General features: G+C 42.8%; 3 protein-coding genes across 3 annotated transcripts; all 3 read left to right on the forward strand.

The window, feature by feature from the left end:
* Window positions 1–5,225: 5,225 nt before the first annotated feature.
* Window positions 5,226–19,313, forward strand: LOC141102394 (kelch-like protein 10). The gene is made up of 5 exons (XM_073591353.1): window positions 5,226–5,729; window positions 13,803–14,286; window positions 15,790–16,407; window positions 17,367–17,516; window positions 18,957–19,313. Exons 1-5 carry the CDS (start codon window positions 5,443–5,445, stop codon window positions 19,311–19,313), a joined length of 1,896 nt encoding a protein of 631 aa, XP_073447454.1. The 5' UTR covers window positions 5,226–5,442.
* Window positions 19,314–25,556: 6,243 nt separating this feature from the next.
* On the forward strand, window positions 25,557–51,702 carry UQCRC1 (ubiquinol-cytochrome c reductase core protein 1). The gene is made up of 13 exons (XM_073591853.1): window positions 25,557–25,710; window positions 29,146–29,286; window positions 33,745–33,831; window positions 34,941–35,070; window positions 36,238–36,436; window positions 37,971–38,050; window positions 41,825–41,940; window positions 44,495–44,638; window positions 46,797–46,957; window positions 49,279–49,364; window positions 49,444–49,532; window positions 49,757–49,832; window positions 51,424–51,702. The coding sequence occupies exons 1-13, from the start codon at window positions 25,648–25,650 to the stop codon at window positions 51,486–51,488; spliced, it is 1,437 nt and encodes a 478-aa protein (XP_073447954.1). The 5' UTR covers window positions 25,557–25,647; the 3' UTR covers window positions 51,489–51,702.
* Window positions 51,703–120,183: 68,481 nt separating this feature from the next.
* Window positions 120,184–414,208, forward strand: COL7A1 (collagen type VII alpha 1 chain). Its single transcript, XM_073591887.1, has 115 exons — window positions 120,184–121,071; window positions 172,915–172,999; window positions 189,668–189,848; window positions 192,673–192,832; window positions 194,781–194,874; window positions 198,053–198,214; window positions 201,716–201,873; window positions 203,174–203,303; window positions 203,743–203,865; window positions 207,585–207,734; window positions 209,436–209,555; window positions 212,736–212,882; window positions 220,701–220,817; window positions 220,905–221,057; window positions 226,509–226,628; window positions 229,870–230,016; window positions 234,138–234,263; window positions 240,158–240,304; window positions 241,365–241,490; window positions 246,457–246,600; window positions 247,348–247,473; window positions 249,520–249,663; window positions 251,809–251,931; window positions 253,664–253,810; window positions 253,931–254,059; window positions 255,789–255,935; window positions 259,162–259,298; window positions 261,589–261,715; window positions 264,433–264,576; window positions 267,228–267,394; window positions 269,287–269,310; window positions 269,571–269,597; window positions 272,080–272,124; window positions 274,515–274,607; window positions 276,399–276,470; window positions 276,576–276,602; window positions 276,683–276,736; window positions 279,560–279,628; window positions 281,873–281,986; window positions 284,661–284,687; window positions 286,948–287,001; window positions 289,380–289,451; window positions 289,663–289,722; window positions 293,370–293,405; window positions 293,940–293,984; window positions 296,955–296,990; window positions 300,297–300,341; window positions 302,223–302,258; window positions 303,663–303,698; window positions 303,779–303,811; window positions 306,126–306,197; window positions 307,403–307,462; window positions 307,740–307,775; window positions 308,719–308,835; window positions 312,578–312,622; window positions 313,443–313,514; window positions 314,870–314,914; window positions 317,984–318,019; window positions 318,239–318,280; window positions 318,419–318,499; window positions 321,816–321,851; window positions 323,486–323,521; window positions 323,837–323,917; window positions 326,185–326,220; window positions 329,074–329,145; window positions 331,141–331,185; window positions 333,728–333,763; window positions 334,088–334,123; window positions 335,320–335,424; window positions 336,743–336,778; window positions 340,068–340,103; window positions 342,311–342,358; window positions 345,109–345,144; window positions 348,301–348,417; window positions 349,175–349,384; window positions 349,565–349,600; window positions 350,458–350,502; window positions 350,629–350,700; window positions 351,386–351,430; window positions 352,437–352,499; window positions 353,611–353,655; window positions 356,568–356,603; window positions 363,754–363,789; window positions 363,888–363,914; window positions 365,317–365,349; window positions 368,536–368,598; window positions 368,693–368,728; window positions 368,843–368,923; window positions 370,106–370,174; window positions 372,592–372,627; window positions 374,507–374,548; window positions 376,028–376,072; window positions 377,209–377,253; window positions 377,328–377,363; window positions 377,451–377,510; window positions 386,594–386,719; window positions 386,828–386,899; window positions 386,994–387,029; window positions 387,863–387,922; window positions 391,519–391,563; window positions 391,671–391,706; window positions 395,338–395,373; window positions 395,456–395,512; window positions 397,403–397,474; window positions 400,266–400,337; window positions 401,898–401,933; window positions 404,231–404,311; window positions 405,302–405,355; window positions 407,342–407,395; window positions 407,628–407,690; window positions 408,685–408,747; window positions 411,541–411,657; window positions 411,891–411,968; window positions 413,815–413,868; window positions 414,113–414,208. The coding sequence occupies exons 2-115, from the start codon at window positions 172,924–172,926 to the stop codon at window positions 414,206–414,208; spliced, it is 8,808 nt and encodes a 2,935-aa protein (XP_073447988.1). The 5' UTR covers window positions 120,184–121,071; window positions 172,915–172,923.
* The last annotated feature ends 18,655 nt before the right edge of the window (window positions 414,209–432,863 follow it).

Here is a 432,863-nt window from a genome sequence, read left to right on the forward strand (position 1 = left end):
TCCGAGGATGGAGGGTGGTGTCCACGGAGTCTCAATTTTGGAATTTTTGTTGGCTTGCAGGAGAAGAAGTTCTGTTTTTGATTCGTTAAGTTTGAGGGAGCTAGCGGTCATCCAGTCATTGATTAAAGTGAGGCATTTCTGTAGTTGCTGATGATGATCTTTCTGTCCATTAATGCGAAAGTAGAGTTGGGTGTCGTCTGCATATGAGTGGAAGCAGAGGTCCGTTTTCCTGATGATATTGAGAAGCGGGCGGATGTAGATGTTAAATAGCACTGGTGACAAGGGTGAGCCCTGAGGGACTCCACAGGAGACTGCCCGAGATTCCGAGGTGAATGTTCCCAGTTTCACTGTCTGAGAGCGATTCTCTAAGAAGGATGTAAACCATTTTAGGGCAGAATCTGTGGCTCCTGCAACTTCTGCGAGGCGGACAAGTAAAGTATTGTGGTCCACTGTATCGAATGCTGCGCTGAGGTCTAACAGTACCAGGAGACTCGGTTCCCCGTCATCTGCTGCTTCAAGGGCGTCGTCCCATATTTTGAGAAGTGCTGTTTCTGTGCCATGGCCTGGGCGGAAGCCTGATTGCAGAGGGTCCAGGATGTGGTGTGTCTCCAGGTGGTGTTGTAGCTGCTGTACTACTGCTTTCTCTATAATCTTGGAGATGGTGTTGAGGCTTGTTATTGGTCTGCGGCAGTTAGGGTCTTTAGGGTCGAGATTAGGTTTCTTTAGCAGGGGTTTGACGATGCCTTGCTTGAGGGAGGTTGGCACAGTCCCTTCTTTGAATGATTGATTTATGAGATGTGTTAGGGTGGGGGCCAGGATGTCGGAACATGCTTTGAACAATTTGGTGGGGATGATGTCGTTCGGTGATGTGCTGTCGCGAAGGCTTCTGATGATGTTTTTAGTCGTGTCCGTGGTGATTGGGGACAAAGAAAACTTTGGTGGTTGAGTGATGTTCGTGTCGATATCCTCTTTTTGCATCGGTTGGGTGAGGTTGGTTGTTATTTTCTGATTAATTGCTTTCCGAATGTTGTCGATTTTGTTGATGAAGAAATCTGATAACTCATTGCAGAATTCTTGAGTATCATTTGCAGGGGGCTCTAGGCAGGCCGGGTTCATTGATTGAGCAACTATTTTGAAAAGTTCCCGTGGGCGGTTTAAGGCGGATGAGATGGTGTCTGCAATATGTTCTTTTTTGGCTTTGAAGATTGCCTTGTGGTATTTCACCGTGAGTGCTTTGTAGTTAGCATGGTTTTCCTTGGTGGGATTTCTTCTCCAAGTTCTCTCAGCTCTTCTGCGTTCTTGCTTGAGTAGGGTGAGAGTGCCATTAAACCAACTCGAGTTTTTTGTGCGGACGGGTGTTCTGCGTTTTGGCGCCACGGAGTCTGCTGTTTGTAGTAAAGCATTGTTTAGGGAGTTGAGTGTTTGTTCCGTTGAGAGGTTTGGGTTTAGCGGAAGAATTTTGCTCGACAATGTAGTTTTGAAGAGTTCAGAGTGTAGTTTCTTCTGAGATCTATTCCAGTGTGTTGCTATTGCCCGTTTCTGTTTTTGGAGAGTGGTGTTGGTGGTGATTTTAAATTTGATAGCATGGTGGTCCGTCCATGGTAGTGGGGTGATGTTCAATACGTCGATGTCCATATTCTGTTTGAAGATGAGATCTAAAGTGTGTCCTGAACCATGCGTAGGAGCATTTATCAGTTGTTGCAGGCCAAGTTCTTCCATTTGGTTAACGCAGGCGGTTGCCATAGGGTCTTGGGCGGAGTTTGCCCATAGATTGAAATCCCCAAGTACCAGAAGGTTTTTGGTTTTCAAGGTGTGCATTGAGAAGAATTCAGTGAGCGGTGTGAGGAGATTGGTCTTTGGTCCAGGTGGTCTGTAGCATAGTAGTATGTGAATGGTGTCTTGAGGTGTTGTTTGAAGGTGCAGTGAGAGTGTTTCCATGAAAGGCACTGAGTTCTGTAAGTTTGGTTTGGTGAGCCCCAGGTGCGATTTGAAAATCACTGCTAGACCTCCTCCTTTTTTTCCTATTCTATGCTCAGATAGGATACTGTAGTTCTTGGGCACCAATTCAGTTAGGATGGTGTTGCAGTCGGAAGTTAGCCAGCTTTCTGTAATGAAGAGGCAGTCTATGTTGTTTTCGGTGATGAACTCGCGGATTTCCAGCCTATGCTTGACTGCAGATCTGGTGTTGATCAGGGCACATGCTAGTTGTTGTGGTTGGATCGGTGTCTCCCTGCCTTTGATGGTTGATTGTGGGTTGGTCCTTAGTAATTGTTCTTTTTTTAGTCTTTTTTGCGTGGTGGTCGGTAAAGTTGCGGCCGTGTATCTTAGCCTGTGGAGGGTATCTGCTGTGTACTTGAAGTTGCACATGATGCGGAAGGCGGCGTTGCTTGAAAAGAAATTTGTATGACGAAGGCACTGGTGTGGCGATGCTAGCCTTGCAGGGGGATGGAGGGATCGGATGGCTGACCACTGCTCTGGAGTGGTGAGAGTGACGGCTGAGTGTTGGAGCGGAAGTACTGGAGGGAGGAGGCTGCCTACCTCCCTCTCGTTGATCCAGAGGAAGGCAAAAAAAACCCCTGGCTGCGTAGGCCAATGGTGCAGTCGAGGAAAAAATTCCTTCCTGACCCCCCGAGGGGCGATCGGACAAGGGCCCCTGGATCAACTTCTCGAGTGCCCCCGGTGGCTTACCTGTGCTGAAGGTCCCGAAGGTGAAGGAGGGAGAGCTGGTGCGGTGGGTGGTGCGGTGGCTGCGTCTCAGGCGATTTGAGGTAGACTGGCCCCCGGTGAATCTCTAGTGCCCCCGCAGTGAGGTCCAGTAGCAGGAGGGGCGATTCTCGGTGCAGAGGGCACGGGGCTCTGTTGGACAACAGTGAGGGGTTGTGGTGGCAAGCTGGCTGGGCTAGGCTGCAGCCGTGGTCCGTCCCACCGACTCTAGTGGCTAGAACGTGGTGATTGAGACCGCGGCTGCGGTGGAGGCCACAGAGGGGGGGAAGGGGGTATGGCTGGATAGATGACTAGGGGGTAGTGGGTCCAATCGGGCGGTGATGGCTGGGGGCTGATGGCCTCAGGAGGAAGTCCTAGGATGCTACACCGTTTTCCTGGGTGTGCCAATATGGCCGCCGGCTGGGGCTAAGCCGTGGCTGGCCGGCAGAGGGAGTACCAAGATGGCCGCCGGCTAGGCCCGAGCCGCGGGCTGTCCTAACGTTGTTGCCCACACCGTCCGGTGGAGATGATCAGTTGGAGGAGGGGTGCGGACCCGCCGGAGCGGCTGGTCAGTAGAGGGGACGGTAAGTGCTGTAATCTGCCGACCAGGAGCCGCGAAGAGTCCCGGGCGGCCGGCCAGCTGACTAGGCGGCGTCCGGATGGATAGAGGGGGGACCGGCTGAATGCTGCAGGGGGGAGAAGTGGAGAGCTGCGGGCTAGCCAGCCGAGGGCGGCCGGAGCCGCGGAGTGTCCTGAGCGGCCGACCGGCTGCTGAAGGTGGCCGCCGGAGAGTCGGAGGGGAGAGGGACTGGCGTGGTAATGCGGGGGGGGGGGCTGGGCCGGAGCCGCGGAGTGTCCTGAGCGGCTGGCCGACTAAGAACGGCGTCTGGAGTAGGTCGGAAGGGGGATAGGATGAAGGGGGATAGGATGTAGGGGATGTGGATTAGAGGAGGGGGGGAGAGCCGAGGAAGGGGTGGCCACAGGCCGAGCTCTTCACGGAGCTGCTAGATAGAGGTCTGCTCTGCAGAGTGTCCGCACTCAGACTGAACTGATGCCGGTCCCAGCCCCTTACCATGTGATCAGCTGTCAGCCAATGACAGCTGATCACATGATGTGAACAAAAGCTCAGTAATCGTTTTTTTTTCTCCTCACGCTGTCAGCTTGAGGAGAAAAAAAAGCCGATCACCAGCTCATCTGCAAGGGTCCCAAAGAGGAAGAGGCAATTATGCCTCATCTGTGCCACCTGTCATTGCCACTTAACAGTGCCCACAGTGCCACCTATCAATGCCCATGAGTGCCACCTATCAATGCCCACAAGTGCCACCTATCAATGCCCACAAGTGCCACCTATCAATGCCCACCAGTGGTGCCAATCAGTTCTACCTAGCAGTGCCGCCTATCAGTGTAACCGATCAGTGCCCATTTTTGCCAGCCAATCAGTGCCCATCACTGCCACCCATCAGTGCCCACCACTGCCACCCATCAGTGCCCATCACTGCCACCTATCTGTGCTCATCAGCGTACATCAATGAAGGAGAAAAATTACTTGTTTTAAAAAAAAATTTAACAAAATCTAAAAAAAATTTTTTTTTTTAAATTTGGTCTTTTTACATTTTTTTAACAAAAAATAAAAACCACAGAGGTGATCAAATACCATCAAAAGAAAACTCTATTTGTGGGAAAAAAAATGATAACAATTTCATTTGGGTACAGTATTGCATGAATGAGTAATTGTCATTCAAAGTGTGACAGCGCTGAAAGCTGAAAATTGGTCTGGATAGGAGGGGGGTTTAAGTGCACAGTAAGCAAGTGGTTAAAGGGTAACTCTACATTCATGAGAAAAAAATAGCAAATAAAAAAATGAATAATAATACATAAATAAATGTGTGTATATATATATATATATATATATATATATATATATATATATATATATATATATATAGTATATATAAAAATAATAATAAAAATAATATAGCGCATATGGACACTGGCAAACAAACAGCTATTCCTTCAGAATAAAAAAATATAGGAATCTGCAGCAAAGTTTGTTAAAACCCTTGCAATGTACATAAATCACCCAGACTAAGAAAGTTCAGTTACTCCTTAAGGTGACCTGTTTTCACCTGGTGATCTGGCCAGTAACACACCTCCTGTATTATAGCGCCCCCACTCTGGATGAAGGAGCACAGGGGGCACCTTTTGGCAGCAGCTTTATCAGTCTGGTTGGAGGGGAGTGTTAGATGGACTAGCAGATTTAAATACACTAACAAATTGAAGCCGAATGCCAGCTAATACTTTATAATCAGTTACAACAAACAGGTTTGTTCCTTTTGGGATAAAGGTTTTTACATGAATGATTAAAAGCAGATTATTGTAACCATCCCTGTAAGTGTTAAATGGTATGTGTCATCCCTCTAACTGCTACATCTGCGGGACAGATTGACCGTTTGGTAAAACAACAGACTTGCTGGTTGGATCACCAGATGAAAACAAAGGAACGAAAACCTATAAAAAAAAATAATGCAGTCATTACATCTAAGAATTGGAAAGCTGCAATATAATAAATGTTTGCTTTTGGGTTTAATACTGCTTTATAGCGACAGATGTATTGTATATTGGTAATGACTTGATATCAATACAAAGGGCAACCAATAGCGTTGTCTGTAATGGCCAGATATCAAAACTTTATAATATAACTTAGAGTAGTAAAGTGGCTTCTGATTGGTCAGTTTTGAAATGTCAGTCAACCTCAGCAGTACAGCCAACTGTCAGTTCAGTAGAGACAGAGACATGTCACGGACAGGCACAGCGGGACCTCCAGGCCTGGCCATGGATTGGGATTTCGGGGCTCTATCAGCCTGTCCCAATACTGACATCCTGGAACAGACAATTAGAAGAATGGCCTGGACCACATTCCATGAGCTGCGGCTGGAGGACGAATTATGTGATGTTATTATAAAGGTGGATGATGTCGAGTTCAAAGCCCATAAGATCATTCTCTCTGTATGCAGCCTTTATTTTAGGTAAGTGTAGATAAATCATTACTGGTACAAAACTTACACCCATTTAGTTCTAATCAATCAGCTTTAACCTTGTCCAAGAACTGCAGCCAACATTAGCACTCAATGGGAATTGACCTCCATGTTGTAATGGCCTCCCATTGCCTTCCCCTGTCTGGTGACAGTTGGCCTCCACTGGTCACTGAGACAGTTTACTTGGCTGTTGGGCATGGCCTAGTCATTAGGTCAGGGAGGATTAGGCCTCAGCAGCTAAGTGATGCTAAATCAGAGGGAAAATTAGAGCTGAAGGCTTGGTGAAATATTATGCATTGCTTTGTATGTTCCTCCTCTATGATGCTCCTCGGGATTGTGTTCCTAAGCCTTATCCCAGCTTTTTAATCAGCCTTTCATCCAAAAATAGCCAAAAAGATTAATACAACTTTCCACTGACAGTGTTTATCAATGCCATGCAATGGTATAACATTTTGGGGCTGCACTTGGATCTGTTTTTAGGATTGCTGTTTGTATTAGTGGTTACGTTATGCTAAAAAAGTCTCTTTCCTCACTGTCTTTCCTCAGTCTTCTAGGCTGCGTGACACTGGGGATTATTCAGCCCAGAAGACTGACATCTTGTGGCTTACAAGAGGTACTGCAGAGGCTGGCCGAATGATTGCACCATGTTCAAATGGTTCATGCATCAGTCTTGCCCCCATTTAAACCTGAGTGTGATCACAGCCATGTGATTTTTTATTATTAATATTATACACTTCCTTTTTTTCTTGACTTCTTCCTTTCTCTGCCCTATTAATATGAAAATATTAATAAAAAACAGATTTCAAATAAAAAAAAAAAAGCAAAAAAAAAGTATTATTATACACACAAGTGCCATCTTCCAACTCTTTCAGAAGGACCACACTTCTGTACGGTCCTGGGGCTAAACAAGGTTGTATGCCGAAACGCATCAGCTGTTTTTAATCTTGACATTCATGTAGCAATAAAGATATTCTGTGGGAATCTGGAGTTGCTGGCTTCACTTTTTTCTGGATATGGGGATAAGCAATGCAAGAGTCTATTCATTGCACCCATAATGTACTGATTGTGAATGCAACACCCTGCAAGCTTAAATGCAAAAAATGAATAAATGCACTTTTTTTGCTACATTTTATTACCCATTCCCGATGGTCGTATGCAAATATGCAGCCTCACAGAAGTGTGCCTTGATCCGTCTGGTCACATATATGTGCTAATGAGTTTATGTTCACCGCGCACTCCCAGTACAGAGACCGGGCTGATGACACTGGGGGATTATTGAACCCAGAAGACTGACATCTTGTGGCTTACAAGAGGTACTACAGAGGCAGGCCAAATGATTGCAAAAGCACCACGTTCAAATGGTTCATGCAACATGGGCTCAGTCTTGCCCCTATTCAAACCTGAGTGTGAGCATAGCCATGTGATTTATTATTAATAATATATAGGGTTTATGTTCCCCTGTGTGGGTAGCTTTAACTTGGAGACTGTAAAAATTTTACTTCTTAAACAATAATAAAAAAAAAAGTATTATACAGGATTTATAGAGCACAAAAAGTTAGAGTCTTCTCTTGCATGTTTGTTCACTTTTTTACAATTTGCCGTATAGGAGCAAAATCACAAATTTTTGGCCCCATAGATTTTTAACTGATAGCGCCTGATAAACAAACAAAAACACGTCTTGTTTAAGCGCTCCCATTATAGCTTATAGAGCCGAAAACATACGATTCTGCTCCAAAGAGCCATGAAAATCGCTGCTTTATGCCTCATTGGCCAGCTGCATGTCCAGAACAGCTGGTGTATGGTGCATCTGGCCAATGGGGTGCAAAGCAATGATTTGCATGGCTCCGCCTCCGTGTCCTGAAATGAGGAATAATTATTTTATTTTTGGGATATGTGATAGAATGAGACATGGGAATAGCTACTGTGCCGTGCAATGATTCGGTTGGAGCGATTTTTGATTGCTTTAGTTCCTTCTCAACTCAAATTGTATGGCTACTGTATACAGTCTTGCTGGTTTCCAAGCAGGGCCGGTGCTACCATAAGGCGGCATATGCAACCACCCTAGGGCACCAGGATGGGGGGGGGGGGGCAGTAAAATCCGAGTCCCCAGCCACTTGACGGGGATTTGGATTTTTAGAGCTGCAGTCATGGTTTTTTACACACTCCAAGCTGCTATAGCACCCCGGAGTGTGTGTACTTTAGTATACCTCCCAACTTTTTGAGATGGGAACAAGAGACACCTATTGGCAACAGTATGTAGGCATAGGACACACACCCCTGCCACGCCCACTTAACCACATGCCGACCGGGCCATAGCCGAAAGACGGCTACAGCGCGGTCAGCTTATTCTGGGGAGCTGGGGCGCGCACCCGAGAACATCTGTGATCCGTGAACATCACTGATCGCGGCCATTTACCATGTGATTGCTCCGTCAAATGATGGACGATCACATGTAATCAAACATGCGTCATTTAATGACGCCGGTTACTCCCTCCCCTCTCTGTAACGATCGATGCAGTGTGAGAGGAGCGGGGGAGGGATCGGATGGCAGCAGCGCTGTGGGCTGGATCTGTAGTGCTCACAGCGCTGCTCTGTGATAAATGCAGTCACATCCAGCCATCCATCCATTCATGCTCAGCCATCCCTCCATGCTCTGTAATACCCTGCAATGCCCTGCACTACTCTGCAATACCCCACAATACTCTGCAATACCTTGCACTACTTTGCAATACTCTGCAATACCCTGCAATATTCCGCAATACTCCGCAATACCCCTCAATACTCTGCAATACCTTGCACTACTTTGCAATACTCTGCAATACCCCACAATACTCTGCAATACCTTGCACTACTTTGCAATACTCTGCAATACCCTGCAATATTCCGAAATACTCCGCAATTCCCCTCAATACTCTGCAATACCCCGCAATACTCTGCAATACCCTGCAATACCCCGCAATACTCCGCAATACCCCGCAATACTCTGCAATACCCTGCAATACCCCGCAATACTCCGCAATACCCTGCAATATCCCACAATACCCCGCAATACCCCACAATACTCTGCAATACCCCGCAATACTCTGCAATACCCCGCAAAACCCCGCAATACTCCGCAATACTCTGCAATATGCCGCAATACCCCACAATACTCTGCAATACCCCGCAATACCCCACAATACTCTGCAATACCCCGCAATACCCCACAATACTCTGCAATACCCTGCCATGCTTAGCCATACTCTGTAATGCTCAGCTATACTCGGCTGTACTTGGCCTCTGTATGTGGCCAGGCTGTGGAAGTCTCACACATGTGGTATCGCCATACTCAGGAGGAGTAGGAGAATCTAATTTGGGGTATCATTTTTGGTATGTACATGCTATGTGTTAGAAATATTGTATGAATGGACAACTTTGTGTTAAAAAAAAATGTGTTTTAACCACTTCCCTTCCCTTTTTCAGCCGGCGATTCCCTACACCATAAGAATGATAATAGCGGCTGTTCCACTGCTTGATCGTTCTTACGGGAGGCGAGAGGGGATGTCCAGGAACATTTTTTTTTTATTATTATTTCAGGCTTCCCAGCCTAGAGGTGAGATGTGGGGTTATTGACCCCATATCTCACTGTAAAGAGGACCTGTCATGCCATATTTCTATTACAAGGGATGTTTACATTCCTTGTAATAGGAATAAAAATGATCAAAAAAAAATTTACGGGGAAAAAAGTGTCAAACTAAAATAAATAAAGTAAAATAAACAATAAAGAAAAAAAAATTTTTTTTAAAGCACCCCTGTCCATGTGCTCACATGCAGAAGCGAACGCATACGTAAGTCCCGCCCACTTATGAAAACAGTGTTCAAACCACACATGTGAGGTATCACTGTGAACGTTAGAGCAAGAGCAATAATTGTGGCCCTAGACCTCCTCTGTAACTCAAAACATGTAACCAGTAAAAAATTTTAAAGCGTCGCCTATGGGGATTTTTAAGTAACGAAGTTTGGCGTCATTCCACGAGCGTGTGCAATTTTGAAGGGTGACATGTTAGGTATCTACTCGGCGTAACTTCATCTTTCACATTATGCAAAAACATTGGGCTAACTTTACTGTTTTGTTTTTTTTTTAAAGCACAAAACAGTTTTTTTTCAAAAAAAAAAGCATTCGAAAAATTGCTGCGCAAATACCGTGCTAGATAAAAAGTTGCAACAACTGCCATTGTATTCTCTAGGGTCTATATAATGTTTTGGGGTTCTATGTAATTTTCTAGCAAATAAATGATGATTTTTACATGTAGGAGAGAAATGTCAGAATTGGCCGGGGTGCTCCAGAACGCCTGAAGGTGCTCCGTGCATGTTGGGCCTCTGTATGTGGCCACGCTGTGTAAAAGTCTCACACATGTGGTATCGCCATACTCGGGAGTAATAGCAGAATGTGTTTTGGGGTGTAATTTGTGCTATGCATATGCTGTGTGTGAGAAATAACCTGCTAATATGACAATTTTGTGAAAAAAATAAAAATTAAATAAAATTCTTGATTTTGCAAAGAATTGTGGGAAAAATGACAACTTCAAAAAAACTCACCATGCCTCTTTCTAAATACCTTGGAATGTCTTCTTTCCAAAAAGGGGTCATTTGGGGGGTATTTGTACTTTTCTGGCATGTTAGGGTCTCAAGAAATTAGACTCAGTACTTCAGGTGTGATCAATTTTCAGATATTGGCACCATAGCTTTTGGACTCTATAACTTTCACAAAGACCAAATAATATACACCATACTTATTTTTACCAAAGATATGTAGCAGTATAAATTTTGACCAAAATTTACGAAGAAAAATTACTAATTTGCTACATTTTATAAGAGAAACAAAAAAAAATCATTTTTTTACCAAATTTTCAGTTTTTTTTCTTTTATAGCGCAAAAAATAAAAAACCCAACGGTGATTAAATACCACCAAAAGAAAGCACTATTTGTGTGAAAATAAGGACAAAAATTTCATATGGGTACAGTGTTGTATGACTGAGTAATTATCATTCAAAATGTGAGAGCACCGAAAGCTGAAAATTGGTCTGGTTAGGAAGGGGGTTTAAGTGCCCACAATTTTAAGACTTGACATGGGTATCTATTTACTCAAGACAGCCTCATCTTTTATATTTTACCATTAAAAATGAGGTAATTAATTGCATTAATTTGTGCCCAGAAATAAACTTTAATGTATTTTTTTACTGAACTGTTGCCTTTCACAAACAGTTGCTCTAATGTCGTGTAACATAAAAAATTAGAACTACCTATATTTTATTCTCTAGGGTGTCAGCTTTCAAAAAAATAAAAATAATATTCTGGAGGTTTTAAGTAATCTTCAGACCTAAAATGATTATTAAAACATGAACAGAAAAAGTGTAAGAATTAAAAAAAATGGCTCCAGAACTGCCATTGTGGAGGGAATGGTGGGAGGACAGTGGTGATGGTGGTGGGGGAGGGGTTGCGGGTTGTGGCAGCAAAATGCACCTTCACCTAAGTAGAGAAAAATCCTTGCACAAGCCCTTTCCCAAGCCCTACTCCATAGAAGCCATGGTTTCCATTTACTACTTTCATGACCAAATAGCCTTCAATGGCTTCTTGGCTAGGATCTTGGGTTTGGGACCCTCACGGTGTGAAAAGGCACATGGCCACATCATTTTTTTCTGCACAGCCCCTCTATGGGCTAGGCCTTTTGGCTAAACCGGGACAATTTTTACTACCAGGCAGCAAGGCCTAGCCAGTGCACCTGTACCCACATTTATTTTATTTATTTTTCTCCACTGTTGTTACTTTGCACTTATGTTTCTTTTACTTGGATGGAGGGTGTGGGCCCCCTTGGGCCTACCCTGAAGTCTAGGGGGATGATGGGTGGCCATTGGGTTACTTTCTGTTCCTTCCCTGAAGTGGAGGGACCTCTCTTTGGGAGAGCCCCTCACATAGTACTCGGTGGTCCGCTTCAGCTGGCCATGAGGAGAGGGGTGTGCCAGGCCTTTTGGACCATGTTCAAGCCTCGCCCCTGTCAGGAGCTTGCTCCTCGGTGGGGGGGCAGGGAAGGTCCTACTCCTTTCAGGGGGTGGGTGGACAAGAGACACACCCTTCAGTGCACTTTTGTGTACACGTGGGTGTTTAAAAAAAAATGTGTTCTTATCTTATGTCCAGTAGGGGTATCCTGTCATCAAGCAGATTGGCTGGCTATATAGTATCCCTGCTGGTATGATGAGGCCCTGATGGGATCTTTTCCATGGTAAACAAGCCAAATCAACTGCCCACTGGGTAATGTGGGGGTTGGGAATGTTTCCCTAGTGGCTTTTAGGTTTCCTTCCTCCCTAGCCTTGGGGGTTCTTCAGGAGAGCCCCCACCCACAACTCATTGGTTGGCTTTGGCTGATCACAAGGAGAGGGGTCTGCCGGATCTTTTGGTTAGGTGGACCTGAGTGTGCCTCACCCTTATCAGAAGGGTGCACTCCACGAACGGGGGGGGGGTTAAGAGTGGGATCTTTCCTCTTCGGGTGGGGACCATTTGATCCACCCTAGTGCACTTTTTGTGTGTTGTGCTCACATGCAGTTTTTTTATTCACTTTGTTATTTTGTCTTTGTGAACCGCGGACTCAGAAAATAAGCTGTATGCCGTTTGGAATAAATGGCTCTATAATATTGGCCCATATTTGCACACTGGTTCTGGATGTGCATCTGGCCAGTTTGCTGAAAGGCAATTATTTGCATGGTTCTGCTCGCTGTCCTGAAATGAGGAATTGTCCTCCTATTTTTGGGAGATGTGATTGAATGAGACGTGTGAATATCTTCTGTTCTAAGTAGGCTTTACTGTGCAGCAAAAAGTTGTTGCTTGACATTATTATTATGCAGGATTTATATAGCGCCAGCAGTTTGCGCATACAACATTCACTTTACCTGGGCTATAAGTGAAAGTGTCCTTCGCGCTAGTAACGAGAAGTGAAGGAATGGTGACTAAAATGACAAGGACTGATTCAAATAAAATGTGTGGGTAAACGTGGTGTGATAATGTCTAAAAAAGACTGCAGCAAAATCAGAAAGTGTTCACATTACCCTCCAATGGCAATGAAAGTAAAAACAATTTTGCGCATCAAATCTATCACCATATAGTCTAAAATAATGACTAGTAAATAAATTGTGAAAAAGAAGAGCAATGAGTCACTGTGCAACATCAATCAATAAATAAATAAAATATCCTAGTGACTATGTAATCGATATAAGTGCAGAGTTCATATGTTGCAAGGTATATACGCTGGGATCAAAGGTGTAAGAAAGATAAATCAACGTTCATGGAAATCTTCATACAGAAAGTCCCGATGTTATCAGGCTCTCAGAACTCTCACCTTAAAGCGAATATATTCAGGCATCAATAAGTATCTTTTGTTGGTCCTGTGTATTGTGACATGGTGGTGATTGGGATCTTGCATCTATGAATGGCTGAATGAATTGTCTTCCCACTCTTCATATGAGGAAATACCTGTATGGTACCATTTCCACCAAGACTCAACCAGCCCGGTGGAATGAAGAAGGGGAAAGAGAAAGAAGCCTCCAATTGTGTAGTAGGTAAAAACTCCACTTTATTACTAACAAAAAGGTGGTCTCTTACATTTAAAAGCATTAAAAATAGCATAAAACAGAAGGAGCGGCGTCTGGGGCGCCTCGTTACGTGACTTCTGGTTTACGTCTGCTCTCCGCCACGCCCTACGCGTTACTTCACCACTCGTGACTTCATCCCCAGATGAAGTCACGAGCAGTGACGTAACGCACAGGAGCACTTTGCTGTATTATCTGTATATGCCTTCAGTATTTTAGACACAGTTATGCACCAAGCTCTTTTTAATTGAGTTCACCATTATATGTTATATGCATTTATTTTAATTATTTACTCATATAAGTATTTAATCTATTTATTACTCATTTGATTCAATATTTATTTTGGAAGTAATATCCACATTTTTTAGTGTATACTACAACTTATATCACTTTTTAGTGCAGCGTATATAATTTATTCTAACGTGAATTCTTTTCCTTTTCTCAGGGCTCTGTTTTCTAGAAGATGGTCAAACAAGATAGTATACGATATACCCGGAATTACACCAGACATGATGAGGTTGATCCTTCAATACGCCTACACAACAAAAGTATCCATCAACTCCAATAATGTGCAAGATCTATTTCTGGTCGCAGACCAGTTCAACATCTTGGGTCTAAAATGGCGATGCTCGGACTTCCTCATTGGCCGGCTGAGTCCTGAGAACTGCATTAACATTAGCAGGTTCTCCAGCCACGTTCATTGTCCAAAGCTGCATGAAAAGAGCCATGCATATATACGTCATCACTTTCATGAAGTAGCATCGACCTCCAAGGAACTTTTGGATCTAAATATAACAGAGTTTGAAGATCTTATTAACAAAGACGATCTTCATGTTAAAAGCGAGGAAGTCGTCTTTCAAGCCGTCATCAAGTGGACTGAGCACAAACCAAATGATCGTAGGCAATTCATCACCACCCTACTGCCTAAGGTAAGGTGGAGAACTCCATTTACTCATTTGGGTTAATTTACTAAAACTGGAGAGTGCAAAAACTGGTGCATCTGTGCATGGTGTCCAATCAGCTTCTAACTTCAGCTTGTTCAGTTTACAAAAAAACCTGGAAGTGGATTGGTTTCTTTAAACAGCTGAACCAGATTATTCACTCTCCAGTTTTAGCAAATCAACCCCACTGTAAGAAAAAAAAATTCCATATTTTTTGCATGGCTTTGTAGGTGCATCTCACACAGTGCAATCCTGTTAAACTTTTTTCAGAAAAATTGTGAAGGTTTTCAACCCTTTCCTGTCCGTAGTTTATAAAAAATGTACACAAAATGTTATAGGTAATCTTAAAGCGTAAATCCACCCAAAAGGGGAAGTTCCGCTTTAAGTCCTCCTCCAGTGCCACATTTGGCACCTAATTTTTTTTGGGGGGGGGGGAGTGGGTACCTAGTTTTTTTCCCACTTCCACTCAGATCTTCTAGGCGATCTGAATTGAAGTTCTCCTCTCCCTCCACGCAGTCTTCTGGGACACGTCACAGGTTCCAGAGGACTGCAGGACCATTCACAAAGTGCAGCGAGGTTCACGCATGCACAGGGGGCAGCCAGCTGCGAAACCGAAATCAGCAAAGCCAGCTGCCCACAGTTAGGATGCCGGCGCTGGATCCCTGGACAGGTAAGTGTACTTTTATTAAAAGTCAGCAGCTACAGGATTTGTAGCTGCTGACTTTTATATTTTTATTTTTTTCCAGAGTGAACCTCCTCTTTAAACTGAACAGTCTTAAGGTACCTTTCAATATCTGAGAGTGTTTCCTATCCCAACCCATTTATGGATAGATCATGTTTGTTTCTCTATAGGCATCCCTGACCATAGCCAACATTCCCTGGATTTATGCTAACTCCAACCAGTGTGTAGGCAGGGGCAGGCTGCAGCACATCCTCCAACCTTATAGTGGAACTGCAGTAGTTCTTGTTGGCGGGGGTCCAGTGGGGAGGAAATGCTCCTATATTGGTCTCCGGGTGGCCATCTTGGCATCTTGGGGAGGACGGCGATCATTTGCCCCACTCGCAATGAGGCAGTAAGGTAGTAAGAGAGCTCCACTGGTTAGGAAAAGCACAAGTGCAGATGTAGGTAGAGGTCCTGGAGGAGCAGGGACACGTAGGCCTCCTTTTCAGGGTGTCTCCATTGCACCAGTCTCGAACAGACTACCTCTGATCATCATATATCGCAGGGACCTAGTGGAACCTCGTGTCACTGAATCTTACCACCACCCCTCCAATGAAGCACTCCTCTGGTACTGTGAAATTATAAATGGGATTTTTAACACCACTGAGTAAAGTCTGCTTCCTTATCAATATTCTTTAGATAAGGAAACTGTATACTTCACAGCTTATGTAGTGGTAAAATTGTATTGGACTGTTGTACCTTGATGAGTTTTGTCTATTGAGTTTTGTTGACCTCTACAATATAAAACCCCTTTTTCTCTTCTTTCCCAGGTTCGATTGGCCTTGATAAACACCAAGTATTTGATGAACAACGTGATAACCAACATCCATGTAAAGGACAACAACGAATGTATGAATATTGTCACCAGTGTGCTGAAAACAAAGTATGACTTAAACGCAAATGGATCCTCCAGGTCAGATTTCATGAACCCATTGACAAGGCCACGTCTGCCAAGGGCAATTCTACTCGCCGTTGGTGGCTGGAGCTCTTATGACCCTACCAACGCCATGGAGTCCTACGACTGCAGAGTCGACCGCTGGGTTGACATAACCTGTGATATGGAAAGCCCCAGGGCCTATCATGGAACGGCATACCTAAATGGCTATGTGTACCTGGTTGGAGGATTTAACGGCATGGATTTCTTTAATAGCGTAAGACGGTTTGACCCAGTCAGTAGGATCTGGCAACAAGTGGCTCCAATGAATCAGAAGAGATGCTATGTCAGCACGGCAGTCCTGGAAAACCGGCTCTACGCCATGGGCGGGTTTGATGGCCACATTCGCCTGAAATCTGCAGAATGTTATGACCCAGCAAACAATCAATGGACTCTTATAGCTCCAATGAATGAAATAAGAAGTGATGCAAAAGCCACCACCCTCAATGGCAAGGTAAGATATAGACACCCACTTAAAAACCAAATGGTCATACACACACCTACATTCTAGAGCTGCAGCCTCCATCGCTTTCTTCAGCATTCAACACTTCTGTGAGTGTCGGATTCCTTTGTGCGCTGTAGTATGAAGTGGTTCCATCCCCTGACCACTGGGCCTCTACAAGACTCAGCAATGACATGGGGGTCAGAGGGCGTTCCTTCTTCCAGGTCAGGGACCTGCTAAGCAGTGAAGAAAGAATGGGTTTCTTTTTTGTAATGCCTTTGTTTATACAATTATTATACACAAAACAGACAAGCAAATTACCAGTATAAGCAGAGTACTGGGTATTGTCCAGGCTTCTTTTAAAGTGATTGTAAAGGTACAGTTTTTATTTAAAAAAAAATAACAAACCTGTTATACTTACCTGCTCAGAGCAATGGTTTTGCACAGAGCAGCCCTGATCCCCCTGTTCTCGGGTCCCCCACTGGCACTCCTGGCCCCCCCCCCCGTTAAGTGCCTCCATAGCAAGCCACTTGCTATGGGGGCAGTCATGCGTGCTCGCTCCTGAGCCTATGAACACACAGAGCAGTTCTCGGCCCCGCCTCCCACTCCCTCTGCTGTATCTGAGCCAATGAGGAAGGAGAGAGCTCAGAGAGCCTCGGCTCTCGTACACATCGCTGGATCGAGTTTAGGCTCAGGTATGTATTTGGGGGGGGGGGGGGGTGGAGGGGGGGAGCTGCATGCAGAAGGTTTTATACCTTACTGCATAGAAAGTAGTAAGGTAAAAAAAAACTCTGCCTTCAAAACCACTTTAGGTAAGCAGCACTGGAAGTAAGTAACACACTGGGGTTTTTTACCTGCCTTTGAGCTATATCAGGCTTCTGGTGTATTGCTGTACTGTTATGGTCTATTCACACCTATGTGTTTCCCCCACTCCAATGCCATTTAATATAACTTTTATTATGTTTGTACAGATCTATATATGTGGCGGATACACTGGTGAGGAATTCTTGTTTACAGCAGAAGTCTACAACAAAGATACAGACCAATGGAGCATGATCGCCCCGATGTTGAGCCGACGCAGTGGTGTCGGTGTGATAGCCTATGGAGATCTGGTCTATGCGGTATGTGTAATGATTCCTTTCTAATTGTGTAATGATTCCTTTCAAATGAGATCGAATTAGAGATATAATTTGCAGCATGCGTCTAGTAAAACCGTTGTCAGAGGAATTGGAAATTAGAGATAGCTCTCTAACAGAGCCCCTGATAAGAGTACTAATCCTTCCCCACTTCATCTAAAACTAGAATAAAAGGCTTTGACTTGACATTCACTTTAAAGGATAAGTTCCCCTTTTGGGAAAATATAATAAATACACATATATTTGCAGGAAAGAAATGTGCATTTATTTTTTTTAAATAAGGAGCCTGGAAAGCATTGCACCTGTCATCAGTGGATCGGGGTACAATGGCAGACTCCTGCAGAGAAGCCCTGCAGCTTTTCAGGGCCTGTGAATGAACTATGAAGACGCTCATCAACGACCTCGCAGTCCATTCAGAACTACAAGCCATCAGCCACAAAGCCCGACAGTACTTGTAGTTCAAGTCATTTACAGGAAACAGAGCCCCACATGGCTGCAGTATTTTCAAATACTGACACCGGGCTCCGGGGGAAAATCCCCTCAAATCATGGGTTACAGAAAAGAAAATTGCTCGATTTTCTGCAAGTGTTTGATGGGGGAATTTCTTCCGCGGAGCTATTGTCTTCTCCTGGCGAGGAGCCGTCCCTCCTGGGAGAACACAAGGTGCATTTACTAAAACTGCAGAATGGAAAATCTGGTGAAGGTCTGCATGGTAGCCAATCAGCTTCTATCTTCAGCTTGTTCAAATGAGCTTTGACAAAAAAAAAACTGGAAGCTATGCAGAGCTGCACCAGATTTTGCAGTTTTAGTAAATCAACCCCAATTATTATTGCTTGCAGCTATCGCTGCTGGCAATAATCGCCTGCTAGAAATCCAATATTAAAGAACGTGTAACCCTTGCAGTGTGGGGGACCACTGCATTTTTGTTTTACCCGGAGTTGGGCTTTAAGAACAGACTCTTCTAGATACTTGCTTTTACTCTTTTTTTTTTGTTTCATTAGCATGTGATCTGCTTTTCCTTGACTTCATAGCTAAGCTCCAACAATTCCTATGCCCAAGCCCATTGAGAATGCCCTTACTGGCCACAGAGGCTACGTTACTGGAAAATGGAATGGACAATCTCCAAGGTTTAGCCAGGACGCTGTGGCTAAGCCTTGGAGATTGTCCATTCCATTGTTCAGCTATGAAGTCAAGAAAATCAAGTTAACAAGCCTAAAAAAAGTGATAGCAAGAATCTAGAAGAGTATACTCTTAAAGCCCAACTCTGGGAACAATATAAAAATACAGTGGGCTCTTCCACACTGCAAGGTTTACATGCTATATTCAGACAAGGTCTTTCATGTTAAGTGGACCTTGAGGACCATACCCATCATCCACATGAAGTCACATGAAGTAGAACACAGTAACACGTGTTGTCTCTTACAGGTCGGAGGATCTGATGGAGTCACCAGACTGCACAGTGCAGAGGCCTATAACCCAGCCAACAACAGCTGGACCGAGATCGCCTCCATGTTCAGCCCACGCACCAACTTCGGGATTGAAGTACTGGAGGATCTCCTTTATGTGACTGGAGGTTTCAACGGTTTCAGAACGACCTTCGAAGCAGAGTACTATGACAGGAAGACCAATGAGTGGTATGGCGTCCACAACATGAACATCCATCGCAGTGCCCTGGACTGCTGCATTTTGCCCGGCCTCCCCAACGTCCGGGATTATGCCGCTAGTCGAGACACATTCTACAGAGAGGGAGTGAGGCGGGCATTATCCGACAGCTCTTTATAAGTGTAACTGAATGAAGTGACTTTTTAAAGAACATCAATATAAATTATAACTGGCAATAAATTCGAAGACTGAACTCAAATGTTACTGTCATATGTTGCAGGTAGAATAATACCACTCAATCATTCCAATTTAGAAATCGTCATCTAGAAATATGGGTAAATGTTGGATTCTGTTCAGGTGACCTAAGCAGACTTCCTGACACCAAGAATGGGATAATATAACTAGAACAAGGTGTCTTCACATCTTTACACCTCCCGTACAAGTTTTGGACAACCACCATATACTTTGACACATTCCATGGTGATTGAATTTATGTGTTGGTGTGACCTGTGTGGATAGAAATTTTGGGGTATCTTCCTAACACTAATTAGAACTAATTAGAACGGAAGATGTGACTTGGAGAAGCATCTTCAATATCACCAAACAAGTCCCGCTGAATGTGACTAACTACTACCTGCTGTCTAGCTTAAAGGATAAGTTCACCTTTAAAATAAAAATAATAATAAATGCATACTTGATTTGATTGTAGCCGTATTAGTGCAATTGTGACAGAGAAAATTGAGTACTGTCCGTGATACTTTTTTTATTTGCACTAACATACAATTTTTCAGGACAAGCTTTCAGGGTATGTCCCCTTCTTCAAGGTCCAAGCAGTACTCAAGTACTGCTTGGACCTTGAAGAAGGGGACATACCCTGAAAGCTTGTCCTGAAAAATTGTATGTTAGTGCAAATAAAAAAAGTATCACGGACAGTACTCAATTTTCTCTGTCAATAATAAATGCACATTTTTTTTTAGGTAAAAAATGCATTTGTTATTTTTTTCTAAGGAGCCTATAAAGCATTGCACCTGTGATCAGTAGATAGAGGGTGCAATGTCAGGCTCCTGCAGGCACCCAAGATAGCTGTCTGGCCGTACCTCTTATAGAGATAGGCAGCTACCTTAGAGCAGGAAGTTCAATGGACTATGAGAGCGCTCGCCAGCACCCTCGCAGCTCATTGAGAACTGCAAGCCATTGACCGCCATGGCTGACAGTACTTGTAGTCTATTCATTAACATGAAACCGTGAATGAATGAATGCGGCCACGTAGGCAGAGCCCTGCACGGCCAAGCTATTTTCAAATTGTGACAGCGGGAGAGGATCCCCTGCCCAATGTCACAACGGGGGGATTGGGGGGTTGCGAGGACTGGGGCACAGAAACATGTTATACCCTTTATACTGGTGTAGCATGTAGCATGTTACAAAAGGTGAACCTATCCTTTAACGGAGTTGTAAAGGCAGAAGGTTTTTTATCTTATTGCGTTCTATGCATTAAGATAAAAAAACTTCTGTGTGTAGCAGCCTCCCCAGCCTCCCCTACTTACATGAGCCCCATCTCTCTACAGCTATGTCCACGAATGTCTAAACTTCCGGGGACACTCCTCCTGATTGGCTGAGACACAGCAGCAGCACCATTGGCTCCAGCGACTTTCAGTTGAAGTCAGTCAGCCAATCAGGGGAGAGAGGGCCTGGGCTGGGTCGGGGCTCCGTCTCTGAATGGACTCAGGGAGCCGTGACTCTGCTCCAGTGCCCCCATAGGAAGCTGCTGGCTGGGGGGACACTCGACAGGAGGGAGGGGCCGGGAGCAGCAAAGAGAGACCTGAGAAGAGGAGGATCCGGACTGCTCTGTGCAAAACCATCTGCACAGAGGAGGTAAGTATAACCTGTATTTTTTTTTTTTTTTAAACGAGACTTTACAATCACTTTAAGGTGACTGGATTTTCACACCCTACTGGCCACGCTCACTTTTAATAGGGTTGGGACAGTGGTGGGGTTAATAGCTAATTGTGAGAAAGGCGTAAAGGTATAGTTAGCCAAAACCTAAGCCTACTTTGTTTTGGGTAAAGAGTGCATAATGCAAAGTGCAGGTGTTTGGAGTGGGTAACCCACCGAGTGCAGAGGTCAGGATTAAGTAATGCACAGAGTGAAAACATCAAAAGTAACTAAATCACAGAGTACAGAGGTCAGTAGTAGGTAGAACTGCCCCCACCCTCCCCTTTTCCACTGCATTTACCTCTTTGGGTGATATAGTTTCATGGTCAGGTGTATGATTAACCATTTATACCAAACAGGAGCTAATGATCATCAATTTTATATGTAGGTTGAAACAGCTGTGTAGGAGACGTAAAACTGGGTGAGGAACAGCCAAACTCTGCTACTAAGGTGAGGTTGTAGAAAACAGTTTCATGGTCCAAGTCATACACCATGGCAAGACTGAGCACAGTAACAAGACACACGGTTGTTATACTGCATCAGCAATGTCTCTCCTAGGCAAAGATTTCAAAGCAGACTGGGGTTTCAAGATGTGCTGTTGTGAAGAAGCATAAATAAATGGGCAATGTTGAGTACTGTAGACTTAGTGGTCGGCCAAGGAAACGTAATGCAGCAGATGAAAGACACATCATGCTTACTTCCCTTCCACATTGGAAGATGTCCAGCAGTGCCATCAGCCCAGAACTGGTGGAGACCAGTGGGACCCGGGTACGCCCATTCACTGTCTGGAGATGTCTGGCCAGAAGTGGTCTTTATAACAGAATTGCAGCCAAAAAAGCCAAACCTCCGACGTGGGAACAAGGCTAAGCAACTCAACTATGCAGGAAAACATAATAACTGGGGTGCAGAAAAATGGCAGCAGGTGCTCTGGACTGATAAGTCAAAATATGAAATATTTGACTGTAGGTGATATTGGGGTTGAGTTACTCAAGGCAAATAGAGTTGCTCCAAAGCTTAGTAAATGAGGTAAAGATTCACTTTGTAAAGAATAGCCAATCATGTGCAAGGAAAATTAAAAAAAAACTAATTCTTGCTTGCACATGATTGGATGATGGATGTCAGCAGAGCTCCCTCTCATTTACTAAGCTCTGGAGCAACTGCACTTTGCAAAGTGCACAGTGTATTTGCCTTTAGTAAATCAACACATAGTTTCACCATCTATGCAGCCCAGTGCAATGGTACTGAGGTTTGAAAACCATGCTTTCAGGGCCATCCTAATGCAAGGGCACTCCTGGGCACTGCCCAGGGGCCCCAGGTACATGGGGGGCTCCACAATAATTTTGCATTATATCATACTTGCCAACTGTCCCTGATATGTTGGGACAGTCATGCTTTTTACTAAATTGTCCTGATATGGTCGTGTCTCAGGAAGAGTCCCAGAACCTATATTGTGCCTTCCTGATCCCAGTATTGTGCCCTCCTGACCCCCCCCCCCTGTACTGTGACCTTCTACATTCCCCCTGTACTGTGCCCTTGTCAGAGCTGGGCTCCTTCTCTGAACTGACCGCTCAGCTGTCAGCTAATTGCCAGCTCCTTTCTCTCCACAGTGACTCACCTGTTGATGATATCCTGCTCGTCAGTCCTGCCTACTTAAGCCGTCCAGCCCAGATGATCTCTGCCTTCGCCTTGGTCACATCTCTAGAGACGCTCTCCTGTGTTCCTGTTACAGACTTGCTTGGCTGACATTCCTTCTGTCTCCAGATCCTGCTTGCTGTTCTACTACGCTCATCTCTGGCTCCCTGACGTTTTGGCTTGTCTGACTAGCCGTTCCGGTTCCTGAACTCTGGCTATGTTTTGACTGCGTTCATTCTGTTTACCTTTTTATTATTATTATTATTAAACAAGTGTGATTTAACTATACTTCTGTTCTGATAGCCCTTTGTGTTGACTAGTCTTTGATTTATGGAATGTTTTCCTTTTGTAAAATCGATTTTTATTGAAAGTACTAATGAATATATGTTTAATTCTATCAACTATTTATACTTTATTTCTTGAAAACAGGTGTGTAAATTGGGGCAAACTGATAGGGGCTCCATTGTATTACTTTGCCCAGGGGCTCATGATGCTATTAAGATGGCCCTGCATGCCGTTCTTCCTCTTTCTTTCCCTAGGGACACCAGGAATGGATCAGTCTTCACACACTTGCAGAAAGTCAGGGATTTTTTAGGATTAAAGTCGGGTGTATTATTAACCAATAGTGCCAAACAGGTGTTAATGATCATCAATTTCATATGTAATTGTCAAAATTTAAAACAAGTGGGTGACGTGCGGGTAGGTTGCGGCCTTTCTCGCAGGTTTGCATGCTCCCCCTGCCAACCTGTGCTGTGATTGGACACAGCACGAATTTGGTAGCTGATTTCAGCCAATGATTTTGCCTGAAGTCAGCCTAATCGCCTGTGGCCAATCGCAATTTACAAAAACACAAAACTCTGCGTACTGTGAGTTGTGATCTAGATTTTTCTTCTCTCTGCAAAGCAAAGGGAGAAGAAACAGGCAGATAGTTAAAGCGTAACTCCACTTTTGTTGAGAAAAAAACATTCCCCTCTGGGGTGATCTATGTACATTGCAGGGATTTTAAAAAACTTTGTTGCAGATTCCTACCTTTTGTTATTCTGAAGAAATCCCTGTGTGTTCCTTTGTGCCCCTGTGCCGAGTGAGTCTAATGGGAGTGGTTTCATAATTATCAATCAGCTGCTGCACCTGCAGGGTTCTAATGAGGAAAGTTATAGGGTCTGCATCCCTTTAAGATGGGATTTGCTACTGGGGGGTATCTCATCAAAAATGACATTTTTGCTGCAGGGGATGCCAAAAATCTGACTTGTATCTTAGTGTAGACTTCTGGAAAAATCAGTGAGCCAATCACACAAGCAGGAAATTATGTTTTCGGGGGGCGTCATTTACACATTCTATGTACAGAACACCTCCAGGGAGCCATATTGCACTTTACAGAAAATTACAGAGCTGCAGATTGAAAAGGAAAGGTAATTTTTAATAACATTCAATTACAATATGACTTGTGTCACAATTGTATAGGCTATATTATTTTTTTTTTATCTGCTATTTTTTTCCCATGAAAGTGGAATTACCCTTTGAGTAAAAGCAGTACACATTACACATTGTTAGGCACACAGCTAACCCTTTGATTGCCCCTAGATATTAACCCCTTCAGGCACTGATGTTGGATGTGAAGGCCTGGCTAGCAGCCTCCGCTCTAATTCATCCCAAAGGTGTTCTATGGGGTTGAGGTCAGGACTCTGGAGGCCAGTCAAGTTCCTCCACCCTATACTCGCTCATCCATATCTTTATAAACCTTGCTTGCCCATGCGATCAGCGAGCTGGAGAATGAATCTGCCGGTGGTGGCGGTTTACCATAGAGCTGACTGCGGACCACATGGTCCCTGGCCATCTCTATGCACCTCGGAGGCCGGAAGCGACTTCATGACGGTGCGGCGGATGTAAACATTGCTGTTTTTTTTTGCTGGAAAGCCTGAGATTGTTTTTTTTTTTTTTATCTCAGGCTTTCAAGCATTGAGGAGACTTATAGACCCCAGATCTCACTGTAAAGAGGACCTGTCTCTCCCTATTCCTATTACAAGGGATGTTTACATTCCTTGTAATAGGAATAAAAGTAATTAAAAAAATGTACAGGGAAAGTGTGAAAATAAAAATAAAATAAAACAATAACAATAATAAAACTTTTTTTAAAAGTGCCCGTGCACGTAGAAGCGAATGCATAGGTAGGTCACGCCCGCATATGTAAACAGCGTTCAAACCACACATGTGAGGTATCACCGCGAACGTTAGAGCGAGAGCAGACGTTCTAGCGCTGTAACTCTAAACTGGTAACCTGTAAAACATTTTAAAGCTAGCCTATGGAGATTATTAAGTATCAAAGTTTGACACCATTCCACGACTGTGCGCAATTTTAAAGCATGACATGTTAGGCATCTATTTACTCGGCGTAACATCATCTTTCACATTATACAAAAAAATGAGGCTAACTTAATTGTTTTTTTTTTTTATTTAATTCATGAAAGTGTTTTTTTATTTTCCAAAAAAAATGTGTTTGAAACATTGCTGCGCAAATATGAGAGATAGAAATTGCAACGACCGCCATTTTATTCCCTAGGGTCTCTTCTAAAAACAATATATATAAATATAAATATATATATATATATATATATATATATATATATATATATATATATATATATATATATATATATATATATATAATGTTTGGGGATTCTGAGTAATTTTCTAGCAAAACAATTAAGTAGGAGAGGAGTTCCAGAATAGGCCTGGGCTGGCAGTGGTCAAAATGCCTCCTGCTCCAATTCTCTATGAATGGGCCCTGACACTCAGGAGGAGCTGCTTCCCCTCTACACACTACAAGGTCAGCTGCAGTTCCCCCTCCAGCCTCTAAGCGTCGCTGTTCGCTCTTCTTATTGGAAGGCGCGCTGTCCCGTCATCTTTCCGCGCATGCGCCTCCCCGTCTCTCCGTCTCACTGTCACCTGAAAGATGGCGGCGTCCGTGTGCCGAGCCGGTGGAGCGGCGACCAGAGCCCTGCTGAGCGGGCGATCGGTGAGTAGGGAGGCCGGAGACGGGGAGCACGTGGTGTGCGGGGGAGGGGAGGATATGGCGGAAAGTGTCGGTGTGGGCGGTGAGCCAGGAGAAGGAGGCGGGAGGCCGGGGAGGTGTGAAGGTCACCCAGTCCGGACACCGGATCACCCTGACCGCGGACACCGGAGGGCGGCTGGGGCACTGAGGGCCCCCCTAAAGAGGAGAGGTGAGGGGGGCCCCTACAGAGGAGAGGTGAGGGCCCCCCCCATACAGAGGAGAGGTGAGGGGCCCCCCCATACAGAGGAGAGGTGAGGAGGGGGCCCATACAGAGGAGAGGTGAGGGGGGCCCCCCCATACAGAGGAGAGGTGAGGGGGGCCCCCCCCATACAGAGGAGAGGTGAGGGGGGCCCCCCCATACAGAGGAGAGGTGAGGGGGGCCCCCCCATACAGAGGAGAGGTGAGGGGGGCCCCCCCATACAGAGGAGAGGTGAGGGGGGCCCCCCCATACAGAGGAGAGGTGAGGGGGGCCCCCCCATACAGAGGAGAGGTGAGGAGGGGGCCCATACAGAGGAGAGGTGAGGGGGGCCCCCCCATACAGAGGAGAGGTGAGGGGGGCCCCCCCCATACAGAGGAGAGGTGAGGGGGGCCCCCCCATACAGAGGAGAGGTGAGGGGGGCCCCCCCATACAGAGGAGAGGTGAGGAGGGGGCCCATACAGAGGAGAGGTGAGGGGGGCCCCCCCATACAGAGGAGAGGTGAGGGGGGCCCCCCCCATACAGAGGAGAGGTGAGGGGGGCCCCCCCCATACAGAGGAGAGGTGAGGGGGGCCCCCCCCATACAGAGGAGAGGTGAGGGGGGCCCCCCCCCATACAGAGGAGAGGTGAGGGGCCCCCCCCCATACAGAGGAGAGGTGAGGAGGGGGCCCATACAGAGGAGAGGTGAGGGCCCCCCCCCCATACAGAGGAGAGGTGAGGGCCCCCCCCCCCATACAGAGGAGAGGTGAGGGGGGCCCCCCCCATACAGAGGAGAGGTGAGGGGGGCCCCCCCATACAGAGGAGAGGTGAGGGGGGCCCCCCCATACAGAGGAGAGGTGAGGGGGGCCCCCCCATACAGAGGAGAGGTGAGGGGGGCCCCCCCCCATACAGAGGAGAGGTGAGGGGGGCCCCCCCCATACAGAGGAGAGGTGAGGGCCCCCCCCCATACAGAGGAGAGGTGAGGGGCCCCCCCCCATACAGAGGAGAGGTGAGGGCCCCCCCCCATACAGAGGAGAGGTGAGGGCCCCCCCCCATACAGAGGAGAGGTGAGGGCCCCCCCCCCATACAGAGGAGAGGTGAGGGGCCCCCCCCATACAGAGGAGAGGTGAGGGGCCCCCCCCATACAGAGGAGAGGTGAGGGGCCCCCCCCCCCATACAGAGGAGAGGTGAGGGGGACCCCCCCCCATACAGAGGAGAGGTGAGGGCCCCCCCCCATACAGAGGAGAGGTGAGGGGCCCCCCCCCCATACAGAGGAGAGGTGAGGGGGGCCCCCCTACAGAGGAGAGGTGGTTGTCAGATCAGGCCGGGACACGGGTCCCCTCAGATGTCGGGGTGCACAAGGCCTGCCGTCACCCATTGGCTGGAGGAGCACCGGGCCGACTGTCGCTTGAGGGGGGGGGGGGTGGAGAATGGTGCCCAGGGGCCGCAGGCGACTGGTGGGGGGGGGTCGGTGCCCAAGGCCTGCCATCACCGATTGTCTGTGGCGGTGACTGGTGCTCAGGGTGCCCCCAGTGGTAGCTCCTTGGCAGTCAAACTGGGGTCAGCAGTTCCTGTTGAGCTTTTGGGGTGCACAGGGACCAGCGGTAGCCCCTCAGTACTTGAAATTGGGCCATCAGCTACCACTGGTACCTAGACACACAGAATACTCAACAGCCACAGCCTGTGCACCCAAAAAGACCAAATAACTAATTCTGGCCCCAGTCTAACGCGCCCCCCCCGCACCATAAAAAATGTAATGGTTACTAGTGGAGGAGCTACAGCCAACCCCTGAGCACCCCAAAAGCTGAACAGTTACTGCTGCTCCCAATCCAATAGCCGAGGAGCTACCACTGGACTTTGTGTAGTCCAAAGCTTGACTAGTTACTGCTGGCCCCATTCCGAGAACTGAGGATCTACCGCTGGTCCCTGTGCACACCAAAGGCTTTGGGACTGGGGCAAACAGTAACTATTGAGCTTTTGGGGTGCACAGGGGCTGGCGGTAGCTCCTCAGTTGTTGCAGTGGGACTAGCGGGAACTAGTGAGACTTTGAGGTACACAGGGGGCCAATGGTATCTCCTCAGCTGTTGTATTGGGGCCAGCAGTACCTGTTAAGCTTTTGGAGCACACAGGGGCCCAGTGGTAGATCCTCATCTTTCCATTTTGGACCAGCAGTACCTATTCTGCTTTTGGGGTGCTGAGGGGCCCAGCTGTAGTTCCTATGCCAGTACCTATTCAGCTTTTTAGGATGCATCGGGGCTGTCAGTAACTCCATGGCTGTCGGACTGGGGCTGCCAGTAACTATTCAGCCTTCTGGGATGCACAAGGGCCTGTGGTAGCTCCTTGGCTTGCTGACTCGGGCCAGAAATGCCTGTTCAGCTTTTGGGGTGCACAGAGACCAACAAAAGATCCATAGATTTTGCAATGCGGCCAGTAGTAGTCAGTCAGCCTTTAGCATACATATGGGGGCCAGTGGTAGCTCCTTGGCTTTTGGATTGAGGCCAGCAGTAGCTATTCAGCTTCTGGAGTGGTCAGGGGCCAGTGCTAGTCTCAGCTACCACTCTTTAGGCTGGGGCCAGCTGTAGATATTCAGCTATTGGGGTGGTCAGGGGCCAGTGCTAGTCTCTCTCGCTACCACTCTTTAGGCTTGGGGCCAGCTGTAGATAGTCAGCTATTGGGGTGCACAGGGGCCAGTGTTAGCTACTTGACTGTTGGCCTGGGGTAACCAGTAACTATTTAGCTTTTGGGATGCACAGAGACCAGCGGTATCTCCTCAGCTGTCAGATTGGAGACAACATTAACTGTTCAGATTTTGGGGTGCACAGGGACCAGCAGTCACCCCTCAGGTATTGGGATCTGCGGGAGGGTGGCAGTGGTTCCTGTGCTATCAGGGCACACAGGACTGGCAGGGTAAAAGTCCTTGTCAGGTTTTTATTGTCATCTTGCTGGTGTGTAAACTTCTCCTTAACATGTGATTACCAAGACCGTAAAGGGAAATCTCCCCAACAAGGACACAGCAGGAATAAACTTGAGGTTGTAACCCTTCCCCACTTCATCCATGGCAAAGATAACGTTTTATTTCAGCTTCATTAATGCCTGACCCTACATACGTCTTCACAGTTCTGCGTTGCATTTTTGGGGGATAGAGAGTATAGCGTCTATATAGCGTTATTGTTTACTTTTGTTTGTATTTATGTTTTTGCATGTTCCTTGTGTATTTTCTACAGCCCTCCGTGTTGGGTCTGAAGGGCAGCCGTAGTGCTGTGTCCTACGCACAAGCTTTAAGTAACATTCCCGATACTCAGATCACCACCCTGGACAATGGACTGCGTGTCGCCTCTGAAGAGTCCGGCCAGCCAACCTGCACAGTAAGTAGAGGATATGCCGCTCACCAAGCCTTTGAACCAGTGAGTGCCTCCACCCTCTGTGATAGATATCAGGTGCAGACTTTGCACAAGTCTATAGAAGCAAGAAAATCCTGGACTGACGCACACCGAGGACAGACATCTTTATTGCATAATCGTTTATGCAATAAAGATGTCTGTCTTCAGTGTGCGGCAGTCCAGGATTTTCTTGCTTCTGCACAGTAAGTAGCAAAGAGCACCTGTCAGTTATACTGAAGACTAAGCTTCAGTCAGGATAACTATGGCAGTTTGTGTGTGCGTGGATACATTGCTGCGTTCAGAGGCAACTAAACGCTGCCTCTGGATGCAGCAAAAGTCTCTGTTATGGCCGCATATAAACTGTCCGATTTGCTTGTAGTCAAAATTAGGATGAAAGGTTACATGTGAACAGCAACGGCGCCCGCCATTGGTTTTTACAGAGTACAAATTTGCCTTCCGCTGACACGTGCGGCTGTTTGTGCACATTGTGTGCAAGCAGTGTTTACAATTGTCAGCGAGAATCTACTGATTCTTGCCAATGGTCAACTTTTGTGGTAATGTTCCCAGAAGATGCACAGCATGCCAACATGCCAACACACCCAGGTTCAGTAATGGGCTGGAAAATGCAAAGGAGCATGGGGCTTGTAGTCCTAAAGAGCTACTGCACATGGGCACACACAAAGTTTCCTGACTGGCTTTGGGGTGTGCATGGCATTGAAAAGACTCATATACAACATTAAAAAAACAAACCAAAGAAAAACAAACACTAATACTGCACAGCTAGTAGACCTATACTAACTGTAGCAGTTTGATCTGAGATACTTTACTAATATCTTAGGTAAAGAAGATGGTAATATCTGCTTAATTTTATTTAAAGTGATTGTAAGGTGTGTGTGTGTGTGTGTGTGTGGTTGTGTTAAAAATAACAAACATGTTATACTTACCTGCTCTGTGTATTGGATTTGCACAGGGCAGCCCAGATCCTCCTCTTCTTGGGTCCCTCTTCAGCTCTCCTGGCCCCTTCCTCTTGTTGAGTGCCCCCCACAGCAAGCAACTTGCTATGGCGGCAGCCGAGCCAGAGCTCCCTGTGTCCATTCAGACACGGAGCTTCGGCCCGGCCCTGTCCCCTCTCTCTTATAGTTGGTAAGGTTGAAAAAAGGCACAAGTCCATCAAGTCCAACCTGTGTGTGCGCTTTTTATGTCAGTATTACATTGTATATCCCTGTATGTTGTGGTCATTTAGGCACTTATCTAATAGTTTTTTTGAAATTATCGATGTTCCCACTGAAACCACCGCTTGTGGAAGAGAATTCCACATTTTTATGGTAAAGAACCCTCTATGCAGTTTCAGATTAAATTGCCTTTTCTCTAGTGAATTGGCGTGAGTCTTTTTAAATGCCCTTTCGCGGAAAAGTTTTATCCCTATTGTGGGGTCACCAGTACGGTATTTGTTTATTGAAATCATATCCCCTCTTAAGCGTCTCTTCTCCAGAGGGAATAAGTTCAGTGCTCGCAACCTTTCCTCATACCTAATATCCTCCAGACCCTTTATTAGCTTTGTTGCCCTTCTCTGGACTCCTCTCCAGTTCCAGTACATCCTTCCTGAGGACTGGTGCCCAGAACTGGACAGCATACTCCAGGTGCAGCCGGACCAGAGTCTTGTAGAGCGGGAGAATTGCCATTTTATCTCTGGAGTTGATCCCTTTTTAACGCATGCCAATATTCTGTTTTCTTTGTTAGCAGCAGCTTGGCATTGCATGCCATTGCTGAGCCTATCATCTACTAGGACCCCCAGGTCCTTTTCCATCCTAGATTCTCCCAGAGGTTCTCCCCTAGTGAGTAGATTGCATTCATGTTTTTGCCACCCAAATGCATTATTTTACATTTTTCTACATTAAACACTAATTTGCCATGTAGTTGCCCACCCCATTCATTTTTTCAGATCTTCTTGCAAAGTTTCCACATCCTGCGGAGAAGTTATTGTCCTGCTTAGCTTTGTATCGTCCGCAAATACAGAGATTGAACGGTTTACCCCATCCTCCAGGTCGTTCATGAATAAATTAAATAGCATTGGTCCCAGCACAGAACCCTGGGGGACCTCACTACCCACCCCTGACCATTCTGAGTACTCCCCATTTATCACCACCCTCTGAACTCGCCCTTGTAGCCAGTTTTCAATCCATGTACTCACCCTATGGTCCATGTAAACGTTTGTGGGTAACTGTTTCAAATGCCTTTGCAAAAATCCAGATACACCATGTCTAAGGGGTCTTCCTTTATCTAGATGGGTGTTGTGTTGCCTCTTCACTGCCTGCTTGAACCTATCGATCCCCACACTAGTACACCATGGTCCTATTCACTTGAAAGGGTCACCTTTTACATAGGTACTATGTAACGTCTCATTGGCTCACTGACTTTGACAGCAGTGGGAGCCAATGGTGCTTTGCTGCTGTCTCAGCCAATGAGGGAGAGTCTTGGACAGCTGAGTCTGTCCTGCGACATCGCTGGATAGAGATGGGCTCAGGTAAATTTGAGGGGGGCTGCTGCATACAGAAGGCTTTTTAATGGAGTCAGAGCTCACAGCTCTGGGGCCACAGCGGTCTGCATTTAAAAAGGGTCCTGTGTGTCTTTGGTTCTGATTCAGGCAAAAACTTGGACCTATTTCAGACCTCATTCACACCTGAATCGTTAAACAGGGACGCACTGGACCCCATGCTGTGAACCGCGGCTGCAGCATATGTGAACCCAGCCTCATATAGCTATGCATATTTCCTTAACCACTTAAGGACCAGAAGGATTCACCCCCTTAATGACCAGGCCATTTTTTGCGCTACGGCACTGCGTTACCTTAGCTGACAATTGTGCGGTCGTGTGATGCTGTACCCAAATGTCCTTCCTTTTTTTTTTTTTTTTTCTTTTTTTTTTTTTTCTCCCCACAAATAGCTTTCTTTTGGTGGTATTTGATCACCTCCTTTTTTTTTTTTTTTTTAAACAAAAAACTGACCATTTTGAAAAAACTATTTTATCTTCTGCTATAAAACATTTCCAATAAAAAAATGTAAAAAAAATAATTTTAGCAATTTAGGCCAATATGTATTCTGCTACATATCTCAATAATTGTATTTTGGTTTGGTTATGATTGGTTTGCACAAAAGTTATCGCGTCTATAAAATAGAGAATAGATTTATGACATTTTTATTTATTTATTTTTTTTACTAATAATGGCAGTGATCAGCAATTTTTACTGGGACTGCCATATTGCGGTGGACAGATCGGACACCTGACATTTGACACTTTTATTTATTTATTTTTTTTTGAGAACCAGTGACATTATTACAGTGATCAGTGCTAAAAATATGCACTGACATTGTACTAATGACACTGGCAGGGAAGGGGTTAACATCAGGGGCGATCAAGGGGTTAACTATTTCCTGGGTGTGTTTACTAACTGTATGGGCTGCCTGGGATAACACACAGATCCGTCTTCCTGCATAGCAGAAAGACGAGATCTCTGTGTGATCCCCTGTCAGAACGGAGATCTGCCTTGTTTACTTCGACAGATCCCCCGTTCTGTTTCTGCGGGGAACGATCGCCAGTGGACATAGTCTGCTGGACGCTCTGATTGGCTCCCCCACTGGCCAATCGGCACGCACGTGCCCTGACAGGAAGCCGTGAACGAGGCCCGGCGTACAGCTACGGCGATTCGCACAGCTGAGCCAACCTGCCGCAGTATAACTGCGGCGGCTGGTCGCCAAGCGGTAAAGTAGTGGTAAAGCCACTGTCTTATTCCAACCATCGACTGCGTTGCATTAAAATTTGTGCCCCAGTGTATGTGCTTTTTATAAAAAATATGCTGCTTCATACCTTATTTCATAGCGTTGCTCACATTGACTACCCATTGCTCTCCTCTCCTGATGTGAGAACTACAGTGGGAGGGGCTGAGAATCCCCTGCTGATGTCAGCCAGGAGGAAAGCGGTGGTTGGTCGGTCACGTGAGCGGCGCTATGAAATAAGGTATGAAGCGACATATTTTTTAAAAAGCACATAGACTTGGGGACATAATTTAATGTAACACAGTGAATTGTTGGAATATAATAATATAGCAGTGGAGGGAGGGGCAGGGAGCAGATCGGCACTGTCACTAGCTGACAGGCAGGGGAAGAGAGGGAGCAAGGAGAGACAGCGGATGATGGAGGCACATAAACTGGCCACGGTATCGTGGATCAGCAGCCATGATTAGCGTGATTTGTTTACAGAGGGGATGGCAGCACCAGGCAGGATCAACCAGGTATTTTATTTAGATGATACAAAGGACCAAATTTACACAGTACAATCACTGTGCTGCTGTTTATGCTTTAAAGGAACAGGATCATAATAAAATTTTTTTTTTTTTTTTTTTTTTGGGTTACAACCACTTTAGTACTTATCCATAATGTCTTTTAGGTTGGTGTATGGATCGGAGCTGGCAGCCGCTATGAAACTCCAAAAAATAACGGTGCTGCGTACTTTATTGAACATCTGGCATTTAAGGTGAGATGATCTACATGGTTTTAACATAACATGGCATTAAAACTCTTAGAATTTTAAAGTCTTTCTATCCTATTTACAGTGTGCTTTTATTTTTGTAGAGTCAATGTTATTAAAGGCTCACCTTTTTGAAGTAAGGACTATGCAACAAAATGGTTACAGTAGATTATATTATATAAAACTGCAGCTTGTAAAAATGTTTACAAATACCATACTTGTAGGTCATTTTGTGCTTCCACAGAAGCCTGTCCGAAAAACTCCCATAGATGGCTTTACCCTGTTTTGTTGCTAGGGCTCTTCCAGCCTTTGTATGAAAGCATACCTCCTCACCCAAAACCCCATTCATGCACAGTGCGTTCTCTCCCCTCTCAAGTCTTGCACCCCTACCAAAATAGCCTCTGAGCCTCCTTCAAGGACAACTAAAGTGATTATCTAGTTGTCTTTGAAGAGAGAATCTTGGTGGCCATTTTGTTGTAGCCTAGAATATGAACTGGAAGGAGGCTGCAGTAGTGTGACGATCCTGGTGGGGATGTGAGACTAGAGATCCTTTTCTGTGATGGGACGGAGCTCGCTGTGCATGCGTTGGGATTTGATGAATGAGAGGGGCGCACTCATGTCTGAACAGCTGACGCGTCTTAGCGACAGGATGGGTCACAGCTATCTATAGGAGTTTGGCAACTAGGCTTCTGTGGGGGTTGCAAATGGCCTTCAGAGTATAGTAATTTTGTATTTTGTAAAAGTTTTTAAAACTGCACAATTTTTCTGTTATCTACTGGGACCCCGTGAGTGTATAGGCCTTTAAAGCAAATCTTTACTCCAGGTGTCTGCGTGTGTTGCCATACCCAAAATGTTATACCACCGCCCCCCTGATTTCTCTCTGACCCAACATGGTGCATACTTGTATTGAAGCCAAAGGCAGCCAATTAGATGTTATTTTGAAGGTCAGCATTGGTGGCCTATATAGTTCTCTCGGTTTTCTGCAAATAACAGTGCAGCGCATGAGCTGTATACACTGTGTGCTGCTTATGCTGCAAATTAAAAAATTGCATCGTGTGTGTGTGTGTGTGTGTGTGTGGGTTTTTTTATTTTTATTTTATTTTTTAAATCCCCAGGGTACCAAGAAGCGTCCCCAGTCTGCATTGGAGCAAGAAGTGGAGAGCATTGGTGCCCATCTAAGCACGTACACCACACGTGAGCAGACTGCCATCTACATTAAAGCCCTGTCCAAGGATCTTCCTAAAGGTGAGAACTGTGTGTTAATCTGGCACTTTATTGATTGTCTGTAAAATAACTAACTTATGCTTGTAAACCTACTATAACTTCTGCTGTATTGGAACAAGAGCTAGTTCTGTAACATTCTGTTCCTGATTGTCATAGAGACGCAGTCCAAAAAAGGACAATCCAGGAACAAATGTTCAGTGGTTGTTCAATCTGCGATAGGCAGGGAATAGGAAGACCCCTCACCAGCACCCAACAATACAGCAGCTTACCCCATGTAGTGGACCCTCATCACAAAGGTCACATCAGCATATATAAAGTAAACTCAGGTAAGAAGGGAGCCCCTCAATCTTTATACACTCAGTGGCAGCAGACCGGATAGTGGATGCAGTAAACCTGGATATAACTCTCCTTGTTCAAAATTACACTCCAGCGGTAGTCATCACATATGTCGTCCCATGCAGACAAAAGGAGATAAACCTCATTGCGCAGTACATCATGACAGTGTTTATTTAGATAAAAACGTTTGGAATTGCACTCACATTGCTGACAAACAAAAAAAAAGCTCTGTGTATATACAGCCTCTCCCCACCAGAAAGATGGCCGTCGTGTCCCAGCTTGCAGTAGCGTCACGTTGCCATCTCGTCCCTACGTCGTCTCGTCAGAGAATGTCAGGGGCGTGACTACGACATTCAATGACGAAACGACAAGGGAGGAGTCGGCAATGTCTAATAAAGCTTATATGCTTAATCGGTAAGTAAATGTATCACGTGTCTGGCTGTAAAGTGTGCTTAAAGGCTAAGTTCACCCCTTTTTTTTTATTTTTGAGCATGTTACATGTTCCACCCAGCTCCTGCCCTTCCTCCCCGACCAGTCCACCCTCCCTGTGACAGTTCTTCCTGCACCAACTGTCACTTTAAAAAAAAAAAAAAAAAGCATCGCTCCGCCCCTAAAGTCACTTCATTCAGATTGCTGTGAATTAATAAACTACAAGTATCCTACAGACTTGTAGTTTCAGTGGGTTGCAGGGGGCGCTAATTAGCGTTGTTGTAAAATAAATCGATAGGCGTTTAAACACTTCCCTGATTATATAAGAAAGATATACATACACTTTTAATAGTTATACAAAGATCAACAGCGCTTTAAGAAGTAGTGCTAAGGTTATGTAATGCTGTGTGTTTTTTCTTTTAGCGGTGGAGATCCTGGCCGATGTGGTTCAGAATAACAGTCTGGAGGATGCTCAGGTGGAGAAGGCCAGACAAGTCCTGGTGCAGGAGATGCAGGAAATTGAGAACAACTTGCAAGATGTGACATTTGATTACCTGCATGCAACAGGCTATCAGGGCACTCCCCTCAGCAAAAGTGTTCTGGGAACTTCAGAAAATGCCAAGTGAGTGGCTGCGCAGTCTTCTGCCTTTCCACATTAAAGCTTACTGATCTGCACCCTGGTGGTTGTGTAGTAAACTGCAGCTCCAACCCAGCAGGTTCGTTCTGAAATATAATACAGTGGAACCTCGGATTGCGAGTAACGCGGTTAACGAGCGTTTCGCAATACGAGCACTGTGTTTTTAAAAATCGTAACTCGGTTTGCGAATGTTGTCTCGCAAAACCGAGAATGATTCGGGCCAAAGCGTTGTGCAGTACCGCTTTTGGCCTGAGGTGGGGGGCGGAGCCGAGCTAAACATCACGTTCCGAAATGCACGGAAAGACCCAAGTACAGCACGGCTGACCTCGGCAAATCTCTGGTAGGAAGTCTTTCCAAGGTTTGCTGGGGTCAGCCGAAGTGTATTCGGGCCGTTTCCGAGGCTCTCTGGCGCCCCCCCACCTCTGGCCGCATGCGGTATTGGATCCCATTGGAGTCAATGCGGAACAAATTTTCGTTTCTATTGACTTCAATGGGAAAACTCACTTTGATATGCAAGTACTTTGGATTACGAGCATACTCCTGGAACGGATTATGCTTGTAATCCGAGGTTCCACTGTATAAACTTTGTAATGTTTGAGCGTTCTCTCTTCTCAGAGAAGAGAGAATAATAAATACAAATCAATAATAAATTTGTATATGAATAAGTACATTTTTCCTTTGTCCACGCTGAGTCTCCTTCTTGTGGCTCCCCTTTTTTAGACTGCCTCTGGGCAGTCGGTGTCCCTGCTCCTGCGTCGCCATTTTTAAAACTTAAGTAGTTTTGCGCATGCACTAAACGCTTGACATCATGCGCCTCGTCTTGAACGTTTGCTGTGCAACATTGCACTTATGTAGTTTAAAAAAAAAAAAAAAAAGCCTTATCCTGGGATCTCATGAAGAGTTTAACCTCTTCCTGCCGTACGGATATATGCCACCCCCTGGTGGGTGGGCTCTAACGGCAAGAGGCCTTATATATGCGGTCCTATGTAAACATCATTCTGTGCTGAGAGCGCGTTCCCAGCACAGAGACCGGCGAGTACCGGAAAGCTCCCCATGCATACTTGTAAACTGGGAGCTTTCCGATCATGTGACAGCCCATCACAGCGGTCATGTGATTGGAATGCCCACCTCTCTTAAAGGGCTGGGAGGCAGCCGGAAAGGGATTTATGCTGTAAGGCGCATGAGATGGCGTCATGTGCTTCATTGCACGCATGTGTAGTATAAAGATCTCTCTGAAGGCACTAGTGCTGTTGCTATCCCAGGGGACATCTGTGTGGCCGGGGCTACGTCCCTAGTGCCTTCAGGGGAACCAGGAAGTGGACATGAAACGTCCTCCCCCTTTTGTGTGTGGGGGTTTTTTTTTTTTTTGTTTTTTTTTTTTTCCGGTTTGGCTATTTAAATGTTACTGTTGTGTGCTTACAGCACATCCTGGTTACAATAAATATTTTTGTGATATAAAAAACATTTTGATATGATGTATTTTGATTACTTAAAATTTTTTAAATTTTTTTTTTTATAGGAGACTTACACGGGCTGATCTTCTTGAATACATCAATCTCCATTACAAGGCACCACGCATGGTGCTGGCAGCAGCTGGAGGTAATGTTTTACACGAACATGCCTGCATATTGTAGCTAATCTCCAGGCATATGTAAAAGGCACACATTTAATGCAGCTCTAATAAATCATTAAATAAATGTTTAAATGCAAGAAGTAGTATTAGAGCTGCACAATTAATTGATTAAAAATTGCAATCTCGATTCAACCCCCCCCTGACAAACTCTATAGCAGAGTTTGCCGATTCTTTCATATAACAAGTGGAGAGACTTATCTGCTCACTCAGCTGTCAAAAGAAAACATCCGGGCAGTCTGCCAAGTTTTTAATATGAAACATTGTAACAAACATTGTGATCCTTCTTGGATCAAAGGGATAAACTTCTGTTTGTAAAGAAAAAATCCAGGCAGTCTGCCAAGTTTTCAACAATGTAAATGCAGGAAGTTTAACCACTTAAAGTCTTCTGACACTTCTTTCTTAAGTTAAAATCAATATTTTTTGCTAGAAAATTACTTGGAAACCCCCAAACATTATATATATTTTAGCAGAGACCCTATGGAATAAAATGGCAATTGCTGCAATATTTTATTTCACACTGTATTTGCCCAGCAGTCTTTCAAATTTTTGGGAACAAATGCACTTCAATGAATTAAAAAAAAAAAAAAAAAAAAAAAAACACCGCGAGAATCAAAGTAAAAATGCCTAAAAACACTGTTTTTTGCAGATTTTCAGACAAAATTTTCCTAAGGCCCCTTTCACACAGGCCTTCTGATCAGGTCAGGCAGACCTGATTGGATGCTCCATTCACACCTATGGAGTGGCAGATGCCAGCAGTGACTTGTCTGCTGCTATCCATGATTCTTTTTTCCATCCGTTTGGCGGATTGGATGAAAACCGATAGGGGGTCTGTTTTCATCCGATCTCCCCATAGAGGAAAGCGGCGCTCTGACAGGTCCGTGTCTGCACAGTGAGCGGAGACGGACCTGTCATCCGGCTGCTCAGCGGAGATCAACGGATCGATCACCTGCTGAGCAAAGCGGAGTCTGCTGGGCAGACCACCTGTGTGAAAGGACCCTAAGAAAATTTGTTTTAGGAAACATTCGCTCGATTTTCTAATCATTAGTAGGGTCAAATCGATCATTTTCTACCGCAGTGATGGGAAAATTCATAGGAGCAGAATAGGAAACTTCTCAATCGAACACCTTTTCAGACTGAATGTCATGAATTGCATTGGAAACTGCATTCATCAAATGTACATAGAATTTTCAGTTGAATATTCTCATTCAAAAATTGATGCGTGTATGGCCAACATAAACATGCGTTTTTTTTTTGTTTGTTTGTTTTTTTTTTTATCACCTGTCCTGATGGGGTTAAAAAATTTAAAATTAACCTTTTTATAGTACAAAAACAGCAGATATTCATTACTATAAGGGCTTAAATACTATCTCTCTAGAAATAGGATATACAGGGGATATTTAACTAGGAGACAGACCTGAAACTACATGAAGGGTGGAGAGGAATATAGATCTTTTATATTATAGTACTAAAGGCTGAGACTTTTTTTTTTTTCCATGGATATCATTTTAAATATAATGCACAATACTGGTAAACTTTGACTTTAAATTTATTTGTAATGCCTTTAAAGTAAAACCTTGGATTGCGAACATAATTTGTTCCGGAAACATGTTTGTAATCCAAAGCACTTGTATGTCAAAGCGAATTTCCCCATAAGAAATAATGGAAACTGAGATGATTCGTTCCACAACCATTTATTCATAGGTCTTTCGGTTTATAGTCCATATAAAAAAATTATAGCAATGTGATCGGTTATGTAACCATAAAATGTCCATCCACAAATGGAAGCCTCCACAAGGGGATAAAAAGCAAAATCCAGCAGGAGCTCCAGAGTATAAAAGAGAAGAGAGGCGCCTCTAAGTGTAGCAATCTGGTTACATTTAATGAAGGTACAACATTTAGCAAATTAAAAGAGGCACATCTGGGGTAAAGCTGTCCACATAGATAGTCCTCTGCACTGCCGGCTCACTGCTTTCAGTCTCCAATCATGACCCGGCAGACTACCCTGCAGTACAGCGATTTGAAAGCGAGGCTTGGAGTGCAGCGTGGAAGGGATGACGTTGATGGCGGTGCGGAGGACGGTCTATGTGTACAGCTTTACCCCGGATGCCTGCATACTTACAGTAGATATGCCTGTTTTAATAATCAACCATGTGAGTTGCTAAATGTTGTACCTTCATTAAATGTAACTGTATTGCTACACTTAGAGGCGCCTCTCTAATCTAAAAAAAAATTTTGATTGTCTTGCAAAACGCTCTCAAACCACTGACTGTGGTGAGGTCCCCTGGAATTTTTCTTTTTTTTTTTTGCCCCGGCCGCCAAGCCATTCACAAAGCGCAGTGCGCAAGCGGCTGTGAAGCTGCAAGGCTTCACTGCCAGTTTCCCTTACAGGCAATGGCGGCGGCAGCACCTAACAGCCAATGGAAACATCGGCTGGGGTGCCGACCTTGCTGGATTCCAGGACAAGTAAATGTCCTAATGTTAAAAGTCAGCAGCTACAGTATTTGTAGCTGCTCGACCTCCTCTTTGCAGTCATTGTAAACGTTGGATTTTTAATTTTTTTTTTTTTTTTAACAGCAAAATTGTACTTGCTTGCTCTGTGTAATAGTTTTACACAGAGCAGAACCTGAGGATGATGTACTGAGCTGTATGTGTGCTGCACTGTGTATACGGATATGTATGGATGATGTACTGAGCTGTATATGTGTTGCACTGTGTATACAGATATGTATGGATGATGTACAGAGCTGTATGTGTGCTGCACTGTGTATACGGATATGTATGGATGATGTACAGAGCTGTATATGTGCTGCACTGTGTATATGGATGATGTATGGATGATGTACTGAGCTGTATGTGTGCAGCACTGTGTATATGGATGATGTACTGAGCTGTATGTGTGTTGCACTGTGTATACGGATATGGATGATGTACTGAGCTGTATGTGTTGCACTGTGTATACGGATATGTATGGATGATGTGCCGAGCTGTATGTGTGTTGCACTGTGTATACAGATATGTATGGATGATGTACTGAGCTGTATATGTGTTGCACTGTATTTTCTGATTTGTAAACAAATCATGCCTTCTGTATGCAGGTTAACCAATCGGCTGACCAACTAATCGATTATGAAAATAGTTAACAATTTTTATCGATTAAGTTGATTAGTTGTTTCAGCCCCAGAATAAAAGCGGTTGATCACTACCGACACATCAAACATGCCTCCACCTTTTCCTCTTATAGTCATGTCGTGTCACCGCTAGAGATGGAGATGAGGACTTAGCTGCTGACTTTGGAGAAGAAGCTGTAATGTGGGTATCAGAGCAGTTCATGAAGATACTGCTGTTTACATGCTTTGGGAATGGACAAGTGCTTTTAAAATATCCCTGTCCCTAAACAATAAAAAATAAACTGCAGCATATAAAAGATTGAATGCTTTACTTTTCTGGCGGCACTGGGTTGAATCTTCATTCCCCTGAAGAGCGATGAGCACCGCTGATATGTGACACTTTAGTTATGTCAGATAACTGGTTCCCTGCTGACCGCTGTGGTTTGTCCTGCCGACCCCCTATGTTCTTGCAGTGTATTATAGTGACCTCACAGTTGGTGGATGTAAGCACAGTGTGCAATAGAAGGCACTAATGCTGCTGAATGTGACTCGTTTTTCCAACAATAGACATACAACGTGATCATCTAGTGAAGGCGGCCAAACGACTTATAAAAATCTTTTCTCTCTCATCAGGAATTCACCACAAGGAGTTGTGTGAGCTCGCTCAGCGACATTTCAGCGGTTTGTCCACAGAGTATGAGAAAGACGCTATTCCTGTGCTGGCCCCGTGCAGGTTTACTGGAAGCGCAGTAAGAAAAACTTTTAGTTGTACAGAATTCTCCAGACTCCCAACTCTTAGGACCCCATTTCTAAAGCAGCGTTATTCCTTTACTGTAATAATAAAAAAAAAAACTACCATCACATTGGGGTTTTGTGGTGTTGCCATCAGTTTGAGAGGTTTCTGAGATTATTCCAAATTTAACAGGTGCTCTTGACTTCCTGAGCTGCAAGTGAGTGTTGCAGGACTTGTATAGGGACGCCAAATTCGCTTGAAGCAAACTGCAGTTTGACACAGGAAAAAGGGGGTATGATGGGGACTCAAAGGAGTGCCCATCAAAGGGGCTCCATGGAGGAACCAACAGCAGCAGTATGTTTGTTCCTCCATGGAGCCCCTTTGAGTCTCCATCATACCCTCTTTTTCTTGTGCTACTTATTGACTCTGGGAACACCACCCTCTTTTGGCGAGTCGGTAGATAAATTGAAGATCACCTTGAGTGAACCACTTGTGAACCACTTTTTTTTTTGTTTGTTTTGTTTTTTTTGTTTTTTTTTGTTTTTTTTGACCAGGCCCTAGTAAAAGTGGTTTACTTTACAAATATGTGTGACGCTCGGCTTGCTTTGGGACACCTCTGTAAATGGGCTTCTTGGGGACCATTCACACTTAAGCTTTGCATGAAAGGAGGAGTGCATGTACATATTCTTTTTGCCCCTTTCCCTGATCTAACCCACCTTTCCCCTCTAGAAATGTATACTTGCCTCAGTCTGACAGCTGTGTTTACATCCAGTGGTGCAAGTCTTTACTGTTCTGCTTGTGCCTGTGCATTAGAGCCTCAGACTACTATGAGACCAATGCTGATTGTCTTTGGCCTCAGGACACTGCTCTGTAGAGGTCGGTGGAGCTATAATGTGCAGGAATAGCCAGGCCAGGTACTGCTGGATGTAACTGCACAGTGGAACCGTGGTTATCAGATCGCGCTAAGTGTACATCTGTGCAGGGTGGGTTAGTTTTGGGGGCCCAAAAAGTGCAGTTTGCTTTAACCACTTGAAGACCAGGCCTTTTTTTGACACTTGCTGCTTACAAGTTAAAATCATTTTTGTTTTGTTTTTCTAGAGAATTACTTAGAACCCCCAAACATTATATACAATTTTTTTTTAGTAGCGACTCGGTGGGACAAAGACCCTGGGGGGGGGTTGGGGGGGGGTTTGTTATCACAAAGCCGACTGTCGGCTATAAAAAAAAAAAAAAAAAACGGGGGTTGAAACCTTTTTTTTTTTTTTTTTTTTTTTTTTTTTTTTTTTTTTTGTGCGTTAAAGCAGAGTTTTATCCATAACAACAAAAAAGTCGTTATGGATAAAGAACAAAAAAAATGTTCTTTAGCATGGAACATTTCACATTAACAATTATTCTACCAAAATTTGTGTAGTGTAAATTGCCTCCAGCATTGCTCATTTTTCTTCTTGCTGAAGGCTGCCGTTTTGCTGAAACCCAGAGCCCCTAAGCAGCAGTAAATCTTTAGGCTGTCAGCAGATCGGCCTCTACATTTTCAACACCGTGCCAAAAACGGAGCAACTGAGCATGTGCAGAGCAGAGTGACACTATATTACTAGATTTTAAACAGTATAGGCACTTATTTTTAATGTTGTACATGGCTACATCTGCAAAATGGCCCAGGTTTAAGTGATCTAGCAGGACTTTTTTGACTAAAGTTCCACCCTAATGTTTGCTGCCAGCCAATTCCAAAATGAATCGGCTACCTTAACTTTTATATATAGGATCCTCTATTAAGAGCTGATCCAGGTCCCTGCTATGTCCTCCTCGTTCAAAGGTTAAACAGGTGCTGGTTGTGGATATTCATTGTCACTCAGTTAAGCCCGTTCAAGGTGAAATGTTCGAGGGGTGTGTCCGAATGGGGGGGGGGGGGCTGGGGCTGTTGGTGCCAGCTCACGCTGGGGAGACCTGTCATGCAACTTAGCCGCCTGTCAAGTCGCTCTGCATGCATTGCAATGGAACCGTTCTAATAAGAACGATTCAAGTCGCTCTGACTTAGAAAAAGGCTCCTGTACTGCTTTGGGTTGACTTTGGAGTGGCTTGATTGACTTCTATACGGGGCAGCTTCAGAGTCGGACGAGAGTCGTGCGACTTTGAAGCCGCCCTTGTGTGAACCGGCACTTAGGCTACGGACATCACTAGTGTGCGGCTGCTGTTTTGATACTTCTGGGCGGCCATTGTGTAACATGTTAAAACATATTGGGGTTGATTTACTAAAACTGGAGAGTGCAAAATGTGGTGCAGCTGTGCATAGTAGCCAATCGGCTTCTCCCTTCAGCTTGTTCAATTAAGCTTTAACAAAAAAAAAAAAAACTGAAAGCTGATTGGTTTCTCTGCAGAGCTGCATCAGATTTTGCACTCCGTTTTAGTAAATCAACCCCATAGGCTGAATGGCCCCCCGAGTGTTTGGCTTTCCAGCTGCTGATGGAGCCAATATACAGATCTGCATGTGTATAATAAAGACTAAAACTTGTGTGGTCTTGTCCTCCATTTTTTTTTTTTATTTTATTTTTTACGTTTTCTTCTCCTTCCAGCTTGCCGCCCGCAATGACGACCTTCCTCTGGCTCACGTTGCTATTGCTGTAGAAGGGCCTGGGTGGAACAGCAACGATAATGTGTCTTTGGCTTTGGCCAATACTATTATTAACAGCTACGATGTTACTTATGGTGGAGGCAAGGTAAAACTAAACATAAAGTGCCTTTTTATAAAGTTTTTGTGTCGTGAGATGTAATCTGTCCTTTGGATAGTTTATGAAATATCAAATACAAGAAATGTATTACTTATCCAGACTGTTCTTGGCAGTATACGCAAAGGGTTTGTTTAAAAACTCCCAAGAACTAATGGGGAAAGGACAAATGCTGCAGTCTGTTACTAGCATTAAACACAGCCGTGTTTGTTTTCCAGAATCCCCCCAGTAATAGTTTTATTACCTGTTGATCCTGTCAGTAGATCCATTATTTTTTTAATTTCCTTTAGCAGGATGACCATGCTGTTTGATCAGTAGTGAAATCGCTTTGTAACCCTTTGGAATTTGGAATTTAATTAGCACAAGGGGGCAGTACTTGCTTTGAATGACAAGTGTCCCTTGTGTTGGTTACTTGTCCTTGTTGAAATGATCTGCCATAGTATTCCTGTCTAGAGCCATCAGCCCTGATGCAAGCAGTGAGCTGGCTCTTTGGAGGATTTACGACAGGGGTTTGCAACCTGTGGCCCTCACACGGCCTGCCGCTAAATGTCCGGCCCGTCGGTGCACGTGATGAATTCACATGCACCCGGCCCGCAGGAATTTTAACTCCTTCACGCCGCCCATACGCAAAAATGCAGCCTCAGCTTGAAGGAGTTTTACAGGGTTGATGCGTGCAGCTGCATCTTGGGATAACTGATGAGGCTAAGAAGCCAATCGGCTGTTATGCCAAGCAGCGAGAGGGGACGCCCACCGGGAGGCCCAAGTGACCAGCCGACGTGCCAACTGGCCGGAGACCCGAACAAAGCTGGAATCAGCTTTGATCGGATCTTGGATATAGTAACCCGGAAGCGATGGCATGACATCACTTGCGGTTTACAGGAGGCTTAAAGGCTCCAAATTTTTAAAAATTACAGTATTCAAAACTGCCAAACTTAGTGTCTTTAAAGTAAACCCATCCATAAAACTGTTACATTTCCAGCATGTGCTGGAAATGTAACGCTCTCAACCCATCCAATGGCTGGTGTCATAACTGATTACATGTGCAGCATCATGGCAGTTTTAGATTAAACAGAGATAAAGATGGCAGCTTCCTTGGCTGAAAATGATAAGGGGGTTTATTTACACTTTAAATGCAAAGGAGGGATTTGGGGTCTTATAGACCCCAGATCCCACCATAAAGAGTACCTGTTACTGCCTATTACTGTCACAAGGAATTCCTTCTGACAGCAATAAAAGTGATCATAATTTTTTTTATTTTTCTAAAATAAAAATAAGAGAAAAAAAATAAAGCACCCCATCCCTCTGTCGTCGCGCACAGAAGTGGGCGCATACGTAAGTCACAACCGCAAATGTAAACAGTGTTCAAACCACACGTGCGGTATCGCCGCAATCGTTGGAGCAGTAATTCTAGGAAAAAGCCTCCAACTCTAAACTGGTAATTTTGTAGAGATTTTTAAAGCGTTGCCTATAGAGATTTTTAAGTAACGTAGTTTGTCGCCATTCCACGAATGTGCACAATTTATCTTATTCTTTTCATTTATTAGCAGGTGAATGCGGCCCTCCGTGCATTAACATACATTGAACCTGGCCCTTAAGTGGAAAAAGGTTGCTGACCCCTGATTTATGACCATGCATTGATTATTGGATATCTGTCTGTAGGAGTGGGCATTCTAGGCAGACTGTATTTACATGCAGACCGCCCACGGTAATGCCCACATCTGATGCTGAGCCTCCAAAATTGAAAGAACTAAAATCCAGTGATTTAAAAGGCGTAGGCAAGGGATAGTCCTGTTGGGGAGGAAATAGGCTTAGATGATGCTAGATGTCCTGCAACCAGGAAACTATGCAGGTTTTATGACATGTTGCAGCTTCTAATGCATAGTGTGAGAAATTTAGTGTGCAGTGAAATCAGAGTAAGCCATTTCAGTACAGAAGATGAGCCTGTATAACTGCAAGACTAAAGGGAAGGCTGCAGTTCAGCTTTTAGAAAACCTGTTACTGCCCAATTTGGGCTAACGCAGCATTTCAGGTCTTTGTAAATTCCTGAGCCAGTAGAGCCAGTATGTAAATGTATGATCTGAAGTTTTGCTTTTTCTTTCTGTACTAAATTCTCTCCATTTTTTTTTTTTTTTTTTTTTTTTTCTTTTAGAACCTGTCCAGCAATGTGGGTCGGGCTGCAGCAGAGTTCAACCTTTGCCAGAGCTTCCAGCCATTCAACATCCGCTACTCAGACACCGGGCTGCTGGGGATGTACTTCGTAAGCGACAAACACAATATTGAGGACATGCTGCACATCGCTCAGGCAGAATGGTAAGTGAGCAGGTTCCCTCCCTCTTGCAAATGCTGCACTACAGAATTCATATGGTAAAGACTTCCGCGGTCATACAGGGCACTTCCTACAGAAACTCCTAGCAGAGATAGTAAGGCTTTATGTGTGCAGCTCAAAGCTACCGGCTTTCTTTAGCTAGAGCTGGCTGGCATGGTCTTTCACTCAGATGTTGGTGTATGTAAACCAAAATAAAATTCCTTTCTACTTTTTGGTTGGAGTAGGGAAGGATTAGAACCCCTGTCTGGTGCGTCGCCAGAGTTTTTCCTTCGCTTCCTGTCCTGCTGATAATGCTTTCACCAGACAGGAGGTGAAGGAAAATCTGCACCAGTGGGACAGAAGAATAAAAATCTGATATTAGCTCTAGCCTCCCCCCCTCTACACTGCTAAGGAAAAGCATGTGAGTACATGGGTGCACTACGGTATCTCTGTGACCACTTTCATCTGGATGGGGAAAACTTTATGGAAGTAGTGATTCTAGGGTGCGGATGGTAATGTTCCACATTCAAGCTGAGATGGGCTGTTCTCTCATAGAGCAAGAAGGTACCAAATCTTTTCCTTTACAGGAACACCCAATTGCACATCAGATGCTTTTTAATCTGTAAGTTAAGACAATAAGGCCTCGTTCACACAAGCGTACACCCATGTGAGGGTGGTGTTTAGCCGGCGCAGGTGTTCAGCTAACACAAAGCAATCTCCTGCGCTCAGGTGCTTAGTCCATTTGTAAGTGGTGTACTCAATCCTTAGGTTAGCAGTTAGAAAGTCATAGGTCTTGCTGCCCTCCTCAGGACAAAGGGTGTCCTTAGAGCTGAAACATATAAAAAAAAACAGGGAGGTCGCACCGTCCGACCTTGTGCATTACCAAAGAAAATTTATTTAAGTAATAAAATCAAGAGTCATACTCGCAAACAAATGTTTAAAAAGGTGTTCAGCTGCATGCAGGCAGTCCCATTCATGTCCATTGAGACACTGGCAAAGCTGCTGCTCCCAATTTGACATCTGTTTGGGTCCAATGTCGTGTCCCCGAACAGACAGTTTGAAGACCCGCACCCACACAAATATCAAATTGTGAATAAGACCTTAAAAGAGAAGTAAAGTATTTTTTTATTTTATTTTTTTGAGAATCATACCTAAATAGGTTGATGCAGCATGGGTCCGTTGCTGTATCTTTCCCCTGGCGCCTCTACACTGAGAACCGAGCGATCGAACACCGTCGATCGCTCTGTCTTCAGAGCTCTGTGAGCAGAGAGCTGCAGACTGTCGGTCACAGCTCTCTGCTCCCTCCTCGCTCACTGCAGCGCTGAGCTGTAGAGGGGCGGAGCGGCTGTCTCAGGCTCTTAGCGGATCGCTGAGAGGCTAAACCGGGTGTCATTCCAGGCACATGGTAGATCCCGACTTCCATTGTCCTGATGACGCTCCCAGGAGTGCAAAACAAACTGTACGCCTGTGATCCATAAGAGTGCAATCAAACAAGCTTTGTCTGGACTTCTCCTTTTTAAGACCCCATTCACACTTGTGCAACTTGTTGTACCCCATGTTTTACAATGATAACCATTCATATATGTGCGAATTAGTCATAGCGACTTCAAAGTAGTTCATGCACTTCTCTGTTCCAACTTTCATGCAACTTGAGGCCCATAGACTTCAATGTTAACCCTCAAAAGTTGCATGAAAGTTGTAAAACATTCAGGTGCAACTTTTGAGGGTTAACATTGAAGTCTATGGCCCTCAAGTTGGAACAGTGGGCTTGACTTTGCAAAGGGGACAAGTCACATCCAGGTCGCACCCATCCACAGTTGCACTCCAAAGTCGGGCAGCTTAAGGCTCTATTCACACTTGTGCGACTTGCCAGACCTAAGGCTGCATTCATACCTGAGTATTTTCAGCTCGTAAAACGCTCATCTCAAATGTTCCAAAATGGCCAACAAGCAAAATACCATTCATTTAAATGGCCCCTGTTCACATCTGAGCGTTCTTTCGCCTGAAGGTCAAAAAAGTACTTGATCTTCTTTTTAGGCAGATTACAGGTGTTTTTCTGCTTTTCACATTGGTGACCTTTTGCTCTCTACAAAATCTTGGTAAACTGCCTGAAAACGTAACGCTCAGGTGTGAATGGAACCTAAAAGTCTGATTTTGTTTGTATTTATTTATTTTTTTATTTTTTTTTGTCTTAAATATTTCCTCCTGTAAACGTTTGTAAATTCATTCCTAATGATCATTACAGTTTATCCTGATTATCAGAGTGCACTAACAAGGCTTGTGTCCTCCGTCATACTGAATATTATTCAAAACTTTAAACTTGCAGGATGCGTATTTGCACCAGCGCAACAGACGGCGAGCTGATCCAGGCAAAAAAGGCCCTGAAACATGCTCTGTTGGCCCAACTAGATGGTATGTAAGATGTTCTTGGTTAGAGAGAAATATGCGCATTAAAACAGCCATGTACAAGTGTTCTGATTTTCTTTCTAAGGCACAACCCCTGTGTGTGAGGATATCGGGCGCCAAGTCTTGGCTTACGGCCAGCGTGTTTCTCTGGAGGAATGGAACGCCAGGATTGATGTAAGCCGCCATGTTTATTTGCAGTTCTGTTTTCTGGTAGAGGTTCTCGAAGCAGCCTGTTACACTTCAAACTCTTCCTGCTTGGGTTGAGCATCAAAAGTTCAGACATGACAATAGTCTTCTCAAAGTCTCTCTGCCACTACCTCTGTGTACCAAAAAAAAGTTGTTTCTTGTAATGTGTACTAATGACATGCTAATGTTTTATTTTTTTTTCTCTTTTGCAGGCAGTCAGTGCTAAAACATTGAGGGATGTCTGCTCAAAGTACATTTATGACAAGTGTCCTGCTGTAGCTGCAGTTGGTAGGTAGTCTTTCATTTATTATGGAAACAAAACAGTTCCCATAGTTGGGACTGACTGTGTGTCCCAAAGGGCAGTCCATCCAAACTTTGTTTTAGTTTGGGTGGTTAAAGTGCTATTAACCACCATTTACATTGGCAGTTTCAAATGCTATACCAGGATAATACAGGCATCATCCCGGTATTTATTTTTCCTCCAGGCTATTTTTGTAAGGGCAATCCTAGCAGCTAATTCCCGTGCCTCTCCGGCCTCTTCCGTTTTTCCAGAGAGCCCGACGCTTAAGCCGGCAGTTCTTCTGGCTTACCATAGAGGTGGTCCGGGACCACTGCAAGCAAACGTGGCAGGTGGAAATGCAGGGTGAAGAGAGAACAAGTTGTGTCTGGGTAGGAAGGTGGTAGCTGTGATTGTAGAAACGATCAATGTGAAGCCTGTTTTTTTTTTTTTGTAGCTTGAGGCTCCAAAATGTTGGAGAAGGAGGGGGGGGGAAACAAATTTTCTATGGCGTTGTTCACGTCTCTACTACAAGTCGCTAGAACCTTTAAGTTCTGGAGCTTTTTTGTAGCTCGAATTGGGTAGTTTGGTGCTTTTTTTTTTTTTTTTTTTTTTTTTTTTTTTTTTTTTTTTTTCATAGAAATGCATGGAAACGCTTCTTTTTTTTTTTTTTTTTTGAGTAGCTTTTGTCTGTTCAAATGCAATAATGAAAGTAATATTTAAAATGATTAATAAAAATGAATAAATAAAAATCCTTAACCCTAATAACCCCCATTTCTTAATCCCAATCCTAAACCCTAATAACCCCTATCCTCTAAACCAGGGATATGCAATTAGCGGACCTCCGGCAATGGCAGAACTACAAGTCCCATGAGGCATAGCAAGACTGACAGCCACAAGCATGACACCCAGAGGCATGATGGGACTTGTAGTTTTGCAACAGCTGGAAGTCTGTTAATTGCATATCCCTGCTTCAAACTAACAAAATAATAAATGGCCCCTTAACTCGTTACAGAAAATTGTAAAAAAATAAATAAAAGCAAGCAGATGAAAAAGCTGAAAAACATAGCAACAAATGATGAAACTGCTAATATTTTTGACTTTGCCAATTAAAAAAACGCCAAAGCTCAAACACTAAAAACGCTGAACACAAATCCTCAAACACTCAGAAAAAGACTCTTACGCAACAATCAGTTGTGAATGCAGCCTCAGAGCTGTGATAATATGGAATAGACTCCCTCCAGAGGTGCTTCTGTGCAGCTCAGTTGATTGTTTTAAAAAAGGCCTGGATTCTTTCCTAAATGTACAAAATACAACTGGATACTTCATTTTATAGGTAAAGTTGATTCAGGGAATATCGGACTGCCTCTTGGGGGGGGGGGCCTCAGGAAGGCTTTTTTTTTTAAGTGGAGACAACAGGACAAGTCATTCTTCCCAGCAGGGACATGGAGAGCAATACAATTATGAAAGTCTCTTGTACATCCACACTTCAAAGTTTAAAAATAAATAAAAAATAAAGCTACCAACACCATATCCCATAATGTACACAGGCTTTTTCCAAGCGTTCTCTTCTGATTCAATTTCCAAATCTCTTCATTCTAGGTCCCATCGAGCAGCTTCCTGACTACAACCGTATCCGCAGTGCTATGTACTGGCTCCGGTTTTAATTTCCATCCAGTTCTTGGATGCTTTTTTGGAGAAACCAAGGAGATCTGGTCTTTGAGGATCAAATGGAAAAATGCTGGTGATTATCTTGCAGAAAACATTGAATGTCTGGGCTCCTTTTTCAGCAAATGTAAAGTACAGCCAGGAAAGTCCATTTGTTTTTTTTGACTTGTGAACAGCTTGTGATATCATTGAATAAAATGTAATTTAAAAGGATGAGATTTCTTCTGGTGTGTGTGTTTGGTTTTTTTATTTTTGTTTTTTTGGGGTGGGTTAGTATTCGTGTTTTTGTAAAGCCTACACACGTTTTCTCCCCTTAATGTATTCCCTGAAATAAGTCAAAAAATGTTTCAATGTTGTCACCCGCGCCCCCTATAACCTGAGCCCAATCTCGTACCAACTCTGCAGTGGTGCTCGCCTTCTCCTTGCTTTCACAGGCTTTGCTGAAAGCAGCGGAAGATATTGGCTCCCACTGCTGTCAGTCAAATCCTGTGATGAGGGGGCGGCACTGAGCCTTGCTAACCAATTCCATACAGGCAGCACAGCGCAGGATCGAGTCCGCAAGTGCTCCACAATAGTGGCACTTTCTATGGTGGCACCCCAAGAAGAGAATTGGTTTCCACTGCACAGAGCAGGCAAATTATAACATGCTTGTTTTAAAAGAAAAAAAAAAGACTTTACAAACTCTTTAGGCATATCTAAACCCAAGAACAATTCTTTAATTTCCTAATCGTACATCACAGGACTTAAATATTCCACAGTGTTGTGGAACAAGTCGGTCCAGCCCCTGGACAGACTGATTCTCCTGGCAATGAAGACCAGGTTGTCCCTGGTCTTATTGCTCAGAAATCCTGCTCTGCTGTTAGAGGGAATTTTTGTCTTTCTGTTCTCATGGAAGATTCTCACACTGGATGCCAGCCTGTCAGGCTAGAGAGGAGTCCTTGACACCTTGTCGGTGCAGGGGACTTCAACATTGGCGAAATCTAGCCACCTGATCAATATTCTAGAGCAGGCATATGCAATTAGCGGACCTCCAGCTAATCCCATGAGGCATAGTAAGACTCTGACAGCCACAAGCATGACACCCAGAGGCAGAGGCATGATGGGACTTGTAGTTTTGCAACATCTGGAGGTCCGCTAATTGAATATCTCTGTTCTAGAACGTCATACAATTTGGCTGTCCTTGAAAATGCTGGACAACCTGACTGGAGGGTCATATGCTCAGAATTCAGTTGGACAGTGTCACAGCAGTGGTGTATATCGGCCTTCAGAGGGGAACCGGAAGTCTCTGTGGAAAGAGAGGCAATATGGATCCTGTTCCAGCCTTGTCCATCAATTTATATCCAAGTGTGGACAGTTTGCAGGCAGACTTCCTCTACTGGCAGCTTCTGAGTCTGGGGGAATAGTCTCTACGCCCAGAGGTGTTGAGGACATATGTCACAGGTTGGTGTTGTGTCCAGCAACATACTGGGCAGGGTGTCTTCAGCTACAGGAAACCATCTGGAGGAAGCAGTGATGGCTCCATTCATGATCGCTGGTTTTAACTTCATGGCTGTTAAGGTCCAAGTCCTGAGGGACAGAGGCTTCCTCAAATCTCTGCAATGCAAAAAGCTGGGCAGTCTACTTTCTGCCGTGTCTACTATCACACATGGAAGGCATACTTCATATGGTGCGAGACTAGAACCCTTAACCTCAGGATGCATCCAGGGCCAATCATCTACACATACTCCTAACTGGAGTAGTGAGGATTCAGCATTACACAAATTAGCTCATTGAATGGAAATTTCACAGTAAGCTTGAAGCGGGAGATCACATGGTACACATAGACTGCAGATCCGCTTGGTTGTGTCCACTTGTGGACAGATGTCAAAATCCGATATGAAGCTTTTTACTAAAGTAAACCTGTCATGGAAGGGATACAGGACTGTCCTTTCTGACCTAAAAATATGCTTACCCACTTTCTGAATCGTGAGTTTAGAACAGGTATATGGATTGGGGGTCCTCACCAGCATCCTTTGTCTAATCAAAGAACCAGTTGTGGGATTTGGAGGGGCAGACACTTTTTGTTTTTAGGACAGGTCAACAGTGACGGCATCTGTTTCATTTATTGTAAGTTAGCTGCGATATTGACTACACTTCCATGCTCAATGCTTGTTGTTTATAGCATCCCGGTTTGTCAATTTTGAAACGTATATCTATAATTTTGCTTGTGGTTTATGCAGAACCTCTCTGTAAGCCAGATTGTATCTGTCTGCTTTCCCAAAATGAGAGATAATTGAGATGAGATGTGTCTGAATATTGAGCTTTGTTTATCGCATTTACCATCTGTCATCCTCCCAGCACTGACTCTGCCATGCAACCCTATGCAATCCTTATAAATACCAATTCAAAGAAGGTAACCCACAAAGCAACTGGTACCAAATGAATAATGGCAGATCAGGCAGTACCGGACCTTTCTGCTGACACCCACCCCCCCCCATATTTACTACCCAGGTATTGGGGGGCTCCTTGCACTGGGGGCTAATGTAACGGGAGCCACCTTCCACTGTCCACAACTGAATGGGGCTATTCTGGCTCTGACCACCAAAGTAAGACAGCGCCTCTCCTGCAATCACACTGGGAGTTGTAGATGACATATTTTTTTTTTTTTTTTTTTTTTAGCAGAGGTTCTCTGAGTCCTGAAAATTATTTCAAGGGTTCCTCCAAGGAAAAGGGCTACTTTAAATTGATTACTGAAAAAAAAAGAAATGTTTTTTGTATACTTTTTATTCTATTTAGATAGTTTGTCCATTCAAATGTGTAAACCTACTATGTTGTTCCATACTATTTCCACTAGATGGACCATTGAGCTAATGTTATTTCTTGTACAGTATTTAAAATGTAATGCTGAGTTTGTCATTATTAGTGAGTAATAGTGAGTTTGTCATTTTTTTTTTTTTTTTAAATCTCTTAAAGTCTGATGGCTCTGGCACACGAATAGAGGACAGTGCACACTTATGCCGTGTACACACGATCGGACTTTCCGACAACAAAACCGTGAACTTTTGTCCGAAGGATGTTGGCTCCAACTTGTCTTACATACACACAATCACACAAATGTTGGCCAACAATTACGAATGTGGTGACGTACAAGACGTACGACGCACCTATAAAAAGGAAGTTCAATAGCCCTGCGCCACCCTTTGGGCTCCTTCTGCTCATCTCCGATACGAGCGCTAGTTTTACAAGACCGAGCGCTTCCGGCTCGTCCTTGATTCCGAGCATGCGTGGACTTTTGTGCGACGGACTTGTGTACACACGATCGGAAAGTCCAACAACAAACATTTGTTGGTGGAAAATCTGAGAACCTGCTAGCCAACATTTGTTGGCGGAAAGTCCGACAACAATTGTCCGATGGAGCATACACACGGTCGGACTTTCCGCCAACAAGCTCACATCCAACATTTCCCATCGGGAAAATCAGATCGTGTCTATGCGGCAATAGACAAATTTGGGTACAAATTTACTAGAAGAGAAACTGTAGTAGAAGAGTATTGGTGCAGGAGACTCAATGCAGCAAAAAAGGAGAGAGCTACGAAGCTTGAACTCTATACAGATGGAGCAGCAACAACAAATGATTTTCCAGTGGGATGGATAAAACAAAGTTTGGATTGCCCAGCGTGCTAGCCTTGCCCCCCCCCCCCCATTCACTAGCTACACTGATCAGCAATAATGTGATGACTACCATTGTGTTATCTGGCACCAAGCCATCAGTAGAAGATCCTTTTAAGTCCTACAAGTGACGAGGTGGGGCCTCCCATGGATTGGATTTGTTTTTCCAGCACATCCCACAGATGCCTGGACTGGAGAATTTGAAGGCCAAGACAAAACCCTCCCAACTCTGTTGCGTTCCTCGAAACCATTCTTGAATTCATCGTACCAGGCCACCTTCTTCCATAGCTCCATGGTCCAGTTCTGATACGTGCCCATTGTAGATGCTTTTGGTTGTGGGCACGGGTCAGCATTCACTTTTTCAGCAAGTTAAAGTTACCTGTAGGTGCTTGAAATATCTCCTAAACCTCCACGGTTTAGGAGATATTTTTGAAAGACCCGAGCGCCAATGACTACGGCGCATGCGCACTTTAGAAAGGGCACACTGTGCCGTTTCTAATAGGGTTCTTGCCGTGATTGGTGGCTTCCTCGCGCATGCGCGGGAGTGACGTCACGCGACTCCGGCCAGTCACAGAGCCTGAGTTTGCGGCCCCGGAGGGAAGAGGGGGGTGAAGATGGACGCTCGTTGCTAGTGGGGACAACGGTGACATCGCAGGCTTCGGTATCAGGTTAGTGACACATAATGGGCTACTATGCGATGCACAGTAGCCCATTATGCTTTACCTTTGCAGGGAAATAAAGAGGAACTAAAACCCACCAGGGTTTACTTCCTCTTTAAACTACAGTAGCTCCTCTATTGGACCAGATACCACAGTCCAGCCTTCGCTCCCCAATGTGCATCACTGTGCCTTGACCGCCCATTACCCTTGTAATGGATTTCCTTCCATGGAACACGTTTTGGTCGGTCCTGACCCCTGCAGATCGGGAACATCCCATAAAAGCTGCAGTTTTGGAGTTGCTCCGACCCAGTTCATCTAGACCAGTGTTTCTCAACCTTATAAGGCAGGCTTCTCCCCCTTGCTGGCTTGTACAGGTTTTGGGAAAGTTTTAGGCATTTTGCCAAGGCTCCCCTGAAGAGACCTTAAGGCACCCTGGTTGGAAATGGCTGATCTAGACATTACAATTTTGCCCTTTTCCAAGTCCCTCAAATCTTTACGCTTGTCCATTTTTTTTTTTTTTTTCAATGCATCAATTTCAGGGACAACAGGTTCACTTGCTGCCTAATATATCTCACCCACTTTCAGATGCCATTGTAGCAAGATAATCAATGGTATTCACTTTAAAAGAGAAGTATGGGTTTTTGTATTGATTCATACTTACCTGGGTGGATGCAGCATCGGTCCCCCGGCGTCTCTACACTGTGAATCGAGCGATCAAACACTGCCGATCGCTCGGTTCTCACAGATCACCGAGCAGAGAGCTGGTGACTACCAGTCACCGCTCTCTGCCCTGCCCCCTCCTCGCTCACTGGAGCGCTGAGCTGTGGAGGGGGCGGGAGCGGCCATCCCAGTGGCTCACTGAGAGGCTGAGCCGGGTGTCACGTAGTTGTGATGACGCCGAGCATGGACCAACTGTGACATCAGCAGAGAGCGGACTTCAGCCCGTTGTCTGCTGAAAATAGGTCACAGGAGTGCAAAATGAACTGCACTCCTGTGATCCATAGGAGAAGTACAGCCAAGCGGGCTTGGGCTGTACTTCTCCTTTAAACAGCCAGTGGTCATAATGTTCTCGCCGATCGGTGTATATTAGACATATTAGCTTTCCTGCTGGTTTAAACCTCCCATCAGAGGTTTGTGGGTCTGTTATTGATCCACCAGCTTCATCTGGCATTGCTGCTTTTAATGACTGGCACCTACAATCCCTCCTTGAGCCCACATTAGGGTTGCCACCTCATCCCTTTAAACGCGAACATGTATGAATTACACAGGTTCTGAGGATAATTTAATGCAGATAAGGTGTGTTTAATTACCACCTTAATCAGCCACAGAACCTGTGTAATTATTATGTGTTCGGGTTTAAAAGAATGAGGTGGCAACCCTAGCCCAGGTTCACTTTGGGCCGATTTAGCACGCGATATGACATGTCAAATTGCATGCCAAATCGGCGGCTATTGCCGGTGTCTTGTCGAGAACTGTCCCCCTGTACTGTGCAGGCGCAGCACGGAGGACAAAGGAGACACCGAAAGTCTCAGAACACGAACACCTGTTCAGGAGCTCTAGACGGCGCCTGCGCAACTAACATTACATTATGCCACACGCTCCCGATGCTCCTGGGGGGTGGATTTCTCCAATGGGCGGATCTTTGCAGGGCGTGTTTACACAACTGAAGGGTGGGTTTTGCAATGTTGATGGGCGGCGTTGCTGGACACATTTTACCAATCAACATTACAAAACACACCCTTCAGTTGTATGTATCCGCCCCTACACCCGCCCTTTGCAGAGTTGCACGAGCATCTGGAGTGTGCGGCACAATCTACTCTTAATTGCACAGGCGCGGTATGTGCAGCTCATCAACGGCTGTTCATGTTCGGAGACTTTCGGCATCTCCTTTTGTCCTCCGTACTGCACAAGCGCAGTACAGGGCGGACACTATCTGATGGGGGGGACCTTTCTTGTCAGAACACCGGCAATGGCACCATCTGAATCGGTGTGCGTCGCCGACCCGATTCCCAAAAGTAGTTCCTGTACTACTTTTGGCAACTTCGGGGGCGATTTGATTAGACATTTGTGCATGAATGCGCACAGATGTCCGTCAAATCGCCCCCGAAGTCGGACTGCATTTCCCTTTTGAAATCGTGCGAGTTCAGCTGAACGATTTCTAACCCACAGCAGTGTGAACCTGGGCTGACTGTTACATGGCATCTTATTGCGCCAGGTATTGCCTTGAACTGACATACTGTATGGCATTGCTGGGCAGGTGACTATCTGCTGCCAAACCACCATACACAATGTACAGACTCCATGCAGATGACATTCTGGTGCTGGTAGTGAAAGAGTGTGAACTGCTTTTTCTACAACACACAGTACACACACCTACTTGCAGGAACAACGCCCTTTATTGAAGCACCAAGCAAGCTCCTGGCATTGTACCAGGCCGTGTTCATTAGCCGTAATCGCTGTCACTGGTCCTCAGATGTTCCCAAGAAGCCAGACACAGACTGTGGCTACAGGGCCGACAGGGCTGGGTGGGTTGTGCCTTGTTAACCATAAGCTTTAAGTGGAGAATAAAATGATGGAAAATATCCAGAAATTCCAAGTGCCTGTGTGTTTAATGATGCCAAGGCAAGCCTTATCACGCCGCTGGAGAACTCCCCTCTCCACACACCAGAGACTAGACGATCTACAGCTACCTGAAAACTGAATGTGAATTCTAAATGTAGGTTTGCCTTAAATGGTACACTCCAGCACACGCTATTTGTTAGAATTCTTTTTCCAGCACTTGCAGTTACCAGCTTTCAATGTTCTTGGCTCCTGCTCTCTTAGGCCTTGTACACACGATCGGATTTTCCGCAAACGAAACCTCAGACTTTTGTCCGAAGGCGTGTGCCTGAATTTTGTCTTGCATGCAAAAGGAATTGGCGGCCAACAAACACGAACGTAGTGACGTACTACGTGGTTTTTCAGCCCTTTAGCGCCTCCAATTGGGCTCCTTCTGCTAATTTTGTGTTTGGTGAGTGTTGATTCGCGCTTTTAATTTCAAGCTTTTCAGTTCGTTTCTGAACGGCCGTTCGTCAACCAGCCATGTTGTGGAATCGGAGGAGATAACATGATATTTATTATTGGCCTTGGAGTTATTGCTTTGACCCAAGTCCAGTCCAGGAACAGGAGGAGGAGGATTTCTTGGACCAAACATTGGTTGCTTTATTAATCGTGACCAATTATGTCATATGCCTTTGCTGCGGGAGCTCCAGGAGAATAATCCAGATTATTTTCGGAATTATCTCCGGATGACGGACCCCTGCTTTCACCAACTCTTGGCATTGTTGACCCCCTATATTAAGAAGCAGGACACGCATGAGGCCTTTATTTTATTTTTAGTTGAATAATAATGATTTGATTTGGTATATTTTCTATATTTTTGGATGCATAGAATGCACTTTTTGGTAAAGTTCTATTGGCAGATAGCATGTCTAATTTTATTTGTTTTCTTTTTTTAATGCACAATAAAAAAAATTGTGCAGAATAATACTTGGCTATGTGTTTTACTTCAAATGACAGTTTGGGAGTCGGCAGTTACATTTAAAAAAAAAAATACAATGTAAAATTAACAAGGGACACCAACATAGTTGTATGTTTGATCTTAAAAACTACGGGATAATGGTGTTGTGGTAACTTGCCCAAAAAAAACAAACAAACAAAAAGCATAATAATATTATTCTTGATATCACTAGGAAAAAAAAGCCTTTGAAAATACGTTTGGCAGAACTCCATCAGTATCACCAGCAAAGCAGCTTCATTATTATCCCATTAAAGAAGAAGAGAATTGTGCGCTGCATTTCCAGATTTCATAATTTGCCACGTCATGAATGTTAATTCTCCATTACGAGCGCTAGTTTACAAGACCGACCGCTTCTGGCTCGCCCTTGCTTCCGAGCATGCCTGTTTGTACTTTGGACTTTTGTCCGCTCTGATGGGCACTAATAGGCGGCACTTGTGGGCACTGATGAGGTGGCACTGTTGGGCACTGATAGGTGCCGCTGATGGGCGACACTGAAGGGCATTGATAGGTGGCACTGATCGGCACTGCTAGGTGGCACTGATTGGCACCACTCGTGGGCATTGATAGGTGGCACTGATTTGTGGCACTGTGGGCACTGATTTGTGGCACTGTGGGCACTGGCAGGCGGTACTGGTGGGCACAGATGAGGCGGCTTCGCCTCTTCCTCTTCAGTACCTTCAACAGAAGCAGGTGATCGGCTTTTTTTTTCTCCTCACACTGTCAGCGTGAGAAGAAAAGAGAAAACGATTACCGATCTTCTGTTTACATCACGTGATCAGCTGTCATTGGCTGACAGCTGATCACGTGGTAAGGGGCCAGGATCGATCCCTTACTCCGATCTGTGATCACCCAGGTCTCATTGACTCGGTGATCACAGTGCGCGCCCTGCAGGGGGGAGGAGGTCTATTGACGGCCTCCTGGCAAAGTAGATCTGCGCTGTATCCGTCATTCGGCTATAGCGCGGATCTGAAGGGGTTAAAAAAAAAAATAATTAAAAAAAAGGACTTGTCAAAAACTGGCTCCTGTGTTTTGTTTTTTTTTTACACTTTTTTTGTCAATGATTGACCGCCGACCCCACTGATCAGCAAGGAGGAAAGGAAGGACAGAGCACTGTGAATGTAAACAATACAGACCTGTCCGGTCAGCTAGGAAGTGCTGGTTTTTGTTTTCCTGCTAAGCACTGAATAAAAACTGGCAATCCCTTAGTGAAAGCAGTACACAAAAGCACGGGACAGGCACACATTTAATCCTTTGATTGCCCCTGGTGTTAACCCCTTCCAAGCCAGTGTCATTAGTACAGTGACAGTACATATTTTTAGCTCTGATCACTGTATTAGTGTCACTGGTTCCCAAAAAAGTGTCAGACTGTCTGCCATACTATCGCAGTCCTGCTAATAAGTCGCTGATCACCGCCATCACTAGTATAAAAAAAAAATGAAACACATAAAAATTCCAGTATACTGTATATCCCACAGTTTGTAGGCGCTATAACGTTAGCGCAAACCAATCAATAAACACTTATTGGGATTTTTATTATCAAAAATATGTAGCAGAATACATATTGGCCTAAATTGATGAAGAAATTAGATTTTTATTTATTTATTTATTTTTGGATATGTTTTATAATAGAAAGTAAAAAAATATTGTTTTTGTTTTTTTTTCAAAATGTATTGTCTTTTTTTTTCATTTAAATAAAAAATAAAAATCACAGTGGTGATCAAATACCACTAATGCCGCGTACACACGATCGGAATTCTCATCCGAAAAAGATATGATGGCTTTTCCAACGGAATTCCGCTCAAGCCTGCCTTGCATACACACGGTCACACAAAAGTTTGCTGAACTTCCAACCGTCAAGAACGCGGTGAAGTACAACACCACGAAGAGCCGAGAAAAGTTCAATGCTTCCGAGCACGCATCGAATTGTTTCCGAGCATGTGTAGGAATTTTGCACGTCGGAATTGCTTTTGACGATTGCATTTTTGGATAGGAACTTTTTCCGACCGAAAAATTGACAACATGCTCTCAATCTTTTGCTGGATGGGATTAGGCCAGCAAAAGTCCGATGGAGCATACACACGGTCGCATTTTCCGACGAAAAGCTCTCATCTGTCTTTTGCTGGCCGAATTTCCGATCGTGTGTACACGGCATAAAAGAAGTCCTTATATGTGGGGGAAAATGTCTTTTATTTGTGAACAGCGTTGCATGACCGCGCAGTTGTCAGTTAAAGTTAACGCAGTGCCAAAAACAAAAAATGGCCTGGTCGTGAAGGGGGGGGGGGGTAAATCTTCTGGAGAGCAAGTGGTTAAACAGCCTACTCTGAAACCCATGGGACAGGGTGACAATGCAAGAGCACCATTGGGGAAAGGGACGAGGTGTAGTCACCCTATAACAGGAAGCGTCTGAAGGAGGATTTTCCTAGCGGGACCAACAAGTATTATTTTAATGAAAGCTGCAGATTTAAAAATCTTGAACAATAATTTTTGAAATGACATCAACATGTTGAAGCTTCTATGAGATTTTAGTTACTTGGCCTACATCTGCTTTAAGATTGACATGTAATCTTATACCGTGCTAGATTTCAAATCATTTATTATATGTCCTAAGGGGCCATTATTGCATCATCTGAGGTTATGGACGGGGCACACAGCAGCTAATCTACAACATCCACCCTCTACCTGGAGGAAGCACCCCTCATCAATATGGTCTGATAATAAACATAATTGATTAATAAGGAAAATGGGGCCTCTGGGCTGTATGAAGTATCTAACGGGAAAATAGTCTCGGTGCAAGTCGTGTACGTCGTATCGCAAGGAGGGGGGAGCAGCGCTATGCATCATTTACTATGTAGCACAATCAATCAAACCCATTGCAAGAGAAATTTTTCGGCTGCCAATTTTAACCTTGTGAAAATGAGAGTTTCCTGACAATCTTCTGATTCGGTAATGTCAAGTATTTACATACAACCCCAATTCTGAAAAAGTCGGGACACTGTAAAATCTACATAAAAGCAGAATACAAATCTTATAGACCCATTTTTTATTCACAGTAAATAAACAACATATCAAAGTAATTAAATGTACCATTTAAAAAAAAAAAATTTTTTGAAATTGATGGCAGCAATACATTTTAACACTTGCCTACTGGGCACTTTTACCCCCTTCCTGCCCAGGCCAAATTTTCAGATTTAAGCGCTCTCACACTTTGAATGACAATTGCGTGGTCATGCAACACTGTACCCATATGAAGTGTAGAGCTTTCTTTTGGTGGTATTTAAAGCAGTTAAATAATAAGGCTTTAATAATAATACTATAATAAGGCTTACCTGTAGATAAAATTAATATCTCCTAAACCTGCACGGTTTAGGAGATATTTACTTTGCATACAGACACTTCCGGACTTTGCCGGGCAGAAGACTCCCGCGCGCATGTGCGGAAGCAACGTCATTGCGGCTTCGGCCACTCACAGCGCCGGAGCCGCGATACCCGGAAGAAACGCCAAGGGAACATGTCAGCTCCCTCGGCGTGGACCGAGATCAGATGTCGAGGCCTCGTTCTAAGGTGAGTATTTCATAATGAGCTAGTATGCAACGCATACTAGCTCATGCCTTTGCCTTGCAGGTTTTTTTGCTTTAAAAAAAATAAAAAATCTGTGTGGGTATACAACCGCTTTAAAGGATATGTAAAGGTTAGTTTAAAAAAAAAAAATGTCATACTTACCTCCTCTGTGCAGTTGGTTTTGCACAGAGTGGCCCCGATCCTCCTCTTCTGGGGTCCCTCAGCGGCACTCCTGGCTCCTCCTCTTCTCGAGTGCCCTGTTGGAGAGCCGCGCACCCGTGCAGGCATGCTCCCGTGTCCTGTTGCTGAGTCTATTGACACAGACAGCAGGACTCGGCCCCACCCCCGCGTAATTGGATTTGATTGACAGCAGCGGGAGCCAATGGCTGCGCTGCTATCAGTCTATCCAATCAGGACCCGAGACACCGGCTGGAGCTGGTGTGCTCATCCCCGTTGCTGGAAAGACCGGATTCAGATAAGTAAAAGGGGGGCTCTGGGGAGGGGCAGCTGCATCACAGGAGGTTTTTCACCTTAATGCATAGAATGTATTAAGGTGAAAAACCCTGAGGGTTTACAACCCCTTTAATCACCACTGGGTTTTTTATTTTTTGCTAATCAAATGAAAAAAGACAAATGAAAATTTTGAAAAAAAAATAAAAAAGTTTTTTATAGTTTGTTATATAGTTTTGCAAACAGGAAAATTTTCTCCTTCACTGATGGGCGCTGATAGGATGCACTGATAGGTGGCACTGATGGGCACTGATAGGCGACACTGAAGGGCACTGAGAGGTGGGCGCTGATAGGCGGCACTGATATAAAATGAGGAGAGGGACCTTCTGGTTTCTATCAGTGTTCATTTTAAAATCTTACATCTCTGATGGTATTGGGAGGGGGGGTGGTGTTAATGCATATGGAATGGGCTGCTTGCACATCTGGAAAAGTACCATCAATGCTGAGAGATACAGTATATCCAGGTCTTAGAGCAGCATATCCTCCCATCCAGACAACATCTTTTTCAGGGAAGGCCCTGCATGTTTCAGCAAAACAATGCTAAAGAGTCCCGGTGCTTAACTGGCCTGCCTGCAATCCAGACCTTTCACCATATTAAAATATTTGGCGCATCTTGAAACAAAAAATACGACAAATGAGATCCAGGACTGTTGAGCAGTTAGAAGCCTGTATCAGGCAAGAATGGGACAACATTCCTCTCCCAAAACTCCAGGAACTGGTCTTAGTTCCCACACATTTACAGAGTTTTGTCAAAAGAAGTGGGGATGCTACCCTGTGATAAACAGGGCACCACCCCAAGTTTTCTACCTTCTATTTTGAATTAAGTACAGGTTTATGAAGTTTGCAAATCATTGCATTCTGTTTTCATGTAAATTTTACACAGTGTCCCGACTTTTTTGGAATTGGGTTGTAAGTAGTAAATATGCTATAAAACAAGCCACCTGATCTCTGTAGCTGAAGGCACTGTGGAGAAATTCATCCACAGCATTTACAGCACCTGTTCTTTCCTGTTTTCTCTCCTCTTTTTGATTGTTTTTTCAGTCCTTTTCCTCCTAAGTCCTTTTTTTCTTTACTCATACCTCCTCTTCTCTATTCTCTCCTCTCCTACTCTGCCCTCTCCTTGTCTCTGCTCTGCTCCCTTATCTGCTGCCTCTTCCCTCTGCTTTTTTTTTCTCATATCTTTTCTCCTGTTTTCTCTCCTGTCTTTCCTGTTGGTTCCTCTTCCCACCACCATTGTGTCTCTTTTTTTCTCTCCTCTTCTCTTTGATCTTTTCCCCTCCACGTCTCTCTTTTCTCACTTCAAATCTTCTCTTTTCTCTCTTCTTATTTTTTGCTCTTTACTTTCTTCCTCCCCTCTCCTCTCCTTTTTCATATCTTCTCTGTGTATTTTCTCCTCTCTTCTCTCCATTTTTCCCCCCTCTCCCTGTCACTTTGCTGCTTTCTCTCCTCTCATATTTCCTTTCAACTCGTCATCACTCCTCTCTTCTGTTTTCTCTCCCCTCTTTCTATTCCATTCCTATTCCCTCCTCCCTCTTCTTTTCTCTTCTCTGCTCCTTTCTCTCTTTTCCTCTCCCCTCTGCTCTATCGCCACTCTCCGCATATCTTCTGTACTCTTTTCTCTCTATCCCTCTCCATTCTTCCCTCTACGTCCTTCGCCTTGTCTTTTCCCTTCCAGTGGTGGCTGGTGCTCAAAATTTTTGGGGGGCGCAAAGAAACTGAAAAATACTGGAAAAAAAAAAAAACATCAAATGCAACCACTGTGCCATCAATTGCAGCCACTGTGCCTATCAAATGCAGCCACTGTGCCATCAAATTCAGCCACTGTGCCCATCAAATGCAGCCACTGTGCCCATCAAATGCAGCCACTGTGTCCATCAAATGCAACCACTGTGCCCATCAAATGCAGCCACTGTGCCCATCAAATGCAGCCACTGTGCCCATCAAATGCAGCCACTGTGCCCATCAAATGCAGCCACTGTGCCATCAATTGCAGCCACTGTGCCTGTCAAATGCAGCCACTGTGCCGTCAAATGCAGCCACTGTGCCATCAAATGCAGCCACTGTGCCATCAAATGCAACCCCTGTGCCCATCAAATGCAACCCCTGTGCCCATCAAATGCAACTCCTGTGCCCATCAAATGCAGCCACTGTGCCATCAAATGCAACCCCTGTGCCCATCAAATGCAGCCACTGTGCCATCAATTGCAGCAGCTGTGCCATCAAATGCAACCACTGTGCCCATCAAATGCAGCCACTGTGCCCATCAAATGCAGCCACTGTGCCCATCAAATGCAGCCACTGTGTCCATCAAATGCAACCACTGTGCCCATCCAATGCAGCCACTGTGCCCATCAAATGCAGCCACTGTGCCATCAATTGCAGCCACTGTGCCTGTCAAATGCAGCCACTGTGCCCATCAAATGCAGCCACTGTGCCATCAAATGCAGCCACTGTGCCATCAAATGCAACCCCTGTGCCCATCAAATGCAACCCCTGTGCCCTTTAAATGCAGCCACTGTGCCATCAAATGCAACCCCTGTGCCCATCAAATGCAGCCACTGTGCCATCAATTGCAGCAGCTGTGCCATCAAATGCAACCACTGTGCCCATCAAATGCAGCCACTGTGACCCCAGCCCCCCCCCCGCCCGCTTGCTGTTTGACCGGCACTTACCCCATCTTGGTGGCGGGTCAGGTAGCGGGTGACCGGTGGCAAGCCTTGAGACGGGCAGCTGGTCAGGCGGCCGCTTCTGCGTCCTCCATGCTTCCTTCATGCTTTTCCTCCTGCTAGGTGTCCAATTGGAGCGCCTGTCCTTTCAGCCAATCAGGTTACGGGTATCAGACCCATGTTTCCTGATTGGTGGAGAGGCGGTTAAGTGTTAGAAAAAAAAAAATGTGTAATAATCACAATAACGTGAATTATAGACCCTTATACAAACAATGATGGACAAAAGTATGATAATAACAATGTGCAAATGATACAAAAATATAAGTAGTGTCCAAAAATAATGTCCAAAAAGCAAATCACTGATACAAGAGGCAGACCGTGAAGGTGATCCAAACAATATAGTGATAAGAGCATTAAAAACGTGATGCAAAATAACCAAAAGGTAGACTGAGCGTCAGTGTGAATTTAAAGGCAGCAGAACGTGCTTAAACTTGCTGATATGTGGTCCACCACCAGAGAATCAAAAGACTTACCAGAGAGATTGAACTCAAACGGGTCTATGTTCAGTCCAACATAGAGAGATCAAGGCCATCATTAACCGATATTGGAACATTCTTAGGAATGATCGCGTCTTGGGCTCTGTATTGTCAGAACAGCCCAGATTTACTTTTAGGGGAGCTCCTTCCTTACAAAATAAAACTGCCCCCAACCCCCCTGTGCGTCCCTCTTTTTTTCACAATCTAGTGGGCTATGATCCCTGCAAGAAGTGTACAGTTTGTCAACATAACACATGCGGGAGATGCAAAACTATGGAGTTCAAATCGAATGTTACTAATCGGGTGTATCCAATCAATCCATTCTGCACTTGTGCCACTAAATATGTCGTGTATATGATTACATGCCCTTGTGGCAAACAATACGTGGGCAGAACGATACGTTCATTTGCCACCAGGGTTGGAGAACATATCGCCAAGATAATAAGCGGCAATATTAAGCATAATGTACCCAGGCACTATAGAAAATATCATAACCGTGATCCACAAGGTTCTGAGTTTCTTATCATCGACAAATACATTCCTCCGTGGAGAGGAGGGGCCTTAACCACGGGCTTTTCACGCTTAGAAATGTATTGGATATACGAATTACAGTCCCACTCTCCGTTTGGGTTAAACATAGAGTGGGACATTAACGCCTTTATAAATAAGGGCTAATGTCAATTCTGGATACCTTTTTTATGATCTGAATTCTGGGTGCAATTATTGTATGGTTTACATAAATATTTTTTCGAAAATGTTTTTTTATTATTTATGTATATTTGTATGTTATATACATTTAATTTATGTTTTTGTATTGTATGGGGACCCCGCACTGAGGGTTTGCTCCGTGGTGTTGTCCATTATTGAGAATGTTTTTGTTTAATCTGTATTTTTCTAATGAGGCCCGATCTTTTGCAAAACATTTGATGGTGAGGCTTGGTTTTTCTTGACCTCGAGTCTGGTCAGGGGACCTCCCTATACACGAGGTTACGTCATTTCCTGTTTGTTTACCACCTTGTAATAGCGAGATTAGAACTATACGCGGCCTCATTATATGTGATTGCATCACTTCCGTTTTTCTCGAACAAGGCCTTTCCCGCATACAGCCACACTACACGTGGTGAAGTCACTTCCGGTTTTAGCCTTTTCCGGATCGAGGCTTGTACCACACGCGGCCGTGCCATTTTGTGCTTTCCCGGAAGTAGACACTAATCCACACAATCATCACCATGGAGCTGCAGCTCATTACGGGGGTACCCTTTTATTATCTAAGCGCAGTGGCCACAGCAGATGAGCACCCCAGATGATGTCTCATGAGACGAAACGCGTCTGAATGCTCTGCTGAAGCCACTGCTTTTTTATCACAAGCGCTTTTTATCTACTAAAATGTGAGTGTATTTCCTTTTATAATAAATATTTTCCGGTTTCAAAACCGAATTACACTATGTGCCTTCCTTCTTTTTCTTCTTTTTGTAAATATACCATACTGGAGAAACCATCGGTCCAGTCTCCTGTATAAAACCAATCCCATTGAGGTCCACTGTTGGAATTTATCTTCTAACCGGAGGTCGTGTCTGTCGTGGCATTTTCCCCTGGGTGTGTTACACCACAAGCCTGATTGACTCATTAGGTGTATACCTGTTTGAGTTCAATCTCTGGTAAGTCTTTTGATTGTGGTGGACCACATATCAGCAAGTTTAAGCACGTTCTGCTGCCTTCAAATTCACACTGACGCTCAGTCTACCTTTTGGTTGTTTTGCATCATGTTTTGGATACTCTTATCACTATATTGTTTGGATCACCTTCACGGTCTGCCTCTCGTATCAGTGATTTGCTTTTCGGACATTATTTTTGGACACTACTTATATTTATGTATCATTTGCACATTGTTATTATCATACTTTGTACATCATTGTTTGTTTAAGGGTTTATAATTCATGTTATTGTGATTATTACACTTTTTTTTTATATACACTTCTTAATCTCTGTTTATTCGGAGATTACTTATTAGCGCTGCACTTACTTTCCACATGTTATATATTTTGCAATTGATCTCTTGCTGTGCTGGCTGCTAACTGACCATCTCTAATAGACAGCGCGGTATATTCGCTTTACTTACATATTTTAAGTGTTAGAAAAGCGAATATTCATTTGCTTTTCTACAACACCTGGGTGGGCTCCGAGCGCAATGCTTTGCGCGACGAGTCCACTCTATTTTGAAGCCTATTAGTGCCTATGGCTTTAATCAGGTGCTTAAAAAAAAACACCCCCGCCACTGTAATTCAGGCGCCCCGCGTCATAAAAGAGGCTGGATGCCTGAATAGGGGGTGGCTGTGGCGGCCATATCCATTAAGCATATAGGGGGTGGCGCCCCTAATGGATGGGCTGTCAATGTTCCTTTTTCTCCTCTCTTTCAACTCTTTTTTTTTTTTCTCTGCTCATATCTTCATATCTCTTTCCTCTCCATTCCTCTCCCCTCCTCTTTCTTCTTATTCTCTCCTTTCCTTTCTTTACATCTTCTCTTCTGTTTTATCTCTTTCCTTTTCTTTCCACTCCCCTATACCCCCCCCCGTCTCTCCATTGCTCCTATCTCCCCTATCCTCTCCTCTCCACTTTTTTCTCTCCCTATATTTTCTCCTATGTTTTATTTTCTCTCCTCCCTGCAGTACTCTCCCCTATTCCTTCTCATTGTCTCTTTTTTGCTCCTTTCTCTCCTCTCCTCATTTTGCCATTTCATTTCTACTCTTCTCTTTTCTCTCCATTCCTCTCTGCTACTTCTTATTCTTGTCTCCTTGCTTATTTCTCTCCACTCCTCTTCTTTTTTCAACTACTTTTCACTCCTCTCTTTTCCCTCTTCTTATTGTCTCTTCTGTTTTCCTTCTTCACTTCACTCTGTCCATCATTTTCCCCCTCATCCATCTCTCCTCTTTCTTCCTTTTCCCTTCCCCTCCCTTTCCTTTTGCTTTCCCTTTCTTTTTCTTTCCCTTTCCTCTTCCTCTCCCTGTCCTTTTTCCTCTCCCTTTCCTTTTCTTTTCTTCTCCCTCTCCTTTCGTCTCCCTCTCCCTCTTCTTTCCCTCTCCCTTTGCCTTTCCTCTTTCTCCCCCTCTCTCTTCCTCTTCCTCTCCTCCTTTCCTCTCCCTCTCCTTTCTATCTCCCTCTAACTTTACTTTAGTCTTCCTCTCTCCCTCTCCTTTCCTCTTTCTCTCCCTCTCCCTCCTTCTCTCCTTCTCCCTCTCCTATCCTTTTCCCTCTCCCTCTCCTTTTTTTCCCCTCTCCTTTCCTCTTCTTCTCCCTCTCCTTTTCCCTCTCCTATCCTTTGCCTCTCCTTTCCTATACCTCTCCTTCTCCCTCTCCTTTCCTCTTCCTCTTCTTCTTCCTCTCCTTTCCTCTTCCTCTCCTTCTCCCTCTCCTCTTCCTCTTCCTCTCCTTCTTCCTCTCCTTTACTCTTCCTCTCCTTCTACCTCTCCTATCCCTTTCCCTCTGCCTCTCCTTTCTTCTCCCTCTCCTTTCCTCCTCCTCTCCCTCTCCTATCCTTTGCCTCTCCCTCTCCTTTCCTATTCCTCACCTTCTCCCTCTCCTTTCCTCTTCCTCTCCCTCTCCTTCCCCCTCTCCTATCCTTTGCCTCTCCCTCTCCTTTCCTCTTCCTCTCCTTCTCCCTCTCCTTTCCTCTTCCTCTCCTTCTCCCTCTCCTTTCCTCTTCCTCTCCTTCTCCCTCTCCTCTTCCTGTCCTTCTCCCTCTCCTTTCCTCTTCCTCTCCTTCAACCTCTGCTTTCCTCTTCCTCTCCTTCTCCCTCTCCTCTTCCTCTCCTTCTCCCTCTCCTTTCCTCTTCCTCTCCTTCTCCTTTCCTTTTCCTCTCCTCCTTCTCCCTCTACTCTTCTCTTCCTCTCCCTCTCCCTCCCTCTCCTATCCTTTTCCCTCTCTATTTCTCTTCCACTTCACCCTCTCCTTTCCTCTATTTTCTCTTCTTTTCTAGTACAGTATTCTCTCTTTCTCTCCACTCCCCACTAATCCTCTTCCCTCCTTCCTCCTCTTTGCTATTTTTCTCTCCTCTGCCCTTTCATTTTTATTTCCCCCACCATTATAGCCCAGAAGAGATGCCTGAATGAGAAGGGTATGTTTCAGCAGGTAAACCCATTCCCATATATTTGCTTCCGCTGTGTAAGTATTAGTTTGGCTGGAATTAACCTTTATTAAAGAGGGAAAAAAAAAAACGGAGCCCACGGCAATCCAAACTCAGACCAAGCCCGTCTGATCACGAATCTCAGAGTCCCAAGCAAACGGAACCCTGCAGGCTATCAGCATTCCTGAGCCATTATTATACAGACCAAGATCTTCAATACAACCTCCAGAGAAGATACTTTTTTATCATTCCCTCCTTCCTGGAAATGAAAGTTCTCTACTCTATCATTACTCCAGGTCTGGACAGACACGCTTCCCCCCCCACCGCACATAATATGCTGTTTAGCATAAGAACGTTGCAGACAGTCACCTGGGGCCCTAAATTGTTAGGCTTTATGTTCTCAGGTATTACTCTTTAAACCCTTGTAAAAGCCATCAACCGCAAATTGCTCACCCTGACTTCGGATTGTCTCAGGACAAAGATCTGTGCATGTCGTGCCTAAAGCTGAAGTTTAATTAATTCTTTTTTGCCTTCTCTGGTCTCCCCCCCCCCCATCCCCTATATACATGCTACTAACATTTTTAAATAGAAACCTCTCCTTTTTAATGACATACCTTATTTTAGTACCTGTGATGTCATCTAGGGGTGCCACCTTTTCTTCAAATCAAACCCGAACACTTTAGTGGCGCACAGCAATTCTTTTTTTAATAATATAAACTATACATATATTTTGCTATTAAATAACGTTTCTAATCAGATGACATTAATAACAAGAGTTCCCCCTTTACATCAGAGTCCACAGAGTTCCCCTTTACATCAGAGTCCACAGAGTTCCCCTTTACATCAGAGTCCACAGAGTCCCCCTTTACATCAGAGTCCACAGAGTTCCCCTTTACATCAGAGTCCACAGAGTTCCCCTTTACATCAGAGTCCACAGAGTTCTCCTTTACATCAGAGTTCACAGAGTCCCCCTTTACATCAGAGTCCACAGAGTTCCCCTTTACATCAGAGTCCACAGAGTCCCCCTTTACATCAGAGTCCACAGAGTTCCCCTTTACATCAGAGTCCACAGAGTCCCCCTTTACATCAGAGTCTACAGAGTCCCCCTTTACATCAGAGTCCACAGCGTTCCCCTTTACATCAGAGTCCACAGCGTTCCCCTTTACATCAGAGTCCACAGATACCCCCTTTACATCAGAGTCCACAGAGTCCCCCTTTACATCAGAGTCCACAGAGTTCCCCCTTTACATCAGAGTCCACAGAGTCCCCCTTTACATCTGAACTCGCAGAGTTCTCTTTCACTGTAAGGGGGGACTCTGCAGACTCTGATGTAAGGGAGAACTCTGGGGACTCTAAGGGCTGCTCTGGGAACCCTAATTTAAGGGGGAACACTGTGGCCTCTGGTGTAAAGGGGAACTCTGATGTAAGGGGTGCTCTGAGAACCCTGATTTGCCTTGGTGTACTCACTCAGAGGCAGGAGAGAGAAGGGGGAGACTTCAGTCAGAGACAGGAATGGATGGTGAGCTCACTCACCCCTTGGCAGTCAGCACCTCTCATCCAGGTGTATCTGAGGCTGCTGGACTTCAAATTTCTGGCCCCCATTATCCTTTACTGAGGCACAGCGCCGGGGATTGGAGTGTGGGCAGACACAGATGGGTAGGGGTAGGAAGAGGTGCAGATCGAGCCCTCTCTCCTCTCCTATCGGGATGGGGGAATTGTTAGTTTTGTTAGTGCTGGCTTTGGGCAGTGTGAAAAAAAGTATAACAGACACTCTCAGCTTAGCCAACTGCAGCCAGCAAACCTGCCGGGAAGCCATAGTCCAGTCTGAATAATGTGTCCGGGTTTCAGGCAATATGAAACCCGGACCCATGATTCCAAACCTGAACTGTCCAGGTGAATCCCGGACAGGTGGAAACCCTAATGTCATCACTGGGAATCTGTGCTTTTCTATGCAATGCAGCCATATTATGGTCGGGGGGGCAGGGTGCTGTTCATAGCTTCCTGAACACATCACAGCACCCGGCCTCCATACTCCTCCCAGGAGCCCTCAGTCCTGATGGAAGCAGCGGGCTGGCTCTTTGGAGGAGTGATGCAATTATCTAAATGCCTTGATGGGTGAATGTTAGTCTAGAGCAGTGATGGCGAACCTTGGCACCCCAGATGTTTTGGAACTACATTTCCCATGATGCTCATGCACTTTGCAGTGTAGTGGAGCATCATGGGAAATGTAGTTCCAAAACATCTGGGGTGCCAAGGTTTACCATCACTGGTCTAGAGCATCCTTTTTCATACAGGGTGCCTTCAGGTTTCTTTAGGGGTGACTTGGCAAAATGTCTAAAAATCGTATACAAGCCAACTTTTTAGGGCACCCTCCAGCCTCATAAAGGTGCAGTACTTATTAACCAGTCAATTTCAGGTGTGACTTCAGTGTTCATTCCGTTTAACACTATTGTCTTTCTTTGCATATAAAAGCAATAATAGCAAGAAAGTTTTCTTTTGTAATACTAAGAGGTGAACTTATAAAACATTCATTGATGGAATGTCACACAAATTTGCGCAGGCTGGACAAATGTTCCCCCAATTTTCTGCAATAGATTCATTCCTATGATCGTCAGCTCCATCTAGTGGCCAAAATGCAGTATCGTTTTTTTTTTTTTTTTTAATACCTCAATGAGAAAACGTACCACATTTTGGCCATTGGATGGAGCTGACGATCGTAAGAATTCATCTATTACAGAAAATACGGGGAAGATTCATCCAGTCTGCACAAATGTGTGACATTTGTTCAATAAGACCCCTTTCACCCTGAAGCACCTGAAAAACTGCCCATAAAACATTGGGGGCGGTTTTGCGGCACTTTTGCAGCGCTTTTGAGGCACTAGCGGTGAGATTTTTTTTTTTAGGGTCATGTGACAACGTGAACTTAAAGAAAAAAAGAAACCATTTTGTTTCGCTTTTGCTGCACTTTTCTGGTGCTTTTGAAGCGCTTCCCATTCATTTCAATAGAGAGGGGCGTCTTTGAGGTGCTTTTTTTAACCGCTTCAGCCCTGGAAGCTTTTACCCTCTTCCTGACCAGAGCACTTTTTGCGATTCGGCACTGCGTCGCTTTAACTGACAATTTGCGTGGTCGTGCGACGTTGCACCCAAACAAAATTTACAACCTTTTTTTTTTCCCCACAAATAGAGCTTTCTTTTGGTGGTATTTGATCACCTCTGCGGTTTTTATTTTTTGCGCTATAAACAAAAAAAGAGCGACAATTTTGAAAAAAACGCAATATTTTTTACTTTTTGCTATAATAAATATCCCCCCAAAATAAATAAAAAAACAATTTTTTTCCTCAGTTTTGGCCGATATGTATTCTACATATTTTTGGTAAAAAAAAATCACAATAAGCGTATATTGATTGGTTTGCGCAAAAGTTATAGCATCTACAAATCAGGGGATAGTTTTATAGCATTTTTAGTAATAATTTTTTTTTTTTACTAGTAATGGCGGCGATCTGAGATTTTTATTGGGACTGCGACATTATGGAGGACACATCAGACACTTTTGACACATTTTTGAGACCACTGACAATTATACAGCGATCAGTGCTGTAAAAATGCACTGATTTATGTAAAAATGTCACTGGCAGGGAAGGGGTTAACACTAGGGGGCGATCAAGGGGTTAACTGTGTTCCCTGTGTGTGTTCTAACTGAAGGAGGAAGGGGACTGTGTAGGGGAGATGACAGATCGCTGTTCATATTTTATATGAACACACGATCTGTCTCTTCTCCCCTCAGAGAACCGTAAACTGTGTGTTTACACAAACAGATCCTGGTTCTCGGTGCGTCACCAGCCATCGCGGTAGCCCAGCGGTGATTGCGACTGCCGGGCACTCGCATCGGCGCAGGGGGCGAGCAGCAGGGGCTCGCGCTCCCCTAGTGGCCACAGGGCGTAGCAATGTTACATAACGTAGTTTCGCCCAGCCATTCTGCTGCAGTAAAACTGCGGTGGCTGATCAGCAAGTGGTTAAGCACTCCAAACATGCTCCAAAGATGGTGCTTGCAGGACTTTTTTCACCGCCCCGCCAGAGCACCGCCCCAGTGTGAAAGCATCCATTGAAATGAATGGGGAGCAGTTTTCAGGCGCTATTTTTAGCGCAAAAGTGCCTGAAAAGCGCCCCAGTGTGAATGTTTTAAAAATAGACCCCCTATGGCAGGGGTAGGCAACCTCGGCCCTCCAGCTGTTTTGAAACTACAAGTCCCATGAGACATTGCAAGACCCCGACAATCACAGGCATGACACCTAGAGGCAGAGGCATGATGGGATTTGTAGTTTCACCACAGCTAGAGGGCCGAGGTTGCCTACCCCTGCCCTATGGCGTGTATTTATAAAGAGTTTTGCCCAGTGAAAGTAAACGCACCTTTAATCTAAGAGAATAAGGCAAAAAAAAAATAAGTAAATGTAAATAGTCTAAATTCTGTGCCAATGAATGTAAGATTAAGTTCACACTGCAGACGGGTGCGGCTGACAGCAGGGGGTCTGGGGCGTCCCTGTTCTCCATTTTAGGGACGAATCAGTCCCGACTTTTTGCCTGAATTCGGACCTGAAACTGAGCCAAATATGCAATTCCTGTGCAATTCGCTCCGCAGCCCCTCCGGAGATGTGTGAACCGGCTCCATAGAGAGTCAGCCACAATCTCCTGTTGTGGGAATTTGATGCCTTGAAAGCTGCATCCGATTCGCACTAGTGTGAGCCCAGCCTTAATCATTGGTTTTAAACTAAAAAATATCACATTTGGCCACTAGGTAGAGCTAAGTGTTATAGGAATTTCCCATGATAACGCCATCTAGTGGCCAAATGCTGTATTTTCCATTTTTTTTAAATTATTGAACAACTTTTGTCTAACACAGGAAATAAATAACAAAAACCTGGGGGATGCCCAGGAAAAAACTCCAAGCCTACTTACCACCAGCTCGCAGACAACCAATTAACCTGTCTAACAGTATGCGTTAAAAACAGGTGGTTCAGTACGCACGCATTTGCAAACGCATGCGTAAGCCACAGAGCCTCGTCACGGCACCCTGTAATCTGTGGTTCTAACACTAAAATTTGGGTGTCCCCACAGTGGAGGCACATGCATTCTGATGGTTAAGTAACACAGGAATTAGCCCAATATTATTTTGTGCTCCATTCACATAGAAAGAATGAACATGCTGAATGAGAACATTTACCCACGCTACGGTATGCAATAAAAACAATGCGAATAAAAACAAAACAAAATAGACGGTAGCTGCTGTCTAAAAGTGATAAATCACCTTAAGGGCTAATTTGCATATATACCTAGTGATCTTAAGGGAGACAGCGCTGCCTATATACCAGTGCTAATAAATACAGCAAGCCTAAACATTAACATTAATCATCCAATGATAGTAAATAGTTCTTTAGCATTGCACACTTGTGTCGGTGCTCATAGTTCACTGCAATCCACATTCACTACTGTTGTGTGCAATGATAAGGAAGTGCTGATAATGTGATACTCCAAGATGGGACCGTTCCAGATAGAGAAAGACCAAGCGGATAACACGACACACTCACAGGATCATTTTGACCCCTTGTTTTACCAAGTGAGTCAATACCGCGTTTCCAACATCAAATCCTGGGTGCATGCAGCTTCTTTAACCACTTCAATCCCCGGAAGGATTTGCCCCCTTAATGACCAGGCCATTTTTTGTGATACGGCACTGCGTCGCTTTAACTGGAAATTGCGCGGTCGTGCGACATTGTACCCAAAAAAAATTGACGTCCTTTTTTTCCCATAAATAGAGCTTTTTTTTGGTGGTATTTGATCGCCTCTGCGGTTTTTATTTCTTTGCGCTATAAACAAACAAAGAGCGTAATTTTTTTTTTTTACTTTTTGCTATAATACATATCCAATAAAAATATATAAAAAAACAAATGTATTCATCAGTTTAGGCCGATATATATTCTTCCAAGAAACAGGAATCCCCCTTCATTGGGACTTTGTAGACAACAAACACACATCTATTTTCAACAAGTATATTTTATTAAAGCTACATAAAAACATTCGATCAAGTGGTGACTGATATTAAAAGGACATGAGGAAATACTACATAAGTATACAAAACGTCACAGACAAAACAAAACAAAAAAAAGAGTTATATGGTATGTATGACAAAAAAGAACGTTACTCTCTGGTATATAGTGATCCCCGGTAACCGACGCGTTTCTGTTTCAAGCACCTTTAGACCTCCGTGTGGATACAGGAAAAACCTCACTGGTTGGCGTCTCTCTGCTCTGTAGTACTCGAAGGAGTACTGCAGAGCGGGGAGACGCCAACCAGTGAGGTTTTTCCCTGTATCCACATGGGGGTCTAATATTTATATGACTGGCAGGGAAGGGGTTAACACTAGGGGGGCGATCAAGGTGTAAGTCAGGGATGTTTTAGCAACTACCATGGATCAGGGAAAGAGAGAGGGCTGCGTATAGTGAAAGTGTTGTTTAATCAAAGAGATTAACCGCTTCAGCCCCGGAAGATTTTACCCCCTTCCTGACCAGAGCACCTTTTGCGATTCGGCACTGCGTCGCTTTAACTGACAATTGCGCGGTCATGCAACGTTGCACCCAAACAAAATTGATGTTCTTTTTTTTCCTACAAATAGAGCTTTCTTTTGGTGGTATTTGATCGCCTCTGCGGTTTTTATTTTTTGCGCTATAAACAAAAAAAGAGCGACAATTTTGAAAAAAACGCAATATTTTTAACTTTTTGCTATAATAAATATTCCCCAAAAAATATATAAAAAAACACATTTTTTCCTCAGTTTAGGCCGATATGTATTCTTCTACATATTTTTGGTAAAAAATCGCAATAAGCATATATTGATTGTACAAAATAGGGGATAGTTTTATGGCATTTTGATTATAAATTTTTTTTATTAGTAATAGCGGCGATCTGCGATTTTTATCGTGACTGCGACATTGCGGCAGACACATCGGACACTTTTGACACTTTTTTGGGACCATTGTCATTTATACAGCAATCAGTGCTATCAAAATGCACTGATTACTGTGTAAATGACACTGGCAGGGAAGGGGTTAACCACTAGGGGGCAGTGAAGGGGTTAAGTGTGTCCTAGTGTGTGTTCAACTGAAGGGGGGAGGGGACTGTGCAGGGGAGATGACAGATTGCTGTTCATACTCTGTAGGAACAGATGATCTGTCTGTTCTCCCCTCAGAGAACTGGAAACTGTGTGTTTACACACACAGATCCTGGTTCTCCGTGTGCCCCGAGCGATTTTGGCGGGCGGCGAGTGCGGCGGGCGCGCCCGAAAGGCGGCAAATTTAAAGGGACGTACCTGTACGCTCATTTGCCTGCCTGTGCCATTCTGTCGACGTACATCTGTGTGCGGCGGTCGGCAAACTGTTAAAGATTTTGCACTTACAAACTTAAAGACCATCAATAGCCTTGTGTAAATGAAATCGGCTTATCCAAGATGGCCTCCGGGAGCCTCATAGGAAACCATATGTGTAGTCACAGGAAGTTTCCTCCAACGCGTTTCGTCATAATAATGCAACATATTCAGGAGCTGAACGTGCACTTTCACTGGGTGAATAGCAGCGTTGCATACATTGGGGATTGTAAAGTTGTGAGAGATAAATTCAGTAACTTGACCAAAAGGGTCTTATTATTATACAAATGATATCCCCTATGACATTTGTAACAGACAGAAGCCTCTTGTTTATCTGTTTTAAATAACTGAGCGGGACTGAAGTAAGCTCCATGAAGGTACCACAATTGGATACGTTTTTCCCTCTGTAGGGCCAAAATAGGAATTAGGAAATAAACAATATTTAATGGATTTTTGCGGTTTACCCTCATCTGCCTGGTGTCATGTAATTTATATGTTGACAACCTCTACATTGTTCTGTAATAAAAGCTATAATTATGTTAGATTATAAAAATCTACAGCACACAAAAGGAACTCATAGCCCTGCAATTACATAGGAACCACAGGTACCAGCATGACTGCGAACTTCCCAAGGCTGGGATGGTATAAATCATATATCGGCAAAACCGAAAACAAAACCTTGAGATTCCTATCAGCAGCACAGTCTACCAGTTGTTCAGTTTTTCTTCCACAGTTTGTATCCTTTCGTCTGGAAGCTGCTGATCCTGGAACCCGCCTGTTGGGGGTGCCGGAACAACCCCTGTTTGTGACCCTCACTCTGTTAGTAGGAGGAAACTTCTTACTGGGCTGGGAGTGTGCACCGATATGAAAATTCCGGGGCCGAAACCGAAAATTCAGGAAGCACTTGGCCGAAATGGACAGTTTTTTAAAAACATTTTTTTTATTTATTTAATTAACCACTTCAGCCCCGAGCCTCTTTTTGACACTTGATGTTCACAAGTTAAAATCAGTTTTCTTTGCTAGAAAATTACTTAGAACCCCCAAACATTATATATATATATTTTACTTTTTTCTGTCAGTAAATTTTGTAACTAAGTAATTTTTCCCCTTCACTGATGGGCACTGATAGGCTGAACTGGTGGGCATTGATGAGATGGCACTTATGGGCACTGATAAGGTGGCACTGATGAGGAGGCACTAATATCCCACACTTATGGGCACTGATAGGTGGCATTGATGAGCACTGATAGGTGGCACTGATGGGCACTAATAGGCGGCACTGGTGGCCACTGATAGGCGGCAGTGGTGGGCACGGATAGGCGGCATGGATAGGCGGTACATATGTGCACTGATGGGCATTGATGGGTGGCACTGATGGGCAATGATGGGCAGCACTGATAAGCGGCACTAATTGCCAGCACTGACTGGCATGGCTAATGGGCACTGATTTGTGGCACTTGAAGGCACTGATTGCTGCCACTGGTGGGCTCTGATCACTGGCATTGGCGGGCACTGTACGCTGGCATTGGTGGGCATGGGATTTAATTTATTTATGGCACTTTATTTATATATTGTAATCAGGGCACTGATGATCAGTGCCCTGATTACTTCCCTAGCTGTCCCCCTGTGAGGAGATGCCGCTGATCGGCTCTCCTCTCCTCACACTCTGTCAGTGTGAAGCGAGGAGAGCTGATTACCGGCATCTCCGTGTTTACATATGTGATTGGACACAGCCGATCACATGGTTAAAGAGCCACAGACGCGGCTCTTTACACAGATCGGTGTCGCACCGTGTCCTAGCAAAACGTGCGGCCATGATCGCCGCGGCCCCGCAGGCACGCGAGAGTGGCCTTTCTGTGCCGCTGTCACATGAAGGCGGCCCAGAACAAGAGCTGCACCACCCCGCCATCAGATGACGGTGGGAGGGCGGTAACTGGTTAAAGCCTTCCCTGCCAGTGTCATTTACACAGTAATCAGTGCATTTTTATAGCACTGATCGCTGTATAAATGACAATGGTCCCAAAAAATAGTGTCAAAAGTGTCCGATGTGTCCCCCATAATGTCGCAGTCACGATAAAAAAAGGCAGATCACCTCCATTACAAATAAAAAAACAATTAATAATAAAAATACTATAAATCTATCCCCTATTTTGTAGACGCTATAACCTTTGCGCAAACCAATCAATATACGCTTATTGTGATTTTTTTTTTACCAAAAATATGTAGAAGAATACATGTCGGCCTAAACTGAGTAAAAAAATTGTTTTTTTTTATATTTTTGGGGGATATTTATTATAGCAAAAAGTAAAAAATATTGCGTTTTTTTCAAAATTGTCGTTTTTGTTTTGTTTATAGCGCTAAAAATAAAATCCACAGAGGTGATCAAATACCACCAAAAGAAAGCTCTATTTGTGGGAAATGTAATAATGTAATAATGAATACAGAACGGCATTTATTTGGATAGTAAAACATTTTTTTTCTGCCAGTAAATACCTTATACCGTTTTCTTGTCTGGTCATTAACCTAGGCGTATGACATCATGCACAGCTCTCTCTCTCACTCTCGTGGGAGTTTGCCAGGAAGGGGGGGTGAGTCATAAGAGGGCCAATGAGAGCTGCAGAGCTGGAGGTGTGCAACGTGTGTCTGTGTAAATCCAGGAAGTGAACAGGCGGCAGCTTCAGCTGCCCACAGTTAAAATGGTTGCAGCCAGACTCAGTGGAGGGAGATTTCTGCAGCATATTTGGCAAAGTACAGAATCACAGCATATATAAAATAATCTGCAATGTGATCGGAGGGAAGCTTCAGAGTGCCAAAGATGTTTTTATTACAAATTATGTGAGCAGACTGCAGTTCCTCTTTAAAGTGTTACTAAACCCAGATCCCTCCATTCACTATAGCTGGTCTCCCACAGAACATGGAAATGCAATTATTTTAGTAAATATAAACTGCTAAATACCTTTTCTCATCAGCAGTATATAGCAGTCTTGTGACTTCTATCAGTGTCTGGTTAAATCTTGTAGGAGGAGTTTTCATTCTCCTCTGACTGTCCTATGAGGCTGCAGGACCCCTGACCCTCTATCTGGACAGTGTTGATTGGCCCTGTGCTGATCACATGCACTCTCCCAAAAATAGAAAAAAAACTCCTTAGCAATGCACACCAAACTGAGCATGTGCAGCTTGTCCCCTAGCTTTGTGCTATCAGGAAATAAATTGGGGACAGTGGAAGAAGGGGGTGATCAGAGAAGACAGGATCAAACAGCCTTTTTACACAATGCAGAGAATTAACCCCTTAAGTTCCACAGTGAGTATAACAAGCATGCTTTACTGTATATACAGACTGATTTTACTGTTGTGGGTTTAGTACCACTTTAAAGTTAGTGTTAGTACTTTTCAGGGACAGGGTTTAGGGAAGTCATTGTCCTCTTACACCTCAGACAACAAAAAAATAAATAAAAAAATCCTCTCTCCTGCAATTATTTGGAGTAAAATTGCATTATATTCAACTTCTTATTGAAGAGTTAAGCTGCCTGTGGATGGTGCCGAGTCAGCAGGTGACTATACTGTCTAGCGAGATATGCCAATGCATATAGTGCCATTTGAAACAGAAAGTCAATGAAATAAAATGAAATTATTTATCTACAGGGTACCCCCATTAAATGTATTAGCAGCCCGCAGTTATCAGAATACAATATTTCTCAGGAATCCAGAGATGGGATTGGAAGCGGAGAATTGCAGGTATAGAATCTCCAGGTGTAAATGAGTAACACTGACAGACACCTCGCCCATTAACTTCATCCCTGAGTCACAAATAATCACCTACTACAGTATCACTGTGCCAAGTCCTATTGTTCAGCCGCAGGCCTTCACCGTCATGACAGGCCCCTCAGACAATGACCTAAAGAAGACGATCGTCAGCTGAGAGCTTTGCTAACAGTCTAGCCAGGATAAAAAAAATAAAGGGGAAAGAAGACCTGAAACAATCATCTTTACTGGGGAAAATACTGCTCTGGGCTTCCTCAACCTCCTCTGTGCAGCAGCCCCCCCAATACTTACCTGAGCCCCATCTCGATCCAGTGATGTGCGCGAGAGCCTCGGCTCTCTGTGGACTCTCCCTCCTCATTGGCACAGACAACACTGGGATCCTCCGGCTGCTGTCAACCACAGCCAGTGGGCCAATGAGGAGAGAGAGGGGGCGGGACCAAGCCACGGCTTTGTGTGTGAATGGACATGCAAAGCTTGGGTATCCCCATTGCAAGCTGCTTGCTGTGGGGGGGGGGGGGGGCACTCGGTAGGAGAGAGGAGCCAAGAGCACCGGCAAAAGAAGAGGAGGATCTGGGCTGCTCTGTGCAAAACCATTACACAGAGCAGGTAAGTATAACATGTTTGTTATTTAAAAAAAAAAAGCCTTTACTCAGTGGCGGTGCGTCCATAAGGGCGCATGGGCGCCGCCCCCTCTCTCCTGCCACCCCCTCTAGCACCACTAGATAGATTCACGCATTGCATGAATCTATCCATGGCCGCCGCTGCCACCCCCTTTTCGGGCACAGGGTGCCTGAATTACAGCGGCGGGGGGTGCTTTTGAAGCACCTGATTATAGCCATAGGCTCTAATAGGTGTCAAAGACGGTGACCTGTGAGCGCCATGCTGTGTTAGAAAAGCGAATGAATATTCGCTTTCCTAACACTAAACCACCTCTCCGCCAATCAGGTGCTCAGGTCTGTTACCTGTCACCAGATTGGCTGAAATGAAAGGGGCCGCTATTGGACGCCTATCAGGAGGAGAGGACAGGAGATGAAGGACCCCGCTCGTCACCCGCTGCCCCACCAAGACATGCTAAGTGCCGGGCAGACGGCGAGTGGGCGGGGGGGGGACACACTGGGGGCTTTCATGGGCACACTGGCAGCATTTAATGGGCACACTGGCAGCATATGATGGGCACACTGGCAGCATTTGATGGGCACACTGGCAGCATATGATGGGCACACTGGCAGCATATGATGGACACACTGGCAGCATATGATGGGCACACTGGCAGCATATGATGGACACACTGGCAGCATATGATGGGCACACTGGCAGCATATGATGGACACACTGGCAGCATATGATGGGCACACTGGCAGCATTTGATAGACATACTGGCAGCATATGATGGGCACACTGGCAGCATATGATGGGCACACTGGCAGCATATGATGGGCACACTGGCAGCATTTGATGGACATACTGGCAGCATATGATTGGCACACTGGCAGCATATGATGGACACACTGGCAGCGTTTGATGGCACAGTGGCTGCAATTGATGATTTTTTTTCAAATTTTTTTTGCCCCCCCTCCAAATATTTTGAGCACCAGCCGCTACTGCCTTTAATATCCCTTTAAAGCCTTTGCCTATTGTGTAGCAGATTTACAAATTAAAGTATAACTAAAGGCAATTTTCTTCCTCATTTCGGATAAAGTGGAGCGGGATTAGAACACTTGTTAGGTTTTTATTGCTGTCTGTGTCCCTGTTAGGGAGATTCGCCCTCTCTATTGGTCCCGTTTACTGTTATCAACAAGAGTGAAATGAAAGAAGATCTTTTGGTTGTCACCAGAACAGGAATAGAGTGGAAATCTTCCAATGGGGACACTAGATCTGGTGACTACCAGGGATTTCCTCTCCCTTCCTGCTTTGGCTATGAGACAGGAAGTGAAGGGGGGATCCTTCCAATGGAACATATATAGAGAAAAACTGACAGTGGTTATAACCCTCCCTTACTCTATCCAGCAAACCGGAGACAACTGGTCCGCATAGTCCGATCCAATAGAAGAGCTCCTGTAGCTCAGATTGCTCAAAATGTGAATGCTGGTTCCTAACAAGAGCATCGCAGTTTGCTGTGTATGGGGCAGCATAGATGTAGACCGGTCAGGGTGCCTATGATGACCCATGTCCACAGCCAAAAGCGCCTACAATGGGCACATGCAGTGGGGCAAAAAATTTCAGAAATTTCAGATCTTGTAGGTTTGCCCACATACAAAGAAATGAAGGGTCTATAATTTTTATCATAGGTGTATTTTAAATGATAGAGACAGAATATCAACCACAAATCCAAAAAAAAAAACACAATACAAATGTTATAAATTGAGTTGCAGTTCAGTGAGTAAAATAAGTATTTGATCTCCAAGAAAAACATGACTTAGTACTTGGTGGAGAAACCCTTGTTGGCAATCACAGAGGTCAGACGTTTCTTGTAGTTGGTGACCAGGTTTGCACACATCTCAGGAGAGATTTTGGTCCACTCTTCTTTACAGATCTTCTCTAAATCCTTAAGGTTTCTTGGCTGTCTCTTGGCAACTCAAAGTTTCATCTCCCTCCATAAATTTTCTATAGGATTAAGGTCTGGAGACTGGCTAGACCACTTCATGACCTTAATGTACTTCTTCTTGAGCCACTCCTTTGTTGCCTTAGTGGTATGTTTTGGGTCATTGTCATGCTGGAAGACCCATCCATGACCCATTCTCTGTGTTCTGGCCGAGGGAAGATTTTACAATACATGGCCCCGTCCATTGGGCCTTCAACGTGCTGCAAAGACGGCCTGTACATTTAGCAGAGAAACAGCCCCAAAGCTTAATGTTTCCACCTCCGTGCTTGACTGTAGGGATGGTGTTCTTAGGGTCATAGTCAGCATTTTTCTTTCTCCAAACACATTTCTTAAAAAAATAAAAATTATAGACCCTTAATTTCTTTATATGTGGGCAAACTTACAAAATCTGCAAGGGACCAAATAATTATTTTCCACACTGTAAGCTTTAGAACTAGACCATGGAGCAATGGAAGAAGGTGGCCTGGTCTGATAAATTTAGGAATGGTTTAAAGAACACAACAATGAGTTTGGTGTTGAATTGGCCTCCGGATTCTCCACATCTCAATCCATCAAGCACTTGTGGTATGTGTTGGAAAAACAAGTCTGATCTATGAAGGCCCCAACCTCACAGCTTACAGGACTAAAGCCTCGTACACACGATCGGATTGTTGGCCAACAAAACCGCTGACTTTTGTCCGAAGGGCGTTGGCCCAAACTTGTCTTGCATACACACGGACACACAATTATTGGCCAACAATCACGAACGTAGTGACGTACTACATGGTTTTTCAGCTCTTTAGCGCCACTCTTTGGTCTCCTTCTACTAATTTCGTGTTAGTAGAAGTTTGGTGAGTGTTGATTCGCGCTTTTCATTTCGCACTTTTTATTTCGTGCTTTTCAGTTCCTTTCTGAATGGCCGTTCGTCAACCAGCCATGTTGCGGAATTGGAGGAGATAACGTGTTATTTATTATTGGCCTTGAAGTTATTGCTTTGACCCAAGTCCAGTCCAGGAACAGGAGGAGGAGGATTTCTTGGACCAAACATTGGTTGCTTTATTAATCGTGACCAATTATGTCATATGCCTTTGCTGCGGGAGCTCCTGGAGAATAATCCAGATAATTTTCGGAATGATCTCCGGATGACGGACCCCTGCTTTCACCAACTCTTGGCATTGGTGACCCCCTATATTAAGAAGCAGGACACATGCATGAGGCTTTTATTTTATTTTTTGGTTGAATAATCATTTGATTTGTTATATTTTTGGATGCATAGAATGCACTTTTTGGTTAAGTTCTATTGGCAGATAAAATGTCTAATTTTATTTGTTTTCTTTTTTTAATGCACAATAAAAAAAATTGTGTAGAATAATATTTGGCTATGTGTTTTACTTCAAATGACAGTTTGGGAGTCGGCAGTTAGGTATAAAATACAATGTAATATTGACAAGGGACACCAACATAGTTGTATCTTTGATCTTAAAAACTACAGGATAATGATGTTGTGGTAACTTGCCCCCCCCCCCCAAAGAAAAAGAAATAATATTATTCTTGATATCACTAGAAAAAAAAAAGCCTTTGAAAATGTGTTTGCAATAACTCCATCAGTATCACCAGCAAAGCATCTTCATTATTATCCCATTAAAGAAGAAGAGAATTGTGCGCTGCATTTCGAGATTTCATAATTTGCCGCGTCACGAATGTTAATTCTCCATTACGAACGCTAGTTTACAAGACCGACCGCTTCCGGCTCGTCCTCGCTTCCGAGCATGCGTGTTGGTACTTTGGACTTTTGTCCGACGGACTTGTGTACACACGCTGGGAAAATCTGACAACACACATTTGTCCACGGAAAATTTTAAAACCTGCCATCCAACATTTGTCCGCGGGAAATCCGACAACAATTGTCCGATGGAGCGTACACACGGTCAGATTTTACACCAAAAGCCTGACATCACATATTTCCCGTCGTAAAATCCGATCGTGTGTACGCCGCTTTAAAGGATCTGCTACTGAGGGCTTGGTACCAGATAGCGCACACCTTCGGAGGTCTAGGTGGTAACCATTCCTTGACGGGTTTTGGTGGGTGGCCATAATGTTATGGCTGATCGGTGTATGAGATAAACTGAGTCAACTTTTTGAACTTTAGCAGAGACATAACATTTTCCCGAATATAACTGGCTGAATTGCTGCCTGGAGTTGCAGTCTGTGTCGATGATGGGTCCACTTTAACAGTGTGCAGCACGGGGGCTAATCCTGAATGGAAGGAGACACGTAGGAGGTCCCTCGGTGGAGGTGAATCATTTGTGAGTCTAATGAGCTCATCGATAAAAGAAAACAATTGTCTGGCAGGAAGATAAATCTCACTTTTCCATTCTCCCCTTACAGCTGTTATTCCACCGAACGACAATCTCTACCTTACCGACCAATGGCCTGACTTCACCCCGTCATTGGTGAACATGTGTTCTCTGTGTTCTCTGTAGAGGTCACCCTATGTAAGCAGAGATACCCGGAACATCACAGGATAACATGTCCCATGGATACCTACCAAATTTTTTCTAAATTTTTTGGGGGGGATGGTACTACCTTAAAGCTGAACTTCAAAAGTCAGACACAAAAGTATGCAACTCAGTAATCATTATTATATCAATAAATGTTTTTTTAATAACCTGAGTTTGATCCGGGAACATTTTTTTTTTTTTTAGTTGCTGTATAACAGGGCTGAAGTTTACTGCATGTTGATAGGAGGAGAGAGCAGAGTGACAGAGAGATGAGCTCATCACTGGGCTGCTTCTCCTTTCACTGTCCAGTCATCATCGGAAGTAGCCGAAATACATACACTCTTAGGTGTGCGCAGCCTATTGCATTAGGACATGCACCCCAAAGCTCAAACACACACTACAAACTACTACTCACATCACTCACCATGTTCATTCAGAAAGGGAAGGGGCTGATAAATACATATTTACCGGCCCCTTCCCTCACTCATCCTAAAACACATCCGCAGCAACAGCTGGCAGGAGAGGAGTGAAGCCAGAAGTGCTGCAGAGGGAAGGAGTGGCGAGCCAGGGCAGTAGGGGGAATCTGTGCTGCACAGGGTGAGTAGGGTGTGACTGGGCACACCCGGCACACCCTGTGCGCACGCCTATGCATACACTATATTACCAAAAGTATTGGGGCACCTGCCTTTACACGTACATGAACTTTAATGGGATCCCATTCTTAGTCCGTAGGGTTCAATATTGAGTTGGCCCACCCTTTGCAGCTATAACAGCTTCAACTCTTCTGGGAAGACTGTCCACAAGGTTTAGGAGTGTGTCTATGGGAACGTTTGACCATTCTTCCAGAAACACATTTGTGAGGTCAGAGTAGAGTTGCCACCTCATCCCTTTAAACCCGAAACACATATGAATTACACAGGTTCTGAGGCTAATTGAATGCAGATAAGGCACTAAGTGAGTTTAATTACCACCTTAATCAGCCACAGAACCTGTGTAATTCATATGTGTTCGGGTTTAAAGGGATGAGGTGGCAACCCTAGGTCAGACACTGATGTTGGATGAGAAGGCCTGGCTCTCAGTCTCCGCTCTAATTCATCCCAAAGGTGTTCTATTGGGCTGAGGTTATGACTCTGTGCAGGCCAGTCAAGTTCCTCCACCCCAAACTCGCTCATCCATGTCTTTATGGACCTTGTTTTGTGCACTGGTCCAAATCATTTGGTGGAGGTGGGATTATGGTGAGGGGTTGTTTTTCGGGGGTTGGACTTGGCCTCTTAGTTCCATTGAAGGGAAATCTTAAGGTGTCAGCATACCAAGACATTTTGGACAATTTCATGCTCCCAACTTTGTGGGAACAGTTTGGGGATGGCCCCTTCCTGTTCCAACATGACTGCGCACCAGTGCACAAAGCAAGGTCCATAAAGACATGGATGAGTGAGTTTGGTGTGGAGAAACTTGACTGGCCTGCACAGAGTCCTGGCCTCAACCCAATAGAACACCTTTGGGATGAATTAGAGTTGAGATTGTGACCCAGGCCTTCTCGTCCAACATCAGTGCCTGACCTCACAAATGCGCTTCTTGAAGAATAGTCAAACATTCCCATAGACACACTCCTAAACCTTGTGGACGGCCTTCCCAGAAGAGTTGAAGCTGTTATAGCTGCAAAGGGTGGGCCAACTCAATATTGAACCCTACGGACTAATGCTGGCCATACACTATACAGAAAATCGGCCGAACCCATTTTCGAAAAACGAACGTTCGACCGTGACCGCAAACGATCGTGCCATCATGTAATGACCGATAAATTGTTCAGTGGACATGAATAAATAATTTTTTGTTCGTTTTTTTTACATATACCTAGTGCAGACAGTTCGGACGGGAAACACATTAACCTTGCAATTTATCGTACGTTCAGCAGAAATTTTCCAAACTTCCCGTTCGTTTTTTTCCCACAAAAACGTCACAAACAATTATCGATTTGTGCCCATTAACTTGCCGAAAAACGAACAAAGTGTCTATACGAACGATTTTTCGGCCGATTTTTCGAATAGTGTATGGCCAGCATAAGACTGGGATACCATTAAAGTTCATGTGTGTGTGTAAAGGCAGGTGTCCCAATACTTTTGGTAATATAGTGTATCAACCACCAATCAGATATCACCTCTCCTGGAAAAATGGAACAGAAGTTATAACTGGTCATTCTTGGCAATAACACAGATTGTAAGCTTTTTTTTTTTTTTTCTAGTTTTAATTAATCATTTGCATGGTGGAGACTGACCCCCTTGTTGGAACATTGTGGCCTGCAGCTTCTCCCAGTGCTGAGTATATAAGCAGATCCGTGACTCAGCACACAGGAACAGAGGAGGAAACCTCCACAAATAAATATTTAGAACTAATCCCACCAGATATCCCCCAAACGGAAGATCTCTGCTGCCTGTCGTTAGACATCCAACCCCCAGGAATGTCAGAAAAGGAGGCCAAATGTCCAGCTGCTTTCTCCATTAGATGCCAGAAAAAAATGCCTTCTATTCTCCTACAGATCCCCTAATCATCAGACTTAATCCATCTACTCTGGGGCTCTATGGAAGTGGTGGAGGCTTAACAGGATTCGGCCTTAAGTGTATCTGGCGTGAAAAACATGAAGAAGAACATTATGGAAAATGGATGTGAAATGGGAGTTTCTACAACTGATTACAGCCCTGAAGGCAGAATAAAGCTCTTTTGTAAATTGGGAGCCTTTTTTCTCTTTAAAGCACAAAAACTTGTATTTAAGGATGAGCTCAGGCGTGTTCGCAAGTCCACGTGCCCCCCCCCCCCCAGTGAAGATGACACTCCGCAGCGCTAATCACAGGCAGTGAGACATTTGCCGATCCGCGGCTGCACAGATCGGGAAACGTCTCACTACCTGTGATTAGCGCTGCGGACAATGGTGTCACTAGGGGGGCCAGAGGGGGCCCTGACCCCCCTAACATTATGCTGTGCCCCACCATGCCCCCCCCATTGAAAAAAAAGAAATTATTTTTTTTTTTACAAAAAGGCAATGTCTAAGAGGAAGAGCGTCCCCAGTCAGCTCCTGCGGGTGATTCCTCCCCCCTCCCTCTACTCGCTGACACTGCATAATGCGAGCGCTCACACAACCACGGCCGCCCGATCTGCTCTTTCCTCTGCATCCTCATTGGCAGGGAGAAGAGCGAGTTGCAGGAAGGACTTCACCGGGACTCTCAGTTACTGAAAAAACAGACTGATTTCTCCCGTCCTTAGGTATAATGTGCTTCCCCAAACATAGATATTCCCATGTAGAATGAAAACTGGAAGCTTACCAAAACTGCACCAGACCGAGACACCAGGGCGTCTAAAAGCTTCCTGTTTTCATTCTACATGGGAATATCTATGTTTGGGGAAGCACATTATACCCTATAGTATTGTATGTGATTGCTGGATTTTCAACCGGTCCATCTCTATGGCAGATTTGAGTTGGCTTCGTTCCCATGTTCTAATCCTTGCTATCTGTATTATCTATATGTTTGTTATGTGTCCTTGACGTTTGATTATATACTGTCTATTTTTTGTAGAGATACCTACATATATTATCTTCTGAAGCATACTCCTGAAGAAGCAGTCACACCGCAAAACATGTCGAGGTTGAACTGACATGGGACAAGATCCATGGTCCCTTGGTGGATGGATATACGTCCAACTGTCTAGTTCCTCTTCAGAGATCTAATACTATGTATTGTATATTTTCTCCTCATAGGAGTTATTTAAAATGATGTTTATGTCATAATAAATTTATACTTTTTTAATACTTGTGTATGTAGCAATAACTCACAGTGGAGCTGCTGGTTTAAAGTGGGCTGTTACCGTCACCTGTGTAACCTCAATTTCACCAGAACTGGGTCTAGGGTCCCGTTGAGCTTAATACCAAACAGTGTAAGCACCAGACACTTGAGTATCTTTTCCAATGCTTTAATAAAGAGTAACTGAAGGAAGTAGCAGGAAAGAGGTAGAAGAAGAGTTGTCCCATAAATACCCTCTCCCAGAATGCAACTCGGAGGACCACCTCCACCGAGTTATCTCCGGGACAGAGGAGCACTCATACGCTTTAACATGTTGCCTTTCCAACACCGACCCATGGCGACAACGACACCCACAGGCACAGTGTGAAACTACATGCAACACAGCCAAACTGGAACAGAGGCTAAATCTGACTATGTATGAAACAGCCCACTAAATTTACCTATAAATGGTAGATTGAAAATCTACCAGCGCTACATGTATGTGAGTCTTTGCCGTACCACGAAAGTCCACAGTTGCCTCCAAATGTCTGCCCAATTTTCTAGTTGATAGGACGATGGTACATACATAGTAGGTGAGGTTGGAAAAAGATACAAGTCCATCAAGTCCAACCTATGTGTGTGATTATGTGTCAGTATTGCATTGTATATCCCTGTATGTTGTGGTCATTCAGGTGCTTATCTAATAGTTTCTTGAAGCTATCAATGCTCCCCGCTGAGACCACCGCCTGTGGAAGGGAATTCCACATCCTTGCCGCTCTTACAGTAAAGAACCCTCTACGTAGTTTAAGATTAAACCTCTTTTCTTCTAATTTTAATGAGTGGCCACGAGTCTTGGTAAACTCTCTTCTGTGAAAAAGTGTTCTCCCTATTGTGGGGTCACCAGTACGGTATTTGTAAATTGAAATCATATCCCCTCTCAAGCGTCTCTTCTCCAGAGAGAATAAGTTCAGTGCTCACAACCTTTCCTCATAACTAATATCCTCCAGACCCTTTATTAGCTTTGTTGCCCTTCTTTGTACTCGCTCCATTTCCAGTACATCCTTCCTGAGGATGGTGCCCAGAACTGGACCGCATACTCTAGGTGCGGCCGGACCAGAGTCTTGTAGAGCGGGAGAATTATCGTTTTATCTCTGGAGTTGATCCCCCTTTTAATGCCAATATTCTGTTTGCTTTGTTAGCAGCAGCTTGGCATTGCATGCCATTGCTGAGCCTATCATCTACTAGGACCCCCAGGTCCTTTTCCATCCTAGATTCCCCCAGAGGTTCTCCCCCCAGTGTATAGATTGCATTCATATTTTTGCCACCCAAATGCATTATTTTACATTTTTCTACATTGAACCTCATTTGCCATGTAGTCGCCCACCCCATTAATTTGTTCAGATCTTTTTGCAAGGTTTCCACGTCCTGCAGAGAAGTTATTGCCCTGCTTAGCTTAGTATCGTCTGCAAATACAGAGATTGAACTGTTTATCCCATCCTCCAGGTCGTTTATGAACAAATTAAATATGATTGGTCCCAGCACAGAACCCTGGGGAACCCCACTACCCACCCCTGACCATTCCGAGTACTCCCCATTTATCACCACCCTCTGAACTCGCCCTTGTAGCCAGTTTTCAATCCATGTACTCACCCTATGGTCCATGCCAACGCACCTTATTTTGTACAGTAAACGTTTATGGGGAACTGTGTCAAATGCTTTTGCAAAATCCAGATACACCACGTCTACGGGCCTTCCTTTATCTAGATGGCACATTATGTTTATGTCTTCAATTTAGTAGCCATATTTAAAATTGTTTGAAATCTTTGCAAACGTATTACAAGTAAAAAACTAAAAAAAAATCCCATGTACATAAGTATTCACAGCCTTTGCTATGACACTCAAAATTGAGCTCAGGTGCATCCTGTTTCCACTGATCATCCTAGAGATGTATCTACAACTTGATTGGAGTCCACCTGTGGTAAATCCAGTGGCTTGGACATGATTTGAAAAGGCACACACCTGTCTATATAAGGTCCCACAGTTAACAGTGCATGTCAGAGCACAAACCGAGCCATGAAGTGAGCACAGTGACCTCCAACATCCGTAAATGGAAGAAGTTTGTAACCACCAGGACTCTTCCTAGAGTGGGTCGCCTGGCCAAACTGAGCGATCAGGAGTGAAGGGCCTTAGTCAGGGAGGTGACCAAGAACCCGATGGTCACTCTGACAGAGCTGCAGCGTTTCTCTGTGGAAAGAGGAGAACCTTCCAGAAGAACAATCATCTCTGCAGCACTCCACCAATCAGGCCTGTATGGTATAGTGGCCAGATGGAAGCCACTCCTCAGTAGAAGGCACATGACCGCCCACCTGGAGTTTGCCAAAAGGTACCTGAAGGACTCTCAGATCATTATAAACAAAATTCTCTGGTCTGATGAAACAAATATTGAACTCTTTGGCCTGAATGGCAAGCGTCATGTCTGGAGGAAACCACTCATCACCTGGCCAATACCATCCCTACAGTGGAACATGGTGGTGGCAGCATCATGCTGTGGGGATGTTTTTCAGCAGCAGGAACTGGGAGACCAGTCAGGATTGAGGGAAAGATGAATTCAGCAATGTACAGAGACATCCTTGATGAAAACCTGCTCCACGATGCTCTGGACCACAGACTGGGGTGAAGGTTCATATTCCGACAGGACAACGACGCTAAGCACACAGCCAAGATAACAAAGGAGTGGCTATGAGACAACTCTGTGAATGTCCTTGAGTGGCCCAGCCAGAGCCCAGACTTGAACCCGATTGAACATCTCTGAAGAGATCTGAAAATGGCTGTGCACCGACACTCCCCATCCAACCTGATGGAGCTTGAGAGGTCCTGCAAAGAAGAATGGGAGAAACTGCCCAAAAATAGGTGTGCCAAGCTTGTAGCATCATACTCAAACATTCTTGAGGCTGTAATTGGTGCCAAAGGTGCTTCACCAAAGTATTGAGCAAAGGCTGTGAATACTTATGTACATGGGATTTTTTTTTTCATTTTTAATTTTTTTTTTTCATTTCAAACATCTTTCACGTTGTCATTATGGGTTATTGTTTGTAGAATTTTGAGAAAAATAATGAATTTCACCATTTTGGAACAAGGCTGTAACATAACAAAATGTGGAAAAAGTGAAGCGCTGTGAATACTTTCCGGATGCTCTGTATACAGACAGCAGAGCTGTCTACAGACTGCAGGCTGCCTACAGGAGGGGGCGGAGACAAGACCTGTCACCCTGCACAAGGAAAGGGAGCAGCAGTGAGCGGTCTTTATTACAGGAAGTCTCACACTGGATTAGTGTACAGATTTGGAAGAAATATACAAAGATTCATGGAAACACACAACACTTTCATTAAAATAATCCCTGATAAAGGTTTTTGTTCAGTCACTTCCATTGGCGGCTGGTGCTCTAGCTGGGTTGGGGAGGGCGGCAAACAAACCACTCGACCACCCGACAGTGCTCTGCGCCTCAAGCCCACCCTTTTTTAAGCCAATTAGAGCCTTGGGCACTAATCATGTGCTTAAAAAAAAAAAAAAATGGAATCCATGCATCCGGCATCCTGCATGTAGATTAGGGGCCGGGCGCATGGATTAGAGGGGCGGCACCCCTGCGCCACGTATAGAGCGGCCGCCACGGTCACTTCTTGTCTGTTTATTATATCTGTGCGTTGTCCCCCTGTCACAAGGGCTTCCAATGGAGACTACAAGGGACAATTTCAACACATATTACATAAGCATGGTCCACTGTTGTCACCCTCAGGAAACACGACATTAGAAATGCCCTGCAGCCATTACTGAAGCTCATATAGAGAGAACGTGACTGCAAAGACGTGAGATGTCGTTTTGAGGTTCAACCTGTCAAAACATAATTAATTATTTTTAACAAAAGCTGTTTAAACGTGGACTTTTATGTCATGTTCCAGACTCAGAAAGTACCAAAGCCATTCAAATAGTATGACAGCCAGGGGACTAATGTTTTCAGGTTCAAAGTGGCAGACTCCATATATACAGGTTCCATTTAAAGCTCTTTGCTTGGCATAAACAGCCCTCTCTGGCACCTCTTTTGGGAGCAAAGACTGGTGATCCCCAGATGCGCCACCCATCAGTCTTTTCATCGTTCCTCATAATATTATCGTTCCTTCAATAGAGCCTTTGGAACCCTGTAAGAACCACTGATGGACTTTTCCTTCAGCCAAAGGGAAGCATCCTTGCCATGGTGTAGGGATGTAGATGTTTGAAGAGGGACCCTCTTTCTCCACAGTGCAGGAGAAAGGAGACTCGGAACTTGGTTTGTCATATGTCATCACACCACCAGTGGAATCTTTCTAACCCTGTGAGCCCCCCCCCCCCCCCCCCCCTCGAAGGACTTTTCCTTCAGCTAATGGAAAGCATGCTTACCACTGTGTAGAGATGTTGGCATCTGAGGAAGGACCATCCTTATCTGCTGTGCAGAAGAGGGGAGAGTCAGGACTCTTTGTGTCACATATCAAGCTGCCAATGGAACCTTGTGAGCACTCAACTCTTCCTTCAGCCAATGGGAAGTATTCTTCCCACTGTATAGAGATGTGGGTCTTTGAAAAAAGATCCTCCTTGCAGAGCAAGGCAGAAGAAAGGAGAGTCGAGGCAGAGTGTCTCACATGTCATCACACTGCCAATGGAGTCTTCAGAACCCTGTGAGCACCCAACTGATAGACTTCAGCCAAAGGGAAGTGACCATGCCACTGTGTAGGGGCAGTGGCATTTGTAGGACTACCCCTTCTACTCTGCAGTACTTAAGAAAGGAGCCTCAGGACTTGGTGTGCCACATAACATCATGGTGCCAATAGAGTTTTCAGAACCCTGTGAGCACCCCACTGATGGACTGTTCCTTCATCCAGTGGGAAGCATCCCTGTCACTGTGTAGGGATGGGGGTGTTTGAAGCTACACCTTCTGCACCTGCAGTGCAGAAGAAAGAAGACTCAGGACTCGGTGTGTTGCATATCATCTTGAAGCCAATAGAGTCTTCAGAACTCTGTGAGAACCTTACTGATGTACTTTTCTTTCAGTCAATGGAAAGCAACCTTGCTACTGTGTAGGGAAATGGGAATTTTCAGAAGAAAGGAGAGTTGGTGTGTCACATATCATCACGCTGCCAATGCGGTCTTCAGGACCCTGTGAAAACCCCACTGATGGACTTTTCTTTCAGCCAGTGGAAAGCTCCCTTGCCACTGTGTAGGGATGTGGGTATCTAAAGAAGTACCCTCCTTCTCTGCAGTAGAAAGGAAACCTGTTGAGACACAGTGGGGTTGATTTACTAAAATTAAAGAGTGCAAAATCTGGTGCAGCTGCGCATGGGAGCCAATCAGCTTCAAACTTCAGGTTGTTCAATTAAGCTTTGACAATAAATCCTGGAAGCTGATTGGCTTCTATGCAGAACTGCACAAGATTTTGCACTCTCCAGTTTTAGTAAATGATCCCCAGAGTGTAATTTTTAATTTATTTTAAGAATTTGTATTTCTATTGTATTTATATTCCTGGGGCTTAAAGCTCTTAGGGGGTGAGGCAGCCATCTTGGGAGCATTCATTGAACCAGATTTAGGTAAGCCTGAGGTATTCATTTTTTAAAAATCTAAATGTAGGATTAGCGAGAGGGGATGGATGGGGGTATCTCGGCCTTGAAATCACCTCTAATTTTAGGTGGTAGCAACTCCCTGGAGCTATTCAGGCAGACACATTAGTAAATGATTCTACAAACATTTAGCAATGTCTTTAAACGCACATAACAGATCAGTACCACTCTTCAAAGGCAGCGGAGAGGATACATCAATTGCCTGGGTGATGACAGCTGTCATCAAAGGTTACGTAAAATGTTGAAGGTCCCGTGTAGACATCTACAGTGCCCATTAAAGGGGTCATCTCCCATCTGTCCGACAAGATGCAACAAGCCACAAAGATCCAAGCATTTCTACTCGCTATCTTTTGATGAGTTTTCTGTTATTTCTGAAGAAAAGGCAGAAATGATAAAAATCATGACAGGTGCACTTGGCATTCCTGCCACTGTTATTTTCTGCTGGGTGGCCAGGCTGATTAGAGTACAGACTAGACATGGCACTGAATGGGTCAAGTGACACGCATGCGCAGTAGGAGCTGGATGCTGAGACTCAGGGCAGGGCAGAGCTGCACAGTGAAGACCTTGGGAATCGCTGGAAAGGTAAGTATTCTGGTAGGTGGCTGCCACTCACAGGGGTGGGGGAACATCCTTTAGATTGTAAACTAAGAGAAAAACCCTATTGTGTTAAATTGTATTGTAACGGTACTGACTTATTTTATTCCTTTAAGTGATGCTCAGATTGTTGTCGTGATATAAGTCCTATATAACAATAATAATAATAATTTAAAGTCTATGTAAAGGTTAAAGAAGTTGGGTGGGGGGAGTTTGTGCAAATAAAACAGGGCAGCACAATCCCCAAAGGTCGGTATTTGAAGAGCATAGGGTATTCCTGAGTTTCCCACGAGGGGAGATACAGGAGTATAGGGGATTTTTTAAATGGGTGTTGCCATTGCTGCCTTTTGGGCTGTCCCTGCGGCTTTTTGTGTCTCTTCTTTGGCCATACATATAGCTGACACAACTTATGACCCACATTTGTTGACAGGTGATATTCCATCTAAGGCTTTGCCCACGTTCCCTTTTTACCACTCTGCTGTGGACTATTGGCCCTTGATGCAGATTTCCTTTTCAGCCAGATATAATCATCATCAAAATAACTCCTTTCTATTAATATATTATGTGAACCTCAAGTGGATCCTGAAGAAGCCCAATTAGGGTGAAGCGCGTCGATCCTATCACCATCCTGGGTTCTGTCGATTGTATGGCAAATTTGGCAGCATTGTACACATGTTTTTATCATGTCTACTTACACTTTTTCTATGGATTATTAAATTTTGTTTTCAAACATATCTATATTAGACACGTGCAATTTGTTTTGTTACAAATTTGTTTCCGAAAACGTTTCTGAAAACGAATGAAAGACGGTCCCTGCGGCCCCCCCACCCCAAAGCACCTTGTCCCCATGTTAATAAGGACAAGGGCCTCTTCCTGACAACCCTGGCCGTTGGTTGTCGGGGTCTGCGGGCGGGGGCTTATTGGAATCCGTGAGACCACTTTAATAAGGGTGCCCCCAGATCCTGGCCCCCCACCCTATGTGAATGGGTATGGGGTACATCATACCCCTGCCCATTCACCTAGGAAAAAAGTGTCAAAAAAAAAAAAACACACTAGATAGGTTTTTAAAGTAATTTATTAGGCAGCTCCGGGGGTCTCTTCCTTCTTCCCCACGGTCTCTTCCTTCTTCTCCTCACTCTCCGGCCTCTTCTCCGTGTTCTTCGGTTCTTCTCCCGCTCTCCGGGATCTTCTGCCGGGCTCCTCTGCTATCTTCTGCTCTTTTGCCCGCTCTTTTGCTAGCGGTGGCCCGGTCTTCTCCGCCGTCTTCTTCCCTCTTCTCTTCTCTTCTTCTTCCCCACGGTCTCTTCCTTCTTCTCCTCACTCTCCGGCCTCTTCTCCGTGTTCTCCGGTTCTTCTCCCGCTCTCCGGTATCTTCTGCCGGGCTCCTCTGCTATCTTCTGCTCTTTTGCCCGCTCTTTTGCTAGCGGTGGCCCGGTCTTCACCACTGTCTTCTTCCCTCTTCTCTTCTTTCGATGTTGACACAACGCTCTCTCCCTCTGTAATGCCGTGTGCGCGGTGCGCAATGACTTATATAGGGATGGGGCGTGGTCCTGACCGGCCGGGCTGCGTGCTCGGATAAGGGTCTGGTATGGATTTGGGGGGGACGCCATTATGTGTATATCACAGCACCGAGGTATGTGGTGCTGTGATATTCCATTAACCGGGCTTTCAATATTTAGTCTTACATAAAATAATTGTTTGCACACTGATTTTATCCTTTGTTGTTGCTGATCTCTCACAGCTTCCTCGCACCCTCTTGCTGTCTACATCTTCTCCAGTGATCGCTGCATTGCATCTCTTGGGTCAGGTTTCTTTATGGTGACAACAGTGGACCCATGCTAGTGTAATGTTTGTCAAAACAGTCACTTGTAGTCTCCAATGGAAGCCCCCTGTAACAGGGTGACAACAACCTTGAAGCACAAATGGGAGGCAGGGTCTCCTGTCACCTTATAACAGGCAGTGCCTGAACAAGGACCTTTATGGCAGGATCGCCGGAGGATTTTTTTTTTTTTTTGTAATAACAATATTAAAAAAACTTTGAAACAATGTTAAAGATTGAGAGTTTAGCAATTACCTTTTTTTTATACTTCAAAGGTTTTATCACATGATGTAAGAGTTAATAAATGAACATATGGACTGTTAGAGGCGATAAGAGTAATGTGACACGGCAGACATTCATAGGGAGAAGCTTCTTCTAGACAAGACTGGACAAGCCGGGCCTGACACATCTGCAGAGCTCAGTACAAGTTCCATCGGGTCCGGCATCTACTGAAGAATGAGAGGTCCCCTCCATCGGTCCAGAGACCACCTATCCAGACCTCCTATTACTCCCATGGCTGCCCTTCCTATTTTGTCATGTGAACATCGTTTGTAGATAGAAAAGGACCACAACTGTGAGAAAGTTTATTATTCTGGAATACTTTGTGTTTCCACCATGTAACACATACAAGGTAGACTCATCTATAAGCAAGATGTTCCTCAGATCATAGTTACATAGTAGATGAGGTTGAAAAAAGATACAAGTCCATCAAGTCCAACCTATGTGTGTGATTATATGTCAGTATTACATTGTATATCCCTGTATGTTGTGGTCGTTCAGGTGCTTATCTAATAGTTATTTTAAACTATCGATGCTCCCCACTGAGACCACCGCCTGTGGAAGGATATTCCACATCCTTGCCACTCTTACAGTAAAGAACCCTCTACGTTAGGGGTCTTCAAACTGCGGCCCTCCAGGTGTTCAGGAACTACAATTCTCATCATGCCTAGTCATGTCTGTGAATGTCAGAGTTTTACAATGCCTCATGGGATGTGTAGTTCTGCAACAGCTGGAGGGCCGTAGTTTGAGGATCCCTGCTCTACGTAGTTTAAGGTTAAACGTCTTTTCTTCTAATTTTATTGAGTGGCCACGGGTCTTGTTAAACTCCCTTCTGCGAAAAAGTTTTATCCCTATTGTGGGGTCACCAGTACAGTATTTGTATATTGAAATCATGGAGAAGCGTCTCTTCTCCAGAGAGAATCAGTTCAGTACTCGCAACCTTTCCTCATAACTAAGATCCTCCAGACCCTTTATTAACTTTGTTGCCCTTCTTTGTACTCGCTCCATTTCCAGTACATCCTTCCTGAGGACTGGTGCCCAGAACTGGAGAGCAAACTCCAGGTGCGGCCAGGGCCGGATTTCCCACAAGGCCACCGAGGCCAGGCCTCGGGTGGCAGTGGTGCAGGGGGGCACCGCTCCTTCAGCGACTTCTCGGCTTTCACCCCCCCCCCGCACTAACATCATTTGGAGCTCTGTATAGAGATGGAGCAATCACTGATATGGTGTAGTTCCCCGCTATCACCTGCAGAGGGCGGCATCACACTCGTGTCTGGCGGCACCTGCAGAGCTCCAGCTCCGCCCAATGAAGTACTAAAACTCCGGATCTCCATGGAGACCAAAACTCTGTCTCCTTTCCCCGCCCCCCTCATCCCTCCCTGACCTGGATTGGTGGAAGCGGGAGCAGAGACTGTTCCGGATTGGCGAAGAGAGAAGGAGTGATGTAGTCATAAAGGAGTCCCCGCCCTCTGGGGTTGGTCCCCCTTATGTAGCGGGATGAGCAGAGAACCGGAGAGGAGACACACCGGAGAGGGTGAGCGGGGGAGGGGAACCTACCGGAGACATAGGGTGTACCTACCGGGGGAGAGGAACCTACCGGAGACATGGGGTGTACCTACCGGGGGAGGGTGAGTGTATATAGAGACGATAGAGGGGTGTATATAGAGGGGGGTGTATATAGAGGGGTGTATATGGAGGTGATAGAGGGATGTATATAGAGATGATAGAGGGGTGTATATAGAGATGATAGAGAGGTGTATATAGAGATGATAGAGGGGTGTAGATAGAGGGGGTGTATATAGAGATGATAAAGGGGTGTAGATAGAGGGGGTGTATATAGAGATGATAAAGGGGTGTATATAGAGATGATAGAGGGGTGTAGATAGAGGGGGTGTATATAGAGATGATAAAGGGGTGTATATAGAGATGATAGAGGGGTGTAGATAGAGGGGGTGTATATAGAGATGATAGAGGGGGGGAGTATATAGAGATGATAGAGGGGTGTATATAGAGATGATAGAGGGGGGAGTATATGGAGATGATAGAGGGGTGTATATAGAGATGATAGAGGGGGGAGTATATAGAAATGATAGAGGGGTGTATATAGAGATGATAGAGGGGTGTAGATAGAGGGGGTGTATATAGAGATGATAGAGGGGTGTAGATAGAGGGGGTGTATATAGAGATGATAGAGGGGGAGTATATAGAGATGATAGAAGGGTGTATATAGAGATGATAGAGGGGTGTATATAGAGATGATAGAGGGGTGTAGATAGAGGGGGTGTATATAGAGATGATAGAGAAGTCTATATAGAGATGATAGAGGGGTGTAGATAGAGGGGGTGTATATAAAGACGATAGAGGGGTGTATATAGAGATGATAGAGGGGTGTACATAGAGGGGATGTATATAGAGATGATAGAGGGGTGTATATAGAGATGATAGAGGGGTGTACATAGAGGGGATGTATATAGAGATGATAGAGGGGTGTAGATAGAGGGGGTGTATATAGAGATGATAGAGGGGGGAGTATATGGAGATGATAGAGGGGTGTAGATAGAGGGGGTGTATATAGAGATGATAGAGGGGTGTATATAGAGATGATAGAGGGGTGTATATAGAGATGATAGAGGGGTGTATATAGAGATGATAGAGGGGGGAGTATATAGAGATGATAGAGGGGTGTAGATAGAGGGGGTGTATATAGAGATGATAGAGGGGTGTATATAGAGGGGTGTATATAGAGAAGATAGAGGGGGGTGTATATAGAGATGACAGAGGGATGTATATAAAGGTGTTACGATGATATTATCGATGAGTTTGCCAAAAGAAAAGTTAGAACAAAAAAATTGTATGGAGTTTCTTACTGCTATATACTTTAAAAGGCATTTTCTGCATTAGAGTATTTTTAGTCTGTACAATTAAAGCCAGTTATTTTCAGTGTTCTCGTGTGTGGAGATATGTTTTTAATTGATCTATTGTAGCAGTCATCGATAAAGGACGAGAATGGTGGTGTGTGTGTGTGTGTGTGGGGGGGCGGCATTGAAGGACCCAGCCTTGGGGGCGGCAAAGGGAGTAAATCCGGGCCTGGGTGCGACCGGACCAGAGTCTTGTAGAGCGGGAGAATTATCGTTTTGATCAGCATCAGAAGGTTTCCAAATGGTATAGTAGATGTAAACCCAATCACTAAGGTCTCATAAAAACGATGTTAATATCATTTCAAAAGTTATTTTCAATTTTTCTAAATCTGCTTTCTCTACTGCTTTAGTAATTTGGCCTTGAGTTGTGAAATGGGAGACTGAATATACGTTCTTTTTTTCCTTATTACTGTAATTCTACTCCGGGATGTCCGCTTTATCCTATACAAGCCTGGTCTGGTTTGCCTATTTAGTGTCCAGAGGCTTTTCCGTCACACACGGCATCAACAAAGCCGTGACATTAGCGGCTCACCCTGATGCCTTTGCCACAAGCTATTACCATTCAGCAACTTCTTTCATCGGCAGTGGAGAAGATGTTCCAAAAAACTGTCTTCGGAGGTTGTCCTGACTCTTTCTAGGAAAAGGAAATTGAGTACCGTTCGTGATGCTTTTTTTATTATTTGCACTAACATATCATTTTTCATCGAAAAGCTTTTGGGGTGTGTCCCCTTCTGCAAGGTCCAAGCAGTACTGATTCACAAAAGTTTTAGCAGAAGGTAAAATGTTAAAACAAAACAAAAAAAAAATCTACAAGGGAAAGGAAAAAGAAAAACAAACATATACAAATCAATACTATGGCAATGGTAATAAAGCTATCAGCAAGTGAGATAAGACAGAGGGAAAGCTATAGACTGTAGGGGGGGGGGGGGGGATGATAGTCACAGAAGGGGGTCATAAAACTGTAGTATAATGGGTGAGGAAACCAATATCTAAATTTAGGCCATTGTTTTTTGTGTCAAAAAGAAGTATCATTCTTAGCTCAAATGTTTTCCTTTCCTGGATAGTTCTGAAATTCCCTTTAAGAACTAATACATTGCAGTCTTATATAGTGTGGACCGGTTGTGAGAAATGATGGCCTAAAAACAATGGCCTGAATTAACTAACGTACCTGTCCAGGGCGCCCGCAATGTCGGCACCCGAGGCCGAACCGTCCCTCGGTCCTCGGATGCTGCCACCGCCATCTTCGGTAAGGGATTCAGGAAATAAAGCCTTGCGGCTTCACTTCCCAGGTTCCCTACTGCGCATGCGCAAGTTGCGCTGCGCAATCCGAATGGTCCCTGCTGTCTCCGGGACCCGTGTGTCCCAGCAGACAGCGCGGGGGGGAGGGCGGGAAGAGACATAGACTCCCGTGGCAGTCTGTGCCCTGAAGTGGGTGCAAATACCTGTCTTAGACAGGTATCTGCACCCCCCTCCCCCCTGAAAGGTGCCAAATGTGACACCGGAGGGGGGGGAAGGTTCCGAAAAGCGGAGGTTCAATTTTTGTGTGAACCTCCGCTTTAAGAGTTCCCTTCACTGAATTTAAGGGACCAAGCCCAACCCCTGAAAAACAACCCCACAACATAATCCCCCCTCCACCAAATGATTTGGACCAGTGCATAAAGCAAGGTCCATAAAGACATGGATGAATGAGTTTGGCGTGGAGGAACTTGACTGGCCTGCACAAAGTCCTGACCCGATAGAAACACCTTTGGGATGAATTAGAGTGAAGACTGCAAACCAGGACTTCTCCTCCAACATCAGTGCCTGACTTCACATATGCGCTTCTGGAAGAATGGTCAAACATTCCCATAGACACACTCCTAAACCTTGTGGACAGCCTTCCCAGAAGAGATTAAGCTGCTATAGCTGCAAAGGGTGGGCCAACTCAATATTGAACCCTACAGACTAAGACTGGGATGCCATTAAAGTTCATGTGCGTGTAAAGGCAGGTGTCCCAATACTTTTGGTAATATAGTGTATCACTGACTTACTAACAGACATATCAGCCTGGATGTCACACCGCTTCCTCAAACTTAATCTGTCCAAAACCGAGCTCATAATATTTCTTCCTCCACATGCCTCTTTCCCTGACTTCCCTGTCAAGATCAACTATCTATTACTAGCACAACTATCAGCCTGTCCCTGCACCCCATGCTACTGTGCTAGGTGTAACCCTGGATTCTGAAATCTCCAATCTCAACATCCAATCCCTATCCAAATCATGCCACAACCTCCGCAACATCTCCAGACAGTACCAGGACAGGGTTGTCCAGTGCCCAGGGCAAGGATCCAGAATTGCGCCCCCTTCCCCCACTGTTAATACGTGCTGTAGACGGCAGCGTCTCCTCCTGCCCACCCCTTGTCCTGGCCCTGTCTCCAGAATACACCCCTTTTTAACCAATGACACCACAAAGCTACTAATTCATTTGCTGGTTATCGTTCGCCTCGACTACTGCAACCCCCTCCTAACTGGATTACCTTTACCTAGGTTATCCCCCCCTTCACTTCATCATGAATTCTGCAGCCAGACTCATCCACCTTACCAACTGTTCAGTGTCTAGTACCCCTCTTTGTCAATTCCTCCACTGACCCAACAAATAAGATTCAAAGTACTAATAACAACTTACAAAGCCACCCACAACTTGGCCCCCAGCTACACCATTAACCTAGTCTCAAAATACCAACCAAGCCACTTAACTGGCAAGTCTGTTTACATGTGATCAGCTGTGATTGGATACAGCTGATCACATGGTAAAGGGCCGCTGTGATTGGTCCTTTAACACGATCTGTGATCAGCCGTGTCCGCAGGACACATCGGTCACAGAACGCACCATATGGACTCCTTCCCAGAACTGGACTACCGTGCTGTAGCCATCTTTTTGGCTATAGCGCAGTTGGGAAGTAGTTAAGATTTTGTACTAATGTTTTTTCAGATGCATCTCTTACTCTGTGTATGTATATTTTAAAATTCTTAATAAAAACAAAGAAATAATATTCTTTGCAACTGTGGTAGTGCTGAACACGATCTTCTAGATAAGAATGTTCCTGTATTGGGGTTCCCTGAGGAGTGATTGATGGGACCTTATGAGAGTTCTGGGCTGCTCAACTGTTGGAAGTAATGAGCCAAATGCTGGTACTCTAAGGGGTTGTTTACTATATATATATATATATATATACAGTGGGGACAGAAAGCATTCAGACCCCCTTCAATTTTTCACTCTTTGTTATATTGCAGCCATTTGCTAAAATTATTTAGGTTCATTTTTTTCCTCATTAATGTACACACAGCACCCCATATTGATGGAAAAACACAGAATTGTTGACATTTTTGCAGATTTATTAAAAAAGAAAAACTGAAATATCACATGGTCCTAAGAGCCCTTGCACACTGGGGCGGTTTGCAGGCGCTATTGCGCTAATAATAGCGCCTGCAAACCGCCCCGAAAGTGCCGCTGCTTGTATTCCAGTGTGAAAGCCCCGAGGGCTTGCACACTGGAGCGATGCGCTGGCAGGACGGTAAAAAAAGTCCTGCCAACAGCATCTTCGGAGCGGTGAAGGAGCGGTGTGTATACCGCTCCTTTACCGCTCCTGCCCATTGAAATCAATGGGACGGCGCGGCTATACCGCCGGCAAAGCGCCTCTGCAGAGGCGCTTTGCGGTGGTATTTAACCCTTTTTCGGCCGCTAGCGGGGGGTAAAACTGCCCCGCTAGTGGCCGCATACCGACGGTAAAACGCCGCTAATAATAGCGGCGTTTTACCGCCGACGCCGCCCCCCGCCCCAGTGTGCAAGGGCTCTAAGTATTCAAACCCTTTGCTCAGTATTTAGTAGAAGCGCCCTTTTGATCTAATACAGCCATGAGTCTTTTTGGGAAAGATGCAACAAGTTTTTCACACCTGGATTTGGGGATCCTCTGCCATTCCTCCTTGCAGATCCTCTCCAGTTCTGTCAGGTTGGATGGTAAACGTTGGTGGACGGCCATTTTTAGGTCTCTCCAGAGATGCTCAATTGGGTTTAAATCAGGGCTCTGGCTGGGCCATTCAAGAACAGTCACGGAGTTGTTGTGAAGCCACTCCTTCATTATTTTAGCTGTGTGCTTAGGGTCATTGTCTTGTTGGAAGGTAAACCTTCGGCCCAGTCTGAGGTCCTGAGCACTCTGGAGAAGGTTTTCATCCAGGATATCCCTGTACTTGGCTGCATTAATCTTTCCCTCGATTTCAACCAGTCGTCCTTTTCCTGCAGCTGAAAAACACCCCCACAGCATGATGCTGTCACCACCATGCTTCACTGTTGGGACTGTATTGGACAGGTGATGAGCAGTGCCTGGTTTTCTCCACACATACCGCTTAGAATTAAGGCCAAAAAGTTCTATCTTGGTCTCATCAAACCAAAGAATCTTATTTCTCACCATCTTGGAGTCCTTCAGGTATTTTTTAGCAAACTCCATGTGGGCTTTTATGTGTCTTGCACTGAGGAAAGGCTTCCGTCGGGCCACTCTGCCATAAAGCCCCGACTGGTGGAGGGCTGCAGTGATGGTTGACTTTCTACAACTTTCTCCCATCTCCCGACTGCATCTCTGGAGCTCAGCCACAGTGATCTTTGGGTTCTTCTTAACCTCTCTCACCAAGGCTCTTCTCCCCCGATAGCTCAGTTTGGCCGGACGGCCAGCTCTAGGAAGGGTTCTGGTCATCCCAAAAGTCTTCCATTTAAGGATTATAGAGGCCACTGTGCTCTTAGGAACCTTAAGTGCAGCAGAAATTTTTTTGTAACCTTGGCCAGATTTGTGCCTTGCCACAATTCTGTCTCTGAGCTCTTCAGGCAGTTCCTTTGACCTCATGATTCTCATTTGCTCTGACATGCACTGTGAGCTGTAAGGTCTTATATAGACAGGTGTGTGGCTTTCCTAATCAAGTCCAATCAGTATAATCAAACACAGCTGGACTCAAATGAAGGTGTAGAACCATCTCAAGGATGATCAGAAGAAATGGACAGCACCTGAGTTAAATATATGAGTGTCACAGCAAAGGGTCTGAATACTTAGGACCATGTGATATTTCAGTTTTTCTTTTTTAATTAATCTGCAAAAATGTCAACAATTCTGTGTTTTTCCATCAATATGGGGTGCTGTTAATGAGGAAAAAATGAACTTAAATGATTTTAGCAAATGGCTGCAATATAACAAAGAGTGAAAAATTGAAGGGGGTCTGAATACTTTCCGTCCCCACTGTATATATATATATATATATATATATATATATATATATATATATATATATATATGAAGAGGAGAGCCTCAAGTGCAGAGTTGTGCTCAAAAAGACTTTATTGGTGCCATAGTGTTGACTATTTAATATAGAGTGTATGTAAAGCAAAAACCTTTTTTTTTAGTTATGGGTAGAGTAGTGAATGGTTAAGACCCCTGTCAGATTTTTGTTTTCACTATTTGTGCCCTGTTGGTGAGATCCCCCTTTACTTCTGGGAAGTAAGAGGACATCTCTCTAAAGCAAGGGGAAATCCCTTCTTACTCCAAAGACATGCTGGTAGGGTAATTGGCTCCTGTCTAAAATGACCCTAGTATATACAGTATATGTGAGATAGGAGCCATAGATTGTAAACTCTTTAAAGGCAGAGACAGTTGTCACCATAACAGGTTTACTCATTGAATGATTTCCCTTCTCCCTTCCTTTTTCTCTTTCTCTTTTGATTATCATTCCACTGATCTTCTGTTTCTCTAAGAACTCAAAAATGTCAAGACTCAGCAGTTTGCCTACACTTTAAGGAAAATGGACATTCTTTCAAGGACAGCGAAGTGCACATTTTGGACTGGCTCACAAGAGCTGTGAAAGACTTCTTGACACCAAGGATGGGATTATGGAACTAAAACTAGATAAACCAAACCTGTTGCGAGCTTTTTATTGGTTCAGTCCTGCTCAGTATCAAGTCAAATATGGGTCTGTCACAGTCCGGGGCCAGACTCAAAGACCAATAGCTATAGCAGTAGAGAGTTTCCCACAGACCCGCAGGATAAATATATGAGAAGATCACCCAAGTAGATAGCGCAGGCTAACCTCAGGTGTGGAAGTCTAAGCACTAGCCGGTATTAAAGGTAAATGAGAAATCCTGGACAGCTGCGCTCAAAAGTAATCTTCGATCTTTATTTAAGTATAATCATAAAAATACATGCCACAGCATCACAAAGCAGGAAAGCTTTCAGAGCGGTGATATTTTTCTCACTAGCTGGTATTAACCAGAGCTCCTGATGGTGAAGATGGGTTTTGTTGAAAGCTAGTGCCAGGTCGTGGTCCTCAGGGTTGCCCCACCAGAGGGTGAGCAAGCTGGGGTCCGGTTGTAGATGTAGCAGATAGGGATCAAGCAGAAGTGTAGTCAGTAACAAGTGGTTGCAGGTTGAGATCAGGAAGAAGCGTTGTCAATTTGAGGTTGGTAACAAATGGTTGCAGGTTGGGATCAAGCGGAAGCGTAGTGAAGGAACAGGTCAAAGCCAGTAACGAGTGGTAGCGAAGACAATAATGGCTGCAGGAGTGAAAGGAGCAAGTTATTGGCTGGAGAGGAGCATAAAAAGCTGGCAAACAGGAAGTGCAAAGGCATGGCTTAAATATGAAGTTCATGGGAGGAGCAAGGAGTTCAAGGTTCACAAGAAGCAAGGTACTATTCAAAATTATCATAAGGTTCAGACAGGATGATGTTCAGCATCTCAGGTGGCTCAGCAAGGCAAACTACTTCCAGCTGTAGCAGCGTTTGTGAGTTCAGATCCTGGCCCTGACAGGGTTTACTTTTCAGTGACCTCGAGTCACCAAGAAATCTTCTTAAAATAGCATCCAATGCTGCTATCCTCTGATAAAATGTTGCTCCCTTGAAAATATAGTGTTGCTCCATTCCTATACAATGTTGCTACCTTTCAATCCAATTTGCTACTTTTTGATACAATGTTACTACGTTTGATTCACATTGATGACATTGCGGACTTTCTATACAATGTTGCTATCTTTCAATCCAATGTTGCTACCATCCGATACAATGTTGCTACCTTCTGATATAATGATGCTATCTTTCTATATAATGTTGCCACCTTCTGATATAATGTAGCTACCTTTCAATCCAATGGAACCAGAAGATTATACCAGTGTCATTTTGTATCTATCATTTATGTTTTGTTTATGTTTTGATATTGTTCTTAACTAGTCAATTGTAATGTTATATATACATTGACTTCTTATCATAATAATTAATAAATTACGTTATTATAAACTTGGTTTTTGTACCTCTATCTAGTTGCCAACCCTCTTTGTGGGACCTTTCTTTACAATGTTGCCACCTTCTGACACAAGGTTACTACCTTCTGATACAACCTTGGTACCTTCTGATACAATATTGCCACCTTTTGATGCAATGTTACATACTGTACATGACACATGTTGACGTTGCTACCTTCTGACACAGTTGCTACTTTCCATTCTGGAACTTGTTAGTGACCATCATCATCCACCCTGCTCCATCCTCTCCTATAATACAGACTTTGTGTCTTCTGTTTAGCTATAGATCTGTCACATTCCATAAACAGGTGTGTGGAATCTCAGAAATCCGACATCACTGCCCAGCAGGCATAGGGACACATCTGATCATTTGTCAGTGTTATAAAGATGTTAATAAAAGCTGGAATTACATGATGTTTTCATCTAGAACCCCGGCTTTGTGTACAGGACAACTAACCCTGACTTGTTCTATAGTTTGCAATTTCAGTCTCTCATATACCTTGATACTAGAATCTGTTGGACGGTGAGATCAGCCATATAAATGTTCCCCTAGGCAGCCAGGACTTTGCAAGAATAAACATGACAAGTCAGGCAAAGTATATGTAAACCCAATCACTAAAACGTCATATATCCTGAACGTGTTAATGTTATTTCAAAAGACATTTTCTAAATATTTTAATCTACAGCTTTCATTAAAACAATACTTGGTCGTACCATGAAGGTTTTTTTAAGGTACTTTCTGTTATAAGGTGACAACACTCGGCCCCCATCCACCATTATGCTCCTGCATTGTCACCTTGTCACACAGGCTTACAATGGATACTACAAGCATCCATTTCAACATAAATAGGCATGGTCCTCTGTTGTCACCATCAGGAAACTAACCCTGAGAAGTTCCATGCAGCCATCACTGGGGTACATGTGGGAAGTGCAGGGGGTCAGCTGTCTTCCTCACTGTTTGGGATGATTCACAATCTGTTCCTGTCTTGGTGATTAAAAGAAAGTGGAAGGAAATCTACATTTTTTCAATCCTCACCAAAACAGGAGATGAGGTGAAATCTCGCTAATCTGTTCCCTACTCCAGAAATTCAGAAACTTTGGAAAATGTTCTGGATTGCTAAGGGTTAAGTCCAACGAGGTGCATGCCACCTTATGGACTTATCTCTTTAATCACTAATTTGCATTTTTATGGAGCACCAGGATCATAAGTCTTGCCATACTTCCATCACTATGACGCTGGACCTTTTGGTCTCAGCTCCAGCAGCTGCAGAGATGTATGCAGCTGCTGTGCTTGCCTCTCCCCTTCTCTTGTCCAATCACAGATCATTTGTGTTATGTGAACTCATTCACAAAATAAAAAGGCTCCTGTGAGGGTCCAGCAGAGATGATGTGTGTGAGAAGGCAGTGTCTCTCCTGTCAGAGCTCCAGGAGTGTAGTGATCGCTGTACTCCCAGAGCTCCATACATATGTAAGATAATTTATAGTGGTCCACCCAAGAAGACCCAGTTGCCAACATCCCAAAACTGGGCAATATTATAAGAAGAGTACCCCCCAAATTAGTACTAAGGGACTTTAAGGCAACTGATCAACAATTGATGAAAAATATATAAAAATGTATTATTACACAGAATATTAGGTGCATACAACACCAAAAATAAACTTTATATATATACAGCATAGACAAAATCATATAACAAGTATAAGTCTAAAAAAGCAGATCCTTCAATACTGATCCCAATATGTTTCTGGACCTCTGGAGAGTCCTTTCTTCAGGGGCGTATGTAAGATGTAAAATAAAGTCCACAAGGTTGCATGCATCTCGTTGGACTTAACTCATAGTATGCAGCACATTTCGCTAAATCTCTGGAGTTTAGCTCCAAGGTTTGGTCCAAACATGAGTTTGGACCAAACCTTGACTGTTCAAGCCTTCGGATGAATGCACAAACGTTTACCTGTTCAGTGGAAGTGGCAGTGATGTTACTTCCACTATTATACATGACAATGTCCCGGATGAAAAACATCTGCTTGACCCTTTTTTGAGAATGTAGCGCACCACAATGCACAGTATATACTGTGTATTGGGCTCTACTGTGCAATGCATTGGGGTGCACCTCAAAATGAGCAGCAACACAACACACCACACATACAGCAGGTGCATTGCTATGCTTTGTGAGAGTGTGGACTTTAGGGGCACATTGCAATGCACCTTGTAAATGGACTCTGAGATAGGGATGGCATTCTCTTCAGTATATCAGCCCTGAATGGAAGACTTGCATTGAAACAAAGAAGTGGTAAAAGCGTGCTGCATACTACGGAAGAACCAGAACCTGCATATGTAATGTGCAAACATGATTCATATATCATCACAAATTCTAATAAAATTTCCCTTTAACTTTGAGCTTCAGGAGAAAAAAAAAAGTGCATTTGCAATCCAAATGGCACCGCAAGCGCACCGTGCATTTTTCATGCATTTGGGAAAGCGAACAGAAACGCGCTAAGAGGCCCCAACACTCCTTCCCCTCTCTCACCATGCTTGGGGCTTCTTTTCTCATAATACAAACATACACATCATATTACAAATTACAATATGGTTACTTATTATATAAGAATGGGGACCACAATTTTCTTTTTACCACTCCAATTAAACCTCCTCCTACTCCATGGTGCAGAATATCTCCTTTTATTGTATTTACTTATGAATGAATGTGAATGATGAAGCAGCCAAGAGTAGAAGTGGGTGACCACAGAACAGACATTGAATCACCGCCATGTGTCACCGATGTGTTTAATCGCTCTGAGCCTCTAATTTTCCGCATGTAAATGCAGCATATAAACCTGTCTACAGGACTCCCAGGCAGATGTGTTCTGCCTACAGGGAAACCTCAACCTGAAATGAGTTTATCATAAAAGTGAGTTATTTCCAAAACCTCAGAGGAAGATCCGCTCTTAAAGGGAACTTACAGTGCCTTGAAAAAGTATTTCAATCCCTTGAAATTTTCCATATTTTGTCATGTTATAACCAAAAACATAAAATTTATTTTATCGGATTTTATGTGATAGACCAACACAAAGTGGCACATAATTGTAAAGTGGAAGTAAAAAGATAAATGGTTTTCAAACTTTTTTACAAAGAAATATGCGAAAAGTGTGGTGAGTCAATATTTTGTAGAACCTCCTTTCACTGCAATTACAGCTGCAAGTCTTTTTGGGGATGTCTCTACCAGCTTTGCACATCTAGAGAGGGACATTTTTGCCCATTCTTCTTTGCAAAATATCTCAAGCTGTCAGATTGGATGGAGAGCGTCTGTGAACAGCAATTTTCAAGTCTTGCCACAGATTCTCAATTGGGTTTAGGTCTGGACTTTGACTGGGCCATTCTAACACATAAATATGCTTTGATCTAAACCATTCCATTGTAGCTCTGGCTGTATGTTTAGGGTTGTTGTCCTGCTGAAAGGTGAACCTCCGCCCCAGTCTCAAGTCTTTTGCAGACTCTAACAGGTTTTCCTCGAAGATTGCCCTGTATTTAGCTCCTTCCATCTTCCCATCAACTCTGACCAGCTTCCCTGTTGAAGAAAAGCATCCCCACAAAATGATACTACCACCATCATGTTTCACGGTGGGGATGGTGTGTTCACGATGATGTGCAGTGTTAGTTTTCTGCCACATATAGCATTTTGCTTTTAGGCCAAAAAGTTCAGTTTTGGTTTCATCTGACCAGAGCACCTTCTTCCACATGTTTGCTGTGTCCTTCTCACAAACTGCAAATGGGATTTCTTATGGCTTTCTTTCACCAATGTCTTTCTTCTTGCCTCTTCCATAAAGGTCAGATTTGTGGAGCACGATTAATAGTTGTCCTGTGGACAGATTCTCCTACCTGAGTTGTGGATCTCTGCAGCTCCTCCAGAGTTACCATGTTTTTTTTGGTTTACATACAGTACATTCTAAATACATGCTCTTATATCACACCCTCTTTGGTTACCCCCCATTTCGAATTTCTCACTCCCAGGGAGTCTTTCCATACTCTAGCAATGGCCCCCTTAAAGAGCCCCCCTTCTATAAATTAGATTAGCGCTTCTCCTTTGATCTTCTGTCCATTGAGCCTTCTGTCCCACAGCTGATAAATAAGGTGAATAGAAGCCGGGTCGGAGGTCACTGCCCATCAATCATTTAGCAAAAGCGGAAAGAAATCCCGGAGAGATTTATTACCATCTCAAGTTCTGTAATCAGCAATAAGCAGAAGGGGACTGAACAGCGCTGGAGCTCATCTCACACACCTAGCTGCGGTCTGCTGGAGTGAAGGGGTCAATTGCTTACATGAAATAAATGTGTCGATTTAATGTCAGATATCTTCAACTTGTGAATGTCAAGCTGGATGAATTCCCCCCCCCCCCCCCCCCCCCCAAAAGGAGATTCCTCCCTGATCAACAGAAGTTATCCAGAGGTCACAGAAAGGCTCACCTATCATACAAGCCCTATGGGCAAGAACATTCCTTATGTAGAGATGCTGCAAATCTGGACTGATTTCATTAAGGCATGCTTTATTAATTAAAATGATATGATATGATATATATGATATATATATATATATATATATATATATATATATATATATATATATTTATATATATATATTATACACGGCAGGTAAAATAAGTATTGAACACGTCACCATTTTTCTAAGTAAATGTATTTCTAAAGGTGCTATTGGCATGAAATTGTCACCACATATCAGTAACAGCTCATGTAATCCATACATGCAAAGAATCCAAAACAAATAAGTTCAGAAATGAAGTTATGCGTAATAAAATGGAATGACACAGGGAAAAAGTATTGAACACGCTAACTGAAACTTATTTAATACTTCATACAAAATTCTTTGTTGGTAATGATAGTTTACAGACGCCTCCCGTATGGAGAAACTAGTTACATGCGTTGCTCAGGTGTAATTCAGGCCCATTCTTTCTCACCAAGTCTTCAAATCTTGAAGGTTCAGAGGGCCTGTTCTATGAACTCTGATCTTTAGATCTTTCCATAGATTTTCTATTGGATTCAAGTCAGGTGATTGGCTGGGCCATTCTAGCTTTATTTTCTTTCTTTGAAACCAGTTGAGAGTTTCCTTGGCTTTGTGTTTGGGATCATTGTCTTGTTGAAATGTCCACCCTCATTTTATCGCCATCATCCTGGTAAGATGGTAGCAGATTTTTGTCAAGAATGTCTTGGTACATTTTTCCATTTATCCTTCCTTCAATGATATGAAGTTTGCCAGTATGAAAAACAGCCCCACACCATGATGTTCCCACCTCCAAACTTCACTGTTGGTATGGGGGGTATTTTTGGGGTGATGTGCCATTTGACCTCCAAACATGGTGTGTATTATGGCATCCAACGAGTTTAATCGTTGTCTCATCTGACCAAACAGGCTTGTCTAAATGTTGTGCAGCAAACATTAAATGAGCTTCAACATGCTTTTTCTTCAGCAATGGAGTCTTGCGTGGTGAGTGTGCATACAGACAATGGCGGTTGAGTGCATTACTTATTGTTTTCTTTGTAACAATTGTACCTGCTAATTCCAGGTCTTTCTGAAGCTCTCCACAAGTGGTCCTTGGCTCTTGGACAACTTTTCTGATGATTATTTTCACTTTCAACATTCAGAAGTTTAGAAATCCTTCTGCAACCAATGCCATCAAGTATGTTTTGCAACAATAAGATTGTGAAGGTCTTGAGAGAGCTCTTTGCTTTTACCCGTCATGAGATGTTTCTTGTGTGACACCTTGGTAATGAGACACCTTTTTATGGGCCATCAAAGGAGACTGAACCAGCTGATATTAATTTGCACTGACAAGGGGCAGGATTGCTTTCTAATTACGGATAGATTTCAGCTGGTGTCTTGGCTTTCCATGCCTTTTTGCACCTCCCTTTCTTCATGTGATCAGTACTTTTTCTCTGTGTCATTCCATTTTATTACACATACCTTAATTTCTGAACTTATTTGTTTTGGTGTCTTTGTATGTATGGATTGCATGGACTGTTACCGACATGTGGTGAAAATGTCATGTCCATAGCACATTTAGAAATATATTTGTATATATATATATATATATATATATATATATATATATATATATATATATATATATATATATATATGCCATCAAAGGAGACACAGCTTACTATGTTTCTGTTATAAATGAACACAGTGAGTGAGTGGGTTCACTGGGTCCATTTAGAAAAGGAAGGGGCCAGTAAATTACATATTTACCAGCCCCTTCCCCCACTTTCCACCCGGAAGCCCTGCGGGGAGCAACATGGGAGAAGCCCAGGCAATAGGGGGAACTAGCACCGCATGCAGTGATTAGGGTGTGCCCAGGCCCCCTGATCACCGTACCTCCCCTGTGCATCGCACCCTATGCACTGGACTCTTCCATATTGTTCTCTTCCAGTGAATTTGATGATTGCTTAACTGTTCACCCAACAGCTAAATGATCTGCAGATTATCTATCTATCTATCTGAAATGACGGATGTATAATTGAGGGTCATATAGGGGTTAATAATCCTACCACCTGGAACACTTGCATGCTGGTGCCATGGGGGATTAAATGACATCACCCTGAGATGTCTGTACAGTGTGTGATGTTGAGTCACCTCCTCAAACGTCCCGACATGTTTAACACCAGCATGCCGGACGGAGGCTACAAATTCCAAGAGGCATCCAAAACTTCCCATCCCTGGGGTCCAAATACTGGATTCCTTCATTCCCCCGGATTTGGAGCACTCATAGCAGAACTCCAGGCGGATACAAAAGACACCAGTAATTCCAGCTCTGCGCTCATTAACCGCTTGCCGACCAGCCACCGTCATTAGACGGTGGCAGGTCGGTACAATCCCGCGAGCCGTTGTAGCTGTACGTCGACTCCTTCAAGCGGGATAGCAGGGGCGCACGCGTCCCTGCTGCACTGCGGGGGGGGGGGGTGATGCTCATGGTCGACGGTCGCAATAACAGCCAGCCACGCGCGATCGCGGGCACGAGAGGCAGAACAGGGACGTGTGTGTGTGTAAACACACAAATCCCTGTTCTGTGAGGAGAGACAGATCGTGAGTTCCTAATAGCTAGGAATCACGATCTGTCATTTCCTTTAGGTCAGTCCCCTCCCCCTACAGTTAGAAACACTCCCAGGGAACACAGTTAACCCCTTGATCGCCCCCTAGTGTTAACCCCTTCCCTGCCAGTGACATTTATACAGTAATCAATGCATTTTTATAGCACTGATCGCTGTATAAATGACAATGGTCCCAAAAATGTGTCAAAAGTGTCCGATGTGTCCACCATAATTTCACAGTCCCAATAAAAATCGCAGTTCGCCGCCATTACTAGTAAAAAAAATAATAATAATAGAAATGCTATAAATCTATCCCCTATTTTGTAGACGTTATAACTTTTGCGCAAACCAATCTATATACGCTTATTGCGATTTTTTTTTTACCAAAAATATGTAGAAAAATATATATCGGCCTAAACTGAGAAAAGAAATGCTTTTTTTAAAAAAAAAAATGGGGATATTTATTATAGCAAAAAGTACAAAATATTGTGTTTTTTTAAAAATTGTCGCTCTTTTTTTGTTTACAGCGCAAAAAATAAAAACCGCAGAGGTGATCTGATACCACCAAAAGGAAGCTCTATTTGTGGAAAAAAAAAGGACATCAATTTTGTTTGTTGGGTGCAGCGTCGCACGACCGCGCAATTGTCAGTTAAAGCGACGCAGTGCTGAATCGCAAAAAATGGCCTGGTCATTCAGCAGCCAAATCTTCCGGGGCTGAAGTGGTTAATAGATCCTTAAAGAGGAGGGCCCATTAAAAAAAAAAAAAATTAAAAGTCAGCAGCTACAAATACTGCAGCTGCTGACTTTTAATTGGACACTTACCTGTCCCAGGGTCCAGCGATCCCCGGGACGAAGCCCCGCTCGTCTCCCCCTCCGTTCAGCGGCACCAGCATTGCAACTGTGGGCGCCGGGCTGTGGCTTCACAGCCTGGCACCCACTGCGCATGCGCGAGCGGCGCCGCCCGCCGTGATTGGCCGCTCAGTCACCTGGGACCTGTAATGGGTCCCAGATGATTGACAGGAGGGAGGGAGCAGAGTCGAGTCCTTCCTGTGCAGAGGGGGAAGTGATGTCACCAGCCCAGGCACTGAAAGAGGCAGACTACGAGGGACCACCTAGCAACAGGCATTTAGAGGTAAGTTAACAAAAAAAAAATTCCAAATGTTTTTTTTTTTATTTTTTTTTTTTTTTAGGCACAGTCATGCATTTTTTTTTTTTAGGGTGGAACACCACTTTAAATTCAATCACAGACTTTTTTCCATAAGCGCCAGATGAGCGATTTCTTCTTTTCTGCTTTATGGTTTTGATATCCTTAAATGTAATTGGTAAATGCAAGCAGAAGAAAGTACCTGATTTTGACTTGGTATTAGCCTTTTGAAACGTAATGTACAGCAGAGCTCAGCCTGGGAGCAGGAGAAGCAGCACAAGGAACCAGTCAGCTGTACTGCAGTACTCATGTGTTAACATGGAGCATTCTGAGGAGGAGAGATCAGAGTGACAGAAAAATAAGCTCATCAGTCTCCTGCTTCTCCTTTTACTGTTTAGTCACAGGCAGGAGGAGGGAGAAGACCTGTAACTGCTACCAAACAGCAGCAGAGAAAAAAAATCAGGTCTTCTGTCCTGGATAGACAAAATACAGATAAAGCAGCCCAGGGCATTTCGTCTGTGTAGTTAACTACGGGCAAAAATTAAAAGTCCAAGAGTGAACTGCCAAAGCTTTCTAAACCATTGCAGCAACCCACATACTCCCCCCCCCCCCCCCTCCAAAAAAAAAAATTCTTGGTCCCTGCATAGGTGCCCTGACTTTTATTAATACCAGAGTGTCCGCATGAGTGTATTGGCCGTCGGCAATGAGGAGGAGCCAGGCGTGCCGGCAGGAGACCCCAGAAGAGGAAGATCAGGGCGGCTCTGTGCAAAATCATTACCCAGAGCAGGTAAATATAACAGCTTATTATTTTAAAAAAAGAAAAATGGTTTACAATCACTTTAAGCAAAGAAGCAGAGTTGTATTAGTAACCTGCACAGTCTTTGATGATTTAGCTAAATATAAATCTGTTAGCATGCTGGTTATAGAGACATAGGTGCAACAACTATTCTCATATAATAAACTGTAATGTTTAATTTTACCACTAGGTGGTGATGTTGTGTTTGATGCTTGGATAATATAATGTTCTTCTTATTGGAATTACATGATGATGTCATTTCCTGTTTCTGTGTTCCTGTCTTTTTCCATTAAACCAAGAAGGGCCCAGCCATATGCCCAGCACCATCTTGATTGGTAAGAGTCAAATCTACAGCAGCTTTTCAGCAAAAGCAACCAGCCACTACAGTAAATATTTTAAGCCATGGCATTCCTGTAAAAGAACATCAACCATTACTTCCAGAAGAAGTGCTCTGTGCCCTGAGCCCACCTATTTTAACCACTTGTCGCCCGCCCACCGTCAAATGACGGCTGGGCGGTGCGGCTCTCATTCTGGGTGGACGTCATATGACAGCTTCCCAAAATGACCACTCTCGCGCGCCCCCCGGGCGCGCAGTGTGGCAATCGCGGCCGCACATGTTGCTAGGACACGGCGTGACCCCGATCTGTGTAAAGAGCCGCGGCTCTTTAACCATGTGATCAGCTGTGTCCAATCACAGCAGGTCACATGTAAACACAGAGATGCCGGTAATCGGCGCTCCTCGCCTCACACTGACAGAGTGTGAGGAGAGGAGAGCCGATCAGCGGCATCTCCTCACAGGGGACACTAGGTATGTAATCAGGGCACTGACCATCAGTGCCCTGATTACAATTAAGTGCCCACTCGTGCCAGCAATGATTGCCTGCCACTGCTAGCAATCAGTGCCAACCAGTGCCCACAATTGCCACCAATCTGTGCCCACAAGTGCCAGCAATCAGTGCCCACAAGTGCCAGCAATCAGTGCCCACAAGTGCCAGCAATCAGTGGCCATTAGTGATGCCAGTCAGTGCTGGCTATCAGTGCTGCCCATCAATGCCATCACTGCTGCCCATCAATGCTGATTACTGCTGCTCATCAGTGCCACCCATCAGTGCCGCCTATCTGTGCCCACCAGTGCTGCCTATCTGTGCCCACCAGTGCCGCCTATCTGCCCAGCGCCACCCATCAGTGCCCGCCTATCAGTGCTTTTCAGTGCCACATATCAGTGCCACCTATCAGTGCCCATAAGTGCAGCATATTCATGCTTCCTCATCAGTGCCACCTAATCACTGGCCATAAGTGCCACCTCATCAGTGCCCATAAGTGCCACCTCATCGGTGCCCATCAGTGCCGTATCATCAGCGCCCATCAGTAAAGGAGAAAAATTACTTATTTACAAAAAAATAAAAAACCCAGGTATGATTAAAATACCATCAAAAGAAAGCTCTATTTGTGTGAAGAAAATGATAAAAAATTTCACATGGTTACAGTGTAGTATGACCGCGCAATTGTCATTCAGAGTGTGACAGCGCTGAAAGCTGAAAAATGCCTGGGCAGGAAGGGGGTGTAAGTGCCCAGTATTGAGGTGGTTAAAACCTCTGACTCTAATCACGTGCTTAAAAACAAAAACCCCACATTGTGATCCATGCGTCTGGCGCCCTGCATGGAGATTAGGGGCCGGGTGCATAGATTGGGGGGGGGGGCAGCGCCCCTAATGGACGGGCCGCCACTGTTGCGATTTCAGATGAAGTCACGCGATTTCAAAGCCGCAGGCAATGTGAACAGAGGCTAAGAATCTGTTTAGTAAGCTGCCCTACAAACAGCACATGGGTATGCCCCAGAAACATGCCCGCACTTGGCTACACTGGTGGGTGGGAACCAAGCCTAAAGGTGGGACTTTAAAAAAAAAAAAAATAATGCTGTATATTGTGATATGTCAGGAATTTAGTAATGCAGACTTGTAAAGTTCCTGAGAAATTCACTTTTTTACACCTGCGCTCCATCCTGACAATGTGGAAAACATGACCCGCAACAGCCTGCCAGATCATTCCGCGCAACCAAAAGCAGAGGCGTCCTTTATCTCCAGCTGCTGCATCTTTCACATCCTTTTTTTTCCTTTCTTGGTTGGAAATAAATCTTTCCTTGAGTAAAGACAGGAGGAGTGTCCTGTGCAAAACTGGCGGAAAACTTAGAAGGGGGGGGGGGAGAAAAAAAAATCCAAGTCAGACATTAACTCCAGAGAATCTCATCACCTGGCTGGCAAGATTCTGCAGCTGCTATTTAAATATCTTTTATTTTATTGGCTGCGGGAAAAGAGGGGAGGGGCTGCAGGATTAATTACAGTGCACTAACTTTTTTTTTTTGTGTGGCTTTAGGGTACATGCTAACAAAAAAAAAAATTCTGGGAGAGACAACAACAGAGAGAAGCCAAAAAAGAAAAAGACCCAGGGAAGCGAAGATTGGGCAAAGTTAATTTATTGAACTTTTATTACTACTTTATCACTTATTTATTTTTTAAGACTTTTTTTTTTTTAAAAGATTCTGCAAATCTTCTCTGCGTCCAAAAATTGCTCTCCTAGGGATAAGAAATCCAGAGAAAGGAACCTAAACTTGTCAGGACAGGAGTGTCTGCAGATCCTCGGCTCCGTGTAGAAGAAAAGAAGAGTTCTGGCTTTTGGATTATGCGTGTACAGCAAAGGTAAACTTCATTTAAAAAAAAAAAAATATATATATATATATATATATATATATATATATATATATATATATATATATATATATATACATATATATATATATATATATTATACATATATATATATATATATATATATACATATATATATATATATATATATATATACATACATATATATATATATATACATACATATATATATATATATATATAATACATATATATATATATATATATATATATATATATATATATATATATATATATATATACATATATATATATATATATATATATATATATATATATATATATATATATATATATATATACAGTATATATATATATATATATATATATATATATAAAATATTAAGTATTTTTATTCTTATTTTTCTTATTTTATTTATATACATTCCTTATTTTTATTCTTTATATAGTAAACACTTTGATCGGACCCCTTGTTGCATGCTTTTTTGCAGAAAAATTATTTAGGTTGAGGCTCCGTTTGGTTTACATAACAAAATGAGCTGTGGGTGCAGCAGCCAATGAAACGTCATGTTGTATCAGCTTAGGGCAGCCAGAGCAATGCCATGAATCTGGATTGGTTGCCTTTGCTCTTTGCTCAACCTCCTTTTGCAAATTGCATGTCTATTTTATTGGTCCAATTGGTTCAATACTATCATGTCGTACCCCATGTTTTCCAAGGATACCCATTCATATATGCCCGACTTAAAGTTGCAGCGACTTGAAAGTAGTTTGTGCACTACTTTGGTCTGAATTTCATGCAACTTGAAGGCCATGGACTTCAATGTTAACCCTCAAAAGTTGCATGAAGGTCATACCTGAATGCTACACAATGCATCAGTTGTCCATTATCACTGGTCGAAACCAAAGTCGTATCAAAGTCGCACCCATCCAAAGTAGCGTCAAAGTTGTATCAAAGTTGCTCTCCAAAGTCAGACCTTGGAGTCCTACAAGTGTCAGTGGAGCCTTATTAGCATTCTTGTTTCAGGTCAATGACTCAATGTAATGAAGCCAGAGAAGCAGAATGACAGCCAGACAACTAGCATTTTCAGAATGAGCCATTGTGCAAGTGTTTTGGGAATGAGCTCATTCATTGCTAATGGGTGCAAATTGCAAATGTACTCACCAAACAAACACATATGGCCCCTCGATGCAGCAAGGACACCTACACTGGGGGTTTTGCAGGGATGTGCGACTTCCAGGACTTTTCCCCTTTCCATTGGATGTCTAGAGCTGAGACGAGCTCTGTCCTTGTCTGCACTCCTAGCAATTGCTGCATAAGAGGACCCAGTTGGGTCTTCAGCGGCACCTGTCAATTTAGTTTGGGGTACCTACACTGGTTTGAAGTAAATGGCAAAAAAATGGGTCGTGCATTTTTTGGTGCAATGAGGATTCATAGGAAATAGATGGGTGCAGGTACCTAAAAGATGCAGCGTGCATGTACCAGTGTAAGTGGGTTCTGAAAGAAAGGTGTAATTGGGTTCTAAAAGAAAGGATGTTCAGTCTTTGAGCATCATTTTCCATTATTCCGCTATTTTCCATAATGAGCAGTTCAGGCAGTAGGGGAGCGCTCAATTTTGCCCAGTGGAGGGTGTGTATCACAGCGAGGCCTGCTACATAGTGGATTCTACCACATTCTTCCTACCTGTCCTTCTAATGGAGATATCTCCTTGTATGTTGCTAGACTTTTGATCCCTATTGTTGTTCCTGAGCTACCGCCTGAAGCATCTGCTCATTACTTCCTGTTGCTCTGCAAATGTATAAGAATGAGTTCTCAGTTTAGCCAAGTATTGAGGTTTACAGTGGGGCCAGGTGTTACTCATATTAACAGGTAGTCAAATTTGTCTATGCAAGTGTTTTAGGGGGTGCTCATTCGTTGCTAATGGGTGCAAATTGCAAATGTACTCACCAAACAGCACATATGGCCCCTCGATACAACATAAACACCCACACTGGGGTTTTGCAGGGATGTGCGACTTCCAGGACTTTTCCCTTTCCCATTAGATGTCTAGAGCTGAGACGAGCTCTGTCCTTGTCTTCACTCCAAGCGGTTGCTACATAAGAGAACCCAGTGGAGTCTTGAGTGGCAACTGTCAATTTAATTTGGGGCACCTACATGTTGATGTGTTTTACAAAAATGGGTCATGTGCATTTTTTGGTGCGTTGAGGATCCATATGAAATAGATGGGCGCAGGTACCAAAGTGATGCAACGTGCATGTATCGGTGTGATTGGGCTCTGAAAGAAAGGCTGTTCAGTCTAAGGCTGTCCATTTGAGCATCATTTGCCACTATTCCGCTATTTCCCATAATGAGCAGCTCAGGCAGTAGGGGGCGCTCATTTTTGCACAGCGAAGGGTGTGTATCACAGCCAGGCCTGCTACATAGTGGATTCTAGCACATTCTTCCTACCTGTCCTTCTAATGGAGATATCTCCTTGTCTGTTGCTAGACCTTTGATCCCTATTGTTGTCCCCAAGCTACTGCCTGCAGCATCTGCTCATTACTTCCTCTTGCTCTGCATGTGTATAAAGATGAGTTCTCAGTTTATCCAAGCATTGAGGTTTACAGTGGGGCCAGGTGGTACTCATATTGACAGGTAGTCAGATTGCACCTATTTGTTTATGGTCACCCTTAGGAGCAGAGTGATGTGCAGGGTATAGCATTCCATACTGTAGCAGACAATCCTCCGCTGGCTGCCTTCAGTGTCGTCAGGAGATGTTGGTCCTCATCAAGCCTTAACACAGGTCCCCTAAGTGCATTCTGATGTGATTTTATTAACATCTACTGCCGAAGCCCCCCCCCCCCCCCCGAAGCATGTTGGCTGTATTCAATGCTCTTAACCATTAAATGTTTCAAGAAGTCCTTCAAGTGAGATGAACTTTTGCACCAGGCACTCCAAGAACGTACGAATTCAAGAAGAGCAGGCCATCAGGAAAGATGTTTCACTTGAATCCAGGACTGAGCTAAGCCTGTGCCATTTAGGTCAGTTGGTGCGGGTCTTCTGTTTCTGGAATTATAAGGTTGCACCAATGGAGAGGCATCAAAGGGCTCTTGTGCCTGACCAAGTTTTGGGTCTCCCATGCAACTATTGGCCAAGTACATTTATTCATTAATTGATTGACAAATAGACCATTTCCAGGTCTGCATGACAGCCGGAGGGGGTCCTAGCACCCATCTGATCTAGTAGAAATGGGCCCCTTTGTCCCAGATGGCCCATGTGTATCTGCACAGTCTGTACAAACGGTATGTCCACCTCTGGACTGTCCTGCAGTAGGTACATTTTATCTCTTTGGAAACTGTTACAAACACTCACCAGGTATTGGATTTCCTCAACTCAGTGGAAGTCCATAAAACTATATGACTGGTCATACATGGGCCACATATTAAGAAGATACTGTGGTGGCTCAATTTCTTTACATTGTGGGAAATTTTAAGTTATTGAGCAAGAGTAATATTTTAAGACCATTTCATGAGACTGGGACAATTGAAGGGTAATCAGTTGTTGCTTCTGATCATTTAAAGGGTAGAAGGTCGCCCTATTCTAGGTTGCCCTATTCTTTAACTGTAAATGGGCAAAGTGACAGGATCCATTAACTGTTGGGCCCATCTATGTGGATTATCTTGACAACTAGCTGGAGGAGGGTAAAACTGTGGCAGCAGTCATCATTTTTAGCTATGTAAAGGAAGACCGCTATTTGATGTTATCTTGAGTGCTGACTTTTCCTCCAGTAATTTATCATTTTAAGCTGAATTTGGGGTGCTACAGGGAAGCTCATAATTGAGCTCCACTCATTCGTATCCACAGATCCTGTATTCTTGGAGTTCTTCTTTAGGCGTAACTTTGGTACACACCAAAGTAATGGTACACTATGGCCAAAGGTTTGTGGATACCTAACCATTGCCTCCATATGGGTTTGCTATTACTACTTACTATAGCCTATTTCAAATCCCTTGGCAATATTATGAAAAGTGTGGAGTTGTGCAGCGTGGTGCGGCGGCAGTAACTTACACACAGTCCAGTTGCAAATACAAAGAATTTGTATTGTAGTCAAAATATGACAATTTACAACAAGCCTAGAGGAAGGCAGCCCAACCGGGAACACTCACGGGTGAACAGCAGATTGTAGTGGAGCGAATCTCAACCGAACTGACAGCTTCTGTCTTGAGGGGCGGAATGCAGTCTGGTTGGTCCAAACTCAAGTGGGGAGGTTTCCAGGAGAAGCAGCAGAACCCTAGTCTTTTCTACTCATCTGGAACCTTTCCCTGCCGCCATTGCTGTCCCTGACAAGCGAGTGACCTATTCATACACTACCTATGTACTAAATGCACGCCAAACTCAGAGCCAGGGTCTTAAGTAGACTCTGCCTCACCCAACATGGCCGCCAGAGTCACATGGGCTGTCAGCATCCAACCAGGTCACTGCCCCAGTGACCCAGGAAACCATAGAGGAACCATATTCCTCTTGACTTCCTCTCCCTCTGCACTGCCACTGCAGTTGAGCACCAGCTGAAGTGGAGAAAATAGACTACAACTGCCGACAAAGAGACCTTCCTTCAGGGCTCTGATTGTGTCCACTGTTCTGGGAGGTCTTTCCTACAATATTTTTGAGTGTGTCCATGGAAATTTGTTCCCCTTTGAGCCAAAAGAGCCTTTCTGAGGTCAGGTAATAATGTTTGGAGACCTGGCTCACTAGCAACGTTCCAATTCACCTGAAAAGTGTCCAGTAGGGTTGAGGTCAGGGCTCTGTACAGGAAACTTAAGTTCCTCCACACCAAACTGGTCAAACACACAATCTTAATGGTGATGGCTTTGTACACAGGGGCGCAGTCATGCTGGTACAGAACAGGGCCTTCCCCAAACTGTTTCTACAAGGTTGGAAATGCCCAATTGCCTAAAATGTCTCTCTGTGCTGTAGTATTACCAGTAACCTTTATTAGAATACCTGTGTTAGGGGCAACTTTTAAATAAGTTGCTTATAGTTTATATTGCTTTGTCTAATTATTGCTTCATATAGGAATTAAGACACAGAGTCAGGTATGTCTGTATCAAAGTTCTGAGCATCCCCCCAAAAAGGACTGCTCCCTTTACTTCTTTTATAGGCAGTTCCAAAAGCAGTAATCTTATCGGCATTACCAAATGAGGTTACGGTACAAAGAGTTTCTCATCAGCGAACATGTAATGATTATTCAGCAGTTCCAAATTCCATCTAGATACAGATTGATAGAACAATTGATACGTACACAGGTAAGAAAGGAGCACAAACAATTTAAATAGAACAATTGATACGTACACAGGTAAGAAAGGAGCACAAACAATTTAAATAGAACAATTGATACGTACACAGGTAAGAAAAAACAGAAACAATTAAAGTGGAACTCTAAGTCATTATTTCAACCCTATCAATTTCCCCCTTTGACATCATCCTCTCCTTCCCCCTGGGTCCTCATGAATAAGTTCTAGTCAGTTTTTCCCCAGAGTCCTTTCCCTGACCGCGAGTTGTCAGAGGGGTAGAACCCATCCCCCTAGGTATTACCAACATCTTAAAATTCAAGAAGAGGAGTTTTATAGGAGTAGGGTGATGTCAATACACACTTATCAGTATACCCTGTCTATTCTCCTAATTTTCCTATTTATTTTCCTGTATACACATATATTCGTGATTGTAAGTGATATTAATATTAGAATAATAATTACCATTGGACTTAACAACCAGTGAAAGGTATTGGTTGCTGTAGAAGACATTCCACTAAATATATCCCACCAATGTGGTGCAGTATCCTGTTGTATCTGTGAGGAAAGATGTACTAGTCTACCTTTGTCAATAATAATAATTTGCTACTTTAGGATCATCTATAGCCCATTCGAAAGTTGTTGTTTCCTCTACTTCAAGTACATTAATACCAGGAGTCCATGCATATATTTGTAAAACAACAATCTTCAACAAAAAATATGTAAGTAGATATTTCATCATGTTGTTTTCTCGGGTTGTTTCTTGCAATGTGATGCGTGTATCCAGGTAGGTTTTCCTTCCAGCTTTACTGAGGTGGCTGTGGTCAAGAGTACTTGGTAAGGACCTTCAAACCTGGGTTCCAATGTCTTTCTGGTGTGTTTCTTCACATATACATAATCCCCTGGTAGCAGAGTATGTGTACCTGTTATTGAATTAGGGTCTGGAAGAGAAGAATACACACTTTTGTGGATCTTAGTTAGACGTTGTTGTAATTGTATCACATATGCAGTCAAACTATCACATTGCAATTGCATACTCTGTGGAAAGTATAAACCCAATCTAGGTGCATTCCCAAAAAGTATCTCATATGGGGATAATCCTGTCTTTCCTGTTGGAGTGTACCTTATAGAGAACAAAGCCAAAGGCAGGCATTCTGGCCAAGGCTTGTTTAACTCTTGCATGGCTTTTTGTATTTTTAACTTTATTGTCCCATTTACTCTCTCCACTGATCCTGAACTCTGTGGGTGGTAAGGGGTGTGAAAACTTTGTTGAACCCCTAACATGGTCATCACATTCTGCATGATTTCTCCTGTAAAGTGTGTCCCCCTATCTGATTCTATGGTTTCAGGAAGACCAAACCTAGGTATTAACTCAGTGATCAGTTTCTTAGCTGTGGCTTTAGCTGTAGCCGATTTTACTGGATAACTTTCGGGCCAACCTGAGAATAAATCGATACACACGAGGACAAATTCAAAAGGGCCGCTCTTAGGCATTTGTATGTAATCAATTTGCAGTCTCTGGAAGGGGTATTGGGCCCGGACCTGGTGTTTTCGTGGGGTTTTTACTCTCTGTCCTGGGTTATTCAGGAGACAGATTTGGCAGGCTGCACAGTAGTTTCTTGCAGTGCTACTGAATCCAGGGGCGAGCCATCCTTGGTTCACAATCCTATACATGGAATTGGAACTGACGTGTGTGGGTAGGTGAACTGCCGCTGCCATTTCTGGGTACAGAGAGGCAGGCAGGCATATTTTGCCTCCTTCCCTCCATACATTGTCAAGGTCTGGTGCTGCTCCCATCCTGACCCACTTATCTTTCTCGCTCTCCCCTGCTTGCTCCTGTAATTTACTCAGCTGCTGCCATGTTGGTTCTGGGATACTCACCTCTACCGCTGCTAAGGTCTCAGGGCTTCCTTCCCCTAGAGCTGCCTGTTTTGCAGTCAAATCTGCAAATGCATTTCCTTTTGCCTCAATTGTTTTTGCGCTCGCGTGTGCCGCTATCTTCATAATGGCTACTCGTTTAACCTTTTGAAGATTGTTCAGGACTCTCTTAATCCCTTCTCCATGTTTTACAGGTGTACCTGCTGCTGTCAGATAACCTCTAGCCCTCCATATGTGGCCATAATCGTGCGCTACACTATAAGCGTAGGCAGAGTCAGTGTAAATATTCCCTTCTCGTTCTTTTAAGTATTCTAGGGCTTGTTCTAAAGCTTTTAATTCTGCTTCCTGTGCTGACATGTGGGCTGGTAAGGCCTGTGCTTCAATTACCTGCGTATCAGTCACTACAGCATACCCTGTGTGATATTTACCCTTGTCATCAGCAAACCTACTACCATCTATATACAAGGTGTACTCAGCGTTTAAAATTGGTGTATCTGTAACGTGTGGGAATCCCATTGTCTCCTGTTCCATGAGCTGAAAACAATCGTGTTCATCTACTTCTTTAAACAAAAAAGAGTGTCAGTGTCCTCATTTCTTTTCTCACTAGTACTATTAGCACTATCATTCCCCCTTGCCAAATCTGGTGATTGAAGAGGCAAAAAGGTGGCCAAATTTAAGGTTGTACAGCGCTGAAAAGTAACATTTGGAGGTAAGAGTAAAGTACACTGTAACCTTAATTGCCTAGCCATTGAAATGTGTTTGGGCTGTACCTGAGACAAGATTGCATGTATGTCATGTGTGGTATGCACTACGACTGGATTGTCTAGAACAATCTCTGATGACTTATCTATGATAATTGACACTGCAGCTACCGCCCGTACACAGGACGGTGAACCTCTAGATACTGGATCTAATGCTGCTGAAAAGTAAGCGACTGGTCTTTGTTTTACATGTGCCTGTGTCAGAACACCTGTGGCATGTCCAGTGATCTCAGCAATGTACAGATTAAATATCTTGGTGTAATCTAAAGTGATAAACGATTCATAAGCTACTTCTGTAAGCATATACGGTACAATTTTCAAACAATCGTATAATGGCTGCATCAAAGCGCTAGCATGTGGTATCCACTGTCTACAATATGACAAGATACCTAAAAACATACGCAATTGTTTGAAATTCCGTGGGGGTAACATTCCCTTTATCACTTGAACCCTCTCCTCAGTGAGATGTCTCGTACCCTGTGATATACAATGTCCCAAAAAGATAACTTTTTCCTGACACACTTGTAACTTTTTCTTATTAACCTTGCAACCTTTTTCTGCCAAAAATCGCAACAAATTAAGGGTGGTGTGCAAGCTTTCAGTCTTTCACTTATCTGTGGAATTAATCCTTCCATAAATTGTCTATTGAAGGCTCGGATTGTGACTGGCAGAGCCAAATCCAATCCCTCATCTGCCATCATACTTTCCATAGATAAGTAAAATTCTGATACAGTCTGTCCTGGCATTTGTTTCATGGGTGATATTGACCCCCTCTCCTGTTGTTTTGCCTGACAGAAAGCTTCTAATCTAGCAATAAAAGGGGCCCTATATAGGAGTCTATATGTCTGACATGTCCTGCCTCCAGGTTGCCATCCCCATCAACTTGTCCTGCAGGTCTGTGTGGACCTATTTCTGTCATAAACTGGTTAAACAGGGTCAGAGTCATTTTGTGTCTGCATAGATCCTCCCCATCCTGCCAGGTCGCTTCATGTGTATTCATTAACTGTGTCACAAATCTACAAAAAGCAGCTGGCTTTGCTACCGGGTCTGGGGCGCTCTGTATTAATGCCATAAGGGTGTCTGCCGACCATGGTGCCCAAGTCCTTATTTGCATTCTACGAGTGACAGTAGGCGGGGCATTTGGATGGGCTGCTTGTCCAAATTCTGGATTGTTTACCTGAACAATGCGTGTATCAGTGCGTACGGGAGCTACAGTTTCTGGATGAGGTTTTTGTGCCCCACAATGCACACATTCTACTGCCCATTCTGGGTTTTGTGCTCCACAATCCTGACAAACCCATCCTCTCCCCTCAAGTACCGGATATATCTTGTGTGGTTTGCGTTCTACGTCAGTGTATGGGGGTGGGATGGCTGAGCTGGGAGCCTCGACATTTTTTGTTCTTCTATCTTTCATATCCCAACCATCACAATCTGGATTATACTTCCACCCCTCTTCTTTCGCTCTATTTGAGACCTTAATTAAGCATTGAACCTGACGCATCCATTGCTTCTCTAACACCTCTCCTTGTCTGTCCCTTTTTATTTCACTCCATACATCCGGGTCTAAGCCCGCTGCTCCTTTCACCTTAAATTTACGAAGGACATCCTTTAAGTCCTGTGCTTCGGTTTTCCCATAAATGTTCTTAATTATCTGTGGCACCGTATAGTGCGCCACAATTCCCTGACAGGGTTTTGTGTTCCTCTGGCCCATTCTAACAGTCCTGCCTAGGTAGCGTGTGGGACACTTAGTGTACAATATAATGCGTCTACAACATATACAAGAATGAATAATTACTTTATATGCTAGCCCAATAGCAAACCAGCTAAGTTACACTAGTTCCTCGTTGCCTTCCTCCTAGGGTGCTAGAATTCTAGAAACCTCTCCGGAATGAGATTTCTGAAACCGAATTACTTTATATGCTAGCCCAATAATAAATAATTACTTTATATGCTAGCCCAATAACAAACCAGAATGCGGCTACAACATATACAAAAATGCGGCTACAACATATACAAGCATTCCTTTAAGTGGCCAGGTATCCGACTAGATCTCGGGACTTTGTTGAGACCTTATTCCCTCCCCGTATCTGGGAATCCCTCTCATACACTCTTATCCCTGCTTTATGGAGCAGACAGGGCTTATACTCTCAACCCGTCTATGGTTTATGAGTTAGATGTGAGGTTAAGCATAAGCGTCAGACCCCCAAGCTCACAAGCCCTCAGGTTCCCAATCGTGTGAGGTAAGGCGCATTCCGTTGCTTAGTTCGGCAATCCCCTTCTAACTCATACCATCCTTGACAAGGCTCATTCACTTTCTCAACAAGACAGACAAGACAAACACAGATAACAAAACAAACAAATAATTCCAGCAATATAAACTAAAATATGCAGTAATTCTAGACTCACCACTACAGAGGCTGGTGTTTTAAAACCAGGAGAACCGTAACTGACAGAACGGATAGGCACAAATCAGGGGAGCACAGAATATAAGAAAAATAAAGCTTTTTCTTACCTGCGCAGGTTTTTTGATCTGTGATTCCCGGAATGCCTATTCCTTTTTGTTCCGTCAGCCGCGTTCGTCCACCTCTTGTAGTATCATCGGTGAGTCCCTGTTCTTCGGGCGCCAAAATGTTAGGGGCAACTTTTAAATAAGTTGCTTATAGTTTATATTGCTTTGTCTAATTATTGCTTCATATAGGAATTAAGACACAGAGTCAGGTATGTCTGTATCAAAGTTCTGAGCATCCCCAAAAAAGGACTGCTCCCTTTACTTCTTTTATAGGCAGTTCCAAAAGCAGTAATCTTATCGGCATTACCAAATGAGGTTACGGTACAAAGAGTTTCTCATCAGCGAACATGTAATGATTATTCAGCAGTTCCAAATTCCATCTAGATACAGATTGATAGAACAATTGATACGTACACAGGTAAGAAAGGAGCACAAACAATTTAAATAGAACAATTGATACGTACACAGGTAAGAAAGGAGCACAAACAATTTAAATAGAACAATTGATACGTACACAGGTAAGAAAAAACAGAAACAATTAAAGTGGAACTCTAAGTCATTATTTCAACCCTATCACCTGGAACACTTAAACACAACAGTATGGAGGTGTCCACAAACTCTTAGCCATGTAGGTTATATGATGCATTTGACACAATCTGCTATTACATATTGCATAGGATACAATGACTGTGATACTCTATGGAATACTGATTCCATATTCATTGTCAGGTATTTGGCATGGTTTACCATATTGACAGACAGATCCCTGCTTGTGCTGAATAGATGAAGGGCTCGGAAATTCCTTTTAATATTAACTGACAGTGTCAGCTGGCCAAACTTTGTTACAGCCTGTCTCAAAGGTAGTTATAATAATCCCTTAAGAGGTCACTCTTCCCAGGACAGAACTGATATTTCAGTTTTTGGTAGATGCCAGAGAGTTATAACATGTGACAGTTTCCACTATCTCTTTGGTATTCTAGAGGTGAGATCTTTGTGTTCTTGGTCTGTACACCTACGGTGCCCATTACAAGGGGTTCCCGTTCTCCCCTGTTTATTTATTTGATGGTATGTAAAATGGAACAGGAGAAGTGTGGACACACAAAGGTGGACAGAAACATCCAAAACTCCTCCCTGGTGGACAAGAACAGAGTCAGAGTCTCGCTGTTGGAGCATCAAAGACATATAAGAAGTCAAGGGCTGATTCAGTCCACCAGACTCCAAATAAAAATAAAATATCACTTATGAGGTTTGGACAACCTGTAGGGTTAGGTAACTACAAGTTCCAGCACTCTGCCCTTGACCTATATTACCGGGGCTCCTGGAGGTTGTAGGTTCCCAGTGTCTAATTTATGGACCTTTCATATTTGTTCTTCATTTAGGACGGCTTAGCTCCAGGTGTTCTACATTGAGCGGTTGAGATTCACATTGTACACTGCAAAGACTTGAAAGGAACAGCAGCTGCAATCACTGACGGATTAGATGTTGGATCTTGAATAAAGCAAGACATATGCCGCCCAGAAGGCCAGGGTGGTAAACAATTTATAGTAGAGAACTTACAAAAATAACAATTTGCAGATATCTTTCAGCAGCATTCAAATTTAACCCTTAATACAGCAGCCTTTATTATCAACCTTTATAATACAGAGGAACTTTGAAAATAACTTTCTGGTCTCTGGGAACCCTGCTATTAGTATTATATCTACAGCTCATGGCAGATTATCGAGATGGTCAGTGAGAAGAATGCTTTGTACAGTGGTGGTTGGTAGAAATAATGCTCCTTACTTGTCATTGGGAAGAATGCTTCTTATGCCGCGTACACACGAGCGGACTTTACAGCAGACTTGGTCAAGCAGACAATCCGATCGTGTGTGGGCTCCCACGGACTTTTTTTCCCAAAAGTCTGACAGACCTAGAAATGAAACATGTTTCAAATCTTTCCTTCGTAACTCCGCCGGACTCAGTTCCTGATGGAAAGCCCGACGGACCAGATACGGTGCAAGGGCAGGGTACTGCATCTCGCGCTCGCTGCAATAGGAAAAACAAATGTTCCTACTGCAGCGAGCGCGGGGCATACCAGGCCCTTAGGTCTGGATTTTAAGGGAACCCCCCTACGCCGAAAAAACGGCGTGAGGTCCCCCCAAAGTCCATACCAGACCCCAATCTGAGCATGCAGCCCGGCCGGTCAGGAAAGGGGGTGGGGACGAGCGAGCGCCCCCACCCCCCCCCCCCTAACCGTACCTTATGTCAGTAGGAAGAATGTTCCTTACATCTGTGGTCAGTGGATATAATGTTCCTTATATTGGTGATCAGAGGGAAGAATGCTTATTACATTGATGGTCAGTGGGAAGAATGTTCCTTACATTGGTCGTTAGTGGATAGAATGTTCCATACATTGGTGATCAGAGGGAAGAATGCCCCTTACATTGTTGATCAGTAGGAAGAATGTTCCTTATATTGGTGATCAGTGGGAAGAATGTCCATTACACTGGTGGTCAGTGGGAAGAATGTCTCATAGATTGGTGGTTAGTAGGAAAAATGTTGCTTACATTGGTGGAAAGTGGGAAGAATGTCCCTTAAGTTGGTGGTCAGTGGAAATAATATCTTTAACATTGGTGATCAGTGGGGAGAATGCTCCTTACATTGGAGGTCAGTGGGAAGAAAGTCTCCTACTTTGGTGGTCAGAGGGAAGAATGCCCTTAATCTTAATTTTAAGATACTAAATAGAAATGTAAATAGAAATTTAAATTTGACTACTTATCACTGGTGTGAATACACTAGCATTTTGTCTGTCAGAACACAGTGGCCCAGATCCACAGTCTGGCAAAGTGGACATTGGCCAGAAAGGATGATGAGTTAAAAAAAAAAAAAAAAAAAAATTGGGACTAGAGTGAACAGAAGGCATCAATGGTGAATTAGTGATACATTCTAGAGCTTGCACTTTGAAAATGTTTCTGGAAAATGTAACATTGGCCATTTTAGCAACACCTTAAATATAACTGGGACATGGATGACCAGATGTTGGATGTGCGATGCTAAAAAGTGACCACCATCATGCCCAACACACCCTTTGCTGAGTCAAAGCTTGAGCTCTCCAGTCACCAGGGAACATGAGCTGTGCTAATTGCAGAGATAAAGGCCTGAGTCAACAAGGTGTATGTTAGACCTTTGCAGAGAAAACCACTGCTTTCAACTGGGAGAGCAAGTGTCCTTCTCTGCAGCATACTGGAAGGTGACAGGCTTTTCTACTCATGCTGGTGCTGCTTTCTAAAGAAAACCAGCCGTAAGATTGTATGCGCCTTGTGTTTTGATGTACCTGGCTTGAATCCCAGTTCAGTACAGAATGAGTTAATAAATCTGGAATGTAGCATCCAAGACCCCCTGGAGGGCAGACCTCATGGGAGGGACCAGGATGCATGATGTCATCTGTATATTGACTAGAGTACAGAAGGTAATGTCTTGTTTCAGCCTTGATCTTGAGACATCAAAGGAAAAACATAATTATTAGTTTTGTGACACCCTCATCCACCTCTGTTGCTACAATCTGCATTGACTAGAACTTAGTGATATATATATATATATATATATATATATATATATATATATATATATAAAAAAAAAAAAATAAATTATAAAGAAAAAAAAAAAAAAAAAATAAAAAAAATAAAAAAAAAAAAAAAAATATATATATATATATATATATATATATATATATATATATAAAAATAAATATATATATATATATATATATATATATATATATATATTTATATTATATTTTATTTTTTGTGTTGGTATGGATAGTTTCCCATCATTGTTGTCAGCGAGAGGAATAGTGCTCCATCGTTGGGTTCACTGGGAAGTATAGCGCCCCATATATTTATATATATATATATATATATATATATATATATATATATATATATATATTTTTTTTTTAAATTGTGCTACATTAGAAGTCCTCCAGCTGTTTTTAGTTATTGCTTTGGGGGAAGCGATGCAAGCCGATTTCATAATACATATCAAGTTTATACACTACTTGGCGGATATGGTTACAGGCGTTTTAAACTGCTGTTGAATTCCCAAGAGTTACACAAAATAATAAAAAACTTTCGGTGAATATTAAAGTGTATTTCCATAGGAGACATTTACTGTTTGCTTTCTTTTAGGAGTCACAAGGTACAGTAGATCAGTCCAGTGATTAGCTGTATAAACCTAATATCAATCTTCTTTCAGGGGCTGCCCCACAAATACAGGAGGGCATTGCATTTATTTAATTCATGCAAAAAAGTGGATTGTACTGCTAGAGATGGAGCATGTAGTAATGGAGCTTCAGGGACATACAGGCTGTTGAAGTGTCCATTCCGGCCAGAGAGAAATGCTAAAGCCCACCTCCCGACATCTACTTTTTGACAAAGAATACTATAGACATTATAAAACGTTAGACCCTTAAAGCCATTTGTGGTTGAGTCAGGGACATTATATGACTGTCTGTCTTCTGCCGTGCCAGCACACCCTGGGAAAGATTGATTGGCCGGATGGATCTTCCCAACTGTTCTGTTTCAAATGCCGCTTAATGCATTGACATACCTCCTTGGACCCTGTCTGTACAGACAGTATGGTCACCTGCTGACTTTATCAGCATCCACAGGCAGCTTAACTTCTCAATAAAATAAAGAAGTTTAATCCAATGCTATTTTACTTCAGACAAGTAGAGAGGAAGTTTTTCTAGTCTTTTGATGTGTAGGAAGGCGATGACTTCCCTAAGCCACATCTCTGCAAGGAGCGAACACTGACTTAGGGAACACTAAATAAACAGGGAGGTTCTAGCTGAACTAACTAGCACTAAACAAGAGGGAAGGACAGGGGAAGATACCAAATCACAAATTAAACAAGTGAACCTAAACTACTGCTTTTGTTTGGCGCCATCTTAAAAAACAGAGGTTACCAAATCTGAGAAGTCCATATGCATGTTAACCAAAGAGGGCACCAAGAAAAAAGTTTCTGGAGTCAAAAGTGGTATTTTTTTGCCCTGCTGCTGATAACGGCACCTTTTTTTCTAAAGATTGTCCACCTGGTTTAGATTGAATCTTTCCAGCTTTGCTTCAGGTCCGACTGATGTCTAGCTGATTTTAGAGCCCTGATGAAGGGGGAGTACTGAGCCCCCTAAAACGCGTTTGATGCATGGTGCTTTTTTTTTTCTTGATGCCATTTGTGGAATCAATACATTTCCATTTTGGACTCTAGGAACGAAAAGACAGAGGTTACCCAATTTGAGAAGTCCATCTGCATTTCCATCCAGAAGGTTGTCACTGAATTTTTCCAGGAGCTTTGCTCTGGGTCCAACTGATGTCTAGTTGATTTTAGAGCCCCGATGAACGGGGGAGTGCTGAGCCCCTAAAATGAATTATATACCTGGTGTTCTTTTTTTTTTTCCTGATGCCATTAGTAAAATTCCATTTTGGACTCTAGGAATGTTTGCTTGGCGCCCCCCCCCCCCCCCCCCCCCCCCTCAAAAAGACCTAAAAATTAAGTTACCTAATTTGAGAAGTCGATATGTATTTTCTACCAAAGAGGGCACCAAGCAAAAATTCCTAGAATCCAAAGCAGTATTTATTTCAATACATGAATGCTGCTGCCAGACTTATCCACCTTACTAACCGCTCAGTGTCTGCCAACCCTCTCCTCCAATCCCTACACTGACCACCACCCCTCTCCAATCCCTACACTGGCTCCCAATCACCCACCAAATTAAATTCCAAATGCTAACCACAACATACAAAGCCATTCACAACTCTGCCCCGAGCTACATCACCAATCTTGTCTCCAAATATCACCCAAATCCTCCTCTCCGCTCTTCTCAAGACCTCCTACTCTCAAGCTCTCTCGTCTCCTCCTCCCATGCTCGTCTCCAGGATTTCTCCAGAGCCTCTACCATCCTCTGGAACTCGCTACCTCCACCGGTCTGGCTATCTCCTACTCTTGCTACCTTCAGGTAATCCCTGAAAACTCATCTCTTCAGGAAAGACTATCACGTCTCCAAGTAATCTTCTACCACTTCCAACAGCTCATTCCCCACAGTTACAACATTTTGTACCACCTGCCCCACCCTATTAGATTGTAAGCTCTTCTGAGCAGGGCCCTCTTAAAGTGGTTGTAAACCCTTACAGACCACTTTGACCTACAGGTAAGCCTAGATTAAGGCTTACCTGTAGGTCCAAGAAATATCTCCTAAACCTACACGGTTTAGGAGATATTTGCCATCAGGGTTTACTTCCTCTTTAATCTTCTTGTATGTTATTGTATTATAACTGTATTGTCTCCTTTTTATATTGTAAAGCGCTGCATAAACTATGGCGCTATATAAATCCTGTATAATGATAATAATAATAATTTGACCTGCCACTGACACAGGCACCAACAAACAAAAACATTTTTAGGGTCCTCTTTGGTTGAAATGCATAACTACTTCTCTCTGTCTATTTGTCCTGGTGAGCATCATCACCAGAACTGAAAAAGTTGGAAAATCCAACATTGTTGGTTGTCACCAGAACAGGAAAAGAAGTAAAATCTTCCAACGGGGACACTCGTTCTGGTGACCATGGTCTAATATGGAATTTTTCTTAAGTGGTTTCCTGTTGTGTCTACAGGACAGGAATCAAATGAAGAACTTCTCTAATGGGGCACAGATGGCATAATTCTAACGATAGTTTTTTGGCATTAACCCCTCTCACCAACATTAAAAAAAAAAAGTTTTGGTTTTAGATGTACCATAACAAATTTTGACGCGCGCCCTTGCTGGCTGTTAGGAGGTTCTAGCGCATGGATTTAGAAGGTTGCCGAGCTTTCTATGGGAATCTTCATGGAATGTTTTCCTTGGTGGCATCACCACAGGGCAGAGCCAGGCCAGGAGGCTCCCATAGTCCTGCATCATTAATCTGTCACAGCAGACACACAAACCTGGCTGAGAACAGGAGACAAAAGGGGCCGAGGCTGCTGGGTCTATAAATAGGGGGGAGATGTCCATCTTGGCAGCTACACAATGAGCGGTTTCTAAACTCCAACGCTGCCCTTTACAATGAACCAGAACGAGACTAAGTGAGTCAAAGGGCCTTGGAAAAATCTTCAGTCTGGGGTAGACGGGGCAACCAATAAACAGAGGACATGGTGGTGTCCAGAACGGAGGGGGCCTCCTCAGTGACCCTGCTCACAATACTGCTTTCATTTGGGAGATAAAAATAAAATGTTTCCCGGTAGGAAGGCGTATATATATATATATATATATATATATATATATATATATGTATATACATATATATATAGATTAGATAGATAGATATATAGATTAGATAGATAGATAGATAGATAGATAGATAGATAGATAGATAGATAGATAGATAGATAGATAGATAGATAGATAGATAGATAGATAGATAGATAAAAAGCACTATTATTATCTATAATACCAAAACAAAACAGTCCTATTTTTAACCATATTATTTTTTTGGAAAGGCTGCAGACTGTTCTGAGACAGGAACAACAAGTAACCAAACTCCGTTTTAAAGCATACAAACACAGCAATTATTTCACTGAAAATAAATAAACATCGTTCACTTTAATTAAAATAGTATTAAATCCAAAACCAAAAATGAATTATATTGCAGTAAAACCAGTCTGTGTATGCAGTAAAGCATGCTTGTTATACTCACTGTGGAACCTAAGGGGTTAATCCTCAGCATTGTGTAAAAAGGCTCTTTGATCCTGTCTTCTCCAATCCTCCCCTTCTTCCACTTTTCCCCAATCCACCTCCTGATAGAACAGAGCATCGGGGGCACTCTGCACATGCTCAGTTTGGTGTGTATTGCTAGAGTTCATTTTTTATTTTATTTTTTTTCTTGGGAGGGTGCATGTTATCGGCACAGGGCCCAATCAGCACTGTCCAGACAGAGGGTCAGGGGTCCTGCAGCCTCATAGGACACTCAGAGGAGAATGAAAACTTCTCCTACCAGCTTTAACCAGACACTGACAGAAGTCACAAGCCTGCTATGTACTGCTGATGAGAAAAGGTATTTAGCAGTTTATATTTACTAAAATAATTGCATTTCCATGTTCTGTGTATTGTGGGAGACCAGATATAGTGAATGCAGAGTCCTGGGTTTAGTAACACTTTAGCTGTGGTGGCTGCATTACCTTTGCTTAATGCGCAGAACACACCCCTTGCTGAACCAAAGCTGTCCTATCAGCAGGGAGCACGAATCTTGCTGAATTATTTTTTCTCCCATTGATGCCAATGATGGGGCACTATTCCTCCAACTAATACCAATGATGGGGCACTATTCCTCCAACTAATACCAATGATGGGGCACTATTCCTCCCACTGATGCCAATGATAGGACACTATTCCTCCCACTGATGCCAATGATAGGACACTATTCCTCCCACTAATGCCAATGATGGAGCACTATTCCTCCAACTAATACCACTGATGGCGCACTATTCCTCCCACTAATACCAATAATAGGACACTATTCCTCCCACTGATGCCAATGATGGGGTGCTATTCCTCCACTGATAGCAGTGACGGGCCACTATTCTTCCCACTGATAGCAGTGATGGGCCACTATTCCTCCCACTGATAGCAATGATCGGGCACTATTCCTCCTTCTACTGACTACAGGCGCGATGTGATTTTTTTTTTTTTTTTTTACTCTTACTGACACTGGGGCATTTCCTACTTCCACTGGCCACTTGGGCCCCCCCTAAAGTCCGGATGACAGTAAACCAGCCCATTGTTTAGAAAGTTTGGGAACCCCTGCCTTAGATGGTAGGGCCACCTTCATCACCTCCCCCTAATACTAAGGCTCCATGCACACTGGACGTTAAAATAACGTTATAAAAACGCCAGTAGCCTTGCAGTGAGTCTTTCAACATTTTTTAACGTTTTTGCAATAGTGTTTATTAGCGCTTTTTAGCATTTTTTTCCATGTTAGCGTTATTTTTATTATTTTTTTCAATAGATCAAAAACATTAAAAACAGCTGGTGAGCCACGTTTTTGAGCGTTTATCAGCGTTTATGAGCGTTTGGCTTTTTTGGTGGTCAGAAAAACGACTCCTGAACGCGATTTTATGGTGTTCAGAAAACAGCCCATAAACTCCACTGCTGATAAAAATCCAAAAATCCCAAAAATAGACAAATCCACTTTGCACTGCAAGTGCACTTGGAAGTGCAGTCGCTCTAAATCTAAGGGGTAGATCTGAAGTGAGGGGAAGCTCTGCTGATTTTATCATCCAATCATGTGCAAGCTAAAATGCTGTTTTTTATTTTCCTTACACGTCCCCCTCGGATCTACATTGACTGTACTTCCAAGTGCATTTGCAGTGCAAAGTGGATTTGCCTTTAGTAAATAACCCCCATAGGATAACATAGAGGGGAGTTTATGGGCTGTTAAAAAAAAACACCCAAACTCCCAAAAACGGCCGTTTATAAGCTTCAGTGTGCATGGAGCCTAAAGAAGAGAGCAGGCAGGATCACACATAGGACATTTGAAATATGGATAATGCAAAAGATAACACAGATTAGCAGGTTCACATGCATGCACAGTTTTTAATTTGCAACTTTAAAGTGTTTGCAATAAAAATAATATAAACTTTAGTTCTGCTTTCAGCTTTGTAGAGGACAAGGTAGCATTGCAAGCCAATGCAGTCAGACAATATTTTAAAGATGGTAGCAGGAGGAGAGATGACCCCATTGTCCTTCACTGTCCAATCACAGGCTGGGAGTTGGTTGGTGACCAAGCTATCTTGCCCAGCTGCAGTGGGAGAAAAGAGAGGCCATACATCTGGCTGGGTGTTCCTGGTAGGGGTGCCTGAACACATACATGCGAATCCATTCATACAGTATATATGTATTTTAATTGGGCATTTTAAAGTTTGTCTTCAATTCAGCTTTAAATATTCCCTCTAGGCAGCGGGTTTCACAATCAGGTGTTAAGAGGGAGTTATTGAGATTGACTGCTATTTCAGGCACATCTGTGTCCTGCAGCTATGTGTACTCAGCATAAATCAACCTCAGTTTATTCACTAAATATGCGATGAAAGACAATAACACTTCAACGGTAATATTGTGTGTGCAATACTTATGAGTAACTGCTACAAATGTCACTCTCTGTTTATAAATGCAATCCTTTGAGTGGATTCACTTCAAAAGGGATCACCATTGGCTAAGGTTACCGGCTTTTTCAAAATAAAATGCAGGGACACCCTATTGACCACGCCTACTTTAAAACCCCACCCCTTAAATCCCGCTCCCATTTTTAACATTCTCGAACAATTGGTCAAGGACTTTTGGAACAAGAGGCAGGCAGTCAAGGTGTAAAGACAAACAGAATTGAAATAAGAGGCACCAAGATACAGTATGCATTTATAGTTGGAAGGGACACCTTGAAGGTACTAAGAAGAAAAAACAAAAATGGCCCAACTTTGGATTGGCATTTTTTTGGATTGGCACATGCAACGTACGGCTAATGAGTTGGCATTTGCAGTGCAGTACCGTGTGTTCGCTACACCGTTGGACAATCGGGGACAGTGCTGGGGAGACGTGCTTTCCAGGGACAGACACCTCAAAACGGGGACATATGGTAATAACTATCAATTAGGAAAATGGTATTGGTAAGAAAAAAAGTATTGGGACGCCTGCCTTTACACGCACATGAACTTTAATGGCATCCCAGTCTTCGTCCGTAGGGTTCAATACTGAGTTGGTCCACCCTTTGCAGCTATAACAGCTTTAACTCTTCTGGGAAGGTTGTCCACAAGGTTTAGGAGTGTGTCTATGGGAACGTTTGACCATTCTTCCAGAAGCCCATTTGTGAGGTCTCCGCTCTAATTCATCCCAAAGGTGTTCTATCGTGTTCTGAGGACAGGACTCTGTGCAGGTCAGTCAAGTTCCTCCACCCCAAACTCGCTCATCCATGTCTTTATGGACCTTGCTTTTTGCACTGGTGCGCTGTCATGTTGGAAAAGGAAGGGACCATCCCCAAACTGTTCCCACAAAGTTGGGGAGCATGAAATTGTCCAAAATGTCTTGGTATGCTGATGCCTTAAGAGTTCCCTTCACTGGAACTAAGGGGCCAAGCCCAACCCCTGAAAAACAACCCCACACCATAATCCCCCCTCCACCAAATGATTTGGACCAATGCGCAAAGTAAGGCCCATAAAGACATGGATGAGCGAGTTTGGGGTGGAGGAACCTGACTTGCCTTCACAAAGTCCTGCTACTCGAAACTCGCTCATCAATGTTTTATGGACCTTGCTTTGTGCACTGGTCCAAATCATTTGGTGGAGGGGGGATTAGTGCACAAAGCAAGGTCCATAAAGACATGGATGAGTGAGTTTGGAGTAGAGGAACTTGACCGGCCTGACCTCAACCCGATAGAACACCTTTGGGATGAATTAGAGTGGAGACTGTGAGTCAGGCCTTCTCGTCCACATTAGTGCCTGATCTCACAAATTCGCTTCTAGAAGAATGGTCAAACATTCCCATAGACACACTCCTAAACCTTGTGGACAGCCTTCCCAGAAGAGTTGAAGCTGTTATAGCTGCAAAGGGTGGGCCAACTTAATATTGAACCCTACGGTGCTGATGCATTTAAAGTTCCTGTGCGTGTAAAGGCAGGCGTCCCAATACTTTTGACAATATGGTGTGTATATATGCTGTAGCACATTCACATCAGTCCCTCTCCTCAAGGAGCTTACAATTTAAGGTCCCCAACTCACATTAATACATACACCTACTAGGGTCAATTTAGACAGGAGCCAATTAACCTACCAGCATGTCTTTGGCATGTGGGAGGAACCCAACGCAGGCACAATGAAAACATGCAAACTCCAGGCAGGTAGTGCCGTGGTTGGGATTCCAACCGACAACCCTAGTGCTCCCAGGCGGAAGTGCTAACCACTCAACCACTGTGCTGCCCAATTGTAATTATTTTAAATAACATGCTTGGGGGTTCCCTAAACCTGCACGTGAAGTGGCAGACCCGTACAATAGACTCCAACAAAGATGACCTTTAGGCGACCTAGCCGCCTGACAAGTAGCGTCCCATTCTGTACAATGGAACCGTTCTAATCGGAGAGACGCAAGTCGCTCCGACTTAGAAAAAGGTTCCTGTACGACTTTGGGGGGCGACTTGCATTGACTTCTATACAGAAGTCGTTTTGCAAGTCACCGCTCCTGTCGTGTCCAGGTCGCCTGAGGCAGTCGCGCTGCAAGTCGTGCTGCCTCATTGTGAACCGACACTTAGAGAAACAAATTATTGCTGCTAAATGATAATTCCTGGCAGGCTTGGTTCTGTTTGTAAACAATGCAATTAGGGTATCCCCCTTTAAATCCACACCAGACCCTTATCCACTAGAAGAAGGTCTGGTATGGTGTTTTAGGGGGATCCCCATGCAAAAAAAAAAAGGTCCCTTAACAATCCATACTAGACCCACATTCCTGCAGATGGTTTACGGTTCTTTGCACACAGTTGATACACTTTGCACCAACTTATTAAATAAGCCTGTATATCTGTCTTCAGATCCAGCTTCAGCATTAGGAAGGAGTTAAAGCACAATAATGTGGCCTGGAAGCATGGAGGAGTCTGCCTGGGATGTCCGGGACAAGTCCTGCAATTGCAGAGATACACCTTTACGCCCCGGGCCATACATTACAGCGTGAGGCACACCCAGATCTCTGCAGCATCGGATTAGAACGCTGAGCAAACAGATGCCCCGTATCTGCCTGGATCTGTTATACGAGGGAATCTCTACTTATTTTGTTAGATTACCATTATGAATTTGGGAGGTCCTATTCAAGGTTTCCAAGGGGGATACAAAACACCGCCGGGAATTAGAGCAAAAAAGTTGGCAAACACAAGATCTGTGGGCGTCATTACATGTTTCCTGAAGGCACTCTGCATTTTATAAGTGAAACGTAAACCTATAATAATCAGCAGGACTCACTGAGGCAAGGAATTGCTTTAAAGTGACACTAAATGATATCCTTATTCTCCATAAATAATCCATACACCATGCATAGCTTACTAGCTCATTATGAACTACTTGCCTGAGATCGAAGCCCCCGCAGCGATCCTCGTTCACCGCTCCGTCGGCCGACACCGCTCCCGGGGGTTACTTCCAGGTATCGCGGCTCCGGCGCTGTGATTGGCCGGAGCCTCGATGACGTCACTCCCGCGCATGCGCGTGGGACCCGCCGGTAACGGCACAGTCTAACTGAAGCAACAGCACGTACGCGCCGTTGCTTCAGTTTGCTTAAGTGCGCATATGCCGATGACGTCGGCACATGCAAATACAGGGGTTTAGGAGATATCCAGTGTAGCTACAGGTAAGCCTAATTATAGGCTTGCCTGTAGTAAAAAGTGGTTGTAAAGGGTTTACAACCACTTTAATGGCCCTGTAATCTATTTTTTGTTTAATCTTTTCTTACTGTGTTTTTACCACTCACTGACAAGCAATACTGCATGCACCTCTGGTACATTTGTGCCCCAGCCATGTTTCCTGGTCTAGGAATTCCCACCTGTGGGCCCAAGAACCCCATGGCAAGTGCTGCCAGATAGAGGGAAAGGAGACCAGCGAAAGTCACTTTGCTGATCTCCCCTACCCAGAAGTGATATACCATAATACCTGTCAATTCATTAGCTTCAATGGAGGGCAGGTGAAACATCAGGGGTCAAAAAGACCCCTGATGTCCCATTAAAGAGAACCTGACCCATTTAAATAGGATCACATAGGGGACATACAAACCTAAACACGTGTGTTGGGGGCTCCTAAGTACAAAAACAGTATATAAATAACAGTATACAGGGCTTTTTTTCAGCGGGAACTCGGGGGTACGCAGTTCCGGTACCTCCAGCACTGACTGTATGTAATGGCAAGAAAAGCTGGGGTGTGCTGCCGGGTCTATTGATTGGGGGATCTATTCTGGTTGGAGGGGATCTATTTTCGCAGGGGGGTCTATAGGGTCTATAGTTGCTGAGGAGGTCTAATGTTGCTGGTGGCAGACCTATTGTTGCTGAGGGTGGGTCTTATATTGCTGGGGGGGGGTCAGATGTTGCTGGGAGAGATCTACTGTTGAGGGAGGGATCTGTTGTTATTGGCTAACGGAGAGTCTATTGATGCTGGTTGAGGGGAGATCTGTTGATGCTGCCAATAGTCTATTGTTAGTAGAGGGGATATTTTGTTGCTTATGATCCATTGTTGTTAGGGGATCTATTGTTACTGGCTGCAGGGGATCCATTTTACTGCTTTTCTTGCTATCATTACCAAATTCCATACAAATTACTGAGCACCACAAAATTATATGTGGTTATGTATTCTTTAAAAGGGGCGGTACTGGGAGGTGGGTAGGGGGTGGAACCAAGGGATAGGGCTCAGAGGTGGGTAGGGGCAAAGACAAGGGGGGACTAGGAAAGGGGGAGAATTTATGATTTCTGGCCCTTTCTCAGAGAATATGAATAATAACACAAAAACTTTTCTTTCACTCATGGTTAGTGTTTGGCTGAAGCCATTTATTATCAATCAACTGTGTTTACTCTTTTTAAATCATAATGACAACAGAAACTACCTGAATTACCCTGATCAAAAGTTTACATACCCTGGTTATTTTGGCCTGATAACATGCACACAAGTTGACACAAAGGGGTTTGAATGGCTATTAAAGGTAACCATCCTCATCTGTGATCTGTTTTCTTGTAATAAGTGTGTGTATAAAAGGTCAATGAGTTTCTGGACTCCTGACAGACCTTTGCATCTTTCATCCAGTGCTGCACTGACGTTTCTGAATTCTGAGTCATGGGGAAAGCAAAAGAATTGTCCAAGGATCTGCGGGAAAAGGTAGTTGAACTATATAAAACAGGAAAAGGATATAAAAAGATATCCAATGAACTGAGAATGCCAATCAGCAGTTTTCAAACTCTAATCAAGAAGTGGAAAATGAGGGGTTCTGTTGAAACCAAACCACGGTCAGGTAGACCAACTAAAATTTCAGCCACAACTGCCAGGAAAATTGTTCGGGATGCAAAGAAAAACCCACAAATAACTTCAGGTGAAATACAGGACTCTCTGAAAACATGTGGCGTGGCTGTTTCAAGATGCACAATAAGGAGGCACTTGAAGAAAGATGGGCTGCATGGGCGAGTCACCAGAAGAAAGCCATTACAACGCAAATGCCACAAAGTATCCCGCTTACAATACGCCAAACAGCACAGAGACAAGCCTCAAACCTTCCAGCACAAAGTCATTTGGAGTGATGAGACCAAAATTGAGATTTTTGGCCACAACCATAAAGGCTCCATTTGGAGAGGAGTCAACAAGGCCTATGATGAAAGGTACACCATTCCTACTGTGAAACATGGAGGTGGATCGGTGATGTTTTGGGGATGTGTGAGCTACAAAGGCACAGGAAATTTGGTCAAAATTGATGGCAAGATGATTGCAGTATGTTATAAAAAAACACTGGAGGAACATTTGAATTCATCAGCCAGGAAGCTGCGCATGGGACATACTTGGACCTTCCAACATGACAATAATCCAAAACAAAAGTCCAAGTTGACCTGTCATTGGCTACAGCAGAATAAAGTGAAGTTTCTGGAGTGTCCATCTCAGTCTCCTGACCTCAATATCATTGAGCCACTCTGGGGAGATCTCAGACGTGCCGTTCATGGAAGACAGCCCAAGAATTTACAGGAACTGGAGGCTTTTTGTCAAGAGGAACGGGCAGCTTTACCAGCTGAGAAGATGATAAAGAGCCTCATCCACAAATACCACAAAAGACTTCAAGCTGTCATTGATGTTAAAGGGGACAATACACGGTATAAAGAACTGGGGTGTGTAAACTTTTGATCAGGATAATTTGGGTAGTTTCTGTTGTGATTATGATTTAAAAAGAGTAAACACAGTTGATTGATAATAAATGGCTTCAGCCAAACACTAACCATGAGTGAAAGAAACGTTTTTGTGTTATTATTCATATTCTCTGAGAAAGGGCCAAGAAATCATAAATTCTGCCAGGGTATGTAAACTTATGAGCATAACTGTGAATATATATATATAATTATTACTATATTATTATACACTATTTATATCAACAGTTTACGCAGCGTTTTACAATGTATCTCTCTCTCTCTCTCTCTCTCTCTCTCTCTCTCTATATATATATTGCACATGTTACATATTGTCATACACACTGGAGTGAGAGCAATAATTCTAGGCTCATTATTCAAAGTTAAAGTGGCTGTAAAGGCTGAAGGTTTTTCACCTTCATGCATTCTATGTACATATATGTACATATGTGAAGCAGCCCCCCCTAATACTTACCTGAGCCCTATCTCGATCCAGCGATGTGCATGAGAGCAGCAGCTCTCCTGGTCACTTCCGCCTCATTGGCTAAAACAGCAGCCGGAGCAATTGGCTCCTGCTACTGTCCATCACAGCCAGTGAGCCAATGAGGAGAAAGTGGGGATGGGGCCTGCTCGTCAAACTACTTGCTCTGGGGGCACTCGGTAGGAGGGAGGGGTCAGGAGCGCCAGTGGGGGACCTGAGAAGAGGAGAATCAGGGCTGCTCTGTGCCAAGCCACTGCACAGAGCAGGTAAGTATAACATGTTTGTTATTAAAAAACAAACAAAAAACCTGCCTTTAACATCACTTTAAGTCTAAACGGATGACCTGTAGGGGCATTTAAAGCATCACCTATGAAAAATCCAGACCAAAAAAATACCAAACTTTGGGGTTGATTTACTAAAACTGGAGAGTACAAAATCTGGTGCAGCTCTGCATAGAAACCAATCAACTTCCAGTTTTTTTTTGTCAAAGGTTATTTGTACAAGATGAAGTTAGAAGACGATTGGCTACCATGCACAGCTGCACCAGAGTTTCCACTCTCCAGTATTAGAAAATCAACCCCAATGTCACCATTTCAGGGGTGCATGCAATTTTAAGGATTAACATGTTGGGTATCTATTTACTCGATGTAACTTCATGCTTTATTTTTTTTTTTTTTTTAATTAATTTAAAAAAATGGCGTAATATATTGCATTTGTACCCGAAAATTAACTTTAATGTATATTTTTACTAAAATTACACTTGCACTTGATAAACTATTGTGCTGATATCATGTGGCATAAAAAACTACAATCAGGGCTGGGACAAGGGGCGGGCAAGAGGGGCGGCCGCCCTGGGCACTGTGGTATCATGTGAGGTGGGGGGGGGGCACCACAAGGAGATTGGGGGGAAGTGGATTTGTGTTGAAAGGGGGAATTTGGAGTAGCAGGGAGTATTATTCTAGTTGGGGGAATTGGGGGGGGGGATGCTAAGAGTGATTTAGGGTGGTTTGTGTTGGGAGGGGTGATGGGGGGAGATTCGTGCTGGGGGGGGGATTTTTGGGGTAGAGGAGTTGTGCTAGGAGAGGGGATTTCAGCAGGGGGGCAGATTTGTACTGGGAGGAGGGGGTATTTAAAATCCAATACTCATGTTCCCAAAAATCCCCCAAAAATGTCCTGTTCCCATGGTAGTGATGGGAAATATTATCAACTGAATCACAGTCTGCAACAACCACAGGGGATGATTTACTAAAACTGGAGCGTACAAAATCTGGTGCAGCTCTGCACAGAAACCAATCAGCTTCCAGGATTTATTGCCAAAGCCTAATTGAACAAGCTGAAGTTAGAAGCTGATTGGCTACCATGCACAGCTGCACCAGATTTTCTCCAGTATTAGTAAATCAACCCCAATGTCACCATTTCACAGGTGCATGCAATTTTAAGGCTTGACATGTTGGGTATCTATTTACTCGATGCAACCTCATGCTTTATTTTTTTATAAAATTAAATTTTTTTTAAAAATGGCGTAATACACAGCAGTGGCACAGCTGCACCAGATTTTCTCCAGTTTTAGTAAATCAAACCTACACTGTTTCGGAATATTAGAGAAAGGCCAGAACTTTTGTGAGGTTTCAATTGTTGTCTGAGCCTGTCTGTCCCGAGGACTCCATTCCCTCTTTTTTTTTTCCCTGCTGTCCCAGGGTTGTCACTGAAACAGACAGTGAAGGTAGATCACCCCCAATGGAGTCACAGGAAGGAATAAAAACCTGGTAGAGGCTGTAACCCAGAGATATGCAATTAGTGGACCTCCAACTGTTGCAGAACTACAAGTCCCATGAGGCATAGCAAGATTCTGACAGCCACAAGCATGATACCCAGAGGTAGAGGCATGATGGGACTTGTAGTTTTGCAACAGCTGGAGGTCCGCTAATTGCATATCCCTGATCTAACCCTTCTCCACATTATTCAAAACTAAAATGTCTGTCTAAAGATGGGCTGTAGCCTCCCTGGCGGTTTTCCCGAGTGTGGCTCGGGGTTAAAATTCAGGACCATTAGCGGTAACCCCGAGCCACACTCGGGATTACATCGCAGGATCCTGGTGCCTCCTTACTTACCTTGTCCCCGGGATCCTGCGATGTCCCCCGCAGTGTCTCCGGGCTCCGTCCTCCTCCGAAGCCTCTCCGTGCCAGGCTCCGTTCCCTGCGAGCGGCGCGACGCACGGGGGGCGGAGCCTGGCGGCAAATTCAAAAAAAGTGTAAAATCATAACACATACAGTACTGTAATCTTACAGATTACAGTACTGTATGAAATGATTTCACATCCCCTTTGTCCCCAGTGCTTTGTCCTATGCCTTGCATGCAGTTTTATATTACATATACTGTTCTTTCTGCCTGGAAACTGGAGATTGTCCATAGCAACCAAAAAGTGTCCCTTTACGTCAAAAATGGCTTTAGACCAGCTAGAAAACAGCGATAGTAAATTAGAACACTTGCAGAATTGAGCGATACTGAATTGTGTGGAAATTAATTTTATTACTATTTATTTTTATGTTTTTTAATTTTTTTTTTTTTTTATTATATTATAATTTATGTTTTTGTGTTTCAAACTTTATCATACCCGGGATATCTACTAGACTCTTGTTTGGACAGTTTTAAGTGTGTTATTGTTAAGAATTACAGACCTACAATATAAAACGCCAAATTTCCATGCAAAATAATTGTACCGCTTTCAGCACCTAAAATCCGAAATAATCATACCGCCAGGGAGGTTAAATGTAATTTGTCACTGAAAATGCAGGAAACACTTGTAAGATGTATGCATGTGCATTTCTATGCATTTTAATTATTTATTTAATTTTATTTATTTTATTTATTTAAATATATAATTACTTATTTATTTAATTATATGTTAAATGCAACATTTTTCTCATAGTGTGTGATCTGGGCAATTGGAAAACAATTAGACATGTGCACTGCCAAAAAATGTGTTCGTTTTCGTTTCATTCGTTTTTTGTTTTTTGTTTTCGTTTTTCGGGTCATTCGTTATGATCGCAATTCGTAAATTCGTAAATTTGTACCTTCGTAAACTCGCACATTCGTAAATTTGTACATTCGTAAATTAGAAAATTCGGAAATTTGGAAATCCGAAAATCCGAAAACCCGAAAATTCGAAAATCTGAAATAGTAACTAACTATTAAATTATAGGTATTGTAATTTCCTTTCAAATTTGGCTGTTAGTGAACGCAACGTATACGAATTTATCCGAAGTTCCGAAATAACGAATGCCGTATCTAAACAAATGGATACGGCATTTGTTATTTCGGATAATTCCTAACTTCGGATAACTTTGTATTTGTTACGTTCACTAACAGACAAATTTGAAAGCAAATTACAATCCCTATAATTTAATAGTTAGTAATAGTTAATTTATTATTAGTTAATTATTTTTTCATATTTCTGAATTTCCGAATTTTCGAATGTATGAATGTACGAATTTACGAATGTACGAATTTCCGAATGTTCAAATTTACAAATGTAGGAATTTCCGAATGTACGAATTTACAAATTTTCGAATATGCGAATTTACGAATATTCGGAAAAACTTGTTAAACGAGTTTTCGTTAATTCGGATATTTCCGAATTAATGAATTTGTCGAAATTCATTAAAAAATCTAATTCGGAACGAAACGAATTGCACATGTCTAGAAACAATGTGTTTTTGATTTTCTATTAATTTTTCCAATAATAAATGCAGGAAAACGCGTGGAAATCAAGGCCCATAAGACCCATACTCCAGTTTTAGGTGGAGGTGACATCCACTGCTGCATGGCAGAATGCAAGGCAATATTAGGTTGCTCTGAGCAGCAAGAAGTGTTCTGCAGATGGTGTAGGATCTCCGCACACTCTACACATCACCTTTTGCGCTCCAATGCCGGCGTTCGGCGGTGATCGATAGAACAGGCCGCACGTCTGCTTTCCACATTTCCTAGATTTTCCCTGTAATTCTGCTCTGTCATCCCCCGGCTTGTTAAGTAAAACCAATGTTTCCGGATCTGCGGTCTAGGATAGCTTTGACATTGAATTTTTTAAACGTTTTATTCCTCTCTGAGACTTTTTTTCTGCCCACGTGGAGAAGAATACAAAAGGCAGCAAAGTAAAATGATACACAAAAATACAAGGACAGCACAGTAGCTTAAGCTTATGGCAGTAAGCCATTCTCCCCAATAGCACTTGAGATGTTGTTCTGAATCCCAATCATAACACTGCCTGCATGGAGTTTGCATGTTCTGCCTGTGCCTGCGTGGGTTTCCTCCGGGTACTCTGATTTCCTCACACACTCCAAATACATGCTGGTGGGATAATTGGCTCCTGTCTAAGTGGTCCCCAAATATACAGTATCTCACAAAAGTGAGTACACACCTCACATTTTTGTAAATATTTTATTATATCTTTTCATGTGACAACACTGGAAAGATCAATGATCACTGCTCATTTTGCAGCTGAATTTTATAGATATTATATTTCCTGTGAAAATCCCTGATGAAGGAGACAGCATTCATCTCTGAAACGTGTTAGGTTCAGGAAGCTATATCTTTTCTTTGCATCTTTTGTAATTATACATCCACGTTCATGTGCAATATTCTATATGTGTTTTTCAATAAATATTTGATATATTTTTTCAATCGCTGTTTGTATATGTGGTAGTGCCGGTAAAGTCCCACCTGTAGGGGGTTCCTCCTTGTTCCTTGATACATTCGGGATGTGAGTTCTCCATATCAGAAACCCTTTTCATCAACACTGAAGAAATGACACTTTGCTACAATGTAAAGTAGTGAGTGTACAGCTTGTATAACAGTGTAAATTTGCTGTCCCTCAAAATAACTCAACACACAACCATTAATGTCTAAACCGCTGGCAACAAAAGTGAGTACACCCCCCCAAGTGAAAATGTCCAAATTGGGCCCAATTAACCATTTTCCCTCCCTCAGGTGTGAATGGGGAGCAGGTGTGTTAAATTTGGTGTTATCGCTCTCACTCTCTTATACTGGTCACTGGAAGTTCAACATGGCACCTCATGGCAAAGAACCCTCTGAGGATCTGAAAAAAAAGAATTGTTGCTCTACATAAAGATGGCCGAGGCTATAAGAAGATTGCCAAGACCCTGAAACTGAGCTGCAGCACGGTGGCCAAGACCATACAGCAGTTTAACAGGACAGGTTCATCTCAGAACAGGCCTCACCATGGTTGACCAAAGAAGTTGAGGGCACGTGCTCAGCGTCATATTCAGAGGTTGTCTTTGGGAAATAGACGTATGAGTGCTGCCAGCATTGCTGCAGAAGTTGAAGGGGTGGGGGGGTCAGCCTGTCAGTGCTCAGACCATACGCCGCACACTGCATCAAATTGATCTGCATGGCTGTTGTCCCAGAAGGAAGCCTCTTCTAAAAGATGATGCACAAGAAAGCCTGCAAACAGTTTGCTGAAGACAGGCAGACTAGGGACATGGATTACTGGAACCATGTCCTGTGGTCTGATGAGACCAATATAAAATTATTTGGTTCAGATGGTGACAAGCGTGTGTGGCGGCAACCAGGTGAGGAGTACAAAGACAAGTGTGTCTTGCCTACAGTCAAGCATGGTGGTGGGAGTGTCATGGTCTGGGGCTGCATGAGTGCTGCCCGCATTGAGGAGCTACAGTTCATTGAGGGAACCATGAATGTCAACATGTACTGTGATATACTGAAGCAGAGCATGATCCCCTCCCTTCAGAGACTGGACCGCAGGGCAGTATTCCAACATGATAATGACCCCAAACACACCTCCAAGACGACCACTGCCTTGCTAAAGAAGCTGAGGGTAAAGGTGATGGACTGGCCAAGCATGTCTCCAGACCTAAACCCTATTGAGCATCTGTGGGGACATCCTCAAATGGAAAGTGGAGGAGTGCAAGGTCTCTAACATCCACCAGCTCTGTGATGTCATTATGGAGGAGTGGAAGAGGACTCCAGTGGCAACCTGTGAAGCTCTGGTGAACTCCATGCCCAAGAGGGTTAAGGCAGTGCTGGAAAATAATGGTGGCCACACAAAATATTGACACTTTGGGCCCAATTTGGACATTTTCACTTAGGGGTGTACTCACTTTTGTTGCCAGCGGTTTAGACATTAATGGCTGTGTGTTGAGTTATTTTGAGGGGACAGCACATTTACACTGTTATACAAGCTGTACACTCACTACTTTACATTGTAGCAAAGTGTCATTTCTTCAGTGTTGTCACATGAAAAGTTATTATAAAATATTTACAAAAATGTAAGGGGATATTTACTTTTTGAGATACTGTATGTATGTATGAATTTGAGTTAAGGACCTTAGATTGTAAGGCCGCGTACACACGAGCGGACGTTCCGGCAGACTTTCGTCAGACTTTTGACGGACTTCCAATGGACTTTTGAACGAACGGACTTGCCTACACACGATCACACCAAAGTCCGACGGATTCGTACGTGATGACCGGACTAAAATAAGGAAGTTGATAGCCAGTAGCCAATAGCTGCCCTAGCGTGGGTTTTCGTTCGTCGGACTAGGATACAGACAAGCAGATTATTTGACTGGGTTCGAGTCCGTCAAAGATTTGAAGCATGTTCCAAATCTAAAGTCCATCAGATTTTCGACTGGAAAAGTCCACTGCAGGTCCGATGAAGCCCACACATGATCGGATTGTCCGCTGGACTCGGTCCGTCGGACCAGTTCGGTTGAAAAGTCCACTCGTGTGTACGCTGCATATGTGTGTAGATTGTAAATGTGAGCTGGAGTTCAGCTTCAGTTTGTTATTGTATTTAAATTTGCTAGTACATCTAACACTCCCCCCTCCCCAGACTGACAATGCTACTGTCCTTAGGTGCCCCCTGTGCTCCTTCATTCAGTTTGGAGGCATTCTAATGTAGGAGATATGTTACTGGCCAGATCATCAGGTGAAAACAGAGGGGAAAAAAAGAAAATGAATGCAGCCACCACATCTAATGATTGGTAGGCTGAAATATATTACATCTTTGGTTTTGGGTTTAACAATGGTTTTGGGTTGTAAACCCGAGAGATGGTTGTGTGTGAAAATCCCAGTAGATCAGCAGTTTTTGAAATACTCAGACCAGCCCCTTCTGGCACCAACAACCATGCCATGTTCAAAGTCACTTAAATTCACTCTTCTTCCCCATTCTCATGCTCGGTTTGAATTTCAGCAAGTCGTCTTCACCACATCTAGATGCCTAAATGCATTGAGTTTCTGCCATGTGATTGGCTGATTAGCAATTTGTGTTACCAAGCAATTGAACAGGTGTACCTAATAAAGTGGCCAGTGAGTGTATATATATACAGTATATATATATATATATATATATATATATATATATATAAAAGGGTTGTCCCGATACCACTTTTTTAAGACCGAGTACAAGTACCGATACTTTTTTTTAATGTCACGTGACAGTGGTTTTTTTTGTTTTTTATTACAATTTTTTAACAATTTTTTTTTGTTTTTTTTTTACAATGCTTTCTTTTTTTTCTATGGAGGGATGGGGTGGATGGTGTCTGTGTGTTTTTTATTGTAATTTTTATTATTTTTTAAAATAATTTTTTTTATTATTTATTGCAATACTTTTTTTTTTTTTTTTTTAATCAGCCCTGTTGGGGGGCTTTGGTGAGATATCAGAGGTCTTAACAGACCCCTGATATCTCCCCCTTGAGACAGAGAAAGAGACCGAGGATAGAGATTCCCCAGTTCCTTTCTCTGCAGCCTCAGCTGCACTGAAAATAAATGGAGAGAAGACAGCGGCTCCTCTCCATTCATAAACTGAGACATCGTAATCCCAGGAGGTTACAATGTTTCAGTTATGTGAATGGACAGAGTCAGTGATCACTGACTCTGTTCATACATCAAAGGAAGGAGGAGGACATGGAGAAGGACAGCAGAACGGAGGGGGACACGGAGGAAAACTGGAGGGGGACAGCAGCAGAAAGGAGGGGGACAGCAGTAGAACGGCAGGGGACAGCAGCAGAAAAGAAGGGGACAGCAGCAGAAAGGAGGGGGACAGCAGCAGAAAGGAGGGGGACAGCAGCAGAAAAGAGGGGGACAGCAGCAGAAAAGAGGGGGACAGCAGCAGAAAGGAGGGGGACAGCAGGCGGGGGACAGGGAAGAAGAAAGGAGGGGGACAGCAGAACGGCGGGGGACACGGAGGAAGAAAGGAAGGGGACAGCAGAACGGCGGGGGACACGGAGGAAGAAAGGAGCGGGACAGCAGAACGGCGGGGGACAGCAGGAGAACGGCGGGGGACACGGAGGAAGAAAGGAGGGGGACAGCAGGAGAACGGCAGGGGACACGGAGGAAGAAAGGAGGGGGAAAGCAGAACGGCAGAGGACAGCAGCAGAAAGGAGGGGGACAGCAGGAGAATGGCTGGGGACACAAAGGAAGAAAGGAGGGGGACAGCAGAACGGCGGGGGACATGGAGGAAGAAAGGAGGGGGACAGCAGAACGGCGGGGGACACGAAGGAAGAAAGGAGGGGACAGCAGAACGGCGAAGACAGCAGCAGACGGAAGGGGACACGGAGGAAGAAAGGTGTGGGACAGCAGAACGGAGGGGGCATGGAGGGGGACTGCAGGAGGATGCGGTGACAGTCAGCGGTGATCGTGTGTGGGGGAGTTACAAGCTGAAGGGGGGGGAAGCTTGTAACTCCCCCACTCACCGATCACCGCTGACTGTACAGGTATCAGGTGAAGTATCGGGAGCATTTGCCTGAGTACAAGTACTCGGGCAAATGCTTGGTATCGGTGCTAATAATCGGTATCGGGACAACCCTAATATATCTATCTATCTATCTATCTATCTATCTATCTATCTATCTATCTATCTATCTATCTATCTATCTATCTATCTATCTATCTATCTTTATAGATCTATATCTATATCTATAGATCTACATAGATATAGATCTAGATCTATATCTATATCTATCTATATAGATATATCTATATCTATATCTATATAGATATAGATATATATATATACTGCATATATAGCTTTATTTGTAACTTATGGAGAGAGGAGCAGATGGAGACATTGTCAGGGGGAGTACTGAGAACTCTTTGAGAGGCATCAAACACCTGGAAGTGTCACACTGACACATTACTTACATTTTTAGGTGAAGTGCATGCTGTCTGATGCTCGGTGTTCCAGTATTCACAGGGTCCCAGAAGGGCCCTTCAGGATTTCCAGGATCTCTAGGATCTTCACTACCTTCAGGACTTCCAAAATGCCCAGAGAGAACGTGCATTGGCATGCACCAGTGCTTGTCAATCTGCATCAGCACATGTCACCACTAATAACACTAGGTGTGTTCTCTGGCCAGAAGAGTATTTAAAGCGGTATTAAAACCCACCAAAGAAAACATTTAATATATTTCAGCTTACCAATTCTTAGATGTGATGGCTGCTTTTGTTTCTTTTTTAGGCTTTCTTTCTTCTAGTTTCATCTGGTGATCCAGCTAGTAAGTCTGTTGTTTTTCTAAAGAACAAACTCTTCAGCAGATTGTATCAGTTACAGAGATAAGACAAACTACTTACCACTGACAGGGGTGCTTACAATGATCAGCTTTTATCTATTTTTGTAATCCCAAAAGGAAAAGAAATGTTTGTTGTAACTGAATTTAAAGTGTAAGTTTGACTTACATTTTTCAGTGTATTTAAATTTGCTAGTACATCTAACACTCCCCTTCCCCCAGACTGACAATTCTGCTGTCCAAAAGTGATTCTGTTGCTTCTTTATCCAGAATGGGGGCGCTCTAATTTAGGGGGTGTGTTACTGGCCAGCTCACCAGGTGAAAACAGAGAAGAAAAAACCCTAAAAAAAAGAAAACTAATGCTGCCGTCACATCTAATAATTGGTAAGCTGCAATACATTATATTTTTGGTTTTGAGTTTAACTACATGGCGATTGCCGCATGTACATATACGTCTACAGAATGGCATGGACAGGCAAATGGGCGTACAGGTACGTCCCTTTAAATTTGCCGCTGTGAGCTCCGTGAGTGTGATCGCAGGTCCTGCGGACTCGATGTTCGTGGGGATACCCGCAACTGTCTCATGGAGAGGAAGAACGGGGGAAATGCTGATGTAAACAAGCATTTCCCCGTTCTGCCTAATGACACTGACACTGATCACCGCTCCATGTAATCGGGAGCGGTGATCAGTGATGTGTCACACATAGCCCCTCCCCCCCACAGTTAGAATCACTCCCTAGGACACACTTAACCCCTGCAGTGCCCCCTCCTGGTTAACCCCTTCACTGCCAGTCACATTTACACAGTAATCAATGTATTTTTAATTGCACTGATCGCTGTATAAATGTGAATGGTCCCAAAATAGCGCCAAAAGTGTCCGATCTGACCGCCATAATGTCGCAGTCACGATAAAAAACGCTGATCGCCACCATTACTAGTAAAAAAAAAAAAATTATTAATAAAAATGCCATAAAACTATCCCCTATTTTGTAGACGCTATAACTTTTGCGCAAACCAATCAATAAACGCTTATTGCGATTTTCTTTACCAAAAATATGTAGAAGAATACATATCGGCCTAAACTGAGGAAAAAAAATGTTTTTTTTATATACTTTTTGGGGACATTTATTATAGCAAAAAAGTAAAAAATAATGCGTTTTTTTCCAAATTGTTGCTTTTTTTTGTTTATAGCGCAAAAAATAAAAACTGCAGAGGTGATCAAATACCACCAAAAGAAAGCTCTATTTGTGGGGAAAAAAGGACGTCAATTTTGTTTGGGAGCCACGTCGCATGACCGCGCAATTGTCAGTTAAAGCGATGCAGTGCCGAATCGCAAAAAGTGCTCTGGTCTTTGGCCAGCCAAATGGTCTGGGGCTGAAGTGGTTAATACCACTTTAAGCACCAGCCAAGTCCTCAGCCTGGACCTCACTAATCTCTTGCTGCCTCTGCCCAGATCTGACTACTCTCCAGCCCTGACACTTTGTGGAGAGTAGTAGCCCTCTTGTTCCAGCCTCTTCTTGGTGGGGTGATCCTGAGTCCTGTGACCCAATGGCGGTTTGCAGCAAAGAAAACGGGTTACCTCTAGGGTGTCCGGCCCCTTATCCCTCGCAGGGTACCCTGGTTAAGACCAACTGTCCTTTGAATCTGCATCACCAGTCAGAGGGCAACATGCCATAGGTCCATTTTGAGTTTTAAAATGGGCAGCGAGGAAGTTACTTTCAAATGCTACTAATAACATTTCATGAATTTTATAAAATATATCACCCTCTCTAATTGGCAATGGAAGCCCTGAGGAAGGTGTCCTTTTGTGACTTTGCTTATAAGATGCTGCTTATGACAAAAGAATGATTTTTGTCTTTGGATAGAGTTGGTAATTTTTTTTTTTCTTTTTGTTGGCAATCTTGAAGGTGCTTTGGGAACCCCTTTGTACTGTTTGGTTTGGGTTAGATTGCTGTCTACACTGGGGAGATTCCCAATACTTTCTGTCCTGGTGATAGAAGGGGTCAGAGGAACAGAAAATGATGGGAAATCCCTGCAATGTGGACATAAACGGTAATAAAGACACTTTTATGGGGTGATGAAAGGTCAGAACCTTTGTGGAGTTTTTATCGCATTCTGTGCCCTCCTGTCCTGGCGACCTCTATTCCACCCATTTCTTGTCCCAGTGCTACATGGATGAAAGTAGTGGGGAACCTCTTCGTGGTGGGAAACCTCTCCATATGTTCAACTCACCCCCCTTGTTGACCTAAAAGTAGACCTGTCTTGGACCTCTAAGTGTAGTGTCTCTGTAATTAGATACCTTTGTTCTTTGGCCTCTGGTGAGTATACACTAGTGGTTCTCAGTCCTCAGGGATCCCCATCAGGCAAATGGTTTGGAATTTATGACAGTTATTATATCCAAGGCTAATTCCCAAAACAAGGCATGTTGGGGGCACTTGAGAACTGAGGGTGGGAACCACTAGTATACACCACCATACAAATTTCTGAATGCAGAGATACTAAAAGGTTTGCACATTTTCAGCTCTGGGGCATTTATGCCTCGTTTCCACTGAGCGGATCGGTTCGGTTCAGTACGGTACGCTATTTTGGGTGTTTCCATTATGAAAGTGGCCCATACAACCGAACCGGACCGTTCCATTCAGGGTCCTGCTTCAGATGTGGGGCCATAGAAAATGGAACGGTTCGATTAGGGCGGAGCTACGATACATTCCACTGATTGGCTGACAGAAAACCCTCTGCTGTGCTTTGCTGAGGCTTTTTTTCTAAACCCTGTATGGCCCCTTGTGGTCCCACTTGCAGTGGAAACGCTCACCAGAATAGACCGGACCATTCTAGGCCATTCAAACTGTACCGACCCGAACCGATCCGCTCAGTGGAAACGAGGCATTAGTTGTTTGCATGCCATCCTGATGTGGCACCTTCCTAGTTAGGCTACTAGGTAAATTTATTTTTTGACTTCTTCTGTAATCAGAGGAGCAGTCATTGTCTGGTCTGGTCTGTTCATGGCTTCACAGGCTGGGAGTTTGATTGCTTCCCCAAGCCTCTGGAAGAAGTTTCTGGAGCTTTGGGAGGGAGAATTCAAATGACCAGCCTAAATATTGAACATGGCCCAGCCAATCCCTGGGGAGCTTTGCCCAGATGGTGGCTGGGATGCTGTTAAATAGTCTGAAGCCCTGAGGAGATAGTCTTTTTTCCTTCCCGAGGGAATGAATCTGTGAGCTGAGAGGAGGTGGGAAGCTACTTGCCCCTGGAGCCCTTTGGACTGGATACTAGACTACTCTACAATAGTCTGCACCTATGGACAGATTTATTCCAGGATCCTGTGATTAGAGCCTCTTTTTCTGTGCTAAAGCTACTTTATGGTCACCAGCCTTGAACCTGTAGACTGTTCCAGTTCCAGTCTGCCTTTTCCTGTGTTGAAACGACTTCATGGTCCCCAGTCATGAGCCTGTAGACCGTTCCAGTCTACCTTTTCCTGTGCTAAAGCTACTTCTTTCTCCTCAGCCAGGAACTTGTAGGTTGTTCCAGTCTGCCTTTACCTGTGCTAAAGCTACTCCATGGTCCTCAGCCGTGAACCTGTAGACTGCTCCATTCTACCTGCACTTATGCTACTGTTTTTGAGTGAGAAGTGTCCTCTGCTAGCAATACCTCCCATTTTGGATTATCCCACAGACATCACCCCAAACCCCCTCCTGTTACCAGTTCTACAAGCAAATAAACTTAAAAAAAGACATCCCTTAGACTATTCAATGATTCTGAGTGAATGGACTGTTGCTGTGTGCCTGGCTGCCTTCCAAATCAGGCACCAACTGCCTACAATTGTGTCCTCCCTTGTGAAATGACAGGCAGGTACTCAGCTTCGACCAGTTGTGCTATCACCCTGGTTTACTGCAGGAGCATGAAGGAAGTAGCTGGGACCCTGGACATTAACTGGGCCCTAAGCTCCTGGCCATGGTTTAGGTTTGCTTGTAGCCAGTCTCGAAGAGACATGACTTTAGATACAATCACAGATACCGTGAGTCGGAAGAATCACTCATCAAATTTTGGTCAATAATCATTTAGCTTATTAAGAGGCACTGTGAATTCAAAGAAGTTCTCCCCTCGCCGGTAATGAGATGCCCCAATCTCAGATTTCACCTGCTGTTATATCTGGCAGGTGTATATCCCTTTAAGTGTCTTTGTCACTGTTTTGACTACACATACAATTACCGTAGAACAAACGTTGAAGATAAAATCAAAGATACAACTGCTAACATGTGAGGCATCAATGACAAGTTGCCATTTGCAAAAATCTTTTACCTTATAGCCTGCAGGCTCATGTGAAATACTCTCTGTAGAACTTTGTTCCTTACTCTCCAGCAGGTGGTAACAATAACAAGAGAAAGGGGATTCTTTAATTTAAAGATGAGTTATGAAGAGAGACCAGAGGAGTAATTGATAGTGGGACATTCCTAAATTGTGAGCTCATTGGTGGTTGGGTTTTGGGTTGGGTCTGATTGATCACCTGCTTCCTACCTGAGGTCAAAGAATGTAGTCAGAATTTACAATCTCTCTTATGCTGGCCATACATGCATCCATTCTTCCTGCCACTGACCTGTGATCAGGTCATTTTTATCAATGAGAGATCTGAAATGACCTTTGACCTATAAATATACTTTTCCCTAGCCAATCACTTTCAATGCTGAAAACTTCTTTGGATAAAAAAAAAAAAAAATTTTTTTTAAAAAGTCAAATTTCAGAATTATTGATTGATCAATACAGCAAATGATTTGATTGAAAATAGCCTAATCACGAGGTGGATGGTAGTGCCATGCTCTTCATCTTGTCCAATCATTCATTTATCATAACATGCAAAGCATTTTCTGAATGGCGTCTGTGCTGAGCAGCCAACCTCCTGTTTTCACAATGCAGCAGGGCAGCCGCTCATCACGGGACCCATAACCTAGTGGAGATCACTGGAGTAGGGGTGCCTACTTTAGTGATTCCCAGCTTTCATGGGCATCGGCCAGGTATGGTATATGCAGAGTTACATCGGTCCAAGCTGGACCAATGTAACGTTGTATAATATATCCATACTTGGAATTTATCTTTTAATCCTGGCAAGCCAGGCGCTTCACAGTCTTCTATTCCTGGGTCCTTGAGGTCCAGCCAAGGATTCTAAACTCTTCCCATCAAAGTCTCTCAGTGGTCTTATTCAACTACTTATTAAGAATTTATTCTTGTGCCATCATTCCATGTTCTGCATTAGATAGATATGGCAAGCTGTAAAGAATAGAACAACTGACAAGAGGAGACATTCTAAAAGCCCTACTACTTTTACTAATAGGAACATTTTGAAATAGAAGCTATGATATTATGAGTTCATTACAGCTGCAGCATTTCTTGAATCGTATTATGAACTCATGGAGTGACTTAACATCTTGTTTGGAGTTGGTCCTTAACCTGCAACATCTGGGGGCCACTTTTGTCCACATCATCATTAAACTCAAAGCCTAAGACACGCACGGAGTCTTTTTACTCTGAGTCAATGACATATGGAGGCAAGAACGCTATAAATTTTAAGGAATTCCAAGAATTCCACTATATTCAAGTGAATGTCAATAAGATATAGATCACACCCACTGCTTGGCTGTCAGGCTGATGAGTTCCGAGAGATTGGCAGGAGCCTGAAGGCAATGAGTGAGGCATCAGATAGCCACCTTAATACTCTCTTTAGCGTTCTTACCTTATAATGTTCTTAGCCACATGTGAGGTCTGAGAAAGTCAAAAGTAATTATCCCGACTGCCAAACTTCTGCCTTCATAAAAGCATTTCCTTTTTATGGTTGTTCCTTAGATTGACCTACAGTGTGAACCCAATGACAAATATTTGTATAATACTTGGCTAAAGAATGCTGATGTAGCCAAGCAATATCTCCTTAAAACTGAAGTTTCATCTGCTTATATTTAGACTTTTCTGGTTACTCCTTTCTCCTCTCACCAACATGTTCATGAAATGAAAAAATAAAAATCTAATTTCATTACATACCTTATTTTGGTGCCATCACTGGATCTCTGTGTTTCTCTATGCCAGCATTTCTCAACCTTTTTTTCACTCCTGGCACCCTTTAAAAGTTTGCAAAATCTGGAGGCACCCCCGTCTGAAATGTATTCAAATTTAAATGTTACTTATCATTGGGAAAATGTTACTTATCCCTGAGCCTGGGACAATGCACACAACCTCCTCAATGAAATTAACTTTACATTAAAAGTCCTCCATCACATCAGAGGTCCCCCATCACATCAGAGGTCCCAATCACATCAGAGGTCCCCCCATCACATTAGATGTCCTCCATTACATCTGAGGTCCCCCATCACTTCAGAGGTCCTCCATCACATCAGAGGTTCTCCCATCATATCAGAGGTCCCCTTCACATCAGAGGTCCTCCATCACATCAGAGGTTCCCCTGATCATATTATAGGTCCTCCATTACATCAGAGTTCCTCCATCACATCAGAGGTTCTCCATCACATCAGAGGTTTCCCCATCACATCAGAGACCCTCCCCCCACCATCACATCAGAGGTCCTCCTTCACATCAGAGATCCTTCTTCACATCAGAGATCCCCCTATCACATTGGAGGTCCTCCATCACATCAGAGTTCCTCCCATCACATCAGAGGGCCTCCCTTCACATCAGAGTTCCCCTTCATATCAGAAGACCCCCCATCACATCAGAGGTCCCCCCCATCACATCAGAGGTCCCCCCATCACATCAGAGGCCCTCCATCACATCAGAGCCCCCCTCCTCATCAGATCAGAGGCCCTCAATCAGATCAGAGGTCCCCCTATCACATCAGTGGTCCTCCATTACATCAGAGGTCCCCCCATCACTTCATAGGTCCTCCCTACACATCAAAGGTCCCCTTCACATCAGGAGACCCCCCCCCATCACATCTGAGTCCCCCCTTCACATTAGTGGTTCTCCATCACATAAGAGATCCTCCCATCTCATCACAGGTCCTTTCATATTGTCAGAGTCCCACCCATAACGCTAGAGTCTGTCCATCACCAAGTCTTCTCATCACGTCAGAGTCGCCCCATTACAAAGATCCCCAATCACACCGTCCCCTCTTCACTTCAAGGCACTACCTTTTGGCTCTAGCAGCACAGCAGGGGGCAGGAGGTGGAACAGGTCTAAAGAAGCCAGACCTCCATCCCCTGCTAAATGCTGGTTGTGGCCTGTCCTGGACCGGCATCATGAGTTCCCATGGTGCAAGTGGGCCACCCGCCAACATCATAGCAACAAATGACGCTGTATGTATTGCCAGTGGTTGTTATGGTGCTGGTAGCCAACAAACCTACACCATGGCAATTCATGACATTGATCTAGGGCAAACTGGGTCATGTGCCTGTGGCACCCTGGGAGAACCCAAATGGCCCTCCGGTTGAGAAACACTACTTAACGCAATGCAGGCAGATCATGGCTGGTGGGAGGGGCTGGCAGGGGGCTGTACATGGCTTCCTGAAAACATCATAGCACCAGGCCTCAGTACTCCTCTCAAGAGCCCTCAGCCCTGATCAGTACCGGGACAGGTTTGTCTACTGCCAAGGATTCGGAACTGTGTCCACCTCTGTTATTGCATGCCATAGAATGGGTTTACTGCCTGTGTCCATTGTCTGCCCCCTTGCTCTGCTGTGCCCAGGGAAACTGTTCTTCCTGCTCACCCCTTGTCCCAGCCCTGGCCCTGATGCAAGCAGTGGGCTGGCTCTTGGGAGGTGTTATGCAAATATCAAAATGCCCTCATGGGTGAATGCCAGTCAAGGGGGGTGGGCGTTCCTAGGCAGTCTGTATTTGCATGCACGCCCACATGTGATGCCAAGGTTCCATGTTTGAAACAACTGAAATCCAATGAGTGACAGGGGCGGGCCAGGGACAGTCAGACTGGGGAGGAAAGGGCTAGATGATGCTGGATGTCCTCCAGCCAGGAAATTAGGCAGGCTATATCGGATCTGCTGCAGCTTTAAGTGCACATTGTGAGATGCCTGACTCTCTGACACTTCTGCTCGAACAAGGTGAAAGTACAACTGAATAATACAAAATCAAGCTATTGCTTACAGCCTGGTAAGGCATTTTTATAACAGATCAAGAGCAAAGATTCCGAATATTACAGATGATCATCTACATCTCTTTTTTTGGGGGGTTAACGTAGACCTGTCATTTACCACACACTCTATTATCAAAAGTATTGGGACACCTGCCTTTACACACACATGAACTTTAATGGCATCCCAGTCTTAGTCCGTAGGGTTCAATATTGGGTTGGCCCACCCTTTGCAGCTATAACAGCTTCAACTCTTCTGGTAAGGATGTCCACAAGGTTTAGGAGTGTGTCTATGGGAATGTTTGACCATTCTTCCTGAAGCGCATTTGTGAGGTCAGGCACTGATGTTGGATGAGAAGGCCTGGCTCGCAGTCTCTGCTCTAATTCATCCCAAAGGTGTTCTATCGGGTTGAGATCAGGACTTGGTGCAGGTCAGTCATGTTCCTCCACCCCAAACTCGCTGATCCATGTCTTTATGGACCTTGCTTTGTGCGCTGGTGCGCAATCATGTTGGAACAGGAAGGGGCCATCCCCAAACTGTTCCCACAAAGTCGGGAGCATGAAATTGTCCAAAATGTCTTGGTATGCTGATGCCTTAAGAGTTCCCTTCACTGAAACCAAGGGGCCAAGCCCAACCCCTAAAAAACAACCCCACACCATAATCCCCCCTCCACCAAATGATTTGGACCAGTCTACAAAGAAAGGTCCATAAAGACATGAACAAGTGAATTTGGGGTGGAGGAACTTGACTGGCCTGAGTCCTCACCTCAACCTGATAGAACACCTTTGGGATGAATTAGAGCGGAGACTGCGAGCCAGGCCTTCCCGTCCAACATCAGTGCCTGACCACACAAATGCGCTTCTGGAAGAATGGTCAAACATTCCCATAGACACACTCCTAAACCTTGTGGACAGCCTTCCCAGAAGAGTTGAAGCTGTTATAGCTGCAACGGGTGGGCCAACTCAATATAGAACCCTACGGACGAAGACTGGGATTTCATTACAGTTTATGTGCGTGTAAAGGCAGGCGTTCCAATACTTTTGGTAATATAGTGTATATGTGGTCAGTCTGCTCATTGGCCTTATTTGACTATTCTGTGGGCATCCCAGTAGAATAGCGGTTTATGGTCCGTGGTTTTTATATGCTCTCCTGGTGTTTGTGTGGGATTCCATGAATGTTACAGTTTCCACTCATAATTTCAGAACATACTGTCTGGATGGGAGCCACATTATTCCCTCGTGTGTGAGTTTTGCAAGACTATTAGATTGAAAGTGACTCCAGGCACAGGGAACATTGTGAATTACAGTAAAACCTTGGATTGTGAGCATAATTCGTTCCGGAAACATGCTTGTAATCCAAAGCACTTGTATATCAAAGCAAATTTCCCCATAAGAAATAATGGAAACTCAGATGATTCGTTCCACAACCATTGTTGTCCTTCAGTTTATAGTCCATATAAAAAGATTATAGCAATGTGATAGGTTGTGTAACCATAAAATATCCATCCACAAATGCGATCTGAAAGCGAGGCTTCAAGCGTTCGTAGAGCGCAGCGTGGAAGGGATGACATCGGTGGCAGTGCAGAGGATGGTCTATGTGGACAGCTTTACCCCAGATGCCTGCCCAATTTTTAAAGTCATACAGTATTTGCACAGCGGTTTTTCAAACTCATTTAAAAAAAAAGTAAAAACACTTTAATGAAAAACAAAAAATACAAAACACAATATATAACCTATTTTTTTTTGGTTAAATATGAACGATGATGTTACGCCAAGTAAAAAGATACCTAACATGTCATGCTTTAAAATTGTGCATACTCGTGGATTGGCGCCAAACTACAATACTTAAAAATCTCCATAGGTGACATTTTAAAATTTGTTACAGGTAACCAGTTTAGAGTTACAGAGGAGGTCTTGTGCTAGAATTTTTTCTCTCGCAGTAATCCCCCACATGTGTGGTGCGACCACCGTTTACATATATTGGCATGACCTATGTATGCGTTCGCCACTGCATGCAAGCACTGGGGGGATGGGAGCACTTAAAAAAAAAAACGTTATTATTTTTTATTTTATTACTTTTTTTTTCTTTTTACGCTGTCCCTTTAAAAACATTTTTTTGATCACTTCTAGTGCTATTACAAGAAATGTAAACATCCCTTGCAATAACAGTAAAGCATGACAGGTCCTCTTTATGCAGAGATATGGAGTCTATAATGGAAAGCATGAGATAACAAAAAAGCAACAATCTAATGCTTTCCAAAAAAAAAAATGGCATTGCTTACATCGGGCCAGAACCGGAAGTGAGGTCATGACGTCGCTCTGGTCCTCCTAGACCACAGAGATTAGCGGAGGGCATCTTTGCTGAGCTAACCTCTGTGGTTAGCCGCCGCAACTGCCAGATCGGTTGCATAGTGCCCAACTATTGATATTAGTGGGAGAAATAGTGGCCCAGTGTTGGTGTCAGGGGACTTATGCCCCACTGCTGGTGTCAGTATTAGGAACAGTGCCTCCAATCAGTGGGAGGAATAGTGCCCCAAAGGCTGAATAAAGGCTAGCAAAGGGCCACATCCCGCCCTCAGATGCAGTTTGGAGACCACTGGTCTAGGGGGATGTCTTTTGAAAGTTTATTGCAGGGGTCTTCAAACTATGGCCCTCCAGTTGTTCAGGAACTACTATTCCCATCATTCCTAGTCATGTCTGTGAATGTCAGAGTTTTACAATACCTCATGGGATGTGTAGTTCCGCAACAGCTGGAGGGCTGTAGTTTGAGGATCCCTGGTTTAGTGTTTTCAAAACTTCAACAGTGGGGGGGGGACTTGGCATGTGATATTACAAAAACACTCAATGGCAGTCAGAAGGTAGAGGACAGTCCCTTCTAGTAGTAGTAGTAGCTGGACTCTCCATCCTCATTGGCTGAGACAGCAGTGCGGTGCCTATGGCTCCCACTGCTGTGAATCAAAGTCAATAAGCCAATGAGGAGAGAGAGGGAGCGGCGGCCGAACCGTGGCTCTGTGTCTGAATGGACACACAGAGCAGCGGCTCGGATGCCCCCATAGCAAGCTGCTTGTTGTGGGGGCACTTGGCAAGAGGGAGGGACCAGGAGCGTCCGAGAGGGACCCAAGAAGAGGAGAATCTGGGCTGCTCTGTGCAAAACTATTACACAGAGCAGGTAAGTATAACATGTATGTTATTTTTAAAGGAAAAAACTGAGACTTTAGTATCACTTTGAGGTGACTACTCACAATTCCCCAGGACAACTGCCCCCTTCCAGCTTCCTCCAGACACAACCCAGTGAGTGACATGGCGCCTCTCTGGATCAGATCCCCATATGGCATGGTTCTGCAATCAGTCTTGAGAAAAGTCTATTAAAATCCTCAGTCCTGGCACCTCTGAGGCCCCTGGAGTAGTTGTGTGGTCCATGGGCTGCCTGAGAGCAGCAGCCTCTGCCCCACTGGAACCCTCCTGGGGAGAAAGAACTCTCCAGTGTCTCAGATTACATTCCAGCCCTCAACTGGACACTTTCCCTACAGGGATAGGCAGGAGTGCCAATAATAATTTAGCCTGGTCATTTTTTTTTTCATGTAAATCCTTTATTTTAAGAGAGTTGTAATTCACAGTTGCTATGATTAAGCCCCAACATACGGTGTGAAACGCGTTAGCTATCCAGCTCTGCCTCTGTACCATATGGACTGTATTTGGATTTTAAATCTTCAATAAAGGTGTTGTATCAGTGTGCGGCCGTCCAAGTCTTCTCTTTGCTTCTAGAAACATGAAAGGACGAAGCATGGTCAGCATTTAGCATAGACATTGAAAACCTCTCAGTGAAATACGTAGGTCAGTAGACCTATTAAAACACACATAATCAAATAAACTAATCAAATATGAGAATGCGCTACTAGTAACCAAGTATGTGCAACAAATAGAGTAACAATTCGGGAGACCACACACACCAATTCGTAGATTAAAGCTGTGCAACTATGTGGCCAGCTGGGCCCAGAATGGAAATGAGAGGCAACCGATTTAATGTATAACAGGATATTCAAATATCTGGAAGAGGACTGCATCCAGAACTGAGCCCAGTAAACAGGAAGGATGGGGATCATGGGGGGAGAAGGGAGAGAAAGTTGTCAGGAGACAGTTGTGGAAAGGTAAAAAAAAAAAAAGAGAAAAAGAACTGAGCCTCTCAGATGTAGGAGAAAAGCAACTCAGGTGAAGAAAGAGGGATAGAGACCCTCGCCCCGGGAACATGGCCGACCTCAGGGACTTCGACCTCGATTGCGAGGCCCCTTGTAGTTGAACATCAGTAAGACAAAATGTTGCCATGGTCTCCAGGTGTCGCGGGAGGTCTCCTCTCGGTTATGCAAAGTAGCAGTGAGATCCTCCATGTCCCTGAGTTTATTAACTTTGGAAAACCACAAGGATTGTGACGGCGGGTTCTCGGTTCTCCTCAGCCTTCTAGAAGTTGGGCATCAGTAAAGACAAAATGTTGCCATGGTCTCCAGGTGTCGCGGGAGGTCTCCTCTCGGTTATGCAAAGTAGCAGTGAGATCCTCCATGTCCCAGAGTTCATTAACTTGTGGAAAACCATAAGGATTGTGACGGCGGGTTCTCGGTTCTCCTCAGCCTTCTAGAAGTTGGGCATCAGTAAAGACAAAATGTTGCCATGGTCTCCAGGTGTCGCGGGAGGTCTCCTCTCGGTTATGCAAAGTAGCAGCGAGATCCTCCATGTCCCAGAGTTCAGTAACTTGTGGAAAACCACAAGGATTGTGACGGCGGGTTCTCGGTTCTCCTCAGCCTTCTAGAAGTTGGGCATCAGTAAAGACAAAATGTTGCCATGGTCTCCAGGTGTCGCGGGAGGTCTCCTCTCGGTTATCCAAAGTAGCAGTGAGATCCTCCATGTCCCAGAGTTCATTAACTGGTGGAAAACCACAAGGATTGTGACGGTGGGTTCTCGGTTCTCCTCAGCCTTCTAGAAGTTGGGCATCAGTAAAGACAAAATGTTACCATGGTCTCCAGGTGTCGCGGGAGGTCTCCTCTCGGTTATGCAAAGTAGAAGTGAGATCCTCCATGTCCCAGAGTTCATTAACTTGTGAAAAACCACAAGGATTGTGACGGTGGGTTCTCGGTTCTCCTCAGCCTTCTAGAAGTTGGGCATCAGTAAAGACAAAATGTTCCCATGGTCTCCAGGTGTCGCGGGAGGTCTCCTCTCCTTTATGCAAAGTAGCAGTGAGATCCTCCATGTCCCTGAGTTCATTAACTTTGGAAAACCACAAAGACGGCGGGTTCTCGGATCTCCTCAGTCTGGTAATTTTGAATCTTCCGCCCTAAGCTCTGGAAACTTCTTCCAGAGGCAGGGGGAAGTAATCAAACTCCTAGCCTGTGAGACCCTGAAGGGGTTAGAACAAACAATTACTGCTCCCTTGATTAAAGAAAGGGCCAAAGCTAAATTTGCCTAGCAGGGTGCTACATCACCATCATCACCAAAGCAATCTCAGTGCTGTAATGAAAACAAATCATATGTAACCATTTATCCATGGACGCAGTATCTCAGCAACTCCTACTGTAAAGGATGCCTCAAATTTTCACAAAAACAGGATGTAGGATATCTGGGGGCTTTCCATCCATGATTGTTTACAGAAAACTCCAATTTTCATATTACAAGGAAGTTTGAATCTATTTTTCCATACATTCTTTATTTAATTGGCACTGAAAAGAAAACAAAAGATACAGTTCAATTATAAAAACACAACAATATAGTAGAACATGACATTTAAATTTATGATAATAGTAGAAAATTGTAGCAGCTTAAAAATGAAATAGGAAGATTGTTTTAAAAACATTATATTACAAAATGGCTTATTTACAGTTGTACATGTCATATATTTTTTAAAAGGTAACTGCACTTTTGTGGGAAAAAACATTATCAAATAAAAAAATAAAATAATAATAATATAACATATACAATTGTGACTCAGGTCATATTGTATTTGAATGTTATTAAAAATGACCTTTCTCTTTCTAACTGCAGCGCTGTCATTTTCTATAAATGTAATATGGCAACCTGGAGGCGTTCTGTACACAGATGGAATAGAGAACGACCCCTGAAAATGTCATTTCCTGCTTGTGTGATTGGCTCACTGATCTTGCCAGAAGTCTGCACTAAGATACAATTTAGATTTTTGACATCCCCTGCAACAAAATGTAAATTTTTACTGAGATACTCTCAAATGGAAATCATATCTACAGGGATGCAGACTCTGCCACTTTCCTCATTAGAGCCCTGCAGGTGCAACAGCTGACCGATAATTATAAAACCACTACCATACAGAGTCACTATGCACATGGACACAGACAAACACACAGCTATTCCTTTAGAATTAAAAAAAAGGTAGGAAACTGCAACAAAGTTTGTTAAAATCCTTGCAATATACATACTGTAAATCACTAGAACAGAGGGGAGTGTTTTTTTTTTCTCAACAAAAGTAGAATTACTCTTTAAGTGAAAGTGGAGTTTTCCTTAAAATTCACCCTAGACTTCGCAGTGGCCAGTATTTTAAAGCAGAACTCTAGACAAAAGCTACAAGTTAAAAAATAAACAACCCATTAAAAAGAAAATAAAACCACCTTTTGCTGCAATGTTCATCTTCAATTCAAAGCGGCCCCCTTCAATTCTTTTTTCTGCCACTAGAGGTCCTCAGTCTGATGGACAACATTGTTCAACCCTCTTCCTTCGAGCCCAGCTCATCCTGGATCCCCAGCCTGTGATTGGACAGTGAAAGCAACTTATCTATATGTCACTTTGCTCTCTCACTTTTTCTGCAGCTTCTTCTTCTCCCTCTCCAGCCTGGCTGTGAAGGCTGATACCAGGTCAAATTGAGTATTTTCATTGCTTGTTTTCAAAAATACTTTTGCATTAACAGCCTTCTGTCCAGCGTACGAAAATATGTACTCAACACAACATCATAATTTTTTTTATTTTACCAAAAAAATTAGGTATTATATTGTTTCTACTGAAATTCATTTAGGTGTATTTTTTCCTGAAAACATGCATTTGGTAAAAGGCATAAATACTGTGTGAGATAAAAAAAAATTCAAAAGCCACCATTTTATTCTCTAGGGCCTCTGCTTTTAGAAAATATATAAATGTTTGGGGGTTCTAAGTAATTTTCTAGCAAAAAAAAAAGTATTTTAACATGTGTATGAAAAAATAAAGAAATGCCCCCAATGCAAGGGGTTAATAAATACCATTAATTTGTATCTTGTTATGTGTACCTGGAGTTCAGATTTAAACATTTTGGCGATTTCATTTGGCTGCCACAGTTGTACTATGGTGGAATGTTTTAGAGTGTCTTTTTCTATCATCAGTTATACCAGATAAAATGATATCGCCACTTTTTCGAATAACTATTTTTAAGTTCTTCTTTTGGTTTTCCTGCAGGAATAGAAGATGATAGGGTCATCCGCTTTTTTCGTGGCTCTGCAAGTATTAATATTTTTCCCTAAAAGAGGGTCTGCACAGCAAGGTAAGCAATACTACAAATGACTGGTTTCTAAAATAAGACATGACTACTGGGTCCAAAAGGGTGCAGCATGTCAAAGAAGAGCACAGCTTTATTTTTTTTAGGAAATATACAGTGACATTTATACATTCACCTTCGCACAAGGATAAAAAAAAATGTATGCAGCTCACAGACTAGAAGCTTATACTGTAGTTTGTAACCAGCTGGAACCGTGGTTCTTGGTGTGGAGAGTCCAAATAGTTTTGTTTTCCCTAGATCTCATCTAAGGAATATTATATATATCATCTATGGTTATTTATATATTTTTATCATATATCATAATGATAACAATTATTTATTATAAATATTATAATGACATAAGTTATTTAAAATTTTATTTAATTTTATCTTATAATATGACATTGTTAGACTGTTGAGAAGGAAAAAGCCAACGTCATGCACGTCATCTTGTACGTGTGCCCAGGGCTTTTTTTCTCAGAGAATAGGTGCTGGAACTCCCACCTACTGAGTCACTTCTTCTCTCTGCCCCCTACCCACCTCCGAGCAACATCTCTTGGTTCCGCCCCCTACCCACCTCCGAGCAACATCTCTTGGTTCCGCCCCCTACCCACCTCCGAGCAACATCTCTTGGTTCCACCCCCTACCCACCTTCTAGCACCGTCTCATTCAGAGAATACAGAGCCAAGTATGATTATGTCATGCTATGCTAAAGTAATTTGTATGAAAACTGATAATGATAACAAGAAAAGCAGTACAATAGATCCCCTGCAGCCAGCAACAATAGACCCCCCCAGCAACATAGGACCCTGCAACAAAATATCATCCTAGCAACAATAGGCCCCGGCAGCAAGACCAGATCTCCCAGCGGCCAGCATCAATAGACTCCCCAGCAGCCAGAAACAATAGACCCCTCCTTTAACAGTAGATCCTTTCCAGCAGCAGTTGACCCCCCAGCTACACAACTTCCCCAGCAACAATAGATCCCCCACCAGCAACAATAGACCTCCCCAGCAACAATAGGCTGCCACACAAAAACAAATCCACTCCAGTAACAATAGATCTCCCAGCAGTCAGTATCAGTAGACCCTCCAGCACACCCCAGCACCCCTTGCCATTAGATACATTCAGTGCTAGAGGTGCCGGAACTGCGTTCCCCCACGCTCCCGCTGAAAAAAAAGCCCTGCGTGTGCCACACCAAAAAAAAAAAAGACTCCCCCCCCCCACATTACCGAGTCTTTCCTTTTTCCTTCAACTAGGTCATTGAACTTTTGTATGGCAGATGCAGGAGATGAGGCCCATGACATCCTGCGCTTTACGCCTTGCACGCACCATATAAATTTATAAGTGGGAACCCAGCCTACACAACCCTGCTCAACCCAGAATCATTGAATCAGATCATTACATGTATGGCCACCAATTATGTTATAGGGAGATCTGCATCACATCAGTGCAACGCAAAGGGGTTGATTTACTAAAGGCAAAGAGACTGTGCCCTCTGCAAGTGCAGTTGTTCCAGAGCTTAGTAAATGAGCAGAAGCTCTGATGACTTCCATCATCCAATCATGTGCAAGCAAACATGCAATTTTTTTTTTCCTTGCATGTAATTGGGTATTCTTTGCAAAGTGAAGCTTTACTTCATTCACTAAGCTCTGGAGTAACTTCACTTGCAGTGTGCACAGTCTATTTGCCTTTAGTAAATTAACCCCAATGGTCTATTGGTGGCTGAATTCCCCATGAGGTCATTCCACAGTTATTATTGCCTCATTTATTTGATTTATTTGTTTATAATATTTATTATTTTTATTTATTAATATTTATGAATTAATGTAATTTAATCAATTAACTATTTTATGTATTATAATTATTAAATGTTTTATTAATTCATAATTCATTTTTTTAAATTGTTATTATAATTAACACATTATAATATAACAGATCATTTATAATAATAATAACAATAATAATAATAATAATAATAATAATAATAATAATAATGTATTATTATTATTTAAAAGATTATTTAATTTATAAATGTATTTAATATTTTAGTCATGTATTTATTTATTAATATTTATAATGTACAGTATTTATTAATATGCATATATTGTTGTATCTATTATTTGCCTCATTTAACTAACGCCTCATGCGGTTCATGCCTCGTTTATTACCTAAAACCTCAACCAAAGGTTGAATAACACTTGGCAATTACAGTAATACCTCGGTTTCCGAGTAACGCGGTATACAAGCATTTTGAAAGACGAGCAACATTTTAAAAAAATTTTGACTTGATATGCAAACGCTGACTTGATATAGGAGCAGTACAATCCATGTAGTAAAGCCGCTGGTGTATGCAGTACTGCATGTGGCCAGAGGTCCTGGGGGCACTAGTGGCTCCCAGCGCTTCCTGGAGAACTCAAAGACAATCCCAGCTGGGTGGGACGTGCGTCCGAGCATCCGGAAGTGTCAACAGGTGCTGAGTGTCTCCGAGTTCTCCAGGAAGCGCTGGGAACCACCAGCGCCCCCCCGCACCTGTGGCCACATACAGTACTGCATACACCAGCAGTGGTTGTGGAACGAATCATCTGAGGTTTCCATTATTTCTTATGGGGATTTTCGCTTTGATATACAAGTGCTTTGGATTACAAGCATGTTTCTGAAATGAATTTTGCTCGTAATCCAAGGTATTACTGTATATGGCAATTGAGTGGCTTCCAGTCAGCTTTCAATCGTAATCATGTCATTGTTTCCAGGATCAAATGATCTATAAATGGGTAAAAATCAATCAAAACACCCTTTAATGCCACTGAAAAGGCATTTTAATCCATTTTAAGCCCTCCTTCTATCATTTTTATCACATGAAAACAGAAAACATTTTTTTTCTCAGAGCTGATAGGTAGAAACATGATTGCAAAGTACTGCATATGACCAACCACTTTCAATTAAATTTTAGACTAAGTTTTGTAGTTGGCTTTGCATGAACATTTTCAGCTTTAGGCAAAGTAGGCCTCCGCCTAAGGGAGACAGCAGCTGACAGTTTTACGTTAGTGCGTGCACATGTCACATATTTTTTCTCTTTCCTCGTCAAAAAAAGAAAAGAATTTATGAAATGTCAAAATCCCCAAATGATGTCAGAAGATGAGCTGGCAAGAATGAACTGTAAACACGGTTCTATTTTAAATTCTTTTTATTACTTTTTTCTGTTTTTTTTTCTGTAACAAAATGTATAAATATGAGGTTGATGAGGGAACACTTAGCTTTACCAAAGATGGCAACATTTTGCCGGAATCTCTAGATTCAGATTCCATCAAAGTCTCAGGGCAATAAAAACTCTCAATTTCATTCATCTCTAAACCCTTTAAATGGCTCAAAAAGTGAACCTGTTGGTTTGCTCCCTCTCCCAGCCTGGAACAGTTTTTGTTGGAGGGGGGAAAGTGGGGTGAGTACTGATTTTTATTGGTAACCACTCCCAATTCTAATGTCTCTTGTCTGCCCCCCTCTCACCCCCTCCTGCAGCCTCCTAGGGCACATCACATGTCCCAGGAGGGTGCAGGACCGTTTATGGATTGAGTCATGTGCTATAGGAAGCAAGCAGTGGTTCCTCAAGAAGCCACAGCTGGAACCCACATCCAACATGGCATCACCAGGGACCTGCAGCAGAGCTCATCCCCTCCTGCAGCCTCCTAGGGCACATCACATGTCCCAGGGGCTGCAGGACCATTTATGGATTGAGCCATGTTCTGTAGGAAGCAAGCAGTGGTTCCTCAAGAAGCCACAGCTGGCACTCACATCCAACATGGCATCACCAGGGACCTGCAGCAGTGAGGGCCAGTTCACACTGGTCCAAAACGCGCCTTTCCGACTTCGCACAATTCGCATGACATGTCAAAATCAATGGTTCCCTATAAGAGCTGTCTTAACTGACTTTGAAAAATCCTCCTGCACTACTTTGGTTCGACTTGGGCACAATTTCAGCTTATTGATGTGAATGGAAGTCAGCATCATCATCTTAACTAATCCGACTTGTGGCATACGACTTGTGCTCTAAGGATCTTGAGGGTGAACTCCATGCCATAATTAAAAAAAAACACAAAAAACGGCATGAGGTTCCCCCCCCCAAGACCATACCAGACCCAGGTCTGGTATTGATCTTGAGGTGGAAACCCACACCAAAATTGAAAAAAAAAATGGCATGCCCCTTCCCCAAGACCATACCAGACCCTTCAGTCTGGTATGGCTTTTGAAGGGAAACCCCACGCCAAAAGAAACAAAAATAAAACTGTGTGGGATCCCCCCCCAAAATCCATGCCAGACACTCAGCCTTGCAGGTGAAGATGGGGGGGAGACAAGCGAGCAATCCCCCCCTTCCTGAACCATACCATGCCACATGCCCTCAACATGGGCGGGGGTGGTCCCCAGTTGATGCGAACAAGGGCCTCTTCCCCCCACAGCCCTGGGCTGTGGTTGTGGAGGTCTGCAGGCTGGGGGCTTATCAGAATCTAGAAGCCCCCAGATCCCAGCCCCCCCCCCATGTGAATGAGTATGGGGTACCCAACTGTACCCCTACCCATTAACCGGAAAAAAAAGAAGTGTAGTGTTACGAAAAAAAAAAGAGACGGTTTTTGACAAGAATGTGCAGCTCGGCCCTGCCCCCTCCTCACTGGATTTGATTGACAGTAGCAGGAGCCAATAGCTCCCGCACTGCTCCCTTCATGTCCATTGAGGAGCGAGGGAGAGCACAGCGCTGCTGTTCTTGGGAACAGCGCTGGATCAAGATCGAGCTCAGGTAAGTATTTAGGGGCGGGGGAGCTGGTCACAGAAGGCTTTTTTACCTTAAAAATAGAGCCGGCTCCCTAGAAAACTAGATTTTTCTTTTTCTAAAGCCTACATGCACTAAGATTGTTGGCCAACCGAGCGTCTGATTTTTGTCAAAAGGGCGTGTGCCAGGATCTTGTCTTGCATACTAACGGTACACAATTGTCGTGCCACAAACACGAATGTAGTGACGTACTACAAGGAATTTCAGCTCTTGAGCGCCACCCTTTGGGCCCCTTTTGCTAATTTCGTGTTTGGTGAGCATTGATTCCGATCATGCGTGTTTTGTACACTCGACTTTTGTGTGACGGAATTGTGTACTGACAATAAGAAAATCTGACATCAGGCCGTTGTCTGCCGAAAATTTAATAGCCTGTCATCCAACATTTGTTGGCTGAAAATTGGACAACAATTGTCAAAAGGAGCGTACTAACGGTAAGATTCTAGGAGAACAGTCTGTCAGCAGACGATCCCCTGCTAACAATCGTACTGTGTGTACGAGGCTTTAGAGTAAAGAACCCTTTCCATATTCAGAGGTTAAACCCTCTTTGCTCCAGTTGTATAGAATGCCACAAATTTTTCCTGTAGTAACTTAAAAGTGAACTCTATGGGCCATACAGTATGTGTATATAAGATAGAAATTCCTAACTAGGAAGAAAGCATTATTTTAGACCCCTGGTATCTTTTTATGGCAACCTCCTTAGGAACACATAGATCTTTCTGCCTGCTTTGTTCTCAGCACTTTCATATGTATATACAGTAACATGGTGCAAAGCCTTCTTGATTTCCCAAGTTTAGGAGACCATAGCAACCAACACGGTCTTAAAGTGACCGTAAATGCTGGTTAAAAAGTATTCTATTCCAGTATATATTCTTAACCCCAAAAAGTCCCTTCTATTACTTTCAGCCTCCTCCAAATATCCAAATTCCTTTTGCTTCTGTGATCTGACTTCCTGTTAGAGGGTGGCTACATTTGTACTCCTTAGTCCCGCTGTATGTAGGAATGTTGCCACCCTGCCTTAGTCCCGCTGTATATAGGAATGTAGCCATCTAGCCATTTCATGAAAAATGGATTACTACAGGGCCATTAAGTAGTGAATGTTTATGGGATGTTTTTGGAGAAGAAGGATATTGTTTACTGTCACTTTAAGTCTTGTGTGTAAAGTGTAATAGCCCCTCCCAACCAATAGGGAATTACCTTTTGAAAAATGTATTTCTGAGCCCCTTTTTGTGAGAAAAGAGATGATTTATTAATCTATGCAACGAGTTTTGATCTTTTTGATAAATACATATCTGCGTGGATAACAGCTTGCAGGAATCACTGACTCTGTGGACTAGTTCGTGATTTATGAGTTTCTTTTCTCTTACTATGGATTGGAGTTATCTGCTATCATTCTCGCTCTGTAAAATTATATGGCCCTTCTGAAGCAGTTTGGGAGGTAATGGAACCTTTTCATGGCCCCTCGGAGCTCACAGAGAGAAATATGTTCCACTAGATTGTGAATTTTCATCCCCCAGAGCCAGTTTGTTGTTTTATTCTTCGCCCATGCAGAAACCCCGCCACTTCCTCAACAAATAAACTAAACTCCAGGCTAAGAGTTTAAAGCACAGTTGGGAACTGCCAGTGGATTTGTCCTTCTGTTCAGTCAATCTTGTGATCCCGACACCCCTTTCTACCTGTGCACAATTAGATCAAGAATACGACCCGACCTGCTGATTGGGTAGTGAAGGCTTTCACTTTCTGCCCCAGAGACGCAACGGGTACAATATATTACCAAAAGTACGCAAATGAACTTTAATGGCATCCTGGTCTTAGTCCGTAGGGTTCAATATTGAGTTGGCCCACCCTTTGCAGCTATAACAGCTTCAACTCTTCTGGGAAGGCCGTCCACAAGGTTTAGGAGTGTGTCTATGGGAATGTTTGAGCATTCTTCCAGAAGAGCATTTGTGAGGTCAGGTACTGATGTGGACGTGAGGACCTGGTTTGCAGTCTCCGCTCTAACTCTTCCCTAAGGCGTTCTATCGAGTTGAGGTCAGGACTCTGTATAGGCCAGTCAAGTTCCTCCACCCCAAACTTGCTTATCCATGTCTTTATGGACCTTTCTTTGTGCACTGGTGTGCAGTCATGTTGGAACAGGAAGGGGCCATCCCCAAACTGTTCCCACAAAGTTGGGAGCATGAAATTGTCCAAAATGTCTTGGTATGCTGACGCCTTAAGAGTTCCCTTCACTGGAACTAAGGGGCCAAGGCCAACCGCTGAAAAATAAACCCACACCATAATCCCCCCTCCACCAAATGATTTGGACCAGTGCACAAAGCAAGGTCCATGAAGACATGGATGAGCGAGTTTGGGGTGGCAGGACTCTGTGCAGGCAAGTCAGGTTCCTCCACCCCAAACTCGCTCATCCATGTCTTCATGGGCCTTGCTTTGCGCATTGGTCCAAATCATTTGGTGGAGGGGGGATTATGGTGTGGGGATGTCTTTTGGGGGTTGGGCTTGGCCCCTTAGTTCCAGTGAAGGGAACTCTTAAGGCATCAGCATACCAAGACAATTTGGACAATTTCATGCTCCCAACTTTGTGGGAACAGTTTGGGGATGGCCCCTTCCTGTTCCAACATGACTGCGCACCAATCCACAAGGCAAGGTCCATAAAGACATGGATGAGCGAGTCTGGGTTAAGAGTTCCCTTCACTTGAACTAAGGGGCCAAGCCCAACCCCTGAAAAACAACCCCCACACCATAATCCCCCCTCCACCAAATGATTTGGACCAGTGCACAAAGCAAGATCAATAAAGACATGGATGAGCGAGTTTGGGGTGGAGGAACTTGATTGGCCTGCACAGAGTCCTGACCTCAACCCGATAGAACACCTTTGGGATGAATTAGAGTGGAGACTGCAAGCCAGGCCTTCTCGTCCAACATCAGTGCCTGACCTCAAAAATTTGCTTCTGGAAGAATGGTCAAACATTCCCATAGACACACTCCTAAACCTTGTGGACAGCCAGAAGAGTTGAAGCTGTTATAGCTGCAAAGGGTGGGCCAACTCAATATTGAACCCTAAGGACTAAGACTGGGATGCCATTAAAGTTTATGTGCGTGTAAAGGCAGGCGCCCCAATACTTTTGGTAATATAGTGTAGCTTTATATCGGCTTGGCTTTATAAAGCCCTAATCCATGCCATGCGCCCGACCCCTAATCTTAATGCAGGGCGCCTGACGCATGGATTTCAGTGTTTTTTGTTTTTTTTTGAAGCATGTGATTAGAGACTGAGGCTCTAACTGGCTTCAAAAAAGAGTGGGGTCGGGGCGCACAGCACTGCGCCCCGAGCCCACCCAGTTGTGTGACAACAAAGTTGTGTGAATTAATATTCGCTATTCTCTTCCTGCTTCTCCTCCCAGCCAATCAGGAAGCGGGTCTTGACCGATCGACCGAACAAACGCGCGGGGGGGGGGGGGGGGGTCAGGTGGTTAGTTTTAACCCTCCCCAAAAATAGAGCACCAGCCGCCACTGCTATGTATACAGTATATAAAGAAGCTCAGGCTCTCTACTTGTCCTGATGGCCATTGTCTGCATGCCCTAATCCATGGAAAATAACATGATAGAACAAGTCCAGTTGAATGAGAATAACCTCTATCGGTGACCTGGAAAAGTGATAACCTTCATGGACAATGGTTGACCTATGTGTAGTGTTTAGATATTGGAAGAGAACATTTTTTCAAAATAGTCAAAGAACTGGCCATTGGATTTTTCTTGTTGTCTGGAGGTGTAATGTTTCAAGCTCTACATTTAAGACCAGTGAAGGGGAGGATTTATAATGACATGTAAGGGGAATCCGAAACGGAGCGTTTCTTCAAGGCCTCCAGGATGGAGGAGAGAGCGGAGTATACGGGTGATGGAGTTTCCTAGAAAAGCGATAATCCTGTCTCCTCTGGCTGTGTGTGTGACGGCTGTCAGGGATGATGTGTTCTCTACATGTTGACTGTTGACTGCTAGATGGCAGGAAAAAGTATAGTATTCTACATCATCTGCTAATTGTGTGTCTGACCTTTGCTCACATTCAGCTAAAGGTTTTCTGACAATTTGAACACTGTATGGTGGGTATAAAGTATGTATGAAAGATTTTAATTACCATACATTTGGCTTTTTTTATATTGGTGTCTAGTGATAGGGCATTAAATACCCAACTGTAAGGCCCAGTTCACACCAAAATGCGGTGCGGGGAAGGCACGTTCCTTGCATGTTTTCCACACCACAAGTGAATGTGCTGCCCTTCCGATCTGAATGCAGGTGCCAGTGTATTGTTAATGGCCCCCCAAATGCAGATTGCAAATGCAGAACATTTGCGGGCAACAAATTGCATGGTACGGTAGTATCATGTGGCTTCAGGGCTGCTGTTAGAAACTACCAAATAGCCAACCTGACTGCCCCCACCCCTCAAATAAACACAGTTTACTATGCTTCAGTTATGAATGAACACATTGAGTGATCAGTACCGATCACTCATTGTGTTCATTCAGGATTGGAAGGGGCTGGTAGTTGTGACATATTTGTTGGACCCTTTCCCCACTGTCCATCCTGAAGGATCCTATTGTGTCCTTCAGCTTCCAGTGGGAAGGAGAGGAGGGAAGCTGGCAACATGGTGGAGGGTGGGGGCACACAGTGAGGCCTGAGCAGCAGGGAGAAATGTTTTGGTGCACAGGGAGGGCAATTGGTACAGCAGGGGGACAATTTCTGGAACCAATCCTCTGTACGGCTCTCTGTGCAGCTGCTGAAAGCTGGCTTCCTCTCCTCTTCCTTCTGCCAGATTTCAGCTGCTGCAGAGAGAGCCATACAGGGGATTGGTTCCAGTAATTGTCACCTGCCCCCCCTCTCCGACGATCACCTTCCCTGCCCACATCCGATTCACCCAGCTGCCTGGGTGCCCCTGCTGGCATGGGCTCCATAAAGGACTTGTTGTACCCCCTTACCCATGGCCCTGTGTGGCTTGGTGCATTGTGTTCTGAAAAGGTAGTGCTTTGGGTGGGCTTTCAAAACAGGGAAAAAACAAACACTCTAGTGTGAATCGGCACTAATACTGTACTTATAGGTAAATAATAATTATGTCAATAATAACTGTAATGCCGCGTACACACGATAGGAATTTCTGCCCGCAAAAGACCGATGAGACTTTTTCGTCGGAAAATGTGACCGTGTGTATGCTCCATCGGACTTTTGCTGGCGGAATTCCAGCCAGCAAAAGATTGAAAGCATGTTCTCAATTTTTCGGTCGGGAAAAGTTCCTATCCGAAAATGCGATTGTCTGTGGCAATTCCGACGCGCAAAATTCCTATGCATGCTCGGACACAATTCGACGCATGCTCGGAAGCATTGAACTTCATTTTCTCGGCTCGTCGTAGTGTTGTACGTCACCGCATTCTTGACGGTCGTAAGTTCAGCGAACTTTTGCGTGACCGTGTGTATACAAGGCAAACTTGAGTGGAATCCCGTCGGAAAAGCCGTCATATCTTTTTCCGACGAGAAGTCCGATCGTGTGTACGCAGCATTAGGCTCAGTTCACACTGGGGTGACCTGTCAGGCGACTTAGTCCCCTGACTAGTCACGTCCTATTTAGTGCAATGGAACCATTCTAATCAGAGCGACTCAAGTCGCACTGACATAGAAAATGTTTCCTGCATGACTTGGAGGGCGGCTTGCATTGACTTCTATTAAAGAAGTAGTTTGCAAGCCGTGATGCCGTCGCGTTGTGCAGCGCGGCTTCAAAGTTGGGCGACTTTGAAGCCTTTCTAGTGTGAACCGAGACTAATACTTATATGTACTGTAAATAGTAATAGTAAGGCCTCATTCACACCTGCGCGTTCCGGTAACACGCACAGAAATGCTCGTTTTTTTGCTTGCATTCTGAAAACCGGCAATGTGCTTGCAGTGCCATTATTTGTTAATGGCACCCCAAATGTGGCTAGCAGATGCATGTTTTATCATTTGAGAATCTTGACAAAATGCACAGTAAAAAGATGCAAAAGGCTCGATGTTCAAAGCGGTGCAGGAGCTTTTGTTATCCATAGGGCAGCCCATTTAAGTGATTAGGCTGCCCTATACGAGACAAAACAGTATGTGACAAAATGTGAGCTCCTTCTACGCCTAGTGTGAATGGGGCCCAATACTTATATGTAAATAATAATAACTGTCAGAAGTTATGAATACTGTAGCTGCTGACTGTTAACAAACAGGTACTTATCAGCCCATTGACTCCAGTGCTGTCTTCTCCAAGGCCGATCCTCGGCATCGGCCTTGGGGAAGACAGCACTGGAGTCAATGGGCTGATAAGTACCTGGGCTTCGGATCCTCAGGAGTCGCCATCTTGAATGTGGGAGCTGGCTGTGATTTTCTGTTATCCCACTACCAGCTCTCTATTGCTCATGCGTGAGATGACGTAGCATGGTCCTACAGCTTCCTGGGATGGGTGATGTGTTCCAGAAGGCTACAGGCGTGGGGAGGGAGGGCTAAACCATCATAATCCTTACGTGGGCGAGGATTGAGGAAGTGGGAGAGGGCACCTTTCAAAAAAGGTATCCCTGAAAAAAAAAAAATGCAAATCTGTTAGAGGAGGTTAAAAGCTTTGGACAATATATTAGAAAGCTGCTTACCTGAACCAGGAAACAGTGTTGTCATGGGCATGGCTATATGGGATTGTGGTGCTTCTCAGCCTTAATCAACCCACGCAGGTAAATACCTACTGAATTCTGGAATCCGCAACCCATCTAATTTTTTTTTTTTATCTAACAAAAAACTTTTATTGGTGACATACATACAGCCCAAATCAACAATAACCAACCACATACTCAGCATAGTATACAAAACCAGGTTCCCGGTCAGAGCCAGTAGTGACAACATATTGAGTACAGCAGAAAACGAACAGTATTTACATAATACCACATACACAGGAAAATTACATGACCATGGCAGTGTTATACACATAGCAACATCAAGTCAAATTATTAACCAACATTAAGACCAAGAAGCCTATCCATGACCAAGTCTGCTGGGGCAAGCCAGCTAGCCATGGGTCCCAGAGTTTTCCATACTTGCCCCGACACCCCCTATGCTGATAAATAATATTTTCCATCCTAATTGTATTACCTACCGCAGTAACCCATTCCCTAACCATGGAAGGGCTCTCCGACTTCCAATGCAACAGTATTAGTTTGCGAGCCAGAAATAAGGCCCAAACAATAGCCTTTCTGATGTGATTCTCCCATTCCAGTTCATTTAATAAGTTTAGAAGAATTTAGGTTCCAAAGGGAGTTATACTTGAAATATCCTGTTCAGAGTGTCCACCACCTCCTTCCAATATGGAGGCAGTTTTGGGCACCTCCACAGTAGGTGAATCAAATCACGTGGTCTCGTTTACACCTAGTGCACACTGGAGTAGATAATAGTTCCATAATGTGTAACCTATGAGGGGTACACTCTCAAAAGGATATATACAGTGCCTTGCAAAAGAATTCACCCCCCTTGGCATTTTTTGTGTTTTTTTGCCTCACAACCTGGAATTTACATGGAATGTTTGAGGATTTACATCACTTAATTTACAGAACATGCCCACAACTTTGAAGATGTTTTTTTTTTATTGTGAAGCAAACAACAAATAGGACAAAATAACAGAAAAAGTCAATGTGCATAACTATTTACCCCCCTAAAGTCAATACTTTGTAGAGCCACCTTTTGCGGCTATCACAGCTCCAAGTCACTTTGGATAAGTCTCTATGAGCTTGCCACATCTTACCACTGGGATTTTTGCCCATTCCTCCTTGCAAAACTGCTCCAGCTCCTTCAAGTTGGATGGTTTGTGCTTGTGAACAGCAATCTTTAAGTCTGACCACAGATTTTATATTGGATTGAAGTCTTGGCTTTGACTAGGCCATTCCAACACATTTACATCTTTCCCCTTAACCACTCAAGTGTTGCTTTAGCAGTGTGTTTGGGGTCATTGTCCTGCTGGAAGGTGAACCTCCACCCTAGCCTCAAATCACACACAGAGTGGTACAGGCTTTTGCTCAAGAATTTCCCTGTATTTTGCACCATCCATCTTTCCCTCAACCCTGACCAGTTTCCCAGTCCCGAGTGCTGAAAAACATCCCCACAGCATGGTGCTGCCACCACCATGTTTCACTGTGGGGATGGTGTTCTTTGGGTGATGTGATGTGTTGGGTTTGCGCCAGACATAGCGTTTTCTTTGATTGCCAAAAAGTTCAATTTTAGTCTCAACAGACCAGAGCACCTTCCTCCATACATTTTGGGAGTCCCCAACATACCTTTTCGCAAACTCAAAACGTGCCATTTTGTTTTTTGCTGAAAGTAATGGCTTTCTTCTGGCCACTCTGCCAAAAAGCCCAACTCTATGGAGCGTACGGCTTATTGTCATCCTACCCTGTTTCCCCGAAAATAAGACCTAGCGTGACTGTCGGTGATGGCTGCAAAATAAGCCCTACCCCCCAAATAAGCCCTAGTTAAAGTCCTTGTAGGTCTTATTTTCAGGGTAGGGCTTATTTTCGGGGAAACAGGGAAGGCCTGTTTTGGTGGGTAGGGCTTATATTGCAGCCATCACTGACAATCACGCTAGGTCTTATTTTCGGGGAAACAGGGTATGTAGATATACTCCAGTCTTTGCTATGGAACTCTGCAGCTCCTCCAAGGTTACCTTAGGTCTCTGTGCTGCTTCTCTGATTAATGCCCTACTTGCCCGGTCCGTGAGCTTTGGTGTCTCTTGGCAGGTTTGGCATCTCTTGGCAGGTTTGCTGTTGTGCCATGTTCTTTCCATTTAGTTATGATAGATTTGATTGTGCTCCTAGGGATCATCAAAGATTTGGATATTTTTGTATAACCTAACCCTGACTTGTACGTCTCAACAACATTGTCCCTTACTTGTATGGAGAGTTCCTTGGTCTTCATGGCAGTGTTTGGTTAGTGGTGCCTCTTGCTTAGGTGTTGCAGCCTCTGGGGCCTTTCAAAAAGGTGTGTATATGTAATGACAGATCATGAGACACTTAGATTGCACACAGATGGACATCATTTCACTAATTATGTGACTTCTGACGGTAATTGGTTGCACCAGAGTTTTTTATGGGCTTCATGACAAAGGGGGTGAATACATAAGCACATGCCAATTATCCCTTTTTTATTTCTGAAAAATAGTTTTATCTATATATTTTTCTAATTTTACTTCACCAACTTAGATTATTGTGTTCTGATCCATCACATATAAATCAGATTAAAAAAATACATTGAACTTTGTCATGGATTATGGTGAATGAACGCCTTTCTGCAATTTTAAATGACAAAATGGCTCTGTTTGAAAGAATATGGGACCCCTGGATTAACTATCTTTCAACTACATAACGAGATGGGAGTGGTTTAGGATTTTCACCCTCTTATTCTCTTTTTCTTTCTCTCATTTCAGTTGCAAAGGGCCTCAGGGGGCTCACGGGCCAATAGAGTCCCCCGGGGCTCACTTAGGGGCCAAATTAGATGGTTACACCAAGCGGAGGGGTAGGGGGGAGAGGATCCTCCTCCTGTGATTCCCCACATTACATGTGAAGTACATGTGCGTGCCTACTAGAGAATAATTCCTCCTTTCCATGTTTTACTATGGTTTAAATTTTATATCTCTTTTATTTTGGTTGAGTTCTCTATTATGTAGTCCTAAATTAAGGACAAGGACACGTAAAACTTCATGAGAATACGAAATAATTTGTGGTGTAACCTTCCTATAAAGGACTTGTTAATTGTTCAAATACTTTATACAAAAGAAAAGATAAAGTTGATTTTGTATCTGCTGATAATATTCTGAATAAAAATATTGGAAAAGAAAAAAAACATTGAACTAAAGGCTGTAATGTAACAAAATAGGTAAAAAGCCAAGGGGGGTGAATACTTTTGCAAGGCACTGTAACTGTGTCAGTCTCTGAGATACGTTCAAGGAACAAGTAGTTATGGCTTGGAGAGCCTCCTCCCATTGGTCCTTATTAAGCTGACCCACATCACTCTCCCACTTTGTGCTTTTATAGAAATAGCTGGAGTAGCATAGCATTTCATTGTGATATGAAGCCTTTAGAAGTTATAGTCTCTTTAAGTTAAGTAAGGGTGTTGGAGATATAGACCAGTCAGAAGTTATACTCTGAACCTTTATGGCATGCCGTAATTGCATGTAGTAGAACTGCATAGAAGTCGGTAGACCACACGCTTCCCGCAGAGCCTCAAAGGAAAAAAGAACTCCATTATGGAAAATTTACCACTTTCATATTGCACGCTGAATTTTGGCTAATTCGAGGCAGGTGTCATTAGACCAGATGGGGCTAAACTCTGTAATGCCTACCACCCCCTGAAGATATCGAGCTTTATTCCATACCTTCTGAATTAAATTATATGTTGGGAAGGTATTATGTGGCTTACTGAGAGTCTGGGCTTCCAGAGCTACTAGAATGGAACCAACCTTCACTGTGTGCAGCATCACTGCCTCGGAAGAGCTACACCCCGTGACCCCTTGTTCTTTACTCCCATAAAAGGTACCTATTAGGAGGTGCTGCAGTTGCGAAGCCTGGTAGTATAACCAGGGATTTAGCAACTCCAACCCACCCTCACCTTTGGGTCGTTGCAAATGTTCCAGTTTTATTCTAGGGGGAAGATTTTTCCAGGTTAGCATACGAAATATGGTATTGACAATCCTAAAGGTCTTTAAAGGAATCATCACTGGGGAGTTATGAAGCAAATACAGCAGTTGGGGCATAAGAATCATCTTAATGAGTAAGAGAGAAGTGTCTGTATCTCCAAGCAAAATCATCGTGTCATCTACATATAGCATCACTTTTTCCTGTCTGTTACCATAGCAGAAGCCAGTGATGCCCGGGTTATCTCTAATCTGAATATCCAGCGGTTCTATGGCTAGTGCAAACAGCAGGGGCGACAAAGGGCACCCCTACCGTGTGCCCCTCCCAAGTGTAATGGCTCAGGATGGCTGCCTGAGGATGGCAATACAGTAGGCGTACCCAGGAGATGTATATCTCTCCAAATCCAAACCTTTTTAGGACCTCCCATAAATACACCCATTCAATGCTATCAAAGGCCTTCATAGCATCTAACGATAGCAGAGCTCTATGGCCTATATTGTCAGCTAGTGATTGCATATTTAGAAAAAGCCTTCTTAAATTGACCACAGTAGATTTATTCGGCATAAACCCAGCTTGGTCGGAATGGACAATGGAAGTAATTACCCTACTTAGCCTAAGTGCCAGTATCTTTGCTAGAAGTTTAACATCACACTGCAGCAGTGCGATAGGTTGATAAGAGCCTGGATCTACCGGGTCCTTACCAGGTTTTAAAATAAGGACAATGTTGGCTTTAGACATTGAGGGGGGGCAAAATACTTTGCTCCCTTGCAGTGTTAAACACTTTTAGTAGTTGTGGCAATAACACCTATGCATATTGTTTATAAATTTCCATGGGGAGGCCATCCTCCCCTGGGGCCTTACAATTAGGGAAGGCATTAACCTCCGTCTGCAGTTCCTCTAGTGTAAGTGGGGAGTCTAGATCCCTCCGTTGAGTGGAAGTACCCATTTAAATATTTACATCTTGCCATCCTCGATCTTTTTCTCATGGTCCACACATTTGCAGTAGCATCCCATAGACTTTCCCACAAAGAGTCATCTACATTGGTCTCATAGAAGTCTAGAGTCTCTAGGAAAAAATAGGAGGAAACGTTAGGCAGGCATGGTGTAAACTTTGTGTTGGGTATATCTTTTATGATATTTTTTTTTTTTACTTCACAGTTGAATTAACTCTGACACTTTCTTCTTCTTTTGCAGCAAGATGTGATAATATATATGAGTCCGATATAGTGTTTGTCATTGATGGGTCTTCTAGTATCGGAAGGGCGAATTTTCGAATGATCAAGACATTTATGGAAGGGTTGGTGATTCCTTTTGCAAATGTGGTCGGCCAGGACAAAGTACGCTTCGGTGTGGTGCAATACAGTGATGACCCAAGGTGAGTCTTCCCATTTAAAATTGTCAGCGGGTATTGAGATTTTCAGCAGCGCACTGGTCCCCAACCAGCGGCTTGTGAGTTACATTGCACCTCCTAGGTCTAATGTTGTTCATTGCAGCAGTAAAGTGGTTATGCCAGCCATACCTGCAAAGACCTGGCCACCCAAGTCAGCCCTGGCTCAGTCTCAGGCAGACAGATTTTTTTATTGATCTTGACATAAGATTGTACAGATAGACTTGCACATTCTGACCATTTATTATTGCTGCAAAACTTTTTTGAGAACATCCATTAAACATTCACAATGATGGAGGACAAAGCACGTGAACCCTTGGAGTTAATAGCTAGTCAAACCTCCTTTGTCAGCAATGACTTCAAGCGAGCAGCTGAATTTTTGACCATTCCTCTTTACATACTTCAGCTCAGACACATTTGTGGTATGTCTGGTGTGAACGGCTCTCTTAAGGTCATTCCACAGCATCTCTATGGGGTTGAGGTCTGGGCTCTGACTGGGCCACTCAAAAAGACCCACTTTCTTTTTCTGAAGCCAGTCTGTGGTGGATTTACTTCAATGGGTCATTGTTCTGCTACATCACCCAACTCCTACTAAGCTTCAGCTGGAGGACAACCACCCTGATATTATCCTGTTAGGATATTTTGGTTAACTTGGGAATTCATTTACCTCGATAATGGCAAGTGGTCCAGGTCCTGGGGCAGTAAGGGGCAAACCCAAATCATGATGTTCCCTCCATTTTATTTCACCGTTGAGATGACTTTTTGATGTTGGTAATCTGTGCCCTTATGACATCATACATAGTGCTGAGTGATCTTCCTCAACAATTGAACTTTTGTTTTATTCATCCCCAAAACATTTTCCCAGTAGAAATGTGGCTTGTCAAGGTGCTCTTTGGCAAACTTCAGGTGTGCTGCAATTTTTTTTTGGAGAGCAGTGGCTTCCTCCGTGGTGTTCTGCCATAGACAACCTGCCTATTCACCCCCTTATGTATGATAGACTCATGAACAAGGAATGTCTGCCAGTTCCGGTGATGTCTTCAAACCTTTAGCTGTTAGTTACTTCTTTACCTCATTCAGAATTCTACATTGTGTTTTGTGAGTCATCTTGGCTGGGCACCTACTTCTATGAAGTGTAGCTACAGTACTAATCTGCCCATCCTTATGCAGATTAGCTACTCTTGATCGTATGTCTTCAGCGATGCATGGTTTACATCAGCTGATGCTTCTTATAAACAGCAATCCTAAATTGTTTGAGTGTTTTTTTTTTTGTTTTTCTTTATCAAAGTAGCTATAAACTACACCTCCAAACTCATTTCATTAATTGGACTCCAGGTGTGCAAACTACTAACTCTCATTAGTTTTCATTGAAGTAATTAGTCTATGGGTTCACTTACTTTTTTCCACCAGCACTGTGACTGTTTAATGGATGTGTTCAATAAAAACATGAGATATTAGAATTGTTTGTGTGTTATCAGCTTAAGCACGTTGTGTTTGTCTATTATTGTGACTTACATGAGGATCAGATCACATTTTATGAAAACCAGTTCATTCCAAAGGTTTCACATACTTTTTTTTGCATATATATATATATATATATATATATATATATATATATATATACATACTCTACCTCCTGCTAAGTTTGGTACAGTGGAAGCTGTGTTAAAAAAAAAAGTCCCTAGTGTTGCCTATAGGTTCCCCACAGCTGATCTTTTCCTATTATTGACTGCCCATGCTTTGTTCTGCACTGTGTTGAGGTGGACATCTTGGTATTGGCAGCATAGGCGTGCACAGGGTGTGTGCCAGGTGTGCCTGGGCACACCCTAATCACTATGTGCGGTGCCATTTCCCCCTATCCCCCAGGCTTCCTCCTGTGTTGGCCCTTCCTCCCGCAGTGCTGCTGGCTTACCTCCTCTCCCCCCCCCCCCCCCTCTGCTGCAGGGGATGTTTCAGGATGGAGAGCAGGGTAAGGGGCTAGTAAATATTTTTTTTTACCATACCCTTCCTTCTCTAAATGAACACAGTGAACAGACACGCTCACTGTGTTCTTGCATAATGAAAGCATAATAAACTGTGTTTGCTATGCTTCAGTTGTGAAGGAAGAGGAAGCCACTCAGCACAGAGCACTTCCCATTCATTCACTGCCCCATGCAGCTGAGGCTGCAGAGAAAGGCATGTGTGTGTTTGAGCTTTGGGGTGCACACCCTAATGCAATAAGCTGCACACACCTATGATTGGCAGGGTTTTGCTTCCTCATCATAGAGCTGTAAAGCCAAAAACAGATATTTCAGTTGTAGATATTACGGCAGGTTAGATAACCCATTGGCTAATTTTAAGCTCTTGTGCAGTATTCCTACAGGCTTGGAAAGGTAATGGATAGATGAAAACCTTATCATTGTCAAAATCCCTGAGAAAAAAAAGAAGCTGACAAGTAAATAGAAGCAATTTTTTTCATTCACCTAAAATTGAAATACCAATTTTAGGTGGGCTTACCATTTAAAGCACAAGGCCATTGTTTTGATTTTTTGGTTCATTTGGTAAAACACTGATGTAGAATAACCACTTTCGTAAATAGAGTTTAGTGCCTGTCCTGTTCCCTCATGCCTAATAAGTCTCTTGAAGTGATCTCTATATCCAAGGACTATAGGGAAATACAGACACCTAAAATTCTGGGTGTCTGTGATAATGTCAAGATGAGACTTTAGATATGGATTACCTTGTAAATCGAATGGCCGACTCAGCAGTACAGATATGACAGGTCCACTTTACTTTAACTTTTTCATGATAAATTGGAATTCTTTTCTTTCTCTAGAACAGAGTTTGAATTTTCCCGATACCGAAATGGAACTGACGTGATCCAGGCCATCAGAAACCTGGGCTACAAGGGTGGAAACACGCGGACTGGAGCAGGCTTGAGATACGCTGCAGATAACTTCTTTGGTCTTGGCACTATTCGGGCCAATATTCCTAAGGTACCAACATTAAGACACACCAGAATGAAAAGACCCCCAAAAAAATCATATTAACTGGAACAGAAAGAGATTTGTTGGCCACAAAAACGGCAAATCTTTTACTTGTTGGTTTACTTGGGATGGGTAACTGCTAGCAATATAAGTCACTTTTATTGATTGTGTGTATGGGGAAGGTGGGGTGTTGAGAATGACAAAACCAAATAAGTTGAAGGGTAAGAATGTTTTGTCTGTGTCCCTATGGAGCAAAATCTCCCTTACTTCCTGTCTTGCTGACCGTTTTAGGTTTTAGGTAAGCAAGCACTAATAAAATGCACAAAGAAGCCTTGTCTGGAATTTTTTCTTTCTGATGCATAATGCATCAGTCAAGGAGGTTTTCAGGTGTAGCCTCTTTGTGCATGTTGTCTAGAACAATAAAGCTTTATTGAAATGCTAAGGTCATCGGTGTGTAAGTGGTTCTTTTGCTGGGAAATACATGTAAGGAGTGTTGACAAACTCCATCCAATGCCAGCACATTCCAGACACCACAGGAATCTGTGGGATTTTTGGGGAATGGCCCATTCTGCTAAGAATAGAACTTGCCAGACATTTTAAAGGCTAAGTTCACCTTTTACATAAACTGGCCCATGTAGACAAGGGCACCAGTAGTTTAAAATGCAGTTTGCCATTTGTAAAGAGTATTGTTTAATGCAAACGCCATAGCTGTAAACCTTTTCTGCCACCCATGAAGTCTGGTCAAGATACTTCCATGTTTACATTCCTATGACCTGGCTTATTTCCAGGACATGACAGTCCTTGGGCCCTCAAATCCATCATCACAGGAGTGAGTGCTCTTCCTGATTCAGAAGCTGCACGTTCCCACCTGGAAAAGCTGCACATTCCCACCAGGATTCTCACACTGCTGTAGCCCCTTTCCATCTCATACTGTGGGCTACAACTTGAACTAAATGGCCACCAAGCCACTTTAGTTGTCCTCAAAGTAGAAGGCTCGGTGGCCATTTTTTTATGGCCCATGTGCTGGAAATAAGCCAGGAAGTAGGAATGTAAACATTGGAAGTATTTTGGCAAGGCATCACAAGGGACACAAAGGGCCTACAGGTACGGTATTTGCATTAAACAATATTTTTACAAAATGGCACAGTGTATAGTAAACTACTGAAGGCCTCTTGTCTGCACAGACCAATTAATGTAAAATGTGAACTTACCCTTTGGTCTTTTTCCAGTCTGATGTGTTCTTATTTCTCTTTGCCTTCACATTGTAGAGTTTCCCTCTCACTTGCTGTCTAGGTGAACCTCATCACTAAGAAAGGACATTTTTTATTTTTGTTTAAAGTATATTTGTAAGATCTAATTTGTATGTTTTTATATTGATATAAAAAGATTATCTCCTGCATCATTTATTATGACAGATAATATGTACATGGGCTGTGTGTATGTTTTGTAATGATTGTAACTGTAAAGCAAAAATCAATAATAAAAAGATATATGATTTAAAAAAGAAATAACTAAAATAAAAATGAAAGGAAATTAAGGAAATCTTCTCAACAGGGACACAGACATGATGAAGGCCTAATGCCCCGTACACACAAGCGGAATTTTCATCGGAAAAATCTTGGATGGTTTTTCCGGCGACACGGTCACACAAAAATTCTCTTAAATTTTCGACCGTCAAGAGCGCGGTGACGTACAACACTACGACGAGCCAAGAAAAACCTCACATCCGACTTTTGCTGGCGGAATTTCTGATCGTGTGTACGGGGCATAAGCCTTCTACACCCTACGAAGCAACAAGATGTTTAGGGTGAAGTTCCACTTTATATGGTGGTCTTGGGCTCCATGTCACTTGATCTTCTTCCCACAATAGTGTCTCTTCTCTGGTGTTATTTTTTGAGTGCTGCAGAGTATTCATCTCTGTTAAATAATCTCTGAAATTATATGTTTGGCTTTCTAGATTGCAGTTTTGATCACTGATGGAAAGTCCCAGGATGATGTAGATCAGCCTTCTCAAAGACTAAAGAGCCAAGATATCAAAATATTTGCTGTTGGTGAGTCCTTTATCTGGTCTTAGTTGATTCTACAGAACTGAGAAGTCTTAAACTGGCCATAGATGGAGTGATTTTCTTTTCTGCAACCAGACTCAGTGTTGCTGGGGGAATCCCTCCCGCGGAGTCATTGTGTTCTCCCAACGGAGGGGGGGGGGGGCAGCTATCCCTGTTGGGAGAACACAGTGATTACTGCTAGCAGCTATAATAGCCCCTAGCAATAAATCGCATGTAAAATACGAGAGGCTGGTTGTACCCAAGTTGATCGATCGATCAACCTGGGTACATTCATCCTGTCCATACATGGTTTGAATTTCAACCCGTCCCTGCTGAACCGTCCAAGATTTGAACCATCTATGGCCAGCTTTAGGCTCAAAGCTGAATTGTTGTCCGGAACTCACACATTGTCTCTCTGGACTTGAGTGCACAAAAAAAGTATCAAATAAAAACCATATATCTTTAATTTAAGGCTATTTCCACCTTTTGCATGATGTTACATATTACACCTATGTCATTCATTCACAGAGATCTGAATAAACTACAAGTCCCATCTTCCACTACGGCACTTGGACTTGTAGTTCTCAATAGAACATGGGTGCGATAATTACCACACTTATTGTCCATTGACACTTTCTGCAGCTTTCCAACTGAAAGTTCATAAGTGAATATGGACAGCTGGAAGAAAAGGTTGCAGGAACTAGAAACCACCAGTGGCATCCCTAGCTTTCATATTTAGGGGGGGCACATGGGGGGACAAAAGTAGGGGGCCAACCATAAATCACAAATTATATATATATATATATATATATATATATAGATGAGGTGTATGGGGGGGGGGGGGAGATAGATCCTGTGGGGGTGTTAGGGTCTCTCGGCAGACTCAGAGCTCAGCACTGTCAGCAGGACAGGACGGGTCCTCTCTCTTCCACCTTCTCCTTCCTTGCACTGCTGCTTCCTCCAGTTGTGGGGGACAGTCAGTGATGTTGCTCCTGGGGTCTCCACTCCACAGTATTCTGTACTGCAGCCACCAGGCACGCCCAGGCCAGCCACGTGACGTGGTGTCCAGGCAGACCAGGCAATATCCGACCGCAGCGATGGGAGTTGTAGCACGCAGGCTCAGGCTGGCTGTGCTGCTCTCCTCTCCTTAGACTGACTCCACTACCCGGGAGCGGGAGCAGGAAGCTTGAGCATGCAGCCGCCACGGACTACAACTCCCATAAACAACAGCGGCGGCTGTCGTGCGACATCACCTGGGCTAGCCCTGCATACTGGCAGTCATAGTGAGTCATTCAAGTGGGTGGACTGCACTCGGATAGCCTCGGCGCCAACCGGCGGCCATTATTCGGGTATTACAGTGACATAACTTGGGGGGGCACATTGGGGGGAAACAGGAAAAATGGGGGGGGGGTCGTGGCCCCATCAGGCCCCACCCTGGTGATGCCAATGGAAACCACTGATCATGGATGCTATGCTTTGAAGGTGCCAATCGAAAAAAAATATTACTTGCACACTTTTTTTTCCAACAAATATATGTGCATTGATTATTTTTTTTCTAAAGGGTGGACTTAACTTAAGTGGAATGTGCACAACTTTAGGAAAGTGAAAAGTGCTGGCTGTTTCCCCACTGGGGATAATTCCCTGACACCCATCACTTAGACCCGAATTGTGGGGAAATCTCCATTAATGGGCACACCACCAGCAATACAATCTGAATTGTGGTTCTAACCCTTCCTTCTTTTCCCCTCACTATATGATCTGACTGACATCCACTATAAAGACAGTAAGTAAAGAAATCTGAGCAGAGACAGGACAAAAAAAATGGCTAAGAATCTAATTCTAATCTTTCCTACCCTGTCAAAAAAAAGTTGAGCTTAAATTTGTGGTCCTTACTTAGTATTGGAAAATTCAGTTAGTGGTTTCGATGGGTACAGTATATGTGTCAAATGTGTATGGTGTACCTTGGAACTTCTCTGCCTTCATAGATACTGTATTTCACTGGTTAGGTTAGTTACCATTTTTTGTCAGTGTTTTTTGTGTTAGCTTTTTTTTAATTTGTATTCATTTGTATTTTATTTGAATACACTGTTAAAAAATCTTTTTTAAACCCAGTCATGCTGTTCGGGCCACTATTGATGACATTTTGTGGACTGATGTGATATGTTGGACCTGAATTGTTTTTACAGTCTGGCTCTGGCTGGTAAAGGTACTGCACAATACTTTATGGGAAACTGACTAGAGGATAGTTAGAACCACTTTGTTTTTTTGTTGGAACATGTAATATTTAGGTGATAGATTTGACCCCTCAACAATTCTTGGTTGAAGAAGGTCAATCAAATTTATTCGGGGCACAATGGCTCTGGTGAGGCTGCTCTCAGCACAAAAAAGGGATCCCATTAAAGGGATTGTAAACCCTCAAGGTTTTACACCTCAAAAGAAAGATCAAAAGAAACATAGTCAGTAAACAAGCCAGAGGTCCATATCAAATGGTAGTGAAGATAGGGTACACAGATGCCAGATACACAAAGGAGCAAGATATCTGCTGCAGAGAGCACAATAATCTGGCAAACAGGAAGTGCAGAGACATGGCTTAAATCAGGAAATTCACAGGAAGAGCAAAGAGTTTGAGTTTCACCAGAAACAAGAGACAAGGCAAGATTTCTGTCCAACATCTCAGGAAGCACAGCAAGAAGAGCCACCATCAAACACCACAGAGGTTTCAGGTTCAGGTCCAGACCCTGACAGGTGAGGGGTTATAACAACTGTTAGGTTTTATTGTTGTCTGTGGTCCTATTAGAGAGATCCATCCTCTCTATTTCTCCTGGTGACCACTGTCAATGGTACTTAAAGTGATGGAAAAATCAGAAACACAATTAGAGAGAAGTCTTCCAGTCTAGACATTGTTCTGGTGACAGCTGTCTGAGAGGGAATTTACTCTTGCTTTGAATATATTTTCATTTCCTGTTGCATCTGCACAACAGGAAGTAAAGGGAAATCTTCCCAGTGGGATGCAGACACATTTCCTGTCACTCACTGTTGTGTCTACAGGACAGGAACATGGATAGAAAAAGGGGACCTCAATTTTAACTATTCTCTATGGTATCCAAATACAAAAACAAAGTTCTAGGCTTATGATGTACTTTATATTCTAGGAAAAGTTATGTTTTGTTCTTCTATTACCCAGGAATCAAGAACGCTGACAGTCGGGAACTGACGAGGGTGGCTTCTACTCCGTCTGATGACTTTTTCTTCTATGTCAATGACTTCAAGATCCTCGCCACTCTACTGCCTCTGGTGTCACGGAAAGTCTGTGTGACCACTGGTGGAACCTACCTGCCTGCAGATGGTAAGTCTTTTCCCTGTTCGAGCTGCCAACTGTCAATGGCTTCCAAAGCATACCCTCCAGTGACCCGAGGGCTGTGGTGGTGTTGGGAGTTGTAGCTCCTCAATAACTACAGGGTTTATACAGGGTTTATTCTGGCATTGTTCCTTTCCCGATAAAAGTGGTTTTCCACTTAAAAAACAAATCCCTGCTTAATGTGTCATCAGGACAGAAATTGATGGTAAATTCACAAATTTATAGTAGGCACTGGAACAGAAGGTAAAGGGAATTCTCCCAATAGGGACACTTGTTCTGATGAGAACTGTTTAAGGCAATCCCCCTCATTTTGCTAAAAGTTTGTGTCACTTTCTGCTGTGTCCTTGGGGAAGGAACTAGTCCATGTTTTATGGATACAAGTGGAAAACCCCTTTAAAACCCCTTTAGCAATTAGACAGACGATAGCTATTAGGGGCTATGAGAGAGGAGGAATAGTTGATAAAATTTCACTATACGCAGATGATGCGTTATTGTTTTTGGGAGACACAGATCAATCCCTAACATATGTTATAAAGTTAATTGAAAATTTTAGTAGATTCTCTGGGTTTGTTATAAATTGGAAAAAATCAGTACTACTCCCAGTTGATGAGTTAACAATGGCTTTACCACAAATAGAGCATAAAATACAGGTTGTTACATCCTTTAAATATTTAGGGATAAGGATCTCATCAAATTTAAAGGAATATATTAATTATAACTTAGCCCCCATATTAGATAAGTTTAACCACTTGACAACTGGGCACTTAAACACCCTTGCTAACCAGACCAATTTTCAGCTTTCGGTGCTCTCACATTTTGAATGACAATTACTCAGTCATGCAACACTGTACCCATATGAAATTTTTGTCCTTTTTTCACACAAATAGAGATTTCTTTTTGGTGGTATTTAATCACCGCTGGGTTTTTTTTTTTTTTTGCGCTATAAATCAAAAAAGACTGAAAATTCGGTAAAAAAAAAAAAAAAAAAACTTTGTTTTTGTTAAAATTTATTGCAGAGTATTGGCGAGTATTGGCAAAGTATTGGCAAGTATTGGCAGAGTATTGCAGGGTATTTCAGAGTATTGCAGGGTATTGCAGAGTATTGGTAGAGTATTGCACAGTATTGCAGAGTATTGTCAGAGTATTGCACAGTATTGCAGAGTATTGTCAGAGTATTGCACATTATTGCAGAGTATTGGCAGAGTATTGCACATTTAATGCAGAGTACTGCAGAGTATTGCACATTATTGCAGAGTATTGCACAATATGGGCACAGAGCAACGCTGTGGAAACTACAGAACCAGCCCACAGCACTGCTAAAAACAATCTCTCCCCCTCTCCCCTCGCACTGTACAGATCGGTACAGAGAGGGGAGGGAGGAACCGGCGTCATGACATGACCTCGGTTTGTTTACAAGTGATCGCTCCGTCATTTGACCGAGCGATCACGTGGTAAACGTTATCGCGATCCGTGATGCGCCGGGTCTTCCGGACCCGGCGGTCACAGATGTTTGCGTGAGCGCGCCCCAAGGGCGCGCGAGAGCAACATTCTGGGAGGACGTCCCACGGACGCCCACCAGAATAAGCCGACCGCGCTGTAGCCGTCTTTCGGCTATGGCCCGATCGGCAAGTGGTTAAGATGAAGGGTAGAGTATGGTCCAAACTAACGTTGTTGGTTGTAGGGCGAGCAAATTTAATAAAAATGGTGTGGGCCCCACAGTTACTCTGTCTTACACAATTCACCTGTCTGTATACCACTAAAATGGTTTGAAAAATAGACTCCCTGTTTCGATTCTTGCTATGGAAGGGGCAAAACGCTAGAATTAAACTTAATACACTACAACTTCTCAAAGATAAGGGTGGCCTTGCTGTTCCAAAAATGTATTTTTTAGCAGCACAACTACAACAGGTTGCAGGATGGGAAGTAATAGACACACCTTATTCAATCAATAATTCTGAGTAGATTTTCACAATACCATCTGATAGCTCAAATAGAATCATGGCTGGTTGATAGGCAATGCCCAACTTTAGGACTTATACATAAGGTCTGGCAGGAAATGAAACGTATTATGCAATATAATAACATATCAGTATACTCCCCCTTGTGGGGTAATAAAAATGATAAGGAACTAGACAAATTAAAAGGATTTGGAGTATGGAGAGAAAAGGGGATAAAATATATCGCACAGCTTTATACCGACAACGTATTAAAAACATTTCAAGATTTACAGAAAACATATATACTGCCTTCTCATACCTTTTTTCAATACCTACAATTGCACCATGAGCTACAGAGTCAGTTTAAAGATAAAAAAAGCTAAGATACAAAATATGTCACTTATGGATACCCTAGCAAAGAAACAGGTTAAGAAGGGCTTGATCTCCACTCTTTATGGTCGCCTAACGGAGCAGACAAGAGAAACAAATAGCTGCTTAGCCAGAAAAGGATGGGAAAAAGATCTTGGAAAAATCACAGATGAAACATGGCAGGGTATATTGGAATCCATACAAATGGTATCAATATCTTCACAGCAATGCTTAACCCAATTATACATAATATATAGAGCTTATAGGACACCAGATAAACTATATCAATGGGGTAAACGGGAAACATCAGAATGTTCGAGATGTTCAAGGGTATCTGCTGACTTAATGCATATGTTTTGGAATTGCCCTAAACTGTTTAGATATTGGCAGACTGTGATAGAAACGATTAACCAGGTGTACCAAACTCAGATACAATTAGATCCAAAAATATGCTTGTTAGGATAGAAAAAGAAGTATATACTCCGTCAACTAGATTAATCATTAATAGGATAATATTTATTGCAAGAAAACGAATAGCAATTAAATGGATATCCTCCAGAAGCATATACTATTTATTGCAAGTAAACTAATAGCAATGAAATGGATATCCTCCAGAAGCCCAACATATGAGGAATGGTGGATACAGGTGAATGATGTATTGTTAAAAGAATGGCAGGTAGATAAGAATAGGGGTTTAACAAATACATTCGGTGAAATGTGGGGACCTTGGCTGTTGTTACCAGGATTTACACCATTTATTTTAGGACTAGATGGAAGCATAGGGCTAAATAGATCATTTACCAGTTCTAGAATAATTAAGGTATGATAATTCAAGAGAAGAAGAAGGAATGGTGAGGGGAGCTTATGGATGGAGGGGGATGAGGGGAGAAGGGAGTAGGGAGAGTGGGGGGAGGGGGGTTGTGGGGGGGTGTTTCCCCCTTTTTTTTAATTATATATTAATGTGCTTGGTGTGTAATATGTTTGTGTTGTATGAATTTTGGAATTTTTTTTTTTTTCATGCTTGTTATGTTTTATAATGTATCTGTGATGAAGAAAAACACTAATAAACAGATTATACAAAAAAAAAATATATATGTTCACAAAATTAGAAAGCAGTTCAATGTGACACGAGTGAGTTCACAGACCCATCAATCTAAGTCTATCCCTTTGTGTTCACACTCAGCTGCTTACACAGGACCTTCCAACCTGGTTTTCTCTGATGAGACAACAGACTCCCTGAGGATACAATGGACGGCGGCCACTGGACCTGTCACTGGTTACAAAATTGTCTATGGTCCTCTGACGGGTCAAGGGCAGCAGATCCCACTGGAGCTGAGAGAGGTATGTGTGCTTTCTGCCTGGGAAAACTATTATGGGCTCCGAGCAATAATCATTTCATGGGTCCTCTTCCATGTACGCTTGTGCTTTATAACACAATTAGTCGTGTGTTAAAGGAGAAGTAGGGCCAAAGCTAAGTGCACTCTTTGACCAGTTTTCAGTTGATAAAGCTCGCTGTTGGCCGACACCACAGAGCCGGTCCAGACTCTGGAGGGATTCTGACTTTAATGTCACGATCACTCTACTGTAGTGCTTTGGCATTCCATTACAATATTTGTGCTGCAGCACATAGTTTTTTAATTAGTCCCCCTGCAAAATCCCACAAATACCTGTGGATCCAGCCAGTGAAATCCACCTAATTGAGCTTCCTGTGATGCGGTGGCAACATTGCTGCCCTGCTCCTGAATTCAGAGCAGAGTTGTCAATCCCATGTAGGCTGTGCCTGCTTGCACTAAAGTGGGAGGAGAAGATTTTGAAAGGGGCGTGGCTATTAGCATTTTTACTTTTAAATTCATCAGCCTATAACATGTCATTCAGCACTTGGCCACACCCAGTCCCACCCACTGCTTTCTGGATTGGCAGCACTGCCTCTGTTGCTGAAACCCTCCCACTGTGAGCTGCAGTGTCTGTGAGGGGAGAGTGCATCAGACACAAATGAAGGAGGATTTGGCTCATTCAAGGGATATAAAGGAAGATTTTTTGTTTAATATATGAGGATGGTGCATCACTAAACTACCTTCAACCACCTTCACTACTGACTCCAATTCTGTAGAAATATTGGGAATTTGACTGTTTGTGGGGTAGTGAAGATTCCCTCTTTAGTTTCCAAATTGACCAGTGGTCTCTGATTTCCAAGGCCACTTCCAGGGCTTTTTTTTTTTTTGTTTTTGGGGGGGGGATTTCCACAACAGACCAACTGAGTCCCTACGTACCAATTTACTAACCCATACTATTTAATTCGTACATCGATGAAGACAAAATTGGTCAAAAAGAAAAAAATCAACCTTGCTCCCTGAAGCCGGTTTGGAGATCACATGACCACCCATTCTCTTTTTGTATCCAAAATGTGAAAAAATGAGAGCTGTCACCCATTTGATCTGTTTAGTCCTTTTGCAAATGAAAGCTGGTTGAAAGTGGTTGAAATTGTAAGAACATGTTTTGTGTATGGCTACAATCTGAAATGCAGACCCTACTATGATGACCCTATTATATCACACCAGTGCCCATAATAATAATAATAATAATAATAATAATAATTTTATATCATATAAGACAATAAAGTGATTGTGATTTCTGTCCACAGATCAGCCTAACAGCAGCACAGACAAATACCGTCCTGCAAGGCCTCAGAGCTGCAACAGAGTATTCAGTTACCGTCACTGCACTATACGCTGACAGTATTGGCCAATCTGTCTCAGGCAGAGGGAGAACATGTAAGACTGTTTAACTTTGGAAAAAAAGAGATTTGCATGTAGTATCCTCAAATGAGGGTAAAGAGAACGTGTCAAAACTGCCTGTTTGAGAAGAAGATATAATCCTGCAAATGCATTGGCCAGTCTTCGAATCTCAGGTTGCCTGTTGGAGTAGAGGTGTCAGAGTGGTGGTGAATTTAGTAAGGGTATTAATTCTGGGCAGTCAGCAACCTAGCCTATATTTGTGAAACTTGGCCAACACCCTATGTGGGCCACTGGCCCTAGGTGGGCCATCTGCCCATGTATGTCCAGCTCTAGAGACTACTAACTGGCAAAGTGATGCAACATTTTGGCACTACAAAGTCTACTCCAGAGATTTTAAATGACAGTTACCACCTATGTCTATTAAGCCTTTATATGCAGAGTTTCAAATTTTGCACCTACATTTCTTGTTTTGCAGCAAGCGCCGCTGGGATATCAAACTTCCGTGTGGCAGAAGCCGGCCCATCCTTCCTCAGGATAGCATGGTCCATTTCTGGAGCAGAGCCGCCAACTGGATACCGGCTGACCTATTCTACTAGAGGTGAGTATGTGGTCCCTTCCATTGAGTTACAGAAAGTGTTGTCACTGGCAGGATCTCCAGGTGAGAAACTTTGCAACAGATTCCCCAAAATGCTAAACATAGATTTTTTGGGTTTACACACACTTTATCCCTTGTTCTCCCTCCTACTGCTTAACATAACCCTTAAAGTGGTTGTAAATCATTACATACTGTATTGTATACTCAGTGAAGTGACTAGCTTTGGGTGATACACAGAGATTAATCTAATTCTCCTACATAAGTTGTACCTGTTTATCTGCAGCCCTCTCTTCTCTACATCTATTCAAACTTCAGAATTTACACGGCCTTTCTGAGCTTCCAGGGGCACATACTGCATCCAGAGTGAATAGGGACATACCCCCCATCTATACAATCCCATAGGAAAACGTGTGCAGATAAAGCTGTCAATCACAGGCTGTGTGCTAGAGGCCCCCTGCGCCCCCCCCATCCCTCTCAAATCCCTTGAAGTTGGCACAACCTGGCAGACAGAAATCACACTCAGTGCTTTGAGTTGAGGCAAACATACACTATACAAGAATATGCTTTGCTCATTTTAACATGTCGGGGTTTACATCCACTTTACAACTTGTTATTAACATATAACGCTCACCCTCTGACACTTAACCCCTAAAATGAGTTGTTAACATTTAACTCCCTCCCCCAACCTGAAGCATAACCCCTAAACTTTAACCGTGATGCCGCGTACACACGAGCAGACTTTACGGCAGACTTTGTCCGGCGGACTTTACGACGGACTTTCCGAACTTGCCTCTCACATGATCAACCAAAGTCCGACGGATTCGTAAGTGATGACGAACGACCCGACTAAAACAAGGAAGTTCATAGCCAGCAGCCAATAGCTGCCCTAGCGTCGTTTTTTGTCCGTCGGACTAGCATACAGACGAGCTGACTTTTCGACCGGACTTGAGTCTGTCGAAAAGATTTGAAACATGTTTCATTTCTAGGTCCGTTGAACTTTTGGGGAAAAAAAGTCCGCTGGAGCCCACACACGATAGAATTGTCCGATGGACTCCGGTCCGCCGAACCAAGTATGCCATAAAGTCCGGTCGTGTGTACGCAGCATAACATTAACTCAAACACTGACCTTAACACCAAACTATTCTAACTCCTAAAGCAGCCTTTCTTAACTATTTTAAAGTGGTCAGACACTATAGCTGGCTACTGTGTGCTTCACCTATAGCAGCCCCCTTTCCCATAAAGCAAGCAGGCCTACTGGTACTCGGTTGCCCCAGGACTTATACACAATGCTATAGTGCCTGGCCACCATGCCAGGGCAGATGCGAACTGAGCAAAGCAAATAGATACTTGCAGTTAGCAGACAGATATTGTGGTTCTATGACAGTCCAGGTAAAAGGCATGCTGAGTTCAGGGAATAGTCCAAAAATCCGGTCCAAGGTCATACACAGGGAAATCCAAAAATAGCAGAACAGGGCAGACAAACAGGGAGCTTGATCAGGAACAACACACGTATCACTTGTCTATCACAAGCACCCAAATGAGGTTTGAGCTGGCTTATAACAGGCTTGGTTTCCACCCAGAGACTGATCACATTAATTAGCCTGCAGGTGGACAGACAGACAAGGAGATTGCCATAACCAAAACCCGGATGCTGGAATAAGGAACAGGAGCACTAAGTGATCCTGATAGGAACCCTTGCAATAACCTTCTGGTCTCACTAAACCCCTGCTGATAGTTACTACAGCTCACAGTAGGTTTGTGTTTCAGGTCAGTGGAAAGAATGCTCCTAATGCCGCGTACACATGACCGGTTTTGCCGTCAGAATAAACTCCGAAGGCTTCTCCGACGGAACTCCGACGGAATTCTATTCAATGAAACATTGCCTACACAAGGTCAAACCAAAGTCCGACCAAAGTCCAACCGCCCAGAACGCGGTGACGTACAGCACGTACGACGGGACTAGAAAAAGGAAGTTCAATAGCCAGTAGCTAATAGCTTCCGTCTTGTACTTGCTTCAGAGCATGCAACGTTTTTGGTCCGTCGGAACAGCATACAGACGAACCATCGGAAATACTTAGAACATGTTCTATTTCTAGGTCCGTCAGAGTTTTCGAAAAAGAAAAGTCCGATGAGGCGCACACACGATCGGAATAGACGATGAAAAGCTTCCGTCTGAATTTTTCTGTCGGACATTCTGCTCGCTTTACACTTGTGGTCACTGGGAAGACACCCTCCCCCCCCATTTTCTTCCTTAAAACTATCTTAAAAGATAAATGCTATCAGTAGTTGTTTATCTGAGGGGCAGACATTTCTTATTGCTCATAGCTCTATTAGCAACCTCTAGAGCACAGTTTCTCAACCAGGGTTTCATAGAACCCTAGGGTTCCTCCAGAGGTTGCAGAGGTTCCTTTAGCAGTGAGCAATTTCTGTTTCTCAGATACTGTAAGTTTCCTTTTTAGCTATCTCTAAGCTGTTTATTCTTCCCATAAGTGTAAGGAGCATCCTTCCCACTGACCATCACACTAATGTATCATTAATTGTAGATATAGTCATTTTTAGCAGGGGGTTCCCTGAGACCAGAAAGTTATTTCAAGGGTTCCTCTGTGTTGAAAAGTTTGAGAAAGGCTGCTCAAAAGGAACCCTGGTGGACAAAAGCTGCCCCAAAGTAATTCATAAAGCCTGTAGCAGAATACTTGCCTTGTCCTTCCCCAGGAACAGTCATTATGAAAGAGCTTTAAAAGTTTTAACTGGTCTAAACCAGGGGTCTCCACGCTTTCTAACCATGGGCCAGTTTACTGTCCTTCAGACTTTAGGGGGGCCGGACTGTGGCCTGTGGGAGTAGAAAATGACCCAGCATCAGTGGGGGTAACAATGCCCCATCATTGATACCAGCAGGAAAAATAGTGCCCCATTGTTGGTATTAGTTGGAGGAATAATGCTCTATTGTTGCTGTCAGTAAGAGGAATTATCCTCCATCATTGGTGTCGGAGTGAGAAATAGTGCACCAATGGCAGGATAAAGGAAAGCAAAAGGCTGTATCCGACCCGCAGACCACAGTTTGGAGACCACTGGTCTGGACCAACTTCATCCAATCAGAACCTTAGGCCTACTGTATCACACACTTGTATGACATGTTAACAGCACTTTATAATATTCCAGATAAGACCAGATAAAAGGATCTTATATGAAATTAAATTTGTATATACCTCCCTACATATGTACTTTCAAACTGAACATCTACATTGCGTCTCTATTCCTGCCAATTCCTCCCATGGCTATTTGATAAGATATGTTGGAACGCATCTAACCATACAGTGCAATTTGCTCAGCAAGACAGTGACATATAGTGTTTAGAAGACCTAGCTGGTGTTAGGATAATGTTCTGAAGGTATCTAGGTGTTTGGATTCTAAAAATAAAAAAGATTAGCACACCTGGAAGGATGCCAGCATCAGTCTGGGACACACCTGTACATGTCTACGCCTGATCCTTACATGTCTGCAGCCATAATGTATCCTTCTCTGTACCACACCCTGCCGTGGCAATGTATCTCCAACAAATAAAGAATATTCAGCCCTGAGGCTAGCAAAGATACAAGCTTGTGACTCACCAGCAAACACTGCTAGCAGAGATCATTTTCATTGCTCGCTGTGATGCTCAGCTGTATGATGATTGATGGGTGATGCATGACTTCCCACTCTAACTGTGTGTCTTTGGTGTGCAGGGGATGGCAGGGCGGCAGAGAAGACTTTGAGTGGAAGTGCACTATCAGATACTCTTAGTGACCTGAGACCTGACACCGAATACATCCTGGTGCTTTATCCGCAATTCCAGAGGCAAACTGGTACATCTGCCACAATAAGTGGACGCACACGTAAGTATCTTACACTAGTTGGTTGAGAAAAGGACTCCAGTACATGAGATTCAACCTCTTATGAAACCAGCATTTCAGTGACAAGGTCTGGTGGTACCCAACTAGAAGAAAATGCCAAAATGTGCTTTTCCAAGGAGGCTAAGATGGATAAAAATTGCATGTCCATGTCAACACAGAAATGACAGCTCTATGAATGGGAAACCCAAAAAGTATGGGTGGAGGTGTTGTGACATGGCTATATTATTGCGATTAAGTCATAATAAGCATTGGAAAAAAGAACCAGAATTCCAATAACATACAAAAATAACCAAAATCCATTCTTCCATCTGGGAACTAAGGTATTGTATAGCACATCCAAAGTGAAATTTTATTCCATGACAAATTTGCAAGGGGTTAAGGGTGAAAATTGGTGGGAGACAATGTAAAGGAACACCTACCGGATGGAAGGGATCAGGTCTCAGGGATGGAGTGAAAACTCGTCTTCAGTCAAAGACAGAATGGCTTCAGGTGAGCTTGTCCCAACTGCCCTCTTTTTACTTATTACATTTGAATAATGCTATCAGTAATAACAACATTGTGTGGGTTGATAGGGACCCCATCTGAGGTATAGTGTCCCTTTTTGGTGGTCTGGTTGGAATGACCTACTGTAGATTAACTGGAATGTATCTGCAGTTACTTTGTGTAACTGTCCCAAGACACTGTGCCTGGGAGTCTAGCCAAAAGAAATTAGTTGGTTATCACAGAAATTGGGTTCAAAATTTGGTGCCATCAAAAACCTTTATTTATCTTTCTAATTTCTTGTGTAAACTTTTGATCTTTAATAAAAGGCTTCTATGGCCATAAAATTCCACATGTATGATAGGAGAACAAAAATGTTGGGTGGGATTGTTGGTATAATGATGGTTGAATTTTGGCTCAGTTTGAATTACCCAAGTCATGGTCCAGCAGAAGGTTAATCCCCTGGGCACCTGTGGTCAATTTTGACTCACTGGGGAAAAAAAGTCTCTACTGGTCCCACAAAAATAGTCTGACTATCTATCTGGATCAAAATATAATGCTATCCTTTAGATCAGGGGTCTATAAACCTTCTAAATAAGGGACCATTTTATTGTCCTTCAGATTTTAGGTTGGACTGTGGCCAGCAGGAGTGGAAATTCTCCCTTTATCAGTGGGAGTAAATACAGCCACATTTGGTATTAGGAGTGCCCCATCGTTGTTATCATTAGGAGGAACAGTGCCCCATTGTAAGTGTCAGTGGAAGAAATAATGTCCTATTGTTGGTGTCCCAAGGGCCAGGTAAAGGCCAGGTAAAGGCAACCAAAGGGCCGCATCCGGCCCCCGGGCCACAGTTTGAAGACCACTGCCCTAGATATTATAAATGCATCATTTCTTTGAGAGAAAATCACCCAGTTATTTATTTATTTATTTTTTTAAATATTGATTTTGCCGTTACTCCTCATGTAGTTGTGCAGCTTAACTGCTGTTAAGCCCATAGCACAGTTGTGATCCTTTCACTGTTGTAGATAAGGGCCCATTCACACTCTTGTGTTGCGGTAATATGCAGTGAAACGTGTATTGGATTTCAACTATATTCGAGCTGTATGGTAGGAGTTCAGTTTTGAAGATAGCTATTTGTTGATTTTTATTGAATTGACGTAAAAAAAAATAAAAAAAAACCTTTTTGCTTCTTTGTATCCACAGGGCGTGTAGATGGGGTGACAGATCTCAATATACAGGATGTGACATCCCAAAGCATGAGGCTCACATGGAGAAGGATCAGAGGTGCCACCGGCTACCGTATCTCGTGGGTATCTGAATCAGGTAATTTATTTCTATGATACACAAAAAGTACATATTTTTTACCTGCACCTCATTCCTCAGTGGTTGTTCCCCATGTACCTTGGATGGGCTTTACTCTCTTTTTGGCTTTAGTGCCACTGCACCGAAAACGGTTGTGATGACCATCCCTACCCACCACAGCCATGAAAAGCCCATTCTTCTAAAATATTGGTTCAGGTTACAAAATAATGTCTACACTTTAAAGCAATCCTTTGATAGGGGGGTCTCCTCTGATCATTCAGATGTTTTAATTAAAGTGGTTTGTTTGGTTCTCAGCCTCACCACAAGCTAATAACGGGCAAGAATGTGCATGGCGCCTTTGATAGCAGCAATGTAAAGACTTGCACCACATCGGTGCCAACTGTTGTTTGCTTGGGTTATTGGGCCAAGGCACAAGGGAGTTACCTAGTTGGACGGAATTTCTGGAAGACATTCAAACTGAGATTTTTTAAGGTAGCTAATAATGCAATAGGAGTTCAACATGAAAGAACACAAGTGCCCGTCCTCACACAACCTTGTGATGTATCACAATAGTCCATATGTTCATGCTCGGTATGATATGAAGATATTCTGGAAAGTACTTTTTTTTCGCAGGCAACATTGTTATAAAAATTATTTTACAACCCTTGTTGAAGTGTGCAATGCTAACATCATATTATAGAGAACATTCTGTTGTGGTTTATCTGGGTTGTCCTTTTTTTGAACTGTTTTTTTGGCAGAATGAAATGTAGCAAATTATGAATAGATTATCCCAATATTCACAGAGAGGCGTAGTATTTCACACTCTCTCACTTTCTCTCACTCTCATTCTAACCATCTATCTTCCCTCTCTAACCCCTCTTTCTCTTATCCCTTTCTTTTCCTCCTCTCTTTCTCCCTTCTCTCTCTCTCTCCCCTCCCCCTTCCAGTCTCTCTTATCCTTTCTCTCTCCCCCCTCTCCTGTCTCTCTCTCTATCCCCTCCCCCCTCACTCTTCCCCATCCCTCTCTCTCCCCCTCCCCCTTCTGTTCTTTTGCCCCTTTTCTCCCCCCATTTCTCTCTCTCTCTCTCCCCCTGTCCTGTCTCTCTCTCCCCTCCCCCATCTCTTTATCTCCCACCTTCTCTCTCCACTCTCCCCTTCCACTCTCTCTTGCCCTTTTTCTCTCCCCCATATCTCTCTCTCTTCACCCTCTACTGCCTCTCTCTCCCCACCCCCATCTCTCTTTCTCCTCCATTTCTCTCTCCCCATCTCTCTCTCCCTCTCCTCGTCTCTCTCCCCCCTCCATGTCTCTCCCCCCCGTCTCTCACTCTCCTCCCTCCTTGTCTCTCTCCTTGTCTCTCTCTCCCCCCTCCTTGTCTCTCTCTCCCCCTCCCCGTCTCTCTCTCCCCCTCCCCCTGTCTCTTTCTCTCCCCCTCCTCGTCTCTCTCCCCCCTGTCTATCTCTCTCCCCCCTCCCCATGTTTCTCCCCCCGTCTCTCTCTCTCTCCCCCCTCCCCATCTCTCTCTCTCCCCCTCCCCATGTCTCTCCCCCTGTCTCTCTCTCTCCCACCTCCTTGTCTCTCTCTCCCCACCTCTCTCTCCCCCCTCCTCGTCTATCTCTCTTCCCCTCCTCGTCTCTCTCCCTGTCTCTCTCTCTCCCCTGTCTCTCTCTCTCCCCATGTCTGTCCCCCTTGTCTCTCTTCCCCCTCCTCATCTCTCTCCCCCTGTCTATCTCTCCCCCCATGTTTCTCCCCCCGTCTCTCTCCCCCCTCTCCATCTCTCTCTCCCCCCTCCCCATGTTTCTCCCCCTGTCTCTCTCTCTCCCCCCCTCCTCGTCTCTCTCCCCTCTCCCCATGTTTCTCCCCCCGTCTCTCTCTCTCTCCCCCCTCCCCATCTCTCTCTCTCCCCCTCCCCATGTCTCTCCCCCTGTCTCTCTCTCTCTCCCACCTCCTTGTTTCTCTCTCCCCACCTCTCTCTCCCCCTCCTCGTCTCTCTCTCTTCCCCCTCCTCATCTCTCTCCCCCTGTCTATCTCTCCCCCCCATGTTTCTCCCCCCGTCTCTCTCCCCCCTCTCCATCTCTCTCTCCCCCCTCCCCATGTCTCTCCCCCTGTCTCTCTCTCTCCCCCCCTCCTCGTCTCTCTCCCCTCTCCCCATGTCTGTCCCCCTGTCTCTCTCTCTCTCCCCCCTCCTCATCTCTCTCCCCCCTGTCTCTCTCTCCCCCCTCCTCGTCTCTCTCTCCCCCTCCTTGTCTCTCTCTCCCCCTCCTTGTCTCTCTCTCTCTCTCTCTCCCCTCCTCGCCTCTCTCTACCCCCTCTCAATGTCTCTCCCCGTATCACCCTCCCCCTTCTTTCCACTCTCCCCCATTTCTCTCTCCCTCTCCCCCCCTCTCCCCTCCTCCCTATCTCAGTGTCTCTTTTTTCCCCTTTTTCCACCCCCCCTTCTTTTTGTCTCCGCTCTTCTCTCTCTCTTTATCTTTCTTCTCTCACGATTTAGTCCCTACTTTTCCCCTTTTTCTAACTCCCCCTCCTCTCTCCTTGTAGCTCCTACCTCCCACCTCCATTTCCCCTATCTCTCTTCTGTCTTTCCCCCATCCGCTATCTCCATCCTAAATTATGTAGCTTCCTGTCTTTCTCTCTCTACCTCACTCTCTCACTTTGTTTCTCCTTGCCCCCCCCCAATATCTCTCTCTCTCCTCACTTCCTCTTCAAGTCTCAGGGTCTCCCCAATGAAGAATTGGCAGTGTTTCCCGTATTCAATTCTAGACTAACAAAAGTAAAAAAAATTATAAAGTGAATATCAATTTGCGCAATCTCGTGAAATAAAGTAGTGTATAAACTTATATAGCGCCGACATCTTACACAGTGCTTTATATATACTGTATATTGTACATTGACATCAGTCCCTGCCCTCAAGGAGCTTACAATCTAAGGTCCCCAACTCACATTCATACATACACATATTAGGGCCAATTTAGACAGGATCCAATTAACTTACCACCATGTCTTTGGAGTGTGGGAGGAAACCTGATTACCCAGAGGAATGCCACGCAGGCACAGGGAGAACATGCAAACTCCAGGAAGGTAGTGTCGTGGTTGGGCTTTGAACCAGTTTGTATAGGTTTGTCTTCATGTTACATAGCATTGGTAAATGTAAATGAGATTGTACAAAGATTAGACAATCAGCTTGTATTGTGTATGATTTTCAGGGGAAGACACGAAAGACTTTGATGTCGGTCCATCTATAGAATCCTACTTCATCCAGAACCTCCAGTCCAGCACCGAGTACACTGTGTCCGTCACTCCACTTTTTGGGGCCACAGAGGGGCCAGCAACATCTAAGAGGGTGAAAACAGGTAGCATTCAAATGCACCAACAAATAATAACTAGGATATTTATTTCTTAAATGATCACTGTTATATATCCTTTGCAGTTCCCCATTATCCAAACTCTGAATTCATGGAACCTGAGGCACCCTGAGCCAGAGCAGGGGGTGAACCTTGGAACATTAAGAGAGATCTCCCTTGGAAAGCCAATGATATATATTGAATTAAAAAAATATGTTTTAAAAAAAGTAAGGTGGGAGTGTCATTTTATTAAATGTTCATTTACATCTTGACCCTCCTACATTTAGAAGCCAATTTAAGATTACACTGTAATTACTGTAGCAACACCTGCTGGTGAAATCTGGCATTACACTTCTGCAGGTTGCCATATTTGAATGCAGATTTGAAAGTTATTATACTGACATTGGGTTTATTTATATAACTAATATTTAAATATTCTCCCATATACAGCATATATACTTTTATTTGGAAACAATTTAATCACAATTTTTAAAATTTTTGCCCTCTGAACTTCTGCTAATGCAGTCACAAATCCAAGAGTTTCTTCCCAGATTCAACCTTATAGAACAGCTGAGGATTGTATATATAAAAGAAAAAACCGTGCTAAAAAGCAAACAATTGTAAACACTAAACTGCAGCTGCAACAAAAAAACACTAATACCAGTGTGATAAAACTAGGAAGGATAAACTAAGTGCACTTACAATCAAGTGGTCAAAAATATAAGTTAATATATTAGCTATAAATAATTGATGAATATACACATACATGTATGTGCCATGATTAATAGGTTTTAAATCCCTCAACAGTTTTTTTCTATTTTTTGAGGACCCTGTTGATGAGATCTCTGTGCTAAGTTCTTGGATCTGCACATCTGCTCTGTCCATTATGAAGAGCTTCCACCATCCCTGTGCTGAGATCTCTGGTCTGCATACCTGCTTTTCTCATTATGAGGGGCTCCCACTATACCTGTACTGAGTTCCCAGGTTTGCACACCTGCTGTGCCCATTATGAGGGGTTCCCACCATTCCTGTGTTGAGTTCCTTTGTCTGCACACCTGCTCTTCCCATTATGAGGGGCTCCCACTATACCTGTGCTGACTCCCTGTGTCTGAACACCTGCTGTGCCCATTATGAGGGGTTCCCACCATACCCGTACTGAGTTCCCGGGTTTGCACACCTGCTGTGCCCATTATGAGGGGTTCCTACCATTGCTGTGCTGAGTTCCTTTATCTGCACACCTGCTCTTCCCATTATGAGAGGCTCCCACTATCCCTGTGCTTACTCCTGGGTCTGAACACCCGCTGTGTCCATTATGAGGAGCTCCCATCCTCCTTGTGCTGAGCTCCCAGATCTGCACACCTGTTGTGCCCATTGTAAAGGGTTCCTACTATCCCTGTGCCGAGTTCCCAGGTGTGCATACCTGTTCTTCCCATTATGAAGAGTTCCTACTATCCCTGTGCTGAGTTCCTTTGTCTACACACCTGCTCTTCCCATTATGAGGTGCTCCCACTATCCCTGTGCTGACTCCCTGGGTCTGCACACCTGCTCTTCCCATTATGAGGGTCTTCCATCTTTCTTGTGCCGCGTTCCCAGATCTGCACACCTGTTGTGCCCATTATGAAGGGTTCCTACCATCCCTGTGTTGAATTCCCAGATCTGCATACTTGCTCTGCCCATTATGAGGTGTTCCCACCATTCCTGTGTTGAGTTCCTGGGTCTGCACACCTGCTCTGCCCATTTTGGTTGGTGCTCATCATCCCTGTGGTAAGTACCCTACCATCCCTGATCTGAGTTACCAGGTATGCACACCTGCTCCCACCATCCATGCTGGATTTTTTAAAATTTATTTTCTATTATGGAGATTATAACAGAAGTAGCAGGAGAACACAAAGGGTGGGAGGGAAGGGAACACCCAAGTCTCCCAGGTGGGCAGGAACAGCAGGGATTAACAAACCACAAACGTGAATGTGATTTATTTTTTGATTCAAGATTCCTTTCCAAAATATATGACCTCTCTATGACCGTTTCCATTGTTAGTCCCTCTTTAAAGCTTACTAATGTTAACGCTTGGTCAGCTACAGGCTGGAAATTTAATGAAGAGGAACAAATCTTTTCTTTACATCTATTATCATCTCGGCTGCATTTCTTGCAGAGGAGAGGCCAGATTTAGGATCAGTAAATATAATTAGGTAACTAGAACTTTTGCTAGGCTAGAGGGCCAGTGGTAAGGATGAAATGTGAAAAGTATAGTAGGAGTAAAGAATGCAACAAGAAATGTAAGGGTGCAATAAGGGCGGCTAAGATAGAACATGAAAGACACATAGCGGAAGAGAGCAAAGAAAATCCCAAGAAATTCTTTAAGTATGTAAACAGTAAAAAAGGGAGGACAGACCATATTGGCCCCATAAAGAATGAGGAAGGACATCTGGTTACAAAGCATGGGGAGATGGCAAAGGTATTGAATTTATTCTTCTCCTCAGTCTTCACGAGGGAATCGGGGGGGCTTCAGTAACCAAAACTGCAGTGTTTATCCTCATGACACATCCATGGTTAACTGAGGACAGAATTAAAACTAGACTTGAGAAACGTAACATTAATAAATCACCGGGACCAGACGGCTTGCACCCGAGGGTACTTAGGGAACTCAGTCAAGTAATTGCCAGACCATTGTTCCTAATTTTTACTGATAGTCTACTGACTGGAATGGTACCAGCTGATTGGAGAAAAGCCAATGTAGCACCAATATTTAAAAAAAATACATCCCTGGGAATTACAGACCAGTTAGCCTAACATCAAATATGTAAACTCTTGGAGGGGATGATAAGGGACTATATACAAGATTTTAATAATGAGAACGGTATCATTGGAAGTAATCAGCATGGATTCATGAAGAATTGTTCTTGCCAAACCAATCTACTAACCTTCTATGAGGAGGTGAGTTGCCAGCTAGATAAAGTAAGGCCCGTAGACATGGTGTATCTGCATTTTGCAAAAGCATTTGACACAGTTCCCCATAAACATTTACTGTACAAATTAAGGTCTGTTGGCATGGACCATAGGGTGAGTACATGGATTGAAAACTGGCTACAAGGGCGAGTTCAGAGGGTCGTGATAAATGGGGAGTACTCGAAATGGTCAGGGGTGGGTAGTGGGGTCCCCCAGGGTTCTGTGCTGGGTCCAATCATATTTAGTTTGTTCATAAACGACCTGGAGGATGGGGTAAACAGTTCAATCTCTGTATTTGCGGACAATACTAAGCTAAGCAGGGCAATAACTTCTCTGCAGGATGTGGAAACCTTGCAAAAAGCTCTGAACAAATTAAACTACATGGCAAATGAGGTTCAATGTAGAAAAATGTAAAATAATACATTTGGAGGGCAAAAATATGAATGCAATCTATACACTGGGGGGAGAACCTCTGGGGGAAGCAATGCCAAGCTGCTGCCAACAAAGCAAACAGAATATTGGCATTAAAAAGGGGATCAACTCCAGAGATAAAACGATAATTCTCCCGCTCTACAGGACTCTGGACCGGCCGCACCTAGAGTATGCTGTCCAGTTCTGGGCACCAGTCCTCAGGAAGGATGTACTGGAATTGGAGCGAGTACAAAGAAGGGCAAAAAAGCTAATAAAGGGTCTGGAGGATATTAGTTATGATGAAAGGTTGCGAGCCCTGAACTTATTCTCTCTGGAGAAGAGACGCTTGAGAGGGGATATGATTTCAATATACAAATACCGTACTGGTGACCCCACAATAGGGATAAAACTTTTTCGCAGAAGGGAGTTTAACAAGACTTGTGGCCACTCATTAAAATTAGAAGAAAAGAGGTTTAACCTTAAACTACGTAGAGGATTCATAACTGTAAGAGCGGCAAGGATGTGGAATTCCCTTCCACAGGCGGTGGTCTCAGCGGGGGCATTGATAGTTTCAAGAAACTATTAGATAAGCACCTAAACGACCGCAACATACAGGGATATACAATGTAATACTGACATATAATCACACACATCGGTTGGACTTGATGGACTTGTGTCTTTTTTCAACCTCACCTATGTAACTATGGTAACATTACACAACTGAGTTTTTAAAACACAACTGAAGAATCTTTAAAGGGAAACTTTGAGGATAGAAATATGGGAACTTTTACGGCTGACTTATTTTTTTAAGGTGTTGGCTCCAGAGCTGTCATCTAGACCTTGGCTTCACCATCTTGTTATAAAAAAAAGTATGCAGGCCGACATGTTATTGTTAAAGGCAACTTCAGTATACCGATAAGCCCCCCACCTGCAAAGAGGCCCTTATCCTCATTAACATGGGCAAGGCACCCCCTCATGTTGAGGTCATGTGATCTGGTCTGGTTTAGAAGGGGGGGGCACACACTCATCCATCCAACTAATTCAAAGAATATAACTGTTGGGGTATGTTCCTGACATTTGTTGGACCTGAAGAAGGGGATTGGATAAACTATGAAATGTGTTCAACATTATAATTACTATGACTTCTCTGCTTTTTGGCTTACAGCTATCCTTCTTATCAGTTGTCAGGAGGAAGAGCGCTAATGCCTTTGGACCGGGGGTGGGGTTAAATTGGGGCAGAGGGATGGGGTTAGGTTGGGGCGCTGGTTAGTATTTTCCTGATGTCATTAGGTGGGAACAGTGGGAGGGACCTTTCCTCCCAGTTTAAATCTGCCCTGGTTTAGCAGGCTTGTTCCCAATTGACGGAAGGGCTCTCCCTAAGTTCTAATGCCTTTCTGATTTGAATGGGGCTGCATTTGTCTGGCCTGGGGCTGGGAGGCACAAGAAGCTGGCCTGGGGCTGGGAGGCACAAGAAGCAGGAAGTGATGTGCTACCTGGGGTGGCATCCCAGGGTGTTCCGGGAGAACACCTTTGGGTTGCACCACACCATTGGTGTTTTCACCTGCACTAGGTCATGTCATCTCATGCTTTTTCTTTTCTTGCACTGTGCCTTTGGGCAGGCCTTTTGGCTAGGTAGGGAAATTTTTATATTAGCAGTAGGGATGAGCCGAACACCCCCCTGTTCGGTTCGCACCAGAACATGCGAACAGGAAAAAAGTTTGTTCGAACACGCGAACACCGTTAAAGTCTATGGGACACGAATATGAATAATCAAAAGTGCTAATTTTAAAGGCTAATATGCAAGTTATTGTCATAAAAAGTGTTTGGGGACCCGGGTCCTGCCCCAGGGGACATGGATCAATGCAAAAAAAAGTTTTAAAAACGGCCGTTTTTTCAGGAGCAGTGATTTTAACAATGCTTAAAGTCAAACAATAAAAGTGTAATATCCCTTTAAATTTCGTACCTGGGGGGTGTCTATAGTATGCCTGTAAAGGGGCGCATGTTTCCCGTGTTTAGAACAGTCTGACAGCAAAATGACATTTTGAAGGAAAAAACTAATTTAAAACTACCCGCGGCTATTGCATTGCCGACAATACACATAGAAGTTCATTGATAAAAATGGCATGGGAATTCCCCAAAGGGGAACCCCGAACCAAAATTAAAAAAAAAAAATGACGTGGGAGTCCCCCTAAATTCCATACCAGGCCCTTCAGGTCTGGTATGGATATTAAGGGGAACCCCGGCCAAAAAAAAAAAATGACGTGGGGTTCCCCCTAAATTCCATACCAGACCCTTCAGGTCTGGTATGGATTTTAAGGGGAACCCCGCGCCAAAAAAAAAAAAAAAAAAAAAAACGGCGTGGGGTCCCCCCAAAAATCCATACCAGACCCTTATCCGAGCACGCAACCTGGCAGGCCGCAGGAAAAGAGGGGGGGACGAGAGTGCGGCCCCCCCCCTCCTGAACCGTACCAGGCCACATGCCCTCAACATTGGGAGGGTGCTTTGGGGTAGCCCCCCAAAACACCTTGTCCCCATGTTGATGAGGACAAGGGCCTCATCCCCACAACCCTGGCAGGAGGTTGTGGGGGTCTGCGGGTGGGGGGCTTATCGGAATCTGGAAGCCCCCTTTAACAAGGGGACCCCCAGATCCCGGCCCCCCCCTGTGTGAAATGGTAAGGGGGTACTTACCCCTACCATTTCACTAAAAAACTGTCAAAAATGTTAAAAATGACAAGAGACAGTTTTTGACAATTCCTTTATTTAAATGTTTCTTCTTTCTTCTATCTTCCTTCATCTTCCTTCATCTTCTGGTTCTTCTGGCTCTTCTGGTTCTTCCTCCGGCGTTCTCGTCCAGCATCTCCTCCGCGGCGTCTTCTATCTTCTTCTCCTCGGCCGCTCCGCACCCATGGCATGGGGGGGAGGCTCCCGCTCTTCTCTTCTTCTTTTCTTCAAATTCGAATGCCGCGGAACACCCTTTAAAATTTCTCCCATAGACTTTTAAAGGGTGTTCCGCGGCATTCGAATTTGCCGCGAACACCCCAAATTGTTCGCTGTTCGGCGAACTTGCGAACAGCCAATGTTCGAGTCGAACATGAGTTCGACTCGAACTCGAAGCTCATCCCTAATTAGCAGAAAGGCCCGCTGTGTATTTGGACATGGCACTTTTTCTTTTTGTTGGTCATGTTTTTATGTAACGAGCATGTGCACTACAGGTGTGTATTTTTTTGTGTGTTTTGCATAGAGTTGGAGGATGCAAGTCAATGGGGGAGGGGGGGGTGCTGATGTCAGAGAGAGATTCTGTGGCCTTCAGGTCTTTTGCCTTTCCCCATCAAGAGGGGTCCTTCTTTGGGAGAGCCCCTCGCCAAGTACTTAGTGCAGTGGCTTCAGTTGGTCCTAACTAGTGGAATACACCTGGCTTCAACCTGGGCGGACCATGGCGTCAGTTGCTTTGCGCCCCAAGAAGGTAGTAGCCCTAGACACCAACGAATCTATCACCTACCACCTACAATTGGGACACAACCCATTGAAAGTGATTCCCTCTATACCTTCCACAACCTGCTGCTAAGCAGCCTCCAGGGGCACTGTACCTGGTCCTAAAGCCGAAGAGGGCTCTCCTTGTGGCTGAGTGCTTGGTGTCCCTGGAGATGGTAACAAGGATCACTGAGGCCCAGAGAAGCAGGGATTGCTAGCTGTGCCAAGGGTATCAGGTTCTGGAGTGGCATCCTCTCTGCAGGTGGACTCCAGGTGAGAGGAGAAACTGGTCTTGGTAAGGATGCAGGGTCATACAGCATAGCAAACTAATGCAGCAGGCTGGTCACAGCAGGTAGGTACAGCAGGCTGGTCACAGCAGGTAGGTACCTCAGATGGATCACAGCAGGCAGGGCAAGACAGGAGGTGTAGTCAGGAATTGCGGCTAAGGTCAGAGTACCAGTGGTCAGCAGACAGAAGATCAGAGACGTGGTCAGGTAGGCCGAGATCATACACAGGGTTGGAGACACGAGCAGATTCATGGACAAGCCAGGGTTAGAGTCAGGAGAGAGACAAGAAGAATCCAAGAGCAAGCCGGGTCAGTAACGGGTAGTTCAGTAGTATAAGCACACAGGGTCACAGGTATCAGGAAGCTGAAGACCAGTCAGCATTGTCTGCGTGCATCTGTCATTCCATTAAAGGCCAGAGGGCACCAGAATTGAATGCAGGTGGTGTGCGCCGGCACGCACAAGCGCATGCCATGGCTCATATGTGTGCACCCATTCTCTTCCATTGCGTATATATGTGCATTTCTGCACAAATAGGCATGGCCATGTTGAATACTGCCCATTATGCCAGGTCTCTGGGCAAATCTTTTCTGGCTTTTTCCCTGACAGGCACCAGTCCAGTGCTGTCCTCCACCCAGGCTCGATAGTGTCTATATGTGGACATTTTAACACTTATTGTTATTACTAAACATCTGTATTGTACCTCTTTGCCCAGAATCAGGAATTGTTCAGGAGTTGAGATCATTTGCCAACAGTCCCACCTCAATCCAGGTGACATGGAACCTCATCCCAGAGGCTACCGGCTATAGGCTGGAATGGAGGCAAGCTCGAGGTAACAGAAAATGAAGTATTGGGACTGGTAAAGTAAGGTATGAGCAGGACAACAGGTAAAGGTATTAATCACATATCTGTCTTCTAGGTGGTCCTAAGGCTCCACAGATTGTGAACCTCCCCACTACCACCAATCAATATGAAATTACCCAACTGCGGCCAGGAACGGAGTACCGTATAACCCTCTTCACCTTGTATGACGGCAGAGAGGTGGCAACTCCAGCAACCACCTATGAGACTGGTGAGTCGAGCCAAACCTGACGTTTTACAATCCATCTATCTATATTTCTCTGCAGAGTTGCATCTTGGAACTGGAAGGGGAGATTTAAAACACTTGTATAAGTTCACCTTTGCATCTCAGAGAATAAAAATAATTCTTTCACACACACACACTGATACAGATTAGTTACTGTATATACTGGTTGCACTTCCATTTTTCCTGTTTCATCATTTTAAATTTTAAAACTTTAGTAAAAGAAAAAAATTAAATTTTTATATTGTTGTTGTTCAGTCGTTTAGTCGTGTCCGACTCTTTGTGACCTCATGGACCATATCGCGCCAGGCTTTTCTCTTCTCCACTGCCTCCCGGAGCTAGCTTAACTTCATGTTCATTGTGTTTGATGATGCTGTCTATCCATCTTGTTTTCCGTCGTCCTCTTCTCCTTTTTCCTTCCATGTTTCCCAGCATCAGGATCTTTTCTAGTGAGTCCTCTCCTTGCATTAGGTGACCAAAGTATTTGAGTTTCAGCTTCAGGATCTTCCAGTGAATATTCAGGGTTGATTTTCTTAAAGATTGCCTGGTTTGTTCTTCTTGCCGTCCAAGGGACGTTCAAGAGTCTTCTCCAACACCATAGTTCAAAAGCATAAAATTCTTTGGCGTTCAGGCTTCCATATGGTCCAACATTCACAGCCCTATGTTACTACTGGGAATACCATAGCTTTGACTATATGGCATTTTGTCAGTAGGGTGATCTTTTGATATTTTTATGGAATTTTTATTTATTTATTTTTTACTAGTGATGCCGGCGATCAGCGACTGCGATATTGCGTTGGACAAATCGGACACTAAGGGGTTTATTTACTATAGCTAGAGAGGGTTCTAGGTTTTATTGCCAAAGCTTAATTGAACAAACTAAGGTTAGAATCTTATTGGTTTCTATGCAGAAATGTGACTAATTTTGCCCTCTCTAGCTATAGTAAATGTCCCCTGTCTGACACTTTTTGGAGACCAGTGACACTAATACAGTGATCAGTGCTAAAAAATATGCACTGTCACTGTACTAATGACACTGGCTGGCAAGGGGTTAACATCAGGGGAGATTAAAGGGTTAACTGTGTGCCTAGCCTGTGTTTGTGTGCTGTGTGGGAGGTGTTTTTGCTAGGGGAAGGCATGGATCTATGTTTCTGCTTTTCAGAGACACAGCATCAATGCCTTCCCTACTGACTGTCTAATGATCGGCGGGTGTCGGCGGACATCGAGTCCATGGTACCCGCAGATCAGCTCCCGCTGTGTATAATCACAACAGGAGCGGGTCACCAGCAGTGCATGCACGCCCCAGACCCGGAAGTGCAGGATCATGTACTAGGTACATGATCCTGTGCAGCAGAGCCGCCTTGTTGCTGTATATGTAAGTTATATGGTCAGCAAGCGGTTAATCTTATACGGTCGGCAATCGTTGTATGTGTAATTTTTTATGGTCGGCAAGCGATTAAAGTTTTACGGTCAGCAAGCGCTGTTATACGGTTGGCAAGCGGTTGTGTGCTGTGCCCCACAAGAAAGAGAGATTTCCCCTTACTTCCTGTCCAACAGCTGCTGCAGCGGGAAGTGAGATAAAATCTTTACACAGTGAGGGGAAGTCCGCTCGAAGACAGCTGTCACCGCAACAGGTGTCCCCATTGGAAGGTTATTATTATTTTATATTTCTCAAAATATATTTTCTCCCTGGGCCTCAAGTGTTTATCCACTATTTGAGCAGCCATCTTGGGCACACTAGAATATCATACCGTCTTTCCCCGAAAGTAAGACATCCCCTGAAAATAAGACCTACTTCCAGTTTTGCCTCTCACTGTAATATAAGGCTTCCCCTGGAAAATAAGACCTACTTCTAGTTTTGCCTCTCGCTGTAATATAAGGCATCCCCCGTAAAATAAGACCTACTTCCACTTTTGCCTCTCGCTGTAATATAAGGCCTCCCCGATAATAAGGCCACCCCGGAATATAAGGCCCCCGAAGCTACCGTAAAGCGTCTGACTCCTCTGGACCATAGCGGCGGGCGTCGCCACGCAGCTCACTGATTGGCCACAGCGCAGCCGGAGCTGTTCAGGCAGTGAGAGGTCTCTTTAAATCAGAGAGCCCGCGCCGCAGGCAGGACAAGCTGCCGCCTTCTGCCGCCTGCTGCTCGCTCTGCCCTGATGGAGTCTGGCTGACTCACAATTAGACAGTGAGTGGGGGCAGGAGTCGGGCACATTGTGTGGAATCTGGCCGGCACAGACACACAGGGATGACTGAGTTGGGAGGGGGGATGTCTGATAAAGGGGTGGGGGGATGGCTGGTAAAGGTGGGGAGAATGTCTGGTGAAGGTGGGAGGGGGGAGAGACTAAATAATCCACTGTCCACTGGCACAGGGGTGGGGGGACTCACTTAAAATGACACAGGGTAGATTTGAGGGGGGAAATCAAAATGGCACAGGAGGATCAGAAGGGGGGGAATCAAAAGTAGTAGTAGTAACAAGAAATTCTTGATACCGTAGGATTCACAGTTTTTCTGGTTATGTTGGTTTGTGATGACAACTACTACCGTACCGTATACAAGTAATACATTTCCTTTTTTTTTTGTTCAACAATAAATGTGTACCGTATTCTTCTTCATGGAAAAATAAGACATCCCCTGAAAAATAAGACCTAGCGCATCTTTGGGAGCAAAAATTAATATAAGACACTGTCTTATTTTCGGGGAAACAGGATATTAGGACCAGTTTTAGATAGGAGCCAATTAACCAACTAGCATGCCTTTGGAGTGTGGAAGGAAACCCACACAAGCACAGGGAGATCATCCAAACTCCATGCAGATAGTGTCCTGGCACAGAACCAAGGCCCGGAGTATAGCAAGGCAGAATAGCTCACTACTAAGCCAATGTGCTGCCCAACCTACCCCTACTTTTTGATCTGGTGACAACTGTTCACTTTTAGGTTTCCCATCACTTTCTGTATCGGTAACAGTGGCCATCAAGAAATATAGACCGGGTGCAGGGCCCCTGATAAGGCAGTACAACCAGTCCTGTTGTACCGGGCCCGGCCCTATCAGTTCAACATGGGGGCCTGGGAACCTTTACAGTTCATTTCTGCATAATAAAAAAACAGAGCTTTCTATATCCCTGTAGGAGCAGAAATCTCAGTATGAGCTTTGAAGGCTAGAGGAGAGATTTGGAGTCTAACAGAACAAAGATCTCCCCATAAAGAGGACCAGTCATGGTTCTTGCTATTACATGATCAAAGCCAGGGCAGGGGGGGAGGCCAGGCGCGGAGCCAGGGGTAGAGTCAAGGGTGGGTCAAAGAGGGCCCCAAAAGGTAGGCTGTACAGGGTCCATTATTTCTAACAACGGACCTGACCTAACTGGGTGACTCTCGCCAGCGGAGAAACAAACAGCAAAAAAATCCCTTACGAAGGAATTCCGGAAATTTAGAATTTGCGGAATTTCGGAAATGTAGAATTTGCGGAATTTCGGAAATGTAGAATTTGCGGAATTTCTGAAATTTCAAATTTCTGAATTTTCTAAAATCAAAAGTTCGGAAATTCGAAAATTTGGAAATTTAGATATTTCCAAATTAACGAATTTGGCGAAATTAGTTAAAAAAACGTATGCGGAACTTAACAAATTGCTTATGTCTATGTGGAATGGTGACTGGGTGACTCTTCCCAGCGGAGAAACAAACAGCAATAAATCCCTGACAGAGAAATTTCTGAAATTTCTAATTTTTCGAATTTCCAAGTTTTTGAAAATCAAAAATTTGGAAATTCGGAAATTCAAAAATTCAGAAATTCAGATATTTCCAAATTAACAAATTTATCAAAATTCATTAAAAAACAAATTTGGAACTAAACAAATTGGACATGTCTATTTGGAATGGTGACTGGGTGACTCTCCCCAACGGAGAAACAAACAGCAATAAATCCCTGACGGAGGAATTTCCGAAATTTAGAATTTCCGAAATCTCGAAAATTTCTGAATTCGTAAATTTGAAAATTCGTATATTTCCAAATTAACGAATTTATCGAAATTCGTTAAAAAATGAATTTGAAACTAAACGAATTGCACTTGTGTGGAAGGAAAACCACACGAAGCACATGGAGATCATGCAAACTCCATGCAGATATGTTCTGGCTCGGAAACAAGGACCCGAGTGCAGCAGGGCAAAATAGCTCACTACTAAGCCACTGTGCTGCCCAACCATAAAGAGGACCTGTCACGGCTCATGCTATTACATGTTCAAAGCCGGGCAGGGGAGAGGCCAGGCGTGGAGCCAGGAGTGGAGGTCAAAGGCGGGTCAAAGGGGGCCCCAAAAGGTTGTACAGGACCTATGATTTCTAACAACGGACCTGACTGGGTGACTCTCCCCAGAAACAAACAGCAATAAATCCCTGACGGAGGTCTAAACTTTTTAGACACTTTAATAATTTAAGAATGTAATTGTTCATTTATATAAATAAACAAATCAATAAATAATAATATTTAAAAAAATAATACAAATAATGTAAAAATTTAATTATCTACATTTAAATTTGCTGTATCAAAATTTTAAACCACTTTGGAATTTTCCTTAAAAACAGAACTAAACTGTCTCAATCAACACTATTTTTAATCCTTATGCTGCTTAGTAAATTAATAGGAAGGTATATTTTATTTACTTGTTTTAAACTTTTTATTTTACATTTTTTTTAGTTGCTTCCTGGTTTCTGGCCTAGGCCAAAATAATGTCATACATCCCAAGAGTCTTCATAGGCATTTTTTCTTTCATCTGGCGGAGGGGAGGAGGGACTTTCTCAGCTAAGCACAACCCCCTGTTTGCATGCCTGAGCTAGGGGCAGATGGCTTCAAAGAAGTATTTCTTTCATCTGGCGGAGGGGAGGAGGGGTGTTCTCAGCTAAGCACAACTCCCTGTTTGCATGCCTGAGCTAGGGGCAGATGGCTTCAAAGAAGTATTTCTCTCATCTGGCGGAGGGGAGGAGGGGTGTTCTCAGCTAAGCACAACCCCCTGTTTGCATGCCTGAGCTAAGGGCAGATGGCTTCAAAGAAGTAGTTCTTTCATCTGGCGGAGGGGAGGAGATTCGTTCTCAGCTAAGCACAACCCCCTGCTTGCATGTCCAAGCTAAGGGCAGATGGCTTCAAATAAGTAAATGCCACATAAATTATCTGCCCTTACTCAAGATGGCCGCAGCTAGAAATGCTGGGAGGGGTGTTTTTCAAAGTGATTTCTCAACAAACTAAAGCATGGAGATGTAGATGGACGGGGGGAGTTTGCTTTGAATATTAAAAATGAATGAAATAGCGTTTTGGGTTTGTGGTGCTCAGATGCAGTGAAGTTCCACTTTAAAAGACAAGTTGTAATCTGGCATCACTGTGGTTTTAGTAATTACCTCTTAATAGCTTGGGTTCCTGTAATTCAGAAATTTTACCTTTTTCTTTTCACCAAGGTGTCGTCGGTACAGTTACCAACTTTCGGCTTGTAGATGCCACCGGCAAAAAAGTGCGTTTGGCGTGGACGACATTGGCGGGTGCAACGGAATACAAGGTGGTGATTCGCAGCACTGATGGTGAGGATGGTCATGTACTTGTTTTTTTATCCAGAAAGAGCAAGAGGGTGCGAAGAACGCCAAACCACAAATCAGTGCAGGCAAACTTAAAGGATAAGTTCATTTCTTTAGAAAAAAAGTAATAAATGCACTTTTTTTTTTTGCAGGTAAAAATGTGTATTTATTATTTTTAATTTTTTGGAGCCTGTAAAGCATTACACTAACAATCAGAAGATCACTGGTGCCATGCAGGTCTCCAGCAGATCTGCCAGTGTATTTGCTTGCCCGTACATTCTGAGTGACGTGGCCGGGCGAGCGGAGTCCCGATCCGCCACGTATTATTTTTTATTGTGACAGCTAGTGGGGGGTAGAAGTTCCCTGCTAGCTGTCAGATCAGGGATCAGATCAGACCAGGCCGGTCCATTGGTATGTGTTACATCCTGAATATGGGTGTAACATGTAACATCTCAATATGAAGGAAGATGTCCCTGTGACTGCTCATCCATGTCATCCCAAGGTATTATAGTAAGTGGCAACCTCAGCCTGGACTCTGGCCAGACCACACCTCCAACCCATTTCGCTCAGCCCCTTGGAGCTTAGTCATGAGGATCCCATGACTACACTACAATGGGTGGCGTAAAAAGCATTGGGGCGTGGCCTGGCCGGAGACCAGGCTGAGGATGCAACTTACTTTCATACCTTGGGATGACATGGATGAGAGGTCACAGGGACATCATCCTTCATACTGAGATATCTTAGAAGCCGAGATAGGCTCCCTCCCGACCAGCACTCCCAGAGGTGGATATTAAGAATTGATTCCCGCTTCAGTGAGCCTGAGCAGCAATACGATACTAGACATGTGCACTGACAAAAAATGTGTTCGTTTTCGTTTCAATCATTTTTTTGCTTTTTTTGGAAATGCGGAAATTCGGAAATTTGAAAATTCGGAAATTGAAAAATCCAAACATTCGGATTTTCGGATTTCTGAATTTCGGATTTTCGGATTTCCGAATTTTTGAATTTCCGAATTTCGAATTTCCGAATTTTCAAATTTCCCAATTTCGAATTTCCAAATTTTCAAATTTCTGAATTTTCAAATTCCTGAATTTTCGAATTTCCCAATTTCCGAATTTTCAAATTTCCAAATTTTCACATTTCCAAATTTTCAAATTTCCGAATTAGAATTTTTGAATTTTCCAATTTCCGAAATCTTCCAATTTACAAAACTTTGAATTTCCGAATTTAGAATTTTCCAATTTGCGAAATTTCGAGCTTCCGAAATTTTGAATTTTCAAATTTCCGAATTTCCTAAATTCCGAAATTTCGAATTTAAAAATTTGGAAATTCATAAATTTAAGAATTTGTCAAAATTCGTTAAAAATCGAATTCGGAACTAAACGAATTGCACATGTCTACACGATACAGGTCTCTTTTGTAACATGTAACGTGTTACGAAAGGTGAACTTATCCTTTAAATCATTCAGCAAATAATTTGAGAGAAATCCAATTTGTTTCGGGGGTCTGAGCACTCCCCCTTCATTGGGGCTTGAATGTCATACATATAGTTTTGTAAGAATACATATAGCACAATTAGTAAACTGACTCTAAAGTTTAATTGAGTGCTACAGTATCCAAAATGTCTTTATACAGTTCACAATGGTACGATATACGCTCTGACTTTGGGAGTACACGTCGCATCACATGTATAAATCAATCGTTCCCTATGAGAGCCAGCTTAACTAGTCTGACACAAGTCCGTGCGACTTTAAAAACGTTCCTGCACTACTTTGTTTTGACTTTGGTCCTACTTCAGCCCATTGAATATCCTTGTCCTAACCATATGACTTGTGACATCCGACATAGTGATTACTAGACATGTGCACTGGCGAAAAATATGTGTTTGTTTTCATTTCATTCGTTTTTTTGTTTTTTTCGTAAATTTGTAAATTCTTACATTCGAAAATTCGTAATTCGTAAATTCAAAAATTCGAAGATCCGATAACTCGGAATTCGAAAATTCAGAGATTTTCAAAAATCCAAAATTTCTAAAATTCGAAAATCCGAAAATTCGAAATAACTAACTAACTAACTAATAATAATAATTAATAATTAACTATTAAATTATAGCTATTGGAATTTCCTTTCAAATTTGGCTGTTAGGGAACGTAACAAATACGAATTTATCTGAAGTTACGAATTATGCAAAATAACGAATGCCGCATCTAAACAAATGGAACGGAACAAATTAATAATAAATAATAATAATAAAAAAATAATTTGTTAGGTTCCATTCGTTTAGATACGGCATTTGTTATTTCGGATAATTCGTAACTTCGGATAAATTCGTATTTGTTACGTTCACTAACAGCCAAATTTGAAAGGAAATTCCAATACCTATAATTTAATAGTTTAGCAATAGTTATGAAATTATAAATTAGTGAATAATTCAGATTTTTGAGTTTTCAGGTTTTCACATTTTTGTTCCTATCTTCAGATTTAGAATTTTCAGATTTTCATTCCTGCTTTAGGATTTATTTGAAGTTTCGAATTATGTGAAATAACGAATGCGGCATCTAAACAAACGGAACGGAACAAATTAATAATAATATTAAAAAGTAATTTGTTACGTTCCATTAATTCAGATACGGCATTCGTTATTTCGGATAAATTCGTATTTGTTACGTTCGCTAACAGCCAAATTTGAAAGGAAATTCCAATACCTATAATTTAATAGTTTAGTAATAGTTATGAATTTATTAGTTAGTTAATAATTCAGATTATCGAATTTTCGGGTTTTGAAATTTTTGTTCTTATCTTCGGATTTTGAATTTTTCGGATTTTCATTCCTATTTTCGGATTTTCGAATTTCTGAATTTTTGGATTTTCGAATTTCCAAAAATTTAGAATTTTCGAATTTTGGAATATTAGAATTTCCAAATATTCGGAAACGGGTTTTCGTTGATTCGGATATTTCCGAATGAACAAATTTGCACATGTCTGGTGATTACAGCAGCAGTAAAAGAAATTTATGTCACCCTGGGACTGTTTTGATTGGTCAAAAGACATGTCAGACTATCGCAAAAGTCGGAGCAACATCTTATCCTGTTCATTCAAGTCGGATGGACTTAGGACCAAAGTAGGACCGATGTGGGACTGATGATGTTCCAGGGCAAAGTAGGATAAGAGTCGTACAAACAGTCGTGTCGTACCGGTGTGAACAAGGCCTCATGGTGATACAGTGCTAGTAACAAATCTCTTACAGGGTCTTTTGAAAGAACGAGACGAGTTCCGGGCAACCAAAACACAGTTGAATTGAACAGTCTTGAAGAAGGTGTGACATACGAGGTGTTTATATCAGCGCTGATTGGTCGAAGGGAAGGCTCGCCCGTCTCCATCACTGTCCAGACAGGTAATTTCAGAGACAAGAATGGCTACACATTATACAATTTACCAAAAACATATAATATGAGGTCAAACCTAAACACTTTCAATGTGTATGCAATCAGGCAGGCCCTTGTACTATATAGTTAAAAGTAAAACTAAAGGAAATTTAGCACAAAAAAAAAAATGTATAATGTGTCAATTAAGAATATCTGGCTCTTTTTTTAACCACTTCCGGTCCGCCCACCGTCGTTATACGTTGGCACTTTGAAGGGGAATATTGTTATGGCAGCAGTTAGCTGCCATAACCCCGGTATCCTCTTCTTCAGCGGGCGGTCCGCTTCAAGATAAAAGTGGTCTCTGCTCCTACGCACATGCGCAGAAGGAAAGAAAAGGGGTGAAGAATGGACGCTCGCTACTATCGAGAAAGACGGGGACATCGCGGGCTTCTCCTGCAGGTAAGTGTCACATAATGGTTTACTATACAATGCATAGTAGCCCATTATGCTTTAGGGTCGGTTCACACATGGGCAACACGACTTTAGCGCGACTTTGTACCGCGACTTCAACGCGGCTTCAGCGCGACTTTAGCGCGACTTCAGCGCGACTTCGGCAAATTACGAGGCGACTTGAAGTCGCCTCCATGACAGGCGACTTCGCCTGTGGCCAATCACGGGGCAATCAGCTCTCTGGGAGGGAGGGGGGAGGGAGGGGTTTTCCCTGCAAAGTCGCTTGACTTTACAGAGAGATCCGACTTGGAGGCGACTTCCATTGATTTCTATGGTACAGGTCGCCTACCAAGTCGGATCAAAGTAGTACAGGGAGTACGCTCTGAAGTCGGAGCGACTTCAGTAGCGTCTATTAAGACGCTAGCGTTCACTCCCATTCAAACTATTTCTGGGGCGACTTGGGGCGACTTGAGGGCGTACAAGTCGGATCCCAAGTCGCCCCAGTGTGAACCGAGCCTTACCTTTGCAGGGAAACAAAGAGGAAGTAACACCCATCAGGGTTTACTTCCTCTTTAAGAGGTCCTGTCATGCTTTTTTTTCTATTACAAGAGATGTTTACATTCCTTGTTATAGGAATAAAAGTGACACAATTTTTTTTCTTTAAAGAACAGTGTAAAAATAAAAAATAAAAGGTAAAATAAATAAGAAAAAAAATAAATTTTTTTTTAAACGTGCACCGTCCCGACGAGATCGCATGCAAAAGCGAACGCATGTCTGAGTAGCGTATGCTACTTGAGGTCTTGACCTCAACCCGATAGAGTCCTGATCTTAACCCAATAGAACACCTTTGGATTGAATTAGAGCGGAGACTGCGAGCCAGGCCTTCTCGTCCGACATCAGTACCTGACCTCACAAGTGCGCTTCTGGAAGAACAGTCAAACATTCCCATAGACACACTCCTAAACCTTGTGGATGGCCTTCCCAGAAGAGTTGAAGCTTTTATAGCTGCAAAGGGTGGACCAACCCAATATTGAACCCTACGGATGTCATTAAAGTTCATGTGCGTGTAAAGGCAGGCGTCCCAATACTTTTGACAATATAGTGTATGTTTCAGCTAGAGATACACTTTGATACAATTTCAGAAGAAGAAGTGCAATTATAATACACTCTAAATCCTTTAACAGCAAATCAAGCAAGTTAGTTTACAGTACATAACCTTACACTGTTTATTTTTTTTTACTTGGATCAACAACAACTGTACTAGTTTACGTTATTATTATTTTTTTTGTTACCTGCAAAGACAGGGCTTTCTTGAAAAATAAATAAAAGGCAAGTAAATCCCGGTATCCCTTTGGGTGTACATGCTACCTAGACTAGCTGGTAATTGCCCTGAGATATTCTGTACATCTGAATAGATACTGAGGGGAAGCAATACATTTAGGACTACTGGTATTGGATCAACCAGGTGAAAGAAACAACATAACATTTATTTTTTGTTTGTTTTTTTACCAAAAAAAGTGCACTGTTTTTTCTGTTTAGAGTTTGGGTTTAAAGAGAGCGTTTGAGAGCGTTTTGCAAGACAAGCAACATTTTTAATAAACTTTGAGTTGATATACAAGCGATGTCTTGATATACAAGTAGTGTCATGTCACAACTGGGTATAAAAGAGAAGAGAGGCGCCTCTAAGTGTAGCCATACAGTTACATTTAATGAAGGTACAACATTTAGAAACTTACGTGTTTGATGATTTAAAGAGGCATATCTAAAGCCTCTTACACATGATCGGATTGTTGGTCAACAAAACCGTGGACTTTTGTCCGAAGGGCGTTGGGCCAAACTTGTCTTGCATACAAACAGCAAGGAATTGTTGGCCAACAAATACGAAAGTAGTGACGTACTACGTTGTTTTTCAGCTCTTTAGCGCCACCCTTTGGGCTCCTTCTGCTAATTTCGTGTTAGTAGAAGTTTGGTGAGTGTTGATGCGCACTTTTCATTTCTCACTTTTCATTGCGCGCTTTTCAATTTGTTTCTGAACGGCCGTTCGTCAGCCAGACATGCCGCGGAATCGGAGGAGATAACGTGTTATTTATTATTGGCCTTGGAGTTATTGCTTTGACATTATTTTTTGGTTGAATAATAATGATTTGATTTGGTATATTTTCTGTATTTTTGGATGCATAGAATGCGCTCTTTGGTTAAGTTCTATTGGCAGATAACATGTCTAATTTTATTTGTTTTCTTTTTTTAATGCACAATAAAAAAATTGTGTAGAATAATACTTGGCTCTGTGTTTTACTTCAAATGACAGTTGGGGAGTCGGCAGTTACATTTAAAAAATACAATGTAAAATTGAGAAGGGACACCAACATAGTTGTATCTTTGATCTTAACGACGGGATAATGGTGTTGTGGTAACTTGCCCAAAAAAGAAAAAGAAAAAAAAAAAAGCATAATAATATTATTCTTGATATCACTAAAAAAAAAAAGCCTTTGAAAATTAGTTTGCAATAACTCCATCAGTATCACCAGCAAAGCATCTTCATTATTATCCCATTAAAGAAGAAGAGAATTGTGCGCTGCATTTCGAGATTTCATAATTTGCCACGTCACAAATGTTAATTCTCCATTACGAGCGTTAGTTTACAAGACCGGCCGCTTCTGCTTCCTAGCATGCGTGTTTGTACTTTGGACTTTTGTTCGACGGACTTGTGTACACACGCTCGGAAAATCCGACAACAGACATTTGTCCGCGGAAAATTTTAAAACCTGCCATCCAACAATTGTCTGATGGAGCGTACAAACGGTTGGATTTCCCACCAACAGCCTGTCATCACATAATTCCAGTCGGAAAATCCGATCGTGTGTACGAGGCTTTAGTAGGCAGGCATCCGGGGTAAAGCTGTCCACAAAGACCATCCTCCACACTGCCATCGACATTGTCCGTTCCACGCTGCGCTCCACGAGCGGTTCAAGCCTCGCTTTCAGATTGCTGTACTGCAGGGTATTCTTCCCGGTCACGATTGCAGACTGACAGCGGTGAGAGCCGGCGGTGCGGAGAACGGTCTATGTGGACATCTTTACCCCGGATGCCTGCATACTTAGATGTGCCTGTTTTAATCATCAACCTTGTGAGTTGCTAAATGTTGTACCTTCATTAAATGTAACCGTATTGCTACACTTAGAGGCGCCCTCTCTTCTCTTTTATACTCTGGAGCTCCTGCTGGATTTTGCTTCTAATCCCCTTGTGGAGGCTTCCATTTGTGGATGGACATTTTATGGTTACACAACCGATCACATTGTATAATCTTTTTCTATGGACTATAAACTGAAGGACTTATGAATAAATGGTTGTGGAACGAATCATTTGAGTTTCCATTATTTCCTATGGGGAAATTCGCTTTGATATACAAGTGCTGTGTATTACAAGCATGTTTCCAGAACGAATTATGCTCACAATCCAAGGTTTTACTGCGTATATATGTATATATATATATATATATATATATATATATATATATATATATATATATATATATATATACATATTATATATGCTAAATATTATTTAAATAAAAAAATACTAACATATTGTCATGATTACCATTTTCAGGTAGTATTTTTACACTGTTTAAGGCATAGTCATTAAATGGTTGATTTCGCCCCTAAATCCCCAATTGTCTTTGTTCTGTTTTACATGATAGAATCATTGTCGATTGGCCCTGTGACAAACCTTCGTGTCTTGGAAGCAAGAGGAGGGCGAATCCGACTGGCCTGGAGAGGAGTATCTAGAGCGACAGAATACAGAATCCTGATCCGAAATTCAGAAGGTAAGTTTAAACTTTTCTTTAACAACCGTTAAACTCAAATTACTGCCCAGAACATAGCGGCAGAATTCATTTCGTCTTGTAATTGGTAGTCTCAGGGGCATTCCAAGGGCATCGGGATGCCTTCTTGTAGCCTCTTAAGCTCCCGTCCTTTGAGTAATAAAAACCATTCTGTCTGTAGTTTGGCGTTTTTTATCTATCTTGTTGTTAAAGCTAAACTGTAAATATCCTTATGCCCCGTACACACGGTCGGATTTTCCGACGGAAAATGTGTGATAGGACCTTGTTATGGGAATTTCCGACAATGTGTGCGCTCCATCACACATTTTCCATGGGATTTTCCGACACACAAAGTTTGAGAGCAGGCTATAAAATTTTCCGACAACAAAATCCGTTGTCAGAATTTCCAATCGTGTGTACACAAATCCGACGCACAAAGTGCCACGCATGCTCAGAATAAATAAAGAGATGAAAGCTATTGGCTACTGCCCCGTTTATAGTCCTGACATACGTGTTTTACGTCACCGCGTACAGAATGATCGGATTTTCCGACAACTTTGTGTGACCGTGTGTATGCAAGACAAGTTTGAGCCAACATCCGTTGGAAAAAATCCATGGATTTTGTTGTCGGAATGTCCGATCAATGTCCGACCGTGTGTACGGGGCATAACAGGGGGCCCCCAGCACTACAAGGGTTAAAAACACATTAATAGACATGTTTGTTTGTTTCATTGGAATTTCCAAATCTTTGAATTTCCGAATCTTCGAATTTCTGAATTTTCAAATTTCTGAATTTTCAAATTTCGGAATTTAAAAATTTCAGAGTTTTCAAATTTCAGAATTTTCACATTTCCGAATTTCCAAATCTCCGATTTTTCTAATTTTCGGACTTCTGAAATTTCGAATTTTCGAATTTTCCAATTTCCGAATTTCCGAGATTTCGAATTTCCGAGATTTCAAATTTCTGAAATTTTAAATTTGTGGGAAAATTGAAATTCGGAAATTCGGAAATTTCCGAATTAACAAATTTGTCAAAATTCGTTAAAAAACTAATTTGGAACTAAACGAATTGCATGTCTACACATTAAGAGGGTAGAGGAATAAGGTATAATAGTAGGCTTCTTCCAACCAGGACCAAACCAGTGAAATCAGGCCCCCAAAGCTTTTACTCTAGGGTTCTTCAGTTCTCGGTCTGATGTCATTATTTACAATGTAGAACCAAAAGTCCTGCATTGTCTGTGAGGGCGGTGAGGGCCTGCCCACAACCTGGAGCACCAGAGAGAAGAGGTGAGTGCAGGAAACCTACTGCATGCTCCAGTAGACTTCCTGTGCAACCAGTCCCAAAACAGAGGCTTTTGGGAGCTGGTTGAACAGGTTAGAGGAAGCCTATTGGATCCAGATATAAGGAAATTATTACGCCTTATTCCTCTACCCCTAAGTGTAATACTTACTATATTTCTTGCTCCAGCAGGTTTTCTGCACTCACCTCTTCTCTCTGATTCTCTGAATTGTGGGCAGGCCTTCACCATCCTCCCATACAATGCAGTACTATTGGTCCTGCGTTGTATATGATTACAGATTGTGATTGCTGACTGGATAGGGCACAGGCTTCAGGGACCTGGTTGCACAAGCTGGAGGAAGCCTTCCGGAGAAACAAATAAGGTTTTCATCTGGTGCCCAGTGTAGGATTTAATATAACAAGTTAAAGTATAAACAAAAGGCAAAACTTTTTTTTTGGTTGTGGACAAGAGTGGAGATGCATTAGAACACTTGTCAGTTTTTATTGCTGCCTCAGCCCCCGTTAAGGCAATTTATCCTTTCTATTTGTCCTGTTTACCAGATAAAAGAAAATCCCAAATTTTTGGGTGGTCCCCAGAAAAATAATAGAGGGGAAATCTTCCACTTCCCCAAGGAATTCCTTTAATTTACAGGGATTCCCCCTCTTTTCCTGTTTTGGCTATGTGACAGGAAGAGAAGTTTCCGCAATAGGACACAGATGACAAAAAATAAACTGACAGAAGTTATAACCCTTCCTTGCTCTATCCAAATTGGAAAAAAAAAAGTTTTGCCTATAGTTCTACTTTAACCACTTACGGAGCGCCGCCGTCATTATACGGCGGCAATTTGAAGTGCAATATCGTTGTTATGGCAGCAGCTAGCTGCCATAACCCCGGTATCCACTTCTTCCGTGGACGGTCTGCTTTCAGATAAAAGTGGTCGCATCGGTGGATTCGCTGCGAGATCACTTTTATCGGTGGTGGGAGAGGCCCCCCCCCCCCCCGCCGATTTCCAGTGCCCGCGATCGCATCCTCTGCCCTGCTTGGCATGGAGCTGAGTGAGTGGAAGATGGCCCCCACCTGGCTCCATACAATTTCAGGGCGGAAGTGACGTCAAAACGCCCATAGCTCTTAAAGGGACATTTTTAATTTTTTTTCAAACTACTTTTTTTTTATTTTTATTTTTTAATTGCATTTTTGTGTAAATATGAGATCTGAGGTCTTTTTGACCCCAGATTTCATATTTAAGAGGTCCTGTCATGCATTTTTTTAATTACAAGGGATGTTTACATTTCTTGTAATAGGAATAAAAGTGACACAATTATTTTTTTTTTTAAAAGAACAGTGTAAAAATAAAAAGTAACATTTTTTTTTTAACTCGCCCCGTCCCCCCGAGCTCTCGTGCAGTAGCGAACCTATACGTGAGTAGCTCTCGCATATAAAAACGGTGTTCAAACCACACATGTGAGGTATTTCTGCCATCTGTAGAGCGAGAGCAATAATTCTAGCCCTAGACCTCCTCTGTAACTCGAAACATGCAACATGTAGAATTTTTTAAACGTCGCCTATGGCGATTTTTAAAGGATAAAAATTTCTCGCCATTCCACGAGCGGGCGCAATTTTTAAGCGTGACATGTTGGGTATCAATTTACTTGGCGTAACATTATCTTTCACAATATAAAAAAAAATGGGCTAACTTTACTGTTGTCTTATTTTTTAATTCAAAAAAGTGTATCTTTTCCAAACAAAGTGCCCTTGTAAGACCGCTGCGCAAATACGGTGTGATAGAAAGTATTGTAACGACCGTCATTTTATTCTCTAGGGTGTTAGAAAAAAAAAAGTATATAATGTTTGGGGGATTCTAAGTAATTTTCTAGTAAAAAAAAACGGATTTTAAAATCCCATTCATTTCTATGGCACCTGTTCACTCCTGAGCATTTTGTCACCTGGAGCATAAGGCCTGAAAATCGCCCTAAGCTCAAAAAAGAACATGAGCTTCTTTGGGGCAGATTACAGGTGTTTTTCTGCCTTTTACATTGGTGACCTGAACAAAAAGACGCACGACTTTCAAACGCTCTTTGTGAATGCAGCTTTGGGCCCCTTTCACACTTATACAACTTGTCCCACGATTTGGGACTGCAAAGTAGCATGACAAGTCGTCCCCCATGATTTCCAATGATAACCATTCATAGTAGCACAACTTCAAGTCATGGCGACTTCAAAGTAGTCCCTGTACTACTTTGGTCCCACTTTGATCCTACTTCAGCCCATTGAATATCTGAAGTCGGATCAAAGTCGGATTGCCTATTAATGGATCCGACTTTGGCATGCGACTTGTGCTCTGATGATCTTGAAGGGGAAGTCCATGCTAAATTTTTTTTTTAAAAATGGCATGGGTTCCCCCTCCAAGAGCATACCAGGCCCTTCGGTCTGGTATGGATTTTAAGGGGTACCCCCACGCCATTTTTTCCCCCCAAAATCTATACGAGACCCTTATCCGAGCACACAGCCCGGCAGGTCAGGAAAGGGGGTGGGGATAAACGAGCAACCCCCCCTCCGAACCGTACCAGGCCGCATGCCCTCAATATGGGAGGTGGGTGCTTTGGGGCAGGGGCCCCCCACTCCAAAGCACCTTGTCCCCATGTTGATGAGGACAAGGGCCTCTTCCCGACAAACCTGGCCGTTGGTTGTCGGGGTCTGCAGGGCAGGGGAGGTTATCGGAATCTGGAAGCCCCCTTTAACAAGGGGGCCCCCTGATCCGGGCCCCCCACCCTATGTGAATGAGTATGGGGTACATTGTACCCCTACCCATTTACCTAAAAAAAAAGTGTTAAAAACAAAACACAGTACACAGGTTTTTAAAGTCATTTATTAGGTAGCTCCGGGATCTCTTCCGACTTCTTCTCCCCTCTCCGGCTCTTCTGCCTCCTCCACTGATGTCTTCTGCCGGTTCTTCTCCCTTCTCTAGGTCTTCTCTGCTGATGTCTTCTAGCCCTTTTCGGTTCTTCTCCCTCTGTCCACTGTCTTCTACCTCTGCCAGCTCTAATGCTGGGTGTGTGGTATGCCACTACTTATATTGGCATGGAGCGGGGTCACCAGAGCCCTCCCCTTATGACATCACTGCCCGGGGCATGATGGGGAATGACATCACCACCTGGGGCATGATGGGCAGTGGGGTCATAAGGCACGGGCCTCCGGTGACCCCGCCCCATGCCAATATTAGTAGTGGCACACCACACACTCAGCATTAGAGCGGGAGAGAGCGTTGAGTCAACATCGGAATAAGCACAGAGGGAGAAGGCAGCGGAGAAGACCCAGCAAAAGAGCGAGCAATAGAGCGAGAAGATAGTGAAGAAGAACTGGAAAGGGCTAGAAGACATCAGTGGAGAAGAGCCAGAGAGGGGAGAAGAAGTCGGAAGGGACCCCGGACCCCGGTTACTTTAAAAACATGTGTACTGTTTTATTTTTGACACTTTTTTTAGGTGAATGGGTAGGGGTACAATGTACCCCATACTCATTCACATAGGGTGGGGGGGCCAGGATCTGGGGGGGCAGAGCCCCCCCTGCCCAAAAGCACCCATCCCCCCATGTTGAGGGCATGCGGCCTGGTACGGTTCAGGAAGGGGGGGGGGGGGGCGCTCGCTCATCCCCACCCACTTTCCTGACCTGCCGGGCTGTGTGCTCAGATAAGGGTCTGGTATGGTTTTTGGGGGGACTCCCATGCAGTTTTTTCAGCGCGGGGGTTCCCCTTAAAATCCATGGCAGACCGAAGGACCTGGTATGTTCTTGGAGGGGGAACCCATGCAGGTTTTTTATTTTACATTGTGCGTGGAGTTCCCCCTAACGATTCATACCAGACAGTGCCTGGTATTGGGGATCAAATTCAGATCCCTGTTCAATAAAGTCGGACTTCAAGTCGCAGGGAAAAATCGGATCCACAGTCGTACGACTGTCTTCTCAAAATCGCGCGACTTTGAAGTCGCACAAGTGTGAAAGGGGCCTTAGATTTACCAAAACCATATAATAGGAGGTCAAACCTAAACACTTTTAATTTGTATGCATTCAGGCAGGTCCTTGTACTACATAGCTGAAGGTAAATCTAAAGAAAATTGAATAAGAAAATTGTATGGTGTATGGCCAGCTTAAGCCATTCAGCCATCTGGAATGAGCCGTAAAGCAAAACTTTTGTGTAGCACTGCAAAACAGTAAACAGAGACTGAGGCTGGTCATACACCAGTAGAATGTTCGCACAGATATTTTGAAAAATTGTTATAGGATTCCATCTTGCCATCGAGTCAAATAATTATGTTTGAAAGCCAATACATTTCTTCCAGGTGCTACTAAAATAGAATTGCGTGTTTTTCTTTTTTCTTTTATTCTTTAGACAGTGCACTAATTGCTTTTCTTCTAGACATATTAAACAATCACAGTTAAACAAATTTTGTTTGTTCATGAAAACATTTCCATCTTGCTTCTATTCATCCCTAGAAAAGAAAATGATTGTTGATGTGTATATCCCAGTATTATCAGTCATTGTAGAAAGTCTACAGTCTCTGGCTGCAATGAGGTACGGGAACTTATGTATTTAGCTTTACCTTTGTTGTGTATGTTTACAACTAGATGGGACGGAGAGAAGCCAAGTGATTCCAGGAGATCAGACAACCTTTGATCTGGCTGATGTGCAGGAAGGCATCACGTATGTAGTGAGGGTGACTCCAGTGGTGGGGACGAGAGAAGGATCACCCGTGACCATCAACGTCAAAACAGGTTTGACTCCATGCTAACTTTGCGATTCTTTATTCCAACCTATGAAGCCCTCAGCCGACATGTACACTATCACTTATCTTTATTAGTCTTTAAATGTCCAACTTATGCCTTTAGGATTCCTCTCATGTTGCGCCTTTTCTCCGATACTCTTTTTCTTATCCCATTAGATATTCGGCAAACTCTTTTTCAAAACTCTCTCAAAACTCATACTTAAACTCATCTTATAAGTCTGTTTTTGTACCATATGCTTGATAAATTTGTCCTCTTGCCTGTGCAATGTTAGGGTCACAACCTGTTAGTTGAAACCCCAAATACGGGCCCTCAATATATTTTGGGATCCCCAGGCTGTTACAAATTTGGTTAAAGGGTCATTTCCCCCTAAAGCTAATATTTTACTTTTTGGCAAATGTTGGAGAGTTACATCACCTGGCAGTTCCTCCTGGGGATAATAGGTGATGAGTCCCAGAGTCTGCACATTTGCTGGAGCCATTATGATGGACTCCTTATATCACTGCTGGATTTACTATAATTTATTTTCGTTAATGGAGAATTAAAAAGGAGGTGATGGAACATACAAATGGGGATGGGAACACCAGAAACTTCCTAGGTGGACAGAACAAAGTCGGAATTTAAGGCTGGCGTATTTCACTATCCAAGAAGCAGAAGAAGCCAGGGATGGACTCAGCCTACCTGGCTCAACCTGTAGCTAAAAAATCATACTTGGGATGGTCAGTACTTTACTTGTCAAGAGCACTTTACTTGTTCATTGAGAAAAACATTTGATGATCTCAATGGTAAACCGATATTCAAGAGTCCATGGAAACCTTGGGATTTTTCTATTTGTTAGGTTCTGCTTGTAATGCTTGTAAAACACATCTGCTTCCTTTCCTTTTGTGCCCAATTTTTCTTTGTTTCCTTTTTTGTTTCCATAAATGTATGTATTGATAAATGCTAGTATGATGTTGCTGGACTACATAAATCAATCAATGGAAATCAGTAATAATACTTCAGAAATTCCTATAATGGAGATTCTTTTTTTCTAAATTTTATGTGATTACAGCAGAAGTAGGTATTGCTGGAGTGGGCAACCTTCGAGTGACGGAGACAACATCCAACAGAATCCGCATTGTCTGGACTGGGATAGCAAGAGCTACAGGATACAGAGTTAGATGGAGACTAAGTGATGGTAAATCAGAGTTTTTTTAAAAATTAAAACTAAAGTGATTACTTATAAAGTCATAAATATTTAAGCATTTTTATTCTTTACACATAAGACAAGTTTCAGGCAAATTCAGTAAACATTTGAACACAAAAAGGACCAGAACTAATGAATCCAACCTGCCTGCAGCAATTGAATGTCAGCACCATGGGATTGGTTTACTAAAGGCAACTAGATTGTGCACTTTGGAAGTGCAGAGCTTAGTAAATAATGTGAAGCTCCACTTTGCAAAGAATATCCAATCACATGCAAGGAAAATTAAAAAAAAAAAAAAGACAGCGTTTTTACTTGCATATGATTGGATGATGGAAGTCAGCAGAACTTCCCCTCATTTACAAAGCTCTGAAGCAACTGCACTTGCAGAGTGCACACTCTATGTGACTTTAGTAAATCAACCCCCATGGAATGACATAAAGCAGGGGTCTCCAAACTATGGCCTAAAAGCCACATCTGGCCCACTATAAAAATTTATCTGATCTTCAGCTAGTCAGTGGAGTGTCTTCAATGTGCAAAATTAAAAATTAAAGTGGTTCTCAAGGTAGAAGTTTTTTTTTTATCTTAATGCATTGTATGCATTAAGATAAAAAACCTGTGTGCATCAGCCTTCCCAGCACCCCCTTAATACTTACCTGAGCCCCATCTCCATCCAGTGATGTTGCACGTGAGCCTCGGCTGTCTGGGACTCTCCCTCCTGATTGGCTATGACACAGCAGCGGGTACCATCGGCTCCCACTGCTGTCAATCAAAGTCAGTGAGCCAATGATGAGAGAGAGGGGACGGGGCCAAGCAGTGGCTCCGTGTCTGAATGGACACACAAAGCATTGGCCTCAGCTCGGGTGCCCCCATAGCAAGCTGCACATGGCAGGAGGGAGGGGCCAGGAGTGCCGTCGAGGGACCCCAGAAGGAGATCTGGGCTGCTCTGTGCAATACCACTGCACAGAGCAGATAAGTATAACATGTTTGTTATTTAAAAAAAAAAAAACAAGACTTTTTTTTTTTTCCTTTCCCTTCTCCTTCTTCTCTCTTTTTTTTTCCCCTCTTCTTTTTTTCAATTATTTTATTTATTCAATCATAAGACAAATACGAGAATGTACACAGGAGAAAAGAATAACACACCATCAAATTTAAACATTTCATAATAAGAACCCAACATTATATCTTGCAATAAATTGGGTCACTATCTAGAATAACTCAACACCTTCACAATAAAAAATAAGACTTTAATATCACTTTAAGGTCAGCAAAGTCTGCCTCTGTTAGCCACAGGATCTACCCTTGTGGCTAACAGAGGCCGGAGTCCGGAAAGGATTAGAGAAGCTTGACATAAATAACAAGCAGAAAGGGTGAGCTGATGTGATTTGGGTAGAGGTAGTGCTCAGTCCTCAATAGTATGCACACAACAAAAAACAAAATAGCCCATGGGACTTTTGCAGAGTCACACCTCAAACCTCAAAAGTACAATTTTACTTTTGAGGTTTGAGGTGTGACTCTGCAAAAGTCCCATGGGCTATTTTGTTTTTTGTTGTGTGCTTGACATAAATAAATCACAAGGACAAGATGGCTTACACCCGAGAGTCCTTAAAGAACTCAGTCAGGTTATAGCCAGACCGATATTCCTAATGTACACGGACAGCATACTGACAGGATTGGTACCAGCTGATTGTCGAAAAGCCCACGTGGTACCAATATTCAAAAATGGGCAGAGATCTGTTCCTGGGAACTATAGGCCTGTCAGTCTAATGTCGGTAGTTTGCAAACTATTTGAGGGGATGATAAGGGACCATATCCAAGAATGTGCTGATGTAAACAGTATAATTAGCAGTAATCATCATGGGTTTACGAAAGGTCACTCTTGCCAAAGCAACCTATTACCATTCTACGAGGAAGGGAGCTGCCATCTGGACAAATGTAGGCCAATGGATGTGGTATATCTGGATTTTGATAGAGCATTTGATACAGTCCCCCACAAACGCTTTATCTACAAGCTGAGGTCTGTAGGCATGGAACATAGGGTATGTACCTGGATAGAAAACTGGCTCTTGGGGCCTGTCCAAAGGGTGGTGAAAAATAACGTATACTCAGAATGGTCTAGAGTGGTTAGTGGGGTATTTGATTAATCTATTTATAAATTATATAGAGGATGGGATAAATAGCTCAATCTCAGTGTTTGCTGACGACACAAAAATATGCAGGGCAATAACAACACAGCAGGATATAGAAACTTTACAAGAGGCCTGAATAAATTAATGGAGTGGGCTACTACATGGCAAATGAAGTTTAATACTGGTAAATGTAAGGGAATGCACTTGGGGGGTAGGGGGAGAATCCCTAGGGGCTTCCAGGATGAAGAAAGATCCAGGGGTCCTAGTAGAAGACAGACTGAGCAATAGCATGCAGTGTCAAGCTGCAGCTTCCAAAGCCAGCGAAATATTAGCATGCATTAACCACTTCAGTTCCGGAAGATTTGGCTGCTCAATGACCGACCAGGCCATTTTTTGCGATTCAGCACTGCGTCACTTTAACTGACAATTGCGCGGTCGTGCAACGTTTTACCCAAACAAAATCGTCCTTTTTTTCCCACAAGTAGAGCTTTCTTTTGATGGTATTTGATCACCTCTGCGGTTTTTATTTTGGGCTATAAACAAAAAAAGAGCGCCAATTTTGAAAAAACACAATATTTTGTACTTTTTGCTATAATAAATATCCCCAATTTTTTTTTTTCATTTTTTCCTCAGTTTAGGCCGATATGTATTCTTCTATTACTCTTCATATTTTTGATAATAAAAATCGCAATAAGCGCATATTGGTTTGCACAAAAGTTATAGCATCTACAAAATAGGGGATAGATTTATGGCATTTTTTATTGTTTTTTTTTTTTTTACTAGTAATGGCCGCGATTAGCAATTTTTATCGGGACTGCGACATTATGGCGGACACATCGGACACTTTTGACACATTTTTGGAACCATTGGCATGTATACGCCGATCAGTGCTATAAGAATGCACTGATTACTGTGTAAATGTCAGTGGCAGGGAAGGGGTTAACACTAGGGGGCAATCAAGGGGTTAACTGTGTTTCCTAGGGAGTGATTCTAACTGTGGGGGGATGGGAATGACTGAGTGAGGAGACCGATTGTTGTTCTTACCCCCTAGTTGTCAAAAGGCGAACCGACTTTCAGTTACGTCGGTTCGCCCAAGGGAGCCAACCTGCCGCAGTACACCTGCGGCGGCTGGTCGGGAAGGGGGTTAAAAAGGGAATTTACTCCAGATATAAAACGATCATTGTGCCACTTTATAAAACTCTGGTTCGGCCGCATCTGGATTATTCCATCCAGTTTTGGTCACCAATCTTCAGAAGGGATGTGCTGGAGCTGGAGAGAGTCCAGCGAAGGGCAACGAAATTAAGGGGACTGGGGGACCTCAATTATGAGGAGTGACTACAAGCGCTAAATTTATTCTCCCTGGAGAAGAGATGCTTGAGAGGAGATATGATTGTGATGTACAAATAGCTCAATGGTGATCACAGCATAAGTATGAAACTTTTCAATCCCAGGGAGTGTAGGAGCACACGGGGCCACACAATGAGACTGGAAGAGAAGAGGTTTAACCTCAAGCTGCGTAGGGGGTTTGTCACTGCCAGGGTGGTAAGGATGTGGAACTCTCTTCCACAATCAGTGGTGTCAGCAGAAAGTATGCATACCTCCCAACCTTTTAGATGGGAAAGAGGGACACCTATCAGCAAAAGTATGCAGGCATAGGACACACCCCTTGACACCCCCCCTTAAAGGAGAATTGTAAAAAAAAAAAAACAAGATTGGTTAAACCCACAAGTGCTTTTTATACCACTACTATTCCTTTATATTGGCTTTTGGAATTTACAAATGCAACAATTTAGAAATCAGATGAAAGGTTTAGCGCTGGAAAACACTTTTTGATAGATAAAAAGTGCATTTTATATACAACTATATAGATCAGACCAAAATGAGGGACAAATGAGGAGGAAAGAGGGACATTGCTCTAAATCAGGGACAGTCCCTAGAAAATCAGGGACAGTTGGGAGCTATGAGTATGGATAGGTTTAAAAGACTTTTGGATGTGCATCTTAACGTAAACAATTAAGGGGATATGGTAAATGATTTTTCTACACACGCCTACACAGGTTGAACTGGATGGACTGTTGTCTTTATTTAACCTTACTTACTATGTTACTATGTCTAGCCTTCAACCCTCTTCAACTCACACCTGGACCCTGCTAATGGGTACCCTAACATAAGGGGAGACTCTGATGAGGATCCTGATGTAAGGGGGCACTTTGGTGTAAGAGGGACTCTGGGGATGGGGGTTCTGATGTAACGGGACTCTGATGGAGACTCTGATGTAAAAGGGAATCAAATGGGGACAGTGACGTAGAGGGGACTACAAATATTCGTAAAATATTCGTAAAACATACAATGTGGATCTTATACTAAAGAGTTTCGAGAACCTTGATATAAAGTGTTGGAGTTGGCTTGCCCAAATCCATTCAGTCATTTTGTAATTGGTTGAAATTGCCTTACCATCGCCATGTGTGTGGTGGTGGCACAATGTGACAATTTCAGTCAATTCCAGCTACTTCTATCCATTAGGAATAGCAAACATGATTTCAAGAATTCACAAGCATTAAAGCAACCTACCAGCCCCGAATTTAAATGACCACCAGAATACAGCCGATTATAAGGTCAAAACTATGCAGTAAATAGACAGCTCAATACAGTTTATTGAGAGTGAATCAATATCAGAAAAAAAAGACAAATCCTGATTTTGCCATTGGGTTTGATTAGGACAATTTCAATCTCATCTCCTTGCTGTTGATCAAAACCACCATTTTATGTGTTTGATGCCTTTAAAATTAAAAAAAAAAAGAATGTATTCAAAAGGTTTTTTTCCTGTTAAGGTCGGGAGATCATAAGAACCCTTCCAGCTGGGGCAACATCATTCGACATTGATGAACTGCAAGCAAATACAGTGTATATCATAGGGGTGACCGCTCTAGCCGGTAACACAGAAAGCAGCCCGGCGACCGTCACGGCTCGCACAGGTAAGTCGACTTTTATGGCATGTATCAAAGTTTTGGGCTAAGAACTTTAAAGTACGGTATATCAAAAGCCCAAACTTTTTGTTTTGGATAGAATAAAGATTGGTTAAAACCCCAGTCAATTTTTTGTGCCATCTATATCTTACTGGGGAAATTTCTCCTAAATTACTGTCCCACAGACCCAATAGAAAGTAAGATGATATCTTTAAAAAGTGAGGAAAATTCCCTCTTTGACAGTTACCACCAGAACAACTCCCCATTGGAACATTTCACCTTTTATCCCTGTTCTGGTGACTCAACTTTTTAAAATTTTCCCTCACTTTTAGTCTCAGTGAAAATGGCCATCAGGACAAATACAGAGAATGAATCTCCCCAGCAGAGATACCGACAGCAAGATGTTCTAGCCCTTCCGCAATCTATCCAAACCTAAACCTATGAAGGGCTGGTGTCTTCTAAAGCCAATCATAGATCATCACAATTGATGTAACACAGCAACTGGGGATGAATTGGAAAACATGGCATCCACGATGACCCAACAATTTTATCCTTTTTCAGAATAGTCTTTTTTTTTTTACTTTACTTCTCTCCTGATAATCTGTACAGAAATATGTGAAATAGTGGCTTTACTTTGTAGTACCAACCCTTGTTGGTAATGGTTAGAGGTTCTGAGGAGGGAAGGTGGGGGCTGCTCCCTTGTTAGCCCATCTTGTTTCCATCTGACACTTTGTTATTCTCATCTGATCTCTGTAGGAAGTGACACGGTAGATAAAGTCACCAATCTGAGGGTTCAGAACCTTGGGGAAAACACCATACGCGTGGAATGGAGCCCGGTCCTCAGAGCCACGAATTACCGGATTACCTGGAGACGTAGAGATGGTAGGTCAACCTTTCTCTACTTTGTCAATGCTGGTCTTTATGTGCCCAGCTCACAAAATTTCAGAAGGTAAGGTGTTTAGGATAACATTGGGACTGTGAATTAGAATAACCATGGCCAGATGTTTGCCCCATAATGCCCTATGCCAACTATCCTATACTGCCAGTCATATGCAAGGGGAGAGGGCTTAATATCACACTTTATGGGATCAGAGGTAACATTCAAAAAAATATCAGTGAAGATGGCAGTTCACCTAAAACGAACTGTTAGAACCATGGCCTGATCTAGGGGGGTGCTGGGGAGGTCAGCGTCCCCCCACCCCAGATTTCAGTTGTGCCCCCCCCCCCCAAAGCAATCAGCTCCCCCCTCCCACCTAAGCCTGGGTCCCATAAGGTCTGCGGAGGCTGGCAGGGAGGTTGTACAAAATTTCACTTCAAATCTCAGACCTCAAAATTTCAAGTCCTAAACTACTAGCCAGGGCTTGAAGTTGCTTACAACCAGTTGCCCCACCAAACCCCTACCCTGTCCCTCCCCTAATTCCGCCCCTAAACACTCCCTCGTAAACTGTTAAATGTTTTATGCATAAGTAACTTACATATATAAATGTTAACTACAACAACTTTAACAAAATTAACATAAAGCATAAAGCCCTCAACATGGGGGGGATGGGTACTTTAGGGTAGGGCTCTGTCCCCCTAAAGCACCTTTCCCACCATGTTGATGGGGACAAGGGCCTCTTCCAGACAACCCTGGCCGGTGGTTGTCGGGGTCTGTGGGGGGCTTATTGGAATCTTGAAGCCCCCTTTAACAAGGGGGCCCCCAGCTCCTGCCCCCCCTTATGTGAATGGGTAGGGGTACATCGTACCCCCCCTATGTGAATGGGTAGGGGTACATCGTACCCCTACCCATTAACCCCAAAAAGCAGTGACATTTTAAATAAAACAAGAGCCAGTTTTTGACAAGTCCTTTATTTAAAAAATAGCTCTGAGCTGTGTTCTCCCGCTGCCGTCTTCTCCCGCTGCTGTCGTCTCCCAATGCCGTCTTCTCCCAGTGCCCTCTTCTCCCAGTGCCGTCTTCTCCCAGTGCCATCTTCTCCCAGTGCCATCTTCTCCCAGTGCCGTCTTCTCCCAGTGCAGTCTTCTCCCGGTGCTGTCTTCTTCCTCGCCGCCGGTTACCTACAACAAAAAAAAAGGGCGCTCTTCTTCTGTGGCTGTCTTCCTCCGTTGTGTTGTCGCCCACTGTCTGGAATCTCTTATATAGCCATGGGGCGTGGCCATCAGATGACATCATCCAGAGAGCCCACCCGGATGTCAGCGGATCGGATGTGCGTGGATGTTGTCCGCTAACATCCGTTTTTCATCCGTTCCATTTTTTAAACGGAAGAAAAATAGGGTCTCAAAAAACTGAACTTAATAGAGGTGGATGTCAGCATATGTCAGCGGATAATCATCTGCTAACGTCTGCTAGCCAATAGACATACATGTATGTCCGTTTTTCACCCGCCAACGGATGGAGTAAAAATGGACATACGGAACGTCCGTGTGAAAGGACCCATATAACAACAAAAAAAAAGAAAGGAATGTGGTGTATTTAGAGTATTTGACACCTGTAGTTGTTGGATATTAAGAATGGTTGGATGCAGGGATTCAAGGGGAAGTATGACCTCCTTACAGATAGCAAAAAAATGTTGGTGGTTACTTATCTTAAAGACAGGAATTGCTCGAAGGAACCCCTAGCAAAGACCCCTCTGCCCTTCTGGTGACAGTCATGTGATGGCGCTCTTTGCATGCACTATTGCCAGGGATAGTGGTTAGCTACTTAACTTTGGCAAAAAAATTGCATATCAGTTATAAGCCTGCTCAGTCTGATTTGGCTACACATTTTGGGGCATAAGGGTAATTGTTTGATATGGTTGATGGAGCAGAACATACAGTAGGTACTTATATGTTTCCATGCTTGGGAATGTAAAGGTTCACCTAGATTATAGTCAAAGCTTTTTCCTTTTTCTGTAATAATACCACTGTATAATATATGGTTTATTCTCACAGGGGTTGAAGTGTCTCGGCTGGTTACCAGGGATGTGACATCAGTCGACATTACAGATTTAGTGCCCGGGACTGTCTATACCATCTTTGTCGCAACACTTATCGGCTCAGTCGAGAGCGGAGCAGAATCTATCACTGCGGAAACTCGTATGTATTGCATAATATAATATATATATGTATATATATATATATATATATATATATATATATATATATATATATACATATATATTTATACATAAATACACTATGTTACCAAAAGTATTGGGACACCTGCCTTTACACGCACATGAACTTTAATGGCATCCCAGTCTTAGTCCGTAGGGTTCAATATTGAGTTGGCTCACCCATTGCAGCTATAAGAGCTTCAACTCTTCTGGGAAGGCTGTCCACAAGGTTTAGGAGTGTGTCTATGGGAATGTTTGACCATTCTTCCAGAAGCGCATTTGTGAGGTCAAGCACTGATGTGGATGTAAAGGCCTGGCTCGCAGTCTCCGCTCTAATTCATCCCAAAGGTGTTCTATCGGGTTGAGGTCAGGCCAATCAAGTTCCTCCACCCCAAATTCACTCATCCATGCCTTTATGGACCTTGCTTTGTGTACTGGTCCAAATCATTTGGTGGAGGGGGGGGGGGGTTATGGTGTGGGGTTGTCTTTCAGCTTGGGCCTTTAGTTCCAGTGAAGGGAACTCTTAAGGCATCAGCATACCAAGATATTTTGAATGATTTCATGCTCCCAACTTTGTGGGAACAGTTTGGGGATGGCCCCTTCCTGTTCCAACATGACTGCGCACAGGAATAGAGCGGAAATCTTCCAACAAGGACACTACAGTAGTTCTGGTGACAGCCAGAGATTCCATCACTTTGGAGGGATTTCCTCTTACTTCCTGTTTTGGCTATGGGGCAGGAAGTGAAGGCAAATCTCCCCAATGGGACACAGATGGAAAAAATAAAACTGACGGGTTATAACCCTTCCTTACTAAAATAATTCTAAAATAAAATAAAAAGTTTTGGCTTTAGTCCTACTTTGAGTCATTGTGCTGTTTAGTGTTGGGTGAACGGTTCGGCCCGAGCATGAGTTTGGGCCAAACATTGGCTGTTCGCCCTGTTTGGGGAACACTCAAATTTGCAGGGTGCTAGGCGGGTGTTCGCCCCACCGAACGCCCTGCAATGGACTGTGAGCTGCACAATGCATTCTGCGCCCTGACCGGGCAAAGCTTTCCCCAATGAGGGCGCAGTAAAAGCTGTTTTTTAAGGAGCGGGGCTAGGAAGCCGGCCACAGGGTCCTTAACAACTGATGATTCATCAGCTGTCAATGGGCTTCCACGCTGACAGCTGAATTAAAAAAGAAAAAAACATTTGCCGGTAAAAGAAGTTATAAAAAAAACTGAAACAATAAAAATGAAAAATGTCTTTAAATATAGTGCCGGGGGGGGGGGGGGGTCCCCTTAGTCTGCATGTAAAGTGGTGTATCTGTAGCATGCATAGAAGATGCTGCAGCAAAAATTACACTTCTAAAGAAAAAAATAAAACAAGTCAAATCAAATTTAAATTGACTCACAGTTGCAATTGCTGACACCCAGCTACTGAAGAAAAAACAAAGAAAAAAAAACGACGTGGGGTCCTCCCCAAAATCCATACCAGACCCTGCAGTCCCAATATAAGTTGCTGATCGCCGCCATTACTAGTTTAAAAAGGAATAAATTAAAAATGCCAGTATATATCCCATAGTTTAAGACGCTATAATTTTTGCGCAAACCAATTAATATACGCTTAATGGGATTTTTGTTACCAAAAACATGTAGCAGAATACATATTGGCCTAAATTTATGAAGAAATTTGATTTTTTAATTGTATTTATTGCATATGTTTTATAGCAGAAAGTAAAAAATATAGTTTTTTCTTTAAATTGTTGATCTTGAAAGCTCTATTTGTGGGGGAAAAAAAGGGGCATACATTTTATTTGGGTACAGTGCTGCACGACCGCGCAATTGTCAGTTAAAGTAACGCAGTGGCGTATCGCACAAAACGGCCTGGTCAGGAAGGGGGGTAAAACCTGCAGAGGTCAAGTGATTAATAGATGTGCAGAAATAAAAAAATATATATATATATATATATATAAAACTTATCATGGGTTCTAGTTCATTCCAAAACTAAAAAAATACATATTTGGATGTGCATATACTCTAAGAACATTGATATTTTAATATGCCAATTGTCCTACCTTAATGCTTTTGGCCCAGTGTCCTTCTCATGTTGGAGTCATACGTTGTTCATTCTCTGTCTTCTCTTAGGACAACAGGAGGTTGGTGCTGTCACAAGCCTGCGGGTCTTTGAGAGCCAGAACACTATACGGGTGACGTGGGTTGGTGTTCAGGGAGCCACAGCCTACAGGGTTTCATGGACCCCCGAAGACGGTACAAATAATTGACCATATTTCTTATCGCTATGAAGCTGAAGTTTAATCTGTTTTTTATTTGCCTCCCCTGGTTCCTCCCTTCCCCTCATCAACATGTCAGCGAAGTTTTTGAGTAAAACTTTTTGTTTTCATTGCATCCCTTATTTTAGACCCGGTGATGTCATCACTGGGTCTCTGTGTTTTTCTATGCAATGTAGGCTGGGTTTGCAGGGTTGCTGTACATAGCTTCTGAAAGCATCACGACACCCTGTCTCAGTACTCCTCTCTTGTTGTATAGGAGGTCACCCAGAAGTGTCCTATGCAACAAAAAACAGGACAAGTTGAGCATTCGTACATGGGTGGGATGAATGCTCCTTACATTGGTGGTCAGTGGAAGAAAGACCGCTTTAAACTGGCAGTCAGAGGATAGAATGCTTCTTACTTTGGTGGTCAGTGGTTGAAGGAACCTCCTAGTGGTCAGTGCTAGAAGGACCCCCTTTTTTTGGGTGGTCAGTGGGAGAAAAATCCCTTGAGAATGGGAGAGGAGCCCCTTTACACTGGTCGTCAGAGGGAAGAATGCTCCTTACATTGGTGGTCAGTGGGAAGAATACTCCTTACATTGGTGGTCAGAAAGAAGAATGCTCCTTACATTGGTGATCAGTGGGAAGAATTCTCCTTACATTGGTGGTCAGTGAGAAGAATTCTCTGTACATTGGGGTCAGTGGGAAGAATTCTCTGTACATTGGGGACAGTGGAAAGAATGCTCCTTACATTGGTGATCAGAGGGAAGAATGTCCCTTACATTAGTGCTCAGAGGGAAGAATGATCCTTACATTGGTGGTCAGAAAGAAGAATGCTCCTTACATTGGTGATCAGTGGGAAGAATTCTCCTTACATTGGTGGTCAGTGAGAAGAATGCTCCTTACATTGGTGGTCAGTGGGAAGAATGCCCCTTACATTGCTGGTCAGTGAGAAGAATGCTCCTTACATTGGTGGCCAGAGGGAAGAATGCTCCTTACATTGGTGGTCAGTGAGAAGAAGTCTCCGTACATTGGGGTCAGTGGGAAGAATTCTCTGTACATTGGGGTCAGTGGGAAGAATTCTCTGTACATTGGGGACAGTGGAAAGATTGGTCCTTACTTTGGTGGTCAGTGGTAAAAGAACTGTCTTGCACTGGTAGTCAATGGCAGAAGAACCACCTTACATTGATGATGGACAGAAGAAGAGCTCATTTACACTGGTGGAAGGAAGAATGCTCATTATACTGGTGGACAGTGGGAAATAAACCCTCTTACATTGTTGGCCAGTGGTAGGTGGACCCCCTTGCATTAATGATCAGTGAGAGAAGGACCCCTTTACACTGGCGGTTAGAGGGAAGAATGCTCCTTACATTGGTGGTCAGTGAGAAAAGGACCTTCTCACACTAGCAGACAGTAGGAGAAGAATCAACTTACATAGGTGATCTGTGGGAGAAGTACAGAAGGAGGAAAAGCCCCCGTTCATTGGTGGTCAGTGGGAAGAATGTCCCCTTTACAGACAGCTAAAAAAGATGAGTAGTTACTTGTCTGAGAGGCAGAAGATGTTAATTACACAAGGACCCCCTAGCAACCTCCGATGGAACTCTAGGATTTCATGGAGCCCTTGTTGAGAAAAGTTGGTGTAGAGGGTGACAAGTGATCTCATGCCATTTTTTTAAATGCAGGGACCAAACAATGTCTCCATACTAAAATACCTGCCTGTTGCATCACTAGGTGGTCCGGAGCAAACCAGGGAGGTGCCAGGAAACACCAGTTCCTTTGAGCTGATCAACCTGACCCCAGGTGTGCGATACACTGTGAAGGTCACGGCACTGGTGGGCAACCGACAGGGGCAACCGGTCAGCACGAGTGTCACAACACGTAAGTAGTGTCCCCTCTCAGTGGAAACAGAAAAACAGAAACTCCATGACTTGGTAAAAGAGTAAAGAATTTCCCACATTTAACATAAAACATTTTGTTTGTGTCTTTTGCCCCGCTCAGCGGACATTCCCGATTTAAACCCCGTCAGAGACCTCCGGGTGATAGACGTAACACGCCAACGGGTAAGGCTGACATGGTCGGTAGTCCCTGGAAGTTCTGGCTATCGGATTTACTGGAGGCGGGTGGATGGTAAGGACATTTTTTCTTTAGCGTTTTAGAAAAAAAAAAAAAAATCAAGTTTGAACAAAAATATTTTACTGGCAGAACCGATTTAATCTCCCAAAATTACTTATTAGACAGGTGCAATTCGTTTCGTTCCGAATATCCAAATTAACGAAAACCCATAACAAACTTTTTTGAATATTCGTGGATTTGAATATTGGAAAATTTGTGAATTTAAAATTATCGAAAATGTGTGAATTTCGAATATTCAAAAATGTGTGAATTTCGAATATTCGAAAATTTGTGAATTTCAAATATTCGAAAATGTGTAAATTCAAAAAAATTTGTAAATTAAAAAAAAAAAATCAAAAATTTGAAAAAAATCGAAAATGTGAAAAAAAATCGTAAATTCAGAAAAAATCATAAATTCGAAAAAAATTGGAAATTCTGAAATTCGAAAAAAAAAATCGTAAATTAAAAAAAAAAAAATCGGAAGTACGGAAATTTGAAAAAAATCGGAAATTCGAAAACCCAAAAATTTGAAAATCTGAAATAATAACTAATTAACTAAATATAACTTAAATATTATTAGCTATTACATTATAGGTACTGGAATTTCCTTTCAAATTTGCCTGTTAGTGAACGTAACGAATATGAATCTATCCGAAGTTATGAATTATCCGAAATCTAAACAAATGGAACGTAACGAATTAATAATAATAAATAACAGTAATAATAATAAAAACATTTTATTATTAATATTATTATTATTTATTATTAATTTGCCCTGTTCCGTTTGCTTAGATGCGGCATTCGTTATTTCAGATAGTTCGTAACTTCCGATAAATTCATATTGGTTGCCTTCACTAACAGCCAAATTTGAAAGGAAATTCCAATACCTATAATAGTTAGTAATAGTTAAGTAATTATTAGTTAGTTATTATTTCAGATTTTCAAATTTTCAGGTTTTTGAATTTCCGATTTTTTTGAATTTCCGATTTTTTTTCAAATTTCCGAATTTCCGATTTTGTTTTCGAATTTTAGATTTTTTTCCAATTTCCGAATTTCAGACTTTTTTTTCGAATTTTGGAGTTTTTTTTATTGAATTTCAGATTTTTTTCGAATTTTTTCGAATTTATGAATTGCAATCATAAAGAATGACCCCAAAAAACCCCCCAAAAAACGAATGAAACGAAAAGGAACACATTTTTCGGCAGTGCACATGTCTGTTAACCTGGCAGGGTTAATGTGCAGATGATCTGATCTCCTAAACCCTAAAACTGGTTGGTGTCTACCCTGCTTCAAGGTAAACTGTGCGTTGGCTCACTGAGCTGCCGGCCCCAACATGTGCTTGCATGCACTTTATTTAGAGAGTCCTTCTCTTGGAAGAACATAATCATAAATACATTACAATGGACTATGTGACACACATCAGCACATCCTCAATGAAACTTGGCATATTCAGAGTTATATAATCATCTCATATAATCATAAGCGCCATCTAGTGGCCAAAATTCCCTTTTTCCCTGACTGCGGTATTTAAATACAAATACCACATTATGGCCACAAGGTGGCGCTTACAATCAGAATACAGCTAGTTTTGTTGGAGCTGTGTGAAAGTGGGTCACATTTGTTCAGCAAGCTTTTATAAATATGGTAGGTCCCTATGTGTTAGAGCGTCATCCTTAGAGCAAAAACCACTTGCATAGATTATAAACTTTTCTCCATTTATAAGCTCTGTAAATATTTCTTACAGGAGGTCCGGAAACGAGCCGATTGGTGTCCGGAGATGCCGCATTTTATGACCTTGACAACTTAATATCTGGTGCTCGCTATCAGTTTCGCGTAGCCTCATTATCTGGAAGCCAGGAAGGTGAAGCTGCAACTGCACAGGCAAACACCCGTAAGTCTGATGTCTAATTTTATGGCTTAGGTCCCATGCACACTGGGCATTTAGCATGGGGCTCTGGCATTTAGCAGTGCAGATGTCTTGCAATGCCCATAAGAAATACTTAACTGTAGCAGAAAAATTAAGTCATTTTAATGGGCTTCCGATAATAACATCGTATTTCCAAGAGAAGGGAGGAGAAGGGAGGAGAAGGGAAGAGAAGGGAGGAGAAGGGAGGAGAAGGGAAGAGAAGGGAGGAGTGGTGTGCTACAGCAATGCCTGGATGAAAAAGCCTGCCTGTTTAAGCTTGATTTGCTTGGGATGGTGGGAACCCCTCATAATAGTGGGTAACCCCTCATATAGGCACTTATAATGGGCACAGCAGGTGTGCAGACCAGGGAACTCAGCAGAGAGATGATAGGAACCTCGCGTAATGGACACAGCAGGTATACAGACCTGGAAAGTCAGCCAGGGGCGGCCCGTCCATTAAGGGTGCACGGGCACCATCCCCTCTATCCTTGCCACCCCCTATATGATTAATAGATGGATTCATGCATAGCATGAATCTATCACCGGCCACCACAGCCACCCCCTTATTAATGCATCCGGCCCCTTTCAGGACATCGGGCGCATAAATTACAGAGGCAGGGTTTTTCTTTTTTTTTTAGGCACCTGATTAGAGCCATAGGCTCTAATAGGCTTAAAAATAGGGTGGGCTTGTGGCGCAGAGCAATGTGCTCAGAGCCCACCCAAGTGTGTTAGAAAAGCAAATGAATAGTCGCTTTCTAACACTGAATCGCCTCTCTGCCAAACAGGAAGCGCGGTTCTGCTACTTGTTTCCCAATTGGCTGAAAGGACAGGCGACCCTTTTGGATGCCTAGGAGGAGGAGGGGGGATGCACGGCGGAAGCCGATGTGATTCACACCACAGGAGGAGGAAGAAAGCTGACGGACACGTTGCCCGCCCACTTCCTAGATGGGATAAGTGCGGGGCTTTGATGTCCCGACTGTCCTCCGGAGGGGAGGTAGGGGGGATGGCGCTGTTTGCCGCCCCCTAAAAGAAAAAAAACACCAGCCGCCACTGAAGTCAGCATAGGGATGGTGGGAACCCCTCATAATGGACACAGCAGGTGTACAGACCTGGGAACTCAGCATAGGGATGGCGGGAACCCCTCATAATGGGTACAGCAGATGTAGAGACCCAGGAACTCAGTGGAGAATTGGTGGGAACCCCTCATGATGGGTACAGCAGGTTACAGACACAGGAACTCAGCACAGGGAGGGTGGGAACCCCTCATGATGGGTACAGCAGGTGTACAGACTGTGGGAACCCCTCATGATGGGTACAGCAGGTGTACAGACTTGGGAACTCAGCACAGGTATGTTAGTACCCAGGTCAACCAGGACAAGTGTGAAGCTTTCTGGATGGGCGTGGAAGGTGAGAGCTTTGTTCTCCCAGATGACTTCCCGGAGCCCCAACATAAAGTTAGAGTTCTAGGCATTGATTTCGGCCCAGGTGACTATGGTCATGCAAATTGGGTGAACAGGCTGGAGAATGCCGATGCCAAGGTGGCAAAGTGGAAAGGTTGGCGGCTTTCCTTGAGGGAAAAGGTTGATCTGATCAAGACATACCTGATTCCGATTTTTCTGTATGTTAGTTTTGTTTGCATTTTGCCAGTTTCTCTCTATACCAGGATCTATAGTTGTTTCTTCCAGCTGTTATGGGGGAACAGAATAAACCTTGTCAAAAGGAATGTGACTTACCTTCCTAGGCGGGAGGGTGGTCTAGGGATGATCAACCCTGTAGTCTTTTTCTCTCTGATGTTTGTGAAGTACAATCTTGGTAACATGTTGGCAGAGAGACCGCCTGGGTGGGTTGGTATTTTCTAGTCCTGGTTTCGGCCCCTTCTGTGAGACTGGGAAAATGGAGGGCCAGTGAAATACCTGAGGGTCAAGCATGATAAGCTCCGGGCTTATATTGCCATGTGTTTGAAAATGCTTCGGCCGTGGCAATTAACAGCAGGAGAAGTCAGATCTCTTCTAAGGAAACTTCTTTCCTTGAGAAGCGGATCATGAGCTCTGCTTTTTGCGAACCACTGGCCTTAAAGGTTTGCCCAAGCCTGGTTTTGGGGGGTGGGTTTGCGATTGATTAATTTGGAGAGAATCCCAATGAAGTTTAGGGATCAGGCTTGGCTTGCCTTTCATGGAAAACTATATGTGAAGGGCAACTTGAAGTTTCTTTCCATGAGTGATCAGGGCTGCCCGAGAGTGGAGTGTGGTGGAGTCCATGGATCACTTTCTAGTTCAGTGCCCTTTTAATATAGAGGTGTACAAGAGGGTGGGGAGGGCTCTGAGTAGACCCTTCCTCCCCCATATGAGTTATGCAGAGTGCATGTATGGGGCATTCCAGACTCGTCGGGAATATGATTTGGAAACACTTTTTTTAGTTAGTCTAGCAGTCCATTATTTCACGTGGATTGCACTGTGTCAGGTATCCTTACGGAGTAAAATCCTCCCTGTCGAAGTGGTGATGCAGGACATTCTGGGTGAGGTTGGGAAGATTCAGGGTCTTGAAAAAGACAGGTGGCAACAGGAGGCCTGGATAAGAGTGTGGAGGAATATCAGGACTCTGTAGCTGCTGCCTGTTGATCTCGGGGTGTGCGGCTTTTCTTTGTATTCTTGTTTCACTCCCCTAGATTTTCAGATCAAATATATTTTTGATAAAAGGCTACATGCATGGTGACGTTTCTTAGTCTTGCTCTCTTGTAGGGATTATGTTGTGCGCAATTTGGTTTGCACCATTTATTATGTTCTTGTTTTGTATAGTCATATTCAACTATTTTGTAAATATGTTTTATTTATTTATTATGGTTTTATTGTATATAAGTTGTTGTTTGTAGGATTTTTCAATAAACAAAATTAACTCCTCATGATGGGTACAGCAGATCCTGGGAACTCAGCACAGGGATGGTGGGAATCTCTCATAATGGGTACAGCAGGTGTACAGACTTGGGAACTCAGCACAAAGATGGTGGGAACCCCTCATAATGGGCACAGCAGGTTACAGAGCTGGGAACTCAGCAAATAGATGGTGTAGATAGGTGTACAAACCCAAGAACTCACTCATAGATTATTGGGAGTCTCATAGATCTCATTAATAGAGTCTCCAGGAGGTAGAAGTAGCTGAGACTGTGTACAGGATAACATGAAATCTTCTAACTGATGACCCGTTTCTTGTACAGTTTGTGGAAATGGAAGGTTGGACATTGTCTTCTTGGTGCACACCACACAGGACAACCAGTTTAATGAAGAGGCAATTAAACAATTCCTTTCTCGAGTGATCTCCTCAGTTGGACCTCTTGGATCAAATGCCACCCAGGTAACTTGGTAGCTGACATTTTACAAGATAATGTGGAAGAGAAGTGCAGCACTCAAAATTAATCTTAAAGTTAACTGAAATATATATATGAAATAGTGTACATATACATGAAAAAGTGCACACAGATGGTCCGAGAATGAACTCAAGACAATACAAACAGTCTATAAATATATATGTATAAATTTATATAAGTAAACTCTAAAATATACAAGTGTAATAAACGAAGAATAAAAATGATACACTGAAGGTCATATCACCAAAAATGTGCAAATAGGAGTTATGTGAAAAATGTCCAATAATAATATCCAAAGAGAAGGGGTACAAGTCATTAATGTTTGGAAAGGTGAACCAAACAATAAATTATAAATATCCAAAACGTGATTCAAAATAACTGACACTTGAACTGGGTAACAGTGTGACATGGAAAAACGTGCGCAAACTTAATGATAAGTGATCCACCACCAGAGAGTCAAAAGGCTTACCGGAACGATTGAACCCAAGTGGGTGTACACCCAATGGGTCAATCAGGCTTGTAGGGCTACACACCCAAGGGGAACTGTTACACGGAACACGACCTCCAACCAGAAGACCAACTCCAACAGTGGCATGGATCGTTTCTCCAATGGGATACATTTATGAAAAGGAAGTAGGTACATAGTGTAATTCCTTTTAAATCAGAAGTAATTTATTAATAAAAAAGGAGGAAATAGACTCACATTTTAGTTGATAAAAAAGCGCTTAGAATAAAACTTCCTTTCCCTGCTCATTAAAATGCTAAGGAAATAGTTTAATAAAATCTCTCCATCTTTCTTCCATACAGGCAGTCCCCGAGTTACGAACGGGTTAGGGACTGCCGGTTTGTTCTTAAGTCAGAAATGTACGTAAGTCGGAAGTGTATGCGCAGAACGGCAAAATCGTCGTTTTCCGATGCTTTCCGATGTTCTGTCAAGTAGCCGCGCATGCGCAGACGTCATTTTCTGATGTTTTCCGAGGTGCCCGCCGTCAAAGTGGCCGCGAATGCGCAGAACGGCACGCTGCCTCCCGTTCGTACATAGAGTCGTTCGCAAGTCGGAGGTTCGTAACTGGGGGACTGCCTGTACCTTATTTTAGACCCAGAGATGTCATTTTGGTCTCCACATTTCTCTATGCAATGCAGGCAGATCATGGTTGGTCAAGCACCCTGCTGGTCAGCAGGGTGCTGTACATGGGCTGGCTCTTGGGAGGAGTTATTCAAATATCAAAATGCCTTGATGGGCGGAGTGGGCGTTCCTAAGCAGGCTGCATTAGCATGCAAAGTGCAATAGGCAATGTCCACATGGGATGCTGAGCCTCTATGATTGAAGGAACCAAAACCCAAAGAATGAAAGCAGTAGGCCAAAGACAATCAGGCCTGGGAGGAAAGATCTAGAGATGATGCTGATGTCCTCCAGCCAGGGAATGAGGCGGGCTCTAGATGACTTGCTGCAGCTTCTAATGCACATTGTGAGAAGCTTGCAATGTAGTGAAATCAGTATAAGCAGTTTTAGTACAGGAGAGGAGCCTACACAACTGTGCAAGACTGAAGGGAATCTTTTTTTAGATCTTCTTTGGAATCTGCAGATTTCTTGTACAGTGGAACCTTGGTTTACGAGTAGCGCGGTTAACGAGCGTTTTTTTAAAAACGAGCAACTATTTTTTTTTAATTCTGACTCGGTTTGCGAGTGTTGTCTCACAAAACGAGCAGAATTCAAGCTAATGGGGTGTGCAGTACCTCATTTGGCCAGAGGTGCGGGGGCACCGGTGACACTCGGAACGGTTCGGAGCCGTTGGGAAATACTCGGAAGCACTCAGAAATACTCCGTTCCCGAGTGTTTCCGAGCCTTTCCAAGGCTTTCCGAGTTCAGCTGAGCTGTCCCCGAGTATTTCCAATGCTGTCCGGCGACCCCCCACCTCTGGTCACATTTGGTATTGCATGAAATAGAAGTCACTGCATAACGAATTATTTTCGTTTCCATTGACTTCTATGGGGAAACTCGCTTAGATATGCAAGTGCTTTGAATTACAAGTATTCTCCTGGAACGGATTATGTTCGTAATCCAAGGTTCCACTGTATTTTTTTTTTTTGGAAACAATCATATAGCACCACCTAGAGGTTTTCCTTATTAATACAACTCTTAGATTTCTTTCCTGCATCAAGCTATTGATAAGGTTGAAGCTTGTCCTGTCACTTGCTGGCTGTGTTTTTCTATATCGTCTTCGTTTATGGTCTATAAAATTGTTCCAATCTGTTGTGTGTCATTATTTTCTATAGGTGTCTGTGGGCTCTTACAGTTTCCGACAGAGGGCCTCTGTGCTACTGAACAGATCCAGCGAGCTCAGAACAGTCCTACAGCAAGTCCAAAACATCCCTTTTACCGATCCAAGTGGAACTGCTATCGGTAAGAAGTAGCCAAAAAAAAGTTACAGAAGCAACTTAAATGTAAACCCAACATTTCATATTCCTGATATGCATAGCTTTCAACTGTCCCGGATTTTAAGGGACTGTCCCTGATTTGGAGCAAAGTCCCTCTGTCCCGCATTCCGCCTCATTTGTCCCTCATTTTGGTCTGATCTATACAGCTGTATATAAAATGTACTTTTTATCTTTCAAAAAGTTTCCCAGTGCCAAACACTTCATCCAATTTCTAAATTGCTGCATTTGTAAATTCCACAAGCCAATATAAAGGAATAGTAGTGGTAAGAAAAAAAACACTTGTGGGTTTAACTAATCATTTTTGCATGTACAATTCTCATTTAAAGGGGGGGGGGGGTGTCCTATGTTTACATACTTTTGCTAGTAGATGTCCCTCTTGTATGAGAAAGTCTCCTGTTCTCTTTGTATGGCTTCCTTTTGTGTGAAACCCCCGGTGTTCCTGCCAGTCCCTCTTTGTTCTCAGTAAATCAACCCCTGTGTGTCTTCTCAGATAGTGGAGGAGGAAGCGGTGATGGATCAGTAATCTGTATAGAAAGTGACAGTGTGTGCAGTGGTGGCCCGTCCACTGGGGGCACTGCCCCTTCTATCCTTGCCACCCCCTATTTGAATAATGCATCGATTCATGCATAGCATGAATCTATCCATGGCCGCCACAGCCACCCCCTATTCAGTTGTCGGGCGCCTGAATTACAGTGGCAGGGGTGTTTTTTTGAAGCACCTTTTTTGAAGCACCTGATTAGAGCCAGAGGCTCTAATAGCATTCAAAATGGGGTGGACTCGGAGCTCAAAGCATTGCACCATGACCCCACCCAGGTGTTATAACAGTGAATAAACATGCTCTGCTGTAACACTGATCCTCAATCCGGCCAATCAGAAGTGGGTGTGAGACCCGTTTTGTGATTGGCCGAAAAGAGAAGACTCCCGATTGGCCGAAAAGAGAAGACTCCCGATTGGCCACCGAGAAGGAGGGAGGAAACAGAAGCCACCGCTGCCGTGGAGACCCATGAAGAGCAGGGGAATGGAAGGCCGCTGCCGAGCATGGGAAGCAAGCCGCGATGGGGTAAGTGAAACTGACCGCCCCACCGACCGACAGGGGGGGGGGGGCGGCAAACAGTACGCCACCGACACCCCCCACCCCAAAAAAAAAAATTCCACCGGCCGCCACTAAGTGTGTGTCTTATCAGAGAGTAGTGGAACAAGCCATGCTGGATCAGTAAACTGTATATAAGGTTATACAGATGTGCTTTGGAGCGCTTAGTGCAGGGGTCTCAAACTGGCGGCCCTCCAGCTGTTGTGGAACTACAAGTCCCATCATTTCTCTGCCTGTGGGAGTCATGCTTGTAAATGTCAGCCTTGCAATGCCTCATGGGACTTGTAGTCCCGCAACAGCTGGAGGGACGCCAGTTTGAAACCTCTGGCTTAGTGCAACTTCTGGGGGGGTGTCAATATAAAACAAACAGAGCTTAAAAAAGTTCAGGGAAAAAGTTATAAAAGCAATATATAGTCCAGTGGGCTACTCCAGCTAGACCTGTATACAGGTTCAGGCTAGGGCGTCACGTCAGTGTAGGCATATAAGAAAAAAAGGGAAGGCGCACCGACCTTGTGCATTACCAAAAACAATTTTAATAGAGCTAAAAACAGCAATGGTTAAAGGCGTTAGCCACCTTGCAATACCGTCTGGACCACTGGGAACTTCGATCCGATCACACTGTTACTTTTAATTTTATAGCTTAGGGATCAACCACCACTTACTTTTCCTAAGAAGTCACAATGTGTAGATTCTTGTTTTATGCACGGTACTAAGACTTATGCCCCGTACACACGATCTGACCTTCCGACAACCAAATTGTGGATTTTTGTTCGAAGGATGTTGGCTCCAACTTGTCTTGCATACACACGGTCACACAAATGTTGGCCAACAATTACGAACGTAGTGACGTACAAGACTACATTCTGAACTCTAGTTTTACAAGACCGAGAGCTTCTGGCTCGTACTTGATTCCGAGCATGGGCGTAGCATAAGGGGTTGCAGGGGTCACAATCGTAACCCCACCCCTAGCTCCAGGGGGGCCCTGCAGCCTCCCTATCATGTTATCATATCCTCCACAAAGTCCAGCTCCGATCTGCCGAAGGGTGTCACAGCCACGCTTCAGTACTGGGCTTCCACTTTGCCTTCCACGGTCCACACCCCTCCGTTCTCATTGGCTGGGGACAAGCTGTGAGCCATTTCCTGAATGGAGAGTGGGTGAGAATGGGTGAGAACAGCCCAGGGGCCAGGTCAACTTTTGCATCGGGGCCTACAAGCTTCAAGCTACGCCTCTGATTCCGAGCATGTGTGGACGTTTGTCCGATGGACTTGTGTATACACGATCGGAAAGTCCCACAACAAAAATTTGTTGGCGGAAAATTTGAGAACCTGCTAGCCAACATTTGTTGGCGGAAAGCCCGCCAACAAATGTTCGATGGAGCATACACATGGTCGGACCTACCGCCAACAAGCTCACATCCAACATTTGTTGTCGGAAAATCGTGTGTACGGGGCATTATTTTTTCCATGGGAGAGATCGGTTCTGTATTTAGTCTTATTATTCAGTATTACACATATTGCCATGTATTGATGTTAGCTGTTATTCCATGTGGAACATGTATCCGTTATTTCTGTACCTTACATTTAATCTCCAGGTGGAGCCATAGACTTTGCCAGGAACTATCTGTTCTCCCCGGTTTATGGGAGAAGACAGAACGTGCCCGGGGTTTTGGTACTCTTGGCGGATGGACCATCCTCAGATGACGTGTCGCAGGCATCGAACGCTATCAAGGCTGCCGGTAAGGAATTTAATATTACCTAAAAACGCCTGTTTTCACCTTTGTTTCATCTATTAAGAAGTCTTCTGCTGTTCTCCTAAAAAATGACACAAACACTTATCCAATACCAAGTCATGGGCACTTTCTGTTTCAGTTTTTTGTTATCTATGTATGGGTTCCCTGTGTAGGACATTAACAATCAATTCCCAACAAGTAGATGCAGATTTGGAAACTCATCCTACTGTACCCACTCTTAGAACAGAATTTATTTAATTTAAGTTTAGTAGGAAGACAAGTGCGGTGGTTATACACCTTCAAGTCAAATTTGGAAACTGCCTCCTGCAGTTGGTTGTCAAGAACGTTACTTCAAGGCAAAGCAAAAATGTTTGTTTGCATTAATGGTGGCCCCACCAGCTCTATATGCTTGCCTTCCCTTTGCTCCCCACTACTATGTTCAGCTGTGTGTAGTGCAGAGAAAGGCCCCATTCACATGGGGCGATTACATGCGCCTATGCAGAGCCATTTTAAACCAGCACGGGGATGCACAGGTGGTCTGTGCATCCCAGTGCCAGCTGTCCCATTCATGTCTATTGGAACACAGTGACTGCATAGACACAGCCGCTCTGTCCCAGCGACTTATAGCATGACTGCAATATTGCGGTGGACAATCTGACACTAATCAACACTTTTGACATTTTGTGGAAACCAGTGACACTAATACAGTGACCAGTGCTAAAAATATGCGCTGTCACTGTACTAATGACACTGGCTGGGAAGAGGGTTAAACATCCAGGGCGATCAAAGGGTTGGCCTGAAGAAGGAGCACGCATGCTCCGAACGTGAAGCCGCCTCCCCCTCCGGAAGTGACGTCATCCCTGAGCCAGGCCTGTACTGGCCATAGGGACTACCGGGAGATTCCCGGTGGGCTGATGGCTCAGTGGGCCAGTCAGGTGCAGTCCTGGAGCCGCTCCTCTCTGACAGTGAGTGATCGCAATTTCACTCCTGTCAGGAGGAGAAGCTTCCTTCCATTAGGCGTTATGCTCCCTCCAGCCTGCAGGGGGAGATAGACCAACGGCAGACTTTCCTTCCTCTCTCCCCTATCACTTGTTATCACATGACTGGAGAGAGGAACGAGAAGCTGCCTTCAAAACGGTGAGTACATGTGGGAGGGGGAGGAGAGGGAGGACACACTGATGTGAAGGGCTGCTGATGGGGGCTCTCTGATGGGGACTGTGATGTGAAGTGGGCTGCTGGTGGGGACTGCTATGTGAAGTGGGCTGCTGGTGGGGACTCTGATGTGAAGGGAGCTGCTGGTGGGGACTCTGATGTAAAGTGGGCTGCTGGTGGGGACTGCTATGTGAAGTGGGCTGCTGGTGGGGACTCTCTGTGAAGGGAGCTGCTGATTGGGACACTCTGATGTAAGGGGGACGCTGTTGGGGACACTCTGATGTTGGGGACACTCTGATGTAAGGGGGACGCTGTTGGGGACACTGATGTAAGGGGGACGCTGTTGGGGACACTCTGATGTAAGGAGGACGCTGTTGGGGACACTCTGATGTAAGGGAGACGCTGTTGGGGACACTCAAAATTAAAGTGGGCCAGTCATGAGGAAGTCCAGGGCCAAATTTTTGTCCCAGTCCAGCCCTGCCCTGAGCTGTCAGCGTCCTCCACTGCCTGGACTGAGCTGCTTATGCTGGTTACCATCTACACAAGCCGCCTGCAGGACACACAGATGTGGGTGCATCGGGACTGACCACGGGTTTACAGAGCGGGACCACTATGATCTACAAAGCGCTGTTCCTTTACTCCCTTGTGAGTAGCTGGCTTTTTATTATTCAATTGCTTCCATGCATGCTGCACTATGTCTTCTCTACCTGGGGCGATCAAAGGGTTAAATGTGTGCCTAATCAGTGTTTTTGTCTTTACTATGTGTGCTGTTTTTACTAAGGGATGTGGTGGATTTTATTCCCTGCAGGGAAACAAAATCCAGCACATCCCTGCTGACAGAACAGAGCTCTGCTTGTTTACATAGGCAGAGCTCTGTTCTGTGTCTCTCCTCGCCGATCAGTGGGTTCTGGCGGACATCCATTGGCCGACACCCGCTGATCAGCTTGTGCTGTGTCTAATCACAGCACAGCCACGTCGCGTGCCCCCTACCTGGAACTCCCAGATCACATACTAGGTACGTGACGCACAGGAGAGCTGCTCTGCCACCGTACTGCTACGTGAGGAGGTCAGCAATCGGATATATGAAAATCGCACGATCTGGTATCGTTCGAGAAAATTCTTCCCATTTGTGCCTTTGGATAACTTTGAACAAACTGTTGTGATCGGCTCTCGAAAGCTGTGTACTAATGATCAGATTATCGGACGAACGCTTCGAAAGCGGTATTTTGCATTCGATTTTCTGATCGTGTGTACTAGGCTTAACTGGGCCAATTACATAATGTCTCATTATCCCTCTAATTCTGGGCTAAAGCAGATAAAGACTACAAATATTAGAGGAGCTGGGTGGAAAGGTGGTGGGATGAGTAAGATCCTTAGAAGGCCATCAGTTGGCCCTAATGTGGTCAGCTTAGGTCAACCAGAGGAGCATCATGGGATATGTAGCTGTCACGTAGTTGCAGTGCCACTCCTGACCATTTGACTGACCATGACTTTGGATTTCTCAGGGATCCGAGTGCTGGCGGTAGGGATGAATGAGGCTGACCAGGAACAGCTGCGTAGGATTGTCACCGGCCAGAGCGCTCAGAATGTGTTTTTCACCGAAGAGGCGGCCAACATGAACAGCCTGGCAGATCCCTTAGCTGAGGCCATTTGCTCGGTCTCTCAATCACAGGTAAGAAACTACATTCCAATCTAGTGATCGGCCCTTGTTTAAAGAAAGTAGGGTACTGGAGAGGAAGCCTTCCCCTTGTCCTGTATTGTTACTGCTGAACATTGTAATAGTTCTTACTTTACATTACATTGTAGCTGATTTTATTAAAAATATTTCCTTGATTCTACCAGGGCAGTTGGGCATAAACAGGGCATTTGTTCTGGGCCCCCCTCCAAACCGGAGGATATATATATATATATACAGTATGTGCGTTCTCAACCCAATGTAGCATGGACATGGCCTTACTTTTTTAGGCTGAGATAATTTTCTTCAATGCCATAGTTCAATTATTGTGCTACTATTTAGTAATCCCTGATAATAAAGTTCAGCTGTCCATATACTTTAGAGCGGGGGTCTCCAAACTTCCTAAACAAAGGGCCAGTTTACTGTCCTTCAGATTTTAGGGGAGCCAGACTATGGTAAGTGGGAGTAGAAACTGTCCCAGCATCAGTGGGAGTATAAAAATTCCATAGTGCCTGGGGTCAGTAGGTTCTGGAATAGTGCCCCATCATTGGTATTAGTGAGAGAAATAATGCCTCCTCTTTGGTGTCAGTGGTATGAATAGTTCCCCATCATTGTTGTCAGTGAGAGGAATAGTGCCCTATCATTGGTGTCTTTGGGAGGAATAGTGCCCTATTGTTGGTGTCAGTGGAAGGACATATGCCCAACTGTTGGTGTCAGTGGGAAAAATAGTCCTCCATCACTGGTGCCAGTGGAAGGAATAGTGCCCCATCATGGATGTCATTGAGAGGAATAGTGCCCCATCATTCGTATCAGTGGGAGGAATAGTGCCCCGTCATTGGTGTCAGTGGAAGGTATAGTGCTCCATCATTGGTGTCAGTGGAAGGAATAGTGCCCCATCATTGGTGTCAGTGGAAGGAATTGTGCCCCATCATTGGTGTCAGTGGAAGGAATAGTGCCCCATCATTGATGTCAGCGGGAGGAATGGTGACTTATCATTGGTGTTAGTTGGAGAAATAACGCCCCATCATTGGTCTCAGTGGAAGGACTAGTACCCCATCATTGGTGTCAGTGGGAGGAATATTGTCACATTGTTGGTGTCAGTGGAAAGAATAGTGACTCATCATTGGTGTCAGTGGAAGGAATAGTGTCCCATCATTGGTATCAGTGGGAGGAATAGTGCCCCATCATTGGCATCAGTGGGAGGAATAGTGTCCCATCATTGGCGTCAGTGGGAGGAATAGTGTCCCATCATTGGCGTCAGTGGGAGGAATAGTGTCCCATCGTTGGTATCAGTGGTAGGAATAGTGTCCCATTGTTGGTGTCAGTGGGAGGAATAGTGTCCCATCATTGGCATCAGTGGGAGGAATAGTGTCCCATTGTTGGTATCAGTGGGAGGAATAGTGTCCCATCATTGGCATCAGTGGGAGGAATAGTGTCCCATTGTTGGTGTCAGTGGGAGGAATAGTGTCCCATCATTGGCATCAGTGGGAGGAATAGTGTCCCATTGTTGGTATCAGTGGGAGGAATAGTGTCCCATCATTGGTATCAGTGGGAGGAATAGTGTCCCATCATTGGCATCAGTGGGAGGAATAGTGTCCCATTGTTGGTATCAGTGGGAGGAATAGTGTCCCATTGTTGGTGTCAGTGGGAGGAATAGTGTCCCATTGTTGTGCTTTATTAATCAGTAAACTTAAACTCCTACATTTTCTTTCACTTCTAACTTTCCAACTGAACTGGGACAATCTGTAAAACAAGTGTTGTATATGCGGTTATGGAGGGAACTTTAAAAAATGAGTCCATCTCATGTCCTAGAACAGTTCTTTATATAGTAATATACATTTAATCGTCTATTTCTTCTCATTCAAGATGTTCCTTTTCTCTTTGCTTAGGAGCAGTGCACAGTATGCCCGCAGGTAAGATGATGAATCACTTAATGTGAATTGAAGACTTAACTGCATCACTTAAATCAGACCCCCCCCCCCCTTCGGCAAAGCTGGTTTTACTGAACACGATTTACATTTTTTTGGCGGTGTACACCTTGCTACTTCTGAGCAGCGCTTCATATTGCAACCAAAGCCTTATCAACCCTGCCCACCCCTGGAGTAATTATAGAAAAAGAACATCGTTTGTTATAATCACAATGCTAATAACTTATATATTTTCTCTGTTTTAGGGTGAAAGAGGGCCAAAGGGTGAGCCGGTAAGTACAAAGACATTAGTAATTACGTCTACGTTAAAGAGGACCTGTACTTTAATTTTTAAAGCTTTGTAGGCGGAGCATAGACAGGTAGACTGTGTATTGGTATCTTCCCCCCATTAAGGGGTCATCAGACTATTCATTTAAACAGAAAACTTCCTAGAAGATTATACAGTATGTGCGTTTAACATATTTCATGCATGTTATTTTTCTGTAAAAGCCTCTCTTGTGTAATCATACAAAAGCCCCCAGACTGCTTCTGGGTACCGCCATTGTGTTATCTACTTAAATACATATGGGCATCCATAGGATGCATCGCATATGTATTTAAGTAGATGAAGAAGGTAGCACTGCCAGGCTCTGAGGAAGAAGGTATCCCTTCGAAACGCGTCAGCCAGCAGTGTTTCTCATGTCCTTCTCACCTGGATCACCTGGAGACTGTCGATATCAGACCGATTGCCATCAGTTTAAGGCTGTCACATTGCGGTTTTCTTTCACATGCTTGTGAGTAGTTTTTAATTTATTTTTATAATAAACTCATCAAAGGATAATGCACAAGGCAGGTGCGCCCTCTTTTCTTTATTTCTTTTTCGTCCAAAAGGATCGCCTGCCCTTTCAGCCAATCGGGTGACAGGTGTCAAAACCCGCTTCCTGATTGGCCGGGAGGAGGATCAGTGTTACAACAGCAAATATTGATTCGCAGTTGTAACACACCTGGATGGGCTCGGAGCGCACTCTCTGCGACCCGAGCCCACCCTGTATAGAAGCCTATTAGAGCCTCTGGCTCTAATCGGTGCTTCAAAGAAACAGATTGGATTGGAATCCATGCGCTGGTGTACTGAAAGGGTGCATGGATAGGGGAGGAGCCGATGGACAGGGGGGGCGACGCCCATGCGCCCTTAATGGACGGGCCCGCCCCTTCTGACTTCCATCATTCAATCATGTGCTGTTTTTTTTTGTTTTTTTTGTTTTCTTTTTACGTGATTGGGGTATATTCTATGCAAAGTGAAGCTTCGCCTCAATTACTAAGCTCTGGAGAAACTGCACTGGCTAGACAGTCTATTTGCCTTTAGTAAATCAACCCCACTGTCTGCATTCAGGGCTGTGCATCTGCACCCGTGCGGATGTCAGATTGGGAGCAGCGGCTGTGTCCGTGCATTAAAGGCATCTCAATTTACACGGATGCACGGAACACCTGTGCATTCCTATGCGGGAAAACATGGCCCTGTCACGGGTGTTCGCTGCAGTACGCCCTTGTGACGGGGTCTAATCATGCAGAGTTATAAAAATGTAAGAATGTGATAGCAAGTGAAGCCAAATTCTTCCATATCCTGCCCCCTACTGAGCCGCAGTGGTAGCATCCAAGTTCTATAGAAGTGGGCTTAATGGGTATAGGAGGTGGGGGCTTCACATTGCCCTTTTAGAATACATTGAAGCCTTTATAACTTAAAGTGATTGTAAAGTCTGTTTTAAAAAAAGAAAATTAACAAACATGTCATACTTACCTCCTTTGTGCAGTTGGTTTTGCACAGAGCGGCCCCGATCCTCCTCTTTTTGGGTCCTTTTTTGCTGCTCCTGACCCCTCCCTCCTATCGAGTGCCCCCACAGCCTACAGCTTTCTATGGGGGCACCCAAGCCGAGTCACAGCTCCATGTGTCCATTCAGACACAGAGCCCTGACCCGGCCCCGCCCACTCTCTCCCCTGATCGACTGACTGACTTTGATAGACAGCCGCGGGAGCCAATGGCGGTGCTGCTGTGTCTCAGCAAATCGGGAGGAGTTTCCCGGATGGCTTAGAAACTCGTGGACAACGCTGGAGAGAGACGGGGCTCGGGTAAGTAATTAGGGGGTGCTGGAGGGGGGGGGCTCCTACACACAGAAGGTTTTTTTTATCTTAATGCATAGATTACATTAGGATAAAAAGCCTTCTGCCTTTACAACCCCTTTAAAGTGGTTGTAAACCCTTTTTGTTGACTTTTACCTATAGGTAAGCCTAGAATAAGGCTTACCTATAGGTAGTGGAAATATCTCCTAAACGTGCGCTGTTTAGGAGATATTTCACTTGTAGTGCACCGATGTCATCGGCGCATGTGCTGTGAAGAAACAGACTACCGTGCCGTTTCTTCCCCCAGCGTGTGCCGTGACTGACAGCTTCCGCGCGCGTGCACGGGAGTGACGTCACGCAACTCCGGCCAGTCACAGGGTCGAAGTCCGTGGCCCCGGAGGGAAGAGGGGGGTGAAGATGGACGCGGCCTGCACAGGGGACAGCGCGGGCTTCGTTTGCAGGTAAGTGTCACATAATGCTTTTCATTTGCAAAAGAGGAAGTAAAACCCATCTGGGATAACTTCCTCTTTAAGGTTTGTACTTTGTTATTTGCTGTAGTACTACAAGTGCCCTTTAATATGTTTGTAAGCTTCCGTATCACCTTTTTATTCCTCTTATTTTGACCAGTGGTAATCCGTACTTTCTAACTCATATTTGCAGGGAGTTGCTGGGCGTCCAGGATTGGCGGGACCTGCAGGAGATCCAGTAAGTGTCCCTTTCTATTATGTTACACTGTATAGGTACAATATACAGTATATGGTTTTTGTGGAATATGTCAGCAGGGCTATCGATAAGGGGGGGTAGTACCAGCCCTCCTGTACAGGGCCCAGGCCCCATCAGTTCAACAGGGTGGCCTAGGCAGCCTTAGGTATCAGGCAGTTCCAATAGCTTCTAATCACAGCTCAGCGCCCTCTTCCCCCTTCAGCACAGCTTTCTCTTCCTCCTGTCCCTCCTGTCGGCAGTCAGCTGCTGCAAGAGGAGCCACAGGGGGATTGGTTTCAGGGCTTGCCCCCTCCCCCCTCCGTCACTTCGATCACCCCCTGCCTGTCCACAATCTCCTTCCCCCACAGCTCTGATCCCCCTGTGACCCCATACCCCACCCCAGCACTGCTGGCTTCTCCTCTCCCTCCTGCAGTGATAGTTGATGCAGGAACACAGGGGGTTCAGTTTCAGGATGGAGAGTGAGAGACTGGCAAACATGTCATGTTTACCAACCCTTTCCTTGAATGAACACAGTAAATGATCAGTGGCAATCACTCCTGTGTTCATTCGTAACTAAAGCATTGGGGATCTGTGTCCTTAATCCCTTTCTCTGCCTCAAAAGTGAGAGATCTATTTAGAGTGCCCTTAGTCATGCCCTTTCTGATTCTCGCATATTTGGATCTCCCTCAGGACCCCCCTTTTCTTTGGGGGGTACTTTGGTACACAGGAGCAGCCTCACCAAAGCAATTCAGCTTAACCAATGAAGTGGCCATTCACAATAACCGATATCAAAAATTGGAGATCTAATACCTTTTGTGCATGTTCCCGACAATAAAAACCTGACATGGGTTTTAACACTTACACACTATACCCAAAACTAAAAAAAGGTTGAGCTTCACAAACGTTTAAACCTTTTCATTGCCAAAGCGGTTTTTGCATTTTTTTGCACACATGTTTAAAAAACCCCAAACATGATATATTTTCTGAAAGCAGATACCCTAGAGCCGTGATGGTGGACCTTGGCACCCCAGGTGTTTTGGAACTACATTTCCCATGATGCTCAACTACACTGCAGAGTGCCAGAGCATCATGGGAAATGTAGTTCCAAAACATCTTGGGTGCCATGGTTCGCCATCACTGCCCTAGAAGAAAAAAATAGTGATAATTCCAATTTTTTATGTCGTACGACATTACCGCAAAGGTCTAGGAAATGCAAGCTATCAGGAAAAAAAACTCACTAAAATGAATTTTAGGGCAAACAAGTGCAATATACTCAGATTTTTGGTAAAATATAAAAGACGAGGTTACACCGAGTAAATAGATACCCAACATGTCAAAGATTAAATTTGTGTGCACCCATGAAATTGCGGCAAACTTCAGTACCCTATATTTTCTATAGTCCAATCTTCAAAAGCTCCCTATAGGTCATTTTTGTGGTGTTATGGAGGAGGTCTTATGCTAGAATTATTGATCTCACTCCGATGTACATCTTTATGCGTAGGCGCCCCGACGCATGTGTTTACATTTGTACGTGTGTTTTTTTTTTTTATTCTTAACTTTAATTTTTTCATCACATAGGGGACAAAAAAGTCCCCTATGTGCTAATTTTTAGGTGACAGGTTCTCTTTAATGAGACATGCAGGGTCTAAAAGACCCTACATGTCACCTCTGGGTTCGACTGAATGTATTGCAATGCACACCAAATGTGAATTATAAAACCTTGGTTTACCTTTCTATAAGGATGTTTACTCGAGTATAAATGAGTATATTACAACACTGGCAATGAAGAAGAATTTTACTCGTCTATACTCAACACCTTTACTCGCCTATACTCAACATTACTCGGGTCTTTTCACACTGTCAACAAGCTCCTGAGTAAGCATTTATAAATTATTACACCGTGTGCAACTGGCCTTATGGCCACTAGATGGCACTGACTATCACAGGATGTAAGTGAGCTCTCCAGCTCCATCTAGTGGCCATAATGCAGTATTTTAGCCCGAGAACATTTAATTTTGTCCCTTTCACACAGAACGAATGTAAATGTTTTTTCGATGGATGAACTGCTATGCACATTTTCGTTTTTTACAACAGTTAATATCTTTGGTTGGAACTGTAGCATTTACCCACCAATGAGCTAATAAGGGGTTTATGCTTTGAGCTAATCAGCAACAGCTAATAAAATGTTTAAATGTAGAATTTTTCCAAAAAGTGGATATGTCAGCCTCCCCTATCCTAAATCAGTATAACAAAATACAAAATGGACAAAATGTATAGAATGGATATGCTGTAAGGTTTAACTATATAAACCCATAAATTACGATACATGTGTCAATAAAGAACACATCAGAAAACAGGTTTCTATAAGACAATTATGATTTTTTGTTTTGCAGGGCCGCAGTGGGCCCCCTGGCCCTCCGGGTCCTGCTGGGCCCCGTGGACCTTCGGGTGAGGGGACAGCATCAAGAGGACAGAAAGGAGAAACTGTAAGTAAATCATATCTATGCTCCTATTAAAGGGTAGACATGTGCACTGACAAAAAATGTGTTCGTTTTCATTTTTGTTTCATTTGTTTTTTTGCCTTTTTCAGAAATTCGAAAATTCGGAAATCCGAAAATTCCGATTTTCAAATTTCTGAATTTTCGAATTTCTGAATGTCCGAATTTCGAATTTCCGAATTTTCGAATTTCCGAATTTTCAATTTTCCGAATTTCCGAATTTTTGAATTCTGAATTTCCAAAATTTTCGGACTTCCGAATTTCCGAACTTCCGGATTTCCCAAATTTTGAATTTCCAAATTCGAATCTTCTAATTTCCGAAATTTTTGAATCTCCGAAATTTCGCATTTCCGAAATTTTGCATTTCCGAAATTTCGAATTTCCGAAATTTCGAATTTTCCCATTTCCCAATTTCCGAAATTTCGAATTTCGGAAATTCGGAAATTGAAAAATACAATAGTGGTAACAATATTTAACCCATATGCATGTATGTGTTCAACATACACCAAAAATGTTTATTCAAAAGTCTGCTGCGCAGGTGAGGGGGTTCCACCACCCCTAACATGTCATAAATCTAGTATGCAATTTATATATCCTGAATACGTTATCTTGATCAAGTATTCACCGATGTGATCACTCCTCAGTGGATCCCACCAGCAATCACTCCAAAAGAACATTTCAGAATCTGTAGCTCTACATACTCCTTGCCACTGCCCCACCTCCTCCCTGCTCTTTGGAATCTTAGCGAGCTTCACCACACTGGTGTCTTCTCCTACAAGCCTCCCTCTCCAAGCCCTAAGTCCTCAGCTATCATGTGGAAACTCTGTGTAAATATAGAATTTGGGTATTTCTTCTGAATCTAAATTCAGTGGCGGCTGGTGCTTAATTTTTTTTCGAGGGGGGGCCCCCATCGCACAATAGATCGCTGCTTCGCTCGCTGTCGTCCACCCGCCAGCCCCGCATTTACCCCATTCAGGTTGCGGCTTCGGAGGATTCCCCGCTGCATCTTCTCCCGAATCCCAGCGGCCGCTGCTCCTCCCAGCCAATCAGGTCTTAGGGCTCCCGGCCAATCGGGTGTCAAGACCCACTTCCTGATTGGCCGGGAGGAGAAGCAGGAAGACATTAGCGAATAGTAATTTGCTAATGTCACGCAAGCGGGTGGGCTCGGGGCACAGTGCTCTGTACCCCAAGCCCACCCTTTTTGCAGTCAAAAAGAACCTTAGGTTCTAATCATGTGCTTAAAAAAAAAAAAAAAAACATTAGAATCCATGCGTCCGGTGCCCTGCATGTAGATTAGGGGCCGGGCGCATGGATTAGGGGGGCTGCGCCCCTTATGAGCGGCCGCCACTGTCTGAATTGGAATTAGGTTTTCAAATTTTTTGGAGGTACTTTTCACGCACTGATACATTGAAATAAATAATATTTTCTACAGGCTGACTGGCTGAAGCTCAGATTACACACACAGCTATATTAATTAGTGGAGTGACTCTTACCCCTCCTTGCCTGCCCTCTATGGCATGATATGGAGTTTCAGTTAAAAAATACATTGAAAAGCCAGTACTGTGCTCTCTGTTAAGAAAACCCAGTATCCTCTGCTAAACCAGAGTTATGGGAGCACCCTATATTAAATGTTTTTTGTACAATTAAAGTGTATTTAATTATTAAAAAAGTATATAAAAAACAAAAAACAGTTTGAAACTTGTAAATTGAATTGAATTGTGATAAAGACCATAACTATATTTTGTCTAGTCCTTTGACTTACGATATTATCCCCTGTAGGGTGAGCCGGGGGATGATGGACTCCCAGGAACCCCGGGACGTCCTGGAAATCCTGGCACTCCGGGAACACCGGTAAGTTTGGCCTATTGTAATGCATGGATTGCTATGAGCACAATACACACTGATGTACACAGATCATTGACATTGAAAGCTCATGTCCCTGCATTTTTATTTCAGGGGGCTAAAGGAGATAGAGGAGAAGTTGTGAGTATGCCAGTGAAGGTTCTTATTGGCTGTTGTGATTCACAGTATCTTCATTAACCCAGGATTTTGTCTCAATGTAGGGGGAATCAGGACGTCCAGGGCCCGCTGGCCCCAAAGGAGAGAGAGGCTTTCCGGTAAGTGGAGCACGCTACGGTAACAGGCTACTAGCACATTGTAGCTGTCAATATACCACGCATAAGCATGCATACAGGGTGTGCCGGGGGTGCCTAGGCACACCCTAATCACTGCATGCGTCGCCGATTCCCCCTACAGTCCGGCCTCCCCTGTGCCCCCCCCCCCTGCAGCACTGCCGCCTTTCATCGTCTCCTCTCCTGCCGGATGCTCTGTTTACTATAATTCAGTTTGTGAAGAACAAGAAGCCACTCAGCACAGAACAATTCCCATTAGACATGTGCAGAACGAAAAAGTTTATTTCGTTTCAATTTGTTATTTACATAAATTTGAATAGTTTTTTAATTCAAATTATTTTCCAATTTCCAAAAAGAATAAAATGGAAAAAAAAAATAAAGGAATAAAATAGAAAAAAAATTTTTTTTTTTTATTCTATTCCTTTATTTTCTATTTTATTTTATTCTCTTTGGAAATTGGAAGACTATTCGAATTTCAAAAGTTTTCAAATTCGAATTGGAAAACTAGTTGAATTCGAAAAGTGTTCAAAAACGATTAGAATTTGGGTTTCGTCCGAATTTTTTTTTTTTTCGTTATTTCCTATTCGTTTAAATTGGGCACTATTCTAAAAAACGAAAATTTGTCAGAATTTTAATTCGGAACGAAACAAACCGCACATGTCGACTCCCTATTCATTCACTGTCAAGTGCAGCCGAGGCTGCAGAGAAAAGGACTGGGGATTCTTTGTACTCAGTCCCCTTTTCTGTCTCAAAAGTGAGACATCAGGGGTTTGTTTAGACCCCTGATATTTCACCAAAGCCCCCGAACGGGGCTCCTAAAAAAAAAATTATAGAAAAAATAATATTGTAAAAAATAAAAAATAAAGTAAATACAAAAAAAAAAAAATTGTGGAAAAAATAATATTGTAAAAAATAATAAAAAAAAAAACAAAATTTTACAAAAATGTAGAAAAAATAATATTGTAAAAAATAATAAAAAAATAAAATAAATTAAACAAATTGTAGAAAAAATAATATTGTAAAAAAAAAATCAAAAAATAAAATAAATAAAAAAAATTTGTAGAAAAAATAATATTGTAAAAAATAATTAAAAAATTCAATAAATAAAAACAATTCTAGAAAAAATAATATTGTAAAAAATAATCAAAAAATAAAATAAATTAAAAAAATTGTAGAAAAAATAATATTGTAAAAAATAATCAAAAAATAAAATAAATTTAAAAAATTGTAAAAAATAATAAAATAATAATTAAAAAAAAAAAATGACTGACACCGTCCTCTGCCCTACTGACAATATATACACACGCATGTGTGTTTGAGCTCTGGGGTGCACACCTTAAGGCAACAAGCTGTGCATACCTATGATACCACGCCAAACAATAAATATGCTTCAACATCCAGCAATTCGGGGTAAGTGTCCAAGTTTGTGTTTTACAATTTAATAATTTCACAATGGGTGTGGCCAGATTGAATCACTTTCTGCAGTGTCCTAGTAAAGAAGGGGGTTGAAGGTTATGATACCAAGCAGCCCCTATGTAGATGAGTCTGCAAAAAAAGTTGGACACTTGAAAACGAAGGCATCAATTGATTTCCCACGGCTAATAATATGTTTAAAAGGGTGAACGTAGTTTTTGCATTCACTCAGCCAATAATCCTTCCTCACGTGTGCAATGAAATTAGTGTAAGCAATTGCAATACAGGAGAGGAGCCGGTACAACGGTGCGAGACTGCCGTGGTCGAGGGGATCATTGGCCCTAAAATGTGTTGCTTGCCTTTTGTATCCCCATTGTTATTATTAAGGGGCTTTGGATTCCTGAGATGGCTGTTTTGTGTTTTTTTTTACTTTTTTTTTTTTTTAGGGCTTGTTAGCGCTAGCAGTTGGGGGCTGGTAAACCAGTGCGGGGATCAAGGGGTTAAAGTATGGCAGTGAGGAGTCGATACAACTGTCTTTCAAAATACAGCTTGATGGAGAGTGGGGGAACGGGCTGATAGATATGTCATTTACCGGCCCCTTCCTTTTCTGAATTGGACACAGTAGCAATCGGTACTGATCGCTCCTGTATTCATTCATAACTGATCATATTAAACTGCATTTACTATGCTTCCGTTTATGAATGAATAGGAGCCTCTGTTTTCTGTTCATTCATCTTCAGTGCTACTGAGGCTGCAGAGAAAGGAAATAAAGAATCTGTGTCCTCAATTCCTTTCTCTGACTCAAAGGTGAGATGTCAGGGGTCTGTTGAGACACCTAATATTTCATCCACCCCCCCCCCCCCCCCTCCGACAGCGCTGTAAAAAAAAAAAATTAAATAATTTAAAATATAAATAAAAATAATTTTTCAAATTGTAAATATTTTTTTTTTAAATGAGAAAAAGTAATTTTAAAATGTTTTAATTTTTTGTTTAATTCGGGGGGGGGGGGGGGGGGCTGTCAGTTAGGCTGTACAGGGCCCTGTGATTTTTAATGGCAACTCCCTCCTGACATCAGTAAAAGCCTGGAGGTGTTAAATGCTTATACAGTAAATGCATAATGTAAAAGATTCAGAAGAATTAGGGACAGGGTGTGGGTTAGAGTTAGTTTTTTTTTTTCTTATAGAGACCAGTTATTTAGTTATTTTCTAGCTTGTGTAGTATACCAACAATAGCAGAATGTCAGCTATAATTAGTTTGGTTATTAAATTAAATTTAAATATAGGCAACACACACCTCCAACATATACATTCTACCCCATTGTTATCTCTGTGAATCCTTCTTATATACATTCATATTAAGTGTAACCACGTGCCATTATGCCTTCTTTTTGTACAGGGTGAACCTGGTGAAGTAATAAATGGTGGGGCAGTAGTTCCTGGAAGGAAAGGAGAGCCTGGAACTCCAGTAAGTGTCATTGATTAATGGGGTGGGGAATATAAGGGTCACTTAACCACTTCAATACCGGGCGCTTTCACCCACTGCAAGGCATCCCAAAAGCTTGCATCTTTAACCACTTGAGGACCAGCGTGTTACACCCTCTCTCTGGGCAGGCCGATTTTCAGTTTTCAGTGCTGTAATAGTTTGTCTGACAATTACTCCATCATGCAACACTGTATGCAAATTCATTTCATATCTTTTTTATTTTTTTGAGCCAGCTAGAGCTTTCTTTTGATGGCATGTAATAATTGCTGAGCTTTTGTTTTATATAAAAGAAAATAAGACCAAAAAATTGTTCTATACAGTAATATAGAGTACGATTCCACCCTGAAGAAGGTCACATAGTTGATTGAAACGCGTTGGGTTATTGTTCATATCCACTGGATTCAAACACTCTTGAAATGGTTCATTTACAACTGTGCCTATTATAATATAGACAGCTGATGCAATGTTTAGATAATAGAGTGGTTATAAAGTTGTCAACTCCTTATGGTTTTCTTTTTTAATAAAAGGTTTTATTGGATTGTATGCAAACTATAATATTTTTTGTAATAAACACTATGGATTTTAATATTTAGGTTGTATTTGTTGTTGTTACTTTTGATGCCTTAAATCCAATTTTTGTGTGTGTATTAGTTTTTGGTGAACAAATAGGGATGTGGCACCTATAGGTTGTATTGTCAAACAGGTCCACTTCTTTTCCATAACCACTTGCCAACTGCGCTATAGCCAAATGACGGCTACAGCATGCTTGTCCAGTTCTGGGAGGGAGTCATATGACATCCTCCCGTGATCGTGCCCACGGCACGCCAGTTGTGGTGCGTGGGCACCACACTCTGTGATCGCTGTGTCCTTAGGACACAGCTGATCAAAGATCGGGGTAGAGGGCCAATCACAGCGCCCCTTTACCACATGGTCAGCTGTGTCCAATGAAAGCTTCCTCTTCTCACGCTGACAGCATGAGGAGAGGAGAGCCGATAACTGGCTTGTGTGAAAGGGACATCTACACTGATTATCAGTGCAGTCCCAACAGTGCCCACCAGTGCTACCTATCAGTGCCCACCAGAGCTGACAATCAGTGCGCACCAGTGCTGCTAATCAGTGCCTCTTCACTGGTGTCACCTATCAAGGCTGCCTATCAGTGCTGGATATCAGTGCCCATCAGTGCCACCTCATCAGTGCCACCTATCAGTGCCCACCAGTGCAGCCTCATCAGTGCCTCCTCATCAGTGCCCACCAGTGCAGCATCATCAGTGCCCATCAATGCAGCCTATCAGTATCCATCAGTGCCTCCTTATCGGTGCCCACCAGTGCCGCCTTATCAGTGTCCATCAGTGCAGCATCATCAGTGTCCATCAGTGCCCCCTCATCAGTGCCCACCATTGCCGCCTCATCAGTGCCCATCAGTGCACCCTATTAGTGGCCATCAGTGCAGCCTCATCAGTGCCCATCAATGAAGGAGAAAAATTACCTGTTTGCAAAATTTTACAACACGCTATGCAAAATTTTTCTTTTATTTTTTTCAAAATTTTCAGTCTTTTTTCGTCTGTTTAGCAAAAAAACAAAAACCCCAGAGGTGATTAAATACCACCAAAACGAAGTTCTATTTGTGTGAAAAAAAATGATCAAAACTTCACATGGGTACAGTGTTGTATGACCGCGCAATTGTCATTCAAAGTGCGACAGCGCTGGAAGCTGAAAATTGGCCTGGGCAGGAGGGGGGTAAAAGTGGCCAGTAGGCAAGTGGTTAAAAAACAAAAAGGCTTCTCATATTTTCAGTTCTAAAACACAGCAAACAAAAATGCCAGGACAGTATGAAAACCCTTCAAATGACCCCTTTTTTTGGATCTGATTTTTTTTTTTGCCACTTTTTTTTTTTTGGAATCGAGCAAGCAAGCCGGTATTGAGGGGTCACTTTTCAGAGGGGTGGCAGGGGTTGTTAACTGTGTAAAATCAGCCTGGAAAATTGGTGAATCTTTCCATTAAGTTTGATTTTTGGTGAATCACTCAAACATCACAATATCACACAACACTTGATATAATATAAGGATAATGCAGTACAGATACATAATAATTATAATCCTATATATATGTTAGGGTATTCACCAGAGACAGTCTGCAAGCATTAGTGCCCCGGGCAAATGCCATCTCAGGCTTTGGTCAGGATTTGTCACAATGGCGGCATTCATTATAAATCTTTCTCTCCTCAAGGGAATTCCCGGACAAGCAGGAACTCCGGGGCAGAGGGGAATCCCAGGAAATTCAGGACCTCCAGGGCCAGAGGGACCGAGCGGACCTCCAGGTGTTCCAGGCCAGTCTGTGAAGGTAAGTTCCCCGCATGTCACTTAAAGCTCTTGCATGGAATCTCATTTTAAATAGATTCAAATTTTAAAAGCGTTAGGTCAGCATCTTCGATTCTTCAATAGGAAATTCCCATCTCATAAACATTAAGCAAATTGTTTATAGGACAAAGGTTACATTTTATGGTATTGATTGCTTTTTAAACTCAACTCCCATAGAAAAAACACCTGGTACCGAAGGTACGGTGAGGAACCCCTTTAGGGTCCTTAATAGACAGATAAAGCCAGTAGTATAAAAGTATAAATTTTATTACACAATATCAATAGTATACATATACAAAAAATACATACAGTGCATAAAAAACATATTTGATACCCTGATTGATATAATTTATACTCAACTCTAAACAGATATAAAAGGCACAAAGTGAAAGTAGTTGTGCAACCATTTTTACACCATTAAATGCACTATTCCAAACTATTGGGACGCCTACCTTTACACGCACATGAACTTTAATGGCATCCCAGTCTTATGCCTCGTACACACGGTTGGATTTTCCTGACGGAAAATGTGTGATAGGACCTTGTTGTCGGAAATTCCGACCGTGTGTCGGCTCCATCACACATTTTCCATCGGAATTTCCGACACACAAAGTTTGAGAGCAGGCTATAAAATTTTCCGACAACAAAATCCGTTGTCGGAAATTCCGATCGTGTGTACACAAATCCGACCGACAAAGTGCCACGCATGCTCAGAATAAATAAAGAGATGAAAGCTATTGGCCACTGCCCCGTTTATAGTCCAGACGTACGTGTTTTACGTCACCGCGTTTAGAACGATCGGATTTTCCGACAACTTTGTGTGACCGTGTGTATGCAAGACAAGTTTGAGTCAACATCCGTCGGAAAAAATCCTAGGATTTTGTTGTCGGAATGTCCGAACAAAGTCCGACCGTGTGTACGCCCTATAAGTCCGTAGGGTTCAATATTGAGTTGGTCCACCCTTTTGCAGCTATAACAGCTTCAACTCTTCTGGGAAGGCTGTCCACAAGGTTTAGGAGTGTGTCTATGGGAATGTTTGATCATTCTTCCAGAAGCCCATTTGTGAGGTCAGGCACTGATGTTGGACAAGAAGACCTGGCTCGTAGTCTCCGCTCTAATTCATCCCAAAAGTGTTCTATCGGGTGGAGGTCAGGACTCTGTGCAGGCCAGTCAAGTTCCTCTACCTCAAACTCGCTCATCCATGTCGTTATAGACCTTGCTTTGTGCACTGGTGCGCAGTCATGTTGGAACAGGAAGGGGCCATCCCCAAACTGTTACCACAAAGTTGGGAAGCATGAAATTGTCCAAACTGTCTTGGTACGCTGATGCCTTAAGGAGTTCCCCTCACTGGAACTAAGAGGCCAAGCCCAACCCCTAAAAAACAACCGCACACAATAATCCCCCCCTCCACCAAATGATTTGGACCAGAGCACAAAGCAAGGTCCATAAAGGCATGGATGAGCGAGTTTGGGGTGGAGGAGCTTGACCGGCCTGCACAGATTCCTGACCTCAACCTGATAGAACACCTTTGGGATAAATTGGAGTGGAGACTGCGGGCCAGGCCTTCTCGTCCAACATCAGTGCCTGACCTCACATATGCGCTTCTGGAAGAATGGTCAAATTTCCCATAAACACTCCTAAACCTTGTGTACGGCCTTCCCAGAAGAGTTGAAGCTGTTATAGCTGCAAAGGGTGGGCCAACCCAATATTGAACCCTACGGACTAAGACTGGGATGCCATGAAAATTCATGTGCGTGTAAAGGCAGGCGTCCCAATACTTTTGGTAATATAGGGGATTTATAAATAAGAATTGAATATGACCTGGTATCAGCCTTCTGCGGTCCCTTTACACCAGAACTCATATTAAGAGCGTGAGAAGCAGAAGGAGACAGTGAATGGTTCTGCAGTGCTCATGTGTTAAGGTGGATGTAAAGACTGAAGGTTTTTTTCCTTCATGCATTCTATGCAGGAAGGTAAAAAACCTTCTGGGTGCAGCATCCACCCCAGCCCCCCTAATACTTACCTGAGCCCCAATCTCGATCCAGCGATGTGCACGAGAGCAGTGGCTCTATCGGGCCTCTTCCTTCTCCTTGGCTGGGGCACAGCAGAGAGAGCCATTGACTCCCACTGTTGTCAGTCACAGCCAGTGAGGAGGGAGTGGGGGGCAGGGCCGTGCTTTGTGCGTCTTATGGATACACAGAGGTGGTTTGGGAACAAACGTTTTATATACTTACCAGCTCTGTGTAATGGTTTTGCACAGAGCATCCCTGATCCATCTCTTTTTGGCTCCTCCCCCTTGCTGAGTGCACCCATTGCAAGCAGCCAAAGACATACAGATGGGGGACCTCTTCCCCACCTGTCTGGCGGATCAGATGACAGGCGGTCCGTTTCCATCCGATTGCCCCATAGAGAACAGCGGGGCTGTGTCCCCTGCTGAGCAAGCAGATCCCCCTTCAAAAAGGGGTCTCAGTGATCATTCAGAAGTACATCTTATTGTAAGTAAAGGCTATACTAATGATTTTTTAATAAACACATAACACTGCAGATCCACTCCATCAAAGACTAAACAAAATCTCTTTAATGTCTTCCTTTTATCTGTAAAACATGTACTGGTATATATAAATTCCATGTTTTAAATGTTTATTCTTGCATTCTAGGGAGAGAAAGGAGAACGAGGTGAGAGAGTAAGTGCACTTCAATTTATTCATAGCCATATGCGAAGTTAAAGTTGGCCGTGTTGGCAAAAAGGACTCTTTCTTGTCATTATATCAGCCACTGGAAGGGGGCAACTGAGGCCGACATGAATTCAGACTTTGGGGGGGATAATTAACCTAATACTGCACAGTTTATGGTTATCTAGAGAAGTCATACATGCTAAGGTTGCCAGATTTTTCAATATGGAAGTCAGGGAGATCCTACTGACCACATGAGTATCCAGTATAGGAAAAAGGCCTACATCACTGGGTGATAAAGGGGGGGTGGGGGTAGAGAATTAGCCATAAAGTTGGTTAACAGTATAGATGGGAAATGGTGTGAGGGGTAATTACTTTGTTGGTGGGTAAGGACGTAGACTTCTTGGCGAGGTCGAAGCTTGGGTAGGGACCCATCTTAGGTATACATTAATGGCTAGTGCAGTGATGGCGAACCTTGGCACCCCAGATGTTTTGGAACTACATTTTCCATGATGCTCATGCACTCTGCAGTGTATTTGAGCATCATGGGAAATGTAGTTCCAAAACATCTGGAGTGCCAAGGTTTGCCACCACTGGCTTAGTGTCTCAGATACAGAAGGACAGTCTCAAGATTTTGGGCGATGTCACGGGGTAATCAAATCCTGAAGACCAGCGTAACCACAGAACTATTTTTACTCCCACTGACCCCAAACGATGAGACTTAATTTATCCCAACTAATGTCAATAATGGGACTTGTTTTATTCCCATTTACCCCAATGATGCAGCCTATTTTACTCCCACGGACACCAACGATGGGACTTTTTTACTCCCACTAACACCAATGATAGGACTTTTTTACTCCCACTGAAATGAAAAATGGGACTTATTTTACTCCCACTGACACCAACAATGATAATTTTATTCCTCCTGACACCAATGATGGGGTTACTTTTGTTCTCGCTGACACCAACGTTGGGGTCTAATTTATTCCCACTGATGCCAACGATGGGAATTGTTTTACTCCCATTGAAGCCAGCGAAGCAACCTAATTTACTCCCACTCACACCAGTAATAGAACTTATTTTACTTCCATTGACCGCAGCCGTGGATTTTTTTTTTTACTCCTATTGATCCCAATGGTAGGACTTTTTTTTTTATCCCACTGACACCAGTGATGGGAGCACAAATGCACACTGAGAATCAGAACACTGCTCTCAAAATGCAATGGCCCTGGTCTCCCGAGGTTCAATACATTTGTTCAAGAAGCAGGGAGAAGAGTGAGCAGGGTGGGTAAAGTCAACTTCTTTATTATCCAAGGTAAATTACATCTGAGGCCTGGATCTTAAGCTGCCATTACTGCATTCCTTAGAATAGAGAGATAGATGTTCCATAGCTGTTGCCCTCATCCCTGCTTGACTACTTAGTTGGTCACTGACCCGGAACCTTAGAGAACAAGTCAGCAGTTGCAGCTCTTTATATTTTATCCAAACAGGTTTGTCAGAAAGCTTTTACATTTCCCGATTTTTAAAGTAAACATCGATTGCGGCTCCCATATTTCTTTCATGGCAAGTTTTCTTTAAAATTTGTGGAGATTTTTTTTTTCCTCTCTTTTTCTCTTCTTTTGTTTGGTAGATTTTGTATCCTGACCCCCAATGTTGGGGCCAGGAGAAAGGTTTCTTCTATCCTGAAGTAGATAAGTCAAGGTATATGTATTATAGGTTAACAATTAATGTAATTTTCACATCTCAGATATACTTTGGAGGTTACAATTTTTTTTTTTGATAATGAATTTTCATTAGGGTGGTGTATTAATTCATTATCCGTACCAACCTCCTATTATTAGTTTTTAGTTTACAAATTTAATAAGTGCTATTGTTAGCAATGTTGGTCTTGACTTTTTTTTTTATTCTAAAATAGGCTTATTTTCTTTTTTTTATTATGTATATGCTGGTTATAATTGAAAAAAATCTTTTGAACAAAGAATTATACTAAAAAAAAAAAAAAATTGTGGAGAGCTAAATCTGTAGGAACATTGCACGTTAGATGATCTTAAACTTTTATAGTTTGTATTTTTTTTCCATCAATTTAAAATAAATGGAAGAAAAGCAGATAACAGACGGCAAGCCTGTCCTGTTTTTTTTTTTTTTAAGAGAGAGCTTTTCTTAGAATCTCATTTAGATCATGTGTCAGACAGATGTAATGGTTTCAGTAATTTTTATAATATGAATGTACGTTGTGCTCAAAGCAACAATTCCTGTATCTTCTCTCCAGGGACTTCCAGGACTGGTCAATGGAGTTGCGGTCAAAGGAGAACCCGGTAGTCCAGTGAGTGATAATTGATTTTATTATATTAGGGACCTTCAGTTTAAAGAATTGAATCTGAAACAAATGTCCTTCCTCTAAAAATAACAACTCACTTCATTGAAGGAACACTTAGGTCATTTTAAACTTTTTTAGACTCAATTTTTTTTTTTTTTAACATTTTCCAAATTCACACTAACTAAAAAAAAAAAAAAAAAGACAAAAAAAGGAAAGAACTCTAAAATATCATCCATCCAAAATAAACAAACAAAAAAACAAACAAACAAACAAAATAACTAAATAGAATACCTTTTAGAGGCCACCCATTAGTATATAGAGTCACCCAATCACATGAAAGCCCACCTAGACGTTATTCTACCATAGGTACCAGACTCTGCACTCTAACACAGAGTGGATGAACAAATAATGACAGAATGTCTCCTGTGCATAAGTGTGATAGCCTGGTATAGGTGTAAAGGATGACACCACATCACTGGGGAATGCTTCGAGCCTTGCTGCCCTCTAGGACTGGGGATGTCCTGAAGCCACTACAAAAAAGGCACACCAGCCTAGTGCATTTAAGATCAACAAGAATAGAACTAACAAACATGAATTAAAATGGATCATCAAGCTACTCGTCTATAGTCCATGCCCTCCGGTGCTTCTCCAGTCTCTCCTGTGCGATTGTGGAGCCGGAGAATGACACTGCTGTCTGCAGCGGTTTACCATAGAGCTGACCGCGGATCAGATGGTCCCTGGCCTTCTCTATGACCCTCAGAGTCCGGAAGCAATGTTGTGACGTCACTTCAGGTGCCGGCAGATGTCAACACTAACGTTTTTTTTTTTTTGCTGGCAAGCCTGAGATCATTTTCCAGCATAGAGGAGAGATGTGGGGACTTATAGACCCCACATCTCTCCATAAAGAGGACCTGTCATGTTTACATTCCTTGTAATAGGAATACAAGTGATCAAAAAAAAAAAAAAAAAAAGAAAATGATCAAAAAAAAAACAAATTAAAGGAAAAGTGTAAAAATAAAAATAAAATGAACATATTAAATTCTTTTTTGCCCCTGTCCCCTTGTGTTCGCACGCAGAAGTGAATGCATACGTCAGTCGTGCCCGTACATGTAAATGGCATTCAAACCACACGTGTGAGGTATCACCGCAAACGTTAGAGCAAGAGCAATAATTCTAGCCCAAGACCTCCTCTCTAACTTTTTTTAAAGGGTCGCCTGCGGAGATTTTTATGTATCATAGTTTGATGCCATTTCACAAGCGTGCGCAATTTTAAAGCGTGACATGTTAGGTATCTATTTACTCAGCGTAACCTCATTGTTCACATTATACAAAAAAATGTGGATAAATATTATTTTTTTTTTTTTTTTCAGTAAAGTGTTTTTTCCCCCCAAAAAAAAGCGTTTGAAAAATTGCTCCGCAAATACCGTGTGACATAAAAAAATTGAAACAACCACCATTTTATTTCTTTGGGTCTCTGCTAAAATATATATATATATATATATATATATATATATATATATATATATATATATATATATATATATAATCTTTGGGTGTTCTAAATAATTTTCTAGCAAAAAAACACTGATTTTTTACATATAGGAGAGGAATGTCAGAATTGGCCCGGTTGGCAAGTGGCTAAAATGTAAAAGCTGTTCTAATAGTTTTACATAATGCAGCAACGTCCATATGTCCAAGTAGGACACCCAATGTTAGAGGTGATTCATTCTTTCAACGCAAAAATACTTTTGCAAACTGGTACTGACTAGAATTCCAATGTTTCTCTTCTCCTTCAGTTTTTCTCCATCACCCGGCTAATGTGGAGCTGATGGAGAGGGGGTAAGGGAGGGTCGCTATGCAGGCGACTGACATCCACCTTATCAGCTGGTGATGCCATTGGTCATTAGGATCCTGGCAGCTAGAAGGTTGTAATTGTGCACTTACTGTAACTAAAAAGGCAGCCTTCATCCACACGCTGGCTTGTATACAATTTATGGGCAATTTTTAGGCATTTTGCCAAGACACCCCTGAAGAAACCTCAAGGCGCCCTGGTTGAAAAAGGCTGGTCTATAAAGATGCAAAACCCACTTGAAATGCCGGTCAGAAGGAGGTCAATTGCAAGTCAAATCTACTTGTCAAGAAATTCTGAATGATCCAACAAGCGCGCCAAACTGATCTCAAACTGGTGCCACAAGCACCCCAAAGCAAGTCGATAAAGGCCCAAAATTTGGTCTGAGCTATGGGCACCAAAACATTTTTTGTTAGCATGTATTACTAAAATAACCCACTAGGTTAGGCCCTTGATAAGTAGAAAGTTGGGGAGATTTCCCAAACTGTTGGCAGCAAAGTGTATAATTTCTGGGCTTTTCTCTTTATCTTCTTAGGGCCTACCTGGTGTTAATGGATCACCAGGTCTTCGGGGGTTAACTGGACCACAAGGGCCAAAAGGCGACAAGGTAAGTGAACAGCGGCAGAGCATTCTGGGAACTATGACAGCAGAACCAAAAACGGGACAACTTTCATGTGCATTTTCATATGGTGAAGTTCTGTTTTATTTAGTGGTCTGTTTTAGGCCACTGATAGACATGAAGCTAAACAGAAGATACATTGAAACACACTATATTATGTTAAAAAAGGCAGAAATTGACACCATTTTTTTGTTCATAGGGCGAGACTGGTGAAGGTTTCCCGGGAACGGCAGGACGTGCTGGAGATCCAGGTGATCGAGTGAGTTCCAGTCAATAATCCCACTAAGAAGTTCCATGCTATGTGCACACCATAATCTTTTGTGTGTGTTCCGGAATATGCTTTGAGTCCATACACCAGCTAAACCTTTCTTTAGTTTAGGATAGAGTGTGGAAGACTTAAAATTTCTGCCAGATGGTAATTTTTATCTGTGGACCCACTGATGAGATTTCCCCTCACTTCCTGTCCCTGTGACGTTCCGTACAAGAAATAGGGAGATGCATTTGTCACTGGGACAGGAATATATAAACTCTGATTTATTTATTGCAGGTACTTATATAGCACCATCAATTTACACAGCGCTTTACATATTTATTATACATTCACATCCATCCTTGCTCTCAAGGAGCTTACAATCTAAGGTTCCTAACTCACAATCATACATACACATACTAGGGCCAATTTAGACAGGAGCCAACTAACCTACCAGCATGTCTATGGGGTGTGGGAAAAAAACGGAGTACCCGGAGGAAACCCACACAGTAGAAATGTGCAATTCGCTTTGTTCCGAATTACCATGAGACAACAAATTGATGGTGGAAGATGTAAAAAGGCAATAAACAAACGAACACACTGTACATTTTAATAACTACCTTGCCAACCAATTACTACAGTGTTGTGGTGCACATACCTTTAACCATTCTGAAATCTGTCCCCAGCATGAAAGGACCAATTATTTGTGTTTGCCCCTGTCATGTACCTGGTTAGTGAGCCTGATGTGCAGAGGAAAGTAGACATGTGCAATTCATATAGTTTCAAATTAGTTTTTTTAATGAATTTTTCAATTTCTGAAATTTTGAATTTACGAATTTCTGAAATTTCGAATTTACGAATTTTTAAATTTCCAAATTTCCAAATTTTTCAAATTCCAAAATTTTGAATTTCCAAATTTTCGAATTTCTGAATTTCCAAATTTCCAAATTTTCAAATTTCCAAATTTTCGAAAATTCGACATTCTAAATTTTGGAAATTGGAAAATTCAAATTTTCAGAAATTCAAAATTTCGGAAATTGGAAAATTCTGAATTTCAGAAATTCAAATTTTTGGAAATTCGGAAATTCTAAAATGTAAAAATTCAAATTCGGAAGTTCGGGAATTCCAAATTAGGAAATTCGAAAATTCATAAATTTGAAAATTCAAAAATTTGGAAATTTGAAAATCCAAAAATATGAATGAAAATCTGTAAAGTCAAAAGAATGAAATCTGAACATTTGAAAACCTGAAAATCTGAAATAATAACTAATAATAGATATTAAATTATAGGTATTGGAATCTCCTTTCAAATTTGGCTGTTAGTGAACATAACGAGTACGAATTTATCCAAAGTTACGGATTAACTGAAATAACGAATGCCGTATCTAAACGAATGGAATGTAACAATCTAATAATAATAAATAACAATAATAATAATAAAACCTTTTTTTTATTATTATTTATTATTAATTGTTCCATTCCATTTGTTTAGATGCGGCATTCGTTATTTTGGATAAATCGTAACTTCAGATAAATTTGTATTCGTTACTTTCACAAACAGCCAAATTTGAAAGGAGATTCCAATACCTATAATTTAATAGTTAGTTATTAGTTAGCTATTATTTCAAATTTTACTGTTTTTCTTCCTTTTTTTTCAGATTTTCAAATTTTCGGATTTTCAAATTTTCAAATTTTTGAATTTCGAAAATCCGTAAATTCGGAATTTGAAAATTCAGAATTCGAAAATTCGAAATTCGGAAATTCGAAAGTCGAAATTCGAAATGCGAAAGTCGAAATTCGAAATGCAAAAGTCGAAATTCGAAAGTCGAAATTCGGAAATTTGAAAATCTGAATTTTCGTTTTTCTGAATTTCAGAATTTTCTAAATTCTGGAAAAAGCAAAAAAAAACGAATGAAACGAAAATGAACAATTTTTTTGTCATTGCACATGTCTAGAGGAAAGCTTCTCGTACAGCTCCGGCTCAGGGGCCCCCGGTATTGAGACAGCAGCCACAGGAGCATGGCTAGGTATGAGTGCCTGTAATCAGTCCAGTAGTCTGTGTGGCAGCAGTCAGCAGGTGGATGTGGCAGCAGATCAGGCTGGAAGTAGAAGAGCTGGCACAGGGAATGGCTGGCGGCACACTGTAGTAAGCAGCTGGAAGCAGGAACCAGATGAGAGCTTACTGGACTGGAAGCTGTAGCAGGCTGGATGAGCAAGATGCAGGGTCAGATAAGCCGGGTCGGTAACGGTTGGGCAGATCGGGCATAGATGGCAGACAGCAGAATGGTCGGGTAACAAGTCAAGTCCGCAACGGGAGCTCAATCAAGCAGAAACAGGAGGCAGAATCCAATGACAAGCCAACCTCAGGGCTGGTGGCAGACAAATGCAGGTCAGAAGTAAGCCAGATCAAGATCAGATGTCACAACCGAATCAGGAACAACATATAGAAGCTGCAGACTAAACAGCAATGAGCTCATACTGAAGCCTGTTTAAATAGCCCACTTGGGGCCAGGATTAGTGACAGATGCACAAGTTGATGCGCAAGTGCAGATGTGCGTGCACCTGTGCCCACAGCTATGCACATCTTTCCGGCCAGTTGCCAGTCTGTGCATGTAGAATTCACCTCCGTAACATCTCTAAAATTCGCCCCCTTTTTAACAAATTAAACCACCAAGCTCCTCATTTACTCCCTTGTTATCTCTCGCCTCAACTATTGTAACTCCCTTCTCATTGGCCTGCCTCTCCATAGGCTATCCCCTCTTCAGTCTATCATGAATGCTGCCAGACTTATCCACCTTACCAACTGCTCAGTGTCTGCCAACCCTCTCCTCCAATCCCTACACTGGCTCCCAATCACCCAGCAAATTAAATTCAAAATACTAAATACAGCATACAAAGCCATTCACAACTCTGCCCCGAGCTACATCACCAATCTTGTCTCCAAATATATCCCAAAAATCGTCCTCTCCGCTCTTCTCAAGAACTCCTACTCTCAAGCTCTCTCGTCTCCTCCTCCCATGCTCGTCTCCAGGATTTCTCCAGAGCCTCTCCCATCCTCTGGAACTCGCTACCTCCACCGGTCCGGCTATCCCCTACTCTTGCTACCTTCAGGCGATCCCTGAAAACTCATCTCTTCAGGGAAGCCTATCACGACTCCAACTAATCTTCTACCATTTCCATCAGATCATTCCCCACAGTTACAGCCTTTTGTACCACCTGCCCCACCCTATTAGATTGCAAGCTCTTCTGAGCAGGGCCCTCTTAATCCTTTTTGTATTTTATTGTATTATAACTGTGTTTTCTCCTTTTTATATTGTAAAGCGATGCGTAACCTGTTGGCGCTATATAAATCCTGTATAATAATAATAATATGTGTGCGCAGAGAGACTCCAATTGCACTGTGGACACGTCTTCTCTGACAGCCCCCCAAGTCAAAATGTTCCCAGTCCTCCCCTGCTTAGTAGCCATAAACCACCCAATCCTCACCTGCACATCATACAGACCCTAAATTGGGGCAGTTTTGCGCTGTTAATGACTATCCTAAGTGGGTACTGTAAATTGCTTTACTAGTTTTTTTAACTGCTTTATTAATTGCCTGAAAAAAAAAACTTATAACAAACATTTCTAACTTTGGGTGTGTCTTTTATATTCTTCAGGGGCCCAGGGGTCCTCCTGGAGAACAAGGAACAAAAGTAAGTACAGCAATCATCTCTCGAGTTTCACACTGTTATCTGTTTTTTTTTTTTTTTAAGATGTTTGAAATAACCAATGTAGGTAAATATTTTGACAATTAATTTGCCAGCCATTTAAGAAATAAGTCACCTTTGCAATAAAAATGTAAAATTTGTTCAGTTTCTCCTCGTACCTGGCCGATACGCATCCAAAAATAATGATTTTTTTTGTACAGCACACTCCTTTAGTAAAGAGACTGGAAGCATGTGGAGGATGACGTTGACTATATACTATATTTGACTGTGCTCATAACCTTTTTAATGGGACTGGCGTAATATACTGTATATTTACAGTATATAAATATATATAGTGTATCCCAGTGTAACTAATCGGGACCCCTTCTTTTCTCCAACTTGACGCTCTACCAATTCCCTCTGCCACACCCCTATCTAAAGGGAGGCTTCAGAAGCCAATATAAGGCGTAACACTTTTAATCTTATGCACAGTTCTGTGTGACTTTATTCTGATATTTATTTTTGTTTGTTGGCTGACAGGGTGACCGAGGACTGCCTGGCCAGGATGGAGAACCCGGAAATAAGGTGCTTGGAAAAATGCTTTAGTAAATATGCCTAAGAATTAATGGCTAAGACTTAGTGCAGGACAAGTGAACGTGCAACCTTAAAATGTGCTGGAAGGGTTGTTGGTCCCAGAAGTTAAACCCTAATGCAACTACACGCAATATATACACTCTCCGGCTACTTTATTAGGTACACCTGGCTAGTACCGGGTTGGACCTCCTTTTGCCTTCAGAAGTACCTTAATTCTTCGTGGCATACTGTAGATTCAACAAGGTGTTGGAAAGATTCCTCAGAGATTTTGGTCCATGTTGACATCACGTAGTTGCTGCAGATTTGACGGCTGCACATCCATGATGCGAATCTCCCATTCCACCACATCACAAAGGTGCTCTATTGGATGAGATGTGGTGAGTGTGGAGCCCATTGGAGTACAGTGACCTCATTGTCCAGTGGTGAGATGATTGGAGCTTTGTGACATGGTGCATTATCCTGCTGGAAGGAGCCATCAGAAGATGGGGACACTGTAGTCATAAAGGGATGGACATGGTCAGCAACAATACTCAGGGAGGCCGTGGAGTTTAAAAGATGCTCAATTGGTACTAAGGGGTCCAAAGTGTGCCAAGAAAATATCCCCCACACCATTACACCACCAGCCTGAACTTTTGATACAAGGCAAATTCTAACCCTACCATCTGAATGTCGCAGCTGAAATCGAGACACATCAGACCAGGCAAAATTTTTCCAATCTCCTATTGTCCAATTATTGGTGAGCCTGTGCGAATTGTAGCCTCAGTTTCCAGTTTTTAGCTGTAGCCTTCTTCTTCAAGGTTCGATGTGTTGTGCGTTCAGAGATAGTATTCTGCATACCTTGGGTGTAACGAGAGGTTATTTGAGTTACTGTTGCCTTTCTATCATCTCGGACCAGTCTGCCCATTTTCCTCTGACTTCTGATATCAACAAGACAATTTTGCTCCACTGGATATTTTCTCTTTTTCGGACAATTCTCTGTAAACCCGAGAGATGGCTGTGTGTGAAAATCCCAGTAGATCAGCAGTTTTTGAAATAATTAGACAACAACCATGCCATGTTCAAAGTCACTTAAATCCTCTTTCTTCCCCATTCTGATGCTCGGTTTGAACTTCAGCAAGTCCTCTTCACCACGTCTAGATGCCTAAATGCATTGAGTTGCTGCCATGTAATTGGCTGATTAGCAATTTGTGTAACCAAGCAATTAAACAGGTGTACCTAATAAAGTGGCCGGTGAGTGTATGCTACACCCAAAAGACTTTGATCTTCAAACAATTTAAAGCAGATTTGACCTTTCATGAATCAGTAAGGTTCATTTTGCCCAATTATTGTGAGTAAAAAACAAAACAAAAAAACAATAAACTAATTTTTTTTATCTTTGATTAAAAATGCATTGGGGTTGATTTACTAAAGCCGAACAGACTGTTCACTTTGCAAAGGATCATTCCCCAGAGCTTAGCAAATGAGATAAAGCTCTGCTGACTTCCATCATCCAATCATGTTTAGGAAAAATTCTGTTTTTTTTTTTTTCGTTTCCTTTGAAAACTGACATTTCACCACGTTCACTAAGCTCGGGGAAACATTCCCATGCAAAGTCCAACTTCCCTTGCAAAGTAAACAGGCCGTTTTCCTCAAGTAAATCAACCCCATAGTGTTCATGTTTAATCAATCAACAGGCCAGTTGGCGCTTGTTAAAAAAAAAATTGTCCCACCAGTGCATGTATGCCTCACTCTCTAGTCAATCCTTTTGAGATGTTCCGTAGTATAATCACATACTTTGAAACCATCAAAAAAATTGAAAGGTGTGGGCATAAAGGTAGAATAGCCCATAATTTGCTGGTTTGGAGACAGGTGAGTATAAGACTTGAAGGGCACAAGGGGGCAAGGGGGTTCGTCAATTGTGTCTTTTTCTTTTCTATTAGTTGACTGCTCTATGTGCTGTGCTATGACAGTCATTTGTCAATCAATACAAAAAAAAAAATCCAGTCCATGGGTAAAAGAGGGATGATGTCAGTGGCGCCACTAGGGGGTGGCTTTTGGGGCTATAGCCCTGAATCTGGGGCCCATAGCCCCGAGTCTCTGCAGGGGTCCCCAAGGGGAGGGGAGGTTCTCTAGGGACCCTGATGTAAGTGGGGGGCTCTCTGGGGACCCTGATGCAAGGGAGAGGCTCTCTGGGGATGCTGATTTTAGGGGGGGAGACTCTCTGGGGACCCTAATTTAAGGGGGAGGCTCTCTGGGGACCCTAATGTAAGGGGGGCTCTCTGAGAACCCTGATGTAATTGGGGGACTCTCTGGGGACCCTGATTTAAGGGGGTGGCTCTCTGGGGACCCTAATGTAAGGGGGGCTCTCTGGGAACCCTGATGTAATTGGGGGAGGCTCTCTGGGGACTCTGATTTAAGGAGGAGGCTCTCTGAGGACCCTGTTGTAAGGGGGGGCTCTCTGGGAACCCTGATGTAAGGGGGGGGCTCTCTGGGGACCCTGATGTAAGGGGGGCTTTCTGGGGACCCTGATCAAAGTGGGGGGCTGTCTGGGGATATATACACACACACATATTTTACTGTATATACATGTGTATGCCCGCCCAAGCGTATGACTTTCTTTACTACGCTGCTATGGGCTCTAGCCCCAGATCTTTTGTAGACCTAGCAACGCCACTGGATGATGTCATCGGATCCAGGCAAGCTTACTAAACAGGCACATTCTACAATCCTGCACATCCAACACAAGTACTGTTAGGTCGGCTATATTTCCATATTGCTCCTCTTCCAGTGACAGCTTTTCACCAGAACAAATAGCCAGAGACACATAAAACATTTCCTTACGTCATTCAAAACTAAAAAAAAAAAAAAAAAAAGAAACAAAAAACAAAAAAAAGTGGGTATAATTACCCACACCCCCATATTGTATGAGATGACAGGGTGATATGCCTAAGCAGAACATTTATTGACTTTTTACTTTTGCAGGGTGAACGTGGTCCTCAAGGTTTCCCAGGTCTTAAGGTCAGTAATCCCTATTCATGATATCCTCCTATTACACGGGATGTTTTTTATTTTATATACGCAGGACAAACATGGATAGGTTATGGCTGAAAGTGTATGAAAGAAGAAACAAAATGTGAATGTTCACTCTGGATAACTTCAGTCTAAAACAAGGGAATAACCAACTCTAAGCTGGTTTTGACAGTCAGTCCCCCAGGTGAACCCCTCTGTATAAAGGTTACCTGAACTATGGAAGCTGTGTCCAAAAAGGCAGACAAAGTAAAAGGGCCAGTTCACAGTATTGCCTGTGGTCTCCCTGCAGCGGATCTTTTGTCCTTCATTGACTTGACCGTGTCTTGTTCTGCACTGTCTTTGCATGAAGGTGGCCATCTTGGTAGAGGCGGGGCTTTGCTTACTTACAAAAGTATTGGGACAGCTACCTTTACATGCACATGATTTATAATTCACAATTCCGTCTAAGCGAGTCCTATACAACCAAGTAAATACACTATATTACCAAAAGTATTGGGAAGCCTGCCTTTACACGCACATGAACTTTAATGGCATCCCAGTCTTATTCCGTAGAGTTGAATATTGAGTTGGCCCACCCTTTGCAGCTATAACAGCTTCAACTCTTCTGGGAAGGCCGTCCACAAGGTTTAGGAGTGTGTCTATGGGAATGTTTGACCATTCTTCCAGAAGTGCATTTGTGAGGTCAGTCTCCGCTCGAATTCATCCCAAAGGTGTTGAGGTCAGGACTCTGTGCAGGCCAGTCAAGATACCCAAACTGGCTCATCCATGTCTTTATGGACCTTGCTTTGTGCACTGGTCAAAATCATTTGGTGGAGGGAGGATTATGTCCAAGGATTGGACTTGGCCCCTTCATTCCAGTGAAGGGAACTCTTAAGGTGTCAGCATACCAAGACATTTTGGACAATTTCATGCTCCCAACTTTGTGGGAACAGTTTGGGGATGGCCCCTTCCTGTTCCAACATGACTGTGCACCAGAGCACAAAGCAAGGTCCATAAAGACATGGATGAGCGAGTTTGGGGTGGAGTATCTTGACTGGCCTGCACAAAGTCCTGACCTCAACACCTTTGGGATGAATTAGAGTGGAGACTGCGAGCCAAGCCTTCTCATCCAACATCAATGCCTGACCTCACAAATGGGGCTTCCGGGAGAATGGTCAGACATTCCCATTACACACTCCTAAACCTTGTGGGCGGCCTTCCCACAATAGTTGAAGCTGTTATAGCTGCAAAGGGTGGGCCAACTAAACTCAATACTGAACCCTACAGACTAAGACTGGGATACCATTAAAGTTCATGTGCATGTAAAGGTAGGTGTCCCAATTCTTTTGACAATAAATTTGACTAGAAATTCGTAAAGTACTGAATGAATGAAGATGAAGCAGTTAGACTCTTGCATTGCAGGTCATCAGGTACAGCTTCCCCCCCAGCAAGGAGAACAGTGATCAGCACAGTGGTGACATCACCAATTCTCACTCCAAATTTGGTGAGACTAGCAGCCAGAGGCAGCGGGGCTTTAGATGATTTTACCCTGCAGATATAAGGCTACAAAGTTGAAGGTACAGGAGTGCCTATGCAAAGGAAGTGCGCTGCTTTTTTGCAGCAGGCATTCAAGACAAAAAGTAGATATTGCAGGGTACTGCTTAGGCACTTTAACCATTTACCATTTCTTGAAGGTCACCATAGCATAGCATATGTTCACTTTTTGAGTTCAGATTTACTTGAACACCACCAATATTAATACATTAAAGTAAATTTTTGATCTTTTTTGACTGATGGAATGCCAATATGAAATGCCCTAATTACTTGAAGTTTTTTTTCATCTTAGTTTTTTTTTTCCTAAGCCCCCCCACCAAAAAATTTTTTTACAAATACTCTAGCTCAGGGGTCTCCAAACTACGGCCCTCCAAGTGTTCAGGAACTACAATTCCCATCATGCCTAGTCATATCTGTGAATGTCAAAGTTTTACAATGCCTCATGGGACGTGTAGTTCCGCAACAGCTGGAGGGCCGTAGTTTGGAGATCCCTGCTCAAGCTGCTGGCTTTATATATTAGAACACTTACCTGTCCAGGGATCCCGCGATGTCAGCACCCCAGCTGATTTTCCAATCGGCTCTCGGATGCTGTCGCCGCCATTCATTGTAAGGAAAACCAGCAATGAAGCCTTGTGGCTTCACAGCTGGTTCCCTACTGCACATGCGCGAAACGCTCTGCACTTTCTAAATGGTCCGGCGGCAGGGGAAGTAGGAGGTGGACTGGACTTCCGAGGGGACCTCGCTGCAGCGAGGTCTCCAAGGAGCGGGCACGGGTACCTGTCAAAAACAGGTACCCACTCCCCCCGAAAGGTGCCAAATGTGGCAGCGGAGGGGGGGAGGAAGCAAACAAGCGGAGCTTCCCCTTTTGGGTGGAGCTCCGCTTTAACTTGTTTTCTTGGTCTTGTATCAATTTTTTGGTGTTTATTGAGTATTGTTTATGTATTGCTGTCATAGGATAATGCATCTGGTATGAACAAGCGTGAGAGAAGTTCGGAAAAAAACATTTTGTCGGTTTTTGTCAAGTTACAGATTTAATTTAGTATTTGTAGTTATCAATGATACAAAAAGTTCTTTCATAGAAAATGTGGAATAGACTCCCTCCAGAGGTGGTTCTGGCCAGCTCAGTAGATTACTTTAGGAAAGGCCTGGATACTTTCCTAAATGTACATAATATAACTGGGTACTGACATTTATAGGTAAAGTTGATCCAGGGAACAACTGATTGCCTCTCGGGGGATCAGGAAGGAATTTTTTCCCCTGCTGTATTAAATTGGATCCTGCTTTTATTAGATTGTAAGCTCTTCTGAGCAGGGCCCTCTTAATCCTCTTGCATTTGATTGTATTATAACTGTATTGTCTCCCTTTTATATTGTAAAGCACTGCGTAAACTGTTCGCGCTATATAAATGCTGTATAATAATAACAATAATAATGTTTGCTGGGGTTTTTCTCCTTCCTCTGGATCAACTGTGGGTATAAGATTGTGTATATTGGATTGTATAATATTTATTTTTTATTTTATTTATTTTTATGGTTGAACTAGATGTACTTGTGTCTTTTTTCAACCTGACTAACTATGTAACTATATAGCTTTCCCAATTTTTGCTTGGATAAAAAAAATATATATTTGTTTATAGGAAATATTTATAGAGGAGAGAATTAAGGCATGTTTTATATTGGGTTCTCAGCAATTTGCTTTTAACTTTAGATGTAAATAAAGTATTATTCCTAAATAAGTGTCCTAAAATGTCATACATTCCAGGGAACTCCAGGGCAGAATGGTCAATCAGGAGTAACAGGACCCGCGGTAAGTCTATTCCTGTCGCTATTTTTTTTAAACAAATACACGTTTTTTGAGAAATGTTTTTACTACCAATTTTAATTCTTTTTAATATACATTATGTAGCACTGACATATTCCCATTACAGAGATCATTTTGCAGGTCACATCAGTCCTTGTCCCAAAATGGGCCTAAATTGTAGTCTCATGATGTCCCTATAATATCCCATGCAGGGATAGAGCTGGCAAACCGAGAGAAAGACCAAATGCTTGTGGGGAAAAAATCTGTTTCTTGAGAGAGAGTGAGAAGACTTCCTCCATTGTTACATAAGTTCAGACAATGAAGCACAACACAGCACCTATAGAACTACAGTGGAACCTTGGGTTACGAGCATAATCCATTCCAGGAGAATGCTTGTAATCCAAATCGCTTCCATATCAAAGCAAGTTTCCCCAAAGAAGTCAATGGAAATGAAGATAATTCGTTCCACATTGACTTCTATTACATGCAATACCGCATGTGGCCAGAGGTGGGGGGGCGCCGGAGAGCCTCGGAAAGCCTCGGAAAGGCTCGGAAACGCTCAGTATTTCCGAGTATTTCCGAGTCACTCCAAATGTTTCCGAGTCTCCTTGGCGCCCCCACACCTCTGGCCAAATGCGGTACTGCACCGCCCATAAGCTTAAATTCTGCTTGTTTTGCAAGATAACACTCGCAAACCGAGTCAGAATTAAAAAAAAAAGTTGCTCATCTTTCAAAACGCTCGTTAACCGTGTTACTCGTAAACCAAGGTTCCACTGTATGTAATTAATGTCTTAGGCCCATTTTGAAAATTAAGGTTTGTACTGGACATTATAGATAATGGTTAGGCTTAATACATTTGGTTTATAATCCAAATTCCAGGATAAAGTATGTGTCTGGCAAAATAAAATAAAGAAAAAACATAGGAAACATCAGAAGAAACATAAGAAGAAACATAAGCAACACTTGTACATTCCTCCATGTTTTGTCTCTTTAAAAAATGCTGGAAGCATAGAAAAATACCTGTTGATCTGCCATAAATCCAGTGTGCTTACAACTTTCTGTTTGAGCTGACAAAACTACCTCTGTGCTGAATTTGCATGCAGCATTGTTAGCTCTGCCTACATTTTCCTCTGCTGGACTACAAAGCACTCTCTCATCTTTATATTATAAGAGGAGGGGGGTGGCCTGTAGCCCAGCAGGGGAGAACTCAGGCAACACTGCTTGGGATTTCAGGGCAGCACAGGCAGCGTTGTCAGCTTATTACATGATGTTAGGAGTACACTGGACTTCTAGTAGATCAGCATATAATTTTCTTTACTTGCAGCATTTTTAAAGAGTTGACACATAGAGAGATGTGCCAGTATTGCAGAGATGTACTGAATATGTTTTTATTTTGCCCAGACATACAATTTAAGGGATATATTTATAAAACCTTTATTGCACGAATGTCAGAAACATTTGTGAAAGCTAAACTAAATTTCACTGTGTTTTTCAATGGATTAACTCTTGCATCATCTGCTCCATCCTAGTGGCCAAAACGCTGTGTTGTTTTCTGAAATGCCTCATGGAGAAAATCTGCATTTTGGTCACTGGGTAGAGCTGACAATGCAGGAGTTAATCTATTCAAAGACACACAATAACATTTAGTTCAGTTTGTATGAATATTTCTGATATTTATGCAACAAATATTTTATAAATAGACCCCTGAATATCAGGTTTAGGGTTATCTTAAGGGTTAAAGCTGATCCTCCTATTATAATCTGATTGTATAGTTTCCTTTACATTACCAAGATATTGCTGTGGCCAGCCTTCTTACCCTTATTGTCTTAATGGAATGGCCTGGGCTCAGATCTTGCAAGTAACATTTTATGCTGTTTTTCTTCACAGGGACCTTCAGGGCCACAGGGTATCCCAGGAGAAAAGGTAAGTAGCACCTTCTGAAGGCTTGTAAGGCACATTTGACACTATTATCTCCTAACTGTATTCAGTTTTCCCTTTTGTTTGGTCAGTACAGAGAAATCTTGGAAGCACTTATTTTTCCTCTTATTGATACAGTGTTGACTTAGGACTGCACAGAGTATGAAAACCTCTCATAGTTCCGCTGCCAGAAGAGTTTACACTCTGCTACAGGGTTTTTCAACCAAGGTATCCCTTTCTGCCCAATGGTAACTTCAATATTCCCTGCAGGATACAACATTTGCCATGTAGTGCAATGAGTTACAGTAGCTGAGTACCATTGAGGGGATTGAAATCAGCTCAATAGTACTCTTTTAGTTATGACATGTTACATCTTTTAGTTCTGGCATGTACAGGGTATGAAAACCTCTCATAGTGCCTCCCCAGAAGAGTTTACACTCTGCTATAGGGTTTTTCAAACAAGGTTCCAAAAAACTCTTGGGTTCTGCAAGGGGGTCCTACCACTGGCCACAATTGGAGCATATCCCTCTCTGCCCAATAGTGATTTCAACATTACCTGCAGGATACCACTTTTGCCATGTAGTGCAATTAGTTACAGTAGCTGAGTACCATTGAGGGGATTCATATCAGCTTGATGGTACTCTTTTAGTTCTGGTATGTACAGGGTTTGAAGACCTCCCCTAGTTCCTCCCTCCAGAAAAGTTTACACTCTGCTACATGCTTTTTAACCAAAGTTCCACAAAAATCTTGGGTTCTGCAAGGGGTCCCGCCACTGGCCACAATTGGAGCATATCCCTCTCTGCTCGATGGTGTGTTCAACATTACCTGCAGGATACCACTTTTGCCATGTAATGCAATTAGTTACAGTAGCTAAGTACCATTGAGGGGATTGATATCAGCTTGATGGTACTCTTTTAGTTCTAACATGTTACATCTTTTAGTTCTGGCATGTACAGAGTTTGAAAACCTCTCCTGCTTCCTCCCCCAGAAGAGTTTACTCTCTGCTATAGGGTTTTTCAACCAAAGTTCCACAAAACTGTTTGGTTCTGCAAGGTTCTGCCCAGTGGTGACTTCAATATTCCCTGCAGGATACCACTTCTGCCATGTAGTGCAATTAGTTACAGCAGCTCAGTACCAATGAGGGGATTGATATCATCTCAATGGTATTCGTTTAGTTCTGGCATGTTACATCACAATTGTAAGCAAGCATTCATTGTATGCACTCTAATCCCAGTTCACCTAACCAACCTGTATGTTTCTGGATTGTGAGAAGATAAACAGAACAGACAATTTGATTGTTTCCATAAAAACATCCCATCCTGGCAGTTACTTAAATCAGGATCCCATGCTTAATGTGAGCCATGAGGTTGTTCAATGACATTCTCTGACACTCTCTATGTGCTATTTCAGGGTGATCAAGGAGCTCCCGGTGAGCCTGGCAAAGTGGTAAGTAAATTGGTTCAATTCACCATGCAATTGTAATGCTTATTTTAGTATGTTACCAATGTTTCTTGTGCATTTTCCAGATTTCCGTAGCCCCCGGGATGAAAGGAGATAAGGTGAGATTATATACCTCTTGGGTTTCATTTACACAAAATCTAAATTTTACTTTTTTTACTGTATGAAAGAAAAAGAAGATCATAGACAAAGAAAGAGACTTTTAAAAAAAGTAATGAAAAAACATTAGGATAACCTAGATGATCTCAAGCATAATGCAATATGAACTGTTTAACTTGGCAAATTATCTGCAATTGTCTTTTATATTAAAATGTAATACAGGTATCTATGCATGGGAAAAGTCAATTGCCCATACTGGGGGTTACCAACATCTCTCTAAATCAAGCCAAACCAATTAAAAAAAAAACATTAATGGGACTTTATACCATACTTACATCATTTAGTGATATATCTAAAAAATCCATCTTTTAATATAGTTCTTTAAAATCCTATATAAGCATCAGTGGCGGCCTGTCCATTAGGGGCGCACGGGCGCCACCCCCCCGTCCATGCGTCCAGCCCCCTGATCTACATGCAGGACACCGGACGCATTGATTCCAATGGGGGGGTGGTTTAAGCACATGATTAGAGCCAGAAGCTCTAATAGGCCTCAAAAAAGGGTGGGCTCGGGGCATCGGGTGGATTGTTTACCACCCCCCCCCCAAAAAAAAAACACCAGCCCCCACTGATAAGCATGTTTATAAAATAGCGGATAGATGTTATGATGTTATGAAAATATATTCTATAAGCACCGCCCTCATCAAACCATCAATAACATCTTGTTACAATATTGCATATAAAACAGATTTCTTGTAATTAATGACAATTAATGACGAAACTCTGTCAGGCCCTCCAAAGCAGCTGAATGTTGTTTGAGTATGGTACCTATAAAACATCATTAAGGTTCTTTTTAATTGGTTTTTCAATTGTGTTTAACCAGTCTGTGTTTGTAAACATTTTAAAACAATAAATATATTAAAAAATACCATGGATTCCCCTTCACAAGGTCTTGAGTTGATTCTGAAATTCAAATGACATTAAATCTAGACAAAGTTTTATGAATTCAGATGTCCCAATCCAAATTGGAATTTCCATGTTACTTTTGTCAGATTTTATTCCCAAAGGGACCAAGGTCTGCTCCGATGGTTATTTCTGCATCTTTGCCCTTAGCTTGACTTCCAGTGTCACCATGTCCCATCCTTCTTTCTAATCCCTTGAAGAAGTACTGTAGATGATGCTCAATCAGTTTTTGGCCCCAGCATTCCATCAGACGAGAAGAGAAGAGAAGAGCTTCCCAAACCATTCTGCACAGCTGTGCATCTTTTTTCTACTCTGTAATACACACTGGTTTGGATTCCTATTTACTTGAACCACAACAAATTAGAAAATGTGTATATGGACTTTTTAGACAGTAAGGTTAAAAGTTAGACAAATATTTATTCGCAAAACCCATAAAAGTTTGCTACATTTGTCAACTTGCTATAAAACACATCATTAAATCAATGCACTCTGAAGGTATACACATCCTGGAATAGCCATGCGTAGGAGCTGTAGAATGGACTAGGCAATGCCTGTAAACTGCTCCAGATGTGGGGGTTCCACCTTCATAGAGATTATTGCTCAACATGTTCCGCGACCTGAAAGTTGCTTCCTCAGGAGCTTGTAGTGCTTTAGGTACAAACATATAATTGTAGACACACTCAAAGTCAGGTGGAGACTGTGCAGGCTTGCAGCTACCAAATTACGGGGGGCGGGGGCGCAATAAAGTAAGTTCCTCTAGGTGAAACCATGCACCATGCCATCAGTTACATTGACCTTGGCAGTGTTTAGCTCATCGTTCCTTAGAGAATTATGCCCCAGACAATTTAACCCTCTGCAGATGGATCAGAAACGCGGAAGAGACTGTATGTAAGTCTGGCTAATTCCACAAAAGCCCAGTATTAGGGAAACATAGGTAAGCAACTGCCCTTCAAATGAATACCCTGGTTGCATATGAAATATTATATTCCTCCTCTTCTATAAATCAGCACATGCTGCAGCCACTACATTTTGTGTTGTAGGTCCTAGTTACTTTACCAGAGCTTGCAGTTCAGAAATTCAAAATTTTGGAAGTTCACATTTTCAAAAAGTTTGGCTGAACCACAAACTTTCATTAGTTTCTTTCATCTCTAGTTTTGAACACAGATGGTTGCATAAGGGCTTCTCTAGTATATCTTAGTAAATGAAAAGTTCAAAGAATAGGGGAGCTAGGTGGAGTTACTATAACGTAGGTGGCACAAAAACTGGATGAAGTAGGGTTACAGAGCAGAGTGGAACTGCACGTGGGCCATAATATTGATAACTTTCTTTTTAACTGGTTTTCATGTTTACTAAAAGGGAGATCGTGGTCTTCAAGGACTAGAGGGACCAAGCGGCACCAAAGGAGAGCCAGGAGACAAAGGAGAGAGGGTAAGTACTGACCATTAATAACATATATCTCCAAACTTTCTACACAAAGGGCCAGTTTACTGTTCTTTAAACTTTAGGGGCCCAGCGGGTGTAGAAGATGTACTGGTGTTAGTGGGAGTAAACAGTGTCCCCTGTTTGCTATTAGGGGGAGCAATAGTACTCCATCTTAGGTATTAAGGGGAGGAATAGTATCCTATCATTAGTGTCGTTGGGAGCTATAGTGTCCCATCATTGGTGCCAGTGGAAGGAATAGTGTCCCATCATTGGTGTCAGTGGGAGGAATAGTGCCCCATTATTGGTATCAGTGGGGGAAATCGTGGCACATCATTGGTGTCAGTGGGAGGAATAGTGTCACATCATTGGTATTAGTGGGAGGAATTGTGTCCCATCATTGGTGTCAGTGGGAGGAATAGTGCCCCATTTTCGGTATCAATAGGAGAAATATTGCCACATCATTGATGTCAGTAGGAGGAATAGTGCCCCATTATCGGTATCAGTGGGAGAATTAGCGCCACATCATTGGTGTCAGTGGAAGGCATAGTGTCACATCATTGGTATTAGTGGAAGGAATAGTGTGCCATCATTGGTGTCAGTGGGAGGAATAGTCCCCCATTATCGGTATCAGTGGGAGAAATAGTGTCCCATCATTGGTGTCAGTGGGAGGAATAGTGTTCCATCATTGGTGTTAGTGGAAAAAATAGTGCCCCGTTGTCAGTGTCAGGAACTATGCCCCAGTGCTGCTAACAGTGGGGAAATAATGCCCAAAGGGTCGTATATAAGCAAGCAAAGGGTCGCATCCAGCCCCTGGGCCACAGTTTGGAGACGACTGTTCTAAAGTATCAGGAAGTATCATAATGTGACAAAAATAGAGCTGTTGTTTTAGTCTAGGTTTATTCACTTATATAGTGGTGTCCTATTCAGCAAGTCATAGAGTCATATCTAGGCCCTGCTCCAGAGGAACTTACAAGCTAACATCTCTGTAAGTCCTACAAGAATACATGCACTATGGCCAGTTTGGTCATAAGCCAATTTTTTTAAATTTTATTAATTTTTGGTTCACATTAGAAGTCCAGAAGTTCACCTAACTGTGAATATTGAAGGGATGTGATATCTAAAATGAGTTCTATATTCAAAAACCTTATCAAAATGATCATCAATATCATGCTTTTTTACCTTAGTAGATTATGTTCTTTTTTTATAATTAGGGTGCTCAAGGTGTTGGCAGTCCTGGTCAGCCAGGAGCGAAGGGGGAATCAGGGGAGAGGGTAAGTCTTACAGTGTGTTGTCCACCATCTTATTCCTGTATGGTCTTCTAATAATTGCTGAAATTTCGTAAGGCAATGTAAAGAGTAGTGATGGCACAGCCAATAGCAGCTCATCATATCTTTCCTTAGTCGGTCCTAAAAAATAAGATTGCTTATTGGTTAAGGTCTACTGTGGTAAACATACTTTTCTATAGTAATGGAAAATCTATTTTGATAAAGTTTTGTATTCAATAATGTAAATATATTTATTTAGTATACTATTTCTGGTTTTCTTTAGGGTCCTATGGGTCCCGTTGGAAGGGCAGGTGCAAAGGTATGTCCACTTGTGTTTAGAAAATAAATTATTTATTTCATCACCCACTTTCCTGCACATAAAAACCTCTGTACCTCCCCGATTATAACTACTGTGGACCTCACCCATTGGAGTGATGATCACTTGTTATGCTGCTCCCTGGACTAATGACCACTCTAACCACCCAATCAGTAAGGATCACCAACTGCTGAGCATATGACCCCTCTTTATATCACACATGTATGTGCATAATTGTCCGTAATGCAATTTGAAACTCAATATGTATATCCCAATTGGGTGACCTCACAAGAAGTTTGGAAAATCTCTCCAACAGGGGCACAGACATACCAAATGTTTATACTCTTCACCAAAACTATATAAAAAAAGTTTCACATCAATAGATGCTAACCTTATTCTGTAGTCAAACACAAGTTTCCGCATGCACACACCCAAGAAACTAACTGTTCAGTAGTTCTGGGTGCTGTAATGACAATAGGCTGGAAACCATGGATGATCAAAGTGAAGAAATGTCATTAGCACACCAAGGATTCCTCGAGAGGGTTCAAAGCGATTTTCGTGGTCGCATGATAAACATACAGCAACATTTTGGAGATATGTAAGGCCCCTTCATCACCACTTGCCTGACGATGGGGCCCTGCGTGGCTTTGAAACATTGCTGTATGTTTATCATGTGACCACCAACATAAGGCATTGGACTCTTTGGAGGAATTCTTGGTGTGCTGATGACATTTCTTCACTTTATTCAGTAGCCAGACACGTAAATTACACATTTTTTTCCACTCATACAATCACTTTTTTTTCACACACTTGTCCACTTTTCTTTCTTTCCCTTCAAAAATTACCTTTTCCTTTTGCTATTCCAGACAGTCAGTGTATAGTGTGTTGCTGGTGCTGCTGCTTAGATCCAATCCAACACAAGTTCATACTGTGTTTGTTTACCCAGGGAGACCCAGGAGACGCAGGACAGAATGGAGAACCTGGAAAAACTGGTTCACAGGGGCCAGTGGGACCTCGTGGTAAGGATGGAGAAAAGGGAGAGAAAGGAAATGATGGTACTCAGGTAAGACTTTTCTTCTTGCTCCTAAAATACTGCTTCTCTCCATCTGTCTGCACTTTTTGCCAATCCCATGCAGAATTTAGTTCACACTTCTAATTTACCTGCAAATATCCCCAGTTCTCTCTCTATACACTTTCTTGCTAATTTCCAGGCAATCTCATTGCCTGGTTCCTTGATCCACACTCTTAAATTCAGGACATCTCACAAGCTTCCTCTCACCCCTGGAATTCTTCTTCACATGCTGTTGGTTGCTCACCTACCATTAAAATGCTTATAACACCTTAAAACTTACTACTTCAGATAAGATTATATTCTGATGTAACATATTCTCTTCAGCCACTGCTTCCTTCTCCACCACCTTACAAGCCACTTATATAAAGCTACCTCTTTCCCTGACCTCTTCTTTCCACTCTCATGCCTCTAAATCAGGGATCTCCAAACTAGGGCCCTCCAGCTGTTATGGGACTACACGCCCCATGATACATTGTAAAACTCTGACATTCCCAGACATGACTAGCAATGATGGAAATTGTAGTTCCTGAACAACTGGAGGCCCATAGTTTCAAATGTATTGATCTTTTAAAGAGTAAAGGTTTATTAGTTTCATCAACATACAAAAGGAGGGAACACATTAACAATATCTTAACACATGGCGTTGTCAGAACTCATTGTAAGAAGGACAAAAACCAAGAGAAAAACATCCAGTTGGATGTATCCAGTACAAACTCCAGGTCCTTTAAGGCAGTGGTTCTCAACCTCTGTACCCCCAACAGGCCATGCTTTAAGAATTTCTCTTAGATAAAATAGCTGTCCAAAATACCAAGCCATTGACTCTGATTTAAAGCACCTGTGCAAGATAAAGGAAAACCTGCAAACATGGCCTGTTGGGGGTACTTGACGACTGAGGTTGAGAACCACTGCTTTAAAGGGGTTGTAAAGTTGTTTTTTTTTTTTTTTTTTAAAATAACAAACATGTTATACTTACCTTCACTGTGCAGCTCGTTCTGCACAGAGTGGCCCCGAACCTGGCCTTCTGGGGTCCCTCGGCGGCTGTTTCAGCTCCTCCCCGCAAGCATTTACCACCTTCATGCGAGCTCCCTCGCACGGTGGTGAGTGCTTGCGGGCGCGCTCCCGTGATACAGCCGGCGGCTATAGCCGCTCGCTGTATCACTCGGCCCCGCCCCCCGGCGCGCCGCGTCATCGGATGTGATTGACAGCAGCGCGAGCCAATGGCTGCGCTGTTTTCAATCCATCCACTGCAGCCAATCAGCGACCAGGCTGAGCTGCAATGAAGCTGACGAGGACGAGGAGCGAAGATTCGAGGCGTCAGGTAAGTAAAACGGGGGGCCTGGGGGCGGCGGTACTGTCAAAAGTTTTTTCACCTTAATGCATAGAATGCATTAAGGTGAAAAAATTTTTACCTTTACAACCCCTTTAAGGAGTACTGCATGTCATGTGTCAGTGAAGCTGAGGCCGTATGGGGGGTATATTGATTGATAGGCATCATTGCAAGAGCATCTCATTATGCATGGTCCTGGTGTAACAAATCAAAACAAAAAATAGGAGTCGAAAAAATCATACTAGGGGAACAGTAGACGAGTAAAGTGAAAGAGAAATAGGTGTTTTAAAGCCAAGTGTAGTTAGGGGGAAGGCAGGGGCGAGGGAGTAGGAAGGGTGTTGGGGAGGCAAGCATCCATACAGTTTGGTTTGCCTTGAGCATTCAGGGGCTAATGATTCTGATTCATGGGGATCTCGATAAAATGATCCATATTGTCCATGTGGCCACATAAAAGGGGTATCTGTCATGGTGTTATGAAAATCACTCATGGCCATTGAAATATTGTGAGATATTGTCCCAGGTCTGCATGAGAAATTGAGAAAAGAGCATGCCTGGGGAAAACATTGGGTTCCCCATTATTGCGGTCAGGGGACCTATATGAATGGAGATTTTAAGCTGCTTTAAAAGAGTCTCATGTCTTTAAGAGAGCAGGATTGCGGAAGGGTAAGGAAAAGGAATTAGGTAGGCTTGATGATCAAACCAAAGGGAGTGAGATTGGTACCATACACCCGCGGTGCTCTCTAAGTATTTTTCAATTGTCTCAGATCATTGTTGGAGATGACAGGAGGAGCGGGTACTATGCTCCATTTATTTTGGTCATGCTCAAAACTTACCTTTTGGTTGGAGGTCCGAAGGATCTCACAGAAGTTTGTTGAGTATACACTTTCAGATGACCTTCTTTCTTCTACACCCGTCAAAACTTCATTCTACGACACCTACTTAATGCCGCCAAATCTTGCATCCCAGTGCGATGAAGAGACCTGCAACTTCCATCTGTCACTCATTGGGTAACAAAAGTAGAAGAACTAAATAACATGGAAGACCTAGTGCTGTCCACCTGCAACCAAAATGATCTTTACCCCAATGCATGGACCAACTGCAATATGTTTCTATTATCTGATGAAGGCACTGCCTTGTTAGACTCAAATTCATAATACTTTTCTTGACTCCCGCCTGTTTCTCCAGCAACTATTTATTTATTAACAGCACCCCCCCCTTTTACGGCCTTAGGCCCGGACTCCCAACCCATGCCCCCCCCCCAAGCCTGGCTGCCAATATTCCCCAGGGCCAACACACTGGCCATCCCACCAAATCCACCCACTGGCCATCCAACCAAATCTACCCACCCAAGAGTCGTCCTGCAGGCAGCCGCTCCACACTGATACACACTCAGTCCCCTCTGACACCCACAGCACACACACATACATAACACACAATACACACACACGCATACATAACACACGCAACACATAACACACAGACACAATACACACACATAATGCACACACACACACAACACACACCACACACACACATAACACACACCACACATAACACACCACGCACACACATATAACACACACCACACACACACACACACACACCACACACATATAACACACACAACACATACATATAACATATACATATAACAGAACACACACACATAACACACAATACACACACATAACACACACGCAACACACCACACACACATAACACACACATAACACACACACACCACACACACATAACACACACGCAACACACCACACACAGCACTATCACACACACACACACACCACTCACCACACACACCACTCACACCACACACATAACACACACACACATGCAACACACAACCACACACAACTCTCCTTCCCACCCCCTTTGTGCACAAGCAGCCCCTCCCCTCACTTAAACACACAGGCCCTATTTGTAAAGGAGGTCTTCCTAGTCCCTGCTCGTTTCCACAAAGCTGAGACATGTCCCTGAGACTCCTAGAGAAGCTGCAGCCATCACGATCCAAAATACAGTACAAGCTGCACTCCCATGAGGAGTGCACATGCAGGAGGCAGCTGCAGGTGGCAGTAAAAAGCCTGATGTGACCAAAGCTGCCGACTCTTCTGTTGTGAATGAATGCATAAAGGGCAGCTACACTAATAGGAGGAGGAGAAGGGACAGGACCCTCTCGCCGCCATCTTTCTTCCTGGCAGGTGTGCTCCACTCGCCCTCAGTTTATTTCCACTCGCCAAATGAGAGCAAGCATGTGGAAATTTTGAGGGCTGATATAGGTATACTGTATACATTAGACAACATTTTGGAAGATATAAAATTAAATTATGTTTTCCCATATTTTCAGTAAAGAGGTGACACTATCTTTTCCTTGTTTTTCTTTTCTTGCAGGGTGAACCCGGAACACCAGGAAGTGCTGGAGAGCGAGGTCTAAGGGTAAGAACAAATGTGACGACATAAGGGCTTTAATTAAAACAGTTCAGGAATCATGCATCTTTATCACGTAACGCCAATCACAGACCAGCTATTACTAAATTCAGCCAATAGATGAAGATACGTGATTGTTTGTCATGAGAACAACAGCTTCGAGGGACTTGTTCCAACTCCATGTGCTATTGTGAAACACCTCCCTGCTTAGTAACAAATGCCGAAATCCAACTGCCGAAGGTGCTTTTTATCTCTCTAATGAATAGGGAATCTGCTTTATAATTACAGATCCGGTCAATTGGCTAATATGTCGCCGTGCCTACTTCAAAAAAAGTCAATAATTTGGTTTTACTTTTATATATGGATAACTAGAAACAGAATAAGGGAAAGAAAATCATAGGGATTCAATCATATTTATTTATGTAAAAATCTCAAATAGAGTACAAATGGATAAGCGGGACTTGAAGGGCACCAATACAAAAATACACAGATATATAAAAACTCAATTGACTTTCCGTCTCGATTTTCCGTTCAATCTTCTATCCTTGTTTGGCCAGTTTAAAGAAATAAACACTACGTATGTACACGTTATATAAGAACATTGCTACAATGTTATTCTTGTCAACTTAACATCTTTAACAAAAAAACGTAAAAAAGAAAATGCCCAGTAATCACTAATGGTTATTTAAATCTGGAGCGTGGTTTTCTTTTATTGGGTCATTTTGTTCAGATATCTGTTTATTCTTTAGAAAAATAAATGACTCTGGTTTGGTAGATATGCTGTTTTTCTGTTTCCATCAATTAAGAATGGCAATTCTGTTTTCCTCAGGGTCCTCCAGGGATCAGGGGCATCTTAGGAGAAAAGGGAGACCAAGGGGAGCGGGGAGAAGATGGAAGGAATGTGAGTATCTATAAAGCCACACGGGGACTTTGGTAAATATACATCAATAAACACAAAACAGGCTTTCTACCACAATCATGATGTGTTATTTTAGAGACCTAAAATTTGATAAGCAGTAATGTTATTGGGAGAGAGTTTGCCGGGTATTGTGTTGCTTGCGTAGGCAGTGTTGGAAAGCAGATGGAATCAATCCAGACATGGCAGCCAATATCTAATTCCTTCAAACTGACAGAGGGCTGCAAATAATGAATATGAAGACCATGTGCCGCTCAGAGAAGACCAGTTTGACAAGACTGCTTTATCAGAAGGCGGAATAATCTCAAGGAATCTGTCAGACCAATAGTTGTCCTGTGGACAGATTCTCCCACCTGAGCTATGGATCTCTGGAGCTCCTCCAGAGTTACCATGGGACTCTTGGCTGCTTCTCTGATGAAGGCTCTCTTTGCCCGGCCTGTCAGTTTAGGTGGACGGCCATGTCCTGGTTACTTTTGCAGTTATGCCATACTCTTTCCATTTTTGGATGATGGATTGAACAGAGCTCTGTGAGATGTTCAAAGCTTGGCATATTTTTTCATAACCTAACCCTGCTTTAAACTTCTCCACAACTTTATCCCTGACCTGTCTGGTGTGTCCCTTGGCCTTCATGATGCTGTTTGTTCACTAAAGTTCTGTAACAAACCTCTTAGGGCTTCACAGAACAGCTGTATTTATACTGAGATTAAATTACACACAGGTGGACTTTACTTACTAATTAGGTGACTTCTGAAGGCAATTGGTTCCACTATATTTTAGTTAGGGGTATCAGAGTAAAGGGGGCTGAATAAAAATGCATGCCAAACTTTTCACATATTTATTTAAAAAAAAAACTTGAAAACCATTTATCGTTTTCCATCCACCTCACAATTATGTGCCACTGTGTGGGGATCTGTCTATCACATAAAATCCCAATAAAATACATTTATGTTTTTGGCTGTAACATAATAAAATGTGGAAAATTTCAAGGGGTGTGAATACTTTTTCAACTCACTGTCGTTATGTAGGTACCAAACCTTTGGCCGGTTTTGATCAAGGTCAACTGACCTACCAGCTTACACAAACTACATACAGCCAGTACCCCTGCTGGAAATTTAATCTTGGGCCCCAGCACTGAAAACCAAGAGCACTTACCACTTTAGACAGCACACATATTATATTAAGGTGCACCCAATGGCTCTTTTCCATGTGGTAGATTATCTTGAACGTTGGTTTATATTTATTCATAAATTTGTATTTGATAGTTATTATTCCCCAAGCCATTTGCTGGGGGTTTTTTTAGGTAATTTCAAACAAATCACTCTCTTTATGATTTTTCTTAGGGGAGCCCTGGACAGCCCGGTAGTAAAGGTGAACATGGTGACCCGGTATGTATTTCATCCCTTGTATTTCATCCTACATAGCCCTTCAAAGTAGAACATTACACTGGTTTTGTAAAATAGAGCCGTGACCCTAAACCAGGGATGTCAAGCATTATGGTTGCCCGAATGTATCTGTAAGACTATATAAATTTATCCAGGGCTTTTTTTCTCATAGAATAGGTGCAAGGAACTCAAGAACTCAACCCCCCCCCCCCCCCCCACGCCGAACCATGTGCCCTAAACCATTATATACTGAACCCAGGAATATGAATAGAACTCAATTCCACACAATCTGCAGTATGTCTAAAGGGTAATCAGAATGCTTGACAGTCAATGGTTGTTTACCCCAACTCGCTAACATGAATCTATTGTCATCAATGTCTATGAGCTTATGTAGACACTGGCAACTAAGTGAACACAGACAAAATAATTACCAATCAAGCTCTAAGGTGTCTGCTACCCCCTCTTCAATCCATAATCATAAATATGATCAGGTGACCTAAAGACCTTCAATTAGTTGGACTGAGCCTGCAACCTCCAAAGTCTAGATCCAGCCTAAAGCTGGCAATGCACATTCCAACTGGTATGTTAGGGCCGATTGTTTTTACTCCATTCTTAAGGGTCCCCATGAGCTTTTTCCCCTGCCCCCAATCTTCCCTGTATATGAAAAGCTTCACTATTTTTTTTGTTTACAAATGATTTTGTTTTTTGAGGTGTATGAATTATACAATCTCATGACAGTATACATCATAAAATTGATGTCAAGAGGACATCTATGATAACCAAAATAATGAACAACAATTCCGAAGCATACAGGAAAGTCATTAGAAAATACTGATCAATTATTATCTAAAGTAACAAAAACATAAAGAAGTGGGGGACGGGTATACCTGAGAGTATTGCTCATGCAAGGTCTGGTAACCTAAATTGGCATTTAATCCTGTGATAGTAAAATATGCCCATGGGCTTTCCATCCCATCTACGCTCGAACAGGTGCATTTTATCCTGTAAGGTATACAAAATCCTCTCCAGTATCATAACCAAATCAATTATGTTTAGAATGGAGGATAGGGGTACTGCGGGGGGACTTCCAATGAAAAGAAATGGCCCATAAGGTGGATACGCAAATAGTGTGTACAAGACATTCCTCCTTGCGGAAGATACCTGGGATTGATGCTCCAAGTAGACACATTGAGATTGTGAGCTGTAGGGGAATACCATATATTGCAGAAGTGATAGCAGTTACTTTCTTCCATACTGGAGAAAGTAGCCCACAATCCCAAAATATGTGTTTAAAGGTATCAGGAAGCTGGGAGCCCCTTAAACATAGTCCAGACATTCCTGGGAATACGGCCTGGAGTCTGGAAGGAGTATAATACCATCTAGTCAATACCTTATAGGCTGTTTCCCTAACTGCCAAGGATTTCATAGCTAAGTTATCCAGCATTGTATCCCAATCTTCTGGAGCAAATTGTTCATCGCAGTCAGTCTCTCATTTACTTCTATATGGAGACTCACCAGAGAAACCTGAGGCCAGCGCTGTTTTGTAGAGAACTGAAATGAGGCCCTTGGCTCTGGGGGAGTCACGGCAGATCTGTTCTGTTCTGTGTTCTGTGCTATGTAGGAGAAATTTGGCTTTGGACCATTGGAGGGACTTTTCCACTTTGGCAGATAACAGGGTATCTAACTCTAACCTCTTCTGAGCTACCATTCATTCGTTGGACATTGTCCCTATTTGTATTTTGTGTAGTTTGTCTAATTCTGTGGTTAACGCATAAATTTGTTGCCTGCGTTCTTTGTTTTTACTTGAGGCTATACTAATGAGATGGCCCCTTAAAACTGCCTTATGGGCAACCCACAGAGTACTAGGGGATATGTCTGGTGTGGCATTTAAGGTGAAAAGCTTCACTATTACAGTAGTAGTATCATATCATTCGACATGAGCCACTTCATAGCATAAAAATTGCTTTCAAAGTATGTATAGCCAAAACTATTTTTTTTTCTTTACTTTTGAAATGAGTAGGAAGGGATCAAAACCCCTTTAATTTTTTTTTTTTATGTTGTATGTGTACCATTAGGGACATTTCCTTCACTAAGGGTCCTTTCAAACGGGCTTGTCCGCTTGACGGACCCCGCTTGCTCAGCGGGGGATTGATGACAGGTCCTGTCCGCTCACTGTCCTGCGCTCCTCTATGGGGAGATCGGATGAAAGCGGACCGCCTATCCATTTTCATCCGATCTTATTCTATCCACCATACGGATAGAAAATAGGGTCACCATCCGTCTGAACTTGGCAGACCGGATCGGATAGCGGCGGATGTCAGCGGACATGTCACCGCTGACATCCGCTGCTCCATAGGAGTGAATGGAGACTCCCATCAGGTCCACCCAAAAAACTGACAGGCGGACCTGATCAGAAAGCCCATGTGAAAGGACCCTTACTGTCCCAGAGACACAACAGGAACATAAAGGAAAGTGAGGGGGATTCCCCTCTCAGACCGTTTTACCTGAAGCAGGTGTCCTCATTGTCAAATTTCATTTTACCTCTAAAATTCCCTTAAATTTATGTTTTGGTGACAAGGGTCACCAGTACAGATATAGGGGTGAATTTCCCCAGTGGGGACAGGCAGCAACAAAAACTTGATAGAATATCTAACCCATTTCCACTCTTTCCAAAATTGAAAAAAGTTTTGCCAAGAGATTCATTTTAAGTTTTTGGAAATGTAAAGGTTGGAAGATGCATGAGAGAAGAGCATTCTTTGCCTCATAAACTGGATCATGTAGGAGGGCCTTCACTATTGGCACCAAAGGGGCCCCAGTTTAACCTAGCCTTGGGCCTCAATTATTAAACCTACTCTGCCTTCTGTGCAAAGTATGTTTACATTTACCAGTGATTATGTAGTATGAGGGTTTTCCTAAAAAAAAAAAAAAAAATTGAATCTATCTCTGATTATCAGGCAGGCCTTCGTTTTTGGCAGTATTGATTACACAATCAGACTACATTGTACATAATTCTCAAAATAATCACTGTCAGTGGCTTGCTGTAAATCAACATTTTTTTAATACTTTTTTTAGGGCCCCCCGGGACCAGCTGGACCACCAGGGAAACCAGTAAGACTATTTAATTAAATGTATATTTAGCGTTACATGACCTCTTTGTGCGTACTTCTATATTATGGTTGTCATGTTGTGTGATTTCTATTATTTTTATCATGTTGGATGTCATTCCTTTTATTATTATTATCATTATTATTATTATCACTTGTATTATGGCATTATGTTTTCTGTGAATATACTTGTTCCTTAACAAGTTATGTTTACTTTTTCAAGGCTTCTTCTGAATTTATAACAGCTGGATTGAAAGGGGATAAAGTAAGTGGTTATACATTATGTTCTTTTAAACTAATAGAAAATATTTGTATTTTATACTGTGTATATATTTAATTTTTTAAATTTGTATTTTTGACATCCTTTCCAAGCGCTCACTTTTATCCTTATTCATATATTTAGGGAGATGCTGGAGACCCCGGGGAGCATGGGGGGAAGGGACAGAAGGGTGAACCTGGTGCAAATGGCATCCCTGGAGAAAGGGTAAATAAGACATGTCTTCGATATTCTAAGTGGTATTATTATTATTCAGGGCTTTTTTTCTCAAACAATAGGTACTGGAACTTAACCACGGCCCACAAAGCCCCTCCCCCTACACACACCCTCCAAATCAAATCAAATAGTGGGTGTGTTCAGTCAAATTTCACAAAACAGTAGGAGGGTCTTAAAGGGGCATTAAATACCAGGATTGCATTACATACAGAGTGCAGAGCTGTCACTTGTAAACACAGAAACCAGACTTCTGTGTTTACAAGTGATTGTGGTGAGCAGGCACCAAAGGGGTCTGAGCCAGAGGTGGTGGAACTGAGTTCCACCAAGTTCCCCCTGAAAAAAAGCCCTGTTATTATTATTATTATTACCATTATTATACAGGATTTATATAGCACCAACAGTTTGCTCAGCACTTAAATGCAGAAGAATTTGAAAAAAGTCCAGTCCTCCTGCAAGATAATGTCATATTGTGCTAGTATGCATGACCAGCCTGCTAACCAACTGAATTGTCCTGTCTAACAGTATGCATTAAAAACAGGGGTTTAGTTTGCACCCATTTGCAAATAAATGCGTAAGCTACAGAGCCCCATCAAGGCATCCTTATATCTGTAGTCCTAACTCAAAACTTTGAGAGCCTTCACAATTGAATCACATGCATTATAATGGATAGGCAGAGGGTCGGTGAGCCCGGAGGGAGCCCACCCCTCCCTAAAGGCACAGAGGCGCACTGGACGCCCAGCATATAGCTCCATGACAGCAGATATCCAGTACGTCCCTTCACCAATAGTTCAACAGAACAAACAAATGGCCACTGCCCTCACCTATAACTGGCCTTTGCAACAAGGAGCACATGAAAGGGCAATGCATGCAAAACAAAACCAAAGACATTCCCGGCTTGCAAAATGAAACTGTGATTAGAGGTGTGCACATAAGCGGCTTTTTACACTAATAGCAGGAACCTTGTAATTAAGGATTTTCAAATGTAAAATGATTGACCAGTTAACGTTAAGCTTGAATTTGTTAATACAGGATCTGGAATCCATGCCAATTTTGGTGTGTTCTACTATGTGGAGCTTGGTATGACAGTGCTCTGGGACACCCGCAAATCATAAAACATTGAGATGAGGCCAATACAACCCCACATCTGCTCTAAGTCCTAAGGATTCAATAGTTTTTTGTTCTTAGTGACAGTTCACTATAAAGAGAGATGATTTTTAAATGCCAATATAATTACTGCTCAATTCAAAATATATTTTAAAATTAAGCAATAATCCCAGTGTAAGCTGGATGAAAATTTAGAAACTAGTCAATTGCAAAAACATTGCTCAGTTACTTGCATTTAGGCAGTGGTAGAAGATGTCACAAAATGTTGGTACAGTTGTAAAACTAAACTCTCAGACCTGTGGGATAAAGTCAGGAAAATTTCTCAACAATTCACTGACTTTCACATCCCTGCAGATCCATTCTTCCTTCTACACCACAACACCATCCCCAATAAAATGTATTGGAAATCGATCTTAAAGTAAAATTATAGGCAAAACTTTTTTTTTCCATTTTTGGATAGAGCAAGGGAGGGTTATAACCAATCAGATTTTGTCCCATTGGGGAGATTTCCCTTCACTTCCTGTGAGAGAAAATCCCTGCAGATTAAGGGGAATTCCTTGGGGACCCCCAGGTCATCAGAACTAGTGTCCCCATTGGAAGATTTCCTCTCTATTACTTTTTAAGGAACATCCCAAATTTTGAGATTTGCTTTTACTTTCACTCTCAGTGATAATGGTGAACAGGACAAATAGAGAGTGCGAATCTCCTTAATGGGGGCACAGGCAGAAATAAAAACTGACAATCATTCGAATCCCTCTCCACTATATCCAAAACAAAACAAAAAGTTTTGTCTTTAGTTACTCTTTAAGACAATCTCCTCAATTCTGCTAAGGCCTGCATCCTTGCCTGCTGGCGGGAAGAATCTCTTCCGTCGATCAGGATTTGGCTCAGTAGGGTAGATGATATATGGAGAAAGGAGGACCTTACATAAGAACACCTAAGAGACGTTTCACAAAACTTGGCAACATTGACATACAGTATGTTTATTTAGTCAGCTGAAGGCCAACGCCTAATGGCCGGAATGGAAAGAGAGAGAAAGGATCCCTACTAATTATAATCATTTACCCCCATCTTCTGTTACTCACTGACCACCCTCCCTGCCCTCTGTTGGCTCCCCCTACTCTCCTCTTCCCTACCTTTCACCCCTTTCTCCCAGATTCCCTACATACACCACAACACTAAAGCCTCCTTCCTAATCTTTCTTCCCATCTCAGTAATCCCAGCTTCAAGTCCGCCGTCCCCCCCCACAGCCATCCTTAGCAAGGGTAGCTGAAGCCCCCTGACCTACAGCACAGCAGGGGCGTTGCTAGGTCTACAAAAGATCTGGGGCTAGAGCCCATAGCAGCGTAGTAAAGAAAGTCATACGCTTGGGCGGGCATACACATGTATATACAGTAATATACGTGTGGGTGTATATATATCCCCAGAGAGCCCCCCGCTTACATCAGGGTCCCCAGAGAGCCCCCTCCTTACATCACCTTACATCAGGGTCCCCAGAGAGCCTCCTCCTTACATCAGAGTCCTCAGAGAGCCTCCCCCTTCCATCAGGGTACCCAGAGGGCCCCCCCACTTACATTAGGGTCCCCAGAGAGCCTCCCCCTTAAATCTGGGTCCCTAGAGAGCCTAGGCCTTAAAATCAGGGTCCCCAGAGAGCCTCTCCCTTACATCAGGGTCCCCAGAGAGCCCCCCCACTTACATAAGGGTCCCCAGAGAGCCTCCCCTCCCCTTGGCGACCCCTGCAGAGACTCGGGGCTATTGGCCTCAGATTCGGGGCTATACCCCAAAAGCCACCCCCTAGCAACGCCCCTGCAGCACCGTCTGTTCCTCCTTGTTCTTAGTTTTGGTTTCTGTTGTATAAAAAAAAGGAAAATCCAAATCAATGAGATTGTCACAGATGGAGAACGGATACTACCTTCCTGATTTCTTTCCATGCCGAACATTAAAAGAGAAGATGTAAAACTGATGGAATCAACTCCACAGCCAATACTAATTTTACCCAAGTTGCTATAGTTCAATATCTACTGCAGATGTCTTTGTACAAATTCATAATGCATATACGTAGACCTGTGCTTTAACATGTAGGTTACCTTGTTGATAAATAAGTAAAGAATTTGAAAAAAAAAATAATTTCCAGGCCATACGCTCAGGGCTGGTGCAGCTGAAGTCAGAATTAATTATTAAATTATTGTTATTTTTCCTTCAGGGTGTTGAAGGACCCAGGGGACCTCCAGGAAATCGGGTGAGTTTCTGCATTTTTAGGATTAATCTAAATCCTGAGTTTAGAGTATGATCACTTGAGTCCTGCTGCTTTGTTGAAAAGGCAAAGTCACATTAGTAAATACAGTAAAGAACTGTGCAAGTTTAGAGGCCTTTGGTCTCTATGGAGGGCTGTAGATGCTGTGCACACTTAGCTATGCCAAAAAACAGCCCGTGCTAAGGAAAAAGCTGCAGAACCCTCTTTCACAGAATTTTATTTTTTTTCTTAATTTTGTTTATTAAGTTCTGACCACCTGCAGACAGCAAATGAAACCCTTATGCCCCGTACACACGGTCGGAATTTCCGACAGAAAAAGTCTGATGGGAGCTTTTCATCGTATAATCCGACCGTGTGTATGCCCCATTGGACTTTTTCCGTCGATAATTCAGACGGACTTAGATAGAGAACATGTTCTATATTTTTCTGACGGAACAAATTCCTATTGGGAAAACCGCTCGTCTGTATGCTGTTCCGACGTACCAAAAATGACGCATGCTCTGGAGCAAGTACGAGACGTCGTACGTTTTCTCCCATCGTACGTGTTGTACGTCACCGCGTTCTTGACAGTCGGAATTTGGTGTGACCGTGTGTATGCAAGACAGCTTGAGCGGAATTCCGTCAGAAAAACCTTCAGAGTTTATTCCGACAGCAAAACCAGTCCTGTGTACAGGGTATAAGGAGGTCTCATATAGCATCTAGTGTGCTAAACAGAGACTTGAATAGTTCAGAGCAAAGAAACCAGCCCCCCTTCCCATCCCCACTTCTCCTCCAACAGAATAGCAACATCTTAAAGGGGTTGTAAAGGCAGAAGGTTTCTTATCTTAATGCATTCTATGCATTAAGATAAAAAGCCTTCTGTGTGCAGCAGCCCCCCTCAGCCCAACTAATACTTACTTGAGCCCCATCTTGATCCAGCGATGTTGCCATTGGCTCCCGCTGCTGTCAATCAAAGTCACTTAGCCAAGAGTAAGAGAGTGGGCTGGGACGAACTGCAGCTCCGTGTCTGAATGGACACATGGAGCTGCAGCTCGGCTTGGGTGCCCCCACCCATAGCAAGCTGCTTGCTGTGGGGGGCACTCAACAGGAGAGAGGGGCCAAGAGCAACAGAAGAGGGACCCAAAAAGAGGAGGATCCGGGATGCTTTGTGCAAAACCACTACACAGACCAGGTAAGTAGAACATGTTTGTTATTTTTATAGAAAATAAAACAAGACTTTGCAATCACTTTAACAATTCAATAAACTTTGCTTGCCAGAAAGCCTAAAGAAAGTGTTGGGCCTTTATATTAGAATGCCTAGCATGCTTTGCAGGAACAGATTCATGTACATATCCCATTAAAAATGTTTAACTGCAAATGTATATAGTTTTTTCTTTTTTGTTATATGTGGCCATTGGCCGTAGGCCTAATGCCTACTGTTTGTATGCTTGTTATGAAAAAAGTGATAAATAACATTAAAAAAAAATGTTTAACTGCAAAATAAAGGTTATACTGAATGTAAATAATTTTAAAAATTCAGCTACATTATGAGCTTCAAAATTTATAAAAATGTTAAAATCAAATCAATAAAAAAGCCATTAAACTTTCCTCTAAATTCTGCTATTTCAATGTTTATTTAGGGGGACCCTGGAGATCGTGGAGCTCCTGGCGAAAAGGTAAACAGATAGGAATCCTTATTCACTATCAAAATATTTCTGCATAGGAGATCATTAATGTGAAGTGTTTTTTTTTTTGTTTTTTTTTTAATTCAATTTACGTCATTGTGTGGCCTTGTTTTTGGAAGTGGAGCCCTGCCCATGCCAGTGTCCTTCATTCCACCGGATCCTGTGCTAATAACATCCAGATTCCCAGTGGCATGAAGTGCATCAGCTGAGGCTATGAGCAACGTTCACCAGCTGTGACAGATGACCCCTGGCCACCTTGATCATGCGATTAAGCAGTAAGAATATTTTCTTTTAATTTCCTTAAAGGGAGACCGTGGACCTCCTGGAGCTGATGGAAGGAACGGAGTCGATGGGAAGCCTGGACAGCCAGGATCTACAGGGCTAAGAGTAAGTGAAAGGGTACCCCCCCCCAACTCTGCCTAATTTGGAAAGTTCAGAACCTGAAGGGCAGGGCTTAACAGAGTGGGTGGGGTTTGCCCACATACTGATAAAATGGGGTGGAGTTAGGTGGAGTGTATAATCCTGTATTTTTTTGAAAACATTTTTTCGTGACCCTAGCATCTATAACCAACTATACTTTAGTTAGAAATGTCTAATTTATCTAGTAACTATTATTCATGTATTGTATTTATTTTTTCCTTTTTTCTGTCGTTAACGTATATACATAAGTGTAAGTTACCTACTAATTATTTATTTTCACCTCTAGCTTATGTATTAATTGTAGGGAAAAACGGATTGCCTATTTTGTACATATTTTATTACATTCCTATTATTATCTACCAGTACTATCTGGAATGTTTATATTTTAATTATATTGAATTGAATGTGCATCAAAAATGCAGACATGTATATATCAGTTTTTTGAACTTACGCTATATTACCAAAAGTATTGGGACTCCTGCCTTTACAGGCTCATGAACTTTAATGGCATCCCAGTCTTAGTCCGTAGGGTTCAATATGGAGTTGGCCCAATCTTTGCAGCTATAACAGCTTCCACTCTTCTAGGAAGGCTGTCCAGAAGGTTTAGGAGTGTGTCTATGGGAATGTTTGACCATTTTTCCAGAAGTTCATTTGTGAGGTCAGGCATTGATGTGGACGAGAAAGCCTGGCTCCCAGCCTCCGCTCCATTTCATCCCAAAGGTGTTCTATTGGGTTGAGGCCAGGTCTCTGTTGCAGGCCAGTCAAGTTTCCTTACCCCAAATTCGCTCATCCATGTCTTTATGGACCTTGCTTTGTGCACTGTTGCGCAGTCATGTTGGAACAGGAAGGGGACATCCCCAAACTGTTCCCACAAAGTTGGGAGCATGAAATTGTCCAAAATGTCTTGGTATGCTGATGCCTTAAGAGTTCCCTTTACTGGAACTAAGAGGCCAAGCCCAACCCCTGAAAAACAACCCCACACCATAATCCCACCTCCAGCAAAGGATTTGGACCAGTGAACAAAGCAAGGTCCATTAAGACATGGATAAGCGAGTTTGGGGTGGAGAAACTTAATTGGCCTGTCCTGACATCAACCCGATAGAACACCTTTGGGATGAATTAGAGCAAAGACTGCGAGCCAGGCCTTCTTGTCCACATCAGTGCCTGACCTCACAAATGAACTTCTGGAAGAATGGTCAAACATTCCCATAGACACACTCCTAAACCTTGTGAACAGCCTTCCCAGAAGAGTTGAAGCTGTTATAGCTGCAAAGGGTGGACCAACTCGCTATTGAACCCTACGGACTAAGACTGGGATGCCATTAAAGTTCATGTGCGTGTAAAGGCAGGTGTCCTAATACTTTTGGGTATTATAGTGTATTTACTTGGGTGTATAGGACTCACTTAAACGGAATTGTGAATTATAAATCAAGATGCACAGATCAAAGGATTACAGTGTCCCTGAAAATTAAATTCTGGGATGGTTACTGAGAAGAGCCTAGTATAAAATTTCATATCACTTAAAGGTCTTTTCAAAATGTTTAAGGATTAAAGCGGATCTTCACCCCCTGAGGAAACTCAAATCCACCCCCCCCGCTACACGCGCTATTATTTTTTTGTTTAGTTTTGTTTATTTACATTTTTTATGAATTAGTGCGACCCTGCCCCTCATGCACATTACTCGCCTAGACGAATGACATGCACAATGCTCGCTGTGCCCCCTGGGATATGCACATCATATATAGCATAGCTCTTCATTCAAAAAGAAGGAGAAGGTGTATCTAGCGGTGCGTCATTGGGAGGTGCGCCAGCGGAACCAAAAAGATTAGTCAGGCCCCTTGATGACGTCAAAGGCAACAAGGCTGCGCAAGACCGAGCGGTGGCAGAAGACCAGAGGATCTCAGTGGGACAATGCTGGATCCTCTGAGTGGTTGAGGATCTGAAGAACATCCCGTAAGTGGGGGTAAACAAAAAAAATAATAGGTGAGGGGAATGGGCAAAGATCCACTTTAAGCGCACCAGATGCAGTCAATATGTTTTGATGGAAAAGCCTCTCTTCTTTAGGGCTGGAGCTGTCGCTGTTATTAAAAACATGATCAGATATACTAGAAGACCTATGTGAAGGCTTGATAAAGAATACCAACTCCAAATGGCACTAGGAATGGCTAAATGAGAATTGAAAGAAGATATTAACACTTCTGGTCTTTAATTCCGCACTTTCCATTTACTTTTAGGGCGAAGTCGGAAAACAAGGGGAACCTGGGAGAGATGTAAGTATTTCACTGCAAAACCAAAGTGCAACACGGATGGACAAGCTACAGAACCCAACATCCATAACTGTTTGAAAGTTCGGGCATGCCATAGATGTTTGAACTTGTACTTTCTCACCTTGTACAAGCAAATATTTTTTTTGCTAAATTTTGCTAATTTTCTCACATGAAGATCTGGCCAGTAACAGCAATTCCGGTTGAAAGATGACAACGATAAACCATGTTGTTAGCCTATCATGTGCACTACTCCATTTGGCTTTTGGGCTATCTATCAAGTCTTCCAGATAGACAGACTATCTGCATACCTCCCCAATCTACGGGTTACCTCCCAACATTTTTAGATGGGAATGAGAGACACCTACTAGCAAACGTATGTAGGCATAGGACACGCCCCCTGTCACGCCCTCTTAAAGGATGATTAACCAAAACAAAAGGTTAATTAAATCCACAAGAGCTTTTTTTTTTTTACCACTACTATTCCTTTATATTGGCTTTTATATTTTACTAATGCACCAATTTAGAATTTGGAACAAAGGTTTAGCACTGGGAAACACTGGGTAAAAAGTGCATTTTATATACAACTATATGGATCAGACCAAAATGAGGGACAAATGAAGGCGAACGAGGGACAGAGGGACATTGTTCCAAATCAGGGACAGTCCCTCGAAATCAGGAACAGTTGGGAGCTATGTATCTGGCAGGCCATACACAAAGCAAATTTCTTTCCTACGACCACAGACACATTTGTGAAATAGCTTGAGTAAAGTGAGGTCTAGAGCTACAAAGCATTAGTGAGGGAATGGACTTTTGTTTAACTGTCCCATACATTATTAAAAATCTTACTTGTGTAATCCAATAATGATAACATATTTAAATAAAAGTTGCAAGAGAAGGCTTTATTAATGAAAGCAGTCATAATAAAAAGCAAATTAAAAATCTTGATATACCTGTTATACAGCTTTGTTGGGCAGCGCAGTGCCTTAGTGGTTAGCACTTATGCTTTGCAGCACTGAGGTGCTTCGTTTGAATCCTGGCCAGCACACTGTCTTCATGGAGTTTGCATGTTGTTCCTTTGCTATATTTGGTTTTTTTCCAAGTACATCAGTTTCCTCCCACATGCCAAACAAGCTTGTAGGTTCATTGAGTATTGTCTAATGTTGTGGAAATTTTATTATATGGACTCATGTGGACATTTTATTCTAGGATGTGTGTTTTATAGATTGCCATCTGTCTCCCTGTGTCCAATTTAACCAAGGAGCGCTCTAGCAGAGCGCACTTGGGTTGAATCGGAAACCAGCGGAAAAAAACATCAGTATGAAAACCTTCTCATAGGCTTGGAGACGTGTTCTCTGTGTGTGTGGGCGTTTGCCGGTTTGTAAGTATCAAGCGCAATGCGCTGGGCTTCTTACCTTCAAATGTCCATGCACATTAGAGAAGCAAAGTCCGCATAAGGAGAGAAACATATTATATCTCTGTTGTTGCTACGCTATCCCTTTTTGGATACATATCTGCTTCAATAAGAGGACATTGATATCTGCCTTGTTGGTATACTTGTACCGTATATTGACAACAGCAGTGGCAATGTCCCTGCAGATCTTCTGCAGATCTTCTCAAGCCTGTAAGAACAAGTAGAATGATCTTTCTAGATACTGGTTACTCTGAGCAGTATTGAGTGGGCTCCATGCTGACCAAGATGGTGGATGTGCATGTATGTGGCTGGGCGGAGGGCAGTGCACATGCCTCAAGTGGATGAGACATGTGCACTTCTCCCTCCCACTCCTGTGGATGCCCTCCCCTTTAGTGTTGTCATTTCCTGTGATGTCATTTTGCATGGAGGAAGCGATTGGCTGTTGGGGCCATGACTTCCTGTTTGTCATTCCTTTTTGTTGCTGATAAATAAAAGGTGCCTGTGCTCATGAGGGCAGGCAGTCGATCGATGGAGCTGAGAATGTGGGGACTGTGGCTATGTCTGTTTACTTGGGAAAATGCGGGAGACACGGGCTTATTAAGATGCGTTATACCAAAAGGCTGAAAGGGCGCTTATTAGCGCAAAAGACATGGATTGCGCATGGCGTATAGCGAAATCTCCATGTCACCAAGTTGCCCCAAGTATGTGTGTGTGGGTGTAAAAATCCTAACTACGACCTCCTTTTGCTCCAAGTATGTGTGTGCGGGTGTAAAAATCCTAACTACGACCTCCTATGGCAGCCCATAGTAACACTCTTTTGTGTTGCTAATGTAGGTCTGGCACTCATTTCAGGCACGGAGCCACAGAAAAGTAAGGTTCCAAGGTTAAAAGGGCACCAAACATTGCAAGGTGGTCACAGTAGTGGTGATAGGATGGGATACAGCCTTGGCTGTTGCCTCCAATGGCCACAAACAAACTTCAGATCCGCAAGAAGAAAAAAGTAAAAAAAAAATAAATATTTGACAACATTATAAATACTGATTTGTGACTCTGTGAAGAGCCATTTAGGACTTATAGTTACGGTAATCAATTTTTATTATTTTTTATCATTTTATTGTGCATCAACAAGTGGCCAGTGGACTCATAGGGTGCTCATTCACCTTCTGCAACCAAAGACAGCAGGTTCAACTATCTCTTGCAATAATCGGTCCATGTAGGTGTTAGCAGTGGACGTGCTATAAAACTATAACACAGAGACTTTAGAAAGTGAGAAAGGGAAGCAATCCTATGTTTCATGTTTCCTCCATGCACCATTAAAAATAATCAACATAGGTTTTGCCTATGGTGCATGACAAGGGAGCTGTCCATATAAAGCCAATATTGACCATGAAGTCTGACTCTATGTCATAGTATTTGACTTACTTCTCTGATTTTTCCATTTTCAGGGACTTCCGGGACTTCGAGGAGAGCAAGGACCTCTAGGCCCGCTTGGTCCAGCAGGTCCCCCAGGAATACCGGTAAGTAGTCAACGTCTATAATGTCACCTACATGCTTCTGGTATTCTTCTGTATAAGTTTCTGTAGCTATAGTCTACAGCAGGCATCTCCAAATTACGGCCCTCCAGCTGTTGCGGAACTACACGTCCTATGAGGCATTGTAAAACTCTGACATTCACAGACATGACTAGGCATGATGGGAATTGTAGTTCCTGAACAACTGGAGGGCCATAGTTTGAAGACACCTGGTCTACAGGATAGGCTAGGAGGCATCCTTTAATGGTTCTTGGTTTTACTTAGACTGCAAAATTATACACTCGTAGGGTGGATTTACTAAAGGCAGACAGACTTTGATAGACTCTGCTAATTTCCATCATCCAGTCATGTGCAAGCAAAAATTATGTTTTTATTTTTAATTTTCTTTGCACCTGATTGGGTATTCTTTAGAAAGTGAAGCTTGCAATATGCATAGGAGCTGATTTACCAAAACTGGAGAGTGAAAAATCTGGTGCAGCTCTGCATAGTAACCAATCAGCTTCCAGTTTTTTTTTTTTGTCAAAGCTTAATTGAACAAGTTGAAGTTAGAAGCTGATTGGCTACTATGGAGAGCTGCACCAGATGTTGCACTCTACAGTTTTAGTAAATCAACCCAATAGTCTTTTTGTCTTTAGTAAATCCACCGCACTGTTGACAAAAAAAGTCATGCAGGTTGGATATGTGCAATTCGTTTCGCTCCGAATTAGTTTTTTAACAAATTTCGACAAATTAGTTCATTCGGAAATATCCGAATTAACGAAAACCCCTTATAACAAATTTTTCCGAATATTAGTAAATTCGAATATTCGAAAATTTCCTAGATTCGTAAATTCATACATTTGAAAGTTTGTAAATTCGCAAATTCGAAAATTCATAAATTCGATAATCCAAAAACCCAAAAATTCGAAAATCTGAAATAATAACTAACTAATAATAACTATTAAATCATAGGTATTGGAATTTCCTTTCAAATTTGGCTGCTAGTGAACGTAACGAATACGAATTTATCCAAAGTTACAAATTATCCAAAATAACGAATGTCGTATCTAAACGAATCACACCCACCTAACAACTGTCCCCGAGCCACCCCCATCAAATCATTTCCTGCATCTATTACCTTTTGTACCACCACCCCCTCCCTTTAGAATGTAAACTCTACGAGCCGGACCCTCCTGTCCCTTCTGTATTAAACTCTACTGTAATTGGGCTGTCCTCCCCTCTACATTGTAAAGCGCTGCGTAAACTGTTGGCGCGATATAAATTGTGTATAATAATATAATATAATATTATAATAATAATAATAATAATAATAATAACAATAATAATAATAAAAATATCCTTTTAATATTATTATTATTATTATTAATTAGTTTCATTCCATTTGTTTAGACATTGCTGCATTCGTTAGACAGTGCGGCATTAGTTATTTCGGATAATTCATAATTTCGGATAAATTTGTGTTCATTACGTTCACTAACAGCCAGATTTGAAAGGAATTCCCAATACCTATAATTTAATAGTTAGTTATTCTTTTGAATTTTTGGATATCCTTTCTTATTTTCGGATTCTTGAATTTGCAAACTTAAAATTCGCAAAATTTCGAATTTAGGAATTTACGAATTGCAAGTATAACGAATGACCCGGAAAAAAACAAAACAAACAAATTTTTCAGCAGTGCACATGTCTAATGCAGGTACAGTGATATTGTGCTAAAGGCATTAACTGACAGTAATAAATGAGAGTCAATTTTTAATAATTGAGATCAGTCAATGATAAATGCTGATTGGTTGCAACGAGTTCCTGAGCTGTGTACATTGCTGACTACTGACCTAGAAGATTTTTTTTTTTTTTTACTCAACTACATCCTCAACATCCCTGTGATAAATGCATTAACAAAATAAGAATCAGATTTTCCTCATGTCTTTGTTTTTAAAGTAGATTAGTACATTTGAATGTGCATTTTTTTCATTTTTTGTCAAGGGGAAACCCGGAGAAGACGGCAAACCTGGTCTGAATGGTAAAATTGTGAGTAATCTAATTATCTATAGCTATTTTGGATGAAAAAAAACGAATAAACGAGTGTCTCTTTAATAATAATACTCAAGCTATCTCTATCTGTGGCGCTTGGAAATACAGAGAGTTGCTCTAGGTCTCCTTTACTCTTAAAGCATAGGCCCAAATCCATCCAATCCATGAGCTGTTCTGGTATAATGAAGAGTTTCCCCTCTATCACTGAACAAGTGCAGACAGGATGCTGCAAGGTGCAGTTCAGGAGCGCTTCAATGCATCTTATTTTGCAATGTGACTATGATGTCACAGATCCTCAGCAAAGATGATCTGCTACTTGTTACTTTTAACAATATGTGCTTTTTCCTAACTTGTTTCTACTTTGGTGCTGCAATGTAGGCCTAGCATATATATAGGCATCACCAGATCCCTCCTGCTGATTGTTATAGCAGCTACATGGTGAGTTTTCCCCCAAACTGTCATTCAACCTCACTATTTAGCTGTGGTCAAGCAAGCCAACAGTCATTGCCTCAGCAATAGGTCAATTTCCTATCCCAAAGCATCAGTCCATGTTAGTTCCTGCGCTCTTTCATTCCCGTCCCTCTGGTTACTGACCTTTAGCCTGTCCCCGTTTCTGAAATTGCCTGTCAACTTTGTTCCAACCTCTGGTTCTGTCCCTGCTCAGCTGCCATCTGCTTAGGTGTGTCCCAGTGCTGCAAACTGGTACACCATTGCTCTGTATGGGCTGCATTGGTGAAGATTTTGTGGCTATGTGCTTAGACTTTGCCCCTAAGCCCTTTTTAGGGTTGACACTGTTTCCAAACATACAGATAACACAGACGGTTCATTATCCTGTTTGTTTGTCATAAAATATTTTTCTTTTGGTTGCAATGAGAGGCGAACAGATAACTTTTGAAGGTGAATATACCTGGGAAAGTTCCTAGGTCTGAATTGGCCTGTTTTCATAAGTAGACACCAAAAGGCAACAGTTTGAGTCTTCCAGCGGCATGGAGTAGGTTTGAAGAGAAACATGAGAGGCCAAATCCTGTCCATTCATAAATATGGATAACTGAGAACAGGAGCAGTGTCAGGAATAGCAGATGAAATATATAGAGATTTCCAGGCTGGAGTCATAAGGTGGAACAAAGTCCTTACAAACATTTTATATAGTTACATAGTAGGTGAGGTCGAAAAAAGACACAAGTCCATCAAGTCCAACCTATGTATGTGATTATATGTCAGTATTACATTGTATATCCCTGTATGTTGCGGTCGTTCAGGTGCTTATCTAATAGTTTCTTGAAACTATCGATGCCCCCCGCTGAGACCACCGCCTGTGGAAGGGAATTCCACATCCTTGCCGCTCTTACAGTAAAGAACCCTCTACGTAGTTTAAGGTTAAACCTCTTTTCTTCTAACTTTAATGAAAATGTTATTTGTAAGAAAATTCTCAACACATCTGATCAGGGCTGGACTTACCATTGGGCTTGACTGGGCTCAAGCCCATGGGCCCCGCCCAATAGGGGGCTCCGCGGGCCTCAGCCGAGTGTACTCGGCTATACTCGGCTAGTTCCACTCACAGTCACGCCTAGTCCCGCCCTATGATGGACATAACCCAGGGACTGGGCGTGACTGTGAGCGGAGCTAGCCGAGTACATTCGGCTATGTATGTATATCGGCGGCGCTCGGTTCTGCTCAGTCACGCCCAGTCCCGCCATTGGACCTGTGTTATGTCCATCATAGGGTGGGACTGGGCGGGACTGCAAGAGGAGCCGAGAAAAGCCGACAGGAGCTGAAATACACAGGACTGGCTCTGTGTATCTCGGCGGCGCCATATTTAAACTGCAGTGACACTGACAAGTCACTGCTGCTTAACTGCAGCCTGGGCAAGGCTGCAAATGACACTGACAAGGCTGCAGATGGAGGCTGCAAGGCTGCAAATGACACTGACAAGGCTGCAAGGCTGCAAATGACACTGACAAGGCTGCAAGGTGATCGTGACTTACTATTACTAGCTATTATCACCATTGTTGTCAAAAACCAAAGTTTTTCTCTTTCAATCTTTTTATTAAAGTATTAGAGAATACATAATAAACATGTAGCAGATGAACATGGCGTACATAGACATGAGACATGAGATACCAAAAAAAAATTGTGTACAACATATAAAGCTTGCAACAGATCAAAAACAAGGAGGAAGAAATACATTAGGCAATATATGCATATAACCAAACGACAGTGATCCCACAATCGGGAGAAGCTGGGAAAGAAAATGATCCCTCCCCCAAGGGAATAAACAAAAACCTCCAAGAAAGCGATTAAATGAGCAAGGCAAGGAAATTGGTCTCTACTTAAGACCTAACACCTAAAGAAGTAAACGCCAGTGGGCCTACGCTCCCCCTGCGATAAACCAACATAGTGGGGTAACAGTGGTCTTGGAGTTGAAAATCAGGGTACATAATATAAAAACGATTAAAGAAAAAAAAAAGGTAACCATAACAGGAACCCCAGAAGTACAAAAAAACAAAGTTTTTATATCTTCATTGTTTTTAAATTATAGGGAGAAGACGGAACTCCCGGAGAAGATGGAAGGAAGGTAACCAAAATATAATTTAGTCTCATTTGTGTGACCATACATCTTCCAACAGTTGAGTCGTGCATGTTGACATTCAAGAATGTAAGGGTTATACCTCTCTCAGGTATTTATTGCTCCAAAAGGATATCAAAGAATCGCTAGGTCTTCGACACTTATTTGTCCTGTTACATCAAGTGTTTTTGAATTTCAGTAACATCTTATTGCTTTAAATTTGGTTACATGGCTCTTTGCCCGGTTACGGATTCCTGGTAATGCAGCAGTGTGTTTGCTTTGATTTAAGTTACATGGCAGTATACTAATTTATTATTTCTTTCTTGGCCTTAGGGTGACAAAGGCGAATCAGGTCCTTCTGGCAGAGATGTAAGTTGCAGTTCATTTATTTCTGTTTACACCCTAAACTGAAACTATATTGTGTATTCCTTGAGTAAATGTTTTTAGTTTTTTTTTTTTATATTTTATATTTTCATGGTTGATCTACTGATCTTTGGATGCTCCCTCAAGTGGTCATCTGTATATCAGTGAAATCAACATCATTACTGAATGACTGCTGATATTAAATCAATTGTAGGACAAGGTTCATGACTAGTGACTGATGTCTCTGCAGGGGCAATGGTTGTGAAATGGTTGTGAAAGTAGCTGCCGGTAGACTTTAGCGCCAATGTTTGCTGTTTTTTTTTTTTACTTGCCTGACAGACTGAAGTTGCACAGCCACGTACCCTCATCTCATTGAGAAAAGGGAAGGATTTACTTTGTTGCAGTGAGGTTTTCTATCAGTTTAGTAAATCTAAGTGAGTAAAAGCAGCAATAGTTTACAAGGGTAGTGGTTATTACTCCAGTCAACATCATCACTCCTGCCCCTCATCTGCATGGGTGCAGGTGCTAGAAGTACCTGTCTACATTGCAGCACTGAAGATCAGAGGACTGGGATGCATTAAGGTAAGTATTTGTATGGGTTTGAACTTTTATTGAACAAAACAGGTAGAGATTGCATAGGTGCAATGGTAGCGGGCAAAATTGGCTTACTTTTTTAGGAGGCCATAGATTTGCTTTAAAAATGACAGGCTCCATTTAAAACAGATGATGTAAACTGGGCAGTTCTAGCAATGTTAGTGTGCAATTCTCTTCATTTGGCAACACCGAGAGCAAGGACTTGAGATCCTTCAGTGTATGAATTCTGCCACCTACCTGGTTGGATAACATATATGATCTTCTGGTTATTTACTAGGAATGGATGGTGATGAATTTGTTTATCATCACCACCCGAACTTTGTGAAATAAACACATTAAACACACCTTGATTATTTCCAGTTATAAAATAACTAGGCAACATTAAGGAGAGCCTAGAAAAAATGTAGACTAGATTAGATTGACAATTTTAGATACCCCTGTAGATTTTCATGATCAAGAGAGTGAACTTTCATTGTGCATGCACCACTGGTCAACCAGCCATGAAAAAATCTGGCCAGTAATGGATATTTCCAATGGATATAGCCTGTTTTGGGGCAATCTAAGAAGATCTTGCTGAAGAACTCATGAAAATATCTTTTCTCCACCAGGGCCGTGATGGTTCCAAAGGTGCTCAAGGAGAAACTGGTCTATCAGGCCCCCCTGGACCACCTGGTGTTCCCGGACAACCAGGGCCAATTGGTCCTCCAGGACAGGTGAGGTGTATGTCTTTTTCTCTGCCTACCTAATACCTAGTATACCTTGTGTTAAGGTAATTTTATATACGGTTCAACACAGGACCTGCTTTGTGGAACAATTTAATATGAACTTACTGCCATTCCCAGTTTCTATGAGAATGAAGCTTTGAATCTGATTGGTTGTTGGGGGGGGGATGCAAGGTATCTGAGATATATTTCTTTTTTTACGTTTCAAATATTCTTTTACCATGTTATGTATAATGCCAAATGTGATGTAAGTAGGGGAACCCTGGAGCGTCACCTCCTTAGGTCCCAGGCTATAATTCATTACATTTCCCACCCAGTCACCCAGGGGTAGCCTGTACTTTTTTTTAACCTAGTCAATATAACAATGGTTGGTGTAAAAATAATTTTAAATGTTAAAAATTAATCTCATTAAGCTGTCCCTAGTTTCATCAGCACCACAGATGGCACAGAAATCAAGATTTCAGGCTGCCTGACATATTTTAATATAATTAAAAAAAAACTGTGCTGCACTAAACAAACAAAAATATAGTGACTATTCATAACCAAAGAAAGCAAAATGAGAGGGAAGAGCGTCCTGTAAAATATCATGAATGAGTGTATCCACCACCATTAGGGCAAACCATCACTGGGAATAAATATTTGGAGGCTTACCGAAAATCCATGACCTCCTAAATGAAAAGAAAGGTAATATCACGCACGTAAAGAGATTCCTTGACAATTAGTAGTGCACATCACTTGGTAGCAGATCAAATGTTATCACACCAAAATATGTCAGGTGGACCTCCCAATGGGGTTGAAGGGGACCCTTAGGCTACTGGACAAGACCTCCTCAGGCACCAAACCTTCAGGCAGTTGTCACTCAAAAGGAAACAGAAAGGAGACCCATGCTCCACATAGTGTGAACCAGATTACAAAATGTAATAGTAATTAAAATTACACTTGCAACAAAGATAAAATACAGTGCTGTTAAATCACATCCAAATACTAGATCCAAATTGCGATGATGTCACATGCGAGGCCCCTGACGTGTTTCATCAGAATTGACGGACTCAAGGGACTTGTATTTTCATGAGAAAAAAATGTAAAAGGAAGAGATGATTAATTGGAGAATTAAGAAGTGTTCTAATGCAAATTGTTTTTGTTTTTAACATAAAGCCATATTTATTGATTACCACTGTTTGTTGATTTTTAGAGTGTCAAGTCCATGGGTTGTAAAACATTTCTTAAACTGACAATAACTAGTGCAACACATTGAACATGAAACATAAATAACCGAACCTACCATAGTAAGCTTTTTTTGTTTTTATAGGGAATTCCAGGAGTAGCTGGCACCCCGGGAGCTAAGGTATGATTCATAAACTGCAAACTCAAGCCATTTTAAATCTGTATTATAAATACACCAGGGCCATCTTTAATATTGACTGCACCATGGGCAAACATTTTCTTGGGCCCCCTATTACATGCAATTTCGCTTTCCACCTGCTCTGAGACATACAATAAATAGCAGCTAGACTGAAAATCAGTTTATTGAATCAGATCAGGCAGCGATTGCGATTGGTTACCAGAGGTTACAGTGTATCATTACCACTCTCTGACTGGCTGCTAGAGGTTACAGCACACATTATGGCTCACTGTTTATTTTCTAGACGTTACAGCACATGACTTCTGCTTGTTGATTGGTCGCTAGAGAGTACTGTACATCAATACTGCTCACTGATTGATTGCTAGAGGTTACTGGATATCTATACCACTCACTAATTGGTTACTAGAGGTTACTGCATATTTTTACTGCTCATTGATTGGTTCCTAGAGGTTACTGCACATCCTTACCGCTCAATGATTGGTTGCAAGAGGTTAGTGCACAGCATTACTGCTCACTGATTGGTTGCTAAAGGTTACAGCACATCATCTCCTCACTGCCTGCACACCATGGACTGGGCAGGTGAGGGGACCCTTCAATAGACAGAAAACTCCTAGGGATCCTAGGACTCCTGGGGTCAGTGGCAGGGCTGGGGGGGGGGTATAATCAGTGGCAATGCTGGGGTTGTTGATGGGATCAGTGGCAGAGGTGGGGGGATGGGATTAGTTAGGAGGCAGTACACTGTGGAACATTCTGAATCATGTAAAGCAAAGCTGGAAATCTTTGAAAAGTATATAGTGGGGGATTCTACCAATGTAATGGGTAATTTACACTGACCACCAATGTGAGGGGGGATTTACACTGACCATCAATGTGAGGGGGAACTTGCACTGACCACTATGTAATGGGGAATTTTATACCACCCACCAGTAGAAAAGAGGGATTTCTACACTGACACCAATGTATTAAGAGCATTTACACCAACCACCAGTGTAAGGGGGAATATACAATGACCTCCATGTAAGGGGGAATTTACACTGACAACCATTTTCAAGGAGATTTATACTGACTACCAATGTAAGGTGACACTTCTACACCGACAACCAATGTTAGGGGGGATTTACACTGACCACACATGTAAAGGGGGATTTACACTGAACACCAGTGTAAGGGCAATTCTGCCCTTACCACCAATGTAAAGGGAAATGTACACTGATCACCAATGTTATGAAGAATGTAATGGGGGATTTTACATCAACAGCCAATAAAGGAGGATTTCTACACTGGCCACCTATGTAAGGGGGATTTACACTCACTACCAAATTAAAGGGGGCTTCTAAATGGACCACCAAAGTAAGGGAGGATTCAAAACTGATCACAAATGCAAGTTTGGATTTTTTTAACGATTACCAATAAAAAGAGGAGTTTCTACACTGGCTACCAATGTAATGGGGATTTACACTGACCACTAATGTAATAGGAGAATTCACAGTATCCACCAATGTAAAGAGGGATTTACAGTGACCACTAATGTAAGGGAGACCTTCACACTGGTCACTAGTGTGAATGAAAGGATTGTACACCAAGCCCCAATGTAATGAGAAGATTTACACTGACCACCAGTGTCACATTTCTGTGTGTCGGGAATACATGCAAAATCGCTTTCATGACACCACAGAAACATGCTGCCCTTTAGCAGATACACAGCAGTGCCATTAATTGTTAATGTAACCCGCATGCATCGGCTGAGATGTGCGTATTCACATGCACCAAAATTAGAGAATAGAACAGGCTGATGTTAGGCTTAATGACTATAGTTGTAGGCAGGACTTTCAAGCATGCTCCTTTACCTCCCCAGTGGGCAGCATTCAGCAGAAGTGATGGTAGATATGACCTCAGGGGGACATGATATACATATGAATGCCGCCTTTATTTACATATGAATGCCGCGGCCTGTGACTATTTACACATTAATGCCATGGCTATTTACATATCAATGCAGGTTATTTACATGTAAATACAGGGTCTGCAGGTGGGTCATCTGTACATGGCAATAGGGCAGAGCTGGGCAGCAGCAACAGAACTTTACACTGAGATATCACAACACGGGACCAAAACTTCAAGGGTTAAGGGAATTTAAACTGGGATAGTTGGCAAGTATGAGGCAACTGCTTTGGGCCCCACAACAATGATGGGGCCCAGGGCAGCTGCCCATTTTGCCCTGCCTTAAAAATGGTCCTGAAATACACTACCAAAAAGCTTACAATTGAAACTGAAACAAAGCTTTAATTTTTCCAGTGATACAAAAACAATCTAGTTGTAATATTATGAAATGAATGTCATGTTATTTTATAAAATTTAACAAGATCTGATGATGATGAAAGTATGTGGGCAGCCTTCTCAAGGAGGTACTGGTATTGCTACAGCAAAGATATTTTAGGCAATTGTACACTTCTACCCTTGTAGTTATAGTTTGGAGAAGGCCCTTTTCTGTTCCAGCATGACTGTGTATCCCTGTGTAACCCCATGTACCCCTGTGTACAAAGCCAGCTCCATAAGGACAAGGTTAGATGAGTCTTTTGCAGAGGAAATTGAGTGGCCTGAACAGAGCCCAGATCTTTTTTCATCCAACATCAGTACCTGCCCTCACAATTATTCTTTTAGCTGAATGTTTTATAGCCACACTACAAAATCTTGTGGAAAGCCTTTCCAGAAGAGTGGAGGCTCTTACATCAGCAAGACAAAGGGCAGGTCCATATTAAAGCAGTTGTATACCATTTTTTGTTATTTTGACCTACAGGTAAGCCTATAATAAGGTTTACCTGTAGGTAAAATGCATATCTCCTAAACATGTACAGTTTAGGAGATATTCACTTTGCTGAATATCGCTGCCGGACCTTGCCGACTCTGGCCACATACAACGCAAACCCGGAAGAAATGCAGAGGGAACATGTCAGCTCCCTCGGCGTGGACCGGGATCAGATGCCGAGGCCTCGTTCTAAGGTGAGTATTTCCTAATGAGCTAGTATGCGGTGCATACTAGCTCATTATGCCTTTGCCTTACAGGTTTTTTTTTGTTTTTTTTTTACATAAAATTTTCAGTGCGGGTGTACAACCGCTTTAATGTCCATGGTTTTGGACAACAACTTCATATAGGTCAGTTATCCACAAACGTTTGGCAATGTAGTGAAACTGAGTCCTACTAGTAGCTGTTTCACAAAATGAAAGTAATTAATTGTTGTTAAAATATATTATCAATTTATTTCTTTTGTAGGGGGACCGTGGTGAGATCGGCGCTAGAGGTGAACAGGTATGTAAGTCATTTCCTATGATAAACTTAAGGAGACACAAGAGGGTGCAAACTATGTGCAACAAGTTAAACTTTATTTAAAAAGCAAACAGTTGGCCACTCACATAGTAGTAGAACAAACAGAGCTTATAGATAAGATCCAAGCTGTCTTCTACTAATCTGAACTCTGCAGTCAGCATATGAGCTAAAAGGAAGAGAACCACTCGCAGAAGCAGGAGGGTTCCCTCAGCCCTGGCATACACTTTAACAGCGTGGGAAAGCCAGCAGGTGATGCCAGGCATCAGAGATATGCGGGGGGGGGGGGGGGGGGTGTGGCTATGTGATTTTCGAGGCAGGAACGCCTCTTTTTTAAACCACTTTTGGTCTGGTGCTTCTTTGTATACTGCTGTGATTTTAGTCACCTCCATGATGAGAGCAGCAGTCCTAAGGTAGCCATACCCTTAGTTGATACTTCGTTTCTATATTCTTTTAGTTTAGGCCACCTCCATGATGATCTCAACAGTCTTAAGCTGGGCATATCCTTGAATTATACTTTCTTTCTAGATTTATATGGTTTAGGTCACCTCCATGATGAAGTTAACAATCTTAAGGTGGCCATACCCTTGGTTAGCACTTACTTTCTATATTTCTATAGTTTTGGTCACCTCCATGATGAGGTCAACATTCTTAAGCTGGCCATATCCTTGAATGGTACCCTCTTTCTAGATTTCTATGGTTTAGGTCACCTCCACAATTAAGTTAACAATCTTAAGGTGGCCATACCTTTGGTTAGCACTTACTTTCTATATTCCTATGGTTTGAGTAATTGCCAGGTGCCCATCAAGAGAAGCCTTGTTGTATGAAAGCTGCTTTACCAGATTTAGTAAGCTTTTTGAAAATGTTTCCCTTTTCTTGATTGTATGAATAAGTCCAAGAGTCTCTTTAATATGCCTTTCTTGAACTTATTAAGGAGGGAAAGCTAAAATATACTAACCATGGATCGGACTTTTACTGCTGTATGTGTGTGATTACATTAACCACTTGCCGACCGGCTCCTGTACATATACGTCGGCAGTTTAAAGATGGATATCTCGGTAATGGCAGCAGCTGCTGCCACAACCGAGGTATCCATCTTTTGAGCCGGCGGTCTTGTTTGCAATAATGGTGGTCTCTGCGGCAGATTCGCTACAAGATCACCGTTATCGGCGGCGGGAGAGGTGCCACCCCCCTCCCGCCGCTCTCCCGATCCCTTCGCCACTTACCAGAGCTGTTGGCAGCGGCAGAAGCCATCGGGACCTGTCCGTAGCTGGGTATGAAGACGAGTGAGGGGAAGATGGCCCCCACCCGTCTCCATACTATAGGGCCATTTTTCTGTTGTCATTTTTACAAATGACAAATTAAAAAAAAAAAAAAAAAAAAACAGTGAAAAAAAAATAAAATCAAGTAAAATAAATAAGAATTTTTTTTTTTTTTAAAGTGCCCCGTCCCGACTAGCTCGCGCGCAGAAGTGAACGCATACGTGAATAGCGCCCGCATATGAAAACGGTAGTCAAACCACACATGTGAGGTATCGCCGCAATCGTTAGAGCAAGAGCAATAATTCTAGCCCTAGACCTCCTCTGTAACTCAAAACATGCAACCTGTAGAAATTTTTAAACGTCGCCTATGGAGATTTTTAAGGGTAAAAGTTTGACGCCATTCCACGAGTAGGCGCAATTTTGAAGCGTGACATGTTGGGTATCAATTTACTCGGCGTAACATTATCTTTCACAATATAAAAAAAAAATAGGCTAACTTTATTGTTGTTTTATTTTTTTATTCAAAAAAAGTGCGCTTATAAGACCGCTGTGCAAATACGGTGTGACAAAAAGTATTGCAATGACCGCCATTTTATTCTCTAGGGTGTTAGAAAAAAAAATGTATAATGTTTGGGGGTTCTGAGTACTTTTCTAGCAAAAAAACTTGTTTTTAACTTGTAAACACCCAGTCTGAAAACGAGGCCTGGTCTTTAAGTGAAGATTGCAGCAGATGGAATCCAGAAGTTTTAATAGCTGTGATGGGTCTTGAAGAGTATAGCGGACATCTCCAGAGCATTGCAAAAGTAGTTTGTGAAAGGAGTCTTAACTTATCAGATGACATCCAAATATGAGTTATAGGTGGACTGGTTATATTTTTTGGCAGACATTTCTGAAGGCGCACTTACAAACCTGTATTACTTTTTTGAACAGGGAAGACCTGGTGAAATCGGACAGAAGGGTGAGGCTGGAAGTGCTGCAGTAAGTATTAAGGAGAGAAGATATTTTATTTAAAAAAAAAACTCTGGTGTAGATAAGAACTTTTACAGCACAGTGTCCAATACTATAGCTGTTTAGATTTAGTTTTTTTTATTGAGTTTTTGCATTTGTTTTCCCATAACAATACAAAAAGCAACACAGAACAGAACAACATACAACATATACAAACCATTTACCAATACAAAATATAAAGGATATCCTGAACATTTTACAAAAAAGTGTAAAACAAGCAAAGCATGAAATATCCGATACAGCCAATGCACAGGTGTTCTACAATAGGGAACATACTGCAAAAGCATCCTTGTCAAGGTCACAGGGTGAGCACCATCACACCTCATTTCTATAAAAAAAAAAATTGTAATTCCTTTGTTTAACCAACAGTTGCATTATACAAATTAATGTATGGGTAAAGTTAGATACAATGACGTGCGTATGCCAGAAACAAATATTAAATATCCGCATCAGCTTCAAAGGCAGCTCAACAGATTCAAAGCATACACAATGTGACTAGTTCCTAATTCTATAAATTTGAGCCAGTAAGCTGAAGTTGCCAAACAAATGTCCAAATTTGTTGGTTATTAGTACCTTGCCTGTTTTAAAGAGACCCTGTAGCCAGACCAGTCATTTCGAAAACAATCTTCTCTTAAGATTACTGTACATTTAACATATTTTTTGGATCTTATTTGCCTGTAAACATTGCCCTTGTGTAGACACCAAAAAAAGCCCTGAGACTGCTGCTGGGTGCCGCCATCTTGGATGTGACGTCACCAGCCACAGCAGATTCTATAGCAGTGTTTCTCAACTCCAGTCCTCAAGGCGCCCCAACAGGTCATGTTTTTAGGATTTCCCTCAGATGAAACAGCTGTGGTAATTACTAAGGCAGTGAAACTGATCAAATCACCTGTGCAAAATAATGGAGAGCCAGAAAACAAGACCTGTTGGGGTGCCTTGAGGACTGGAGTTGAGAAACACTGTTCTATAGTATTCTCTTTCACTCCCCCCCAATGCAGCTACATATAAGGTTATGTTGGGAGGTGCAGGGAGGGGCAGAGGAGCTGGATCAGCTCAGACAATATTTAGACACTTCTAGAAGAGGAGAGGGCTGCGACATGCAAGAAGTGAGGGAGCTGTGCTAGGGAATGGAATTTCCCGGAGAAGTCAAATTTTGTAGTAAAATAATAAATGATTCACTGTAAACCCGCCCTCACCAATAGTGAAATCAAATAGCGGCGCTAAAAAAAACTAAAATTACCTAAAAAAATGTGTATGGACAATTAAATGTGACATACTAATTAACAGCTATTTTTAACAGCACAATGTGATCTTGTGTTTATAAACAGACATTATGTAAACCATCTGTATAATAAACTTATATCCAAAACTAATAACAAACATATAAAGTCCAATAATCAGTGAGACGTAGTGATGTAAGTGATGGTACATAACATCATATGATATAAATCTTCAGTGATAATATCTTCCACCACACCGCTGTGTTTTGTGACTTCCACTCCCCTTCAGCGAGCAAACTCACCAGCTCTTTTTGCCTTACACTCTCATGTTCGGCTCACAGGCTTTTCCCACACAGTAGGGGGCAAGGTGATAACCTCCAATCAATCCCCGTTTAGTATCCAGAGTATATATGCAAATGCTCTCTCTTTAGGTGCTCTATTCTGAAAGCTCCTGTGCTGTAAAGGTAGTTCTCTTTGCTTTTGAGAGGACTGGGAAGCTCTAGTAGGGGGCGGATTACCTGTGTACCATATTAGTAATACATTTTGTAGTAAGTTGAAAGGCACATTGCAAATAAATACATCATAATTTATGGAAACAAAAAGTATTTTTTTGTGCTTTTACGTACAATTTTTAAAGTTGGTGACATTGTCTCTTTGAGGACACTGGAAGTTTTGGGAGGTCATGCATGCCTATGGGGGGTGGGGTCATCAAATAACTGTGATTGGCCTACACAAGAAGAGAAGCTTTTCTTGGTTTCTTCATGAAGCTTTCATGTTTGTGATTTAGACCTGCTCACCTTGGATAGAATGAGGAAGGTGTATTAGGTGTGTAAGGTCCATCCATACCATAGATATTAAGTAGGTAGAATGATCTTCTTCTTTTTTTAGGGCTCGTTATGTATCCGCCATATTTCTGGGATTATGTTGTGAAACCAGGTTAGGTGCAAATAGGCAAAACAGTGTACCTCTAAGCAAAACTTTTTTTGTTTTGGATAGAGTAGGAAAAGGTTAGACCCTCTGTAAAGTGTTTTATTGCTGTCTGAGCCCTCATTGGTGAAATCAACTCTTCTATTTATAGTGGCCATTGTCATCTAGAAAGAAAGGAAGGAGAAATCCCAAATTTTAGAGTTGTCCCCAGAAGTAAGGGGATATCTTCCAATATGGACAACTGTTCTGGGGCCAACCAGGAGGCGAATTGCGCTCATTTTGGGAGATATCCTTTAACTTCCTGTTGCTTCTCTGGGACAGGAAGTGAACTGAACTGAAATTTCCCCAATGGTACACAGAAAAAATAATAAACCGATGAGTATTATAACCCTTCCCTACTCCAGTTAAAACAATACCAAAAGTTTTTGCTATACGTACACTTCTAGATTGGGGATTTGTATTTTTATATCATAATAACATCTCACTGTAAACTCAGTTCATTGAACTGCATGTAATAATTATCATCCAATGACTCTTCTGATAACCTGTTTTTTTTTTCAAAATTTATTTCAGAACGTGGAGAAAGCTCTTGGCCTTTTAGGAATCAAGGTAAAAAAAAATTTCTGTGCTGGGTTTTTCATATTTGGAGGATGTTAGAAGGAATCAGAGCTACCCAAAAAAGAAATCAGACCCAACATTTGAAAAACATGCATGGTGCCTCATTGATGGGGCTTTACAAAATCTGTTATTATTTATTATTATTATATTATTTCTCAACTGACAGCACATTTTAGAAGGCCAGATATCAGATTTTTTTTTTTTTTTATCTCAAAGAACTTTATTAAACAGTGTGTACAAACAGTACAAGTTCCAGAGCATATGCACAAAAACAGTACATAATAAGCTTACAACATTCAAGAAATATAAGAACATCGGTAAGACAAAGCGTTCATTCACCAAAAAACATAGAAACCCACGCTTGATAATACGGCCAAGTGTGTCCCTCCACTCCGAAACAACAACATGATAAACAAGCCTTCACCCCCAACCAAGCAACAGGCGATCCATGATAAGGTCCACTGGGGCCAGGCCCGGTGTATCCAACTATGGGGCCCAAAGTTTATAAAATTTACCAAAGCACCCCCTATGCTGAAATATATATTTTTCCAGTCTAAGGGTATCTCCCATTTGAGCTATCCACTCCTTCACTGTAGGGTGGCAGTGGATGTCCAGTGTCTTAAGATTAGCTTACGAGCCTGGAAAAGTGCCCTGGCTATGGCCCAGGCAGTCAACTGCCTGACCTTATTCCAGGTTCAATGTACCTGTTTTTAATGATAACTCTACTTATGCTGTAGTGAAATCCCAAACAGTGCTGTCAGTGCTGCCCAGTTCTTTTCTCCTGACCTACAAATCATCTTCCACCCTTCTCCATGCCCTAAGTGGGCGAATTTCTGTAGTCTATCAGGAGCATGTGTTGGCATGTATTGCAGAGATGTACTAATTATTTTAAAATTAGCTGTGAATACCTCAGTAGTTGCACAGTTATCACAAATAATGAATAATGTCTAATACAGTGCCTTGAAAAAGTATACATACCCCTTGAAATTTTCCACATTTTGTCATGTTACAACCATGTAAATGTATTTTATTAGGATTTCATGTGATAGACCAACACAAAGTGGCACATAATTGTGAAGTGGAAGGAAAATGATAAATGATTTTCATCATTTTTTACAATACTTAGTATTTTACAATACTGAGTCAATATTTTGTAGAACCACCTTTCGCTGCAATTACAGCTGCAAGTCTTTTTGGGGATGTCTCTACCAGCTTTGCACATCTAGAGAGTGAAATATCTGCCCATTCTTCTTTGCAAAATAGCTCAAGCTCTGTCAGATTGGATGGAGAGCGTCTGTGAACAGCAATTCTCTAATCTTGCTACAGATTCTCAATTGATCGAAACCATTCCAATGTAGCTCTGGCTGTATGTTTAGGGTTGTTGTCCTGCTGGAAGGTGAACCTCCTCCCCAGTCAAGTCTTTTGCAGACTCTAATGCCCCATACACACGATCAGAAATTCTGTCATAAAAAACTTGGATGTTTTTTCCGACGGAATTCCGCTCAAGCTTGGCGTCAAGAACGCGGTGACGTACAACACTACGAGGAGCCGAGAAAATTAAGTTCAATGCTTCTGAGCATGCGTCAAATTGTTTCCGAGCATGCATGATTTTTTGCGCGGCTAAATTGCTTACAGACGATCACATTTTCGGATAGGAACTTTTCCCGACCGAAAAATAGAGAACCTGTTCTCAATCTTTTGCTGGCTGGAATTCCGCCAGCAAAAGTCAGATGGAGCATACACACAGTCGCATTTTCCGACCAAAAGCTCTCATCGGAGTTTTGCTGGCGGCATTTACGATCATGTGTACACGGCATAACAGGTTTTCTTCTAAGATTGCCCTGTATTTGGCTCCATCCATCTTCCCAACAATTCTGACCAGCTTCCCTGTCCCTGCTGAAGAAAAGCATCCCCACAACATGATTCTCCCACCACCATGTTTCACGGTGGGGATGGTGTGTTCAGGGTGATGTGCAGTGTTAGTTTTCCGCCACACATAGTGTTTTGCTTTTAGGCCAAAAAGTTCAATTTTGTTCTCATCTGACCAGAGCACCTTCTTCCACATGTTTGCTGTGTCCTCCACATAGATTCTCGCAAACTGCAAACAGGACTTCTTATGGCTTTCTTTCAACAATGTCTTTCTTTTTGCCACTCTTCTATAAAGGTCAGATTTGTGGAGTGCACGACTAATAGTTGTCCTGTGGACAGATTCTCCCACCTGAGCTGTGGATCTCTCCAGAGTTACCATGGACCTCTTGGCTGCTTCTCTGATGAATGTTCTCCTTGCCCGGCCTGTCAGTTTAGGTGGACGGCCATGTCTTGGTAGATTTACAGTTGTGCCATACTCTTTCCATTTTTGGATGATGGATTGAACAGAGCTCCGTGAGATGTTCAAAGCTTGGGATATTTTTTTATAACCTAACCCTGCTTTAAACTTTTCCACAACTTTATCCCTGACCTGTCTGGTGTGTTCCTTGGCCTTTGTGATGCTGTTTGTTCACTAAGGTTCTCTAACAAATCTCTTAGGGCTTCACAGAACAGCTGTATTTATACTGAGATTAAATTACACACAGGTGGACTCTATTTACATTTAGGTGACTTCTGAAGGCAATTGGTTCCACTAAATTTTAGTTAGGGGTATCAGAGTAAAGGGGGCTGGATACAAATGCACACCACACTTTTCACATATATATTTGTAAAAAAATTTGAAAACAATTTATCATTTTCTTTCCACTTCACATTTATGCGCCACTTTGTGTTGGTCTATCCCATAAAATCCCAATATAATACATTTACGTTTTTGGTTGTAAAAAAATGTAGAAAATTTCAAGGGGTATGAATACTTTTTTTAAAGGCACTGTATGTGTATTTCCTATGATCATCAGCTCCATCTAGTGGCCCTAATAGCTGATTGCAGTATTTCAGTAAAATACCAAATTTGGCCACTAGATGGAGCTGATGATCATAGGAAACACGCATATTAGACACAATACAGAGATTTTTTGCCATGACTGTGTGAGGCTAAAGCACTTAGAGCATCTTTGCATCTTGTGGCTATCAAGACCCCACAAGCTTAACATTAAAATCTTGCCATTCTGTACCTAGCCTGTGTATTTCCTTCCTTAAACTCATGTTAATTTTTCACAGGTTTCAGCCCTGAAAGATGTCACTGAGTTGTTTGATGATGGCTCTGGAATCTCTAGCCAGCGAAAGATAAAAGGAGAGCCGGGAGTGTCTGGAGAGAAAGGAGCTCCTGGTAAAGATGTATGTATTTATATATCCTTCTACATTTGCTATGATAAAGGCAGTGGGATTAATTTACTAAAGGAGCAGAGCATATTAGCTTAGTGAATGTGGTGAATAATTCACTTTGCAAAAAATACCCAATTACGTGCAAGTAAAATAAAAAAAAATTGCATTGCATTGGGCCTTTTTACTTACCAACAAAAGCTGCCATTCTACCTTTTTCTGTCTGCTAAGCAGACCATTGCTCAGGCCTGGAAGAAACCAACAGTCTCCTTTCAAGGAGTGAAAGATTATATGACCACCTTGATGATTAACAAACAGCTGTCTAGCATCTTCAAGAGCTCTCATTCTAAGTTTCCTAAAATCTGGGAACCTTGGATCAATTATTCCTTTCCTTCCTTACATCCGGCCAGCTTAGGCTGTTTATAATACGGTGGCCGCGACAGTCCTGAGTCCATGGTAATTCACCCCCCATCCCTATTTCTCTACCTACTCCTACTGTCATCTTTATCTGTCTTCTCTTTGGTTTCCTATACCCTTTTGGATGTAAATATTATCAGGAAGCCTGATCTCCTGGCATTTATTGAATTATGAATCCTCAGTAACTGGCTCAGACTCCCAAGCAGTTGACTATATTTAACCGGTCATTCTTGGTTAATTTGTATGTTTGCTATTCTGTGTAATTTCTCTGTCCCCCTAAGTGGGCAAACTTGGAGATTGTTATACTTTGAAAACTAAATAAACATATTGAAAATAAACGTTTCTATTGACTTAGGGCACAATTGGATTTCCTGGAGAGAGAGGCCTGAAGGGAGACAAGGGTGACCAAGGCCAACCAGGACCACAGGGGCCAATTGGACGAGCTATTGGAGAAAGAGGCCCTGAAGGTCCACCGGGGCCACCTGGAGACCCTGGGAAACCAGGAATTCCTGGAGTACCTGGCAGGGCAGGAGAACCAGGAGAGCAAGGGAAATCAGGAGACAAGGTGGGCAACCATATTTTAAGGAGGGCAAAGCCCCATGACAGTCACACGTGCTGCTGTTGCAATATTTGTTAGTTATTGTCTCTGACATCATAATTTTCTTTAAATATTCTAACAACTGTATTGTTAAATGCCATGAAAACATCACTTTTCCCATTCTTTATATATATGTTTACATTTTAGGGAGAAAGAGGAGAAAGAGGGGAACGCGGAGAGAATGTAAGTTGCACACTAATTATCATATTACCTGTTTTATCGGGAACATACATATTCAATTCCTGATACGCCCGTGCAATGATTTGCCAATTTTTTCTAATTGGTCAAGTAGTGATCATATCTTGTTAAACACAGGTTATTTTGAACATTAGTGGTCTGTGTTTTTATCGATTATGTCTCTGTTCAGAGTCATTTTCTTTTTGTTTCTTCTTTAAATATTGTGTTTAATTCAGTATGATCTGAATTGCATACAGTACTTACATTGGTCCAACTTGGAACAAATGCAAGTATGCATATCGCATGCCGCTGTGGAAGCTGATAATTATTGTAGCAATTGGTGGTACTACAGTGATTGCAGCAATCTTCCAAGTCTTGTGCCAAGTAGTGGTCCTACTGCACACTGACCACAGAGGGTCACTCACTTTGCACTGCCAACATACAAAATGCCTTGTATATTATTGGATAAATACAGGGCATTCTCTGATTGAACAAGGTGAAGAGGAGGGCCTGTAACACCACAATCTCCAACTTGTATACACTGAAAAAAATACTAGGATTTCTGCGAGTGGTGGCAGTGCCGAGCCGTCAACCCCCTGTGGTCAGTGTACAGTGGTGCAGCCATTCGGCACAGGACCCAGAAGACTGTGGGAAACAATGTCGTATCACTGACTGCTACAGTGAGTTCCAGCTTCCCCAGCTGCCCCTTAGTTGTGAGTTATGCATACTTACTGTACATTACAATGTAAGTATGCAAAAAAGTTTATCCTGGAGTTCAGATTTACTGTAAACATTCATTCTAAGCCTAATAATAATCTTATTTATTTGCCATGATTTGCAAAATTTGTATTTCTTTTTTATAGGGGAAAGATGGTCAGAGAGGACCAGTTGGACCTGCAGGGCCCAAGGTAACAAACTTATTTAAAAAAACTTTTCATAGTAAGAGAACACTGGAGTCTTGTAATCAGTGTTATCTTTTTGTTTCATTGTTTATCACAATAAGTGTCTTAAATTGTGTTATGTGCTTCCATTAGGGAGAAATTTTAGAAATTATTGCTGCTGGACTTCCTGGCGAAAGAGGAATTCCAGGACCAAAAGGAATCAGGGTCAGTACACTTGTCATAAAAAAATAAAACATTATTTTTCACATTAGACCAACCATTCTCAACCAGGGTTCAGTGAACTTCCAGGGTTCCCCCAGAAGTTGCTAGGGTTTCCTTGAGCTGTGACTGACTGACCTCCCATCTGATGGTGCCTACATAGTTGACAGGTCAGTGTCATTTGGCAGAGTCAGCTGCATGACACCAATGATCTTTTTAGTCATCTATAGGGGTGGCATTATTCCCACTAGCCACCAATGTAAGGGGCATTCTTCCCACTAGCCACCAATGTAAGGGGCATTCTTCCCACTAGCCACCAATGTAAGGGGCATTCTTCCCACTAGCCACCATTTTAAGGGGCATTCTTCCCACTAGCCACCAATGTAAGGGGCATTCTTCCCACTAGCCACCATTGTAAGGGGCATTCTTCCCACTAGCCACCAATGTAAGGAGCATTCTTCCCACTAGCCACCAATGTAAGGGACATTCTTCCCACTGATCACCAAATAAGTTGGTTTTTGTAAGGGCTCCTTGAGACCTGAAAATTGTTTTAAGGGTTCTTCTGGGGTAACAAGGTTGAGAAATGCTGGATTAGACAATATATTAGACAATGTAAGAATGGAGCATATTATTCTAATAATCAGATTTAGAAGGCCATAAGTAACATGTTCTGTGTTTTCCCTAATGACAGGGAGACCCAGGAGAAGACGGAGGGAGAGGACCCAAAGGCGATAAGGTCTGGTTGTAGTAGTAAGTCTACAGAGAGGTCTTCTACCACCTGCCTGTCAGTTGACTCAGACTCTTTACTGCTCTCTTATCCTTAAAGTAATAATAACCCCTCACTGAATAAAGCATTTTCCCTCTTAACTTTTGTTACAATTAACAGTTTGCAGGCTATTTAGTAGTAATAGTAGAAGTGCTCTCTTGCCAGCTGGGTGAGGAAGGCGCTGCGCTCCTGCTGGCGACTTACAATCTGTAGAATTTTTGGCAGAAAGGGAGCACCACCACTTCGATCCATCTAACATGTATTAGTAAGGTTTCTCCTAGCATATTTTACTGACTCTGTTCCTGGTCTCACCAAGGACAGGATCACAAAAGTGACAGAGACCTGAACCTGGTTTGCAACCTTTTCCTGGTATGGATAAAGAAGGGGTAATACAAAGACTGAAATACTTGTCGATCCCCAAGAAAATGCTGCTTCTTGGTCCCCTCTGTGTCCATCATGCGAACAAACAGCCTGGGCATTTGGTCAAGTGATAATGACTCACCCTTGTATATTCACTGACAAAAAACACAAAGTTGTAAACCAAAATCCATTTTTAATCAAGTTCATATGAATAACGGCATCTCAGTTGAAATTTCAGATCAGGATGACAGTTACAGTGCCTGGCTGCTTAAGTAAGGAACAAAGGTAGTCTCCTGTATCTTCAGCTTAAACAGCGTCATACCATTAGTAGGGTAATATTTGTAGCCACAGAGTTCAGACACAGGTCAGCATGCAAGAGAAGACAGAGTTGGGATTTCCTACATAAATAATTGCAGCCTCAGAAAAGCGAGTCTCATTCTGTAGGATCAATCTACTTTGTAGTATGTTGATGGTGAGGGATTCAAGGACACCTACACTAAATCGATCTATTTTACTGCATGTCCCCTTATCTTCTCTTTTGCAGGGTTCTCTTCCCACTTTTTGAACCAGTTTTGGAAAACATAACCAACTTTGCTTTTGTTTTATTTTTTTCCAGGGAGCTGCTGGGCCCAAAGGAGACAAAGGTGAAACTGGAGAAAAGGGCAGAGATGGACTGTCGGTAAGAGTTTCATATTATGGTTTAATGATAGCTACAGTTTGAAATCCTTCTGCCATTTTGGGCATGGGGCTCACTTACCTTCGTCTAATGTAGAGTGCTGGTGCTTGATGAGTGGCCCAGTGTTAAAACATAGGAGCGAGTACAGCATCTTCAGTCTTTTGAGTACTCACAGATATAACACTGGGTTTCTTTTCTTGCTGGGCTCCCAATAGCAGCATCAGTGGAGCAAAAGGAAGGTCAGTAAGTGCTTACTTACTGACCTTCCCTTTGCTCCCCTGATGCTGCTATTGGGTCTGCATTGAAGAGAACCTGTTGCTGTGATCTGCATGTAAAAAATACAGGTTCACTTTAAATACAAGTATTAACAGACTGACTGCTTGATCCTCCTCTAGAATATAAAGCTCCTCAATGTATATACCTAGGCTAGCTGAACGTTGCAGTCAAGCTTTCATAGGGATTGCCTGCTTTGGAAACAAATAGACAGGAAGGATAAGTTCTTTGGTGGCTTACTAAGAGGAGCGCACTTGGGTTGGACCGTAATCTCCACTAGTAGACCAGGTTCAAGTAGAAGCAATGACCCTTAAGTCCTAGAGGTTGATAAACATGTACATTTTCCAGGAAAGAGAAGTTCTTTGTTGGCTTACTGAAGGGAGCGCACTTGGTGTGGACCATAATCTTCAGTAGTAGACCAGGCCGAAGTAGAAGCAATGACCCTTAAGACCTAGAGGTTGATAAATGTGTACATTTTCCAGGAAAGAGAAGTTCTTTGGTGGCTTACTGAGAGGAGCGCACTTGGGGTGGACCATAATCTTCACTAGTAGACCAGGTTGAAGTAGAATCAATGACCCTTAAGTCCTAGAGGTTGATAAACGTGTACATTTTCCAGGAAAGAGGAGTTCTTTGGTGGCTTACTGAAGGGAGTGCACTTGGGGTGGACCATAATCTTCACTAGTAGACCAGGTTGAATTAGAACCAATGACCCTTAAGACCTAGAGGTTGATAAACATGTACATTTTCCAAAGAACATTTAAAATATAATTATTTAAAAATCATTACACTCACTGATATTTGTTCAATGTAGCATACTAAATTTATGTCATTCTTCCTGTAGGGTGCTCCTGGAGAGAGAGGGCTGGCAGGGCCTGAAGGAAAACCGGTATGTGATGTTACAATTATCTTTTATCAATTCAAGATCAGTGTATATGGCTTTCCAGCACCCACATCCACCAACACACCAATACCAGCAAATATTTTCCTCTTCCATCAATCCATTTCAGTCAATTCCACTGCGTTGCTTCCACTATTTCAATAACCGATTCAAAAAGGGTGTCTTCGCAAAGCCCCTTTTAGTAAAACATTGATCAAAATCATCTAAAATTTCAGCCACAATGTACAAAAACTACTTCCACCATGGTCATTACTTGCATGGTTCACAAACCTTCACAGAAAAGGAAAAAAAGGGTTTCTTCCCCATCTCATTTCCGTAAAATGTTTTTATATTTGAGGTACTTATAAAATGCCAAAAATTTACACAGCACTTTACATACTGTACATTAATATAATTTTCTGCCCCCAAGGAGCTTACAATATCAGGTCCCTTACTCACATATGTACACACACATCGTAGGGCCAATTTACCTACCAGCGATGTCGTTGGAGTGTAGGTGGAAACCCATGCAAGCACAGGGACTTCAGAAAACTTTGTGTAGATGGGGCTATTGCTGGGATTCAAACCAGGGGCAGAAATGCTAGCCACTAAGCCACTGTGCTGCCCTACTTCATCTGCACCTTCAGGCATCTGCAAAACACCCATTAGAAATGTTGAATGAACTCAACAAGATAGAGGCTACTGTATTAAACACTTTTTGGCCAAACAAATCAGCAAGAATGTATTAACGTAACATAATTACTACTTTGATTACATCACTTATTCAGTACAGTATAAATGCCCTCAATGTTGAAGATTTATCGAGGGTTTGGAAGGACATACTTGCTCTTGTAGGAACCTGTTTCCACTCACTATTTAATAACCAGTTCAAGAAGATTAGGCAGTCCATACATGGCTAGTTTGATAAATGAATGATAAAAATAGAGTCCACCACCCAGGAGAAATGTGATATTTCAAGTTGGATCTCAAGTACACACCTGTAGGATACCATTCTCAATTATAATCAGATTTTGGTCAAAAATTGGTCAAAGATAAATTGACCGGTTTTAAAATATACATCATACTGGAGGGAATTTATCAAAACTTGAGCAGCGCAGGGCAACCGGTCAGCTTCTATCTTTCATTTTCAAAGCTTAATTGAACAAGCTGCAAATACAGCAATTTAAAAAAGTGAGTAGGATTGGTTACAGACAATCATTAGATGAAAAGGCATTCTTCATTTTCCCCTATTTTTATTAAATAATTTGACTCTCCCTCCCACTCTGCTTGTCATTACATAATAATTGCTTAATTGAATACTGTATATTGTAAAATTATACAATTGTGATGTGTATTGGGGGGGGGGGGGGGCTACATTTGGAATCAGATTGTATTAAGCATTGATTTATCAACTATGTTGGTTACAACAATTGTTTGGATATTAAAGGCACATTAACCTATTTGTATTTTTTCTTGTAGTTGTCTCCCATGCAGGAGGATGTATACCTGGGCTATAGTTTTGCAGTTTTGCATTGCAGTACACTTTGTACCTTATGCACCATGCTGTACATTACATAATGGGGTTTGCTGCTCCCTTTACATTGTGCCGTACTCTACATACTCCAGGCCAGTGTTTCTCAACTCCAGTCCTCAAGGCGCCCCAACAGGTCATGTTTTCAGGCTTACCATTATTTTGCACAGCTGATTTGATCAGTTTCACTGCCTTAGCAATTACCACAGCTATTTCATCGGAGGGTGGTCCTAAAAACATGACCTGTTGGGGCGCCTTGAGGACTGGAGTTGAGAAACATTGCTCCAGACCACTACACTCTATACCTGGAACACTACTCTATGTACATCGTACTGTACATCATTACATACCCCAATGAGATGCACTTTGTATGCTGCACTTTACATTCGCAGGCTACTAAAGTGTGTACACTGTGGGGTTGATTTACTAAAGGCAAACAGACTGTGCACTTGCAAAGTGCAGTTGCTCCAGAGCTTAGTAAATGAGCAGAAGCTCTGCTGACTTCCATCATCCAATCATGTGCAGGCAAAAATGCTGTTTCTTTTTATTTTCTTTGCACGTGATTGGGGTATTCTTTGCAAAGTGAAGCTTTACCTCATTTACTAAGCTCTGGAGCAACTGCATCTGCTAAGTGCAACTGTACTTTGCAAAGTGCACAGTCTATTTACCTTTAGTAAATCAACCCCTGTGTTGTAAATTCATTCCAGTTGGAATTTTATTAGAAATTGAGAATACCATCCTATCTAATGAACAAGCATAGGTTTGCTAGTTTTGTAAGACAGAAATACTCTTCAATGATATATGGGATCCTAAAAACAGACTCACACTAACACCTTTATAGAAATCTTAATCCCAATTGAACTTTAAGATAAATTAGCTAAATACATTCCAGGTGCATCAAAACCAAAGATGTTCAATGTTTTACAGTTTTTTTTTCTAAAGCAGCCACAGCCTACGTTAAAAAGCCATTCCCCTGCCAGTACACTACAAGCAGTGGCCTCTCTGCAGAGGTCCGACAAATCTACTATTGAGTCGGAGCCAAAGCTCTCCAGTCAGCATGAACTTTACTGGTTGGTCTGACTCAATTGGTGGCTTGTGGGACCTCTGTAGTGAGACCACTGCTTTCACAAGGGTCCTTCTCTATAGCATGCTGGCAGGGAACAGGCTTTTTTACTCAGCCTGTGGCATTTAGGACTCATTCACATGGGGATTACTACAGTGTATGCTGTAGTACGCCCCATGTCAAAGAGGCCTTAAGGATAACAGTTTATACATTTGTCCTTAAATGTTGTTAGCTCAACAATGTTGTATGTAAAGGTTTATATGCCTTAAAAAGTAAATGTGACCTGCTTGATTCCTTCCTGCTCTGTTTCCATTCCGTTCATTATAGGGCGAGAGGGGCAATAGCGGGCTTCCTGGCCCAGCTGTAAGTAAACCCTCACCCTCTTGGCCGTAGTTTGGCCCTTTGGCTTGAGTCGGTTGTTGGAGCCCTCATACTTGCTTTGGTCTGTCGCGTTGCACGGTCACTTTTAATGATTGACCCGGGTTGTGGTTAACTCATCTTTCCTTCTACTAATGATTTAGCTTGAATTAAATATATCCGCAGGGCATGCCGGGCTTCCCAGGAGTTCTTGGACGACCGGTAGGTGTTCAGCTTGCATGTGGCATGTTTGTTTTACATTGTGAAAACTTGTTGTTCCAGCAAGACCCAACTATGATCAATGCTAAATAGCAATTACTCATTGGAAGATAACTTTCCCTTGTGATTGTCCCTTAATGGTCTTCATTTTTTTTAAGTTCGTACAAGAACACTATTGTTGCTGAGCTGCAGAAGATGTGGTCCTTAATGCAACGCATTGCAAATCTGTAGGTTTGGGTATGGCCAGTACCATTTCTCTGCTGTGGGTGACAACCCACGTTGTTGAGATGATAATATCGTCAGTTCCTGCCCACAAAGAGACAGTTATCTTTATGCATTGCACATGGCTTAAAAAAAAATATATTCTTTTTATCCAATAAAATAGTCCCTGCTGACATTTTTTGTGCAGAAGCACAAGTGTACACATTCTAATATGAACATGGCCTGGTCCTAAACGTATCTAAAGTAATACCAGAGCTATAGTGCAGGTACAAGGTGCTTGTTTTAGTTGACAGTTCCTATGGAGCTCCTCAGGATCCTAAGCCTCGAATGTGCATAGGGTCTCAACCTTTGCCGAAGTCAAGATTAACCCCCACCCCCAGCTTAATGCTAAATTGGACACATGTCCAGGCCACATGTGCATACTAAGCCTGGGAACCAGTGATGGGGAACCATTGGGGCCTCAGTTTGAATGCTAAAGTTGGCAGTACACCAAGCTAATTTCAGCCACCTCCTGAGGAACTGTCTAAAATGTATTGATCCTGACGGCCTGCTCTGTTTAACAAAAGTCGCCTGACTCTTGTCTATGTAGCCTACTGGAAAACCTTTGGAGGAATAAGCACTGCATCCAATCAGATGCAGACACTGTTCGAGTATACAACAGCTTAACAGGTTGATTTGTCCATCAATGCTGCTTAGTATGGATGGAAAAATCTGTTAGATTTATTTCTAAATAAACCTAATAGTCTATGGCCACACTTTCATGCTGTGCAAGGTGCCTACACTTCAGCATTGTTGTTACATTGGAAAAATGTTCGACCAGGTCAGGTTCTTTCAAATTTAAACATTTTAGAGCTGAAAGATAAAACAGTTTGAGCTAGATGTCTTGTTCTGGAGAGCACTATACAGTAAAGTAGGAGTCTCATTACATCTTGGTATAAGGGGCAATTTATTGAATGTATGAAGACGTAGAAGTTGCTAATTTAGACAAAAAAAGAACAAATTAAAGGATTTTTCCAGGTTCTGTGAATAATTCTTTGAAAAAAATTTAAAAGTGATACTAAACACACGATATGGAGCTGTCACATGACCCTGCTCTCTCCCAGCCTGTGTCTGCAGGGAAACATAAGCAGGAGGAGCTTCTAGACCTCTGCTGCTGGTCACATGTTCAAAATAAAAAAAAAACAGCCTTTGCAATACAGAGTAAAAATAAATAAATAATACCAATAAACTGTTTATATTGGCATACAAAAATATATTTGAAATCAAATCTTTATAATTTTGTGGAAATAAGGCTGTCGGTCGGTCACAGGCTGTGCCATGCCCCTCCCCAGTCTGTAGTGGTAGAATATGAGGGAGGTGAAGCCACCATCAATCTACATGTAATATCCAACCCCCATTGTGTTTAGCTGGTTAGTGGGCATGGAAGAGGAGGGAGTGGGCTGTCATTTACCACTGTGTATACACCCACATGTGTTACTCTATAGTCACATGGGCTGCTCAGATGTGATAGGGAGGAAATGCTCAGCATAGAAACTCACTGAAAACTGAGCATGTGCAGAGTTGCCGACACTGCTCTGTAAAATCACTAGCTGAATTGGGGACATGGACAGAAGGGGGAGATAGAGAGCAGCAGGACCAACCAGTTTTTTTGCAGATTACATAAGATGAATCTCATCATACCTGAGTTAGTATTAACAGCATGTAATGCACCTTTTATTGATAGTTTTTTTATGACGTGGGTTTAGTGACACTTTAAGTCCAAAATAAATAACTTGGTATCTGTAAGCCAGGGACTTCTCTCCCCAATTTTTATCAACATCAGTACTCTGTAGGTAAAGAGTGTATTAAACACGGAGACATTGAGAGCTCCTTTTAGTGGCTAATCTACAGAAAATGGCAAGCTTTAAAAATAGCCAAGCAGTTATGACCACCTACCATTGGACCTTCTCTCCATCCTATTCTACAGTAGTAGACAGGTTTATTCTATGCCAGGGGTCTCTAAACTTTCTAAACAAGGGGCCAGTTTACTGTCCTTCAGACTTTAGTGGGGCCGGACTATGGTCATTGGGAGTAAAAAAAGCTCTTGACATCAGTGGGAAAAAACAATGTCCTATCTTTGGTGTCATTGGGAGGAATTGTGCCCCATCATTGTTGTCATTGGGAGGAATTGTGCCCCCTCGTGGGTGTCATTGGGAGAGATTGTACCCTTTCACTTGGGTCAGTGGGGGGAGGTGGGGGCGTATGCCCCATTTCTGGTTTCAGTGGATGAAAGAGTGCCCAAGGGCCCAATAAAAGCAAGTAAAGGGCCGCTTTTGGCCCCCGGGCCACAGTTTGAAGACCACTTTTCTATGCCATCACTTATACAAGTACTGCCATACAGTCTAAAGTCAAGTCTTTTACTGGACTTGGAAAACCTCTTTAAAGGAAACCTGTCATGAAAGTAACTTAACATTGCTGAACTGTTCTTCTGAGAAATGCTTGCCACCTGGCTGTTATGTAACCTTCATATATCTCTCATGGCAGATCTACTTAAAGCTAAACATATACTCTCATACTAACCCTTTACTGACCCTCTAAACAGTGCATGTTGTATGTATCTTGCCAGAGCATGCCCTGAAAAATGACAGGGAAATAGCAATTATTGTTACTGAGAACATGTGTTAGAGCATCTTAACTAGGTCTAAAATGAATTGCACCATAAAGATAAAAAAAATAGCCAGCACATCAAAAATAGCAGATCTCCATTTTTTTTATTTATTCTTAGTACATAAAATAACCCTTTCAGTAAAAGTCACCAATATTTGGGGACACAGAGGTCCCATTTATCAAAGTGAGAAGGTGAGGAAGTCCTCCACCCTGAGAAAGGGGACCTCCAAGTCTTTGACACGTTGCTAGTTTTTTACTGCATAAGCTACATTTTGCTATTAGCATCTCTATAAAAATAAGAGGTATACTAATTTTGGTGTGCAAGCCGATTTTTATCTTTGGTTTTATGCTAGGTTTTTTTTTGGTGCTGTCTGTGTCCCCATTAGGAAGATTCGCTTTCTCTAACTGTGTGACTTGATCATCAATGTCACCAGGAGTGAAAGTGAGGGGTAAATACAAAAGTCTGGGTTGTCACCAGAACCGAAATAGAGGAGAAATCATTCAATGGGGCTCTTTGTTGCAAAGGCAACTAAGGCTCCCTTCACACTTGTAGGACTCCAAAGTTGCGCCGACTTTGGAGTGCACCTTTGGTGCAACTTTGATGCAACTTTGGATGGGTGAAACTTGCATAAGACTTTGGCTTTGACCAGTGATAATGGACAACTGTTGCACACCAGTTGCATTGTATAACATTTAGGTACGACTTTCGTGAAACTTCTGAGGGTTAACATTGAAGTCTATGGCCCTCAAGTTGCATGAAAGTCAGACCAAAGTAGTGCATAAACTACTTTAAAGTTGCTGCAACTTTAAGTTGCACATATATGAATGGGTATCAATGAAAAACATGGGGAATGACTTGTCATGCAATTTTGATGTCCAAAGTTGCATGACAAGTCGCACAAGTGTGAATTTCCTTCACATTGGAAAGCAATCCCCTTACTTCCTGTTGAGTCCAAAGGACAGGACATGAAGAGAAATCTCCATAATGAGACACAGATGACAAAAGAAAAAATATCTGACTGCAGTTTTAACCCTCCACTCTTCTATTCAAAATATAACAAAAGTTTTGCCCTTGGATATACTTTAGTTAGTGCAAGGAGCCAAGCACCAAGTTCAAAGTGTAGTAACCCATGGTAACTAAGTTGACAAATACGGAGGCCAGGTCATCCAAGATCGATTCTGAGCAGATGCTATCAGTAATGCACTTTGAATTTAGCATTTTGCATCTTGCACCCTTGTACTGAAAAAAGCTGGGCAGACACAGCTCAAATTTTGGCCGATTCCTGTGAATCAGTCAAAATTCGAGCCCAGGGTGGTCCTGCCAACACCACCAGGCTCGACAGGCTTCAATTGAGAAATCAAGGAAGCCGAGCAAAGTCGGTTGCAGCCACTGTTCGGGTATTCCGAAGGCATATAAGGGATGTATGTGGATGAAAACAATCTGTGCAACTTTGACCAAAGTTGAAAAATGAGCTTACTATAAGTGTCGGCCATTTACATATCTCATGAAGCTTAACTGAAAATCTCCTAGAGATTGCATCTCCCTGTCCAGCTTTGTTGCTAGGATGTTGCTAAGACACTCCTAGCTTCACCATCACAGGAGTGAGCTTATTTCTCTGATTCAAACCTCTTCACATGTCCTTTCTCTCCTCAGGCATTGCAGCTCTGAGCTCAGTGTTTGAGAGTTCAGTGAACAGTTGGGAGTCTATTAGCAACATCCTAGCAACAAGGACGGACAGGGGGATGCAATCTGGGAATTTTTCAGTTAGGCTTCATGAGATATGGAATGGCCAACACCTATTGCAAGAGCTTTATTCAGCTTTCAAATGTGCAAAAGGAAATTGCTCTCAGAGAACTTAAATAGCCGCCAGCCCATCAATAGACATAAGTTGATAACACAAATGAATACATACATAAGTGCAGCACTAAACATAAAAAGTGAATTAGCAAATGCAAATATGATTATGATCAAAGCATATGCAATTAAGAGGCAGTGATAAATCTCAGATCCTCTTCCTTGTGGGGATCACCATATATCAGACCATATAACGCCCACTTCTCCCGTGAACCATCACCATGAAAGAGGGGCAGATGCACTTACCAAATGGAGTGGACTCGAGTACCATAAGTATGGAGTCAATCACGCTCTATATGTCTGTGTTGTCCAGATCGAAAAAAGCAGGCACCCCTCACCTGGGAATGGTCAGAATTGGCAATATACCATCAGAGTAAATCCGGTCACACATATAAGATTAGAGCCAATAGCAACTCTGCATCATCAACTGATATCCAGGGGCGGACTGCCCGAGGGCCCCATGCCACTAAGGGGCCCCATCAGGGTTGCCAGCCTCAATAAAACCAGGGACAGTATGTAAAAATCTGTGTTTTTTGAAAAATCCCAAGATTATAGCTGCCCCGCCTCTCCGGTACCTTTTCAGTGTGTGTATGTGTATTCTGTGTGTGTACTGTATGTGTATATTGTGTGACTGTGTGTGTATACTGTATGTGTGTGTGTATACTGTGTGGCCCCATAATCTATTGCCTGGGGGCCCCATAATCTCCTATTGCCCGGGGGCCCCATGAGTTGTCAGTCTGCCAATGCTGATATCCATGCAAGAAAAAGACAATCCTACATAGTGTAAAACTGTAGAACAAAGTTTAGTTAAAAACCTAAAATGAACACTCACATATGATGAGAAATCAAGGGCATGTATGAAACAATCAACCCAGGATAGCTAGACAGTCCACTTCCTAGTTTGTAGAACGCAATGACGTCACAAGCAAGGCTCCACCCAATGCATTTCATCATAAATTACGTCGCCCGGGGCTCAGGAGCCATGCCCAATCAACTTTCAACTCTCATCAAAGCTGCACAGTTTGCTTTTATCTACAGGCATCCCTTACATGAACAGCCATTTTTTTGGTAAAAGTGAACTTACCCTTTCAGCCTCCCAGTCTCAGAGCAAAGCATTGTCTAAGACAGCATTACCTTATAGTAACTTATCAGATTGTGGCTTGCACAGAAAAAGGAAAGCCGGAGAATAAATATGTGATGGGCTGCTGTGTGACAATACAGTCTGAGACAATCCTACCTTCAAAGACTTATACTTGGGATAGTACAGAGGGTTATTAACTGGGAAGCAGAGGGCAGTGCATAGGGGAGGTGATGTATTATTACTTGACATAGAGGATTCTCTACTAGTCCAGAATAGTAATTCACCAGAGCACAATCTGATCCTTGTACTTGATTTAGTTTTAATCAAGAAATATGTAAAATGGTAAATCTGCAACGGTGTATGTCAGGGGTTTCCAACATGTGGCCCATGGGCCACATAGGGCCCCGAGACGGCTATGAATGTGGCCCAACACAAAATCGTAAACCTACTTAAAAATGTTGATTTTCTTGGAATTTTGAAGAAAAATTTGACAGTGTCTCTTTACTGGACTTTAATAAGTTTTAGATTCTCAAAGAACAATATCCCACTCTTCACAATCATGCCTCATTCATGTCATCAGTTTTCGGTAGCACCTATAGTGAGCATCTATTTCCAAGGCTGAAGCACATGAAGGGCAAAATTAGAACCAAAATATCTGATAGACACCTTAAGAATTAATTGAGCATTGCTATTACATCCATCCAACCAGATATTGATGTGTTAGTTTATCAAAAACAAATATTGCACTAGTTTTATGTTGCCCTCTTTTACTTTTATAATAAAAAAATGAAAAAAAAAAAGTTTTATTACTTAGAAAGGTACATTATCTATGTCAGTGATCATTAACTTGATGATCTGCCTGACTTTTTCTGCTCATCAGCTATCCTTATTGTTCGTGTACTTTATGTGTGGCCCCAGTCAATTACTTTTCTTCCAATGTGGCCTAGAAAGGTCAAACAGTTGGATACCCCTGGTGTATATGTTGCCTTTACCACAGTCAGGGGAGGGGACCCTCGCCTGACAATTCTGCAATATAACTGCTACTCCCTTTCTGGCTTAGCAAATACGCGTCACAGATGTGATTACAATGTAGCAATGTAACATATTTATTCTGTATTATTATGTACTTGCAGGGTACCCCAGGAGAGCCAGGTCAGCAAGGACCTTCTGTGAGTTTTTTTTTTTTATGTCCATCCCTTATATCTGTATTTACTTAACATGGATTTTAAAAAATGTATTCATGGATATTTCTTTTGTTCATATACAGGGTCCCCCAGGACCTGCTGGACCAAAGGTAAGTAACGGCATGGACAGAGAGGACTTCCAGAACATATCTCGCCAATCAGTAGCTAGGGAAGTGCTTCTCAACCAGGGTTCTTCCTGAGGTTGAAAGGGGTTCCTTGAGCAGTGAGCAAAGGTGGGTTGAATGAATGCAATTTTCTTCAACTAGGAGAGAGCAGTGTTTCTCAAACCAGGGATCCATCTAACCCTAGGGTACCTTTTGAGGTTGCCAGGGGTTCCTTGAGCAGTGAGCAAAGATGGGTTGAGGACTTCCAGAACATATCTGGCCAATCAGTAGCTAGGGAAGTGTTTCTCAACAAGAGTTCCGTGGAACCCTAGGGATTCTCCTGAGGTTGAAAGGGGTTCCTTGAGCCGTGAGCAAAGGTGGGTTGATCTCCTCATTACACTGACCTCTAGTGCATGGAGTAAATTTTCCTCAACCAAAAGAGTGCAGTGTTTCTCAAACTAGGGATCCATTGAACCCTAGGGTTCCTCTTAAGGTTGCCAGGGGTTCCTTGAGCAATGAGCAAATGTGAGTTGATCTTCCACCTACACTGGCCACTAATGCAAGCAGGCATTTTTCCTCTAGCTACCAATGTAAGGGCTCACTTCCACACTGACCACTAATGTCAGAGGACACCATAGATTTTACCGTCTGTATCTCTGTTTTGCAACTATTTATTTCAAGAATATTACTGAAAATAATTAACATTAATTATTTTTTTAAAACTTCTTCAGATGATTGATCATGCTAAGCTGTAGGTATTATCTTCTTTTGCAGGGGTTCCATGAGAACCTGAAAATTATTTCAAGGGTTCCCTCGGGTTAAAAAGGTTGAGAAAGGCTGAGTTAGAGGTTAGTTTTGAATAAAAAAGTTGGAAGCGCAACAAAGTTGCACAAGTCTAGAAACAGTCCAGAAACAGTCCTTCATCAGGGCTAAAAGTGAAATGAGCTGAAAAAAAAAATCAATTACAAATATTACAATTGCCATGATGGGTGAAGATACAATACAAAGCAATTTCCAGAGAGGTACCCGTATAGAATAGTATATATTTGGGATTGGATTGTCATATTTTAGATCAGAATAGTGCAGAGTGGAAATTGCAGGTACACCCACAGCAGGGAAAGATGGAATTGTCTCTTACAAAATATGACTATTAAATATTGTATATGAGTGACAAACATGCACTTAATGTTTTAGAACTGAATGGGTTTTGAATGTTGCAAAAATCCAACAGGGGGCTTGCCCTGGGAAGAGTTAGAAAATAGTGGTATCTACTGAAGCTCAATTGTTAGCAGCAGTCCTCATACTTTATTATCTACAAACTATCTATATCTATAAAAGAACTGTAAGGCCTTCTTTACATGAATGAAATAGTTCATATCTATGAAAATGATGATCATTGTGTTTACAGGGCAGTGCAGGAGAGCCTGGTCCCAGTGTGCGGGTGAGTTGCGCAGGCATCACTATTGTTTCCTTTATATATATACACAGTTTATTAACCAACTGAGTTTTTGTTTATGCTATTACTCTGTACAGCTAGACATACAGTACATGCTTCATTTTGTTGTGTTGTACTGCTCTTTTCTGAGAGGTGAGGTGGGAAACAGCAAAATTAAAGCCAACAAAATAGTTTTTGTTTGGTTATAAACACATGACTTAAAGCAGGGTTGTTGTCAAACTCAATTTAATTGCGGGCCGCATCAGAATTATGGTTGCCCTCAAAGGGCCAGTTGTCTCTGTAAGACTAGATGTCCAGAGCACCTCACCCCCTCCTTACATGAGATGTCAAGAGCATTAAGCACAGAGCAGGAAAAGCCACATAGCATAATATTTCAAAGGAATTTTCATTTAATATAAAATGCGCTTACAAATATCAGGAAAACATATGCGGCTTACAGGAAGCGCTCTCATGCCTGATGAGGGCTCTGGGGTGAAGCTAGAGTGTGTAATCAATCAACAGGAGCATGCCAGGTGGTCCCGAGGCTGTGTATGGCTAAGGAGGCCTTCTCGTTCACATCAGTGCCCTGACCTCACAAATGAGCTCCTGGAAGAATGGTCAAACATTCCCATAGACACACTCCTGAACCTTGTGGACAGCCTTCCCAGAAGAGTTGATGCTGTTATAGCTGCAAAGGGTGGGCCAACTCAATATTGAACCCTACGGACTAAGACTGGGATGCCATTAAAGTTCATGTGCATATAAAGGCAGGTGTCACAATACTTTAGACAATACATTGTGTGTCTATATATATACCGTATTTTCCGGTGTATAAGGCGACCGAGCGTATAAGACAACCCCCTAATTCTACTGTATTTCTACAGTTTTTGCCTATACTCACTGTATAGGACGACCCCCCTTCTGAGGCTTCATATTGCCTATATTTCCTTCTTAATGGAAGTTGGAGCCATACTGCGCTGAGCCAATCATGGGGAGCGATGTATTCTATTAATGAATAAAAAGCCTGCTTGGATTGGCAGAGGCTATAACATCATCAACCCACGCCTCTCTGACTCTCAAAGCCAATCCAAGCAGGCAACTGTATGTAGCCTGCTCAGATTGGCAGAGGTCGTTACTCCAATCTGAGCAGGCTCTGTATTCATTAATAGAATTCATCGCTCACCGGGATTGGCTCAGCGGTGTATACTGTATGTAGCTGAAGCTACATACAGTATTATCGCACATCCGGTGGGCTGACATACAGCTGGCTGCATTTGATACACAGCGTATAAGACGACAAGCGCTTTTTAGCCGTTTTTTTATGTGTAAAAGGTTGTCTTATACGCCAGAAAATACTATATATATCTATCTATAGATATATCTATAGATAGATATATCTATATTTATAGATAGATATTGCTGAATATTGCTGAATATTGCACCCAAGGACTAGACAACACTAGCTTAGGTGCAAACTGGAACTGACTTTATTGTAAAGCCACACAGAATATGTACCATGCAAGATCAGGTAAGAGCTTGATCACATTATCCTAGACAATTATCACATATAAGGAACAGCCAACATAAATGTACACAATACGCTAATTAACAACAAGCCTTGATTAGTCAGGGGTGCCCAAACAATTCGGCAACAAGCCCACAAACATAAGTACATTACACATTACCATAAGCACAAACACGTAAACATCCCACAATGGTTTGATAACAAAGTAAAGTAGATACAAGACTAATCCCATCATGTTGTAACCTCCAGGAGGATAAGCCAACAGAGAGAAGCAATAGTTGACTCAATTAAGAATGGGAATTCACACCTAGGAGACACACAATGGCACAAAGACACGTAACACATAACACCTTAAACAGATTATAAAAGGAGACCCAGCATCAGGTTGTTTTGAGCTCATTATATTAACATCTATTCTGAGTCTAGGAGGGGAGAGGTGAAACAGTCATTGCTGGTTTGGGCACAGAGGCCCCAAATCTGTATCCAGGTCCTAGGTTCCCAGAGTCTGTGTGTTTAGGGGAGACATGAACTTGAATCCAAAGTAAAACGACTCTAGAGGTCCCACAGGCACACACCTCCCAAAGAGTAGAGCTCCCTAAAAAGCCAGGGCCCATATTCAGTAGGCAAGAGGCCTACTGAATCCCCTCCAAAAGCCTCTATCCCAGTTGAGTCTGTCACAATGGACATGCCTTTTTTTAATGCATTGACCCACAATGCACAGAGGGGGTTCATTATTTTGGTGAGCTTAAGCACGTGTGTTGTGGTACTTTGTGTAGGTGCATTGGGGTGCCATTCTAAATGAATGGCAACATACCACATCATTTATCATGTATTAGTTACCCAAATGCATAGTGTTCATAGGCTCATTGTTTTACCTTCCTCCGTTTTGCTCTACTCTAACCAAGTGTTGGCTAATGCCGTGTACACACAGGCGGACTTTTTGACTGGACTGGTCTGATGGGATGAATCTGTCGGACAATCCGACCGTGTGTGGGCTTCATCGGACCTGCAGCGGACTTTTTCGGACGAAAATCAGACGGACTTTAGATTTGAAACATGTTTCAAATCTTTCCGACGGACTCGAGTCCGGTCAAAAAATCCACTCCTCTGTATGCTAGTCCGACGGACGAAAACCGACGCTAGGGCAGCTATTGGCTACTGGCTATCAACTTCCTTATTTTAGTCTGGTCGTACGTCATCACGTAAGAATCTGTCGGACTTTGGTGTGATCGTGTGTTGGTAAGTCCATTTGTTCGAAAGTCCGTTAGAAGTCCGTCAGAAGTCCGTTGAAAGTCAGTCGGAAAGACCGTCGGACCTTTGATGCCGAAAAGTCCGCCCGTGTGTACACGGTATTAGAGTTCCTAATTTTTTGGCGAGGGCTCAACCTTGATAGATATTTTTTTTTTTTACTTTATTAACTATGTTTAGGAGTAAGAGACTGTTTAAATTTTTTAACAGGTATTGCAAATCTTATCTGGCTACAGATAAAATAGGCAATTTTTAAACATATTTAAACACATCTAGCAGTTACCTGTACAGCTTTTAATGGTACTGGAACTTTCATTGAAGTATAACTCATGGTTTCCCAAATTAGTTACAGAATTATGAATCTACTAAATCCACCTACTGCATATACTGTATGTGTTCATTCAGTTTTCGTTTTACAGGGATTGCCAGGTCCACAAGGGGTTGCTGGACCTCCGGGAACTGCTGGTCTTGCTGGACAAGTGGTGAGAACATACATATACCAGTAAACCATTTGTCCAGCTGTATTGATAAGCACAGTTCAGACTTAAATTATTAATAATCTATTTTCATCCCCAGGGCCCACAAGGACCTCCAGGAGTTGCTGGACTAGTGGTAAATCTTGGGACTATTGCCCCCACAGCTGTGCTATATATATGTTTCTGTGGTGAGGAATCCACTTTCTATTAAGCATATCTAAATGAAAGGCATGTTGTGTTCTTTTTACAGGGCGAACCGGGAAAGAATGGGCAGCCTGGAAGAGATGGGTTACCAGGAAAAGACGGGGAGCCTGGGCTTCCTGGGAAGATGGTACGGTATCTACCAAAGTTTACAAATCTTGTCTTTATCTCAGGTTTGCATTGTGACAAAAGAGAAGCCAACTCAATTCAAAACAGAACACTGCTAGACTAAATGTTCTTATGTATCTCTGAAACTCAAGTTGGCCTGCAAGGCCTCATCATGGTAGTCAAACAATTCTGGATTTGCATAATATTTGTGCATTTGATATTATAGGGAACCCTTCAGGAGAATGCAACTCTATTGTTTAGCTTTGTGATGGACATAACCATTGGCCAAAAATAGGAAATCTCAGGAGTGGGTCTCATTGTTACTGTGAATCTTGGATATACTGTACAGTATATAAGAATCCGGCAACTGATTCAACTTGCCATTAAACTAAATTATTCATTTGGGGTTGTATTGGAAGTCAACTTAAAACATTTGAGCAGAGAGACTCTAATTAAATATGAGAAATGTTTACTTAGCTGTGTTCCTTCATCAGTTTGACACCTGATGTCCGCATAATGCATTCTGCTACCTGTCTGCCCTGCTTTGGCAAAGGGGAGGTGGGGAGGCTCTACAGTCAAGTCAATAGGATATTATACATAGCTGAAAGGACTCAAAGATGATACAGTACCAGGATAAATTGTATGCTGTATCAAGGGTACAATGCCAAGGAGCAGTCAGTCACCAAAACACCAAAATAGTGCCCAAGTTCTAAAGAAAGGGGATATTTATGGACCCCTTAAAATACGTTGGTTTGTCCAATGTCGTCTTTCAGCAAACCAAAATTAATATTAAAAGCTTTTGAATTCTCAGATCTCATTTAACGCTACAATTTGACTTTGTACAATCAATAAATATCTGACAGGCGTTCTAATACATTCATCCAATCCAATAGATCTATAGATGTTTTTTCATTTTGGTTCTCTAATATTCAATAAATCTTTTCATATAAAGATCTTACATAAGGAATATCAGTTAATGAGTTAGTAAATATTAATAAATAAATGAAATTAACCAAAAACAATTGATAGATTCTTTCCTGATGTGTAACCAACATTAACCGTCTTATTAGAAGACTTCAACAAGAATATTCCAATCTGTCAGCTTGTTTGGCCATGGTGCTACAGGTGATCAATCAGTTCACTTTGACCAGATCGCTACATACATCTATGTCTTTACATTTTAGATGTCATTTTATCCTTTTAGGGTATTTCAGGTCCACCTGGTCCTGCCGGAGTCAAAGGAGAACCTGGAGAAGCTGGAGTTCCAGGAGAGGTAAATCATCAACTGGCCAACACACTTATCTCCTTGCTAATGTGGAACAGCACTAAGCTTCTGTCTTTTCTGCATTTAGAAAACAAGAAAGTATATTATTAGTAAAAGAATATAAAAGCATTGAAAATACCAAAAAAATTTTTTAAAAAATGGCCAACCCAACCAAAAGGAAGGGCTAAGCCACTGGAGTTAGATATTAAAGGGTTGTTTTTTTTAATAAACACTTCTCTTTCCACTGAAACCCACCCTAGTCTCTATCCTCTATTGAGCCATTGGCCTGTTGGAGCCCTTGGAAATGCTCATTGTTTCAGAACATAGGGGAGCCTGTGACCTTCCCCATAGCTCCCAAGATGCAGTGCAATACAACCATATGAAAAAGTGGAGAAAGTCATTGAAGTGGAACTCCATTATTCCCCCTCCAATATATCTTGTACAGAGTTAGATTCTGTGCTCCCACAGATGGATGGGGGAGGCCAGAAACATGACAAATGTGTGTAATGCCGCGTACACACGGTCAGATTTTCCAACGGGAAATGTTGAATGTGAGCTTGTTGTCGGAAAGTCCGACCGTGTGTACGCTCCATCGAACTATTGCTGTCGGACTTTCCGCCAACTAATGTTTGCTAGCAGGTTCTCAAATTTTCCTCCAACAAAACGTTGCTGTCGGAAAGTCTGATCGTGTGTACACAAGTCCGTCGCACAAAAGTCCACGCATGCTCAGAAGCAGAAGAGGTCGGTCTTGTAAACAAGCGTTCGTAATGGAGAATTAACATTCGTGATGTGGCAAATTAGGAAATCTCGAAATGCAGCGCACAATTCTCTTCTTCTTTAATGGGATAACAATGAAGCTGCTTTGCTGGTGATACTGATGGAGTTATTGCAAATGAATTTTCAAAGGCTTTTTTTTTCAAGTGATATCAAGAATAAAAATAATAGCGCAAAATAAAAAACGCAAAAAGAAAAGCGCGAATCAACACTCACCAAACTTCTACTAACACGAAATTAGCAGAAGGAGCCCAAAGGGTGGCGCTAAAGAGCTGAAAAACCATGTAGTACGTCTAGTACGTCACTACGCTCGTAATTGTTGGCCAACATTTGTGTGACCATTTTGTTGTCGGAAAGTCCGATCGTGTGTATGGGACATTACAGTGGGGGGGCACATATTTCTAAGGTTAAGGATGATAAAGTCAGCTAATCTTAAAAACATAAACAATACACTTTAATATAACATTTTCACCTATTATTAACTAAATATATTTGGTAATACAGTTATGTATGCTTCATTTCTCAAAAAAATGTATGTCTTCTTTATATACAGACAACAGAATATTCATAATCAGTCTAAGGCCCTGTTCACATATATAGCTAAGGCAAAGTGTCAGGGTTTTAGCGTGTTCTTCAATATGGGTTTTTTGCTGCATTTTTGGAGAGGTACCATTCATTGGAATTGGCTGCTCTGTGCTTCAAAAATGTGCCAAAGTAGCTCTTGTAACTTTGGAACTGACTTTGGCATGATTTGGAAAGCACATTTTTTTTTGCGTTTCCTGTGTGTTTTGTTGCATGGCCTGTTTCTTTTGCATATTTGAGGTGCCATTAACAGTAATGGCACCCCCCCCCCTCCTCCCCCAAAATCTGAGCCCGGCGGGCCACTCTGTTGTCAACCTAGCACTCCATCTGTCTTTGATAGTTTAGGATTGGCCTTTGGGCCTACCTGTCCTGACCCATTTATGTTTTGGTCGGTATACACGCCCTTTGGGTTGTTCCTAGCACCCTATGGGTTGTGCATTAATGTTATGTTTTATTTTTTGTGCTCCCACATATTATACATGTCCTTTGGACTGCATATTTTTACATTTGTGTCAATGCTCAATGTGACATGTTATTTTGTCCTAAATAAAGATTATATATAAAAAAAAACAATAATGGCATTCAAACAAACCTAGGGGGTTATTTACGAAAGGCAAATCCACTTTGCACTACAAGTGCAAACTACAAGTGCAAAGTGCACTTGAAATTGCACTGAAAGTGCACTTGCAAGTGCAGTCGCTGTAAATCTGAGGGGTAGATCTGAAATGAGGGGAAGCTCTGCTGATTTTATTATCCAATCGTGTGCAAGCTAAAATGCTGTTTTTTATTTTGAGTGTCCTCCTCGGATGTACAGCGACTGCACTTCCAAGTGCAATTTCAAGTGTAGTAGTAGTTTTTGTAGTAAAAAGTGGATTTGTCTTTTGTAAATAATCCCCATTGTGTACATTCCAGAAACACGTAGTTCTTCCAGTGATTCTAGAACGCCCGCATATGAACGGGGCCCTACAAAAAAAAAGTAACATTTAATTGACATCTTACAGAACTTGAGACTGTTAATTGTATTTCACTATTTTGCTATAAAGTAAAATAACTTTGTGTTTCACTCTTAGTTTGTTGTTGGAACTCCTGGGTCTAAAGGAGAGAAGGTAAGAAACACACAAAGCAATTATTCAAACAACTAAATGCAAAATTGAAATATGAATATGTGAGTTGTCTAACCTTTTATAATATTTTATACTTCTGTTTAGCCTCTGACATTCCCACTCTCAGTTTGAAATATTGTTTGTAAGGATTAAAGGAAGGTCATGTAAAAAGATTATAAATTGTGACTAGTGGACAATATCAAAGTGAAGAATCACTCCGATCCTAGAGCTCAAATGGATATAAATTATTTGACGCACTTTTAGCTGCTGTTATAAACCAAAGCCTATGTTACCATTAAATGTATACTTTCTTAAAAAACAAAAGTATTAACAGCGCTCATGATGAGTGTTCATTCATGCAAATGATGAAAATATCATTTGCATGAATGAACACTCATCATGAGCACTGTTAATACTTCTGTTTTTTAAGAAAGTATACATTTAATTATAAATTGTGACTGTTGCATTTTTAATTTACATTTTAATAATTTCTAAATTAATACATAGGGTGGGTTCTGGGCCCTCACTGACCTCTGTTGCTGCAGGTGCTGCGGAGTAATTCATCTTTAAAATGTACAAGCGAAGCACTAGTCTAAGTCAGCTCTGTTTACCCTGATCCCCCTTCGTAGCAGTAACATAGCTGCTCAGTCCACTTTACCCTGCTTTCCATTCCAAGCAGTAGCTCAAGAGCTCAGATCACCCGGCTTCCCCTACTAGCAGTTCCTCAGCAGCTCAACTCCACCGCTAGCAGTGACTTAGTAGCTCAGCTCCCTCTGCTTTCTCTGCCAGCTGTGATGCAACAGCTAAGCTCCTCTTGCTCCCCCTACTTAGCAGAGATGCTTTAGCGCAGCTCCCCCTGCTTTCCCCTTCCAGGAGTGACTTAGCAGCTCAGATCACCCTGCTTCCCCTCCCTGCAGTGACCCAACAGCTTTCCAGTATGCTAATTAGACATGTGAGGTTTGTTTCGTTCCGAATTAATATTCAGACAAATTTTTCGTTATTTGGAGATTTGGATACATCAGAATACTCGAATTACAATATAAACAAATTTTACCGAATGCTCCGAATAACGTAATGAAATTCGTCTGAATTTCAGAAATTCGGATTGAAATTCGAATCGAATGTTACATTGAACTTCAGTCGAATTCTAACTACACATATTGCTGAGATCAAAGACTGTGTGTTATTAGAGTACCATTTCAAAATAATTCTGTTTTTGTAAAGCCAAAGGTGATTTAAAGAGTCATTGTAATCATCTGATGAAGATTTTTCTTTTGTTTATTCACTTTGCTGCATTCAAATGGAAAACAATATAACATTTTTGTTTCGAAACCGATTCGAAAATGTATCGATTTGAACATTTCGAATCGAAAAAAAACAACCCAGTAAATTCGAAGAAAGTTCAAAAATTCAGAATACGAATTGAACGAAGCAACCAAACTGAACTAAAAGAAATAACTAGGTTAACAAATCAAAATGAAACAAAACTAATTTTTTGTCATGCATATGTCTAATGCTAATTAGGAACACAAAGAAAGGGGAACAAGATGATGTAACAAATAATTCTGACTGTAGTATATTCTGTATTACGTTGCTTTTTAGAATTGTCTTTACATATGTAAAAACCTTATAGTGTATATATGTGCTCATTATTTTAAACCTATGTTTCTTAATAAAAATGTATATACATTTTACACTACTCTCTTACCTCATTGCACTATTTATCCCTTTCCAAATATCCCACCTAGAGGAAATTTTTATTTTTTCAATGTCCAGTATATTCTGTATTACGTTGCTTTTTAGAATTGTCTTTACATATGTAAAAACCTAAAGTTATTGATGACATTTTGTGTCTTTTAATTTGAATATTTTATATTATCAGGGAGCTCCCGGTGACCAGGCTGACAGATTACCAGGTGAACAGGTAGGTTCATATTTTTACCAAAAGCTTTTAATTATCCTAAAAATTTCTAGATACCAATTTCCTGCATCAATGTCCATTAGGTAGACATACAAGGAGTTTTATAGACAAATAAATATGACAACATTAAAGTGATTGTAAATGATCGCCTTCTAAAACAACCCATTCAATTTAAAACTGAAATGAAAGACAAAACATTTGTGTATATAAAAAAAAAAAAAACATTATAAATACCCTTTTTCCTCTTTTTTTATAAGTGATCACATTCCCTCTGTTCTCAGCTGCATAAGAGCTGGAGGGGGAGGAGAAGCAACAGTACACTGAGCTTCCCAGTGTATGGCTGTGCAGAGGGGGCTTGTCAGGACAAGTTTGATCATTGGAGGAGAGCAGGCTGAGTTCCAAGCAGAGCTAGAGAACTGAGCACGGTGTGTTCTCCTGCTTAGTGTGGTCAGTTTTTAATAGAAAAGCAAAGGGACTGGCAAGAACACCAGGGATTTCACATATAGGTATAAGTAATACAAAGAGAACAGGATAGGTTTTCATACAAGTACATGGTACAGCAGGCGCATATCAGGAATATGAGATGCAGGGGTAACAAACTCGTTAAAGAAGTGTTCTGCCTGGGGAAAAAAAAATTAAAAGTCAGCAGCTACAAATACTGTAGCTGCTGACTTTTAATATATGGACACTCACCTGTCCAGGGAGCCCGTGATTTCGGCACCCCAGCCATCCACTGAGTGAATCCCTATCGGCTTCACAGCCGGTTCCCTACTGTGCATGCGTGAAGCACGCTGCGTTTTCTAACTGGCAGCTGAGGAAAGAGGAGGGGGGCCGAACTTCCGAGGGACGGCGCTGTGACGTAGTCTCCCGAAAGTGGTGAAATGTACCTGTCAGAAATAGGTACCCGTTCCGAAATGTGGCATCGGAGGGGGGAGAATAAGATAAGTGGAAGTTCCCCTTTTGGGTGGAACTCCACTTTAAGCTCAAAAAGAAACATTACAGCAAATAAACCAGTGGTTACATTAATTTGCCAGTTTCCTGCTAGCAATCTCTAGAATTGTTACATTGTATTTTTTGTTACAAAGATGTATGTATTTCCTATGCTCCTCAACTCCACCTAATGGCCATAATGTGGTATTTTACTACTTCCCATAAAAAAGGAACATTTATTCAGAAGAGAAAATAGCCTAAAGAATATATTTTTTTGCCCAATTCTCACAGAGCAAATGTATGTGCAGATTCGCTGGATAAATAGCTATGCATTTTTTTAAAAATAGACCCTTTAGAATCCTCTGAAGGAAATTGGGGGTCACTACATGTCTGTCTATGTTCCTGAGCTTGCAGAAGCTTCTAGACAGTTCTGAAAATTGGTTTGCACAATGATTCTTTTATATGACTTTTTCTTTATATATCCATTCTTTCTGTCAGTGCTGTCTTATTACCAAGGGTATGTAAGTAATTCTATTCCATTTTGTATTGTAGGGTGAAAAGGGAGACCGAGGCCCACCAGGTGGAAGAGGAGAGAGGGTAAGCAGTAAATGATAAATCCCACTTTAAGGTATATAGAGTACTAACGTAAGAGGATATGTAATAGGTGTTAAATTAGAAGTCTAGCCAAGCTTTAAACAGAGTGGAAAAGGATCTATTGCTCGAAAGGGTTTGAACACGTATAGGATTTCTTGCTGTCTGTGGACCTGGTTGATGAGATCCCCTCTTAATTCCTTTTTCTTCTGATCATTTCTGATCTAAGGAAAAATATATTGACTTCTCACCAAATTTGCCCCATTGTGGGAACATATATGTGTGCATGTCTGCAGTAGGGGCATTGGGGGTTATTTACTAAAACTGCATGGCGCATAATCTGGTGCAGCTCTGCATAGAAACCAATCAGCTTCCAGGTTTTATTGTCAAAGCTTAATTGAACACTCTGAAGTTAAAAGCTAATTGGCTATCATGCACAGCAGATTTTGCACTCTCCAGTTTTAGTAAATCAACCTCATTGTAAGATTGTTTTCTTTAGTGAGTAGGGACTGATGTGAAGGTTCTCCATATCTTTCATGACCCCTTGAAGAGCATGTTGGCTCTACAGCAGTGTTTCACAACTGGGGTGCCACAGGACCTTAGGGTGCCTAAATGGTCTTCTCAGGGGTGCTGCGCTGCACCCTTTATTTTTTCACAGTATTGTGTATTTCCATAATGCAGACAGACTGGCTGAGGACTCTGATGTGAAAGTAGGGCACTGGGGACTCTGATTAGAAGAGGTGGTGGCTGAGAACTCTGATGTGAAAAGGGGAGACTGAGGACTCTGATTTAAAAAGGGTAACTGAGGACTCTGATGTGAAAGGGGGTCTGAGAACTCTGTTGAAAAAGTGAGGGATCTAAGACTCTGATGTGGAAGGTGGGACTGAGGACCCTTATGTAAAAGGGAATGGGGAAATGAGGACACTAATGTGAAAGAAGGGGGAAGACTGAGGACTGTGATGTCAATGGAGAACTCTAGTGTGGAAGGGGGAGGACCCGTGATGTGATGTAAGGACCCCATTTAAGACTAGGTTGTCTAGAGATTTTGCATTTTTTTAAAGGGTGATGTGACTAAAAAATGTTTGAGAAACACCGCTCCACAGTATAGACTTATCATGCCTTTTTCTCCCTTTTGCCGCTAGGGGGAGCCAGGGAAAAAAGGAGATTCAGGAGAACCCGGAGAAAATGTAAGTTGAACTACCACAGAGTAGGGCAAATTTTCAGACAAGTCTGTGGTTTAATGTGTATGCTTTTCTTTCAGGGGGCCAGAGGACCTCCTGGACTAAAAGGAGATAAAGTAAGTTCTAGATCTCTGGCATGAGGTCAAATGATAGACCCACCACTGTATACATTCTTAAAAAGGTAATACATGCTTAACTTTCAGGGTGAAATTGGAGCTGGGTTGCCTGGACCTGCAGGACAACCGGGACCACAAGGTTTAAAGGTATGTTATAAATTATAGATTGATTTTTTTAAACCATCATTCCATATTAACTTTTTCTTGATCAAGAACCTTCTTGGGTCAAGAGAGCTCCCATAACTTTTACATGAACAAAACTTTTTTTTTTGTCAAAAAGGATTTTTTTGAGATAAAATATAATAAGCATACAAACAATGCAGGTTCCAGCAAAAACTTTTTGTCACATACATACATGCAAAAGCACAATATCCACAAATTACAATGCAAAACAAATCCCCCCCCCCCCCCCCCACGTGTCAAAGCAAATGCATCATTATATTGCCGTGCAATTAATCAAACATCTCAGAGTACGGGGGGCGTGGCCTGGACGGCAATGTGAGAGGACGTGAGTGACCAGAGCTCCGCTGCGGCGATCCTTCTACCCTCATCCTGCACCTAAAACCGGCCTGAAACTCACCCAAAACTTTGTGTACCGGCGGCGCAGACATACCGGACCATGTCCCCTCCAAAGAGAAACACCGTTGGCTCCTCTTCCCTGGACAGATACCGGAGGACGGAGCGGGACACTGAGGAGCAAGATGGCGCCGCGCCAGCAACACACGCGGCACCCCCCTCTGATCCATCAGCCGACGGAACGGCTAAGGTACTGGAAGCTATCTCACTATGCCAGACCACTCTGACATCTAAAATTGAGGAAGTTAAGGTGGACATATCACTTATTAGACATGACATGACTAAACTAAGGGAGAGGGTCACTGAGGCTGAGACCAGGATAGGGCGGGCGGAAGACATTATACATCCTCTGCAACACTCTTGTGAGGACCTGCAGAGACAGATACAGCAACTCGCACAGAAGCATGATGATCTTGAGAACCGATCTCGCAGATCCAACCTGCGATTTATCGGCCTGCCTGAGGGCGCGGAGGGTACAGACCCTGCCACCTTCCTTGAGAAGCTCCTGATAAACGCATACGGCAGAGATATCTTCTCTACTACTTTTGTGGTGGAGCGCGCTCACCGCATGCCGGCACGCCGTCCACCTGAAGGAGCACCACCCCGAACCTTTATTGCAAAACTACTGAACTTTAAAGATCGTGATGCTGTACTGCGAATGGCCAGGCTCAAGGGCAACATTCCCTTTCAATCTGGATTCATATCAGCATTCCCAGATTTCTCTGCTGAGGTGCAGAGGCAGCGAGCACGCTTTACAGAGGTCAAACGCCACCTACGTGCACACCACATTAAATATGCAATGCTGTTTCCAGCTCGCCTCCGCGTGGTTGGAGAAGATCGAGTGCACTTCTTTGAGGATCCTGCTATGGCCTCGGAATGGATAGATCAACAAGATGCTGCAAGAAATCGCCCAGCATGATAGCACCATCGCCCTAACACTGATGTAAGTGCCTTCTTCTATTTTACCAAGACGTTTTCCTGCCTCACCTATTACACCCTCCGGCCCTCACCATATAAGACCCGCCTTCCCAACATCACCGCATGACCAGGAACACTTTAAATCCACAATGACTCTAGCCCAGCATCTACAGGATACCCGGTCCCCTAGACCAAAATACTTCTGATGGGACTTCCGCCACCTTGTCTTTTCAATCTTCAGAACACTCGCCAGCCCTAATTCAGGGCCGCCAAATTATCCTCAATAGGTAGTTTCCGCAGTGGACATGCTGCAATTGGTGACGACACACAGGCTAGAACTTGGAACTGCTCGTCTCCCCCCTTGGCTAAATCATCACACCCAGACACGGGGGGTACTTCAAGAACACTCCATAACCCTAGTCACCTACCCTCTTTCTTTTTTTTTCCCCCCCTGTTTGTGTTTTATTTTTTTATTTTTTCTTATTTCCTCTTGTTCCCCTTTTTGGTGACAATACCTTAAGTTCTGATGCCGCAGCGGAGCATTGGCTCAGGTTAATGGGACACACCCACAGCAGTGGGCCACAGAGGTTACACGTTCTCCATTGCTGGATTTTTTATCCAGAATCTGTTCGCACCCAAAGGTTGCTAATTACACCGCCACCGGCGCTGCCAAATAGGCTCCCGCTGGTGGGGGTACGTTCTAAAGTGCAATACCCCCTTTTCTTTTTCTTTTTATTTCTTTTTTGATCCTTGTTAGCTTTATGTGCTCAACTTTTTGCTATTGCACTAGTTTTGGGATGTATACCCCAGTCAAGTTTGGGAGGCTGAGGGTAGGGAGGGGGGTAAAGGGCAATGTTAAGTTAAGAAACATGTTTAGTGTTATTTCATGTCTCAGAAGGTTAATGCATAGCTGTTTCCCTGCAAGAGGAGGGACAGAGATATATCTACCGGGGTGCGGAGTGTGCTGGGGTGTGAGCCCTCATAATATTCCATGTTCATCCTCCCATTACTTGCCAATAGAGTACTATGGCTAATATAAAATTTCTCTCCTGGAACGTCCGGGGACTCCGGGACAAAATCAAACGCACGGCGATATTTAATATACTTAAATCATACAGAGCGGACATTATAGTCCTTGCAGAAACGCATGCCACAGGACAACTTCAACGAGCGTTGAGGCGCCCCTGGATTGGCTGGGCGTTCCACTCCACCCATACTCCGTATTCCCGGGGAATTTCAATTCTCATAGCAAAAACTACCCCATTTGCAATAATTTCAGTTCGTACAGACCTACAGGGCAGGTATATATTCTTACACTGTACGCTTAATGGAATACAGTACTTATTATTGGCATTTTATATCCCTCCCCCATACAACTCCACCTTGATCACAGAGGGTCTATTATATATGACACAACACCCCAACATCCAAAGCATCTGGTTAGGGGACTTCAATATGGTACTCAACCCCCGCAAAGATAGACTACAAACACATCCAAATCCCCACCCCCCCTGACACCACTAGATTTGGGCGCACACTAACAATATTTTCACTTACTGATACTTGGAGATATAAATATCCCAATACCACGATATACTCCTGCTTCTCGGCGACACACTCTACTATGTCCCGGATCGATCTCATCCTAATATCAGACACCCTACTCCCCCTACTGACCGACTCAGGGTACCACACTAGATCCCTCTCAGACCACGCCCCATGCTGGGCCTCGTTAAAGCTGGCCCCCAATAGTGGCCCCCGTACATGGCGCCTACACCCTTTTTGGCTAGATACACTAAAGGACCAAGAGGACATTCACAGTGAATGGAAATACTACTTTAATACTAATAGGAACACAGCCCCTGTGGGTATGGTATGGGAAACATTTAAACTTCTCGCACGCACTATGTTATCTTCCCGGATAAACAGAGCCAAAACCTCTTCCAAAGCCATCTTATGCCAGGCCTCTGACAAACTGGACTTGATCACTAGGGAGTTCCAAAATGATCCCTCACAGAAAAGGGCGTCCGCACTCAAGCTTCAAACCCACCTTGTTGACCAGTTACACTTTGAAAAAGCTAAACAAAAACTTTTTTTTGTGAAGCAACGTATTTTTGAACAAGGTGAACGCGCGGGCAAATTATTAGCACACCTTGCTCGTCAGGATATGAGTCCACCAGTGGTGATTACACTTCTCGGGCCAGACTCTGTCACATACTCAGACCCTCCAACAGTGGCAAAAGCCTTTCAAACATACTTTATGGACCTATACTCCTCAAAAGTGCACGTCACCACACAAGAGACCCAGACCTTTCTTAAAGACATCCCCTTTCCCCAATTGTCAGAATCTCAGGTCACTGAGCTAGAAGCCCCCCTTAACTTGGATGAAATAGCACTCGCCATAGCATCCCTGGCACCAGCAAAAGCCCCTGGAGGCGATGGGTTGCCACTCGACTTCTATGCGGCCTACTCAGAAATCCTTATACCCGAGTTATTACTGCTGTTCAACCATATATTTGAAACCGAGACCCTGCCTGGTTCCCTTTGCCAAGCAGTGATCATAGTGATCCCCAAACCTGGCAAGGACCCCCACCACCTAGAATCCTACCGCCCAATCTCGCTCCTACAAGCTGACATTAAAATACTAGCCAAAATTTTGTCCATGCGTCTTAACCAAAGTATTCTCTCCTTAATAAATTCGGATCAAACGGGGTTCATGCCTGGCATGAATACAGCCATGAACTTACGACGATTATACATGAATATTCAAGCTGATCATGAGAATGTGGGAGACAGGGCAGTGGTGGCGTTAGACGCCGCAAAAGCTTTTGATTCGGTGGAATGGGGGTACCTGTGGGAATGCCTTAAGGGGTTCGGATTCGGGCCCAAGTTTATTAAATGGGTAAAATTACTATACTATTCCCCCATGGCTAGAGTGGTAGTTAATGGGCACACATCCGACCCTTTCCCCCTTGGACGCGGAACCAGGCAGGGTTGCCCGTTGTCCCCACTGCTTTATGCCCTGGCTGTGGAACCCCTGGCCATATCACTTAGATTAAGCCCAAATGTACGAGGACTGACCAAGGGACAACTAACAGAAAAACTGAGTTTATATGCCGACGATATGCTGCTATATCTGGAGGACACTGGCCCTTCTCTCCAAAAGGTTCTTGATATTATTGGGGCTTTTGGGAAGCATTCGGGGCTGACTATGAATTGGTCCAAATCACAGATTCTCCCCCTAGACCACTCACCCCCCCCCCCATCATGCGGCCTCCCTGCCACTACAAAGAGTGGCCTCAATTAAATATCTGGGCGTGATTATTACAAGAGATCTCAGTGAATTTATAGCAAATAACATCGAACCACTCTTCCCCCTCCTAAAATCTCGCACACAATCCTGGGCTAGACTCCCTCTGGGAGTAATGGGGAGAATTAATTTATTTAAAATGATACTCCTGCCAAAACTTTTGTATATATTTTGGAACTCCCCAGTGTTAATCCCACTAGAAATCTTCAAAAAGATGGATCAAATCATCAACTCCTTCATATGGGGATCTAATAGGCACAAACTTGCTTGGAACACGATTAAAAACCCAACCTCGTCAGGCGGAGCGGCCGTACCAGACTTACACACCTATTATATAGCTGCGCAACTCTCACATTTTTATCATATTCACAAGACTGACGAACTCAGATATCAAACATTGGTATGTGAAAGACCAAATGACGATATGCACTCCCCACTACAAGTCCTATTTAGGAACGAGAGCAGGAGGCGAACAAATAAGATACGGCACCCTTTGCTACACCAGCACTGTCATGTCTGGCGAAAAGCGATCAAAATGTCCAATACCGATTTTTTTCACTCACACACACCCCTATGGCACAACCCTCTTCTGAGGGAACTTCTGACCCTGCAGGGAGCTAACAGGTGGGCTGCTAGGGGCATAGTGTTCCTCTTCCAGGTTATTACAATATTTGGGGTAAGACACTTCCAAACACTCTGTGAAGAGTTTGACCTTCCCTCTACCATGCAATTTAACTATTTGCAATTAAAACACGCGCTTCAGGCGCAATTCACAAACGGATTTCCCAATCCAAAAACGCTCCCACTAGTGGATATCATCACAGGTTCCTCATCAGAAAAACTTATATCTAACCTATACACCGCACTACGTAATAGCACCACGGCCAGGATAGTAGACATAGCAAAATTCAAATGGGAGACAGACCTTGGCCAAATTGACAACTCTGACTGGGAAACTATACTGGAAAATGTACGGAAAACCTCACCTAAATTACCCGAACGCCTGACCCAACTGTACATTATTCATAAGTCGTATCTCACACCTGCCAGAATAGCCAAATTCTCTTCAAGCCAGAATCTAAATTGCCCAAGATGCCTAGGCACTCCATGCTCCTTTTTTCACTTGATCTGGGCATGCCCAGCAATAACTGAATACTGGACGCAGATCATAAAATTCCTCCATGACCATATGGGTTCACCACTACAACTGGACCCCAGACCGTGTTTACTGGGCCTACTTCCAGACGCCTTGTCCAGACCTCTAGATACACTCCTCAGTGAAACACTCTTCACTGCTAGGAAACTAATTGCCAAACATTGGTTGAGAACCACTTCTCCTTCTGTCCAAGACTGGTTGAGAGAGGTAAATGCGTCCCTGCCATATAAAAAAATACTCTACATACACAGGGGTTGTCCCAAAAAGTACCATAAAATATGGAGCGTATGGCTAACCAACGATAATACCTGTACTACATGATCACTAAGATATACCTACAAGACTATAGAGGATACGACTCTCCTCACCCTAGATAGGTATTTTGGGGTAATGCCCAGCTCGATATGAACGATACAATGTAAATGGTTAACCTAGCTACAATGTCCAATTATGTACGTACCAATACCTCCCTAGCCCGATGTAAACTATGATGGAAATAGCAAGCTGGAATACCTGTAATGCTGTAACCACTGATGCTGATGACATGACATGCTTCTATTTTTTTTTGTATGATGTTTTCTGTCAACAATAAACATGTTCTTTTCAAAAAAAAAAAAAAAAAACATCTCAGAGTACACTGACATGTGGGTTAAGGGTTAAAGAAGCAATCTATTCAGAATTAGGTCTACCGGAGATAATCCAGCGGTGTTCAAACTTGAGGACCACATCAGATCAAATTTACCACGACGGCCCCGATGTTGAAATATATATTTCTCCAATCTCAGGGTAGCTCACATTTGGGTTATCCATTCCTGTAGGGTAGAAGGCTCAGTCGCCTCCCAGTGTCTAAGAATGGGCTTGAAAAAGAGCCCTAGCAATTGCCTTTTTAGGGTTATCTTCAATTGGTAGGTCATCAAGGATTCCCAATATACACGGTTTGGGGTCTTTTGGAACATTGACCTGAAATACGTTATTAATTGTTGTAATGACTCCCGTCCAGTAAGGGGGTAGCTTTGGGCAACACCAAAGAAGATGGATGAGGTCCCCATGGTCTCTAGAGCACCTAGTATATTCAGAGCCTTCACCTATGCCCATCCTATACAGCCTTGCAGGCGTAAGGTGTATAATGTATAACAGGGACAGCCGTTGTGCCGTGTTGAGAGAGCACAACTGTATAGCCTGCAATACCTCCTCCCATTGGTCCTCCTCAAATGCACCCACATCACTCTCCCAATTGGTCATCACTTTGGTAGGAAAGCTAGTTAGGAATATGGATAACAGTGTAGTGTACGCCCTGGATATAAATCCCTTAAAGTGGGACACCTCAGTCATGTAATGATAAACAGGGGCCGGGAACTGTGTCCACAGAGCACTACCTGTTTGTACATTAATCACATGCTGCAGCTGCAAATAAGGGAAGTACATTGATTGGGGCAACCTAAATTTAGCCAGTAAGTCTACAAAGGAGCATCGTTTATCATTAGAAAAAATATGAAGCAGGTGTGTAACACAATGAGATTTCCACCTCCCTGTACATGTCAGGGATTGCAATTCCTTATAGTATTGTTCCATATAGGGCTATACCCAGTGAAGCCATTAATATCCTGTAACTGGTCGAACTTTATTCCACACTTTTTGCATCATGACATATATGCAGGAAAGAGTTTGTTAGATTTGGCAAAAGTTAAAGCCTCCCGTTCCATGGCTACACTATGAGTACCCGTGACATGCCGTAGAAGGGCTGTAATTGGATCTTCAGCAACCCCCTCACCATGTAACTCCTTGGACATAGCTCGGGCAATATGTTGCAGCTGGGCAGCCAAGTAATAAAGTCAAGGATTGGGGAGTGCCAAGCCCCCCGCCTCCTTAGGTTTCTGAAGTTGCTCCAACCTGATCCTCTGGGGTTTATTAAGCCAGATGAAGGCACAGAGTAGGGAATTAATAATACAGAATATGGGGGTATTGTGCAGAATATACAGGGGTTGTGGCATAAAAATCATCTTGATGAGGTTTACTCTGCCTACTGAAGACATTTTCAATTTGGACCACATTTTAGTCTTGTCCCTAACGCTGCCTAGTAATGGAGAAAGATTAAGGTATACATAATCACGTGGCTGCGGAATGACATAAACCCTCAAATATTTAAACTTAGAGGACACTGGGATGTCATGGAGTGTAGGGCCCTGATCAGGGGCAGAATCTAACAGCATAATCGAGGATTTGCTCCAATTGATCACCAATCCCGAAAATATTCCAAATCATCTCATAACTGACATGGCTTCCCTTAGGGATACTGAAGTATCTCCTAGTAACAACATAGCATCATCTACATAAAGCATGAGTTTTTCATGTATCATATTTAAAGCCAGTTATTAAAGGGTTAGAGTGAATCAAAGCGGCCATGAGCTCTATGGCTATGGCAAAGAGTAGGGGGGACAAAGGGCAACCCTGTCGGGTCCCTCTATGTAATGGAAAAGGTGCAGATACATGACCTTCTTATCTAATTAGCACTCTCGGGGAGCTGTAAAGTAGTACCCATGAAAGAAATATGGGTCCAAACCCAAACTTGCGCATTGTAGCCCACAAATATTGACTCTCAATGCTATCGAATGCCTTATGGGCATCCAATGATAATAACGCCACTATCAACCGGGTTGTCAGCCTGGGACTGTATATTAAGAAATAGTCAACGCAAATTAATGGCCGTGGATCTCTCTGGTATGAAACCAGATTGGTCCAGATGTATGATAGAAGAAATTAGCTAATTAAGTCTTAAGGCCAGCACCTACCCTAAGATTTTTATGTCTATCTGCAAGAGTGAGATCGGCCTATAGGAGCCCGAGTCCAAAGGATCCTTCCCCGGTTTAAGCAGTAAAACTATATTGGCTTGTGTCAAAGAATCCGGGAGGCACAACGGCATTCCCTAACTGACTTGAGCTTTTTAAGCAATTGTGGCAATATGATATCCCCATACTGTTTATATACCTCAATCGGTATGCCATCATCGCCAGGGGCTTTAGAGTAAAGGGAGGAGTTGGCCGCTAGGTGTATCTCCTCAATAGTTATGGGGGCATCCAATAGGCAACTCTGAGGCCCAGACAAGCAAGTGAGTATGTCTGTTTAGATTGGTAGAGGTCAGAGTAAAAGTCCACCAGCTCCTGCATATAAGGACAAAACTTTAACTTGTGTCTCTTGATCAGCTATGAAATTAAACATATTTAAAAAGTTAGGTAGTATGTGAAGTCTTGGACTAATGAAATCATGTTTCAGGGTGATGTTGGATTGCCAGGACCACCTGGGCCTCCTGGTCTGCAGGGCACAGCAGGAAACCCTGGTCCTCCAGGTCAAAGAGGAGAACTTGGACAGTTGGGACCACCAGGAGCACCTGGGGAGAGGGTAAGAATTGCAGCTTGTATCAGGGGGAAATGGTAAGAACTGAAACTTTGTATTGTGTAAATTTAATAAAACAGGTTTTATGTAATATCATAAATGTACTTTCCTTAGGGTTTGATTGGCTTTCCTGGAAGAGAAGGGAATCCAGGTGTGCAAGGACCAGCAGGGACAACTGGTGCAGCGGTAAGAAGTTTTGTCACCTGTTGACCAGGTTGTAGAATATAATATTCATTAACTGGGCCCATTGGCTGTAACTAATATTAATGTTTTATTCAAGGGCCCCCCAGGACCTCCAGGAATTAAGGGCGATAAGGTACAGCTGTTCTTCTCTAACCCTAAGTAAAATTTCTCACTGTCTGTTCCCTTTCTCAATGTAATGCTAAATTCAGTCTTAGGGGGTCATTTTTATTATAAATCTTCAGGCAAAGAACGTTCTGTCCAGAGTTTCCAACCCCTAAGTTTCAAATTGAGTGGTCCTGTCCAGGAGCACATATCATAGGGTGCCTGCTGTAATCTGTGTCAATTTGAAAATCGTCTTTTGTCTGCACTATAAACCCTATTGACAATCTGTATTTTTTAGAAAAACCCTACCTGCATTCCATTCCACTATCCAATTAGAGCACCTAAATGGCCAATTATGGTGCCCTTGTTGGACAGTAGGACTAGAGATGGCAAGAGCTTCCTTCCAAAGTTGAAGAACTCAAGTTCCCTCTAAAACCATTTGTTTAGGACCCACTACCAGGGCACACAGTTTTCCGGTTAATAAAGGTCTCTTTTTACCTAAATGCACATAATATGACCGGATACTAACATTTATAGGTAATAATACCAGGGGTCATTGATCCAGGAGATATCCAATTGCCTTCTGGGGACCAGAGAGGAATCCCCCCCCCACTGAAGCACATTGGATCATGGCCTTTTTTGGGGGGTCTTTTTTTGCCTTCCTCTGGATTAGCTGTGGGTATAGGGTTGTGTATATGGAGGTTTTATTTTTATTTTTTCTATTGGTTGAACTAGATGATTTTTTGTCTTTATTCAACTTGATTAACTATGTAACATATATACAGATTGGTATCACTTCACTCAATCTGTAGTCTACAGTACGTTTTACAAATATTCATATAATTTGTATTTTTTTTTCAACAGGGTGACCAAGGAATTGGTCTGTTGGGCCCAAGAGGAGAGAGAGGCGATCCAGGAACCAGAGTATGTCTCACTTATTATTTTGGTTGAGTTTTTTGGTAATACGGGACCAATCATTAGACCGGGCACTGGTATTATTTTAAAGCTGAAATCCAGCCAGAAAACTTGTACTGAAATGCGTTCCTCAATAGCTATAAAGGATATTAACCAAGTCTGTGTACATCAAACTCCTTTGCAAACCCAGATATAACAATGTTAAAGGGGTTGTAAAGGTAAAAAATTTTTCACCTTAATGCATTCTATGCATTAAGGTGAAAAAACTTCCGACAATACCGCCGCCCCCAGCCCCCCCGTTTTACTTACCTTACCCCTCGAAAGTCAGCTGCTCGCTCCCAACATCCATTTCGCCGCTCAGCCTGGCCGCTGATTGGCTACAGTGGATGGATTGAAAGCAGCGCAGCCATTGGCTCGCGCTGCTGTCAATCACATCCAATGACGCGGCGCACCGGGGGGGGTGGGGCCGAGTGATACAGTGAGCCGCTATAGCCGCCGGCTGTATCACGGGAGCGCGCCCGCAAGAACTAACCACCATGCGAGGGAGCTCGCATTAAGGTGGTTAGTTCTTGCGGGGAGGAGCTGAAACAGCCGCCGAGGGACCCCAGAAGAGCAGGTTCGGGGCCACTCTGTGCAAAACGAGCTGCACAGTGAAGGTAAGTATAACATGTTTGTTATTTAAAAAAAAAAAAAAAATTACCTTTACAACCCCTTTAATGTAGCAGTGACATAGACGCTGTTTTTTACAATGCTTGTGCGCAGAGCAGAGCTGTGGGAGGGGCCCAATAGGCCCCACCCACTACAGGCTGCTTATAGAAATCTACAGAAGGAGGCAGATACAAGACCAGTCACCCTTCACAAAAAGACAGAACAGTGGTGGCCAGTCTGTGTTACAGGAAGCTGCCACAAACTCAAAGCGCAAGAGTTGTTTCCTGCTTGATTTCAGCACAGATCTGGAAGAAGTACACAAAAGACACCAATAATGCACATGGTTCTTGTATTTAGACAATATACGCCTGGATTTCAACTTTAATGGGTAGTTAAACCCTAACAATGAATGTCTCTTATTTGCTTCCTTTCTGGTGCTTTAAATTTACCACTTAGGGCCAGTTCACACCACATGCAGTCCAGTGCGTTTTTTTTTCTGCATCAAAAAACACATGGGAAGTAGGTTATATGGTTTCCAATGGCAAAGTTCACACCAGTGCAGTCAGTTCCAGGGCGTTTTAGTTCCAGAAAAGAAAGTAGAACATGCTGCATTTTTTCCTGCACTGGACTGTGCTGGAACGCAGTAAAATGAATCAAAAATGCACTGGAAAGCATCAAAAACGCACCAGACCCCAGTACAGTGAGGGAAAAAAGGAAAAAAGAAGAAAAAAAAAAGCATCTGGAATGCATCCGGAAATGTTAAAAAAAAACGCACTGGAGCGCGCCGAAAACACGTTAAAAAACACGCATGCAGAAATGTTTTCGTAACGAATCTGGAGTGCATTTTTGAGGTATAAACCAGCCCTCAGTATTCATACCCCTTGAAATGTTCCACATTTTGTCATGTGACAACCAAAAAGGTAAATGTATTTTATTGGGATTTTCATGTGATAGACCAACACAAAGTGGTACATAATTGTGAAGTGGAAGGAAAATGATAAATGGTTTTCAAACTTTTTTACAAATAAATATGTGAAAAGTGTGGGGTGTATTTGTATTCAGCCTCCTTTATTCTGATACCGCTAACTAAAATCTAGAGGAACCAATTGCCTCCTAGTTCACCTGTGTGTAATTTAATCACGGTATAAATACAACTGTTCTTTGAAGCCCTCAAAGGTTTGTTAAAGAACGTTAGAGAACAAACAGCATCATGAAGGCCAAGGAACACACCAGACAGGTCAGGGATAAAGTTGTGGAGAAGTATAAAGCAGGGTTAGGTTATAAAAAAAATCTCCCAAGCTTTGAACATCTCACGGAGCTCTATTCAATCCATCATCCGAAAATGGAAAGAGTATGGCACAACTGCAAACCTACCAAGACATGGCCGTCCACCTAAACTGACAGGCCGGGCAAGGAGAGTATTCATCAGAGGAGAGCCAAGAGGTCCATGGTAACTCTGAAGGAGCTGCAGAGATCCACAGCTCAGGTGGGAGAATCTGTCCACAGGATAACTATTAGTCATGTTCTCCACAAATCTGACCTTTATGGAAGAGCGACAAGAAGAAAGTCATTGGTGAAAGAAAGTCATAAGAAGTCCCGTTTGCAGTTTGTGAGAAGCCATGTGGGGGACACAGCAAACGTGGAAGAAGGTGCTCTGGTCAGATGAGACCAAAATTAAAATTTTTGGCCTAAAAGCAAAACGCTATGTGTGGAGGAAAACAAACACTAAACATCATCCTGAACACACCATACCCACCGTGAAATATGGTGGTGGCAGCATCATGTTGTGGGGATGCTTTTCTTTAGCAGGGACAGGGAAGCTGGTCGGAGTTGATGGGAAGATGGAGCCAAATACAGGACAATCTTAGAAAAAAACCTGTTAGAGTCTGCAAAAGACTTGAGACTGGGGTAGAGGTTCACCTTCCAGCAGGACAACGACCCTAAACATACAGCCAGAGCTACAATGGAATGGTTTAGATCAAAGCATATTCATGTATTAGAATGGCCCAGTCAAAGTCCAGACCTAAATCCAATCGAGAATCTGTGACAAGACTTGAAAATTGCTGTTCACAGACGCTCTCCATCCAATCTGACAGAGCTTGAGATATTTTGCAAAGAAGAAGAATGGGCAAAAATGTTACTCTCTAGATGTGCAAAGCTGGTAGAGACATCCCCAAAAAGACTTGCAGCTGTAATTGCAGGGAAAGGGGGTTCTACAAAGTATTGACTCAGGGGGGCGCTATACAAATGCCCCCCCACACTTTTCACATATTTATTTGTAAAAAATGTTGAAAAACATTTATCATTTTCCTTCCACTTCACAATTATGTGTCACTTTGTGTTGGTCTATCACATAAAATCCCAATAAAATACATTTTCGTTTTTGGTTGTAACATGACAAAATGTGGAAAATTTCAAGGAGTATGAATATTTTTTTAAGGCACTGTATGTCTGTTTTATACATTCTAAAAATACCTGTTGGTCCTGCCAGAAATTTTCATTTCAGCTGATAACTTCCAATGCTCTCTACCTGTACTGCTCTGTTATCAGTTATATTGTTTTGAGGACAACAGTACCCTGTTTATCTGTATTATGGACAATAGAACAGGGGGAGGTTCCAGTGATCCTGTTGCTGTTGGCCTGATACAGTACGGCGAGTAAGTGTTGTCCTGCTTGCACAGAAAGTATGTTACTGGCAGGATCACCGGGTGAAAATAGAGGAAAAAAAAATGAAACACAAAACGAATGCAGCCACTACAGCTAAGTACTGGTAAGCTGCAATATATTACATTATAACTTGGATAGTACTACTTCTAACCACTAGAGGGGGCATTTCACAAAATAAACTACTGAAACATCATAAATTTGCCTCGTCTTTGCTACACATTGCTCCCATTTTACAGAGTTAATGCAGCTCAATAATCATTATCTCACAGTTATGCTTTCTATAATTATAGGGGGAAGATGGACGACCCGGATTAGAAGGGGACCGTGGCCCCGCTGTGAGTATTTTTGCATTGTTCCTTTTGTTCATGATTTGTGTCCTGTTTTACGGCAAAGGACATTAAACAAACTGTTTGGCTAATGCAGCTTAATTATGTCTTATAAGGGCCTTCCTGGAAACAGAGGGGAGCGAGGAGACAAGGTAAGACCTACAAGTTCACAGCTAGCTTTGTGTTCTTCTTGGAAAATGATAATAAGTACAGTATGGGCACAGATTTTGAACAAATATTGTAATGTTACTTTGTTTTTTTTCTTTTTTTTTTAAATTTGCCGCACCATATTGCCATTATTATATTACTTATACATAATTGTTGGTTTTCCATTTAGTGTGCCACTAAAGGGAGAACCATCAAGTATGTATAAATAATATACATTAACAACTGCTGAAATAAAATCTTTGGTAAATAGCAAATATATTGTAATCGGTGTACAGTATAATACAGTATCAGGTAGACCTGCCTAGTAGACTTGCATAGAGAATAATGAACATTAAGGCATGTCCACCATGTGATGCTCTTAAACAGCAAAAGCAGAGCCTACATTTGTAATGAGATGAGATGACTGTCCCCATACATACAGTGGGGGAAAATAAATATTTGATCTCCTGCAGATTTTGTAAGTTTTGCCCACTTACAAAGAAATGAAGCATCTATCATTTTTTTCATAGGTGTATTTTAAATGATAGAGACAGAATATCAACCAAAAATCCAGAAAAAACACACGATACAAATGTTATAAATTGAGTTGCAGTTCAGTGAGTAAAATAAGTATTTGATCCACAAGAAAAACCTGACTTAGTAGTTGGTGGAGAAACCCTTGTTGGCAAGCACAGAGGTAAGACGTTTCTTGTAGTTGGTGACCAGGTTTGCAGCCATCTCAGGAGGGATTTTGGTCCACTCTTCTTTACAGATCTTCTCTAAATCCTTAAGGTTTCTTGGCTGTCGCTTGGCAACTCGAAGTTTCAGCTTCCTCTATAAATTTCCTATAGGATTAAGGTCTGGAGACTGGCTAGACCACTTCATGACCTTAATGTGCTTTTTCTTGAGCCACTCATTTGTCGCCTTTGGCGGTATGTTTTGGGTCATTGTCATCCTGGAAGACCCATCCACGACCCATCTTCAGTGTTCTGGCTGAGGGAAGAAGGTTCTCATCCAAGATTTTACAATACATGTCCCCATCCATTGGCCCCTCAATGCGGCAAAGTTGGCCTGTACCTTTAGCAAAGAAACAGCCCCAAAGCATAATGTTTCCACCTTCGTGCTTGACTGTAGGGATGGTGTTCTTAGGGTCATAGTCAGCATTTTTCTTTCTCCAAACACGAGGCGAGTTAATACCAAAGAGTTCAATTTTGGTCTGACCACAGAACTTTCTCCCAATCCTTCTCTGAATCATTTAGATGTTCAATGTCAAACTCCAGATGGGCCTGTACATGTGCCTTCTTCAGGAGGAGTACCTTGCGGGCGCTGCAGGATTTCAATCCATGTCGACATATTGTGTTACCAATGGGTTGTTTGGTGACTGTGGTCCCAACTGCCTTGAGATCATTCACAAGCTCCTCCCGTGTACTTCTGGGCTGATCCCTCACTTTTCTCATGATCATCCTTACCCCATGAGGCAAAATCTACTGAGTGCGTAGAGGTGTGAGGGGGGGGGGCTGGTAGCGTAGAGGGACTGAGTGCATAGAGGTGTGATCAGTGAAGGGTGGGTGCCAGATGGGGGGGTGCCAGATATAGGATCCGCCCCGGGAGTGCCAAATGCTCCAGGTACGCCCCTGTGTGGACAGGTGTCTTTTATATATTTACATAGTTAGTAAGGTTGAATAAAGACACCAGTCCATCCAGTTCAACCTGAGTGAGTGTCTACAATTGTCCCTATCCCTGTACATTGTGTCTCATTAAGATGCTCATCTATTATATCATTATTTATTTAAGGTACCCATATAGCGCTGTCAATTTACGCAGCACTCCACACATACATTGCTCCCTACCCTCAAGGAGCCCACAATCTAAGGTCCCCAACTCACATTCATACATACTAGGGCCAATTTAGACAGGATCCAATTAACCTACCAGCATGTCTTTGGAGTGTGGGAGGAAACCGGAGTACCCGGAGGAAACCCACGCAGACACAGGGAGAACATGCAAACTCCAGGCAGGTAGTGTCGTGGTTGGGATTCGAAGCAGCGACCCTTTTTACTGCTAGGCGAGAGTGCTACCCACTACACCACTGTGCCGCTCAAACATAACACATACACATAACGAGTTGTCATTAGGAGCATCATCCTAAATTGACAGGACCACATGAGCACCTACTCTAGCCAGTCTGTGGGAGCCGGAATTATTGTTGGTTGGTAGGGGATCAAATACTTATTTTACTCACTGAACTGCAACTCAATTTATAACATTTGTATTGTGTGTTTTTTCTGGATTTTTGGTTGATATCCTGTCTCTGTCCTTTAGCCCTGGTTCAAACTCTTGTGATGCGGGAACCAGCGCGATTCCAGTGCGGGTTCCCGCATCGCATCTCCCTCACAGGCAGTTCACACTGCCCTCTGCGAACTGCTGGGGGGGTGTCAATACAAAATTAATGACACCCCCAATGGAAACAAAGAAGAAGGGCGGCACATCCGGAAGTAAAATCAAAAGAATTTATTGGAAGTCCATAAAATCAAGCGAAGATGACAAACATCAATCCAAAAAAGGTGCTCAGTGGACGCGTTTCACACAGACGCGTTTACTCATCTAATCTAATGGCACCCCCAGATCGGTTCGCAGATCACAGTGAAAACTGTGAATTCAGACAGGAATCGGATCGCATGGGTGTTCACACCCATGCGATCCGAATCCAGTGTGGCAAAGAAAAGGTTCCTGCAGCATTTTCGTGAAGATCCAATAAGAGTTCCGCCATACTATCTGTACGACTGAATTCGAATGAATGAATGAGTGACTTGTATAGCGCTACCTATGCAAACTGAATCGCCTCAGGGCGCTTTTTAACCTACCAGCATGTCTTTGGAGTTCGCATTGCGCAGACATCGCATGTGATCTGCACAGCAGTGCGGTGCGAATCACATGCGATGTCTGTGTTCGCAATAGTGTGAACCCAGCCTTAAAATACACCTATAATAAAAAATATAGCCTCTTCATTTCTTTGTATGTGGGCAAACTTAGAAAATCTGCAGGGGATCAAATAATAATTTTCCCCACTGTAACTACCATCTATACAAAGGAGTAAGTTAAAAATTAGATGGCTGTTTACAGGCTATAATTTCCCTTTAGAGTTATATCTTGTACAGTATTTCTTATCAAGTGTATTTAACAGAAATAAAACGACTCGTATTATTGCTGTAAGATACCCACCTTTTAAACTGTCAGTTTACAGCAGTTGGAAAATGTACAGAAGCAAGTCTGTCAGAGGCAGCTTCATCGCTCTCTACTTTCTCAGAAGCTCATTTGCTTTTCCTGGACCGATGGCTGGTTCCATTCCTGAGTGTGACTATATGGGGTGGTCATCTAGATATACAGTAGCACAGCTGACCAGAGGAATGGACACTGACAGCCAAAAAAAATTACAAGTGTCTGTCCTTTGCCGGCCTGCCCTGTGCTTGGCTTACAGTTCTGTTTATCTCTAAAAATGAATGAAGCCCATCATTTGTGCAGGAAAGCTTGTCCAGCTGTTGAGAAGGTGCAGTTTAGTGAACTACACCTTGCAAAGTCTCATCTGAAGGAACTCTTTGTGTCACTATGACTATATCCTGTGCTGAACTTTTTCAGGGTGATCCGGGCCCCGTGGGAATGAAAGGAGACAAGGTAAAAATACCTTCATTTCAGTCATCAGATGTGTTCTCCATGTTGTAGAACTCTTCTAAATAACCTCTTTTAACCTTTCTAGGGTGACACTCTGACTATTGAAGGACCTGCTGGTGCTAGAGGAAATAAGGGGGAACCGGTAAGTTGATTCATACATGGATTAGAATTTGGTTAAGTTGGTGTGAAGACATAGAAGTAGGAGATGCCTGTCCACTCCCATGTGTGTGATATCAAGAAGAGAAGAAAAGATTGATCGCACACTTGAATCCAAAAGATGCTGTGGAAATGTCTTTATTGTCATGAGCCAGACAAAATTGTAATGATGATCAGTTGACGCGTTTCACACGAAAAGAACCATGCTTGTTCTTTTTGTGTGAAACGCGTCAACTGATCATCATTGCAATTTTGTCTGGCTCATGACAATAAAGACATTTCCACAGCATCTTTTGGATTCAAGTGTGCGATCAATCTTTTCTTCTCTTCTTGATATTGCCTACGGTGATGAGCCGGGATTAGTACCTTGAACCTGATGTGCACCCTGCCTGAAGCGGTGTGTGCACCCTTGTTCTGTTTCCCATGTGTGTGAGCTGTCTCCCCACCCCCTCCCCTCCTGCCGCTATTAGAAGCTGGCAGTAAACTTAAAGTGGTTGTAAAGGCAGAAGGTTTTTAATCTTAATGCATTCTATGCATTAAGATATAAAACCTTCTGTGTGCAGCCATGTTCCTAGCACCCCCCTAATACTTACCTGAGCCCCTTCTAGATCCAGCAATATTACAGGAGTGTCTCAGCTACCCCGGGACTCCCCTCCTCATTGGCTGAGACAGCAGTGCGGTGCTATTGGCTGCTGTTAATCAAAATCAGTCGGCCAATGAGGAGAGAAAGGGGGCGGGGCTGCGGTTCTGCATCTGAATGGACTCAGGGAGCTGCAGCTCAGGTGCCCCCATAGCAAGCTACTTGCTGTGGGGGCACTCAACATGAGGCAGGGGCCGGGAGTAACAAAGAGGGACCCGAGAAGAGGAGGATCTGCTCTGTCCATGTTTGTATAAGACAATGCCTCTAAATACCTTATTTCAGTTTGTTTCTGGTTGGTCACGTGACCTCCGGGTGCTCTCCTTCCCCGATCTATGGGCTACAGCGGGAGGGGCTGTGCAGACAGCACAGCGGTCACGTGACCTCCCCAGCTGACATCAGAGGGGGATCTCGGCCCCTCTCACTGTAGCCGTAGCTCCCAACTGTCCCTGATTTCAAGGGACTGTCCCTGATTTTGAGCAATGTCCCTCTGTTCCTCTTTCCCCCTCATTTTGGTCTGATCTGTATAGTTGTATATAAAACGTACTTTTTATCTTTCCAAAAGTGTTTCCCAATGCTAAACCTTTCATCCAAATTCTAAATTTCTGAATTTGTACATTTTAAAAGTCAATATAAAGCAATAGTAGTGGTAAAAAAGCTCTTGTAGAATTAATTAACCTTTTTTTTTTTTTTTTTTTTTTTTTGGTTAATTCTCCTATAAGGGGGTGTGGCAGGGGGCGTGTCCTATGCCTACATAGATTTGCTAGTAGGTGTCCCTCATTCCCATCCCAAAATGTTGGGAGGTAGCCCGTAGATTGGGGAGGAGAGTGACCAGAGGTCATGTGACCGGCCAGAAACAAACTGAAATAAGGTATTTAGAGGCACCGTTTTATACAAATATGTACACAGTGTAGTATGGCTTGATAGAACAGAGGGGCTGGCAGTAATATTTATTTAAGTTTACAACCACTTTAAAAATTATTTTTGGGCTGTTCCAACTTACATACAAATTCAACTTAAGAACAAACCTACAGAACCTTGTTCGTAACCCGGGGACTGCGTGTACTGTTAGGTGGTGTGTCCATGACAGCCGAGGATCACTAGAAGGAGATGAATGACACTGGGCTGCATACTTCTTCTGGCTTAGTGACTTACTAGGAAGAGGGATCATATACCCATTACCATGTTAAAATATTTGATTGTCTTCTATGTGTACTGACTTCTGTATTTTCCTACCAGGGTGATCGAGGAATGAAAGGTTCTGAAGGAGAAAAGGGCGATAAAGGAGACCAAGGAGTGGGAGGCGAAAAGGTAAAACAAAGATGTTGGCTATGGGACTTACGAATAGGGGCGAGATTTTGGAGAGCGGTAGGCTGAATGAGAAACTTATATTACAAAGGATGTTTCCATGAAGGATCTCCAAATAATCCCAACCTCTAGCTAAATGCAAGGATAAATTTGTCATTGTGCTATATAAGAATTCTGACCTAGCATAGTCTGAAAATACCTAGACCAGCCTTTTTCAACCAGGGTGCCTTGAGGTTTTTTCAGGGGTGCCTTGGCCAAATGCCTAAATATTGCCCAAAAACTGTATACAAGGCCACAGGTTTTCATTGTGCACCATTACAACCGTCTAGCTTTCAACCTCCTAACAACCAATGACATCATCAGTTGATAAGGAGGATGTCAGTCGCCTGTATAGCATCCTTCTTTGACCCTCCCCTGCCTCTCTCCATCAGCATCAGCATTGGGGTCACATTAGCTGAGTGATGGAGAAAAAGAGAAGAAGAGAAACATTGGAATACATTGGAATACTAGTCAGTACCAGTTTGCCCCTCTAACATTGTGACTCCTATGTTGTGTACACACAAGCGGACTTTACGGCAGAGTTTTCCTGGGGACTTTTCGACGGACTTTACGACGGACTTTCCGAATGAACGGACTTGCCTACACACGATCAACCAAAGTCCGACGGATTCGTACGTGATGACGTACACCGGACTAAAACAAGGAAGTTGATAGCCAGTAGCCAATAGCTGCCCTAGCATCGTTTTTTGTCCGCCGGACTAGCATACAGACAAGCGGACTTTTCGACCGGACTCGAGTCCGTCGGAGAGATTTGAAACATGTTTCATTTCTAAGTCCGTCAAACTTTTGAGAAAAAAAAGTCCGCTGGAGCCCACACACGATCGAATTGTCCGACGGACGCAGGTTCGCCGGACCAAGTATGCCGTAAAGTCCGGTCGTGTGTACACGGCATTATGTGTGTGGCTGTATTATGTAAAACTATTATGCCCCGTACACACAATCAGAAATTCCTACAGCAAAAGACCGATGAGAGCTTTTGGTCAGAAATTCCGACTGCGTGTATGCTCCATCGGACTTTTGCTGTCAGAATTCCAGCCAGCAAAAGAGTGAGAGCAGGTCTTCTATTTTTCGGTCAGAAAAAGTTCCTATCCGAAAATGCGATTGTCTGTATGCAATTCGGACGCGCAAAAAATCACGCATGCTCGGAAACAATTCGACGCATGCTCGGAAGCATTGAACTTCATTTTCTCGGCTCGTCGTAGTGTTGTACGTCGCCGCGTTCTTGACGGTCGAAAGTTCAGAGAACTTTTGTGTGACCGTGTGTACGCAAGCCAAGCTTGAGCTGAATTCCTTCGGAAAAACCATCCAAGTTTTTTCTGACGGAAATTCCGATCGTGTGTACGGGGCATTAGAATAGTTTTACATTTTAGGATGGGGTGCCTCAAGGTTGTCCATGATTTTGGAGGGCGCCTCGAGATTGTCCATAGTTTTAAAGGGTGCCTTACAGTGATGGCTGGTGTTTTTTTTTTTTTGAGGGGGGGGCGGCAAACAATGCACCCACAGTTTTTTTTACTTATTGGTGCATCGCTAGCCCATTCATTTGAATGCACGCCCTTAATACAATGCACATTAACTCACATGTGTTAACTCAATGCATCAAGATGCAAAGGTTTGAATGGGCCCTTCATGTAACATCTTTCACACTCACAAAATCACACCGCTCTGAACAGAAAAGCCAAATGATGATATAGACGGGGGCACACCTAATCCAGGTACTCTGGCTCCCACATCCGGAAACAAACCACAAATGTACATAGAAGAGCCGGCACCACTGGAAAATCAGTCTTCAATTTTATTGGTGTCTTATAAACATGATAAAAAGAACACGCAAGCGCGTTTCGGCACGCAGGCTTTGATCACAGCACATTCAAAAGTGACACACATAGCATATGTATATATATGTACAAGGAAGTTCATCTCTACCAATCAGATGTTATCTTCAAATCAAGGTAAATGGGTAACATCCCTGTGTGTGTGTAATCCCTACACAGTGCAATATACATAATTTTCTAAAAACAGACAAAAAAGGCATATATAAAGCAGTTATAATGCAATCTAAAAACAGTGAAACTATTTTATCTGTAGTAAAAAAAAAAAATTCAAAAACAATTAAATAATAAAGAGAAAGAATTATTTCTTCCTTGGAAGAAAATGGATAAAAAAATCCTCAAGAGTAGTCCTTACATGGAACAGCCTATTGAAGGAATAAGTCAACGTCATATCTATTGTTCATGCCAAGTGGTAATTTTAATTTTTGGTTAACTCTTTTGGTGAGAAAAATATTAGTGATATTATTTGCCAGTGACTGTGTTTAGTAAGGGCTCGTTCACGCGGCAGCCCTTGCACCCCGCTGAAAAGGGATCTGCGGTGGATTACTTTTCAAAAGGCATTTGGCAGGTGGTGAGGAGGCAATATGTCACCCCCTCACTGCATGTTGTAACCCTAAAAAAGGGCTGAACCACTGCTCTGCAGCCACATGCATTGCAGTGTGGTTGTGGCTTGGACCCGTACACTCATGTGGTTTCATTGTTGTCATGGCCAAGGCATGTATACAGCCCTGAGCCAATGCATGTCCTTCTTTAGTTGGCCGGTCAGGGGGCGGTAAAACCATGGCTCTACCACCTGCTTTCACGACCCCTAGCCACCCATGTGAATAATCCCTAAATGTTTCATTTATAATGGGATATTTTTAAACAAAAATTTACATATTATCCTTTTTATTTTATGTCTGCAGGGAGGTAAAGGAGAACCAGGAGACAAAGGTGCGACTGGCTTTGTAGGCGCTCGGGGGCCAGGCGGACAAAAGGTAACAATCATTTCTGACTTCTGCTCTACATGAAAGGGTTTGCATTGTTTCAAAAACACAAGAGTGTCTGTGCATATTTAAAGCAGAACTTCAGGAAGATACCAAAGAACCAAACTGTTTTTAATTAAAGTGTTTTTTTTTAAGGGAAAAATAAAAAAAAAAGCCTTCAGTACACATCTCTGCGATCATTTCCAAAAGTGTTGTTGCTTTAAGAAAGCTGGTAGTACAGAAGAACACCGGTTGATCTGGCAAAAATCCAGGGATCTCCTAACTAGACATGTGCGGTTCATTTTATTCCGAACTGAAATTTGGATGAATTTTTCATCATTCGGATGTATCCGAATTTCTGTATTACAATAGTATCAAATTTAAACGAATAATGAATCAACATTTCGGACTAAATTCAACTTTGAATAGTTTTCAAATCTAATTTGAATTTCCGAAGAGAATAAAATAGAAAATAAAGGAATAGAATAGAAAAGAATATAACAGAATAGACCAGAAAATAAAAGAATAAAATAAAACAGAACAGATGACAAAATAAAAGAATAGAAAAAATTGAATGAAAAAAAAATTGAAAAAAAGGGATAGAATGAAAAATAAAAGAATAAGATAAAACAGAACAGATGACAAAATAAAAGAATAGAAAAAATTGAATGAGAAAAAAAATTGAAAAAAAAAGGGATAGAATGAAAAATATAAGAATAGAGTAAAACCTGAACAAAATAGAATAGAAAAGAAAATAACAGAATAAAATAGAATTAAAAATAAAGGAATAGAATAGAATAAAAATAGAATAAGATAGAAAGAATAACCATCTTCTAAAATTTGAATTTCAAATAGAATAAATCTGAATTAGAATAGAAAAGAATAGAATTGAAAATACAATATTAGAATCAAAAAGAATAGAATAACCAATAGAAAAGAATAGAATAGCATAGAAAGAATATAACAAAATAACCGTTTTCCGAAATTCAAATTTCAAATAGAATGAATTTGAATAGAATGAATTTGAATAGAATAGAATAGCTAATAAAACAATAGAATAGAAGAAAAAACAATAGAATAGAATGGAATAGAAAGAATATAACCATCTTCCAAAATTTGAATTTAGAATAGAATAAATTCAATTTCGAATGGAATTTGATTAGAATGCAATTCGAACGGAATTCGAAAAATGTGAATCAATTTGAATTTGAATAAACAAAACTAATTTCAAAAACAAATTAAACTAATTGATGTTAATAACGAATCGAAACCAAACACATTTTTTCGTTCTGCACATGTCTACTCCTAAATTCCTGTAGCAAGATGACAACGCTGCCTCTGCTGCACTGAAATCCCAAGCAGTGTTGTCATCCCTGCCAAGTCCCCCCCCCCCCCCCCTCCCCCCGTAAGGCAACAAAAGAACACCTCCACCTCTCCTCATTTCCATAACATAAAGGGAAGATGTTCTGCAGTCCTTAGAATATGACCATAAGTTTAATTCAGGCAGACTTTCATAGCATTTTATTCTGGTTTACCTCTATTGAAGTATTTATTTTTATGTGTTTATTACAGGGGGAGAATGGAGAACCGGGTGAGCCAGGAGAGTCGGTAAGTACAATATTCTTGATGTCATACAATGTTTTCCTGTTTTATTAGGTAGATAATATACAGTACATTCATGTTTTTTTTTTTGAGTAGCAGAATTTAAAGTGTCTATCTGTGATTGATACAAGATTGTTACTATCATGATTCCTCAAACCAAAACCAATGAACCAATCATTATTTTAGATGCTTTCATACAGTAAATCACTTTTCTAATATATCAGAACCAGTCTGTTGTCTGTCAGTTATTCCCACAATTAGCCTTTTTAGGGCTCTGACCTCAATGGCTCTGGAGGGTCATCCGATGATTGAAGTGGGGCTGGACTCCAAATCCAAATTCTGCCATAAATCTCATCACTGGTACAGAAAACTTTTCAGAAAAGTTTGGAAAAAAGAACATTGCATTCTTTAATCTTGTCCAGTTTCATGATGAAATGTTCTTCTTTGAGCACCAGCAATGGACCACGTCACCAAATGGCCAATGAAGCCTGCATTCAATCTACCTTCTAAGTACAAACAATTACTTACTGTGTATAGCAGGGGTGTCAAACTCAATTTAATCGCAGGTCACATTAGAATTATAGTTGCCCTCAAAGGGCCGGTTGTATCTGTAAGACTAGATGTCCAGAGCACCCCACCCTCCCTTACATCAAGTGTCAAGAACCCCCCCCCCCCCCCCCACTATCAGAAATCAAGAGTCCCCCACCCTTCCCTACATAACAGTGCACCCCCCTTACCTTGTGCTGCTGCCAAGAAGGAGCTGGGAAGTAAAAGGTCTGGAAGAGGACCAGAGGAGGGTTGGAGTCAGCTGCCAGACCAGGGGAGGCGGAGGCAAAGGGGTGCTGTGATTGCATAGAGAGGCGCAGGATCTTTAGAAGGCATTTTGTTCTCCTCTCTGCTGCCTAGTGCTGAGGCGGGGGGAGGGGTAGAGGCAGAGAGGAGCCTCTCTGTGGCTGCAGGCTGCACGGTGAGGTGCAGGATCTGGCGGAGGTGTTCTGTCCTTCTCTCTGTTGCCGACTGCTGAGACAAGTTGGGGAGGAGACGAGTGGGGTCCCGCAGCTACAGGAGAGGTGCAAGAGCCACATGAAATGACCTGGAAGGCCTTATGTTGGACACATGTGGTGTATAGAGAGATACAGATGAAGAGTTGCCTTTGCAATACCTGGAACCTTTCCTATTACCTGATTGCTCGTGATATCTAATGGATCTTTTACAGTACACCCAAACTTAAAGTCCAGTCCCAGTGGTGCCGAGATAAAATGGAAGAAGCATTTCTCAGCGCTGGTCAGGCAGGGAGTGAAGGAGGTTCTTGCTGGCAAGTGCCACCTGAAAACTTTTATGGCAAATGTAAAGCAAGTATTCTCCCATCCAGTCTCTCTTACCTGCAAGTCAAAGAGCTGAGGACCATGTTCTTTTTCTTCTTGGAATAAATCTTGGCCAGAACGTTATCTTCATGGAATTAACCTGCTTCTCCTTGTGTTCATGTGGGTTTCTTCTGGGTAATCCCACACTTCAAAAACATGCTGGTAGGTGAATTGGCTGCTGTCTAAGATGGACCTAGTATGTGTGTACAAATTGACTATGCATATGTTTTAACACATTTTTTATGCTAGTCCCAAGCCCAATCAATTGGGGAGGGTTGGCAAAAGGCTTGGCAACCTACCTTGGAAAAAGAAGGCCAAGACAATTCTTTGGCCAACGACTTTCTGCCAAGGTTTCTGCAGGTTCTCAAATTTTCCGCCAACAAAACTTTGTTGTCGGACTTTCCGATCGTGGGTAGACAAGTCCGTCGCACAAAAGTTCACGCATGCTCGGAATCCAGTACGAGCCGGAAGCACTCGATTTTGTAAAACTAGCGTTCATAATGGAGATATCACGTAAAAACGATATTACGTTCTTAATTGTTGGCCAATATTTGTGTGACTGTGTGTATGCAAGACAAAATGGAGCCAACATCCTTCGAACAAAAATCCACGTTTTGACGGAAAGTCCGATCGTGTGTACCGGGCATAAGTCAAACATGAGGAAAACGCACAGGGAGGATTTTCTAAAACTAAAGTGTGCAAAATCTGGTGCAGCTCTGCATAGAAACCAATCAGTTTTGAGGTTTTATTGTCAAAGCTCAATTGAACAAGCTGAAGTTAGTAGGTGATTTGTTACCATGCACAGCTGCACCAGATTCTGAGTGCTCCAGTTTTCGTAAATCAGACTGAATGCAAAATTCCTGATTTAAAGTTGCGATCAAGAACCCTGACCATTGACCATTATTTGTTACCTGGTATTGCTTTTTTCCCCCTGTTTAGGGTAAACCAGGTAAAGATGCCCTACCTGGACCTCGTGGGGAGAAAGGAGATGCTGGTCTTAATGGGCTAAGAGGACCAAAGGTAAGAAAACTTATGCTGGGTGTCTGCTAGAACCATAAGAGTATTTAATAGTATTTGCAAACAGCCTTTAAAAGATCAGTTATCCAACAGTGATATTTCAGTTATAAATGGAACACGATGAGCAAAATCAGGCTTTTGCTTCTAATATGTCTCGGATATTCTACTAGCAAGGTGACCCTGCTATAATTACTGGGTCTGTACTGTCTATCAGGGAATTTTGGTGGGTGTCCCCACTGAACTTTGTGTATTCAAGCTCCACCTATTACATTTTTTATAATACTGTATAACATAAATGAAAATCCAACTGGGATGATGGGAAGCCCTCATAATGGGAACAGCAGATGTGCAGATCCAGGAACTCAGAACTGAGATCCCACCTATAGAGTCCTTAGTTAGAAAAGACTGACAGGGGATTTAATGCTAAAGAATTTACCAAACACTGTAATACAGTGAAACCTCGAATTGTGAGTAACGCGGTTAACGAGCGTTTCGCAATACGAGCTGTATTTATAAAAAAATCCTGACTCGGTTTGCGAGCATTGTCTCGCAAGACGAGCAGGATTTGAGCCTCTGGGTGTGCAGTACCGCATTTGGCCATTGGTGACGGGCATCGGAGACGCACGGGAACACTCAGAAACACTCCATTCCCGAGTGTCTCCGAGCGTTTCCGAGTGTCTCCGGCGCCCCCGTAGCTCTGGCCACATGCGGTACTGCATACACCAGCGTCCGAGCACCTCTGGCCACATACAGTTCTGCATAGACCACCAGTGACTGTTGAAAGGATTATCTGAGTTTCCATTGATTCCTATGGGGAAACTCGCTTTGAAATACGAGTGCTTTGGATTACAAGCATTCTTCCGGAACGGAATTATGCTTGTAATCCAAGGTACTATTGTATCTGTTTAAAGTGGACTGACAAGTGGACACAAGCAAGGTAGACAATGACATGTATGCTGAGAAAAATGTTTAACTACCTTGTTCCTTTTCCAGGGAGCCAGCGGCACAAAGGGAGCGTGTGGCCAAGATGGTGAAAAAGGAGACAAGGTGATATTGCCTAATTTGTCATATATGAAATACAACATACTTAGTACCTCTGGCATTTTGAAACTTTAAAGGAAAACTCCAATTTGACTAAAAATAACCAGTAAACTTGTATAATTGGGAAGGGGGTCACTGTTTCCTGGAATTACATTACATTGCTATTAAGAGTTTCTTCTACTTCCCAAAAGAGCATAAAAGTCCAGGTGTTGGATCACATGTTCTCTGTTGAAGGGTAATATTAGAGTTTTGATTGCCCCATCCTCCATTTGAGTAGGGATCATGTGACCAAATTCCGAGGCTTTTGGTCATGTGACCAGCCCCAGAGCAATATTTTCTGTGACCAAATTCCAAGGCTTGAATCATATGACCAAATTCCGAGGCTTTTGGTCATGTGACCAACCCCGGAGCAATATTTTCTCCAGGATAGGTAGGTATTACGGAATGTCTATTACTCTTTCTCAGGGCCGGGACAAGGGGTGGGCATAAGATGAAACTGCCCTGGGCGCAGCGTGTATTGTAGGGATGGAGGTGCCATAAGTTCCTCCTACTATAAGACTGACAGGAGTAGTGACAGAGGCATCACTACTTCTGTCAGCCCAGCGCTGGAAGCAGCAAGCGGAAAAGAAGAGAGTTGGGAAGAGGTGCGGGCTGTGCTCTCTCTCCCACTCCTCCTCATAAGCTTGCACATAATGAAGGGGGTGGGGGCAATTTGCCATCTTTGCCCTGGGCACTAGAGGATCTTGTCTCAGCACCGCTCTTTCTTTCAAACTTCCCAACAAGACTTAGAATAGAATTGGTATTGACCCCATTTAATGGAGACCACCAGTCTGTGTAGAGTTCATGACCAATTAAGAGGCCTAGATGCTAAGTCAGTAAGTAAATAATTAACCACAATGTGTGGCACACCATTGCAGCCAATTAGAATTTACTGATATAACTTTGACATTGTGGAGCCTAATGGGAGTTATGCCATGCGACTCTTTGTACAAACTTTTTTGTGTGCCCATCTGCAGCCTGTTCTGTGCCCACCTGCCCCCTCAATGCAGCTCACCATATCTCATATGAAATCACCGAGCCGTCATCTGTTTCCTCGGCTCTCAGTCGGCAGTCACATACACAGTCCCGCCTCCGCCATCGGCATTGGACCAGCTCCTGTGATAGACAGAACACTGGTCCAATGCCGGTGGCGGAGGCGGGACTGTGTGTGTGACGTTAGAGCCGAGCGGAGAGCCGAGTGGAGAGGAGATGACGGCTCAGTGATTTCCGGCGGCACTCGTTCCCCTCCAAGGTGCGCTGTTGGCGTATGACACGCACCCTTCGATTTTCCCCCTATTTTCAGGGGAAAAAAGTGTGTTATACGCCGATAAATGTGGTACTTCTTATTATCATTATTATTATTTTTATTGATTCCTCTGAGGAACCAGCATATTTATGCATGCGTTTTTACAATTGCCTATCATCAGACGATTTAGCGCTGAGCTTAATTTAAAGTTTCATTGAACAAGCTGAAGTTAGAAGCTGATTGGTAACGATGCACAGCTGCACCAGATTCTGTGTGCGCCAGTTTTAGTAAATCTCCCCCTTTTGGGTCCTCTCCAACCGTCTTCTCCCTCCAGCAATGGGCAGATGCCAATGCTGTAGAGATTGGCTCCACGTAATGACATGGCACCACTCTCTGTCATATTCCCTTGTGAGCCTAGGGCAGTCTTGAGGCCTTGGGTCACAGTAAGTGGGTTGAGTGAAGATGGGTGTCATTAAACCTGGAAGAGGAGTGACACCACAATCCTTGATGAGTTAGTCTGTGGGGAAAAAGCCCTGGGTGAGTATAGCAGTCTTGACTATTTTTTAGTTAATTTACAGAGCTTCAATGTGATTGCGAGTTTATTGCCCAGACTTGCCCAGTCCAGTTGTGTTTAGTTGGTATGTTTAAAAATGCATTCAGGTTTCCTTGTTGGGTGCTTTCGTTTTATTGAATGATGTTCATTGCAGGGTGACACGGGTGTGCCAGGCCGACATGGGCTTCCAGGAAGGAAAGGGGAGCTGGTAAGCAGTAATTTTATTTTTTTTTTTTAGCATTCTGTGGTCTCAAATTCTAGGTCTTTGTGCTGTCACTCAATAGCTTTAAAGTTTTCAGGTTGTGGTGTAGGTTTCCAGGCTGATTGCTGTTTATACTGAATATGCCCTTTGCAGATACAGTGATAGGCAAACCTTGATAAAGGATAGTCTGTAATTTTCTTGTCTTTATTACACTTTATATCATAAAATCTGAATGTAGGGAGAAGCTGGCATCCCGGGACACCCTGGTCTTCCTGGAAAAGAAGGTCTTCTTGGTGCCAAGGTAATGCAGGCGATTTGCCTAAAATATTTTATATTGTTTTTATGTATTTTCTTTATTTATTATGGTCATTGCATAAAAATAAAAGCATTGCTTTTCAGTGAGATAATAATTGAATATTATTTATACATATACCTGTAATATTTACCACCTGCAGCCAATAGGCGACAAGCTCTAAGGCCGGCCATACACAGTTCGGATCTCGGCTGGTTCAGCAGGAACCATTTGAAATTTGAACCATTAAGGGGTAGGCTGAATGTACCAAGTTGATCAATCTATTAACTCGGGTACAAGCAGCCTGCCGGATTTGCTTTCGATTATCCCAAGGGGCTGCTATAGCCGCTAGCGATAATCGATGTCTTCTCCTGGCGGGGACAGCTCCCCCCCACTGGGAGCGGACAATAGCTTGGCTGGAGGGATCGTGCAAATGTCATTCCTGCAACCTGTAGCTGCAGGAAAGAAATTTGTATCGTCCATGGCCAGCCTAAGCAAAAGTGCGGGGCTTGACTTAAATAGCTGGGGGATCAGATTGAATAAACTGCACAGTGGCTCAGAGAGGAAATGGAGAAGAATTTTTTTCCGAGAAGAATTAAGACCATCTGCCTCAGTGAGATACACACAGGCTGCCAAAAAAGCATGCTGGCAAATTTGGGATTTCTTATTAGAAGTCACAGAATGCTTTACAAACTGAGCATCATGTATGTTCTGTGTATTAAATATTTATTTGTAAAATAAAATAAAACATTTGTAAAATAAAATATATGCACATGAATGAATGCTAAAAGTTTTAAAGTAGATCTCCAGCCTCTGCATTTCATTGTTTAATACTGGCATAACTGAGGAAACATGCCAAGTGACATCCAGTATATTAGCTGAGAGGTGACAGATGCAGTAAGCAAATTTGACAGGTAGCCTTTTTCTCCTTGAATGGGCAAGGTTACAGGGTCTCTTTAATGTTGTGTATATCTTCAATTGTTACTATGTTTTTTCCTTGCAGGGTGACAGAGGCATTGAAGGATTACAGGGTATTAAAGGTGATCAAGGAGAGAAGGGCGATAGGGTAAGCATTCATACAATGTATACAGTGAAGTTATGCACTTGGGGGCTAAGAATATGCAACTCGGGGGATCCGTAGTGGAGAAGGATCTGGGGGTTTTGGTAGATCATAAGCTCAATAATAACATGCAATGCCAAGCTGCGATTTCCAAAGTGAGCAAAGTCCTTTCTTGTATTATGAGAGGTATGGACTCCAGAGAGAGAGAGAGATCATTTTGCCCCTGTACAAATCATTAGTAAGACCTCATCTGGAATATGCAGTTCAGTTTTGGGCACCAATTCTCAAAAAAGGATATCAGGGAACTGGAGAAAGTGCAGAGAAGGGCAACCAAACTGATAAGAGGCATGGAGGAACTCGGCTATGAGGAAAGATTACAGGAACTGAATTTATTCTTTCTTGAGAAGAGGAGATTAAAGGGGGATATGATCAACATGTACAAAGACATAAGGGGCCCATATAGTGAACTTGGTGTTGAGTTATTCACTTTACGGTCAACACAGAGGACAAAGGGGGCACTCTTTACATCTAGAGGAAAAGAGATTTCATCTCCAAATCTGGAAATGTTTCTTCACAGTGAGATCTGTGAAAATGTGGAATAGACTCCCTCCAGAGGTGGTTCTGACCAGCTCAGTAGATTGCTATAAGAAAGGCCTGGATACTTTCCTAAGTGCACACAATATAACTGGGTACTGATATTTATAGGTAAAGTTGATCCAGGGAAAATCCGATTGCCTCTTGGGGGTCAGCAAGGAATTTTTTGCCCTGCTGTAACAAATTGGATCATGCTTTGCTGGGGTTTTTCGCCTTCCTCTGAATCAACTGTGGGTACAGGATTGGGTATATTGGGATTGTTTGATTCTATTTGTTATTTATTTTTATGGTTGAACTACATGGACTTGTGTCTTCTTTTAACCTAACTATGTAACTATGTAACATTGTATACAGTGTCATATAACAAACACTATATGAACAAAAGTGTCCAGACATGCTGTATTATATTGGACATCAGGTTACAGCCTTGTAGTCTTCAGCAACAAACATGGCTGTACGAAGGGTGGTATTGAAGAGCTCAGTAACCCACAAAAGATCTTCATAAAACACTTCCTTTCCAATAAGTCAATTCATCAGATTTCTGCCCTGGTGGTGTTGACCTGGCATTTCCCTTGGATGAAAATGAAAGAACCCTACCAGCCTATACAAAGCCCTCAGCCCAAATAAACACTTCTAGGAAGAGGTAACGTTGACCAAGCCAAGTCATTCAAGATCAGTTCCCAACCTCAAAGATGGTTCTAGAAAGACCATTTTTATATTAATAGCCAACATCGGTTTTCAACCTCACCTATGTACTACTTGCTAAACTGAGCAAATCCCACCAACATTGCTCCAGCATCTCATGGAAAGCCTTCACAGAAGAGTAGAAGCTGTTATTGCAATAAAGACCGTCTTTAAATTTTTAGACAACATCATGTCTCAACCTCACCAATTTTTTATTTGCTTAACTAAGAAAATCCCACCAATATTCCTCCAAGATCTCATAGAAAATCTTACCATAAGAGTAGAAGCTGTTACATCAGGTCCTAACCCCACCAATGTTTTTGTTCAGTGGTCTCCAAACTGGCCCGGGAGCCAGATGTGGCCCTTTGATTGCCTTTCTCCGACCCTTAGTGGACCCACCAGTCCATCCACTGACTCCAACAAGAGGGCATTATTCTTTCCACTAACACCAATAATGGGGCACAATCCCTTCCACTGACACCAATGATGGGGAACTATTCCATCTACTGACAATAATGATGAGGCACTATTCATTCCACTAATATCAGTGATGTGGCACTATTCCTCCCACTGACACCAATGATGGGGCAGTATTCTTCCCACTGAAACCGAATGGTGAGAAACTATTCCTTCCACTAATACCAATGAGGGGGCACTATTCCTCCCACTTGCACCAATGATGAGGCACTATTCTTCCCACTATTACCAATGATTGGGCACTATTCCTCCCTCTGACACCAATGATGGGGCACTATTACTTCCACTGAAACCGAATAGTGAGAAACTATTCCTTCCACTAATACCAATGATGGGTCACTATTCCTCCCACTGATACCAATGATTGGGCACTATTCCTCCCACTGACACCAATGATGGGGCACTATTCCTCCCATAATAGCAAGCATGAGGCATTTTCTACTCCTACTAGCCACAGTATGTCCCCCCTAAGGTCTGAAGGGCAGTAAACTGGCCCTTTTGCTTAGGACCCCAGTCCTATTGCTTAACTGAGCAATTCCCACCAATATTGCTTCAGCATCTCATGGATAACTTTCCCAGAAGTGCAGAGGATGTTATGGCAACAGAAAAGTCCACCTTAATATTAATAGCTAACATCAGGTCTCAACCTCATCAATGTTCTAGCTGCTAAACTAAGGAAATCCCATTTTATTGACAGGCTATCCAGAAGATCAGAACCTATTATTGCAACAGAGAAAGACCATCTTCATATTAATAGCCAACATCAGGTCCCAACCTCATCAATGTTGTAGTTGCTACACTGAGCCAGTCCTAAGAACAATGCTCCAGCATCTCATGGTTAGTCTTCCCAAAAGAGCAGAAGCTATTATTGCAACAAACAGATGTCACCTTCCTATTAATAGCCTTAATTTTGGAATAAGATGTTGGACAGGCAGGCCTCTGGATACTCTTGATCATACACTGTTATAATGGTCTTTATTCATATTATATTAATAAAATGGATTTCTTTGATACCTTAACCCACTGAGTTAAAATGTTTTCTAGGGTCCTGTAGGGCCAGTTGGTCCAACCGGCACAAGAGGGATCGATGGGACTTCTGGACCTCCGGGTCCTCCAGGACCTGCTGGTCCAAAAGGCCCTGAAGGTCTGCAAGGACAGAAGGTGAGAACATGTATAAGTGAAGGTAATTTTTAATTCTACATATATTTTGGTTTTTAGGTCTGGGCAACCTTTGCACCTCTAAAAATGAAAATGAAAAGCTGAGATGCGTCCAAAATGATGAAACCTTTGATTTAGATAATTGCTAGATAAATGTTGTATTAGCACACATTTTCTCATTATACGATATATAATCTCTTAGTACTATGATGTTTAATTTGTTTTCATATTTTTAGGGTGACAGAGGCCCTTCTGGAGAGGCCATTACTGGACCACGTGGAATTCCGGGAGTCCCAGGAGAACGGGGTGAGCAGGTATGGCTGTAGTTATTTTTAACTTTTCCATACGACACTCCTACATTATTGTTTGGCTCTATAATTTGTACATAGAAGTTCCCAAATTACTGATTGGAGGTATCATAAATGACCTTTTTCGTATGTTTGCTTTAACAGATTGTGTCTGTTAACAGCCATTGTAGGCTACATCTTTAGTCCAGAATGCTTCTATAAACTGCCCAGACTTCATTCAGTTCAACACATTGTTTACACTGCTGTATATTCTCAGTAAGGATGGCCATCTACTTGTCACTAAAGATAATTAGAGGGTCTGTGCAATGCACACTTATAGAGAATGATGATGACCAACCTTCTTCTTCAGCTGCAAGTAGCTGCCTGCTCCTAGTTAGGGTGTCAGATGTGGTAGGAATTGGGCTGTACTAATCAGCATTTCTGGGGTTATATCTATTTTAGCACCACGGTTTGATTTAAAGCCCACTTGAGACAGCTCAATATACACTCATTGGCCACTTTATTATGTACGTGGTGAAGGCGACTTGCTGAAGTTCAAACCGAGCATCAGAATGGGGAAGAAAGGGGATTTAAGTGACTTTGAACGTGGCATGGTTGTTGGTGCCGGACGGGCTGGTCTGAGTATTTCAAAAGCTGCTGATCTACTGGGATTTTCACACACAACCATCTCTCGGGTTTACAGAGAATGGTCCGAAAAAAGAGAAAATATCCAGTGAGCGGCAGTTGTGTGGAGGAAAATGCCTTGTTGACGTCAGAGGTCAGAGGAGAATGGGCAGACAAAGCAACAGTAATTCAAGTAACCACTCGTTACAACCAAGGTATGCAGAATACCATCTCTGAACGCACAACACAACGAACCTTAAAGCAGACAGCAACAGCAGCAGAAGACCACACCGGGTGCCACTCCTGTCAGGAAGAACAGGAAACTGAGGTGACGATTCGCATAGGATCACCAAAATTGGACAATAGAGGATTGGAAAAACGTTGCCTGGTCTGATGAGTCTCGATTTCAGCTGCGACATTCAGATGGTCGGGTCAGAATTTGGCCTAGACATGAAAGCATGGATCCATCCCGCCTTGTATCACCGGTTCAGGCTGGCGGTGGTGTAATGGTGTGGGGGATTTTTTCTTGGCCCACTTTGGGTCCCTTAGTACCAATTGAACATCATTTAAACACCACGGCCTACCTGAGTATTGTTGCTGACCATGTCCATCCCTTTATGACTACAGTGTCCCCATCTTCTGATGGCTCCTTCCAGCAGGATAATGCACCATGTCACAAAGCTCCAATCATCTCACCACTGGACAATGAGGTCCCTGTACTCCAATGGCCTCCACAGTCACCACATCTCATCCAATAGAGAGCCTTTGGGATGTGGTGGAAGGGGAGATTGACATCATGGATATGCAGCCGACAAATCTACAGCAACTGCGTGATGCTAATATGTCACTATGGACCAAAATCTCTGAGGAATGTGTCCAACACCTTGTTGAATCTATGCCACCAAGAATGAAGGCAAAAGGGGGTCCAACCCGGTACTAGCAAGGTGTACCTAATAAAGTGGCCAGTAAATGTATATTACAGGTGCATCAAAATAAAAGGTATGCAAAGCCTTTCAGTTCATTTTCTTTAGAAAGCAGCCGCAACCTGAGTAGAATAGCCTGTCCCCTGCCAGGTGCAGAGAAGGACCTTTGCTCTCTCTGTGTGGAAGCAGTGGTCTCTCTAAAGAGGTTCAACACACCCCCTGCTGCTGAGTTAAATTATGTGTTAGTATTTTGCAGGTTTTGAAAAAAAAAATACTGTTCTTGCTACTGTGTTACGGTATAACATGTGTTTCTTTGCTATGTTTAGGGTATGATGGGACCAGATGGAGGTAAAGGAGACAGAGGATCTCCAGGAATGACAGTGAGTTTTATTTCAGCTGGAATTTCATTTATCTGAACTGTAGAAGTATTTGTGTAACAACTGGCAATAGAGAACTTTCATACACTCATATCTTATGCTCAGGGTGGGAGTCGCCCATGGTGCCCCTAGACAAGGGTCTGTTCTGCCTTACGCCGACCCTTTTCTGGGTTTATTGGGTGGTCTGTTCTCCATCACCTGCTCAGCACAAATACATATCACATTAATGTGTTCTTTCTGTTACCAGGAGGATGAAATCCGAACTTATGTTAGGCAGGAGATGAGCCAGCATTGTGGTAAGTGTCATTATCGAGCTATTGAAATATTTTCAATGTGCCAATAAATGATAGACTTCAAGATATCCTGATCCCATATAACAAATTCTCCGCATCATTTGATTTTCATGAGAAGTCTGAATTGTGCGACAGGTTCACATTAACTCTTCATCGGCTACACCTAAATAAATATTGTAGGTAAAGTGCATCTAAAGCCAAAACTCACTTTTTTCTATCTATTGAGATATATATATATATATTATACAGGATATATACAGTGGGGCAAAATAATTATTTGAACCCCTGCAGATTTTGTACATTTGCCCACTTACAAAGAAATGAAGGGTCTATAATTTTTATCATAGGTGTATTTTAAATGATACAGACGGAAAATCAACCAAAAATCCAGAAAAAACACATGATACAAATGTTATAAATTGAGTTGCAGTTCAGTGAGTAAAATAAGTATTTGATCCCCAAGCAAAACATGACTTGGTGGAGAAACCCTTGCAGGCAAGCACAGAGTAGTTGGTGACCAGGTTTGTACACATCTCAGGAGGGATTTTGGTTCACTCTTCACTACAGAACTTCTCTAAATCTTTAAGGTTTCTTGGCTGTCGCTTGGCACCTCGAAGTTTCAGCTCCCTCCATACATTTTCTACAGGATTAAGGTCTGGCTGGGCCACTCGATGGCCTTAATGTGCTTCTTCTTGAGCCACTCCTTTGTTGCCGTGGCGGAATGTTTTGGGTCATTGTCATGCTGGAAGACCCATCCATGGCCCATCTTCAGTGTTCTGGCTGAGGGAAGGAGATTCTCATCCAAGATTTTACAATACATGGCCCCATCCATTGGCCCCTCAATGCGGCAAAGTCAGCCTGTACCTTCAGCAGTGAAACAGCCCCAAAGCGTGATGTTTCCACCTCCATGCTTGACTGTAGGGATGGTGCTCTTAGGGTCATAGTCAGCATTTTTCTTCCTCCAAACACGAGTCGAGTTATTGCCAAAGAGCTCAATTTTGGTCTCATCTGACCACAGCACTTTCTCTAAATCCTTCTTTGAATCATTTAGATGTTCATTGTGGTCCCAACTGCCTTGAGATCATTCACAAGCTCCTCCTGTGTAAACCTGATCAAATACTTATTTTACTTACTGAACTGCAACTCCATTTATAACATTTATATCATGTGTTTTTTCTGGAGTTTTGGTTGATATTCTGTCTCTATCATTTAAAATTCACCTATGATAAAAATTATAGACCCTTCATTTCTTTGTAAGTGGGCAAACTTACAAAATCTGCAGGGGATCAAACAATTACTTTCCCCACTGTGTATATATATATATATTTATAGTTATCCCTACTGGAGAGATTCACTCCTCTACAGTATATGTGGTAGTAACTATTGGCACCTTGACAGAAGGTGATAGGAAATCCAACATCTTACATTTATGACCAGAAAAGGGACAGAAGGGAACCCTTCCAGTGAGTACACCTGTTATGGTGACAGCTGTCCAGGGGATTTGTCCTTACTTTGGAAGATTTCCTGTTGTGTCTTTTGGGACAGGAACCAGCCATTCCCTACTTGATGCCTTCAGATGTGCTTTTAAAAGAGATCTAAACCCCCAAAAAATTAAACCAAAGACAAAAATACAGTGCATCCGGAAAGTATTCACAGCGTTTCACTTTTTCCACGTTTTGTTTTGATACAGCCTTATTCCAAAATGGATTCATATAATTAATTTCCTCAAAATTCTACAAACAATACCCCATAATGACAACGTGAAAGAAGTTTGTTTGAAATCTTTCCAAATTTATTAAAAATAAAAAACGAAACAATCCCATGTACACAGGGGTGGACTGATAACTCATGGGGCCCCCGGGCAATAGGAGATTATGGGGCCCCCAGGCAATCAGAGATTATGGGGCCACACAGTATACACACACACAGTATACAATCACACAGTATACACATACATGTACACATACATGTACACACAGTATACACACATACAGTATACACACACACAGTATACAATAACACAGTATACACATACATGTACACACAGTATACACACACACAGTATACACACACACAGTATACAATAACACAGTATACACATACATGTACACACAGTATACACACACACAGTATACAATCACACAGTATACACATACATGTACACACAGTATAAACAGACAGATGTAAAAAAAACACAGATTTATACATACTGCCCCTGGTTTTACTGAGGCTGGCAACCCTGATGGGGCCTCCTAGTGGCCCAGGGCCCTCGGGCAGTGCCCGAGTCGCTCAATGGTCAGTCTGCCCCTGCATGTACATAAGTATTCACAGCCTCCGCCATGACACTCAAAATTGAGCTCAGGTGCCTCCTGTTTCCACTAATCATCCTTGAGATGTTTCTACAACTTGATTGGAGTCCACCTGTGGTAAATTCAGTTGACTGGACATGATTTGGAAAGGCACACACCTCTCTATATAAGGTCCCATAGTAACCAGTGCATGTCAGAGCACAAACCAAGCCATGAAGTCCAAGGAATTGTCTGTAGACCTCCGAGACAGGATTGTATGGAGGCACAGATCTGGGGAAGGATACAGAAAAATTTCTGTGGCATTGGAGGTCCCAATGAGCACAGTGACTTTCATCATCTGTAAATGGAAGAAATTTGGAACCACTAGGACTCTTACTAGAGCGGGCCGTCTGGCCAAACTGAGCGATCGGGGGAGAAGGGCCTTAGTCAGGTGACGAAGAACCTGATGGTCACTCTGACAGAGCTCCAGCATTTCTCTGTGGAGAAAGGAGAACCTTCCAGAAGAACAACCATCTCTGCAGCACTCCACCAATCAGGCCTGTATGGTAGAGTGGCCAGACGGAAGCTACTCCTTAGTAAATAGCACATGACAGCCCGCCTGGAGTTTGCCAAAAGGCACCTGAAGGACTCTCAGACCATGAGAAACAGAATTCTCTGGTCAGATGAAACAAAGATTGAACTCTGGCCTGAATGGCAAGCGTCATGTCTAAAGGAAACCAGGCACCGCTCATCACCTGGTCAATACCATCCCTACAGTGAAACATGGTGGTGGCAGCATCATGCTGTGGGGATGTTTTTCAGCCGCAGGAACTAAGAGACTGGTCAGGATCGAGGGAAAGATGAATGCAGCAATGTACAGAGACATCCTTGAGGAAAACCTGCTCCAGAGCACTCTGGACCTCAGACTGGGGCGAAGGTTCATCTTCCAACAGGACAACGACCCTAAGCACACAGCCAAGAAAACAAAGCAGTGGCTACGGGACAACTCTGTGAATGTCTTTGAGTGGCCCAGCCAGAGCCCAGACTTGAACCTGATTGAACATCTCTGGAGAGATCTGAAAATGGCTGTGCACCGACACTCCCCATCCAACTTGATGGAGCTTGAGAGGTCCTGCAAAGAAGAATGGGAGAAACTGCCCAAAAATAGTTGTGCCAAGCTTGTAGCATCATACTCAAAAAGACTTGTGGCTGTAATTGGTGCCAAAGGTGCTTCACCAAAGTATTGAGCAAAGGCTGTGAATACTTATTTACTTAGAATTTTTTTTAATTTTTAATAAATTTGCAAAAATTTCAAACAAACTTCTTTCACGTTGTCATTATGGGGTATTGTTTGTAGAATTTTAAGGAAAATAATGAATTTAATCCATTTTGGAATAAGGCTGTAACATAACAAAATGTGGAAAAAGAGAAGTGCTGTGAATACTTTTCGGATGCACTGTATGTTGAAGCTTACTAGTCCTTAGATGTGCCGACTGAATTTGTTTTCCTTCTTCAAGCTAAGAACATTTTCAGCAAGTACAGAAGCTACCCATTGATCCTGCTAGAAATCCAGTGCCCTTGTCAATTCCTGTGAACTGCAATCATAAACCATATTATTAGTTTTCCCAATGTGGACACTTCCCCGTCTATTTTATGGAGAAGAGGGGAAGGTATCCTGTAGTGCTAGGATCATTGTAAGATAGGAAGCGTGTTTTAGTGGCAGAATCACCAGGTGAAAATAAAGGGGAAAATAAATGCAGCCACCACATTCAAGAACTGGTAGGCTGCAATATATACTGCTTACTTGTAGATTGTGTACAGGATCTAACAGGGTTTTTGTTTTTTCTTTTTCAGCTTGTGGAGGTCAGTTCTCTTGAATACAGATTGGTAAAAAGAAAGTGTGTGTGTGTGTGTGTGTGTGTATTTCCATCAACACTGTATGGTATTGTCATCCAGCAGGTATGAAAATTAAACACCCACATTACCTATAATAATGAACAGGTAGGACGATGTGAACACAGCAAACACTGCATCACCTCTGAATAAAGAGTCCAACCATTGTGAAGCCTTGTCAGTACTTACAAGTAGTATGTGATCTAGCCAGCTATCCTGGGATTTAGACCCTTAGGCTTAGTTTACACTTGCGATTGAGAAGTGGTAAAAAAACATGGTTGAGCTGCATTTTTACCACCCCACAATGCTCCCCCTTAAGCTGCAAAGGCAGTGAACGGGGGCTTACACATATTGCCACCAAACGCAGCCCATTTAACTGCATAGCATGCAGTTGCATCGTGGTGGTGCAGGGTTTTAGGGGTTAAACAGGCAGGGAGCATATGATATAGAGGTCTAGCCATACATGACTAAATAGCATGGTTGACGGAATCTGCATTGCAGGCTATTGAGTTCAAGCAGCCATAGCACCCGCGGTTGTCAGAATACCCGAACAGTGACTGCATCTGATTGACTCCAGCCACTGCTCAGCCAACAGTTTTCCACCTGGTTCTTTCGATATTTCAGTTGAACTTTGTTGAGCCTGGTGGTGCCAGCAGGGCCACCCACCACTCAAATTTTGGTTGAGTCATATATGGCCAGTTTTAATCCCTTAGTTTATTATGGGACACATAGTGAGGGTATATGGAGGCTGCCAGTGATGATGAGCTCTCCTGAAAATTCTAGTAAATAAGTATTTCCTGTGATCATTGGCTCCATCTAGTGGCCATATCGCTGTATTTTCCTAATCTACTCTATGAAGAACATTTGACCTGGAGGGAAAATAGCGTAGTAACATTCGATTTTGCCCCAATTCGCACAGAACAAATGTGCATGATGTTTTACAGGGCAAATAGCTGTGCAACTTTTTTTGGAAATACACCCTGTAAAGTGAGAGAGAAAAATATCACCGCTCTGAAATAGGTCTGTGAGGAACAAACATTTTCTCCATGCTGGAAGTAACAGGTGCAGGCAATGCTGGTAATTGAGAGGTAAACGAGAAATCCTGGACAGCCGCACTCAAAGTAATCTTCGATCTTTATTTAAGTATAATCATAAAAATACATACCATAGCATCACAAAGCAGGAAAGCTGACGCGTTTCACACTGTAGTCAGTGCTTAATCATAGCACTGACTACAGTGTGAAACGCGTCAGCTTTCCTGCTTTGTGATGCTGTGGCATGTATTTTTATGATTATACTTAAATAAAGATCGAAGATTACTTTTAAGTGCGGCTGTCCAGGATTTCTCGTTTACCTCTCAACACACTGTAAAGTCCTAGTGGTTAGCCTATTGTAATATGGAGGGCCCGAGATCACCAGCCAGACACTTCTAAAAGTAAATAGACTTTACTGGTGTCATAGAATCAAGCAAACACAAATAGCTTTCTTCAGCAAAATAAAGACAATCAGTCCATAGTTCTGGTATAATGAGGCCACACAAAATGGCTCACCGCCAGTATCTTAATCCCACACTTGGGTTTAGGGTTCCCATCTGTTTCAGGGTGTAAGACAAGCTGCAGGAGCTCAGCAAACCAAGTCTCAGTCACCAGATAGTCCTCACAATCTCACAGCTGTGGACTGCTCTACTCCACCTTATAAACACATGCTGATTCTGCCCTGCTGCTTTTAAAACTCCCTTGAAGATGGGTAACCCTTTCAGGACCTTTTAAAACGTAATGGTGCCCCTCCAAGCCGAGTCATGAATCCCTGTTGGTGCTCAGGATATTAGAAATATGACTCATCCATTGAGAAATGAAAATTGAAGGAAGGAAATTGCTGCTCGCCTAAACCGATCTTGGTTTAGATATGTGTAAGCGGTAGCCTCAGTCAGTGCCGCCCCACAGACCATGCCCCCTGATGCGTTTCACCCCACCCATCGGATCTTAGTCATAAAGGTGGTTTCCTTGCTTCAATGTTCAGGACCTGTAATCGGGGTTTGAAGGCTCTTTTCCACCCAAAATCTCTCCAAACCTCCAAATTTCAGGATCCAAATGAGGACTACCAGTCCAAAGACTACTAAAATCAGTCCTGTCTTGTTTGACCGAACTACCCTACAACCCCTCACCATGCATGGGTGAGAACCTCTGAGTACTAAAATTGTCTATGGAATACTCCCTTAAAGGGACCACAACCCAAATATTGGAGAAATATACCTCTTGTCCAGGACCCATACCTGTCATCCTGTTCGCTATGTAATTAACGTCTCTCTGTATTATCTGTAAATGGGGAGAGTAGGAACAGTTGCTGAGGCTGTTTCCCACAATGGAGGGAAAAAATTGACTATCTCAGGTATTATCAACTGAAAATTTTCAAGTAAAGTCATGATCTCTTAACAAACACACCTTGTGTTACTGAAAAGATAATACAGATCAACAATTGTCCATATGGCCTACCACTAACCACCACTGGACTCATGTGTTTTGTCTATCTGTGTTTGTTTGACTGATGCCATTTGTCCGTCTCCAATCCCTACTAATATTCCACTGTCTAATGTTTCAGTTGGCACACATTTCTTGAGGTGTTTTGCCACTCATTATGCATCTAAAAGCTCAGACACGTGTACACCATCCACAATCCTATCCACAATCGATTAAGCAAAGTCAGAGAACCTTGCCAAAAAAGAAATCATGATAAAAAAAATCATAGATTGCATTGTGGGAACTGGGTTCCAATGAAATCTATACATTTCATCCTTCTGCGTCACTTGAATATATTGAGGCTGGGTTCATACTATTGCGAATTGGATGCGGGTTTCCCCGCATACAATTTTCATGTCTGGAGATTGTGACTGGCTCTCAATGGAGCCGGTTCACACATCTCCGGAGCGGCTCCGGAGCGAATTGCACAGAAGTCCTGTGCGTCTTCTGGTCTGTTTCTGGTCTGAATTCAGCCAAAAATTCAGACCGAACTTGGACCTGAAATGGTGACCAGGGAAGCACCAGACCCCTGCTGCGAGTCACTCCATACTGCAGTGTGAACCCAGCTTTAATGGATCAAGTGTAGCCATCCATTTAGGGAGTAGTGCTTGAGTTATTCTCTTTGTATGACTTTGTCCACTTGTTAAAGGGCAGCTCATTGTGTCCTTCCGTTAGAGAAAAACCATAGAAACCTAGTGACCAGTATTCAATCACAACTTTATCTCTGAATCCAAGAGCCTTCCATATATACCTAAATGTTCTTACTGCTGTGTGTTTTCTTGTTGCTTTCCCATTGACAGCTGTCCTAAGACTCATAAGGGAAAAGTCTGATTTTCACAGCTTTCAACTAAACAGGAGGTGAAGGAAAATCTTCCAATGGAGAGCTTTTCCTTCAATTCATGTCATGTCGCTGCCACAGGAAATATGGGGAAATCTCCCCAAGAGGGATCCAAACCCATTTTGTCTATGGCAGCTGTGCACAGGATTTGAGATTTGTTTAAAGGCCCAGGGTTCTGACTTTGGGGTTCCTTGATGGGTTGTTGATGGGACCTCTTAAAAAATCCTAGCCTGCTCAACGTCTTGAGGTACCAGGGAGGGAGCTGATTCTTCAGTTGAGTAGTTTCTATGTGTGTACAATGAGGAAGGCCTGAAGTGAAGAGTCATACACGTGGAAAACATACTTCAAGACTTTTATTGATGATTGTTGAAAATATTAAAGCCAAAGCATTTTGGGGGATTTCGGCTTCCTCTTCTTGAGGGATCTCTGCAGGGTATTAGACGTGTGTTATGGAAGTGCGTGGGAGACATTGTCTGAGCCAAGCCTTTGGATATATGCAGAGTTTTGGTGCTTTTCCTATTTGGGGTTTTGCCACATGTACGACCCTTAACTTAAGACACCCCTCATCTTACGCACCCAGCGGTAAAAACCTGCTTCCTCACTTCATCCACCGCTAAAGAAAAGTAGACGGAATATTACTGTTAATTAAATGTAATTTTAACCGTCTTGCTGCTGTGACAAACAAATGGGGAGGAGGGTTGTACCAAAATTTCTTGAACAATTAGCTACTGCTTGTCTCCCATTGGGCATGTTCTTTAATCCCATACAACACAAAATACTACATATTGGTGGATCTTCAGAATAACATGTACTCTATGTGTTGCAGCTTGTAGCATTTGTCGCTGTTACCAGTGTGCCAACAATAACTTGTGGGGGGTCTTATGCTGATATCCAGTGTGGATGGGGACTATCAACATTTACTGCTTACACATCCTAACATTTAACCCATGTGAAGAGTTTCTGTATTCTTGTACTGTGTATCATTTCATATATTTCATATTTTCTGCCAAACTAGTTCAATTTTTCTACCGACTCTAATGATGTGACTCAACTGACCAGTTGCTTACCTTCTAAATAGCATGTCATAATGCATGTAGTCATTTTTTTCCCACTGTTTTAATGGAGAACTCTAGTGAAACATATTCTTGTATTAAATGTGTTCGCTCCAGGTGACTATTTAAGCTTCATAAGATCAGTTAAGTTTCCCAGAATTCCTGAACATTTGATCCTTTGTCATAGTTGGCCTTTGGTCAGTTCTCTAAACTTCAGTAACCAAGATAAAGTCCAACTTCAACCAAAACTTTTATTCTGTGGGGTGGAGTAGAACTTCTGTCAAGTTGTTAATGTCCCCAGTGGAGACATTTTTCTTTTATTACCGTTCTGTCTGATGCGAGTCAAATGGAAGTGAAGGGAAATCGCTCTAACAGTCAGCTCTCGAATCCTACAGAACTGGAGATTGGAAGTGTCACGTCTACCCCTAGGGTTGGTGGCCAGGCACTATATCTGGCACTGTGTTCCTCACCTATAGCAGCCCCCTTTCCTGTAAGGCAAGCAGGCTCGGTTGCCCCCAGGCCTTTTACACAATGCTATAGCGCCTGGCTACCAAACCGGAGCAGCTAAGCACAGAAAACAGGTACTTGCAGTTGTCAGACAAGCAGAGGGGTCCAATGGTAGCCTGGGTTCAAGGCAGACAATGTTCGGAGAGTAGTTGGGGTCAAGTTTGTGGTCAAAAGGCAGAGTTCAGAGAGTAGTCCAAAGCGCATAACAAGGAATTCCAAACTAGTTGGCTGGGCATGGATTAGGTGAAGGCAAAGGTCAAGGTACAAGAACAAGGCAGGCAAACAGGGAGCTTGGAGCATGTGTTGCAAACACTATCACAAGCATGACACTAAGGACTTGTCAGGCTTAAAACAAATTTGGTCTCCAGCCAAAGGCTGTGTTTACACCAATCACCCTGCAAGTGGACAGTCAGACAGGGAGAGTGCAGTTTAGTCAAAACCAGGATGCTGGAATGAGACCAGCAGCTGCCATGGAACAGGAGCATTACACGATAAAAAGAAGGTACTTTGTAACAGCCCAGATTTCCTTTCCAAAACCACATTGATTTAGACTGCAATAAACTGTGACTACATTACTACATTGACTATCATCCAGATATTAGCTCTTCGTGCATTTATAAGCCCTGACAAAGGGAGCACATTGAAACCCACACAAGCCATTGGCCTTTTTTACTGAAGGCAATGATAAAAAAAACTTTATCTGGACAAAAGCTTCTGAACTAGCCCCGTGTCATCCTTATTCCTCTACTATAGCATTACAAGGAATGAGAATTGGCTCCTGCATTTTAGAGAGCAGCCTAAAAAATCATTCACATGGCAACCACTAACCCAGTCTGGACCTTATCATTAGTAATGAAACCAGTGCACCTCCCCTCTACTACTCTAGCTATTGAATCCTGATGGAGGTTTTATATTGTCCTTACTCTACTACAAAATGTGATTTTATTGCTGCTCGTCTCCATTGTGTGGCTTCCCCCTAACTTTATGTCTGACACCTGGAGATTTTCCCCCACTTCCTATTCTGACCGATAGGCAAACAGTAGGGCGAAAAAATGTTGATTGAGGTTTTAACCCTTCCACGCTTCTCACAAAAATATTTTGGCTGTAGTTGGGCAATAAGTCTTCACTGGCCGCAGCAAACAATGACATAGATCAAGTACTCTGACTGGACAGTGGTGGGAACAACCTACTACTAGCCACTACTCACTGCAGTTCCTATGATTGAGATTGTCAAAAGAACAATTCTTTTTGTCAATAGCAATCAATCCGATTTGTCTCTTCCAATTTCTAGTACAGTACATGAGAACGGAAGGAAGAATGGTGGATTTGTACAACATAAGCAGCTTCTAATTCAGACACTTTCCATTACATAACATTCTGTTTTTGTCAACTTCTGATCTGACCACATGGGCATCAGTTTTGTAAGAGCAGTGTGTAAAGCAAGCTTTTATAAAGTATTTTAACAAGCTTTGAGCGGCTGAAGACGTTAGCACACTCTTCAGCACTAGTTTGGAGGTAATGAGCACAGATCCTAATGGGAACTCAGGCTCCCACGTTAAACAAGCTGTTTGCAGGCTTCAGGAAGCTTTATAACTACTTGAAAGAGGGTTGGGGCTTGCTGAAATCTGCAACCAGCTGGTTTAAATGGACAGTCTAATGAAAATTAGATTTGAAGCGCTAGTTAAAAAAGATCTTTTAACAGATCGTTGGTTGGGCTTGGAAAGTGTGTCAACAGATCTTCTCAAGAGTCCACACATCAATTGCTGCTTTTAATGTTCCTTCTAAGATAAAGAACACTATCCAGGAGTTTCTTTCATGGGTGCTCAACCTGTGGCCTTCTAGTTGTTTCAGAACTACAAGTCCCATGAGGCATTGCAAGCCACTGACAATTGTAAGCATGACTCCAAGATGCATGATGGGACTTGCAACAGCTGGAGGGCCACAAGTTAAGCACCCATGCTTTAGATAGAGTCCTATGGGTAGCCTATTTATTTTTCATCCAAGCTCTGGTGCACAGGGATTATTTGCCCCTGAAACACATTGGCTACATGTTATATTCCAGTTGTCCCAATTGTATCAGCAAAAAATGATTATGGACTCCTCAAACTGGAGATAAAGAGTGATTTAAAGGGCAAAGCTGCCAAGAGCGACAGGAATCAGAAATCTTTCACTGCAGTTCTCAATCATCAACATTTTATAACACTCCCATCTGAAACTATTATGTCCTTATACCTCTCAGGTTACCTTTCTGACAAACCATCTCCCCCATCCTATCCGCCCAGCCCACGTCTAGTCCCAGTCCCAGCTCTTAAGTTTTCTCACATTGATGAAGATGAGGGTGAGTAGGATCTCCTAACAGTAGAAGATTTAATCACATCTTCTGTCCACGCCAAATTCTTTCTCGCTTTTACAGTCAGCCACGTGTAAAAATAACAGTTAAGTGTCTGCTTTTATGTCTGCGGTGCTTTGCAATCTATCGTCCTTGGCTAAGATAACGCAATATATTCTACAAGGGAGGGCTGGCAACAACAGCTTAATGCCAATGCAAATAAGTTAAAGCTGAAGGTAACTTCATATAACTGTTTGACACTCCAGTGGATTCCACCCCTTCCACCAAAGCCATAATGAAGGTATCACATTCCTGCAACTGGATTCACCAGTTATTTGAACTACATTACATTATGGAGAATCCTGAAGCTGTCTAATGGTTTGTAGTGGCCATGGCCATTGAATGGAAATTTTGGAAAAAAATGTTTCCTCATTGGAGCCCCCAGAAGCATATAAGATTCCTATTTTAGGTCAGATTAACCTGTAAATGGTCCAAATTGACAGAAGCCATAATTGTTCTGCAGTTGAAACCTCTGCCAGGATAGGCAAAGTTATGCCCCGTACACACGGTAGGATTTTCCGACGGAAAATGTGTGATAGGACCTTGTTGTCGGAAATTCCGACCATGTGTAGGCTCCATCACACATTTTCCATCGGATTTTCCGACACACAAAGTTTGAGAGCAGGCTATAAAATTTTCCGACAACAAAATCCATTGTCGGAAATTCCGATCGTGTGTACACAAATCCGACGGACAAAGTGCCATGCATGCTCAGAATAAATAAAGAGATGAAAGCTATTGGCCACTGCCCCGTTTATAGTCCCGACGTACGTGTTTTATGTCACCGTGTTCAGAATGATCGGATTTTCTGACAACTTTGTGTGACCGTGTGTATGCAAGACAAGTTTGAGCCAACATCCGTCGGAATAAATCCTAGGATTTTGTTGTTGGAATGTGCGAACAAAGTCCGACCGTGTGTACGGGGCATTAGAAAACGTTTCTTGAACTGTTAGGACCCTGGTTTCTACTTACAAGCACCCAACATTGATGTTTAGTGACAGTCCACTGCTGCATTCACTGCAAAGTCCAAAGGACACCCTGCAAATCTCCAAGCCCTCATCCAAGGGGCCATGAGTCAATTGCCTTCCTGTCCTCTGATAGGCAATTTAAGATAACAGTGAGGGCAGACATCTAACTAGATAGCCTCTATATAAACTTTAATTAGGTACCAGGATAATATCTACTTCAAGTACCGTAATCACTTTTTGTACAACAAGGCATCTTTTATTGTCCTAAACCATCTTTGGATTGGATTTGGCCTAATGCCCTTCCTGTGCTCATTGCCAGCCCTCCCTTTTTGCACTCTACGTGTGCATTAGATAAGTCTGAGCAGTCAACTTTGACTTCAATTACCAAATTTACAACTTGCACATAAAATTAGGCTTAATGCAAAAATAAATAAATAAAAAGAATCTTCTAATGAATTAGAAAAATCTGAACTAACTGGATAATCATAAAATACGACATAAAGCCTCATGTAACAAGTGTCTGCAGAGAAAATATGTTACCCATTGCAACCAATTTGATTCAGATTAGTTGTCTTGGCTGTCTCATTGATTTGTAAAAATGTGATTGGCAAATATAGGCAACACATTTTTGTATTCAGATGCTGTTGAGATCCTCATATAAAGGTAGTCTACGGGTTGCCGCTTCATCATAAAGTAACATTGAGCAGGATTGGACAAATCCAAGGAGCCATGTAGCCAGCACACCTAAAAAATTCCGGCTTGGGACAAATGTTCACTATTGGCAGCTTATCTGGGTAATGGGCAGACATCTATCTATTTTCTTCAAGTTGTCACTGTTTTGTTTTGCCCAACCCTGTTGTTGGAGATGGCAGATGGTCAAATTTTCCCCACATCCCCCCCACCCCAGTCCTCTACTTGGCATATATGTATTAACTAATAATTTAAAGAATTATAATTCAAAGGAAGAAAAAATGGGGAAGCGCCAACAATGTTCATCCATTTTAATAAGTACAGTCATTCATGGGAAAGGTAAGGTTGAACTTTTAAAAAGTTCCATGTCACTCAGACGTCATGGAATCATGAAAATCTTTGGGCCAACCTTGTAACTGCTCTGACTTTGTACATGCTTTAATAGCTAAATGCTGGTTGCTGGGTCTGCACATGGTGAATTTTGTTCTCTGCGTTTCATTCCAAGTCTTTGTATTACTTACTCAAGTAGACATGGACCAGGCAGCAGCAAGAAGACAAAAAGGGACAATGGTCACATTTCCTGCTTTCTTCTCTTGCAAGGTCAAATAACTCCTACATATTGTTGGTTCTCATTTCCAACCAAGCTGAATTCTGAAAAAGGTGCAAGTTGCCTGTTGCCCTTATGATGATGCTGATGCCTGAACCACTCTCCCATCAATGCGTTATATCTTCACTGAAAGGCAGACAAGATCGACAGTGGGTACGGGCAACTTGCACCTGTTTGAAGATACATTTCAGCTGTAGTAAGTCTGAGGGGATATTTAGAGTAAGTCTTCTAGATATTTACAGAATATGCAAGGAAGTCCTACAATACTGTCCTGGTTTAGTAGAGCACAAATAAGTCAAAGCTGTAATCAAAGCAGAGAAGCCTGAATATATCATCATCTTTGAGCATGCTGGCATAATTCTATTCTTTTCCACACAATACCTAGTGTGTCCTTTGCTTCTATTTGTGCGCTTTTATCACACTTACTATGTATTGTGTATTGTTTTTTAAGTGTATATTAACCTGTTTCTGTGAGTCTACCCAAAACAGACATTTCGGTTTTAGGCTCATGCAGCCAAGTTGAATCACTTGTTGGTTTTTAACTCTAATGGAGACTCTGACAGCAAGATATCCACACCTGATCCAGATTTGCAAACCCACCATTGACGTTATAAGGGCATCTCACTATCTCTACTTTTCATTTATATTACATTATCAAAAATGCAGGAGGAGCATTTAGACCCTCTTGCTGCAGTAGAGGGAGTGAGACTTCTTGGTGAATGTAACATTTGAATCTGACGACAAAGCACCACACTAAATAAGGTGCTAGAAGTGCTGAAGTGCAAATTAAGCTTCTATTCCAACCGAATAGTAGGTGCCAGAGGTACACACCGCCCCTTCTTAGGGCTTAAAATTTATAGAAGCCACTGGTATGGACGTAAAATTGTTAATTAGACTCTCTATTCAGAGAACGTGGTAACATTCAGCAGCTGGTAAATGTTACTATGGTTCTCCCGGTTTAGAGTCTAATTAACAGTTTTAAGGCCATATCAGTGGATTCCACATAATTAAAGCTCTAAAGAAGGGGAGATGTGTGGTCCCCATTTTTATTTTATGTCCTGGTGAAGGGGATGATCTGAGGTCCCCAAAACACACTGGCTTTAATGCCTATTATATGCTTGAAATAAAACCTTATTGTGCACTCTACACTTTAGGCACTTCAATCTTTAGATCCAAAGATTACTTTCAGATTCTGAGGTTACTGTGGCAGTTTTATTGGTTAATGGGAGCATTTCCCGCATTTCAGCATGGGCCGCATCAGCATTATGGTTGCCCTCAAAGGGCTGGTTGTATCTGACTAGATGTGCAGAGCATCCCACGGGGTGTCTAGACCCCCTTCACCATCAAAAGTCAAGAGTCCCCTACCCTCCCTTACATCACAGTGCACCCCACTTAGCTTGTGCTGCTGCCAGGAAGATGCTGGGGGAAACACTGGGAAGCAGAAAGTGCAGGGTCTTGAGAAGAACCAGAGGAGGGCTGTCAGAGTCTGATGAATGCTAAAACCAGGGGAGACAGAAATGAGAGGGAGCTGCGGCTGCACAGAGAGTTGCAGCACCTGTAGGAGGAGTTCTGTCCACCTATCTGCTGCCGACTGCTGAGATGGGAAGAGGGAACACAGAGACAAGCCTCTCCGTGGCTGCACAGAGAAGTGCAGGATCTGGTGGAGGAGTTCTGTCCTCTCTGCTGCCGACTATGAGACAAGGTGGGGGCAGAGATGAGGAGGGTGCCGCAGCAACAGGAAAGGTGCAAAGGGCCACATGATGCAATGGCCTGGTGGGCCGGTTTTGGCACATGTGACCTAGTTGTTCCATTGGGATACCATCAGTACAGTTTTGCTAAACACACCAGTAGCACAAAATTATTATCTACTGTACCTAAGGTTGCAGCGCCATCAGTGTACCACTTCAAACAACCTTGGTGAATAATATGGTTGTGGCTAGGTGGTTCAATTGGATACAGCACCTCATCCAAAGTAATTGAATAACTAGTGGGTGAAGGGACAGGGGATTATAGCAGTGCTAAGGTAACATAATGTGAAAAGGAGAAGAAGATATAAAATTACAAAATTTTTATTTAACAATATTAAATACATAAAGAGAGCAATAAAATGGTTAACAACCAAACAGACATATATATTGCGTGCGACCCAAATACAGTAGGGTGGGCCGGATGGAGACGGCCATCAAAGTAAAGGCTCGGTTTCCTACATGTTTCGCCAAGGCATTGGCTTCCTCAGGGAACAAGAGCTCTAATTCAATATAAAGAAATCTGTGCATAGGGATACAAAGAACATGATATGAACAAGCAAAAATGCCAAACAATGGAATGTGCAAAACATTCCATTGTTTGGCATTTTTGCTTGTTCATATCATGTTCTTTGTATCCCTATGCACAGATTTCTTTATATTGAATTAGAGCTCTTGTTCCCTGAGGAAGCCAATGCCTTGGCGAAACATGTAGGAAACCGAGCCTTTACTTTGATGGCCGTCTCCATCCGGCCCACACTACTGTATTTGGGTCGCATGCAATATATATGTCTGTTTGGTTGTTAACCATTTTATTGCTCTCTTTATGTATTTAATATTGTTAAATAAAAATTTTGTAATTTTATATCTTCTTCTCCTTTTCACATTATGTTACCTTAGCACCGCTATAATCCCCTGTCCCTTCACCCACTAGTTATTCAACCTTGGTGAATGTGGGAACATTAAGTGGGAGATCTCACTTTTGGAGACTCTGAGAGGTATCAGAAGCTGATGAGTCACTCAACTTCCCTGCATTCAGGAAAGACTGAAATATCAGATTTGGGTCGCCATCCCCTTAAAAGTCCATGACATCGTTGTTCTTTGTCCAGGCTCTATTATCGAAGTATGGTGTTAGTCATTGCAGTCTTTGTGCAAAGACCTATGCCTTCAGTGTATGCTGCTGTGAAGTCTTTAATGTTGCATGATAATATAAGGTCTATGCTTTCTTTGCTTCAATAGTCGGAGTCTACATTTTCTCTATGTCTTCAAATTGACAACAACGTCACTGTGTTTCTGTCTTTGTCCCTGTTGTCCCTTTATCTGAATTAAGTTTATGGCATTGCATTTTATTAATTTCTTGTTACTCTTGGGCCTACCATGATGGTCACTGTTACATAAAATATGTGAAGATGGGCAATATTCATGGATCACCTCTTTATGGTTTGCATTTTACTAGTTACCTGCTGGAAAAAAAAAAAAATAAATGCACAAACCTGCTGGGTTTTATGTCTGTGCTGGAATTTTATGGGACGCTGCTAAATATAACTCATTACACTACGGTGGGCTTATTTATGGGTCTCCCCAAGGTATGGTCTGTTTTGTCGCTGCTTGGTGAGGGTTTTGGAGATGATGTTGATGGTGATTTGTGGGTAACTGCTGGATATAATAATGTGGGGCACTGTAGGATTTACTGCTTGTGTGTCTTGGCTCAGGCCTGATGCTTTTATTAAAAAATTTCGTCTAACTATGCTGCTTGGTTTATGCACTCACATGGTCCAAGATGGCATGTCCCTACTCTCCTTGAGTATAAGCTAACTTGTGCTTTTACCCTATAATCTACATAAGGCTTATGTTGGTGGACCATATTTTCAACTATACTTTGACCATTTAGTGTCCTTCCACGTGAAGCTTATACTTTGCTTCTTATGAGGACTCTAACACATCATTCTGGCATGAAGGACCTTTACATTTCATCCAAATGTGGGATCATTTTTCTTGTCTGTGGTCAACACATTTTCCGTTTCATTTTTGTATGCTCTCTTGGTTAGTCCTGAATTTGGTTTTGTGTTTTGCCTGACCTATGCTGTCCCCTGTGATATTCTGCTGTCTTTCTTGCGCTTGATCTTCCATTCCTCTGCTGCTTGGGCTTTCATGCTGCAGATCAGCCTAAATTTCACTACGGGACTTGAATAAGAGTTCTTATCACTGCCTCTTATGTGCTCCTCCAGGACGGGAACTTAAGGTGGTGGTAACACCAATGATCCAGATTACGAGCACATATACACGGTGGATGATTACAAAGATATGGATGAAGATGGCACAGAGAGCACCATAATGAGAGATGGTCAGAGTCTATTGATCTGTCTGTCTCCAATATCTCCCATACATCTTGACTCATTCCTTCCTTCTCCCTCTCTTCTTTCTTTCCTTCTTCTTTCTTCCATTCTTTTATCTTTTCTTTCTTCGTTTCTTTTCTCCAACATGCATACCTTCCTTTTTCCTTTATCCCTCTCCAATCCTTCCCTTTCTTTATTTATGTCCGTCCTTCTTTCTTTCCTCCCTCCGTTCTTTTTTCCCTACATTTTTTTCTTTCTTTCCTTTTTCTTTTCTTCCTTTTTTATCTTTTTTTTCCTTTCTATATTCATGTATTTCCCTCCCTTTCTTTTCCTTCCTCCTTCCTCCCTCTTTTCCTCCCTTCTTTTTTTTTCTTCCTTTCCTTCTTCTTCTCTTCCTTTCCTTTATCTTTTCTTTCCTCCAACATTCATACCTTCCTTTTCCCTTTTATCCCTCCCAAGCCTTCCATTTCTTTATTCATGTCCTTCCTTCTTTCCTTTTTTCCTCCCTCCCTCCCTTCTTTCTTTCCTTCCTTTCTTTTATCTTTTCTTTACTTTTCTTTATTTATGTCCTTCCTTCCTTCCTTCTTCCTTTCTTTTTTTTTCCCCTTTCTTTCCTTCTTCGTTTCTGCCTTTCTTTTTATCTTTTTCTTGCTCCTTTCTTTTCTCCAACATGCATACCTTCCTTTTTCCCTTATCCCTCCCCAATCCTTCCCTTTTTTATTATTCATGTCCATCCTTCCTTCTCTCCTCTCTTCTTTTTTTTTCTTTCTTTGCTTCTTCTTTTCTCTCCATTTTTATCTTTTCTTTACCTTTCAATATTCACGTATTTCCTTCCCGCCTCCCTTCCTTTTTCCTGCCTCCCTCCCTCCTCCCCCC

This window comes from Aquarana catesbeiana, linkage group LG07 (genome assembly GCF_042186555.1).
Source record: "Aquarana catesbeiana isolate 2022-GZ linkage group LG07, ASM4218655v1, whole genome shotgun sequence".
In the NCBI taxonomy this organism is placed as follows: Eukaryota; Metazoa; Chordata; class Amphibia; order Anura; family Ranidae; genus Aquarana; species Aquarana catesbeiana.

Bases quoted from the DNA above. Each gene is read 5' to 3' on its own strand.
- LOC141102394 (XM_073591353.1), top strand. From the start codon at position 5,443: ATGTCAGTCAACCTCAGCAGTACAGCCAACTGTCAGTTCAGTAGAGAC. The intron at 14,287-15,789 runs GTAAGGTGGAGA...CTTCTTTCCCAG, and splicing joins TCACCACCCTACTGCCTAAG to GTTCGATTGGCCTTGATAAA. The intron at 16,408-17,366 runs GTAAGATATAGA...ATGTTTGTACAG, and splicing joins CCACCACCCTCAATGGCAAG to ATCTATATATGTGGCGGATA.
- COL7A1 (XM_073591887.1), top strand. From the start codon at position 172,924: ATGATAGGGTCATCCGCTTTTTTCGTGGCTCTGCAAGTATTAATATTT. The intron at 226,629-229,869 runs GTGAGGATGGTC...AATCTCTTACAG, and splicing joins GGTGATTCGCAGCACTGATG to GGTCTTTTGAAAGAACGAGA. The intron at 293,985-296,954 runs GTGCTTGGAAAA...TTACTTTTGCAG, and splicing joins ATGGAGAACCCGGAAATAAG to GGTGAACGTGGTCCTCAAGG.
- UQCRC1 (XM_073591853.1), top strand. From the start codon at position 25,648: ATGGCGGCGTCCGTGTGCCGAGCCGGTGGAGCGGCGACCAGAGCCCTG. The intron at 33,832-34,940 runs GTGAGATGATCT...TTAAATCCCCAG, and splicing joins TTGAACATCTGGCATTTAAG to GGTACCAAGAAGCGTCCCCA. The intron at 35,071-36,237 runs GTGAGAACTGTG...TTTTTCTTTTAG, and splicing joins GTCCAAGGATCTTCCTAAAG to CGGTGGAGATCCTGGCCGAT.